Raw genomic sequence first — 576,716 nt, forward strand, 5'->3', positions numbered from 1 at the left:
AAAGGTAGAAATGTATTTATAATAATTTTCAACATTTCAGAAAACTTGCTGAAAATAGTACATTTACTGGTTGGTATAAATATCAATTTTTTTTGGTTTCAACTAATTTGATACCAACTCAGAGCACAAATAACACTATTATTTGTGTCCTCTGTGATTTTCAGAAGCTCGGTTGGCAGAAAAGTGATTTATGTAGATCTGAGTTTTCTGTTCAGGTTGTGGAGCTAAAATTAATCCTTAATGTTTGTGGAGTTTCTGATACAAGCTAGGCATTAGAGCATCACAAAGCATTTTCTCATACAAGCTAGGCATTAAAGCATAACAAACAGAGCACTGGACTGAAAATCAGGAGACCTGGATCTGATAATGACTCAGCCAATATCCATGACAATTTTAAAAAGTTGTTTTATTTGCTTAGGTTCATATTTTCTTCATACCAGACACTCTCCAAAGCTCTTTTAGGCTTGAGCTTCCATGGTGAAGCCACAAAGTACTTAATATTCACAAGACAAACATTCAGGGGATCATAACCCTTGAGTTATTTATGTTGGGACTTTGGGCATATAGAAGGTAGGAGGCCTGCTGATTAAAGACTCAACAGTTTGTTTTCTCACTTTGGGAAGATTAAGTATTTTTAAGGGAACAAATGAAGACATTTCTAATAAGGAGAATTTTAACATAAATTTGTCTTAGGCTTAGATAGAAATAAGAATAGGATAAACCACAGGCTGAGAAGCATTTGGGTAATTCCTTCTAGCTACTCCCTGCAGAGGGTGTTTGAACTCAGATTTTTTCTTGGAAAAAAAAAAAAAAAGTGAAGATAGAATCTGAAGATACTAGCAGTACCTAGGTCTGTGTTCCCTAATATTTCCTCCAAAATAACACAGAAAAATAAGAAAGGCAAAGACCACACTACACAACATGCTCCAGATAACTTAAAGATAGAATATGGCTGAATTTCAAAATAATTGTAAACAAAAAGAAAGAAAGAAAGCTCCCCTCAAATCTCAGCAAATTATTTCTTATGACCCTCCTATGTCATTAGACTTTTGCAAGAGCGATCTGAGAAAAAGTGCAGAAAATGCAAAAACAGCAGCAACAACAACAAAAAACCAAGAAGGAACTAGTGATGGTACTTAAAAAGCTGAGCTAAAACCACTATCAGAAAGAACAAGCCCACTGTAAATGTGAATAAGCTAAAAAGGCATTCTAAGAGAACAGAGAATAGATAACAAGGAAAGGGTTTCAAAGGTATGTGCATACCTGTGGTGAAGAAAAGGTGCCAGAAGGAAGGGAGAAGCATCCTTTGGAATGTGGCAGTGAAAGAGAAAAGCCAAAGTGGAAATTGTTGGGCTCTTCAAGATAAAAGAAAACAAAAACAAACTAACCAACTGGAGGATTTCAATCTCTCCCCCTCAGGGGGGAAAAAATCCTCACAAAATTCCCTAAAGAATCTGGACTTTGATACACCGACTAACAGAAGAATGTGCCATTGAACTTGTAATCCTGTAAACCATTCTAAATCCACAAAGACAGCAGAAGCAAGCTGAGTAAATCCTTATAAAATTACTGTAAAATATCAAAAAAATATGATTTGGCACACCTCAACTGATAAAGATTTTTCTCTTATAAAAACACAAAGAAGAAGAAGAAAATTGTAACATTACACTCCAAAAAGAAAGAAATGTAATTAGATATGCATTCAGGGATATGATAAACCACTTAGAATCAAATATGAACCCAAAGCATACAAACAAATGAACAGAAAAACTCAGGAAGCAATAAAAAGAGAGTTGATTGTACTCAGGAAAAAAAAAAAAAAAAAAGACGAAACATTTCTCAAATGAAGACTGTTGAAGAAAGGCAGGAAAGTATCTAAGAAACTGAAAAATAAGAGAACTAAAAAGGGCCAGAGGGAAAGCAATGGAAATGGGCAGCAGACAAAACAAGAATACTATTGATACAATCAGAATCCCTGAAGAAAAAATGCAAACAGTGAAGCTGAATTAATATTTTATACTATAAAACAAGAATACTTTCCAGAAATAAAAGAATACCTGAATCTACATATTAAAAGGACCCAGTAGGGACCTGGGAAAATTAACCCAGAATGATCAACTACAAGATATACTCGAGGAAAACTATCAGACTTAAAAAAAAAAAGATTAAGGCCTCCAGTCAAAAAGATCAAATAAATTACAAGGGCAGAAGAATTAGACTAGCATCAGACTTTTAAAATACAACATACAAAGAAAGGCAACAATGGAGTAGCTTTAAAAAAACAAACAAACAAAAAACTCAATAAATGTGTGAACACACATTTTTATATCCAGCTAAGCTGTTTGTCAAACATCAAGTCTATAGAAAAACTTTTAAACAACTTAGAGTGTTCTCTACCCATGAGCCCTTCGTAAGAAACACACTAGATGAGCTTCATTTAACAAAGACATGAATGGGAAAACTTCAGCAAAGGACCGATGATGAGCACTGTAATGCATACAAATGCTTTAAAATTAAAACAAAGATGGGAATGAGGATGGAAGACTAAAATGTAGATGTTATATTTTATGACAAAGCAGAAATAAAGCAACTTAAAATGAGAGAAGAGAGAGGGGAAGCAGACAGTAGAATAAGCTCATTGTTTGTTGTATAGGCAATAGGCAGAATTTAAAGAATGCCATCAAAAACAAACCAACCAGAGAGTATGTGGTTAAATAAGAAAGCAGGGACTAAAGACATTATAAAAGACATAAACAAAAAGGTAACTATTAGAATAAAAATGCAATCTTTCCTAATTACAACTTTTAAAATTAAAGAGCAGTGTACATTTTGTAAAGAAATAAACGTAGCAAATGTAGTATCGTATTTTACAAAAGAAATGCACAACTTCTGGGTTTGTTTGCCAACCACCCCCTCTCCCTTCTCCCTGCTCCAAATATTTTCATAAGTGCAACTATACCAATTTTTTTATTTTACATGTTGATGAGGGAAAAAAAAAATTAGAACTAGAGGTGCTTTCGAAAATACCTGGGGTGGGTGGGAGGGACTGGATGACAAACAAACGTAGAAGGTGAGTGTTATTTGTGTAAAAATATGGTAATACAGCAGCCACAATAATGAAGTAAAAACTACAGAAGATGAAAGGAGACATAGAAATATTATAATAGTAGAAGATTTTAATACACCACTCTTAGGCAAAGACATGGACCAAAAAAATTAAGGAGCTAGAAGAACTAAACAGTATAATCAATAGTAGATCTTATGGATATATATCAATTTTAGACCCTGATAATAGAAAATATGCTTTCTTCTTAAGTCCTCATGTAACGTTCAGAAAGTTTTTCAAACATTAGTCACAAGGCAAACATCGATAAGTACTTTAACCCTTCCGTTCCTCCATTTTTCTCCCTTTTTTTTTTTTTTGATGGCTTGTGTTTTCAGTATTGGAATGCATTCTTACTAATTGAGTGTGTTTAAACTTTTGGTTGGCAATATGGGTTTTGAGAAATATGATCTGGTATTACAAGCCACCAATCAGGTGAGTGGCACTGTGGTGCCACTGATATGTGGTATGACAATATACCAATAAAAGCTATGTAAATAATTTGTTGTGGACGCCTTTCCATTAGATTACATGCAGAAGCTCTGATTTTCCAAACATGACACAGAAAAAACAAAACAAGCCTACCAGGGCTCCCTAACTATCACATAGAAAAGCCATAATTAAGCCTGCAAACCTTATGTCACAGAAATACAGGAAAAAAAAAAAGGCATAGATTTACAAAAATAACACGTCCAGGAGCATCACCTAATAGAATGCTCAACCTACACAACAAAGAGGCTCCAACTCTGGTCTGCTGAACTTCATGCATCTCAAAAGGGACCCATCTTGATGCTAAATGTATTAGAACAGAGCTGGAATACTGCCTTACCTCTTATGTCCAGGGGCATAAAAAAGCGGCTGATATATCTTTAATCCAACAGTAATGAAAGATTTAAAGTAAAATACTACAAACAATATTCTCTGAATACAATGAAAAATAGGTGGAAATTATTAACAAAATCATAAGTTTAAAAGACACCTCCACTAGGAGATGTTTTAAACACCTTCTATGGAAAAACTCTTGGGTGAAATAGGGAAATACAAGTTGAAATTAAACTAAATAATAAAAGTACTACATATAAGAATCATAAACATAACTTAAAAAAATACTTCAAGCAATGATCAGAGGACAATTCACAGCACACTTTCACCAGTAAAAATGAAAGAATAAAAATAAATGAAATAACCAGCTCAAGAAACTAGAAAAGAAGAACTAAAAGAAAGCTCGAGAAAGGAAACAATAAAGACAAAAGCAGAAATCAATGAATCAGAGAATACAACAACAGTAGATTTGGATGTGTATATGTGTGTGTGTATCTGCAATTCATTGTTGTACAACTTGAAATTGAAATAGGGAGAATATGTGATTTCCTACATGAACTGTGATGGCTTATACTGAAATGGCAAAGCCTAAGCACAGTTGCTATGTCTATCTTGACAACAGTGAGAATATGATTAAGAAAGTGTATAATGAGTAAAATTTGGGTTAGCCACAGTTCTGGTGGCAATAGGAAAAGAAAGACGTTACTCTTGAGCAAATGAGAGATATAATCACTTTTGGATTAGTTCAATAGTGCTTGGATCTTAAAATTATATTCTTACAGCTTTTTAAATGTACACCATTAAAAAAAAAAAAAACTTTGATGTTAGTGTATCTGTAACACCTTAGCCGTGCACCCTCGTTTCTGTGAAACAACTGTTATTATAACTCTGTTATACTTTTACAAAATCTTCTATTATCAAAAACAACTGCATTTTAGCAGAACAAGCATTTTGATTACATGAGTTTGAGAAAAGATTACTTATTATCTTATGGAATATTTCTACAACATGAGGCTGAGTACAGTTGCTCTGAGAGCTGAGATTTTATCTTACACACCATAGCCCCACATAGTTCAGACTTTCAGAGTATCTATTGACTAAATATGCCAAAGACTGAGCAATTTTTCATTTTTAACAATTTCTGTGCAGATATAGCTTTCCCTTCTTTAGACACATTACAGGTTGTCAAATCCCTTTGGCACTTATATTTCCATAAAATTCAACCCCTGGGAACAAAGAAATATGCTAGTTCTATAGAACTAAACAATTTTTTTTTCCTAGCTGGAAAATAGTTTAATTATTTCATAAACTTTCCTCATTTAAAACAAATTTATCCCGTCTTTGATGCTGACCATAAATTGTGACCATGTTTCATTCTAATATATTCTATTACTATTTGACTCCTCAGAAGATTTAAAGGATGCCAATTTCCTGTACAATTTATCAGAAATTATTCAGCAATGCTGTTTACAGCAAACTTATAAAACTACAACTTACAAAAAATTTATCTCATTGCTTGTACATGTTTCCAGAAACAGTAACCTAGTTCCTCCTTGCCTCCTTTTGACAAGCGTAAGTTTAATATTAAATATTTAACTCTCTTTCCCATAAAAAGCACAGATATTATTTATTTAGATGCATTTGTTACAAAATTATTTAGAGGTTTTCATATTCTAGTACAATGCCATATGAGCTTTAGTCTTCTTTATTTGAGCTGATTGTCTCTCTCCAGAAATTTGATGTAGTAGTCCTGTCACTTACCCTTGCTAACAAAACATGGATGCTCCTTCCTGTGTGGGAGTAGATGAAATCTGCTTTCTCGTAGCACCTTCCTCTTCACTTTTCAAGAAAAAGGTGTCCAACTAATCAGATGGATCAAACCCCAGAACACTGGCTGGGCCATGCACACTTGGGTGCTAGGTTTCTGTGTGCATGGTCATCCCCTGCTAATGGACCTTTTCAATCCATTTTCTTCTTCCATTTGGCTGGCTGAGGAAGTTCACTATGTAGAACCAGTTCCTTCATTTATATTTTTGTCTTTTGCCCTCATCACAATCCTTTCTTCTCACTTGAATGCTCTCTCAATTAAGATCTTGATTTTCCCTCAGAGAGAGAGAAAGAGAGGGAAGCCCAGGCTGTGAGTTCTGGCACAGTGGCAGGAATTCTTGCATTGAGACTTACGCGTGTTGTTGTTACGTACCATCAAGCAGATGCCAACTTATAGCCACCCTGTGTGACAGAATAGAATGGCTCCATAGGGTTTTCTTGGCTGTAATCCTTACTGAAGAAGATTGCCAGGTCTTTCTCTCATGGAGCCACTGGATGAGTTTGAACTGCCAACATTTTGTAGCAGCCAAGTGCTTTACCGTTTGTGCCACGAGACTTATGGGTAAAACCCATTGCCATTGAGTCGATTCTGCCTCATAGCTACCCTATAGGACAGAGTCAAACTCCCCATAGGGTTTCCAAGGCTGTAAATCTTTATGAAGCAGACTGTCACATCTTTCTCTCGCAGAGCAGCTGGTGGATTGTAACTGCCATACTTTCTGTTAGCAGCTGAACGCTATTAACCACTTCACCCCCAGGGCTTGAATGGGTACATGGCTAAAATAAAGTAACCCTGTTCTGCGTGTGTGTGTCTCTGTGTGTGCGTCTGTGTGTGTGTAGCTCCCTCTGGGAATACCAGGGTAGAAGGGCAGAAGGGGCCATAGACTTTCTTAGATTAAGCCAAGTATCATCCAGTAGAACTGTAAATCTCAGCTAATCTACAAACATATTCTAATCCTTGAATCCCTTGGAATTGGGAAGCTCTGTGTTGCCTGAAGCTGTCTAAATTTGGTTCCATCACAAGATGAAACCTCTCTGGGGACAAGACATGGAAAAGAGCAGCACAAAATCTCATCCATTGAGCTCACACGCTGTGCTCATCACTGAGTTATTTGTTTTTCTTTACTATCTCACTTAAAGTCATCAAACTAGCACCACACCCCTGTGAGGTAAACATCATCATGAGAACACTTGAGATCACACAGCTGTTACGTGTCAGAGTTACAATTGTCACCATTCTCCATGCAGCAACATCTCCCTCACGGCTGCCCCGTTTGCTAGTGGTCAACGTCCCACAGGTCCACATGAGGACTGAAAACAGAGCTTAAATTTTAACCCTCTGTGAATTATTTTTTAGGTATTTGAATTATATGCTTCTAAAATATATGTATAGTCTTCTAAACACCTGATGGAAAAAGGTGTACACTAGCATTCATGTTCTCCTTCTTTGAAAATAATAGACCTGGGCTAGGACCACATATCATAGCCCTCTTTGCCACTGGGCATTATCAAGTAACTGAATTTGTGTTTGGCCCCCAAAACCTCATATGCCTTGCCTGCTCTTTTCTTTCTTTCTGCTGGCTGAGATAACCAGATCATACCCACACGTGAAGCCATGTGTTAAAGCTGGCAGAACCACTGTCCCATGGGTGTCTGAATCATGTCATGTAGGGAGCTGCCCACTGGCCTAGAAAATCTACCCTGGATCATTCCATGAGGGAGAAGCAGACCTCTTTATTTCCTAAGCCACTAAATCATGGTTGGGTTTCTTGTTACATAGCACAACAGCTTTGGTTAGCCTAACCAGGGCATACTCTGTTTGTATTTTTCAATTAATATGCAACATTTTACTATTTATAAATATGATGCCCTGTAAATCCAACTGTCTTATTGGTGAAAGTACCTTTGTGATTAAAATGATATATTTAGTGCATGACCAAAACTAACTGCCAATTCATGAGAGGAAAAAAAAAAAAAAGATTCCATCAAACTGATTGTTTCCTAATGTGAGAAAAAGTAGCTGGTAATTTTAGACCGATTTTTAGTTCTCACAGTTCTTTTTTTTTTTGCTTTAAGCAACAGAAATGTATTGTCTCAGTTCTGGAGGTTAGTAGTCTGAATTCAGGGTGTAGGCAGGGCCATCTTCTCTCTAAGGCTCTAGGGAAAGATCCACTGAGTTTTAAAACTCACCACCAGATCAGGTACCTCCTTATTGCGTATTCACAGGAGCATTTTTTTTTTTTCCTTTGTTGCTTCCATTGTAGATATGTCCCAAGTTAATTTTAAGCAAATTATACTTCTAAAACACACTAATAACAAAGAAAATTTAACACAAGTATCTCTGGCATTTTTGAATTCTTTGTTTTGAGTCATATTGTTGACTCAACTTCTCTGGTGTCTTTAAAAATGACAAAAAAAAAAAAAAAAAAAAAAAACACAGAAAGAAAGAAAAACCCCTTGCCACTGAGTTGATTTTGATTCATGGCAGCCCTATGTGTTACAGAGTAGCACAGCAATCCATAGGATTTTCTAGGCTGTAACCTTTATGAAAGCAGATTGCCAGGCCTTTCTTCCATGGCACCACTGGGTGGATTTGAACTGCCAACCTTTCTGTTGCACCAACCCTTTGGTTGCAAACCATTTGCACCACCATGGCCTTTAAAAAAAAAAAAAAAAAAAAGACAGACCTTCTTTATCACTGGTCGGTCCATTTGATGAAGTCTTGCTTAGCGATAGGATTGATGAACAGTCAGGCATTTCTATTCTGTCCTATAGTGCACCTCTGAGTCAGAATTGACTCAATGGCAATGGGTTTTTATGACTGTCATACACTTGTCTTTATGGACAAGTCATTATAGAAAGATGTCCTTATAAACCTGCTTTTTTTTTTTCCCCCCTTTCCTGACATAGCAGGTTTGTCTAGGGACCCAACAATGCATTTAAATTTGTTTTCATGGTCTTGGGGACGGGGGGCACATATTAGGAAATGTCCAACTCTGTCAGCCTGGTTGAATATAGATGCTCCATGTGGTGGTTTTCAGTGACCTGGTGGCGAAAGCAGGGGTGATCTGGCAAAACAGCAAAGGCAAGAGTGAGTAATTTCAATCTCCATCCCCTGCATTACCCAATGACACTACAAGGTCTTTCTCTTTATTTATACCTTCTACTTTTATCCCTCCACGCTCCACGACCTCTTAATTCTCAGCTGTGTGACATAACTTATGAAAACATCCACTGTATCTTGTCACTTTGTTATTCAAAACCCATCACACTTGAGGAAAAAAAAAATCTTGAACTTGGGCCCCATTGGGCATGATTTGACCCATGCGTTTACATCCTCAAGTTGTGGTACTGTCTGTTTTGATCATTCTGTAGCCATATTGTCCTTTTTTTGACAGTTTTTGAAAGATCTAAGCATTTTTCTACCACAGGAATTTCTCACGTGATCTTCCCTCTGGAGGAAAACTCTTTTTCCTCTCTCTTCCATGTGTTTCAGGTTAAATGACACTTCCTCAAAGAGGCCTCCTCCGATCTTGTAAGAAAGTGCCCTACTATTCAGGGTTTTCATTTCTGAAGGTGGCTCTGTCTGCTAAAAGTGGATTAAATTACAAAGGAACCAAATACAAAAACCCTCCTTCTTGAATTTCTTCAATTCTGACTAGAATGTTTGTGTGAAGGTTTTTTGCTTTTTTTTTTTTTCACTGTTGTTGTTTGTTTCCTTTGTTTTGATTTTAAATATGCAAAGTATACCGACTGTGGAGATTTGATTAGATATTTTGATTTAAAGACAACAATTGTAGTTTTTTCTATTATTATTTTTTTCTCCTATTCTACCAAAATGCAAACTCTTATTTGAAAATGCTAAGTAATTTTTTTCTTAACAAAGAATCTTTTGCTGATTTCTAGCATCTAAGATTGCCTAAATTCTGTCATCTTAACTGTGAATGGAAGGGAACCCAGCTATTTTGGCACTTTTTCCTGAGATGATCCTGCTAATAAGGGCCCCAGTGATCCCACTGAGTGGTGTGAAAATGTAGGCTCCCTCTCCCTCTGAAAATTCCTACCCTGAGACCAGACTCTTGCCACTTCACCATATGCTTAGAATATTTCAGGGAGGAAAGTCAACTGGAACTCTGTTTCCCACTGTTTCACCAAAACTGTTTGTACAAAAGAAGCAGGCAATCCATCAATGTAGGGGAAACTGAGAGAAAATTGCTCCCATGACCATAGACACCAAACCATAGTCTTAAAAAGTTGCTTAAAAAAAAGAGAACATTGTTTCAGCATGTTTGAAAAAAAGTATAATATTCCTATTAAAATATTTAAATAATTTACTTGGAAGTAGATTAAACACGACCTTATGGAAATAAAGATTGAGTGACTGGAAGGTAGAAACAGTATCAGAAGTAGTAGTAGTAACAACATGACTAATTCTTTCTAGTTGTCTGTCTCAGGCTGTGTTCTCTAGAGAAGCAAAACCAGTAAAGTATATGTATATGTGTATATATATGTATATATATATATACATAAACATAAACATATGTATATCAAGGAAATGGCTTTTAGAGGCTGTAAGTCTCAAGTCCATGAAGCAGGAAAGAATTCTCCTGATTCACGTAGCTGCAGGCTGGTGAACCCAAGATCAGCAGACCTGAAAGCAGTGATGCCACAGGCTGTGAAGACTGAGAGTTGGCAGGCAAGATGCCAGTAAGCTGCTAGCCCAAGTCCCAAGAACTGGAGGCTAGACGAATTGGAGCCAGCTGCAGGATCTGGAACAAGCAAAAGCCCTGGCAAGGTGAGCAGGAAGGAAGTAAGCCGAGGAGGGCGGGGAGATGAAGGCCGAGGGGGTAGTGACCACACAGGCCCCACACCCACCAGCACTTCTCTGCAGATTCCATCATGGGGGTGTTCATGGATCAGATTTCAACAGGGAAGTAAGCACAACATCATACGACTGTCAAAATACTGAGAATCATGGCCCATCCAAGTTGTCATACAACCTTAACCATCACAAGGACCGAACACTTCTTGAGCCATTCACATGTTTAATATGTTAAGCAGGTTATTGAAGGCAGAGTTTTTGAAATGGGGAAAATGAAATTTTGTTAAAGTGATAGTACTAGCATTGCCAGATCAAATACAGTGCACCCAACTAAATTTGAATTTCAGAATAACAACAGATAATATTTTAGTATAAGTGTATCCCAATGAAATATTTGTATTGCATGTTTATCTGAAATTCTAATTTAACTGAATGTCCTTTTTTTTAATTTTATTTTCTAGATCTGACAACCCTAGATAGAACTAAAGTCACAGAGCTTGTCATTGGGAAAGCAGACAATCCTTAAATCTCCAACAACCACAGGGCAGGGTGGTAGTTGATACAGACTTTGGAAAGGTGATAGTATACATTCAGATGGCAGGACATTGCATGAGAGGTAACTTCTTCATATTCCAAATTGCTATGTGTGATGTTCATTTGAAATAGCTCCTGAACATATATTAATCTGTTGAGTCTCTTTGAAATATTTGGGTTACATTGACCTTGGTGGGGATAATCACCAATTAGGGAGATTTCTTCAATGAATTCCAGCCACAACCACCAGTCCCTGAGGGCTTAAGACCTCCTTAGAGTGCAATGTATGCTCTGGGATATTTATGAAGAACTAGCCTGTCATCAAAAATCTGACCAATGGGTTCCAAGTAGGAGCTGGGACCCTAGTGGACAATGGATGCCCAAAGGGCTATTCTATGGACAAGAGAGAACCAGTGTGAAAAGTCAGGAATCAGTGTGGGAAGTCAATAAAGCTATGGTAGAAGACTTCGATGGACTTTCCTATTCAGTCTCCAGGAAAGATACTTATAAATCCTGCTAAGTCCTGTATATTTGTCACTAACAACAACTTTCTGAAGTCTTGAAGCTATGCAAGTATAAAAATAAATAGGTAAGAAGCCTATAGGTTTTATTAACAGAAGTTTTGTCAAAAATTGAGTTCTTGTTTCTGGAGTGAGAAGTCATAGAGATGATCTAGAAATATACATATGACATTTCTTTCCAGGTGTGAAATAACAAGAGTTCTGTAACTTGTTTTATCACTGGTATCAGGCTAGACAGACTTGGCCAGTGGTTGCTGGTTGTGTTACCTGACTGTGACTGTAAGGTGCATGTTATGTTTGGGCTTAGCAAGACATTCCTTCTTTTCATTGGCCACATCTACAGAACACCAAAACATCCACAGTGAGGAAGTCAGGGCTGTAGAGATTCCTAGATAGTGGGGTCTACTTTAAGTGGCAGAGCTAAAAGAGTAGGGCTGCCTTCAAGGAGGCAACCAGCTGGTTGATGTAAAGTAAACTAAACCCTGTGCCAACTAGCATCACACTATTATGTTGTAAATGCATCTAGCATTCCAGAGATTCAGTTGCATAATTTTGCATATCTTTGGAACAAATTGGCCTGCAAGTAATATTCCTGATGCTTGCCTACAGCGCCATGAAGGATAATGACATATATCTCTACTGTGGAGTGAATGATAACAGTAAGCACTCAGAAACCTCAATCTGTATGTGCTTAAACTTAACAGAGAACATTAAGAAACTGAAAATGTGACCACAACTGCAATACTAAAAAGCATTAACCCACAGTATGTTGCTCCAAAGCAGTGCTAGAAGGATAATTCTTTATAAAACGGACATGTCTGAAAAGGATGAAACCACTGACTCCTAAGGGAATTATATCCTATTTTTTTTTTTTTTTATGATGGTGGGGAGACCCTGGTGGCGTAGTAGCTAAGTACTACGGCTGCTAACCAAGAGGTCGGCAGTTCAAATCTGCCAGGTGCTACTTGGAAACTCTATGGGACAGTTCTATTCTGTCCTGTAGGATCGCTACGAGTTGGAATTGACTCAACAGCAGTGGGTTTGGTTTTTGGTTGGTATGATGGTGGATAAAACCAACTACCTATGATGAGACAAACTTCAGATAGAAAGTGACACAAGTATAAATAGAGACAGGAATCACAGTTATGGGAATTTCTTGGGAAAATCCCATTCTGAACTTGAACATCCTGGATTCTGCCATGTGAACAGTTCTCAAGAACAGTGGAGTCAACAATTTATGGCCATCATTGGTATCAAGTTGCTGTATATTCCCCAAAAGGTATCTGTGGTGGATTGTGGGAGAACGAATAACATATACCTATCTCCTGCTTAAGTTCCCCTGCTTTAGCAATGTGGCTAACTTATCATTTGAAATGGATGCCTTTAACCTATTGATGTGGAGATGTATCCCTTTGTTGACCAAATAAAGCAAAAAAGGAAAGTCTAATGGCATTTTGCCAGTGGTGGAGGTATAACACAAGGGGGCATATCATAATAATTTACCATGAGCTGTCTAGTCTTTATCCCAAAAGAGGTACAAAACAGGTGAGAATATCCCTACCTTGCTGGAGTGGGGCCACTGCTGCAGACTGTAACTATTGCACATGTTGTTTGCCATAATCACAGGAGAGCAATGGGAGGTCCACTCAGAGAAGTGAGCTTCTGGCCTTCAGACAGAAGATTGAATGCAGTGGAGAAAATTGACAAATACAGTCTGGCCATTGCATTCGATAGAGTAAAAGTTCTTGTAAACACTTTCACCAGTTTCTGTCCTTTGATTCCTCAAATGTTTAACTCCTTCCAATTATGAAAACAAAATTCACTCACTTCCTGAGGAGGAAAGGGTCTCTAACTTTGGCATGTTATAAAGCAGCATCTTCTGCCTAAATGATGACTTATGGGGATTGCTGCCTAGCTACTGTGGAGCCCAGTTGACACAGGGAAAGTCAGGGAAAAGATGAACTCTGCAGAAAGGATTTAGAGGCCCCTCTTTTTTTTTTTTTTTTTTTAACCTCGTTGTGAAGCAGAGAAGATGAGGAAGGGGAAAGGGACTGCCATTAAATTCTGGGCCAGGGAAATATATACAGGCCTCAACCCAGTGTACAATGACTTTTGAGCCTGCAACTCCTTTGCTGCTTATCCCCCAAAGTATGGCAGACTAAAGGAACCAGAGATGCTATCCTCTAGGATGGAAAGTTCTAGGGGAGTAGAAGATTTTTTAGAACAAAGAGGTGAGACATCTAATCTTTGGCCAAATCTACTTACACAGCTACTGCTCTAACAAACAGGGGAAGAAGCCATCCATATAGCTCAGGACCTTTCATGTTGGGTGTTGATATCTCTGGGAGCAGTTTAAAAGACTGATAAGGTTAGAGACTGCCAATGCCTTCACTTTTCAACAGTTTTTTTTTTTTTTTAATAACGCTTATGTAGAAATTGAAAGATTTATTGCCAAGGGTGAATGGCAGGTAAATTCATGGGTGACCAATTTATAGCACATATTCACCAGAAGTCTAGTTATTTGAAGGACTGAGAAATCTCATTGCAGAGACTTCATCTTAAGAGAACAATCAAGCAGAGAAGCTTGACTGAGTCAGTAACACAACCCTAGTCATTAGAGGGTTTTTGTGAGTCTTGAATTTGAACTCAGGCTCATGTTATTGTTGAGAAGCCATTGAGTAGAACTGCTCCATAGAATTTTCAAGGCTGTGATCTTTAAGAAGCAGATTGTCAGGCCTGTCTTCTGAGATACCTCTGAGTGGGTTTGAACCACCAATTTTTTGACTAGTAGCCAAGTGCTTAACTGTTTTTGCCACCCAGGGTCTCCTCTTGGCCTCATAGTCAAACCTAAAAGACTGGGAGGTAGGACTGTAAGAAAACATTTGAAAAATATGTTTTTAGTAAGACTTGAGTTGGTTAGTAGAGATTAAGGTGGCTCTGAATTGATAAACCTCTAACAGAACATGTCAGAAAAATAGAGAATGAAATTTTCTTGCTCTTGACCACAGAATATCAACCAAATTGCGCCCATTAGAGGCTCCAGTGCATCTGCTCTCTGAGCTTCATTTCCATCTCTAAAGCAGTAATGACAATACCAGTCTGACATGCTATAAAGGGTAATGTGCTATGCAATGTTAGTTGGTATTTAATATTAGGACTAGAAAGGGATTGCTTATTCAATAAATGAAGAGGAAAGAAGGAAGGAAACTAAGGACTAGAATGAGTAACATTTCTGAGGTCATGAATATTATTTGTAGCATATTCATATGTAGACTACTGTTCTATATGATCCCAGTCCAGTATTTTTTAATATGTTAGCTAGCTTGTGATATCTACAATTTACTTTAAAATGGTGTGGCATAAACCCTCCCCCCTCCAAAAAAAAGAAAACTCAAAACAACAACAAAAAAAACCTGTTGCCTTCGAGTGGATTCCAACTTACAGCAACCCTATAGGATATAGCAGAACTGCCCCATAGGGTTTCCAAGGAGTGGCTGCTGGATTTGAACTGTGGATCTTTTTGTTATCAGGCAAACACTTAACCACTGCATCACCAGGAGTCTGCACTGTGGCATAGACAGTGTGATGTTATATGTGTTCTCAATAGCTCAAGCTTCAGTTCTAGGAACAGTTGCCCTCACCGAGAATCCACACTGAAGAGATAGCTTGTAGTAAGTGAAAAAGTCCATATTCTAGAAACAGCTACTACAAGGTATCTTGATCAACCCTCATATTTTGCTAGTTAGCCTGTGATGGATATGAAAAACAGATTTTTATTGGTGAAATTAGTTTTCTGGTAATTAGATTGGTAAGTGATAAAAATGGATGTTTATTGGTGAAATTTGAAAATGTTCAAGTTAAGTGGTTTGACCAAAACTTTTAGAGTCACTCCTGCCTTTTTGACAACAGGGTATACAAATGCAATCAGACCCAGAGTCTTTATGTCAGGTGCGGCACTCAAGGCCATACGGTCCTGCCATTGGTTTAAGAGAATGTATAGTGCCCGAGGATGATGATGATAACTGTATTAAAATTCTTCCTCTGGAAAGATGTCATGTCTGCCTTGAGTGGACCTTCCAGGTAAGGTGGTGGTCAGAGCATTGAAAAGGAGAGCAAGGACAAAATCGCATAACAGGTTAAGGGACGGTTTGTGCCTGCTTACAAATAAAAGCATACAATTTTTCTTCTTTGTGATTTTGTTTATTGTAGTAAATATATATGTAACAAATTTTTTGCCTTCTCAACATTCTTCATATATGCAATTCAGTGACATTTATGTTTATCATGCTGTTCAACAATTACCATTCAGTATCCATTTCTAAATTTTCCTATCACCCTTAACAGAAACTCAGTGTTCTCTAAGCAGTGAGCCTCCCTTCCTTCCTCCCTCCCATCTGCCCCTGTGACCACTAATAAACTTTAGTCTCTACACACTTGCCTACCTTAGATATTTCAGGTAAGTGGAATCATTCAATGCTTGTCTCTTTGGGACTGACTTGTTTTCAAGATTCATCCATGTGATAGCATGTATCCAGACTTCATTTCTCTTTATGACTGAGTAATACTCCATTGTATGTATGCACCACATTTTATTAATCCATTCATCTGTTGATGGACATGTACTAAATATCATTTATCAGACAAAATTTGATACACAACTGGCTTTCAATGCAATGCTTATTATAAGGTTGGGGAGGGAACTAGCCACCCTGGGTCTCAAATTCTTCAATGGCTTTTATTGTCTCCAAATAGAATCCAAGAGTTAATACACAATAAAATTGGCTGGACTGAGGTCCCAGTGCTTAGGCTTTATAATTTTGAGTGAGCTAGTACGTTAGCTAACCAGGAGAAGAGAGAGATGAGAGAAGGGATTGCCTTTTGCCGGTACTGAATTCATAGTTTGAAGGCAGTGTCCTTTGACACGTACTCACCAGCGTACACACTGAGCTCACACTGAAAAAGTTGTCTTTCTTCAACAAATAAACAGGGCCACAATGGGAAATCTAAGGGAAGTGACTAAGGGAAAAAGGAGGTGCTGTTATTAAATGGGAAACCCTGGTGGCGTAGTGGTTAAGTGCTACGGCTGCAGACCAAAGGGTCTGCAGTTCAAATCCACCAGGCCCTCCTTGGAAACTCTATGGGATAGTTCTATTCTGTCCTGTAGGGTCGCTATGAGTCGGAATTGACTCGACGGCACTGGGTTTGGTTTTGGTTTGGTATTATTAAATGAGGTATGGATTTGCGGAGATAATAGTAACACGTTTTTGAAGCGCTTTTGAGAAGCTCCTTTTTGGAGGAGGAATACGGACACCTGGAAAAGCAGAGTTAAATAATGCTGCCCAAAGCACGCCAGGCTCCTCGATCTGCCACGGGCACAGCCTCGCAGAGCTGAATTAATAAGGACATCTTGTATTAAATCATTTGATAACCTGGATGCTATTTGTTATTGAAATGTAACTTAATATACATTTTATATGCTATAAAATGCTTACCTTAAGATTGAGTGTATTACAATGTGAATATATATGTGTATGTAAATGTGTGTATTTTTCTCAGCCTTGGTCTCTACGGGGATGCACGCTGTTAGAAGAGCACACCTTGACGTGTGTGGGGGGGGGTGCAGAGGGCACCTGGCCATCTGGTAAACAACTTGTACTAGTGAGGAAGTCTAGAAGGCTCGTTCTGTGGAATGTGTGTATACTTTAACTCAGTCCCTCCCCTCCACCTTGTCCTCATTTGCAGACTGTTACTAGATTCATCTTCCCTAATCTCCAAATTCCTCATCCATTGATAACCCTTCAACAGTTACCATTTGGATGAAATCCAAATGCCCTTTCTGGGCCGTTCAGACCTTGCAAAGTGTCACCCACAAAAAGCCTTCTCTCTTTATTTCTAAGTAAGCTGGGGATTTGAATGTTCACTACCCTCAACTTAAACCTGCCTGAGCCTGTGCCTTCTCAAGCCTTTCTTCTCTGCTTGCTTTGCAAAAACTCATTGTGAAAGGAATCAAAGAGATAGAGGTCTTGTGTTTGTGAAAAGATGGGTGTGGTTATCTGCTCCTAGTTTCTGAAAAGGGCTCTAGGGGAAAAGAAAGAAGGAATGAAAATTAAAAAAAACATTTTCAAAAGAAAAGACAGCTTGTCCACAAACTCTGTGCAGGCATGCATAAGCAATTTACATAATCAACATGGATTCCAAGTCTCTCTGCTCAATTACATTAGATAAAAACAGTTTGCTCAAAATAAATTCACTTGACTCTCCCAACTTCCTACTTACAGTTAGGAAAAGGATAGTTAAATGGAAGAGGGATGCTCTATGATTGGAAACTCTGTCAATATGCCAACGAAGCCACAGGAGTGACAACTGGAACTTGCCCCTACTGGAATTATCAATTATTCAGGCCTGTGTTTTGCTGCTGGAGTGGGAAACAACTAAATAAAGAATCAAGAAGTAGAAATGTCCAAAGGAATGGAGGAAAAGACATTTGTGCAGGCCCAAATGGAAAAGAGCCTGGCTCTGCTCTCCTGTGTGCTGTGCCAACCGTTCCATCTGTGGCCAGGCTGAACGAAGGTAGGACAGAAAAATCTGTGCTCACATAAATGCCTGCCAATGCTTTGGCTTCTCTTTCGTTATTTTTCTCAAGACAAATTATAGCCTCAGACTAAGGTGAAAGAATTGTTTTTCCTGCATCAGTGGCATGTATAATTGGGGAATAGTACATCCATGGGAATTTCTATAGAGGTCCTTGGTTAGCACAGTTTGCACTTGTCTGCTAACCTAACCATTAGTGGGTTTGAACATGCCCAATAGCGCCATAGATGAACAGCCTGGCATTCTGCTCCTGTAAAGATTACAGCCAAGAAAACCCTGTGGAGCAGTTCTACCCTGTAACACGTGGGGTCGCCATGAGGTGGCGGCAACAAGTTTGATTTGGTTTGCTATGGTGGGAGCAGCACGAAGGGCAGCTTAGCGCCCCCAAACGAGCCTGGGAAGCAGAGGTAGAGAGAAGTGAAAACAAGTGGCAATCCTCATCTTTTACCCTCTTAACAAAGGAATGCAGACGGTCAGAATTGCACACCTGGCCAAATTGTGTGCTAACGACACACTTTGAGTTATTTCTCTGTTATTTTAATACTTATAGTTTATTCTCTGAAATCTTAGATTGGTTTCATCACCCTCGCCCCTCCCATGAGGAGTCCTGCTTGCATAGTGGTTAAAGCTCTGGGCTGCTAAGCAAAAGTTGGCAGTTTGAACCCATCAGCCACTTCTGGGGGAGAAATGGCAGTCAGCTTCTGTGAAGATTTGCAGCCTTGCAAACCCTATGGGGCAGTCCGGTACAGTCTTATAGGATCACTATGAGCCAGAATCAGCTCCATGGCAATGGATTTTTTGGTTTTTATGATTACTCTTCCCTCCTTCTTTATACATCATTTGGAGAATTTGTCATCCTAACAACAGTGAATCTTCTGAGCTAGGAAGAAGGTATGTCTCCTGTAGTTTTGGCACAAGATTGTCAGCAGTGAGATACGATACGATTCTATGATGTGGCTATCATCTTGGAGATGTTCTGGGCTGCCTGGATCTTCCCCAGTTTGAGGTAGCCAGGGTTCTTGCTCAGCGCCTCTCCAAGCATCCTGGCAGCCTAAGCCTCACCCTCAGTTTGCACGATCTTCTGCCGCTTCCTGCTTTGCTTTTTCCACCAAGAATGAGGCTGGCTGGGCCTCCCGCTGAGCCACACGTTTGGCTTCTACAGCTCTGTGATAGCTACATCATCCAGGATGAGACTGAAGTCCTTTACCCTCTCTGTCAGGCTACACCTACAGAAGGAAAATTTCACTCAAGGAAGTGACAACCTAATCAAGGGTAAGAAATGAGCCTGGTGACCAAGAACTTTATCCCAGAGAGGAAGTGGATCTATGTCTCCCCTTGGTTTTTCAGGAGTCAGCTAGGGTCCTGCATACTCCCTAACCCTCCCCAGCATCATGTGGCTATCCCCTCTTCATTGGACACCCAATCCCTCTTGGATTAATGAACACTGACACTTTTTTTGAGAAATGACTTCTCTCTTCCCTGTTTTGTCCAGGGGTGTTGGGACAGTGTGTAATTTCTCAGTGATTTCCTACAGTATTTGTTCTGTCACTCAAGGTTGAGAGGAGATACTGCAACCACCAACCCAAGAATTCTCAGTAAATATTTATTACTTGAGCTGGAAAAAGAAAGAAAATGTGTATGTTTCTCTATTTATTTAGATTTTCTTTATCTCAGCAATGTTTCGTAGTTTATACTATGTAGAATTTTCACATCTTTTTTATGTTTTCTCAATATATTTCGTATTTCCAGGCTATTATAAATTGTATTGTTTATTGCTGTTGTTGTTGTTAGGTGCCATCGAGTTGGTTCCAACTCGTAGTGACCCTATGTACAACAGAACGAAACATTGCCCAGTCCTGTGCCATTTTCAAGATCGTTGTTATGCTGGAGCCCATTGTTGCAGCCACTGCCGTCAATCCGTCTTGTTGAGGGTCTTGCTTTTCTTTACTGACCCTTTACTTTTTACTTATTGCTAGTGTATAAAAATATGATTAATTTTTATCTATTTCTCTTGTATTCTGAAATCTTTCCAAAGTTGTTAAAAGTTCCGGTAGCTTTTTTGAGGATTCCATTATGTATTTACGTAGATAATTATGTGGTTTCAAGTATAATAAAGATTGAGGATGGCGTAAGACCTGGCAATGTTTTGTTCTGTTGTTGCTATGAGTTGAAACCGACTAGACAGCACTAAAAACAACAACAACAATTATATGGTCAGTGAATAATGACAGTTCTATTCCTTTCTATTCTGTATGCCTTTGTTTCTTTATTTTTATTTTTTTTTTGCTCTGTTACACTAGCTAGGAACTCTGGTGTATTATGAATAGAAGTGATGAGAGTAAATACCTTTTGTCTTGCTACCGATCTTAAGAGAAAAACATTTAGTCTTTTCTCATTAGGTCTAATTTTGGCTGTAGATTTTTCTACATGGCCTTTATCAGGCTGAGGGAGTTCCATTCTATTCTTCGTTTGTTATTAGTTTTTATCCTCAGGAATGGTTGTTGGACTTTGTCAAATGCTTCTTCTGTGTCTATTGAGATGATTATATAACTTTTTCTGCTTTTAATCTCTCAATACGGTGAATTATATTGATTGATTTTCAAATATTATGCTTGGCCATGATGTACTTTTTACATATCTTTATATTCAATTTTCTAAAATTTACTTTAGAATTTTTCCATTGATTTCATGAGAATATATGACCATAGTTTTCTTTTATAGTATTGTTTTTGTCTGGTTTTGGTATAAAGGTGATGTTGACCTCAGAAAATGAGTTGAGAAGTACTCTCTCCTCTTCAGTTTTTTGCAAGAGTTTTGTAACATTGCTGTTATGTATTTCTTAGATGTCTGAGAGAATTCTTCGGTGACGCTATCTTAGTTATTCAGTGCTGCTGTAACTGAAATACCACAAGAGGGTAGATTTAACAAACAGAAATTTATGTTTTCACAGTTTAGGAGCCTGTTAAGTCTGAACTCAGAGCACTGGATCTAGGAGAACACTTTCTGTCAGCTTCGGAGGAAAGTCCCTCTCTCTTTAGCTTCTGCTTCCTGATTCCTTGGAGACCTCCATGTGGCTTGATATCTATCTTACCCTATCTATGCTGCTCTAGCTTGCTTGTTTAAATTCTTTTATATCTCAGAAGAGATTGATTTAAGATACACCCTACACTAATCCTGGCTCATTAACATAACAAATACAATCCATTCCTAAATGGAATTGTAACCACAGGCATAGATGTTAGAGCTTACAACACGCACGATTAAATTCATGATAGAAGCTATCTACCCTGGGCTTTTCTATGTGTGAAAGTTGTTTTTGTTGTGCTTTGCTTTACTGTTGTTATCATTGTTAGGTACCGAGGAGTTGGTTCCGACTCATAGCCACCCTATGTACAGCAGAACGAAACACTGCTCAAAACTGTGCCATCCTCGTGATCATTGTTATGCTTGAGCCCATTATTACAGCCACTGTGTCAATCTATCTTGTTGAGGGTCTTCCTCTTTGTTGTGGACCCACTACTTTACCAAGCATGATGTCCTTCTCCAGGGACTGGTCCCTCCTCATAACATGTCCAAAGTATGTGAGATGAAGTCTCACCAACCTTCCTTCTAAGAAGCATTCTGGCTGTACTTCTTCCAAGACAGTTTTGTTCATCCTTCTGGGAGCCCAGAAAATATTATTCTATTTTTTTCACTAACGCCATAACTCAAAGACATCAATTCTTCTTCAGTCTTCCTTATTATTGCCCAGCTTTGCCCAGGTTTCACATGAATATGAGGCAACTGAAAAAACCATGGCTTGAGTTAGGCTAACCTTAGCCCTCCAAATGACATCTTTGCTTTTTAACATTATAAAGAGGTCTTTTGCTGCAGATTTGTGCAATGCAATGAGTCCCTTGATTTTGTGACTTCTGCTTCCATAGGTGTTGATTGTGGATCCAAGTAAAATGAAATCTTTGACAACTTCAATCTTTTCTCCATTTATCATGATGTTGCTTATTGATCCAGCTGTGTGAATTTTTGTTTTCTTTATGTTGAGGTGTAATCCATACTGAAGGCTGTAGTCTTTGATCCTCACAGGTAAATACTTCAAGTCCTCTTCCCTGTCAGCAAGGAAGATTGTGTCGTCTGCATAACACAAATTGTTAATGACTCGTCCTCCAATCCTGATGCCAAGTTCTTCTGTATATAGTCCAGCTTCTCAGATTATTTGCTCTGCATACAGGTTGAATAAGAATGGTGAAAACATACAATCCTGATGCATACCTTTCCTGACTTTAAACCACGCAGTATCCCCTTGTTCTCTTTGAATGACTTCCTCATAAGCACAATTAAGTGTTCTGGAATTCCCATTCTTTGCAATATTATCCATAATTTGTTATAATCCACACAGTCGAATGCCTTTGCATAGTGGATAAAACACGAACATCTTTCTGGTATTCTCTGCTGTCAGCCAAGATCTATCTGACATCGGCAGTGATATCCCTCATTCCACATCCTCTTCGGAATCTGGCTTGAATTTCTGGCAGTTCCCTGTCGATGGGCTGCTGCAGCTGCTTTTGAATGATCTTCAACAAAACTTTAGTTGTGTTTGATATTAATGATATTGTTTGATAATTTCTACATGCGATTGGGATCACCTTTCTTTGGAATAGACATAAATATGGATCTCTTCCAGTCAGTTGGCCAGGTAGCTGTCTTCCAAATCTCGTGGCATAGACAAATGAATACGTCCAGCTCAGCGTCTGTTTGTACATCTCAAGTGTTTTTTTGTCAATGTCTTCAGTGCAGCTTGGACTACTTCCTTCCGTACCATTGGTCTTTAATCATATGCTACCTCCTGAAATGACTGAACGTCAATCAATTCTTTTTGATGCAGTGACTCTCTGTATTCCTTTCATCTTCTTTTGATGCTTCCTGCTTCATTCAGTATTTTGCCCATAGAATCCTTAAATATTGCAACTTGAATCTTGAATTTGTTCTGCAGTTACTTCAGCTTGAGAAATGCTGGGTGTGTTCTTTAGTTTTCTAACTCCAGGTCTTTGCACATGTCATTAAAACACTTTGTCTTCTTGAGCTGCCATGTGAAATCTTCTGTTCATCTCTTTTACTTCATTTCTTGCATTCACTTTAGCTAACTGATGTTTAAGAGCAAGTTTCAGAGTCTCTTCTGACACCCTTTTGGTCTTTTCTTTCTTTCCTGTCTTTTTAATGACCTCTTGCTTTCTTCATCTATGATATCCTTTATGCCATTCTGTAACTCGTCTGGTCTTTGGTCATGAGTGTTCAATGCATCAAATCTATTCTTGAGGTGGTCTCTAAATTCAGGTGAGATATACTCAAGATCTTACTTTGGCTCTTGTTGACTGCTTCTAATTTTTTTCAGCTTCAACTTGAACTTGCATATAAGCAATTGATGGTCTGTTCTGCAGTTGGCCCCTGGCCTTGTTCTGACTAATGATATTGCACTTTTTCATCATCTCTTCCCACAGATGTAGTCGATTTGGTTCCTGTGTATCCCGTCTGGTGAGGTCCGCATGTATAGTTAACATTTATGTTGGTGAAAAAAAGGTATTTGCAATGAAGAAGTCAGTGGTCTTGCAAAATTCTGTCACATGATCTCTGGCATCTTTTCTATCACCAAGGCCATATTTTTCAACTACCTATCCTTCTTTGTTTCCAACTTTGGCATTCCAAACACTGGTAATTATTAATGCATCCTAATTGCGTATTTGATCAATTTCAAACTGACATCTTTAATTTCTTCATCTTTGGCCTTAGTGGTTGATGTGTAAATTTGAATAATAGTCGTGTTAACTGGTTTTCCTTGTAGGCGTATGGATATTATCCTATCACTGATAGCATTGTATTTCAGGGTAGTTCTTGAAATGTTCCTTTTGATGGTGAATGCAATGCCATTCGTCTTTACTTTGCCATTCCCGGCATAGTAGACCATATGATTGTCTGATTCAAAATGGCCAATACCAGTGCGTTTGAGCTCACTAATGCCTAGGGCATCAATCTTCAAGTGTTCCATTTCATTTTTGATGAATTCCAATTTTCCTGGATTCATACTTTGTACATTCCACAGTTCAATTGCTAATGGATGTATGCAGCTGTTTCTTCTCCTTTTGAGCCACGCCACATCAGCAAATGAATGTCCTGAGAGCTTGACTCCATCCATGTCATTAACGACTCTACTTTGAGGAGGCAGCTCTTCCCCAGACATATTTTGAGTATCTTCCAACCTGAAGCGCTCATCTTCTGGCACTGTGTCAGACAATTTCCACTGCTATTCATGAGATTTTGTTCTATTGCCAAGGCCATATTTTCCAACCACTGATCCTTCTTCTTTGTTTCCAACTTTCGCATTCCAATTGCTAGTAATTATCAATGGATCTTGGTTGTATGTTCAGTCAATTTCAGACTGTAGCAGCTGATAAAAATCTTCTATTTCTTCATCTTTGGCCCTAGTGGTTGGTGTGTAAATTTGAATAATAGTCGTGTTAACTGGCCTTCCTTGTAGGTGTATGGTTATTATACTATGACTGACAGCGTTGTACTTCAGGATAGATCTTAAAACATTCTTTTTGACTATGAATGCAACACCATTCCTCTTCGAGTTGTCATTCCCAGCATAGTAGACTATATGATTGTCTGATTCAAAATGTCCAATATCAGTCCATTTCAGCTCACTAATGCCTAGGACATTGATGTTTATGTGTTCCATTTCATTTTTGATGATTTCCAATTTTCCTAGATTCGTACTTCATACATTCCAGGTTCCAATTATTAATGGATGTTTGCAGCTCTTTCTTCTCATTTTGAGCCATGCCACATCAGCAAATGAAGGTCCTGAAAGCTTTACTCCATCCATGTCATTAAGATCGACATTAAGGTCGACTCTACTTAGAGGAGGCAGCTCTTCCCCAGTCATCTGTTGAGTGCCTACCAACCTGGGCGGGGTGGGGGGGCTCATCTTCCAGCACTATACAAGACAATGTTGACTTCTTCATTGCAAATACCTTTTTTCACCAACATAAACGCTGACTATACACATGGACCTCGCCTGATGGAACACACAGAAATGAAATTGACTACATCTGTGGAAAGAGATGATGGAAAAGCTCAATATCATCAGTCAGAACAAGGTCAAGGGCCGACTGTGGAACAGACCATCAATTGCTCATATGCAAATTCAAGCTGAAACTGAAGAAAATCCGAGCAAGTCCACGAGAGCCAAAATATGACCTTGAGTATACCCCACCTGAATTTAGAGACCATCTCAAGAATAGATTTGACTCATTGAACACTCGTGATCGAAGACCAGATAAGTTGTGGAATGACATCAAAGACATCATCCATGAAGAAAGCAGGAGGTCACTGAAAAGATAGGAAAGAAAGAAAAGACCAAGATGGATGTCAGAGGAGACTCTGAGACTTGCTCTTGAGTGTTGGGCAGCTAAAGCAAAAGGAAGAATTGATGAAGTAAAAGAACTGAACAGAAGATTTCAAAGGGTCTTTCGAGAAGACAAAGTATTATAATGGCATGTGCAAAGAGCTGGAGATGGAAAACCAAAAGGGAAGAACACACTTGGCATTTCTCAAGCTGAAAGAACTGAAGAAAAAATTCAAGCCTCCAGTTGCAATAGTGAAGGTTTCCATGGGGAAAATATTAAATGACGCAGGAAGCATCTAAAGAAGATGGAAGGAATACACAGAGTCATTATACCAAAAAGAACTGGTCAATGTTCAATCATTTCAAGAGGTGGCATATGATCAGGAACCAATGGTACTGAAGGGAGAAGTCCAAGTTGCTCTGAAGGCATTGGCAAAAAACAAGGCTTCAGGAATGGATGGAATATCAATTGAAATGTTTCAACAAACAGATGCAGCACTGGAGGTGCTCACTCATCTCTGCCAAGAAATATGGAAGACAGCTTCCTAGCCAACTGACTGGAAGAGATCCGTATTTATGCCTATTCCCAAGAAAGGTGATCCAACCGAATGTGGAAATTATAGAACAATACCATTAATATCACACACAAGCAAAATTTTGGTGAAGATCATTCAAAAATGGCTGTAGCAGTATATCGACAGGGAACTGCCTGAAATTCAGTCCGGTTTCAGAAGAGGACATGGAACCAGTGATATCATTGCTGATGTCAGATGGATCCTGGCTGAAAGCAGAGAATACCAGAAGGATGTTTACCTGTGTTTTATTGACTATGCAAAGGCATTTGACTGTGTGGATCATAACAAACTATGGATAACACTGCGAAGAATGGGAATTCCAGAACACTTAATTGTGCTCGTGAGGAACCTTTACATAGATCAAGAGGCAGTTGTTCAGACAGAGAATAAGGGGATACTGATTGCTTTAAAGTCAGGAAAGGTATTCCTCAGGATTGTATTCTTTCACCATACCTATTTAATGTGTATGCTGAACAAATAATACAAGAAGCTGGACTATATGAAGAAGAACGGGGCATCAGGATTGGAGGAAGACTAACAACCTGCGTTATGCAGATGACACAACCTTGGTTGCTGAAAGTGAAGAGGGCTTGAAGCACTTATTAATGAAGATTGAAGACCACAGCCTTCAGTGTGGATTACACCTCAACATAAAGAAAACAAAAATCTTCACAACTGGACCAATGAGCAACATCATGATAAACAGAGAAAAGATTGAAGTTGTCAAGGATTTCATTTTACTTGGATCCACAATCAACAGCCATGGAAGCAGCAGTCAAGAAATCAAAAGACGCATTGCATTGGGCAAATCTGCTGCAAAGGACCTCTTCAAAGTTTTGAAGAGTAAAGATGTCACCTTGAAGACTAAGGTGTGCCTGACCCAAGCCATGGTATTTTGAATCACATCATATGCATGTGAAAGCTGGACAGTGAATAAGGAAGACCGAAGAAGAGTTGACACCTTTGAATTGTGGTGTTGGCAAAGAATATTGAATATACCATGGACTGCCAAAAGAACGAACAAATCTGTCTTGGAAGATGTGTGGCCAGAATGCTGCTTAGAGGCAAGGATGGCCAGACTGCGTCTTACATACTTTGGACATGTTGTCAGGAGGGATCAGTCTCTGGAGAAGGACATCATGCTTGGCAGAGTACAGGGTCAGCTGAAAAGAGGAAGACCCTCAAAGACATACATTGACGCAGTGGCTACAACAATGAGCTCAAGCATAACAATGATTGTAAGGATGGCTCAGGACTGGGCAGTGTTTTGTTCTGTTGTGCATATGGTCGCTATGAGTCGGAACTGACTCGACGGCATCTAACAACAGTTCAGAAGATTTTCACTGATTAATTTCTTTCAGAAGTAGACCGCCAGGTTCTTCTTCCTAGTGTTTCTTACTTTAGAAGCTGAACTGAAACCTGTCTGCCATGGGTGACAGTCCTGGCATAGCTCCCAACATCACAGTAATATATAAGCCCTCATGGTAAGACAAGCTGCCAGATGCTTTATTACAATCTCAATTTCTATATTAGATATAGAGATATTAAGCTTGTTTATTTCTTTGTTAGTGAGCTTTTGTTGTTTGTGTCTTTCAAAGAAGTAATCCATTTTGCTAAATTTTCAAATTTTTTATTGGCATAAAGTTGTTCTGATGTCACCTGTCAGTATTGATTGTGGAAAATTGTGTCTTTTTTTTTTTTTTTTTTCCATCAGCTTGCATAGACATGTATGAATTTATTGATTTTTTTCTCCAGGAATGACAGCTTGGTTTTATTTGTTTTCTATATTGTTTTTCTGCTCTCCATTCCATTAATTTGTGCTGTTATATGTATTTTTCCTTTCTTCAGCTCATTTTGGGTTTAATTTGCTCTTTTTTCCACTTCTTAAAAGATGGAACTGAGGACATTGATTTAAGATGTTTGTTTTTTCTAATATACACAGTAAAAAAAAAATACTATAACCCCCCCCCAAAAAAAAACCATTGTCATTGAATCAATTCCTAGTCTAAACCCTGCTTTAGCGGTGCTATGGATTGAATTATGTCCCCCCAGAATATGCATTTAAATCCTAACCTTCATGACATAATCTTATTTGGGAATGGATTATCTTTGTTATATTAATGTGTCAGAATTAGTGTAGGGTGTGTCTTAAGACAGTCTCATTTGATGTATAAAAGATATGAAAAAGGCAAAAAAAAAAAAAAAAAGAAGCAGAGATTGGGGAAGAAATATACCAAGCCTCTTGGAGATCTCCAGGGAACCAAGAAATAATATGAACACACAAAGAATTTCTCCTAGAGCAGACACAGAGAGAAAGCCTTCCCCTAGAGTCAGTGCCCTGAATTCAGAATTCTAGCATCCTAAAACTAAGACAGACTAGGAAGAAGGGTCTGGTAATCTACTTCTGAAAAATTGGCCAGTGAAAGCCTAATGAATAGCAGCCAAACATTTTCTGATACAGTGCCAGAAGATGAGCCCCTCAGGTTGGAAGGTACTCAAAATTTGACTGAGGAAGAGTTACTTCCTCAAAGGAGTCAACCTTCATGACATGGCTGGAGTCAAGCTTTCAGGACCTTTATTTGCTGATGTGGCATGGCTCAAGATGAGAAGAAACAGCTGTGTACATCCATTAGAAATCAGACTGTGGAACGTAAGAAGTATGAATCTAGGAAAATTGGAAGTCATCAAAAATGAAATGGAGGGGGCGGGGCCAAGATGGCGGACTAGGTGGACGCTACCGCGGATCCATCTTGCAACAAAGACTCGGAAAAACAAGGGAATCGATCACATACATAACAATCTACGAACTTTGAACAACTAGCACAGACTTAGAGACGGAAAACGAACAAATACGGGCAGACAGCGACTGTTTTCAGATCCAGGAGCCAGCGCACCAGGCAGGTGACCTTCGGAGCCCGATCTGGGGCAGAGCCCAGGGGGGCAATGGCACAGAAGGGGGGCCCAGCCCTTCCCCCCTGAACCCATCCCGGGAGGAAGTCTAGCAGGTTGGCGCAGGCGGCGTAGCGGCACAGCCAGAGGGAGAAGCACCTGGGAGGCAGTGACTGATCTGGGAGTGGAGAGAACAGCGTCCCAGCAGGGGAGCCGTCCCGCCGGGAGTTTGGCGGGAAGCAGGCGCGGCCACCGGAGGGAGAAGTCCCCGGGAGGAAGTGACTGGTCTCGGAGAGGGGAAAGCAGCATCCCAGCCGGGGACCCGTCCCGCCTGGATTTTGGCAGACGGGGGCGGAGCGTGAATGCAGTGTTCAGCTCTATATTCTGCGGTGCTACACTCCTAGCTCTCTGATCCCTCCCCCACCCTCCCCAGGCGGCTCCATTAGCATCCAAATACCCAGAGCCAGAGGGAGAATTCAGATAGGGATCTGACTGCATTTTTTTTTAGCTGATTACCTGGAAAATCTAGTTTCCCAGTGATGGCTCGGAGACAGCAGTCCATATCAAACCACATAAAGAAGCAGACCATGACAGCTTCTCCAACTCCCCAAACAAAAGAATCAAAATCTTTCCCAAATGAAGATACAATCCTGGAATTATCAGATACAGAATATAAAAGACTAATTTACAGAATGCTTAAAGATATCACAAATGAAATTAGGATAAATGCAGAAAAAGCCAAGGAACACACTGATAAAACGGTTGAAGAACTCAAAAAGATTATTCAAGAACATAGTGGAAAAATTAATAAGTTGCAAGAATCCATAGAGAGACAGCATGTAGAAATCCAAAAGATTAACAATAAAATTACAGAATTCGACAACGCAATAGAAAGTCAGAGGAGCAGACTCGAGCAATTAGAATGTAGACTGGGACTTCTGGAGGACCAGGGAAACAACACCAACATAGCTGAAAAAAAATCAGATAAAAGAATTAAAAAAAATGAAGAAACCCTAAGAATCATGTGGGACTCTATCAAGAAGGATAACTTGCGAGTGATTGGAGTCCCAGAACGGGGAGGGGGGACAGAAAACACAGAGAAAATAGTTAAAGAACTCCTGACACAAAACTTCCCTGACATCATGAAAGACGAAAGGATATCTATCCAAGATGCTCATCGAACCCCATTTAAGACTGATCCAAAAAGAAAAACACCAAGACATATTATCATCAAACTTGCCAAAACCAACGACAAACAGAAAATTTTAAAAGCAGCCAGGGAGAAAAGAAAGGTTTCCTTCAAGGGAGAATCAATAAGAATAAGTTCAGGCTACTCAGCAGAAACCATGCAGGCAAGAAGGGAATGGGACGACGTATACAGAGCACTGAACGAGAAAAACTGCCAGCCAAGGATCATATATCCAGCAAAACTCTCTCTGAAATATGAAGGCGAAATTAAGATATTTACAGATAAACACAAGTTTAGAGAATTTGCAAAAACTAAATCAAGACTGTAAGAAATGCTAAAGGAGATTGTTTGGCCTGATGACCAATAATATCAGGTACCAACACAATACAAGGTCACAAAACAGAACGTCCTGATATCAACGCAACTCAAATAGGGAAAGCACAAAAACAAACAAATTAAGACTAATTCTAATAAATAAATAAATAAACAAAATAATACACATAACAGGGAATCATGGAAATCAATAGATAAACGATCACAATAATCAAAAAGAGGGACTAAATATAGGAGGCATTGAACTGCCAGACGGAGAGTGATACAAGGCGATATAGAACAATACAAGTTAGGTTTCTACTTAGAAAAATAGGGGTAAATAATAAGGTAACCACAAAAAGGAATATCAATTCCATAACTCAAGAAAAAAGCCAAGAAAAACGTAACAACTCAACAAACACAAAGTTAAACATTATGAAAATGAGGTTCTCACAAACTACTAAGCAAAACGTCTCAGCACAAAAAAACATGTGGAAAAATGAAATGGCCAACAACACACATGAAAAGGCATCAAAATGACAGCACTAAAAACTTATTTATCTATAATTACGCTGAATGTAAATGGACTAAATGCACCAATAAAGAGACAGAGAGTCACGGACTGGATAAAGAAACACGATCCATCTATATGCTGCCTACAAGAGACACACCTTAGACTTAGAGACACAAACAAACTAAAACTCAAAGGATGGAAAAAAATTTATCAAGCAAACAATAAGCAAAAAAGAAGAGGAGTAGCAATATTAATTTCTGACAAAATAGACTTTAGACTTAAATCCGCCACAAAGGATAAAGAAGGACACTATATAATGATAAAAGGGACAATTGATCAGGAAGACATAACCATATTAAATATTTACACACCTAATGACAGGGCTGCAAGATACATAAATTTTAACAGAATTGAAAAGTGAGATAGACACCTCCACATTTATAGTAGGAGACTTCAACACACCACTTTCAGAGAAGGACAGGACATCCAGTAAGAAGCTCAATAGAGACACGGAAGACCTAATTGCTACAATCAACAAACTTGACCTCATTGACTTATACAGAACACTCCACCCAACAGCTGCAAAGTATACTTTTTTTCCTAGCACACATGGAACATTCTCTAGAATAGATCACATATTAGGTCATAAAACAAGCCTTTGCAGAATCCAAAACATCGAAATATTACAAAGCATCTTCTCAGACCACAAGGCAATGAAGCTAGAAATCAATAACAGAAAAACCAGGGAAAAGAAATCAAATACTTGGAATATGAACAATACCCTCCTGAAAAAAGACTGGGTTATAGAAGACATTAAGGAGGGAATAAGGAAATTCATAGAAAGCAACGAGAATGAAAATACTTCCTATCAAAACCTCTGGGACACAGCAAAAGCAGTGCTCAGAGGCCAATTTATACCAGTAAATGCACACATACAAAAAGAAGAAAGAGCCAAAATCAGAGAACTGTCCCAACAACTTGAACAAATAGAAAGTGAGCAACAAAAGAACCCATCAGGCACCAGAAGAAAACAAATAATAAAAATCAGAGCTGAACTAAATGAATTGGAGAACAGAAAAACAACTGAAAGAATTAACAAAGCCAAAAGCTGGTTCTTTGAAAAAATTAACAAAATTGATAAACCATTGGCTAGACTGACTAAAGAAAAACAGGAAAGGAAACAAATAACCCGAATAAGAAACGAGAAGGACCACATCACAACAGAGCCAAATGAAATTAAAAGAATCATTTCAGATTACTATGAAAAATTGTACTCTAACAAATTTGAAAACCTAGAAGAAATGGATAAATTCTTGGAACAATACTACCTACCTAAACTAACACATTCAGAAGTAGAACAACTAAATAGACTCATAACAAAAAAAGAGATTGAAACGGTAATCAAAAAACTTCCAACAAAAAAAAGTCCTTGCCCAGACGGCTTCACTGCAGAGTTCTACCAAACCTTCAGAGAAGACTTAACACCACTACTATTGAAGGTATTTCAAAGCATAGAAAAAGACGGGATACTACCCAACTCATTCTATGAAGCTACCATCTCCCTGATACCAAAACCAGGTAAAGACATTACAAAAAAAGAAAATTTTAGACCTATATCCCTCATGAACATAGATGCAAAAATCCTCAACAGAATTCTAGCCAATAGAATCCAACAACACATCAAAAAAATAATTCACCCTGATCAAGTGGGATTTATACCAGGTATGCAAGGCTGGTTTAATATCAGAAAAACCATTAATGTAATCCATCACATAAATAAAACAAAAGATAAAAACCACATGATCTTATCAATAGATGCAGAAAAGGCATTTGACAAAGTTCAACACCCATTTATGATAAAAACTCTAACCAAAATAGGAATTGAAGGAAAATTCCTCAACATAATAAAGGGCATCTATGCAAAGCCAACAGCCAATATCACTCTAAATGGAGAGAACCTGAAAGCATTTCCCTTGAGAACGGGAACCAGACAAGGATGCCCTTTATCACTGCTCTTATTCAACATCGTACTTGAAGTCCTAGCCAGGGCAATTAGGCTAGACAAAGAAATAAAGGGTATCCAGATTGGTAAGGAGGAAGTAAAGCTATCACTATTTGCAGATGACATGATCGTATACATGGAAAACCCTAAGGAATCCTCCAGAAAACTATGGAAACTAATAGAAGAGTTTGGCAGAGTCTCAGGTTATAAAATAAACATACAAAAATCACTTGGATTCCCCTACATCAACAAAAAGAACACCGAAGAGGAAATAACCAAATCAATACCATTCACAGTAGCTCCCAAGAAGATAAAATACTTAGGAATAAATCTTACCAAGGATGTAAAAGACCTATACAAAGAAAACTATAAAACTCTGCTACAAGCAATTCAAAAGGACATACTTAAGTGGAAAAACATACCCTGCTCATGGATAGGAAGACTTAACATAGTAAAAATGTCTATTCTACCAAAAGCCATTTATACATATAACGCACTTCCAATCCAAATACCAATGTCATACTTTAAGGGGATAGAGAAACAAATCACTAATTTCATATGGAAGGGAAAGAACCCCCGGATAAGCAAAACATTACTGAAAAAGAAGAAGAAAGTGGGAGGCCTCACCCTACCTGATTTCAGAACCTATCATATAGCTACAGTAGTCAAAACAGCCTGGTACTGGTACAACAACAGGCACATAGACCAATGGAACAGAATCGAGAACCCAGATATAAATCCATCCACATATGAGCAGCTGATATTTGACAAAGGACCAGTGTCAGTCAATTGGGGAAATAATAGTCTTTTTAACAAATGGTGCTGGCATAACTGGATATCCATTTGCAAAAGAATGAAACAGGACCCATACCTCACACCATGCACAAAAACTAACTCCAAGTGGATCAAAGACCTAAACATAAAGACTAAAACGATAAAGATCATGGAAGAAAAAATAGGATCAACCCTAGGAGCCCTAATACAGGGCATAAACAGAATACAAAACATTACCAAAAATGATGAAGAGAAACCAGATAACTGGGAGCTCCTAAAAATCAAACACCTATGCTCATCTAAAGACTTCACCAAAAGAGTAAAAAGACCACCTACAGACTGGGAAAGAATATTCAGCTATGACATCTCAGACCAGCGCCTGATCTCTAAAATCTACATGATTCTGTCAAAACTCAACCACAAAAAGACAAACAACCCAATCAAGAAGCGGGCAAAGGATATGAACACACATTTCACTAAGGAAGATATTCAGGCAGCGAACAGATACATGAGAAAATGCTCCCTATCATTAGCCATTAGAGAAATGCAAATTAAAACTACGATGAGATTCCATCTCACACCAACTAGACTGGCATTAATCCAAAAAACACAAAATAATAAATGTTGGAGAGGCTGCGGAGAGATTGGAACTCTCATACACTGCTGGTGGGATTGTACAATGGTACAACCACTTTGGAAATCCATCTGGCGTTATCTTAAACAGTTAGAAATAGAACTACCATACAACCCAGAAATCCCACTCCTCGGAATATACCCTAGAGACACAAGAGCCTTCACACAAACAGATATATGCACACCCATGTTTATTGCAGCTCTGTTTACAATAGCAAAAAGCTGGAAGCAACCAAGATGTCCATCAACGGACGAATGGGTAAATAAATTGTGGTATATTCACACAATGGAATACTACGCATCGATAAAGAACAGTGACGAATCTCTGAAACATTTCATAACATGGAGGAATCTGGAAGGCATTATGCTGAGCGAAATGAGTCAGAGGCAAAAGGACAAATATTGTATAAGACCACTATTATAAGATCTTGAGAAATAGAAAAAACGGAGAAGAACACATACTTATGTGGTTACAAAGGGGGGAGGGAGGGAGGGAGAGGGCTTTTTATTGATCAATCTGTAGATAAGAACTGCTTTGGGTGAAGGGAAAGACAACACTCAATACAAGGAAGGTCAGCCTAATTGGACTGGATTAAAAGCAAAGAGGTTTCCGGGATAAAATGAAAGCTTCAAACGTCAGCGGAGCAGGGGCTGGGGTCTGGGGAACTTGGTTTGAGGGGACTTCTAAGTCAATGGGCAAAGTAATTCTATTATGAAAACACTCTGCATCCCACTTTGAATTGTGGAGCCTGGGGTCCTAAATGCCAACAAACGGCCATCTAAGATACATCAATTGGTCTCAACCCACCTGGAGCAAAGGCAAAGGAAGAACACCAAGGTCACACGACAACTAAGAACCCAAGAGACAGAAAGGGCCACTTGAACCAGAGACCTACATTATCCTGAGACCAGAAGAACTAGTTGGTGCCCGGCCACAATCGATGTCTGCCCTGTCAGGGAGCACGACAGACAACTCCTGAGGGAGCAGGAGACCAATGGGATACAGACCCCAAATTCTCATGAAAAGACCATACCTAATGGTATGATTGCGACTAGAGGAATCCCAGAGACAGTGCTCCCCAGAACTTCTGATGGCACAGGACAGGAACCATCCCCGAAGACAAATCATCAGGCATGAAAAGGACTGGTCAGTGCGGGGGGGAGAGAGATGCTGATGAAGAGTGAGCTGATTAAATCAGGTGGACACTGGAGAGTGTGTTGGCAACTCTTGACTGGAGGGGGGATGAGAAGATAGAGAGAGAGGGAAGATGGCAAAATTGGCACGAAACGAGAGACTGTAAGGGCTGACTCAATAGGGGGAGAGCAAGTGGGAGAAGGGAGTAAGATGTATGTAAACCTACATGTGACAGACTGATTGGAATGGTAAATGTTCACTTGAAGCTTAATAAAAATTCAAAAAAAAAAATGAAATGGAGCACATAAAGATTGATGTCCTATGGGTTGGTGAATTCAAATGGATTGGCATTGGCCATTTTGAAGCAGACAATCATATGGTCTACTATGCCGGAATGACAAATTGAAGAGGAATTGTTTCACTTCAATTCAATTAAGTCAATTAGTGCTCTTCAGGTCTTCTACATCCTTAGTAATTTCTGCTACTTGTTCTACCAATTATTGAGAATGGTATTGACATCTACAAATATAACTATGGGTTAATAGATTTCTTTCTGCAGTTCTATCAGTTTTTATTCATGTATTTTAAAGTTGTTAGGTATGTAAACATTTAGGATTATAATGTACTTTTGATGAATTGATATCTCCATCATCATGGAATTACTGTCTTTATTCCTGGTAATATCCTTTGCTCTGAAATCTACGTTTCTGAAACTAATACAGGTATTACAGATTTCCATTAATTAGTGTTCTAATGGTACATTTTCCCCATTCTTTTACTTTAGTGTACTTACATGTTTATATTTAAAGTGCTTTTCTTGGAGGCAAGAGACTGTTGTTGCTCTCTTTTTTCCCCTTTTCCTGACTTTTTAAAATTAATTGAATATTTTTTATGATTTCCTTTTATTTTGTTGACCTACTAGCTATAATTTTTTTGTTGTTGTTGTTATTTTATGGTTGCTTTAGGGTCTAGAATATACATTCTTGTTCTATCACTGTCTACTTTCAAGTAATAATATACCACTTCATGTACACTGTAAGAATTTTAAGATAGTACAATACCATCCCTTCATTTCTCCTCTCTTGAATTTTTAGCTACTCTTTTCATGTATTTTACTTATCCTGATGTTATGAGCCCCACAACAGATTGCTATTGTTTTTGCTTAAACAGTCAGTTATGTTTTAAAGTGATTTAAATGTTTAATACAAATCTTACGTATCTATCCATGTACTTACTATTATTGGTGCTCTTCCTCCTCAGGGTATATCCATATTTCCATCTGGCATCATTTTCTTTTTCCCTGAAGGACTTCCTTTCACATTCCTTGAATTGTATGCCTGTTGATGATGAATTCTTACAGCTTTTGTATGTCTAAAAAAGTATTTATTTTGCCTTTATTTTTAAAAGACTTTTTCACGGAGCATAGAATTCTAACTTGACGGTTTTTTTCTTTCAGCACTTCAAGGACTTAACTCTACTGACTTCTAGCTTGCATTATTCCCAAAGAGTAATCTACTGCATACTTATCTCTGTTCTTCAGTGTCTAACACTACCCTCTCCCATACCCTGCTTCCCTCCCCCCATAGCTCTTAAGATTTTCTCCTTATCAGTGCTCTTGAATAATTTGATTATGATGTTCCTTGGTGTGGTATTCTTCGTGTTTTTGTGCCAGGGGTTTAAGTTTCTTGGATCTATGTGTTTCTAGTTTCCATTGAATGTTGGAAAATTGTGGCCAATATTTTCAAATGTTTCCATTCCCTTTTCTCTGTCCTCTCATTCAGGAACTCCAATTACATGTATATACACCATATGAGGTTGTCCCACAGTTCACTGATGCTTTTTTAATTGTTTTATTTTTTTCTATGGGAGTTCATTGGACTCTGTCCATTTCCCTAGACTCTCTGCTTGGTAGTTTGTCCATTTCACTAGACTCAAGACTGTAATCGGGTGCATTTATAGGGTTGTTTGTTTCCTCCCACTCAGGGGCCATTATTCTTTATTGCCTGATGTCTACTATCTTGAAATTTTTTGTTTCAAATATTTTGTCTTTTGTTTATTGCTTCTGATGAGAGAATAAATCTTGTTCCAATTCATCTATCTTGGCCAAAAGCAAATGTTGATAATTATCTTTTATTGAAAACACACAGATGGTCTGGATTTAGTAAAATTCACATAGTTTATATAGTCAACTATATAAAGGTTAATTAGTAGATTCAGTTTTGGAAAGATATCATCTTGAGAGTCAATCATTTCTTTGTCATAGATAGCATTCAAAAGATTCTGCTGAATCCTAAGTGTCAAATGCCAGAATTCTCAGCGTTAAGTCTGATTGAGAAACATTCACAGAGCAGCTATGCAGTGGATTATGAGGCAGACAGAGACAGCAGAGTAGAGGACTCCAAAATATAAGGGGAAAAAAAAACAAACCCATTGCTGCTGAGTCAATTTCAACTCGTAGTGACCCTATAGGACAGAGTACAACTGCTCTATAGGGTTTCCAAAGCTGTAATCTTTGTGGAAGCAGACTGCCACGTCTTTTTCCTGTGGAGCAGCTTGTGGATTCAAACCACTGACCTTTTGGTTAGCAGCTGAGTGCTTAACTATTGCACCACCAGGGCTCCTAAAATATGTGAAAAACCATGTAAATTGGTTTGTTCATCAGAAGAGAATTTTCTGGAAGGACATTGTGATGGTTAATGTTATGTGTCAACTTGTCTAGACTGTGATTCTCTGTGGTTTGGCAGACACTATGTAATTATGTAATTACCTCCCATTTTGTGATCTGGTATGAGCAGCCAATTAGTTGGAAGAGGAGTTTCCTTGTGGTAAATCAGAATCAGAATCAACTGGATGGCAATGGGTTTTGTGGCCTGCATCCAGTATATAAGCGGATATTCTAGCAAAGCTTACTCTCTCTCTGGACCTGGCAATCTTCTCAGTGTCTGACCTCCAGTTCATGAGACATAAGTTGGTGAGCAGTCACCTGACCTGCAGATTTTGGATTTGCCAACCTCTGCAAAATTGTGAGCCAGCAAAGGGTCTACGGCCTATTGCCTTACCTGCAGATCTTGGGTTTGTCAGCCCCTGCAACCATGTGAGCCAGCAGAGGTCTTCGGCCTGTCATCTGACCCACAAATTTGGGACTTGCCAGTAACTGCATATTTATCTACATATACTTCACTGGTTTTGCTCCTCTAGAGAACCCAGACTAAGACAGACACTAAATCATAAAACAGAAAATAGGGACAAATTACAGTCAGAGAAATTAAGACTTCTGGATCTGATAACAACAAACTTGAAAGTTTTAGGTAGAACTGTCATCATCCTACACTAGGAAGAGAGGCGTACTATGGAGTGTTATCCCAAGGGACTGTGGCATGTCTACAACACTAATATGGGAAAACTAGTAAGCCTAGATAAAGAATTATAAAGAAAAAATTACCTACAGGATTATGTCCGTAATGTGTTTACAATTGTTTTCTTACGCAAATGATTCTTGATACTATGTAGGGCTTTGCTAAGCGGTTTACATGTGAGGTTTAAAGAACAATTAACTAGGGAAATTGTATAAAATGGGTCAAGTTTAAAATATTCTACAACAAAGTTTTCTGTAAGAGTATATTAAATATTTTGTGAAGGGAAATACAAATTTTAAAATTACTCATTTCTTCCCAGCTTATGTTAAGTATGGAATTAAGTGTTTCAAACCATCTGTTGGTCTCCTTGATACTGTATGCCATGTCTGGTTAACCCAAGATACTTATCTTCAGCTGTCTTTTGTTTTCACACGTTTCTGATATCTATTTAATGGAATATTAAGAACTTTATGACTGGCCGAAATAAATGTCAGAACCCTAGTGGCATAGCGGTCAAGACCTTGGCTGCTAACCAAAATGTTGGCAGTTCAAATCCACCAGCTGCTCCTTGGGAACCCTATGGGGTAGTTCTAGTGTGGCCTATAGAGTTGCTATGAGTTGGAATTGACTCTATGGGAACGGCTTTGGTTTGGTTTTGGAAATTAAAGTCGAACTTTACCTTGCCCCATATATCTAAGGCATTTAAATCACTATCCAAAAATTCTCATCACTAGAGGTTTGATTCCTGAAAAAGACTATCTTCCTAGGTTGAAAAAATGTTGAGCTCCTGGAAACATTAATTTTAGCTTCCTTATAGTTCTATTTTTTTTTTTCATAGTTCAGCTAATTGAGGCAAACGACCCAAGCGTAGAATTTGCCAGCAGCCTAGGTTTTATTTAATACAAAAACCTTTCTTATCTACAGAGACCAGCAAAGAGAGCCCTTGACACACACATTTGTCTGTGAAGCAGTGGTGTCTTCACTGCACTTGCCCTTTGGGGTGGGAAAATGCAGAGCAAAGAATAGGCATCTTGAATCCTGAATGGATACACCTTTAGCAGCAGTTGTAAGTTACCTACAGACATTGTGTCTCTAATTCTTTTTTCTTATAAATTCAAATTTTTCCTCCTGGGATTTAAAAAAAAAATATTAATGAACATTTTTAGAAAAAGAGACCAGTCGTATTACTTTATGATCTTTCCTTGGCCTCTCCCATAACCTCTCAGCATCTTTCTCATATTTTCTGGTTAATTTAATCTGGCAATTTTTACTAAGGCCAAAACCCACTAAACAGAAATGCAAATAAAAGGTTAGAGCTCTCTCTACTTTGTTAGAAAGCTATTTCCATGATTTATCATTACTCTTGGGCATTCTATTCTCTTGAACTTGGCTTTTCTAGATGTTTAAGATTTACAAATTTCCAAAGAGAATAAATGTCCTGCATTCGACTCAACAAACATTTATTAAGCGCTTACTATGCATCAGACATGTGCAAAATCCTGAAAATAACAAGATAAATAAAACACAATTCATTCCTTCAAGGAGTGTTCATCCTAACGGGGTGGTAGGTCTTACCATTACCATAATGCAGCATAGTAAAAGCTATCTATGTACTGTGAATCCCAGAGAAACATTGCTCTCTTTGTGGGCTTCATACTCCACTTCAACACTCGTTAATGACAACAACAAAAAAATGCAGTCTCCTAAAGGTAATGAATCCATGGATGGCACAGCCATTTAAGCACCTGACTACTAACCGAAAGGTTGGTGGTTCAAACCCACCCAGAGGCACCTTGGAAGAAAGGTCTGGCAATCTGCTTCCGAAGATCACAACCTTTAAAACCATATCAAGCACAGTTCTACTCTGCACACATTGGGTTGCCATGAGTTAGACTCAGCTCAACAGCAACTGCTTTCGTTTTGATTTTGATAAGGGTAATGAACTTGAAAGTAAAAGACGGCTTCAGAAACAGTGAGCTGACAGTTTACAATTTGCCCAGGGAAGGTGTCCTGAGTTTGATTTACTCATGTTTTGAAGACATAGTCAGTGCAGACTTGCAGTATTCCACAGAGCCAGCACAGTGGGAATCTGAAGTTAACCTCACTCTAGGCTGAAATACCTTGCACCACACGAGTCCGTGCACGTACATGACACTGTACACCTTTAGAAAACTTATTATCTGGATGTTATCAGTGTTGCTGTGGAAGAAGTTTGCTATGAGTTTTTGAGAAAAGGAGATATCACAATTGATGACAAATGACCTAAGAGAAGATTTTAATCTCCTTTATTTGTTTCTTGTATACCCTTTAGAGATGGTAACATGGGTAAAAATATGCTTATTATTTCAAGTTTATAGATTTTTTTTAGAAATAGACAAGAAAGAAGAACATGGTCAACTAGTGGATTCCTTGGTTCTTACAGAAATTTCTATATACTGTTCTTAATCTACTTAAATGCATATGATTTAGATTTAAAATAACACAGAATAATTTATCCTGTAATTGTATAACATTTATGGGAGAGTAGGGGTTTAGAAGGCCTGGGAAAGCATTAGAGAAATGATTCAGAGAGTAGATACCTTTTATATTCCTTGCCACTGATGTTGCTCAGAACCTTATAAATAATTATTGATATGGCTGTGATTGAGGCATGAGGGTTTTATTAAGAATTCCTTGTTAGCTTTATCAGGGATCTCCAAATTCTTGAGTTGAAAGATTGAAAAATACTTCTTTTAATTGTTTATTTTGAATTTATTTCAAATCCACAGAAAAGTTGAAAGAGTACAGAGAACTCCATTGTACACTTTATTCAGCTTTCTCAATTGTTAACATCTTCCCACATTTGCCTTAGCATTCTCTTTCTTTTTTCATTTTATTTTCTATAACATTTGAGAGGAAGCTGCACACAATGCCTTATTAATCCTAATGCTTCAATACATATATACAATATATATATCGAGATATATATTGAGATATATATTATATATAGCATATACATATATCTCTAAAAAAGACACCCCCTTATAACAAAAATAATAAAATCAATATCCATCCATTATTACCTAATTTTATGTCCAAATTTTACTGGTCACCTCAATAATGTCATTGATTATGCATTGCATTTAGTTGTCATGTCTCTTTAACCTCTTTCAATCTGGAACAATTCCTCAGCCTTTCCTTGTCTTTCACAACCTTGATGCTTATGAAGAGTAGAAGCCAGTTATTTTGTTTTTTTTTTATTTGTCTCGATTTCCTCATTATTTATGTTTTTTTGCATGTATGTGGAAATACATCAAAAGTGATGTTATGTCCTTTTCATTGCATCATAACAGGAAACACCTATTGTCAGTTTATTCCATTACTGGAAATATTAAGTTTTATCGCTCAGTTAGGATGGTGCTTGCCTGATTTTTCTACTGTAAAATTCATTAATAAGTACTTTGAATCATTAATTAATGAATGAATTAATAAGCATTTTGTGGGAAGACACTAAGATTTCTACTGCAGTGTAGATCTGTTACTTCTTCTGGATTTATTTTTTCATCCATTTATTTATAACAGAATAGAATCATGGCTCTTATTTTACTCAAAGGCTGAAGATCTGAATGCACACACACACACACACACACACACACACACACACACACACACACACACACACGCACATTACCCAGTCTTGGTAGATAAGAGTCTCTTCAAGCTGACTCCTCTGTCTGTTGTCTGATAGCATATCGGACATACTCACCTTGTTCTTTGAACACTTTCTTACTTTCTGGTACAAGTTCTTCTGGGCTTGTCTTGTATTTTCTGTGCTTTAGTCCTGGTGTCAGGCATTTCCCCAAAGAGAGTTTGTTCTTTTTTTTAGTAGATAATGGAGTTTAGAAATCAAAACACACACACATACACACATGTTGACCTGTTTCACTCTCTCTACCTTCTATCTGTAAAATCTATCCATCTGTCCCTCTATCTAATCTGTCTATCTTAAAAATATAAGTTAGCACCACTATCTCCAATTTTAATCCAACACCACAGGGTTTAGTTTAGTCATCATCCCTTCCATATTTGTAACTCTTCAGCATGAGAAATCTGGTTCCAATCATCCTCAAAGTATTTACTTAGCTGCTCAATTTTCCTGCATTTGGCCAATCTCCCTGCCACAACAACAGAAAGTTTAACACTGAGCATGCTTCCCAATCTCCATCCTGACACGCCTGTGAAAACCACAACCCTAATGAAAAAAAAGAAGAGAAAGGAGGCAAAAGGAAGAAGGGCAAAGTAGCATATTTTTTTTTTTTACATCAAAGCATTGCTTGTCTTCATATTTTTCTTAGTTATCTAGTGCTGCTATAACAGAAATACCACAAATGGATGGCTTTAACAAACAGAAATTTATTCTCTCACAGTTCAGTAGGCTAGAAGTCTGAATTGAGATCCCCAGCTTCAGGGGAAGGCTTTCTCTCTCTGTGGGGTCTGGAGGAAAGACCTTGTCACCCATCTTCCTCTGGTCTAGGAACTTCTTAGTACAGGGACCCCAGGTCCAAAGGATGTGCTTTGTCCCTGGCGCTACTTGTTTGGTGGTATGAGTTCCTTCTTCTACACCATTCTCTCTTTTATATCTCAAAAGAGATTAACTCAAGATACAACGTAATTCCATAGATTAAGCCCTGCCTCATCAACATGCTTATTTGCTTAATTGCATCCGTTATTGTATAAACTATCTTATCGGTTATTTGATTATTTGAAAATAACTCCCACTACTAGAACCAAGGCTCTTTGAAGACAGAGGCCTCTGTTTTCTTCCTAGAATACTGCTGGATGCGTAGGACTGGCTACCCAAGTTTTATTTGCATGAATAAATAAATAAAGTGAGGATGAAAAGTTACCTGGTACCTCACTTTCCTCATCAATTATTTGAGCTAGTAACCAATGCCCAGTTTACATCAAAAGATCTTTAAGAGAAATAAATAAGAGATGGAAATGAAAATACATATTCTGACAAATGCATATTCTGAAGTTATTTTCATTAATAACATCACTCTAATCATCATCTTAACTACTGCCATCATTACAAAATCAAATAAAATCCCAAAATGTGTTTTTCTACTAGTTCTCGTGAGCTTCAATGATGTGACGTGTTATATGGCAGCTGGATGCTAGAATTATTTCTAATGCTCTTTCTTCTGGGATTTAGATGCACCATTCATGACGTGACTGGAAACCAACATTATTACTACGTATTTTCCCACTACTGGGCTGTGTCAAGGATGTTTATGAGGGTTTTGTTGCCTTGTAAACAGATTAACAAGATCCAAAAGGAGAATTGTGGTGACTGTGCTGGGATGAGAGGCTGGTTTGCTTTTAAAGAGTCATCAATAGGAAATATGGGGCAGCATGAAAGGTGGTTGTAAATGGAGGACATCTGAGGCAGGAGCAATCTGTCCAGGCATGAGGCAAGCTCTAGTAAACTGGCAATAAGAAGAAATGAATGTGAGGCACAGGGGACACATCAAAGCATTAACTTTTAAGGAAGTTGGAACAGTATGATCTTTACAAGGAGTTCAGGATAGAATTGTTCTCAAGCTCTTCTGTTTGGTCAATATTGCACGAGTTTTTCAACTATCAATTATTTACTTATCAGTGTAAATAACATTGCTTATGGAATATGCAGTAGGTACCAAATCTTGTTTTACTTGTTGTGAAGGTCACAATGATAATACACCACGCCTTGGACTTCAATCATGGAAGATGACATAAACATTTTGCAGTTACTTGGAAGTACTTTATAATATACGAAGTGGTTTTGTGTACATTATCTCATTTGACTCTCAGAACGAATTCTGGAGGTGTATAGGACAATAAACCAAGGTGATCTAGACAAAATGATTTTTCCAGCATCATTCATTTAGTAGATGATGTAGCCTAGATGCAAATCAATGTCATCTGCATACCAATCCAGTGTTCTTTTATAGTCTATTACACAAGTGTTTCCTGTCTCAAGGGGAGGACACAAATTGCTGTAATAAAGGGCATGACATAATGTGTGTCATGTAAGAGGCACACATTAGTACCTGGAGAAAGAAGAGGTTACGTGGAGGAACGAATGAAGAGTTCTCATAAGGTGTGGCATTTTAGCAAAGACATGAGATGGAGCTTTTGCCAATGAGGAGCTCATAACCTTGTTGATACTTATGATCTAGTCAATACATCTGAACCATTGCAGAACAGGCAACATAAACAAGCTATGTGAATGCAAAGAAAGTAAGGCAATATTTGAGAAAAGGTCAAATGAGAGTGATTGTTAATAAAATAGGAACAAGAGGCAGGACTCATTAAAAAAAAAAAAAAATCCTGGCATTGGATCTTGAAGAAAGAGGTCAGCATGATAGTTTGAGATCCAAGGCAGGAGGTGCTTGGGATAAGCAGAGACCTTGTGAAATGAAAACTGGGCTTGAGAAATAATAGTAGTTATATATTTCTTATCATTTTGGTTTCTCCTGAAATAGCCAGGCTAAAAAGTAGTAATTAAATAAATTTGACCATACTTCATTGTGAAGCTAAATTTAATTAGTGTGCTATAATGGCAGTGTGCCTTGGCATGGAGCTCACCCTAGTTTTAAAACTATTGAGTGAGAATTTACAGCTGATGAGGCCTTCTGATATTGTCAAGGTTTCCCTGAAGACACCACCATCTCAGTGGTTATTGCCATAAGGACTTCCAGGATTAAAAATAAATTTTTTTCTAAATACAAAAGCAATAGTGACTGAGTTTTGTCCTCCCAAAATATCTGAATCCTAACTCCCAGTACCTGTGAATATGACCTGATTTAGAAATAGGGTCTTTGAAAGTGTAATTTAGCTGAGGATATCAAGATGAGATCACCCTGGATTTAGGATGGGTCCTAAATTCAATGAGTATTCTTATAAGAGAGAGAAAAGGCTACACAGAGACACAGGAAGGAAGGTCACATGAAGATGGAAGCAGAAAATGGAGTTATGCTGACACAGGTCAGGGAATACCAGGAGCCAGCAGAAGCTGGCAGAGGTAAAGAAGGATTCTCCCCTGCAAACTTTGGAGGTACACCTTGATTTCAGATTTCTGGCTTCTAGAACTGCGGGAGAATTTGTCTCAGCAGCCCTAGGAAACTATATACATGACAACTGTGGAAAATTTAGAAAAGGTTGACATTAAAGTCAGAATGTTAAATCCTGGCTATAACCCACTGCTAAAATTTTAGAGTATTTAATTTCAATCTTTTATTTGTATATGTGTATAATATACCAGTGTATAAAGTGTTCTTATATATCTGACAAGGAACCCCAGTGGCACAATGGTAAAGTGCTTGGCTGCTAATCGAAAGGTCAGTGGTTTGAACCCACTGGCTGCCCCATAGAAGGAAAGACCTGGCAATGTGCTCCTGCAAAGATTATAGCCTAGGAAACCTTATGCAATAGTTCTACTCTGCTCTATCATATAAGGTTGCTTGAGTTGGAATCAACTCAACAGCACACAACAACAATGTATACATGACATGTATACTTACAATTATCTGTATATTATACGAAATGTGTATTATGTATATTGAGCTCACACATTATTTAAATCGTGATCACACTGCATATATAGTTTTGTAGCCTACTTTTCCCCCACTTAACAATTGTGATTAAAAAAAAAAAGTATATGTATATACATATGTACATGTATCCTAGACCATTAAATATCCTTTGCAAATATGAGATTTGAAGTGTTATACGTAATTCCAATTATTAACCTTTCCTCTTTCAAGGGACACCTTGTTCTAGTAAACATTGTACAAAGGAGAGTTTGCACAACTGTTCTTGAGTCAATTCATTTTGCATCTGCCTCTTCATGCTTTTGTTTACTGCTCCCTTGGTGCCACCATTCCTTCCACAGAGGTTCACTGACTGCAGGTCCGTAGCAAATCTCTTCTGATCCAATGAGGCTACCACAGTGCTGACCTCACCAATGGGTGATGCAGAAAAGGACACACTTCTTGATTGCCCTGTAGAAGAATTTTTCTGAATATCACCGAAATAAGGCTGCACACGTACAGCATACTTCACTGAAGAATTGAGAATAAGCAGAGGTCAATAAGGTTAGCTCCCAGAGTCCAATGTAAAGGAGCAACAATTAAAACTTTCTTGGGTCTACTGTTTCCTTGATTTGCTGCACTGTCTTGAGGTCTGCTCCCTCCAACTTTGCCACTCCCTCAAAAAATCACAATACCCCAAAGCATCCCATTTCCCCAAATCTGCAGTATTGATTTTCAGAAATACACACGGGAAGTGAGTGGAGTGAGGGGTGGCCAGGTGAGGAGGGCCAGCATATGTTTCTCATCAGACCGTTCTAGCCTGGGGGCTGTGAGGCTCCAGGTCTGATCACCTGTGGACTCTTTGCAGTGGCAGGAAAAGATACGTCATTTCATTCCTCATCTTTCTCCAGTCTTCCATTGGGTAACTCTTAGATCATACTCACTCATATAGGTTTATGCATGACGACACACACACACACTCTCACAAGCACAAACAATGATTCTCAAAAAGAGGATGGTCTAAATCCATTTTGTTGTTGTTAGTTGCCCTCGAGTTGATTCCGACTCATGTGTAGAGTAGAACTACTCTATGGGAATTTCAAGGCTGTGACCTTTCAGAAGCAGATAGCCAGGCCTGTCTCCTGAGACACCTCTGAGTGGATTTGAATTGCCTACCTTTTGGTTAGTAGTTGAGCATTTAATACTGTTTGCGCCATCGAGGGATTCCAAATTCATTTCATGGGATATATTGTTTTTTTACTAAAGGATACAATACATTCAGCTTTCCCTGCTTACTGTGGAGAGAGTATTTTATATGTTTCTGTAGAAAATGGTCAGATCAGTACCTCTTAGCACAATTTCCACTTTAAGACATGCCCAGGGACTACATGAGTCCATAAGAAATAAGTCTACTAACTTCTTGAAGCCATAGGTTTTCTTCCCTGAAGTTTCAGTTTATCTTTACATTGGAATAGAAAAATTTCTTAAGCAGTATGTTTTCTCTCTGTGTACCAGTATTAACCACTCACTGATTGTTGATTATTTATATTGTTTCCATCTCTCTTGTTTATAAACATTTCAACCTCTAGGGCTTCTTTTGTTAGTTTCAAAAAGTAACATGTCAGAATTAATAATAAGATATTTAGCAATGGGTTCATGAAGCAAAACCAGTGAACTAGCTTTTGGAAGAAAGGCCTGGCAATCTACTTCTGAAAGATCACAGACTCAAAAACTGTATGGATCACAGTTCTGTTCTGAAACACATGGGGTCACCATGAGTCAGGATTGACTCAAGAGTAACTGCTTTGTTTTTTTCTTTATCATAGTTTTTTTGAAGAATAGTAATTATATGCCATCTAGGTGGGGCGCCAATTGTGGAAAAGTTTGTAATCGGTGAGTTTCTTGCTCCCTTGATCAGGCTTCCTTCACGCATGCCATCACTTATCATTCATATGGAGCTTTAGTTATGATCTGGGCACTGTATTCACCAATATGAATTCAACCCAGAGACTTTTTTCTAGGTAAAAGACTCATCACAGAATAGATTGAGGAAGGTGTGCTGGGGGAGATACTAGAGATCAGTCCTTGTATGAAGTTTGGAGGAGGATTAGGTCAAGAAGAGAGGGAGGAGATTCTTTCTATTAAAACAAAACAAGTGTAGCTAGCCCAAGTCTCTATAACTCTTGTATTTTTTGCCCCATTTTGGGCAAATTGGCCGGCCCGAGGGATCCCGCCTCTTTAGTAACCCCAGGCTACTAAGATTTTTGTCTATATCCAGAAATGCTGACAAATGAATATTAGCTCCTGAAACCATTTCTTTCTTAAAAGCCTTCTGGTTAGCTTTTAAATTTTATTCTGAGAGAGGTAAGGACAAAGTCCCTATTATCCGCTGATATTTTTTTTGGGATCCCACTTTTTTCTCCCCAAGCAACTGTTACTCAAGTGCTGGTACTGATGTTGAGATCATACCTGCAGATGTATGCTCCCAACCAAAAGTCAGGAGTGCTATAATTTCCACTGAGAATTGAATGGCTTCCAGACTACCATGGTACTCACTGAACATGTCACAGTAGAAATTATGGGAATAATTAGGTAAAATGAAAGGAATTTAGGTGAGAATTGAGAAAGATGAGAAGGGAAATCAATAGTTAAAAAGCACATGAAAGAGCAGCATGGTGAAATAGAAATAGAAACAGATCGAGGTTCTAATACCAAGTTGATCACCAGTACTGCAAATTGGGTAAATCATAGTACACCTTTGAACTTTCACATCTTCAGCTATGGGATGAAACAGTGAGACTATTAAATCTCTGGTGTCTAAATGTATATTGCTGGTATGGTTTAAGCAGTCTTATTGAGAACAGATGACCCCTGAACTTTTCCAGAGCCACAATTCCATAATTCTTACATTCTCTGGGATGCTTTTATCCTAGGGACAAGAAGGCTAAGATGTGACCTAATTAATTACTTTTTTTTTTTTTTAAGGGCAGGAAGTGCTTATAAAGTACATATAGATTTTTAATTATTTTTTTTACAAGGCCCTGTAAAAGGAATCAACTTGACAGCAGTGGGTTGGGTTTGGGTAAAAGGGAAATATGTCCTAAAATTTTAAAGCAGGAGGATGTTGACTCTCAGAGATAAGTAATTGGCTCTCAAAAGAGGTAGTTAAGAAGATGATAGATAACCAACAGTCCTAGATAGTTATTGTTCATCTAATTTAAAGGCAAAGAGGCTGTGCTGGTTTTAAAATTGTGTCCACAAATGATTTGATACTCTTTCCTTCAAGAATAGAATGTGACAGTGTTTATGGCATGTCACTTCTGAAAATAGGTTACAAAAAGACTGAGTCTTCCATTTTATTCTCTCTTTTTGTGATCACTTGTTGGGAGAGAAACCAGTGCTATTTTGAAAGCTTCACTATGGAGAAGTCCGTGTCATGAGGAACTGAGGGAGGCTTCTGGTCAACAGCCAGTGCAGAACGGAGGCCCTTATTGCATTATCCTGCAAGGAGCTGAAGTCTACCAACTGTCTCTGCAGTGAGCTTGGAATTGGATCGTTCCCCAGTTAAGCATTCAGATGAGACTACAACCCTTGCTGACAGCTTGACTACAACCTCATGAGAGAACCTAAATAAAAATCACCCGTCTAAGCTATTGTCTTAGTATCTAGACCTGCTGTTACAGAAACATACCACAAATGGGTGGCTTTAAAGAACAGAAATTTATTTCCTCACAGTTCTGGAGAAAAGAAGTTTTAATTTAGAGCGTCAGCTCTAGGGAAAGGTCTTTGTCTCTTACAGCTTCTCATAGCTTCCAGTGATTCTTGGTGTTCCCAGATTTATAGATTTGTCTGCCTTTCTCTTCCTCTTGAGTGTGTTCTGTATCTATCTATGCTCTTTTATTACTCAGAAGTGGTTATTGGGTTTAGGACCCACCTCACTCTGGTATGACCTCATTAACATAACAAAAGAAAAACCCGATATCCAAATAGAATCACATCCACAGGTACAGGGTCCAGGACTTCAACACATATTTTAGGGGAACACAATTCAGTCCATAACAGCCACTCTTGGATTCCTGGTGCACAAAATGTGAGAGACAAAGAATGCTATTTTGAGTTTTAATATTATATGAAAGTTTTGGAGTGATTTGTTATGCAGCAATAACAAATACAGAAGTAAGCTGTAGTCCCTCTCAAAATGCTTTCCTTTCTTTGGTATCTCTATTTTCTAAAAAAAGAAAATACAGACCTCCATATCTGATCTCCAAAGTTCATTTCAGCTTATCTATAAGCTTGTCACACTATATAAAATATATTCCTATATAAATCCTGAGTAGCAATCTAACTGAAATTATACTTTTTGCTGGAAATATGCTTGCAGGATGCTGAGGCTTTGTATGTAGTTTTCCCTGGGATTAAATAAAAGCCCTCCTCACCCAAACTATCTGGAGTTTTCAAAGCACTTCTCATTTGCAGAATATCCTAGAGTTTAAATACATTAACTTGAGTCAAATGGAATTGAATTTGAGTTCTAGTTCTGCTCATTGCAAGTGTGTGATCTTGGACAAGTAATTTACTCTTTATTTTATTTTTTTATAATTTTTATTGTGCTTTAAGTGAAAGTTTATAAATCAAGTCAGTCTCTCACACAAAAACTTATATACACCTTGCTACATGCTCTCAGTTACTCTCCCTCTAATGAGACAGCCTGCTCCCTCTCTCCACTGTCTCTTTTCATGTCCATTTCGCCAGCTTCTAACCCCCTCTACCCTCTCATCTCTCCTCAAGGCAGGAGATGCCAACATAGTCTCAAGGGTCCACCTGATCCAAGAAGCTCACTCCTTACCAGCATTCCTCTCCAACCCGTTGCCCAGTCCAATCCATGTCTGAAGAGTTGGCTTTGGGAATGGGTCCTGTCCTGGGCCAACAGAAGGTCTGGGGCCCATGACCACTGGGGTCCTTCTAGTTTCAGTCAGACCATTAAGCCTGGTCTTATGAGAATTTGGGGTCTGCATCCCACTGTTCTCCTGCTCCCTCAGGAGTTCTCTGTTGTGTTCCCTGTCAGGGCAGTCATCGGATGTAGCTGGGCACCATCTAGTTCTTCTGATCTCAGGATGATGTAGTCTCTGGTTCCTGTGGCCCTTTCTGTCTCTTGGGCTCGTGATTACCTTGTGTTCTTGGTGTTCTTCATTCTCCCTTGATCCAGATGGGTTGAGACTCATTGATGCATCTTAGATGGCTGCTTGCTAGAGTTTAAGATCCCAGACGCCACTCTTCAAAGTGGGATGCAAAATGTTTTCTTAATAGATTTTATTATGCCATTTGACTTAGATGTTCCCTGAAACCATGGTCCCCAAACCCCTGCCCCTGCTACGCTGGCCTTCGAAGCACTCAGTTTATTCAAGAAACTTCTTTACTTTTGGTTTAGTCCAGTTGTGCTGACCTCGCCTGTATTGTGTGTTGTCTTTCCCTTCACCTAAAGTAGTTTTAATCTACTATTTAATTAGTGAATACCCCTCTCCCACCCTTCCTGCCTCCTCCCTCTCATAACCACAAAAGCATGTTTTCTTCTCAGTTTAAACTATTTCTCAAGTTCTTATAACAGTGGTCTTATACAATATTTGTCCTTTTGCAACCGACTAATTTCACTCAGCATAATGCCTTCCAGCTTCCTCTATGTTATGAAATGTTTCATAGATTCCTCACTGTTCTTTTTCCATGTGTAGTATTCCATTGTGTGAATATGCCATATTTTATTAATCCATTCATCCATTGATGGGCACCTTGGTTGCTTTCATGTTTTTGCGATTGTAAACAGTGCTGCAATAAACATGGGTGTGCATATATCTGTTCGTGTAAAGGCTCTTATTTCTCTAGGATATATTCCGAGGAGTGGGATTTCTGGATTGTACGGTAGTTCTATTTCTATCTTTTTAAGGAAGTGCCAAATCGATTTCCAAAGTGGTTGTACCATTTTGCATTTCCACCAGCAGTGTGTAAGTGTTCCAATCTCTCCACAGCCTCTCCAATATTTATTATTTTGTGTTTTTTGGATTAATTCCAGCCTTGTTGGAGTAAGATGAAATCTCATTGTGTAATTTATTCTTATGAGTCATGATATGCATCACCTCATATGTATGCAAAAGCTGGACAATGAATAAAGAAGATCAAAGAAGAATTGAAGGTTTTGAGTTATGATGTTGGAGAAGAATATTGAATATGCCACAGACTGTCAGCAGAACAAACAAGCCCATCTTGGAAGAAATACAGCCAGAGTGCTCCCTGGAAAGGAGGATGGTGAGACTTCTCACATACTTTGGACATGTTATCAGGAGGGACCAGTCCCTGGAGAAGGACATCATGCATGGTAAAGTAGAGGGTCAGGGAAAAAGAGGAAGACCCTTGATGAGTTGTATTGACATGGTGGCTGCAACAATGGGCTCAGACATAACAATGATTATAAGTATGGTGCAGGAATGGGCATTTTTTGTTCTATTGTACATAGGTTTGCTATGAATCGGAACCTACTTGACAGCACCTAACAACAGCAATCTCAAAGAGTTTATCTACAGATTAAATTAGATGGTACATGTCAAGCACTTTACAGTGTTTGACATGTAACCATTTAATAAATGCTCTTGTCATTGTTATTCTCCTACTAGTTGTCTATGGAAGATTTTTGGAATCAGTTAATCCAGATACGACACACCTGACCCAAGCTGGGCAATGAATAAGAGGATCGAAGAAATTATGAATTATGGTATTGGCGAAGAATATTAAATATACCATGGACTGCAAAAAGAACGAACAAGTCTGTCTTGGAAGAAATACAGCCAGAATCCTCTTTGGAAACAAGGATACAAGGCTTTGTCTCACATACTTTAGACATCTCATCAGGAGGGATCAGTAGCTGGAGAAGGACATCATGCTTGGTAAAGTAGAGGGTCTGAAAGAGAGGAAGACCCTCAGGGAGATGGACTGACACTGTGGCTGCAGCAATGGGCTCAAGCATAACAATTGTGAGAATGGCACAAGACTGGCAGTGTTTTGTTCTGTTTTACATAGGGTTGCTATGAGTTGGAATCTACTCGAGGATACTTAACAACAACAACAACAATCCAGATACAATACCTTCCTTTTGCAACCTGATTGTACTTTTTTTTTCTTCTCTAAGGGAACTTGTTTTATTTTTTGTTATAATTGTTCATATTTCTACCTCCTGGATGACTTTATATAGGGATGGTATCTATCCTTGGAAGTGCCTTGCATACAGTAAATACTCCATACATGTTTGTTGAACCGAGTTGGACCATAAGTTAATTTTAATAATTAAAAAAAAAAAGACTTTGACTCCCAATTTTTTTTTTTTTTTTAATTCTCTGAAAACCAGAGCACTCTAAGTAAATGAGTTTTCACCGTGTTCTAAAGATTTCTCTAGAAAGGTTTCTCTATTGCTACCAAGGGCAATGAGCACCTGGGTTCTTGCTCAGACTCTAGTATTGTCTAGTTGAGTGACGGTGGCCAAATCAACTTCTTGAATTCATTTACTTCAACTGTTTATTTAAGTCAAGATGTTTAAATTTCCTTCCAATTCTATCATCTGAAAGTCTACACTTTCCTTATATAAAAGCCATCCTTTGCTTAGGCTTAACCTGCAGGTAAACAAAGAGATTAGCTTTTTAGTAGTCCAATCCTTTTTGTACCTTTCTGGTCTGTATTATAAGAAATCATTTCCTTGTGGGCCAAATAAAATTGACTTTTTTAAATGCTCAATTCGATCTCCTTCCTTTGATTTTACAGCATGAGCTATCTGACATGTGAATTTAATGACACAGATAAAATCCTGGTGTGTTCGCACAAAAACTACCTGTACTCTGGTTTCTGGACAACCTGGAAGCTTATGTGCTGGTCTAAGAAACAAAGGGGAAAATGGCCATTTAAAAGGTAGTAAAAGTTTATTTTATGCCCTAGTCTCATTTATGCAACTAGTTTTGATTACCTAAAAGTCTTTTTTTAATCTTGCAGATAATAAAAGGCACAGAAAAAATAGTTTCTGCACCCAGCAAATTGTGCTGTTTACTAGCTACATAGGTTTATTGATAAAAGAATGTATTAAAATCATAATTTTTTTGAGATCTAGAAGAGTTCTTGGGGATTAATTTATCTAGTGGCTCTGAATCTGGGATCCTTGAAAAGCTATTTTCAATTATTTTTAAAACATAATATAAATTATACATTGATCTACTATATAAATATTTAAAAAAATTTTTTGTAGAAAGCTCAAAGAGGAGTGAGACTAATAACAGAAGATGTTTCGGCTGGTTTTCGTCTGTCTGTTCTCTTACAGATAAGGAAATTAAGCTAAAATGCTTAATTATTTTCTCAAGTTGACTCAGGATGCTGGTATCAGGACTCACAAGCCATGTGCTGGCTCCCGTTCAGTGTTTTTTCCACTTTACCTTCTGGCTAATGATTATCCTGAAACTGATGTGATTCTTCTCTGTGGTCACAATGGCAAGAGTCTGATACCCCTATCTAGGGGCCAGAGCCTGCCCAGGTAAAAGCTTTCAGACTCTCATTTTAGTTACTGGCCCCACACCGCCATGTTTATGCCTCTCTCTGAAGGTCACTGCCATCTCTATTTTTGGCCTCTCTTCTTTGGGTCTTTGTATTATACCTTTGTTTTCTCTGCAATTAGAACATGTCATTCCCTGTTCCATTTATTTATATTCAAAGAAATTATTATTAATGTTGTTTTTGTAATAATAACATACTTATTGATAACCTGCAAGGTAACAAACATTTTGTTAAATACTTTGACACGTTGGTCATTCAAATCCAGTAACAGTCTTTATGTAACTTGACTGAGATTACTTAGCTTCTGAGTATCTGGCCCAGGGTTAGTATTAAGGCTTTCTGATTCTAAAGGTGATGTACTATCAATCCAAAACCCAAAGTGGGGTGTGCAAAAATCATTTTTTCTTTCTATAGTCAGGATCAAGTTTGAAAAAATTATCAAAAACATCCATGCCTTTGCTGTTTTTGCACTCCATCCTTTCCTGTTCTTTTGACCAATTTGGTGTCCAATCTAGCATACTTAAATATTATATATATACGTATGCTATATTTAAATTCTCATAGCGACTCACTGGTTTATGCTATATTTAGGTATGTATGAATTTTTAAAATATTTTTAACCAACTTTTTCACTTCATTTACCATCACATAGGATTTTTAGGATGAGACTTTTTTTTTTTTTTTTTGATAAATGGGTACAATTGTTAGTAACTTGTCCATTTATCTTAAAACTGACTAGGTTATAAGAGTTATGATTAAACTGTTGTTATGTTATGCCATGGAATCAAAAGTGTGTTCTGTCTCAAAAATTTCCCTTCTCTTTTATTTAGATAAGCTACACCAGGTCATAAAAACAACAAATCTACCTAATCCGTAGAGAGGTTATAAGTTCATTTACTTAGTGTCTGTAGATCAACTTCAGGGTAACCATGAAACTCATAAAGTTGTGTATGTACGTGTACAAGCCTATGTGTTTGTACGTATAGTTATAAGTATAGGTCTTTGTATTTGTATTTCTGCAGGTATAGATACAGGTATAGGTATATGGGTATACAGGTAAAAACTAAAAATCAAGCCCGTTGCCATTGAGTTGATTCCAACTCACAGTGACCCTATAGGACAAAGGAGTAGCTGATAGATTTGAACTGCTGACCTTTTGGTTAGTAGCCAAATGCTTAACCACTGCTCTACCAGTGTGTAGGTAAATATTTTTTCATGCATTTTTTTCTTTTATTGTGGTAAATATACATGTACAAAATATTTGCCATTTCAACATCCTTCTCACGTGCAGTTCAGTAACATCAACTTACGTTCATCATGCATTTCCACCATAATTCTTTTTTTGAGTTCCCTTAGCTTTCACCAGTCTCTCACAATAACCTAGGACACAAGAAGGATTAAAAACTGCCTTATAAGAAGTTTAGCATCCTTTATTCCAAATGGCTACATCTGAACCCGGGTAGATCCTGCCTTACTTATTCCTAAGGCTTTCGGATCATCCTCCCAGATCTTTTTGTACCCCGTAATATATACACTTCAGGCTATAGTGTATGCCCATTTTCATTAGACTTGGAGCTCTTTGTGACACAGATCTTTTTCTTGCAGCTCTGCTCTTTTCCCTCCCTGTCCTTTCTGTTCCACTTGATGTCTTTAAACAATTTGTTATTATTTCTTTTGCCACTGTCTCCCTTCACTAAACCTCATTATAAAACCAGAAACCAAACCTACTGCCGTCAAGTCAATTCCAACTCATAGTGAACCTTTAGGACAGAGTAAAACTACCCCATAGGGTTTCCAAAGCTGTAAATCTCTCTCTCTTTTTTTTTTTTTTTTAATTGTGCCATAGGTGAAAGTTTACAGAAGAAATTAGTTTTTCATTCAAGAATTTATATACAAATTATTTAGTGACATTGGCTACAATCCCCGCAATGTATCAGCACTCTCCCCCTTTCTACCCCAAGCTCCTGGAGTCCATTTGTCCAGTTTTCCTGTCTTTTCATATTTACTTTTATGCAGATGTTGCCTATTTGATCTCATATACTTGATTTAACTAAGAAACACGTTCCTCACGTGTTGTTTGTTTTGTAAGCCTGTCTAAACTTTGGCTAGAAGGTGAACTTCAGGAGTGGCTTCAGTTCTGAGTTAAAAGGGTTTCCGGAGACCATAGCCTTAGAGGTTCCTCCAGGCTCTGTCTGATCAGTAAATCTGGTCTTTTTTGTGAATTTGAATTTTGTTCTACTTTTTTCGCCTGCACTGTCCGGGACTCTCTGTTGTGATCCCTGTCAAAGTGGTCAGTTGTGGTAGTTGGGCACCATCTAGTTCCTCTGGGCTCAGGGTGGTGAAGACTGTGGCTCATGTGGTCCATTAGTCCTTTGGACTGATATTTTCCTTGTGTCTTTGGTTTTCTTCATTCTTCTTTGCTGCAGATGGCATGGTACCAATAGGTATATATTTGATGGCTGCTCCCAAGCTTTCAAGGCCCCAGGTGCTTCTCACCAAAGTAAGATATAGACCATTTTCTTTATGAACTATGTCATGCCAATTGACCTAGATGTTCCCTGAGACCATAGTCCCCAGCCTTCTTTCCCAGTAACTTGGTCTCTCACCATGTTTGGATGTGTCTAGGAAGCTTCCAGGCTTCCTTTGTGCTGTACTATATATATGAGTATATATGCTGTACATGCAAATATGTATATAAAAATATCCACAGTCTAAACTAGGTACATATGTGGGTATGCGTAGCCCTATAAGCCCTCCTTCCCCTTTTCAGCATATGTATCTGCCTATGTATCTACTTGAACTTGTTTGTTTTTACTGTTCTTGCAGGGCTGTATATGCTATAGTATTTACTGTGGTTGCCTCTTTTATTTATTTTTTCTTGTGGTTATCTAAATGTCTTCCTTTGCCTTGGTCATATTGTGCTGATTTTCCCTATATTCCGTATTGTCTTTTCCTTCACCAAAGTTAACACTTGTCTACTATCTAGTTAGTGATTTCCCCTCCCCAAGCTGTAAATCTTTACAGAATTAGATTGCCACATCTTTCTCCTGTGAAGTGGCTAGTGGGTTTGAACCACTGACCTTTTGGTTAGCAGCCAAGTGCTTTAACCACTGCACCGCCAGGGCTCCTTAAGCTCGTTAAAAGGGACTATTTTTCAAAAGAAACAGAATCTCCAATTCAACTTTATCAAAATATCTGCCCTTATTTCATCTTTCTTTTATAATAATAACCTCTTTGTTATATTTGTCATTTTCCATTTCTTTTCTACCTGAAGCCAGCATCCTTCTTCGACATCCACATGAGGTTTCTAACAATTTATATAAATTTAAGGAATACAATGGCAACTTTTCCCTAATGAAATTATTTTATTTTTACCCCATAATCATTACTTGGTTTGATCTTCACGATAAGGAGGTAAATAGGGTTCACTATTCCTGTTTTTAAAATAAGGACATCAAAACCCATAGGAAAGTCAAATATTTTCATAATCAAAAATCCAGTTACTGTTATTCCTAAAAATTTATCTCACATCTCCGAACTATTAATCTAGACTTAACCGTAGGCCTCTAATTAGCTTAATGACTGGGTGTAACCACATAGGTCTATAGTACTAGAAAGAGCAGTTTATTTGTATTTGTAATAAGAGAAACTGGATTCAAATGTTAGCATTGCTACTTCCTAGATTAGTGACTTTATTCAAGTTACTTCACTTGTCTGGATCTCAACTTCTTCATTTGTTAAAAAAAAAAGGAGGAGGAGTGTTGTGCTGGGTTTTCTCTAGTCCCTTTCTGTTGCTATAAGCTGGCTGTCATCAGGTCGATTCCAACCCATGGCAACCACATGTGTGTCAGAGTAGAGCTCTGCTCTGTAGGGTTTTCAATGGCTGATTTTGCAGAAGTAGATCTCTGGGCTTTTCTTCTGAGGCTCCGCTGAGTAGATTCAAGCTTTCCAGCCTTTCAGTTAAGTTTGCACCATCCAGAGACTCCCGCTGCTCTAACAGCCTGCTATTATTCATTAACTCTACTCTCCTTTTTTTTTTTTTTTTCTACTCTCCTTAGCAATCAGGATAACCATCAGGCAAGATGCCTGCATAACTGAGGGGACTCTGCAATCCTGCTCTTTGGTGGTGAGGGTAAGAACACTTGCACTGCCAGGAAGGCAAAAAAAAAAAAAAAAGAATCTACAGAAGGTGCTTCTAGGCCTCATTCTAGCTCAGGCTAACATGGCCCTTAATAAAACAGCATCCAGCTTCCAAAGGGGCAAAAGGAACCGAATGACTTGGAGCGAGATTTTGACATGCCTGTTTTTGCCAATCCCTGCTAAACTGCTGACACTGTTTCTCCTTGTGAAGCTCTCCTTGTGAATTGTGCCATCGCCAACTGCTCTTGTTGGCAGGGCCCTCTGAGGGTTTTACGGGCCGCTACTTGTGGCTTGGTGCCAAATGGATTCAGGGATGGATGATTGACAATCAAATAAGCATCCTGCCTTGTGGATAACATAGCTGTTATTATTACGTATGGAGCCTTTCAAAACACCCTGTTAAATGGCCCATGAGCAAGAAAATTAACACCAAATTACCATTAGGAGCTCCTTTAAAGCAGATGAATTGAGGGGCCAAAAATGCTCACTTTTAATGGATCACCAAGGTTTTCCCATTCTACCTCTTTCATCTCTCACTTCATTCAGTTACCTATCATCTATCTACTAACTTACTGGACTAGTTTTTTTAACTAGACTTCTTGCTTCTGGTTCTTTTCATTTTAATTCATTCTCCACATTGCTGCATATTTTTGGAAGGTTCCTGATATCCTTCAGAATAAAAACTACTCTGCTTGGCACTGCATAAAGTGCAGTTGCTAAAGTGGGTCCTTATAGACTATCCAACTTTGTCTATTTCCCCTTCCCACTGGTCACCCTACACAAAACCCTACAGCCTATCTAAGGGTTCAGGTAAGAAGCTGGGATTAGGGTTTATTGCAAAGCAGGGATCTAAATAAGGACAAACAATGAAGAGGCAAGAATGAATATGTCTGGCAGATGGAGCAGATGAGTAGCAGATACGCTGGCTAGAAGATGGCAAGTTGAAAGATGTGCCTTAGATATCTTCCCAGTTAGCTGGTTATATTTTATGACTTGCATTGCCATCATTAACTGCAACAAGCAGATTATTTTGAAGTCCCCAAAGTTTTTCTCTAAGTTGGATCTCAGACAAGGCAGTCTGAGGAACATGCAGGCAACACAGCCTGTTAGCATGGAGGTACAACTTCTGCCAGGATTGGAGTCTGCTGCAGCCCAGTTTACCAGGAGGCGAGATGGCCAACTGCGTGCTCATGGGAGAAAGGAGTTAGGCCAGGTTTAATCCGAGAATAGGGGAGACTTCAGTCAAGGAGCAAAGGTATGTATGTATAGAGCTATGTCTGTATTTGTGTGAATTTTGGGCTTTTGTGCTGCCCCATTGGCCTTAGACATTTTGTTGTTATTGTTGGCATGGAATCGATTCTGACTCATGACAACCCCACATGTGTCACAGGAGAACTGCTCCATAGGGCTTTTGAGGCTGTAACCTTTCAGAAGAAGATCACCAGGCCTGTCTTCCGAGGTGCCTCTGAGTGCATTTGAACTCTCAACATTTTGGCTAGTAGTTGAGTGTTTAACCATGTGCACCACCCAGGAGCTCCTTAGACATTTAGTGAGATTAATTTTTCAGTGAGAACTGACTTTTGAACAGGGAGGAAAAGAAATCAGAAGCACTCCAATCTGCAACTAGAATGATATAACAAAAGCAAATCTTTTAAGAAATTACTAGTGTTTTATATCTTTCCCAGTAGCAAGTTCTAGCTGTATTTATAGCTGAAATAAATTGTTATTCATCGCACCTTTCAGGGAGTGTAAATTGATATAACCTTGCTAGAATGTAATTTGGCACATTTAGTAATTTCTTCTAAATTCTTGAGGAAATAATTTGAAAGGCAGACAAAAATGGTGTATAAAGATGCCATCACCATGATACTCATAATATTGAAAATCCAGAAACAAATTCAATGTCCGAAATTAGAAGACTGATTAAGTAATGTATGGTATATACATACGATAGGCTATTTTGCGGTCATTAAGAATTATGTTTACAGTTTAGTGAAAGGGGCTAGGTGTTAAATTACACAGAAAAGTGTTAACTATATACAACTGATATGCATTTTTATACACAAAATCCTTTAAAGGATTCTTTCACTTTGTAAGTTTATATGAAAGAAGTTATACACATCACTTCTCAAGAACATATCTACTATAGGAAGTGAGATATACCTTTGATGCCATGTAAGTACCTATTGTTTTTATACAAAGTACAAAATTAGATTGAACATAAAGATACAGACTAATGGGAGCAATGGGGAAGAGACACAAATCAAAACAACAACTTTCCTTTTTTATTTTGAAAGAAGGCCATATACAAATGAAACTCACTTGTTTTCTCCATGATTTGGCAACATGCTGCTTATTTAATATGGTGGTAAATGATTATTTATGGGGGACTTCTTTGACTGCTGAGATATTTATTTATAGTTCTGAATCTAAGAAGAGAAAAACATGTAATATATAAAAGTATCCTAATTGATATCCCCGAGAGACATGCCTTGACACTCACACCCGACTAACCTGAGAAAGGTTTACAACAAGAAACACCAACAGTATAATTCCCCACATTTCAAATGATGATTACATCTTTGCCTTCTCATCAGGACCACAAGCCTAGCACAGAAGCAACTGGCACCCAGATGATGTTACAACCAGTGTTGGTGATCTGCTCAAAATCTTTACTCTGCTGAGGAGCTCTGATTTTGACATAAAATCACTCTTTCCATAGACTATGTATTCCAAGAAAACCTTGAACAGGAGGTGAACTTTCATTTGGCGAAATAAATCATGGTGATACCATTCTCCTCATCAATGACATGTGACCTAATTCTGTTCAATGAGAAGTGAGGTAAGTCTAGAAATGTTGCTTCTTGGTAGACTTTTTGGTTCTTTTAGTAAATCAGAAGAAATAATCCCCTTTCTTTTTTATGGTTAAAGGTATGGGATGGTGTGATGTCACAGTCATCTTGCAATCATCAAGAAACTAGACAAGCATTAGGATGACAGAGTAAAAGCTCAAAAGAATGTGGCTCCCTCAAGACATTTTTTTTGAGATATTGAAGTAACCAACCAGGAGCCACCCTGGAGCCATCCTACCTCAGACTTCTGTGAGGTGAGAAAGCCCTTTTATGATTTAGGCTATGTACTTCAAAAAAGGCTGGGCCAGGAGGGAAATTTTGATTTGTCTAAATTAGTCATGGTAATAGCATTCCCCTGGCCAATGACATGTGATCCAATTCTGTTCAATGAGACGTGAGATAAGTCTAGAAATGTTGCTTCTGAGTTGGGTTTTCTGTTACTCAAAGCTGAAGTCATTCCAACTGATACAGAAGGTAAAGAAAAAGTTTATTGAGTTGAATTCACTTAGAAGTATTATGTGAGGTGGAAACCCTGCTGGCGTAGTGGTTAAGTGCTACAGCTGCTAACCAAAGGGTCGGCATTTCGAATCCGCCAGGCGCTCCTTGGAAACTCTATGGGGGCAGTTCTACTCTGTCCTATAGGGTCGCTATGAGTCAGAATTGACTCGATGGCACTGGGTTTGGTTTTTGGTTTGGATGTTCAAAGGGAGAGGGGCTGGAAAACAAGTAGCAGAGATAGTTGTGGGACCATTCATGCAGAAATCTAGCATCTGCATTAAAGATTTAAAATGATGATAATCTGGAGTGGTTTGGAACAAGGAAGTGATAAGATTTCATTTTAACTATTTTAATAAATTTTGTTGTTTCCATTTTTCTTTATTTCAAGTTGAATCTTCATACACAGTGCAGTTGCTTTGCTTCCTACCTTTTCCCTTAGCCAGTTGTCTTTTTCTTGATCTCTTACAAGTCTTATAATCTTAGTACTAATGCTGTTAATACAGCTCTAGGCTCTTGACCTTATTTCTCTTCTGCTCTGTCTTGTATTTGCCTCTTGGCTCTGGGTGTGCTTTTCAGGGCTTTTAGTCTCTCCATATATAAAACTAGTCTAAATGCACAGGGTCAGGGTGAGGGCTGCAAGTACCGCTGTGAATATCAATGTAATTTAAGAATCAGTTTGCAAACCAAACAATTAGTCTGGAATTATTTTTTCGAGTAAATCAAATTTCCATACTTAGGAGTGACTTCTAGAAAGGTCCACCTATAACAGAATATATTATTTCTGTTTGCTGTCTGTTCCTCCTTTTCATAATGTTGAGGCCTTAGATTATTCTCTGAAGATTTAAATTTGCTACTCTTGTAGTTGAATGGAATTTGTAGCTTGGATGAAATAAAATGTATTTATAACTGGGATGTCCTTTCTTTTTTCTCTTCCCTTTACTTATGCTGTGTTCTGTTACAGATCCGCTGGAATATGCCTGTGTAAAAATGTAAGCAATATTCATCAAAGATCTTTTAAATTCCATTTCCTTGAATAATTAAAATAGAATTAAACAGGTCTCTGCATCATAAGGACATTGTTTTTATAATATTAGATGTTCTACCACAAGGGGGAAATTGCTTTGTTGAACATCAGTTTAATTATAGAGCATTTAATAAGTTTACTGATGTTGTAATACCGGTGGAAACCATTTTCTCTTTTTTTTTGTTGTTAATACATTAAGTTTTTTAAAGGTCAGTGACTTGATTAAGAAATAAAACATGGGCAGCAATGAAGTACCTATTAATGGCCTTGACTGTCATTATAAGACATCATTCTCCCCTTTCCGAACATTACATTTCGGTAGTTGTACCTTCTAGGCTGAAGTTATAGTGGGAGAACTTTCTTTTTGACTTTCCTTTCTTGAGAGAAAAAGCAATAAATTTTCCCATTCTCTTTGTATTTTAAGAGCTATAAATTATCTTCGTTTTGTTTTACCCAAGGCACCTTGACTGAGTGGCTTCTAGAAGGCAGAAAGCTAATGTTTATATTCTAAGTAGACTTCTTTATACTTTACCACAGCATATGCCTGCACAATTATGGTAAGACTTTCCTTCCTCTTTTATGAAAAAGTACAACTATTTTTACCACTTAGCACTTACTGTATAAGAGATTTTGTGGTACTTTTTAGTGTACTGTTATGGATTGAATTGCATCCCCCTAAACTATGTGTTTGAAATCCTAACTATGCCTGTGATTATAACCCATTTGGGAATGGGTTGTCTCTGTTATGTTAATGAAGCGTAGGGTGTATCTTGAGTTACTCTCTTTTGAGATGTGAAAGATATTAAGCAAGCAAGCAAAGCAGAGATGTGGCAAAATAGATGCCAAGATCTCCATGGAACCAGGAAGCAGAAGCTGAAAAGACAAAGAACTTCCACTAGATCTGACAGAAAGAGAAAGCCTTCCCCTAGAGCCGGAGCTCTGATTTTAGACGTCTAGTGACCTAAACCATGAGAAAATAAATTTCTGTTTGTTAAAGCCACCCCCCGTACTATTTGTGTAGCACTTATAGCAGCATTGGGTAACTAAAACATGTACATAATCTCATTTATTCTTTATACCAAATAAGTGAAATAGACTGTTCTATTATTCACATTTACAGATTAAGAAATTGATGTTCAGAGCTCAGAGATTACAGAATAAGAAATTGAAACAGAGTGCCCAGGGAGCTTTCACTTGTCTAACATCATACTCCTTATTGGGTTGTTTAAGATCATTCATTCTGAAACCAGTGAGGATCAACTGATAGTTTTGAAAGAACAAAATTAGGTCATATGCCTTAAGTAAAGAGGCTTATCCAAGAGGGTTAAAAGGATAGAGGCAACAAACAAAATGAATGAGGAAAAGAATTCCCTAAGGACATAGATTTTATTATCTTGCTATGCCCTGGTCCACAAAATGGGCTTTCTCAAGAGCTATCTTTATGTAGGAGCCCTGGGCTACTAACTGAAAGGTCAATGATTCGAACCCATCAGCCACTCTGCAGGAGAGAGATGTGGCAGTCTGCTTCCATAAAGATTATAGCCTTTGAAGCCCTAGTGGGCAGTTGTATTCTGTTCTATAGGGTAGCAGCGAGTCAGACTCAATAGCAAGGGGTCTTGGGTTTTAGATCCTCTATTTTTTTATGTAGTCTTCCCTTTTGCTCAAAGGAGAATGTATTACTTGGAAAGTTACTCATTGTACATTTGTCCCTCCCCACTTCCATGCTACACCCTAGACTAGACTTTCCCAACTTCATATCCAGGTTAGAGTGGATGCCTGCTAAGTAGTCTTCTAGCTTTTTCTCATCTCAATTCATCTTGCATTTAGTTGCAAAATAAATTTGTTTCCAATCAAACATCTGGGAGGCTGTTTACTCTTTTAACTTCTAAGTATTACCTTTCCCAGATTTTCTTTGCTGTGTTCTGTCCCCATGGTGACACATTCTGTTACTTTATTTAAGACTTGTGGGTTTCACTTTGCCTGGACAGTATTGGAAATTGTGGTACCACTTAGATACCAATCCTTGTTCATCTGATTATTTTGCCCTTTCAGGATCTGTTCCCAGGTCAGTTTCTCCAACATCTGCGTCCTCCTTCCCCATGAATTCCCATTCAGGCATTTCAGTATCAAAGAGTTGTCATTCACTCTTTGCTCAATCCTATTATCAAATCACCAGAAAATACCATAGTATAGCACACTTTATTTTTAAGATATATCTCAATGACATGTTCCAAAGAATTTGCATGATCTGGACCAGTTTACTTTTTATTCCAATTTAAGTTTTGGTTTTTCAAGCCTCACTTTTACTTGGGATTTATTTTAGTATGATGAGCACTAACTTTTGTGCTCTTTTCGCAACAGTCTCCTGTTATTGAGCATGCTCACCTTGTTTTCTACTAGTGAGATTTGATATGCTAATCTCCAATTTTCCTTTTCTCACCTCATAGCCTCTTGATTGGCTTCTCTATTATAATAAAACGCAACGCAACACAATACAACCAAATAATCCCACCTCAACCAGCTTTTGCAATTGTTCTCTAAGAATCTAAGAAGGTGACCTTATAGATTGGAGTGTGGTGTGGAAATCCAGATGTGACAAAAGGCAAAGGATTGATTTTTAGAATATCAGCATAGCAGGAAACGCTCTAAGGACAATGAGATGCTCAATGAAATTGTAACTCAGAATAGCCTGATCCTCCTAGATACAATTTAAAGAAATCTGAAGAATACCCTGAATAAACTTCTTGCTCTATTTGGAGAAGGGCTTTTTAAGATTCTCTGTAAAGAAGAGGAAAGAATGTGGTCACTGTGAAAATGACAGCATCACAACTGTCCAGAGAATGACCAATCTTTTTAGATTTTTGTTCAGCATTGAGTAAATTATAGATATTAAATTACATAACTGATGAAAAAATAAAATTGAATTGTGGTATTTTATTCCATTCTTCCAATTCATTCTTTAGAGCCAAAATTATCATTTTAAAAGGCAAGTTAATTGTCACTTCATCCCAATTTTTAAATCACTTTAATAGCCTCTAATTTTTCACAGGATAAAGTCTAGGCTCAGAATCCTCACCCATGTAGCCCTAAATGGTCTAGTTCCAGTTCTTTTTCTCCTATCTCATCGTGCTATTGATCCATCCCTTTTCTCTTTTCCAACCCAGTCACACTGGTCCCCCTTGCTCACCATGCACCTTCCTGCCATAAGACTGATGCCCATGTTGTTCTCTCTCCATGAAATGCCATCCTTCTCCTCTTGGCCTAGATGATTTATCCTCATCCTTTACATCCCAGCTCAATCCTCACTTCTTCAGGGAAGCCCCTGACCTCCTCAACTAGATCAAATCCTCCTATTACGAACAGTATTTGCTCCCTTTAGCTTCTCTTTGTAGTATTGGCTACAGTCCTAACTTTATAATTACAAACCTAAATATTTTAAAGTTATATTTCTCCTTAATGTGACTGTAAGCTCCAAGATAGAAAGGACCATAGCCATTTTCATACAACTGTATCCCTAGGGAAAAAACAAACAAACAAACAAACCAAACCGTTACCACTGACTCAATTCTGACTCATAACAACATTACAGGACAGGGTAGAACTGCCCTATAGAGTTTCCAAGGAGCATCTGGTGGATCTGAACTGTCAACCTTTTGGTTAGCAGCCTTAGCTCTTAACCACTATGCCATCAGGGTTTCCTAGAGTTTAGTGCAATACTTGACACACAGTAGGTGCTCAGAAAATATGTCCTTAATGTATGAATAAAATACTTGGCTTCTTGTCTTGATTACTGAGAAGATGGTAACACATTAAAAAAAAAAAAAAAACAAGCAGAGTGTGTTTCACACAATAGAATCTCAAAAAATATTAAGTGAACGAATACATGAATAAATGAATATTGAATTATCTGTGGGTGAATTAGGTGCTTGTGAATTTCTCATTTTAGTTTGACTTCTTTGGTTATATTTAATACTCTGGAGCCCTTCCTTCTTCGGATAGTTGAAAGAATGCAGATAAGTTCTATTATTAACCTATTAAAAACTAAAAAACTCAGAGGATATACTATAAAATAAATTATATAATTTATGCCAAAGGCCAAATAAATCATCCAAAGAATGTCCGTCTTTCTGTGTCCTTGATCCTAGTCTTCATTTTATGTGGAAACTGTGTAGTGATCAGTTAGGTGAAGGATTTGACCAACCCAAAGTCACAAAGTATGCTTGTGAATCAGGCACAATGTAAACATAAAGCTCTTCAGTCTATAATTCATGGTTGTATTAAGCTTTCTGGACACCTGCAGGGTGGTGGTGTACTGACAGTGCTTTTATTTCTCTCTTTACCACTTCTAAACGTAAATATACAGACTAATTGCTATAAGCCCAGCACTTCTTACCAGCAATAAATTAAAATCCTTTGACAAACTCCCCTTAATTGAGGCTCTTGCCCCCTTGTCTAACACACTACCCTGGAAGGAGTGACTTACAATAGCATTGCTTTCAGTTTCCCAGTTGCCTAACCTGGAAAGAGAGGTAAACAGTCTTCATATTTTATATGCTTTGTAGAGACATTATGGATCCATTTGGGAAGCCATATTTTTCATTTTATTTATTAGCTGGTTTTAATTACACCTCAGGAGAAAGCTGAATGATGTCCAAATTGCAACACAGGCTATCAACAGAGCAAATTGTAATTGTGATTTTAGTGGCATGTACTAGGTGTTTCAGAAAAAGAAAAAGAATTTTTTTTTGAGATATTTTTTAATAAGAGTGGATGATATAGTAACCTAAAGCTATTCTAGCAAAACTTGGTCTGTGGAGTTCCTGACATCTCACAAACGTGAAGTTGCCACATGTCATCTTCCCCCTCTTTTTTTTTCCTTGAGAGAAAATAAGATAAATGGGCAGCAAAACCACTGGCATTTTCATATTTGTGTTTCTTAGCTTATTAAGTTTCTATAAGACAATAAAGGGCTTTAATAGGAGGACTAGAATAATGGTGGGGAGGTTTAGGTTCCAATCCTGACCAACCTCAGGCACCTGGAGCCTTTTGCTTTCTCTGGTACTCAATTTCTTCATCTACAGGAGGGGAATGGGTCATCAGGATTCATATATTTTCTTGATGCTCTGTCATTTAAAAATATTTTATTTTCATTTCATTTAAGTTTTTTTTTTTTTTTAATATAGAAAGTTTACTACAGAATTAAAAAAAAAAGAATGGGACACAAATCACACTGAGATTATGATTGAAACTTTACACCAGTTTTCTACAGGTCTGAAAAGTTGATTTATTGATGTGTTTTCCTTCCATAAAATTGAATGATCTGGACTAGTATTTTTGAAGAGAAACAGCGACTCCAAGTCATCTATTTAATGGGGAATTAGAGACAGACCTGGACAAAAGTAAAAGGATAAAAAAAAAAAGATTTTTTTTTTATATGGAGTAAAATATAGTACACCCAGGTAAGTTTTCAGTTACATTCTTGCTTCTTACTCTGCTTTGAAAATCAGCATCTGTTTATCCCCCTTCATAATCCTTTTACCCTGTGTCCTCTGGTTCTGTGGTTCTATCCTGTATATTCAGAGTTCCCAGCTATGGTAGGCTATTTAGTCCTAATTTATCCCCTCCAAAATGGTGCAAGGCTTATGTCATCTTTTTTTACCCATCAGAATTTACTTATTCTTTGCCTCTTCCACTATAAGACCTTCCCGTCTGCTTTCAAAAAATGGCAACTCGATCATGTGACTAGTATATTTATGTTGTTCACATTTGAATTAGAGATGGCTAAATTTTCTGCTTTCTTACATTACATAGAATAGTGGATGGCCTGAAAGGACTGTGCTTTTACTATCTAACCACAAATACAAGTTTAATGGGGAACCGTCAGGCCAGGTAGAAGGGTTCAAGGGCAAGCTGGCAGTAGAGAGGATTTAGGCCAGGTTGATTTTAGGGCAACTCCTCATATAACCAAAAGAGCTACAACCTTTATTTATATAAAGGTAGTCAGAAAGCTGAGTCTAAATGCTGCACATTTAAAAAAAGGACTGTTAAGGATTGAATTGTGTTCCCCCAAAATATGGTATAAATCCTAACCTTTATGACTATGATTATAACTCATTTAGGAATGGGTTGTCTTTTTTTATGTTAATGAGACAAGCTTAGTGCAGGATGGCTCTTGAGTCCATCTCTTACAAAATAGAAAAAGAGCAGGTTAAGCATGCAGAGAGGGGCAAGAGAGATGCCAAGCCACATGGAGATTTCCAAGGAACCAGCAAACAAAAGCTGAAGAGACAAGGAACTTCCCCCAGAACCCACAGGGAGAAAAAGCCTTCCCCTAGAGCTAGCACACAGAATCTGGACTTCTAGCCTCTTAAGCTATGAGAAAATAAACTTCTCTTTGTTAAAGCCACCTACTTGCGGTATTTTCATTATAGTGGCACTTTTTTTTAGATAACTAAGACGGGGACCATTATGTTTTGAAATATTTTTAAATATATTTCCCCATCTTGAAACTTTTCTTGACCTTGGGGTTTCCATCTTTTTTTTAATATACTACTTTTTTTTAGAGCAGTTCATTTAACTAAAAATTGTGCAGGAAGTACAGAGAGCTCCCATATATTCCCCTCTCCCCTCTGCACACAGGTTTTCCTATTATTTTAAGTATGTATGTATGTAATACTTTTGAAGCGATGGGTTTTGGCATTTCAGAGAAAGAACCAAAACCTCTCTTAAACAAGGAAATCATGTCTCATTTTCGAAGACCAAATTTGTTTTTTTAATTTGTTTTAGGTCCCAGCATGATGTCATTTGATTACTTAGGGAAAGGGAACATGTGCGGCCTACTCCTCTTCCAGCAGAGTGTTCGTGGAAGATCAGAGATACTAGAAGAGAAAATGGATCACACACCTGGATCATCTCCCTACAGGATCCCAGGCCCTTTGGTGGAAGGTTGCTTATAAACGGTGACAGGGAAGTCTGAGAACACTGGGGTAGTGACAGATTTTCCCAGTGGTGTAAACACACTATTGTTTACAGGCAACCTTCATTCTGATAAAGGAGCCTTGGTGGCACAGTGGTTAAGAGCTTTCCTGCTGTTAAGATGTGGCAGTCTGCTTCCATAAAGATTACAGCCTTGGAAACCCTATGGGGCAGTTCTACTCTGTCGTAGAGAGTCACTATGAGTTGGAATCAACTTGATGGCAGGAAATTTCTATTATGATTGGGATGGCATCCATTCTAATTGGTCTGTGCTGATATATCACTTTTGCCAAGGAATATTAGGAGAAATATAGACTCCTTTTGGGAATCTACACATGAGCTACACAGAGGTGGAGGCAGAAGGCTGAAACAACTTATTGAGGCAGTGTTCACAAATCCCTGGGCTGTGTATGGCAGGCAAGGATCCCCAAAGGGACAAGAAGTGCTGGTAGAGATGAGACAGAAGAGACCAGGGAATCAGAATAAAAAGACTGTGGTGGGAGTGACCTTGAGACACAAAGGCAAAAGGGCAAGTTCATGGACTCAAATAGAGAATGCTCTTTTATCATCACCTAGCTCCCCTGTCTCGTACACTCCCCAGAATCCACCAGTCCAGTAAACAGAGCCAGGCTAGCTTTGGTTAAAGATATCACAGAGAATCCTTCAGAGCTTAGAAGAGGAGAAGAGGAAACGCCACTCTCAAGAGGTCACAGAAAGTATGCCTTCCCCGCATACCCAGATACCATTTTGGAAAGGAGAGTAAATAGGGCAGGACTTTAAATGATCAAACACTGACCTGATTGCACCAAACAGAGGTTCTGTTAAAGAGATTCATTAACTTATTGTTTCAAATTAGCACTGAGGTATGGGACCGAAGGAAAATTAATTTTTCTCCCTTCCTACCCATTAGTCAGGGGCTCATGAGAAAGAACAGATACATAATATAGAAATTAAGTAGCTATTTTTCCTTGCATCCCTGAGCAAGATGTGAGGAGTGTTTGGCCCCACTTTCCATGTTTTTTTTCTTCATTGATATTTTCTATAACAGTTCCCAGTCTCAACTAGGGCCTACTGAACACCAAATACAGAATTTTAGACTGTTATTTGTTTCTGAGGAAACCCTGGTGGCATAGTGGTTAAGTGCTATGGCTGCTAACCTAAAGGTTGGCAGTTCAAATCTGACAGGTGCTCCTTGGAAACTCTATGGGGCAGTTCTACTCTGTCCCGTAGGGTCGCTATGAGTTGGAATCGATGGCAAGAGGTTTTTTTATTTGTCTCTGATATAACAAATTATTAAATTATTGTATCATGGGAACTCGTAAGATAAGTTAATAAAAAATACCCTAAAATAGGTACAGGATACAGTTTTGGAGGGCAAGAACTGTATTTAGAGTTGCCTAGTGCCTGATCAACAAACACACACATGTATGCCTTGTGGTATCTAGAGAAGTGCTTGGTGCATAGTAGATGTTTAGTCACTATTTGATTAACCGTGTCGGGTGACCACATACTGTCTTTAATTAGTCTACAATGGACATCTACGCTTATTGTTCTACAGTTTCCTTGACCCTTGCTTGGCAATGCAACCTTATGCGCGTTGTGATTCTCTGAGCTTTAGAGATTGATCTAAGTGTCCTAGAGGTTTTCAAGGATAGTGACCAGAAACTAGATCTTAACCTTTTTGTCTGACACCAAAGAGAGTGACTCAATTGTCATTGTGCAGAAATGCCTAGATTTCATTCTTCTGGAACATTTCCTTCTGCTCCAGTCTTCTAGAAAAAAAGGCTGGTTTAAAAGAGTGTCTCAGAGTCTGCCTCTGTGTGTGCTGATGATCAAATTCTTTCAGCCCCCTGGGTGATAATTTACAGACGCCCTTCCTTCTGTAGAATGAAAGGGTTGGACATGGTAACTGTTCCCTTATCCAAACCTCCCTGAGAACTCCTAAACAACATAAATTATTTACCAGGACTTGAGGAATACAAAGAAGGAGTAAGAGAGAAGTGAGATAGAAAACTCTGCAGTCAAAGGCAGGGGAGCTGGCAGTAAAGAATGGATAAAACTGTTTAGCCTATGGCCCACCCCATAGAAGATGTGGGTTGAAAAAAAATCCCAAGGGACAGAGTGGCAGCAGCTAATTACAAAAGATTGTGAGTAAGAATAGTGAATTATCATTCCGTTAGTAGATAATAGAAGCAAGACCCACAGGTATAATTTCTGAAAGGCTGAGTTTTTCGGTCCTACGGTTGAAAAATGCTGATCTCCGAATACTCTTGCAGCTTTATCTATGTTACTATGTAAAATGTGTCTTCTTCTCATCTGAGTTCTCACTGAAGAACTTTTTTTTTTTATTGTGCCAAATAAGTTTTATAAAATGTAAATATGTAACCAAACATTTGCCATTTCGACATTCTTCACATGTCAAATTTAGTGGCAGCAGTTGTATCATCGGGTTGTGCAACGAACAGCGTGAAATGTTTCCAAATTTTCCATCACTCTTAACAGAAGCTCAGTGTCTCCTAAGCAGTGGATCCCATTATCTCCTTCCCACCCATCCAGTGTTCTTTCAGCTGAGTCTCCCAGTAGATGTTAACCTACCGGAAGTCAGGGCCCAGGTCCATCGGATTCACTCGTGCATTCTCAGAGCTTAGCAAGTGTTGGGGCGTTGTGAGTTAAAGAATAAATAATTGAATATTGAATGATAACTATGCCTCTTTTCCCTCCTTCCCTCTAATTTATAATAGAAATTGCCCCCACCACATGAAGATTGATTTGATCGATTCCATCTCATGCTTAGCTGTCTGTTCTTTATGGTTTTCCTCCAAAACCCTCATGGTTTTCCTCCTAATGCTTGTCCATTAGGCATTCAGAACTGTCCTCTCTGCTAGTGTGCTTTCTGAGCTTGAATTTGATTGAGACAGCTCACACAATGGGGGAAATGAGTGAATGAACATTTTCACTGTACATGACACCGTTGTAAAACAAGCAAATAAACAAAATAAACTCTTTAACTGGTGGCATTTCATGGTTTGAGTAAGGGGAGAATGGGAATTTCAGCAACGTTGGAAGAATGTATGAGTCTGGGGTCACCAAACTTTTTGCCTTGCAGACAGTGCTCATGCAGGCAAAGCAGTCCTAAAAGGAACCTTTCACTGAGAGAGAACAGTGTATCCTTTAAGGAATACGTAAACCACCAAATTTGTAGCAGACATTCCCGTCCTCCTCTGTGACAATGTCCTTTTGCCACAGCCCAATGATTTCACTGTGATAATTTTGCCAGTGCTTAACAGGGGCAGCGCATTGTAAATATGAGGAGATTTCATTTCTTTTTAGGTCTCCAATGGCCCAAAGCCAGTTCTTACCATTAATAATTCACCTATAGCTCAACTCTCAAGCATTCAAGAAGAAGCACCATGACTTCTCCACTTAAGGAAAGACCAGCTTGCAGACTTCATCTCTCAACTATTTCCTGAGCTGCTTCATTATTTACTGAGGTTCCTGAAATGCAAACATCCAGAGTCTTATCAGGCAAAGGCAGATCCCCAGAGCCTTTTATCATTCTGGCTGCAATTTTGAATATTTCCTCTATAACCAGACAGCATACCAAATGAAGCTAGATTCTGTAAAGGGAAATGAGGCAATTAGAATGTCAATTTTATTTAGTAGTATATTGTAAAAACTAAACAGCATATCCGACTGATTGACAAAATCCATCCAACTGTTAGAGGCAAAACAAAACTATCTCAAGAGTACAGTTATACAGATCTTGCTTTCACCTACAGGCAGATATTTAAAGAGAAGGAGACAAACACAGAACATTGAAGCAAAATGCTACATCTGGAACTGTCCATCGAATAAAATTCAGAGCGAGAAAGAGTGAGGGAGTCAGAAGTAGGGATATCATGTCATGTTTTCTTTCTTCTTCTTCAATGAGCCTTTTAACTTCTTCCACAGGCTGTCTTTTCTCTTCAGTTTCTTTTCCATCAGGGAGGGCATGGACTCTTTCTTGCGGATTTCCCTCACTAAGCCGTGAAAAGCATCATCTATACAGAATCTGAGGGCCGCAGACGTCTCAAAGAAAGCACAGTTATATTCGTGGGCCAGGCTCCAGCCTTCTTCTGTAGAGACCTAAGGGAGAAATAAATGATATTAAAAAGAGAGCAAGGGAGAGCCTCTTTAATCAAAATCATGTTCCCCACATAGGCTGTGGACCTCGGTTACACGGCAAACTGTAAAATGTGGGGGTTTGTTTTAAGGGACAATTTTGAGAATTTGTGAACCGAAAGAATAAATGAGAAATCAGAGTCCCCTAAAGGGCAACTGATTAGAACTGACAATAAATGGAACTAGAGCCCAGCTCTCCAGACTTTAAAAGAAAGAAGCAATGTAGCCTACTGCTGAAAAGCAAGGCTTTGGATTTAAACTGCTTGGTTTCAAATCCCAGCTGTGCTACTTTTTAGCTCTGCAAACTTGGGTAAGTTTTAACCTTTTTGCCTGAGTTTCTTCATCTGTAACATAGAATAATAACATTTACCTCAAAGGCTCTTTGTCAGGGTTAAAAGGCACATTGAACATGTCAGGCATACGTCTAAAGGTCTATTTGTCTAAAGGTCTATAGTTTAAAGGTCTGTTAGTTATAGTCCAATGTTTTTAATTAAGAATAAGTCAGGATGAAGTTATCATGAAACTTTAAAAGCAGTCTCCTTTTTCTCTCTCTCTCTTTTTAAAATATACTTTATTGTATTTTTGGTAAAGGTTCACACAGAAATTTATGTTCCCATTTGACAATTTGACACAAATTGTTCAGTGACATTTTTCACAATGTGTCAACATTCTCTTTAATTGTGTTTTGGTCGTTCCATTTAAAAGCTGTCTTCTGAAAAAACAGACCAAAAGAAACAAAAAGCAAAACACCAACATTTTGAAAGATAAACTTTTCTCTAGCAGAGCACTTCCGAGTGGGTTTAAGGCTTTATGAGCCTTTTGTGGCATATAACTATGCCATATCATATGTTACTGCAAAAGGCCTTAAGGATCACAAGCTGATTGAGATCAGGGATCCCATCTCCTTTATCGCCCCTTCAATGTCTACCATAGCTCCTTGTGCCTAAATCACATGTAGAGCTATTAGAGACGTTAAATGAATCATTAATAAAATTACTCATGGTTTAATGAATATTCATTAAAATGTAAACTTAAAATGATGTACATTTAAATAGTGGATTATATGTCACTGTAAAAACCAGTTGCCGTCAAGTTGATTCCAACTCATGGTGACCCCATGTGTGTCAGAGTAGAACTGTTCTCCATAGCGTTTTTGCTGGCTGATTTTTCAGAATTAGTTCACTAGGACTTCCTTCTGAGGTGCCTTGAACTCAAACCTCCAAACTTTCAGTTAACAGCTGAGTGCATCAACCAGTTTTACCACCTAAAGACTCCATATATGTCACTGTAGCTGGGTGTTAATAATCCTGTTCAAAATTTAGAGCTTCCATTAAGCCCCACCTGATTATTTACGCTGGTTCTGAGAAAAGAGTAATATGACTGTCTTTACTCAGTGTTGTCTGGCTGATTTTTTGCTCCATGTTTTTGTTGTTGATAGTTGCCGTCTAGTTGATTCTGACTCATGGCAACACCATGTCTATTTATTTTCTGAAAGCTACCCCTTGTTTATACATTTATATGTTCACTTTTCCTGCCATATGGAAGCATATGATGAGAGGGAGTCTCCGTCGGTCTAGGACCCTGAGTGACTATGACTAACTCTACAATGAGCAGAGCTCCTGGATCACCTATGTTGAATATATGGAATAATTAAGAAAGAAATGTTATTCTTTTAAGCTGCTGATATTTTGCAGTTGTTTGTAACCAGCGCATAACCCAACTTCTCTTAACCAATTCACAACTCCTCACTGCCAATAAGTGGCTGGGCTGTGATATAAAACAAGGTCTATATGATCTCAAAGCCGGGCCCTTCACTCCAGTCTGTGATAGGTTAACCTTACCAAAGCCTGTTAAAGAGAGATGAGTAACTGTCATATTTTAACTCTGTAAGACACAGAATGTCTGGATTCTCCTTCTTCTCTTTCATTCCTGCTGGCAAACAGACCTATTCTTTTTTTGAGCTCATTTCTATCTTACAGGAACTTAAGATATGCAGCTAAACACAACCAAATAAAACTATTAACATTCTGTTTTACAATAATTGGACAAAGTCATAAGTTTATTAAATTCCTTCTCTGGTTTCTAAGTTTTCACAGGTGATAATCTTAGCAAATGTTTTGACAAGGCATAGCATGGATCACCATCTATTTTTTAGTCTCCCACAACAATTTTCCCTTCCCCGAAGCCAACTCCACATGGATTAAGTTTTCTACAGCAATACTGAATTTCTGGTACCATTTTCTATATGAATTAACTTTCATTATGTTATACTTTATTTAAAAAACTGCTTCAAGTCTCTGTGACTTACAAAAAAAATATTTAAATCTTGTTCATATTGTCTGTTAGCAGTTGGCAGACAGGCTATGTAGCTCAGCTCCAGGCTGTTGGTTGGGTTCAAGTTTGTTCCTCCTGTCTTCTTATTCTGGGACTCTGGCTGAAAGAGCTCCTCTTATTTAGGGAATGATATTCCCTTGATAGAGGGCAGGTGAGCAAGAGGTAGAGAGACTTTTGCCCACATCCGAATGGTCAAAGTAAGTCACCTGGAGAAGCCCAGAGAACAATGAGGCAGGATACACACCCAGCTTACATTGAAGCATGGCAGAAGTAGGGAGGAAACGACAAATTTTAAAGAAACAATAGAATCTATCAAATAGAATACATCACAATCAGTTATATGTAAATGCAGCATACAACTAACAACAGCAACATATCCTTTGAGCTGACTCTAACTCATTAAGAAAGATTAAAATTTGAATCGAAATTTGAACCAAAAGAAAATGATGCTAATATCTTACAAAACCAAAGTCATTGCCATCCAGTTGACTCAATAATCCTACAAAGTAGGCATTAAATCCAAATTTTTACTAGGTAGTGGTGATGGTTGCCTCTATGATGAAAGAAATTAATGTCACTGAATCGTACATGTAAAAACTGTTGAAAAAGTCTTTTGATCCCAGAAATTTTATTGTTCAAAGATTTTTATTACATATTTAATTTTATTTCTAAAAATAATATTAATTTTTATTTAATTTTATTTCTAAAAGAAATATAGGATTATTCATATTTTTTATTCTGTGTAGGTTTTGGTCAATTATGTTTTTTTTTTTTTTTTAATTTGTCTTTCATTTAACTTGTCAGTTTTATTCCCACAAGTTTGCTTATAATATTTCCTTATTACCTATTTTATGTTTGTAGGCTCTGAAGTGATGTCTACTTTGTCATTTCTTAGATTATTTATTTCTGCTCTATCTCTTTTAATCTGTCTTGCCAGGATTTTATCAACTTTTCTTTATGATTTCCTTCTTTCTGCATTCTTTGGGTTTATTTTAGATTTTTAGCATTTCTATTATTCTAAAGCATGTATGTGGTGCTATAAATATCCTCCTAAACAAAGCTTTAGATAATCACACGTTTGATATACTGTAGTTTCATTATTATTCAGTTCCAAATAATTTCTAATTTTTATTTAGTTTTGTTTTTTTTTTTTTTACCCATTGGATATTTGGACCCCTGGTGGCATAGTGGTGAAGAGCTCGACTGCTAATCAAAAGATTGGCAGTTCAAATCTACCAGCTGCTCCTTGGAAACCCTATGGGGCATTTCAACTTTGTCCTATGGGTCACTATGAGTCGAAACTGACTTGATGGCACCTAACAACAACAACAACAGTGGACATTTAGAAGTATATTGCTTTTCTTTTCCAAACAATTCTACTCACAGTTGTATATCACAGAAAAAAATTTGTAGATATATGTACCAAAATACGTGTACAAAAGAGTTCATAGCAGCATTATTTGTTATAGCAAAAACATTAAAAGCTACATAAATGACATAATCAGTAGACTAGATAAATAATTTGTTGTATATTAATCCAATGGAATACTGTTCAATATAAATGAATAAAATATGGCTATATACAACTTGGATAAATTTCACAAATGTAATTATGTTGAGTGAAGGAAACCAAACCTAAGGAAAATTTTTAATAAATATTTTTTTTATTATTATGTAAAAGTTACTTTTTTAAAATTTTAATTGTGCTTTAGGTGAAACTCTACAAAGCAAATTAGTTTCTTATTCAACAATTTATACACAAAATGTTTTGTGATGCTGGTTGCAATCCCTGCAATGTGTCAACCCTCTCTCCTTCCATACCCCAATTCCCTGTTTCCATCTGTCCATTTTTCCTGTTTCTTCCTGACGTCTCGTCATTGCGTTTGGGCAAGTGTTACCCTTCTGGTCTCATACACATGATTGAACTAAGAAACACTTTCCTCATGTGTGTTGTTTTGTTTTATAGATCTATCTTATCTTTGGCTGAAGGGTGAACTTCAGGAGTAGCTTCAGTTTTGAGTTAATAAACCTTTAAATTTTTTGTTTTATAGATCTATCTTATCTTTGGCTGAAGGGTGAACTTCAGGAGTAGCTTCAGTTTTGAGTTAATAAACCTTTAAATTTTTTTTTTTTAATTTATGTAAATATTGCCAAGACAGTACAAATAGTTCCCATATACCTCACATGCAGTGTCCCCTGTATTTACATGGAGTATAGTACACAATTAAAGCTTGAGAAAAGTTAAGAACAGCAACACTAATCTTTAGTATCACGAGCCAATACAGTATTTCCTTTGGGAAAGGATGCAATGGAGTTTTCAGGCTGGTTTTGATAGTCTTCCTTTATCTGTATGTTGGTTTCAAGGTAGGTGCACTTTGTGAGAATGTATAGAAATGTATGCTTGTAATTTGTGAACTTTCTATATATGATACTTCAATAAAAATCTACTAAACAAACGTATATTATGTAGCACCCCCGTTAATTGGGGGTATTGCCTTGTCTTCAAGCACAGTAATATTTCCATAGCTAGATATTTGAACATTTACAGTAAGTAGAGTGTAAAGTCTCTAAACAGATTTAGATCACATCAGAGCTTTTGCATCATAGAACATTATGGACACTAAAGTTCATAAGGAAGAATAAAGGGAAAAATGGGAAAGAAATGTTTGAATTCTAGTAAGAATGAGTGTGTGGGGGGAGGGCGGAGAAGAACAATAACAATGATGTTGGGCTCACCCTATTAAGGCTCGCCATAAAGCTATAGCTGTTTAGGCAATGAGACTGATAAGGGCTGGACAGGAGACCAGTGCGATGAAATAATGGACCCAGAGAAAGATCAGCAAATATATGAGAGACTGACATATTATTGGTTTGATATTCCAAAACAGAGAGAAAAATGAAGATACATCGAACTATCATTTTGGATAATTATTGACCAGGATGTTTGGGGAATATTTCTAATAGCACAAAAGGTGATTTTTCTCTGGAGAAAGCAGAAATAGAAAGGGATTGGTATTGAGCCTTTAGCTACAAGAAGAGCTACAATTTTTTTCCCCACTCCTTTGAAAATAGAGTGATATAGGCTAATTATGGCAAAAAATTTTGCATATATTAAATATGGCGGTGAGTATGTGATTCTCTCTCACTATATATATATGCATATATATGTATATCTTTATACAAACACACACATGAAAAGTGTAATTATAAAATGTAAAAATCACAAATTAATTACAAGAGGCACCAAAATTCAATTAAAAGTCTAATGGAACAATCAAGCTCAACTTGAAATAAAATTAGAAAACAAATTACATGCAAAGATTCTGATTGGATTCATTTACAGCAAAGCAGTACTTTAATAGATGACATACTGTGTATTTTATGGTTTGTAGCAGGCTGAAATATATTTAGCTCTTTGGCTACTCATTATTTTGATAAGTAATGTAGGAACCATGAATCCTATGTATCAGTGCATGAAATATACTTGCATATGTCTTTAGATTCATTATCAGAATATTCACTTAATATTCTATAATTGAAGAATAACAGTCATTTCTACATTCGTTATAATTAAGCCTAAATGAAAATTAAACTCAGTAAAATATTTTACTGCTGATCTGTTTTCTGTTTCCTTAAAAAACTCTTATTAGATCAGTGACCTAAAATTGTTATTTTTAAGAAAACTTAAAAGTGTGAAGTATAAATTCCGATGTTTCAATAAAGTTTCATCTCACACTAATACTGACCATCATGTATGACAGTAACAACTTTTATCAGAATTCAAGAAAGAGTAATTAAAATAGTCTAATATATTTTGTCTCTCCAAATTTAAAGCAAAATGAAATATTTTTAAGTCACTAGTATTCATCCATGTGACACAGTAACTACTGTATTTTACTGAAATAACACATGCCTTCTATGTTTGTTAGCTAACTGCCCCCTCCCCTCATGAGGTGTTTTCATAAACCTGCTACGCTAATTTTTTTTACAGCAACATGTAAAAAAAAAAAAAAAGATCTGTCATAGCGGCACTTATAAAAATACCTCATGGGGGGAGGGAGGCTGGCAAGCAAATGTAGAAGGTGTGCATTACCTGCGTAAAATTACAGTACTAAGAAAGCAGCACAGTGTTAGAAAGGAATTAAATTCTCCTATTTCCCAAATGGGGAGTTTCAGGCCCAGGAAGGTTGAACAAATTATCAGGGTCACCTAGTTAGATAAACCAACTATCAAGTTCTACTTTCTACCATCAAGTATTGTTTCTAGCCCTTCTTGGCATATCTCGTGGGGTCTTTCCAATTTCCTTTGCTAATTTTCCATAAATATTTAATCGATTATTCTGATGTGAAGTTTTACAATTTAAGATGATTCTGAAACAGTAAACAAATACCATAGAATATTTCATTTTGCATTTACATAAAAAGAAAAATTTTAAATAAATGTAGAAACACCAGGGGAAAAATAATGACCCAGACTACACAATTTTGCAGAAAGATTTTTGGGATGGACAGTTGAGGCAGACACCATTACACCACCAAACCCACTGCTGTGGAATTGAGTCCAACTCATAATGACCCTATAGAACAGAGTCCCAGTGCAACCCAGTGCTGTCGATAGAACAGAGTAGACCTGCCCCATGGGCTTTCCAAAGCTGTAAATCTTTATGCAAGCAGACTGTCACATCTTTCTATCACGGAGTGGCTGGTGGGTTTGAACCGACGACCTCTCAGTTAGCAGCTGAGCACTTTAACCACTGTGCCACCAGTGCTGCCCTTTAATTGCAAAGAAGATGAGTTTGTGATTTAATGTGCCACCTGGAGGCATCAGAAAGCAATGGCAGAAAAAAAAAAAGAACAAAGAAAAATGTTTCATAAACCTAATAGAAAATTTCAATAACTCAGGGGAGCTGTCCTTTTAATATATGTGACCTTTTTCGTTGAGGAAGATCACCATGTAATATGCCGGGTACTCCCTAAAATGCCATTTCCCATCTGCCAGAGGAGGCATTAGAATACAGCCACAGCTGCATTGGGGTTGATGAGACAACTGGGGCCCAGTGGCAAGCTGAGCCTCTTCTAGCCCAGGCCCAGCTGCCAGTGGGAAGCAGAAAGCACACTGGCCAATTACAGCTGCATTCCCAAAAATCTGCTGACTTTAGGAGCTTCACAGCCCTTTACATCTATGTAGCTTTTGCCTGAACTTGGTAAAAATAAAATAAATTACATTAAATTATTGTAAAGATAGGGTAATAGTTGCTTAGTAAGCTATATAATTCTTAACAACAAAAAAGAAACTCTGATACTGCTCTGTTATAATTGCTAACCTTGAATGAGGAGAGGTTGACAGAAAAAGGGGTTTGATTCTTCAAGGAGAAGCTTCGCAAGCAAAACATCTTTGTGGTTAAGGCTACCGGGCACTGTTAAAATAGTGTACAGAGCAAACTATTTGGGAGTTGTTTTCTATTTTTTAATGTGTCCTTGTCTGTGTTTCAGTTTGTTCTTGCCCGTGGAGCTATTAATTTTCATTATACAGCTTCTATCATCAAGGTAGCAGGTACCATAGCAGAGTTTCCTGGGAAGTTTGGGGCCAACACATCTTATTTGTTAACTTAATGGAGTAGCTGCTGAACTTAGATCATGGGATTTTCATTTTGTTTTGTTGTGTAATTGGTTTTAATAAATTTAACAATATGAGGGGCCTTGTCAGTTTCCATAACAATTCCAATAAAAGTGGTTTATTTAATGAGATGTACTTACTTATTTAATCTGAGAATTATGATTTTTTTGTGATCATCTTCCATTTGAAAGTAAGAGTTTAGGTGTCATTTCAAACTCGTTATAGGAAAAAAAAAACAAAATTAAACAAAACCCTTTCAAGATGTTGTCACAGCCTCAGCTCTGATCACTGACATAGGCAAACTCAACCATTCTTGACAGACCAAAGAGTGAGCTTCCAGGATGTTCCATTTGAGCACGCTGTCTCTGCCCTGCTATTTTTCTTCAGTTCTCTCTTCTAGGTGGGGAACAAGAAGTCTGCAACCAATGCAGCAGTTCAGTTGGAAATCCTTGAGAATGAGTCTCTTTTTTGCAGGTCTCTTCCACACATGTAGGTAAGATTCAGTTTATTCCCATACATGCCAAGAACAAACTTCTTGTTTTGAAGTATTTGCATATGTTGGCTCATCTGCCTAGAAGAGTTCCCTTCAGATCTTCTCTCTCTCTTGCTCTTTTTTTTCCCCCTCTCTTTACCCATAACCCACCTGAAACATCACCTCCACTGAGACACCTTAACTAACCATCCTCTTGAAAGTGTTCTTGAATACTACCAGTAATGCTATCCTGTTACTCTGACTTATTTCTTTTTTTTTTGCATTTAGTTACCCTCTGAAATCATCTTCTTAATTTGCATATGTGTTTATTTTCTCTCTCACTCCACCACAGTGGGAATTTTGTTGGAGCAGAGATTTTGTTGGTCTTGCTCACCACCGTACCTGGTCCCCTAGCTCAGTGGCTGACACTTAGGAGGCACTCAATATATGCAAAATAAAACCAATGAATTCAGGCCATGTGGATAAGCTGGAATTACAATTAAGAAGCTAGTTGTGTATTGGGGCAATAGAAAAATACAAAGGAAATTTCAGCTCAGGATGATCAGTGTGAGGACAGTAGCCAGCGCAGGGCTCTACTGAGGCATTAACAAGTAGTGCCTAGCCCAGTACTGGTGGTTCTTAGCTTCCTGAAGGAGGGCTCCTTAATCTGAGACCTCCAGGTTGGTGTCTGGAGGTGTGGCCTTTGAGGAACAGGAAGGAGTTTCAGGTAGAGACGCTGAAAAGGCCTAAGGCAGAAGTAATAAAGGTGCTTTTGTGGGATTATCAGTAGTTACAGTGGTTTAAACCAGAGCATGAAGGAGGAAAGAGAGAATGAAGAGCACAATCAGAAGAAACCAATGAGCTTAAATGCCCGATTTACTTACATTTATATGAATTTTTTGTGGAGCCAATCAACTGAGTAATAAACAACAATAGCAACAACAAAAAACACCCAAAACACTATTTCTTGAGCGCTTACTCTGCACAAGGAAATGTGATAGATTTTCTTTCTCCTGCTATTCTGGAGAGATGTTGATTTAATGAAGAGAAGAGCAGGACGTAATAAATTAAATGGGTGCAGCCGGTCATTCTGAGGCACAGGATTGTAATGGCTCTAGGGTAAAAGGTTTAGACTGCTTTGTATAAAAGACATTTGAAGTCTCCGAGGCCTTGTGCTTTTCATCTGAGAATCTCTGGTGTGCTGGGGGGAAAGGTTGCCATGGTAGCCAGTAGTTGCTATGAAGGGGAAAAAAGAATGTTATTGCTAAATATTTTGCTAACAGCCGTATCTGGTTTCTTCTTTGAATTTTTCTCCTAAGGACTTTATTATTACCTTGTTAAAATTTTAAATCAATAAACATAGGCAGTATGTACAATATATGTGCATGGGCACATACGTTTAAGTGTAAATATATGTATGGCATGCCTAAGGATAGCTTCATATATTTGCACTAGTAAATAAATGTGTTATTTGATGTATATTAAATGAACAGTTACCCCAAATCATCAGGGAATTAGCTATTATGGATAGCTAAGTTTTCCAAGTAGCCAGAATTTTACCCTTTAAGCACCAAAAAACATTTCAGTGCTTAATTTACTGCATTAATAAATTTGTATTAGATAAAAATAGGAAGAAAAAACTTATGTATTATATTTTAATGCATATAACAATTATAATAAAGTAATAAATTACATAACTACACAAATGTCTGAACCACTTGCAGAATATAAAACCATGCAGGCAAAGAACTTTGAGTTCCTAGCAACACCTCTGTGCTGTGCACATGGGCCATTCTCGATAAATGTCTTTTCTATCTTTTTAGATAGCTAGATGGCTAAAAAGGTGACCAAGGAAGGACCAACCAATCACGACAGCAGAACCTCTCCATGAATTAACTAGAGAACTCAGAAGCTGTAATCTCACTTGAATTGCTGAAGATTTTGAGTCCTTTCCATTAAAATATCCATACCCTGTGTCACCTGTGCTGTCTGCGTGCAACGTGGGCATTGCAGAGCCTCTAGACAGAAAGAAGAAAGGGCAGTGGTATGTTGCTTGCTTGAATGGGGTCTGGGGATCACAGTGACAGATGACTGATGAGATTCAAAGCAGAGCCCAAGGTTTCCCAGAAGCATCAGCGTTCCACCAAGATCATGGTCAGCCTACTTATCCTTTTGTATCATATCTGGAAAAGATACGCCATGAAAAGAAGAATGAAGGAAGAACCTGAACAAATAAGCTTGACCGAAGTTCTAATACTGGGAGCTACAGAAGACAAAAGGGAACCAACTTTTCTTATTCTGTGATCTTACACAAAGGGAACTGGGCGTTTTTTTTGAAAAATTTATGTCTGTGCTTATTGACACCACTATAAATTTAGCTTTCCATCTTAGCACGGCCATCAAGGCCCTTGTCAATCATTTTACTTATTATTAGTCAGTGCCCTTTCCTATTCCTCATTTAAGTTCTTCAAAACTTCACTTCTGAGTCTCTGACCCTATCCTCATTTTCAGTAGATGATCTTGCCCTCTCACTTCACCTCAGTGAGGAAATAAAAGCATCAAAAAAAGAATGACTTTGATATCCTAGGTTTGCACCTAGACCTCACCTGTATCATTAGACATCCTTATCTTCCTCTCTCCAGCCTCAGATGAAGAGTGGTTCCTGATTCTGTCAAGTTTATACTTCCATCTGTACTGAGTTTCTTTTATATCTGTTTTAATACTACACCATCAGCTTTCTCTTCTCTGTCCTATATTTTCAGCCTTCTTTTTAACAGCCTTTTTCATTCTAGAAAAGATATGCAAGCCTCACATATTTTAAGAGTCCAATTCTAGTTACTTTCGTATAAAAAAAAAAAATAGCTCTCCTTTATTTGCCATCCAATGTATTCAGAAAAATAATTGTACGAGGTAAAAGGAGAAAGAATGCGTCTGGGACAGGAAAGTGAGTGGAAAAGGATGCACAATTTCAAAGCAAAATACATCATTGGTTTATGTGCTGGCTTCTCTTATTGACTTCTGATTTGCTCATCAGCCTTCACAATCTGGATTCTGCCCCCTCATCCTTCTGAAATGGTTTGCAAGCATATAAATATTGCTGCCAAACCCAATAGATGTTTCCAATAATCTTCCACCATCCCCAACATTAAAAAAAATTTTTTTTTATTGTACTTTAGATGCAGGTTTACAGAACAAACCAGCTTCTTATTAAACAATTGTCATATATTGTTTTGTGACATTGGTTGCCAACCCCACAGCATGTCAACATTCCCACCTTATCGAACCCTATTATGACCTTTTCTGCCCCTTCTTGCCTTCTAGTCCTTGTCCCTGGGCTGCTGTGCCCATTTAGTCTGGTTTTATTTTATGGGCCTCTCTAATCTTTGGCTGAAGGGCGAACCTCAAGAGTGACTTCAGTACTGAGTTAAAAGGGTGTCCAGGAGCCATAATCTCAGAGTTTCCTCAGTCTCTGTCAGGCCAGTAAGTCTGGTCTCTCTCTCTCTCTTTCTTTCTTTTTTTTTTTTTTGAGTTAGAATTTTGTTCTATACCTTTCCCTGGCTGTGTCCGAAACCCTCAATTGTGATCCCTACCAGAGCAGTCCGTGGTGATAGCCAGGCACCATTTAATTGTGCTGGACTCAGTCTGATGGAGGCATTTGGACTTTTCATCTTTCCATTGTGTCTTTGGTTTTCTTCATCCTTGCTCCTGAAGGAGTGAGGCCAGTGGAGTATCCTAGATGGCTGTCCACAGGCTTTTAAGACCCCAGATGCTACTCACCAAAGTAGAATGTAGAACATTTTCTTTATAAACTATTTTATGCCAATTGCTAGATGTTCCCCGAGACCATGGTCCCCACAGCCACTACAGGGATTTTTTTTTTTTTTTTATGATTGTACTTGACTGAGCTAAAAGCATGTCTGAGGGCTATACTCTCAGGGTGTCTCCAGTACCTGTGAGGCTAGTAAGTCTGGTCTTTTTTTGTGAGTTAGGATTTTGTTCCAGATTTTTCTCCAGCTGTTCTTCTTCTATTGTGATCTCTGTCACAGGAGTCAGTGGTGGTAGCTGGGCACCATCTAGTTGTGCTGGACTCAGTCTGGTAGAAGCGGTGGCAGCTGTGGCCAATTAGTCATTTGGACTAATCTTTCTTTTGTGCCTTTGGTTTTTTTCATTCTCCCTTGCTCTTGACTGGGTGAGACCAATGGAGTATCTTAGATGGCTGTTCACAAGCTTTTAAGACCCCAGATGCTACTCATCAAAGTAGAATGTAGAACATTTTCTTTATAAACTATGTTGTGCCAATTGAGCTAGATGTTCCCTGAGACCATGGTCCCCACAGCTGTCAGCCCAGTAATTCAGTCCCTCAGGGAGTTTGGATGTTCTACGGCGCTTCCATGACCTTACCTTGTACAAGTTGTGCTGGCTTCCACAGTATTGCGTACTGTCTTACCCTTCACCAAAGTTGCCACTAATCTATTGTCTATTTAGTGTTTTTTCACCTCTACCCTCCCTTGTAACCATCAGAGATTGCTTCTTTTTGTGTGTAAACCTTTTGAAGAGTTTTTATAGTAGTGGTCTCATACAATATTTGTCCACTTTGTGACTAGCTTATTTCACTCAACATAATGCCCTTCAGATTTATCCATGTTGTGAGATGCTTCGAAGATTTATCATTGTTCTTTATCGATGTGTAGTACTCCATCATGTGTATGTTTCACAGTTTATTTATCCATTCATCTGTTGATAGGCATCTCGGTTGTTTCCATCCTTTTGCTATTGTGAACAATGCTGCAGTGATCACAGGTGTGCATATGTCCATTTGTGTGACGGCTCTTATTTCTCTAGGATATATTCCTAGGAGTGGGATTACTGGATCATATGGTATTTCTATTTCTAGGTATTTAAAGAAGTGTCATTTCGTTTTCCAAAATGGTTGTACCATTTTTCATTCCCATCAGTAGTGCATAAGAATTCCAATCTCCCCAAAGCCTCTCCAACAATTGTTATTTTCTGTTTTTTTTTATTCGTGCCAGTAATGCTGGGGTGAGATGGTATCTCATTGTGGTTTTGATTTGAGTTTCCCTAATGGCTAGTGATCACCAGCATTTCCTCCTGTGCCTGTTGGCTGCTTGAATGTCTTCTTTGGTGAAGTGTCTGTCCATTTTCTTTGCCCATTTTTAAAATGCACTCTTCATCTTTTTGTTGTAGAGGTGTTGGATTTTCCTGTAGATTTTAGAGATTAGATCTTTGTCTGATTTGTAATAGCCAAAAAATTTTTCCCAGTCTGCAGGTTCTCTTTTTACTCTTTTGGTGAAGTCTGTTGATGAGTATAAGTGTTTAATTATTAGAAGATTCCAGTTATCTAGCTTATCTTCTGGAGCTTGTGTGTTGTTAGTTATGATATGTATCCTTTTAATGCCATGTATTAGGGCCTGTAGCATTGTTCTTATTTTTCTTCTATGATCTTTATATTTTTTCGTTTTATATTTAGGTCTTTGATCCATTTTGAATTAGTTTTTGTGTATGGTATGAGGTATGGGTCCTGTTTAATTTTTTTGCAGATGGACATCCAGTTTTGCCAACCCCCTTTGTTAAAAAGACTGTCTTTCCCCGTTTGATGGACTTTGGACCCTTGTTGAAGATCAGGTGACCATAGATGGATGGATTTACATCTGGCTTCTCAATTCTGTTCCTTTGGTCAATGGATCTGTCGTTGTAGTAGTATCAGGCTGTTTTGACTACAACAGCTGTATAGTAGGTTCTGAGGTCAGGTAGTACAAGACCTACTTTATTCTTCTCCTTCAACAGTGCTTTACTTATCTAGGGCATTTTTCCTCTCCATGTAGCATTAATGATCAGTTTTTCCATCTCTTTAAAGAATGTTGTTGGTACTTGGATTGGGATTGCATTGTATTTGTAGATTGCTTTGGGTATAATTGACATTTTCACAATGTCGAGTTTACCTATTCAAGAATATGGTATGTTTTTCCATTTATGTATGTCTCTTTTGGTTTCTTGCAGTAGTGTTTTGTAGTTTTTCTGTATGGGTCTTTTGCATTGCAGGTTAGATTTATTCCTAAGTATTTACTTTTTTACGGGCTATTATAAATGGTATGGAAACCCTGGTGGCGTAGTGGTTAAGTACTATGGCTGCTAACCAAAGGGTCAGCAGTTTGAATCCGCCAGGCCTGCCTTGGAAACTCTATGGGACAGTTCCACTCTGTCCTATAGGGTCGCTATTAGTCGGAATCGACTCGATGGCACTGGGTTTTGGTTTGGTGATAAATGGTACTGTTCTCCTGATTTCTTTTTAGTCATTCTCTTTATTGGTGTATAGGAATCCAACTGATTATTGTATGTTTATCTTGTATCTTGCTCTCTGCTGAATCTTTCTATTAGTTCCAGTAGTTTTCTTGTGGAGTCTTTTGAGTTTTCTATGTGTAGTATCATATCATCTGCAATTAAGGGGAGTTTTACTTCTTCATTACCCATTTGGATGCCCTTTATTTCTTTTTCTTCCCTTATTGCTTTAGCTAGGATTTCCAGCATAATGTTAAATATGAGTTCACTATTCCCAATATTTGACAAATTTGACTACTACTTTTTTTTTAAGCTCCTCTTGAATTGGTGACCTCCTTCTTTCCTGATATGTTTACCTTCTGGTTACTCTTTCTTAAAGTCCCGTCTCAGATTACTATTCTTTACCCTCCCTTCTCGTAATTATGTGCCCATAGATTCTGTTCCTGATTTCTTTGTTTTCCTTCTTACTTGACCTTTTCTTTTTATATAATCCAAAACCCACTGCTGTCAAGTTGATTCTGACTGATAGCGACTTTATAGGACAGAGTAGAACTGCCCCACAGGGTTTCCAAGGCTGTAAATCTTCACAGAAGCAGACTGCCACACCTTTCTCCTGCAAAGTGGCTGGTGGATTTGAACCACTGACCTTTCAGTTAGCAGCCCAGCACTTTAACCACCATGCCAGCAGGGGTCCTCTTCTTATATACTCTTATTCAAATCTCTAACTTTAAGTATCATCACAGTGCTCATGAATCCCAGATTCAGTGTCTTCAAACTTCATTTCTCTTCTTAAGACCAGAGCCATACGTACAGCTCTCTGCTGAGGAGCTCCTCTGGAATGTCCCACAGCACTTCAACATTAATGTGATCAAATTCAACTAATTATTTTCCCTCTCAAAATATTTCATCTTAGCTAATGGCACCAATACTCCCAGTAACCAAGTAAGGATCTCTGAAGTCATTCTAGATTCCTTTATTGCCCATATCCTTAAACAAATTTCTAATCAAGTCACTTAATTTCTATCCCTTTATTACGTATGCTGTCATCGTCCATCTCCATTTGTAGGGCCAGTACCTTACATCAAGCTGTCATTATCCCCTGAATGATTTTCCCGCCTTTAGATTTGCCCCACTCAAACCTAAACTTCACACTCTTGCCAGAGGGAGATCCCCATAACATAAAACCAAGTATTTAGCTCTTCAGTGTAAGTTCTTTTAGTATTTTCAGTTCTCCCCTCAACATCAGTAACACATTGAGTGGCACATAATAAGTTCTCAAAAATTGTGATATGATTCCTACAACTATTGCTACTAGATAAAGTCAGATTTATCTTTTACTTTGGAACAGTAATTTAGTTTTTCAGGCCTCAATTTCCTTCTTCTTCAAATAAGAAGTATCCTTCAGAAGGCTCTTATGTAAGTTACAAGAGATTAATTAGTAATATGGTCAGTACTTTTCCCAGCTCATAAAACTAATAAATAATATTCTCAATAACAATTACTAATTACTATTCATGTAGAATAAACGTAATAAATTAAGCTAACCGCATGGAAAGTTTTGAGATATTCTCAAAGCGCAAAGAATTCAAGGTTGCAATGGCTTTTAGGGTCATCTTTAAGCCAGCCCCCCACAAAAAACAAACCAAACCCATTGCCATCAAGTTGATTCCAACTCATAGCAACCCTTAAGGACAGAGTAGAACTGCCCCATATGGTTTCCAAGGAGCACCTGGTGGATTTCATCTGCTGACATTTGCTTAGCAGCCATAGCTCTTAATCACTATGCCACCAGGGTTTCCTTAAGCCACCCAGTCATTGTCTAAATCTCTTCCACAACATCTCTGTCAATGACTATCTACTTTCTGTGAGAACACACTTAATATATGAGCACATGCCATTGTTGTTTACAGTTAGTCAGAAGACAATTAAAATTTCAGAGCTGATATTGTCTTTAGACAACATACACTCCAATTCCTTCTTATATAAATGAACAAACTACAGTTTGAAGATACCTAAATTTCCAAGATAAAAAAAAAAAAAACGTTGCCATCGAATCGATTCTGAGATAGCAGTTGTTTAATATTGAAGTTAGAGCTAAAACCTAGGTCTCTCTTTTTACCACATTAACTGCCTCTTCTCTGAGAACACAGACTGAGGCCTGAAGATATTGTGCATGGGACAAGTGCTTTTTGATGTAGAGCAGGATGGAAGAACGAACTCAGAGAAGAGGGATTTTCTGGGGCAATCAGTCTCGCATGGGGAAGGGAGGTTAACGGGTGCATTTTGGCCAAGAGTGCAGCTGGGGTACCGAGGCATGTGGGGCTGGGGCTTTCATTTTTGTTGAATTAAGCCAATTCATTTCTTTAATAATAGATTATATATCTGAAAGTTCCCATCCCTTAATTTGGAAGATATTATATGTAGATTCAAATGGCTGCGCAGATGACAGCTTTTAACTTTTACAGGAAAACCCTCTGTGGCTTTAGAAACTCCTTCCATTTGCTGCTTCCCAGTCTCAGTTGCTCTGTTCCTCCCCAGGTGAACTAAATAACCTGCTTCAATGGCTGGGCTCATGGCATGGTGGCATAAGCAAGGTAATCTTGACAAGTCTGTTAAGGAGCAGTGGCCTGAGACTGCATCTCCAAGTCAGTGACACCTGTTTTCTCTTCCAGATTCTGGTCATGTCAGAGCACATGGCAAACAATACTATCAGTGCAAAAACTTGTCAGCTCACTGACATTATCTGTGCTCTGTTCTCTGCAGAAGCAGCTGGGAACATAGTCTCTGTTAGTCAAAACAGCAGGCCTCACCAAGTTAGAAGGGGAAGAAATATTCCATTTAAAAGGATGGTTTCTGAAATCAAAAGACCTGAGTTCTAATTTCCAGCTCTGCTGCTTGCTGGTTTAGTGAGCTTAATTGAGTTAATTAGTGCCTCTAACTTAGAACTCATCTTAAAATGGGGTTAATAAGAGATATGAGATAATTAACAGAAAACATTATGCTTATCACATATTAAATATGCTATTTGGGAGTTTTTTGTTTGTGTGTTTATTCATGCAGAAAACATGTAGCCCTGATCTGAGTGAGAGGTTTGATTCTTGTCTTTACTATCATTGCCAGAAGGTGCCGTGGGGGCTTTCTATTATCAGAGCTTTTCTGATATAGTTGACTCTATTACCATAGCTGTTCTCAGAATAGTTGAACCCTCCTTTGGGTATATCTTACAGAATGCATCAAAAAAGCATTTTGATAAGATCGCAAGTCTTTTATTGCCAAAGTAACTACAGTTATGTTCAATCACTGCAGCGTAGAGTCAATTTTTTCCTCAATCTGTTGAAAGCCATGGATAATGCTTCGGTTCTCCAGTTGTTATCTTTCCTTATCCTGCATATCCTTTTATAGTTCTTGTTTTCCTCCATTATCCCACTTCCTTTACTTTTTCTTCCCACCTCTCTTGTCCTTCATTATATCCTCACCAGTCAACATTCCACTAATCCCTAAGGCTCTTCAAAAATAATTCTCCACTCTATTATGCAGTTTGTTGATCTCCCAGAGTGGGGGTGACTCCTCCCTCCTTTAAAATCTCTTAAGTATTTGGTTTTTATCATTCAATCTTTTACTGTAATTGTTTAACAGTTTCTTATTCTTTACCAAGAGTGAGTTTTTTGGGTGCAAGAAGAGTGTTCCTTTTACCCCTGTGTCTCCTACACCTATAATAATTGTGAAATCGACTTGAAGACCTAGCTCCTGTTATTTCCTAAGACTAACTCACCGTTTATAAAGCCCCCTCCCCCTTCCATTAATGCGGCTTACATCATTCAACTTTTTCTTCAGGGATTTCAGTTCTTCTTGCTTTATACCCCCTCTCATATTATGTGACTATTAAAGCAGCTTAAATTTGCTCTTGAGGGCAAATCTTAGTCTTTCAGAGGGGCATCTCATTTGGCAAAATTCCAAGTTCATCTGACCATTTGTGATTTTCCCAAGCGCAAGCCATGCTAAGTAGAAAGGCAGACCGTGAAATCATGAAATCATAGACAACAGCGTTGTAAAGGATATCAGACACCATCATTTCTAAAACATTCCTGTGAAATGGGAAATCCAGCCCTTTTTATGGACACTTTCAGTGATAATTGTATTCACATATGAGGGAATTCCAGGACACTGACAGATAGCTCTTACTGGAGGACGTCAATAATGTTAAGAAAACCTTTCTCCCTCAATTTCCTATCTATTGGCTTTGTACCGGCCTTATGAAATAATTCAGAATGATCTTCCCTTTTCTTCCGTATGATAACTCTTCTAATGTATGAAAACAACAATCATATCTTCCAATCATGCTTTTACCACTTATTTGTACTCAGAAGATAGTGCTACCTTGTTTTCAAAAGATAGCCTTTATCCCGAAGAATCATAAATCAAAACAAAAAGAAGCAAACGACGAAAAACAAGTAGACGACCTCTCTTTGTTTCGTTCTTAGGGAGTGCGAGTGACGAAAAAAAAAAAAGTCTCCATCAAACAAGTGATTAGCAGCAACAACAATGAAACCTTTGGTCACAAGATTATTACTATTTTAACAACGGAGGATGTATAACTGCTGGACCCTACCAGATATTAAGGGTTTTATAACCATGCTTATTACTTCCTCTGCTGGGATAAAAGCAGATAGTTGGGCCACCGCGTTTTAATTTCCTTGCCAAATAAGCAAACAAAAATATAGGAGGCTGAAATATACCCATGGGAATGTCATTATTAGCAAACAGCTTCCTTTAGTGACTTACTCCAAATACATTTTCCCTGGTAAGTGGCTACTTATAGACATTGGCAATGATTTTCTTGATTCCAAATCGACCAGAACAGTGTATTTGTAAATAGTGGATCCTTAATAAATATTTATTAAGCTATAATATTCCAGGAAAGTATGAACAAAATGAGCCCCATAATATGTCTGCTTGTTGTGTCTAAAGTGGGCAACTCTACATTGGGAAAGGAAAAGGGAGATGATCTGGATCAAATAATGGTCCAGGGAAGAAGAAATGAATGGAAGCTGTTCTTGTTAGGTACTGTCAAGTTGATTTCGACTCCTAACAACCCCATATGACTCAGTAGAACTACCCCACAGGGTGTTCTTGGCTGTAATCTTTACGGAAACAGATTGCCAGATCTTTCTCCCTTGGAGCTGCTGGATGGCTTCTAACCAACAACCTTTGGGTTAGCAGCCAAGCGTTTAACTGTTTGTGCCATCAGAGCTCCTTTAAAGGAGCCTAGAGATGTCTTTCATACATAAGGTTCATTTAAAAAGAGGTGAGCTAAGTTGGTGTCCTGAAAAGAAACATAATAACCACGCTAATTTGGACACCATTTTCTTTTCTATAAAATCAAGGGAGAGGATGAGATTGTTTCTAAAGTTATTTGTACCTCCTGCTTCCCATGACTCCTTGTGCTCCTTGTTATTTCTTCTTTTCTTCCCATACCTTCCTACCCTCTCTTCCTGAATCAATCTTCTTTTTATGTCCTATTTCCAAGAGTAGAACCAATATTCACCCTGGTGCTAGCTATCCATGCCCCATACTCTTTACCTTAGCCATTAAATCTACTTGTACTTTCCAGAATGCACACTTCCATCTATCTATCTAGATACGTTAGGCAGGAATGCATTCTATCCCATAAAGGTTTAACCTCCACTGTTTTTGATGTTAACCATTATCTTCTCTTCCCTCCCCCAAATATCTTTTCAGGTACCTCATGGATTAAATGCCCTTTCCCCCAACAAATAGCACTTCTTGAGGTTAGAAACTATCTTTTCATTTTGTACCCTTGGAATATAATCAAAACAGGGCTTTAATAAACATTTGTTGAATGAATCGAATTCATAAATAAAGTCACAGCATGACTAATTCTATCCTTTCATCTTTAGACTTATGTAAGGGATTGTTCTGGGGATATTTTCTGTTAACCTTCTTATTTCACTAAGTATGTGCCATCTCTGGGAAAGCTATGAAGTATTAGCATAAATAATTAAAGCAAAAGCTCACTTACCAAACTAATTTGTGACGCAGCCTTATTTAGTTTATAGTGTTGACTTGCTAGCTGATCTGAGAAATTTCAGAGTCCGTTTATCTAGCTACCTTAAAAAGTCATTACTGCCTTAATATTTAGGGGCACTCAGTCCACCCTTCATCAGTAAGCTTCCCTGGGACTATATTTTCTTCTCAATGGGAGCTTGGAATATCCATTCATTGTGCCATTAGTTTCTGGATCTGATGCTTAGAATGCATAATGAATGCATTTGCAAATTAGTGGGGTGAATATTTTGCAATTATGAAAGCAATTAATATTTTGGTTGTGTCAGAAGAAAAAAAATCTTTCAAGAATCAAGCACTCAATAATAAGCAATGTATGTTTATGCCTAAGATGTAAATATTTCAAAAGAACAATGCAAATGACCCCGTTCAGGGACAATTTAGGTACAATAAGCCTTAACTTGGAAAATGTCTTTGTCTTTTCTGAGACCAGTTGATGTACAGCCTGTCCTCATGAACAAGGAAATATTTACTGTCTCCAAAGCTATTTTACAGCATTAAAATTCTGTTGTGGCTTTTGTAAACCTTCCCTGGAAAATTACAAGTGAGATTAAAAGGAACTCCGACAGCCTGGGGAGGCACTGATAGATGACCTGCCATATTTAAGACAGCCAGCTCTCTGCTAAGGTCAGCCCTCACATACCGAGAGGACAAAAGCAAAACACGAGGTCTAGGAAGAACAGGAAGGCTGAAAGAACAAAGTGGGTCGACATCAGTGATCTTCAGCATTAGCCTAAGGGAAAGATTATTCTTTTATGTATGTGTATATACACTAGAATGTGTACTTCCATATTTTACTTACATAGACACATAAAAAAATATATATATAGTTATAATATATATATGTGTATATATAGTGCATATATATATAGTATGTAGTATTTATGTATATATATGAAGCATTTCATTTTTTTACTTCCATAAGGTATATATATATATATATATATATATATATTTATATACCTGATAATGGTAAAAAAGAAAAAAGTTACCATGATCATTCCATGTCCTTGACTTGTTCTTACAGGAGATTTCTGCTTCTCACCTTCACTAATCTAGCTGCGTTTGTACATTTACTTTTCTGAATGAATTTGTCAGAATGATATCAGGATCAGCCCAATAGAGATTTTGGTAGGGAGTTACCATTAATAAAATCATCTAAATCAGGATGGCAGGCCCAAGTGCTAGTCTCAAGGCAGCCTAACAATAAATTGCCCTCTGGGTGCCTGAGCCTGCCAGCCACCAGTCATTAGAAGTTCAAGGTTTCCATGGATACCTCGTTTTGGGCACAGGTGAAATGATAACTCCTCAGAAGCTCTTTGCACAAACACGATGGCTTGGAGTTCAATGGAGGTTAGCCTAATTAGTTACCAGAGGAAACTAGGCTTCTACAAACGTCTTCCAAAGCCTGCCTTAATTAAAGGACAGAAAGGGATGAGGCAGTGAAATTGTAGAACACAATAGCATGGACATTTTAAAACCCAGAACTGATTTTATTACTTCTCTGGTTAATACTATTGACTGATTTCATGTTGCATGCAACAGAAATTCCCAGATTTCTGGTTTTCTTGGTCAAGATACTTTCTTTTTAATTGGGGAGGGGGTTCTTTAGGCATTTTAATAAAATACATCTGTTATTTTACTTTCCCAGAAGGCCTTCTTCCCCTTTTAGAAATAATACCCCAATTTCCCTTTGGGACAGTTACACTTGTCCATTTCTCAGCCCAATTTTGTTAATGGGGTTGATCCTATACCTGACTCGAAGGGTAGGCAGATAGTCTGGGCCTAACCAATCAGAGAACTTCATCTCTCTAGCTAAATTCTTGGTTGTGAGCTTAGCATGTAAGCTAAGCCAGGCTAATTAGATCCCTGGCAGGAATTTTGCAACCACTTTAGGGTCATTATGAGTCAGAATCAACTCAATGGCAATGGGTTTGGTTTTGTTTTTTATTGGGAAATAGCCTTGTTCCTTGGCAATGGGCTTGGTTTTGTATTTTATTGGGAAATAGCCTTGTTCCTTGGTACAAATAGCTAAGTTTGTGAAATGTGCCTACCTGAGAGTAAAGTCAACAGAAAGGTAAGAAAAGCAAAGAGACAGAAAGATTCTGATTATATTTTTAGGGGCTCCGAATATAATTATGCCTAAAGCCTACCAAATTTCAACTAATAAATTCATTTTTGATGTTTTTTTATTGTTGTTTAAACTAGTTTATGTGGTGTTCTGTTGCAACTGAGTTGGTTCTGACTGATACAGCTGCCAACTTTTTATTTCCATAAGTATTATGCAGTGATGTAAAGCATTGCCTGAGACTCCTTTCTGGTCCTCTGGGGTTACTGACTACTGCAGGAAATGGTTAGAAACAAAGAAGATAAATTTAAAATATCCAGGTCCAATGGGAGCCTGATTCTTGATGTTAGAACTTCATATTTTGCATTTTTTTAGAAGTCCTGTCTTCCCAGAGAGATATTTTGAAATGGACTAAAAGGAAAAAAAAATAATAAAATTATTTACTTGGCACTCAGAAATTGGTGAGAAGGACATTATCCACTCCTTCTCCCCTTCCCATATCATAAAACAGGAGGGCCACTCTATCAGTAATAGCTAATAAAATATGGGCCCATCTAAAAGAAGGGTCTGTCTGTAAGAAGGGCATAACATTTCCTAGCTGGAGACTGGATGCTTCCTGAACTGCAGAATATGCTTCCATGGCCAGAGTGTAGACTATGGGGAATGAACCTTAGAGGAAGGGTAGAATGCCATTTGGGAGAGCTCCAATACTGGTTTTTGCAGACCCAAGGCATTCATGACTGAGATTCCTAGGTTTCCTTTTGGCCTAGGCTAGGTTTGGGAAGAAGGTTCAATTTCTGCCTGGCCACCCAGAAACTGACCCTTAGAGCCAGGCTTGGTGCCTGGGGAATACATGGAGATCACTGGATGTGGAAAGGAAGAAAGTGCAACTGCCCTGTGAGGTCTCCAATGTCAGATCTTTTTAGAGAAGAGGACATCCTGGGCATAAGAAAAACAAGCTATTGTAGTACAGATAGCACAGACCATTGCCTCTGCCAAAGACCAGCCTGTATGATGGCCCCTAACATCCAGAACCAGTAGAGAAGTCACAGTGACCAAGAAGAGCTTACTATCAAAATGGAAGCACATACCAACCCCTCTCCCAGATTCCTGTCTGCCTTTGACATTCTTATATTCGTGCAATGTCTGCAGTGAAATCAGGTTGATGAAACAGAGAGGGAGTAAGAGGAAGGTGAATTAGTATCCCCCCCCACTTTGAGATGGGTCTTATTCTAGTTCTGTGAAAGCTTAGCCCAAGCTCTTAAAGACAGAACTCTGAACTGACCATGACAGATAATAACACCTAGACTTGGTTGAATATTTACCTGAAATGGGAGACCATTGAGCAAGAATTGATTAAAAGCCAAATGATAGGACTTAAATTTACTGGACAGGATGGAGATTTTATTAATTGACAATATTAAATTTCTGACTTTCCCATGCTGGTTCATGGTGTGAGTGGACTTACTAGAGCAAAATAGATTTTAGTCCTATCTCTGAGTCGAGTATGCTGAACACAATATCCTCGTCCAAATAAAAAACACTAAAAGAGAGAAGAAAGAATGGAGGGTAGGAAGGAAGGAAGGAGGTGAAAAGGAAGGATGTGACCTATTATTACCATCATTTCTTAAAAAAAGAAAGGTCATTTCCAAACCTCAACAGCAAATCAGTAAGAAAGAACTAATATCAAAACAAAAAATGGCATTTCATAAAGTGTAAAGGCGAAGAACCATCTACACTTTTTTTTTTTTTGGTATTTATTTCTTTATATCATTTTTATTTTTTATTGTGGTTGTATACATGTGTATATATTTGTGTATAACATATATATAACATAAAATCTGACATTTTAAACCATATTTAAGTGCACAATGCAGTGGCATTAATTGTATCCAAAATGTTGTGCAAACATCACCAATATTTGTTTCCAAAAATTTTGCCATCACCTCAAACAGAAACTCTGTGCCCATTAAGTATTAACACCACACACCCCCAACCCTCCAGCCCCTGGTAACTTTTATCTACTTTCTGTCTCTATGCATTGGCCTGTTCTAGATATTTCATGTAAATGGGATCATACAATATTTGTCCTTTTGTGCTTGGCTTATTTCACTTAGCATAATGTTCTCAAAGTTTATCCATGGTGCATTACGTATTAGAAGTTCATTCATTTTTTCTGGCTGAATAATATTCCATCGTATGTGTATACCACATTTTGTTTATAAATTATTCTGTTAATAGACGTTTGGGTTGTTTCCTTCTTTTGATTATTGTGAATAGTGCTACAGTGAATGTTGAGGTACCAGTATCTATTTAAGTCTCCGCTTTTAATTCTTTTGGGTAGATACCTGAGTGGAATTACTGGATTATACGGTAATTTTATGTTTAACTTTTTGAGGAGCTGCCAAAGTGTTTTCAACAGCAGTTGCATCATTTTACATTCCCACCAGCAATGTACAAAGTTCCAATTTTTTCTTTCTTACCAACACTTATTTTCCTTTTTTTTTTTTCTTCCAATAATAGCTACTCTAGTAGGGGTAAAATGGTATCTCATTGTGGTTTTTTATTGGCATTCCCCTAATGACTAATGATGTTAAGCATCTTTTCATGTCCTTCCTAGCCATTTAAAGAGCCCTGGTGGTGCAGTAGTTAAGAGCTTGCCTGCTGACCGAAAGGTCAACAGTGCGCATCTACCAGCTGCTCCTGGGAAACCCTATGGGGAGGTTCTACTATGTCCTGTAGGGTTGCTAGGAGTCAAAATTGACTCAACAGCAACAGGTTTTCTTTCTTTTTTTTTTTTTTGGTGGCACAGTGGTTAAAGCACTTGGCTGCTAATCAAAAGGTCAGCTGTTGGAACTCATCAGCCACTCTGTGGGAGAAAGGTGTGGCAAGTCTGCTTCTGTAAAGATTTAGAGCTTTGGAGACCCTGTGGGACAGTTCTACTGTGTCCTCTGAGGTTGCTATGAGTCAGAATTGACTCAGTGGCAGTGGGTTTTTCTTTTTTTGGTATTGGTCATTTGTATATTTTCTTTAGAGAAATGTCTATGCAAGCCATTTGCCAATTATTTGATTGAGTTGTTCGTCTTTTTGTTGCTGAATGTGTTTTCCTGTTTAATTGCATGGCAAAATGGTGCCAATTTTGTCATGGACTGGTATTGGACACAAGATACAGGCTGTTTCACATAACACCTCTATGACCTTAACCTACTTACCTTTCCAGGACCATATCCCACTTTGCCTCCTGGACTCTTAGGTCAAACCATACCAAACTACATAGATTTTTTTGAATGTGCTTTGCTCTTTTTTTCCTCATAGTTTCTATACCTGTTGTTCCCTTAGCTGAAATTACCTTTCCTCTCTTGTCTGCCTTACCCATTGATTATATATCAAGACAGAGATGAAACATTGGTTTCATCGTGATCCCATTTTTAGCCCCACAAAGATGAATTAAATAATTTTATATACCTTGTGTACGCTTCGATGATGGTATTTATCACATTTCTTTGTAATATTGATTTAACTAGAAATTAAACTACTTGAGGGAAGGGAAGAATCATATTATAATGGTTATAAGCAGAATGATTCATTTTAGACTCCTGTTTCTCCTTCCTCACCACCTACCAAACCAAATCCACTGCTGTCAAGTAGATTCTGACTCATAGCGACCCCATAGGCTTTCCAACACTGTAAGTCTTTATGGAAGCAGACTGCCACATCTTTCTCCATTGGAGCAACTGGTGGGTTTGAACTGCTGATCTTTCAGTTAGAAGCAGTGCATTTAAGCCACTGGGCCACCAGGACTCTCTCACTACCTACACAGCTAATAATTGACAAATAACATCCCATCTCTGACCAGCAATCCTAAATGCAAAGTTGAAGAACTGCTGAGATACCTTCCAGAGCAGAGTGATGATGGATTTTAGAAGCAGGCTGGATATTTATTCTACACAGGCTATTAAACTGGGGGCAAAACACCTAAAGTAAAACAATGTGTTTATAGCCACTAACCAACAATCCCAATCATTCAGGATGAAACTTGTTGAAAGTAAAAGTGAGCAACTATTTCATTTAGAGATGACTGTCAGGAATACAACACTAAATTTGCTTATATTGATCCATAAGAATTTGTTTCAACAAAGGATACTTGGATGTGGGATGGGACAGTGTAGTTGGAAGGATGCTTGTTATTACCTTTTGGGAAACTCTCTCTACATGTGGCTGTATAATTAGGTTAGTGTGATCCTGGAGAGCCTTGAAACTGCGAAAAGTATTAAGAAAGCGGAAATTATATACATACTGCCTTTGGTGTAGCACAACCCACACTCCAATGAGAGCTACAGCCTTAAACAGTATCTAAAAAGGCATATTTATTTATATACCATAAATATCTATTCATCCATTAAAAAGTAAAATTGTTTTTAATCCCCACTGCGTAAGGTAATGACTAAATATTGGTGTTTTCTTAATAAATATGTATGTGCATGTAAATAAAATAAAAATCTTTAAAAAACCCTAATATTTATAAATGGATCATAAAATTGGAGACGTATCAGGCATCTATGATTTACTGAGCAAAAAAGATTGAAAGGAAATCAATTTAAACCCAAAGTAATGGTGGAAGCCCTTTGTATATGCTTGGAATAAATGATACGAGCAGAGCAGTAATATTGTAAAACAATATAAGGTAAGAATATCAGGAATAGAAACTAATGAGTAGGAAAATAGTTCATTTCCTAGATCTTGGATGTGGCAAACCAAGGTATTAACAATAGTGGCACCTTAAATAGTTAGCCAGCATAGAGACCAACCACAAAGAACAAGACAATACAAAAGCTATTGCCATCAAGCCAATTCCGACTCATAGTGACCCTACAGGACAGAGTAGAACTGCCCCATAGGGCTTCCAAGGAGCAGCTGGTAGATTCGAACTGCCAACCTTTTGGTTAGCAGCAAAGCTCTTAACCACTGTACCACGAAGGCTCCCATAGAGGCCAACAGACTCTGAAATATGTCCTCCTTTCAGCAAAGCTGTTTTAAGCATTTATTATGTGCCAGCTCTGTACTATATGCTGGGTAGGCAAAATCAGATATAGTCCTTGTCCTCATGGAATCCACATTTAAGTAGTAAAACAGACAGCAATTCATTATTTAATTGTATATAAAATGGTAACTATGGTAAGTGCTGTGAAGGCTAATTATATAGAACTTCAGTGATTATAAAGATTTGAATGTATCCAATTAAGTAACTGGACTTAAGTCTTATCTCTCTCTATAACACAAAAGCTGATTACTCCTCTATTTTATTCTTTAAAAGAATAATTATTTTTAAAGATTTGAAGGAAGATGTCTCCCTTTTTCATTTTGTTTGGTTTTTCTATTATGTTGTACATGTTACAAAAAAGAAAAAGTTTGTAGGAAATGCTGGACCTGGCATGAATAAGAGAGTAACGACATTGACAATTTTACCAATGGTGTGAAAAGCAATTAATCAGTGTCATTAGGAGCCAATAGGTTAGCACTTCCTTTAAACAAAGTTGAAAAGAAATTTCCAAACCCATAAAAGTTCAGAGAAGGAAAGCAATCAAGACCATTTACAAAATGTTTCTCTTCTCTAAGTCTCAATTCAAGGTCACTTTTGTTTTAAGGCCTACACATTTAAGTGGCAGGCTCAATAGTGGTTCCGCCCACCCCCATTTTCTTTTCTGCCATTTTCTCTTCTTGTTCTCCTTATTCCCCTAACTGCATGGGTAATATAGATGGCTTATTCTCTCAAACAGTGTCTAGTAAGTTTGATTATATGGAAAAAAATCTCTAAAACCAGAAAGAGGTTTTTCTCCCTTCTTCCTTGAGAATCGTATACTCTCTTTCCACTGCACAGATTAACAATTATCAGTCTACTTTCTGTGAAAGCCTCGCCCTCAGCTAAAAAGTAAGGTAAAGCACAGAAGCACCATAATTATCTTTCCCCAGAATACGTCTATGTGACAGAGGCGTCCAGTTCATCAGTTAACCAGACGTTTTCTTTACACAGTATCAGGTGTGCACATTGACCAGACTTTTTTTTAACAAAACCAAATGAACAATTTGACACCATGGATAACCTTACCCCATTTGTTTGTTTATATTTTAAGATCAATATTAGCATGAAATATTAGAAAGAAAACTAGACTTCTAGCTAGTTGTTTTGTGTTCTTATCTGTCTTCCCACAAGCAAAACATTTTTTGAATGAGACGCTTAGACTAGACTGTGAAATCCTGTAATCTCCTATGTGTTGTGACAAAACATGAGCACCACCATGACCTATGTATGTTCTCTACTAATGACAGTTTATGTGCAAAATACAAAAGCAGAGATTGAGACTTCAAATTATATTGTGTGTTTCGAGCACTTGGCATGTACTCATTTACATTTTTCTCATTGCAAAAGAGACAGGAGAAGTAGAAAATGGCATTTCTGATGAGAAAGTTCAACTTATGTGTAAATCAAGATAGGTTAGGCTATTTTTCAATAATGAAGACTCAAATCTCAGTGGTACAACATAAGAAAAGTTTATTTCTTACACACACTGAGTGTTCATAACAGATTGGCTGAGGCCTCTGCTTACTGTAGTCACTTAGGGACACAGGCACTATCTAATAATGCCAGTTGTCATGTTGGAGAGAAAGAGAGGTCTGGAGAGGTCTCTCACTAGCAATTAAATTCTTTGGGCTGGAAGTGACAGGTATCGTTCCCACTTAAAATTTATTGACCAGTACCATGGAGAGTAAATTTAATGTGTGCTTTAATGGCAGAAAGCCAGATGTATTTAATGAACAACATTAATGACTGCCATACTTTCTTAAAGGAGCCCTAGTGGTGCAATGGTTAAGTGCTCGGCTGCTAACTAAAAGGTCGGCCATATGAACCCACCCAGCGGGTCTAAGGAGAAAAGACCTAACGATCTGCTCCCATAAAGATTACAGCCCAAGAAACTCTATGGGGCAATTCTACTTTGTCCTACAAGGTCACCATGAGTTGGAATTGACCCAATGGAACACAACAACAACATGTTCTCTTCAAAGTGGAAAGTAACTTCAGGACCAAAATAGATTGCTGATAGCCATGTATATACTTCTTCTTTGCTCAACATCCTAACCTGATTCCTAGAGCAAAGAACTCCGCTTCATATGCACACACACTCACACACACGTGTGTGAGTGTGTGTGTATATATATATATATATATATATATATAACCTAGAGCCATCGAGTATATATATATATATAAAATTGCCACTGAGTTGATTCTGACTCATAGCGACCCTATAGGAAAGAGTAGAATTGCCCCATATGGTTTCCAAGGAGTGGCTGGTGGATCAGAGCTACCAATCTTTTTGTTAGCAGCAGCTGATCTCTTATCCACTGTACCACCACCCGGGCTCTGTGTGTGTGTGTGTGTGTGTGTACTCATACTTTCTATTCTTTCCAGTACTATTTAGTAAAGAAATAAGTGTAGTACTTAAGGCAACAAATGGATGTTATAGGAACATGAGAGAAACTTTAAAATCTCAAAGGTGGGTTCAGCTTGCTCTTGTAATAAAAGTGGACCACTCCCAGTAGTAAAGCTTTTAGGTACAAAGAAAAGCAGAGTAGGAAAAGGGCATAAACAGAGAGAAAGGACTAAGTATTAAGAGCAATTGATTCTGAAGGAAAGTATTTCCAGACCTAAGGCAAATGTAAATATATGAACAGCTGGGAAAGAAAATATCAAAAGAAGAAAAAGCAACTGAAGATAAGAACAGACCAACTTTTCATAAGATTCATTCATTCAGCAATTACTTACTGACCCCCTGATATGGGATAACCCTACTGTTAGTTCTGGATACAGAATAAACAAGGTAAACCCTGTCCCTGTCATCAACCTCTCATCGCTAGTTCTTAACCTTCATTCTCCACTTACTACAAAGTCATTATCTTGTGCTCATTGAAAATTATATAAGAGATGTAAAAATGTCAGTTTAAGTGCTTCATATCACATACTTTATTTAATTTTCTTAATGAATAATCATATGAGATAGTGTTATTATCATGCCAATTTACAGACAAGGGTATTAAGTCTCAGAAATATTTAGTAATTTGCCTAAATTCCCACAGTAGAGTCTAGATTTAAATATGAGAATTCTGACCCCACATCCCACACTCCTCAATTGTTACACTAAAAAAATAACACATGTAGGTCTTATGCAGGAGCTTAAGCATAGTGAGAAAGAATGGAGAAGTGATTAATAAGAGAGGTGAAAGCCTCAGAGTTACATTTTCAAAAACATCAGTTTGTGTGTAGAATAGACTTTATGGAGTCTAGGGTGGAAAAAGAAAGATGATTTTACTGAAGTATTTAAAAATATATGACAGTGTCTTGGATCAGAATGAAAGTAGAAGTGGTAGTGAAAAATGGTCAGATTTGGCACATAGGTTGAAAGTATTGCCCACAGATTGCATGTAAGGAAAAAGGGGAAACAAGAACGGCTCCCATTGTTGGCAGTCTGGGAAATTGGGTGAATAGTGGTGCCATTTAATTAGATGGGGAAAAAAACCATGGAAGGAGAAATTTAGGGGTATAAAACATTAAAAAAAGTTGTGTTTTGAAAAAATTAAGTTTGAGATGCCTTACTAAACATTCCAGTGGGAAAACAGAGATGTCAGTCCATCAGTTGGAAATGCATATCTAGATTTCAAGAAAAAGAAAAACAAGATTGGAGACATAATTTTGGGATTCAATAGCATAAAAAAAAGCATATAGGTGGCGTTTAAGCCATGGGCTTGAGTGTTTGAGTGTAAACAAATCCCTTTCAACATTTCTAGGTCAGAAAAAGGAGAAACCACCAAAAGAGACTTAGAAGAAGTAGACAACAAAATAGGAAGACAACCTGGGGAGTGTGGAATCCTGAAGTCAAAGGAGAAATGCTGAAAGTTTCAAGGGAAAAAAAAAAAAAAGATCAAGTGTGTCAAATGTTATTGATAAAATAATGTAGACTGAGAGTTAAATATGGGTTTTAATATGAAAGAGTTAATTGATGATAACCATGTAGTCATTTAGCTAGAGGTTTACCATCTTCTCTGATTTATTGCAGTTTTTAGAAATACAGCCGTATTCCATGGTCTTATTTCATCTGTGGAACATACTACCAAGAAAAATGGAAATTTTAAGATGTACCCTATTGAAGAGACTGGCATTTTCTCCTCCAAATCATATCCTTAGTATAAGTAGCCAGCACCAGACAAAGCAGTGGTGTCAGGTTTTTTTGTATACATTGTAAGATTAAGTTCACTACATACATAAAAGACTAGAATAGGGAAAGAATATCAAATTCTAGTCATTAATATTTGGGCATTAAACTATAACCAGTTTAGCTAGTACAAACTATAAAATCTCTGGAAAATAAAATAATCATAAATATGCAAAAATATATTCATAAAATGATTGGCACTGAATAAAGAACAAGGCACCATTCTAACTCACACTTTAACTACTACTCCCTTTATTGGTCCTCATTTGCAAATTGGCTTTCAAGAAAACTTGTGTGTGTGTGTGTGTCTGTCCTACAGCTATCATTAGAAACTTTGCTATTCCAAGCCGTCATGATGTCGGTGGCTCAATGCTGTTCACTTAGAGCAAAGGCACAGAAAGGGAGTGATAGACACACATATCCTAAAACCACTTCATTAAGCCCCTTTGTTAATTAGGTCTGGACGGCTCCCTTCTGAAGTCAGAACAAGAATCATATGTTCATTTCATCTCTCGTAGTGTCATCAAAAGAAGAAGATTTTTACAGAAAATATGGCAGCTCCAGATGGTAACTTTCCATCAATTAAGTGAACAGATAATTTTAGTTAACCCTTGGAAATCTTACTGTCAGTCATTTCTCAACTTCCTTTAATCGACTGTCTTTGTGTGAGATCTTAACAGCTGACCGCTAAAGATTACTTACATATGACTATCTACTGGACTTTTTATAAGGTTTTTTTTTTTTTCAGTGTGTACTGATACTTTTTTCCTATATAAACTGACACAGAATATAAATCTAACACTTCAGAGAGACCTAATATTTTTTTGGTGAGCATTTTAAATATATTTTGAAAGAAAAATTGCAACCCGCTTCATACAGTTACCTCACATTTTCAGAAACTATGGGGCAGTTCTACTCTGTCCTGTAGGGTCACTATCAGTCGGAATCGACTCAACAGCACTGGGTTTGGTTTTTTTGTTGGTATGCTATCACAGGGCTTACCCATAAGCACCATGCCAGTTACTCTCCAGTCACCACGGCCAGTTCTATTCCTCCATTTTACACCTGTATCCTTTCTCTTAAGTCTTGGAGGCTAAAGATTCCACGTAGATTGAAATATCTCAACTGTCTAACCCTGAAAAGCCAATTTCTTGTTTTGTGTACTTTCCGTAGTTTTCTTAGCACCTTGACGCTGTTGGGTAATTCCACCAGAAAATTAGTAAAGACAGCTCACATAAGAAAAAAATGACCATACATTTTACTGCCTACCAGTCAGCAGCACTGAAAAAAAAAGGATGATAACCAAGAGATTATCATTCATTAAACTCATGGACTATGAAGTCTTTTTTTATTTCTTTATGTAACCTCCTCCCCTGGAAAAAATATTAGTTCAACCTAAAACATATCATAAAAACCAAAAGTTTGATATCTTTTTTGGTTCCAAAAAAAACCATATTTAGCAATGACACCATGTCTTAAATGTCATAACAAAGGATGTGAAAGACGCAGTAGAAATATGAATACAATTTGATCCTTACAGAGCTCAAATTCGTTCAATGAACAGAAATAAAAACATACAGAAAATTTAGTGATAAAACGAAGGTAACGGAGATTCCAGAAAAGAAAAAGTCAGTGTGATTTGGAGATGGTCTAGGAACAAAATCAACACCTGTATGAAACGAAAGGTAATTTTATGCACAGAATACCTCTGACTGCTACTGACAACTCTGTGACCTTGAACAGGTTGCTCTGTATCTGTGAACCTTGGATTCTTTATCCATAAAATGGGGGAATAACTCATTTAACTATAATGTGAGACTTAAAAATAGTCAATATTTTTAAGTCTCACATTATAGTTAAATGAGTTGTCAGGTGTACTGTTCTAAACGCTCTACCTGCATTAAGTTTTTCAATTCTCACAACAACTTTAGGTGGTACTAGTGTTATCCTTATTTTACACAGGAGGAAACTGAGGCAAAGAAAGAGTGAATATCTTGGTCAAGGTTATCACATTATAATTGACCTATAGTGAAAATTGAAGCACTATATTTTGCTACTTACTTCGTGTCTGTGAAAGTGTTTTCAAACTTACGAAAAAAAATCGAAATTGAGATAATTATTAAAGGAAATGAATGTTGTTCATTGTGAAAAAAAAGAAAAGCTTCTTGACTTCTGAAATGTCTCTGATTCTGTGAATTCATGTTTAAGTGAGGAGTAATAAACATATAAATTCAATAAATTGTATTTTTCAGGTAGTGTTTCCAGTTGCAGTACGACATTCTAAAAGATCACCAATCTGTATCCCTCTTTTTTACTTATTTGGAAACTCTGCTTAAATATCTACGTTCCTGGATCAGAAGCATAATCTCTTGGTGAATGTTTTTACTCAGAATCCTGAGAAAGACAGATGGAAATTTGTGCCTTCTCCCCACTGAAAGCAAGGGGGAGAAATCCTGTGAGCGGAGAACCATTGCTTTGTTTACTCTGCCTGGCCACCCGCCCAGAGCAGCCTCTCTTCTCTCCCTGGGAGCCTCAGCGGCAGCCTTGCTGAAGGTCAGGTCCTTGCTCCACACATCTGTTACCATATTCCTCATAATCTGCAGCCTCAGAACCCAGAGAGATAGTAGAATTAAGCTGGGCTAATTTTTTTTTTTTAATATGGGTACTGGGTAATGACAAATACTGATAGCTGTGTGTGTAAAAATGTACTAGTGAATATAAGTCAGCTCCGATTTTTCAGGATTTTGGTTCTCTTGCCTCTCCTTGCTCCTGCCCATTACTTTTCAGTCATTTTCATACTTGGTAACACACATTCTGGAGGACAAACAAGGACAGGGAGAGTTATGCAAACTGAAATGAAGCCATTCAGCTATAGTTATAAGCAAAGTTCTGACAAGGGTAAAACTAGAAATGACTGACTTCTTCCATTTGACTTGGGTGGTGGGGCTATGAGTAATTTTTCCTTTTTTTTTTCTTTTTTTTTGCATTGTTCTGGTGGCATAGTGGTTAAGAGCTCGCCTGTTAACCAAAATATTGGCAGTTTGAATCCACCAGCCACTCCTTGGAAACCCTATGGGACAGTTCTAGTCTGTCTATAGGGTCACTATGAGTCAGGATCAATCATGATGGTTTTTTTTTTAATTTTTTATTTTCTTAGCATTTGGGTTTTTTTTTCCCCTGATGAGCAAGTTTTACTTTTCTAACCACGAAAAAATAAATAATTACAATAACACTTTGAAAATGTATTAAATGACAGCTTCAAACTTTAGAAGAGCATTAATTCAACATCTTTCAAAACACAGGTGAAATGTACAACTTCTTTGTGTATTCAATATTGATTATATCTGGATGCAAAGGATGGGATCAGCCCTAGGAATCTGCATGCAGCTATTGTAACCGTTTATTCAACAGACAGTAAGGTGGGCAGCTCAGAAAATTGTTCCTCACTCCTATAGATTATTAATAACACTAATATTTAAGAATAGTTGCTCATGTAATTCTGAGTACAAATAATTACTGAGTATCTAATAACACTTTTAGCCCTAAGCGTTAAGTGATGTGTTACTGGAATCTTCCTAACTGAATTGTCTCGCCACATAAAGGGCAGCAGGATGGTCCATTTTTAAACATAGACATTTTCCCCTGTAGTTTCTAATTCATTCATATATATGTTTGGCTGGCCCAGTGGCTAGATAGGTAGGTAGAGAGATAGGTAGGTAAATACATAGATAGACACCTATATACGCATATGTAGTATAAGACGACAGTACCGTATAAGTTTAAGAGAATCCAGGCAAAGGGAAAAATACCATACATGATACCACACAGGCTAGAAAAATAAATATTCTAAGAATGTTTTAAGATCTCTGGAAGTCAATGTTCATAGGGGGAATCACAAGAACTAAAAAGTGGGTAAGCTTTAGCAATTATGGTTTTAAGCCTGAACATAGTGTGGTCTAGATTCCTCTGGTGGGAAATCTAAAGGTCCAATGACAACACAAAGTCCTAAACCTAGGGTACAGGGGAGGTGGAATTTTATATCTACAGGGAAGAAAGCAAAATTCTGAAGATAGACATGAAATAAGCAAGATCATTTCTAGGAAATCTGGAAAGTTGATGACCCAAAGTTGCCAGTAACAGAAGGTAAGAAATAAAAGAGCAATTGTTGATGGGAGCAGTCCCAGACAATCAAGCATAGCCCAGTGGACCAGCCAGGTTGTTCCAGGATTCAGTACATACCCGTAAAGCCTACAGTTGCTTGTGTTTGAAATACTTATAAGTCCTGCTAGTTTGGTTCTAAAGTATTAGTGCTTCATCAGACAAATGCTCGTGGAGATTCTGATGCCATAAGTGGAGCTAATTGTGTGACACATGTACATATTACTCTAAATACTAAAGAAAATGAGAGGACAGCAAAGATAGGGCTGGAGTGGCTGAGAGAGACTTCTTATAGGAAATGGAACCTAGGGTGGGCATTGATAGGTGAGCAGAAATGGATAGGCAGAAAGGGTCCAGGGAAAAATTAGAGCAAGCAGAATTGTGTGAGTTAAGGCGTAAAAGGATCAATAATGAGAGGTCAAGATAAATAGAATAAAATGAAGCTTTTTATATGGGTAGGCCCAAATTGTATTTGGCTTATGCAGTTAAGATACACTTCTGAATACTAACTTCAAAGATAATAAAATTGTGTCTATAAGATGCTATCAGAAATAATATACGTAAATAAAATTAACTGAAAAAAATTTTGCTATTTCAAGTAGTGGTTTTTTTTTTTTAATTTACAAAATTTTAGATTTGTAGAAGCTCATGAATGAGTTCAAGGGAACAAATAGCCTGAGACTTGCATGTGAAATGTCTTTGTTCATAGTGACATCGAGCACTACATAAATCCATCTGAAGTATCCCATGGGTAGCTTTGAAGAGTGAGTCAAGGAGAAGAGCATTTCAATAGCTCATGTTGCCTGGGTTTTCTCAAACATAATGCAAGTATCATAGAACATGTATCTGTCAGTGTGCACATTAAAAACAATTTATTTCTGAACATTTGGTGGCCAAAAACATGAGAGTTGAATTATAACTTTAACAATTTGTACCAACTCCATTATGACAAGGTTGTTTATTATTCTCTATTGGGTAATATATTATGTATATTTATTTCTTATACCCTTGATGAATCACCATAACTCAGCATCACATACTCTTAGTAAAATGTGGTCATGGGCTGCTCAAAAAAACTTTCAGTGGAAGAAAATTCCAAAATAATTAACAATAGCAGAGCCATGATTTCCTTGTTTGCTTGTCAACAGGGATGAGCGTGGCTGTGCACATTGTCCTCTCTCATACCTACTATGCACAGTTCTTCCATGGTTATACCCTTTTACTGGCATCATATTACCCCATTTACAAATTACCTATCTCAATTGTGCATATCCTTCAAGGCCAGGCTCAAATTATAGTCCTTGTATAAAGCGTTCCTTGACAATTGCAATTCTTCACTAATCTCTCTCTCAAGACTTTTTGGAACATAAAATGGAATGAAGGATGACGGTAACATAGTATCATGGTTTAAGAATTCAGGAGTTGAATTTGGGTATAGTTGGGTTTGGGACATTGTTCTGCTATTTTCATTGTGCTATCAGGCAAGTTACTAAATCTCTCTTATCCTTAATTTTTTTTCTGTTAGAGTGGGAAGAATCATAGCAATCCTAAAAGTTGTACTTTGGGCATGTTTTAAGGAGGGACCAGTCCCTGGAGAAGGACTTCATACTTGGTAAGGTAGAGGGCCAGCAGAAAAGAGGAAGACCCTCGACGAGATGGATTGACACTGTAGTTGCGACAATGGGCTCAACCATAGCAATGATAGTGAGGATGGCGAGGGACTGGGCAGTGTTTCACTCTGTTGTATATAGGGTTGCTATAAGTCAGAACTGATGACACTACCTAACAACAACAACAGAAGTTGTTATAAGAGTTGAATGTGACTATTTCCCAATATTATTTGCATGGTGCTTGACTATAAACTCAGTAAATGTAAGGAATTCTGGTAATAATAATGTAAGCATTTTTATTAGCCCACCAATATAGAGAAAATATCATGTCTATTCATAATAAACAGATATTTAGAAACAGAATGAGTCTGTTTTTCATATAAGACTTACAATGCTTTTTCTGCCAATAAAAATTTCAACTAACATTCAGTACTCAGTTCAAATCTAACAGCTACTGTTAAGTCTTACTCAAATACTTCAATAACCATTAATGTCCTTTGGATTACCATACTATTCTTAGAAAGTGGCACAAAATTTTAATGACATGATTTACAGAATAAAGAATGTACTTTCTTTTCAAGCAGACCTAAACTTGAATCCTTTTTCTGTCCTAACCTGGCTTTGTATAATTAGACAAGTATCTATAAATATTCAAATAGAAAGAAGCTTCCAAAGTTCCAAATGAGAAGATCCAAAAGAAGTTTTGAATTTTTTAAAAAGTTACATATTTACTTAAATTTTTAAAATTTAATTTATAGATTTAAAATAATCTATTATATATGACAATGTATTAATTTAAATTGAGCCCTCTCCTTATATTTCATGACATAAATTTACGTAAACGTCATAATCATTTTTGGCATTAGTATCTTATAAGTAGAGCCATTTTAAGATAATAAAACACTATTTTTTGGAGCTGGTGGAGATACTGCACTTTTTAAATTTCTCTATGATGTTGTTGGTACAAATTTTACTTCAAGTTTCATTTCACTTGTATAAATTTAGTGGACTTGATATTTTTTTCCATTTGCCCTGTAAGAATAGCTGTAATTATAATCACTTAGTGTGTTAGTTTTAAAAGTGATCTTTAAAAGTCTTGCTTATAATTACACCATTTTTTAGAATGGTAAGACCATATGCCCAAGGATCATTATTAAATCTGTGTTAAATTTCCTGGATTTTTTTTTTTTTTTAACTTAAACCAATTCCAATCTACTATTCCACTTCTCTAAACATCCAACACCAGCTAAGAGAAGTTGTTTTGAGATAGGGTATCTTCCCCATATGCTATTTTATTGTAAAAACAAGGTAAGTGAGAGTGTGTCAAGTTTTGAGAGTCATCAGTACTTTGTAATGAGCACTTTTTCTGACATTGTCATATCCTTAAATTGGCTGTGCTCCCCAGTTTAGCTGTTAATTAGTGAGCAAGAAAGGATACTACCATTCCATAAGCATGCATTTTATCTGCCCCCAAGAAAAGAGCTAATTCTTTTGGGTGTGGGCGAGTCCACACTCTCCGCCTTTTCTTCCTCCCATAGTACCTGTCAGGGTGCTACACCACATATTACTACTCAGACACATGCAATACGAACTTGACAGAGAACTATACCAGGCATAAGGAGTACTAGTCCTGGCTCTTAACACCAGCTTGGTAACATTAGCATGTCACTTACTTTTTAATCCTGGGAATCCTCATTTTTAATGCAAGAATATCTACCTAGGTTATAGGGCTATGAAGAAAATCAAATAGGTTATTTATATGAAATCACATTAAATTGTATAAACCATGATATGGGTCCCTGGTGGCCCAGTGATTAAGAGCTATGCTGCTAACCAAAAGGTCGGCACTGTGAATCCACCAGTTGCTCCTTGGAAACCCTATGGGGCAGTTCTACTCGAACCTGTAGGGTCACTATGAGTCGGAATCGACTTGATGGCAACAGGTTTTTTTTTTTTTTTTTTTTTTTAGTAATATAGTTTATCATATGAAATAATGGATTTAACTAATTAATGAGCCATTTTTCCATTAACTTCAATTCTTGCTTCTACTTTACTCCTTCCGAAAAATTTTTCTTCACAATTCTCTTGATAATAAGGAATAGAAACATAAGTTAACATGCGTTGCCTTTTTTGTTATTGTTGTTAAAAGAGGGAGTTAGATCGTAGAGGCACGGTTTATACCTCTGATTTCTACCTCTGATTAAAAAAAAAAAGGTTCACATAGAAGTCTGAGTGCAAACAGCTAAAATTGAAAAACCCAAATCTAATAAAGGCGATGGAACTGTTCTATCATGCATTTTTATTATAGGAAACAGTTCATATTGTGCAATAAAAGCTGATTCATATCATGTCATTTATCAAAAGAGGAATACAAAGATCTTCAAGGACTGCCTTGCTAACTGGGGAGGGGTGATTTCTTTCAACATTATGAGAAATAATGCATAATAAAAATGGTGACAATAACTCAAATAACTTGACACTGGTGAGAAGTATACATAGGTTTACCTATGGCATTTCTTTTTTACAGAAAAATCTTTAACGTGTCAAAAAAAAAACAAAAAACAAAACAACTTGACACTGGTGAGAGGTATACATAGGTTTAGCTATGGCATTTCTTTTTTTACAGAAAAATCTTTAACATGTCAAAGGCAGTAGCAAAATTGACATTAATATTTTAAATGTTTCTCCTTCCTTGAGACTAAAGAGAAAGAGACAAGAAAATCCACATTTGCTCTTTAATCCAGTGATCCAGTACTGTGCACCGGGGTTGGCATGGGTTTTTTCATTGGACTGCCTCTCAATAGTTATTTTTATGGGGTAGACTCTCTTATCCTTGTTTTCAATAGGAGCAGACTGAGTTCACACTGTAGAATGTGGCAGAGTTTAAACATAATTCTAAAAGATATTTGTGATGGTTAAGGTTATGTGTCAGCTTGGCTGGGCCATGATTCCCAGTGGTTGGGCAGTTATATAATGATGTGGTTTGGCAGTTACATAATGATAGAGTCATTCTCCATGATGTGATCTGATGTGATCAGCTAATCAGTTGTAAGGGGAGTTTTCTCAGGGATGTGGCCTGCATCCAGTAGGTGTATGGACATTCTGGCAAGGCTCGTTCACTTGCTCTGGATCCTGCATCTGGCTCATCATCATCTGATCTCTGGTTCTTGGGACTTGAGACACTGGTCTAGCCTCTATAACTGTGTGAGCCATTTCCTTGAGATAAATCTCTTTGTTTTAGTCTGGATTCTTTAAAGAAGCAAAACCAGTGAAATGCATATATACATACATATGTATATGTATATATATCTTGAAAGAGATATTTATTTCAAGGAAATGGCTCATGAAACTGGTAAGTTCCAAGTCTATGGGTAAGGCATCAGGTTGGATGCTTTTCCTGACTAATATAGCTGCAGGGGCTGACAAACCCAAGATTGGCATACATGTTTTGAGATTTTTTATGTTCTCTTCAGTCATTTAGCACTTATCATTCAATACTTCCTATGTGGAGAAAATTGTTCTGAAATCAGAAAACATTAAATAAATTGTCTCAAGAAGTTTCATTTAGGATTCACCACTACTTCTGGGGACATAAAATAGGATTTGTGAACTTAGTATTATAGAATATTTCACTCCACAGTCATATAAAGTTAAAACTGAAGTCACTCCTGGCAAATAATATTCTCTCTTTTATTTTTTAAGCAGTGGAATTATATATCGTTAATGAAAGCTAATTTACTTTAATTCAATTTCTAATAGTTTATTATAACATTGGCTGTCATTTCCTAATGTCTATTGAGCTTAAATAAAGTATTACAAAAATAAAAAGAGTATAGCACATAATAGATATGTTAAATTGGATGGGATTGCAGGAAAGCAAAATTATCAAACAACTTACAGGCAGTTCTGACATATTTTCTCCTCAACTCCTCTCTCCAGCCATTGGCACCCAGCCAATCAATGATCCAGGCTGCATGTTGAAAATTGGGAAGCCACTGATTTCCAGACAATTGCTTCAGAAATGTTTTTGTCTTAATTCACAAAGGCATGATTGAAAATCTCCTGTCCCTCTGTAATAGAGAGCCTGGTGATAACTCAGATGCAGATGGAGCCATAAAGAACCCTCCCCTCAGGATCTCAGCATGCTGGCGAATCATTTGGGAGGATTTTCACAGGTCTTTAATCATGATCAAACCAAGGAAATGCAGCCAGTCGCATTGCATAAACTGTTTATTTTAGTTTTAGTGTTTGTAATTACTTGTTATCCTCCACTACTGTCACACTGTCAACATACTAACTTCAGCAGTTATTTATTCTGAAAAATAAATAAGTAGGGCACCTCTGTCAGGCCTTCTGAGGTTGTAGAAACCTAAAGAATATCGTGAACCAGATGAAATTCTGTTCCACCACTTCCCCCAGTGGAGCTGAGACAATGGATTCAGAGGCAACTTTCCTCTCATGGAATCATAACATAAGTAGGTTATAATGACGTTATGAAATAATAGGATTACAGGCTTTCTTGGAAGAGACCTTAGAAATAACCTAGTTGAACGCTTTGTCCTAAGCAAAATTTATCACTATTGCGTTTTTCATAAATGACCATCTTTCATATCTATTCAGACACCAAGATAAATAAGTCTAAAAATATACCGAATTCACTCATTCATTTTTATTCCTGCTGCCCTAGCCAAGGTTACCATTATTTCCCAATTAAACTATTTTGCTATATCCTCCTAATTGTTACTTCCTTATTCTCTTTCAACCACACTACTTTTTTTTTCCTCAATAGTTGAATGATCTCCTTAAACAAAATCAATCCATGCCACTCCCTTTCTTCAGTGATCAATTTTTATCTTAAATAAAGGATAAAATATCTTAGAACCCTGCATGACCTGGCTCTTGCATAAGCTTCTAGTTCCGTCTAAGAATATGCTTCCCCATGTTCTCAGATCTCCATTCATATTCATTTTCTTCTAGTTCCTTATTTGCAATGAATGGCTTTTGTACTAAAGACCCCCTGCTCATGTTCTTTCTTTACCTCTTCGCTGGCAGTTTTTTCAGCTAGACCTTCACCTCCATGCAGAGCAGCCTTTCCAAACTCTCCCAAACTAGCGTAATTATCCCACTAAACGTGATGAGAGGTCTTTTTCTTGAATTTACTTGAATTTATCATAATTGAAATTTAAATAATTATTTGTATACAACTTTTATGTCCTTTTGTCCTGCTAGGCTACAAGCTTCACGAAATTTAAGAATGTGCCTGTTTCAGTCATCACTGTATTGCTGACACTTAGTGTAAGTGTCTTACATATGGCCTAGCTTAATAAACATTAATCATAAGAGTAAATGAAGAAGTGGCACTCATTTAAAAAAAAAATCATTACTGAGCTACTCTTTTGTAAAATATGTCATTCTATTAATATAAGAACAGATTTCATCCAACCTTCTTAGTCTGAGTCTTTAGAGCTATACATAACTGGTTCTATATGTGTGAAGATAGCAAGTTGCCCGCAGCGTTTATTATTCTCTAAGCTAAGAAATAAAAACCCAACTCTTTGCCATCAAGTCGATTCCAACTCATTGCAACCCTACAGGAACAGGGTAGAACTGCTCCATAGGAGCAGCTGGTGGATTCGAACTGCTGACCTTTTGGTTAGCAGCCAAGCTCTTAACAACTGTGCCACCAGAGCTCCTTCTTTAAGCTAACAATTATTAAAAACTGTATGCACTTTTCATAGGATCTGTTTTTCAACTTCGAGTGGCCCTCCTCTGATTCTGGATTCCTTTGTTGCTTTGTATTTAAACCATCATGCTGGTTGATTTTTCCTATTTTTTAGTGTGTTCCAAAATCCTGTGCGCTACTCCATTCTCTTAATTTTTCATGCTTTCCCTGGGTGATTTCATCCTCTCTCATGAATTTCATGAGCACCAAATACTGATGACTTCCACTCCTTGGAGCCCTGGTGGCACAGTGGTTAAATGCTACAGCTGCTAACCAAAAGGTCAGCAATTTGAATCCACCAAGTGCTCCTTGGAAACCCTACGGGGCAGTTCTACTCTGTCATATAGGGTCACTATGAGTCAGAATTGACTGGCGGCAACAGGTTTGGTTTGGATTTTTCCACCCCTTATCTCTTTCCCTGACCTATGTCCTGAGTTGCAGAGGGAAGAAGCTTGATTTAAACAGTTACGTACAAGTGTTTCTCATGACAGTCTGTTGTAAAATACATAAAAATGTTAACTGGATGGTAGTGCAATTAGATACAGTTTGCTGAAGAATGTATTTACAGCATGTGACATTGGGCCTCTGTTCAGTATCACTTTGGATATCAAATTCCAGGAGCTAAAAGACTTGTTTGTCTTCAGCCCTGTCCATAGTCCTATTTTTTACAATTTTTTATTTGACCCATAAAATGGCTCAAAAAACAGGCCTGTAAATAATGCAAAAAAACATAAAGGGGGGAGTCCAAATGCTGAATATATAAAACGTCAGAGTCAGAATCTGGTAGTCTTGAAAATAGGGTCACACCTGAAAGCATGAATTTTAAAAACATTTGTAGCTAGGATAAATGTTAAGTCCTGTATTTTGATTCAAAAAATTATGAAAACTACAAAGATGCTTGGGATTTGTGTTTAAAAACCAATTCATTCAGAAGAAGGGGGGAGTATATTTGATCATATGCTGTCTTAGTCATCTAATGCTGCCATAACAGAAATACCACAGGTGGATGGCTTTAACAAAGAGAAGTTTATTTTCTCACAGTCTAGTAGGTTACAAGTCCAAATTCAGGGCGTCGGCTCCAGGGGAAGGCTTTCTCTCTCTGTTGGCTACGGAGGAAGGCTTCCCCTGGTCTAGGAGCTTCTTAGGCCCGGAGACCCCGTGTCCAAAGGATGTTCTCTGCTCCCAGCACTGCTTTCTTTCCGGCATGAGGTCCCCCTGTCTCTCTGCTCACTTATCTCTTTTATATTCAAGAGCTTGCCTCAAGACACAATGCAATCTTGTAGATGGAGTCCTGCCTCACTAACACAACATCGTAGGGGCAGGATTTACAACATATAGGAAAATCTCACAATACCAGGAATCATGGCCCAGGCAAATTGATACACACATTTTTGAGGGGACAAAATTCAAATCCATGACATATGCTCAGTATGATCAGTGGTATAATATGATCACAAAAAGTAAATGCAATTTTAGGTTGAATAAATAGAAAAAAAACCTAAAATAAGAAAGTCAGCAATTCTATTGCTCTTGGCACTGGCCAGACAATATGTGTAGTGTTGTATACAGTTTTGGCTGTCATGTCTTAAGAAAAATATTTATGGAAGTACGCACTGATATGGAAGAACAGTGAGCAATATTGTCTACCATCATTTCCTGTTTGCAAACTGAACAAGATAAAAATGGGAAACACTGGTAAAAAGAAAAAGGGCTAAAAAAGATAGGAGCATTAGCTATTTTGTAAACTCTTTTGGGACTCTGGACAAGTTTTTTCATACAGTGGCCCTTCAAATACCATTTGGGGGTCTTCTCACTATGACAACTTTTCTTGTATTAGTGTTCAGGATTGATTCTCTTGATATTGCTGTTTGTATAGATATTTCTTTCCGCCCTCTTACATTTTTACGTGGGTGTCCTAAAATCCCAAACCATGTTGTTGTCAGGCAACTGGAAATCTTATGCCCTATCTACCTATACAATAAAACAAAAGTCACTAACATGTTTCATTTTAAGCATTTTTTAAAGAGTCTGTATTGCATAGTAATTAAAACTATGAGCTTTGGAGTTAGATAATGCCCTGGGAATCATGGCTCGGCCACTTGCCAGCACTGTGACCTTGGGCAAGGTATTTAACCTGACTAAATCTTAGTTAGGAGCCCTGGTGATGCAGTAGTTAAGCACTCAGCTGCTAACTGGAAGAGGCGGTTCAGACCCATCAGCCACTCCTCGGGAAAAAGATGTGGCAGTCTGCTTCTGTAAAGATTTACAGCCTTGGAAATCCAATGAGGCAGTTCTACTCTGTCCTATAAGGATCACTATGACTTGGAATCGACTTGATGGCAACTGGTTTTGTTTTGTTTTTGTTTGTCTTAGTTAAGGAGCCCTAGTGGCACAAAGGTTAAGTATTTGGCTGCTAACTGTAGGTTGGTGGCTTGAACTACCCCAGTAGCTCCATGGGAGAAAGACCTGGCAATCTGCTCCCATAAAGAATAAGTCTAGAAAACACTATGGGGGAGTTCTAATCTGTCACATGGGGTTGCTATAAGTCAAAATTAATCCAACAGAACATAACAACTATAAGTCTTGGTTGCCTCATCTGTAAAATGGATATAACAGTGCCACCCATCCTTCATTCATTGATATATTTTTAATTAAACACTCATGAATATTAAATCTAGGCACTGGATATATATTAGATATTCAGGAAATAGTAACTTTCTTCCTATCATCACTAGTAAATTCCAATGACTTCATCATCTCAAATTATTCTTTATTTAAATATATTTTGTTCTTTGAGTGAATTAAACTGGATATTCCAAATATTTGCAGTCTCACATTATCAAGAAAAAAAAAAAAAAAAGAACATATCCAATTATTTAATACTAAAATAAATTAGGAAGATAAATGAGAAGTATCTTTTAACCTTCTGGATTCACAAATATTTATATCTTTTTATTCACAGAGACCAATTTTCTACTTTTCCAAAGATCCTTTCCTAATAATACATTTTATTTACTTATGAATAATACAGCAGAAGAGAAGTTTGTAATTCTGGAGCTTAATAAGTTATCTTTTTCTTCCATTTACCTCTTCATTGAAACATTCTCTCAATTTATCCAGACATTTCCTTTATCTGTTTATTTTACTAAAACTTAGTCCCTAAAAGGCATATTTAAATAGATTGTGGTAGTAATTGTCATTACATATTTTGTTAGTGAGTAATTTTCAAGAAAGGTAGTTAAGATGGGTTTATAATGGCATCCTTATAACATTTTTAAGTCAGGGAAAAAATACTGCAACTCACCAAAATGAAATAAGTTTTAAGAGGAAAAAAAATGTATATGTATGTGGAGTTGGAATTGACTCAAGGGCAATTTTTTTTTTTTTTTTTTTTGCGGAGGGGGGAGTCTTACTAGCTCAGGGAAAAGAAATATAGATATAAGGTGATTTTTATGTGCCTTTCTTTCTTTTGAAATTAAGCCCAAATTACATCACCATAACAATAACAACAACAAAAAAAATCTGTTGCCGTTGAGTCAATTTCAACTCATAGTGAACTTACAGGAAGGAGTAGAACTGCCCCATAGGGTTTCCAAGGAGTGCTTGGTGGATTTGAACTGCTGACCTTTTGGTTAGCAGCCATAGCTCTTGACCACTGAGCTACCATGGTTTCCTATACCACCATACCTCCCCAGAAACAGGTTTTGTAGGCAAATGAATTTAATGTGTTATAAGGCTGTAAGGTTATTGTTATTTAAAGGTTAAAAACAAGCTAAGAAATGAAAAAATAAACACTTAGTTTAAAATAGAAACGTCTTTTAATTCTCCAAAGTTTTTTTGATATAGTTTTATTTTTTTTTTCTTTTCTCAGAAGAATAAATAACATTTACATTTTAAGCTAGTCTGAAGAGTGGCAAATAGCTCACTTGAAGTAGAAACTTGGTATTCTGATCACTTGTAGCTCTTACATTGATTTGGTAAGTGTTTTTATTATCTGCAAATCACTGGTAAGTATAACGATATCTGAAATAATTTCTTGATTATTCATCCATAAGAGGAGAAGGATAGGCTGAGCCTAAATAAGCTAATCTTTTTCAAGACATGTTAGTTGACAAGCAGTCAGTTTGTAGTGTGATAAAGTGAGCTTATAAAAATTCTTATATACTTTTGGGGTTAAAATGGGTATTGGCTAACTTAAATCCTTGTAAATTCAACATTGCTTGATTTTGTTCTCTGAATGTCAAATTAATGGGGCAAAAAATAGATCTTGACCTAATCAGTTGTATATTATATACTAATTTTCTTGAAAAGAAATGTAGTGGCTATCCTGATCAGCATCATTGTGTCTACTCTAAACGGTTTTCTTTGTTGTTGTTTGTTTTTATTAAAGTTCCTGTTTGTCTGTGAGGTAATGCTGGTTTTTCTCCATAAGGCATCAAATGGGGAAGAATATTTTACTCAAAATTGATAATATTTGAACATCACACTAAGAATTTTTTATGTGTATAATTAACATGCTAGAACACATTTCAACCAACAGATAAAGAATTATCCATTGATTATTTTTTAAATAATTGGTTATTAGAAGGTAACTCATATCCCAGAATGTTTCTCAGATATAAGGATGTCGAGACTTCGTCTCACATATTTTGGACATGTAATCAGGGGGGAACAGTCCCTGGAGAAGAATATCATGCTTGGTAAAGTAGAGGGTGAGCAAAACTTAGGAAACTTAGGGGGCAGTGAGTTTATGTTAATGGGGGAAGGACAACTCAGCAAAGGAGTGTGAGAATGGTTGCAGATCTTAAAGAATGTACTCAGTGTCAGGGAATTGTACGTGTAGAAATTGTTGAGTTGGTGTATGTTCTGCTGTAAAGTACTCTACAACAACAACAAAAATAAAATTAATTATAAAAAAGTAAAAAGAAGGTGATGAAGTCAATTTTAATATCTTATACTTAGCCAAATCTATCCAAAATATTATTTCAACATGTAATCAATATAGAAATATTAAATATTTTACATTCTTTTTTTTTTATACTAAGAATTCAAGGTCCAGTGTGTACTTTACACTTACATCACATCTTGGTTTGAATTAGCTACATTTCACGTGCTCAAGAGCCATATGTGACTGGTGGCTACCATGTTGCACAGTGCAGGGCTAGACCTAAATAGAGCTAGGATTTTAAAAGTCTTTGAACAATGAGGGCCCAATGAAACCTCTCAGCTGAATAAAGTAATTCAGGCAAAGATCAGATTAAGATGCAACTTTCTCAATTATTTCAGATAGCTGTACAGTGGCTGCCTCCTAACCTAGAAAAGGAAACAGTGGCAGAAAGCAAATAAAACAGACATAAGAGCTGTATCTTGCAAAGAATTCTGAAAGTCATCATCACTAGTTCATGGAACTAACTGGAATCAAGTGTTCAGAAAAGCCTAATAATGTTTTCAGAGAACTGTATTACCAAAGAAACCCTGAGTTTAATCTAGATATGCCTGGATGTTCAAGACTTAAAACAACCCTTTAGTCCTTGTCCTTTCATGAATAAGATACTGCTCTTAAGTCTATATGCTCTTCAAAGAAAACATGCTCCTCAATGCCCAAATCAGAGGTTAGGATCAGGGACCATGAAGAAGAAAAACAGGCCCTAATCATGGAACAGAGTCCCTGAGTGATGCAAATGGTTAATCCACTCACCTGCTAACTGAAAGGCTGAAGGGTCAAGTCCATCCAGAATTGCCTGAGAAGAAAGACCTGGAGATCTTCTTCTAAAAAATTTTACATTGAAAACCCTGTAGAGCACAGTCCTACTCTAACACACACGGGATTGCCATGAGTCAGAATTGACTCAACAGCAACTGTGTTTTTTTTTAATCACAAAGCCTCCTTAATCCCTAACAAAGGGTACTTCAAAATAGCTGTCAAGCAGGATTTTAGAATTACTGAGGAGTAGTAGACTTCCAAAAGAACGAAAAAATCTGTCTTGGAAGAAGTACAGCCAGAATGGCCCTTAGAAGTGAAGATGGCCTTGCCAAGTAGAGGGTCAGCCAAAAAGAGGAAGACTCTCAATGAGATGGTTTGACACAGTGGCTGCAAAGTTGGGCTCAAACATAACAACAGTTGTGAGAATGGTGTAGAATGGGGCAGTGCTTTGTTCTGTTGTACGTAGGGTCACTGTGAGTCAGAAATGACTCAACAGCACCTAAAAATAACAACAGTGACTGCTATTTCACAAGACAAAAGGAACCTAGAACCCTGAGTCACTACTTGGAAAAAAGCCACCCAGCAGAGTTTCCTAGTCTATATCAGATTATACAATGCACTAGAAAGAAAGCCTCAGGTTGATAGGCCGCTAAGATTTTTGTTGTTAGTTGTTATAGCAGGGAGCAAGCATTACCCTGAGTAATGCACTTGCTCTAATAAATGATAGGCTTCTAGATTTTAGAATCAAAAAGTAGGACCATTCAGCTTAGAACACAAGAATAATTACTTTTTCACACAATGGGAATGGATAACTGGGAAGTAAATATTTCATGTCCTCATGCTCACATGTTATATGACTTTAGTGCCCTTATGGAAAACCTTTGCCATAGTTTCAATAGTTCACAGAAAATAACCAGTATCTGGCCTAGTTTGTTCTCCATCTAATATTGTTTATTACTGACTACCTCATGGCAGTGTAAGTGTGATTGCAGTCGAGTGTAAACAATGAGAACTCTTTATTTCTGTGCAGCTTTCCTGTTAGCCTTTCTGTAAGTCGGGCACGGAATTTAGCATGCACTCTCTTAGCCATTGTGGTATTATAGGATGCAAAGGTTGCCTTAGAAACACCATCTAATTTAAGCAATAAGACACAACAGAACATCTTTTATGGGTCAATTAATACATGTTTTGGTACATTTCAACCTGATGTTAGTTGCTGCCCAAGGTGTTTATTAACAGTTCTATAAAGCATTATGCAAACAACATTGCTCTGATAAAAATGGAAACACTCATTAAAAAAAATTAATTTCAGTGAGAACTCAGCTTTAATTACTTACCCAGAAATGTTTCTACTTTAAAAACAAGCATCTATGGTTATTAGCCAGCGTAAGGCTGGATGTTGAGTAGGACAGGGTACAGGTAAGTTTTTAGATTGTGTTGCTTTTAAGAAAGAAGTCTGTTAACTTCACAATTTTTCTTACAGTCAAGGAAAACATGGCCCAAAGGAGCTTGATGCATTCTGACTAACAAGTGAATCAAGCCACTTGTAAGTAAATTGAAGAATAGAGTCACAGATGGTAGATTATATATCACAAGAGATGACAATAAGCTTTAGAGACAGGTTGTCCTAAGGGAACTTTTAATAGATACATCAGCATTTTCAGGATAACAAAATATAGATCAAGCATAAATTGGACAAGGAGGAACATCCACCCTGGCATGAATTAAGCTTTACATGCTTTGGAAAGTAAAGATAAATATCTTCCATGTATCTCCAAGCTTTTATTCATTTCTAACAGGATATAAATAACTCATGGCTTTGGTCCTCAGAGAAGCTGTCAACTCTCACAGCCCACTGTGACCCAGGTTAGTTGTCCTTATCCATTTAAAATTCTCCACCAGTAGCAGCTGACCATAGCGGATTACCTAAAACTCCTGTTCTAATTTCCAGCTAGGGATAAAGTTAAAAACCTGGGCTTTGTCACTTTCTATTTTCCTCGATGTGCTTAGTCAGGAAGGGGAGAGGTGATTTAAGGTAGAGAGGGTTCTGGGCAGTGTGAAGACATCAGAAAGGAAAGTGAGGGTTCTTGATGGTGAGGCTTGAAGATTCTTAAGTTAATTTTGACCAGCATATATTTTACAAAAGAACAAAAACAAGAACAAAAGAAAACATCCATTTTTCTCTGGATATAAAAATGTGACCCTGAAGACCAAGATTCTAGACCAATGGTTCTCAAAGGTTTGGTTTCAGGATCGCTTTACACTTTTATAAATTATTAAGGACTCCAAAGAAGCTTTTGTTTATATGGGTTGTATCTACTGATATTTCACATATTAAAAGTTAAAACTAAGACTTTTTTTTTATCATATTTATTAATTCATTTAAAAATAACAATGATAAATCCATTATACGCTAATGTAAATAATTTTTTTTATGAAAAATGTATTTTCTAAAACAAAATGTTAGTGAGAAAAATGGTACTTCTCGTATTAGTCAGAAGGATGGCACTGTTTTACCTTTCCTCAAATTTCACCAATGTTTGGCCAAAGAGAAGAAAGCTGGATTCTGATTTCTGCTTTTTGTTTAATACATTGCAATACACTATTTAGTTGAAGTATTTGAAGACAATCTGGGCTCACAAAGTTGGAAAATGGATGAGTATTTCAATAGTCTTTTCAGATAATTGTGTATACCCTTCTTTGCTGTTATACCAAAACTTGACTAAAAGTTGTGATGAAAAATCTGAAACCATAACTGTTCCTACTCTCTTACAGTTAGTCATTACTCTGTCTTGCACTTAGATTGGGTCTTTTGTGCATGCCTGGTTTTGTTCCATCATGCATTGTTCATTTGGAAAATATCGATTCCTTGAGCTAGGCTGATCTTCCAATTGTTAACACATTTGACTATACAATATATTAATATCAACACCAAGCTCACGAGAGAACCCTTTACATTGGAAAACTTCAAACTCAGAGGCAGATACATGCTTTCCAAATTTCTAACTGTCCTTACTCAAATTTTGTCATTGGTTACAAGTACTGGTTCTTTTCCTTGAAGTGACAGACTTACTTCATATGCTTTGTACAATATGTCTGCCAACTACCAAAGTCTGAATAATCATAGTTTGTCAGTCATGCTTTCAATAAAAATAGCGTTCCATGAAAAAAAGCTACTAGCTCCACCTGGGACCCAATCACACAAGTGCTGCTCCTGGAAACTGCTATTGTGCTTCTGAAAGCCACAGGAGGGCCTTAAGTGGGCTTTCCATTTTGTCAACAGAATACTAAAGAGATGTGTACTCAGAGGCGGAGATTTTTTAAAAAATTAATAGTTTTTACCACCTCGTGAGTGACAATCTTAATTGAAACTGTTTTTTGTTTGTTTTTAAACTGCCTGGCTGTGAAGAACAAACTAAATACGAGTACAATTCAGTGCCACTGCTTTGATTTGTGCAGAGGCTTTACTTACCTTTAGTTTTACATCATCAGAGCAAATGTCAACTCAGCAAAAGAGGCTAATGACAACTTAGTATTATTACTAGAATAGTTTTGACTTCCTAAAAGGATCTCAGGATTTCCCAGGGATCTGTGGGTCACACTTCGAGTGCAATCATTCTAGATTAAAGGAGCCCTGGTGATGCAATGGTTAACCACTCACCTGCTAACTAAAAGGTTGAACCCACCAGGGTCTCCCTGGGAAAAAAAAGGCCTGGTGATCTGCTCCCACAAAGATTACAGCCTAGGAAACTCTATGGGGGCAGTTCTACTCTCTCATACAGGGTTGCTATGAGTAGGAATCAACCCGGCTGCACACAACAACATTCTAGATTATCACTTTGCAGAAAAATTAGCTGAAATTTGTTTGACTTTACTGACAAATGACTATTGAAATTGTAAATACAATAGTCATAAAAATTTCAATACTTCTAATGGCAGAATAGAGGAGGCTATATTAAACAATACTGATGAAATGCAGAACAGTTAATTATAAATAGGATTTTACGGGAAATAAGTTTTTATCATGGTAACTTTGAAGGAAGATTTCTATGGTGTGATCATTGGGGAATGTGGCATTTAAAAAAGTCTTGTATTGATTGTAATTGTTCATATCTTCTTTTCTGCTTTGACTTCATTAACCCCATGGTATTATTGGTGCTTAAATCCTGTGCCTCTGAGTTTTTCACTTTATAAGTTTGTTATTTTAATGAAAAATATAACCTTGTTACTCTGGGTGCATCATTTCACCCTTATGATTTTCCTGACAAGACAAAGAACTTCGGCTCTTCTGTTTACTACGAGAATGGATCGTTCATTTTGTACATTTTATGCAACCATGAATAAAGTGTTTGTGTCCTGAAAATCCTGCTGATATTTTAAAACATGGTATCTGAAAACCATATCATAGATCCCAAATCAAATAAAAAGAAAAGCAACATTTCTAGTCCTTGTGTTTTTGTTATTTAGGAACTGCTATGCCTTAGAGCACGCAGGCTGACTCCAGATTGTTTTAATACAAAGTGAGTAAATATCTCATCTGAAAGGAGATAAATTACATGTGAGTTTGTTTGGGAGTTTCTGCAGGTATTGGTATAGGTAGCAATCAATGCTAACGATATTAAGGAAGGGTTTTTGATTAAACTGGCCTATAGAGAAATAAAAACAAAACAAAACAAAACAACTCAAGGCTGATTCTTTTGACATATGTGGCTCATGTGTGAAGACGAGCCCAGCAGACTCTAATGAGCTGTCGGTTGGCCAGCTAGTCAGAATTCCTAGTATGCCAGGATGAATGCGAACAAAGGATTAATGAATTCCTGAAAGGCTGAGCATGGCATCTCTCAAGGTTATTTTGTTCAATGGAGCAAAAGCAAAATCATTTAGCATCTATTCTATTGTCTCAGTGTTGTGCGAGCTTTCTGGAAAGACTGTGTTACCACTGGGAGGAACTAAAATATTAACACGAAATTCTGCATTTCACAGATACTGGCTATTTCGCATGCCTTGAGGTACGTTTTGCAAAAATCACATCAAGAGAATCTGGGAAATGATGTACTTCACAAGAAAGAGAGAGTATGCACTCATGCAAAGAACACACATAAAGGACGTGTGAAGTCAAAATTTTCTGTGGAGATATTTTTCCCAAACTGTCCCTAAAGAGAAGAGCTGTGGGAAGGGGTAATTCTACACCTTATTTCAGTATAGGTGCCATGAGAAAATCATTTATTTAAATGAACTTAAGTATACATCATATGGAGAGAATCCTGGTGGCTCACTTGGCTGCTAACCTTAAGGTTGATGGTTCGAATTCACCAGCCACTCTGCAGGAGAAAGATGTGGCAGTGTGTTTCCATAAAGATTACAACCTTGGAAGTCCTATGGGGCAGTTCTACTCTGTCATATAGGGTCCTTATAAGTCGGAATCGACTTGACAGCAGTGGGTATATACATCATTTGAATTTATTTTGACAAGTTGGCAAAAAGGGAAAAAATCCTAAGAGAATTCATTATCTTTTTTCCTGGTAAGAGGAAAAGGGGGCTCAGTAGTCAGATTAAATTGAAAACCAGCAGCCTAGTTCAGTAAGTTTTTTTCTCTTACAATTATCTGTGTCTACTTTTGTAAGTACCTGAAAGAATAGTAAAGTATATAATTTGTTCATGTAAATTATCACCGTGTAAAAAGTCACTGAATACTGGGTGAATTCTGGTCATTCTATTGTTCCATTTAGATTGTCTACCAGTGCCAGTTGCTAAATTTAAAGCAATATTAATATCCCGCAGAAATGCTGGCCTTTTAAGCTTTACAGGAAAGATCTGAATTTCCCAAGTTTGTTGCATACCAATACCATTCCAATGAGATTTTTTTTTTTTCCCATTTAGAATGTGTTTATAGTAGAGGAGGATTTCTGCTAGATTTCTTCTTGTTTCTAAGGGTTTTACAATGGTTTTAAATAAGATAGGGAAAACAAAAATTTAAAGTCATAAATACTTACTGCATTATATAATTAGTGAAAAACTATTAGATTCAAGCAAAAATCTCATTATTTTGCAATTTGGAAACCATCAAATTTGAGTCATGAAATTTCAGAGCTGGAAAATTAGAGAAAATAGCAGCCAAATTCTTTATGTAAATGGAAACAACAATAAAAAATAGGGACAAGATGAACAGCCTTGACTGAGATTCCATAGCTAGTTTGAGATAGACTTAAATTCAGGTCTCCTAAGTCCTAGTGAAGGAGCCCTGGTGGCACAATAGTTAACCACTGGAGCACCAACCAAAAAATCAGCAGTTCAAGCTCACTAGCAGCTCCATGGCAAAAAAGACTTGGAGATCTGCTCACGTTAAGATTACCAGAACAAAAACGAACAAACAAAAAAACCCAAACTCTTTACCGTCAAGTTGATTCCAACTCATAATGATCCTACAGGACAAAGTAGACCTGCCCCATAGGGTTTCCAAGGACTGGCTGGTGGATTTGAACCGTCGACCTTTTGGGAGGCATGCAAGCTTTTAATCACTGAGCCCCCAGGGCTGTGACCGGAGTTTCTCTATAAAGATTACTGACTAGAAAACCTTATGGGGAAGTTCTACTCTGTCCTATAGGGTCTCTATGAGTGGGAATTGACCTGACTGCACACAACCACAAATCCCAGTGTCATGTTTTCCCTATTACACTAAGCTGCTCGATCATATGTCATGTGGACATTTGTCAAGCAAGGCTCCATTCGAGCCATGAAACTAGAGAATGATCAAATAAATTCAAAAGCCACACAGAATTCTTTAGTCACTAAGAGCCAGTTCTGAACGAAATTCTGTGGATCCTATCAACTATGATAGATGTTCAACCTTTCCCATCTCATTTGTAGGAGGCTACTGTATAAAACTTTTATAAAACTATTCACAACCAGCCTTGAAAAAAGGTTTTCATGAATTCATGTGAAATATAAGAACACATATTTAAATAAAGAGGCAAAGAATTGTAGGCTAACATTAAATGAGGTATGTTTTGGGGTCATACTAATCTAATACAAGTGGAGTTTATTGTTGCGGGTTTTTTATAAATACATACAATTTTCACAAGATCATATATATATATATGATCTTGTGAAAATTACTTACCTACAGAGAAGAAATCATTGCTTGCCTTTACAGTACAACTCTTTTAATGCGCTTGCAAAATAATCTAAGAAAGACATGCTCATTAGTGCTCACTACTTAGCTGGATAATTGCTGTTCATATCAGCAACACAAATCACAGACAAAACTTATTAAAATAGCATATTAATTTTTTTTCCTTGACAGGCTTCATTATACTATATCTTCTCCTAATTAATGTAATCAGTACCATATAAATACAAGATGAAAGAGAACTATTAGGTCATCTGCATTCAACTACCTGGAAATAGAGAGGTTATTCTCTGCAATGACCAGTTCATTAATCTCAAGAAAGGAATCTCAACGACCTGACTCTAAATGACTATTCCCATTTTGAACAGCCCTTTCTATGATGTTAAATCTATTCCCGAGAAAGTTTTTGGATTTATTTGAGGGGAGAACGGGTGCTAAAGTTCAGAGCCACTCCTTTTCACAAAATTTTTAATGCCTTCTTACTGCCTCCAATGTGGAGCTCCCAAACCTTAAGTCATAAAATCTAAACTACTTCCTTTGTATAGCGTTTAACAGTCTAACAACATGCCTACAAACTCTCTCCCCAGCTTCAACTTCCTAGCATTTTCTGCTCTCTTAACTGAAATCCTGTGGTTCAGAGAAACTTTTCTAATCATTATCTCTCCAAGAAGCTTTACAATTTCCTCTGGCTTTGCCTTTGTTCATGCCATTCTTTCTGTCTGGATTGCCAGACTCATTTCTTTCAACTTCAGGAATGTGTAGGAAATTTCAAGTTCTGGCTGAGAAGTTAGAGTAGATGATCTCGAAATCCTCTTTCAGTTCTTGGATATTAATACTTTGTTTCTTATTAATCCCTGAGGTGTCATCTGGCATTAAGTTACCATTAAGACTGACTAGAAGATCAAGAAAATGATTAGCAAAGTTTTGAAACACTACCCTGATTTTTTAGCGGTTTCAGCATTATCTATGGTTTCCTACTGAATATTAAATGATAGGAGCACATCATCAATAATAGAAAACATTTTTGAAAAATTCACAAACTATTCACATTGAAGGCACATTTTTAAGAGACATGTCGGGGAAAGGACATGTAAAAGAAGAATTGTCAGGCGGAATCACGGCCAGAAAACATAGAGATGGACTAGCCTTGATGTTCCTACAAATACCTGAGACTAGGAATGACAATGTCTAATAATCCAAGAATGTCACTCGGACTGTATAGAGCTGACAGGAGCTCAGAAATTTATATAACATCAAATGGTTAAAACGTGTTTGCCTCCTCAATAAAATGTCACTCGGACTGTATAGAGCTGACAGGAGCTCAGAAATTTATATAACATCAAATGGTTAAAACGTGTTTGCCTCCTCAATAAGGGGGTCTGAAAACTTCACTTTTTTTGTGTGTTGAAAGAGCTTTGTTTTTAAAAAGGAAAAAGTGATAAATATATAATAGGTAAAGATGAATACTATCTAAAAATCTACAAATTTTCTTGTTTTGTTTGAAAAACCCAAATGGTCTTGAATGATTCATTTGCAGTTTAGAATTTGAGGTATATGATCACTGAAGAAAAGGCACAAACTACCAAAAGAATACATACACACATATATACACACAGAGTGATGGAAAAAGAAAATAAACAAATGTTACAAAAACTAAGTGAAGTATCCAAAGAATGCAAAGACCTAGATTTTTTTTTTCCAAATAAGCGTTAGATAACTAAAGAAACATGAGGTGCTTTTGTGCAAGTATTGATTATTCTACATAAATAAATGTAGAAGTTCTGGGTCTTTAAGTACATAAGTCAAAGAATTAAAAACAAACACACAAAGCAATTGATTTGTAGAGTTTGCCAATCTCCCAGCATGGCTAATTTCAAACTATCACCATGATGTCACTGAATGCAGAGCTGGGAAGAGTTACTCGTGCATGGTTGGCTCTAACAAGCTGGTATGGGCTGGTGCAGCCAATGAGAGCCAGCTGCAATACACGATTGCATCAGAGACTGTTGCATATTCTAATTTGTGTGGAATCATCTACCAAATAATTGATCTAGGGTGGTCAGGTATTATCACTATGTTCAAATAATACTCTCTTATTGAAGCTTACATAGCAAAACAAAATGGAACAGTGGGAAAGGACAAGATTCATGGTCAAGAGAAATATTATCTGGTCCTGGCTCTGCCAATAACTAGCTATAATACTTTGAGCAAGTCTGTTCAATTCTTCAGGCTTTGATTTTTTAAATATAGATAAAAAGCTTTAATAACTTTGTTCCCGAGAGCTCATTCAGTTTAAAAATACTATAACCCCATGTTGTTGTTGTTTTTAGGTGCCGTCGAGTTGGTTCCAACTCATGGTGACCCTATGTACAACAGAATGAAACACTTGCACCATTCTCACAATTGTTGTTATAGGTGAAGCCCACTGTTGCAGTCACTGTGTGAATCCATCTTGTGGAGACATTTCCTCTCTTTTGCTGGCCCTCTACATTACCAAGCATAGCTTCTTACTCCAGGGACTGGTTCCTCCTGACAACAAGTTCAAAGTAAGTAAGATGAGTCTTGCCATCCTTGCTTCTAAGTAGCAACCTGGTTGTACTTCTTCCAAGACAACATAATCAAAGGCGCCAATTCTTCTTCAGTCTTCCTCATTCATTGTCCAGCTTGCAAATATATATGAGGCAGTTGAAAATACCATGGCTTGGGTCAGGTACACCTTAGCCCTCAGAGTGACATCTTTGTTTTTGAACACTTTAAAGAGGTCTTTTGTACCAGATTTGTCCAATCCAATATGTCATTTATTTCTTGACTGCTGCTTCCATGGCCGTTGATTGTGGATCCAAGTAAAATGAAATCCTCGTCAACTTCAATATTTTCTCTGTTTATCATGATGTTGCTTATTGGTCCAGTTGTGAGGATTTTTGTTTTCTTTACGTTGAGGTTCAATCCATAATGAAGGCTGTAGTCTTTGATCTTCACTATAAGTACTTCAAGTCCGCTTTCCTTTCAGTAAACAAGGTTGTGTCATCTGTATACCATAGGTAGTCAATGAGTCTTCCTCCAATTCTGATGTCAAGTCTTCTTCATATACTCCAGCTTCTCAGGTTATTTGCTCAGTATATAGATTGAATAAGCATGGTGAAAGGATACAACCCTGACATACACCTTTCCTGAGTTAAAATCACATAGTATGCCCTTGTTCTGTTTGAATCACATAGTATGCCTCTTCGTCTATGTACAGATTCCACATGAGCACAATTAAGTGTTCTGGAGTTCTCATTCTTTGCAATGTTAGCCATAATTTGTTATGATCCACACAGTCAAATGCCTTCTCATGGTCAATAAAACACAGGTAAACATCTTTCTGGTATTCTCTGCTTTTAGCCAAGACACATTTGACATCAGCAACGATATCCTTTATTCCACATCCTCTTCTGAATCTGGCTTGAATTTCCAGCAGCTCCCTGTTGATGTGATGCTGCAACCATTTTTTAATTATCTTCAGCAAAATTCTACTTGCGTGGGGACATTAATGATATTGTTCTACAATTTCCACATTCTGTTGGATCACCTTTCTTTGGAATGGGCAAGAATATGCATCTCTTCCAGTCAGTTGGCCGGGTAGCTATCTTCTGAATTTCTTAACATAGACAAGTGAGTCCATTCAGCGCTGCATCCATTTGTTGAAACATCTCAATTGGTATTCCATGAATTCCTGAGCCTTGGTTTTTGTCAATGCCTTCAGTGCACTTTGTACTTCTTTCTTCAATATCATTGGTTCTTGATCATGTGCTACCTTCTGAAATGGTCGAACATCAACAGATTATTTTTGGTACAGTGACTCTGTATATTCCTTCCATCTTCTTTTGATGTTTCCTGTGTCATTCAAGTTTTTGTCCAAAGAATCATTCAGAGCTGTACCTTAAGGCTCGAATTTTTTCTTCAGTTCTTTCAGCTTGAGAAATGTCAAGTGTGTTCTTCCCTTTTGGTTTTTCTAAGTCCAGGTTTTTGTACATTTCATTATAATACTTTACTTTGTCTTCTTCAGCTGCCTTTTGAAATCCTTCGTTCTGCTCTTTTAAGTCACCATTTCATCCATTCACTTTAGCTACTCTAAGTGCAAGTGCAAATTTCAGAGTCTCTTCTGACATCCATTTTGGTCTTTTCTTTCTTTTTAATGAGCTTTTGCTTTCTTCATGTATACTTCCATCAAAAAGTTAACATTTATTAGATGTCATAATTAGTAATTGTGTGGTCTGTGACAAGCCTTGTAACTTCTCTGAACCTCAATTTTCTCTTAAAAAATACTCATAATAACACTTAGCTTTCAGGACTGTTGTCAGGATAAGAGACCATATTAATAAAATACCTAGCAGAGTACATGAGACAAATCTAGCATCCAATAAGTAGTAATTTATAACAAATAATCATCATGGTTAGTATGAAAAAATTATGTTATTTAATATGGAACAGTCTATACTATTATATAATATGAATAATTTATTTATATATGACTTTTCTACTTGTTTATAATTTCTATGAGAGTACATACTAGAATAATATATTAGTCATGCTATTTTGATATTTTGTGAGGTAAGTTTTTACTAAAAACAGTAATTACTATTATTAATGAAATAGCTGCTTAATATGCTCAATTGTTAAGATAAAATGAGATACTGTATATGAAACTTAAAAAAATATAAAGTATGATATAAAGGTGAATTATTAACTTTTCAGCCAGAATGAATTGATCACACATTAGCTGATCAAGATCATGATGCCCACGGTGGGCAAAACCAGTCAAGCTGTATCCCCTGAGGTAATGTTATAAGTCCACTTGCCTGTTGGTGCTACATATTACAATTGGCACCATGGGAAACATTTTAAAAGCATAAAATGTGATTGTTTTTCCTTGGTGAAATTGGAGAAAAGAACTCGCATGTGAAGCAATTTGACTCTTAACTAGTAAAATGTGTGGTGCTAATCTTTACATGTAAATATTAAAAAAAAGAATAAACTCTTCAGATAACAGAACCATCAGAAAAGTCTTTGTGGAAGTCATGGGATCTAATTTTTTGACCTTTAATGTTAGGTTGGATTTGGAAACAGTGCTACAAGCAGGAAGAGGCCATCCTCACTCAGCTGAGAATAAACATGTCAATAAGCACAGAGCACTGTAAACACTTCACTAATTGAAGTGAAAAGTAGAATCTGGGGAGACACGGTCAGTATAGCTGGGTACGTAGGATCTTGGGCAATGATATAGCAAATTTGGGATCAAGATGATAGAACAGTGACATAAAGATAGTGCATTAAGTCAAGAATTAGGGTGTTTCTACAAAGGAAGGATTAAAATGGACAGAAATTTAAGTCAGAAAGGATATTGCAGTCATCATGCTGTTAGTAGCTGTCAAGTAAGCTGACTCATGGTGACCCCATGGACAACAGAACAAAACGTTGCCTGGACCTGCGCCATCTTCACAATCATTCGTATGCTTGAGCTCATTGTTCAGGCCACTAGGGGACTCGTCTTCCAACATTATACTGGACGATAATCTGTTGTGATCTGTAGGGTTTTCACTGGCTAATTTTAGGAAGTAGATCGCCAGACCTTTCTTTCTCATCTGTTTTAGTCAGTTTCACTGAAAGCTGTCCACCATGGGTAACTCTGCTGGTATTTGAAATACCAGTGGCATATCTTCCAACATCATAGGAACACCCAAGCCACCACAGTACTACGACAAACTGACAGGCTGGTGGTGGAGCAGCCACCAACAGGCTCATAAATTTTGAGCCTTTAAAATATGTTCTGTTGCTATTTCTCATTTCTATTTCAAGTGTTACGTGTGATGAGAAAATTGTACAAAATTTAGAAGAGAATAGAAAACCCTCCCAATGTTATACAAATGTTGAGACAGAAAAGTCTTTTGTTCAGAAAAATGAAATACAAATGGAGAGATGGCAAGAAACCCAGCCTTTGAGCAAAGTGAGATACTCTTATTCATAACAAACGTTTCTCTTTTTCACCTTATGTGATGGAATGTTGAAGTTAGAGGAGCTGGTAGCATCCAAATCTTTAGAGTTACCAAATTTGTATTCTCCAAATAATAGGATTATGCAAAAAGAATGCAAATGCTACAATTCTAGCATTTGTATTCCAACACTTGATGCTGAAGCTTCTTAGCTCCATTTCATTAAAATCACCAGAGATTTGGAATATCATGTAAGCAATATGTCAAGCATAGATAATATTGCAATTCATAAACTGTTTATTTGCAAAGAATGTCTTGTTGAATCCTTATTGTTTTAGGTATGGTTTTGTTTTTATTTTTCTAAAGCAAACCTGGTTGTGTATTTATGATATCGTCTTCTCCAGCTTTTATTATATGGTTTTGTACTTAAATAACATACATCTTTATTCATAACTCCCTGTACTCTGCAAAAATCAATTAATTTGTGCTGTTCATGTTATTCCCAGGTCTTTGAAGACTGAGTTCTTGTTTTACATTACATAGGAAAACAATGGCTGTACTAACATGTACAACTGGAATGCCTGAATTCATTGGCCAGTTCCATCCATCTTTTCAATTCTTTCAAGTCAGTGGAGAATTCAGTAAAAACAACAAACAGTAATAATAATAATAAAAATGTAATCACATTCACACAAACTGACCTGAAATGACTATTGAGGTCCCTAGGTTTTAACCAAATTATCTGAACAATTTAGTGAAATTCATGTTCTTAATATGATTCTATCATAAATAGGGAAACCCTGGTGGCATAGTGGTTAAGTGCTACAGCTACTAAGCCAGCAATTCAAATTCACCAGGTGTTCCTTGGAAACTCGATGGGGGCAGTTCTACTCGCTCCTATAGGGTCGCTCTGAGTTCGAATAGACTCAATGGCAACAGGTTTGGTTTGGTTTTATCATAAATAGCATGTTCAATTACATTTTATCACTGGCATTCATGTTTAATTCAGCTTTGATCAATAAATATTCATTTGTTTATTCACTACCTTTCTGCTGTCAGACATTTGTGCTTGGAGATGGAGATTTACAGATGAGCATCAGGACCCTGACCTTGAACAAAAACCTATATGACTCTTTGGTCCCCTTGGTAAAGTACTTTGATTTCATTATTACACTTGTGTTTGAAGCTCTTTTCTCCTCAACTAGAGACTAAGAACTAAGAACTATCTTCTCTTCCTTTCAAAGCTTCCACACCTACAGGGGATGCTCTATAAATGGCACTAATTATAATTGGCTCAATGGCTAATCACGTACAAAACTCTAGATTCATACTTTTGCTCCTGATGTTGTTTGGCAATTTCATTCCTATTGAGGAAAACATGTGCCCATGTTGCTGAAGACAGATGAGGGTGGAAGTTTAAAAAGAAGTTGTTGCAATTCTCATGGAACACAGACTTTCTGGAGCCATTGAAGCTGGGTGATTCCCCTACCCATTCCCCCAAACACCTTGAGCATTGTGTTCCTTTAAAGAATTATTCACATGAGATCAATTTGACAACAGCAACTAAAAAAGTAAGATGAGAAGCTTGGGGGGCAGTGAGTTTGTGTTGATGGTGAAACAATTCAGAAAAGGATATGGAGAAAAGGGACACAACTTGAAGAATGTAACCAATGTCACTGAATTGTACATGCAGAAATTGTTGAATTCACATATGTTATGCCATGTACATCTTCACCAAAAAAAAAAAAAAATTGTTTCAAGTCAATTTACTTCAGTAACTACATACTCCAGTTCATTTGATCTACAATGCTTGGTTCCAATATTTTGGAGTACAACCTTAATAGACACCAGAGCACACTGCCCCAAGTCTGGAGGGATGGTGAAAGCACATGAGACTGAGTAGCAGCAGACTTGGAACCTACTTCTATCTCCAATCTAATTTCTCTATGACATTAAGAAATTTCTGGAAACCAGTGCCTAGTTTCTCTCCTATAGAGGTTTATTAATAATATCCTTATTCTCCTTTTTAAGGAAACAATGACATTATGTCTTTGGAATTATAATAAAACATAAAGTGCTTTGCAAATGTAAAGACATACACAGAAATTTGAAGACAAGAACTGGGAATACATTGCTTATAAAGCTTCCACATGAAATTCAGAATGCAAAATATTAGCCAACCTCCAATAAGAGTAACAAATACAATAAAAGTCAGCAGGGCAGGAGTTTACCCTTAGAAGCACAGTTCAGACACGAGAAAGAAGCAAACTGACACCCAGTGTGAAGACTGTGCCAGAGGGGGCTGTGGTGCCAAGACCATCTGTGGGGCTTCTCCAGAGGTGCTGACAAAGAAATCAACATTGGGCAAGTGACAATGCGACATCTAGACCCTGTGGAGGTCTTGATGGGCCAAATGTATCAATAGTCTCAACTCAGGCACCCCAAAGCCTGCCTTGCGACAGGTAAAGACAAAAAATAACTCACTTTCATCTTTATTCGGAAAAATCTCTGCCAGCTCCCTCAGTTGTGCTACTTTACAAAATAAAAGCTCCAAGCCAGCCAAATTCAACTGTAAGAACATTTATCAGAAAATATGTCACATTTGCCTAAAAATTATGGAGATAAATATGTCAGCTAATTAATCCACTGGGTTTTTTTTTTTAATATTTAGGCATTACCCTTACAGAGAGGAGCCCTGGTGGTGCAGTGGTTAAGCATCCTACTGCTAATCAAAAGGTTATCAGTTTGAACCCACCAGCTTCTCCACAGGAGAAAGATGTGGTCTTTCTGCTGTAAAGATTACAACCTTGGAAACCCTATGGGGAAGTTCTACTCTGTCCTATAAGGTCACTATGAGTTGAAATTGACTTGACAGCAATGGATTTGGTTGTTTTTTATTTTACCATTACACCAAAAAAAAAAAAAGTTGATTCTGACTCATAGTGACCCTATAGGACAGAGTACAACTACCCACTAGGGTTTCCAAGAAGCAACTGGTAGATTTGAACTGTCAGCTTTTTGTTGCAGCCAACCTCTTAACGATTGTACCGCCAGGGCTCTGACTTTTACATGGCTTGGCTAAAAAATCAACAAAAGCAAAATGCACTTATTTCCATGCACCTGGGTTTCATAAGCATTTATCAAATATCTACTTCATATAGGCACTTGGATTAAAAAAAAACAAAAAACAAACAAACAAAAAAAACAGTGGGAACAAGTATTAGGCAATTAAATAATTGTTAATATAAAAAAGCATATTTTGGGGCAAATAGCATTGTAGGAGAGTCAAGAGGCCAAGCTTCTACTTTTAGTTCTGTTTAATATGTTTACGCCTAAGGTTGCAACTTATCTTCTGTGTACCTAAGGTTCTAAAATGTAAAATAAGATTAGATTAGAATAAAAAAATAATAATAGTAAACACAATGAATGTGATTTATTGAGTAACCATTATGCATCAATACTATACCAGTAGTTTTTACATTCATCATCTTACTTAATGTTGCAACAAACTGATGAGGTAGATATTCATATTTAATGCATAGGGAAACTGAGTGTTGAAATCACAGACCCAAGTTCACAAAGTGAGCAAAAGGCAGAATTAGGATTGAAATCCATGCTGTCCCCTTCACCTTACCCTTATGCCATTCTAGAATGAAGAAGTTTGTTGAACAAGCATGTGTTTAATGTTATTATTATCTTGCAAGGCTCTGTAGATGTAAAGCATAATTCCATAGCAGTCATTGTCTTTTCAGACAAAATCTTTAGTTCATTGTTTTTCAGCCTCCACTCATTTCCGTGTTTATTTATATAAAATAGTTATCCAATAAATGCCAGTAAATAAATCACAAATCCAAAATCTAAATCCAGTGCCGTTGAGTCGATTCCTACTCATAGCGATCCTATAAGACAGAGTAGAACTTCCCCATAGAGTTTCCAAGGAGCACCTGGTGGATTCAAACTGCTGACCCTTTGGTTAGCAGCCGTAGCACTTAACCACTACACCACCAGGGTTTCTGATATATCACAAGACAATATTAATTTTACTATTACTAAAGGCCTGGTGATCTACTTCTGAAAAATCAGCCATTGAAAACCCTGTGGAGCGCCTTTCTAATCTGACACACATCGTGTTGCCATGAGTAGGAATCAACTTGACAGCAACCGGTTGTTTTTGCTTTGTTTTACTTTAATGGCATCTAGAGTCAGGAGTTTACAGCTTCATGAGAAAGATGAGAGCCTTTTCCTCTCTCCTTTAGCATGCAGCATATTGTTAACCTTGAATGTTTTACATTCAAGAGAGTGACAGTTGAGTTGATAAATTCTCTTGGTTTAATTTCGCACATTCACAATTTAAAAGCAAAAGAATGGGTGGAAGGTCATAATATGTAAGTCAATTAGACTGTTACAAAGAATAGTCATAAACAAGGAATGACTTATGAAGACGTCTGCCACTTCCATTACCATTGTCTCTTCTTGCTTGGAATTAAGTCAATATAAGGGTGTGCAATATTCACAGCTATTCTTGACCCTACGTTTTGAATCCTAACAGTAGACACAAGATTCATATCCATGGTACTTTTAACCTTTTTTCTCGAAGATGCATAAAATTATATGGTAATCTAAGTATTAAGCTCAGGAGGTAATAACTGACATTTCAGATCTAATAATGCAGAGTTATAAATCAGACAATTTTATATCTCTGCAGATATATTAACCTAAAAATCCATTTGAAGCAGTGGAATTTTAATAATGATATCCATATCAAATTATTCTCCTAGGTGAATCTCTAGCCAAAGCTAGTTTAAACCCTGTTTTTTGTTTTGTTTTCTTTTTCATTATAGGGAGAAAGAACTAACAAGAAAATTTCAAGAAAGAAGAAAAGTACAGAACACATAAAATCACAACATTATTTGTAAAGTTGCAACGAGTTGTGTCTGGGCCCGATAGAAGGTCATATCCAGACAGTCATATTCATGAAACCAAATTAACTTCCATTTCCAGGCTCAGAAGAAAAATATTGGATTGGGCTGTTCTCATCAATTCCACTAATTGTAGGAATTTGACATTTTGCACACACTACCAGTTCTATAATTTTGACTGAATTCATCAGTCAGTTTAGTTAAATAACTGGGTGATTCAGTCAAATTTGTGTTTCTCAATTTAATGAAAAATAATGGTCACTTCAGGGCTTTTTTTTTTTCTTAAATTGGATTGGTCAAAAAGATTTTGATAAATATACATAATTGATCAAGACAAAATAAACATTAAGTATATGAGGAAAACGGGACAAAGGAAAAACAACAGTAAGAAATATATTATGAAGCCGAATTCATACCATAATGTCTTAAAGACAAGCTAGAGGTGGATTATAAATTAAGCTTTAACCTTTTAACAGACAGTGCAAATAGGGAGATATGGCCAGGCATATAATTCATTGTCTTTAAGATAGGAACTCACTGATTGCTCAATGAAGACCCAAAATTTCTAGTACTAGGATCAAAAATATTTTTTTCTTCAAAAGTAATGCACTGAAAAATGTTTCCTAAAACATTCTCAAAGGAGGTACCATTCCTGTACTTCCATATAACATTAGCTAGAATATATTTAAAAAAAAAAAAAATACACACACGGCAGTTTACAGAAAACTAGAACAAAATTGGACTTATGTACATAGATGTGAAAATGCTAAATAAACTATGGGCAAATCAAATCTAGCAGTGTACAGTCAATCCCTGTATTATGAATGCATTTCATTCCTAAGTCTGTCTTTAAGTCGAATTTGTACATAAGTTGGAACAATTAAGTATGGCTCATATATAACATCAGTTAGTCAGATGTTTATCTTAGTATACAGCATATAATGTACCTTTCTATACTTAAAAAACATTAAAGAAACACTTCTAGATACACTAAAATATCTTTAACAATAATACAGTAATAATAATAATAAGGTTTCAATGCGTATTACAAAGCAGTGCCCATTTGTTATTAGAAACCATTGTATGTACTTGAAATTTTTAATATAATAGATTTACAGGGGTTGACTCATAACTACAGATAGTGTGTAAGTCAGACATTGGTAACCCGGAGACTGCCTTATAAAACAATATCAATAACAATGACAGTAGAAAACACACACAGTTTTTTTTTTTTTTTTGCCCTGTACTGTTCTACTTGCTTTATATATATTAATTCACAACAACCTCTAGAGAAAATTATGATGCACTTTGTTTGGAACAGAACAAAAGATTATTGGACAGGTCTAATTGAAAATTTAGGATTGTTTCGCACATCCTAAGGCCTTATCTGGGCTCTCTGCCTTTCATTGTCTTTGAGCTACTTTATGACTCTGTAAGTTGTGAAAAAGTGTTAATAATATAAATATTTCTTGAATATAGAAATGCAAATGATTTGTGTCTAGTGGAATAAAATTTATTATTACCCTGTGAATAGAACACTTTGGTATCTCTTTGTAAATTTATTTCAGCATTACTTATTGCCTATTTTTGTGGTACTTTAAATTCTTTTTTGAGCCAGTTGTAACATCTTGCTAGTTCCGCATTAATTAATCAGTTAAATTAAATTGTCGATACATGTTCATTTTATATTTGTGTGAGAATCAAACAAAGGCTTCATGGGGTTTGTTAAGGTATCTGTGAGTATATACATACGTGTATATGTTTATAGTGAGTTTATATTTAAATATTATATATACTTATGAGAGAGCACCTAGTGAGGTAAGCCCTCTGTTACGGAAGAGAAAGCTGAACATACATAAAGATATTAAGTAACTTTCCCAAGGACACTCATACAGTAAAAGGGAGAGCAAGAATTTGAACATCAGGATTGTTAGGCTTATTTCAACAATGTATCTATTATTATAATTGAGTACAAAAATAGATTAAGAGAGAATAAACGTTTAATCATCATAAGATATGTGGAAAGAATGTTTCATAAAATTTCACATTCATACCTTCCCACACCAAACAAACAAGCAAAACCTATTAAAGAAACTGGGAACAGCCATCATGTTTAATGTTGACACTTCAGTTATTTCCATAAAAGCAAGAAAGTGTCAAAAATACTCACTATCACCTCCAAAACTGGGCATTATACAGAAAGTTCTAACCAGTGCAGTAAGAGAAACAAAAAAAAAAAAAAAGGAATTTAAGAATTGGAATAAAAAATGCTATTTATTTAGAGGCAATAGAATCGATGTAGAATATACTAAGAATTTTCAGAAAAACATATAAGGACTATTAAGACAGTTCAGCAAATTTGCTGGATATAAGATAAATTTTTAAAAAGTCAATAACATTTCTATACACTAAAATAAAAAATAGGAAAGTGAATTATGAAAAATTAAATTTCATGTTAGCAAAATAAGATATGATATACTTTGGAATAAATTTAACAAAAATGAGTAAGTCTTTATTAGAGAAAATTATAAAATATTATTGAGAGCATCCCATTAAAAAAAAGAAGACAAAGAAATCACAGTTATGGCAGTAATCGGCATACTTAAAATATCAGTTCTTCTCCAAATTCATATAGAAAGGTTCACGAATGTAGTTCTTAAACAAAAGACTGGAAGGGAAGCCTTGCCCTAGTGATTTCAAGGTTTGAAGCAATTTTATTTATCTATAGCAACTAGAACTGGATGGTATTTACACAAGGATAAGCAGAATAAAGGGTGTAGATGACAATGAGCGTATGGATCATGTAATATTTTAGAGGAGGTATTGGAAACCCTGGCGGCATAGTGGCTAAGTGCTACAGCTGCCAACCAAAGGATCGGCAGTTCAAATCCACCAGGCGCTCCTTGGAAACTCTGTGGGGCAGTTCTACTCTGTCCTATACGGTTGCTATGAGTCAGAATCGACTTGACGGCACTGGGTTTGGTTTTTTGGTTTTTATTAGGAACTGTTAGAGAAAGTAAGGGTGTTTTAACAAACAATGATAAAATGTCATCTTTCTATACAAAAAAAGCAAAATAGCATTCAATTCCTTTACTGAATCACATATGATATAAACATCAAATGGATTAAAGACTCAAGAAGCAAAACTTGGACCCAAGTGGTAGGAGATATAGGAGATTGATTCTGTGAGCTTAGGGTTGGAAAAGATCTCCTAAATTAGACCCGAAAGGCAAAAATCACACACAAATTGGTGGATGTATTTGTATAAACATTATTTCTTTGCAACAAAGGACTCCAAAAACAAAGTTAAATTAAAAGAGAAGTAAAAAACCAAGTAAAGAAATTTGAGGCATAGAAAACAGAGAAAAATGAATCTGTTTTTTGAAAAAATATATATATATATCAAGAGCCCCCACACAAAATAATAATAAATGACAGAATAGAAATTAGACATAGGCTTTGATTACATAATTCACAGAAGAATAAACCCGAATGGTCAATAAACACATGAAGATATTCAAACTCACCAGTAATCAGAAAAATGTACAATAAGGTCACAATGAGATACCATTTCATCCCCATCAGATCAGGAAAAAAAAAAAAATTGACAATACCAAGTATTGGTAAGAATATGTATTGATAAGGAATTCTCAGGCCCTACTGGAGATGCCATAACTTTTACAACAATTTGGAGAGTGAGTTTTCAATATTTAATGCATTGTACATATGTATTCATCAATCCCAAAAATAGCTTAGGAAATAGTCAGTGCAGTTATTATCAAACACAGCACTCCTTAAAATTAAAATAAACCTCGCAGTCAGGTGTTCATAGACTATTTCATCTTGAGCATTACTTGGATCGTCCTTAAAGACAATCTGCTTGCAAACTATCTGCTTAGGTAAATACATTGTCTAATTTGCCAGTAAATTTCTCGACACCATCCTGTTACATGATGGGAGGCTTCTATTTAATGTGAGTTTTCAACTTGAGTTTTATACTAGTCGACATGTAGTCCTTCATTTTGGCAGAAATTAATTAACAAGCTCAGTTGCCTATTAAAGCAATTAAGTTTGCAGAGTTAATATTGAAGAATCAGTCAGGTTAGGCAATAATGGGCTAAGATCCTTCATGGAATGAAAACTGACCCTTGATGATATACTGAAAGGAAAGGCAACATCAATTCCAAGGAAAGAGGTAGAAATTCAAGGAATTGTCATTATGAGCTGAGCCTGATGATTCATAGTATTCTGTTCTCCCTTTGGAAGCAGACAGAGGACTGAAAACGCCCAGTCCTGGCTATTGCTCTGTTTCCTAAGAACTAAACTTGTGTCCTAGAAGAGGAATTAGCGTCCTTTCTCCTCAGACTCTGATATTCAACACAGGCATAAAAAAAAGAAAAAATTTTTTTTTTTTTTTTTACCTAAAATAAAATAAAAAAAAAATAAGTCCTGAAAAAATAAGAGGTTCTTACAGCAGGAGTACAGTGCTTACCTCCTCTGAGTAGGTAGCCCTCGGCCCTGGTCTGCTAGCAGTGTGCATTGAGAGGAACTTCTTGGGATCCTGCTTAGATGGTTGGAGGAAGCCTTTGGGCATTTGGAAGTGAGTATATTAGAGGTAGATTAGTACCAGTAGCCTGAATGTTCTCTGTATATTTTCCTTCTCTCTGGAGGTCCAATTCTATGATACTTCAGCAGTCATTCAGGGGGTGGAAGATAACAAAGAAGGCACCTCTTTGAGGAAGACCCTTTTTTTTTTTTTTTTAAATCTCTGTGGTTCATCCAAAATTTAATGTCTATTATCTATTAGGAGATCATGGCTTTTAAAACAAGGTATTTAAAACTAAGGCTGCAAAAAGTAAAAGTGATATATTAATGCTGTAAAACATGAGTCTTCTCATGTAAAGTCAGGATGGTGTGAGATGCCAGGAAGTCATATCTTTACAAAAAGTCAAATTATGCCACGTTACGTAAAGGCATCAGCTTACTATGGAAAGTTATCTGTGTGCTTAGTTGTGTCTGTATGTTGGACCTTAATCTAATTACCCAGCTAATTAACAAATTACCCACTAAGCAAGGCACGGAGGGGTTTACTTGTATTTATTTACTAATCTGTGGTGCACAATTTCACATGGGTTTCACTACAAAAGGCGTGGTAAAACTCATGTGAAGTTGTGCACTACAGATTAGTAAGTCAAAGCAATTGGGCCTATGCATACCTTGCTCACTGTAAGCCCTTGGGTACCTTACTTACTGGGTAATCTGCCCCAGCCTTAAACGACTAGATCTTCTGAGGGTTCTGAGGAGCATGTAGTAGCAGTTCAAGGGCAAGAAGGAGGCCCCTGACAATCTGTTGTTGGATTGGACTCTCTCAAATCAACATCACTTTTCTGTCTATGCTTCTTAAAAATCAGCAGAAGGAAAAATCAGACTCCAGGAAACTTAAGGAAAATCTTTAAGACAAGAAACGATATATGTGAGGTGTGGATGTGGCTTAAAAACCAATGAAAACTACAATAAATAGTATAAGTGGCAAAAGCAAAAGGAAAAAATGCATAAAAGATGTGATAATTTAGAGATTTAAATTATCAGAAAAATAAATCAATGGTAAAATATAAATAAAAAAGTTAAACATAAAATTAGATGTACTTTAGGACCAATGACAGGAACTAATATTAATATAAAAGTAAAAGGGGTTGAAGAAAGGCATAAACGACAACCAATCAAACAGTGAGATGATGAGAGACACAGGTGGGGAAAAGGAGAGGGGGATAAAAAGAAAATTAGTAGAAGTAGAGAGCGAATGAGAATTTGTAATAGCGTTCCCAGGGCTATCCGATTTTTCTTCTTGAGCGGTACCTCCTCTCTATCACATGATCCTCATGGGCAGAGTTTAGTGATGATACTTGCCAGCTGTACCCACTAAGGCGTCACTTCCTTAAATGGCAAGACAGTAAGTCACTGTCTCAAAAGATGAGGACATGAGTTCATACCATAGAGCTCTGTGGTACACCAGTTTTGGGGTTATCAAAGCAACATACATCCCAGATTGGTGTTGCGGAGTCTATTGTTTTCTACTCACAATGGTTATTTGAAGTGGCATGAACTGCTCTCTGCTGTAAAATACTCAATGTAGAAATGGGTTAGTATTATTTGCATATGGGGTGGATCATTCAGTAGGCAAGGTAACTATGATGTTTATCATGTGGTGAAACCCATGTGATATTGTTCACTACAGATTAGTAAATAAGCACAAATAAGCCTGTGCTTACCTTGCTTAATGGGTCATCTACCCTGATCAGGGGCTGTAAATTTGAAAATAGGCTTTGATTCTGTAGGAAGGTGCTGTGGGGTTGAGAGAGAGATGCCCATCATATCTAGAAGCAGAATCTTTAATATGGTGAAAAATGTGAAGTTGCCCATTACGGATGATCTGGTAAGCAAGATAAGCACTGTATTACCTTGCCTATTAGATAATCTGACCCTGTTCGAATACGTGGATGCTCATGAGAATTCTTTCAGTAAAGGTCCCACGCAGATGCTGAGGAAGGTTCCAGGGAGGAAGAGCCTCCATGAATGGCCCAGGAAAGACTACATTCACTGAGCTTGCTGGACTGGTGGAGGAAGATTAAACCTTGACCCATAAAGTGTATAGACCCAAGTTCTACTAGAACTCAATAAAGGAAGATATTTGCTTATTGCCTGGGGCTGGAAACATAGCTGCCAAAGAAGATTAGAAGTCAGGGGTCCTCCCACATTACTCTGCCCGTCTTATCAAAGTACCTTGTCCGTGTAAAAATGATATGTGCTATAGGAAGTTGAAGGAAGATTTTGAGCAAACCCTGCTTTCATCATAGATGGGCTTATAACAAGTGCTTTTTGATGATAATCTGCTGGGTTGGTTTCCATTCCCCTTTTCTAGGATCATTCAACGAATTGAGGATAATCAGGCTCTCTACTTAAAAAGAGACTCGTGGGGTCACCAAATTTACTTTCTTCCTGAAAGTGGTTGGTGGAAATTGCTTTTTCTCCCCACAGTATTTTCTAAGTTACTATTCTAAGTAAGGGCACAGAACACTTAGGAACTGCAAGTGCCTTTCCTTACTGTATAATGACATTCAAGTGTGCTGACCTCCTGACCATGATGTATAAGTCTAATGATTTTAAAATTAGTTTTGCCTGCTGAGTTGTTTATTCTAGCCTGAGACTAACTAATTACCATTTTAAAGTGAACAGATTATGTAAATGAATGTTTGATTGTTTATTCTTTTCTTTGGGTATACTATGGGAGGCAGGGATGGTTTCTCCACTCAAATGAATTAAACATTTGCACCTAAGATTATCTCAGTGTTAAAACACTTATTTTCTTATAAAGCTAGTTTTATATCTACAAGCAAATATGCTTCAGAGCAAGAGCAATTTAAAGGACAGTAGGAAGCACTCATTCCCTATAAAATGAGCCCTTTTTTTTTTTTTTAACTTTTTCTCTAATTCATAGTTTTGGGATCATTAGGAATTATTGTTTGTTTTTTATTTTGTTAAATTTAAATTTGCCAGTAGTTGGGCCACATTTGCCTTGGTAGGGATGGTTTGAAGTTCATAAGTATTGCAAATAGTTAACACATTCCTCTGATAAATAAAATGGAGGCTGAAGTTTACCTAGAGGCACCTTGGAAGAAAGGCCTGGCAATCTACTTCTGAAAAGTCACCCATTAAAAACAGTATGGAGGACAGTTCTACTCCGATATACATTGCCTCAATGGTGTCTGTTTTTTTTTTTGTTTAGGGATGGTTCATCAGATCCTTTCCTCTCAGTGCCAGAAAGACAAGGGCATGTCCTGTGTAAAGTTAAGGGTGAGGGTAGGAGTGGAGACTGTGAAGGCTCAGAGAGAGAGCACTAAAAAGCAGAAAAAGTGACAGAGGGCCAAAGGAGAGGAAAGAGCTTTGAGACAGGAAGAAAAGCTCTAATCAGGCTTACTTCTGTAAATAACAAGTCTTACATTTGATCTAATTCCTATGGGTATGGCACACAAAATACACTTGGGAAGAGGATGTCCCAGGAGGGTTGACCTTGTCCTCCCTCCACTCCTCAGCCTCAAGTACACATCAAGGTCAGGGAAAACACCTGAGTGATTAACCACTGTTCCTAACTCTTTCTTCTCTGGCTTACAACTTCCCAGCAAAGGCTGGGACCCTGCACTGATTTCCCAGTTTTTAGACTGCTGACTTGCCTTGATACCTACCTGATTTTCTTCTGACACACGTTCCAGACAAGCCCAAGACAAAGAGTGGCTCCTATCATGTCTCCTATTTTTGTACTTGACTTTCTCTTCCTAGGTTAGATGCAGACTCAGAGGAGAGTTTCAGAGCAGGCTTCTACCAGAGAAGCAGTGTTACAGGAAATGCTGAAAATTAGTGGCGAATGAGGGAACAAGTGGGAGGAGGCAGCTTTTGATCTGGTGTGTGCTGTTTAGTATTTACCCAAGTAATAAGGAGTCCAGAGCTCTGGTGGGATAGTGGTTAAAGGATCAGCTGCTAACCAAAAGGTCAGCAGTTCGAATCCACCAGCCACTCCTTGGAAACCCTGTGGGGCAGTCTGATTCTGTCCTATAGGGTTACTATGAATCAGAATCGACTAGATGGCCATGGGTTTGATTTTTTGGGTTTAATAAAGAGCCCAATGACCAGGCCTAATCCTGAGTTGGAAGCAACAGCAAAAAGCCCAGTTGGGACTGGAATCAACATGTGATGATGCTGTTTACAAATAATATAAATGCCAAATGGAAAGTATTGATGAAATAAACTTAAATGCTAGTCACTTCTTCATCCTACCTACAAGTCATAAAAATAGGTATTTTCTTTCTTTCTTTGTTTAACTCAGAAGCTGATTTCCAAGCAATTCCTACTATCAGAACACAGTAAATGCACACCTGTAAATGTATCTCAGGCCTAGCCAAGCATCGCATATACATGATCTTATCTAATATTTCTTAATGTAGTTGGCAAAACAGTAGCTTATTAGCTTGTAACTCAAACCTCGTTCCTTTCTAATACCTTCGCTGTTGACTTAAATAGTTTCTTCTCATAGTACTGTATAAAGGTCTGTGAATGCAAATCTTGTCCTTTCAATGAGAGGATAAACTCTCTCAACAATACAGCTACTTTGTACAGCATTTTACAGTTGACATGCACTCACGTACACAATCTCATGTGGCTGGTTGTTGTTAGTTGCCATCGAGTTGATCCTGACTGGTGGCAACCCACGTATGCAGAGTAGAACTGCTCCACAGCGTTTTCAAGGCTGTGTCCTTTTGGGAGCAGATATTCAGGCTTGTCTCAGGAAGCAACTCTGGGTGAATTTGAAGCACACAGCCTTTCCGTTAGTAGTTGAATGATTAACCGTTTTGACACCCAGGGACTCCTCTCATGTAACTAAAATTAGTAAAATAACTTGTAGTTCATGCAGCTTCAAAGTCACACCCAGGCTCACATGGATTCTCCTGAGTCACAATTCTAAGTTGTCTCAACCACAAATTAAGACTAGAGGAGTCAATCTCTTATTCAACGTATTCTTATTGATTAATTCAACCCAAACCCATTAATACCATTCAACAAATGTTAATTAAGCATTGTAGTCTGTATTGCTAAAAGGAAAAATTAAAGGAAATATAAAACATAATATTGCTCTTAAGGTACACTGCAGCTATAGTAAAAAGGCATATATTTGAGCAAACAAGAAAGGGGAAGAAAGTTTGTCATTCTGACTGTGTGTCAGGTATGGTACTAAGTAATTTAAGTTGTGCTATCTATATTAAACCTTGCAACAAGTATTCAGAGTGCACATTACTTCTCTTCCATACAGGGGAAATGCAGACTACTTAAAGTAACTTGCCCATTATCCCTCAGCTGGTGTGAAGTCAACTCCATCAGCCTCAAAGTTTCCCCCCTCCCCCACTGTACTTTGCTCCTTTTCCAGGAAGGGAAAATCTCATTTACTCAGAAAGTTCACAGGGAATGAACTGTTTTGGATTGACCGTTTTGTTCAAAGTCACAGAACATTTTGTTCATGGTATGATGGCAAGTTTTCTAGTTTGAGAGGCCAAAAGTCTGCAGTCAAGACTTTTCTCTTCCTTGAATTCATTTTGTGGGCTCAGGCAATGCATATAAACTCCGTCAACTTTAATTTTCCTAGCTATAAATGGAAGAGTTGGATTTGACAAACTCAAAGTTCCCTCTTATTTATAAAATAGTACTTTAGCTGAGCTTGGACTGTCTAAATTCATCATATCACTGGATATTTGCAACTTCATTATTTATGTATAATGGGGGAGGAGTTATAGAATTTTGTTCTCTCTCTTTTTCACAATGGTTTTGGGTAGCTTTCACAATTTCTTCCCAGTGAAAACAAGATTGGCTATATTTGAATGAATTTCTAGTAAGTAATAAAGAAATTTGACTTACAGAAATAGAAAGATTTTCTAAAAAAGCAATTAAAAGATGTTAAGTACTAATAGTAGAGTACCATATTATTTTTTCCAGGAAAAAAAAAAAATCACACTCCAATAGATATATTCAATATTTTCCCACTTAAATATGTACCTGCAAATTAAGCTAGAAGCAGTTGATGCCATAGTGAATTTATTGCATCTTTCGGAATGCTTTTGACATGCTTGACATAAATTAGTCCCATAACAGACATGATTGCTAAACTATCTAAGCACAAAATAAAATTCATTTAATCTTGCTGAATGAGCTGGCCAAATGGGAGTCCTCAAACTGTCCTCACTCTACCGCTCAACGTAAGGAGACAAATGATTCTACTTCAAGTTCAAATGCAATCATAACCCGTGAAGCTTCCAGCTAAAATCATCCACTTTTTACTATGTCTAATAAGACCAAGATGTTCTGGAAATCCATGCTCTGCTCTGACCACACTTAACGCACTTGTAAGACATTTCCCCCAAGTTTACACTAGTCCGATCTATTGGCTCAACATTCTCTTTTAAAAACTCCCACTTTTACTTGCCTATTCAAAGGCTTTTACCCAAAATTCAATAGGCACAACAGGATGTATGCAAACATGCAGAGAAAGACACATAAATTTATGATTGTGCTCTAGAATGACGACCTTTAAAAATAAGGTTGTCAGTGTGAAGAAAGTAAGACCAGGGGAATTAGGTACTTTCAGATTGACTGGAAATTATTAAACAGCTGTAGCTTAATGTAATGAAGACATCTCACCAGTCTTCATAGGATAGTTTCCCATTTCTCAAATACTGGCCAGAATATTTGTGGTTTGGCCAGAATATTTGTGTTTTTTTTTAAAAGACATAATCATTTAAATAAAATTAATACATCCATAATTATCCAAAAATACAACCTTTTCTCTCAGTATTAATGGTGCATTTGTTTGCAGTAAAAGTATCCAAGTCATTTCAATTCTCAGGGCTTTAATTTTCTATTTTGTAAGACAACTGGGGAGAGCTAGTCAGTTTTTAAGCTCCCTTTTTTTTAGGTATAATCTTATTCCTTAAGTGCTGCCCATCCTTACTTCGGAGTTGTAGCCACAAAAGAAATTGTGACAGTAATAATCCACAAGGGCTATGTTACATAAATTTTAACCAAACAAAAACATGAAAACCTTTATCTCGTTCTAGATCTTCTTTTAATTCTCCTAAGAAAGTGACTTCACTTCCTCGTCTTTCAGGCCATAGCTGGTCTAAGGCCTTCCTGAAAGCACTGATGTGCTGTTTGTTGTTAGGTACACGACAAGTCAGTACCAACTCATAGCAACCTTACGTACAACAAAACGGAATGTTGCCTGGTCCTGCGCCATCCTCACAATTGTAGTGTTTGAGCCCATTGTTGCAGCCACTGTGTCAATTCATCTTGTTGAGGGTTTTCTTCTTTTTTGCTGATCCTTTACTTTATCAAGCATGGTGTCCTTCTTGAGGGATTGGTCCCTCCTGATAACATGTCCAAAGTAAGTAAGATGAAGTCTTGCCATCCTTGCTTCTAAGGAGCATTCTGGCTGTACTTCCTCCAAGACAGATTTGTTCACTCTTCTGTCGGTCCATGCTATACTCAATATTCTCTGCCAACACCATAATTCAAATGCATTAATTCTTTGGTGTTCCTTTTTCATTGTCCAGCTCTCATATACATACAAGGCAATTAAAAATGTCATGGCTTGGGTCAGCACCTTCGTCATCGAAGTGACATCTTTGCTTAGCAAGTAGACTTATGAGTGTCTGAGCTAGGCGAAAGGAAGCTGCATAGAGTGGGATGGGTGGGAACGGAGTATAACTAAAGTCCTCTGCTCTGACTTGGAAGCCCTGGACTGTGGAAAAGCCAGAGGCAGCATGAGAACCCTGGACTTTGGAGGCCAGAAAGGAAGAAGACAGCAGAAAAAGGAGGTGAGGAGGCAAAGTAGGGAAATTTCACTGTCTTCAATCATTTGCCTCAAAATGGTACTGAGATGAGACTTCTGGGGATTACAACTCAACTGTTCCCACCCCTGGATTAATGAACACAAAGAAATGGAAAATCAAACCCATAGAAATGGCTTGAAGAATAATAGAGAGGAAAAAAATCACCAGCCTTTTTTAGTTTCTGTTGAAGGAAAGCAATGCACTGGAAAGTTTTTTTTTTTCTGGAGATTACCAAAATATTCCGAGACAATGTATCATCCTCTATCCAACCTCGCATGGCAGTGGTGGTTCAGTGGTAAAATTCGCACATTTCATGAGGGACTAGAGTTAGATTCCCAGCCAATGTACCTTATGCCCAACCACCAGCTCTGTCCGGGGAGGCTTGCATGTTGCTATGACGCTGAACAGGTTTCAGCAGATCTTCTAGGCTAAGATGAACTAGTAAGAAAGGTCTGGTGATCTACTTCTGAAAATCAGCCGGTGGAAGCCCTATGATCACAATGGTCTGATCTGCAACCATTCATGGGGAGGGCTCAGGACTGAGCAGCACTTTTTCTGTTGTGTATGGGGTCTGCATGAGTCAGGGGCTGACTCGACCGCAGCTAAAAACAACAGCAACGACATCCAGCCTCCAAAAGGAAGAGAGTTATGATTTGACTACCATACCGTTTTTAAGATGCTGTGTAATTTGCATAAGGCTTTACCCAAACCCTTCTTCAATATCAAGAATCTCAAAAATGCTGCTTCTGTGTAAGGACCCTGTGGCTGTGTGCATTATAGACATGGATTAGGAAAGGAAATTCATATTGGCCAACTAAAGTTTGTTAATGCAGTGTTTTCAAACTTTCTGTGGGGAAGAACCTTTTTTTTTTCCAACTTGTCACAAATGGATACATATTCCTACTGTGCATGTCTAGTATGTAGCTCAAGCCATGTGTACTCACCACATGAATTCAACCACATCCAAACTGATCTAAACCCTCTTCAATGAGAAGATTCAACTGATTATGAGTTGAGTATCATGGCAATGTTAAACTGCTATAAAATTTCTAAACATTTATTCTCAACTTTTTTTTATTTCCCCTATACTTATACTAATACAGCTCATGAAATGGTGTTGATTAAAGAGACTACTTTGAGCAGAACTACTATTCAAAGCTCTTAGGTTAATTGCATAAGGATTTCACCAAACACCTCTTTAATAACAAGGTCCCCCTGATAAGGGGAACAAGAGTACATGAAAGGAAGATAAACAAAGAAAACACTGAGATTTGCGGCAAATCGTGGACTTTCTTTGGTCCTGGTTTGATCAATTAAGCCATTTTGCCAAGATTTCATTGTTGTTTTTAATTTTTTTTAACCTGTACTTTTTTTTAAAACCTAGGTTTAACTGAAATTAATACAAACATTATAGAGGCATCATACTTTGGGTTTGTGTCTACATTGTCCCAGGAAATTAGGTCACTGTAGATAAGCAACAGTGAAACATTAAGTAGAAAAATAAATAAGCACATTACTAAGTATTTTCTAGGAAGGAAAACACTTGAACAACTTTTGGGGGGAAATATAGAGAGAAGAGAGTACAGATGTCTTGGCAACACAAAAACTCTACCAGCTCAAGTCTGAAGTGCTGCAATTCTTACGTGGCATCACACAATCTGATCCTTGATTATATCTCCCACAGTGCTAATTCCTAGTTGCTTTATATATTTTAGTTACTTTTTCTTTTCTCCAGGGAGATCAAAAGCTTACCAAAGACTGGGCTTGGGCAAATGTCCTTTTTCTGTGATTTCCAAGAATTTTTGTTGAGTTCTGTTCTACAAGGAAGAGTGAGGTTCTAGGAATAGTTCTTCCCACTTTTTTAGCACTGTTGTAAATTATCCCTCAAAAGATTTTTTTGCAATAGCATTTTTGGCTAGAAAGCATGATGGGGTGGAGCTCTTTTTCAAAATGACTTTTAGAAGTCCTTCTTCATGTTCTAAATAGTAATAGTATTTGTTGTTGTTGTTGTTAATATTATCATTTCCATAGATGTGTGCTGATGCCAAAACTCCAGGCTAGGTATATATCTCATCTGACATGAAGTAAGGGGAACTACTCCCAAGTTTATAGTTAAGTAAACTGAAATTTAAGAGGTCAAATAACTTGTCCATGCTCACATTGCTAATAAATGGTACTGTTGTAGCAAAACTATTAAAAGAGGTGGGACTGGCTCCAAAACCCCCTTTTTTCATATATTTTTTTATGCCTATAGGCCACGTTACCTTTTTAAACTTACACTCTGTTCATGTTTGAAGGCATATCACAAAATGTGAAAACCAAAACCTGTGGGTTCATAAAGATATCTTTAAGCCCATGACTTCTAATTAAGTTTGTTTCAGCTGTTATTTACAACCGAAAAGAACAGGCACCAAAAACAGCTACATATGTTATTGAAACTGGCAGGTACAACTTCCTCTTACTTGAGTAGAAGGAGCTTGCCGGAGTTGATGCACACCTCACCCAGCAACGCAACTTCTGGCAAAAACGTGCTCAAGCAAGGTGAGTCCTGGCAACACTCATCAACACACCCAACCCAGAATGACAAGAAAGATACTTCGATGACACAATCCAGCCCAGCTAGTAGACGTATTAAAAATCTTCCCTCATTCCAAAACAAATCCTTGCACACTGAACAATAAGAGCAAAATCCCAATAAACCAAATTAACAAAAATCAAGTAAGGGCCAAGCTCCATGTCTAACTTCAGCTGACCCCCATTACAGGGCTATTCCTTCAGGATCAATACCCCTAATGCGTAACTATAGACACCCACGAATCAATGGAAAGTGATAAAGGAAGCAGAATCAATAAACATTAAAGAAGCTAGAGAGAATGAAGTAAGAAAAAAATACAGTGAGAATACTGGATTTTGCTGCAATGAGAGGTATGGGAATTGCTTGGGAGCCAAGTGTTTTTTCACTAATCTAAACTATTTCCTCCAGCTGAAAGAATTCATGTTTGGCCTGAGTTGACTTTATGAGTGGATGGTTAATAGCACAGTGTAATCTGAGGGCTTGATTGAGCTAAAAAGTTCCTTCAAGTAAATCCCTTAGTCTGAAAGTACATCACAGTAGACCAATTTTGTCATATTACTGTATCATGCCTTCAGTGGTTTCTTGAAAAACACAAGTGTCCCTAGAAGGGTAACACAAGTCATTATTCCTGTAACATTAGCTACATAGTAGATACCTTTTAGCAAATATGTAACATTAGGGTTGTCAGATAAAATACAGAACGCTACACAATTTTGGGACATACTTATACATACTAAAAAAGTATTTGTTTTTAATCTGAAATTTAAATTTAACTGGGCATCCTGCATTGTGTTTTTTATTTTTTTTTGCTAATGCTGGCATACCTTACTATAAGTCAAAAACTGCTGTAGCTGTAAGAGATTAGCACACATATTGCTTTTAACTCTCACAACACTCTAAAGTAGGTATTAATTACCATTCCCAAATGGGGAAACAGGCTTATTGACATTTGTCAATATGTTTGAGTACCAGAACAAGGAATTCAAAACCCCATTGGTCAAATGACAAAGTTCTGGACTTCCAGCCAATATGTCGCCTTAGACAGAAGCACCACCACATCCCTTCAAAGCAAAGACCCGAAAAACTAAGTAAAACAGAGACCAACGTCATTCCTGGAACCTGAAGTGACAAATGAAGAGATAAAGAACTCAACCAAGCCCGGAATGGAATAAGAAACTGACAGAGGACAGAGAGTGAGGAGAGATATGAGCAGAGGGCCCCATCAACTAACACAGCACAGATCTGCCATCTTGGACTCCTGCCAGGGAATTGCAGACAGGGAGCATGGGAAAGCAGCTTCGTGGAACTCCCAGCAGGAGACAGAGGACCTGGTAACCAGTGATACAGGCTTTCCCACCCCCCATTCTCTCCCCGCTGCTCTACTGCCGAGCTTCCTGGCTGGCTGTGGTAGCTTGGCCAGCAAGGAAGTACAGCATTCATGCCACTTGGATTTGCCCCACCCACATCAGAGATTCACAGACAGGGAGTATGGGAAAGCAGCTTCATGAAGTTCCCAGCAGGAGACAGAGCACCCGTACAGGCACTGCCTACTGGAACCTGCCCAGCATCAATTCCTGGCCCACCCTGTTGGCCCCTAATACGTGCCACAAACAACTAATCCCAGCCTCTCCCCTTCAGCTGGACCTGCCCTGCTGCACCATCACTGAATGACTGTCTCTGCCCATTGGACAAGGAGGTGAAAAGTATCATGACTACAAACAAGCAAACAACAAAGAATGCACAGCACACCTGCTCAGGCATAACCAAATAAAACAAAAAAGCAGGACGAAACAAACAAATCTACAATCAAGAAATGAAAATAACTACAGAATATCCTGAAGACAGCAGACAATATCAAAACATAAAAAAAAAAAAAAAAAAAAAGGACAGGTTGGTTCCAGTAGGCATCCAAAATAAACCACCAGATGACTTTCCAGTAAAAGAAAAGGCACTAGAACTACCTGACAGGAAATTCAAATCTCTAATATTCAGGGCAATCCAAGAGCTGAAGCAAAAAGCATACAAAAATGAGGAAAAAATAGACAAATTTATGGAAAAGGCAGACAAATTCATGGAAAACACAGACAAAAAAATGGAACAATTCAGGAAAGTAATACAGGAACAAAATACCAAAATAAATTCCCAACTAGAAATCATACAAAAACAACAATTAGAAATCCAAAAGATAAACAACAAGATTTCAGAAATGGACAATGTCATAGAAGGGCTAAGGAGCAGGTTTGAAGAGATGGAAGACAGAATCAGCGAAATTGAAAACAAACACCTGGATACAACTCTGTTTAAGGAAAAATCAGAAAACAAAAATGAAGAAACCCTGAAAATTATGTGGGATACAATCAAAAGCAAAAATTTGTGAGCGAATGGAGTTCCAGAACAGGGAGAGAAAACAGAAAACACAGAGAGGATCATCGAAGAATTGCTGACAGAAAAATTCCCTAATGTCATGAATGATGAAAAGAAGAGCATCCAAGAAGCTCAATGAGCCCTATATAGAATAGACCCCTAAAGAAAAACACCAAAGCATATCATAATCATACTCACTAAAACCAAAGAAAAAGAAAAAAATCCTGTGAGCAGCTGGAGAAAAACAAAAAGTCACATGCAGAGAAGAAACAATAAGACTAAGCTCTGATTATTCAGCAGAAACCATGAGGCAAGAAGGCAATGGGATGACATACATAAAACCTTGAAAGAAAAAAATCACCAACCAAGAGTAATCTATCCTGTAAAACTTTTGTTCAAACATAATGGTGAAATTAGGACATTTCCGGATAAACAGAAATTAAAGGAATATGTAAAAACAAAACCAAACTTACAAGAATTATTAAACAGAGTCCTTTGGTCTGAGAACAAACATCAGACCACAGCCTGAATCCAGGGTGCAAGATTGCACCAGCCAGATACCAACCTAGGAAATGAGCTCTCAAGGACTATCCAAAACCAAAACAATTGCAACAGGGAACCAAAGAGGTTAATCTGTAAATGACAACAATGTCAGAAAAATAAAAAAGAGAATAAATGGCATAGGTATAGAACTTTCTAATGGAAAGGAAGTCAAGGTGATACCCAGTAATAATAGAGTGGTTCAAACCTAGGAGAATAAGGATAAATTTCAAGGTAACCGTAAAGTTAACAAACTTACTCATTAAAGAAGAAAAACATAAATTCTGTATAAAAACAAAATCTACAAAATCAAAAGAAATGAAAAAGAAAGCCTGCACTCATGAGCAGTCACATCCTACTCCCTTCTTCCCCCAGTCCCAGGCATCCATGAATCTACCTTCTGAGGCTATGGATTTGCCTACTCTGGACATTTCATATAAATGGAATCCTACAATATGTGGTCTTTTGTGACTATCTTTCTTCACTTAGCATAATGTTTCATCAATGTTGTAGCATGTGTCAATTTTTAATTTTTTTAATATTCCTTTGTATGGGTATATCACATTTTATCTATGCATCATTCAGTGGAGATTTGGATCTTCTGCACTTTCTGATTTATACTGATAAGAACATTTGTGTACAATTATTTGTGGAGATATATATTTTCAGTTCTCTTGGGTATATATCTAGGAGTAAAATTTCTGGATCATATGATAACTCTTTTTAACATTTTGAGGAACTGCTAAGCTGTTTCCCAAAGTGGTTGCACCATTTTATAATCCCAGTAGAATTATATGAGGGTTCCCATTTCTTCACGCCCTTGCCAATGCTTATTGTCTGTCTTTGTGATTTTAGTCATCCTAGTGGGTATAAACTGGCATCTCATTGTGGTTTTGATTTGCATTTCACTAATGACTAATGATGTTGAACTATGTTTATTGGCAAAAAAAAAAAAAAGATGAGCAAAAGACATGAATAGGGATTTAATTACGCTAAAGTTAGATGAACTGTTCATTTCCCACCTTGTATTTCCTCTCCTTTCCTCCTTTAAAAACTCATTGTAACTGGCCTAGGAGGAGCCATTTGGTTTTTTTGTAACATAATGGTCTACCTGTATTCATACAGATGAACTGCTCCAATAAATCGTATATACTTTAATTTCTTTGTGTTTTGATTATTTTTGACAGTGTCAATCCAAAATTCTAAACCCAGTGAAAATACCCTTTAAAAAATAAAGGCAAAATAAAGATATTGTCATTCCAAAAAACCCACACTAAAAGAAATACTTAAAAGGAACCTTCAGCCAGAAGAAATGATACTAGAAGGAAGCACAATTCAGGAAGGAATGATTTTTAGAAAAAGTAAAAAAAAAAAAATATGTGGTTAAATCTAGATTAATACTGACTGTTTTAAACAGTAATAATAATATGTCATAAGACTTAAAAATATGTAGAATTAAAATTCATAATAATAACCCCAAATACGGTAAGGAGGTAAATGGAATTAAAGCATTGTAAGGCTCTTACATTGTCTAAGAAGTCATAAAATTATCAGTTAACATATGTTCTAATAAGGCAAGAATTCACATTGTAATTCCTATCACTGGATGAGCAATAAAAGAATATATTCCTAACAAAAACAAACAAAACTAAACTAAAAAGACAAAGTCTGTGTCCTTTACCATTAGGCTACCTTCTAAATTTAAGACTGACATGTTTACAATAAAATTTAAACATAATCTCTGTTTTATAAGACTTGAATACTAATAAGAGTAGAGAGCAAGCAGAAATTGGCAGATCTGTATTCTAAATGTACAGAACACAGCTAATGTCTGGATTAGGAAGAGGAAGGCAAAACAGTAAGAAAATGCTGTCAATGGTCAGTTCCAATAAATGCTCTAATGAAAATCTCATTAAAAAAAAAAAATCAAGTTTACAAGCACAGGAAGCTCACATACATTTTGCTTTCTCTGGTACCCCTTGCTCACCTTAAACTTGAAGAAAAACAGCTTTCAGTTGGCATTATAGCAGCTCCTGATCCATAAATCCTAGACTAAAAAAAAACCTAGAGGCTTCTTTAAGAAAACGTGGAGTTCTTAAATTATGAATAATAAAAAAAAAGATCTTGCTGCTCTCTATCCTTCTATAAATAGCTATATGTTGAATTTGGTTGAACATTCATTTCTAGAAAAACGTGTCTTGTTCCTGATAGTTTGCTTCTTTTATCTAACAATAAAAATATGTAACCTGTAATTTTTCCTCTTTATATCTTAGCAACCCAAAATTAGCATCAAATTTAAGATGTCCGAACTCTGCACACCTTGAGCTTCCTTCAGGATCTGACCTTCTCTCTCTGCTTCTATATCCTGTTAATAACTATATTAGGCCACTAAAGTAAGTAAGTGTATTGATTTGTGTCATATTTGTTTTCCCTTCTTCTTTGTGGACTTTAATTTTCTCTTTTACTATTCTAGACTACACATGTGGTTCCATGATGGCTAACGTCTTTAAATTCTAACAGAAAATTAGTAGATGATGCATGTTAAATTATAAATACATGACCACTTCAAATTAGATGGAACAAAGACCGTACAGGGGAGCAAACATTTTTATTAATCCAGCCCAATATTGCCCCAGTTAGCCATGGTGGCACAGTGGTTAAGAGTTCAGGCTGCCCACTGAAAGGTTGGCAATTATACACATCCTGCGTCCATCTAATTGATTCTTTTAAACATAAAGTTAGGATTTCACGTTCATTCTTGGTAAATTTAATTGCTGTGCTTTTTTTTTTTTTCCTCCCCCGCTATTGTTCCAGGAACTTTCAGCCAATTGAAGCAGGTAAAAAGCACTTATTTGCTGAGAGTTGACCTGAAACGGATTTGCCTATTAATGCTGTTTTCCCCCAGGGGGTCACTGCCAGGTTCACCTTCTGCTGTGATGCAGGTCTGATTGCCCTTTGTTATTTTTATTTGCATTCATTGATCCATTAAAATATATCATCCACAACTTAACTTAGTTTCCATCTGGTGGAAAGTGTACAGGGATGTTATCAAACTGTCTAGGAATAAAATTGCCTTCGGTCCCTTATTATCAATGTCTGTCATCCTCTAACAAAAGCGTATAAATTATCTAGCCAGAGATAGAAGATGCAAATATAAATTACTGATATAAAATATTTTAATTTCCCCAAAATATCATTTTATCAAATATATCTATATATAGGAGAATTAATTTATGTATATGTATATTGAAGGAGGTGGGGTGACTTGAAGTCTTATAAATATGTTCCTCAAGATGTTTATTAAGCACAACAGCCAGGACAGGGACTCTTAGAGGAAACATATCTACTTCATAGTCCTACCATAAGCTGAGAAAAATGTTCATTCATTCATTTCAAGAAGAAATGTTTTACCACTTGAAGAATATCCTATTATGATGCCTTCTACCATGGCTAAACTAGCTTGCTACCAAATCACTTAGCAGCTCAGTCAGTAAATAACCCAACGCACATGTAGCCAGTGTATGTCGAATGTTCGGTATTGACTTTAAGGCTAGAGGGGTGCAAGGAAGGATAAACATTTGAAATTATTTTTCTCTATAAACCCAGAACAGATGCACGCCAAATAAGCAACGTTTGAAACATATGAATTATAATACTGGGTTAGATCCAGGTCCCTACTAGCCTAACATAAATGTTCCCGGGGGCATATAATAGAAGGGCATGGTTTCTCTGTTATATGTTAATGTCATTGTTAATGAAGTGTCATTTAGTATATTTCAGGTAGGGAGTATTAATATTTACAACATTCATTAATTGTAGCGGACATTTGTAAAGTTGTTTTTTGAACACTCTCCTTCCTTTCTCCCTTCTTTGAGCAATTACATCTAATTTTCCATGTGGTAATTATTATCAATTTATATGATCTGAGTGAAGCTGACTCCACCTCCCAATCCAAGGGTATGCACTTGACCCAGGCCTAAACAATCAGTGAATTATATCCCCCCTCACAATAGTGATGGGGCATTGGGACCCATTTAAGCCAATGAAAATCAAGTATAAGATTTTCTTCCAAACTATTAGGAAAGAGAATATCTCTTTCCTGCTGGCATAGATCTTGAGAGGTACTGCTGGACCATCGTGCAACCATGAGAAATGGCTATTTGAGAATGAAGTCATTCCAAAAAAAGAGGAGTCAATAAATGAAGACAATCGGGTCCTAATGGTATCCGTTGAGCTCCTGAAAGCACTGAGACCATTTGTCCTTTCCATTGATCATTTCATTTGCCTCTGAGAACTATAAACTTTTAGAGATGAAAAATTTTTTAGAGGTAATGTATTGAAATATCATTCTAAGAATTAGAAAATTGAGGCCCAGATAAGTTCATTAAGTTTATCAAGTTGCCATTGATTTCTAAGCCGGTAATATTTCTATTACCATGCCTTTGTTGGAATCAATTAAATTCAACATATTTACCTAGCGTCTGCTGTGCACTAAGCATTGGGGATATAATGGGAAATAATGTTAAATGCCTGCCATCAAATAGCAATAGACTAGTGGTCAAAGTGGTCAAAGAGTAGTCCCTGGGTGATGCAAATGGCTCACCTCTAGGCTACTAACCAAAAAGTTGGAGGGTCAAACATATTCGTAGTCTCCTGGAAGACAGGTCTAATGATTTGCTTCTGAAAGATCACAACCTTGAAAACCCTGTGGAGTGCAGTTCTACATGGGGTTGCCATCAGTTGGAATTGACTAAAAAAAATTAAAAAAAGACTAGACCACAACAAATAACAAGAACAACAGTGGTCAAAACATTCAGGTAAATAGGCAACTCACAGTGTGATGAGTGCTACAACAGGGATAAGCACAGGGTGATGGGAACTACAAGAAAAGACACCATACTTACCTTGTGTAAAGGAATAAGAGAGAGTCACCACGCCAAACTAAAAACTCATCCATGAAAGCTCCTTACATCAACGAGCATGTGCCTAAAACTCATGAACTTTAAAATATGCCGTCTCCTCCTTTCAGAAGTCTTCAGCTGCTTACATGTCCCTCCCATGAACTTTTCCTATTTCCCTTCTAATAAGATATCAAGACAGCAATAAAATACTAATTGCAGGGTAATAATTTGAAGGTTATCAAATACATTTATATTAATCTCTTTGATGCTGACGTCAAGATCCATTGTAGGGTGTGACTGTCTTTCTGGAAGCTTAGTTCTGAGAACTCAGACACATAGAGCCACAAAGGAAAAAAGCTGGATATATATATCCAGAGCTCCAGATTCAAAGCACAACTCTCTTCATTTATCATTTTATTGGCTCCAGTGACATTGGAATAAAGCAAGTACACGGTTTTTTCAATTTAGAAAATTAGTGTGACCAATTTCCATAGAATTTTGTTAAAGTTATGTGTCAACTTGGCTAGGCCATGATTATCAGTGAGTTGGCAGTTACATAATGATGTTGTTTGGCATTATGTAACGATGTAGTCATCCTCCATTTTGTGATGATCTGATATAATCACTTCCATGATGTGTTCTGATGTGATCAGCCAATCAGTTGTAAGGGGAGTTTCCTCAGGGGTGTGGTCTACATCCATTACATACAGCAAAGCTTGCTGGCTTTTGCTGTCTGTATCCTGCATCTAACGCATCATCCTGTGACTTCCGGTTTTTGGGACGTGAGTCAGCAGCCTGCTGTATTGCCTGCTAATCTTGAGATTCACCAGTTCCTGCAACGCTCTGAGCCAGCAGCCTTCCACCTGACCTGCTGATTTTGGATTTGTCAGTCCCTGTAACCATGTGAGTGAAGAAAAGCCTTCAGCCTGCTGCCTGACCCACAGATTTGAGCCTTGGCAGCCTCTACAACTGGATGAGACATTTCCTTGAGATAAATCTCTATGCATATACGCTTTACTGGTTTTGTTTCTTTAGAGAACCCAGACTAAGAGAGCAGGTATGCAACTGAGAATTGGATATCAGAAAATTGTTGAGTTTTGTAGTAATGGCTATAGTGATAGTGATCAAACAGGGTTTCTTCGTTTAGAGAAAGTCTCAGAAAACAGGTTAAGCTTCCCAGAGGAATTCATGTCTAAGGAGGCATCTGAAAGAAAATTAGGGTTTACTTTGGTAAAGAAAATACAATAAACAAATTCTGGAAATAGTAATATGTTACCTGTGGCAGGGATGGAAGGAGTAAAGGTAGAATCAATCAGCAGTTATAAGAGGCATTCAATCAATACATGAAAATCATTTATTAATTTTATGGGAAATGGTAAGGTAGTCAAAGATAATTTAAGGTTTTAGGGCATCTTAGTAGACATTATGCCATTTATTGCCAGAGAAACACAGGAAGATTTGAGGAAAAATTATGAATTCAATTTTGAATGCCTTGATTTTAAGGAACATATAGAATATCCAAATTAAGAAATTGGATGTATGGGATTAGAACTCAGTAAAAAATCTTGAAATAAATTTAATAATCATCACCATAATGCAGACAATCACAACAATGAGAATGAAAGAGATTCCTCAGGATTATATGCAGAAAGTAACAAAGACAGTTAAAGATGAAACTCCATAGGGAAGTAACAAAGACCAGGTGAAGAGAGAAGAGATTGCAGAGACAGGCGGGTGAGTTAACCATTTCAAATGATGCAAAGTGGTTACATACTGAACTATATGTAGACAATCTATTAAATTTTACAACAAACAAATTATTGGTAAGCTTGATTAGGATAATTTAAATATGGTGTTTGGAAGAGAGACCAGGTTCTGGTGGGAATAAATAAGAATTAAGGAAGTGATGGGATGCCTGGTGGCTCAATGGTTAAGAGTTCAGCTGCTAACCAAAAGGTCGGTGGTTTGAATCCACCAGCCTCTCCTTGGAAACCTCATGGGGCAGTTCTACTCTGCCCTAGTGGGTTGCTATGAGTCAGCATTGACATGACGGCAATGGGTTAAGGAGGTGATGATCACGGCCTCTTTGTTTAGCAGTATCCTAGGCAAACATTTTTTCAGAATCTTCTGCAAAGATTCCCTGATCCCTTGTCTTTGTAATTCCTATTAGATATAGCCTGTCTTAGTTTTCTATTGCTGTATAACAAATTACTGCAAATTTAGGAAAATAGAAACAAAACAAAACATTTATTAGCTCACCTCTCTGTAGGTCAAAAGGAAAGACCCAGCAGGGTTCACTGCGTAGGTTCTGTTGTAAGAGTTGTGTAGAACTGCTCCATAGGATTTTCAAGCCTGGAAGCAGATCGCCAGACCTGTTTTCCAAGATGCCTCTGGGTGGGTTTGTACCACCAACCTTTTAGTTATTAGTTCAGCACTTAACCTTTTGCACCACACAGGGACTCCTGTTGCTGTCGTGTGCCATCGAATCAATTCTGACTCATAGAGACTCTGTAGAACAGGGTACAATTGCCCCTCAGGATTTCCTAGGATGTAATCTTTATTAAAGCATATTGTGAGGTCTTTTCTCCCATGGAGTGGCTTGTGGGTTTAAACTGACAACCTTTCAGTTAGCAGCTGAAAGCTTTAACCATTGCAAAACCAATGTTCCTTCTCCTTTAAAAAACAACAAAAAAAAACCTTTTGTGCCACAAAGAGACTCTTATTTTTGCTGTATGCCCATGAGTGAATTCTGACTCATAGTGACCCTGCTTTCTGATAGTGAAGAGGACTTAAAGCACTTACTGATGAAGATCAAAGACTGTAGCCTTCAGTATGGCTTACACATCACCATAAAGAAAATAAAAATCCTGACAACTGGACTGATAAGCAACATCATGATAAATGGAGAAAATACTGAAGTGGTCAAGGATTCCATTTTACTTGGATGCACAAGCAACACCCATGGAAGCAGTTGCCAAGAAATCAAATGATGTATTGCATCGGTTGAATCTGCTGCAAAAGACTCATTAAAGTATTAAAAAGCAAAGATGTCACTTTGAGGGCTAAAGTGCACCTAACCCAAGACGTTCTATTTTGAATCACCTAGTATGCATGCAAAAGCTGGACAATGAATAAAAAAGACTGAAGAAGAATTGATGCCTTTGAATTACGGTGTTGGTGAAGACTATTGAATACACCATGGACTGCCAAAAGACTGAACAAGTCTGTCTTGGAAGAAGTACAGCCAGAAAAGCTCCTTAAAGGCAAGGACAGTGAGGCTTCATCTTATGTACTTTGGAGATGTTATCAGGAGGAACCAGTACCTGGAGAAGGACATCATACTTGGTAAAGTAGAGGATCAGCGAAAGACAGGAACATCCTCAAGGAAATGGACTGACATAGTGGCTGCAACAATGGGCTCAAACATAGCAATGATTGTGACGATGGCACAGGACCAAGCAGCATTTTATTCTGTTGTATGTAGGGTCACTCTGCGTAGGAACCGACTCAACAGCACCTAACAACAACAATATTAATTGAACAAGCTTGGTGATTAAAACAACTTTATGGGCCCTTGACATTGTCTATTTTTAAGGAGAAGGGAATAATGGATTGTTACCATCTGTCTACGATAGATCTGTAAACATGTAGATTACTATTTCTAGGCCTCCTCTCGCAAGACACCAGAAGGATTAACTCCTGAGTTTGCCAGTGACAGAAAGTGTTTGCCAGTGCATCTAAACATATTTTAGAGTCAGACTAACCAGAATTCATATCCCAACACAACACACAATAACTTACTTACTTTATTTAAGAGCTTGAACAAATTATAATTCAACATGCTGAGGTTTGGTCTTCCATGTAGGTAAAAGGGAACACAAAATAGTTAACTTTTTTTTTTTTAATGACTGTGAGAATTAACAGTAACACAGAAATGACATATGCTAAAATAAAAAAATAAAAAATATTTTTTTATTTTTTTAAGTGCTCAGCACAAGTGACATGCAATAAGAATTCAATAAAGTTACTGATTATCATCAATAGTTATATTTGTACTATTGAAGCACCAAATTATCTTTAAGTTTGAGAGTGGGGCCTCAACAATTAGGAAAACATGAAAAACTCTCTTCCATGCAGAGCTCTCTAAATCAGACAACAGATCATGGGACGTTTACCCAGTAAAGACCAGTTACCTACCACCCATATACACCAAAGCCAGATAAGGTATTTGAGTTATCTCTAACCCAACCCAGCAGGATGAGTTGGGAAATACTAGGGAGGCAGGATGTATGCTGGATTCTCAGTTCAGCCAATAAAGAACAGTCTGACCCGAGGTAAACCATTTAACCTTCTTGGACCTCAATTTTTTCATCTTTATAATTAGGGTTGCATTTAATAAATTCTAAGTTCCCTTTAAACTGTGACAGCTCATAATTCATACACTAGCTACTCTAAAATTAAGGCCAAAAGTACATGTTTCTCCTATTCATCAAAAATTCCAGAAAGTATATTTTTTCTTTAAACAAATCATTCGTGTTTATGTGCATGTGTGCAAATAAACATAACGAGATAAATGGAAAGATAATGAATCCACTTTGGGGTCACATAGGGACTTTTAAGAAAGAAAGATATCTGGCAATTGAAATTCTCTGGGATACTCCCCCTTTTACCTCTATGTTTAATTTGCTATCAAAAACAGTCAGTTAACATCTGGCCAGGATATTCAAAATGTCACCAGTTTTGAATCATTTTACCCTGGGGCATGGCTATCACTCAGTTTCACCATTACCCACATTATCTAAATTGCTTGAACATGTTTATGCACCGTTAATGGATTGTATTGTAAAGAGTAAGGTTTGTCTGGACATAAATCTGGTGGCAGACCGCACTCCATGATGAATGTGTTAATAGCCTTTACGCATGAACTCCTTTTACACGCCAAGCAGAGTCACTGGCAAAGATACTTCTAGAAGATAGAGTGATTTCAAAAACTTGGGGTAGATTATTGAGAATGGATGAAAAACAGTTACACTTTCATTTTTCAGTCAGAAAAGCCAATATTTAGAGACATGTAAAATGTTAAAAATGAAAAGGGAGTATTTTCACAGAAGCAATGCATAGAAGACTCATCATTTACCTTTTGATTTTCCTTAGGCTTTACTTTTAACTAAATTTGTTTCTTTGACAAGTGTTGTAGATAGAATTGTGTCCCCCCAAGAAATATGTGAAGTCCTAACCCTTGCACCAGTAAATGTGACCTGTTTTGGGAAATAGGACTTTTCTTTGCACATGTTACCAGTTAACGAAGACATACAGGAGTAACTGACACAGAAATACTGTCCCACGCACAGGGGGAAGATGGCACGTGAGGATTCATCTACAATCCAAGGAATGCCAAGATATGCCCAAGGTTACGGAAGCTGAAAGAGACAAGGAAGGTTTTTCCTCTAGAGTCTAGAGACAGAGAGTACATGTTGCTACCAATACCCGGATTTGGACTTCTAGCCTCCAGAACTGTAGAAAATAAATTTCTGTTCTTTAAAGCCACCCGCTTTTGGTGTTTTGTGGTGGCAGCCCCTAGTAGAATAAGACAGAGAGGCCCTGGGCCCCTATGTATCCGTTAGTGCTGATTGTAAGTCCCACTTGGCTCAGGATGTTTCCTTACACTGCCCCAGACTTATTGCCACAGAGCTCATCCCTTTCTGAAGTTATTGTCTTAAGGACACATTAGGCATTCTACTTTTTTTTTTTTTTCTGTCCCCATTATGTGCATTGTTACCTCAAACCCCTCACAAAAACCCCAAACCTATTGCTGCTGAGTCAGTTCCAACTCATAGTAACCCTGCAGGACAGGATAGGACTACCCCGCAGGGTTTCCAAGGCTGTGAATCTTTAAAAAAGCAGAATGCCACATCTTTCTCTTATGAAGCAGCTAGTAGACTCGAACTGCTGACCTTCTGGTTAGCAGCCAAGCACTTAACCACTGTACCAGGGCTCCTCCGTTGTTACCTCAACTACCCTATAATTCTCAGAAGCCAGGAGCCAGATAGCATGTTCTATTTTAGCCTCCACGTTGCCTCTGTAGTGGATGCGTACGAGGTGCTCTTGAGTGACAAAACGAGGAAAATAAATAGGTTAATGAACTAAGTGGTAGTGCTAATGACCAAACAAAATCTTACCTAATCTTGTTAAACTGATTACATTATTTTATTCAGATGATGCTAAAAATCCAGCCAAGTGAGACTGCTATTACTCAGATGACCCTGAACATTTTGAGGTGGCTGTTCTTTTTCCTATCTCTGTAGAACCACTTGGTCCTTTACATTTGTGATATGCTTCCAGTTTAACACTTACTTTCTGATAGAGAATCTTGCTTAAACTTTATTTTTTTCTAATAATATTTTATTGCGTTTTTCGTGAAGGTTTACACAGCACTTTAGGTTCCCCTTCCACAATTTCTACTCAAATTTTTCAGTGACATCGGTTACATTCTTCACAATCCATGAACATTCTCAACATTTCTGTTCTGGTTGTCCTGTTTCTATTTTCTAGTTTCCCTGCCCCCTTACATTGTCACCTTTGTATTAAAGTAGTTGTTAACCATTTGGTCCCATATTGATGACTTTCTAAGGGAACACATTATTCACCGGTGATATTCTTTATTTTGGAAGCCAATCTGTTATTTAGCTTTTAGCTTTTAGCCTTTAGGTGACCTCAGAGGCTATCTTGCTTAGTCTTGACAGTAAACCAGTAGTGTATTTTAAAATCCTAATTTTGCCTGTAGGTTGTTTTATAATTTTAGTATTATGGAATTGGACATGGAGAAGTTAAGTGTTCAAAATATAAATAAAGCAAACAACAAAAGGCAACCAAAAGTATTCTCCAGAGTTGTATTTAAAACCCTGGTGGTGTAGTGGTTAAGTGCTATGGCTGCTAACCAAGATGTTGGTGGTTCGAATCCGCCAGGCGCTCCTTGGGAACTCTATCAGGCAGTTCTACTTTGTCCTATGGGGTCACTATGACTCGGAATTGACTCGACGGCAGTGGGTTGTTTTTTGTTTTTTTTTTTATGTCTTACCTCTAGAAACATTGATAGACATAGGTGGGATAATTAAAACACAGTTCTTTTCAATGTGTTTTCCCTATCTCCACATTCTTGAAGGATGATAAAGTTCATAGCTGAGAATTCTAACTTTGATGGGTAATTTTTGCTCTGTGAAGCTGGCTGTAGAGATGAGAGGCACTGTATGACACATAGAATCTGATGTGTCCTTGCCCAGTCACCCCCTAATCTAGGCCTGATCCCAGACTCTAGGGCTGTACCCCTGATGTGCAGTTAGTGTACACCACAAGGACATGACACACCAGTTACATTCTATCTCACATTCAATGGTCCACCATGAAATTTTATTTTCCAAATTAAGTCATTAAGTCCTGAAGACATCTATTAAAATAGAGTGTACTTAAAGACGGTAAAATGGTAGCAGATTATTATACAGCTCTCTCTCATTTATAGTTTACTATGTTAAAAAAATATATTTTTTTTATGTTTAGATGAATTAGTGAATCAGGCTCCTTGCTGTTGCTTTTAAATCCGTGAGCATGGCCCTAAAACTTAGGAAAAATCAATTTTGATATAATTTGAAGAAAACTGAATACAGAGGACCACACTTAAAAGTACCAGGGAACTAAAAGACATGATAGAGTACTAATAAGGCTCTGAACAGTTGAACTGATATGGCTGAATGTGGGGTTGAGATTGGCTGAAGTCTTATAACTTCATGGTGTCTCCACTTGGGTTTTTTTTTTTCCTCACTTCTACCATTTATTTGTTGCTCGGAAATGTTGAGAGAGAGGGAGTAGAGGCAAAACTAGATGGCAATGGGTTTCCATTTCCAAATGCTGTCCTTTTCAGAGATGTTGCCTCTTTTATGGCTACAGGCCCTCTACAACCACATCACATCTGCCTTTACAACAACCGTGTACAGCAGCCTCATAATTTACATGTCTCTCTAAAATTAAAATAAATTCAACTTAATTCTCCTTTGAGACCTTTTTTTTTTTTTGAGAATTCTGTATGGGCTCTTGAGGAAACTTTGTGATACCTTTCTTCTCTGTATGCTTAAAGTTAACTCCTTACACCTTTACTATGAATATAACGCTGAACAAAAAATAAATCTCTCTGCTAAACTATCGAGAGATTTAATGAATTGACACCGAGTTGTCACAGTTGTGTCTGCTGTGTTGCCTGTAATAAGTCACCCTATTTTCACAAATCCTGAGTACACACAAGTCGGAACTCTAACCTAGTCACTAGCACAAGCTCAGGCTAAGTCTAAGCATAATGACTGAACCTATCATTGGGAATAAGTTAATGAAGTCAGCCCTTTCTGAATTCCTGTTAGTTTTTCATGAGCATGTATTTTCTAAACTTTGCATGCTAACAGCATAAAAGCTGAAGTAAGGAAGCATAAAAACTTATACAGCTCACATGTATTCTGAGGTCCATTTCCACATCTATTACTTTATATTATGGACTCCTCTACTCAGGTTTTAAGTATCTATTACAGTCTTTAAATTATTCTTCTGTAGCAGGATTGCTGAGAATCTAGGGTGCTCTCTTATAAATCTGTGTCTCCTATTGTGGCTATTGAAGTTCTGTGTACCTGCTCTATAATTTAACTGATTGCATGGATTCTCTAGGGATTTTTGGCTCTGCAAAAATGCAACTTGTATATTTCTTCCTAAATTTCTTACCTGTCTGTTTAAAAATGTTATTGCTGTTATATGCTGTTGAGTCAGCTCTGACTCATAGTGACCCTATGTACAACAGAATGAAACACTGCCCAGTCCTCCACCATCTTCACTATTGTTGTTGTGCTTGAGCCCATCGTTGCAGCCACTGTGTCCATCCAACTCATTGAAGGTCTTCCTTTTTTTCACTGACCCTCCACTTTATCACGCATGATGTCTTGCTCCAGAGATTGGTCCCTCCTGATAACATACCCAAATTTGTTTAAAAATAGGTTGTGGTAAATGTTTAGAGAGGAACTCTGGGTTTCTACACTGATCGAAGAATTAAATTTACTCATGGAAGTTCTATGAAAATTAGACCAAATAAACAGTACATTCTTTCTCTACCTCCTTTCACTATTTCACATGACTGGGAGCTATTACATTGTTTTGTCTTTTATCTGTACCATAAAATTTAGCAATTTATTATACAGCACCTTAAAAAAAAATGTTATTCTCTACATATCTGTCCTATCTCTACAATTAAGTTGTGAACTCCTTGAGGGCTAGGGCTATGTCTTAAACTACTTTGGTTCCTCACATTCTATAGCCCAGAATTTAGTACAAAGTGGTTACTCTATATATATCTTTATTTAGCTAATAAGGAGCCATGGTGCCGCAGTGGGTTAAGTGCTTGGCTGCTAACTGAATGGTCAGTAGTTTGAACTCACATCTAATACAAACCTGACTCTCCAACCAATAGTTCATATAGTAAGATAGCTTTTGCTTCCTTAACAGGGGTTTATTTATTATTCATGTTGTATCCTTCTAATTTCTTGCCTAAGATCTTTAACATAGTTCATGTATAATAAGTGACTAGGAAGTGAAAAATCTTCTATGATTATGAAGGAAGGCAAATGAGAGACAAAATTCCACCCCACCTTCCCAAAAAACACAGGAGGGAAGCATTCTTATTTGGGGCTGTTTTGAACCTCCTGCCTGGTCTAGAGTGTTCTGCTCTACATTTTCTTTAGGTTCTTAGTAGTAACTCTAATTCAGAATAACCTTTGGAACTGAAACCAACACGATTCTCTTTCCTTGCATTACCACGATCAGTCATACTTGCCTGACCATGTATTAAACCACAATGGGGCCAGGCATACTTAAACAATACTGAGAGCAAGCAAATAACTAATTTCCTAGGTCCAGAAAATACTTGCTTCTGGAAGATAAGATTGTGACTCAACTAATATAGTTATATATAAAGACTAACGCCTTGGTTATCAAGACTCATTTTAAGATCTTCACCTTACAGTATCCATAAATCTGAAGCTAGTAAATCATGGACTCTGAATAATTCCAACCATCTATTCCCCTTGCAAGACTTACCTTAAAATTATGAAACTCAAACCAAAAATCCTATAAATATCATGCTCTCAATTCCCTCTTCTGAGACACCTAAGAGTGTCTACTATCAAGAGTGTTTTCCACTACTACTGGAAAAAAAAAAAAAGTTGCCATTGAGTCAATTTCAACTCATAAAATAGGGACCCTATAAGACAGAGCAGAACAGAACTGCCCCATAGGGTTTCCAAGGAGCAGCTGGTGGATTCTGTCAACGTTTTGGTTAGCAGCCGAACTCTTAACCACTGTGCCACCAGGGTTCCCCCTTACTGTAGTAAGTGTAAAAAAATTTACTTTTTAAATAAATTTTTATTGCAGTGTTTTGGGAGAGTCAATATTCAACAGTCTTTTAGGCCAGGTAGGAGATCAATCAGAGAATTATGTAAGTTTTCTCTTCTCTGAAAACCAGCATAAAATTTTGCAAATCTAAGACATATTTATAACAGTGTTTTCTGATGTGGTTTCTAAATGCTTATTTTGTGTGTGTTCTTTAGATAACAAGACTTGTGGGAGCTTGCATTTGCTTGAGATTAGATTATTGGATAGAATAGTTTCTTCATCAGGGAAATACTCTTAACCCTTCTAACGCTTTCAATTCAGCATTACTGCCTTGAAATTTATATGGAGATTAAGAGGTAAATTTTTATTCTAGAAGCACTTGAAAAGGGCAGAATAGTCACTCAAGATATACAATTATAAGAGAGGTTAACCATTTTCTGTTCACTGCTATAATTCACCAAATGTATCACACAATAAAATTCTGTGATAACTCACTTTTCCTGACATAACCTGTAATGAGAACAGAAAAAGGAATAAATTCATCTATTCACTTGACCCAACATGCAAGTAGAAAAGGGGAGTCTCTCCAGAATTATACCTTCTAAAAGTCACCATGCAATTGTAATCTCATGGCTTTCTGTAGATTACTTAGCAATATATCTTTTGTAAATCTTACCTCTCTCTTATTTTAAATAGTTCACAAAAGTCTAGTCAGCACTGTAGATAGTAGTTATAGAGTTTAACCTAAAAGGACATATTGAATCCTGATCTTTCTACTGTTTACAGCATATAGTTTTCCAGCTTGTTTCAGTTATTAAATTGAAGACCACAAAAAAGAGGATGATATGCAAACATTTGATAAATAGTGGACTTCTTTATAGATTATTACATTATTCTAGTTGAATCTTAAAATTAGTAGAATTTGAGTATTTTTTAAAGACTAAGTACGTCTTTTCTGTCTTTGTTAAGGGCAATATTAGGAAGAACACTGGAAAAGAAGTCATGCGAGAATGATGTAACTTTGTTCTGTATTGAATTATTTGTCATTAGGAGCAATTCAAGGAGCCCTGGTGGTGCAGCGCTTAAGAGCTCAGGTGCTAAACGAAAGGTGAGTGGTTCAAACTCACCAGCCACTCTGTGGGAAGAAAAGACCTGGCGATCTACTCCCATAAAGATTTCAGTCTAGAAAACCCAATAAGGCAATTCTATTCTACCCTGTAGGGTCACTGTGAGTTGGAATCAACTCAAGGGCACACAACAACAACAATAGGAGCAATTAACTTAAAATCACTAAGCTTCAATATCCCTTATGAAAATGAAGTGGTTCTCAATTTATAGGGAAGGGAAATCTCCCCCACTCCCATCAAAGGACATTTTTTATGGGCTATTAGCATTTAGTAAGGAGAGGCCAGGGATGATGCTAAACATCCTGTAATGCACTGGACCACCACATACAACAAAGATTAACCAGCCTAAAATGTCAATAGTGCCACAGTTCAGTAATTCTGAATTAAAGCATCTCAAAGACACCTTCAATTTTTAAAGTCCTTGAGCTAACGTCTTGACCCATGTTGTCCCCCCTCAGCTCATTTTTATATCAAACCACAACAAAACTGAGCTATTTTTTATAAGATAAGATTTCTCATTACCCTGTTCCCCCCCCAGACTAATTTAGCAAATCCTTAACACATGAGGTTATAATTGAATTGACTCAAAAATAATAAATAGAAACAATTTACTAGAAAAAAATACCTGTTTATAGAACAAAACATTTTGAATAAACGAGCTCAGAGTTGCTGGTGTAGTTATCAACTGCCCGTACATATTTTAGCCAGCCCATAGACAGGTCCTCCACACCATAAAAAAAATACAACGTTGGAATTGTGTAATGCAGTGGCCATGCCCCAGGGTGCTTTTGCATCCACTGATCTGTGTGGGATCCTTTCTTTTGTACCAGGGTATATGGGACACACTAATTAGAAGTACGCTGCCAAAAATAGATTTATGGAGGAATTTGCACAGCATCTGGTGATGCTCTAGATCCTTATACTGGGAAGGAGCCTACAGCTAGAAAGATGAGCACAAAAGCCGATGTAATAACTTTGATGAAAGACTTTTTACAATTTTGGGCTCAAGTAGAGTTGGTTTTTGGCCTCCAGGTGATAATATGTAACACATATGGGGAAATGGCAATCTCCCTACCTCTGTATGAACACCCATGTTGCTCTGCAACCTAAGGATTTTCAGGAGTAGAGGCACTTTGAGTTACAGGCACTAACCTGAAATGCAGAATAATTTCTGCCTGTCTTTGTGTAGCCCTCAGTGGGCTGAAGAGGGCTTTGTAATAAACACTGCCTTGTATGCATTCTTCATGCCAGTGGGCAAACCCTCAGGCAGAGCCTACAAGGTAGGTGATGAACAAAAAAGAAAAATGACCCCACTTTGTAGAGTCATGTAGGTATAGTCCCAGGATGGCAAGGGTCTGGGCAGGTTATACTTCATGTAAGGAAATGATTTGCTGTCCTGAATATGTATCTATGTCTGAGAATTAATCTTTATCTTTATGAAAGATGTGTGCCTGTGTGTGTGTATCTGGGTTATAAATTTACCCATATTATACTCAAACGTAGAGCCCTGGTGGCGCAGTGGCTAAAGAGCTTGGCTGCTGAGAGGTCAGTAGTTGGAACTCACCAGCTGCTCTGTGGGAGAAAGATGTGTCGGTCCGCTTCTGTGTCAGTCTGTCCTACACTATAGGATGGCTGTGAGTCAGAATCCACCTGATGGCAATGGGTATACTCAAATGTACAGAGAAAACAGTTTTTTATTTGTTTGTTTTGTCTATAACTAATGTGATCTTTTTTCATAAGACATACTCACAGGTAGTAAAGAAGTAAAATAAAACGACTGTATTTGGAATAGGACCAATCTACTTTAAAGCTCATTAAAAACCCACCCATTGCCTTGAAGTTGATTCTAACTCATAGGAACCCTATAGGACAGAGTAGAACTGACCCATAAGTTTTCCTAGATTGTAATCTTTATAAGAGCAGATCTTCAGTTATTTTCTTCTGCAGAGCAGCTGGGTAGGTTTGAACTACCAACTGTTCGGTTAGCAGCCATCAGCTTAATCACTGTACCACAAGGGCTCCTTTAAAGCTCATTAAACCCACTGCCATAGAGTCCATTCCAACTCATAGCAACCCTATAGGGTTTTCAAAGCTGTAAATCTTTATGGAAGCTGACTGCCACCTCTTTCTCCCATGGAGCCTCTGGTAGGTCTAAAACACCAACTTTTTGGTTAGCAGCTTATTGCTTTAGCCACTGTGCCACTGAAGCTCCTTAAAGCTCATTAACCTATTGCCATCGAGTGGATTCTGACTCATACCGACTCTATAGGACAGAGTAGAACTTCCTCATAGGGTTTCCAAGGAGCAACTGGTAGATTCAAACTGTTGACTTTGGTTAGCAGCCAAATGCTTAACCACTGTACCACCAGAGCCCTACTTAAAAAAGCACGTTAAAAACAAAACAAAACAAGACATTGCCTTTGAGTCGATTCCAACTCATTAGAACCCAATGATTACAAACTTCACCTTTAACATTGGGGTCTTTACTAGGTATCCCACATTCCTCTCCCCCACCTCCTACCTTTCTCAAATGGTGTATGAGTTTGGGAAAGAGATTTGAGTAACACAATGAGACTTGGGGAAAGGAAGTAGACCATCCCTCCCCTGGACTGAGGTGAGTGCAGGATAACATCCTCTGAAGTGTGCCTGATTTCAATTCCATCTCTGGACAATCTGGCTTCTACTGCTCAGAGGCTGATTTGTGCTGCAGGAGATAGCTACCTTTTTTGCCCTATGTCAGTGCCTCCCAGTTGACTCAAACATTCCTCACTTCTCATGGCTCTAATCTCTGACACATTTTCTTTCAGTTTTTGCTTCAGACTCTCAAATCATGTCTTTGTGGGGATATCACTGGCTATCTCAACACATTATCCCCCATGGCAGGAGTGCTAGCTCTCAGTTAAGTATTCTCATGACCAGAGAGCAAAGGAAAGCTCAGAAATACAAAGGAGACCCTCTCTCTGCTTGATCGTGTTGTTCCACCCTCTTTACTTGACACTCTCCCTATGTTGTTCGGGGTCACTCATTTTGTTGGAGGGTTCTACAGAGTAACCTCATTCTAGATTGTCTAAAAGTGTTTCAAAAATCCCTCTACCCTCAGCATATCTCCCAAAGAGACATGCTAAACAGAAATTAAATAAAATTAGCAAACCCTGTTTCTCTCAAGAATGCCTGACTTTCGACCCTATTAATCCTATTATCTCAGGTTTCTCTCTGTATTCCTGCTGCCACAACCCGAATATCAACCTCTACCCTGACAGTTGGATACATTAGCCTGATGAGAGAGAAAACCAAGTATGGATGCAAACAAAGTAGAAAAGGGTATTACTCTTTCTTTCCTCTCAAAATATTACCATTACATACATCAGTAATATGATCCAGACAGACAGGCAGATGCTGTGATTTATGAAGGCCAAACACATTTTAACCCCCTTCATGATGACAAAAAGCATTTAATAACAATTGCATCAATCAAAAAGCAAGAATCAACCATTTGAGATCATTCTTTTCAAATGATAACTTGTGAAATTGTAATGTCAATTGTATACTTCATCCACCTATCAAAACCTGGCCCAGTTCTCACAGGTTCTATGTTTATACATTTTGTATTAATATCCTTTACTGTGTACTATGTGCCATGTGCTGTGCTCTGCAATCCAACATCCAAATGGCTGGAACTCACATTCCGCATCACTGGCTCACCTCCTGGGTAGCTATCACTTTTCACTGTAATTTAACGCTCTATTATAGATAATTTTACCTCTCTAGTTTTTTTTAGTAAAATTATGAAACTTCTGAGAACAGGGGGAAAATCTCCAAATTCTTTGTATTTTCAATCACACGTGTAATTAGGTTGAGTGTGTGCTGGAAGGCACAATAGATACTGAATAATTTATTAATACTTAGGATCTTTTATGTCTCCCAAAAAGTACCAATTTTGGACTCATACATTTCCTGTTTTCTGCTATTTCTTATTTTTCTGAAGAAAAGTCTCCAATTAAATATGCCAATAGAGAAAAATTCTCTGAATGGCAGTAACAAACAATTTTACTGGACCTCTTACAAAGCATAACACAAATATCTTCCATGTTAAATTTGGAAGCTGTTATGGATTGAACTGTGTCCCCCCCAAATGTGTGTTGAAATCCTAATCCCTATACCTGTGGATCTAATCCTGTTTGGAAATAGGTTTTTATTTATGTTAATGAGGTATGACCTAAACTTAATCACTTCTGAGTTATCAAAAGAGCATATCAGACACAGAGACAAGCAAAAAAAGGAGGAAGACAGGTGCCATGTGAAGACCCCTTCAGCCAAGGAACCAAGGAATTTCTGTGGCTACTGACAAGAAAGAGATCCACACAGTTAAGGCCCTGATTTAGACTTTTAGCCTCCAGAACTGTGAGAAGATAAATTTCTGTTCTTTAAAGCCGCCCACTTGTGATATTTCTGTTACAGCAGTACTAGGAAACTAAGACAGAAGCCAAACATGCTCCCTTGAAATTCCAAAAAACATGCTCTTCAACTCTTCCCCTACATTAACTCCTATGATATTCCTTGAACACTTCTCTACTTCCCCAGTGCTGGGAGAGTTACTTTCCCGATGTATAAACTTTCAATACAGCAGAAGGCCTCCATCCTAACTGAAGATCAGGTTACAGAAAATGTTATCTAACCCCTTCATATACCTACCAAAAGACCTGTATTTCAAGAATAAATCTAAATGAATTAGAGAAGCAGAAATAAAGAATTGATGTCTCTGAATTGGAAGACAGAAGAAAACAAATTAAATCAGATATCGATCTCATAGAAAACAAACAGATAATGATGAAATATCATAAGGAATTGATCTGCAGAACTAGCAGCTCTACTCACAAATCAAATAACAAAACTATTTAAGGAAATGGAGAAAAACTATATGAGGGTGACACTGTGAGACATAATCAATCAGCCCTTTCAATACCTCTCTGACCCAGAGCACACTCAATAATACTTTTTTTTTTTAATCAATCAGTCATACCTGCCTATTGGCTGTCATGCTTGTCTCCTTTTACTTGAAAAGCCTAAATTATCACAGATGAAATAAAACTTGTATCAACACTTGAGGTACCCACACTATTAATGAGATTTTAAGTTGCTTTCCAATTTCATTTTTTTCCACATTATGCCCCTGAATGGAAAAAAAAAAGTTTGTAAATCACAAATCCCCATGAAACCCCTGTATACAATAGTCATTTAATTATGCCATCCTTTCTACTGTTGTTATCGTTAATAGAGAAATTGCCGTTTCTACTGCATGCTTTCTACTCTGGTATGCGATGAACTAAAGCCAGGGCTACTGTAGTTTTATAGGAAATACCTGCAAAGCAAAAGGTTGGCAGTTCTAATCCACCAGCCATTCATTGTCCTGTTGAGATTCAATGAGTTGGAATTGACTTAATAGCAACGGGTTTTTAGCCAGACGCCAGGACCCAGGCTGAGAATGAAGGAAGCACAGGAAAGGAATTAAAAGTCCTTTCTTCAGTCAGTTTGACACTCTTCAAAGAGACTAATTCATACTGAAATCCTTGGTCTTTTTAGAAGAAATTCTATAGTAATTACATGATTTTTTTTTTTTTACTCAGTCTGCTACTTCATGTGCATGTTACAAAGAACCATGGTTCTTCTTCACTGAGGATGAGTCTATACTGCTTTCGTATCCCTGCCTTTCTAGAAATTCTAGTGACTTAAATTATCAATCTACAAGCCCTCCTAGTCCTCTACTAAGACTTACGATGGCAAGCTATTTGTTAGGAGCCTCCACACCCACTGGCAGGTGAATATTGCCCTAGACCCAGATCACCATTGTGCTCACAGTCTTTGATTATCCACGGAAAATTTTGCCTACTCCAAAGTCCAAAACGCCTACCTCATTTCCCAGGTGGACCATCAGTTGCTCTTCTAAGATCTGAATACTGCAGACTTCAGTGTGATTGACTGGAGTGTGGACTTCTTGACTCACTCTTGTCAGTTCTCACTCCCAAGAGGTTGGACTCTGTTCCTCATATCCTGAACTGGTTATAGCTCAGTTATCAACTGCATAGACTACCTGAGCCATAAGCATTGTTACTTACATTTAGAGATTATTCTTGTTAACCCTTCACATTAGATCCTGGCATATCAATGCTGATGCTAATCCAATACAAGCTCTGGAGACTGATGGTGGCTAGCTGGCCACCTTCCTCAGGGACTGTCCACGTGTTCCCCTAAGCACGGTCTGCCAGGGCTCAATCCATTCCTTTTCACACCATGGACTTCTGCTGAAGTCCCTGTGTGCCTCAGAACCAAGCTTATCCTTTACCGAGTTCATCAACACACACAAATCAAATATAATTCTTTAACAGAACATTTCCCTTGTGGTCTTAGTATAGTGTATCATGACATGTCAGATAAATAGGCAAATGTAAACCGTTACCATGAATTTTGACATAGGAAACTGTTACCACACTTGTGATACATTCTAGATATCACTCCTTCATCCATTCTAAGTCCTTTTACAAGTTAACAAACAAATAGCAAAATTATCAATTATTAAATCTTGTAGAATGTTATTTAAAAAAATTAATAAGAAATTAGAATGCTAAGAAGAGAAAGGAAACATCCAGTTTTATAAATTTTTAGTGTTAGCTACCTGAAGGTTTATTTATGAAGGTTGCTTGTGACTAGCACTAATATGTTACATGTAGAATTTAGAGATCGAGTCTAACCTCCAAATACTCCCTTCCCATTTCTCCATGCAAGCATAATATGTTCTAAATACTTTTAGGCCCATCCAACATAAGTTCTAGCAAAACCAGATAATACATGCCTCCTCAAACAGGCAGTTTTACTAACTTCTTCAGGCTGTATCCTCTGCCCAGATATCATTCTACATAGTTTCTGCCTAGGCAAATTCTACCCTGCCATTTCTTTTTCTGTAGCTATATGATCTCAGGGAGGCTTATTGGTGAAACCAGACCTTCGGCTTGGCAGCTTGCACTACCCCCACCTAGCTTCTTCCCACTCTTGCCAAGGTACCCCACAATATTTTAGGTACACAGCAATTGTGAGAAGATGCCCTGAAATTGGGTGACTGTTGATAATGGCTTTTGGCACAGTTGACATGAGGAATTGGTAGGTTATTTCTTTTGACTCCCAATTGAATTAAAAAATTCAATTTGCAAATGTATACCTTAAAGTAATACATATGCTATGTTACTAGCCCTTGTTCAAGAAATATTTAATGATTAAAAAGGAACAAGACACATAATATTGCTTAATATTTGGTAAAAAGTATATTGACATTGAAGACAAAATTAAAACACAAACTCCTTCATAGCCAAGTGTGTAGGCAGAGTCAAGGTTAGGAAAACTGAGAAGCAAGAAGAGTTTGTATTCCCCTCTGTTCCAGCATCTTACCAGTTAACCAGCTGCTGTGGAGTGAGCCCTGGCTCATGGCAACCCCATGTGTGACAGAGTAGATATGTACTCCACAGGATTGTCAGTGGTTGATTTTTTGGAAGTGGATCACTAGGCCCTTCTTTGAGGTGCCTCTGTGTGAACTAGAACCACCAAATATTTCGTTAGCAGCTGGGTGTATTAACTGTTTGCAGCAGGGACTCCTCTAGCACACTAACTCTCCATTAAATGACCATGCTCTGACACCTCTTTAGTCTGTTCCACCCTCCAAATTAAGCAGCTACACTTCCATTATCCCCCATTGAGAGTATTAGCCTTTTTCTTCTCCATGTTCTAGGTCTCATACACTAAGGCATCAGTGTTCAGTGCTATTCAAGATGACAATTACATCAATGTTTATTTTATGCTAATATGAGAAGGAAAAAGAAGACATCATCTTTTCCTGTGGTCATTCTTTCTTTTTAGACAAAACAGGAATGCAATTTGGTAGCCTTCATTAGAAGATAAATTCCAACTGTTTTTAGACTCTATATTCATCCACAGTATTATTCACTTAAGTTGAATACACCTTCTCCTCACTTATTGACTCTTTGATATTTCAAATTTACAATAGTAAAAACTCTGTTATACAACTAATTTGTGCATTAATGACATATGTCTGGCACTAATGAACACAAAGTTGCAACACAAGATTAACACTGGCTGTGATGATTAAGCTTGTATGTCATCTTGGCTGGGCCATTGTTATGAATTGAATTATGTCCCTCAAAATGTGCACAACTTGGCTACACCATGATTTCCAGTATTATGTAGTTACATATTGATTAAATTTGACAGGCACGTAATGATGTAGTCATCTTCCATTTTGTGATCTGATGTGATCATCTCCCATTTCTGCATAATGCTGATTTCACATAATGACCTCATCTTTGGAATCTAACCATGTTGATGAGTGAGGAGAGGATGTAATAAACTGTGCCTACTATTTAAAGGGTTCTATCTCTTTTGGATTTAAACATCTTGAGACAATTTTAAAATCCCATATTTCTGGTAATCATTTTATATTTCTTTTGTCTTATTTTGCTCATTTGCACCTAGTTCTGTGTTCCCTAAAGGGCTCTTATTCAGTGCCTCCACTCCTTTAAAAGTTTAGTATGTTCAAATTTTGTGTAAATACAAAAATACCTATTTTATTTTGTCAAAATTGAGGCATTTCTTATTCTACTGGAAAGCATTCTTTAATGTTCCTTATAAGACATTTTTTTTTTTTTTAACCTTAATTGGGAGGGATGATGCTTCTTTATGGTCTCCCACAGATTTGCCTTTGCTTTTTTTTCTTTTAGCACTGTCAATTTCGCTAACATGTGAACATTAATTAAATGTGATTCCTGACAACAGGCTTTGTGGGGATTCTGTGAAATTCATATGTCCTATTTTTATGGCAGTGATTTGCAAATGAGAGTGCATTAGAATCACCTGAGGACTTGTTAAAACAGTATGCTGGGCCCTAACTCCAGATTTCTGATTCTGTAAGTCTGGGTTGTTCTAAAAAGTTGTAGCTCTAACAAGTTCCCAGCTATTGCTACTGATATGGAAACCGTAGTTTGAGAACCACTGTCCTATGGAATTCAGTCTCATTAGACTCTACCTTTAAGCACCCAGTGCAACAGACAATACCCTGAGTAGTGCAGATGATTAAGAAAATAATTCTACCCATCTTGGTTGGTTCTCAGCAGTTGCTTCATATTAGAATCATCTAGGTGCTGTAACCATGGAAGCAGCAGTCAAGAAATCAAAAGACGCATTGCATTGGGCAAATCTGTTGCAAAGGACCTCTTCAAAGTGTCGAAGAGCAAAGATGTCACCCTGAAGACTAAGCCATGGTATTTTCAATTGCATCATATGCATGTGAAAGCTGGACAACGAATAAGGAAGACCGAAGAGGAGTTGACGCCTTTGAATTGTGGTGTTGGCGAAGAATATTGGATGTACCATGGACTGCCAAAAGAACGAACAAATCTATCTTAGAAGAAGTACAACCAGAATCCTCCTTAGAAGCAAGGATGGCGAGACTGCGTCTTACATACTTTGGACATGTTGTCAGGAGGGATCAGTCCCTGGAGAAGGACATTATGCTTGGCAGAGCACAGGGTCAGCAGAAAAGAGGAAGACCCTCAACGAAGTGGATTGACACAGTGGCTGCAACAATAAGCTCAAGCATAACAATGATTGTAAGGATGGCACAGGACCGGGCAGTGTTTCATTCTGTTGTGCATAGGGTCGCTATGAGTCGGAACCGACTCGATGGCACCTAACAACAACAACAACAGGTGCTGTAAACCTCTGGATCCCCAGAAGAATTAAATCAGACTTTCTGTGGGCGGGGCTCAGGCAACAGTAGTTTCTAAAACTCCATGAGTGACTCCCATGTGGAGCATTTTTGAGAGCCATTGCTTTACTTTGTGTATATTTTTCATAAGAAGAATCAAAATCAATAAGTTTGGAAATTGAGGGGGAAGATAGAGTTTGTCTTATCAATTTGTATTACATGTTTTACCAGCCTACAGAATGAACTCAAAGAGATTTTTCCTTACAGGCTTTATAACCACTGGCTAAGTACTATAAGTTGATCACTTCCCCTACCCAATCACACTCAGAGAAAAGCAATTGAAATAAATGGTCCATTCAATTGTGTATTCCTTTCTTTTCTTCCTTGATATACCCTATCTTCATTGTCCCTTTAGTCCCATGCCCATACTCAATAACTTGTTAATAAAACCAGCTAACTGTATGTTGGTCATGTGGGAGAACATAGGCTCTATTTTTAAAACTCTATTTTAAAGAAACTGAGACTGAGTTAAAGTTGTTGCTATTACTAGGTGCTGTCGAGTGGGTTCTTAACTCATAGCGACCCTGTGTACAACAGAATGAAATGTTGCCCCATCCTGCACCATCCTCACAACCTTTGCTATGTTTGAGCCCATTGTTGCAGCCTCTGTGTCAGTCCATCTCATTGACTGTCTTTCTCTTTTTTGCTGACCTTCTACTTTTCCAAGCATGTTCTCCTTCTCATGACATTTTAAAGATAAAGATGGTAGGTAGTTTTCTCAAGGTCTTATTGCCAGTAAATGGCAGATATAAGAGATATTTGTTTTATTTTGCACATTATTTCATTAAAAATATTTAATGAGTGCTTGTTGTTTTTTGTTATTTGCTAGGCACCAGAATAAACACTATGGAAGCTCTTAAATTCTACTCTATACTAAATTAATAAGTGTTTTTTGAATAATGTTATACTATTTTTTTATGGAGGAGAAATATATATAGGATTCGTTAACATCCAAACAAGGAATTTGTACAGTGAAGGCTCACAAATGACTCAGAGATTATTATATGGAAGGACAGCATATTTTTATTTATTATTGACAGTATTCAATTGAAAACTGGAATATCAGAGAATCAGGGATTTTGATGGCCACCTTGCCCAGCAGGTCTCCCAATTCAGTAATCCCATTATAAAATGTCTGTAACAGCCCTGACTTGAACAATTTGAAAGAAGGGGATCTCACTTTACTGGGCAGCCCATTACATTACCAGGAGCTCTAATTGGTGATTTTTTTTCTCCAGATGGTACCCCAAATGTGTTTACATGTAAATTTTTTCTTTGCTTAAGTCCTAACATTTATGTGGAACAAATTTACTCTTTCTCTCTTCCATATAACAGTCACTCAATTCTGATTTCTTGGAGACTACTGGAGTCAATACTTAACTGTTAGAAAATACTGTTTCTATTTAGACTGCTTTGCCTCTGTCATCAGGGTCAAATTTATATAGAAAACAGCTGTAGATAATCAAAATTATCCTTAATAATCGGATCAGCTGAGGTCTACATACCAACACCATCAGTTGGTGTTGAGTCAATTTCGTCTCATGTGACCTAATGTGTGTCAGAATAGTTTTCTATGCTGCTTAGAGTTTTCAATGGTTGATTTTTCAGAAGTAAATCACCAGGCCTTTCTCCTAAGGTACCTCTCGGTGGACTTGAACCTTCAACCCTTTGGTTAGCAGCTGAGCACGTTAACCAGTTTCACCATCCGGGAAAGAGGACTCCACAGCTAATCTTATAGGAAGATGTTATAACATTTATAATTTCTGTTTTCCTAGGATTGGCTTTTGTTAATTAATAATTATGAAACAACATTCTAAATAGTTTCAAGCACTTTAGAAACAAGGATCCACCTTTAAAATGTCACTAATGAAGATCTTATATGTGAGGAAATACTGGACAGAAAACTAATTTAATAGGTAGACCCAGGAAAAATCACCTCACTCTATTCCATGTAAATGGTTAGCATGAAGTTGTACCCTTTGGTAACCTCGCTCAGATCATCAGGAAAAAAAAAAAAAAAACTGAGAAGAGCAATCAAGGTAGAAGTTTTGCCTTAAATCCAGTGAAGATCACTTCCAGCTCTTTTGCCAATACACTACTTAATAATTTTACAGTACACAAATAATTCCTTAAGCCCTGAAAGGCTTAGTCTTCCTCTAAAAGACTAAGTATTCCACCCTTGAGGATTAATTTTCTCATCAATGGAAACAAGCCTGTTAGCATTGTTATTACGTGGACCACAGAGCTATCAGCTATTGAATAGACATGTTCTAACTGTGATGGCCCACACCACACAATAGGCCACTCTTACAATAACTACCTCATAATGGGAGATTATGATTCAATTAATGTTTGTAAAGCACTTCTAAGATTAAGCCTTTTATGACGTCTCCTGCTCTTACTCATCTCCTAACCCCTTTTAACTTGGTTGCATTAATGAACAGTAACATACATTTTAGCTTCCTCCAATTATTCCTTGTCTGATATTTCATCTGGAAAACCATAAATTATATTTTAAACTCTTTGTAGAAGTGATAGATACCTATATATGATGGAAAGATATATATTAACAAATGCTTGTTGGCTAATTAAATCTATTTTATATTGCCAAGATAAAAGTGGATTCATGAATCATCTGATTTATTCCAAATAAAAGTAGTGTCTGAGGACACAATAAATCTGTAGAGTTTTTTTAGGTTTTGAGCCAGGTGTTATTTCTGCCTCTAGATAGCAGTATGTCATGAATGCACACCACTGGGGGAAAACTTACAAGCAGAGGAATAGCAGAGCAAATACAGTCCCCCAGACTCATCCCTACACCATCAGATGCAGATGTTCTGTATGTCTTACAGCCAAAGGCATAGCAGTGGGGCCCGTCTTGGGCAGGAGGCTGGACTTGCCACTGAGAGTGCTCTCAGAGAGGCAGCAGGCCTCACCCCTTTACCATGTAACATATTTATAGGTCAGTCTGACAGTGGCTACAGTATACTCAGTTTTTCTAAATGACAATGGGTTTTATAGGTACATATCAAGGGATCTGTGGGACCAGGAACCATGCTAACGAGTTCATACCACAGGCCCTAGGAACAACCTTGTTTTCCAGGAATGTGGACGTCAGCCAAAGACCTTGTCTCAGAGACTCATTCAGTATAGGGGAACAGGCTCCCTGCTAAGCTATCGATGAAGGAGGAAATAAATACCAGGGCCATTCACATTTGTCTCAGTGAGAGTGCTTTAAACAATGATCCCTCCATATTTAAATTTTCATATGAACTGAACAAAATACCCAGGGTTTGGTAGATTTTGTTTTCCTTTAATGTGTCACTTTACACTACTTAGTCAGTGACAGAAAACCTGCTCACACTGGCTAAGGCAACAAAGGGAACTTATCAGTTCTTCTAGCTTAAAAGTCCAGAGACAGAACTAGGTTCACACGTGCCTTGTTATAGTTGCTCAAATGCTGCCAAGGCCCCAGTTCTTCTCCTTCTTCCCGTGGTCCATTGTATTGACTTCTTCTTCAGTGTTCACATAGTGGAGTTCACATAGTGGACCTATGCAGCATCACCACAGAATTATTGCCAGGAGGAAGAGAGATTCTCCTGACAACAATTGAAGAAACTTCCTGGGCCTAGAACTCGTTAGCTGGATTTGTATCATGTACGCATCTCTGAATTAATCACTGTTGTCCAGGGGATCCCAAACTTTCTTTGTTCACAACATGATGGTGTCTCATGGTTTTTTTTTTTAATGGTACCTCAGGCCAAAAGAAATACAGAACTGTTCTGTTTATGAAGTTATGCAGTTAGGTCCAGTAAATTTAAATATGTATGTCCCGACCATGTAGGGGAGTCCCTGGGTGGTACAAATGGTTATCATGCTCGGCTGCTAACAGAAAGGCTAGAGGTTCTAGTCCACCCAGAGGCACCTCTGAAGAAAGGCCTGGAGATTTGCTTCCGAAAACTCTATTGAGCACAGGTCTGTTCTGACACATACAGGGTTACCAAGGGTTAGAACTGACTCGACGGCAACAATTGGTAACTATGCAGTAGCCATTAGAAAAAAATAATATATGTAAATTTAAAGAAAAATATCTTAATTTTTTATTCTTAAATAACTACAATTACTTACTAATGGGATGCATGTGCCTGTTGGTCACTGTACTACTTCTCACATCTTGGAATCACATTGGACACACGTACCCGTATTTCCTGTTCCACATGGATTATCACTCAGAGCTTGTTTTATATCATGACAATCACCGAAAAAATCAGCTTCACAAACATATAACATGATGAAAAGGAATGTAGCAAAATGGTGAGTGTTGCTATGTTTCCTTTGAAAATATACGATATTTCAGGGCACACAGTTTGGGAACTACAGGTGTCATCAGAATGACGGAATATGCCGTTTGGGCTTAGTCCAGTCCCTGAGCTGAGGGTGGGGCTGACTCCATGTGGCTGAGGTTGGGGACAGGTGCTTCTCCAAGGGAAATGCAGGGGCTGTTTTATAGAAATAAATCAAAATGTTTCTGGGATATTAAGATGCCCATTATATCCAGTTTGTTTTTTCTTCGTATTGAAATGTAACTATTATTTATTTGCTCCTGTGTTTTATCTGCTGAATGAAACAAAGATCTACAATAGAAGCAGCCTTCCTACAGTTGAAATGGTTACATTTAAAGTCCATAGCACAATTCATATAATTAGATTTCCCTCTGTGCATGGAGCAATGCCGGTCATATAATAGATGGCACTCAATAAATGATTATTGACTCATTGATTGTGAGTGTGAGAAAAATTCTCAGGAGTGAAAACACAGAGGGCAAACCAGGGATCATTTTCATTCTTAATAATGTCCCCCCTTTTTGATCTTACAAAATTCTAATAAAAGAAATGATTTCTTTTGTTCTTCACCTAGCTGCTCCCTGGTGATCTTTTGATAAGAAAAAAAGAAAGAAAGAAAACTATGTGAGCACATTAGGGAGAAAGATAAAGCATTTGTCTTAGGCTGGGTTCTCTAGAGAAGCAAAATCAGTGAAATGTGTGTGTATATATTGCCATCTATTCAATTCTGACTAATAACCACCCTCTAGTTTTTTTTTTTTTTTAGGACAGTAGAACTGCCCCATAGGGTTTCCAAGGAACAGCTGGTGGGTTCGAACTGCTGACCTTTTGGGTTAGCAGGAGAGCTCTTAACCACTGTATCACCAGGGCTCTGATTGGTAAACAGACAGATAGAGAGAGAGAAAGAGAGATTTATCTATTTCAAGGGAATGGTTCACGTGATTGTAGTAGAGGCTGGCAAGTTCCAGCCAGGCCTTGGGCTGGGGGCTTCTCCTGACTCACATAGCTTCAGAAGCTGACAAACCCAAGATCGGCAGGTCAGAAGGCACGTTCCTGGCTCACAAGTTGTGGAGGTCAATGAATCCCAAGATTGGCGGGCAATATAGCAGGCCGCTGACTCAAGCCCCAAGAACTGGAGGTCAGATGATGATGAACTGGATCCAGAATGAGAAAAAAACAGCAAGCTCTGCCAAAATGTTCACATGTGTTAGATGCAGGCCTCACCCCCAAAGAAACTCTCCTTACAACGAATTGGCTGATCATATCAGATCACATAATGGAGGTGATTGCATCATTACATAACTGCCAAACTACATCATTCCCTCACTGCCAAACCACTGAGAATCATGACCCAGCCAAGTTGACGCATGTCCTTAGCCATCACAACAGTTTTCTTCTGCTAAGCAGAAAGAATACCCAAGACGATGAAAACAGATATTGCAAACTTTTTAAAATATCTTCCTTAAAAAAAAAAATTAAGGGGAAGAAACCCTGTATTCTTAAAAGTAATTTGTTTTCAGGAAGGAAGGAGGTTAAACTTTGTAAGATGATAAAAGACAAATAACTTCTCTGTCCTTGGCAACAGTTTCAGGACAAAAAGAGGCTTCATGGCCTAATGCAAAGAGTACTAAACGAGGCATCAGAAAGCATGAAAGGGAGGGATCTGCGGCCCTGGCAGAACACAGTGTCACTTCCCTGCTGGTGATTGCTGAGTTTAACGTGGAGAGCACAGCCTTAGATACAGGATGGGAAATGAGGCCTGATTCTGCATCACGGTATCATTCCGCTGAGAGGCAGACGGGAGCAAATTAGGAATCGGCATAACCCTGCTCTTGCCTCTGAATTATTGAGTAGGAAACTAAAACCTTGGAGCGGCTTAAACAATCTATCAGCTGCTAAGCTTTCGTTAGAAAATTAGCTCGTGATATGTAATGGTCTTTCTTATACATTTTAATTCCTTTTAACAGTTTAAATAGAATTTGAGTAATAGCTTCTTAATGTTCACCACAGAAGGTAACTAAATCTTTAATGGACTTCTGCTGCAGCCTACTTAATATTGTAATTTAATTGAGGTCTATGTAAAAGAAGTTTTCTTCTTTTTTTTTTTTTGCATATTTGTACTTGCAGATTTGTTGAGGATCCATGTTTTAGTTCAAACTGTTTTGCATAAACACAACTAATATTTGTATGTGACTGAAATGGGAATCTTTACACTAGAAGAATCTTGTTCTCATTTGCCTTGTTGAAATCCTTAGATTTGAAGATTTTAGATTTAAAGATCTTTTAACACTGAAAAAAGTAATATCTGGCTAAATGCATTCTTTATTTATTTTTTCTCATACGTTCAGGACCAACAGCCTGCCTTGTGTACCCCCAGCTTTGCCACTGTGAGGTCACTTGGAAGTTCCCAGCATGCACTGCACTTCTCCCTTTAACCAGGTCCTGGTCATGAGAACAACTGAGAAAATGTTCTTTCACTAGAGGTTTTAAATTTTCTTAGGCACAAAAACATTAAAATGAAGTCCTGGTAGTATGATTTTGTAAATCAGTCCACAATTGGGGGAAAGAAGTGAAATCCATGTGAGGAGCAGAGAGGACTCACCTAGGGCTGCTGGGTGCCCTGAGAATCACAGTGTATAGCCAGGAACCTATTCCTCTGAAGTGGTTTAATTTCAAAATCACGTAATTCAGATGTAAGCAGGCAGAAAAACTTAGAGCCAGAACCATCAGCATGTAACTGTGACTGGCGCCTAAACATACCACCACTTCTATGTATTGCTTTCCTGTTTTTCAGCTAGTCCTACATCTCTGTCTACTGCATCTTTTCCTTAAAACCTTCCACTCTTTTATTTAGTCTTTCTCCTTTTTCCCATATTGTTCTTTAGTCTCTCTGCAGCTTGTCCATGATATTCTTGTCCTTTAGGGAAGTGACAATGGATACAGTCTTATTTCCTTTTGTTTCAAATTTTGTCTCTCCATTTTGGGTGTATTAATTTATTCTTCCTAAGCTCCAACTGCCTTTTTTGCTTAAAGGAAGTAAGGATAATATGGCTAGCTTATAGGGTTGTTGTGGGGCTTGAATGAGAGAGTAAAGAGCACAGCGTATTGTAAACTACTAAGAAGAGGTGCTGCATTATGATTTTATGATTTCTCCATGAATAATAAGCATCCAAATATGTGGAAACACAGAGATGCATGGTGGTATGCAGGCAAAACTTTGATTGATGCCATTTGTGCACTCCTTATTGAATATATTGACCTCAGGTAGCTGCAAAGTTGTTTAAAATCACACTTTAGGAGTTTCAAGGAAAAAACACATTTGCAAATCAGTATAATTTTTATTACCATTACTGATAGCTTCAGGAAAAATGAATATAGACCCTATTACTGATATAACCCATTTTGGTCTCCCTTATCCATTTCCACACCAAATATATATATTTTTTTATCTCACTTGTTTTATTCTTTCTTTCCTGCCTTCCTTCATTTATTTCCTGTGCTAGCCTCATGGTGAAGAGTGATCTAATCAACTTAACCATAACAGAGTTCTAGGAACACAGCGCACTGCTTGATTGCTATCTGAATTTCACAAGTGGACCAAAGAGAGAGGAAAAATGTTTTTATACTAGGGGTTTAATCTCAGATGATGCTATTATCAGCACTGAACTTGGGAAGGTGATAGTCTTGCAACGAGTTCTCTTATGATACCTCCTGAAGCGTCCACACAGGGACAGATTACCCAGTAACCAAGGTAAGCATGGGTTGACCTGTGCTTCCCCACAAAGTGAAACCTGTGTGAAGTTGTTCACTACAGATTAGTAAATAAGCACAAGTATGCTCTTGCTTACCTTGCTTACTGGGCCATCAGTCCTTGTCAGGGATTGTAAATTTGAAAAGAAGCTTTGATTCTGTAGGAAGGTGCTGTAGGGTTGGGACAGGGACAGATGCCAGCCACACCTAGAAGCCGAATCTTTGATGTGATGAAAAGATGTGAAATCTTTGATTTGATGAAAAATTGTTCACTACAGATATCTGGTAAGCAAGGTAAGCACTGTGCTTACCTGGCCTATTGGATAATCCACCCTGCATCCACAAATCACTGAAACTCAAATACCAGATGCACAATTGTCAATTCAGTTAGTCACTGAACTACATCAGAGTAAAAAAAAAAAAAAAATTAGAGCTGGAGAAGTCCTCACAGACCATTTACTAGTTCAATACTCTTAGTGCAGAAATGAGGTCTCACAGAAGTGAGGTAGCTAGTTCCTATCTTAGTAGAATATCCAAATACTCAAAACTGCATTTTGAAACAAAATAGTAATTGAACTGTGTATGAAACATTTCTTTGAAGGAAGTACACTGATTGGTTGAAAACAATCATTCTTATGAATTACTATCTTTTAGGGGTCTAGAGGGAAAGGGAGTGTCTAGGATGAAACAAAAAAAGGAGTCAGGTTGAAATTAGCTTTGTTTTCAATTTCATGCCTCTTTGCTCTTCTTGGTCTCCACAATTTGTGCCAAAAGAAATCAGAAGGGGAGGAAAAAAAATCCTCGAATAACATTATTACTGAATATTGTGACGTGAACAAATAACACTGTAAAACACGTTCCCAAGTAATTTTGAGAAACCCATCCTTCACGTTTATTTATTTAGAGATCCATATTTATTTCACTACATGTTTTTTTCTAATAAGAAACAGCCAATAGCCTGGGAAGTACAGCGCTAAGTGACATTATGCTTGTGTGGTTTTCACAGGAGTGATTCTCTGTTCCTATACAATTTAACATCTTGTAAAAATTAACTGCTATCACATTTGTTAAAATATTTCTTGTGAAATACAGAGATCTAGATTGTTAAAACTCCTGCCAGCACTGAAAAGAGCAATGAAAAATCCAAGCCCTTTGAGATATGTTCCTCGCAGCTTTAAACTCCGTTTTCACTAGGTGGACAACTCCTTATACTAAAGGATGGCATGAAACATTTGCTGTGGAGGAAATTTGTTCTCGTTTTCAATGCTCTTTTCTGTCATAAGTTGTCATAGGGGTTCCATTATTCCAGGGTACCCAAAGAGTAAAGAGCAATTGTCCCTCTCTTTTACCTCCTACTGCCCATGGAAAGAATCATTTTTAGAGTTTCACTTTCTATAAAGAGATAGACTTTTCTGAAGCAAAAGGAGAAAAACTGCCAAATTATTAAAAGGATCAGGACACCTCAGAGAGAACTAGAAGACATATAATTAGGCTACATATGTCCACACCCTAAATTAATGTGATTTTCATAATATTCAGCTATGTTGCAGTTTAATGTTTAATCCCTACTCTGTTTTTGACTTAAAAAAGGCTTTTTTAAAAAAAGACTTTGAAATTTCAAATATTTTTACTTGTTATTTTTATGGTTATCTCTATGACTGTAACTTTATTTTTCTTGTTGCTGTTGTTAGCTGTCCATCAATGAATAAATATTTTTAAGTGCTGACTATGTTCCAGGCTCTCTGTTCTAAATGGTGCCATACACAGGTGAATAATTAGACAAATTCATGTCCTCTGAGACCTTACGTTCTAGATTTAAATGTATATATGCCTACAAGGAAGACCAGTTAATGTAACTATTATTCAAATTTACCCACCAAACACTAATGCCAAAGACGAAGATTTTTACCAACTTCTGCAGTCTGAAATTGACAAACATGGAATCAGGATGCATTGATAATTACCAGTGATTGGAACCCCAAAGTCCCGAATGAGGAAGAAGGATCGATAGTTGGAAAATACGGCCTCAGTGATAGAAATGATATGGGAGATCTCGTGATAGAATTTTGCAGGACCGAGGATTTCTTCAGTGCAATTATCTTTTCTCAGCTACATAAACAGTGACTACACACATGGACTTCACCAGATGATATAAACAGGAATCAAATCTGCGTCTGTGGAAAGAGACAATGGAAAAGCTCAATTTCATCAGTCAGAACAAGGCCAGGTGCTGACTGTGGAACAGACCATCAATTACTCATCTATAAGTTCAGATTGAAGTGGGAGAACATTAGAACAAGTCCAGGAGAGCCAAAGTATGACCTTGAGTATATCCCACCTAAATTTAGAGATCATTTCAAGAATAGACTTAATGTGTTGAACACTAATGACTGAAGACCAGATGGGTTGTGAAATGACATCAATGGCATCACACACGGAGAAAGAGGTCATTAAAATGGCAGGAAGGACAGAAAAGATCAAAACGAAGTTGAGAGAAGGCTCTGAAAGTTGCTCTTGAACATCTAGTAGCTAAAGCAAATGGAAGAAATGATGAAGTTAAAGAGCTAAACAGAAGGTTTCAAAGGGCGGCTTAAGAAGACAAAGTATTATAATGAAATGTGAAAAGATCTGGAGTTAGAACACCAAAAGGGAAGAACATGCTCAACAGTTCTCAAGCTGAAAGAACTGAAGAAAAAATTCAAGGCTTTACTTGCAATATTGAAGGATTCTAGGGGAAAAATATTTTTAAAAGACGCAGGAAGCATCAAAAGAAGATGGGATCCCCGAAGACAACTCATCAGACATGAAAGTGACTGAACAGTGGGTGGGAGAGAGATGCTGATGAAGAGTGAGCTAATTATATCAGGCGGACACTTGAGACTGTGTTGGCATCTCCTGTCTGGAGGAGAGATGGGAGGATAGAGAGAGTTGGAAGCTGGCAAAATTGTCACGAAAGGAGAGACTGAAAGGGCTGACTCATTAGGGGGAGAACAAGTGGGAGTATGGAGTAAGATGTATATAAACTTATATGTGACAGTCTGACTTGATTTGTAAACGTTCACTTGAAGCTCAATAAAAGTTAATAAGAAAACAAACAAACAAACAAAAAAAGAAGACGGGAAGGAATACATAGTCATTATACCAAAAAGAACTGGTCAATGTTCAACTATTTCAGGAGGTAGCATAATCTTAGTCATCTAGTGCTAGTATAACAGAAATACAACAAGTGGATGGTTTTAACAAAGGGAAATCTATTCTTGCACAGTCCAGTAGGCTAGAAGTCCAAATTCAGGGCACTAGCTCCAGGGGAAGGCTTTCTCTCTCTCTGTCAGCTCTGGAGAAAGGTCTTTGTGATGCATCAGTCTTCCCTTGATTTGGGAGAATCTCAGCTCGGGAGCCTCAGGCCCAAAGGACACAGTCTGCTCCTGGCACCGCTTTCTTGATGGTATGAGGTCCCCATGTCTGTCTCCTCACTTCTCTGTTTTATATCTCAAAAGAGATTGGCTTAAGACACTATCTAATCTCGTAGATAACTGCCACTAATCCATTTCACTACATCATAGTGATAGGATTTTTAACACACAGGGAAATCACATCAGATGACAAAATGGTAGTCAATCATACAATACTGGGAATCATGACCTAGCTTAGCTGACAGATATTTTGGGGGGACACAATTCAATCCATGACGGTCAGGAACTGATGGTACTGAAAGAAGAGGTCCAAGCTACACTGATGGCATTGGCAAAAAATATGGCTCCAGGAATTGATGGAATGCCAACTGACATGTTTCAACAAACAGATGCAGCACTGGAGGTGCTCACTCATCTGTGCCAAGAAATTTGGAAGACAGCTACTTGGCCAACTGAGTATTTATGCCTATTCCCAAGAAAGATGATCCAACTGACTGCAGAAAGTATTGAACAATATCATTAATACCACACACAAGTAAAATTTTGCTGAAGATCATTCAAAAGTGCCTGCAGCAGTACATCAACAGGGAACTGCCAGAAATTCAAGCCAGATTCAGAATAGGATGTGGCACCAGGGATATCATTGCTGATATTAGATGGATCTTGGCTGAAAGCAGGGAATACCAGAAAGATGTTTACCCATGTGTTATTGACTATGTAAATGCATTCAATTGTGTGGATCATAAGAAATTATGAATCACATTGAGAAGAATGGGAATCCCAGAACACTTAACTGTGCTTATGAGGAACCTGTACCTAAACCAAGAGGTGGTCTTTCAAACAGAACAAGAGGATACTGTGTGGTTTAAAGTCTGGAAAGGTATGTGTCAGGGTTGTATCCTTTTGCCAAACTTATTCAATTTGTCTGCTGAGCAAATAATCCTGGACCATATGAAGCTGGATTATATGAAGAAGAATGTGGTATCAGGACTGGTGGGATATTCACTAACAACCTACGATATGCAGATGACACAACCTTGCTTGCTGAAAGTGAAAAGTTCTTGAAGTATTTTACTGATGAAGTCAAAGACTACAGCCTTCAGTATCGATTACACCTCTCCATAAACAAAACAAAAGTCCTCACAACTGATCCACCAGGCAACATCATGATAAACAGAGAAAAGATTGGAGTTGTCAAGGATTTCATGTTTACTTAGATCAACAATCGCCATCCATGGAAGCAGCAGTCAAGAAATCAAAGGAGTAATTGCATCGAGCAAATCTCTTGCAAAAGACCTATCTAAAATGTTAAAAAAACAAAGACATCATCTTGAAGGCTAAGCTGCACCTGACCCAAGCCACGGTATTTTCAATCACATCATATGCATGCGAAAGCTGGACAATGAATCAGGAAGACCGAAGAAGAATTGACGCCTTTGAATTACGGTGTTGGGTGAGGAATACTGAATATACCATGGACTGCCAAAAGAATGAACAAATCTTGTCTTGGAAGAAGTACAGCCAGAGTGCTCCTTAGAAGTGAGGATGGCAAGACTATGTCTCACATACTTTGGAAGCATTATCTGGAGGGATCAAGCATAACAACAATTGTGACGATGACGCAGGACCAGGCAGTGTTTTGTTCTGTTGTACACAGGGTTGCTATGAATAGGAGCCAACTTGACGGTGTCTAACAACAACTATGTATATATATTTACTTATTTATATACATATGCAGATTTCCCAGCAATCCTCCTGTTTAAGCCCTACCTTCACTCCACCTGCAAGATAGTTGAAGCTTTAGAGAGTTCTGCAGTGCAAACCAGTTTATTTCTCAGCTTTTTCTACTGCTAGCTTAGCATCTGCTTTATAGCTTCCAAGTTTTTATTGCTCATATCTTCTCTTCTGTTTTCTTTAACTTTGTAGGCCTATCCCTTTAAAAAGCCCCCTTACTATTGGTTCAGTGGGATTTAGAGAGGATAGAAAAATGTATGCATGTATTCAATCTGCAATCTGTAGCTGGAACCACTCTGTTATTCTCAATTTTTTAAACTTTTTTTTTTTTTTTTTGCCATCTCTTATGGATTGAATTGTGTTCCCCAAAGGGATATGCTGAAAAGCTAATCCCTTGTTTGGATACATATCTTTCTTTTGAGATATTAGCAGTTAAGTCATATTGTAGTAGGGTAGGTAGTATTTTATAAAAGGGAGAGCAGACAGAGACAGAGAAACAGAGTCACACATCCGGGGAAAGAGCGTTGTCTACAAGCCAAGGAACACCAGAAATGTCTGGGGCTGCCAGAAGGTGACAGTAGCAAAGAAGGATCTTTCCCTAGAACCAATAGAGATAAAGAGAGAGCGTAGCACCGTGTACATAGTGAATTTAGATTTCTAGCTTCAAGAACTGTGAGACAAAAAAATTTCGGTTCTTTAAAGAGACCACTTTGTGATATTTTGTTATGGCAGCTCTAGGAGACTAAGACAGCATCTGTGTTCTTGTTCTTGTTCTTCATCTTGTTTAATGACTATTTTTCTCATTTTCTTTTCTAAGTATTTTCCCACCTTCTTCCCCTAAAATAATCGTGTTCCCCAGAGATTCCTGTCTGCATGTCTTATCTTCCTTCTCTGTGAGTTCATCCTACTTCGGATACTACGTATACATTGATGTCTTTGAAACCAGAATCTCCAACCCAAACCACACTCCTTTGTTCCAGAACAGTACGTATACCTGCAAATGTATGTGTTTTACACAGAATTCTTTGTCTCTCCACCTCTTTCTCACCTCCTACCAGCTTACTGTTCCTCTGGTTCTTTGAACCTTGTTGTGAATGGCACCTCAACCAACTTGCTAGTTAAAAAACACACACACACACAAACAACAAAAAAATGGAAGTTTGTTTAACACCTAAGTTTCACTTGTTTTTCACAGCCAGTTAGTCAATAAATCTTATTGACTCTGCTGTCTCAATGTCTTTTGAATCTTGGTCTCTCTCCCTCTCTCTCTCTCCTTTCCCATCGCCACTATCTGTTCAGCTATCATCAATACTTGCATTTCTTCTTGTAGTATCTTCAGTCCACTATTGTTTCTGGTTTTACCTCTTCAGTTAACTCTGTATCTAGTCTCCAGAATGATACTGCTTTTCTAACACGTAAATAAATCACTTCTGGTAATGACTCTTTGTCGTCAATGTAAAATCTAAATTCTTGGGTAAACATCTAAGCCAGGCTCCCCGTGATCCTGATCCTATTCCTTAGCCACTCTCCAGTTTTCTTCTTATCCTTATTTCTGGTCTCCTTCACATGCACATGCTGTCTCAGATGTAACAAGTGACCTGAAATTCTTTGAATTGGACGTGCTTTTTCTCTTTAACTCTTTTGTCATCTAACTAATGGGAGTTCTTCTTTAAAATCTCAACTCAGATATCATCTCCTCTAGGAAGGATTTCAGGCTTGTTAGATGCCACTTTTCTCCTCTTCCTGTTTATAACTTGCTCTGGGCACTTTCAACATTATGCTAGCTGTGGCTCATTAGATCAAGTGCTCACTAAGGGTGAGAACTATATCTCATTCATGTCCAGTAACAAGTACTTAGGACATGGGTGAGAAATGTTTATTGGATTAATGAATACCATTGGAGAGCAAAGAGCTATTAGGTTGAATGAGCAAAACTGGCTCTGATTATGAGCACCACCTATTTATATATGTCCATGCAATAAGTTGGGAGAGTTGAATATCCAAAGGGAAGCACTGAGAGAAAAGGTGAGAAGGGATAAAAGACTAAAATTGTGCTCACATCTGCTCCTGCCTGTATCCATCAGGCTGTGTGGAATAAAAGGAAGAACTTACTTTTAACTCAGGTAATTATGGGATGACCGCTGTTAAATGGGCAAAGAGCAGTTGATTTACTATATTTAGTCATGCTTTATAATCAGCAGTGCCCAATCGGCTGGACCTACCATGCAGCAAAGCACATTTAAACAACTAGCAGCCAAGACTCTCCATATAGCATCATTCAACTCAAAACCATGTTGCCATCTTGCTTTCCCTCCTTACCAGAAGCTCTGAATTACATAATCTGTATGTTTTATAATGGAAGCATAGCTCTCAATATTTAATTGTTTTCCAGGCACAGGGATGGATCATTTTAGAGCTCATGGTCTGTTTAAATTTAAATATTTCTTTCACATGACTATAAAGATCTTATTTCTTCCTTGCTACAGAAAATAAGCATTTCATGCTTTTTCCAAATTAACCCCTGGTTGCCATTTATGCCTCCCTATTTCAGATAAATGAGATCACATTGGGTCCTTGCCTTCCATTTGATTAGTTTTTAACTATTTATTTTCTGCCATTCAAGTTTATGGTGGGCAGTAAAAGGCAGGCTTAATGGACCAGTAGTCAAGGATGGGAAATCATCCAGCTACTGAGGAACTTTAAAGAATTGGAGGCAGTGCTGATCCATTCTCTCTGCACTTGACATCTGTCTACAAATCCTTATGGGTCAGAAAGTGAGGTGTCTAGATCTTAGACTGTAGCATGTTACTTCTCATGAGATTTGACAATTTACTGTTCCTCCAAGTATCCTATTTAAAAAATAAGTTGTCTTTGTAGCAACATTTGTTAAATTCAGTGATGGCCAGTTATTTATATCTGGAACTGTGGCCATATACTTCAGCTGCTTTGACCCGGAAGGAAACACAGTCCTGTTCAACAACCAGTTAATTCACAGTGATGCTTTATTCTAAGTGTACTGGTTGGCTGGTGGAACTGACTAGGCAATTTCGGTCAAAGGTGATGGATTTTTCATGTCAGCAAGAGACCTCAAGTTGGTATCAAGGTCACTGGTTGTGGTCATTGGCGCTTGTTAACTGGCTTGATTGGTCAATTAGTGAAACTCTAAGCTTGGAGTTCTGCTCTGGCAAATAGAGTGTTTGGAAGAGACTGGTGTGTACCAGAGGAGGACCACAATCTAATGCTGAGCATTAGGTAATTTACTCTGGTCATAGAATTCCTACCACAGCCTATGGGAACGGTGGTTTGTAATTCTAGTACACTATTTTATTTTTATTTTATGTAGAATTAGGAGCCTAGTGGCACAGTGGTTGAGAGCTCAGGCTGCTAACTAAAAAATCAGCAGTTCAAATCCACCAGCTGCTCCTTGGAAACCCTGTAGGGCAGATCTACTTTGTCTTATAGGGTCGCTATGAATCAGTATCAACTCAACGGCAATGGGTACAGGTATGCAGAATTGAAGGCTTTCTTAGATTTCTCATATGCCTTTGGCTTCATTTAAGTAATTTTTTTGACAAAAAATTGGAGGCTTGATCATCAAGAAGGTCATTGCAGGCCCAGTTTTTTTGCAAATAGGGCTTTATTGTCAGTACCTGCTTCTATCCTTCATCTTCCGAACAGGCATCCTATCCCAATATTATCATATATGTATTGAACATCTCGTGTGTAACAGGAACTGTTCTATGTGCTAAAGACACAGTGATGAACAGCACAAAGTCCTTCATGAGTTTTCACTTCAATTGCACATGTGGATGGGTATGTATATGAGTACTACTTTTTCCACACAAAATAAAAATAATGAATAAACAATCATAACTTCAAGAGGTTATATTTGGGTTATTTTGTGTAGAATTTTTTTTTTTTTTGGGAAAAGAAAGTTTTGTTCTGGAATTAGACTTAGAGGCAAGTTGTAAGTTTGTGTTCTCTAGAACATTTTCAAACTGAATAAAGATATTATCCAAGAGGATTTGAATAAAGTCCTATTTGGAATCAGCATGATGGCAGGGAATTTGGTAGAGTGATATCTTCTTCCTTGATAAGATCCCCTCCGTGATTTTTTTTACCCACTTGATATTTATATATTTGAATATTCAATAATCATATATGAAATTATATACAATAATATACATATTATAAATTCATATTAATAAAACCATTGCCTAAGAAATAAAACTTTCTCACTGTATATCACCCAAATATCTCACTCTGTAAATACCAATAGCTACGTGTCTATAAGTTATAAAATAAGAGCACTTTAAAAATTAAATCTAATTGGAGTTTGAAGTGTGTGTGTGTTTCTAAATGTGTTTCAGAACCCCAAACAGACCTGGTGTGATACTCTATGTAAAGATCTGAATACTGTACAAAATGCCACTGAGTCTAAGTTGGTTTTGTTCCTGACAATTAAACCGGGCAAAGAGGAAGCTGGTCATCTAATATTGCTTAATGGACTACTGCACAGTGCACAATGTCATTGTAATTGCTCCATAGTTAATTTCAGGTACTCTGTATTTGTTCCGTCTATGACTGTGTTAATGTCCTTGCCAAACATTATCATACTTCATATGAAAATCCTCTGTCGAAGAAATTGGACATTAGAGCCTCAGCAGGAGACAGATTCCAAATAGCACTTTTGCAAATTGCATCTCATATGTGAATGCTTGAGGTTTCTGGAATTTCCTTTTGCTTTGTCCAATATATGAGAAGAAGAACAAATCTCTTCTCTCGGCAGGAAGCCCCAATTCTATTTTCAGATATGGTTGAATTGTGAATATGTAAATAATCCTGTGAAGTAGCATTTTATGATTCAAGGCATAGAAAGAGGAAAATGTTTTATTCAAATTTTAGGTGATCCCAAACACCCAGATACAGTCGGCCGTCTGTATTTGTGGCTTCAAAATCCCCAGATTCAACTAACGGCTGATTAAAAACATTTGGAAACAAAAACTTTTTTTTTGTTGTCATTATTCCCTAAACAATATAGTACAACAACTATTTGCATAGCATTTACGTTGTATTAGGTATTATAAGTAATCTAGAGATGATTTAAAGTATACAGGAGGATGTGTGTAGGTTATATGTAAATACTGTACCATTTGGAAACCTTGGCGGTGTAGTAGTTAAGAGCTATGGCTACTAACCAAAAGGTCGGAAGTTCGAATCCACCAGGAACTCCTTGGAAACCCTATGGGGCAGTTCTACTCTGCAGTATAGGGTCGTTATGAGTCTGAATAGTCTTGGTAGTCTTGATGGCAGCAGTTTTGTTTTTTTTTTTCCTTTTACACCATTTTCTATAAGAGAGTTGAGCATCCAAAGATTTTGTTATCCATGGGGGTCCTGGAACCAGTCCCCCAAGGATGCCCAGAGATGACTGTATCTGAGTCTAGAGAGACCCTCTGTTCAGAAAACAGACTTTTTTCTTTAATCCAGGTATTAGTTATAAAACAGAAGCCTTAAAGATCATGAGACCTACTGCTACCATTTTATCCTCAGGAGAACAGAAGGGTTAAAGAGTGCCCTAAAACTATGTGGCCTAGTAGTAGCAGAACAGTGCCTTTCCCACCACCTTACACATTATCTCTTAGAAGCCTGGGTGTCACGAAGCTCTAAAAAAGCTAAAAAATGTCTGCAGGAAAATAAAGTTCTATGTAATAATCCAAATAATCTCAATTTATAGATCTCACAACATTAAAAGTTGAGATATTTTAAGACTTAACAGCTTAGAAACCTGTTCCTAAAACTCTCGTTAGTTTAAAGACAGAACAAGGCAGTGGATCTCAAAGGAATCTCTAAGAAGACACTAGTAACCCAAGATCTGTGTAGTACCTCCTGAGAACTGACAGCTTTTGAACTTTATATATCCTCTGAGGCTGCCTGTCCCCAAGGATTGTCAGTTGAATTTTCTCAGCAAATAGGTTACAGACCCTCAGAGGAAATCACTCTTTCTCTCTTCTGTAATATCTACAGTTAAGGTCATAAGTATAAGAAACCCAACGTAATACTAGTCATCTGAGAAAAGTTCCCTTTGGAAATCTCCACATATAACCACGAAACAAAAGGACCTAAGGTCCAACTCCCAAAATGGGTGATAGTTTTCTGTCACGTTTTTCTCCTCCTCCTGGCCATTGGTGTTAAGTACGCCTCTCAGGCTGTGTTGTTCTGGAGGTACTGGATGCCTCCTTTGTTGTCAGATAGTTACTCGCCATCCTTGCCCCCATGATAAGAGGCACCATCACGTCCCTGGAGAGTCCTGCCAAGGTATCATTATGTTACTGAGAATAGCGATCCTGTAAGCTGCTATTATTCATAGAACACAGGTTAATTTGTCAGATGAACAAAGTGCCACCTGACAGGCCTGAGGAAACAGAATAAAGGATAGATAAGACTTTGGTTAAAGAAAGAAAATATTATAATGCAATCAGTGGACACCACACAAGGACGCCTTCGGACCCCACCTGGCCGCGGCTTTCTTCTGCTTCGCTGCCCAGACCTGTAAACCAGTTAGCTGCTTTGGAGTTGACTCCGGCTCATGGCGATCCCACATGTGGCAGAGTCGAACTCTGTTCCACAGGATTTTCAATGGCTGATTTTTCGGAAGTAGATCTCCAGGACTTTCTCCTGAGGCGTCTCTGGGTGGACTTGAATTTCCAACATTTCAGTTAGCAGCCAAGTGAACTATTGGTTATCTCCATTTAAAATCTCCACTTCCTCAGCTCTCATTCACTCTTTGCCAATTGCCAGCAACTTCTTTTACAGCTTCACACTGAATCTGTTCATACCAAGGTCTCCAAAGTGAGTAGGTTGGACTGACTTTAAAGTCAGTTGTGATATTGAATACAGTCTGTGGCTACTTCATTTTAAGTCAAGATTAAGATGACACTTGGTTATCAAAATTGTGGCTGGCAGCAAAATAATATAAGAACATTAAAACGGTAGTGGAAAACAAACAAACAGACAAAAAACTAAAAAAAAAAAAGTGGCTTGGTTTTGTAAGTGACATTCATTTCAGAAAAGCACCAACCATTATTGGAAACAATACAGGGAGAGCACTCTGTAGCCAGTTAGAGGACAATACATGGCAGGCCACAGTGAGGAGACGTTTTGGAAATATTACAAATACATTTCCATAAATCTTTAGGTGGAATAACAATAGTATTTCCTTAACTTTCATATTGTAAGAATTTCCATATAGATACCGAAGACCAACAACTGAAGGCACTTAAACTAAATGTGAGAATTTTTGGAAATATTAATACCATTTGCGTATACAATTGCAGGGATTAATCATTGGTTCCATAAATTTATTGGATCAACTCTCTTATTTGTTTATTTACTTTTTAAATAAATTCTACAGATTTGCAAGGAACCAGTCCTGGAAGTCAGCTGAGTACATTAGTTCTCTGACACGACGATTGAAGGATCTGAGTCCCAACACCACACTGTCTCCTTCTTAGAAAGTGTTTTATTAGTAATTAGGATGTGTGAAAATACTAATTCAATGTGTTTTTTTTCTTCCAAATGAACTCCTCTCAATTTTTACTTTAAATTGAATTGGGAAATAAAGGCAAAGTGGTAATCTTTGATGGGCAGTTCTACTCTGTCCTGTAGGGTCTCTATGAGTCATAATTGACTTGATGGCAGCAGGTATGATTTTTTTTATGATAGGCTGCTGGTTATGTATACATTTTAAAAGTATAAGTCCTAAAACACATTTTAATTTCTGTCAATTGTTTCTCATCAAATGCATCATAAAGCCACCATCAGACAACAAAGGGATGAATACTTAAAACAGATATTAGTTATTTTATTTTGAACAGAAAAACAATATGATGAGGTTAATAATAATTAAACCGAAACCCATTGCGGACGAGTTGATTCTAACTCATTCCAATTCTATAGGACAGAATAGAGCTGCCCCATAGGGTTTTCTGAGACCGTAATTTTCATGGAAGCAGACTGCCATGTCTTTCTACTGCTCAGTGGCTGGGGGGTTCCAACCACCAACCTATCGGTCAGCAGCTGAGCACTTAACCCCTGTGCCACCAGGGATCCTTTAAATAATAATTAAAAGAAACAAACAAAAAAGCCCATTGCCATTGAGTCTATTCTGACTCATAGCAATTCTATAGGACTGAGCAGAACTGCCCCATAGGGTTTCCAGTGAGTGGCTAGTAGATTCCAACTGCCAACCTTTTGGTTTGCAGCCTTAGCTCTTAACATAACAAAACTGATAATATACTAGATAGAAAAATAAGAAAAGATAGACCATTAATAAACTGAGATGTCTGGATTTTACAAATTTATATCTTCACTGTTTTGCTCTGTTGCTAACCAAAAGGTCAGCAGTTTGAATCAACCAGCCACTCCTTGGAAATTCTATGGTGCAGTGCTCCTCTGCCCTAAAAAAAAAAAAAAAAAAAAAAAAGTATCTATGAGTCGAAATAGACTAGATGGCATTTTTTTTTTTAATAGAACAGGAGGAACCCTGGTGGCCCAGTGGTTAAGTGTTCAGTGGCAAACCAAAAGATTGGCAGTTCGAATCCTCCAGCTTCTCCTTGGAAACTCTATGGAGCAGTTACACTCTGTTCTGTAGGGTCGCTAGGAGTTGGAATCAAGAGGTAATGGGTTTGGTTGTTTTTTTATGGAATAGAGGGAGGCCTGGTGGTGCAGTGGTTAAGAGCTCGGCTACTAACCAAAAGGTTGGCAGTTTGAGTCCTCCAGCTGCTCCCTGGAAACCCTGTGGGGCAGTTCTACTCAGTCCTATAGGGTCGCTATGAATCGGAATTGACTCGATGGCAACTTTTTTTTTTTTTTTTTTGGTATGGAACAGAGAGTTTCAAATGTCAGCATTCTTATCACCATCTTTCATGTTCAGATAGAACCCTCAGAACATTTGGGAGATTATGTTAATTGTTGTGGGTCTTTGAAGAGAGAAGGTAACTGGGCACTCATGTTTTATTGCCTTCTCTTGATGTAATGAAAATCTATTTCCTAGGTGAGTCGATTGGCAGGTTATTTTGTAGCCACAGAATGAATGTTAACATAATTGTTGGCACAGAGCATTAATGCAACAAATTAAATAAACCAGCATAGCAAATGGTAGGAGGGCTATGTGAAAGTTAAACTACAAACAATGGTCATAGTAAGATTGGCTGTTTTCTAATTATGAGATAACATTGAGATGCCTGGCAGCCTCCTAAATGTATCTGGATTAGAAGCTACTTATCTAGAAAAGCACACACACACACATAAAGTCCGATATTTTTCTTTTTGCAAGACTTCAGTGCCACATGAATTCTTGGAGGATTACAGAATTCAAGTCCTAAGTAATTCAAGATTGTTTCTAGAAACAAAAGTTAGGAATTGTCAAGGTCGATATATTATAAAGTCATAATGTAGACAATGATTTTTACTAGCAAAATTTTCTTATAAATTTGTTTAAGAATACAGTTTTGTTTCAATTAATTCATCTTATATTGTGATTTTGGGGGGAAAGATGTAACGCTGTTAAGACCTACCATACTTAAGGATTCTAAACTTTAAAGTTCTGTTAGTGGAGTTACTAAGGAGATAAACTATACACAGATATTAGTAGTTCATTAACAAATATCCTACAGCAAAATGGATGTTAAGAGAGAAAATAGTGGCTCCTTTTCGAAACCACTTTCTGGAAGCCACCTTTTGGAAAGACCAATCTTAATGAGGTTTTTATAGCCAGTGATGTTCATGCATGATTTCATAGTAATCTCTCCTACAATCTGACTACCATGAAATAGAAAGTTCCAGAGTTCAGGCTAAATTGATGATGTGAGAACCTGGTCAAGCATGGCCTCCAGATGGCCAAATTCAGGAAGGCTCAGAGGTGGGTAGCACATAATATCATGAAATATTAGAGTAACCTGCAACAGACTACAGGGGCTCAGTTATGGGGAATGTGATTCAGTATACACAAATTTAATACTCTAGCCTAATTGCAGTATGCCAAGTTATCTATTCAAAAAGGTACAGTGACAAGAACCCTGTATCCTGAATTCCAAACTACCTACCATCATACCCAAAGCCGACCCCTCTCTGTATGCTCTGGGTTGGACCCATTTCTTTGGACCCATTTCTGCTTTTCTGTGATTCAGTTCTAACTCATAGCAATTCATTAGGACACAATTGAACTGCCCCATAGAAACTGACCCATTTCTACTTTCTTTTGGATTCATTTCTTCTTTTCTACCTTAAGGGCCCCTTCTTACCTGAGTATCTGACTAACTGTCCAGTTTTGTGATGTCATGTGTCTTGATTAGAAGACACTTTCAAAAATTACCCCCACGTGTAGTCTCAGATAGGCACATCCTACCCAAATCTGTCTTCACTATTCTTCCTGCTTCCACCCTCAGAGTGCCATTTGTGGACACTCATAGGCAAGAGACTTCTGGTTTCTGAAGTAAAAAATTCAGAGGTGGTGGGGGTGGGGATAGGGAGGTGGAAGGGCAGAGCTGGTCCAAGCCTAGAGAAGAAACTATAATTCTAGAAATCAAATTTGTTCATAGAAGAACTTCCTGGAGGCCAAGGGTAAAAGAAATTGCAAAGTAGAAAAGAATGGGCTTTTGTGTCAGTCTGACTTTTATTAGAATCAAGCACCTCAATATTATCTGTAAGACCTGGGAAAGATATTGAATTATCTGTGAGCCTCAGATTCCTCATCTGAAAAAATTAGCTTAATAATACAAGATTAAATATTCGATGATTAGTATTAACTGTATCTATGTATTTATATTAATATTTATATTTATCCAGGGCAATGCTTGGCATTCTATGGGTGCTCAATGGTAATACTTCTTTTTTTTTTTTTAATCTTTATTGTGCTTTAAGTGAAAGTTTGCAAATCAAGTCAGTCTCTCATACAAAAACTTATATACACCCTGCTATATACTCCTAGTTACTCTCCCTCTAATGAGACAGCACTCTCTTTCCCTCCGCTCTCTATTTTTGTGTCCATCTGGCCAGCTTCTGACCCCCTCGGCCCTCTCATCTCGCCCCCAGACAGGAGCTGCCCACATAGTCTCACGTGTCTACTTGATCCAAGAAGCTCACTCCTCACCAGTATCATTTTCTATCCCATAGTCCTGTTCAATCCCTGTCTGAAGAGTTGGCTTTGGGAGTGGTTCCTGTCTTGGGCTAACAGAAGGTCTGGGAACCATGACGTCTGGGGTCCTTCTAGTCTCAGTCAGACCATTAAGTCTGGGTAACACTTCTTTTAATGTTGCTGTTAAAGAGGTTGTTCTAACTAATTAATAAGCTGTGGTTCCAGAAGTTTTTACATCTTCCCTTGCAGTTAAGATGAAATCGGTAGTCCCTGGGTAGCACAAATGGTTTAGCACTCAACTAAGATGAAAGGTGTGAGATTCAAACCTCCCGGGGGGGCCTCGAAAACAGGCCTGGTGATCTGCTTTCTAAAGGTCACAGCCTTGAAAACCATATGGAGCAGTTCTACTACACACACATGGGGTTGCCATGAGTTGGAATCAACAGCAACTAACAACAACAAAAATGATGTCAGGCTCTGCAGTTGGGACGAGCTGATGAATGCATGCTAAGTAGAATTGGCCATAACAACTGAGAGATGTAGATCTGGGGAGTATTTGAAGCTTTACCTTTAATATGAAAAACTGTTCAGAAGCAACAGCAGAAATTAAAATATGTTCAAAGGTCAAAACCCTCGGCTTACTAAGTACCTTTGGTGAGAGCTGATTCATGGTAGGTGTCACAAAACAATTCTCCAAGAAACTGCTATCATCAGCATACCTCTCAAACAGCAATGTATTGTCTAGAAGACTTTTTGGTATTCCCTAGAATGTTTAGTTTTTCAATGCCTATTGACTTTATCGACTTCTCTGAGTTCTAGACCTTCTACGCCTTGATGTTAAAGAATTGGCAGTTGCAGAGTCTTATTTCCTAAGATGCTGCCATATGGAGCAACAGAAATAGGAGCCCCCCTTTTAATTTACTTTGTTGTTGTTGTTGAGAATATATACAACAAGACATACACCAACTTAACTGTTTCTACATGTACAATGCAGTTTCAGGGACACTGATGACATTCTTTGAGTTGTGCAACCATTCTCACCCTCCATTTCTGAGTTGTTCCTCCTATATTGACATAAACTTACTGGTCCCTAAGGTTCTTATCTAGTTTTCTGAGTTTCTGTTGTTAATTTGATCCCTCAGAGATAGTTCTTAAAAGAGCATAATGCTCAGGGCAGACTTTTTTTTTTTTTTTTTAACCAGCATAGCTAAACTATTGTTTGATTTCAAGAGGAGTTTAGGGGATAGTTTTGGTTTAAGGTTTATAGATTATCTCAGGGTAATAGTTTCAGGGGCTTATCCAGCCCCCATGGGTCTAGAAAGTCAGGGGTCCATGAAAATTTGAAACTGTGTCCTGCATTTTCCCCCTTTTGATTAGGATTCTTCTATAAAATCTTTGATCAAAACATTCAGTAACCATAGCTGGTCACCATCCAGTACCTCTGGTCTCATTGCAAAGAAGACAGTTTTTCATGGAGATAATTAGCCACACAAATTCAATATCCTGTTAAAAATAGGAGCCTTCTTGATGTCTAAGATACAACCTTTAACAAAAGAAAATGCTTTCTTTTTAGTCAGAACTTTATCATTCAGAATGTGGGAAAACAAATTATCCATCTGCCCTGAGGTTGCTAACCAAGGACTGGTAAAGAAACACATCAGAGCAACAAAATCACTTCTTAAGATATCATCAGGAGTCTGCCAGGTTCCTGAAAAATTTGAGTTTTCCTTTTGCAAGTTAACTAGAGGGAATGGATGGTTAAAAAGAAAAAAAAAAAAAACTAGAAAGCAATAAAGTAGTAAGCTGCTTAATATGCTTTTCTCTTGTAACTGCTTGATCTTAAAAAAATCTTTGCTGTCAAGTTGATTCTGAGTCCTAGTAACCCTAAAAGGGCAGAGTAGAACTGTCCCATAGGGTTTCCAAGGAGTGGCTGGTGAATTTGAACTGCTGACTTTTTGGTTAGTAGCAGTAGTTCTTAACCACTGACCCACCAGGGCCTGGGAAGTATTGGTAAATTATCTTCTTGGTGGTGTAAACGGCTGCTAACCAAAAGGTTGATGGATCAAACTCACTCAGCAGCTCCCCAGGACAAAGTCCTGGCGATCTGCTTTTGTAAAGATTACAGCCAAGAAAACCCTATGAGGCAGTTCTACTCTGTAACACCTGGGGCTGCTGAGTCAGAATCAACTCGATGGCACCTAACAACGACAGTGCGCCTAAGGAGTCCCTGGGTGGTGCAAATGGTTAACATGCTCAGCTGCTAACTGAAAGGTTAGAGGTTCAGGTTCTTGGAAGAAAGGCCTGGTGATCTACTTCTGAAAAACCAGCCATTTAGAACCCTGTGGAGCACAGTTCTACTCTGACACACAACGGGTCACTGTGAGTTGGAATCCGCCCAACAGCAGCTGCCTAGTGTGCCACAAACCTGGAGTCCCCAGCTAACGGGGCCCATCTAATCTTGGTTTTCCCAGTAATTTGCCAGCTAATGAAGGGAAAAAATTGGGGGGCTGATCATTATTCCCAAATATCTCCACCGTATTATATAAATGATGATCCACTTTGGCTCAAAGCGCACATTTTGGAAAGGAAAATAAGTCACATTTTCACATCTTTGACTTAAAGCAGGAAGGAGAGGTATAAACTCACAGGTTAGTCCTTTCTTAGCCAAGTGCTGAGGATTACTGATCTCATCCGTCTTATATTGTAATATTTGATTTTAATAATGAACTAAGTAATGGACCCTGAATTTCTTTCATAATGAAGAACAGCTGGTTCAGTAATTCTATGATTTAGTCTGTCCTTAATTTTCAGATCTATGTATATTACCACTATCAAATGAGTTGCTCTATTTTATTAAAAAAAAAAATCAGGAAAATGATATTTTTCTTTTTAATGCTGCCTGAGATGCACCCACCTTGTCCAGAGTTTATCAAATTAGACAGGAAATTTGCCTCTACCAGTACCTTACCCAGTACCTTAGCTGACAATAAACTATCACTTGTAGCTTCCTTTTTGGATCAGTGTAACATAGGAATGTTTATTACCGCAACTGTAATTGGCCTTACGTGTACGGGAATTTTGCTATTATGTGTTCTGGAGACATCTCATGCTTGTCTACCCTATCTTTCTTTTCTTTAAGGTCTTTAAGAGGAGATAGTATATACTTCATTTGTTAGAATTCACAAATTTGTATCTCTAGTCATGAGCTCTCTCTGAGCTCTGGTCCTCCCATTAACACCACTTCTTGGATGCCTAGTAGGTATATTATCAAACCGAATGTATCCCAAATAGAACCCTTGATTTCCTGCCTATCCACCCCAAACTCACTCTCCTTGTCTTCGGCACCTCAATTAAAGGCACCAGTATTCTATCTAGAAGTTATCCCTGATTTCCCCTGTCTTCGTCGTTTACATGCAATCATTGCAAGGTTCTTTTGCCTAAATGCTTTCTGAATCTGACCATATCTCACGGTATTCCTTGCTACCACGCTCATCCCAGCCATCATCTTCTATCCCTTGAAATAGCCTCCTAACTGGTTTTCCTGCTTCCATTCTTATCTCCCACACAACAACCAGGGTGGTCTTCTCAAAACACAAATCAGATTATATCATATCCCTGTTAAAAATCTTTCCATGAATTACCATTACTCTTAGAAATAATGTTACCGTGGTTTTGAAATTCAGCTTGATCTGACCCTGGCTGCCTCTCCAACCTTATCAATCACACTCCTCTCTTCCGACCCAATGCTCTTGCCACTGGCTTCTTGTTGGTTTTTGATGTGCGAAGATGGTTTATTCCTCTTTACTTGTGTTTTCTGGGGCACTTCTCCTCCAGGGTTTTGTGTGGCTGGGTCCTTCTCCCTTTTCAGGTGACAATTCAAATAATATTCCTATAGAAAGCATTTCCGTCACCATCCTAAAAAGAGTAACTCCCACATCCCAAAACTTTCTTCTATTCTGTTACCCTGTTTTATTTTCTTTTCACAGCTGAACATGCTCTGAAATTATCTTACTGACTGATTTACTTCTTTATTTGCTTTCTGGCTTCCCTTTCATGACCCAACATTAATATGTAAGCTCTATAAAGCTGGTGACCCTATCTTCATTCATTGCCTGTCTGTAGTAGGTGCTCTATAAATATTTGTTGAATAAATATCTTACTAAAAGAAGGAAGGAAGGAATATTTCCACAACTTTCAGAACCTTGATGCATGATGCAATAATACTGACCAAGTTAACAAGGATATAAGTGTTAATTACGGCATTTCATATTTGTTGAGTACTTAGTTTTAAACAGTTTTTCAATTTTCGTTATGTATATCCACACTAACTGATTAAAATGAATATGATATACATTATGATTTTAATTTTATAAACAAAGAAATTGAAGATTGGAGAAAATAAATGATTTCACTAAGGAAATACAGTGAATGATAAATAAATAAACAGAGCCATGATGTGAAATTATGAATTTGGACACCACTATTATGGATTGAATTGTGTTCCCCCAAAATATGTGTCATAAATCAAAAATGTTAAGAACAGACACTTCTTTTTTTTATAATTAACTTTTATTGAGCTTCAAGTGACAAGTGAACCTTTACAAATCAAGTCACACTGTCACATATAAGTTTATATACACCTTACTCCGTACTCCCACTTGCTCTCCCCCTAATGAGTCAGCCCTTCCAGTCTCTCCTTTCATGACAATTTTGCCAGCTTCCAACTCACTCTATCCTCCCATCCCCTCCCCCCAGACAGGAGATGCCAACACAGTCTCAAGTGTCCACCAGATATCATTAGCTCACTCTTCATCAGCATCTCTCTCCTACCCACTGTCCAGTCCCTCTCATGTCTAATGAGTTGTCTTCAGGAATGGTTCCTCTCCTGTGCCAACAGAAGGTTTGGGGACCATGACCGCCGGGATTCCTCTAGTCTCAGTCAGACCATTAAGTAGGGTCTTTTTATGAGAATTTGGGGTCTGCATCCCACTGATCTCCTGCTCCCTCAGGGGTTCTCTGTTGTGCTCCCTGTCAGGGCAGTCATCGATTGTAGCCGGGCACCAACTAGTTTTTCTGGTCTCAGGATGATGTAGGTCTCCAGTTCATGTGGCCCTTTCTGTCCCTTGGGCTCATAGTTATCGTGTGACCTTGGTGTTCTTCATTCTCCTTTGCTCCAGGTGGGTGGAGACCAATTGATGCATCTTAGACGGCCGCTTGTTAGCATTTAAGACCCCAGACACCACATTTCACAGTGGGATGCAGAATGTTTTCATAATAGAATTATTTTGCCAATTGACTTAGAAGCCCCATAAACCATGGTCCCCAAACCCCCGCCATTGCTCTGCTGACCTTTGAAGCCTTCAGTTTATCCCGGAAACTTCTTTGCTTTTGGTCCAGTCCAGTTGAGCTGACCTTCCATGTATTGAGTATTGTTCATCCCTTTACCTAAAGCAGTTCTTATCTACTAATTAATCAGTAAAAAACCCTCTCCCACCCTCCCTCCCTCCCCCCCTCGTAACCACAGAAGTATGTGTTCTTCTCAGTTTATACTATTTCTCAAGATCTTATAATAGTGGTCTTAAACAATATTTGTCCTTTTGCCTCTGACTAATTTCGCTCAGCATGATGCCTTCCAGGTTCCTCCATGTTATGAAATGTTTCACAGATTAGTCACTGTTCTTTATCGATGCGTAGTATTCCATTGTGTGAATATACCACAATTTATTTAACCATTCATCCTTTGATGGACACCTTGGTTGCTTCCAGCTTTTTGCTGTTGTAAACAGAGCTGCAATAAACATGGGTGTGCATATATCTGTTTGTGTGAAGGCTCTTGTATCTCTAGGGTATATTGCAAGGAGTGGGATTTCTGGGTTGTATGGTAGTTCTATTTCTAACTGTTTAAGATAATGCCAGATAGATTTCCCAAGTGGTTGTACCATTTTACATTCCCACCAGCAGTGTATAAGAGTTCCAATCTCTCCGCAGCCTCTCCAACACTTATTATTTTGTGTTTTTTGGATTAATGCCAGCCTTGTTGGAGTGAGATGGAATCTCATGGTAGTTTGAATTTGCATTTCTCTAATGGCTAATGATCGAGAGAATTTTCTCATGTATCTGTTAGCTGCCTGAATATCTTCTTTAGTGAAGTGCGTGTTCATATCTTTTGCCCACTTCTTGATTGGGTTGTTTGTCTTTTTGTGGTTGAGTTTTGACAGAATCATATAGATTTTAGAGATCAGGTGCTGGTCGGAGATGTCATAGCTGAAAATTCTTTCCCAGTCTGTAGGTGGTCTTTTTACTCTTTTGGTGAAGTCTTTAGATGAGCATAGGTGTTTGATTTTTAGGAGCTCCCAGTTATCTGGTTTCTCTTCGTCATTTTTGGTAATGTTTTATATTCTGTTTATGCCTTGTATTAGGGCTCCTAGGGTTGTCCCAATTTTTTCTTCCATGATCTTTATCGCTTTAGTCTTTATGTTTAGGTCTTTGATCCACTTGGAGTTAGTTTTTGTGCATTGTGTGAGGTATGGGTCCTGTTTCATTTTTTTGCAAATGGATATCCAGTTATGCCAGCACCATTTGTTAAAAAGACTATCTTTTCCCCAATTAACTGACACAGGGTCTTTGTCAAATATCAGCTGCTCATATGTGGATGGATTTATCTCTGGGTTCTCAATTCTGTTCCACTGGTCTATGTGTCTGTTGTTGTATCAGTACCAGGCTGTTTTGACTACTGTGGCTGTATAATAGGTTCTGAAATCAGGTAGAGTGAGGCCTCCCACTTTCTTCTTTTTTTCGGTAATGCTTTGCTTATCCGAGGCTTCTTTCCCTTCCATATGAAGTTGGTGATTTGTTTCTCTAACACATTAAAACATGACATTGGAATTTGGATCGGAAGTGCATTGTATGTATAGATGGCTTTTGGTAGAATAGACATTTTTACTATGTTAAGTCTTTCTATCCATGAGCAAGGTATGTTTTTCCACTTAAGTATGTCCTTTTGAATTTCTTGTAGTAGAGCTTTGTAGTTTTCTTTGTATAGGTCTTTTACATCCTTGGTAAGATTTATTCCTAAGTATCTTATCTTCTTGGGGGCTACTGTGAATGGTATTGATTTGGTTATTTCCTCTTCGGTGTTCTTTTTGTTGATGTAGAGGAATCCAAGTGATTTTTGTATGTTTATCTTATAACCTGAGACTCTGCCAAACTCTTCTATAGCTTCAGTAGTTTTCTGGAGGATTCGTTGGGGTTTTCTGCGTATAAGATCATGTCATCTGCAAATAGAGATAATTTTACTTCCTCTTTGCCAATCCGGATGCCCTTTATTTCTTTGTCTAGCCTAATTACTCTGGCTAGGACCTCTAACACAATGTTGAATAAGAGTGGTGATAAAGGGCATCCTTGTCTGGTTCCCATTCTCAACGGAAATGCTTTCAGGCTCTCTCCATTTAGAATGATGCTGGCTGTTGGCTTTGTATAGATGCCCTTTATTATGTTGAGGAATTTTCCTTCAATTCCTATTTTGCTGAGAGTTTTTATCATAAATGGGTGTTGGACTTTGTCAAATGCCTTTTCTGCATCAATTGATAAGATCATGTGGTTTTTGTCTTTTGTTTTATTTATGTGGTGGATTACATTAATGGTTTTTCTAATATTAAACCAGCCTTGCATACCTGGTATAAATCCCACTTGGTCGTGGTGAATTATTTTTTTGATATGTTGTTGAATTCTATTGGCTAGAATTTTGTTGCGGATTTTTGCATCTATGTTCATGAAGGCTATTTCTTATTTTGTGATGTCTTTACCTGGTTTTGTTATCGGGGAGATGGTGGCTTCATAGAATGAGTTGGGTAGTATTCCGTCATTTTCTATGCTTTGAAATACTTTCAGTAGTGGTGTTATCTCTTCTCTGGAAGTTTGATAGAACTCTGCAGTATAGCCATCCGGGCCAGGGCTTTTTTTTGTTGGGAGTTTTTTAATTACTATTTCAATCTCTTTTTTTGTTATGGGTCTATTTAGTTGTTCTACTTCTGAATGTGTTAGTTTAGGTAGGTAGTGTTTTTCCAGGAATTCATCCATTTCTTCTAGGTTTGCAAATTTGTTAGAGTACAATTTTTCATAATAATCTGATATGATTCTTTTAATTTCAGTTGGGTCTTTTGTGATGAGGCAAATCTCGTTTCTTATTCGGGTGATTTGTTTCCTTTCCTGTATTTTTTTAGTCAGTCTGGTCAATGGTTTATCAATTTTGTTAATTTTTTCAAAGAACCAGCTTTTGGCTTTGTTAATTCTTTCAATTGTTTTTCTGTTCTCTAATTCATTTAGTTCAGCTCTAATTTTTACTATTTGTTTTCTTCGGGTGCCTGATGGATTCTTTTGTTGCTCACTTTCTATTTGTTCAAGATCTAGGGACAGTTCTCTGATTTTGGCTCTTTCTTCTTTTTGTATGTGTGCATTTATCAATATAAATTGGCCTCTGAGCACTGCTTTTGCTGTGTCCCAGAGGTTTTGATAGGAAGTATTTTCATTCTCGTTGCATTCTATGAATTTCCTTATTCCCTCCTTAATGTCTTCTATAACCCAGTCTTTTTTCAGGAGGGTATTGTTCAGTTTCCCAGTATTTGATTTCTTTTCCCTAGTTTTTCTGTTATTGATTTCTAGTTTTATGGCCTTGTGGTCTGAGAAGATGCTTTGTAATATTTCGATGTTTTGGACTCTGCAAAGGTTTGTTTTATGACCTAATATGTGGTCTATTCTAGAGAATGTTCTATGTGTGCTAGGAAAAAAAGTATACTTTGCAGCTGTTGGGTGGAGTGTTCTGTATAAGTCAATGAGGTCAAGTTGGTTGATTGTTGTAATTAGGTCTTCTGTGTCTCTATTAAGCTTCTTACTGGATGTCCTGTCCTTCTCCGAAAGTGGTGTGTTGAAGTCTCCTACTATAATTGTGGAGGTGTCTATCTCACTTTTCAGTTCTGTTAAAATTTGATTTATGTATCTTGCAGCCCTGTCATTGGGTGCATAAATATTTAATATGGTTATATCTTCCTGGTCTATTGTCCCTTTTATCATTATATAGTGTCCTTCTTTATCCTTTGTGGTGGATTTAAGTTTAAAGTCTATTTTGTCAGAAATTAATATTGCTACTCCTCTTTTTTTTTGCTTATTGTTTGCTTGATATATTTTTTTCCATCCTTTGAGTTTTAGTTTGTTTGTGTCTCTAAGTCGAAGGTGTGTCTCTTGTAGGCAGCATATAGATGGATCGTGTTTCTTTATCCAGTCTGAGACTCTCTGTCTCTTTATTGGTGTATTTAGTCCATTTCCATTCAGTGTAATTATAGATAAGTGTTTAGTGTTGTCATTTTGATGCCTTTTTATGTGTGTTGTTGACAATTTCATTTTTCCACATACTTTTTTGTGCTGAGGCGTTTTTCTTAGTAAATTGTGAGATCCTCATTTTCATAGTGTTTGACTTTATGTTAGTTGAGTCGTTACGTTTTTCTTGGCTTTTATTTTGAGTTATGGAGTTGTTATACTTCTTTGTGGTTACCTTAATATTTACCCCTATTTTTCTAAGTAAAAACCTAACTTGTATTGTCCTATATCGCCTTGTATCCCTCTCCATATGGCAGTTCTATGCCACCTGTATTTAGTCCCTTTTTGATTATTGTGATCTTTTACATATTGACTTCAATGATTCCCTGTTTGGAGCATATTTTTTTTTAATTATTCTTAATTTGTTTTTGTGATTTCCCTATTTGAGTTGATATCAGGGTGTTCTGTTCTGTGACCTTGTGTTGTGCTGGTATCTGATATTATTGGTTTTCTGACCAAACAATTTCCTTTAGTATTTCTTGTAGCTTTGGTTTGGTTTTTGCAAATTCTCTAAGCTTGTGTTTATCTGTAAATATCTTAATTTCCCCTTCATATTTCAGAGAGAGTTTTGCTGGATATATGATCCTTGGCTGGCAGTTTTTCTCATTCAGTGCTCTGTATATGTCATCCCATTGCCTTCTTGCCTGCATAGTTTCTGCTGAATAGTCTGAACTTATTCTTATTGATTCTCCCTTGAAGGAGACCTTTCTTTTCTCCCTGGCTGCTTTTAAAATTTTCTCTTTATCTTTGGTTTTGGCAAGTTTGATGATAATATGTCTTGGTGTTTTTCTTTTTGGATCAATCTTAAATGGGGTTTGATGAGCATCTTGGATAGATATCCTTTCGTCTTTCATGATGTCAGGGAAGTTTTCTGTCAACAGATCTTCAACTATTTTCTCTGTGTCCCTCCCTGTTCTGGGACTCCAATCACACACAAGTTATCCTTCTTGATAGAGTCCCACATGATTCTTAGGGTTTCTTCATTTTTTTAAATTCTTTTATCTGATTTTTTTTCAGCTATGTTGGTGTTAATTCCCTGGTCCTCCAGATGTCCCAGTCTGCATTCTAATTGCTCGAGTCTGCTCCTCTGACTTCCTATTGCATTTTCTGATTCTGTAATTTTATTGTTAATCTTTTGGATTTCTGCATGCTGTCTCTCTATGGATTCTTGCAACTTGTTAATTTTTCCACTATGTTCTTGAATAATCTTTTTGAGTTCCTCAACTGTTTTATCAGTGTGTTCCTTGGCTTTTTCTGCAGTTTGCCTTATTTCATTTCTGAGGTCATCCCTGATGTCTTGAAGCATTCTGTAAATTAGTTTTTTATATTCTGTATCTGGCAATTATAGGATTGTATCTTCTTTTGGGGAAGATTTTGATTCTTTTGTTTGGGGGGTTGTAGAAGCTGTCATGGTCTGCCTCTTTATGTGGTTTGATATCGACTGCTGTCTCCGAGCCATCACTAAGATATAGTAGTGATTTATGCTATATTTGCTCACTGAGTCTTATCTTGTTTTGTTTTCTTTCAATATACATGGATGGGCTACTAGATTGTGCTGTCTTGTTTGTTGTAGCCCTTGACTTACTTATGACCTATTACCAGCTGGTTTGGGCTGTTGCCAGATATATATGCCCGAGTCTATTCACTATTCTTGAGTAGAATCTGATTTTGAGTCATCAAGTGTGTGCTGCACCCTAACACCTATCCACCTCGAGAAGTAGTGGTGATAGTTGTGTGCACCAGATTCTATTAGCAGCTGGGGTTCACACTCCGGGGTGGCAGGATGCTGACAGTCTTCCCCCAAGTGTCAGTGAGGTAGGTGTGTCTCTATTCCTATAGCACCTTGGTGGGAGGGCTCTGCAGCTGTACCTTATGCCCCCAATGCAAGTACCTCTACTGATTGGTAGGTGTCACCCTCCTTAGAACCCTAAGGCAAGAGGCTAGGTGGTCTCTGGGGAGCTTCAGCCCTCAGTTCCCTGTTGTGGGTCAGTGAGGGCTCTGTTGAATAAGCAGAGATATCAGACCTGGGAAACTTGTTTTTCCAGTAAATCTGCTAAAAAAAATGCAGTCAGATCCCTATCAGAACTGTCTTTGCATTATTACAGCCACCTTGTTCCCTGTAAGGATGAAAGCCCGAGATTTGGATCATATACACTTGGCTGGAGCTGGTTCTGTGTTTTTAGTCCAATCTTTTTTTTTTCTTAAGGTATAGTGTCTGTGCTTGGGCAAGAACATAGATTGCCCAAACAGAGGGGTTATATGTTTGGATCTTGAGGAATTATGGTCCTTGGGTTACTTAGGAATAGACTCCAGGAATAAATACTTCAAGTCTGTGTGCTGTGGAAGGATCCAAAGATTTGGCACACAAGCCTTGTGACACACAAAGTCATCTACCACACTTCACTTTACTCTTTCAAATCCAAAAGCCTTTCCTTAGAATTGGAAGGTGTCTTAGGCTGGGCTCTCTAAAGAAGCAAAACCAATAAAGCATATAAACATACATATAGGGAGATTTACATCAAGGAAATGGCTCACAAGATATTAGACGCTGGCAAGACCCAAGTCTGTAGATATGGATAGAGGTTTCTCCTGATTCACATAGCTGCAGGGGCTGTTGAACCCAAGATTGGCAGGTCAGAGAGCAGGGCTCTTGTTCACAGGCTGTGACGATCAAGGAATCCCAAGATCAGTGGATAAGCTCCTAGCTCAAGTCTCGAGAACCGGAGATCAGATGAACAGGACGCAGCTGCAGGATCCAGAGCAGGCAAAAGCCAGAACGTCCACATATATTCGGATGTAGGCCACACGCACAAGGAAACTCCCTTTCAACCGATTGGCTACTCACAGCAGATCCCATCATGGGCATGATCACATATAAACACTGAGAATCATGACCCAGCCAAGTGGACACACAATCTTAACTATCACAGAAGGCAACCCTGCCTACCCACCTAAATGGACTTTCCTTTCCCTGAACATAAATGACTCTTTGGGAATATACTTTAACTCTTAACCACATTTTGCCTTCAGCTAAAGTTTATTACATTTTGGTATCATTTCCTTTATTTGATTATAAACAATAGAGAGCAGGGAGCATCCTTATTTCCCTTGTAGCGTGGCTTTGACCAGAGGCTTGGTAGTGCAGTGGTTAAGAGCTTGGCTGCTAACCAAAAGGTCGGCCGTTCTAATCCACAAGCTACTTCTTGGAAGCCCTATATGGAAGTTCTATTCTGCTCTATAGGATCTCTATGAGTCATAATTGACTGCACAACAGTTTGTTTGTTTTTTTAATGGCTTTGACCATTCAAAATTACTTGTTGAGTCATGCCTGGAAAAAACTTTTTTGAGAAACTCTGAAAGTAAGAGAAATAACATACTCTAAATAAAAATTAAAATGCATTTTAATATAATGGACAGTATTTCAGTCAATTGTATCTGTTATATAAAGAAGAAGTTAGTCTATGCTGTTTCAAAAATAAATGAATACCGAAGGGATCCAGTTTCCTCAGGTATTGATATATGAAGAGATTCTACTAATTCAACATTAGCGGTATCCATCAAAGCATCATTATAGTATGTAAGTAAATTTGAATAACCTCTACACAAATAGGATTCCTTACCTTTTCACATGCTAAAATTTCCAGTATCACTCCACCTCGTCGTTGTTAGCTGCTGTTGAGTCTTCCCTGACTAATGGCGACTCCATGTACAGTGGGATGGAACCATTGGGCTTCACCTTAGATGTATTATTTTATTTATATCATTTTACCAATAGTTTGATGTAGCTACTTGCATTGCTTTCTTGTGATAAAATAAATAAAGCAGGCTTGCCATTGAATATGTCATGTAGATTTAATTTCTTGGCATCCCTGGTATGATCAAGGACCTATGTTCTTAATTATATTAATTCCAATGGAGGTGTTAAGTGAACAAAGGTGGTAGATTTTCAATGCCCCAACTCAAAAATCAGTGATCTGTTTCTTTTATAATGGGCTGGTGAATGGCAAACGTGCCTCAAAGCTAAAGAGAAAAATGATTTTGTGATGGACACATTATTGACAAGCTTCCTTTTAAAAATGTATACTGCTATCAAACATTTATACATACAATTACAGAAGATAAACATGCACTCCGTGTCTCATGTAACATAAGCAGGCACCTGTGTTGACAACAAAGGGGCAGAGAAATACAGAAAGAACATGAGGCTGTGCTGCCATTAATACTCCATTACTCTGAATACTGTCAAGTAGGGATCAGAATTTCCACACAGTTAACAGTGTTTGCCCTTGTGCTATACGTATGTTTTGTTTTCTTTTCTACAAAGGACACATATCTGAAGAGATGAAACCCCCTTCCATCTCCTTCAAATGATCAGTTTCTTTTGAACGATTTCTTTAAATTATCATTAAATGTATTGATACATTTAGCCATTATGGTATCTGCATTTATTATCAAGCAAGAAGCTAGGTCATTTGGACACCATTTCCAGCCACCAGTGAGATGACCTCAGGAAAATCATTTGACTTTAGTGGGTTCAATTTAAAAATGAGAGCTTCAGGATAGTTTACCACTATAATACTTTCCAACTTTAAGTGTCTCTGTGCTTTAGGGAGAATGGTTACTCTTTATTTGGACTATTCATTATCACTATCCTATTACAGTGAAACCTGTGATGAAATTGCCTTATTTTTGCAGGTCTCACAAGTTTTCTGCCTTTGATAGGGTGAAGCTTTACCACTTTTCTATCGCTCGTTTTAGTGGAAAATATTTGAGTTTTCTTTCTCTGACAGGTTTCTGCCTTACACGGGTTCCGAGTTTCGCAGGTTTTACTGTATTAACAACTTCCATACAGAAATTTTCATTTAAGTTACTAGTAGCATAAAAAGCAAACAAACACATACCCCATACTCGACAATGAGAATTTTAATTTTGTTTTTATCTCATTATAGATAGGTTTTTTTTTTTTTTTAATACCATTTCCTAGATACCTTAAACCCTATTTGGCAAGAAATTTAGTTTTTATAATTCTTTAAATCCAAGAAAGGGGGGAAGGAAGGGAGGGAGGGACAAGAGAGTGGAGAAAAGAAAGGGAAAGAGAGGTATGCAGCTAGAGAGAGAGAAAAGGAGGGAGAGAGGGAGAAAGGAAGAAAAAACAAAGAAGGAAGGAAGAGAGAGGAGGGAGGGAGGGAGGGAGAATTTCTTGGAAACCCTGGTGGCGTAGTGGTTAAGTGTTACGGCTGCTAGAGTCATCAAAAAGCTCCAGAATATACATCCTCTTAGGCCTTTCCTATGTAATAGCCAAGGACATTAACATAGCCTGATACTTTAGACCCACTCAATTAGCTATGCTGTCAAATCTGAAAAAAAAAAAAAAAAAATCAAATTAAAAAATAATAAAGATAAATTGTCTTAGCTGTGTCCTCTTAAACTTTCCATAAACACAGAGCTAGATTAAGGCACAACAGGGCAGCTGCCTGGAGTAAAATTCTGTGGGAGATGCTCAGATATCCCTGGAAATAGGAAAAAATGAAGAAATCTATATTTACTAGAAGTTATGTCAGGGACTATTCAGTTTATATTTGGAAGGAATGGCTTAATAAGCCTCCCGGGTAAAGGAGGAGGTTGAAAACCCCAGAGGCATACTCAATTCAAATTAGATCATCATTCAATGGCTTAAAACAAGAAAGGTCTGCATAAGTGCAGAGTTTAGAGATAATTCTAAGTCCAGGGCATGGGGTCCAAGCTGAAGAACAGAGCGGAAACCCATCAATGGCACCAGTAGTTCCCCTTCCTTGCCTTTTCCTAATGCCACACTCAGCCTCAACCCTAAATAAACACTACACTCATATTTCTAAACCAGCCACTTCAAGATGTATTAAACTCACTGTCCAGACATCCACACACTTTCACTGAATTGTCATAAAGTCCTCTATCTCCATATTAAAAGACTGTAAACAATGATTATTATGAACTCTAAGTAAATTACTCACTTAATTAAAAATATTTTATCTGTATCTTATTTATATTGACCATGAATTACCTACCCAAAGTCAAAGGCCCAGATCAGTGTTGCATCTGTTACTGTTACTTCCTGCCAAAGCCCATGCTTGCCTTCTTTAATCTGTTGTTGTTATTGTTGTTAGGCTCTGTTGTGTCATTTTTCGACTCATAGAGACCCCATGTGGCAGAGTAGAACTGCCCCATAGAGTTTTCTAAGCTGTAATCTTTACAGGAAGGAGCCCTGGTTGTACAGTATTTAAAGCATTTGGTGCTAACTTAAAGGTCTGCAGTTCAAACCTACCAGCCTATCTGCGGGAGAAAGATGTAGCAGACTGCTTCTGTGAACATTTACAGCTTTGGAAATCCTGTGGGGCAGTTCTACTCTGTCCTATAAGGTAGGTATAAGTACGTCAATTCAATGGCAATGGGAATCTTTACAGGAGCAGATCGCCAGGTCTTTCTCTTGCAGGGCCCCTCGGTGGGTTCAAATTGCCTACCCCTTCTTTAGGTTTTGGGTCCTTTAACAGATGAGTGCATAACTGTTGCACCACCAGGTTTCCTTTTCTTTAATCTACACTATGATTTTTTTTACCTCTGAACACCTGTGAAACTTCTCACGTGGAGCACTAATTCAGCACTTAGTGTATTCTACCTTGCATTGTTAAAAACCCTTTCATATGCCTAAGCACTTTTTGCCTTAGTCACCTAGTGCTGCTATACCAGAAATACCACAAGTGGATGGCTATAACAAAGAGACATTTATTTTCTCACAGTCTGCTAGGTTACAAGTCCAAATTCAGGGCATCGGCTCCAGGGGAAGGCTTTCTCTCTTTGTGGTCTCTGGAGGAAGGTCCTTGTCCTCAATCTTCCCCTGGTCAAGATGCTTCTCAGGTACAGGGACCCTATGTTCAAAGGACGCGCTCTGCTCTTGGTGCTGCTTTCTTGCTGGTGTGAGGTCCCCAACTCTCTGCTTGCTTGCCTTCCTTTTATCTCTTGAGAGATAAAAGGTGGTGCAGGCCACACCCCAGGGAGGCTCCCTTTACGTTGGCTCTGAGTAAGGGCGTTACAATCCCACCCTAATCCTCTCAACATAAAATTACAATCACAAAATGGAGGGCAACCACAGAATACTGAGAATTATAGCATAACCAAGTTAATACACACATTTTGGGGGAGAAGGACATAATTCAATCCATGGCAACCATTTTCCCAGCAGCAGTGAAAGATTTTTTCTGAAATATCTATCCCAGGACTGGATTTACTATAATTTAGAAATTCTTGTGAACTAACATTTTAATTTGAGCTTAATTGGGGCCATCGAATTATACATATTCTTAAGATTCGGGATATCCTCTCCCTCCACCTCCCCAAAGAAAAACTCTGTACTTAGAATATCTTGCTGCTTCAGGGAAAATAATCCTGCTTAAGAGGTTGAGATCAGCATTGCTAAAGGGTTTGGCCCACATTAAATTTTATCTGCCATTGTGCTGCCTGAGCCTTTAATGCGCAGAATCCAGAGTTGCTTCAAATCTAAACAAATCACACTTGAAAATGCCATTGGAGAAAACAGCAAGTCTGCTGGGAAGTAAAAGGACTTTAGAATCATGTATATAAAATATGCATTAGTGACCAAATGCTTATAAGAAATAAAACTGAGACTATCTCCTTTTCCTGGAGATAAAAATGGCTAAATAAAATTACCTGAAATCGAGTTGTCATATGAAAAGATTGTCTAACTCATTCAGTTTTGCCTGAGAGAAGGCTGCATATTGAATTGGCAATGTAACATTAATAATCTGTTTTCAAAGTGGTCTAAACTGCATTAGTTACAAAGTATGAACCAATACTGAATATATCTGCATACTACTTTGACCTCCATCAGGTCTTGAGGCAAAGAAAAAAAAAAATCTATATAGATATACATATATATGTATATGTATATATATAACTACAGTAGGTAGATTTTATTGAAATTTTACTGCATATAAATAACCACTTAGCCCTAAAATCCAAAGCCCATGACATTTGGAGACATAAAGTTTATGCTTTTGTTGTTGTGTGTTGTTGAGTTGATTCTGACTCATAGTGACCTAATATGACAAAGTAGTACTGCCCCATAGGTTTTCCCAGGCTGTAATCTTGGTGGGAGCAGATCAACAGGTCTTGTCTCCCTTGGAGCTGCTAGTGAGTTCAAACAGCTGACCTTTTGGTTAGCAGCTGAGTGCTTAATCATTACACTACAAGGTGTCCTAAGGTTTACATTAGGCTCTTTAAAAAAATGTCTGCTTGTAGGTTCTTAAGGACATGGGTTTGGACATATTAGGAAATGAAACATGTTAGAAATGAAAATTTCACCTTTGAAATAGATTTTTTTTTTTTTATCTATTCCTGCTTATAGAGGATACGCAAGTATCTATAACAAAGATATAAGGGACAAGAGGAAAAGGGAGTCAACAATAGAAAGATCCATTGACTCCATTCTATCCTGGGCTAGTGTACATCTCATCCTTTTATTCCTCTTTGATTTCTTGTGCTCTCACTCAGTCAAAAGTCATATCCATAAAAGCGTTGCTTAGCTCAGCCAATTAAAACAGTTGATACTAAAATGTGAATAAGCAATAAGATGAATCCCTTCAAGAAATCTTTGCATCTAAAAGACCAATTTTAGAAACAGGAATTTGTCAATCGTGAGATTGTAAGCTGTGTTTGGGACAAGCTGAGTCCTTGCAGCTGTATGGCCCTCCTGTCACCTCCCTATGTATCCTGTTGTGGTAATGACACATGACAATGGAGAGAAGAAGGGATGCTGGCAGAGTGAAAACAGTGAGTATCTTCAAGGCAGCTGGCAAAACAAAAAGATTGTCCATCAAAAGGCAAACATGTCATAGACTATGAATTTCTTGGAGGCCAAATACTGGTAGAAATCAAAGGAAAACCAGTGGGAACACTGTCATCACCAAGACACAAAAGTTGCTTGAAGAAACATGGGAAGATTTCAAGCTCCAATGAAGACAAATTTATCTAATGGTCATTTGCTGGTCATGAAAGAATCTCATTGACTGCTGAAGGAACAAGTTAAAATCCAACAATATAGTTATTAGCAGAACCACATTTAAAGTAAATATAGTTAGATAATAGAAAATAGTCAATCCATCAGTATATGGGCTGGATTATGACATTAATGAAATAGATGTTGAATATTTCTGATACTGATATATACTAGACTGTGAAGTCAACTCTCAAAAGAAGATGGAATAGCAGAACTAGTACAGTCAAAAATAAGACTCAAAATATAATTAGAATTTAAATGACACGAATTTATAAATAAAATTGACTGTTATATGGAAGAAATTAACCTTTGGTGTAATAAAGCAATCATATGTCTTAGAAGGTGATAGAGCTTTCTGTACCTATACTATTGGATAGTTGGTAGAAGCTAGTGTGTCTAAAAAAGTTGAGGTACTAAGCATAATTGTCCTTTGAATACAGAAGTTTAAGTCTATGGGTTGAATTCCTTTTCATTTTGCCATTCTGGTATCTAGCATAACAACAAATGTGGTCTGTTCTTTGGTTATGAGTATCTCAATGTGAGAGGGGAAGCCACACGTATAAGTACAGAGAAGAAGAGAGAGATGTTTCCTTCTTATCCTCAATAAGGAAATCTTCAGCTAGACTTTTAAGATGAGGAAGTAAATTTTGCCATATCAATCTCATGCAGTTAGAGACAGGATATGAATAAGGAACTTCTAACAAAACTTCCTAACCCCACTCTCACTTTTTATTTTTTTAGTGATTTTTTTTCCCCTGCCAAAACGACATTGCCTTATATCATAATACTTAGACCCTCAAAGATATCCCATGTATTGTTTGTAATGCTTACCACTGTTACCAATTAAAGTCATCAAATAGTTTTTTAAAAACTCTTTCTGTTTTTTGACATTGAGAACTTTAAACATGTATTCTAGATCCTTGTTATCAAACTAGAATTTTCTGAAAATGAAACATTTCCCATTTCCTCCATGTTACAATCTTAGCAGTTTTGATTGAATTCTTTTAAAAGATATATTTTGATTGATATTTCATATTCTGTCAGTCTACAAGTTTAAATCAGTTGTAGGCAGAAGGACATTTGGACACAGAATTCAACATTAGAATAATGGTGCTTTGGGGAAACATCAACATAAAAAAAGCTGCTATGTAAAAATATAATTGGACTATTCTATTTTGTACAACTATTAATTAAAAATATATTCAGCAGAGAAACATTATGTTTTTACCCAGTAGTTTTAAGGTCTATTGATAATTCTTGTCTAAGTTTATTATATATTTTAAAATATTTGTTTACTGATGGATAAATTTATTCCATTATGCTGGCATACATATGAAGTGGTTCTATTCAAAAACTATTAAAAAAAATTATTCTAATAGTACTTTGTTTAAGAAATGAAAAATTCAGGAAAATGCTAAACTGGACCAGATGCCAGGAGAGCAGGCATGAAGTGAGATTCTCCTGAATAAAACAGAGTATACAGTATCTTAGATAGAACAGACACTGATAACAAGGAAGGGACCAGAAAAGGCTAAAAGTGACCTCAAAGGAATCTACAGCAGATGTTGGGAAGCCAAAAACACCAAGACTATTGAGTGGAAGAAAGTATTGTAGAATGTCACCCAAAAGCAGTTAATTCTGCATACTCAAGAACACAACTATTTTTAAAATGAAATATAGGTGCCGTTTTCTTATTTTTTAAGATGACGGACAAGAGGGCAGATTTAGGTAACCATGAAGTGACTGAGCCGTTATCAACATACAAAGATAGTGATAAAGAATAAACAGGTTAGTGAGCAAAGGATGAATAAATAAGGTCCAAGTGACTTAACCAGAGGTATAATTTGATAGGCTGGTCAAAAGGAGTAGAGAAGGAACCCATAGCAGGATTTGAGTACAGGTAAGAGCTGTCACAGTGTCACAGCAGTAAGTCTGACTTGATAGTTTTTGGAACCAGAAAGACATGTAATTTTGGTTCGAGGAGGAGATTGACATGGTAAATTGGAGAATGTTTCTCAAATAGTGGCCCACAGCATCTTGAGTGCTCATTTTCAGGTAGATTCTGCAGTCCCATCCAAGACATAATGAATCTGAATCTCTGCAGGTAAAGAACAAGAATCTTTAAAATTTATACCCTCCCTGGGCAATTCTCATGCACACTGAAATATGAGAAACTTTGAGATGTAATGGAAAATTAAGTTGCTTGAACTACGGGCCTTAGTAGTGAGACAGGTAGAGGCTGGAGGGAAAGATCCCATAAGAGAGTTGAGAGGCCCTCCAAGGAGAGTGAGGTCTTGTGGCATGTAGTAGCCTCATATGGTCTTTCTATGTCCAGATGTCTTTGCTGTTTTTCAGCATTTGCTCATTCACATTACCTGAAATAGCATTCTTCTAGTACCTATTATCGAAAGCTTCTGCAGCCTTAATGCTGCAGCTCATGTTGGTTCTGACCCATGAGACCTGATGTGATCACCCTTATTCTCACTCATGGTCAAAGGAGTGAGGTAATGCAAATCTGATGTGCAAAAGGAGCCCAGCTTTGGGACATTCATTTCCTTCAGTAAATACTGAGCACTGGAGTCACCCAAAGATATAAATGTGTGAGAACATGACCTGGAATTCGGATACTACAATATTCAAAGCAAAGACTATCTTGTAGCATCTTTTTCCATTTCTAAAGGAAGAATTTCAAGGCAATTTTTTCTGCACACATCATTCAGATGAGTTAGCTATAAAATAACTAAGAAAACATGACCTGAAATATTCATATAGTTAAACATATCAAGAAAGAGTATTTTCCCTTATGATTTCTATGTTTAATTCAAGTGGGAACTAAAAAAAATTTAAGAAATTTCCATAACAATTTTGATTACTTATGGCATTAAAATATGTAACATCATTTAACAACAGTTTATAATTTTAAATAAACATTCATAAAAGTACATACCACCTGTAAAAATAAAAAAAAATTTTTTTTTTGTACGTAATATAAAAACCTAGTGCTGTTGAGTCGATTCCTACTCATAACAACCCTGTAGGAGAGAGTATAACTGTCCCATAGAGTTTCCAAGGAGTGCCAGGCGGGTTCGAACTGCTGACCCTTTGGTTAGCAGCGGTAGCAGTTAACCACTACGCCACCAGGGTTTCCGGTAAAGTGGAAGTGCTGGGCATCGAACCCAGGACCTCACGCATGTTAAGCGTGTGCTCTACCGCTGGACAATACCCCCGGTAATATATACATATAGATTCCATATATTATTAAATTGAGCAAGTTAAATTAATATATATGAAATTATATGACTTCAAAACAATTAATAAAAATGAACAACCAGAAACCAATTTTGTAAATTATTAATGAAATTCCGATAACAATATTTAATAATCAATTAGTATTTACAGAGCATGCATTGTGTGTCTTAATCTGAATTAAATGTGTGATTAAGAAACTTAAGATAATTTTATTTTTAATAAGATGCTTTCATTCTACAAAATTAATGCTGTGTAATTTTTGGGGAAAGTTCTGCTTCTTTTAGGTTGAAGATATCATTAAAATACCTCAAATGTGACGGGTATTGTATAGTCATTTAATGAGTTTTAATATTAAAATGATGTCTCTGGGGCTTTTCACAAAACCCACCTTGGAGTCAAGAATCCAAATGGAAAATCAGGTTAGTAGTCCAAGCCACAGAGTCAGACACAGGCAGCAGTTGAAATTAAGCTAATCTCCAGATTTAAATAAAGTTTAGGGAAGTTTTAAATTACACTGCATAGCTTCCTCATACCACAGTTCTCAGTAGGAAAGAAGCTAAGAAGTTTACCTGCAAATATCTCTTAGTGAATGGATTTCTTTCAATGGTATAAAAATCAAAAAAACAAACCCATTGCAGTCAACTCGGTTCCAACTCATAGTTGGACCCTATGGGACAGAGAAGAACTGCCTCACAGAGTTTCAAGTAGTGCCTCGTGGATTTGAACTGCTGATCTTTTGGTTAGCAGACTTAATGCTTAACCACTACACCACCAGGGTTCCCTTCGATGGTATAAAGGCTACATCTAAATACCACACTATCACCTCCCTGGTTCAAGGCTCTACGATTGATGCTTTTGTTGTTAGCTGCCATCCTGTTGGCTCTGACTTACGGTGACCTCATGTCCAACAGAAGAAAACATTGCCTAGTACCGTGCTATCTTAAAGATCCTTGGAACGTTCAAGCCCGTTGTGGTCACTGAGCATTTTGAGTGCCTTCCAAATTAGAGGGCTCATCTTCCAGCAATGTATCCATGCGGTTTTCATTGGCTAATGTTTGGAAGTAGATCTCCAGGCCTTCCCCCCTAGTCTGTCTTAGCCTGGCAGCTCTGCTGAAACTTGTCTACCATGGGTTACCCTGCTGGTATTTGAAATACTGATGGCATAGTTTCCAGCACCAGAGCAACATAAAAGCCACCACAGTATGACAAACTGACTGATGGACGGTATAAATTCTACAAGAGACTTCCCTAAAAGGATATGTGTTCTACTAAAGAATTCTCTATTTTTTTTCAGATCAATGTTGACAGTATTTTCAGTAACAAGATAAGTATGTGGGGGAATAGCAGAGATTGAATTTTTCATTAATAAACAAAAATTAAAACTTTCTGTTTTGATTTTGACAATGGTAAATATCAACAGATATGAAATAGATTAAGAAATGCTCTTTGGGAACCTCAATCATTTTAAGAGTATAAAGGGTCCTTGAGAATTACTGATCTTAAATAAGAAAATCACACCTTATTTATCTTAACTAAGAAAATCACTTCTTGTTTATTTATTTGCTTACCTATAAAAGGTGTATAAATGTGTCAGGATGAAAATGTTCTCACAGTGGTTATGATGATGGTTGCACAGCCTTGTGGATATATTAAAAAACTTTGAATTGTGTACTTTAAAAAGGTGAATTGTATTGTATGTGAATTATATCTCAAAATTGTTATAAAAGTGTATATAAAATATCAACTTGAAAGTGTTACTGTGAAGTTTAAATAAAAGTAGTTTCTTAAGTACTTAGTGTATTTATTCCCAGAAAATAGTCAATATTATTGCTAATGGAACGAGTATTTCTACTTCTACTATGATAGCAATGCTACTAAAGTTTATCATAATGGAGATGTGTAAATACACAGAGAAGTTTTAAGATGGTGATAAAGATATGACAGATGTAATCAAGAAAGAGGTGATGTCAACACTGAAAATAAAGGAAATGAGTGTTACTGAGAATTGGAGAGAAAAGTTGCTGGATATACGAGGGTAAGTCAGAAAGTATTGCTATTAGGGCCCCAGTTCATACACGCATGGGTTTATTCCAAACAAAACGTGTTTAAACATGTCTCTATGATCAGTGGATGACTGCAGACAAGTTCTCTCAGCAATACATTTGTCTTAGTCTTGTTAGGGCGCCTTCAAAAAAAAAAAAAGAATACTTTTTGTGCCATGGGAGGAGGAAATGATTTTAAGGTCAGGTTTAATATCAAAATTTTAACAAAACTCAAGTGGACATCTTCCCAAATCATTGAAGCTTTGAAACAAGTTTATGGGAATGTTGCCCCACATAAAACAACAGTTTTTAGATAGATCCTCAAATGGAAAAAATATATATATCAAAATGTTCATCTTTACCTTATTAGTGCAAAATAGACAGCTTCTCAATGTTGAGTACCTTTATTTTTTCATTATCCTCCATGCTTTTCTACCTCTTTCACCTCATTGTCTCCATGTTTTTAATACATAATACTAGAGTTATTATAAAATAAAGAGGAAAAAATAAAAATTATCTCTAGCTCCCAGGAACTAGAGCCAATTATGTGCAATAATTCCCAGTATGATAGGAGAGGTAGAAAGTCAAGTTGGGTAAGGTTCCTATCTGAGTGAATTATTCATGTGCTGGTGGCCAGGATAAGAATGCTATCCAAACATTCAGCAAATGCTGAACTTGGGGAACCATAATAATCAAAACAAAGAGGCTGGTCTAGATGAGCATTTTGACATAAGACGCACATATGAATGACCACAAAGACAGGTCATTTATCCTTCTACTCATTCATCAGTCAGCGCTTACAGCGCATATAATGTGTGTCAGACACTGTGATGAGATTGGAGCTACAAAGATGACTGGTACATGAGTCCCAATTTTATGTTGTTCTAGATTTTTGAGAGACAAGTCTACATCCCACTTACTATAAGACAGTGCAATTGTAGAATATCAAAATGAGGCACATTCAATCATGATTTATAAACGTACATTTTTATGCATCTTGAAGCAACTTCCACATGTATTACTGTGGTCCTTATAAGAATTTCACACACAGAAAGAAGAGCCCATTTTAACCTCAACTTAGGGCTGAGAAAACTAAAGTACAGATGCTGAGATGACTTGCTCAGAGCTAGAATTCCATCCAATATGTTTCCATCACATCCTGAGTCTCTGGGTTGCAAATTAAGTATCTACCTAGAGAGAGAAATTGGATAAATAAATACATGGGCCAGAAACACCTCTAAAGCCTTAAGCCATGCACCAAGACTTTGATAGGCTCTGGTCCTGATCTACTTAGAGCCCAAAGATCCATACAATTTCAGTATAATCCAAATTTGGATCATTTATTTGGGGTTTATTGCAATTAAGTTTATTCTTTCTCTGAAATTTGTCTGTGCCTTTCCCTGGTAGCTTGTAGACTGTTCTTGGATTTTTTAATTATCCTACAGTGGATAAATTCTCTCTGCCCAACCAAGGCTCCATTTGTCCTGGTATCATTTGCTCTACTTTTTGTATCTCTATCGCCTTTACATGGAAATCCTGGTGGTGTAGTGGTTAAGAGCTACAGCTGCTAACCAAAAGGTTGGCAGTTCGAATCTACCAGGTGCTCCTTCGAAACTCCGTAGGGCAGTTCTACTCTGTCTTACAGGATCACTGTGAGTGTGAATCGACTCAACAGCAATGGGTTTGGTTTGGTTTAGCACCTTTACATAATAGGAAAACTGTATATATTTGATGATGTTGATGATGTGAGAAAGATCCTTGCCACCAGGACAAATCCTGGGCCAAGAAATAAAAATGCTAACATTTGTCTTCAGAACAGACCATTCAGCTTTCAAACTCCGTATCAATTTTCTTTTCAAAATGACCCCTTTCTAGTATAGGGATAAAGTATAGCATAGTCCTTCAAAATGGCATCTGAGCTCATGCTTAATTCCAAATAGGTAGAATTGGTAAACTAAATACACATTTGGGCATGTGTGCACATGCATGCACGCACGCACATACACACAACATAATATATCTAGGCTCAAACCCCTAATAAGTATCTTCAAGTACTAGAAATGATCAGAAATTACTGCATTAAATGAGAACTGTTCTGTGATTCCTGAAGCAGCCATTGATGGTGAAAGCTCATTTTATGTTGAATAACAAGACCTGAAGCGCATCACACACACACGCACACACACACACACACAACACACACATGGGTGGACATATGCTGAGCAAAGGCTTGCAGAAAGGCATTAGCAGAGCACTCCTACCCATGAAAGGAGGCATAAACCTCGGCCTTAGCTTCTGTAGATATATTGTCAGGCATTCTAGATTATAAGAGGAGCAGAGATAGTCGCATTGGCTAAGCTATCCCTTTCTCAGGAACCAATGATGGCATATACCCGTAAGACAGGTGCCCTAAGTCACCTTCCAAAGACCTGGTTGTAAAATGAGGACACAGATAAACAGGACAAAAAAACGAACCCAGTGCCGTTGAGTGGATTCCGACTCATAGCAACCCTATAGGACAGAGTAGAACTGCCCCATAGAGTTTCCAAGGAGTGCCTGGTGGATTCGAACTGCCGACCCTTTGGTTAGCAGCCATAGCACTTAACCACCACGCCACCAGGATTTCCATAAAACCCTAAAGAGCCAGAGAGTAAAAAGTAAATGCATGGAAAAACAGAGAGGAAAAGAGCAGAAAACACGGAGGAGAGAGGGGAGAAAAAGAGAGAGAGGATGAGAAAGAGAGAGACTCTAATTCAAGAGGTGCTTACAAATTAAAATTCTAAAGCTTTTAGGAAAAAATGAGTGTCTTCATTGCCAGCAAAATCAACAAATGGGAGTATCCCTTTCTATGAAAGTACAATAATAGATGTATCCCCTGGGGGAAAAAAAATGAAATAAGTATATTAGAAAAGGTTAACATAAAGGAAAACCAAGAAAATATGGAACAAAAACAGAAATGAAAAAATTGAGATTAAACAGAGGTTTTTAGAGTCCCAAATTAAAATACTGCAAATTAAAATTATAGCAAATACTTTTCTTTAAAAATGAGTTATAATCTAATAACAGCATTTTTTTTTCCACTAGCAACAAGAGATTCCAGAGGACATAGGGAAAATACATGCAAAATGCTTAGAAAATAGAATTGTCAACCTCTGTTTGTAGCAAATCTTATTCTCATTAAAGAAGAAGTTTAGACACTCTCATACATAGGAAAACTAAAAACAAAAAAAAAGTTTTATCACCAAACATCTCCAAAAAAAAAAGAAAAAAAAATTATAAGTCAGCACTAAATGGTAGACTACATCAAGAAGGTAAGTACCCAGAAGGACTGGGAAGAAAAGGAAAGGGGAGCAGAATTGGGGGTAAATTATATCAAACTGTATTATATCAAACTAAAGAAAAGGGAACTAGGAAGAACTAAGTTTCTGTGCTAAATAAAAGGTGATTTTTAAAAATGTATATATTCTGTATGTATATTTGTAAATATACGCATACATATGTATATACGCAAGTATCTGCTTAGGTATACGTGTGTGCATGTATACAGTGATGAGTGGGTATGTAGCAAATACTATCTTCTAATTTGCGGTTTATGTTTCATTTTCTTTATGGCATTTTTTAATAAGAAGTTTTATTTTAATGTAATTGAACTTGATTAAGAAGTAAAAAATAGGTGAAGATGTGATTAAATATTTCACAGAAGAACACAAATAGCAAACAAATGCAGTAAAAACTGCTCACCCACTTTAGTAATCAGAGATATGTGGATTAAAATTACAATAAAGTGCCATTCTACACCCATTCAGATTGCCAAAAATCAGGCTGCATATAAATTATATATATATATACACCTGTATCCATAAATATGTATGTATATCTATAGATATACACATACCCCATATGATAATTTATTTAAATTTTACAAATAGGTAAAGCAATACACACTATTTATAGGTATATACATTTTGTATGTCAGCAAAAAAGAGAAGACCCTTAAAGAGGGTCTGCAACAATGGGCTCAAACATAGCAACGATTGTGAGGTGGTGCAGGACCGGGCAGTGTTTCCTTGTGTTGTACATAGGGTGGCTCTGAGTCGGAACTGACTTGATGGAACCTAAAAACATGTTTTTATGATATTGATTATCTCTGCTCTAAAACAGCCAGAGTCTAGGGCTAGTGATAAAAAGTAAAGAGAGAAAATAGAGAATAAATGGGAGGCTTGCTTTAGTATAACAGAACGTGGGATAAAGTCTGAAGAGGTAAAAAGAGGGGCTTACATTTACAGACAATAGTTTACCTTTTATTAAACAAAAGTAACTGAGGTATTTTAGATATATATAGCTGCTTAGACATATCTTCTTCCAGGATCGTTTTTATTTTAAGCCTTGTCTCTCCCCTGGAATGAAAGTACGAGTCCTCCAATACTGAATACCACATTTCAGTTAGAAGACGGAGGATGTGTTCTGTGACTGGGAGCATCTGGGATGGCCTGAACTCCCAGTATGTACGCAGTTATATGCTCTACCCATTATTCTGGCTCTATCTGTCACCAGGCAGGACATAAATAATATAAGTTTTCTTTTATTCTCAAAATAAAAACCAAACCTGTCTCTCATAATTTCTCATGTCTACACATGCACATATAATACTGATACGCAACAAAATAGATTTGTAAAACTGCTAAAATCACATTACATTAAAGTTATTTACAACTATGTGAGTTTTTTTTTTTAAATAAGAAAACCCCCCCTTTGATTACAAGAACAGGGTCTTTATTCTTTGATCCTTTCTAATTAAAACAAGTTTTAGAAGAAGATAAAAGGATAAATTTTAATTTAAACAAACAGTAGCATGGTATACTTTAGAAACTCAAACTATGCCTCTGAGCTTGCAGTTTTCTTTGAGAAGAGCCACCCCCTTTCCATCCTCTGTCCTGCTGCTCCTTAGGATAATTTTAATTGGAGATTATTCTTGTTCTTGTGGCAACACTGATAGATTGCTTTGTGTAGAACACTGTATTATTTCAAAACCTGAGTTGCCTGCCCCTGAATGTGTCTGACAATTATGAAAATGGCTTTGTTTCCTCCATTAAGAAACCCACTAGTGAAAGGAACGCAGCTTTTCCAGTTATTTCCAATCTCCTTATACTACACTCAAGGTCTGCACTTGACCAAGCTTCCTGCCAGTTATCTGTCTCCTTCTCTCACCATTTTCATCATCATCTCCAAGGTTCAGTGCTTTCAGAGGAGGTACTTATTTATTTCTGAATTGCCTTTTCTTAGCAAGGGGACGTGCGATGGGGCTGTTAGCTCAAATGTTCTGTTTCTTTCCTACCTTTAACGATTTGTGTTTCATTCAAAAAAAGGGGGAAAAAATGTTTCCTTAATTAAAAAAAAAAAGTCTTCCTTCAAAAAACATTTTTTTTTTTCTGATTTTATGTAATCTAGTTTCTTCCTTTATCAAATGCACACACAGGTTGTATAGGCAGATGAATAAGCCAATGAATACTGGACAGTGCGAAAAGAGCAGAAGCAGAAGCACTAAAAAGTATAGGGATACAACAAGAACACATCATTTTGTGCTGTTCAGTGATCAGTAAATGGTTTAGTATGGTAATAGTTTAAGACTCAAGAGATGGGGAACAATGAAAGAACTTGGCTTGAGGGGTGGGAAGGACCACTTTTAAATGGGTCAGGGCATTGGGGTTTCTGTAGACTACGGGAAGGGTTGAGTGCAAGGGAAAAAGACATCACATTCGCAAATGGAGAAAAACAAAGCACAGGCTCAAAGAAGAAATCTTCAAAGGGTATATGACACAGGCTAGAAGAATCTAGCATAACAACTGCCTCACCTGTCGGTGACTGATTCGGCCTTACCCACTTCTACCGTCTACTAAGGTGGCTACTGCCTCTCCTAACCCGTATATGGGGTCAATGGGTGTATTCCTGGCTTGTATCAAGATAGTAGGTCTTCAGGGGTCAGCCCCTGGAAAAAGTAACTCACAAATCTTTTAAAAAAATATTTAAAATTCAAACATATTCATTTGCATTCAACTTAATATATGGTCAACTTGGAATATCTACAGTATGTACAGAACCTACAGCCTTGAAACACTTTAGAAGAGAGTCTTCTGGCGAAAGAATAGAAGAGTCACTAAAATGTGAGTGTGAGTTTCATTTATGGCAATAGTAGGTAAGGTAATTTGGGCCAACTCTGCCGCTGAAACACGCTAATAGAGCTGGTCGAAATGCAAAAAAACAATTGCCTGAAGGCACTGGAGAGTTATGAAGGCAATGAAGAAGAATGTAGAAGAATGAAAGCTAAGTAAGGAGCCAGAAGTCCAGAGCTGCTTTGCCCACGGAGGCTTGTGCTCTTTCACTGAGAAACTCAACAGCACTCAGACAAAATCACAGGACTGGGGGCAAAAATGAGAGTTTAGGGCCTGCCAAGGAGGGGGTGGCTAGAAAACACCTCCTACCCCCAGGATTTGGGTTGGGGCCCAAACATCCAAATAAGGGTGAATTAAATACAGACATGACCTCATAGGGTCTGTAACCCAGCTTCCAATCACCTCAGCTCCTGAATGGATTAATTTGATGTGAGATTTCAAGTCTTTTTTAACCTCCTTCCAGAAGTAAATGTGATAAGTCATGGTGACTGAAAAACAAAGAGTTTAAAAAAAAAAAAAGGCAAAGAAACACATGAAAGATGTTCAATTTCGTTAGTCATTAGAGAAACATAAATTAAAACCACAATGAGATATCACTCTATCAAATTGTTAAAATGAAAATCTAATACTGGCCAGAATTTGGAAAAAATGGATTACTAATAAATTGCTAGTGAGAATTTAAAACAGTACAAACACTCCGGAAAATACACCTTTCAAAACCTAAAATGGAATTACCATATGACCCAGCAATTGCACCCTTGGGCATTTATCTTAGAAAATTGCACACTTATTTTTGCACAGATATTGTATGTGAATATAGCAGCTTTATTCATAAAAGCCAAAAACCTGGAACCTACTCAAATGTCCTTCAAAGGGTGAATGGATAAACAAACTGTGGTACACACAAATCTGAATGTAATCAGTAGGAAAAAGGAAAAACTACTGATAAACATAATAACTTGGATAAACCTGAAGGAAATTATGCTGAGTGTAATAAAAAAGTCAATAGCAAAGGATACATATTACATGATTCCATTTATGAAACAATTGAGAAATAATATAGAGATGGAGAATGGGCTATTGAATTTGTGGCTGCCAGGAGTTAGAGACTGGGCTGGAGAGAAGATGGATGCAACTATAAGGGTTAACATGAGGAAGTCTTACGGTGATGGTTTACTCGAGTATCTTGATTGTGACCGTGGCTAATCAAAATTACATATGCAATAAAATTGCATAGAATTATACACACAGACACATACACACACACACACACAAATGAGTGCATGTATAATTGGTTAAATTTGAATAAATTCTATGGATTGCATCAATGTTGATTTTTTGTTGATAATGTTTTATAGTCGTGTAAGATGTTAACATTGGAGGGAGAGTGCACAGAACTTCTCGATCATTTCTTTGTGACCTCCTGTGATTCTATATTTATTTCAAAAGTGAAAGTTCAAAAACAAGGTGGATTATGTAATTTCCTAAACATGTAATTAAGTGATGTCAAAAAAATTGCAATGTTCAAACAATAAATGTTTCCGTTTCAGAGTGTGTGAAATTCAACCGATGAAGATCATTTCTTTGAATTTACAGATTTGTCCTGAGTCTTCAATATACCTACACACACACACATTTATTGGGTACAGTCAAAAGACTGAGAGTTGAAAAAAATTATCAGAAATTTAAAACCTCACCCACTTGATAGATCTTTCTTTTGAGGCAACTCTTTTAAGTGATTGGTTTCAAAAATCATCAGAGATAATTTGAAGTAATTTTGTAGTCTTGGACTTTATTTCATGCAACCAATATGATTCTCATACATTTCTTTTCTCTTTCCTTTAAAAAGAAACAATCTGATTTCCACATCCCTTCACCGACCTGTCAATTTTACAAATGCAGTCAATGATCCATGAAAACCAAACAACTCAGTGTAACACGATTTGAATAAGTAAGGAAAGTGGCAGTTACAACATCAGTTCAAGTTGAGCAGACACAACCTCTTTTGCAATGCAACGTGAAACTACCAAATGGAAAGCCTTTTAGGCGTCTAATATTTATATAATAAAATTTAGTTTTATATTACAGATTTGCCTGTAAAGTTGATTTAATCTGCAATATTTTCATCAGTGAAGACAGGATATTTGAACATAAATGTTTCATGCCACTAAGATCATTTTAGGAGCTTTGTAGATACTAGGCAATCTTATTTTTGAAAGCCCGCTCACTCTATCTCAAACATATTTAGATTTACCTAATTCCATACTGTGGAAACCCTGGTGGTGTAGTGGTTAAGTGCTATGGCTGCTAACCAAAGGGTCAGCAGTTCAAATCCACCAGGTGCTCCTTGGAAACTCTATGGGGGCAGTTCTACTCTGTTCTACAGGGTTGCTGTGAGTCGAAATCAACTTGACTTGATGACCACAGGTAATTCCATACTGTACACACACACTCACATACTGATAAATATATATACAAAGTATATAAATAATTGAGTCATGTAACTGTTGTCTTATTAACATGAGACAGAATATTATTTTTATTTAAGCATCAATTAATTTTTAATTTTTTAAAATTTTAAAAACATATGCACATAGTTTTTTTCTTCTTTTAGGTCTCAAATATGTCAGTTAAGACCTTGAAATACTTGTAGGTTCTAAACTCTGTCCTGCAGTGGCCAAAGGATAAAATGGCTCTTCATGTCCTTTCATGTATACTCTAGCCCAGTGGTTCTCTAACTTTAAGATGTACCAGAATTACCTACAGGGCTTTTTAAAATAGATTATTGTGCCCTACCCCCAGAATTTCTGGCTTAGTAGGATGACAATGGAGCCTAAGAATTTGTGTTTCTAACAAAGTTCCTAGGTGACATTGATTATTCTGGTTTAGGGAGACAACTCCATTCATAAAAATTAGCTTAGCTTTTGAGGAATGGCTAATAATCTTTTTTTTATCTGTTTATTGTCTGTCTCCAGTCTTCTCAGTTTTATTAGTTCATGAACGAATGGAAGAAAGTAGCAATTTCTCCAAAGTGCCCTTATTCAGTATTCAGATACCTTGAAATTGCTATTCTATATTTCATAGCTGAAAATTATTTCAAAATTGATTTTGGAAAATCTATGCACTTTGGTCATCAGAAAGCTCCCTAGGCCTTCACCCAGATTTAATGACTCTTATTTTTCACACAATTCTGATACATTCTATTAACTAGTTTCTAAATTATAAAACAGCAGATTAGAAGGATAATAATAACCTGAAGACTATTGCAACAATTCAGGTGAGGGATGAGAATGACAGTACCTAACTTTTAATGAGTCCCTACTGTTTGTGAGGATGGTGCAGGACCGGGCAGTGTTTCGTTCTGTTGTGCATAGGGTCGCTATGAGTTGGAACCAACTCGAAGACACCTAACAACAACAACTGTTTGTCAAGCACTGTAATACACAATCTATTGACATCATCTCATCTAACCCATGCATTAGCGATATGGGAGAAGTATTATTATTCTCATTTCACAGAAGCAGGATAGTTTAGGGTGCAAGATGTTTATTAGGAATCAACATTTGTGAAACAAAAGAAAAGGAAGCCAGATTGGGCAGCGGGAGGAGGTGAACAGCCATGTAAGCCCAACAAAGGCTTGTCTAAACAATAGGGGGTTCTGGAGCAAAATCTGCCTGTCAGGGTTGACCCATATTGTATTGAAATAGCTGGATCTTTATGCCCACACCTCATTCAACCACCGGAAATGGAAATGGGTTTCCCCAGTAAGGGTGTGACCTAAAAGGAGAATACTTTGTGTAGCTGAGGCTGACACTACAGGACTTGACAGCTGTAAGATGTCTGTTCACTATACCCTCCAATCCCCACAGCTCCGCAGCAAGAAATTCTTTGAAGAGGGGCAGTGTGGAAGGGGGTTTGTGTGCATATCGTGTGTCCGTTACGGATTTTTCCAAGGACATGATAATTGTCTGTGTAAAGGCTCAAAACCACGACTGTCTGATTCTTTTGACCATATACATTGTTACTTTCTAAAATACATGTGCTAAGTTTATGCTAACCATGTCTTGAGCAGCCCATTATGGACAACCACCATATGTGTGATAATGCAATGACGACATCAGGTGCCACTTAAGAATGTACTAGAGTTTGTCCCTACATGAAAGGTCTTCAAACCTCACTGTAACCTTTTTGTCTGTCATCATGTCAGTGTGCTCCATGAATATGGAATCAGTCAACAGACAGCGCTAGTGCTTTCAACCAAGCTACCATGGTTTCTCATCCTGAATACTGAAACTCTCCTAACCGGCCTTCTTGCTTCCATTCTTGCCCCACCACAACAGCTAGACTGATTTAATGAAAATCCATTCATGCCACCACTCTGCTTAAATATGTTAAACAATTCCTCTTCACCCTTAAAATAAAACTCAAACTCCACACCAAAAATTAAACTCAAACCTACCTCTGTCGAGTAGATTCTGACTCATTGCAACCCCATAGGGTTTTCAAGGCTGTAAATCTCTACAGAAGCAGATTGCCACATCTTTCTCCCGAGGAGCCATTGGTGGTTCTGAACCACTGACCTTATAGTTAGCACTCAATTGCTTTAACCACTGCACCACCAGGACTCCTAAAGAACTGAAACTCATTGCTGTTGAGTTTATTCAGACTCATAAAAACCCTATAGGACAAAGTAGAACTACCCCTTAGGGTTTCCAAGGAGTGGCTGGTGAATTTGAACTGTTAGCCTTTGGGTTAGCAGTTGAGTTCTTAACCACTAAGGCAAAGGCCGTATTTAGTCTGACCCTCCTTCCTCAGTATCCACATTGGCTCTCAAATGCTGAACCAGATCCCACCACTCGCTCATCTGCTCCACACTTTATCACCTTACCCCACTTTACTTTTCTTAGTAGCTCTTGTCCCTACTTGAATTCGTGTGTATGAGAGTGTAATTTTATTCATAGCACTATTTGGCTGTGCATGCTTGATAAATGAACATATATAAACACATACACATGTATACACATAAACACACTTTCAAATTGTTCAGTACCTGTTTCTTCCACTGTAGTTTTAGTTTATACACAAACACACACCACACGTATTTATTTATTATTCATTTTTTATTGTGGTAGGTATATATATAACAAAAAGTTGCAATTTCAAATATTTTGCATGCTCAGTGCCCCTATGCAATGGCTTCCTCCTTCCCCCTCCCTCTGTTCTTGGAACTAACTGACTTCACTCAGCATAATATTTACAACGTTCATTCATGTTGTAGCCTCTTTCACTCCTGTACACCCAGTTTCTAAATAAGTAATTGCTACCCATTGAGCAAAGATGTCACCCTGAAGGCTAAGGTATGCCTGACCCAAGCCTCAGTGTTTTCAAATACCACATATGCATGTGAAAACTGGACAGTGATTAAGGAAGAGTGAAGAAGAACTGACAGCTTTGAATTGTGGTGTTGGCAAAGAATATCGACTATACTATCGACTGCCAAAAAGTAAACAAATCTGTCTTGGAAGGAGTACAACCAGAATGCTCCTTGGAAGCAAGGATGGTGAAACTGCGTCTCACATACTTTGGGCATGTTGTCAGGAGGGATCAGTCCCTGCAGAAGGACATCATGCTTGGTAAAGTAGAGGGTCAGAAAAAAGAGGAAGACCCTCAACGAGATGGACTGACACAGTGGCTGCAACAGCGGGCTCAGGCATAACAACAAGTGGGGATGACGCAGGACAGACAGTGTTTCCTTCTGTTGTGCATAGGGTCACTACGAGTAGGAGCTGACTCGATGGCAACTAACAACAACAATAACCCATTGAGTGACTATTAAATATGTGGTAAAGAAATAAAAAAAATATGGAAGCAAAAAAAAAAAGGAAGAGTCAGAGCATTGATTTGTATTCAAATTCTAGTTCCACAACCCACCAAAAAAAAAAAAAAAAAAAAACACACTGCCGTTAACTCGATTTCTACTCAGAGCAACCCTATCAGACACAGTAGAACTGCCCCATAGCATTTCCAAGGAGCACCTGGTGGATTCAAATGGCCGACCTTTTGGATAGCAGCCATAGCTCTTAACCACTATGCCACCAGGGTTTCCTACAACACACCAGTTTATATAAATTACTTAAAACTCTAAGCTCTGTTTTGTTTTCTCTCTCAAATGGTGTTAACGTCTTCACGTTTTCTAAAAAAAACTAAAGTCAAGAGTAACATATAAAGAAAACGCTGTGGAAGGAATATTTGTTGTTACTGTGTGCTGTCAAGTCGATTTTGACTCGTAGTAATCCCACGTGACACAGTAGAATTGCCCCATAGGGTTTTCTTGGTTGCAATCTTTACAGAAGAAGAACACAAGTTCTTTCTCCCACGGAGCCACTGGGTGGGTTCAATTCACCAACCCTTTGGTTAGTAGCAACCATTGTGCTACCAGGGCTCCTATGTAGGAAGGATAAATAGCACTAAATAATCGTGAGTTGAATTTGAGTGTCTATCCTCATAAAATTAGGTAAATTACCAAACCTTTTTTTCCATTTAAAAAAAATAAATCCTCATCATTTGGAAAATATGTTTACATGGATTTTGTAAGATACTGATGACTAAAGATGGATGAAGTACTACTCATTTTTTTTAAAATTTGAGTGGCATTTGCAATTAATTACTGCAGTACAGCATATCCAGTATATTCTGTTACGTATTTTTCTTTTAATTAAATATGTCTTTGAGGCAGGTGCTGTCTTTGAAATGATTCTGAGGATGCCTGAGATGTGTGTAGTAATAGACAGGATGGTTTCCCCCTACCACACTGAGCAATTTCCATCTCTGGTGCACGTTCACAGCTCGGCAGCTTCATTCTATCCACTTTAAATTTACTCTCGCGTGGTCACCTGATTCTTTCTACCTTTTCAGGATCCGTCTCCATTTGGCTTCTTCCTTCCTCAAATACGCTGCTTATATTATCTTTCCTTGTTTCCAACAACGATTGCACTTGTGGACAGTGTCATGTTGTTTAACATTTAATTTTATTGTTTAATATGGCCTTCTACCTACTTCATCAGCACAGGACTTGCCTTTTTGAGGAGGATGGGAAGAAAGCCCTTGAGGACAAGGACTGGGTTACTCAATCCTTCCATATGCTCCAAAGCTGTTGGCACTCTGCAGAGGTAAGTAGGTACTCGATATAACTGTACATAGGTATTATTTTTTCTTAATTCTGTAATTCCTATGCCCCACAGCTTCCATGCGCCTTTCCTGGTAAAAGAGTGAAACAACTTTTTTTTCATTAGACATCTCACTAAAGAGTAAATAAGGGGTCATTAAGATCCCAAGTCAGCACTCAGAGAGTTACTCAGGCTGTGGAGAGCAGAGTCTCCAAGCCTCAAACTGAGTATCAAGCTGCAATTAGACCATCAGCCTTGAGGTGTTTGCCGCGTCTATCTTCAGGATAAAACAGCCCGTGGTCTGTTTAACTGATGTTAAACTTTTCTAATCTAGCTCCCAAACCCTTGGAAAGCATTTCATTCATAGAAACATTTTTCTTTTGAACGGTTGTTCAAGGTTTTACAAAGCAGAAAACAGGAATTATCTCCTCCTGCACCCCAGTGTGACAACAGAAGACAAAATAAATTGGGACAAAGAGCATGGAAGTACAGGGACCTAACACTGCCTGAGAATTAAGGAGGGCTTTTTTTAAAAAATAGGCTGGATGAACTCTGGACAAAATTGTCTAGCTGATTAGAAAACGGGGCCTTTCAGTTGCTCTGAAACTTCCTTTCCTACTCTTACTTTTCCTCACTCATCTCCCTGAAATTTCCCGCTATTATTGCCTTGTCTAGGACCTTTAGTGGAGTCCTGGTAGCACAGTGGTTAAGAGCTAAGGCTGCTAACCAAAAGATTGGTGGTTCGAATCCACTAGGCACTCCTTGTAAACCCTATGGAGTAGTTCTGCTCTGTTCTATAGGGTCACTATGAGTTGGATTGACTTGACAGCAACAGGTGTTTTTTTTAGAACCTGGAGCTAGCTACCCACTCCACATGCAAGAAGTCCTTGTTCTGATCTTCCCTGATCTTATTTGCCAATAAAATGAAACTGCTTATGTTTCATTTCCTAGAGAACATGCTAAGATCCTGAAGCTGATATAAAAAACTAACTGATGATAAAATAACAATGGCTGGCAGGCCAACAGTATAACATATTAAGATTTAATATCAGAACAGACTGGGCTTTTTCTTTCAACTCTTACTAGCTGCGTGACCTTGAGCAGGTTGCTGAAGATACGGAAGCTTCAGTTGGCTCATAGGTAAAAAGGTATCACAAAGGAGCCTGTTTCATGTCAGGCTCATTACATTAAATTAGGTAGGTAAGTTTCTGGCAATTACTAAGTGCGTCATCACCATCAACAGTGTAACGTGAATATTGTTCCCAGATAAAATGCTTACATTTAAACAAAGCCCTTCAATATTTTTAGCTCGAAGGAGTGAATAATAATGAAAACATTAGGCACTATTTTTTTTTTTTTCCAGAAAGGGCCTTGGGAGTCACCAAAATGTATTAAGAATGCAGACACTTCTCTACCAAATATGATATAAAACAGCTTTAGTTATCAATCTTTCTTTACTTTCAAACTCTTTCAATGTAGATCAAGTAGGAAGAACTATTTAGAGAGAATGCTACTTCTCTGTCTCTCAGTGCTAAATAAAATAGCTAGCATGATTTTCTTCATGGTCTTTGGTAGTTTAACTTTTTACTTTAGAAATTCTCACAAAACTCCTTTGAACTGTAGAGGATCTAAGTGCTAACATCTTTTTTTTTTTTTTTTTTTAGATGAAGAAATAGACATACTGATGTGATAAAAATATGAGATCTGGGTTTTAGTCCTAATTTTGCCACTTAATAATTTACTAAAGTCAATTTCTATCAATATATTCACTTCACAGATACCCACATTCTGCAAATGCTTGTCTTACAACTACATAGGGCACTTATAACATTAATATAAAGTGTGAACTGAAAGCATTTAGTAAAGGAAAACAACACTCTACGGTTACAGGAATAATGATTTCCATCACAAACACCACAGCCAGAAGCCAAATTTACACATCATGGCTTTATTATTGGAGATGTTGGTACATGAGCACTTTTACAAAGATTGCAATTTGACTTCTTCCTGGTTTTTGCACTTTCTGTGACTATCTTGTTTACTTGCTTCTATCTAAAAGAAAAAGTCTGTCAAACCTTCAAAATCACTCTGTTTAATCTTTTTTTTATTATTATTTGTTTCAGTAACTTTGATAGTGATTGCTATTCATCTCACTCATAATTTGAAAACCAAAAAAAGCCCATTGCTATTGAGTCGATTCCAATTCACAGCGACCCTATAGGACCGAGTAGAACTGCCCCATAGAGTTTCCAAGGTGCACCTGGTAGATTCAAATGGCCGACCTTTTGGTTAGCAGCCGTAGCTCTCAACCACTAAGCCACCAGAGTTTCCAAGTATACATATAGAGAGATTTATATCAAGAAAATGGCTCACGCGATTGTAGAGGCAGGAATGCCCCAAGTCCATGGGTTAGGATAGAGGTGTCTCCTGATTCGCATAGCCCCGGGGGCTGATGAACCCCAGATTGGCATGTCAGAGAGCAGATTCTTGCTCACAGGCTGAGATCGACAAATCCCAAGATCGGCAGGCAAGATCTCAGGTAGGTGGCTAGCTCAAGTTCCAAGACGGGAGGTCTGACTAATAGGAGCCAGGTGCAGGAGCCAGAATGAGCAAAAGCCCACAATCCTCACCAGAATGTCCACTTATATTCAATGCAGGTCACACACTCAAGGAAACTTCCCTTCAACCGATTGGCTACTCATAGCAGATCCCATCATGGACGGGATCACATTATACCAAATCTCATCATGGAAGTGATCACAACATCATATGACTGCCAAACCACTGAGAATCATGGCCCAGCCAAGTTGACACACAAACTTAACCATCACAGGTAAGGACACAGCAAAACAACATGTGGAATAGGAGATATTGTGGTAGCCAACTTTGCAAATACAATCTACCCCAGGTCCACAAAGATTTCTTCAAAAATTATGTGTATTATTTCTTTCTCATAATTCTCAATATGAACCTTGGAAAACAGCCACCCTTGGTACTACACATCCTCAGAAGAAAAGCTAGAAGCTAACAGACAAAATCAGCACTCACCTGGCGGAAGTGTTCCAGGTCAATTTTGTTGCCCACCAGCACCAGAGGAATTTCGTAGGTGTGGCGGACCTGAAAAATGAGCTCTTTAAACTTGGCAGCCTCCTGGAAAGATTGGCGGTCAGTGATGGAGTAGCAGATGATGAAGCCCTCGCCACCTCGCATGTACTGCTCCCGCATGGCTGTGAATTCTGCCTGCAGGAAAACAGCAATGTTGGTGTATAATTTAGCTCTGCAAAACCAACACATAACACCAATAAAATAAAAGTTCAAAAGTAGACAAACGGTGAGACTAAGTAGTTTAAGTACGAATTTTCAAAATTTTGTTTGTGGGCTTTGGATATACAGAAACAACACTAGGTATAAATACGACATTTGAATGTTTTAAACTATCAGAGTGTTTCTCCTTAATTACAGAAGGTTCAACTTAAGAAAGAATATGTTAAATAATAGATTTTACTCATGGACTTTAAGAGATTATATATCGATTACATACTTTGGATTTTTTTAATGACCTCGCTTTAGGAAAACGAATCTGAATTTATATACTACAAGCATTAAAATAATTTGAGACTAGGCTAATGATACTTTAAACTACTTATTTCAAGCATTTCCGCACTGCCTACCTTGAAAATTAGCTTTTTATAGAACCCTTTGAAGAAAAACTGAATAGTTTAAAGAAGTTGGCTTCGCCTTGCAAATACCAGTTTGTGAAGTGAAGCTGCCATAGGACCTCCAAAGGATCAAAAAAAGCTAATTAATTTCCTATTAAAAAATATGAAAATACCCTACAGTTAAACTTTGATTATCCTTGTGAATGGAATGAGTTATTAGCATAGATAATCCCAGATTCAGCTATAAATTTAAATTTTCTTGGATTTGTTTCACTGAGGTACCAAAGCAGAAGGAGTTGTGGGTCAGTTTTCACCCTCTGCTGACTCCTCCTTCCTTTTTTCTCCATACGGTGGAGGGCAGTATCACCTTCCAAAAAAAAAATCAATTCCCCAACGTGGGAGAAATTGCTGTATCAGCCTCTCGTGTTGCATTTCACTTGAACCACAACTTCTTTGCAAATGAGCTTTCAATGTTTTGCTTTGAATTGCAATCTGGAAAGTTCATGCGGTCTAAAACATCTGTTTTTATTTACTCATATTCTGAATCCATTGTTAAAATTACAAGGGCTAATTAGATAAATGTAACCGGAAATACAAAGCTTAAACTCCAGCCGGGGAACAAGCCATGTAAAATAATAAAAGAACAACAAGAACATATTGTGACTTGGACAATTTGAGCTGTAAGTCATCAAAGAAAGGAAGGTTTAGGTGAGCTTGGGCTACATTTGAAGTCTTTGAGGAGAAGTTGAGGTTCCTTTAAACAGCAAAGGGTTTACAAAAACTAACATGTTCAGCTCAGAGTAATTGTTGAAACAAATGCTAATGTGATTAAACATAAATTCATTTTCAAAGAATGGTGGCATTAACATAGATTCAAGAACTTCAGAAAACTGGGGTGCTTATAAGTCCAAAAAAAAAAAAAAAAAGTCCAAAGGGAGGAGTAAAGTGAGTAAGGCCCTGAGTTAGCGAGTGGATGCCTTAAATTATTTCCAGTCAATATGGAATTAATGCAAATAATATCATCAGGTTCAATCTACCTTTTCAAAATTGTAACAGCTGGGGCTCAAAGAGGAAAGGAGATTTGTCCATGGTTGAGCATCCACCTAATGCAGAAATGGCTGAAATAATTCATATTCCATGACTCTAATTTTATCAACTTGCTTAGCATTAATTTTTCTATAACTCAAGGCTAGATTTCACCATGTGAGTGGAATGTACTAACATAAAAAAACAAAAACCCTACTGGGTCTCAGTTCCTTCATTTCCAAAGTAAGGTTGAGTTATCAAGTGTCTGAGGTCTCTCACAGTTCTGACTTTCTCTGATTTTGGAAAACCTTTGCCTCAGTCAGAACCCCATAGTTGATGGGGATCCATCAGAGAAGTATGGGCCAAATATGCCAAGTGATGTTTTCCAAGCTTATATGAAAATATAAATCTTTAAAAAAATATAAATGCATTTGTTATATCAATTCTATATGAGTGAAATAATGGAAAGTACAAACTAAACTGGCAAAGATTATTTGTCAATTTATAATTAACTCTATTTGCCAATGGTTATTTTAAATATTGAAATTCTTTAGTTTCTTTTTAATTTTTCTATTTTTTATTGGAAAATAATAACAATGCACATGAAAAAATATTCATATGGCATGGAACTCTAGATAGTGAATTCCATTGCCTTCCCACCTCAAATTCCCAGTTCTCCTTCTTGAAAGCAATCAGAGCTAATTGTTTCTTTATTTCCTCAGAAAGAGTCCATGTATTTAAAAGCATACGCCCTACCTTTCTACATCTTTCTATATTCAAATGAAAATATAATATGTACAATTTTTACTTTTATCCTCAGCTAAAATTTAATAGCCTTAATATACCTTGAAGATCATTCCATGTAAATAAAGATATTGCTCTTTCCTTTCCAGGGATGCATCATAGTTTATTTCATGCACATACCATAATTTATTTAACTAGTTGCCTATGCAAAGGTATTTAAATGGCTTCCTTTTATTCCTGGTACAAACAATGCTTATTCTTAAACATCTATCTTGTGCAGATTTATGTATACCTTAGAAGTAATATTGCTAGATTAAAGAGATCTAACTGTGAGAGATAGTGCCAACCTCACCTCCAAAGGCATCATACTGATGACATTCTCTCTCCAACGTTATATAAAAGTCTGTTTCCCTCATTCTCACTAATGCTGCTTGTCATCATATTTTTCTACCTTTACAAAATTTAAGTTAAAAAATATATCTCATTTTCTACAAACTGCATTTACTTAGGAGTAATACTGGGTATCTTCTAGACTTATTCGGCATGTACATATCATTTTCTTCTACATATGGATTTTATTACAAGGAATGAAGCAGAGAATTCAGCTGCTTTTAAAAAAATTATTTATTTGTAAGGGAGAAGATGTTTTCTATGTCAAATATAAGAAACAGATCAATGACTTTGAAAAACCACCTACCAGGAATACCGAAAAAGAACATTAAAGGAAAATTCACAGAGAACAATACCAGCTGAATAAAGAAGTGAATGCCAGTAGTGCTTGTGGCCCAGATTCAAAGCCACGTATAAGTCACGTTGAAAACAGGTGTACCAGGCCTTGCATCTAATCTGAATTGGAATCTCCAGGTATCAGGCCTAACATTTTTATTTTTCAAAAAACTCCTTAATTGATTCTTCTTTACAGCTGCAAGTCGGATATATAATTCTCTGCATATGTTCAAAAGTGGCCTTCATGATCTTAAAACATGGAATCTGGGAGGCATGGCACCTGAATTCTCAGCCTGTTACTGACTGAGAGCATGTCTTCTAACAAATCACATAGCCCTGTGGCATCTCAATTTCCTCCTTTGTCAAGCAGGGAATAGGACTCACACTTAACCCGCTTTACAGGGCTGTAGAAAGGATCACATAAGAGAATAGATGTGAAAATGCTTTGATAAGTTTTTAAAATACAATACAAATTAAGCCTATTATTATCCCTGGTACAAATCCGGCAGAAGAGAGCCTTCAGTGTAAGAACATGTATGAAATCCTCTTTGATCTGCCTTAAATATAAATGTGGCAGTGCTTCTCAATATGCTTATTAAGAAAATATTTAAGCTTATTTTTTAAATAGGGGAATCTTTCTACCAATAAGATAATTCAGTTATCACAATGAGGCTATTGAGATATAAGGAGTAATTCTTCCCCTTAACTGACCTTACCCGTACCAGCTCTTCATATAACATATACACGTGCTTTCTAAAGACACGCTGGAGGCTGATGGGGCCCAGAGAATCAAGCAGAAGCTCTGCAGCTGTGTACCACCTTAATAATATATGATACTGTAATTGCTTCATAAGGGAAAATGCTATGTCCAACATGCTGCTTCCGTCTTTGTTCACCCATGAATTAAAGAGCCCTGTGCTTTATATCCTGAATGCTAATATCTTCCTCATTTGCTTCCTGCTATAATTGAAACTTGTTGGTTGATTATTCAGGGACATTACTGGATTTCATTTGCTATCCATAAGTAGCGAAGTATCTATGAAACAGACCCAATGTGTAAAATGCTACAAAGATGATCAGCATTTCAAAGCTGAATTCTGAGTACAACACTGTAATCTGATTCGTTCCCTTTGATAGATTTTCTTGTATTGAAATATAGCGAGGATATTCTCAATTCCGAAAACAGAGAAAGAATTTTTGACTAATCTCACATCCAAACTTCTTGATTATTAAAGTGTTTTGAGGAAGTGTTTTGAGCAGGTGTTAGGAAACTTAAAATGCCTCACTATTTACAAAATGCTCTAGCAGCCTTTAAACTGCCCCTAGTACCACAGAGGAGGCCGTGGGTGGTACTGACAGATAAGTGCTGACTACTAGCTGAAAGGCTGGTTGTTCAAATTCTTCCAAAGGTGCCTCAGGAGAAAGGCCTAGCAATCAGCTTCAGAAAGGTCACAGCCTTAAAAACCCTACGGAGTGCAGGGTTGCCAGGAGTCAGAATTGACTTGATGGCAACTGCTTTTTGGTTTAGCACAATGCACATATAACATTGTCCACAGTGGTCTGAAAACCTTGTTGCCATCTCTGCTATGAATATACTTTCATAGTGGTGCAGTGGTTAAGCTCTCAGTTGCTAACTGAAAGATCAGAAGTTCAAACCCACCAGCTGCTCTACAGGAGGAGAGACCTGGCCATCTGCTCCCATAAAAACTGCAGTCTAGGAAACCTTATGGAACATTTCTACTCTATCACATAGAGTCGCTATGAGTCAGAAACCACTCCACGGCAACAACAAACACCAGATTTATCTCCCTAATACAAAAAAGTTGCTTACATGCAACTCCACTCGCAACGGTCATGTACTGCCACCCTTAAACCACCTTTCATCATTCAAATCCAGCCTTCACACAGCAGTCAAATGTCTAGGGTCTACTTAACAGTCAACAGGTCAGCTTTCAGGGGCTGTGGAGAAGCAGTGTTTATTGTGGCTGCTTTTGTTGGTGCATTTTCAAAGAATGAGAGCTTTAACCACTGTGCCACCAGGGCTCCCGATAAAACTGTAGGTATCACCAGCACAACACAAGGTCACAGAACAGAGCAGCCTGATATCAACTCAAATAGGTAAATCACAAAAACAAATTAAGATTAATTTTAAAAAGAAAAAAACCGCTCAAAACAGGGAATCATTGAAGTCTATATGTAAAAGATCACAATAATCAAAAAGAGGGACTAAATACAGGTGGCATAGAACTGCCATATGGAGAGGGATACAAGGCAATATAGGACAATACAAGTTAGGTTTTTACTTAGAAAAATAGGGGTAAATATTAAGATAACCACAAAAAGATATAACAAATCCATAACTCAAAATAAAAACCAAGAAAAACATAACGACTTAGCAAACATAAAGTCAAATACTATGAAAATGAGGAACACACAATTTACAAAGAAAAACGTCTCAGCACAAAAAAGGTAAGTGGAAAAATGAAATTGTTAACAACACACATAAAAAGGAATCAAAATGACAGCACTAAACACATACTTATCTATAATTACACTGAATGTAAATGGACTAAACGCACCAATAAAGAGACAGAGAGTCTCAGAATGGATAAAGAAACACGATCCGTCTATATGCTGTGCTGCCTACAAGAGACACACCTTAGACTTAGAGACACAAACAAACTAAAACTCAAAGGATGGGAAAAAAATATATCAAGCAAAAAAGAGCAGAAGTAGCAATATTAATTTCTGACAAAATAGACTTTAAAGTTAAATCCACCACAAAGAATAAAGAAGGACACTACATAATGATAAAAGGGACAATAGACCAGGAAGACATAACCATATTAAATATTTATGCACCCAATGACAGGGCTGCAAGATACGTAAAACAAACTTTAACAGAACTGAAAAGTGAGATAGACACCTCCACAATTATAGTAGGAGACTTTAACACACCACTTTCAGAGAAGGACAGGACATCCAGTAAGAAGCTCAATAGAGACACGGAAGACCTAATTGCTACAATCAACCAACTTGACCTCATTGACTTATACAGAACACTCCACCCAACTGCTGCAAAGTACACTTTGTTTCCTAGCACACATGGAACATTCTCTAGAATAGATCACATATTAGGTCATAAAACAAACCTTTGCAGAATCCAAAACATCGAAATATTACAAAGCATCTTCTCAGACCACAAGGCCATAAAAGTGGAAATCAATAACAGAAAAATCAGGGAAAAGAAATCAAATACTTAGAAACTGAACAATACCCTCCTGAAAAAAGACTGGGTTATAGAAGACATTAAGGAGGGAATAAGGAAATTCATAGAATGCAACGAGAATGAAAATACTTCCTATCAAAACCTCTGGGACACAGCAAAAGCAGTGCTCAGAGGCCAATTTATATTGATAAATGCACACATACAAAAAGAAGAAAGAGCCAAAATCAGAGAACTGTCCCTAGATCTTGAACAAATAGAAAGTGAGCAACAAAAGAATCCATCAGGCACCCGAAGAAAACAAATAATAAAAATTAGAGCTGAGATCCGGGGCCAAGATGGCGGACTAGGTGGACGCTACCGCGGATCCCTCTTGCAACAAAGACTCGGAAAAACAAGGGAATCGATCACATACATAACAATCTATGAACTCTGAACAACAAGCACAGACTTAGAGACGGAAAACGAACAAATACGGGCAGACAGCGACTGTTTTCAGAACCAGGAGCCAGCGCACCAGGCAGGTGACCTTCGGAGCCCGATCCGGGGCAGAGCCCAGGGGGGCAGACGGCACAGAAAGGGGGCCCACCCCTTCCCCCCGAACCCATCCCGGGAGGAAGTTTAGCAGGTTGGCGCAGGCGGCGTAGAGGCGCAGCCAGAGGGAGAAGCACCCGGGAGGCAGTGACTGATCTGGGAGGGGGGAGAACAGCGTCCCAGCTGGGGTGCCGTCCCGCCTGGAGTTAGGCGAGAAGCCAACCGGGCGCGAGCGGGGGGGGTCAACTATATTTCCCTAAAGTGACCCCAGGGCGGGGCCCACACGTTTGTGCGGGAGGACACACACCCAGTCCGCGCGTGTGACGCGGCACACCAGAGGGAGAAATCCCCGGAAGTGTCTGGTCTCAAAGCAGGGAAAGCAGCATCCCAGACGGGGAGCCATTCCGCTGGGATCTGGGCGCACGCGCACGGGTGGGGCATGAGCGCGGGGTCCATTTTTATTACCCTGAATTGACCCAGGGGGCGGGACCACCTGGTCGTGCGAGTGACGCCCTCCCAGTTTGTGCGAGAGGTGTGGCACACCAGAAGGAGAAGACCCCGGGAGGAAGTGATTGGTCCCGAAGCGCGGAAAGTAGTGTCCCAGACGGGGTGCCGTCCTGCGGGACTTGGGCGCGCGCACGAGCGGGGCGTGAGCACGGGGTCCATTTTTATTGCCCTGAATTGACCCAGGGGGCGGGCCCACCTGGCCGTGCAGGTGACGCCAACCCAGTTCGCACGAGAGGTGTGGCGCTCCGGAAGGAGAAGTCCCGGGGAGGAAGTGACTGGTTCCGGAACAGGGAAAGCAGCGTCTCAACCCGGAAGTCATCCCGCTGGGATTTGGGCGCGCGCACGGGCGGGGCGTGACTGCGGGACCCAATTATAATCGCCTGAATAGACCCTGGGGGCGGGCCCACCCGTTCGTGCGGGAAACGCCCACCCAGTGCCCACGAGCGGTGCCGTGCACCGGAGGAAGTCCCCAGGAGGAATTGACTGGTTTCCGAGCAAGGAAAGCAGTGTCCTCGCCAGGGACCCGTCCAGCCCGGATTTTGGCGAACGGGTGCGGAGCGTGAACGTGGTGTTCAGCTCTATATTCTGTGGTGCTACACTCCTAGCTCTCAGATCCCTCCCCCACCCTCCCCAGGCGACCCCATTAACATCCGAATACCCGGAGCCAGAGAGAGAATTCAGATAGGGATCTGACTGCATTTTTTTTTAGCCGACTACTTGGAAAATCTAGTTTCCCAGTGATGGCTCGGAGACAGCAGTCCATATCAAACCACATAAAGAAACAGACCATGACAGCTTCTCCAACCCCCAAAACAAAAGAATCAAAATCTTTCCCAAATGAAGATACAATCCTGGAATTATCAGATACAGATTATAAAAAACTAATTTACAGAATGCTTAAAGATATCACAAATGAAATTAGGATAAATGCAGAAAAAGCCAAGGAACACACTGATAAAACTGTTGAAGAACTCAAAAAGATTATTCAAGAACATAGTGGAAAAATGAACAAGTTGCAAGAATCCATAGAGAGACAGCATGTAGAAATCCAAAAGATTAACAATAAAATTACAGAATTTGACAATGCAATAGAAAGTCAGAGGAGCAGACTCGAGCAATTAGAATGTAGACTGGGACTTCTGGAGGACCAGGGAAACAACACCAACATAGCTGAAAAAAAATCAGATAAAAGAATTAAAAAAAATGAAGAAACCCTAAGAATCATGTGGGACTCTATCAAGAAGGATAACTTGCGAATGATTGGAGTCCCAGAACAGGGAGGGGGGACAGAAAACACAGAGAAAATAGTCGAAGAACTCCTGACACAAAACTTCCCTGACATCATGAAAGACGAAAGGATATCTATCCAAGATGCTCATCGAACCCCATTTAAGATTGATCCAAAAAGAAAAACACCAAGACATATCATCATCAAACTTGCCAAAACCAAAGACAAACAGAAAATTTTAAAAGCAGCCAGGGAGAAAAGAAAGGTTTCCTTCAAGGGAGAATCAATAAGAATAAGTTCAGACTACTCAGCAGAAACCATGCAGGCAAGAAGGGAATGGGACGACATATACAGAGCACTGAACGAGAAAAACTGCCAACCAAGGATCATATATCCAGCAAAACTCTCTCTGAAATATGAAGGAGAAATTAAGATATTTACAGATAAACACAAGTTTAGAGAATTTGCAAAAACTAAACCAAGACTGCAAGAAATGCTAAAGGAGATTGTTTGGCCAGATGACCAATAATATCAGGTACCAGCACAATACAAGGTCACAAAACAGAACGTCCTGATATCAACGCAACTCAAACAGGGAAAGCACAAAAACAAACAAATTAAGACTAATTCTAAAAAATAAATAAATAAACAAAATAATACACACAACAGGAAATCATGGAAATCAATAGATAAACGATCAAAATAATCAAAAAGAGGGACTAAATATAGGAGGCATTGAACTGCCAGATGGAGAGTGATACAAGGCGAAATAGAAGGATACAAGTTAGGGTTTTACTTAGAAAAATAGGGGTAAATAAAAAGGTAACCACAAAAAGGAATATCAATCCCATAACTCAAGAAAAAAGCCAAGAAAAACGTAACGACTCAATAAACACAAAGTTAAACATTATGAAAATGAGGATCTCACAAGCTACTAAGAAAAACGTCTCAGCACAAAAAAGCATGTGGAAAAATGAAATGGCCAACAACACACATGAAAAGGCATCAAAATCACAGCACTAAAAACTTACTTATCTATAATTACGCTGAATGTAAATGGACTAAATGCACCAATAAAGAGACAGAGAGTCATGGACTGGATAAAAAAACACGATCCATCTATATGCTGCCTACAAGAGACACACCTTAGACTTAGAGACACAAACAAACTAAAACTCAAAGGATGGAAAAAAATATATCAAGCAAACAATAAGCAAAAAAGAAGAGGAGCAGCAATATTAATTTCTGACAAAATAGACTTTAGACTTAAATCCGCCACAAAGGATAAAGAAGGACACTATATAATGATAAAAGGGACAATTGATCAGGAAGACATAACCATATTAAATATTTACACACCTAATGACAGGGCTGCAAGATACATAAATCAAATTTTAACAGAATTGAAAAGTGAGATAGACACCTCCACATATATAGTAGGAGACTTCAACACACCACTTTCGGAGAAGGACAGGACATCCAGTAAGAAGCTCAATAGAGACACGGAAGACCTACTTACAACAATCAACCAACTTGACCATATTGACTTATACAGAACTCTCCACCCAACTGCTGCAAAATATACTTTTTTTTCTAGTGCACATGGAACATTCTCTAGAATAGACCACATATTAGGGCATAAAACAAATCTTTCCAGAATCCAAAACATCGAAATATTACAAAGCATCTTCTCAGACCACAAGGCAATGAAGCTAGAAATCAATAACAGTAAAACTAGGGAAAAGAAATCAAATACTTGGAAAATGAACAATACCCTCCTGAAAAAGACTGGGTTATAGAAGACATCAAGGAGGGAATAAGGAAATTCTTAGAAAGCAACGAGAATGAAAATACTTCCTATCAAAACCTCTGGGACACAGCAAAGGCAGTGCTCAGAGGCCAATTTATATCAATAAATGCACACATACAAAAAGAAGAAAGAGCCAAAATCAGAGAACTGTCCCTACAACTTGAACAAATAGAAAGTGAGCAACAAAAGAATCCATCAGGCACCCAAAGAAAACAAATAATAAAAATTAGAGCTGAACTAAATGAATTAGAGAACAGAAAAACAATTGAAAGAATTAACAAAGCCAAAAGCTGGTTCTTTGAAAAAATTAACAAAATTGATAAACCATTGGCTAGACTGACTAAAGAAAAACAGGAAAGGAAACAAATAACCCGAATAAGAAACGAGAAGGACCACATCACAACAGAACCAAATGAAATCAAAAGAATCATATCAGATTACTACATAAAATTGTACTCTAACAAATTTGAAAACCTAGAAGAAATGGATAAATTCTTGGAACAATACTACTTACCTAAACTAACACATTCAGAAGTAGAACAACTAAATAGACCCATAACAAAAAAAGAGATTGAAACGGTAATCAAAAAACTCCCAACAAAAAAAAGTCCTGGCCCAGATGGCTTCACTGCAGAGTTCTACCAAACCTTCAGAGAAGACTTAACACCATTACTATTGAAGGTACTTCAAAGTATAGAAAAAGACGGAATACTACCCAACTCATTCTATGAAGCTACCATCTCCCTGATACCAAAACCAGGTAAAGACATTACAAAAAAAGAAAATTTTAGACCTATATCCCTCATGAACATAGATGCAAAAATCCTCAACAAAATTCTAGCCAATAGAATCCAACAACACATCAAAAAAATAATACACCCTGATCAAGTGGGATTTAATTTTTTTTTTTTTATGCAAGCCTGGTTTAATATCAGAAAAACCATTAATGTAATCCATCACATAAATAAAACAAAAGATAAAAACCACATGATCTTATCAATAGATGCAGAAAAGGCATTTGACAAAGTTCAACACCCATTTATGATAAAAACTCTAACCAAAATAGGAATTGAAGGAAAATTCCTCAACATAATAAAGGGCATCTATGCAAAGCCAACAGCCAATATCACTCTAAATGGAGAGAACCTGAAAGCATTTCCCCTGAGAACGGGAACCAGACAAGGATGCCCTTTATCACCGCTCTTATTCAACATCGTACTTGAAGTCCTAGCCAGGGCAATTAGGCTAGACAAAGAAATTAAAGGGTATCCAGAATGGTAAGGAGGAAGTAAAGCTATCACTATTTGCAGATGACATGATCGTATACATGGAAAACCCTAAGAAATCCTCCAGAAAACTACTGAAACTAATAGAAGAGTTTGGAAGAGTTTCAGGATATAAAATAAACATACAAAAATCACTTGGATTCCTCTACATCAACAAAAAGAACACCGAAGAGGAAATAACCAAATCAATACCATTCACAGTAGCCCCCAAGAAGATAAAATACTTAGGAATAAATCTTACCAAGGATGTAAAAGACCTATACAAAGAAAACTATAAAACTCTGCTACAAGAAATTCAAAAGGACACACTTAAGTGGAAAAACATACCCTGCTCATGGATAGGAAGACTTAACATAGTAAAAATGTCTATTCTACCAAAAGCCATTTATACATATAACGCACTTCCAATCCAAATACCAATGTCATACTTTAAGGGAATAGAGAAACAAATCACTAATTTCATATGGAAAGGAAAGAACCCCCGGATAAGCAAAACACTACTGAAAAAGAAGAAGAAATTGGGAGGCCTCACCCTACCTGATTTCAGAACCTATTATATAGCTACAGTAGTCAAAACAGCCTGGTACTGGTACAACAACAGGCACATAGACCAATGGAACAGAATTGAGAATCCAGATATAAATCCATCCATGTATGAGCAGCTGATATTTGACAAAGGACCAGTGTCAGTCAATTGGGGAAATAATAGTCTTTTTAACAAATGGTGCTGGCATACCTGGATATCCATTTACAAAAGAATGAAACAGGACCCATACCTCACACCATGCACAAAAACTAACTCCAAGTGGATCAAAGACCTAAACATAAAGACTAAAACGATAAAGATCATGGAAGAAAAAATAGGATCAACCCTAGGAGCCCTAATACAGGGCATAAACAGAATACAAAACATTACCAAAAATGATGAAGAGAAACCAGATAACTGGGAGCTCCTAAGAATCAAACACCTATGCTCATCTAAAGACTTCACCAAAAGAGTAAAAAGACCACCTACAGACTGGGAAAGAATATTCAGCTATGACATCTCAGACCAGCGTCTGATCTCTAAAACCTACATGACTCTGTCAAAACTCAACCACAAAAAGACAAACAACCCAATCAAGAAGTGGGCAAAGGATATGAACACACATTTCACTAAGGAAGATATTCAGGCAGCCAACAGATACATGAGAAAATGCTCTCGATCATTAGCCATTAGAGAAATGCAAATTAAAACTACGATGAGATTCCATCTGACACCAACTAGACTGGCATTAATTCAAAAAACACAAAATAATAAATGTTGGAGAGGCTGCAGAGAGATTGGAACTCTCATACACTGCTGGTGGGATTGTAAAATGGTACAACCACTTTGGAAATCCATCTGGCGTTATCTTAAACAGTTAGAAATGGAACTACCATACAACCCAGAAATCCCACTCCTCGGAATATACCCTAAAGATACAAGAGCCTTCACACAAACAGATATATGCACACCCATGTTTATTGCAGCTCTGTTTACAATAGCAAAAAGCTGGAAGCAACCAAGATGTCCATCAACGGACGAATGGGTAAATAAATTGTGGTATATTCACACAATGGAATACTATGCATCGATAAAGAACGGTGACGAATCTCTGAAACATTTCATAACATGGAGGAATCTGGAAGGCATTATGCTGAGCGAAATGAGTCAGTTGCAAAAGGACAAATATTGTATAAGACCACTATTATAAGATCTTGAGAAATAGAAAAAACGGAGAAGAACACATACTTATGTGGTTACAAAGGGGGGAAGGAGGGAGGGAGGGAGAGGGCTTTTTATTGATCAATCTGTAGATGGGAACTGCTTTGGGTGAAGGGAAAGACAACACTCAAAACAAGGAAGGTCAGCCTAGTTGGACTAGATTAAAAGTAAAGAGGTTTCCGAGATAAAATGAAAGCTTCAAAGGTCAGCGAAGCAGGGGCTGGGGTCTGGGGAACTTGGTTTGAGGGGACTTCTAAGTCAATGGGCAAAACAATTCTATTATGAAAACACTCTGCATCCCACTTTGAATTGTGGCGCCTGGGGTCCTAAATGCCAACAAGCGGCCATCTAAAATACATTAATTGGTCTCAACCCACCGGGAGCAAAGGCAAAGGAAGAACACCAAGGTCACACGACAACTAAGAACCCAAGAGATAGAAAGGGCCACTTGAACCAGAGACCTACATTATCCTGAGACCAGAAGAACTAGTTGGTGCCCGGCCACAATCGATGTCTGCCCTGTCAGGGAACACAACAGACAACTCCTGAGGGAGCAGGAGACCAATGGGATACAGACCCCAAATTCTCATTAAAAGACCACACCTAATGGTATGATTGCAACTAGAGGAATCCCAGAGACAATGCTCCCCAGAACTTCTGATGGCACAGGACAGGAACCATCCCCGAAGACAAATCATCAGGCATGAAAAGGACTGGTCAGTGGGGGGGAGAGAGATACTGATGAAGAGTGAGCTAATTAAATCAGGTGGACACGGGAGAGTGTGTTGGGAACTCTTGACTGGAGAGGGGATGGGAAGATAGAGAGAGAGGGAAGATGGTAAAATTGGCACGAAACGAGAGACTGTAAGGGCTGACTCAATAGGGGGAGAGCAAGTGGGAGAAGGGAGTAAGATGTATGTAAACCTACATGTGACAGACTGACTGGAATGGTAAATGTTCACTTGAAGCTTAATAAAAATTAAAAAAAAAAAAATTAGAGCTGAACTAAATGAATTAGAGAACAGAAAAACAATTGAAAGAATTAACAAAGCCAAAAGCTGGTTCTTTGAAAAAATTAACAAAATTGATAAACCATTGGCCAGACTGACTAAAGAAACACAGGAAAGGAAACAAATCACCCGAATAAGAAACGAGAGTTGCCTCATCACAAAAGACCCAACTGAAATTAAAAGAATCATATCAGATTAGTATGAAAAATTGTACTCTAACAAAATTGCAAACCTAGAAGAAATGGATGAATTCCTAGAAAAACACTACCTACCTAAACTAACACATTCAGAAGTAGAACAACTAAATAGACCCATAACAAAAAAAGAGATTGAATGGTAATCAAAAAACTCCCCCCAAAAAAAGCCCTGGCCCGGATGGCTTCACTGCAGAGTTCTACCAAACTTTCAGAGAAGAGTTAACACCGCTAATACTAAAGGTATTTCAAAGCATAGAAAATGCTGGAATACTGCCTTACTCATTCTACGAACCCACCATATCTCTGATACCAAAACCAGGTAAAGACATCACAAAAAATGAAAATCACAGACCTATATCCCTCATGAACATAGGTGCAAAAACCCTCAACAAGATTCTTGCCAATAGAATTCAACAACATATCAAAAAAATAACCCACCATGACCAAGTGGGATTTATACCAGGTATGCAAGGTTGGTTTAATATTAGAAAAACTATTAATGTAATCCACCATATAAATAAAACAAAAGAGAAAAACCACATGATCTTATCAACAGATGCAGAAAAGGCATTTGGCAAAGTCCAACACCCATTCATGATAAAAGCTCTCAGCAAAATAGGAATTGAAGGAAAATGCCTCAACATAATAAAGGGCATCTATACAAAGCCAACAGCCAACATCACTCTAAATGGAGAGAGCCTGAAAGCATTTCCCTTGAGAATAGGAACCAGACAAGGATGCCCTTTGTCACTGCTCTTATGCAACATTGTGCTAGAGGCCCTAGCCAGTGCAATTAGGCTAGACAAAGAAATAAAGGGCATCTGGATTGGCAAGGAGGAAGTAAAATTATCTCTACTTGCAGATGACATGATCTTATACAGAGAAAACCCTAAGGAATCCTCCAGAAATCTACTGAAACTAATAGAAGAGTTTGGCAGAGTCTCAGATTATAAGATAAACATACAAAAATCACTTGAATTCCTCTACATCAACAAAAAGAACATCGAAGAGGAAATCACCAAATCAATACCATTCACAGTAGCCCCCAGGAAGATAAAATACTTAGGAATAAATCTTACCAAAGATGTAAAAGACCTATACAAAGAAAACTACAAAGTACTACTGCAAGAAACTAAAAAGGACCTACATAAGTGGAAAAACATACCTTGCTCATGGATAGGAAGATTTAACATAGTAAAAATGTCTATTCTACGAAAAGCCATCTACACATACAATGCACTTCCGATCCAAATTCCAATGACATTTTTTAATGTGACGGAGAAACAAATCACCAGCTTCATATGGAAGGGAAAGAAGCCTCAGATAAGTAAAGCATTCCTGAAAAAGAAGAACAAAGTGGGAGATCTCACTCTACCTGATTTCAGAACATATTATACAGCCATAGTAATCAAAACAGCCTGGTACTGGTACAACAACAGGCACATAGACCAATGGAACAGAATTGAGAATCCAGATATAAATCCATCCACATATGAGCAGCTGATATTTGACAAAGGACCAGTGTCAGTTAATTGGGGAAAAGATAGTCTTTTTAACAAATGGTGCTCGCATAACTGGATATCCATTTGCAAAAAAATGAAGCAGGACCCATACCTCACACCATGCACAAAAACTAACTCCAAGTGGATCAAAGTCCTAAACATAAAGACTAAAACGATAAAGATCATGGAAGAAAAAATAGGGACAACCTTAGGAGCCCTAATACAAGGCACAAACAGAATACAAAACATTACTAAAAATGACGAAGAGAAACCAGATAACTGAGAGCTCCTAAAAATCAAACACCTGTGCTCATCTAAAGACTTCACCAAAAGAGTAAAAAGACCACCTACAGATTGGGAAAGAACTTTCAGCTATGACATCTCCGACCAGCGCCTGATCTCTAAAATCTATATGATTCTGTTAAAACTGAACCACAAAAAGACAAACAACCCAATCAAGAAGTGGGCAAAGGATATGAACATACACTTCACTAAAGAAGATATTCAGGCAGCTAACAGATACATGAAAAAATGCTCTCGATCATTAGCCATTAGAGAAATGCAAATTCAAACTACCATGAGATTCCATCTCACTCCAACAAGGCTGGCATTAATCCAAAAAAACACAAAATAATAAATGTTGGAGAGGCTGCGGAGAGATTGGAACTCTTATACACTGCTGGTGGGAATGTCAAATGGTACAACCACTTTGGAAATCTATCTGGCGTTACCTTAAAAAGTTAGAAATAGAACTACCATACAACCCAGAAATCCCACTCCTTGGAATATACCCTAGAGAAATAAGAGCCTTTACACAAACAGATATAAGCACACCCATGTTTATTGCAGCTCTGTTTACAATAGCAGAAAGCTGGAAGCAACCAAGGTGTCCATCAAAGGATGAATGGTTAAATAAATTATGGTATATTCACACAATGGAATACTACACATCAATAAAGAACAGTGACGAATCTGCGAAACATTTCATAACATGGAGGAAACTGGAAGGCATTATGCTGACTGAAATTAGTCAGAGGCAAAAGGACAAATATTATATAAGACCACTATTATAAGATCTTGAGAAATAGTATAAACTGAGAAGGACGCATACTTTTGTAGTTATGAGAGGGGGAGGGAAGGAGGGTGGGAGAGGGTTTTTTACTGATTAGTTAGTAGATAAGAACTACTTTAGGTGAAGAGAAGGACAATACTCAATACACGGAAGGTCAGCTCAACTGGACTGGACAAAAAACAAAGATGTTTCCAGGATAAACTGAATGCTTCAAAGGTCAGCGGAGCAAGGGCGGGGGTTTGGAGACTATGGCTTAAGGGGACTTCTAAGTCAATTGGCAAAATAATTCTATTATGAAAACATTCTGCATCCCACTTTGAAATGTGGTGTCTGGGGTCTTAAATGCCAACAAGCGGCCATCTAAGATGCATCAATTGGTCTCAACCCACCTCGATCAAAGGAGAATGAAGAACACCACGGTCACAGGATAACTATGAGCCCAAGAGACAGAAAGGGGCACGTGAACCAGACACTTACATCATCCTGAGACTTATGTCAACATCCGATGACTGCCCTGAGAGGGAGCACAACAGAGAACCCCTGAGGGAGCAGGAGAACAGTGGGATAAACCCCAAATTCTCATAAAAAGACCAGACTTAATGGTCTGACTAAGACTTGAGGAATCTTGGTGGTCATGGTCCCCAAACCTTCTGTTGGCCCAGGACAGGAACCATTCCCAAAGACAACTCATCAGACATGGAAGGGACTGGACAATGGGTTGGAGAGAGATACTGATGAAGAGTGAGCTACTTGTATCAGGTGGACACTTAAGACTGTATTTGTGTCTCCTGTCTGGAGGGGAGATAGGAGGGCAGAGAGGCTTAGAAACTGGCAAAATCGTCATGAAAGGAGAGACTGGAAGGAGGGAGCGGGCTGACTCATTGGGGGAGAGTAAGTGGGAGTATGAAGTAAGGTGTATGTAAGCTTATATGTGACAGACTGACTTGATTTGTAAACTTTCACTTAAAGCACAATAAAAATTATTAGAATAAAAGATTACAGCTTAAAATACTCAATGGGACAGTTGTACTTTGTCACATGGGATCACTATGAGGCAAAATTGACTTGAGAGCATCTAACAACAATAGTCAGAGCTGACACTAGACATCTAAATGGAACTATCCATAGGTAACTAGAAATATGGTTTCTGTGAAAGATTAAAATCTAAATGGCACAGAGGTAAAAATCCACACTTGGAGGGCAAATCTTTTGGACTGAAAAAAAGGGATAGGAATTAGGGACAAAATTTAACTAGCCTGGACCAGTTTGGGGACCTGTGTGTGTGTATACACACACACACACACAACTGACAACCTTCATTGCCATTTATGTATATATAATTTTTTGAGATCTGGAGCTTTGTCCCATTGAGAGTATCTTCATCAATTTTGAAGGAGATTTTATAAAAATGGTTTTTGACAGCTGTCTTCAAGTTCCGTTCCCTCTTGCCAAGCAAGCATACTCAGTACTTAACTGTTCTTAGCTTTCAGCATTTACAACTTTTTTTCTTAAATGAATTATTCATACTTGGCTTTCATTTCCATCACTATACTGTGAACTACTGGAGATATGGACTGTTCAGTGTGGTATTCTCCAGAGCATTAGTTATGCTGCTTGGATCAAAGCCCAAGAGATAATTATAAAATTATCATTTGGTTAACTACCTGCCTTCACTTAAGTGTTTTTCAGGTATGTGACAGTTCTTAGGATGATTTATACTTTAAGGAGAGTGAGATTTAGACACTGGGAGGAGGGGAAGTGAGGAGATAAAAGGAAAAGAGAATAAAATCTTTAAAAAACTAAATGGATAACACTTTAGTAGCTTATTCACCCCTTTAACATGTAAGGTCAGGTGTAGTTTAACTTTTATGTAAACATACACCCCATAAAATCCACCTCATTTAAAAAGTAGCTTAATGTTCCTTATTTCATCCTCTAACTTCAGTCATTTGTCAAAAGTGACGAAGGGAGGAAAGATGAACCTTACTGTATTTGGATGAAACAAAATTTCTTTCACATAATTAATGTTACTGAATTGTACATGTCAAGAATGTTGAAATGCAAATGTCTTGAGATATATATATATATGTATATATAAAATTCTTTCCCGTAGAAGCCTGTTTGCCTCTCCTGTTTCTGTTTGACTTACTCTTCTTCAAAGACTTAAAGTTTCATGATTGCCTCTGATGGTACAAATCCATTAAAAGATATTTCTAATCACAGCTGGTTTCCCGTTTATCCTAGAGGTCACTCATATTGGGAGCTGTTTTCCCACTGACAAAACCTACAGGAATGCATCTTGGAAGGAGCCAGCATAACTGTGTTAAGAAATGATTTTATCCACTGCATTTTAGTTCTTCCCAATGTGATACTGAAAGGATGATCCCAACCCCAAAACACAGGGAATAAGAAAATCCACATGACAAAGTGTACTTGCTAATTTAGAGTGCATAACAGGTTTCCACCATAAACAAATAAAATAAAATAAAGTAAAAGAAATGCTCTAAGAAGCCTATCACGCAAAGTAATTCACATTTCCTTTGATTTTTTTTTATTGTGATTTAAGTGAAAGCTTACAAATCAAGTCAGTCTCTCATACAAAAACTTATATCCTAGTTGCTTGCCCCCTAATGAGATAGCACATCCCTCCTCTCTACCCTGTATTCTCTGTGTCCATTCAGCCAGGATCATTTCTATAGGCTGAATGGAAAAATAAATTACTTTTAGTTCCTCTCAGGTCAAACCCACATCATCATGTTTTGTAATATTTAGAAACAGTTATCTCCAGATAACTGTAGAATCTTAGAGTTGTCCTGAGAAGCCTGAACTCCCTCATCATACAGATGTGGAAACCAATGTCCAGAGAAGATAAGGGCTTGTTCAAAATCGTCCACAATATCAGAGGTACAGTCAAAAAGAGATTACCGTTTCCTCGTCATCGTAAAGTGCAGGACGTACTTCCCCCTCCAGCTTACTGACACGTTCATGGATGGCAGCTCTAACCCCAGACTCTCTCCTTTCCATTCAATCCTTCATGCATCCACGTCAGGCTAATATTCCTTAAGCCCTGCATTAATTATGCAGCTGTCCTGCCTCCAAAGGTCCACTGGTTACCCAGATGCATTCACATCAAATCTATACTCATCTGCCTGGTTTTATGCAATCTACTACGTTGTATATCCAACTCTATCTCCAAATAATCCTGACTATGCACTCTCTACTCTAATGGGGTCACTTCTCTCATGCCTTGGTCATATAAGCTGTCTCCTCTCACCATTGTGCCTTCATGCCCTTTATTCCTTGTAATTGAACTTTTCCTAGTTTACAGAGAATTGAGTCATTATTGGATGCAACGGTTTTACTTTATAGATGAAGAAATTAGGGCCCAGAAAAGCAATGATGACATCATTTTCTCATAGATAACTAAAACACAGTTAAGTCAGAAAACCCACTCTTAAAATTCCTTTCACTTTGTAAGGGTAACTCCCCTTTCTATTTATTCAACAATATGACTCGCACATATTCTTCATTGTCAATTAAATTCTATCCTCTTCATAAACCTCTAACAAACCCTGCCCTTAATGATAATTTTCTTTCTTAATCTGTGTATTTTTCTCCTTGCAGCAACATTTAAAACAAAATTGGCAGCTTCCGTTTCAATATGGTGAACAACTTCTCCTTCCAACGACCCTCAAAATGCGATCAAAATTTCAGACTTATTATTTTTTATATTTATAGTGCCATTGGAAAATAAAATGGATGGAAGATTAAATGTAAAAGCAGAAAACCAGATTATCAGAGATGATAATGAACTCATCCTAATGAAAGCTGGGGAATCTTCAAACTCTGTGTCACTAAGAAATGGGAAGAGTAAGAGTAGGCCATGGGGCTGTGATCAGGGTAATTAAATAAAGTAAGAGCTGAGACAAATAATACTCCTTTTCCTCACCTTAGCAGTTAGCAGAGAGAAGAGAGCAGATCCTGATGGGATTTCAAACTGCTCCATAAGAGAGTGGAGCTGAGCAGGGGCTAAATGAGAGGGAATTCTGCTCAGGTAGGAAGTAAGCAAAGGAATCCCCCATAATACACTAGAGCAGACCCCTCCATTTTTGTAACCATCTCCTGTCTGCAAGCTTGCTTTCTTCTCATGCACCTTAATGAGTACTGTGGAGTAAAACTGAGAGTTAAAACATTGAGTTCAAATAAATTTTGTTCTTTCAGAAGCCAAACTCAGCTTTCTGCTTTAGCCTGACACACCCCATTGTCGATTATTTGCTTATTTTTATCGTTCTTTTATGGGAAAATTTGAGAAGACCATTTTGCCACTTGACCTTCCCATATGCTGTTCCTCTGTTCATGTCTCTTTGTCCCTTCGTACTGCCCCCACCCCCTGTTAGTTCCTGCCTTGTACATAGCAGGCCCTCAACAAATAGTTATTGGCACTCATTTTTCAGGTTTCAGCATATACTGAAGCCTCAGGTTTGGTTAAATGCCATCATGCTCTGGACTAAACCTATCATTGTGCATATTACAGGGTGTGATTGCATTTGTCTGTGGTACCCTGTCTAGGCTCCAAGATCCTTGCAGACAGGAAACTTGGTAATGTGTTCACCCATAAATAACCTTCACACAATAGAGTCTGATATATGATATTAGCCATATCATAAGTATATGTTGAATAACTAAATCCAAGAATGATTTTTTTTTTTAATCACAGTATCAGGTGAATTATCACTTAACTGGTAAAACTGCTCTGACATATATAGGCTTCCATTTCCCAACTAGCTTTGTGCCATAACTGAACTACAATCAGAATTTCCAGTTACATGGGGGTAATATTAGTGTTTCCATTACATTATTTGGAACAACAGAAAAAAGTCTAAGAGGGTTTTACTTATTCAAGAAACTCATAAATATATACAATTCTCAGAAATTTCAGGCTATCGGTGTGAAGAATCAGACATATACAATTTTCTAAGCACCAGTAAGACTTCTCCTGACTCCTTCATCATCTCCATCTTTTATGAACAATGACACTTAGCAAATCAACTTAGCATTCAAGTATATATTCCTTTACTACACATAGTTGTCATTTCAACTATACATTAAGGTTAGAGTGCATATGATATAACAGAGAATATGGGCTTCAGAGTCATGCAAACATGGCTTTGAATTCCCTGGGCAAGTTCCCTCACATCTCTATTTACTCATCTAAACCCTGTTGCTGGTGAGTCAATGCTGAATCATAGCCACCCTATAGACGGAGTAGAATTGCCCCATAGCATTTCCAAGGAGATGCTGGGGGATTCAAACTGCTGACCTTTTGGTTAGCAGCCTTATTTCTTAACCACTGTGCCACCAGGGCTCCATTTCCTCACCTGGAATATGGAAAGTCAGTACCGTTAATGTTGGGATTTTGGAGTCTCTGGGTGACACAAATGGTTAAGCACTCAACTACTAGCCAAAAGACTGGCAGTTCAAACTCACCCAGAGGTGCCTCAGAAGACAGACCAGACAATCTGCTTGTGGAACAGTCACAGCCTTGAAAACTCTATGGAGCAGTTCTACTCTGCACACATGGTGCTGCCATGAGTCAGAATCAACTTGATAGCAACTAACAACAACAACAATGAGGGGATTAAATGATATAGTGCCTGAAAAGTAGCTTGTACTATGTTTGGTTCTAAACAATGTCACTGAAAAATACTAGCTATATTCTTCATATAATTTTTCTTATATATTCTTCATATTCATATAATTTTTTTATATGAGGAACTCTGTGGAATTCATGAAAGTATTAAACAAACCCTAATTTCAATTTTTATTTCTAAATAATTTAGTCACTCACATTGTTTGTAAAAGTCTATGACAATGTGTTTTGATACAGAGTAACCACGTGAAGACGGCACAGGACTGGGCAGTGTTTTGTTCTGTTGTACATGTTGTTGTTGTTAGATGCCATCTAGTCAGTTCTGACTCGTAGCGACCCTATGCACAACAGAACGAAACACTGCCTGGTCCTGAGCCATCATTGTTATGCTTGAGCTCATTGTTGCAGCCACCGTGTCAATCTACCTCTTTGAGGGTCTTCCTCTTTTCTGCTGACCCTGTACTCTGCCAAGCATGATGTCCTTCTCCAGGGACTGATCCCTCCTGGCAACATGTCCAAAGCATGGAAGACTCAGTCTTGCCATCCTTGCTTCTAAGGAGCATTCTGGCTGTACTTCTTCTAAGACAGATTTGTTCATTTGTTTTTGTTTGTTTATTCATACAAAGTATGAATCCAGGAAAATTAGAAATCGTCAAAAATGAAATGGAATGCATAAACATCAATATCCTAGGCATTAGTGAGCTGAAATGGACTGGCACTGGCCATTTTGAATGGGACATTCATATAGTCTACCATGCTGGGAATGACAACTCAAAGAGGAATTGTGTTGCATTCATTGTCAAAAAGAACCTTTCAAGATCTATCCTGAAGTACAACGCTGTCAGTGATAGGATAATATCCATACCCCTGCAAGCAAGGCCAGTTAACACAATTATTATTCAAATTTATGTACCAACTACTAGGGCCAAAGATGAAGAAATAGAAGATTTTTATCACCTGCTACAGTCTGAAATTGATCCAACATGCAATCAAGATGCATTGATAATTACTGGCGATCGGAATGCAAAAGTTGGAAACAAAGAAGAAGGATCAGTAGTTGGAAAATATGGCCTTGGTGATAGAAACAATGCCGGAGATCGAATGATAGGATTTTGCAAGACCAACGACTTCATTGCAAATACCTTCCTTCACCAACATAAACGGCGGCTATACACATCGACCTCCCCAGATGGAACACACAGAAATCAAATTGACTACATCTGTGGAAAGAGACAATGGAAAAGCTCAATCCCATTAGAACAAGGCCAGGGGCTGACTGGGGAACAGACCATCAATTGCTCATATGCAAGTTCAAGCTGAAACTGAAGAAAATCAGAGCAAGTCCACAAGAACCAAAATATGACCTTGAGTACATCCCACCTGAATTTAGAGACCATCTGAAGAATAGATTTAATGCATTGAACACTAGTGACCGAAGACCAGACGAGTTGTGGAATGATATCAAGGACATTATCCATGAAGAAAGCAAGAGGTCACTGAAAAGACAGGAAAGAAAGAAAAGACCAAGATGGATGTCAGAGGAGACTCTGGAACTTGCTCTAGAAAGTCGAGCAGCTAAAGCTAAAGGAAGAATTGATGAAGTAAAAGAACTGAAGATTTCAAAGGGCCTCTCGAGAAGACAAAGTAAAATATAATGACATGTGTAAAGAGCTGGAGGTGGAAAACCAAAAGGGAAGAACACGCTTGGCGTTCTCAAGCTGAAAGCACTGAAGAAAAAATTCAAGCCTCGAGTTGCAATAGTGAAGGATTCTATGGGGAAAATATTAAATGACAGAGGAAGCATCAAAAGAAGATGGGAGGAATAAACAGAGTCATAATACCAAAAAGAATTAGCCGATGTTCAACCATTTCAAGAGGAGGTATATGATCAGGAACCAATGGTACTGAAGGAAGAAGTCCAAGCTGCTCTGAAGGCACTGGTGAAAAACAAGGCTTCAGGAATTGATGGAATATCAACTGAGATGTTCAACAAACAGATGCATCGCTGGAGGTGCTCACTTGCCTATGCCAAGAAATATGGAAGACAGCTTCCTGGCAACTGACTGAAAGAGATCCATATTTATGCCTATCCCCAAGAAAGGTGATCCAACCAAACATGGAAATTATAGAACAATACCATTAATTTCACAAGCAAGCAAAATTTTGCTGAAGATCATTCAAAAATGGCTGCAGCAGTGTATCGACAGAGAACTGCCAGAAATTCAGACTGGTTTCAGAAGAGGACATGGAACCAGGGATATCATTGCTGATGTCAGATGGATCCTGGCTGAAAGCAGAGAATACCAGAAGGATGTTTACCTGTGATTTATTGATTATGCAAAGGCATTCGACCGTGTGGATCATAACAAATTACAGATAACATTGCAAGGAATGGGAATTCCAGCACACTTAATTGTGCTCATGAGGAACCTTTACAGAAGTAAAGAGGCAGTTGTTTGGACAGAACAAGGGGATACTGAGTGGTTTAAAGTCAGGAAAGGTGTGTGTCAGGGTTGTATTCCTTCACCATACCTATTCAATCTGTATGCTGAGCAAATAATCCAAGAAGCTGGACTATATGAAGAAGAACGGGGCATCGGGATTGGAGGAAGACTCATTAACAACCTGTGTTATGCAGACGACACAACCTCGCTTGCTGAAAGTGAAGAGGACTTGAAGCACTCACTAATGAAGATCAAAGACCACAGCCTTCAGTTTGAATTGCACCTCAACATAAAGAAAACAAAAATCCTCACAACTGGACCAATGAACAACATCATGATAAACGGAGAAAAGATTGAATTGTCAAGGATTTCATTTTACTTGGATCCACAATCAACAGCCATGGAAGCAGCAGTCAAGAAATCAAAAGACGCATTGCATTGGGTAAATCTGCTGCAAAGGACCTCTTTAAAGTGTTGAAGAGCAAAGGTGTTACCTTGAAGGCTAAGGTGCGCCTGACCCAAGCCATGGTATTTTCAATTGCATCATACGCATGTGAAAACTGGACAATGAATAAGGAAGACTGAAGAAGAATTGACGCCTTTGAATTGTGGTGTTGGAGAAGATTATTGAATATACTGTGGACTGTTGTACATAGGGTCACTATACGTCAGAATACGCTCGAGGGCATCGAACAACAACAACACCCATGTGGAGAGTATTTTATTATCAAAGTGATTCTTAAATGATGTTTTACACTAGGTGAAACTTAGAGGTTATCAGAGAAGTTGATGAAGAGGCTCGTAAGTTTCACTCTGTTGGCAATAGTGTGGCAAGTAGACTGGCGAGCATGAATTAAAAAGCAGGAAAAAAAATAACTAAGAGATATGCTCTGGAGAACATCAAACCTTTCTGCAAAGCTGGTTTAGGTATTAACTAACCACAAAGCTTCCTGTTCTACATAACTCAGGGTTAGATCAAATCTGCTCAAATCTAGATTGACTGAAAAAGACAGTAAATAAGACATGGACAGAAGATTTCAAGGAGTTAACACAAATTTGTAAGCAACAGAGATAAAAATGCATATGGGAAAAATAAAAGCTAATCCAATCTTAACTGATCGAAGGACCTGAGAAATCATAATTGTGACTATTTAGAGAGGTAATGCAATAAATAAAACTCTTCCAGAGACAAGGGATTGGCTGTGGTTATTTGAAAGGGAAATGTAGAATGCGGCCATGAGGTCAAAAGTTTCTACCTTTGCCTGAAGGCTGTAACAGCTGTGGAAGGTTGTGCTGAGTTAAGGAAACCCCAGCATCGGGCAGAGGGCAGAGAGTAGATAAACGGAAGGGTGTTCAAATATGGGCATCCAGGGTATTCCAAGGGTTCAGATATCTAATATGGAGGGAATATGACTGATGAAAAAGACAAAAAAAAAAAAAAAAAAGCAACTATGTTCCACTTAATTCAATCTTGTAGAGACCCTACAGGACACAGTAGAACTGGCCTGTAGAGATTCCAAGGAGCTCCTCATGGATTCGAACTGCTGACATTTAGGTTAGCAGCTGTAGCACTTAACCAGTATGCCACCAGGGTTTCCACTCAATTTAACGGATGTTTGAAATTCAGTATTTTAAAGTTATAAATGAGAAAGGAGATATAGTATTGAGCATGTCTAAGGGGGCAGAATAATGGGACAAGGATAACGGTAAAAAAATGAAAACAAGGGGCTTTTAAACAGCCAAGCAGAAAGCCTGAGGGCACAAATGTCAGTCCCAGAGATACTTACAAAGAGACTAAGAGTTCCAAGTAATCTATTTTGTGGTATTTCTGCCATGGATAGGGAAGAGCATAATGACATTATAAAATAAGTTCTTCTTGTCTAGTTTTCAGGAATCAGTAGAGATTAAAATGCTTGAGCGGCATTTTCAAAGTTTTCTAGTCATTTCCCCCGCTCACCTAAAAATACTTCAAAGTTGCTGAAGATAACAAGTTTCAACTTTAAAAACACAGGGTAAGAGGTGGTTTTGTTTCTACAAATAGCAAACTGACTACCACAGTGTTAGAATTTAACATTAATTGAGTAATGATACAAACATGTAAAAGTTTCTCTTCATATTTTGGCAAAAAAATGAACAGAAAATAACATACTCTGATTAAAAAAAAAAAAGGCTGTTAGTAACACAGGCTAGTCTACTCCTGATTTCCTCGGAAGAAATTAAATAAAACAATTAACTAGGAAATATTTGTAATGTAGACATACAGGCCATAGGAAAGCAGATGATGTGAAGGTCTGAAAATGGTCACAGAATTGTAACCAGCAAGAGGCCAGAGAAGGCGGTTTGAGCATCTGGCTCTGGAGTCAGACAGTCTGGGTTTGAAGCCTGATTCTGCCTCTACGGAGCACCCTGGGACTCTGCTTCTTCGTCTGTAAAATAAGGTTAATAAAAAGACCTACCTCATAAATTTTGTGCGAGAACCAAGTGAATTTGTATATCTTAAATGCTGTGAAGATATTGCCATGTAGAAAAAGCGCTGCCCAGAGTACCTGAGACATAATAAGACCCAATACACTTTTGCTATGAATGAGGTTGCTTGTCCTACTAGGTCTGTTACTTCTGCTTAGCGCAAGATAGAACTAATAGCTCTATTTGTCATAAACGGTCAGGAATGAGAGGTGGAAATGGCAATTTGGACTTGCTCGTTTTAATCACCTATTGTTAGACTGACAGAGTTATAAATGAGCCGAAAGCTACAGATAATTCCTTTCCTGAAGAAATTTTATTTATCCCACAAAAGGGTTTACTAATGCTTAATCCAGTATTACTACTAACAGAAAATGCCTGTTTTAAGTTAAAAAATTTTGTTTCATCTCATATTGATTCCAGCTTTTTTTTTTTTAATACAAGTAAAAATACCTTATAAAATTGTTTTGTAAAATCTCCTGAAGTAGCATTATTCATTTCCAGAAACTGAACTGTGTGTCTGGTTAGCAACAAAATTTTCCCTTCCAATGTTATGCTGAAAAGAATATAATCTTTGATAACTCTTGCTCTATCATATAGTATAGAAAACAAAATAAAAGTTCTTGTTTTTTGTTTAATTTTCTGAAGTACAATAGTTTGGAAATAATGACTAGGGACAGAAGGATTTGCTTGAGAGGATTTCCCACAAATCCACAGCAATTTGTGGTAATCTGACTTGTCCCCCTGTTGTTCGTCTACCTGACTGAGGGTCTTATAAATCATACAGGTTAACACCCTAAGAAGATGGCAACACTGGTGTTTTAATGCATTTGTGCAAGTTAATATAGCCAAAGCTGAATAACAATGGCCCAAAGAGATACATTTTAATGCCCATGTATTTGCTTATAAGATTCCCTGTGCCTTAAATACCCTTTACATTCCTCTAGGTTCAGTTTAAATGTTGCAGGTCACATCTTCTCAAGATTCTATTCAGAGTGGAAATGCTCTTTCAGGTTTCTGAAGACTCAAAACATGATATATATACAGATACCCCTGCTGCACACTCACTCCCAGGCATGTATGACGTTATCCTAGTTATCTATTCCACTGCATGGCGAGCTGCAAGGTCAGGCACTGTATCTTATTAACGTGAATAGCAACAGTGCCAGCTATGTACTGCATACGTTGTAGGTCCTCCACAATTCCACTTCTTTCACAAGGCGAATCAAGAATCACACTCTAGACAAAGTTCTCTACTTCCCTGAGCTTGGTTTCTTTAATATAGCACTATTTCAAGGTGAATACCAAGAACTCTATAGATGAGGAAAATGAAATTCAGGCACATCCAGTATTTTGACCTAAGTCACACAGTTAGTGAGTAGCAGAAGAAGGATTTGAATCTAACTCCCCCTGGTGCAAATGATTGGCATTCCATACTGACCCAAAGGTTGGCGGTTTGAACCCACTAGAGGAACCACCAAAGAAAAGTCTGGCAATATGCTTCCTTAAAGATTATAGCCATTGAATTATAAGAACTCAAGAAATAGTTTAAACACAGAAGAAAATACTCTTTGATGGTTACGAAGGTGGCGAGGGAGGGAGGGAAAGGGGTATTCACTAATTAGATAGTAGACAAGAACTATTTTAGGTGAAGAGAAAGACAACATACAATACAGAAGAGGTCAGCATAACTGGACTAAACCAAAAGCAAAGAAGTTTCCTGAATATTGAAGTCCAGAGTAGCAGGGGTAGGGGTCTGGGGAACCATGGTTTCAGGGAACATCTAGGTCAATTGGCATAATAAAATCTACTAAGAAAACATTCTGCATTCCACTTTGGTGAGTGGTGTCTGGGGTCTTAAACTCTAGCAAGTGGCCATTTAAGATGCATCAATTGGTCTCAACCCACCTGGAACAAAGAATGAAGAACATTAAGGACACAAGGTAATTATAAGCCTGAGAGACAAAAAGGGCCACATAAATCAGAGACTACATCAGCCTGAGACCAGAAAACTAGATGGTGCTCAGCTACAACCTAAGACTGCCCTGACAGGGAACACAACAGAGAATCCCTGATGGAGCAGGAGAGCAGTGGGATGCAGACGTCAAATTATCATAAAAAATAAAACCAGAAGTAATGGTCTTACTGAGACTAGAGGGACCCTGAAGGGCATGGTCCCCAGACCTTCTGTTGGCTCAAGACTGGAACTATTCCCAAAGCCAACTAACTCTTCAGACGGGAATCAGACTGGACTATGGGATAGAAAATAATATTGGTGAGGAATGAACTTCTTGGCTCAAGTAGACACATGAGACTATGTGGGCAGCTCCTGTCTGGAAGTAAGATGGTAAGGCAGAGGGGGACAGAAGCTGGGTGAATGGACACAGGGGATTACAGGGTGGAGAGAAGGAGTGTGCGGTCTCATTAGGGAAAGAGCAACTAGGAGTACATAGCAAGACGTATATAAATTTTTGTATGAGAGACTGACTTGATTTGTAAACTTTCACTTAAAGCACAATTAAAAAAAACCAAGATTATAGCCATTGAATACCATATGGAGCAGTCCCACACTATAACACGTGGGGTTGCCATGAATCAGAATCGATTGTATGGAGACAGCTTTGTCTTTTGCTTTACTCTAATTTTGGTGCACTTCCCACAATGCCATGCTGGTAAATTTTCTGCCTCTCAAAGCAACGATGCCATTTCTTTTATTGAACAGGGTACCAACGACCTAAATCTTTAAATGCAACCACTCTGATAGTATAAACCAGATTCCATTTATTTCTAGTTTATACCAGGCCATTGCATTCATTCTGTCTGGCTTGACACTCAGGCTTCTAACCCATATATATTTGGCTTACTGACACTATTCAGAAGGGTGATTTTAAACCACATGTAAGGGAGAGATGGAATAGTTTTATCTTGAGTGTGGGGAAAGGATATCTGAGTTGAAACTTTACAGAAGCAAGAGGGAAATGAGCCAGTTGTGTATATCATTTTGAGCACATTTGCATGACTGGAGCCAAGAGCGTCTGTCAGGAAAGAAAATAGACTGGCTGTAAATATAATCAGGAGAGGAAACTGTCAAGATGGTATGATTTGAGAAACACAAAAAGCCATTCCCTGGCCTAAAAATACTTCCCCTACTGATCCCCTCTCCCAGTATTAACTATTTTTCTGAGGTAAAACATCAAAAGTTTCTGTTTATAGGCTAGTCTGTTTTCTTGGAGGACGAAACTTTCAAAGTTTGCTGTCCATTGACATAATGTGAATGATAGATTAAATTAACAAGAAGTTTACGTGATGTGTTTCTCAACACAGTGCAAGTAAATTCAGCAGATAAACGCTTCTTGAAACACCTTCCGTGAATTCATTTGTCCTTATTACTCACTTGCCTTTTCTCCATAAAAATTATTAACACATATTCAGAACCTGGGAAATGGTCTCAGGGTGCCATGGTTCCACATGTAGGTGGAAGAACATCCTAGTGATCTACTTCTGAAAAATCAGTCATTGAAAATCCAATGGAGCACAGCCTATTTTGACACACATGGGATCACCATGAGTCAGAATCACTTCATGACAGCTCCTTGGTTAGTGTTGGAAATAGGGTTTCCTTGAAAAAATGAAAACTCTGCCATGAACTCACTAGGTGATCTCAAGTAAGTACTAGTCCACAGAGGCTCGGTGTAACATGGTGACCTCAGAAGTCTAACTTCAGGGCGAGAGATGAGAATTAAGACCAACCCAAAGCCTCCCACTCAACCTCTGTGGAATCGGCTCTTTTTAAGCCTGCCAGGATAGCAAAACTGAGCAATCCCTTTGGTAGGCCACAGCAACTGAGTTCGCATAGTAATTGACCAATCCTTGCAGGGTTTTAAAAACTTATTTGCATAGTAGACTAACCAGTCTTTTCACAAGATTGTGACCTAGCAAGTCATTTTAGCAAACTACAAAACCAGGGCCAGAAAGGTCGTATATAGAGAAACCCATAGCTTTATCACCCAGTCTCTTTAGTTTTAGAAAAGGTCATGATAATCCTCGCCCTTCTTAACAAACAGAATTGATGTGGGATAGGATGAGTCATGCTAATTTTCTAGGAGAAAACGTGCAAGGCCAATGCAATATGTTATTATTTGCTTTATAATACTAATATCTAATTAGATTCATTTAAAAATAAAATTGTAGAATTAAGAACATTTACTTTACACTTACTATTAATCAGGTGTTATTCTGTGCACTATATAAATACATTATGTATACAAATATATATGTTTTGTGTATATTATACAAATTTATATATAAATATATATATTTATAAAGTACACAGAATGACACCTGATTAATAGTAAGTATAAAATAAATGTTCTTAATTCTACAGTTATGATTTTTAATCAAAATTTTAAATTTAATATTATATATGTATATGTGGAAACCCTGGTGGCATACTGGTTAAGAGCTACAGCTGCTAGCCAAAAAGTTGGCAGTTTGAATCTACAGGCACTCCTTGGAAACCCTATGGGGCAGTTCTACTCTGTCCCATCGGGTTGCTATGAGTTGGAATCGACTCAACAGCAATAGGTTTTTTGGGTATATGTATATATATACATATACATAATTTTGGTTAATTTTAAAAATAACCTTATGAGGAAGGGAATAAGAAACTGAAAAGGAGAAAAGCAAAAGAATAGAGAGGTTAAGCAATTTGCTCAAATTTACCACCTAATCGGTGGTTTTTGTTGCTAGGTGCTGCCGAATTGGCTCCCACTCATAGCAACCCTAAGTACAACAGAATAAAACACTGCTCGGTCCTGTGCCATCCACACAATCATTCTTATGCTAGAGCCCATTGTTGCAGCCACAGCATCAATCCATCTCGTTGACGGTCTTCCTCTTTTTCACTGACCCGCTACTTTACCAAGCATAATGTCCTCCAGGGACTGGTCCCTATGATAACATGTGCAAGGTAAGTGAGATGATATCTTGCTATCCTTGCTTCTAAGAAGCATTTGGCCTGTACATTTTCCAGGACAGATTTGTTCATTTTTCTGGCAGTCCATGGTATATTCTATATTTTTCGCCAACACCATAATTCAAAAGCATCAATTCTTCTTTGGTCTTCTTTATTCATTGTCCAGTTTTCAAATGCATATGAGGTGGTTGAAAATACCATGGCTTGGGTCAGGCACACCTTAGTCTTTAAAGTGACATCTTTGCTTTTTAACACTTTAAACAGATCTTTTGAAGCGGATTTGCCCAATACAATGTGTCTTTTGATTTCTTGACTGCTACTTCCATGGCTGTTGATTGTGGATCCAAGTAAAATGAAATCCGTGACAGCTTCAATCTTTCCTTCGTTTAACATGTTGTTACTTTTTGGTTCGGTTGTGAGGATTTTTGTTTTCTTTATGTTAAGGTGTAATCCATACTGAAGGCTGTAGTTTTTTATCTTCATCAATAAGTGCTTCAAGTCCTGTTTACTTTCAGCAAGCAAGGTTTTGTCACCTGCATATCACAGGCTGTTAATGAGTCTCCCTCCAATCTTGATGCTGCATTCTTCTTCATACAGCCCAGCTTCTCAAATTATTTGCTTAGCATACAGATTGAATAAGTATGGTGAAAAGATAGAACACTGACACACCTTTCCTGACTTTAAACCACTCAATATCCCCTGGTTCTGTTCGAAAGACTACCTCTTGGTCTATATACAGGTTCTGCATAAGCATAATTAAGTGTTCTGAAATTCTCATTCTTTGCAATGTTTTCCATAACTGTTATGATCTGCACAGTAGATGCCTTTGCATAGTCAATGAAACACAGGAAAATATCTGTCTGGTATTGTCTGCTTTCAGCCAGGATCTATCTGACATCAGCAACGATATCCCTGGTTCTGTGTCCTTTTCTGCAACTGGCTTGAATTTCTGGCAGTTCCCTGTCAGTGTACTGCTGCAACCACTCTTGAATGATCTCCAGCAAAATTTTACTTGCATTTGATGTTAAGGATATTGTTCCATGATTTCCACATTCTGTTGGATCATCTTTTTTTGGGACGGGCACAAATGTGGAGCTCTTCTTTTCAGTTGGCTGGATAGCTGTCTTCCAAATTTCTTGGTGTAGCTGAGTAAGCATCTCCAGTGCTGCATCTGTTTGTTGAAACATCTTAAGTGGTATTCCATCGATTGCTGGTGCCTTGTTTTTCGCCAATGCCTTCAGAGCAGCTTGGGCTTCTTCCTTTGGTATTATCAATTCTTGATCATATACTATGTCCTGAAATTGTTGAACATCAACCAATTCTTTTTGATACACTGACTCTGTGTATTCCATCCATCTTCTTTTGATGCTTCCTGCATTATTTAATATTTTCCCTGTAGAACCCTTCAACATTGCAACTCGAGGTTTGAATTTTCTGTTCAGTTCTTTCAGCTTGAGAAATGCCGAGCATGTTCTTCCCTTTTGGTTTTCCAACTCTAGCCTAGCTCTTTGGGAACTGGGATTATTGTAACATATTTTTGTTTTATTTCTCTCATTTCATTGTACCAGTTTATAAAAGAATAAGCTATTTTCTTACTGGTACTCAAAACTCCAAGGTGTCTTTTAAGTATAACTCTTCAGACAAGTTGTTTTTAGTTGTTACCTGAATTGTTTAAAAGAAGAAAATAGCATGTCAAATACTTATATGAATTACCATTTGCCTTTTCCAAGTAGAAATAGTCCCTTAGAATGTAGAAACAGCAATTGATCACACAAAAACTTATGGATGTGTGTTTGGCATATGGCCTGTTTTCCTCTAGCACACAGACTAGTTGCTGCTGTCAGGCCCTATTCCCAATTCCTATAATTCTTTACTCAGTAGAAGGCATGCATGTCCCTTCTGGAGAGGGAGTGGACTCAGCATCTGAACCCTCTCTCTTCTCAGGAGTCCAGTGACTTGTCTCCTAGTGTTTTTACTGTTAAATTGAGTTTAATTTCAGTCTTCCACTTCTTAGTTAGGAGCCCTGGTAGCATAGTGGTTAAGAGTTCAGCTGCTAACTGAAAGGTCAGCAGTTCAAATCCACCAGTCGCTCCTTGGAAACCCTATGGGGCAGTTCTACTTTGTCCTATAGGGTCACTATGAGGTGGAATCGTCCTGACGGCAATGGGCTTGGTTTACTTTTTTTTCTTCTTAGTTAATAGCCACTCCATCTTCCAGTCACTAAAGCCCCAATCATGAGGCTATGCTTGGTTTTTCACTTGTTTTCACACTTAACGTTAAATTCATCAACAAATTTTGTCGGTTCTATCTTCAAGATATATCTAGAATTCTACTACTTTCTTTCACCACTGCCACCATTGTGGCATCAGCCACTATCACCTCTTACTTAGATTACTGCGATAGCTTCCCAGCTGCTCTTCTTCCTTCTAAACTTGCTCCTCTGAGGTCTGTTATCACCCCAACATTCAAAGTCAGCCTCTTAAATGCAGCCAGGTCCTGAACCTTCCCTGTTCAGAACTGGCTAATTGTTCCCCAATCATTCAGAGGAAAAGCCAAAGTCCTGAAAATGGGCCACACAGCCTTATGCAGGCTGCCCATACTGCCTTACCTCTCTGTCTGTGTCTCCTACTACACCCACCTTGTTCACCCCACTCCACTTACACTGGCCTTTTCTCCATTCCTCAGACATACCAGACAACCTCCTGCCTCAAAAACAAACAAACCAAACCCACTGCTGTCAAGTTGATTCTGACTAGTGACCCTATAGGACACAGTAGAATTGCTGCATAGGGTTTCCAAAGGGGCACCTCATGGGTTCCAACTGTGCCAAACTCTTGACCACTACGCCTCCTCAAGGCCATAGAATTATCTGATCCTTCTGCCTGCTGATGTCAAATAGCACACTCCCTCATTTCTTTCAGGGCTTTACTAGAATGTCACCTTCCCAGTGAGATCTTCACACTCACTCTTCACACTTCCTGCTTATTTTTTCTCTGCATCTCTCATTCTATTTAATTATTTTAGTTGTTTATGTATGTTGTTTGTTGTCTGTCTTTCACATTATACTATAAACTTCACAAAATTAGGGAGTTGTGTCTTTTTTATTTCCAGCTAAATTTCCCAGCTCCTAGGCCATGCCTGGCACAGGGCAGGTGATCATTGAGTCTGAAGAAGAGATATTTGGCCAGGGTAGGCCCCTGTGATTTGGAGAGCACCTGCTCATCTCAACTAGGCAACTGCCGCTTAGCTCCAGTGAATAGTTTCCAAATAGCAGAGCAGGCCAGAGAGTCCCACAACTCAAGAGAAACCAGAAATCTGGATTTTGAGTTATCTTCTGATTTTAATATTGAAAAATAATTTGTTAATTTTTTTGTTTTGTTTTGTTTTAACTCTTTAAACAAAGCATATAATGTCTACATGATATGCCCACATTTCCTACATTCCTACAAAGCTCTTTGAATATGAAATTAAATAAATTAAACATTATATGTACACATTGAAAAAATATGTTAGTTTAGACTAAAGGGGTGGAAACCTTCAAGCTGTTATGGCGTTGTGACCAAAATATTCAGCCAGCCTTTTTTTTTTTTTTTTAGCAGACTCTTAATTGAATGCACACAAAAAAAGCCCTTCACAGAGTGTGCTGTCTCATTAAAAACCTCTCATTAAAAAAAAAAAAAAAAAAACTTTTTTTTTTTTTTTTTTTTAGGGGAAGAGAAATTAGGAGTGTATAGCAAGGTGTGTATAAATTTTTGTATGAGAGACTGACTTGACTTGTAAACTTACATTTAAAGCACAATAAAAATTAATTAAAAAAAAAAAAAAAAGCCCTTCACTATCAAGTCAGTTCTGACTCGTGATGACCTCATGTATTACAAAGTAGAACGCTTCCATAAGGTTTCCTTGTATGTAATCTTATAGAAGCAGGTCACCAGCTTTTTTTTTTTTCAGTTGTGCTTTAGACAAAGGTTCACAGAGCAAATTAGTTTCTCATTAAACAATTAACACACATATTTGGAACTTTGCTCTGAGCCTCTGAGATGCTGAGAATCTTTTAGATCTAACACTCAAAAAATCTACCTAGGACCTGTTTACTGGGTCACAGTTATTTCCAAGAAAATGCGCAACTTATAGGAGGTACCTTTTTCAATCATCCTAGGGAAGAGATTATATCACTTCTGGAAAGTCTGTCTTTATTAAGCCATCTAGGAGAAGAGAAGAGGGGTGGCAGTTACAGTGATTAAAGGAGTCCTGAGAGTGGTTGTTTAACTACTGCATACCAAAAGAAACTCAAGTATTTGTTCTTGTTTTGTTTATAGAACCCAAGGGAACAGTATTCAAAAAAAAAAAAAAGTTGATAATCTATTACATTATTGAAGGTAGTAGATCTCTATATTTTGTCTCAAACACAGTTTTTTTTTTTTTTTTTCTTACAATACCCTTAGCATTTGTAGTTTATAAGATATTAGACAGGTGCATTTGTGTCACTATCCATTTAACATTTACTTAATTAAACTACTCATTGATACCAATTCTGTAAGTAAGAGTCTTTTCTTCAAAGGGCTATCATATTCTACAGGCATACAAAGGCAGTGAATGAATCTAGCTTTTTTTAATTTTTAAACTTTTTTGTTGTCCCTAAAAACCCTATATGAGTTGTTGTCTCTAGGGAAAGAAAATACTGGGATATCAATTTACAGGTTATTTAGGCATAGGGCTGTTCTTTGAATATGCAAAACAGACTGACAAAGATTCATTCTGTTAATACATCATAGGCTAAAAACACCTCTAAGAATTTGGGCAACAGCACTACAAGGATTGTGTAGATTTGTTGACACTGGAAACCTACATGAGCAAACATGATGAGTTTGGTTGTTGAGTTTTTCTCTATAGCAGAATAAAGGTAAGTTTACTTCAATTAGACAGTAATAAGATTACGGTTTTGATTTAGTCACTAATATAATTACTTTTTATTAGGTCTGACCTTTCTTTAACTTCTGCTCTATTTTTTAATCTTTTTTTTTTTTTTAACATGCATACATTTTATTTATTTCTCAGGCTTTTGCATTGACTCATTTTATCATAGGTGTTAACTATAGTGTTCACAAGAGGTGCCAGCTCCTAGCCAATTAAACAAAAACAAAACAAAAAAAAACATAGCAAACCCAACAGTCACATCAAATCAGTTTATCAATAAATAAGGGGTAAAAAAAAAAGAAAGTAAAAACATTAATTTGGCATATATAGCTAGTTAGACTACTTGAAATACTTGCAGGAAAAAAATACCTTAAAGGAGGAATTATCAGATAAATGGGTTTGGATTGGTTGGAGATCAACAACCACCGATTTGCTAAATTTTTAGTATTTAATTTTTAGTCTTTTATAAAAAGTTACACCAACAAATTTCAAATGCTATGAAAACATTGTAAGCACAACTTATGTAGTTTCACACTTTAAAAATAAAAACAAAGTTCTTCAAGTATGAAATTAAACAAATTGAACATTATATGTAGACACTGAAAATATATGTTAGTTTAGACTAAAGGAGTAGAAACTTTCAAACTGTTATGGCGTTGTGACCAACATATCTAGTCAGCCCTTAGCACACTCCTAATGGATGCACACACAAAAAGCCCTTCACTATCAAGTTGATTCTGGCTCATGATGACCTCATGTATTACAAAGTAGAACTGCTCCATCAGGTTTTCTTGGACGTAATCTTATGGAAGTAGGTTGCCAGGCCTTTTTTTTTTTTAATTTTTTAAACTGTGCTTTAGATGAAGGTTTACAGAGAAAATTAGTTTCTTGTTGAACAACACACATATTGTTTTGTAACATTGGTTGCCAATCCCAGGATGTGTCAACACTCTCCCCTTCTTGACCTTGGGTTCCTCATTACCAGCTTTCCTATCCCTTCCTGCATTCTTGTCCTTGCCCCTAGGTTGATATACCTATTTAGTCTCATTTTGTTTTTTATGGGCCCTTCTTTTTTCCTAATATTTGGCTGATGGGTGAACTTCAGTAGTGACTTCAGTACGGAGCTAAAAGAGTGTCCTGGGGTTTCTCCAGTCTCTGTCAGACCAGCAAGCCTTTTTTTTTTGTGAATTTGAATTTTGTTCTACATTTTTCTACAACTCTGTCTGGGGCCCTCTATTGTGATCCCTGTCAGAGCACTTGGTGGTGATAGCTGGGCACCATCTAGTTGTGCTGGACTCAGTCTGGTGGAGGCTTTGGTACTTGTGGTCCATTTGTCCTTTGGTCTAATCTTTCCCTTGTGTCTTTGGTTTTCTTCATTATCCTTTCCTCCAGATGGGTTGGGACCAGTGGCAGTGAAGTATCTTAGATGGTCATTCACAAGCTTTTAAGACCCCAGACATTAGTCACCAAAGTAGAATGTAGAACATTTTCTTTATAAACTATGTTATGTCAGTTGAGCTAGATATCCCCTGAGACCGTGGTCTCCAGCCCTCAGCCCAGTAATTTAGTCCTTTTTTTAGGGAGGCTAGATGTGCTTATGAAGCTTCCATGACCTTGCCTTGGTCAAGTTGTGCTGACTTCCCCAGTATTGTGTACTGTCTTACCCTTCACCAAAGTTAGAACTTATCTATTTTCTATTTAGTGTTTTTCCCTCTCCACCTCCCCCGCCCCTTATAATCATCCAAGAGGATTTCTTTCTGAGTGTAAACCTTTCCATGAGTTTTTATAATAGTGATCTCATACAGTATTTGTCCTTTTATGATTGACTTATTTCACTCAGCATAATGCCCTCCAGATTCATCCATGTTGTGAGATGTTTCACAGATTCATCATTGCTCTTTATCATTGCGTAGTTTCCACTGTGTGTGTGTGCCACAGTTTGTTTCTTCATTCATCTGTTGATGGGCACTTAAGTTGTTCCCATATTTTTGCCATTGTAAATAATGCTTCAATGAACATGGGCGTGCATATGTCTATTCATGTGCTGGCTCTTATTTCTGTAGGATATATTCCTAGTGGGATAGCTGTATTGTATGGTATTTCTAGTCCTAGCTTTTTAAGGAAATGCCATATCATTTTCCAAAATGGCTGTGCCATTTTGTATTCCCACCAGCAGGGCATAAGAGTTCCCATCTCCCCACGGTCTCTCCAAATTTGTTACTATTTTTTTGATTTGTGCCAGTAATGTCAGTGTGAGATGGTATCTCATTATAGTTTTGATTTGCATTTCTCTAATGGCTTTTTTTTTTTTTAATGGCTAGTGACCATGAACATTTCTTCATGTCTGTTAGCTACATTTGCCAGGCCTTTCTTCTACAGTGCTGCTGGGTGAGCTCAAACAGCCAACCTTTAGGTTAGTAGTTGGTGCAAACCATTTATATCACCAAGGGACCTTAACAGAGACCAGTAAATCTGAAAGTTTAGCCTGTATCAGAATCATCTGAATGGCTTCATCAACCACAATTTACAGAGCTCCAGAATTTGCATTTCTGACAAGTTCCCAGGTGACATTAGTGATGCTGGTTTGGAAACACACTTTGAAACCCTTTGATGTAAATGATGGTTTTTACAGTCTTCCTTTTTTGTAGGTCTGTTAAAACTCTAGCAAACACAACATAAAGCAAATTCCTTTTCATCCACAGAGAAATCTAAAGCAGTTCCATCAAGTCGATTCCAACTCATAGTGACAGGACAGAGCTGCCCCAGAGGGTTTTCAAGACTGTAAATCTTTAAGGAAGCAGATTGCCATATCTTTCTTCCATGGAGCTGCTGGTATGTTTGAACTGCCGACCTTTAGGTTTGCAGCTGGGCACTTAACCCACTATACTAGCAGGGCTCCTCATTAATAATAGCTATAATTAAAGGAGTCTATTCTTTTTTAAAACTCAATGAATAATGTTTCCTCTCAGTTAATAAACTAGATAACAAAGTATTTTTTTTAATGTCTTTGTCTCATTATATACACTGTACTTTCAATTCAGAGAGATTTCAAGTGGTTAAACATGAGTTATTTTTCTTATTTGCTAATGAGAGTATTATTTTAGGCATAGAACTGAGTATTCTTTCAAAACTGTATAAGAATCTCTACAATCTGAATCTTGTTGGCTTTGTTCTTGTTAAGGAAGTTGTGAAAAAACAAAAGACTAGGAGTTATCAAAGATAAAAATATATTGGTCTAAAATCTCAAAAAAATCATTCCAGCTACAGAAGGTTTTAGATTAGTATTCTACATGCTTAGAAGAGGTATAAATTAAAGTGAAATCAGTTAGTCAGTTAGGATGAAAAGATAGTAAAGAAATAAAAAATGCAGAGTCAAAATTAGCTTTGAAAATCTGTTGCTGGCTTCAAATTACCCGACCTGGACTTTTAGAAGCTCAAAAAGAAGATAGACTTTTTATTATTATTGATTTATTTTTCCATCACAATTGCAGCCTTTATTTGCCTGGAAAGAGAGACTTTGAACCAGAAGGTAGATGGGTCAAAGAGGAGAAGGAATCTTTCTCTTATTTCCCTCACATATCTCAACATGAAACATGGAATTATGAATACACTACAAAATTTCCATCTAAGTACATCGGGAATGAGTTAGGGAAGAGCTAGACTTATGTTAGTCCTTGACTCAAAGTTAAAATTTAGACATGTGGAGGGGGAAGCATTAAAAAAAATTAGAAAAGGCAAGGAGGTTAGAAATTGAGATGCATAAATGGTGAGTGGTTAGTGTTTCCATGGGGAGAAGGATGAAATGAGAGCAAACTGAATTCCTTTGTCTGGAGAGCAAAGTTGACAGATGGATTGATTAATTCATTTATGGAGTCCGGGGTCAAATTGTTCGTGAATACTCCGATCGGTTGATTCTTTACAATTCAATGAGTGGGTCTTGCATTGCCCATGACTGAGTACATTAAGAAAATGGTGTTGAGTTTCTCCAGTGGTTTGTTTTGCATTTCTTATGTATATCCTGTAATACCTTTGTTACTTTCAGAGTCATTTCGTGGCTCTGACTTTGCAGGACATATTAAGAGTAGCAACCTCTTCAGAAATCACTTGACTGTACTTAATAGGAGCTTTGAAGTTACAATTATGAAAAAAGAAGGATTGTCTGTACAGAGAGTACAGCCATGAATTAGCAACAGTGCTACAATTCCAGCATAGTGATCATGAGGCAAGAAAGGATTTAGACACAAAAAAGAGGGTCAGCAGCACATGGATGAAGTGTAGCCCAGAAGGGATCAGGACAGAGAAATGTGGGAATTAAGAATTAATACAGAACACCACTGCTCAATGTTCATAGTAGCTGTATATAAAATATGCTCATGTCAACAGCAGAATAAAATATATGCAGTTCTTACACTGGAAGATAGATGCTGTTACTCTTTATCATATGCATTTTACTCTACCTAAAGATCTGAATTAAATAACTTCTCCAGGTATCTATCTATCTGTCTACACAAATATATGTATCAATATATATGCCTAAATATATGTATATACCCACATATATGCATACTAAAATATATATATCCAAATATATAAATATATCCAAATATGTAGTATATCTAAATATGTAAATATATCCAAATATATATAATACATAAATATACACAAATATACATATGTATATGCCCAAATATATAAATACATCCCCAAATAAAATATATAACCAAAACAAAACCAAACCCATTGCTGTCAAGTTGATTCTGACTCATAGTGGTCCTATAGGACAGGGTAGAACTGTCTCATGGGGTTTCCAAGGAGATCCTGGTGGATTTGAACTGCTGACCTCCTGGTTAGTAGCTGCATCTTTTAACCACTATGCCACCAGGGTTTCCAAAAAATATATATATATATATACACACACAAATACATTGTTGTTGTTGGGTGCTGTTGAGTTGGTTCTGACTCACAGTGACCCCATGTACAACAGAATGGAACACTGCCTGGTACTGTACCATCCTCACAACTGTTGTTATACTTGGGTCCGTTGTTGCGGCCACTGTGTCAATCCTTCTTGTTGAGGGTCCTCCTCTTTTTCACTGCCCATCTTCTCATTTTGAGTAGTGCCACATCAAGGTCGACTCTACTTTGAGGAGGCAGCTCTTCCCCAGTTATATTTTGAGTGCCTTTCAACCTGACAGGTTCGTCTTCGGGCACTCTATCTGACAATGTCCCGCTGCTATTCATAAGGTTTTCACTGGCTAATTTTTTCAGAAGCAGACCACCAGGTCTTTCTTCCTAGTCTGTCTTAGCCTGGAAGCTCAGCCGAAACGTCTCCACCATACTGGTGGCATAGCTTCCAGCATCACAGCAATACGCAAGCCACCACAGTAGGACAGACAGACACATGGGAACCCAAATATATAAATATGTGTGTGTGTGTGTGTATATATATATATATTCGGAATCAACTCGAAGGCAATGGGTTACGGGTATATATATATGAAACGTATCTATATGAATTAAATGGATTATACCTAAGTATAAAAAGTTACCAGAGGTCCTTAAGAAACACGGTTTTCAACAGACTTATTTCTGTCTCTGTGTAATACATCATACCTCCTACCATTCTAAATGCAGCACATATAATATGCTTTTAATTAGTATGAATTGTATTTATTCTTGTGCAAACAATTTTGAGACATTTTTGATGTCTTTTTTTTTTTTAAATATAAAGAAAGGTGGGTAAGAAGGGTTGGGGAAAAAATTCTTAAATAATACAATGATCTGACAGGTTTTTCAAATGTTCAAAGGTGATGGCAAAACTTAGAGGGGAGAGGCAAGGTTTGGCTGTTATACATTTACTCCCAGAGTCTGATCTTTGATATCTGATCTTTCTTGGTGACAGCCTGAAGTCTGCCAGAGTATGGAAAGGCTTGGATTAAGGGTTAAGCACCAGTGTAGCAGGGTCTAGAGCAATGTCAAACAGGAGATTTGCCATTGAGTTACCAGTCTGATAACGAGTCATTTCAGATGGAAGGATGAGAATGAAAGTCAAGAAACAAAACAATATCAGGAAGTGAACATGTATCCCAGCTAATGGACCTGGGCAGAATGCAAACAAGGAAGTGTTCCAGTAATGCCCAGGGAGTCCTGTACAACGTCTGACTCTTATGTACCAATAAATCCTTTAAAATATGAAAAATGTCTGAGTATGGATGATAAACTACATGTCATTCTAATCAGAAGAGAATCAAGAGAAAAGGCTTCAGTTTGAGGCATTGATCTTTCAGCCGCAGAAAACCCAAACCCAGCAAGTCATTCTGATTGCAGGACTCTCTTCCCATGTCACCTTCCAGCCACCCATTTTCATCCCATTATACCTCAAGACACAGTCTAAACCCCGAAGTATAGGAAAGGAAATGGAAAATGTCAGAGAATCCTGCTCAACCTGGGAGCTTAGAACTCTTTGAGCAACTCTGCTCTTGTTGAAGCTTCATTGGTTTTTCAACTCACTTTTTCAATTCTTCTGATTTCCCACAGCTATACTTCCTTCTGTGCTTCAGCCAATTGCACAGCTGGGGAGAAATTAAAATAGAGATTGCTGCAGCAATACTCACAACTAGGGGCTCTAATTAGATGCCCTGTGACATAGACCAGGGCCACCAAGCCAAGTGAACTGTAAGACTCATCCTTCTGTTCCTAAAAGTGTGTGTGGGGAAGGAGAGGGACATACCTGATGAAATTTCAATCCATCGCGTTCGACTCCAGGGAGGTAGGAACCTCTCTGAATGAAAGATCTGCAAAGGAAACAGAACTGCATGGGGCTTTGGACTTTATGGCCTGAGAACTGTCTTCCAAGTGGAGAGGATATTTAAAGAACAAATTGGTTGAGTAAGAGAGGAAAAACTTCACTGATTTTTTTTTTTTTTTTCTGTCTACAGGGGATCAAATCGACAACAGCAACTTGAAAGCTCAGATAGGAGGCAGAGCAGGCAGTGCCTGAAGAACGTAATCAATGTCACTGAATTGTACATGTAGAAATTGTTGAACTGGTATAGATTTACTCTGTATATTTCCAACAACAACAACAAAATGAGATCGAGAAAGAGAATCATTTATGTACAAACCACGACCTCTGCCTTAATCAGGACTCAGCTATAGGCAAAATGGAAGCTGAATTGAGAGTGTGAAAGTCAAGACTGGACTGAAGGTGATAGAAAGAATCGGTAGAGGAAAATTGGGAGCCATGGTGCTAAGATATGCTGGGGAATGTTTTTTAATATTTTTACTATATTAACTTCCATATAAAACTTTAGTGTATCGAAATAGATTCTACTTATATGGTGTAAAAACATAAAGTACTAAAAATAAAAGTCAAACAGTAGGGAAAAAAAACTCCACCCCAATTGATCTGCCTCCTAATTTGTTCCCGAAAGGTACTTTCTTAGAGTTTGGACTATATGTACAGAAGAAAAACACAATAAATATTTGCCACTTTCTTACATCCACATGGTGGAGGAATCATCTCCTAGCAATTATAATTTTGTTTGTTTTAATTGAAACAATTCATGTACAAGATATAAAAAATAAAATCATATTATAAGGCTTATTCAAAAAACAGCAGTCATCTATCGTATTCCTTCCGACACTTTATCCTCTTGCGTAGATTTTCAACCCATTACTCTATAAGTAACCTCAAGTCTTATCCTCTTTTAATTTTTAAGAAATGTATTCTCACAAATCGATTAAACATGATTAGACACAGATGTGGATGGAGACGTAGCTATAGATATAGGTAGATCTAGATCATCTAGTTGTAGAAAAGACGCAACCAGAATGCTTCTTAGAAGTGAGGATGGTGAGACTTTGACTCACTTACTTTGGACGTGTTCTCAGAAAAGACCATTTGCTGGAAAAAGACATCATGCTTAGTAAGGGAGAGGGTCAGTGTAAATGAAGGAAACCATATCAGTGAAATGGGTTGACAAAATAGCTGCAACAAGGGACTCAAACACACCATTGAACATGAAGACAACGCAGGGCCAGGGAACATTTCATCCTGTTATATATAAGGTCGCCATGTGCAAGAGCTGACTGCACAACTAGCAACACCAACTTAGCGTACAGGGAATAAGGCCATCACCCAGCTTAAGAAATAAAATATGATTACAAATATTGAGGTCCCCTATATACCTCTCCTGAGAACACACCTCTTCTTTCCAAGGCGAACGTGTTTCTGCATTTTGTGTTTATTGCCCCTTGCTTTTCATTATAGTTTCGTTCTCCTGCTTTATTCAGTAACTTAACCTCCATACTCTCAGCTTCTCCAGGAATGTACAGAATCAGTCTCATTGTTTTTCATAGTTAACTTCCTCTGCAGACACTTAGAGTTTCTTCCAACCTACAAAATCAGTCCCATTCATCTGTTCATTGTGTTTTTTCGAAAAAAGTTTTGTAAGCACTCATCTATTGTCACCTCTTTGTCTTTGTGAATATGCCATTTGTAGTCTTTCAAAATCATTTTAATGTTTTGAAAGAAAGAGAAAATAGTCATATGTTGATAATCTGCCATGTTTATCTGAAAGTCATTGTATATCATTTAAATATAAACTTAAATCACTGGGTTCCCTCTCCCAAAAGCATTGTCCTTTATTATGGCATTGGCTTATGATAAGGGGATTCCTAGAATCAATGATTAGAAGGGAAAGTGAGGAAGAGTGAATCAACTCACTGTCACCTAAAAGTGGGACACACACACATAAGGTCAGACTCAGCAGGTTTCTTTGGAAATACAGGAGGGCAAAAATGCTATCATCAAAGTCTGCATGCCATATGTAGAGATGCCGGTGGACTTGATTCCAGTGGTGCTCTGATTCTGGCCTATCTGGGGCAAGAATGCTTTAAAGGGCACCAGGAGCCCATACTTGTTTAAGACCATTTGCTTTTTACAGGGGCACCAAGGCATGTGCCATGGGAGGGCCTTGTTATCCTCATAAATAACAACTGTAAAGACTTGGTTGTGAGAGTCCCCTCACAGTCTCTTTTTCTGTAACACAGTTCTTCTAAATTTAGTTGTAATTCCCTATGTAAACCTTAAACAAAAAGTTACAATTACCAGCTTCATAAACAGAGGTTTAAAGGAAGTATCAGAAAGAATGAGATTTAAAAAATAAAGTGCTAAAGAATAACACTAGAGATCAGATGGTATCTACAGTTGCAGGTTAAGAACAAGCACCACCCGTTCCTTATCTTCTAAAAAAGATCCTACTCCTACTCTAAGACTTGAAAAGAAAGGTTACAACTTTGCTGAAGAGATTCTCTGGGGAGCCCTGGAGTTTATGTTCTCGAAGTTCCTTGCGTCACAAGAAAAAAGGCTCATAGAGAAGAATGAATGAGGAGAGAAATCAATTAAAATGTCATTATGTACTTTAAAAACATAATAAATAAAATTTCTAGTAGACATCCAAAAGAAACCAGATAACTGATAATGTGGTTTAGTACATGATTTTTCTTCTGAATCATGTTCTTTCTTATTAAAAATTCAGATCTGCCTCCCTCACGCAGGCACCATGCTATGTAAGCTTGACACTTTAGTTTTTGAACCATGTTTTATAGCTTGAAACAAAGTATTTTGGAGTTTATTCTCCTTTGATTTATTTTTTAAAGTCTTAATGAGATATGTATATAACCACATAGCATTTTAACTGCTCTTACTAGTGCATTTTTAGGGCTCTGATCTCCAACCTATACAGTGAGTCAGTGTTTTTTCCACGTTCTACTACAAAGGCTTTCTAGAATAGACCTGGTCTATGGGAGAATGGGGGACCTCGTGGCTCAGTGTTTAAGAGCTCAGGCTGCTAACCAAAAGATCTGCAGTTCGAATTCACTAGCCACTAGCTCTCCTTGGAAACCCTATGGGCCAGTTCTACTCTGTTCTATAAGGTCTCTATGAGCAGGAATCTACTCCACAGCGTTTAATTTTAGTTCTGTTATGGGAAGGTGGAGCAATAATTATTGTCATATTCTTTCATTTAAAGGGACTGATGTACATTCATCTCTTTATCTATCTTTCATCTATCTATGTATCTGTCCATCTATCTATCTGTCATCCATCCATCCATCCATCCATCCATCCATCCATCCATCCATCCATCCATCCATCCATCCATCCATCCATCCATCCATCCATCCATCCATCCATCCATCCATCCATCCATCCATCCATCCATCCATCCATCCACCCACCCACCCATCCACCCACCCACCCACCCATCCATCCATCCACCCATCCATCTATTTAGAGGGGAGCCCTGATGGTGCAGTGGTTAAGGGCTCAGCTACTAACCAAAAGGTCGGCAGTTCTACTCTGCCAGCCTCTCCCCTGAGGGAAGATGTGGCAGTCTGCTTCCATAAAGATTTACAGCCTTGGAAGCCCTATGGGGCAGTTCTACTCTGTCCTATAGGGTTGTTATGAGCCGATTCTGACTTGACAGTAATGGGTTTTTTAATCTTTTTTTTTTCAATACTGGCATAGATTTTTTAAATTCTATTTGTCTAATTAATAAATAAAAAAATCATATCATCTCAAATCCATTGTTGGCAAAACCACTTGTGAGGAATTGTCCTAATTACTTTCAACACTGGCAACTGAAATGTTACTATAGATATTCCAAACAATGGTTAATATACAAGAAATTTCCCCACACTCCTTTTGCCCTTCTCTTAAAATTATGAATAAATGGTTGGAAACTTATGTTGAATAGACAGGAATGACCAAAATCCAAAAGGATATTTTTAAAAAAAACAACCAAACAAACAAACCTGGTACTGTTGAGTCAATTCTTACTCATAGTAACTGTATAGGACAGAGTAGAACTGCCCCATAGGGATTTCAAGGCTGTAAATCTTTACAGAAGCAGGCTGACACACCTTTCTCCCACAAAGCAGCTGGTGGGTTTGAACTGCAGACCTTTCGGGCTTATTAGTGGAACACTTTAACCACTGTGCCACCAACGCTCCTAAAAGCGTATTAACCCCTTGCCGTCAAGTCAGTTCTGACTCATGGCCACCCTATAGGACAGAGTAGAACTGCCCCATATGGTTTCCAAGGAGCGGCTGGTGGATTCAAACTGCTAGCCTTTTGGTTAGCAGCCTGAGCTCTTAACCACTGAACCACCAGGGCTCCAAAAATACGTTAGCAAATATAAAAGAATAGCTTTTATAGAGATAGTACTATGAATAAATATGTTCATGAACTGAATACATACAACTCTTTTAGAAATATATTTTTTGTTAGTTTACTCCGCGTAGTGTGAAACTGTATTCTACAACCTTTTGGGGAGAACTTTGCCTCTGTCAGGTATCAAAATGAGCCCATCCTTTCCTGTTTCTATAATCATCATTAAAGACTTCTATCATCTTCTCAGCTTTATCTTTTCAAAACTATAAATCCATCATATTTGTCAGCCCTCTCATCATCTTCAATATATCATTTATTCTTCTCTGTATTGCAGATTTAGGTCACAACAAGTGAGGAAGTAATAGCCTTTATTCTGTTTAATGATACTTGTGCCAATGAGCATTTTAAACCATTCCACATCAAGTAACCTATGGAGCTCCAGGAGAGTGAACTGTCATCTCTGTTAGATTTCAAGAGGCTAAGATAGGGCATAAGAGTTCAGATTTTGACCACATTTCTGAGGAAGTCAGATAAGTAGTGATCAAATTATCAGAAGAGGGTGGAGTATTATAATTCATGTTGTTTCAGAATAGGGACCACAATCAATGCCCCACGGATCGAAATTGTTCAATAGTTTGTTATTTCAATCAAGAGTTATTGCTGTGGGAACTCAAACTACATGTAGAAGGGTCGAGGCTGGAGAGTTCAAGGATTCAGTTAAATCTTTTGACAGGTAGATTAGTAAGAGAACAAACCAAATACACAAATAATACAGCCTTGAGAAGGCAGGAGACCAGTTGATCATGATGGCTTACGTAAAGTAGTAGCTTGATTATGAATTGACTTTTTGCTTTGGTATTGAGGGAGCCCCAGCATTTTCTCAAGCTAAGAGGGTACTGCCAGATCAGGGCTTGAATATAGGGGTTGCAAAATTCTTCCATTTCTTACCTGTTACATTTCTTGGCTTTTCCATGTAACATAGTAAGTCAGTGTCAGAACAAAGGCTAGGATCTGTGTTCCCTGGTTATATGCCTGAGTCTTTTCTCATATATTCTGACGTAATTGGTCTAGGTACAGCCTGAGCTTCAGGATATATTTAAGTTTTATTTTTCTTCTTTATTGAGATTTAATTCACATACCATAACATTCACCATTTTAAAGTGCACAATTCAGTAGTTTTTTAATACATTCACAAAGTTCTGAAATTATCACCATTACCTAAATCCAAAATATTTTTATAACTCCAAAAAGAATCCCAAAACCCATTCATTAGTAGACATCACCATTCCCCTCCTCCCTACCCTCTCATATCCACTAATCCTCTTGCTGCCTCTATGGATTTGTTTATTCTGGACATTTCATTAAATGGAATCATACAATCTGTGGTCTTTTGTGTCTGGCTTCTTTCACTTAGCATAATGTTTTCAAGGTTCTTCACCTCAGGGTTTTTCAAAACTCCCAGGTGATTCCAACGTGCAGCTGAGGTCAGGATCACTGCACAAAGATACCTCTCTTCCCAGAAACTTCAAACAAAGACTGAATCACTAGGGTATCAGAGGGTTTAGGTTGACTTTAGGTTTCCAGGCAATTCTTGACATCCAGGGAGAGAACTGCCTCCCCTAGCATCGAAATAGTAGTGTTTGTTTCTACCCACCCCACATCCCTGTTGGAGGCCACTAATAATTCAAAAAAACAGGTCAAACCCAGGTAATTCAGCAACCTTGGCTGTGTGTCCCAGGAATAGGAGCAGATCACTAAAAAGTCCTACACCCTTCCCCATCCCTTTGCTGTCATTCTGCTGAATCCTTGTTCACTTAGGCATGGAGACAGCACATCTGTAACTTCCACAGGCCATGTGGGCTTTGTAGCCTAAGATGAAGGTTAGAGATAAATGAAACGTGTACTTGAAATTTGATTTCCTCTCTGCTTCATTGAATCGGTTTGAGATACAGTGAATCTAATCACAGATTGATCTTATTAAGGCTAATGACCTGATGATTAACAAGAGAAATGCATCTGTGGCCAAATTGCCTGTTTTAATTATTCCAAGGAGCAGTGCTATCAATGGCAGCAGGCAGCAGTCTCTTGGATGAGGGTTTGCTCGCACCTGGTGCTACCTTGGTTATGACTCTCTTGGTACCTAGTACAGAAAAATATCCAAAAGCCTGTCATACCCAATTTCTCACTACGTACATTAGGTACTATGAGACAGGGGTCAAAGGTTTGATCCTGATCTGTGTAACAAATTGCAATGGAACACTGGGGTCATAGGAAACTAAGAGAGGAGAGGGTGGCAATCTGGGTAGAAATCTGTATGGTCAGAGGTAAAGTGGAAACTTGTAAATTAGCAAGTCAGGGTCTAGCCCAGGAAAGTCAGTTAAGGTCTAGGTGAGAGAATGTTTACTGATGATTTGGGCAAAGAATCTTTGATGTCTGGGCTGTTCCATGGCCAGGGTCTCTTAGGGACAATAAACATCCAATCTGGCCTCACAGAATGCTGGTTAATTGACATCAGTTAAAAAGTGGAATTTTTTTAAATGGTACACATATTAGATATTTTGTATTCATTTAAAACATACCAATGTGTATTCATTTCCCAATCTTTGATGGTGAGCCAAGACCCCCTTTTTAGAGTAAGTCGGCCAAATGGAGTTGTATTTTTGCACAAAACAGTCATAATGCATCTTTCATACTTCAGCATTTTGACATCTTTAAAGTAGAGGAAGAATGTAAGACACGTGAAGCTATCAGAGTTCAGAATTCTAGATTTTTAAATCCCAGGTTTTTAAGCTGTACTTGCTTATCTCTATTGCAACAACCATTTTGGGGTCAAGGAGGTAAGATTCGCCTTTAACATTCAGTTCAGTTTAATTGTTTGTTGTCTTCTTATAATATTTTATCAGTTAATATAGCTTACTTAAATTATATAACTACAAAATTATGTACCACTGGTATAAACTGGTTGGGGAGCAAGCTCGTCTTGGTGAGCATATTGGGGAAGGTAGAAGCGTAGGTATAATAGAGAGGAACCTCTTGGCTGCCAGGCTTTGGAGAGCTGGGGGCATTGGTCATCATGTTTTTCAGAAGGAGCAGGGGCTAGTGGTTAGCCTGGTGGGTGAGTTAAATGAAGACTGGTTAAGAGATATCCTGTTTTAAATGGTAGTAAGGTCAGAGTGAGGTGTGCTGTCACAGGCCCTGAGAGCCAGAGGCTGCCCATCTTTCACCCAGAGCAGGAACTGTGAGATTTAATTGCTTGAAAAGGCCTCATTCTGAAAGAGAAACAAACATGTACCCCTGAGCAAAGGAAAGCCTGACAAAGCCACAAGAAATATATTTTCTCCCTTCTGCCCATTACGGATATAATGCATATGATATATATGCATATACATATGTATATGCATATATATCATATGCATGTGAAAGCTGGACAATGAAAAGGAAAAACAGAAGAAGAATTGACACATTCGAGTTATGTTATTGGCAAAGTATATTGAATATACTGTGACTGCCAGAAGAACAAACGAATCAGTCTTAGGGGAAATACAGCTGGAATGCTTCTTAGAAGTGAAGATGGTGAGACTTTGGCTTGTGTACTTTGGATATGCTATCTGGAAAGACCAACGGCTAGAAAAGGACGTAATGTTTGGTAGATACAAAAAAGGAGGGAAACCCTTCATGATTAACACAATAGCTGAAACAATGGACTCAAAAACATATCAATGATCATGAATGTGGCACAGGACTGGAAAATTTTTCCTTCTGTTATATGTAAGGTCGCCACAAGTCTGAACCGACTTGACAGCAACTAACAACTATGACGTATGTATATATATATATATATATATACACTATATTTTTCCCACAAATAATGTGCACACATAAACAATATGCCCATGCATATAACATGCATACCATGTCTAGTAAAACAATGTGCAAGGGGGTTGCACGACTGACAAAAAAATATAACATGCATATTATTTGCATAAAAATATGATATATATAATCTATGATTCATGTATTATATATATATATTTATATATATTATATTATATAATCTATAAAAAGAAGATTAGAGAAAGTTGAATGGCAGATGTTTATTAAGGGCAAGACAGAGGGTTTCAATAGTTCAAGAGTCTTAGTTCCTGAAGCATTCATTAGCCTCAACATACCTGGTGCCCACTCACAACCCTCCTCTCCACAGAAAAGGCTGATCAGATTTTTAGGCAAACAAGGTCTGTACAGATAAGTCTTGACATAACTTATCTGAAATTTCTGAAGGTTGATTATCTAGAACCTATAGGGTCGCTATGAGTCGGGATTGACTCAACGGCACTGGGTTTTTGGGACCCTGTTACCACTTGCTTTCCTAAGTAATAGTTAAGCAACCCAGAAGAACAAATGCACATGGGACAGGGAATATAAACACCTGAATTCTAGCCTCAATACTGTCAAAAAACAACTGTGATCCTTTGCCTCCCTGTACCTAAGTACCTCCATCTGTAAAATAAGCACAATAACATGGTCCCTATTTCTAGTATTGGTAAGGGTTTCCATGATATCAGGAATGTAAGTTGCTTTGCAAGGCAAAACATGGCCTATAAAAGCGAGCTTCTTATAAAGACTTCATTCCAAGAGCAGTAAATGGGAAATTTTACAAGTTTATAAACTTGGTAATTCCAGATTTCTGTTTTTAAGTGTCATTTTGCAACAGTAATTCTTATCTATTGTTCTGTATATGGCTGAGGATTGGATCTGTTGTGCTACTAAATATATAGAAAATCATTTAGCCTTCTTGTACTTACATCTGCAATCAGAAGGAAGAAATGACCTTTTAGCTGGGTCCAGGTGCTAGGATAAGAATTATACCAATTTTGATTAACGTAGAAATGTCAGCAAGCCAGGAGAAAGCTAAAAGAATCATGTAGACCATGGGAGTGGTACCCAAGTGGACTAAGAATGTTTTCCATGAAAATTAGGAGTAAAGTGTATTTATAACAAAATTACTTACTAAATAACGATATATATTTTGGTCATGAAAATTACTAAACTATCAGACTGTGGCTAGCCCATAACAATATGCCCAAATTTGTAACTCCGGAACATTTCCCAAATCTTATTTCTATGTCTGAAATGACCGCGGGCTGCTGCTTCTCCCCATGGACACGGCCTGGCTACCATCATTTGCCTGGGATTCTACAAGCGCCTCTTAATGGTCTTCCCACATTTACTCTGTCTCCTTACAGTTCTTCCTCTACACTGCTCCAGAGTGAGCATTTAAAAACACAACTCTGCGTTTGTTACTCTCCATCAGCAGCTTCCCGTTGCTCCTAAAATAAAATCTGGAATGATTAATCTGGCTTGGTATGATCTAATTTGCCCCTTTAGCCCCATTTACTAGTCACGTGGACACCTCAAGTCCCTACCCAAGCAGCACTGGGCATCTCTCAGTTTGCAAACCTGCCATCCTCACTCCTGCCTCAGACACCCCACATGCAGTTTTCTATACCCCTCATAGTTTGATTTCACATTTGCCTCGTAAACTCAAGTTCATATCTCAACTTAACCTTTGCAATTGTTCTTTTAGGTTTTAGCAGTATTATTATTATTTGTTTTGCATCTACCTTCTGGATGAGACCAAGTTCCACTAGGTGAGAGCCCATCTCTGCTTTGCTCACTACATCTCCCTGTGCCCAGCTTCATATGTACACATCACAGCCTGTTAATCAAAATTTGCTGACTAAATTAGTTCTTTTTATTGTTTACAAAAATAACTTGGGGCTGTTGTTTGACTTTTTAAGAATTACTAAAGTTAAAAACTGCAAGAACTTAATCAATACTAGAGGATGGTCATTTTAAGAGAACAAAGAAAATTACTTTTATAAGATGTTTTAAAAAGCAACACAACACAAAATCTCTTTTCTGCTGTGAAGGATTAAAAAACATACATAATGATAAGTGTGACAAGTATGGCATCATTACTTCTATACTACAGGTAAACAGTTACAGCTTTCACCCTAGATCCCAAAGAGATACTAAATTTAAAATGACAACTTTGTGGTTTATTGAAAATTTTCATATATCAATCTACTTGCTGGGATTTATACTTGAAAAGGCTCTCATTCTATCTTGAAGCAAAGAGAATTGAAGGTTGAAGCTAGAATGTCACTATTTTCCTAATAGGATGTGGGGACCAGTCAGTCGTCAGATTTAGGTCACTGCACTTCATTTAAGACTAATTCATGTGATAAAACTGTTGCGTTAATAAAAGTTCATAATTCACTCATACTATGAACCATTTCTTAAAGGATTAATTGTTCCAAAGGGAATCAAAAGACTGGTGAGAACACTATACCCATTGCTGTCGAAATTCTGACTCATAGCTTATGGCAAATACCAGTCATTTATACCATGCTTAAAATCGAGAAATTTCTGAGATGATGACTAAAGAGATCTCCATGAACATGGAGTCCTGATGGAGTCATCAGTTTGTACCTCTTCACTACAGTAAATTTAGCATGAGTCCAAAAAAAAGACTAATGAGACTATATATACTCCTGAACAGGAAACAACTTCGAATATTTTAAAAATAAACAATATTAGTGACAAATAGAAAGCTCGCTTCATAGATTAATTAGGATACCCTAAGCTCTGTTTGGAGTTCCTGAGCTGTGCAAATGGTTAATGCGCTTGGCTGCTAACCAGAAAGTTGGAGGTTTGAGTCCACCCAGAAGCTCTGCAGAAGAAAGCCCTGGCAATCTTCTTAAGAAAAATCAGCTTTTGAAAACCTTTTGGAGCACAGGTCTACTCTGACACACGACGTGGGGTCGCCAGGAGTCAGGGTTAACTCTATGGCAACTGATGTGTGGTGAGTTCTGTTTAAGTTTTGCTCTTCCCTGGTAGATTCTCCAAAATGCAGAATTTTCCCAGAGGATCACCTGTCTGTGGACCACCTTAGAGTAAAATGTAAGGATTGTCAGAGAGTCTATATCACCTAACATCATAAGCACACTTAGATGGGGGAACGAAAAAAAAAAAAAAAAACTAGATGGTAGGTAAAATTTAGAAGATGTTGGGCAAATTCTTTGAGTTATGGCTGATGTTTCCAATTGTTGTTCTTAGGTGCCATCGAGTCAGTTTAGACTCATAGTGACCCAATGTGCAATAGGATAAAACATGGCCTGCTCTTGCATGGTCCTCACGATCATTGGTATGTTCAAGCCCATGGTTGCAGCCACTGTGTCAATCCATCTCATTGAGGGTCTTCCTCTTTTTCACTGACCCTCTACTTTAACAAGCATGATGTCCTACTGTAGGGACGGGTCCCTCCTGATAAAGTGTCCAAAGTACATGAGATGTAGTCTTGCCATCCTCACTTCTAAGGAGCATTCTGGCTGCACTTCATCCAAGATAGATTTGTTCATTCTTCTGGCAGTCTATGATACATTCAATATTCTTCACCACCAGCATAATTCAAATGCATGAATTTTTTTTTGGACTTCCTTATTCATTGTCCAGCTTTCACATGCATGTGAGGTGATTGAAAACACCATGACTTGGGTCAGGTGCACTTTAGTCCTCAAAGTGACATATTTGCTTTTTAACACTTTAAAGAGGTCTTTTGCAGCAGATTTGCCCAATGAAATATGTCATTTTATTTCCTGACTGTTGCTTCTTGCATGAGCATTGATTTTGGATCCAAGTAAAACAAAATCCTTGACAACTTCAATATTTTTTTTTATTTGTTTATCATGATGTTGCTTATTGGTTCAGTTGTGAGGAGTTTTGTTTTCTTTATGTTGTGGCGTAATCTATACTGAAGGCTACAGTCTTTGATCCTCATCAATAAGTGATATTTGCAGTTGTTTGTAGTAGCACTCATAAATGATTATGAGCCCAAGCTGGAGGTTGACACCAGCTCTGTAATTTTAATAAGATGTAAAGATTTTTCCTAATCATATTTTCTTAACAAGCCCTATACCAATGGTGTAGGCTAGTATATCTTTGTCAAGGTTATATACATTTTGTTATTACCAGCAAATATGTTGACTTTTATGGCTTTTTTCATAGTGAAGGTATTACTTATCACTCCCTTAGGATACAAAAAAAAAAAAAAAAAAGCAAAAATTGTCTTTCTGTTGCTATATTTGTTTCTCAAGATACCATACATTTGCCTATTTTGGAGCAGGTACCTTTGTTTTAAAAGTTTCTTCTTTCTTAATTTTTAAAATGATTTGTTTATTTATTTTTTTTTCATGTGCCTAAATTTTCTCAGTGCATCATCATAGAGAATCTGATTTCTAGAATTTCAGATGTGATGCTATATTTCAAGACTGTATGTTCTATGGGGTGAACAGAGGCTATAGCTCTGAGGATTATTTTAGAAGTCACTCTGGTTTATAAGGTTTACATATAAAAGAGTAAAAAATTGAAAGCCATAAATGTTATAGTCACTCTCTACATCCAACTAGATTTTATCCCAATCATCTGCTTTAAAAACAAATCAAGAATTTCAGCTCTTCCTGCATTGACTCATTCTACATTCTCTTTCTCCTTTCAAAGCTTAATCAATGTCTGATTAGAAATATTATTGGAGTTGTCACCAGTGTACCCTGCTATCCTTAAGGAGATGGTATGGCCATTGCAGACAAATGAGGAAGCACAGAAGCGGAGTTTTGTAAGTAATTGGACAGTAATCTTGGCCAATTTATTGCTGGACATACTACCTCGTGTTTAACTCATATATATGAGTTAACTCATAATAAGATTACATTCTTACTGAGAGTTTCTACCAAGATTTAGCAAAAGACATCCAAGACTCAGCCAGGATTCTTCTGCATACTATCCTCTGCTGATTCTTAATTGTAACCATATGGTTCTCTTATCTACAACTGGGGTGTTAAAGCAAGGTGGGAGCAGACATGCAGTCTATGACCATTTCCAGAGAACAATTGTGACATCATCACATTGATCAGTTGTGAAGGCCTGTGACCCCATGAGTGACTTGACAGCATAATTAAACTTTCATAAACTTCTCCCTTGAACCACTGGGTGGGTTTCTATTTGGTTCATTTCCTGTGGTCTCCAAGCCACAAAGTGAAAGAAGCAAAAATTCTTTAACTACCACATCTATGAAAATGGAGTCATCTGGAGTTTTGACACCAGTTAGTAGAAGAGTCTTCCCAAATGGCATTCATAGGAAAAAGTGGCATGTGTATGTTACATAGCACTGGCAGTACAGTTTCTGTACATTGATTGGTCCTATGACTTTCTGTAATTTAATGAGATTATGTTTGTCTGTATTTAGCTCATTGTAGTTGACCAGACCAAAATGACTATTTCGCTTGCGTCTTGCCTAGTTTTTATTGCTCCATAACTCACCATTTTTTCTCTGAATTGTTAGATATGAGAATAAAGGAGAGAAATGTTCAGGATGAGAGCACTGGTAGCTATAAAGGCAGACCTCCATCATACTTCCACGTGAAACCTGTGCTAAATGAAATAGTCATTCTACCAGGAAGCACTTTGGGTTTCCCAGAACAGCATCTTGATTTTGAAATCAGGGATGGATATCTGCAAAGAAAAGTAATAGCACTTTGCGTTTTCTTGTTAAGTGGGCCTTTCCTGTATTATAGTCAGAAAAAAAAAAAAAAAGTGGGTAGGGAAAACCCATTTAAAATGGCTTTAAAACTGTTTTTTATCCTTTGAAAACCTCAGTTTATGAGCCCATTAAAAATATTACTGATAAAAAGGCATTTTGAATTTCCATTAGACATTTTAGCTTTCATTTGAAACTGGAATTGATTCAGGATGAGAGAACGGTATATTTGGATAATAAGCTGGAAGATCCTAGATACCTGTCAGAGCAACTCACAGAAGTATTATGTTTAGGGTATGAAAGTGTGTCTATCTGAAGAGGCTTTGGGAGTCAAACAGCTTTGCTTCAAAGCAGAAAGCGGGGTGCAGAATTTTTGGCTTAGGAGCCTGGCAGGAAAAGCATGTCTTTTGATTTCTTAGTGACACCAAAGATGCTTGTTAGCCTAGTGGGTGTGCTCATCATTTAGGTTCAAACTGTTGGTCTGACAGAGGCCCCCTATTGTTTCCAGCAGACTCTGAATGAGGTGTTCATTATCATTTTCATTTGCATTAAAAAGAATGCTAGTGTACAAATAAGCTGAACAAACATCCTCCAGTATAATCCTATATAAAGTGGTTCCTCATCAAATTCTATTGATGAGAAGAAGTTTTGTTATTACTTACTTTGAAGGCACTTAATGGCTCTGGGGCAATATATTTTCCGACTATTTTGGTCACAGTTTGTCTCCAGTTGCTCACTGAAGTCAAAATCAGCATGCTATTTACTGGTAGTTGGTCCAACGAATAACCCAGGTCCCTTGGAATGAGAGCATTTTAGCAGCTCTGTTGCCTAATTGCAGAATTGATTTCTAATGGAGAAGTTTGGTTCTCTTAACTCCATCTGTTCGTGAATTTCAAATGAAGTGCAACACAGTTATTTTCCAGAGCCTTTGGAGATCCTTAGGAATAAGAACAGGTTTAACAGAGCATAAATTCACTAGGAGCACAAACTGGATATATTCTTTTCTTTCCCATTTGATCAAAAAAGCTACATAATTAAGAAGCATCTACAAGCATCTAATAAGACAACTATATGAAGAGTGATGGCAAAGGAGATGACATAGGCCTTATCTTTTAAATGAAACTAACCTCACTTTTTAGTATATTAGCTATTAAATTATGTAGTATAAGAGCTATTAATAATTGATTTTCTCCTACAAACTGTCTTCCATACTCAGGGGCTACAGGTTACTCCAACCAAATTAATGTCCATATTTGTGAATAAGGCTTTTCTTCCCCATTGCCATATATGCTCCTAGCCCACCAACCTGGACTAAAAAGTGTAGAATGATCTAGAAAGAAACGTGACAATTCTTCCTTAAGGCTAGAATTAGTTTCAAGAACAGTTTTTCATTTATTTTCCTTTGAACCCTATCTTGACTTTTTACAGCTTTCCCAATATACAAGATGATCCAAACACACCCAGAACCACTCACAGTCCCCAAACTTCCTCCCCCAAAAGAACACAAGAGGAAATTTTAAAATAATAGCACTGCTATGTTAGTGAAAGAAGAAAAAAAATAAATAAAGGAAAAGGTTTTATAATACTCTTTTTTTTTTTTTTTTTAAATCAAAATGACCTGTTCCTAGATTGTCTGTGATGGTAGGCATTTTTGTTGTTGTTGTTAGGTGCTGTCCAGTTGTTTCTGACTCATAGCAACCCTATGTACAACAGAAGGAAACACTGCCTAGTCCTGCTCCATCCTCACGATTGCTGCTATGTTTGAGCCCATTGTTTCAGCCACTGTGTCTATCTATCTCATTGATGGCCTTCGTCTTTTTCTCTAACCCTCTACTTTACCAAGCATGATGTCTTTCTCCAGGGACCAGTCCCTCCTGATAACATGTCCAAAGTACGTGAGATGAAGTCTTGCCATCTTCCCTTCTAAGGGGCATTCTGGCTGTACTTTCTCCAAGACAGATTTGTTTCTTCTTCTGGCAGTCTGTGGTATATTCAATATTCTTCCCCAACACCATAAATCAAAGGCATCAGTTCTTCTTCAGTCTTCCTTATTCGTTGTCCAGCTTTTGCATGCATATGAGCCAATTGAAAACACCATGACTTTTGGAGCCCTGATGGCGCAGTGGTTAAAGTGACTGACTGATAACCAAAAGGTAGGCAGTTTGAAATCACCAGCAGGAATACGTGGCAGTCTGCTTCCTTAGAGATTTACAGCCTCAGACATCCCACGGGGTCTACTATGAGTAGGAATCGACTCAACGTCAGGGGGTTTGGTTTGGTTTTTGCATCAGGTGCACCTTAGTCCTCAAAGTGACATCTTTGCTTTTTAGCACTTTAAAGAGTCTTCTGTAACGTATCTGCCCGATGCAATGCATCCTTTGATTTCTTGACTGCTGCTTCAGTGGGCATTGATTGTGGATCCAAGAAAAATGAAATCTTTGACAACTTCAATCTTTTCTCTGTTCATCATGATGTTGCTTATTGGTCCAGTTGTGAGGATTTTTGTTTTCTCTATGTTAAGGTGTAATCCATACTGAAGGCTGTAGTCTTTGATCTTCATCAGTAAGTGCTTCAAGCCCTCTTCACTTTTGCAAGCAAGGTTGTGTCATCTACCTGTTGCCTGTTGTTTATTAGTCTTCTTCCAATCCTGATGCTGCATTCTTCTTCGTATAGTCCAGCGTCTCGGATTATTTGTTCAGTATACAGATTGAATAAATATGATGAGAGAATATAAGCCTGACAAACATGTTTTCTGATTTCACAACAAGTACCCCCTTGTTCTGTTTGAAAGACTGCCTCTTGGCTTTGTATTGGTTCTGCTCAAGTACAATTAAGTGTTCTGGAATTCCCATTCATTGCAATTTTATCCATAAAATGTTATGACCCACATAGTCAAAGCCTTTGTGTCGTTAATAAAGCACAGGTAAACATCTTTCTGGCATTCTCTGACATTAGCAACGATATTGCTTGTTCCACATTCTCTTCTGAATCTGGCTTGAATTTCTGGAGTTCACTGTCAATATGCTACTGCAACGGTTTTTTAATTATCTGCAGAAAAATTTTACTTGTGTTGCAATATTGAAGGATTCTATGGGCAAAAAATCAAATGACACAGGAAGCATTCAAAGAAGATGGAAGGAATACACAGAGTTACTGACCGAAACGAATTGTTCTACTTTTCTCTATTTCAGGAGGCAGCATATGATCAATGAACAGTACTCAAGGAAGATGTCCAAGCTTCACTGAAGGCACTGGAGTAAAACAAGTCTCCAGGAATTGGTGGAATACCAACTAAGATGTTTCAATAGATGAAATTTGGAAGACAGCTACCTGTCTAATTGACTGGAAAAGATCCATATATGTACCTATCCCAAAGAAAAGTGAGCCAACAAGATGTAGAAATTATCAAACAATATCATTAATATCAATGCAAATAAAATTTTGCTGAAGGCATTATCACTCATTTTGTTTTTCTTTGCCACCAGGGTTTCCTTTTAACAGATAAAAAAAAATTTTTTTTTTCAACAAAAAAAAACTAAACAGGTAGGGTTTATTAAATGTTTTATGTGTAAATGTACCTTCTCAGTGAAATTAATAGCTCCATGGAAGCTGGCTTCCTGTCTTATCCTTCTCCAGTTATTATTTTATCTAAGAAAAGATAGTTGATTTTCATTCTTAATCCTTAGGGGAGCTACCTTTGAAATGGAAAAAACGCCTGGTGATGTATTTCCAAAAAATCAGCCATTACAATTCTACTCTGACGCACATGGGGCCACCATGAGTTGGAATCGACTCAAAGGCAACTGGTTACCTTCGAGATATATTAATAACAGTTTCTCTTAACGAACCAGGTACAGCTTCTCTCTACTGCTCAACTGCAAGTTCTTTGAAGTCAAGAAATACTTTTCAAACTTGTTTGAATCTACTGTAGCCACTAGCACTGTTTTGGAGAGCATAATCAGTGTAATGATTATACATAATAGTTCGCAGTTGAAAGAATGAACCAGTTTTGAGAATGATAGAAAGCAAGAAGTATAAATAGGAAGGAAGAAAAATATAAATTAATTTAAGCTCTTTACTTAAGGGGAGAAAGTGAATCTCAGAGAAAATATTTTGTGTAATGCCACATATCTCAATTACACTAGACATGGAAAAACATATTCCATTTATTTAGATAGATAGATGGATGAGTGGTTGGATGGAGGGTTGGATGGATGAATAGATGATCAATAAGGAGCCCTTGTGGTGCAACAGTTAAGCACTCAGCTGCTAACCAGAACGTTGGTGGTTTGAACCCATTAGCCATTCTGCTCGAGAAAGATCTGGAGACCTTCTCCCATAAAGATTTCAGCCTAGGAAACCCTATGGGGCAGCTCTACTCTGTCCTATAGGGTTACTATGAGCTGGAATCAACTGGATGGCACACAATAGCAATGCATATATAGATATATGTCAAATATAGATCATATGGCCTATATATTTATTTCACATTTATTGTGTATTCCTACCTGGGTCTCTTCATTACGTAGTTCTACAGGTGTTACAGCAATTTTGATGATTCACATGTATGCCAAAGAGTATGTGATATTTGCATGGGAAACCCTGGTGGCTTAGTGGGTAAGTGCTACAACTGTTAACAAAAAGGTTGGCAGTTCAAATCCACCAAGTGCTCCTTGGAAACTCTATGGAGCAGTTCTACTCTGACCTGTAGGGTTTCTATGTGTCAGAATTGACTTGATGGCAATCTTTTCTTTTTTTTTTAAATATCAAAATAATTTCCTAATGGATCAATATATGGACAGTGTAACTCTTAAGGGAAAACCTAAGCTTTTGATCCATTGCTCTCGCCAATTTTCTGTACTGGTTTTCAACTAAGATCTTTTTAATCAAAAGATCATTGACAAAGGCCATATACACAAATAGAAAACATTACCACTCATAGATAATCCAGTACAATTCCCTATATTCACAGAGAAGACTTTTAGAAGAGGATTTCATGAATGAGTCACAGGTACTATGCTGGGATTATTCCAGCTTAGGCTTTTAGAAGCCACATGACCTTGGATAAGCCACTTACATTTCCAAGTTTCAGTGTCATTATTTGTAAACTGAGAGAACTGAAACATGTGGCTGCTAAAGAAAGCCCCTTCTAATTTTTAATATTCATGCATATGATCATTTACCTGGGTATTAAGTGGAAACATTTGTGAACTTGATTGCGGAGTTTCTGCTGAGGACTACTCTAAGTAAAGTTCTGTTTGCACAGTGGCCACCAGCAATTATAGAGGCTAAAACCTGGCATTGTCCACCACAAAAATGGAATATTGAAGGAAATGCTTTGGATTAAAGGCAGCCAGTAAGCTGAAAACAAATATGAGATCATTGAATGACATTCTGATTTTCAGCTATTCCTATTAAAAGTATATCTTGGGGAATCTTCATAATCATTTTACTCAATGCATTTGTACCAAGAAGAAATGAAAAAAGTGTTTGTTTTAATCTGGCAGGTTTGGTCTTGGAATTTCCACTTTTCTGCTAAAAACATAAATCATAAATATAAATCTTACTGTTCTACAAATCACACTGGTGAGTAGTTAGATACTTAAACCAGGGGTTTAATAAGGAACACTCATTGTGAAGGGGAGCTAGAGAGGTAATATGATTAAAGATGATATGATGGAGGTGAAATTTGACATCTCCATCCTCAGCTTTGAGTCTAGTTTATTTATTTATTTTTAACATGTGCGTAAATAAAACTGTAAGCTCTTCAAGGTAGGGGGCTGCAGCGATTCTATTTATTTTGTATCCCTATTTTTATGGGTTAATCTAGTGTTAAAACCTACAGATCCAATTAACCATGTTGAGTATGTGACATGCAGACAGACACACAAATAAATAACATATAGCTGCATCCCACACAGAATTACTAAGGATATTGTGATTGAATTCTGTAATTTTTATAGATTTTGTTCAGTTCATAGTTCAGCTAGATTTTTTTTCCCTGAGTCAATGGAAAGTCATCCTGAAAATATCCTATAAAATGATCATCTTGGGGAAGTATATTTTTAATTGCACATTTTTTGCCTTCTTTAGCAGAAAACCTCCCCAATGCTCCATTCACGACATCCATAACTGAAGGCAACTCTAGTCAAATTAAGGAGCTTCTGGTGGTGCAATGGTTAAGCACTTGACTGCTAAATGAAATGTCATTGGTCAAACCAGTCACTTCGAGAGAGAAAGTTATGGCAGTCTGCTTCCATAAAGTTTACAGCCTTGGAAAACCTATGGGGTAGGTGTACTCTGTCCCACAGGGTCTTCATAAGTCAGAATTGAATTTACGACAATGGGTTTTTTTTTTTTTTTTTTTTTTTTTTTTTTTTTGGTTCTCATCAAATTGAAGATTGGAGAAAGTATTATTAAAGTCCACCTACTCATGCCTTCCAATTATGATGTGACCTTGCTTACAGTGACCCTCTGTAGATTAGTTAGCACCTATCAAACAATCAAAACCCTCAAAATGCAATAAGAGCTGACTGAGGAGTGGGGAATGTGTACTGACACTGGGCTATAAAAAGTGAGGAGCTGTCTAAACACCCCTCAGATAGGATCTCTTGATTCTCTCAGAACTTTATGTCCTGTTGGGGAACAGCTTTAGTCCAAATTCTGTTGTCTTTTACCCTAAAGTATTTACAAACATTTGTGGTATCAGATGATTTGCAAAGCAGAAGTCATGACCTAAAAAAACTTCCTCTAAGAGTAAGTCACAAACATTGGGAGAGAGAAAAAAAGTTTGTGGTTTTTGAACAATTAAAGCTTTCAGAGGAGAATTATATAAAGATCAGGCTAGGAATAATTCAGAGTTTTACTAAGGTTTTTGATCTGGAAGAGACCTTAGAGATCAAGTTCAACTTCCTCATTTCATAGATGAGTAAATTAGGTCCAGAGAGGCTGATGGACTTACCTGTGCCTGCACAGTAGGTTAAGGGCTAAACTAAATACTGGATGACAATGATGTCTCCCACTGCTCCCCAGTGCCTTAGTCTAGGCAGCAGCCCGGCGGTACAGCAATGCCTAGGTCTCGGAAGCTTCAGTGACTAGATGTATTATGATGATAAAAAATGGAATCTGGATTGCTTAGAGGTTTTTTTTTTTTTTAATTTCTAATAAAATAAGGATGAAGAGGATTCAATACATTTATAACTAAATCTAACTTTTTAGATTTTTGCTGTTAGTTGCTGTCTAGTTTGTTCTGACATAAAGAGATCCTACGTACAACAGAACGAAACACTGCCTCATCGTGCACCACGCTCACAATCATTCTTATGTTTGAGCTGAATGCTCCAGCCACTGTGTCGATCTATCTCATTGAGGATCTTCCTCTTTTTCGTTGACCCTCTACTCTACCAAGCATGATGTCCTTCTCTAGGGACATCCTGATAACATGTTCAAAGTACGTGAGACAAAGTTTCCCCATCTTCCCTTGGTACTTCTACCAAGATGGATTTGTTTCTTTCTTCTGGCAGTACATGGTATATTCAATATTCTTCACTAACATCATAATTCTAAGGCATGAATTCTTCTTCAGTCTTCCTTATTCATTGTCCAGCTTTCACATGCATATGAGGTGATTGAAAACAACATGGCTTGGGTCAGGTGCATGTTAGTCCTCAAGGTGACATCTTTGATTTTTAACACTTTGAAGAGGTCGTCTGCAGCAGATTTGCCCAAAGCAATGTGTCATTTGACTTCCTGACTGCTGCTTTCATGGGAATTAATTGTGGATCCAAGTAAAATGAAATCCTTGAGAACTTCAATATTTTCTCTGTTTTATCATGATGTTGTTTATCGGTCTGGTTGTGAAGAGTTTTATTTTCTTTATATAAAAACAAACCAAACCCAGTGCTGTCGAGTCGATTCCGACTCATAGCAACCCTATAGGACAGAGTAGAACTGCCCCATAGAGTTTCCAAGGAGCGCCTGGTGGCTTCGAACTGCCAACCAGGTAAATATCTTTCTGGTATTCTCTGCTTTCAGCCAAGATCCCCCTGTCGTCAGCAATCTAACTTACTATATATATTTTGTTAGTTTTACTTAAATACATTTAAAATTAAGAAAAATTATTTTCTAATTTTTTTTTTTTTTTAGGTTTTTGGTTGCTATATTATGCCAGGATAAGTAATACTTTTGGAATCTGCGGCAGCGCATTACCAAAATGTATATACTTCTGTCATAGCTTTTAATGTAATTTGCTTCAATTTTTAATTTGGTGTCCCTCCACTGCCCCAAACTTCAATCCCTTTGAGGGCAGAGACTCAATTTTATTTTATTCTTAACCTAGGGTAGTCCTTCTTATACACTATGAATTCCATAAGAGAAGTGAAATAAGAAAGAGTGAGAGTGGATGGATAAGTGGATTCTAGTCACAGCTAAGTAAATGATTTTCTGTGTTGCCTTTGATAAATCACTTAATCTCTGAGAGCCTTAAATTTTCCATCTATCAAATGAGTAATGTAATATTTTCAAGAGACAGATTTGGTGCTAATATGTGCAAAATATAGAGAGAAAAATTTCAGCTTTTTGCAAGAGAAAAAAAAAATTCTTGTCATTAATGCTTTCAAAGGGCTGTACTTGTCTGCTTCCAGTAGCAGAGTTTCTGAGCAATGGAAGTAGTCAAACGGAAGCTTACTGAGCACACAATGGGAGTCCTTTCCAACCTGAGATTGAGTGATGGTCAACCTTCTTTCCATGGAGCTATTATAGCACTGCAAGGCTTTCCGTACACACAAACACTGAAAAACGTTACGACCAGATCTGCGTGTCAATAATGCCTCCAATAAAGCAGTCACTTTGCTACTTTGTATAACATTTTACTCAAATTTTAGATGATGATAATAATACCTTTTCTATCTATTTCCTCGGTTTGTTGTCAGGATAATAACTTTCAGCACAAGTTGAAAAGCAATAGTGCCTAAAGAAAACAAGGTGGCATTATTAAAGGTACTTCATTGGTGTTCTCCTCTGTCCCCTACACATATAACATCTGTGAAATCAGCTGTATAGACCACCTCCTGCATCTGAGAGTTTAATAATAGCCTGGAAGCCAATGAGACATCATCTCTTTTGCCTGATATACTCTTGACTATGTTTGGCTGCAGCTGAGACAAAAAAAAAAAAAAAAAAACTAGCTTAGAAAAATATTTAATAGCATTCAAATTTAGTTACTTTATCTTTTTTATTGTGTATTTGCAAATTTCTCATTGTTTCTGTAGTGAATGTATGCAAATTTATCTATCATCACTTATCACTTTTCCCATAAATAGGTAATATTCTCCATCTCCAGCCATACTGAACTGTTAAATGTCCATTGAAATACTGTATCAATTACCTATTGCTAAAATAATGCTGCATTATAAACCACCTCCAGGTTGGGGGCTTAAAGCAACCAATATTCAAGATTTTTCTAGTTCACAAGTCTGTAGGGTGGATGGCACAGAGCTGCTTTGGCTATAGGTGGGCTGGGCTTGGCTACAGCCTTTGGGTTGGGTTTCTATCTCCTTTACATATTTCCTCATTCTGATGGAAACAAGCGGCTACCTGGGGCATATTCTTCTCGTGAGAAATAGAAGTACCATTAATAATTCTTAAATCCTTTTTTTTTGACTCAGAACTAACAGGTTGTTTCCTCTGCCTACATCTTACTGGCCATCACAGTAATATGGCCAAGCCCCCATCAATATGTTGTTAGCTGCCATCGAGTCAGTTGCAACTCATAGGGACCCTATGTACAACAGAATGAAACATTGCCCAGTCCTGAGCCATCCTCACAATCATTGCTATGTTTAAGCCATTGCTAACAGCCACTGTGTCAACCCATCTTGTTGAGGGTCTTCCTCTTTTTTGTTGACTCTCTACGAAGCATGATGTCCTTCTCCTGGGACTAGTCCCTCCTGATAACATGTCCAAAGAACATGAGATGAAGCATCGCCATCCTCGCTTCTAAGGAGCATTCTGCTGTACTTCGTCCAAGATACACTTGTTTGTTCTTCGGGAAGTCCATGCCATATTCAATATTCTTTGCCAATATTAAAATTTAAATGTATCAATTCTTCTTTGGTCTTCCTTATTTATTGTTCAGCTTTTGAATGCATGCATATGAGGTGATTGAAAATACCAAGACATGGGTCAGGAGCATTTTAATCCTCAAAGAGACAATTTTTGCTTTTTAATGCTTTAAAGAAGCCTCTTGTGGTAGATTTACCCAAAACAACAGGTCCTTTGATTTCTTACCTTCTGCTTCCGTGGACATTGATTGCAGATCCAAATAAAATGAAATCCTTGACAACTTAAATATTTTCCTCCATTTATCATGATGTTGCTCATTGGTCCAGTTGTGAGGATTTTTGTTTTCTTTATGTTGAGGTGCAATCCATACTGAAGGCTGCGGTCTTTGATTTTCATTAGTAAGTGCTTCAAGTCCTCTTCACTTTCAGTGAGCAAGGTTGTATCATCTGCTTAACGCAGGCTGTTAATGAGTCTTCCTCCAATCGTGACACCCCATTCTTCTTCATATAGTCCAGCTTCTTGGATTGTTCACTCAGCATACAGACTGAATAGGTATGGTGAAAGAATACAACGCTGACACACACCTTTCCTGACATTAAACCAATCAGTATCCCCTTGTTCAGTCTGAACAACTGTGTCTCGATCTATGTAAAATTTCCTCATGAGCACAATTAAGTGTTCTGGAATTCCCATTCTTCACAATGTTATCCGTAATTTGTTATGCTTCACACAGTCGAACGCCTTTGCATAGTCAATAAATCACAGGTAAACGTCCTTCTGGTATTCTCTGCTTTCAGCCAGGATCCATCTGACATCAGTAATGATACCCCTGGTTCCATATCCTCTTCTAAAGCGGCCTGAATTTCTGGCAGCTCCCTGTGGATATACTGCTGCAGCCATTTTTGAATGATCTTCAGCAAAATTTTGCTTGTGTGTGATATTAATGATATTGTTCTATAATTTCCACATTTGGTTGGATCACCTTTCTTGGGAATAGGCATAAATATGGATCTCTTTCAGTCAGTTGCCAGGAAGCTGTCTTCCATATTTCTTGGCATAGACGAGTGAGCACCTCCAGCGATGCATGTTTGTTGAAACATCTCAGTTGATATTCCATCCATTCCTGGAGCCTTGTTTTCACCAATGCCTTCAGAGCAGCTTGGACTTCTTCCTTCAGTACCAACGGTTCCTGATCATATGCCACCTCTTGAAATGGTTGAACATCAACTAATTCTTTTTTGGTATAATGACTTTGTGTATTCCTCCCATCTTCTTTTGATGCTTTCTACGTCGTTTAATATTTTCCCCATAGAATCCTTCACTATTGCAACTCGAGGCTTGAATTTTTTCTTCAGTTCTTTCAGCTTGAGAAATGCTAAGCGTGTTCTTCCCTTTTGGTTTTCCATCTCCGGCTCTTTGCATATGTCATTATAATACTTTACTTTGTCTTCTCGAGGGGCCCTTTGAATCTTCTGTTCAGTTCTTTCACTGAGCAAATAATACAAGAAGCTGGACTATGCAAAGAACGGGTCATCAGGATTGGAGGAAGACTCATTAACAACCTGCGTTATCCAGATGACACAACCTTGCTTGCTGAAAGTGAAGAGGACCTGAAGCACTTACTAATGAAGATCAAAGACCACAGCCTTCAGTCTGGATTACACCTCAACATAAAGAAAACAAAAATCCTCACAACTGGACCAATGAACAACATCATGATAAACGGAGAAAAGACTGAAGTTGTCATGGATTTCATTTTACTTGGATCCATAATCATCAGCCATGGAAGCAGCAGTCAAGAAATCAAAAGACACATTGCATTGGGTAAATCTGCTGCAAAGGACCTCTTTAAAGTGTTGAAGAGCAAAGATGTCACCTTGAAAACCAAGGTGCGCCTGACCCAAGCCATGGTATTTTCATTTGCATCATATGCATGTGAAAACTGAACAATGAATAAGGAAGACTGAAGAAGAATTGATGCCTTGAATTGTGGTGTTGGTGAAGAATATTGAATATACCATGGACTGCCAAAAGAACGAACAAACCTGTGTTAGAAGAAGTACAACCAGAATGCTCCTTAGAAGCAAGGATGGTGAAACTGCTTCTTATATACTTTGGACATGTTGTCAGGAGGGATCAGTCCCTGGAGAAGGACATCATGCTTGGCAAAGTACAGGGTCAGCGGAAAAGAGGAAGGCCCTCAATGAGGTGGATTGACACAGTGGCTGCAACAATGAGCTCAAGCATAAGAATGATTGTAAGGATGGCTCAGGACCAGGCAGTCTTTCATTCTGTTGTGCATAGGGTCCATAAGAGCCGGAACTGACTCAACGGCACCTAACAACAACAACAACATACGGTTTGAATAAGTGTGATGAGAGAATACTACCCTGACACACATTTTCACTCATTTTATACTATGCAGTATCCCCTTGTTCTGTTTGAACTGCCTCTCAGTATATATACAAGTTCTGTCTGAGCACAATTAAGTGTTCTGGAGCTAGCATTCTTCGCAATTTATCCATAATTTGTTATGATCCATAGAGTTCAAATGCCTTGCCATAGTCAATAAAACACAGGTAAACATCTTACTGATATTCTCTGTTTTAGCCGAGATCCATCTCACATAAACAATGATATTTCTCATTCCACATCATTTTCTGAATCTGATTTGAATTTCTGGCAGTTTCCTGTTGATGTACTTTTGTAACCATTTTTGAATTATCTTCAGCAAAATTTTACTTCCTGATACGGTGATATTAATGATATGGTTCAATGATTTCCAGTTTCCTCTGTACCACCTTTCTTTGGGATTGGCGCAAATATGGACCTCATCCAGTTGATTGGTTAGGTAGCTGTCTTCCAAATTTCTTGGCATAGGCAAGTGAATGCTGCCAGCATTTCATCTGTTTGTAGAAACATTTCAATTAGTATTCCGTCAATTCCTGGAGCCTTGTTTTTTGCCCATGTCTTCAATGCATCTTGAATTTTTTCCGTCATTACTACTGGTTCTTGATTTTATGCTACCTCCTAAAATGGCTGAATGTAGACCCATTATTTTTGGTATAGTGACTCTATATATTCCTTCCACTTTTTTTTGATGCTTCCTGCATCGTTCAACATTTGCCCATATTATCCTTCAATATTGCAAAATGAGGCTTGGATTTTTCTTCAGTTTCTCAGCTTGATAAATGCTGAGTGTTCTTCCCTTTAGTTTTCTAACTCCAGGTCTTTGCTCATTTCATTATAATAATTCACTTTGTTTTCTCAAGCTTCCCTTTGAAATCTTCTGTCCAGCTCTTTTACTTCATCATATCTTCCATTTGCTTTAGAGTCTTTTCTGACATCCATTTTGGTCTTTTCATTCTTTCCTGTCCTTTTAATGACCTCTTGTTTTCTTCACATATCATGTCCTTGATGTCATCCCACAATTTGTCTGGTCTTCAGTCATTGGTGTTCAATGCATCAACTTTATTCTTCAGATGTTCTCCAAAATCAGGTGGGATATACTCAAGATTGTACTTTGGCTCTCTTGACCTTGTTCTAATTTTCTTCAGTTTCAACTTAAACTTGCATATGAGCAATTGATGGTCTGTTCCACAGTCAGCCCCTGGCCTTGTTATGACTAATGATATTGATCCTCTCCTTCATGTCTTTCCACATATGAAGTTGATTTGATTCCTGCATATTCCATCTGGTGAGGTCCATACATATAGCCACCATTTATGTTGTTGAAAAAAGGTTTTTCCAGTGAACAAGTCATTGGTCTTGCAAAATTCTCTCATGTGACCTCTGGTGTCATTTCTCTCACCAAGGCCATATTTTCAAATTACTGATCCTTCTTTATTTCCAACTTTTGTTTCCAATCACCAGGGACTGTCAACACATCTTAATTGCTTGTTTGATGGATTTCAGATTGCAGAAGTTGGCAAAAATCTTCAATTTCTTTGTCTTTGGCTTAGAGATTGGTGTGTAAATTTGAATAATGGTCATATTAACTGGTCTTCCCTGCAGGCCTATGGATATTACCCTGACATTGACAGTACTGTACTTTGGGATAGATATTGAAATGTTCTTTTTGACAATGAATGCTATGCAGTTGTTTTTTAATTTGTCATTCTGGGTGTAGTAGATCATATAATTGTCTATTCAAAATGGTCAATACCACTCCATTTTGGCTCACTAATGCCTAGGATATTTATCTTCAAGCATTCCATTTTGTTTTTGACAACTCGGAATTTTCTTTGATTCATGTTTCCTACATTCCACATTTCTATTACTAATGGATATTTTCAGCTGTTTCTTTTCATTTTGAGTTATGCCACATGAAGGTCCTGAAAGCTCTACTCCATCCACGTCAGTAAGGTCAACTCTACTTTGAGGAGACAGGTCTTTCTTTGGCAGTCATATTGTATATGCCTTCCAACTGAGGGGCTCATTGTCTGGCACTATATCAGACAATGTTTTCCTTCTCTCCATAAGATTTTCACTGTCCAATTTTTTTTTTCTTTAAACAAGATAAAAGTTTATTTTCCTCTCACATAAAAGCTCAGAGGTAGGAGTCCAGGGCTGGTCTGACATACCGGTCTCCTTCTGGCCTCCTGTGGGTTCCTAGTGGGTAGGTGGCTCTTGTCTTCATGGTTCAATGTGGCACTTGACAAGCAAAGACTCAGATGTTCAGAAGCCTTTGAGAAAGCTGAGGGCCATTCCACTGAAGAGGGTTCGCTGTGCACCAGACTGGTGCCAGCTCCTCACACATGTCAGGGGCTCTCAGAGTCTTCCGCACACTCCTGCTCATATTGCCCTGGCCTCAAGGGCAGAGAACCAGGATGAGTTCCGAATGGGGAGAGCCACCTGGTTCTGGCCAATGGCTCTGTGAGCCATAGTGAGTCTCAGTCATCAGGGTTAATTTCAGCCTCACCACCTGAGTCTCAGGGTGTCCAGGGGTACTGAGACCGAGGTGGTCGAGGCCCAAGAAAAGTCGAATATGGCACCATTGCAGCCTGTATGTTCTCAGGCACTCATTCCACAGGGGTGGGTGTCCGCCTTGCCCACTGTGTCTCTCTGACTGAGTATCTGTTGAACATCAGTGGTTCATTTAGCCCAGGGTGCTCACTGAGTGAGCCCAGAATGTAGAAATGGCTCCTTGTTCTCCTCCAAAGGAGCTCTCAGTGTCGCACGGCCACCTGAGGGCTGAATTCATACCACAGGGTCTGAGGGATGGGTGTTCAGATGGGTCACATGTAGCCAGATGGTATCAAAGACCCAGTGTTAGCCATTGTCTGACCAGGGAGAACACTGTGAGGATGAGCCATGGGGTCTCATGGGCCTTGGCCTGATGGAGAAGGAAAGACACAGATGAGTCAGTGGTCTTTCTGCTTCCTGGTTGGTTCTGCAGTGGGTGAGGCTGATTCCTTTGCTGGTCCCATCTGCTGTGTGATCCTGGGCAAGTCGCTAATTCTCTCTGAGACTCATCTTTCCTCCCACACCACAGGGTGATGTCTCCTGCTTTTTAGAGAATGAACTGAAATAAACCACTCTGGTTCCCACATCCTCTCTCCAGACCACAAGGCAGAGTTGTTCATTGGGCCATACTCCATTTAGTGACATTCCTTGTCTTGAGGACACACAGGGCTCACCCAGCATGTGGTGGGTCTCGTAAGTGAGAGCCATTTCTGTTGTCACTATAGTGATGCTGGTTCTTTTAAGCTTGGGATTCAGAGAAACATGGGGCTTCCTGGTGTGTGGATGACAAGACTTTATAAACGAATTGCTGTAAGAATCCATGTGAGGAAAGGTCAGCTTCACAAATGGGGGTGATATCAAAGGTTTCTGTGGGTATTTGTCTCAGCTTCTGTCCCTGCCCCTCCAGCCTGTGCCCTCGGACTGCCTTGGCCAGTGTCTGTGATCCTGGCTAGGAGTAAGCTGGTGGAGTCGTCTTTGCTTTGCCTCACTCTTGCTTTTTCTGACTGTCCACTCCATGCACAGTGTGGGAGCTGAGGAAAAGGGGGAGGAAGGAGGACTCCTTTGTAGAGTGATGGCTTTCCCTCCTCAGGGAGGTTTCTTGCCAGGTGCTAAGTAACTAAGGCCTTAGCTGCCTCAGGAGTCTGGAGCTATAGGGGGTGAATGGGGAGTAGGCTGTGGCATTGTCTGCTTGGGCAGAGAGGACTGGGGCCTTTCTGAAAAAGCCTTTCTTCTCTGGTAACTCCTCCCAGCTTCTCTCCCAACCTCTCTTTCTGTACCTAAACTCCTGAGAGAAGCAAACAAACAGTTACCAACAAGTTGACACCAACTCATGGCAACCCCATGTGTGTCAGAGTAGATCTGTGCTCCTCAGGCCTTCAATGGCTGGTCTCTGGAAGCAGACTGCCAGGCCCCACTGTCCAATTTTTTTCTGACCTAGAGCCTTCTTCCTAGTCTGTATTAGTCTGGAGTCTTTACTGGAACCTGTCCACCATGGGTGACCCTGCTGTCATTTAAAATACCAGCATCACAGCAACAATCTTCCAGCATCACAGCAACAAGCAAGCCATCACAGCACAACAAAAGACTGACAGTCCACATCATTGGGGGAAAATGTACTGGCTAGTTACCATTACACTAGCATAATGGTTGGAACCAGGTAAGTGTTTATAACTACTTGTGGATTGAATGACTATTCAAAAAGTGAATGATTTCACTTTCTACCAAAGCATATTGTAATTCCAGTAATACAAAGATGATATTTTCCAATGGATTTCAATTGCTACAAATGTCTTATTATACTTAGCTGAAATTTAACTTCAATTTTCTTCCAATTAGGCCTCTAATTTTCCCCCTGAAAAACAAGTCTACTGTCCATTGGATGACAGTCTTTCAAATATTGGAAATAATCTTTTTTTTCTCCTTTTTTTATTCTAAATATCCCCAATGACTCCCCTAAGTCCATTGTCAAAATGTCCTCGCCGTGTACAAAAATGACTTTATTAATATATAGATTTCAAATAGTCTTGATATATCTTATGAATACAGAAAGAGACCACCTTTTCCTAGTGTTTTTTTTTTACAGTATACTATATTCCAATTATGTAGTCTTTTAAAAACAATCACATCAAATAGATTAAACAATAAAGACTGTGTTTAAAATTATGAAATAGTTTAAGTACAAAGGAAAATAATATAATGACCTGTGTACCTATGACCTAAACTAATGTCAAACATTAACATTTTCTTATTAAATCAGACTTTTATAAAGATAAACCATTACATATATACTTTAAGTAGGCTCTTTATCTCTGTCCTTTCCCAATTGCTCTCTCTTCCCCACAAGAGGTAACCACTAACTGACATATTTTATTAAAATGGATCACATTCTAAGTCACAAGAAAAACTCTGCATACATTAAATAATCAATCTCCTTCAGAGCACATCCTTTACAATGAGATTAGGAATCAATAAAAAATATAAACAACATGTGTCTGTGAAAAGAGTGTCTCTACTCTTATTGACTGCAGCATTCTATTTAAGTTAAATGTGTTTCTCAAATCTTCAACAATTGTACTATTTATTGAGAGAGGTGTATTAAAATTTATTGAGAGTTGTATTAAGATTTCCCACTACATACGATTTTGATTTTACAATTTTTATGAATTTCCCTTTTTAATTCTCGCCATTTGTTGCGAATATTGGAAATCAAATTTTTAAATTACATTTTGCTGCCTTACTGAGCCCATATGTCATAGATCCATCTCTTTTGAACCAAACACAGGTTAGGTTTATTATTTGGATCAATCTGACACTGAAAATAATTGCCTACTTTGGAAGAGATAGAACCTTTTCCATCTATTGTGAGTCTTGATATATTTATGTTTCTTCTTTACTTAAAAAAAAAAAAAAATTTGGTTCTTTTTTTCTGCTTTCTTTAGGGAGACTTGTTGGCACAGTGGCTAAGAGCTATACCTGCTAACCATAAGGTTGGCAGTTCGAATTCACTAGCTGTTCCTTGGAAACGCTATGGGGCAGTTCTACCCTGTCTTATAGGGTTGCTATGAGTTGGAATTGACTAAAAGGCAATGTGTTCATTGAATTAATAGTTTTTAATTTATTCTTCCATTTCCCTTCTACTGGTATTTACATTATATGGTTTATGCCCAGCATTTAATAAATTAATCCACATATTTAACATGGTTTTTTTAAAGTGTAAAGCTAAATAAAACCTCCATACACCTCCCAAATAAAGACTTTGCACTGTTTTAACACTGATCAACCTGCTCCTATCTTGCTTATAATTGATGTCTATTATTTTAGTCCCCATCTTTATTTTAATAATGTATATATTATTAACAACATATTAACATCAATAATTTATCATTAATATCATTATTATACACCATTAATTTTTTCTTCTTCTTCTCCACCTCCTCCTCCTCTTCCTGTTATCTTCATCACCATCATTATCATTATTTTATACAATCAATTTTTATTCAGATTCATGTGTATTTTCACAACTTTCTATTTCACTATTGCTTCTTCCATTCACTCGCTATAGCTGGATTCACTTTCCTCTTTCTTAAATCACATCTTTTAATAAAGCTTTAAATGTGCATATGTTAGTAGTTACCTCTTTTGGTTTCTGCCTAAAAATATATATATTTTGTCAGTCTTTATTGATCATTTAGCTGGGTATAATATTCTGAAATGTTAACAATTTTCTCTTAGCACTTTGATGATATTTTTATTTTATTACTATTATTTTATTACTTATTTGTTATTTTTATTCTATCATTTATTTGTTATCTACATATAAACTGTGGATTTACTTACAGAACTTAAAAATGGTCTTCATTTCCCAGCATTCCAGACCATTAAAAAAAAAAATCTTAATTATGACACCTATTCTATTAAACTATCTCTCTAGCTTTGATTTCAGGTGCAACATTTTTTATATTTGATTAAAATTATCTAATAAAAATTATGATTACATTACGGTCTAGACAGAGTATTATGTACATGTGAGGAAGAATAATAAACTATCTTATTCATTTCCTAATCTCGATGGCAATATTACCTGTATACTTATATTTGTTTATTTAGAAAATTGAGGGTATGTTGAAATTCTCTGGTTGGCAATGAGTCACAATATTCAGCCAATGATGCCACACTTCTTTCCTTATATAATCCCTGAATGCTACTGAAAATGTGTTCTCCTTCTGATTGGAGAGTGAAACTCATCTACATTGCGGTAAATGTATTTGAGGTTAAAACATAAACTGGCCTCAGCAATGGAGAGGTGTAAGCAAATCCCCTACCTGACCAGCAGTGTCCAAGATGTCCAAATAAGCTGGCTCATTGTCAATCCTAACCTGGGTCTTATAAGCATCTTCTGAAAAACACAAGACAAAGTTTGCATTTAAACATCTTCAATAGAAAATGAATGATCAATTTTTAGATTTTGTAACAACAACAAAAATTTCTAATTAAGTAATTAAATAACATAATCAGACACTCTAGGTAGAGTACATAGAGTGAGAAGAATGTAACCATGAGAAATACTAATATTACGAAGATGATAGAGAAAAGGGAGTTCCTGCTGAAGTGGAGCTTAATGTGAAGTCAGGTAGTTTTCACAACCAGAGAAAGACACTTCATCAGAAAAAAAGTTCATAATCTGAGGTGCCCAGTCATATTGCCTAGTTCTTCTCATGGAAGAAGTGTATCTAATCTTTCTAAATCATGCACTTCCAAATTGTATCCTTTCTACTTCAGTAATAAAAACATACATATTAAATAAAGCCAATTATATTGTTTTATGTCAAAATGGAACTAGAAAATATTAGAAATACAGAAAAATACCTACTATTGAGAGTTTTTCATTGTCATGACTCTATTTAATAGAGAAGAACTTTGAAGGATTACACTAGTCCAAATTTGGAGAATTCTCTACCAGTAAATGTGTTAATTGTTGAAGTTCCATGAAAAAATAGTCCTAAAGAGAGAAAGAAGTAAAAGTAAGATCAACTAATGAAATATTGATAAGGCCTGGAACAGAGCAGTTAATAGAAAGGGAAGGAGGAAGGGAAGAAAGACATGTGAAAGGAAAAAGAACATTGAGAGGTAAGTTGTGAAGATGAGTAATAGTTGGAGTCTCTGGTACTCAACTACTAACCAAAAGATTAATGGTTCAAATCCACCCAGCGGTGCCTTGGAAGTAAGGTCTGGTAATCCCTCTGTAGTGTAGTTCTATTCTACACAAACAGGGTTGCCATGAGTCTGAATTGACTGGACAACAACTAACAACATCCCTAATTAACATTATTTGCAGTATTTGAAAATATTTTAATTTGGAAACTATATCTTCCTCAAGCCTATGATCAAGGAGGAATAAAACTGGATGAGAAGAGTCAGGATGTCTTGGGATAAGCAGGACCTTATGAGTTTACATTTTCAACTAGTGAAACTTTGAAATGCTAGGTGGTTTCATAGAAATGTTGGATCCAATGCAGCCTGACAGAAAAGTTGTGACCAATAACACAGACAGAATTTGCCAGCCCAAGACTCATCGAATGAATATCTTTTACATTTGTATTTCTATTTAGCTTTCATTTGACTTTATGTTTTTTTTTACTTTTTTTGACTTTATGTATTTCATTATGTGAAGCTCATCAACTCAGTGGTCACATTGAAAATAAAATGACTTACATGTTTTGCATTTCCACCCAGCAAGATCAAATTTCTTCAGGTTCTTGAAGAATAAGACATTAAAGAAGCATGTTTATTTATAGCTAGGAAGCTGCTATTATTTCTATCAGGGAGAGAACAAGAAGTCATAAAAGTCTGTCATGCTACAATTGATTAACTGCTTCTATTTTCTTCTCTTTCTTTTTTTTTTAATTCAGGAGCTATGGTACACTAAAGGGATAAGCAAATCTCAATTGACTCTGTATGCATATATTGGGCAGTGATAATGTAGTGCAGGGATAACCATTGTTCATCCAATCATCCATTCAAACAACAATATTGAAGACCTAGCAAGTGCTAAGGTCTGGGATTCAAAACTCAATAAGATCTAGATCCTGCATCAAGAAATGTATATTCTAATGAGACACAGCTTACATGTATAGAGCAGAATATTATGATACGTTCAATTAAAAAATGTATCCAAATTGTAAAGGGATCAGGAGGAAAAATGGACAAATTTTGCCTAGTGAGGAATACAGGTCAAAATTTAAAGAGGTTAATGTTTGAACAGCTTTTCAGGGTGAATGGGAGTCTTTGAGATGGGAGAAAGAATGAGGGCACCCTAAGTAGAGAGAGTCCCTCCTCCCAGGTAGTACAGTCTAGGTAGGATTAAAATAAATAACTCAAAGAGACATAAAAAAATCTGAGTGTGGCAAAACTATAAAGACAGTGATCAGTCATTGCCAGGAGGTCAGGGATGGGGTGGGGGGATGAAGAAGTGGAGTAAGGGACATTTTTAGGGCAGTGACACTACTCTGCATGATGTTGTAATGGTGGATACCTGACATTATACATTTGTCAAAACCCATAGGACTGTACAGCACAGAGTTAACCCTAATGTAAACTGTGGACCTTAGTTAATAATAATGGATCAGTGCAGGTTCATTAGTTGTCATAAATGTATCATATGAATACAAAAAGTTATAGAGAGAAAGTGCTCACTGTAGCTACAGTGTGAAGAATGGATTGTAAAGTGAAAGACTAGAGGTACAGAAAGTTTAGATATTTTGTAATCTAGGTAAGAGATGATAATGGCCTATACTAAGATAGTGGCACTAGGGTCAAATGAAGCATTCAGATTTGCAAGATGTTTAGAAGGTGAACCAAAGGCACTTTGTGACTGATTCTGTGTAGAGGACAAAGGAGAACGAAGACGCAAGAGGATCTCTCCTGGTTTTGGCATTTGCCTCTGGGTACATATTTATGGCACTTCCTGGGAGAGGGAATGCAGGAGGATGACCACAAATTCAATTTGGGAAATGTTGACTTTGACATGCCTGCGGATCTTCCAAGGGAGGACTATGAGGAGGCAGTTACTTGAGTCTGAATTTCAGGGGAGAGATTGGAGAGTCTTCTGACATTTCATCCATTAATGTCTTCATGCGTGCCAACTCCATACTACATACTGCAGCCTGTTCAAAAATACCTACACTAAGTCCATATCACCTACCAAATGTAGCTGGGTCTTTTGAGTTTGGAACTTACATACCCTACAGTCTGGCTGCAGTCTATATTTGGCTTTATCCACCATTTATATTATAAGAGAAAACCAAATCCCTTTTAAAAGTCTTTAGAATATCATTGGATTTTATACTTCAATACTTATTCATACTGTTGATTTTGAGCCACAGATAAGCAAAATAGATTATTTTCAGAACTTTATTTATTTAGACAGTGAGGAGACGTGGTGGCTCAATGTTTAAAGTACTTGGCTGCTAATCAAAAGGTTGATGGTTTAAACCCAACAGCTGCTCCCTGGGAGAGAAGACCTGGTGATCTGCTCTTACAAAGATCACAGCCTAGGAAACCTATGGGGCAGTTCTACTCTGTTCTTTAGGGCTGCTATGAGTCAGAATTGACTTAACAGTGAACCACAATAGCATAACAATGAATCGCCCCGGGAGGGCAATGTTTCAGTGTATTCTTGAGCCTACAAATGAATAACTCCCATGATTCATATTTTTACTAGAATGCTGGAGAAATAAACACACACACACATATAGACACACATACGGTCATGGTCTCTATCCTCAAGAAACTTCTACCTTTATGGTTGGGAGACAAACATAAACACAGATATGCAATGGGATGTGAAAGTACAAAAATTTATGGGTCATAGAACCTATCTACAAGGACTTCAGAAGCTGAAGTTGTGGGAAGTATCATTTGCACAGTTGTCAATCTTATGTGGATTAAGTGACTTCCAGCCATTCTAAATCCATTCAACACATGAGCGACCATACAATCTATTTTTCTGTTCCCCTGCCTTTGTATTTTTACTGATCTTCCTCCCACAAAAGGGGAATCTTGCAGAATCATTTGCAATTTCTTTGAAGATACTTGTGTTAATTTTTGTTTGTTTTCCAATTTCGTAGGGAAATAAAACCAGTTATTCTGAGAAAGCTCTGTGACTGAAGGATCATATATGAGTCTTTTAGATTTCATGTTTGTTTATTTAAACTCAAAGGCCCAAATAAGAGCCTGCTGAGGCCAGGAGCAGCCTGATTAATCTAGATGAGAATGGCTCTGGGTGACTCTCTGAGCCTTAGATAAGCCTGGCACATGAAGCATGTATCGAATAAAGGCTTCCCTTGGGATCAGAAAACCACTTCAAAGAGAGCTGATGTGAATTGGCTGAAAATTAAACCCAGGTCCTCTATCCAAAATTTCTTTTTCACTTTTAAAAAGTATCCATCAGAATACACATTCCAATGTTGGGAATCTAGGTCACCTTCCTGGCCTCCATAGAAACTAATCCCTTTTATTTCGTTGCAACAAACAAGCATCTCTTCTTTTTCCATCCATCTACCCCCTTTGCGACCCACCATGCAGAAATGCACTGACAGAAATACTTTCTTGAATACATATTAACACCTCCCTGAATTTCAATCATATGCCTATAGACCTAGCCCTGAAGCGAGCTCATTTTTCTTCCTAAAAAAGCAAGAGGCCAAATATACACAAATTCTTATCTGGCAGAAATGGTGACAGTTGTTGGTTATACCTAGTTTGCACAAAGAAGCACAGTGGGGCCACATTCTCAGAGGCATCTACCAACTTAAAATTCATTTCAAAATGTTAAAGTTTAATATAAGACTATTGCTTCTTTTAGGATGTGTCCTCCTCACTCCCCCCTCTCCAGTAGGATTTTACAAGAAGAAACCACAGCAGGCCTCGTATTCAAACCTCAAGTCTGACACTAATCGTCTGTCTTACTATCGGCCAGCCACTTAACCTTATTTGTAAGATGCAGATAATAGTACCTGCTGGCAAAGTCACAGTTTTATAAGGATCAACAGATGTGACGTACATAAGAGTGTTTTTAAAAAAGAAAGCACAATTCAAATTCAAGGCTTATATTGTAAATTTCTTAGTATCACTTCCCATTAATTATGAAACTATATTAAAAACTAAATTACTTCTTCTATTTATACATATTGATTTGGGAATGCTTTCTGAACAAAAAGTAAATCATAGAGGTTTTGGCAGGATATATTTATAAGATCCATCAAAAATATAATTGTCAATTAATTGCTAATTTAAAACCTTAAAGTGTTTTGGATAATTTTCCCAGCATAATTTATTACATTCTTTTAGCAAAACAAAAATATGTACCAAAATTGTTTGAAGATATTTTATTTGTAAATATAAAGTTGGACAATTTAAAACTACGAAAATATAATACTGAGAAAATATAAGAACTTTCACTAGATGACTTTAAAAAGGTTTTAACATAGTTAAGTATTTTCTTTAGGGTTTACCCCCATATAATAGTGAAGCTATTTTTATATAACTCTATGCTAGTTAGTTTACACCTTCTAAGTGTTAACAGTTGACCCACATTTTCAAAAGAACAGGTAATAAATAATATAAAGATTAAAATAACCTATTTATAAGACTTTTCTCAGACTTACTTAAATAAATCATCTCAGTTGTATTGTGCATGTACATGTTGGTGTGCTTGTGTGCACAGATCAAAAGTTTATTGCAACATAGGGTACAGGACACTTTCTCTTGAATTAGAAGTTGAATCATGGTTGAACCAGCATTGAAGCAAATCTATGTGGCAATATATTTATCAATAATGAATTTAATGCCTATGCTAATGATTAGTATGCTAGGCATAGAGTCTATAACATTGAACAAGACATATGTGAAGTCTCCTCACATAAACTTTGTAATATTTGAAGAATACATAAAAATAAAAAGACAAAATGCTCTGTATTTTGCTGAGTACGATGTTATAAGCAGAAGACACCCAAAGGAGAGAATGTCTTGCTAAAAATCAGTTCCAGAGGAAAGGGGAGGAAAACAGAGTTTGGAAGAAGGAAGACAGCGAGAAGCCAGGAAAGAGAAGGAGGGTTTCCTGCCCTTATTCTACTCTGACAAAACTCATCACTGTGAGTCAGGATCTTCAACGGTAACTGATTTTTTTGAACTTAAACGTTTAATGAACTCCGATAAGAGTAAATGTATTTTGGGTGTGGAAATTTTTAATAACTGGGCAAATTTAGCTTTTGGGCTAACTCAGGGTTTAAGGAAAACACTCTCTGCCGCCATGAAAATAGGAGTTGAAGGAAGGGGTGCCATGAGTACATAATCCCTGGAAATTCACAGGAATTATAGGACGGCATTTGGATTTTTTTTTTCCATATTGTGAAATTGGGGGCTTGAGTCAAATTGATATAGATCTCTGAGGGGTAGTGGTTTCTTGATGATATTATCTCAAAATAAAAAGTTTAATGTAAAAAATTAGCATCCATTTATGCAAAAAACAAATTAAAACTATATGACTCAAGTGCTCACCCTGCAAAATGGCAAATTCAAAAGACTTACAATATCAAACCATGGTGAGCTTATGGCACTATGAGAACTTTTACATACTATATATATAGGTGGACTGAAAAATGGTGTAACCAGATTAGAAATGGTTTGGGTTTATCTACAAAAACCGACCATGCCTGTGTGGTAGACCAAACTATTGACCCCAGTTCTTCTCTACTAATATTATATATCTATACCCTTGTTGGAAACCCTGGTGGCATAGTGGTTAAGTGCTATGGCTACTAACCAAGAGGTTGGCAGTTCAAATCTGCCAGGTGTTCCTTGGAAACTCTATGGGGTAGTTCTACTCTGTCCTATAGGGTCGCTATGAGTTGGAATCAACTCAACGACAGTGGGTTTATACACTTGCCATGGCCTAAAGGTGAGTGGGGTGTATTTCTTGACCTTTTTCATTTTAGGCTTGAGAATGTGATCCATTGCTTTGGCCAATGGATGCTAATGAATGTGATTTGAGGAGAAGCTTGACATATGTGTGTCCAGTGAGACTTGTTCTCTTTTGATTTGGCCATCACCATGAGAATATATGCTGGAAAACTCACTAATTTCAGAAGCGAGATAGATACCCGTCTGAAGTAGATAGCCCAGTTGGTCTACAGGTATGTGAGGGATAAACAAATGTTATTGTTCACCACTCTGACATTTTGGCAGCAAAATCCTACTGTCGTTATTGTTGTTATGTGTCATTGAGTTGATTCCAACACATGGCGACCCTATAGGACAGAATAGAACTGCCCCATAGGGTTTCTGAGGAGTAGTTGGTGGATTGGAACTGTTGACCTTTTGGTTAGCAGCCACAGCTCTTAAGCATTGAGCCACCAGGGCTCGAAAAATCCTGCTAGGACACCTTATAACAAGCAGCTTTACCCATCATAAATACATGCACATGCACATATACACATGTGCACAAAAAAGCCTGAGAAAGGATATTTACAGCAGCATTACTAATGACATCCCTAAGCTAGAAACCACCCGAACTCATCCACACTAAACCGCAGTATAGTCATACAGTGGATTATTTTAGTTATGAAATTTTAAACACCACAGCACTCAGTGAGATTAATTCTTAGAAATACAATATTCTATGAGATAATCCCAGACAGAAAGGAACACACATTTTATGTTTTAATTTATGTAATTAAAAAAAAAAAATTCAAACTAGGGTATGTATATTGGGAAAGAATTTCTTAATCAGGATGGAGATTACTTGGTTATTTACTATGTGATAATTCATGGTTTTGTACACGTTTTCAGCATTTGTTTTATACTTTAATTTTAAATAACATTTCAAAAGGGGAGTATTAGAATTGATTCAACAGTAAGAGAAAGAGAAAATATCCAGTCCCAGTTTTTTAATTGTTCAAATTCTTTATGGCAAGACAATGCGGGCATGAAATTAACCCACAACTCTGATTTCCCCTTTTTCCCTCTAGTCTGCACGCATTTTATCTCACATAATGGCAGCATGTAGATGTTTATCCTTCATATTGAATAAATGTTACTGACAATGCTGATAAATTTGGGCTCTGGGGAAGATAGCGGAATGATGTCAAAAATATCTTCCTGTCCAAAACATCTTTCTCCTTGGCCTGGCACGATGCCCACAACTCCACCCCTTCTGCTTCATTCCCTTTGGTTAAGATAAGCCATTTTATTTCCAGGAATCTCCCATTAAAATGCAATAAAACTACAGGAGAGGTAAAATATTAAGCTATTATCAACCACAAACACCTTACCCTGAGATTACTTTTGTGCAAAATTAGCTGTCACAAGAGAAAGCAGAAAGCAGGGCCCCAGGGGATGATCAGCGGGAATGATACAGGGGAAAGAAAGGGGAGGGAAAACACTCACAGCTTCGGGTGCAGAGACAGGGGAAGTGTCATGAAAACAAAGAGTTGCAGTGGGCACCTGAGAACCAGAAAGGATCCCATGCTGGGTCATCAGGCTGCTGAAGAGCAATATATGAGTGGAAAAGTTGCAGCCTGCTTCCGTAAGACTGATGACAAAATGAAGCTCTTTGTGCCCCAAACTTGCTGAGTTTGGAGTTTTAAAAACTGAACTCTTTGTACATACAAAAGAAAAACTCAACAGAGAGGAGCATGATATCTAGAATTCTAGGCTTACCTTTTGTGGAGTCAGACAATCCTTACTTTGTCAGTCTCTCTCAGTAAACTAAACCAAACCAAACCAAACCCATTGGCATCGAGTTGATTCTGAATCATAGCTACCTTATAGAACAGGGTAGAACTGCCCCATAGTTTCCAAGGAGTAGACAGTGAATTCAAACTGCTGACCTTTTGGTTAGCAGCCAAACTCTAGGTAAAAGGGCTGCAGAAATAAAGCTTTCTCTGTTGATGGAGGAAGAAGGGGGTATTTGTCAGATGATGGGCTAGAAAAGTGCTTTACAAACATTCCTATACATGTAAATCACCTGAGAATCTTGTTAAAATGCAGATTATGATTCAGTAAGTATGGGGCGGGGCCTGAGATTCTGCCTTTTTCATAAGCTATCAGGTGATGTACATACTCCTAGTCAAGGACTTAGAGCAGCAAGCCACAAATGTGAGCCACATGTGTAAATTTTACATTTTCTAGATTTTCCAGTTGCTGCCAGGTTGACTTCGACTCATGGCGACCTCTTGTGCATCAGAGTAGAACTGGGCTTTATAAGGTTTTCAATGGCTGATTTTTTTCAGAAATAGATTGCCAGACCTTTCTTCAGAGTTTCCTCTGAGTAGACTTGAACCTCCAACATTTCAGTTAGAAGCTGAGGAAGTCAACCATTTGCACCACCTATGGACTACAAATTTTCTAGTTATCACTTAAATAGAAAGGGGCAAAATTAATTTCCATATATTTTATTTAACCCAATTTATCCAAAATGTCGTCTGAATATGTAGACAATATAGCAAAGTATTAACGGGATATTTTACGTTCTTTTTCTTGTATGAAGTTTTCAAAAGTCACTATGTATTTTATACTTACAGAACATCTCAATTTGGGCTAGTCGTGTCAAATCCACTCTAGCCCCATGTGGCTCATGGCTACTGTATTGGGCAGGGAAGGTTTAGATAGCAAGGCTTGTTGTTAGGTGTGATCGAGATGGTTCCGACTCATAGCAACCTGATGTACAACGGAAGGAAACAATGCCCGATCCTGAACCATCCTCACAATCATTGTTATGTCTGAGCCCATTGTTACAGCCGCTGTGTCAATACATCTCCTTGAGGATCTTCCTGTTTTTCACTTGCCCCCTACTTCGCGTAACATGATGTCCTTCTCCAGGTACTGGTCCTTCCTGGTAACATGTCCAAAGTACCGTGAGACAAAACCTAGCTATCCTTCTTCTAAGGAGCATTCTGGCTGTACTTCTTCCAAGATAGATTTGTTGATTCTTCTGGCAGTCCATGGTATATTCAATATTCTTCGCCAACACCACAGTTCAAAGCTGTAAATTCTTTGCTCTTCCTTATTCATTGTCCAACTTTCACACACATGTGAGGTGATTGAAAACACCATGGCTTGAGTCAGGTGTATCTTAGTCTTCAAGATAACATCTCTGCTTTTTAACACTTTAAAGAGGTCTTTTGCAGCAGATTTGCCCAATGCGATGCATCATTTGATTTCTTAAGTACTGCTTCCATGGATGTTGATTGTAGATCCAAGTAAAATGAAGTCCTTGACAACTTCACTAGAGGATAGATTGTTGCAAAATAGTATACATCCCTAGACTGAAAATGTAAATACAGAGTATTTTCCTCAAGTCCTTTTTGGTTTTTTTGATCAGAGGAGGCCGAATATGCATTTAAAATACTAGTGAATGACACTCCGAATTGTCTGGTAACTCCTGCTTATTCTTCAGCTAACATTTTGATAGTTTATTTCCCTATGAAGCCATCTTTCATTCTCCAGTCATAGACTGATACACCCCCTCCTGTACTCACATAACACCTGCACATAGCTGTAGAAAAGCACCTTCATCATTCTTTTCCAATTATTTGGTTTAGTCTCAGCTCTTTGAAAGGAAGCGCCATGCCTTTTTCATCTTTGTATATGTGTTTTCTACCACTCTGATAGTCACATAATAAATGCTCAATAAATTCAGTCTACTTTCCTCTCAAACTGTGCTTAATACTCTGCTGGGTTCTTTCAGATGTGATAGCTTATTCATTCTCTCAACATATTGTGAGACATATATTTATATGTACGTTTTAAATATTTAAAAAATGACAGCAGTATTAAACTTCGCAAAACTCACAAAACCAGTAGGGGGTGGTTGGGAGACTGAACGAAGTCCGTTAGCTACCAGAGGCTGTTCTTGTTTTCTACACTGATTACCTTTCAAAGACGAATCAAGCGAGGAAAGAGATTTACTTTCCAGATTAGGTGCTGTTTCTTAAATGAACTGAGCAAATGAATAACTCCCAAATCTAGTCCAAACTAGTTTGTAGCCCCCAGAATTTTTTGACCTATTCATTTCATGGTTAAGATAGAACCAGTAACTTGCTTTTCCAGAATCCTTTGCAGCTAGGTTACATGCATGTGACCCAGACTCCAGCAATCAGATGTAGCCACTCAAATTTTTGATTCAAAGGTTGTCTGGGCAGTGCATCTTTGAATTTCTGGAAGGATGACAGAGCATGGGAAGCACCACTCCCTTGCACGGTGGCAGCAGTGATGGCTTCATTGGCCCATTGATATAACCAGGGTATAACTTAGACTTTGTTCAGAATGTAAACCCTATGAGTCCACTTCTCTGTAGATTCTGGAGGTTATGTAAGTGTCCTATGCCTAAACCAGTGGCTGTCAATTCAATTCTGACTCATGGTGACCCCATATGCATCAGAGTGGAACTATGCTCCTTAGAGTTTTCAACAGCGTAGTTTTTGGAAGTAGATCACCAGACCTTTCCTCCAAGGTACCTTTGGGTGGATGGATGTGAACCTTCAACATTTTGGGTAGCAGCTGAGTGTGTTAACCATTGCATCACCCAGGGACTCCAATCTATGCCTAAATTCCTTCTAATTTGGGGACCTTCAAATTATTCTAGAGATGAGACTGACCACTCCTTGAGTTTGGCACCCACCAGCCTGGCTCTCCTTGTGTGAAGGGTTTTTTCCAGGCCTAGCTTGATACCCTCCCCCACTCCTTCTTATAGGCTTCACCATCATTCAATATTGACTTTTCTTTTTCCCACAGCCTATTATAGCTTATGTGTCATCCTCAAACATCTGGTCTCCATTTACCTTTCCACCACTCATCCTGGTGTTTCAGAGCTATGCATGATTCAGAAGACAAGGACACACAGCTACTGACAGAGCCTGACTGATCTCTATAGCACAGTACTTACTCCTCAGTTTGTCTCTTCCTCCTGAGGTACTAAATGTAGAGGATGTCTGCCAGGCCTGCCATGTCCCCTTACTTGGTTGCATGTTATCAGCAGGGATGCACAGATGTTTACTTCTTTCTCCGTCTCCTCTCCCACCTCTGCCTTAATTTCTGTGTTATGGTTGCGTCTGGGAAAAAAGCAACTTTGGAGAAGCCAAAGAGGAAACTGTTCTAGAGTTACTACCTGACTAAAAATTCACTTTTTTCCCCTACGCTTTTATGCCAAACAGTTGCAGCTAGCAATGTTAATCTTGTATCCCATATACCTCATCATAGATTTTATCTACTCAAAAAATATTTTGAGCACCTTCTGCACAGTTTGTTCTGTTGTGTGACGTGAACAAACCAGACATCGTTACTGTCTTCATGTATTTGTACCCTAAAGGAGAGCACCTAGAATAATAAAAGGTGATAAATACTGAAATGCAGTTCTATCAATTCAAATTGTTCCCTCCAACTCTTGGAAAATAGTCGGTAATGCCAGGAGGCACTTAAGTAATGAGGATGAGGAGATGGTGTCAATAGCCAGGATTTAAACATGCCTTGGGTTTGTTAAAGAGTGCTTGGGTGGCATAAACAGTTAAGCATTTGCCTACTAACTGAAAGATTGGCATTGGAAACCTACCCAATGGTTCCTCAGAAGAAAGGCCTGGTGATTTGCTTCTGAAAGGACACAATCTTGAGAAAGCTGTGGAGTGCAGTTCTGCTTTGCACATATGGGTTGCCATGAGTTGGAATCAACTGGATGGCGATGGGTTTGATGATTTTGGTTTTAAGGCTCATTAATGTATAATTCTTTTTCCAACTGTCCCTCTATTATGTTAAAATAATGAGAGAGAGAGAGAGAAAGAATTTCTGTAAACAAAACAATTAAAACTTTTAATTACTCCCCAGATCCTCCAAAGTAATGCAGAAATGTAGCTTACAACCAAGCCTCCTGACAGTTTTACTCCAATGAATTTCTCAAACTTATTTCCAACCACTCACTGCTATGTGTCCTACATTCTAAGGACACTGAACTATTTTGTGTTCCCTTAATAAGCTATTGAATAGCACACTTTAAACCCTGGTGGTGTAGTGGTTAAGAGTTTGGCTGCTAACCAAAAGGTTGGTTGGGAACCCTATGGGGCAGTTCTACTCTGTCCTGTAGGGTTGCTATGAGTCAGAATCAACTTGATGGCAATGGGTTTCGTTTTTGGGTTTTTTTTATGCTGTTGTTACTGTAGGAATGCCCTTCCTCTATTTTTCTGTCATGCAAAATATTGTTCATGCTTTAAGGTCCAGCCCAAATATCACATCCTTTGTGAAGGTTTATTCACCTGGTTGTGAGGAAAAGGGGAGGAGAAAGTACGCATTACGTGCAAGTGTTCATGTCCTATACACTTGCAGCTACAGGGAGCCCAGGGCAGGAGAGAATGTTTCTAACACAGAGATGGAGTCAAGCAGTCCGATTTGACAAATTAAGGAGGATTTCCAAAGACAGAAATGGTCCAGATAATTATAAAGTGATTTATTTGAGAATAGCAATTGAATGAGAAAAAGTACTTGGCCCGTAAGAGTATTTGGGATTTTATCAGGAGACTTGAACGTTTTAATTTCACTTCTTTCAAACTTTAGAGAAATTGAGAGTTGCAAAAGATACAAAAGACAATCCACCCTGAAAGAAGGTGATAAAAGGAGGAATGTGTAATGCTGATTAATGGCAAAAACACCAGGATTCCTTGACTTCTTATTTCCTCTTTTATGAAGATAACAGCATTGAGAACCAAAAGATAAAACTAACATTTGTAAAGATACAATAAAATCCCAAGATACATGATTAGATTTTAAGGAAGCAAGTAGTACCCCATGGAGTACAAATCTCCTGGTTCAGATAATTGACGTTTCAGGGTTCTAAGGTTACACATGAATGGCATTCAAACCATCGCCATATAGGGAAATGGTCTTCAGATAGGTATTTGACTTACAATGTCAGTGGATAAAATAGAGAAGTATAAACTGGGAATAAGGATGATTGGAGGGATTAGTGAACGCTGAATGACCCTATTCACAATGATAAAGGGTGGATGGTTGTCAGTATGTAGAGGTTTTCTAGTAGTCTGCTATGTACTCTGGCATTGGCTACAATGTAGTTTCTATTTTTATTAGTGATTTTAATGAATCATTTACAGAATACATATTTGCATGGAAAGGTGATTAAAATTGGAAAAAAATAGCTAATAGTTTGAACGATATAATTTGTATCTAAATGTCCTTGATAGGGTTGAGCAACAGGACTATATGTAATAAGACAACACTCAACGGAGATTGATGTGATAGTCTGAGGATTACAAATCCTTTCCCCCCCATGCCTATGGACTGTATGAAAAAGATTTGAATTCAACACAGCAGTTATGATAAACGATCTGGTGATTTTCTATTGGTAAAGAAAAAAATGTGGGTGAACAAAGTAAAGCATTTACAAAAAAAATGAAAAGAACTGGGCACACTCTCTTGGGCTGTGGATGGTTAAGGTTGGGAGAGGAGGGAACGTCTATACTGATTTAGAACAAGAGAGATAAGAACCCAGCACGTTCTCCGTTGGTCAGACTATAAGTGGAATGTTTTATTCTATGCAGCGGGATACCACTTTGAGTGAGATACTGACAGACTGTGATGTACACAGAGAAAGAGGGACAAGATGGGTATCCGGATTTGAAGCCTTGCTAGAGAAAAGATGATGTAGGAATGGAGGATATTCATCCTAGAGAGAAGGGTTATGCAATGTATGTTTAATATCTGTAAATATTTGAATAGCTTCCATATGGGGCAGGAAGTAGACATTTTCCATATGGCCCTAAGCGGGGAGGCAGGCAAACAATGGGAATATTTGGTGAGATGTCAATGAAAAATATTTTAGCTCAACACATTGTTGATCTTCTTAGTTCTGACCCATGGCGACCTCATGTGGGCAGAATAGAACTGTGTTCCACAGGGTTTTTCAGGTTGTGACCTTTTGGGAGCAGATTGCCAAGTCTGTCTTCCAAGGAGCCTCTGGGTGGGTTTGAACCAACAACACTTCAGCTAGTAGTCCAGTGCTTAACCGTTTGTGCTTGGAAAAACATGCATAGGCACAGGAACTGCCAAAAGATGGGATAGGTTGTCTTGAAAGAAAGTGAGTGCAGGTAAACATGGGTTAGAAAATCATTACATGTGACATGGTAAAGAGGATTCAAACATAAGATGGGTGGTTAGAGTGGATATTTTTAAAGATTTCTCTCATCTTTTTTTTTTTTGGTACTTTTTTTATTGTAATTTATATAAAGGTGTACAGAACAAACTAGCTTCTCTTTAAACAATATACATATTGTTTTGTGACACTGCTAACCAACCCCATGACATGTCAACACTCTCCCATCTCAACTTTGGGTTCCCTATTGCCAGCTTTCCTGTTCCCTCCTGCCTTTTCATCTTTTGCCCTGGGCTGGTGTGCTTCTTTAGTCTGTTTTTGTTTTATGGGCTTGCCTAATCTTTAGCTGAAGGGTGAATAAATAAAAGGGTGTCTGGTAGCCATAAGCTCAGGTTTTCTCCAGTCTGTCAGGCCAGTCTGGCCTCTTTTTTTGTGAGTTAGAATTTTGTTATACATTTTTCCCCAGCTCTGTCTGGGATCCGTCTTCTTAAGAAGGGATTACAAAAACAGAAATGGCTCGTAAAATTATAAAGAGATTTCAGGAGAGAAATTAAATTATAAATAATACTTGGTTGAAAAAGGCATTCAGGCATTATCAGGCAGCTTAAAAAGTTTAATTTCACTTTTTTTAAACTTTAGTGAAATTTCTTTGTTTCTGCTTATGTTACACACTCTAATTTTACTTGTTTTGTATCTTCATATAACAGAGTCATTCATCAGTTAACACAGAATTAAACATTTTTAAGAAGTGCTGTTTTAGGTCTGGCAAAAGTGAGAAAATTAAGAATGCCTTCATTCTTTAGTGTGTGTTGGTCTGTGTGTGTGTGTATTTGCATGCAATAAGAACTTCAAGGGACAGGAACCACTATGTATATATATCATATATACTTTTAAGGAACATCCAGATATTACGGATTCAGTTATTACCCCTGCTTGAAGGTAGACCTCTTCAGAGAGCAGAAGATAGAGGGGATTGGCTGCAGCATCTAGCTGAGAGCTTCCACAGACTATGGCATGACCGAGCCAGTAGAGGAGGGAGTATCCTGAGACATCTTAGTTCTTTACTTGGAGAAGATATTGTGATCCACGATAATATCCGTGGTAGGCAGAATAATGCCCCTCCAGCACTCCACAAATATGTCACATCCTAATCCCCAGACCCTATGAATATGTTACATTTCATGGGAAGTGGGAAGTAAGGTTATGGATGGATTTAAGGTTAGTAATCAGCTGACCTTAGACTGTAGAGATTATCCTGGATTATCTCCATTTCAATGACATACACACACACACAGAGTTATGTTATCCCATGGACCTAACCAGATTTTGGCCATTATGGTCTAGAATAGTGTATCTCAATAGTTGTTATCCCACCCCCTACCCTTTGAAAAGTAAAATATCTCAATCCTCCCTCTCAATAATATTTGATGTGACCTCCCCGCATGGTAAAAGATTCTTTCTTTCTTTCTGCTTCTTCCGTGCCCTATTTAGTGGGTCAGGGGGAAGGTTCTGGGTATGACCTGCATTGCTTTTTCCCAGGGTAGCTCTTTCAACTGCCAAAACCAGTTTAATTATCAGTCAAGATGACTATTTTGGTTAGTCTGGAGATTTTTCTTCTGAAAATACTACAGCTCTATGAAAAGGGCTTTTACTTTCGTGTCGCTGTTTATAAATTTGCCTTTGAGGGTGGGGAATATAAAATAATTGGGTCTTTAACAGAATAAAACATCCAGTTATGATAGGGTTTCTTGTTCCTGTTTCCTAGGCCTGAATCAACATGCCTGTCACAGAAAGGTACATTCTCCGTGGGTCAGCTTTTCCTGCCCTACTCTGATTAAGTTTGCCCATTCAGAACTGCAGCTAGAGATGTCTCATGGAAACGTGACTCACAATCTTTGGCATGCAATACTTTAGGGTATTTTCAGTTATTTCAAGGGATACTGTAAACATTTTAATTTTCAAAAAACTTTGACTTTAATATATTTAATGTTTTTTTTTTATTTTCTTTTTCTTAGTTAGCATGAACCACATAGCAGGACTTCCCAGCAAGCAGATTTAAATCTACTGAGAGACCTTGCATGCCCCCAGTGTGCCCTAGACTTTCTGGGAAGTACAATTAGTCCGTTTTGCTGACTCTGGGATTTGCTTCTATACTGATCTTCTTTCTGTAATGCCCTAGAACCACTTCACACTCATTCTCCGGGACTCAGGCTGGGTACTTCTCTTCCACAGGACCATTCTCTAGATCAAAGTAATAATTCCCTTTGCTACTTTCACTCACTGATTGTCCTTTACTGTAACATGTTTCACATCCAATTTTTTATTGTAATTATTGAGGTTGTCTAGTATCTTCCCTGTTATTATAAGATCTGCAGGCACAGTGACTATGTCTGTTCATGTTTGTACACCTTCACAGCACTGGACACCCTGCCTGGCTGACAGAATGTGAACCAAACTACCAAAGCGAGGGGTCGGTAGGGCAAAGGAAAGACCACACTGCCAGAATCTAGAACTACTTAAGTACTTCCACGTCTAAGTGCAGAGACTTCTTGGCTGTGGGCCTTGAGACAAATCACTGCGGTCCTCAGATACTGTTTCCTTGCATAGTAATTTCTACTATAATGCTTGGTCTATAAATCTGAATTTGTTCCAATGCATTAGGGAATAATTTGAACATATGGCATATTTCATGTTTTGCTTTTTTTTGGCTATTTTGTCATTGATAAACACATGGTAAAGGCAGAAAACTATACCCAGATGAACACAGCTGAGTAGAAATACAAAACACACACACACTCACACATACATAAACAAACAAATCTCAAACATCTACCAGTTCACCCTGTATTATGAGCCTCACCCACCCTCATCTGATGTCTCAACTTTCTGCCCAATTTCAGATCAGTTTCTGTCATGGATTGAATTTTGTCCCCCCCAAAATATGTGTTGTAAATCCTAATTTTTATACCTGTGCTTATAATCACATTTGTTATGTTAATAGGCACAATTAGCGTAGAGCATGTTTTAAGTCAATCTCTTTTGAGATATAAAAAGCAGATTGAGCAAACAACAAGCAAGCAAGCAGAGCTGGGGGAAGATAGATGTTACACTACATGAAGATTACCAAGGAACCACAGGACAAGGGTCTTCCCTCAGAGCCTACAGAGAGAGAAAGTCTTCCCCTAGAGCCAGCACGCTGATTTCAGACTTCAAGCCTCCTAAACTGTGAGAAAATAAATTTCTGTTTTTTAAAGCCACTCGTGGTGGTATTTCTGTTATAGCAGCACTAGCTTACTAAGACACTTTCTTTCTATAATTTTACTTCTAAGTTACAATCCTCCCAGTGTCCACTTCCACAAGCACATTTGGGTTATTTTCAAGGTAAAGTGCTGTATTTCTTACAGTCTTTATGCATTTCTTAACCATTTAACATGTGTAAAACTGTGCTTCTGTTCCTACTAGATTTATGTGTTTTTCTAATGTGTCACTGATGCAGTTTTTATATTTTTTGTTTTTTAGTGGGGGGGTATAATTTTATACAGGGCAGTGAATTTTGGAAAGACATTAGTCCTGTTTAACAAAACTATATGTAAGATGGTAATAGAAATATATAACCTTCCTGCTTTATAGTTAATTATTGTAATAAACTTAACAAGAAAGTGCTTTGAAATTTTAGCTTTGCCAGTATTTGCTTATATCCCATCTCTCTCTATCCAAGATTTGCCAATGTATGTAATTTCCATTGTTTGTACTAGATATTGAGAATTGCTTGTCTAATATCTACTCTACCCTTTATATTACAGTATTAGTTTTCTATTGCTACAAAACAAATTACTTCAAAGTTAGCAGCTTAAAATTACCCATTTCTTAACTGTAGGGCAGAAGTCTGGGCATGGCACAGTTGAGATCTCTGCTTTGGGTCTCACAAGACTAAAATCAAGATATCAGCAGAGCTGTGTTCTCATTTACAGTTCAGGGTCCTTTTCAAAGCTCATTCAAGTTAATAGCATAATTTAGTCCTTGTAATTGTAGGACTGAGATTCCTGTTCTCTTTCTAGCTTTGACTGGGATTCATGCCCAAAATACTTCCCAAGCTAACCAGGCAAAGCTCTCTTCCATGACAAAGTTCTACACTGCAGAGAAATTTTGGACGAAAAGAACTGAGCAAGACAGGCTTAATAGAAATAACGGGAAAAGAAGATTGTGATAAAAGTTGGGAAAGAGATCAAAGACAGAAGCTGTCCGAAAATAAGCCTCCACATTTTTAACAATTTACAAAACAACGAAAAGTGTGCTTTATGGTTTTGATATTAGAAAAACTATATTAAGAGGTGCCTCTTTGTAAAAGTCCAGAAAAACTAATTTTATGTAAAAATGTGTAACAGCATTGAAGCCTATTTCCACACAAATTTATTTTAAAGGAAAAACAAACCCACCCAGTACCCAGTGCCCTCAAGTCAGGCAAACCAAAAAAACTACATGAAGCAGAATAACATCCACACAGACAATAAAAGCATACCAGAAAGACAAGCAACCAAATTCTTGGAAAACGTTACCACTGAGTTAAAATACTTTATGAAAATGATACAAGATATTAAACAGCATAAGCAGAATTAGGAGGTCAGGAATAACGTGATAGAACTTAGGAAAGAACATTTTTTTTTTTCCCGGAAATAAAGGCTAAAGTAGAAACAACCAAAAAATCAGTAAATACAATGGGTACTACCTTAAGAGCAGTGGATGAAAAAAGGGAGAAGAGTTTTTGAAAGGGAAAAAAAGAAATTAATATGATTCAAGAGACATGCAAAGACCTGAGACAAAGACATTCCAACATATTAGTAATAGTAGCCCCCAGAGGAGAGCAAAACAAGAGAAGAGAATAAATATTGAAATTATAATACAAGGAAATGTTCCTGAAATTAAAAAAAAAAAAATTTTTTTTTTGAAATTACATATTAAAAAGGTACATTGTGTACCTGGGAAAATCAACCAAGAGCCATCATCACTGACAAAGTGTGATATAATCATTAGAATAGGACGACAATCTAATTTCCTTTCTATTACTTATGCTTCTTATTAGATTGTCACCAGAAGAAAACAGAGTAATGTACTTAAGGTACTAAAGAAAACTAAAACAAAACAAAATATATCCAGCAAATTAACTTTCAAGCATAAAGACAATAGACAAACTATTGTCACTATACAAAAACTTAGGAACGTTGTTTTGATTGGCTCTTTCATAATTCTCTATATACTGAGGATGAAACTTTGGAAATCCAAAACGACTGGCAAGGCATTGACCAAGACTAATCGTAAGTATTAAATTGATATTTATGTGTAGAATTAAGACTACACCAAGGAGAGTATGTAACAGCTATATACTCTGACAAGAGAGATACACTAAGACTATAAAAAACGTGAAAGGAAGAAGAAGAGTTTATGCAATAATTTATTTTTAACTTTCAGAAATAATATTTTCCAGCTCTGTCCACCAAAAAGCCCTCGGGGCAATGATTAACACGATAGTAATGACTAGTCCTGGAAACCTGGTGGTGTAGTGATTAAGTGCTAAGACTGCTAACCAAAGGGTCAGCAGTTCGAATCTCCCAGGATCTCCTTGCAAACTTTATGGGGTAGTTCTGCTCTGTCCTATAGGGTCACTATGAATCGGAGTCGACTGACAGCACTGCATTTGTTTTGTTTTTTTTTCTGAAATGACTATTCCTAGCACTCATGTTGGAGCCTAGAATCACTACTCTGCATTTAAAATAACAACAACAAACAAAGAGAACTTCTTGGAGAAATGACTGAGTCTAGCTTTGTGGTTGAAACATGCAAGATGAGCCTAGAACATCTTGTCATATGAGATGGGAAGAAAGCCATCAATGACTATTAGAGTTGTACTCAAAGGGTTCAGGAATCAGCTTGAAAAGGCTGCCATGGGCAAAAGACTGGGCATTGTAAGCATCACTAAGAATAATATAATGTAATATAATACAGTACAATATAATATATATAGCCATTAAGAATTCAGGATCAGGGGCAGAGCCAAGACGGCAGAATAGACAGACATTTCCGTCAAGCCCTCTTTACAACAAAGACCAGAAAAAACAAGTGAACTGAGTATATTTGTGATAAGCTGGGAGCCCTGAGCATCGAAGGCAAGCTTAGACAATGAACTGAGGGGCAGGGGGAGGAAGAGGCCGTTCAGAAGTGGAGAGAAGTTACTGGACCTGAATCGCGGGGAGCCCTCAGGCACCATTCCCGGAGTGGCAGCGGCTGGCTGGCACTAGTGTTCGGCCGCAGGTTCCTCAGGGAGAAGCAGCCAGCCACATAGCGTACTCACACCTCTGGAACCTGAGGAGAATGGCGCTCTCGGCAAAAGCTAAGTACTTGCGAATATTTTACTGTGCCCTCCCACCCCCAAGCCGGCTTCAGAGGCTGAATCCCTAGGCCTGAGATAGACCCTGGTGAGCACTTAGAGGCATTCTCCCGGCCTTGGGGAAGGAAAAAATTTGCAACTGGGGGGAAAAGATAACTTGCTAGCTCCGTTAACTGGGGGAGCTCAGGACAGAAGTGGCTCCTGTCCAGGCATAAACCGTCCATGGACCTTGAGCACCTTTCCCTTCTGCATAGACCTGTGTGTTGGCAAACTTGTTGGCAAACTCCAACCATTTCAGCTGTGCAGTGGAGAGGTAGGTGTTTGATGTTCAATATTGCTTTGCCTATTAAACAAGGTCCTCATCCACCTACATCAGGGACCTAAGGACTGGTAGCTCCACTCAGGTCACCCAGACACCACCAACAGGGGTCCAAAGATAACTGGTACCTCCCAGTCCTTACAACCAAAAGCTTTGGGTGCCCATGTTCCCTCTGCAGAACCCACCCACCAGCATGCTTTAGGGAACAGAGATGCATTTTCCTCAGAGACACTTGGGGGTCGGTTCTCAGCCCCCTGCCTCATTCAGAGCGTGACTCCCTGTTGCAATCAGATACCGGTATATACACCAATCACCCCTGCCCCTCTAAGACTGTAGGACAGAGCCTGTACCATACACTTGATATCAGCTACCTGGAAACCTGAGCTGAATTCATATAAGAAAGCTGAATGGACTCCTAGACTGATATACCTCGTAACAGCTCTAGCCAGCTGGAGACAGGATGCCAGAGCTTCAAAGGCAAAAATAATCAAGCTAGCTCACTCAAGCAACCCGTAGGGGTATACCAAAACAAAACAAAGCAAGCAGCTATGACACAGTAAGCAAGCATAAACTAATACCATAACTTACAGATGGCTTGGAGACAACAGTCAATATCAAGTCACATAAAGAAACAGACCATGATCACCTCAACAGGCTCTCAAAACAAAGAATCCAGGGATTTTCTAGATGAAAGTGCATTCCTGGAATTACCAGATGCAGAATATGAAAGTTTAATATACAGAACCCTTCAAGACATCAGGAAAGAAATGAAGCAGTACGCAGAACAAGCCAAGGAACACGAAGATAAAACAACTGAAAGAATTAGAAAGATTATTCAGGAACATAATGAAAAGTTTAATAAGCTGGAAAAATCCATAGACAGACAGCAATCATAAATTCAGAAGAATAACAATAAAATTACAGAATTAGAGAACTCAATAGAAAGTCAGAGGAGCAGAACTGAGTAAGGAGAAGCTAGAATTTCTGAACTCGAATATAAATCACTTGGCACTAATATGTTTGAAGAAATATCAGATAAAAGAATTAAAAAAAAGTGAAGAAACCTTAAGAATCATGTGGGACTCTATCAAGAGAAATAACCTACGAGTGAATGGAGTACCAAAACAGGGAGGGATAACAGAAAATATGAGAAAATTGTTGAAGATTTGTTGGCAGAAAACTTCCCTGATATTGTGAAAGATGAGAAGATATCTATCCAAGATGTTTATTGAACTCCACATAAGGCAGATCTTAAAAGAAAGTCACCAAGACACATTGTAATCAAGCTTGCCAAAACCAAAGATAAAGAGACAATTACAAGAAAAGCAAGGGATAAACAAAAAGTCACCTACAAAGGAGAGCCAATAAGAATAAGCTCGAACTGCTCGGCAGAAACCATGCAGGCAAGAAAGCAATGGGAAGACATATTTAAAAAATTGAAGGAGAAAAATTGCCTGCCAAGAATCATATATCCATCAAAACTGTCTCTTAAATATGAATGTGAAATCAAGACATTTCCAGATAAACACAAGTTGAGGGAATTTGTAAAAACAAAACCAAAACTACAAGAAATACTAAAGGGAGTTCTTTGGTTAGAAAATCAATAATATCAGGTATCAACCCAAGACTAGAACACTGGGCAGAGCAACCAGAAGTCAACCCAGAGAGGGAAATCCAAAAAAAAAAAGCAAGATTAAAAAAAAAAAAAAAAGCCCAACACAGGTAATGGCAATGTTATTATATAAAAGAAGACAACACTAAAATAATAAGTGTAATCATACACCTTCCATATGGAGAGGAAGATACGGTCATACAAAGAAATAAAAGTTATTTTTAAATTTAGAAAAATGGGGGTAAATAATAGAGACAAACTATCCTTCTCATCTAAATAAAATACAAGGGAAAAATACAGACTCAGCAGAAACAAAATTAACAACAACAAATATGAGGAAAGGACACCATATAAAAAGAAAACCTACTCAGCACATAAAATCAACTGGGAAATAGAAACTGTCAACAACACACACACAAAAAGACATCAAAATGGTAGCACTGAATTCATACCTATCCATAATTGCCCTGAAGGTAAATGGACTAAATGCACCAATAAAGAGACAGAGAGTGGCAGAATGGATAAAAAACAAGACCCATCTATATGCTGCCTACAAGAGACACACCTTAGACTTAGAGACCCAAACAAACTAAAAATCAAAGGATGGAAAAAAACATATCAAGCAAACAACAATCAAAAAAGAGCAGGAGTGGTAACATTAATTTCTGACAAAATAGACTTTAATGTTAAATACATCAGAAAGGATAAGGAAGGGCACTATATAATGATTAAAGGGACAATACACCAAGAAGATATAACCATATTAAATATTTATGCACCCAATGACAGGGCTGCAAGATACATAAAACAAACTCTATCAGCATTGAAAAGCGAGATAGACAGCTCCACTTTAATAGTACAAGGCTTCAACACACCAGTTTTGGTGAAGGACAGGACATCCAGAAAGAAGATCAATAAAGACAAGGAAGATCTAAATGCCACAATCAACCAACTTGACCTCATAGAGATATACAGAACACTCCATCCAACAGTAACCAACTATACTTTCTTTTCTAGTGCACATGGAACATTCTCTAGAATAGACCACATATTAGGTCATAAAGCAAGCCTTAGCAGAATCCAAAACATTGAAATATTACAAAGCATCTTCTCTGACCGGAAGACCATAAAAGTGGAAATCAATAACAGGAAAAGCAGGCAAAAGAAATCAAACACTTGGAAACTGAACAATACTCTGCTCAAAAAAGACTGGATTATAGAAGACATTAAGGATGGAATAAGGAAATTCAGAGAATCCAATGAGAATGAAAACACTTCCTATCAGAACCTTTGGGACACAGCAAAAGAAGTGACCAGAGGCCAATTTACATCAATAAATGCACACATCCAAAAAGAAGAAAGGGCCAAAATCAAAGAATTATCCCTACAACTTGAAGAAATAGAAAAAGAGGAAGAAAAGAAACCCACAGGCACCAGAAGAAAACAAATAATAAAAATTAAAACTGAACTAAATGAAATAGAAAACAGAAAAACAATTTAAAGAATTAACAAGACCAAAAGCTGTTTTTTTGAAAAAATCAACAAAATTGATAAACCACTGGCCAAACTGACAAAAGAAAAACAGGAGAGGAAGCAAAATACCCGAATAAGAAATGAGAGGGGCGCTATTACAACAGACCCAACTGAAATTAAAAGAATCGTATCAGATTACTATGAAAAACTATACTCAAATTTGAAAACCTAGAAGACATGGACGAACTCCTAGAAACACACTACCTACCTAAACTAATACAAACAGAGGTAAAAAAAAAAAAAAAAACTAATACAAACAGAGGTAGAACAACTAAATAGACCCATAACAAAAGGAGAGATTGAAAAGGTAATCAAAAAACTCCCAACAAAATAAAAGCCCTGGTCTGGATGGCATCACTGCAGAATTCTACCAAACTTTCAGAGAAGAGTTAACACCACTACTACTAAAGGTATTTCAGAGCATAGGAAAGGATGGAATACTACCAAACTCATTCTATGAAGCCACCATATCCCTGATACCAAAACCAGGTGAAGACACCACAAGAAAAGAAAATTATAGACCTGTATCCCTCATGAATGTAGATGCAAGAACCCTCAACAAAATTCTAGCCAATAGAATTCAACAACATATCAAAAAAATAATTCAGCATGACCAAGTGGGATTCATACCAGGTATGCAGGGATGGTTCAACATTAGAAAAACAATTAATATAATCCATCATATAAATAAAACAAAAGACAAGAATCACATGATTTTATCAATTGTTGCAGAAAAGGCATTTGACAAAGTTCAACACTCATTCATGAAAAAAACTCTCAACAAAAGAGGAATAGAAGGAAAATTTCTCAACATAATAAAGGGCATTTATACAAAGCCAACAGCCAACATCACCCTAAATGGAGAGAGCCTGAAAGCATTCCCATTGAGATCGGGTACCCGACAAGGATGCCCTTTATCACCACTCTTATTCAACATTGTGCTGTAAGTCCTAGCAAGAGCAATTAGGCTAGATAAAGAAATAAAGGGCAACCATACTGTCAAGGAAGAAGTAAAAGTATCTCTATTTGTAGATGACATGATCTTATACACAGAAAACCCTAAGGAATCCTCAAGAAAACTACTGAACCTAATAGAAGAGTTCAGCAGAGTATTGGGATACAAGATAAACATACAAAAATCAGTTGGATTCCTTTACACCAACAAAAAGAACATCTAAGAGGAAATCGCCAAATCAATGCCATTTACAGTAGCCCCCAAGAAGATAAAATACTTAGGAATAAATCTTACCAGAGATGTAAAAGACTTATACAAAGAAAACTACAGTACACTTCTGCAAGAAAACAAAAGAGACTTACATAAGTGGAAGAACATATCTTGCTCATGGATAGGAAGACTTAATATTATAAAAATGTCTATTCTATCAAAAGTGATCTATACATTTAATGCAATTCCGATCCAAATCCCAAGGACATTTTTTAATGAGATAGAGAAACAAATCACCAATTTCATATGGAAGGGCAATAGGCCCCAGATAAATACAGCATTACTGAAAAAGAAGAACAAAGTGGGAGGCCTTACTTTACCTGATTTAAAAAATTTACTTGATTTTAGAACCTATTATACCGCCACAGTAGACAAAACAGCCTGGTACTGGTACAACAACAGATACATGGACCAATGGAACAGAATCAAGAATCCAGACATAAATCCATCCACATATGAGCAGTTGATATTTGACAAAGGCCCCAAAACAGTTAACTGGGGAAAAGACAGTGTTTTTAACAAATGGTGCTGGCATAACTGGATATCCACCTGCAAAAAAATGTAACAAGACCTCACTCCATGCACAAAAATGAACTCAAAATGGATCAAAGACCTAAATACAAAATCTAAAATGATAAAGATCATGGAAGAAAAAATAGGGACAACTTTAGGAGCCCTAATACATGGCATAAACAGTATACAAAACATTATAAAGAATGTAGAAGAAAAACTCGATAACTGGGAGCTCCTAAAAATCAAACACTTATGCTCATCCAAAGACTTCACCAAAAGAGCAAAAAGACTACCTACAGACTGGGAAAAAGTTTTTAGCTATGACATTTCTGATCAGTGCCTGATCTCTAAAATCTACATGATACTGTAAAAACTCAACTGCAAAAAGACAAATAACCCAATTAAAAAATGGGCAAAAGATATGAATAGACACTTCACTAAAGAAGACATTCAGGTAGCTAACAGATACATGAGGAAACGTTCATGATCATTAGCCATTAGAGAAATGCAGATCAAAACTACAATGAGATTTCATCTCATTCCAACAAGGCTGGCATTAATCCAAAAAGCACAAAATAATAAATGTTGGAGAGGCTGTGGAGAGGTTAGAACACTTCTACAGTGCTGGTGGGAATGTAAAATGGTACAACCACTTTGGAAATCGATTTGACACTTCCTTAAAAATCTAGAAATAGAACTACCATATGATCCAGCAATCTCACTCCTTGGAATATATCCTAGAGAAATAAGAGCCTTTACACGACAGATATATGCACCTCCATGTTTATTGCAGCACTCTTTACAATAGCAAAAAGATGGAGGCAACCAAGGTGCCCATCAATGGATGAATGGATAAATAAATTATGGTATATTCAAAGAATGGAATACTATGCATCGATAAAGAACAGTAAGGAATCTGTGAAACATTTCATAACGTGGAGGAACCTGGAAGGCATCATGCTGAGTGAAATTAGTCAGTTGCAAAAGGACAAATATTGTATAAGACCACTATTATAAGAACTTGAGAAATAGTTTAAACTGAGAAGAAAACATTGTTTTGTGGTTACGAGGGGCGGGGAGGGAGGGAGGGTGGCAGAGGGGTATTCACTAATTAGATAGTAGATAACAACTACTTTAGGTGAAGGGAAAGACAGCACACAATACAGGGGAGGTCAGCACAATTGGACTAAACCAAAAGCAAAGAAGTTTCCTGAATAAACTGCTTCGATTCCCAGCATAGCAGGGGCAGGGGTCTGGGGACCATGGTTTCAGGGGACATCTAAGTCAATTGGCATAATAAAATCTATTAAGAAAACATTCTGCATCCCACTTTGAAGAGTGGCGTCTGGGGTCTTAAACACTAGCAAGCAGCCATCTAAGATGCATCAATTGGTCTCAACCCACCTGGATCAAAGGCGAATGAAGAACACCAAGGACACAAGGTGATTACGACCCCAAGAGACAGAAGGGGCCACATGAACCAGAGACTACATCATCCTGAGACCAGAAGAACTAGATGGTGCCTGGCTACTACCAATGACTGCCCTGACAGAGAACACAACAGAGAACCCCTGAGGGAGCAGGAGAGCAGTGGGATGCAGACCCCAAATTCCCATAAGACCAGACTTAATGGTCTGACTGAGACCAGGAGGACCCCGGTGGTCATGACCCCCAAACCTTCTGTTGGCCCAGGACAGGAACCATTCTTGAAGCCAACTCTTCAGACATGTATTGGACTGGACAATGGGATGGAGAAGGATGCTGGTGAGGAGTCAGCCTCTTGGATCAGGTGGACACTTGAGACTATGTTGGCATCTCCTGCCTGGACGGGAGATGAGAGGGTGGAGGGGGGCAGAAACTGGAGAAAAGGACACGAAAGAGAGAGTGGAGGGAGAGAGCGGGCTGTCTCATTAGGGGGAGAGTAACTGGGAGTGTGTAGCAAGGTGTATATGGGTTTTTGTGTGAGAGACTGACTTGATTTGTAAACTTTCCCTTAAAGCACAATAAAAATCATTAAAAAAAAAAAAAAAGGAGAAATAGAAAAGAAGTCGGCTGCTAACCAAAAGGTCAGCAGTTTGAATCCACCAGGGGCTCCTCGGAAGTTCCTATGGGGAAGTTCCATTCTGTCCTACAGAGTTGTTATGAGTCGGAACTGACTCAATAGCAACAGGTTTGTTTTTTTTTTTTAAATACATAAAAAAAAAAAAATGAATTGCAAAGGAACAAAGTGATAGAGGGGAGAAGTATAGATTAAAAGAAACCTAAATGTATATAGAAAGTAAGGAAGGCAAAGCTAAAGTATAATGAATTGGGTGATAAAATTATAAAGAGAACTTTGAATTTCATAACAGGAGAGGAGTCACTCATAAGGAATAGGGCACAAGGAGAGCTTTTGGGAATGGCTAGTAAAGTTCTACCTTCTTTCATTGATGGTGGTACAAAGTTGTTTTCCTTATAACCATTTATTTGGCTGAACATGGTTTCATGTTATTTTCTATAAACCACAGTAAATAAATTAAAAAAACTAAACCTGGTTATTCCATTTATTCATAGCACTTATTTTTATTATGAAATAAACCTTAGTAGACAATTCAGTGTTAAACCCCTGGGTGTATCTTATATTTCCACAGAGTCTGAGGAACAAAATTTAGATAGATTTGTATAAATCTCTTTCTATACCAGAAAACTATAAGAAAGGTAGTAATAGCACCTTGATAAATAAAACAAATTTATTCTATCTGAACAAACAGCATCAACGTAATTTTTATTACAACAGGTAAACAAAACAAGGGATTGAGAAAACCTTATTTTCTCAGTCTCTGTGGAGCTCAGTTTCCTAACTGGTTAAAAAATACAGAAATAATGCCTGTACTATTAGAGATGTGCTAAGGATCAAATAATATATTAAACTAAAGTGTGAAAAAGCAACACAAAGCCTTACACTATCAATAGGAAATGTAGCAAACACCCACTATTCTAAATGACCTTAAATAATAAAAATTTTTAAATAATTACTATTTATTCCAAAACATGAAGTAAATATCAACCAATCAATAAGACTGTCAGTAAAATCTCAAGTTTATCTAAATATAATCTAAAATACCCCAATTTCCCATATGCACCCGGGGAAAGATTTTGGTCAATACACGGCCCAGTCATAAACATTTTAAAAACTAAAAACAAAAAAACAACAAACAAAAACTGGTAATTTTATTTTTTATTTTTAAAGAAAGAAAATAAATATAATAGCATGTCAGTTACATTTTTCAATAAATTAATCTGACTGAGTGAATGGATGGGTTATTTAAGGCAAAATGACCCAAGTGGAATTTGTACTTAGACCTGAGTTTTTCCTGTGCACTCTCATGTCATCTTTGCAAAGCTAGAAAGTAGATTTCATTACAGAGTTAAAATGTTTCCATTTTCAATGCAAATAGTGTATAAAGAGAGGAGGATCAGGCAAAAGAAAGTTAGTCACTGGTGGAATACAGAGAAATAAGGCAGTTGGAGGATTTTCAAAACATCTCTGTCCCTCCTCCACCCCATTTCCACTTCTCTGAACAGCCTGAATATTGCTGTGGTCTTGGGGAAGACAATTTCAGAAATGCTTTTCTGCATCACTGGATGCTGTTTTAACCACATTAAATCTTATGGAAATTTATGTTTAATTCTAAAACATGTTCCACCCACCACCGCATTCCAATTACAGCGTGACATTGACACATCCCATGCCCCCTCCTGAAGCAGTGTTGAGAATACACACAGTCTTGCATGCTGGTATCTCTCCAAACCAGGAAGCCACTTTCACCTCTAATTTGCATGGTACATTCATTTTCAGATTAGTCACATGACTAATGAGCAACTTGGACAGTGTCCAGTTTTATACACTGACATGTTTGCCTTATTTCCACCACCAGACACAATTATCTCTCCAGCTGTTGCCAAGTGGTTGCACAAAGTATAAATTATGCTTGTTCATTTGTTCCAAAAAAAAAAGAAAAAAAACACATCCACGGCAATTTAGAAACTGTTTTCCATTGGTGAGAATAATTGACTGTTTAAACGTGTATCAGCAAGTTATTTCCCTTTACTCAGAGGCCAAACCTTTCAACTATTCAATATTCAATATTTATCACACTGCAAAATTGTACTCCACAACCTTCATTGTGCCTGAAGAAAATGCTGCAGGTTTGTACGGGAGTTCTCATAATGAGCTGTTGCTGTCAAACTTGAATTAGGCTGCAGCCCTCTAATAGAAGGGCATTTATGGAAAAATGGCTCCATAATAAGGAAACTGAAGAGGTTCGCTGTTGTTTTCTCCTCATCATATTTTGTTCTTTTTTCTCCTTTTCACAGCTCAATTGAACTTTGCAAATTGTTATTCCTTGAATCTCCAGTCGTAATATGAAAATTAAGCTCTGTTATTCTGCCTTTCATGTCATCTCAAGTCAATTGACAATTTTCCCAACTCATACATAATATCAAAAGAAAAATACTGTATTTTCTCTGCAATAGTTTGTTAAGGTTTCAGTCATTAACAATAATTACAAACTCTTGGAGCTCAAATAATATTTTCCTTTTAAAATGGTTACTTTCTGAATGGAGGTCCCAGGATGCATTTCTGTTCACACACACACACACACACACACACACACACACAGACACACACAAAGTGAGTAGCCATTGGGCAACTCAGTTCTTTACTATTTGTGGGTAAGAACCCAGTTTAATTGAACAACTTTAGACCTTTTATTTGAAAATGCACCCACAGCCACACAAGCTAGAGCTCTAAAAAAAGGCAGTCATTAATTTTTGTGGGAATAAAATAGAGGAAAAAAATTGCAAAGGTAATTGTGCTGTAGTTGGAAAGTTTCCATATGCTCAATAGTACGTAATTTGGTGAGAAACAAGGGAGGACTACGTGCTCTTCTAACAACAGCTCACAGAAAGAAGACAATGGCCCTGTTATTGTGACAGACATCAAAGCAATGAAAACATGTTCAAGAAAATGTCCATAATAAGTGCTATGTAGAATATTTTAAAAAGGTGATATGATAGAGTCTAAAGAGAAGACATTTAAGATGATATCTGAATGGCAAAAAAAAAAAAAAAAAAGAATATCAAAAGGCTATGTGAGGTAGGTAGAAGGGTCTTCCAGGCAGACAGAACAACTTGTGGGTAAAGACACCAGAATCAGGATCAAGCATGTTCAAAGAGTAGCATTAACATGAAACTGGCTAGGGAATAATGGGTAAGGGGGCGGATGGGACAAGATGACATCAGAGAGGCAGGCAGGAGCCCCAGCATGCAGCTAGAAGTGCCAGCCAGGGATGTTACTCCAAGTACAATACAAAGCAAGGGACAGGTAAGTTCTTCCGGCTGTTCTATGGAAGCCAGACATGAGGAGGACAAGAGAAGGAGTGAGGGATAGGGAAACAATTGCACAAATTGAATAACCAGCCCCCCAATACCTCTTATTTTACCCATTGCTATCGAGTAGATTCTGACTCAGAGCAACCCTAAAGAACAGGGTAGAACTGCCCATAGGGTTTCCAAGGCTGTAATATTTTTACTGACGCAAAATGCGACAACTTTCTGCCTCAGGATGGGCTGTGGGCTTAAACCACCGACCTTTTGGTTAACAGCCAAGTGTGTCGAAGTATACCAGAGAAATTAAAACAAAGCAAAGATGAGCTATTATCCTCAAAATGAAATATACCTCGGCCTAATTGAAGAAATCTATATTAAACCCCACTGATAGGAAGTTGAACCTTTTCTTTCTGCTCATTGCCCCTCCATTCCCTTAAACACTTGCTTCCCTCTACTAATCCTACAATTATTTCAGTGTCAGCTCCAGTTTTATGTCTTCCACGTGCTTTTTTGAGCCTTCTCTAAGTCAGAGGGATTTGTCTTCTGAAATTCCAGGATATTCCATGTCTTTATATTCCATTTCCCTGCAATAGTCGATAAAACGATAACAGTTCCACGCACCTCTTAAACATTCTTTTGTATTTTAATAGCGAGCATCAAAACTTTGGTATTAAATTAAAGTATGGTATAAATTATAGACAAGAAGAGTCAGATGAGCTTTTTGATGTCCCTGAAATTACCCCAGTCTATTCTTTCAATGTCTGTGCACAACTATGTCCATATTCCTAATGTTAAGAGGAGTGCAGCTATGAGCAACACCATTTGTGAACTGGGTTGATATTAAAGTTTAAGGTTCTTCACTGCTCATCTCATTTCTCTTGTTTTATGCGGTATGATCTAGAAGTATAAATTACTGTGGACTGAGCATTATTGTGCAAAGGTCAAGACTATTTGTTTAAAGTTTACTAGATTGCAAAGCAACGGAAAAATACCTTATTGCCTTCACATACTACTTTTTTTTTTTTTCTCCCGGCTTATATAAAACAAAACTGCAGTGTTTTTTTCATAGGAAAAGTCATTTCTACATGTGAAGTCTTCGACTACATTCTAAACTTGAATTCATATAGAATAGGACCAGCATCTTGTTTAAAATACAGTAGAATTTTTTTTTTTAATGGAAGATTTGTATATTGCATTTCTGAGGGTATAAGGGAAAATAATATTTTTTCTTATTTCAGTTAAATATTTGGAAAAACAATTGATAGCACATTGTTGCTTTCCATTTTTGACTTTTTAAGTTTATATATACTTATTTTCTTGATTTTACTTTTATACTCTATCCCCTAAAGGTTATTTAGGGTAAATATACCTATCGTGTGTTTGTTTATACATAAATAAAAGTTAGCATATATCTACAAGGCATGATTATGGAAACTAAAGTAATTTTTTAATAATAGCTCTTTGTAGTTTATAAAGTCTATCATATATATTATCTGAATCATTCCTTATCTCAATCCCCCATATACATAAGACAGATTCTAGTTATCTTTTGAAATTGAAGAAACTGGCCCGAGAGACTTAAGTAACCTGTCAAAAGCAGAGAATTCTGAAAAAAAAAAAAAAAAATCTATCACATTACAGAGGCTACACATTTATTACAATATTATTGATTTTATCAATATTTCAGGAATTCCTCTATCAGATAAACACCCATTTCAATAGATAGTGAGCCATATAAAGTGTTTGTGGGGGGCTTTTAACCCATATTATTTTGTGTCCAAAGTGCTTTTTTCCGAACCTAATTCATCTCTTTTTTCCAGAAGTTGAATCCTTCCTCCAAGAATGAGCATTTTCTCTGTGTATACGTGTGTGTGTGCATTGCACAGTAAAATCATGTTTTGAAAGATTGCAACATCACTGAAATAAGTGGGTAACTACTCAAAGTGACTACTTTGAAGAAGATCTCTTACTTGGATATATAATTCTGGTACTTTGTTTACAAACTCTTACAATATTTATGATAAAGAATGATGGCTTTTTAATATGAATAAATATAGTATAAGATATACCTAGATAGAGATAGAGTGTACATGTGTATGTGATGAATATAAATTTTATCAATCATTTTCACTCTTCCTAGTGACATTTAGTCATATTATAGTGTTCGGGGACCAGGACTGAGAATCACTGCTCTCACAGTTTCTGAGTCCCAGCAGGGAGAACGTTGAACTTTCATTACCTACTGACAAAATTTATTGCTCCTGGTGTTTGTAGATGAGCTTAGAAAAGGAAAGTACAAGTCTTATAGAAAAGTGTGTCATCCCTTGGGGGAAAGACAGGAGCGGTGTTTTTGTGACAGGGCCAAAATTCTTGCCACATTCCTGTATTATGACTGTTGAGCTCTCCAATATGTGGACCCAAACCATTGGGTTTTTATGTTTTGTTGCCCCTTCATTTGGAAGCTGTTACTTTTGGTACTATCATAGTGACCATTTGCATGATCTATTATTCCACTGAAATTTTTGGTATCTAATACTACAAAAACCTTATTAGAGTCTTTTTTTTTTTTTGTAAAATAAATAAAAAAATGCCTAAACTAAATTTAACAACGAGCCTATGATCATCTTCTGTGAATACCTCTCATAAACTTGTACCGTTTTGGTTTCTTCAAGATTCTCCAGCTCCAGCCTGGAGAATGTTGTCACAATTGAGTCATTAAGCTTCCCTTGAGGTCTAAAAATAGAACATCTAAATTTATTAATCAAATATAAATGGACTTTTTTCAAGACTCCATTACTGGCCAAGGGACTGGAAGTAAAAAGGAAAAGAGAAGCATGAAACCAATAATCACATTCAGGAGGACATGGCAACACATGGTCCAGAGAAAGGGCAGTATGAGGGAACTTACATTTGAAGAGGTGATACTTAATGCTGAGTCTGAGGCATATACATATATAGAAGTTAATTAAACAAAGCAGAAAGAATTGGGGTGGAAGTAGGGGTACAGCAACGTATAAGAAAACACTTTGGGCCCAAAGATGACATCATGAACGAGTTCTGTGAAGGGTTTCGGAAGCATTCAGTTTTAGAGAAAAACTAAAAGAAAGATGGCAGTGCTTAAGAGTGGAGAGAAAAGGACAGAGAATGGTGCCTGATGAGGCTTAAAAGGTTGGAAGAAAGCATCCCAAACACAGCCTCATGAGACATATTACTTTTTTTTTTTCTCTTTCTCTTTCCTAAATGCCAAAGAAAGATATTGAAGAACTTTAAGTAGGAAGAGTGGTGTGTGTGTATTTGTGTTGTATAAATGTATGTGATGACATGAGCATATTTTCAGTCTCAAGGCATCACTCTGAAGACTTTCAAGATGGCAGGCATTCCTCCTGCCCCAAGTACTAAGAGATAATTAAAAATAATAATAATAATAATGACTTTTTAAATGAAATAAATAGGCCTCTAATCTTGCCAGGGAACCCTGGTGGTGCAGTAGTTAAGAGTTGGCTGCTAACCAAAATGTTGATGGTTCAAACCCACCAGGCACTCTTTGGAAACCCTATGGAGCAGTTCTACTCTGTCCTACAGGGAAGCTATGAGCTGGAATTCACTTGATGACAATGTTTGTTTGTTATATTTGAATCTTGCCACGAAAGAAACTCAGTGGATTAGAAACTTTGAGTAATATTTACAAGAAAAGAGCAAGGAAAAGTGAGAATAAAAGCATGATGAATAGAAAACACAAAATGAGACTGCAGGAATGAGTCAAAATGTATCAGTTATAAAAATAGAGGTAAATGGGTTAGACTCATCTATGAAAAACAAACAGAAAGAAAAAAAATAATACTAAAATTTGATTAAATGAAAAAAAGTAAGAAAAACTACATGTACAGTTATCAATAAATTTTCAATAATCAGTACAATGCTATATTATAGAAAAGCAAAAATTAATAATTTTACAGAAACATGTAATAACATGGATGATTGCAAGGAGCCAGATATAGACTGTACAATTTCACTTTTTTTTTGAAATTTTTTTTATTAATTTTTATTGAGCTTTAAGTGAACGTTTACAAATCAAGTCAATCTGTCACATATAAGCGTATATACACCTTACTCCATACTCCCACTTACTCTCCCCCTAATGAGTCAGCCCTTCCAGTCTCTCCTTTTGTGACAATTTTGCCAGTTTCTAACCCTCTCTACCCTCCTATCTCCCCTCCAGACAGGAGATGCCAACACAGTCTCTAGTGTCCACCTGATACAAGTAGCTCACTCTTCATCAGCATCTCTCTTGAACCCATTGTCCAGTCCCTTCCATGACTGATGAGTTGTCTTCGGGAATGGTTCCTGTCCTGGGCCAACAGGAGGTTTGGGGACCATGACCGCCGGGATTCCTCTAGTCTCAGTCAGACCATTAAGTCTGGTCTTTTTATGAGAATTTGCGGTCTGCATCCCACTGTTCTCCTGCTGCCTCAGGGGTTCTCTGTTGTGCTCCCTGTCATTGGTTGTGGCCGGGCACCATCCAGTTCTTCTGGTCTCAGGATGGTCTCTGGTTCATGTGGCCCTTTCTGTCTCTTGGGCTCATAGTTATCGTGTGACCTTGGTGTTCTTCATTCTCCTTTGATCTAGGTGGATTGAGACCAACTGATGCATATTAGATGGCAGCTTTTTAGCATTTAAGACCCCAGATGCCACATTTCAAAGTGGGATGCAGAATGTTTTCATAGTAGAATTATTTTGCCAATTGACTTAGAAGTCCCCTTAAGCCATGGTCCCCAAACCCCCGCCCTTGCTCCACTGACCTTTGAAGCGTTCAGTTTATCCTGGAAACTTCTTTGCTTTTGGTCCAGTCCAGTTGAGCTGACCTTCCCTGTATTGAGTATTGTCCTTCCCTTCACCTAAAGTAGTTCTTATCTACTAACTAATCAGTAAATAACCCTCTCCCACCCTCCCTCCCTCCCCCCTCATAACCACAAAAGTATGTGTTCTTCTCAGTTTATACTATTTCTCAAGATCTTATAATAGTGGTCTTATACAATATTTGTCCTTTTGCCTCTGACTAATTTCACTCAGCATAATGCCTTCCAGGTTCCTCCATGTTATGAAATGTTTCACAGATTCGTCACTGTTCTTTATCGATGCTTAGCATTCCATTGTGTGAATATACCACAATTTATTTAACCATTCATCCATTGATGGACACCTTGGTTGCTTCCAGCTTTTTGCTATTGTAAACAGAGCTGCCATAAACATGGGTGTGCATATATCTGTTCGTGTGAAGGCTCTTACTTCTCTAAGGTATATTCCGAGGAGTGGGATTTCTGGGTTGTATGGTAGTTCTATTTCTAACTTTTTAAGAAAACGCCAGATAGATTTCCAAAGTGGTTGTACCATTTTACATTCCCACCAGCAGTGTATAAGTGTTCCCCTCTCTCCGCAGCCTCTCCAACATTTATTATTATTATTATTTGGATTAATTCCAGCCTTGTTGGAGTGAGATGGAATCTCATCGTAGTTTTGATTTGCATTTCTCTAATGGCTAATGATCGAGAGCATTTTCTCATGTATCTGTTAGATGCCTGAATATCTTCTTTAGTGAAGTACGTGTTCATATCCTTTGCCCACTTCTTGATTGGGTTGTTTGTCTTTTTGTGGTTGAGTTTTAACAGAATCGTATAGATTTTAGAGATCAGGTGCTGGTCGGAGATGTCATAGCTGAAAATTCTTTCCCAGTCTGTAGGTGGTCTTTTTACTCTTTTGGTGAAGTCTTTAGATGAGCATAGGTGTTTGATTTTTAGGAGCTCCCAGTTATCTGGTTTCTCTTTGTCATTTTTGGTAATGTTTTGTATTCTGTTTATGCCTTGTATTAGGGCTCCTAAGGTTGTCCCTATTTTTTCTTCCATGATATTTATCGTTTTAGTCTTTATGTTTAGGTCTTTGATCCACTTGGTGTTAGTTTTTGTGCATGGTGTGAGGTATGGGTCCTGTTTCATTTTTTTGCAAATGGATATCCAGTTATGTCAGCACCATTTGTTAAAAAGACTATCTTTTCCCCAATTAACTGACACTGGTCCTTTGTCAAATATCAGCTGCTCATATGTGGATGGATTTATATCTGGGTTCTCAATTCTGTTCCATTGGTCTATGTGCCTGTTGTTGTACCAGTACCAGGCTGTTTTGACTACTGTGGCTGTATAATAGGTTCTGAAATCAGATAGAGTGAGGCCTCCCACTTTCTTCTTCTTTTTCAATAATGCTTTACTTATCCGAGGCTTCTTTCCCTTCCATATGAAGTTGGTGATTTGTTTCTCCATCACATTAAAAAATGTCATTGGAATTTGGATCGGAAGTGCATTGTATGTACAGATGGCTTTTGGTAGAATAGACATTTTTACTGTGTTAAGTCTTCCTATCCATGAGCAAGGTATGTTTTTCCAGTTAAGTAGGTCCTTTTTAGTTTCTTGCACTAGTATTTTGTAGTTTTCCTTGTAGAGGTCTTTTACATCCTTGGTAAGATTTATTCCTAAGTATTTTATCTTCTTGGGGGCTACTGTGAATGGTATTGATTTGGTTTTTTCCTCTTCGATGTTCTTTTTGTTGATGTAGAGGAATCCAAGTGATTTTTGTATGTTTATCTTATAACCTGAGACTCTTCCAAACTCTTCTATTAGTTTCAGTAGTTTTCTGGAGGATTCCTTAGGGTTTTCTGTGTATAAGATCATGTCATCTGCAAATAGAGTTAATTTGACTTCCTCCTTGACAAAATTTCACTTTTATAATTATCAAAAAATGTAGTAAAACTAAACCAAACATTTAGGGATGCTTGCATAGTTTTGTGGAAACCCTGGTGGCATAGTGGTTAAGTGCTACGGCTGCTAATCAAGAGGTCAGCAGTTCGAATCCACCAGGCACTCCTTGGAAACTCTATGGGCCTGTTCTACTCTGTCCTATAGGGTCGTTATGAGTCGGAAATGACTCGACAGCAATGGGTTTTTTTTGGTTTTGCATAGTTTTAAAATAAAGTAAAACTTTTTTTTTTTTATACTTAGGGTTAAATAGAGTGCAGTAATTGGTAAATGGTAAATGGTTTGAGAGGTGCTTCAGATATGCTGGTACTGCTCTACCATATTTGAGCAATGTAGTAGTTATATGAATGGTTACTATATGCTAAATTACTGAGCAGTTCATTTTATTTTATACACATTTCTGTAGGTTATAGGTTATATTTTATATTCAGAATTTTTACTTATTTACGTCATTAAGAAATAACCAAAAAATTATGAAATAGACATAATATACCACAAAATGTTATACATTAGTTTAAAAGATAGAGGCAGATCCTATGTACTGACCTGACAAGTTCTCTGTGTTTTGACATTCTTGTGTACCAGCATGGCAAGTTCACCAAGATATGTGTTTTATTTAAAAATGCAAGTTGCAGATTGATGCATACCATCCAATGACATTTATATATTTAAAAAGACATTCAAAGCGATATTACATATTTTTCCTAACATGCAATTACAAAAAGGCAAAGAGCATATATACTTGACAAATAATACCACATATTATGAAAAAAACGAGCAGTCTACATTCATTTGCCAACCCCTTCCTCCCCTGCTATGCACTGCTATGCCATTTTTTTTTTTTTTTAGCATATGTTCCAATATACGGAAGTTTAAGGTAATATAGCACTAACTATATACTGATAACTTTTTTTTTTCCTAGCCTATGACTTTATCATCTGGTCTTCTATATTCCCACACATCCAACTGCTGAGGAACGTTGGGTTAGAAACATTGAGTTAGTTCTGATTAAGGGAGATTTCACTATTCTTAAATGCATGAGTATATAAAGACCTTAGAAAAAGTAATACTCATTTTTAAAAGGCTACTATCCAGCATTTGTTATGTTATACAAATTATGGATAATATTTTGAAGAATGGGAATTCCAGAACACTTAATTGTGCTCCTGAGGAAACTGTACATACACCAAGAGGCAGTCACTCCAACAAAACAAGGAGACATTGCATGGTTGAAAGTCAGGAAAGGTGTGCATCAAGGTTATATCCTCTCACTACACCTATTTAATCTGTATGCTGAGCAAATAACCTGAGAAGCTGGAAAATATAAAGAAGAATAGGGCATCAGGATTGGAGGAAGACTCATTAACAACCTGGATTATGCAGATGACACAACCTTGCTTGCCGAAAGTGAAGGGGATTTGAAGCACTTACTGATGAAGATCAACGACTGTTACCGGAATACGGTTCTTGCCTCTCACTGGTCAAGAATGAGCAGGTAAGGCACATAGTTTTCCACACGAGCAAAGCTTTATTGAAGAGGCTTCCAAAGGAAGACGAGGAGGGCCTAGAGCAATGCTTATCCTCATCTCACAGAACAAAAGACCAGCCCTAGTTTTTAAAAGTTCTTGGGCTGGAAAAGATTCATGTTTATTCACAGACGCAGGTGGGGATATGTTAACTAAGGTGCTCGTGCAGCAGCTTTCTAAGACGGTTCCTGTCCCAGATGCCTCTGGAATTCGTAGCAGGACTTATTATGGGGTGTCACGCCTGTGCAGTCTCTTGCTCCCCCGGTTCAATTCCCCACCTGGGTCTGTAGCCCCTCACTGCCCCTGGTGGAAGGTGACACAGCAGTCACAGGTGGATGGTCTGCGCATGTCTCTCGGCCTAGTTTTCTGCAGCTGCTTCTGAAAGGCAACTTTAAAGAAGTTTGCAGGTTATTTTTAGATACCCTGCCCCATTGTTCTGGGGAATGGCTTTGTTTCTGTGCCCTGGCCCATTTCTTTTTACTTTGTTTGCAGATTTGGGAGCCCCTCTGTTCTCTGTTTTAGTAAGTCTCTTGGTTCTATAGTCAACCCCCTATTACCTCCCTGATAGTATAACCTGTTTCTCTTTTACTTGTTTCTCCTCTAACCACACCAGTCTCTTCGCTATTTCTCAAAAAGGCACCCTCTGATCTCAGGATCTTTGCTCCCTGTCTTAAGACCACAGTATTCAGTATGGATTACACCTCAATGTAAAGAAAACAAAAATCCTCACAAGTGGGCCAACAAATAACATTATGATAAATGGAGAAAAGTTTGAAGTTGTAGGAATTTCTTTTTAGTTGGATCCACAATCAATGCTCATGGAAGCAGCAGTCAAGAAATCAAAAGATGGATTGCATTGGGCAAATTTGCTGCAAAAGACCTCTTTAAAGTGTTGAAAAGCAAAGATATAGCCTTGAAGACTAAGGTGAACCTGACCCAAATCCTGGTGTTTTCAATCACCTCATATACATGCAAAAGTTGGACAATGAATAAAGAAGACCGAAGAAGAATTGATGCCTTTGTATTATGGTGTTGGAGAAGAATATTGACTACACCATGGAATGCCAAAAAGAATGAACAAATCTGTCTTGGAAGAAATACAGCTAGAAATGCTCCTTAAAAGCAAGGATGGCAAGACTATGTCTCACATACTTTGGGCATGTTATCAGGAGGGAGCAGTCCCTGGGGAAGAACATCATGCCTGTTAAAGTAGAGGGTCATCAAAAAAGAGGAGGACCCTCAAGGAGATGGACTGACAAAGTGGCTGCAACAATGGGCTCGAGTATAACAACGATAGTGAGGGTGGCACAGGACAAGGAAGTATTTCTTTCTGTTGTACGTAGGGGTCACTGTGAGTTGGAACCAACTCTATGGCACTTAACAACAACAACAATCCAGAATTTTTAAAAATTAAAAAAAAAAAAGCGATTTAAAAAAAAATGTATAGAGGATTCAGACAGCCATGTAAACATGTTTTTCTTATATAGGGCATGATTCAAACCTCAAATAACTGGCAGATATCCATGGCCTTCATGGATAAGATGTCATATCTGGAAGATATATTCGTATCATTTCACAATACAAATATAAACAAGAGCAGGAAAATTTTTTAAAACAATTTTTTTTTTTTTTTTTACTGGTTTTCATTAAACAAAAACAATTGCTCACAATAATTATTGTGGTGGTTGATAGTTTTCAAACTGATTTTCCACAAAGCTAATTTTAATTTCAAAACGGTTTTGTTCCCATTTTTAAGAAAAACATGGCTATAGTTATTTTACAGAGAATAAAACAAAGCTCAGATTGGATCAATGACTTGTCTAGGGTGACCTGACTAATTTGGACTCTGGTCTTCTGACACCTAATTCGGTCCCCTGACTATGATTCACATTCAATTTGTATAGGATATTCTATAATGCAAAACTCATACCACCAAGAAAAGAGCTCCAGGAGCAGAGCATGTCCTTTGAACCTGAGGTTCCTGAGATGAGATGCTCCCAGACCAAGGGAGGACTGATAGCAAGGACCTTCCTCCAGAGCCGACAGAGAGAGAAAGCTTTCCTCTGGAGCTGGTGTCCTGAATTTGGACTTCTAGCATACTGGACTTAAGGGAATAAACTCTTTGTTAAAGACATCCACTTGTGGTATTTCTGTTATAGCACCCCTAGATGACCAGGATAAGCAAGCCCCCACAGTATGACAAACTGACAGACACATGGGGAAGCTGTGCCACCGGTATTCAGAAACCAGCAGGGTCACCCATGGAGGGCAGGTTTTAGCTGAGCTTCCAGACTAAGACAGACTAGGAAGAAGGACTCGGCAGTCTACTTCTGAAAAGCATTAGCCAGTGAAAACCTAATGAATAGCAGTGGAACGTTGTCTGATATAGTGCTGGAAGATGAGCTCCCCAGGTTGGAAGGCACTCAAAACATGACTGAGGAAGAGCTGCCTCCTCAAAGTGGAGTCGACCTTAATGACGTAGATGGACTAAATCTTCCAGGACCTTCATTTGCTGATGTGGCACGAATCAAAATGAGAACAAACAGCTCCAAACATCCAGAACACTTCAAAGAATGGGAACTCCAGAACACTTAATTGTGCTCATGAGGAACCTTTACAGAAGTAAAGAGGCAGTTGTTTGGACAGAACAAGGGGATACTGATTGGTTTAAAGTCAGGAAAGGTGTGCGTCAGGGTTGTATTCTTTCACCATACCTATTTAATCTGTATGCTGAACAAGTAATCCGAGAAGATGGACTATATGAAGAAGAACAGGGCATCATGATTGGAGGAAGACTCATTAACAACCTGTGTTATGCAGATGACACAACCTTGCTTGCTGAAAGTGAAGAGGACTTGAAGCACTTACTAATGGATATCAAAGACCACAGCCTTCAGTATGGATTGCACTTCAACACAAAGAAAACAAAAATCCTCACAAATGGACTAATGAACAACATCATGATAAATGGAAAAAAGATTGAAGTTGTCAAGGATTTCATTTTACTTGGATCCACAATCAACAGCCATGGAAGCAGCAGTCAAGAAATCAAAAGATGCATTGCATTGGGTAAATCTGCTGCAAAGGACCTCTTCAAAGTGTTGAAGAGCAAAGATGTCACCTTGAAGACTAAGGTGCCCCTGACCCAAGCCATGCTGTTTTGAATCACCTCATTTGCATGTGATCACTGGACAATGAATAAAGAAGACCAAAGAAGAATTGACGCCTTCGAACTGTGGTGTTGGCGCCAGGAGGGATCAGTCCCTGGAGAAGGACATCATGCTTGGCAGAGTACAGGGTCAGCGGAAAAGAGGAATAGCCTCAACAAGGTGGACTGACACGGTGGCTACAACAATGAGCTCAAGCATAACGACGATTGTAAGGATGGCGCAGGACCGGGCAGTGTTTCGTTCTGTTGCGCATAGGGTCGCTGTGAGTCGGAACTGACTCAATGGCACCTAACAACAACTACAACATTCTACAACACAAAATTACATAATAAGATTTTTCTCCTCCCTTGCATTCCCAAGGACAAATCACATTCACAGCAGCTCTAGGTAGCTAAGTCATGGAAACATTCCATATTAAGTTATAGTATATATCTTTGAGGAGCCCTGGCAGCACAGTGGTAAGGGCTTGGCTGATAGCCAAAAGGTCAGCAGTTTGAATCCAGCAGCCTCCCTTTGGAAACCCTATGAGGTAGTTCTACTCTGTTCTACAGGGTCACTATGAGTTGGAATCAACTCAACGGCAATGGGTTTTATATATCTTTTTACTTCTGAGAATGCCCACTATGTTTTCATTGTCTTTAATCAAAGAAAGTCAAATTGTAGAACATGGATAATTTAGGTATTCAGCTTGATTATTGACATGAATCAGATTAACCAAATATTTTTAAATGATTCCACCCATATCCTCATTTCATGCTGTGTAAATACATGTTGATATGCAGAACTTAGATGTGAAATGTCAAAATATTGTGCTTTTTATTCACCCAGGGATCATCTCAGCATAGTAGTTAAAACTACATTAGTTAAATTGAAAGCCTTAGGCAGAATCAGCCATAATTGTTAACACAGATGCCTTTTCAAAAAAAAAAAACCTTTTCAAGAGGCCATAAATTAGGAGCTAATAATTTAAAGCTCTGACTTTGGGGTCACACAAATATGGATTTATCTCCTAATTCTACCAATTTTTAAATGTATTATTGTTTCTGTTGTTGTAAGCCATAGAGTTGATTATGACTCATACTGACTCTATAGGACAGAGTAGGAAGAGCCCTAATGGCATAGGGGGTAAAGTGCTCAGCTGCTAACTGAAAGGTTGGAGGCTGGAATCCAACAGCTACTCCACAGGAGAAAGATCTGGCAGTTGGCTTCTGTAAAGATTTACAGCCTTGGAAACTCAATGGGGCAGTTCAACTCTGTCCTATTGTGCTGCTATGAGTCGGAATCAACTTTAGGGCAATAGTTTTTGGTTTGGATAATCTCTACATGAGCAGATCGCAAGGCCTTTTCTCCCTCAGAGCTGCTGCTGGATTCAAACATTTTGGTTAGCAGCCCAGCACTTAACCATTGTGCAACCAGGACTGCTTCCTAAACATATTACCCAGGGTTAATGGAGCTAACTTAAACCAAAAGACGAAAAATACCAAGTGGTAGTTTTAAATGTCTCCCTGAGTAGAACACTTTACGCTTTCATTTTCTTTAACTTTGCATGAACTGGGGAAGGTAAATGTATAACGTTCCTGCTCCTTCTCTTCATTCATGTAGGTCTCTGCCTGTACGTGACCCCTCAGGGAAGATTAATCACCATCACTCTCTATCCCCTACACTGACTTATTTTCTTTCAATGCGCTCAGTACACCTTGACATTACATATTTATTAGTAAGTGTGTATCGTGTGTCTTCTCCATTGAAATGTAATCTCCATGATGCCAGGAACTTGGTTTTTTTCACTGCTGTAGCCCAGATCCAAGAACAGTGCCCAGCATACCTACTCTAGAAAAGAGAAAAGCTGAGTGCAAAGAAGCTAATATGGGAAATTATCTGGCCTATTCCAGAAACATCAAGGAGACCATTTTGGTTAAAATCAAATGAATGAGGGGAGAGCTTTAGGAAATTAAGTCAGAGGGACAAGGGTTGTTGGAGGAAGAGGGAAATCAAAAAAATCAGAAAGTTTTAACAATTGAACACCTAGAAAGACAGAAGTACCATAAAGATAAGAAAGCTTGTAGATAGAAAAGATTTTCTGGTGCACCTGAAAGTCAGTTTTGGACATGGTAGGTTAGTGGTGCCTATTGGATAACCAAGTGGAGATGTTCAAGAGGAAGTTAGGTATGCACACCTTAAATTTAGTAAAGAAATAAGAAAGGGAGATTATCTATCGACCATCTATCTGATTTCACGAAGGGAGAGTGTGTCCATACAACTAAGCAATCAGTCAGGGGATTTTAATAATCGAAGTCTAGCAGAAGAGGAAGAGCTGGTCCAGGAGTCCATGAAGGTATTAACAGAAGTTAGAGAAAAACCAAGAGAGTATGGTGTCCTGGATGCCAAGTGAAAAAAGCAGACGAAGCTGAGAGAATTTTGTTGTGGATCATCAAGTTGATCCTGACTCATAATGACCCTATGTGACACAGCAGAATTGCCCCATAGGGATTTCTAGGCTGCAATCTTTATGGGAGCAGATCATCAGGTCTTTTCCTGTACAGAGCCAGTGGTGGGTTTGAAGCACTGACCTTTTAGTTAGCAGCCAAGCACTGAACCATTCCACCACCAGGGATCCTTGAAAAGAGTGATAGACCATGTCAAATGCTGTTGGTAGATCAAGATGGAGAGAATAAAACGTGTCCATCGGATATGCAACAAACAGGTCAAGGTAATCATGCATGATAAAGCAATTTCATTAGAGTGGTATGGGGAGAAAACCCAACTGGAGTTGACTTAAGAAAGTAGAAGGAGAGAGATTAGAGACTGGTGGTACAAACAACACTTTGAGGACTTTTATAGCAAAGACAACAGAGAAAACGGGGGTTGATCTGGTAGAGCGAGTGAGGTCAAATGGTTTTTAATTTTTTTCCTTTTAAATTTTAGAATGTTAGAAAAAAAAAAAAAGCATGTTTTTATGATTATGGAGAAAGAGCCAAAACAGAGAGAGATTTGTTGGATCAAGATCCTTGAGAGGAGATGGGATCTACTGAAATACAAGTGGTGATACTGGTTTATTACCATGCATATTTCATCTAAATAATAATTAGGATGAGCAAATATGGGTGCAGAGTGGTAGGTATCCTTGGAAATTTATCTTCTGATTGTTTCATTTTTCGTAGTAAAGTGAAAAGCAAGGCCATCAGAGAGAGAGTATGAAGAAGCAAAAAGTTGCTGGATTTAGGGGAGTGAGAAGTAGACTAGGGACCTAAATGTGTTTGCAAGGAATTATTAAGAGCCCACTTGAGATCCTTGTCAATCCATATAAAACGAGACCAGGAAGAATGGTTACGCTCAGCTGTTCCAATGCAGGAGTAGAACAATGAGAGGTTTTGGTTTAATCTGTGGGTGGCTTAGCATACCACATCAAAGGAGAGAGGGGCTCAGGGTCTAAAATCATGTGATCATGAAATATATTAGGTAAGAGGGAAAGAGAAGATATCAAGGTCATTCATGTGTTCTTCTAGTCAACAAATGTTTTTGAACACTCCTTATAGACCGTGCAGTGTACTTGGTCCTGTGTAAAATACAGTAAAGTAAGACAGATACGGTTCCTGCCTTTATGGAGCCTGAATCCCAGATGGGGAGACTGGCAAAAAATAATAAAATTTTATTGCAGAAGTTGATAAACATAACTAAGGAAACAAGTTGTGCACTGATGTATGAAATAAATGTATATGTGGCATGCATTTATATGTGTTCATGTTCATGCCTTGAGCAGTTAATTTAGATAAGTTGGTCAAAGAAGACCTCTTTGAGGAGGTACTATGCAAGCTGAGACCTAAAGGTTAAAAAGGAACGAACTCGGTAAGAACAAAACACACACACACACACACAAAACCCTAAACCAGCTTGATTGAGTCGATCCTGACTCATGGCAGCCCAATGTCTATGTGTTACAGAGTAAAACTGCTCCATAGGGTTTTCTTGGCTGTAATCTTTACAGAAGCAGATATTCAGGCCTTTAATCCATGGTACCACTGGGTGGAAACTGCCAATTTTAGTTTAGTAGCCAAGTGCAAAATGTTTGCAACTCCCAGGGACCTATGTAAAGAGCAGAATTCATTTTCCAATCTATTGGATCTGGCACTAGTTTCCTTTTTATTCTACTGTGTTCAGGTATTCCAGAATCACTAATAAATATAATTCTACAAATTGGGTTTATAGGTCTTGATTTCTTTTAAGAATTAAACTGTTGCACTTATTCCACCTGCTAGTAAGGCCCTCCCTTCTCTAGACCTCTTTAGTGCTGCTCTGTAAACCATAACTGTGGTTTGCTTCCTAAAATAATTGGATACATTAATCTATGCTAATATATGACTCCTAATGGCTCAGAGCATTACCTCTCCCCTGAGCATTTACATTTTAACAGGAATTTTCTACAGGCACAAAGGAGTAACTCTATTAATGTACATTGTAGACACTGAGCAAGCCATTTTAACATGATTCAAACACACTATTTCTCTAAAATCCTTAGATTAGGAACTTTGTATTCCATCAGAGAGACTTGGAAATGTATACTTAATGTTGTACATTTGTCCCACGATGGTCTAAGCACACTGATCTTTTTCTTACACTAACAGTCATTGGGCATGATGCTATCCACAGATGACCTGTCCATCTTGTTGATGTACTTTGCCACTTACATAAGGTCCTTGTTTTTTCAAGCCTCCCAAATCATTCAGGAAGACTTAACTCTATATATGCCATTTTATTCTTTTCCTGTAGAGCTCATTACGGCTCTTACCAATTGCTCAAGAAGAATATAATTCTTCTAGATGTGTGTATTATACAGTAGTCATGGTTTGTAAGTGAAATTGGAAGCCTAACACACTAAAAGAGGAAAAGTTGAGCCAATTACAAGAGCATGCACAACTGTGTCCCTTGAAAATAGGTTATGTAAGTGGAGCTGGAAACTTGCTGGTTCCATTAATTTCTGGGCACTATAATTTTATAAGAACTGAATACATGTATGGGAGGTTGGGGAAAAAAATGATAACTGGTTCCTGGGTCATTAATGCTGTTTTCTTTATTCAGGGAAAACAATCCAAAGAAACAATAGGTCTTTAAGTTTATTTTAACAGCAACAACACCACCACCAACAACAACAAAAAACTCATAGCTATTGCCTTCTAGTTGATTCCGACTCATAGTGACCCTATAGGACAGAGTAGATCTGCCCCAGAGGGTTTCCAAAGAGTTGCTGGTGGATTCAAACTGCTGACCTTTTGGTTAGCAGCTGAGCTCTTAACTACTGTGCCATCAGGGCTCCAAGTTCAGTTTACTCTAACCAAATTGTGTGTTGTACTTACAAAATGACTGCAAGTCATCTTAATGTAATGAGAATAAAAGGACACCTGAACTCTAGAGAAAGAGATATGATCAGCTCTTAGAGATGATGAAATAAAATTAGATAGGGAAGTTCAGTGAGGAAAGCATTCCTGTGTATTTATGTCTATTTATTGACTCTGTGCCTTGAACAATGCTAGCCACATAGTGGATGCTTAATAAATATTTGTTAAATTAATAGAGAATGAAGAAGCAGAGACAAGAAAGAAGAAGAGAAAATAGAAAATAATAATTGATATATGTACAGTACTTTTAATTTTTCCAAGGAAATTTTCTTCTGGTAACCATTCAGGACAAGGCATAGCAATTACGTATGCATAGGAAATTTTTACTAAAGGTCACTAGCACACCTTTGATTAGCTATTAGTTTTATTCTCCCCCAGGGCTCTAAAGTTAACTATAGCAAAGTATAAAAACTATTAATGCTTTCCTAGAAACGTATTTATTTATATATTTTTTTCAACAAATATTTTTGAACATCTACTATATGCTAGACCCTCTGCTAGGATCTGGCAATTCACGAGTGATTAACTGGGAGTTCCCAGCCTAATGACACTTTAATTAAATTGTTACCTAAACAATTATTTGATTATGTAGAGATAAATTATATTAAGGAGAAATACGAGGTTCTGAAAAATGAATAAAAGAAGAAGTATCTTTTTGGGGGTAAGGGGTTATCTTGAGGAAGCAATGCTTAAGTTGAAAATTGCTGAAGGAGTAAGTGTTAACAAGACAAAGATGGAGAGTGGTGAGTAAAGAATTTCTGGGCAGAAATATGTGTGTGTCAATGCCCTAAGGCAGGGAGGGACTTGGCTGGTTTACAAATCCAAGAGAAGGTGGGTGTGACTGAAGCCCAAGAAGTGGAGAGACGGGAGTTGGCAAATGCAGAAGCTGGAAAGGTAGACAGGGGCAAAACTATGAGTCTTCACTCCATGCTTGGAATTTTGTTCTTCGTGCTAAAAAAAAAAAAAAAAAAAAAAAAAAAAAAAAAAATTCACCAGCCTGAGGAGTTTTAAGCAGAAAAGACAGTAGTCCAAATTTGCATTTTTAATGCTATTTCTCCGTTCTTGTAAAAACTGGTTCAAAAAACTAGTTCAAGTTGGATTTCAGAGTGGCTTGGACCAAGATGGCAGCAGAGGTGATAGAGAGATGCTCCAGGCTCAAGACATGTTTTCGAGGTGCAACAACAGAGCTTGATGAATAATTTCATTTTGGAGAAATTGAAGCAAGCATCAAGAATTACTCTTGGACCCAAGATGCCCATCGAACTCCACATAAAGTAGATATTAAAAGAAAGTCACCAAGACATATTAAAATCAAACTTGCCTAAACCAAAGATAAAGAGAGAATTTTAGGAGCAGCTAAAGATAAACGAAAAGTCACCTACAAAGGAGAGCCAATAAGAACAAACTCAGACTACTCAGCAGTAACCATGCAGGCAAGAAGGCAATGGAATGACTTATATAAAGAATTGAAGGAAGAAAATTGCCAGCCAAAAGTCATAAATCCAGCAAAACTGTCTTTCAAATATGAAGGCAAAATTAGGACATTTCCAGATAAACTAAAACAAAACTGAAACTACAAGAAACGCTAAAGGGAGTTCTTTGGTTAGAAACTCAATAATTTCAGGTATCAACTGAAGACTAGAACACAGGACAGAGCAATCAGATGATAACCCAGACAGGGAAACCACAAATGTAAATAAAGATTAAAAAACACTCAAAAGAGGAAAACAGCTGTGTCATTATGTAAAAGAAGACAACATTAAAATAATAAAGAGGGACTAAGAAATGTAGTCAAAGATCTTTCATATGGAGAGGAAGACAAGGTGATATAAAGAAATAAAAGTTAGGTTTAAATATAGAAATATAGGGGAAAATATTAAGGTAGCCGCAAAGGAGATTAACTATCCTACTCATCAAAATCATCAAAATAAAATACAAGAAAAAAATAGAGACTCAGTAGAAACAAAATCAACAACAATGAATAAGGGGAAAAGACAATATAAAAAGATAAACTACTCAGCACAAAAAATTAAGTAGGAAAAAAAAAACTGTCAACGACACACAAAAAAAAGACAGCAAAATGACAGCACTAAACTCATACCTGTCCATAATTACCCTGAATGTAAATGGACTAAATGCAACAATAAAGAGACAGAGAGTGGCAGAATGGATAAAAAAACAGGATCCGTCTATATGCTGCCGACAAGAGACAAAACTTAGACTTAGAGACACAAACAATGTAAAACTCAAAGGATGGAAAAAATATATCAAGCAAACAACAATCAAAAAAGAGCAGGAGTGGCAATATTAATTTCTGACAAAATGGACTTTAAAGTTAAATCCACCATAAAGGGTAAGGAAGGACAGTATATAATGGTTAAAGGGACAATATACCAGGAGGACATGACCATATTAAATATTTATGTGCCCAATGACAGGGCTGCAAGATACATAAAACAAACTCTAACAGCACTGAAAAGTGAGATAGACAGCTCAACAATTATAGTAGGAGATTTCAACACACCACTTTTGGTGAAGGACAGGACATCCAGAAAGAAGCTCAATGAAGAGACAGAAGATCTAAATGCCACAATCAACCAACCTGACCTCATAGACATATACAGAACACTCCACCAACAGCAACCAAGTACACTTTCTTTTCTAGTATACATGGAACATTCTCTAGAATAGACCACCTATTAGGTCATAAAGCAAGCCTTAGCAGAATCCAAAACATTGAAATATTACAAAGCATCTTCTCTGACCAAAGGCCATAAAAGTAGAAATTAATAACAGGAAAAGCAGGTAAAAGAAATCAAACACTTGGAAACTAAACAATACCCTTCTCAAAAAAGACTGACTTATAGAAGACATTAAGGATGGCATAAAGAAATTCATAGAATCCAATGAGAATGAAAATGCTTCCTATCAGAACTTTGGAACACAGTGAAAGCAGTGCTCAGAGGTCAGTTTATGTCAGTAAATGCACACATCCAAAAAGAAGAAAGGGCCAAAATGAAAGAATTATCCCTACAACTTGAACAAATAGAAAGAGAGCAACAAAAGAAACCCTCAGGCACCAGAAGAAAGCAAATGATAAAAAACTAGAGCAGAACTAAATGAAATAGAAAACAGGAAAACAATTGAAAGAATTAACAAGACCAAAAGCTGGTTCTTTGAAAAAATTAACAAAATTGATGAATCATTGACCAAACTGGCAAAAGAAAAAACAGGAGAGAAAGCAAATAATCTGAATAAGAAATGAGACAGGCTATATGACAACAGACCCAAATGAAATTAAATGAATCATATCAGATTACTACGAAAAATTGTACTGTAACAAATTTAAAAACCTAGAAAAAATGGATGAATTCCTAGAAACATACTACCTACCTAAACTAACACAAACGGAGGTAAAACAACTAAATAGACTCATAACAAAAGAAGAGATTGAAAAGGCAATCAAAAAATTCCCAACAACAACAAAAAAAAGCCCTGGCCCAGACAACTTCAATGCAGAGTTCTACCAAACTTTCAGAGAAGAGTTAACACCACTACTACTAAAGGTATTTCAGAGCACAGAAAAGGACAGAATACTCCCAAACTCATTCTATGAAGCCACCATATCCCTGATACCAAAACCAGGTAAAGACACCACAAAAAAGGGAAATTACAGGCCTATATCCCTCAATGAAGGAAACCCTGGTGGGATAGTGGTTAAGTGCTACAGCTACTAACCTAAAGGTCGGAAGTTCAAATCCATCAGGCGCTCCTTGGAAACTCCATGGGGCAGTTCTACTCTTTCCTATAGGGTCGCTATGAGTCAGAATCGACTCGACAGCAATGGGCATCCCTCATGAACTTAGATGCAAAAATCCTCAACAAAATTCTAGCCAATAGAATTCAACAACATATCAAAAAATAATTCACCATGACCAAGTGGGATTCATACCAGCTATGCAGGGATGGTTCAACATTAGAAAAACAATTAATATAATCCATCATATAAATAAAACAAAAGACAAGAACCACATGATTTTATCAATTGATGTAGAAAAGGCATTTGACAAAGTTCAACACTCATTCATGATAAAAACTCTCTGCAAAACAGGAATAGAAGGAAAATTCCTCAACATAATAAAGGGCATTTATACAAAGCCAACAGCCAACATCACCCTAAATGGAGAGAGCCTGAAAGCATTCCCCTTGAGATCGGGAACCAGACAAGGATGCCCTTTATCATTACTTTTATTCAACATTGTGCTGGAGGTCCTAGCTAGAGCAATTAGGCTAGATAAAGAAATAAAGGGCATCTAGATGGACAAGGAAGAGGTAAAAGTATCTCTATTTGCAGATGATATGATCTTATACACAGAAAACCCTAAGGAATCCTCAAGAAAACTACTGAACCTAATAGAAGAGTTCAGCAGAGTATTGGGATACAAGACAAACATACAAAAATCACTTGGATTCCTCTACACCAACAAAAAGAACATCAAAGGGGAAATCACCAAATCAATACCATTTACAGTAGCCCCCAAGAAGATAAAATACTTAGGAATAAATCTTACCAGAGATGTAAAAGACCTATTTATAGAAAACTACAAGATGCTACTACAAGAAACCAAAAGAGATGTAAATAAGTGGAAAAACATACCTTGTTCATGGATAGGAAGACTTAACATAGTAAAAATGTCTATTCTACCAAAAATGTTCTATAGTTTTAATGAAATTCTGATCCAAATCCCACCGATATTTTTAATGAGATGGAGAAGCAAATCACCAACTTCATACAGAAGAGAAAGAGGGCCTGGATAAGTAAACCATTTCTGAAAAAGAAGAACAAACTGGGAGGCCTCACTCTGATTTTAGAACCTATTATACTGCCACACCGGTACAACAGGTAAATAAGCCAATGGAACAGAATTGAGAATCCAGACATAAATCCACCCACATATGAGCAGCTGATATTTGACAAATGCCCAAAGTCAGTTAAATGGGGAAGAGACTGTCTTTTTAACAAATGGTGCTGTCATAACTGGATATCCATCTCCAGAAAAATGAAACAAGACCCATACCTCATACCATGCACAAAAACTAGCTCAAAATGGATCAAATGCCTAAATATAATATCTAAAACTGCTAACCAAAAGGTGAGCAGTTCGAATCCACCTGGCGCTCCTTGGAAACTCTATGGGGCAGTTCTACTGTCCTATAGGGTCGCTATGAGTTGGAATCGACTCGACGGCAGTGAGCGGGTGGGTTAAAACAATAAAGATCATGGAAGAAAAGATAGGGACAACACTAGGAGCCCTAATACAAGGCATAAACAGTATACAAAATTTTATTAACAGCGCAGAAGAGAAACCAGATATCTGGGAGCTCCTAAAAATCAAACACCTATGCTCATCCAAAGATTTCACCAAAAGATTAGAAAGACTACCTACAGACTGGGAAAAAGTTTTTAGCTATGACATTTCTGATCAGCATCTGGTTTCTGAAATCTACATGATACTGCAAAAACTCAACTACAGAGAGACAAATAATCCAATTAAAAATGGGCAAAGGATATGAAGAGACATTTAACTAAAGAAGACATTCAGGTAGCTAACAGGTAGCTCATGCTCATTAGCATTAGAGAAACGCAAATCAAAACTTCAGTGAGATTCTATATCACTCCAACAAGGCTGGCATTAATAAATGTTGGAGAGGTTGTAAAGAGACTGGAACACTTATACACTGCTGTTGGGAATGTAAAATGGTACAATCACTTTAGAAATTGATTTGGCGCTTCCTTAAAAAGCTAGAAATAGAACTACTATAAACCCCAAAAAACTACCATACCATCCAGCAATCCCACTCCTTTGAATATATCCTAGAGAAATAAGAACCTTTATACAAACAGATATATGCACAACTGTGTTCACTGCAGCACTGTTTACTATAGCAAAAAGATGGAAGCAACGAAGGTGCCCATCAGCAGATGAATGGATAAAAAAATTATGGTATATTCACACAATGGAATGCTACCCACTCAAAAACAAACGGAATGCTACGTATCAATAAAAAACAGTGATGATTCTGTGAAACATTTCATAACATGGAGGAATCTGGAAGGCATTATACTGAGTGAAATTAGTTACAAAAGGACAAATACTGTATAAGACCACTATTATAAGAACTCAAGAAATAGTTTAAACAGAGAAGAAAATACTTTTTGATGATTATGGGGGGGGAGGGAGGGAGGAGAGGGTTTCCATTAGATAGTAAATAAGAATTATTTTAGGTGAAGGGTAAGACAACACACAATACAGGAGAGATCAGCACAACTGGACTAAACCAAAAGCAAAGAATTTTCCTGAATAAACTGAACACTTTGAAGGCCAGAGTAGCAGGGGCAGAGGTTTGGGGACCATGGTTTCTGGGGACATCTAAGTCAATTGGCATAATAAAATCTATTAAGAAAACATTCTGCATCCCACTTTGGAGAGTGGCGTCTGGGGTCTTAAACGCTAGCAAGCAGCCATCTAAGATGCATCAATTGGTCTCAATCCACCTGGAGCAAAGGAGAATGAAGAACACCAAGGACACAAGGTAATTACAAGCCCAAGAGACAGAGAGGGCCAATAAACCAGCAACTACATCATCCTGAGACCAGAACTAGATGGTGCCCAGCTACCACCGATGACTGCCGTGACAGGGAACACAACAGAGAACCCCTGAGGGAGCAGGAGAGCAGTGGGATGCAGACCCCAAATTCTCATAAAAAGACCAGACTTAATGGTCTGACTGAGACTAGAAGGACCCCGATGGTCATGGTCCCCAGACTTTCTGTTAGCCCAAGACAGGAACCATTCCCAAAGCTAACTCTTCAGACAGGGATTAGACTGGACTATGGGATAGAAAATGATACTGGGGAAGAAGGCTTCCTGGGTTAAGGAGACACATGAGATTCTTTTGGCATATCCCGTCTGAAGGGGAGATGAGAGAGTAGAGGGGATCAGAAGCTGGCCCAATGGACCAGAAAAAAGAGAGCAGAGGGAAGGAGCATGCTGTCTCATTAGGAGAGAGCAATTAGGAGTATATAGCAAGGTGTTTATAAATTTTTGTATGAGAGTCCACCTTGATTTGTAAACTTTCACTTAAAGCACAATGAAAATTAAAAAAAAAAAAAAAAAAAGAATTGCTCTTGGGTTTGTGGCATGAGATCTTAGTGAATGAAGGCACCATGGTGAGGCAAAGATCTACTAGGGGAGACCAGTTTATTAGTTAAAGTTTGGACAGTTTTAGTTTTGACTTTCTTAGAATTATCTTAATGGAAAAGTCAAGTTGGCCATCTGTAATATCAATATTTATTTAAAAGGAGAAGACAAGGCTATAGGTATCTAAACTCTTAGCCAGGCCTACAAAATCTTTCAAGATCTGGTTCCTGATAATATCTTTTGCTACTCTGCACATTATGCTATTTAATTCAGCCTTAGGACTTCTGGTTCCAAAAATGTCATAGGCTCTGTCACATGCTATGCCATCTTTCTCAGGCATGTGTGCTTTTTGTTTTTCTGGAAATACACAATCTTTCTTCCTCTCACTTGTATGCATTTTTCAAAACTCAGTGCCAAGAGTATTTGCTCCAAAACTATCTTATGCCCCTTCAGGTCAAGTGAAATATATCTACCTTGCCCTTCTTTAGCAACCTGTGCTTCTCCATTTCATAGAACCATCGTGCAGTTTTGTTTGCTGATTTATCTTTCCCACCATATCTCTTCTTCTTTGAAAGTAGAGACTATGTTTGTAATCTCTATATATCCCAGATCTAGTATGGTCCCTGGCATAGAACCAGTGCTATAAAAAAATACAATAGCAATAACAATGGACTCAAACATACCAACAATCATGACGATGGCACCAGACTGGGCAACATTCATTCTAGTACACTTAAGGTTGCCTTGAGTTGAAGCTGACTCAACGGCAAATAACAACAACATATAATAATAATACGGTCAAATTTTACAGGCTTCCAGGGATAGTGGGCCAAAACAACTGTCTTAGAGAACTGTAAGAAATAACCATCAATTCACGTATGAGTGGGGCATCAGGATTGGAGGAAGGCTCATTAACAACCTGCGTTACGCAGGTGATACAACCTTGCTTGCTGAAAGTGAAGAGGACTTGAAGCACATACTAATGAAGACCAAAGACCACAGCCTTCAGTATGGATTACACCTCAACATAAACAAAACAAAAAACCTCACAACTTGACCAATAAACAACATCATGCTAAACTGAGGAAAGACTAAAGTTTTAAGGATTTCATTTTACTTGGATTCACAATCAACCCCACGGAAGCAGTAGTCAAGAAATCAAAAAAAGCATTTCATTGAGTAAATCTGCTGCAAATGACCCCTTTAAAGTGTTGGAAAGCAAAGATGTCACCTTGAAGACTAAGATGCGCCTGACCCAAGCCATGATATTTTCAATCGCATCATATGCGTGTGAAAGGAGGACAATGAAGAAGGAAGACCAAATAAGAATTGACGCCTTTGAATTGTGGTGTTGGCGAAGAATATTGAATATACCGTGGACTGCCAAAAGAACAAACAAATCTGTCCTGGAAGAAGTACAACCAGAATGCTCCTTAGAAGCAAGGATGGCGAGACTGCATCTTCCATACTTTGGACAGGTTATCAGAGGGATCAGTCTCTGGAGAAGGACATCGTGCTGGGTAAAGTACAAGGTCAGCAGAAAAGAGGAAGACCTTCAACAAGATGGACAGACACAGTGGCTGCAGCAATGGGCTCAAGCATAATAACGATTGTGAGGATGGCACAGGTCCAGGCAGTGTTTCATTCTGTTGTGCCTATGGTCGCTATGAGTCGGAATTGACTTGACGGCACCTAACAAAAACAACATATATGACTTAAAGTGAAGATGCTCTGTAATTCAGAGGGAACACAAATCCTTCAGTGTTCAAAAATTTCCAGCCAGTCCCATGTGTCTTCTTCACATCAAGGTAATTGTGACTCAATATCTTGTTTTCATCCACCTGTATTCATTTGCCTTGCCAAGTAATGTGACCTGGTTTTCTATTCTCACATGTCTACCTTCACTGGATTACCAATAAACCTCAACAGGAGAAATTTTCACTGTGTTAAGAAATCAATAATCAATATTGATACTCTTGCATTATACTCTTGGACTAAAACATATAGCCCACAAATGAGAACCTAATATTTATAGTTTTGGTTCAAAGGAAGGGGATATTTTCTTCTATTGCAGAAAAAAAAAGTTTCAACAACCTGATTTCTAATATATTTCAATTGTGTTAAATTATAATTACATAAAATAAGATTTTTTAAATTCAAGCAATTTGCAATAGGACTAAAGTAGCGTAGAAAAAACAAATCCTCCAAGGTAAACTTCTTAAAAGTTTTTAAGAATTCCAAAGTTCTCTGGAAAGCCTCTTCAAAGGAATACTTCTGAATGCTATAATGGCTGGAAGGAGATTCGTGGCTTTGTAAAACAATACAGAAAGCTGTGACCCCAAATCACAGTTAATAAAGCTTAGAACAGGGCAACTGAAAGGACTCTCCATCCTTTCAAAACCCTTTGGATATTTATCTTGATTCTTCTTCCTGGATCGAGCATTCCTTGAGAAGAAAAACTGCTATTCTAATTTTTTTGTTTTAATTTCTTTAGGACTGCAGATTGCTTTGCAGAGAGCAGGCATTTATTTATTTATTTATTGCTGATTTAATTGCATACAATGGCCATCCCTAATGATCTGTTGTTAATTATGGTATGAGCTTTCATTGATATAAGGTTTGGACATCAGTCTTTTAGTCAAGATGTTATTTCTTCTTATTATTTCCATAACTATTTTACTATGAAAAAAAAATCAAACAGCACTTAGCACAATGCCTAATGCTTAGAGGAACTTCACCTGAAAATTAAATGAAAACTTGAACTTATCCATATTTGGCATCTTTATAAGGAACCTAATTTAATCTTCGTGTGAAGTCTTCTTGCATGGAGGAATACAATCAATGCATCTCAATATCCCTTCACAGGTATCTTCCACGGATTTGCAGAAGTGGAACCTATGAGTACTGACTTTGAAACTGTCACCAAGTAAATAAGAACAATTACTCATTTGAGAAGAACACTGGTAGTAGAAATAACTGTCATTCTTCTCAGTCATAAAGGAAACCTAGGTTTTCAGAATTGATATGGACTTGAAAGAAGAATAATTCTAAGCTGAATATAAGGGGAAATATAAAACCATACAAATCCATCAATGACTTCAGAGAAAAACTTTTCAATACCTCAGTAGAATGACAGACTTAATGTGGATTGAAAAAAAAATTCATTTCTTTTCTAAATTGTGAAATAAGTAATCTTGATAGGTGGTATTCTTCTCTAATTTGTATGATTTTCAAATGTACTAGTATGAATTTCCTCTTGAGAGGCCATTAAGTCAGCCTGACTGAGTTCCAGTTATATAGCCTGAGCAGGTGAAAAGTAAATTATTTGGGATTTTCACTGTCTTCAAGCAATTGGATACCAATGGAAAAAATTTAACCAATATTCCCACTAGAGAAGCCAAGAAATGAGATGATGGGAAAATCAAATTGAAAGTAATAAAACGCTCTGTGTCTCCATTTTCAAACTTCTTCCTTAAAGCTATTTTATTTATAGCCAGAAAAAGGTATGATTTCAGCTATCTGTTATCATTGAATGTCCAGTTAGATTAATCTGAAATGATGGATGTGCCTTGTGGGTATCTAAAGGAGTCATCATTGCATACTTCTCATATCTTCCTCCTGTAGAAGCCATTTATGATTTATTCATATCTACTGCCCTGTTCAAGCCATGAGACATGAGAGACTGGTAAGCAAGAGGCAGGTTTTTGAAACATCAATGTATACAAAGCTTAAACAATAACAGAAGATAATGAACAACAGAGTGAACTTGTGACTTCATAAATGATATAGTGTTGAACTTTTCAACAAGATAAAAGATTCAGAGCTTTTGCCCAGAGATCTCCCTCTTGTTTTACTTATAGCACATGATGTAAAGCAATTGATATTCCATAATCAAGATATTTAGAGAGTGGACTTAGAGCAAAACTAAACTAGAATTTCAACTACTTACTTCCAAAATTTTAAAAAGTGATTATTTTCTCTTCAGAAACAAAACCCAACTTGAGAAGGTCCTTCCTGATTACTAACATTCCAATCACCTACACTTAAATCTTACTAACTCAGTTCAACTGATGAGGAGGACTTTCTGCATTATCAAACTTTTTAAAAGAACTACCTTCATTTCAGCTATAGCTTTCAAGTAAATGTCCTGGCAGATTTGCAGGAACAAATACAGAAGAATTATGTATAGGATAAAATTGTTATGTAATGTAACACTTGAATTAAAATTGTTTGATGAGAAGAATAGAAATTAGAGGATGTTACCAGTGGGGGTGGAAATAAACAGGCAAGTCAAACAGGGTGTTGTTTCGAACTCATAGACCAGGTAAGCAATGAGCCATTCAGAAGCTATATGGTTCTCTCTCTCACAAAATAATGTTCCATGTGTTATCAATGCCAGTGGGTTTCCAGACAAAGAATTCTGCTTGGGAAATTCTGATCGGGAATTTTCAACCACTTCTTTAAAGTAACTCTCTTAGATTTAGTGAAGCAATTTTAAAGGTATCTTTTCTTCTTTGATTGAAGAAAAACAAAACAAAACAAACAAGAAACATGCCCCCCTCACGCAATGTTTCTGCAATGTAATATGATATAAAACTGGATAGGGAGAAGGAAACATGGCTTGATTTTGGCTCTGACAATTTGACTCTTTGAGTCTCAGTTTTCCTGGTGATATACAATATTTTATCTATAATTATGTCTTTTACAAATGCAAGATTACATCAAGACGGTTAACTGTTTCTACAATAGAAGATTTGGAGGCCGATAAAAGCAAGCAAATGACCAAATAAGTATGAAAAAAAATCCATTATATTATTTAGACCACAATTTTTCAAATGCATGTAGATGCCCATTAGTGGACCCTGAGATCAATTTAATGGATACTAACCATCATTTCCTCCATGTGTCTGTCAGCTTGCCCTACTGTGGAAGCTTGAATTTTGGCTGTGATGCTGGAAGCTATGCCATTGGTATTCAAACACCAGCAGGGTCAACCATGGTGGACAGATTTCAACTGAGCTTCCAGGCTAAGATAGACTAAGAAAAATAACTTGGCAGTCTACTTTTGAAAAGAATTAGTCGGTGAAAACCTTATGAATAGCAGCACAACACCGTCTGATATAATGCTGGAAGATGAGCCCCCCAGGTTGGAAGGCACTCAAGAGACAACTGGGGAGAAGGGGCCTCTTCAAAGTAGAGCCAATCTTAATGATCTGGACGAAGTCAAGCTTTTGGGACCTTCATTTGCTGATGTGGCATGACTCAAAATGAGAAGAAACAGCTATAAACATCCATTATTTGCAACGTGAAATGTTTGATGTACGAATTTAGGAAAATTGGTAATCATCTAAAATGAAATAGAACACATAAACATCAATATTCTAGGTATTAGTAAGCTGAAATGGACTGGTATTGGCCATTTAATTAGAAAGTCATATAGTCTACCATGCTAGGAATGACAACTTGAAGAAAAATGGTGTTGCATTCTTCATCAAAAAGAACATTTCAAGATCAATCCTGAAGTAAAATGCTGTCAGCGATAGGATAATATTCATACAGCTATAAGGAAGACAAGTTAATACGGCTATTATTCAAATTTACTCACCAACCCCTAAGGCCAAAGATGAAGAACTTGAAGTTTTTTCCAACTTCTGCAGTCTGAAATCGATCGAACATGCAATCAGGATGCACTGACAATTACTGGCGATTGAAATTCAAAAGTTGGAAACAAAGAAGGATCGGTAATTAGAAAATATGGCCTTGGCAATAGAAGCAGTGCTGGAGATCCCATGATAGAATTTTGCAAGACCAACAACTTCTTCATTGCAAATACCTTTTTTCACAAACAAATGGCCGCTATACACATGGACCTTGTCAGATGGAATACACAGGAATTAAATGGACTACATCTGTGGAAAGAGATGATGGAAAAGATCAATATCATCAGTCAGAACAAGGCCAGGGGCTGACTGCAGAACAGACCACCAATTGCTCATATGTGATTCAAGTTGAAACTGAAGATAATTAGAACAAGTCCAAGAGAGCCAAAGTGCAACCTTGAGTAAATCCCACCAAAACTTAGAGACCATCTCAGGAGTAAATTTGACACGTTGAACACTAATGAACAAAGATTAGAGGAGTTGTGAAATGACATCACGGACATCATACATGAAGAAAGAAAGAGGTCATTAAAAAAACGGGAAAGAAAGAAAAGACCAAAATGGATGTCAGAAGAGACTCTGAAACTTGCTCTTGAATGTCGAGAAGCTAAAGCAAAAAGAAGAAATGATGAAGTAAAAGAGCTGAATGGAAGATTATAAATGGCGGCTTGAGAAGACAAAGTATTATAATGACATGCACAAAGTCCTGGAGATAGAAAAGCAAAAGGGAAGAACATGCTCAGCATTTCTCAAGCTGAAAGAACTGGAGAAAAAATTCAAGCCTCGAGTTGCAATACTGAAGGATTTTACAGGGAAAATATTAGATGATGCAGAAAGCATCAAAAGAAGATGGAAAGTATACACAGACCCACTATACCAAAAAGACTTGGTGAATGTTCAACCATTTCACGAGGTAGCATATGATCAAGAACCAATGGTACTGAAGAAAGAAGTCCAAGCTGCGCTGAAGTCATTGGCGAGAAACGAGGCTCCAGGAATTGACGGAAGACCAGTTGAGATGTTTCAACAAACTGATTCAACTCTGGAAGTGCTCACTCGTCTATGCCAAGAAACTTGGAAGATAACTACCTGGCCAACCAACTGGAAGAGATCCATATTTATGCCTATTCCCAAGAAAGGTGATTCAACCAAATGTGGAAATTATCGAACAATATCATTAATATCACATGCAAATAGAATTTTGCCAAACATCATTCAAAAGGGGCTGCAGCAGTACATCCACAGGGAACTGCCAGAAATTCAAGCCAGATTTACAAGAGGACGTGGAATGAGGAATATCATTGCTGCTGTCAGATGGATCTTGGCTGAAAGTAGAGAATACCAGAAAGATTTTTACCTGTTTTTTTATTGACTATGCAAAGGTATTCGGCTGTGTGGATCATAACAAATTATGGATAAAATTTCAAAGAATGGAAGCTCTAGAACAGTTAATTGTGCTCATGAAGAAACTGTACATAGATCAAGAGGAAGTCATTTGAATAGAATGACTATTTGCATAGTTTAAAGTCAAGAAATGTGTGCATCAGGGTTGTATCCTTTCACCATATCTAGTCAATCTGTATGCTGAGCAAATAATCTGAGAAGCTGGACTTTATGAAGAAGAAAGGGGCAACAAGACTGGCAAAAGACTCATTAACAACCCACATTATGCAGATGACACAACCTTGCTTGCTGAAAGTGAAGAGAACTTGAAGCACTTACTGATGAAGAGCAAAGATCACAGCCTTCAGTCTGGATTACACCTCAAAATAAAGAAAACAAAAATCCTCAAAATTGGACCAATAGCAACATCATGATAAAAGGAGAAAAGATTGAAGTTGTCAAAGATTTCTTTTTGCTTGGATCCACAATCAACACCCATGGAAAAAGCAGTCAAGAAATCAAAAGACACATTGCATTGGGTAAATCTGCTGCAAAAGACCTCTTTAAAGTACTGAAAAGCAAAGATGTCACCTTGAAGACTAAGGTGCGCCTGACGCAAGCCATGCTGTTTTCAATTGCATCATATGAATGTGAAAGGTGGATGATGAAAACGGAAGACTGAAGAACTGACACCTTTGAATTGCGGTGCTGGAGAAGTATATTGAAGGTATCATGGACTGCCAAAAGAATGAACAAATCTGACTTGGAAAAAGTACAACCAGAATGCTCTTTGGAAGCAAGGATGGCAAGACTACATCTCACATACTTTGGAGATGTTATCAGGAGGAATCAGTCCCTGGAGAAGGGCATCAAGCCTGGTAAAGTAGAGGGTCAGCAAAAAAGAGGGAGACCCTCATTGAGATGGATTGACACCATGGCTGCAACAATGGGCTCAAGTATAACAAAGGCTGTAAGGATGGCAAAGGACGGGACAGTTTTTCCTTCTGTTGTATATAGGGTTGCTATGAGTCAGAATCAATGCAGTGGCACCTAACAGTAACAACAACAACCATCATTTACCAGAAAGAAACAGAATGAAGCAGAAAATATCAGAGTGCACATCAAGAAATGAGGACAAATAGTCATTTTATTACAGTAGCTTATGTATTACGTATGTATTATATATGTATATGTGTGTATGGGGTCATGGTGTAAAATATATGTCTTATTCTCCATAGACATCAATGACACCTATAAGCCATTTATTTAGAGTGTATTTATTTGTACTAAAGGAGAAAAGAGACTTTTACTCACCTATAGTAGGGTCATGATAATCAGGGAATTGATGACTAATAAACTGCATTGTCATTGCTGAAACAAATGAAAATGAATTCAATTTAATAAAAATTCACCAATTAGTTATTCACCAACATAGCTCATCAATCTTTTAATAAGTCTAATGAATAACTTATTTGTGTGAATGACTGATTTAGCTATACAGCAAGAACCACAAAGTAATAATAAATAAGACAAAATTCTAGAGAGGAAAAATATGTCAAATACTAGCAGATTCTTCTCTGGGATAAATATGTCCCAATTATAAGTGTATTTGAAGAAAAAGTACATTGGAGTAAAAATAAGAATGCTCTTTATGTCATAATGAGAATCTAAATAGGTGTAGGATCCCTCTTGGCTCGCTCTGGTTAAACAGTTGGTACTGGCTGGGAAGGTCTATTCACTTAAAGAAGAAAAAAATTAACGACCACCACAGTTGCTGTCGGTAGAGTCAGTTCTGACTCATGGCAACCCCATGTGTGTCAGAGTAGAACTGTGGTGCATAGGGTTCTCGATGGCTGAATTTTTGGAAGTAGGTCCCAAGTCTTTCTTCTTAGATGCCTATGAGTAGACTCTAACCTTCAACCTTTAAGCTAGCAGTTGAACATATTAACTATCCGTACTACCCAGAAACTAAAACAAAACAAAAATATTTCCTTAGAGTTGAATCTGACTTACGGCAACCCCTATGTGTTACAGAGCAGAACTGCTCTATAGGGTTTTCTAGGTAATCTTGATGGAAGCAGATCACCGGACTTTTCTTCAATGGCATATTTGGGTGGATTCAAACCACCAATCTTTAGATTAGTAGCTAAAAACCCAGGGACCTGTATATTCTTTAAGACTAATTTCCTGTCTTTAAAATGAGGAGATAATCTCTGAGGGCCCTATTAGCTATAAAGTTATGTGATTCTATGAGTTTGTTTTTTTTTTTCCTTATTCAGCTTTTCCCAATTAAAGATATTTCAGTCACTTTTATTTTGCCCAATCCATATTATTTACAATCTTTTAAAAATTTTTCATTACTTCTTTATATCTCCACTAAATTTTCGACATTCTTTCCAGAGCTATAATTTCCATTTTTAGGAGACAAAGGGAGCTCTGAAGTAAAGGAATAAACTTGGAAAGAAAAAAATTAGTACATGATAGTTCTCTTCCTTTTTTCCAAAGGTGTTTGTATACGTACACGTTTCAGCAAACAATCAGAGCAAGGAAGAATCAGTTAAATACAACATGTACGAGGCTTAGCCTAACAATGCAAACACATGCAGGGCACAATCTAACCCTGCTGAGAAATGAAAACAAATGGAATCTGAAACAGTGAAAGAGAATTTTTGTTTACACTGTAACAGTGGCTTACCTCCTACCTTTGCATTGACAAAGGGAATTTTCATATGAAAGGGTCATTCAGTTTGATAGTTTGGGGCAAGTTTTTGAAATGCAAAGCATTTTTTGCAGATATCCTTAGGAGTTGGAATATTTTAGGTTAAAAAAAAGCAACTTATTCATTAAGTGACTATCAAGGATAATGGAAAAAATAGGAAAATGCTTTTCTGAGCTTTAGAATAGCAGTTGCCTCACATCTGTCATCTGTTAATCGAAGAGTGGGGTGACTTGCTCCCAAGTAGAGCTCAGAGGTCAGAGGCTTGACCTCATTATTAAACTATTGGCTTAGCTGGCCATCTGTTTTAGTTATGTAGGGCTGCTATTAACAGAAATGCCACAAGAGGATGGTTTTAACAAACAGAAATTTATTGTCTCACAATTTAGGAGGCCAGAAGTCCAAACTCAGTGTACCGGCCCCAGGGGAAGGCTTTCTCTCTCTGTCAGCTCTGGGGGAAGGTCCTAGTCAGCTATCTTCTCCTGGCCTAGAAGCTTCTCAGCACAGGGACCCTAGGTCCAAAGGATACGCTCTGCTCCTGGTTCTTCTTTCTTGGTGTTATAAGGTCTCTCTCCTCTCTGCTCCCTTCAATCTTTTATATCTCAAAGGGAATTGATTCAAGATATAGCCTAATCCTGTAGATTGTGTCCTGACTCCTTAACTTAACTGCCTCTAATCCTGCCTCATTAACATCATAGAGATTAGGATTTACAGCACATAGGAAAATTATATAAGATCACAAAATGGAGGACAATGACACAGCTCTGGGAATCATGGTATTTTAGCCTAGGTGACACACATTTTTAGGGGACAGAATTAAATCCATAACATCACCCACCTCAATTTCAATGATATCTTAGATTCAGTAAATTTAGAATTAAAATCAGTATCCCAGTCCACCTCACTCAAAACATTCAACTCTACTCAAAACAAACATACATACACCTATTCCCTAATGTGATCAAAAGCCTTGCCTTATAGTGAATTATTTATGCCAAAATCTTGAAGATATCTTTGAAGCTTTCATCTCATACATCCTCTATGGATTCAATCTCCATGAATTTTCAATTCTACCTTCAAAATATCTTTTGAATCTGCCTCCATTCTTTTGGTTGTTACTCTAGCACAGAATTTTATATTTCTCTTGAATATTTCTATCGCGATGAACTCAAAATTCCCTTCTCTGTAACTGTTGCTTCCCCTTCCACTAGGCCTTTCACAATAGTACCAGAATCACCATAAAACAAACAAGCAAAAATCGTATCTCTCTTAATGTCAGCAACTATTAGGGTAAAGAGCACACACAATCTTTAAGGATATATGCTAGCACATATGGTCTTTTTGAAACACGCCCCATGTTACCTTTTTCATATCAATTTTCACCACTGCCCAAACAGCTACTCTATGCTTTTGGACTTAGAAAAGTGATTTCATCCATGAACATGACTTAATCCTTACGGCTTAAAATGGCCCTCACCTTCTCCCCAATTTTGATAGCATATTTTTTTTTATTGTCTTAGTTTCCTAGTAATACCATAAACAGAAATACCACAAATAGGTGGCATTAAAAGATAGGAATTTCTTTTCTCACAGTTCAGTAGGCCAGATGTCTGAATTCAAAGCATCAGCCCTAGGGGAAGGCTTTCTCACTCCATCAGCTCTGAGGAAGCTCCTTGTCTCTTTCATTGTCGGAAACCCCAAGTACTGTGGATTTAGAAAATAATTTTGAAGGCTGAAGAAGTTTGGAGCAAATTTTAGGAAAAGGTATGTAAGTGTTTTAAGAATTGATAGATAAATTTGGACATTAACCCTGAGAATCACACTACCAGTGTGAGAAATAAATGAATTAGTCCATGATTTACCTGTTACAGTTATTTATAAGAATCCCTAGCATGTATTTAGATGATAGAGTTTATTCTTTAATGGAAACCCGCTGCTTATTGTATAATTGAAAAAGCCCTTCAATTCTCAAATCCTCTGGCCTACCGCTGAGATAAAACCAAAGAAAAGGGAGCCAGCTGCGCTTTGCTCCAGGACTTCAAAATATAATTATAGAAAGATTGATCTGTAAAAGTTTCTTTTGTGTTTTACAAAGTGGGTGTCCAACGAAGCATCTCAGAGACATTTCCCTTTGCAGACGTAATGTGTAACACAAACAAAATTTTGTAAAAAATCCTTCCTACATACCTAACGAGATCAATTTTGAAGATACACAATCTGTCAAATACATGTCAATCAGACTGGTGTCTAAGGGTTATTTATTGTATGTGCAAGTTTAAATCCTCAAAAATTTGGGATTCTATTCTTTTTCTGAACAGTTATTCCCTGAGGAACTCAAATTTCTACAGCTCTTTTTATTCAGAGATTTCAATAGCATTGGCTTCATATCTTAATACAGTGGTTCTAAGAATCTAGTAAAAATTAAGATGTTTTTCTCCCCAAATACACATTTATGTACACACATACACAATGTCGAGAAATATGTTGAGATCAATTGGCCCCAAGAAAGAGTATCTGCACTGGTGAATACCAATCTAAGTCATAACTCAGATTTTTTAAAAAATTGTGCTTTAAGTGAAAGTTTACAATTCAAGTCAGCTTCTCATACAGAAACTTATACACACGTAGTTATGTGACTCTAGTTGCCCTCCCTACAATGTGACAGCACACTCCCTCTCTCCCCCCTGTATTTCCCATGTCCATTAAAACAGCTCCTGTCCCCTCTGCCTTCTCATCTCACCTCCAGACAGGAGACGCCCACATAGTCTCATGTGTCTACCTGAGCTAAGAAGCACGCTCCTCACCAGCATCATTTTATGTTTTTTTTTTAGTCCAGTCTAGTCTTTGTCTGAAGAGTTGGCTTTGGGAATGGTTTTAGTTTTGGGCTAACAGACAGTCTGGGAGCCATGGCCTCTGGGGTCCCTCCAGTCTCAGTCAGATGCCTGAGTCTGGTCTTTTTATTAGATTTGAGGTCTGCAATCCAGTTTTCTCCTGCTCCATCAGGGATTCTCTGTTGTCCTCCTGTAGGACAGTCATTGGTGGTAGCTGAGCACCATCTAGTTCTTCCAGTTTCAGGCTGATGGAATCTCTGGCTTATGTGGTCCTGTCTCTTGGGCTCATATTTTCCTTCTGTCTTTGGTGTTCTTCATTCTCCTTTGCTCCAGATGGGTTGAAATCAATTGACGTATCTTAGATGACCCCTTGCTAGCATTTAAGGCCCCAGATGCCACCCAGCAAAGTGGGATGCAGAACATTTTCTTAATACACTTTGTTATGCCAATTGACCTAAATGTCCCCTGAAACCATGGCCCCAGACCCCTGCCCCTGCTACTCTGTCCCCCGAAGTGTTTGGTTGTATTCAGGAAACTTCTTAGCTTTTGGTTTAGTCCAGTTGTGATGACTTCCCCTGTATTGTGTGTTGTCTTTCCCTTCACCTAAAATAATTCTTTTTTTTTTTTTTTATCTAATTAGTGGATACTCCTCTCCCTTCCTCCCCACACTCGCAACCATCAGAGAATATTTTCTTCTCTGTTTAAACCTTTTCCTGACAACTCAGAATTTTGGTGAGAAAGTAAAGGTATTCATGAACAATGCAATTTGAGAGAATCTGGGAACTTCAATCTGAAATTTGTCTCTCAGGGACTCCTAGCATTCAACTTAGATACTTATTCTTATCCATTTAGTATGTTTTTAAAATGAAAATATTCCTAAGACTTGGAACAATGGATCAAGTAGCAAGATTCACCCAACAAGCATGATCAATATGGGCTCAGTCTGAACGTACATTCAAGAAAGATAGCAAAGCATGGCAAGATCATATAGAACATAAATTTCAGGAATATTTATCCTAGAACCTACCCTAACTGTGGCTTTGTGATTTTGTAAAAGATCCCAGAGAGCTGTTTTGAGTATTACAGGAGAAATAATCTCACATTGGTACCAGGAAATCTTTCCCATCCACTTTAGACAATTTGCTACATCAACAGATTCAGAACATGTTGCTGGATTTACCAAAAGTTGTTGCCTTTTAACAAGTATTTGAAGTAGTAAAGACATTTTTTACACACTATTGAAACTCTGGATGATATAAGGATGAATTTACTGTACAGGCAATCCTTGGGTTATGAACAAGATTTGTTCTTAACTGTGCCTTTAAGTCAAATTTGTAAGTCACTAACTGGTGGCATAGTGGGTAATAGCTCAGCTGTCAACCAAAAGGTTGGCAGTTCAATCCACCAACAACTCCTTGGAAACCCTATGGGGCAGTTCTGCTCTGTACTAGAGGGTCAACCATGAGTTGGAATTGACTCGAAGAAAACGGTTTTAATTTTTTGGTTTAACAGGTGCATACAGTACTTACTTAACCTTACTTTAGTGCAAGAAAGGAGCCCTGGTGGCACAATGGTTAAGAGCTATGGCGAGCTATGACCAGTTATGGCTGTTAACCAATAGGTGGGCAGTTCGTATCCACCAGCTGCTCCTTGGAAACTGTATGGGGCAGTTCTACTCTGCCCTATAGGGTTGCTATGAGTTGGAATCAACTCAACAGCAACAGGTTTGTTTTTGTTTTTAGTGCAATAAAAAGCTCGAAGCCTTTTCAATGATTTAAGAGCTGCATGAGCAGCACAAAAAGGTGATTGTGATGAATTTTTGGGGAATAAGAGTTCAATCTTTTCAAAGTGAGGGCAGATTTACATAACGTTAAAAGGCAAGTATGTGCTGTCCATAAATTGGATGTTGGTAACCCAGGGACTACCTATATTTAAAGATTCACTCATAAACAAAATCATTGCCAATACACATTTAGTAGTTCAGTTCTCAGAGACTGTATCACTGACTGCAGCAGGAGGCTATGAATATTAGCCATGAATAAGAATACTGCAGAAGAATAAGGATAATGGGAGGCCATCACAAGAATTGGTTCTATCTTTTGAAATATCTTAGAGCACTTGTGTAAAAGAGAGTTGTGAGTATAAATCAAGTGAGTGTTGGTATTGGGCTGCTGAATCTCTGTACCAGAGTGAACCAATAAGGTGGTTATGGTTTATATAAAGGCTATTGATTTTTTTTGCATGTTAACTTTATAGCTTTTAAACTTGTTAAATTATTTTATTGTTTGGGTTGTTTTTATCATTGACTTTTTTTGAGTTCCCAAGCATACCTAATTCTTATAAGCATAATTAATTATTTTGTTATTTTCATGGGTTAATTCCCTCAGAACAATATTAAATAGTCACGGAAATAGTGACCATCTTTGACTTTTTCTTGACTTTCCTTGGTGGAAATGCTCTTTTTCTTTCTAAACAAGATACTGGCTTTAGTGTTACAGTGTATATATACATATTTCATTATGTTATGGAAGTAGTGGCTCTTTTCTATTTTCTTTAAATCTTTAGTAAGGAATAGAGGTTCAATTTTTTTCAAAGGCTTTTTAAGTGTCATGGAGATAATCATAGAAATATTAATTTCTCCTTAGAAATATTAATATGATGACTTCTAATGGACTTCCTAATATTAAACTATTCTTTCATTTCATTTCAGTTGGTTATGCTGTCTTATTTTCTTAATAAGGTGTTAGAATCTATTAGCTAATATGTTATTTAGGATTTTCAAATTATTATTCATGAGTGATAGACCAGCTTGGCTGGATATAAAATCCTTGGTCTGCACTTTTTTTCTAATTTCTTGAAAAGGCTCTTTCCTGTTGCCTTGCTTTTTATGCAAGGCACTGCGTCTGGGTTTTTATTTTGCTTTTTTTGCTGGTCTTGAGATGTCTGATGTGATATTCTTAACCATTTTAACCATTTGACCTGTTTTCCTGGAGGTCATGAGTGTTTCTTTTTTCCCTATACAGTCAATGCTTTTACTAAGGTATATCTTGAACTCAGTAGTTCCAGACCAATTTTTCCAGATATAAGTGGAAGCTTTTTAAGTTGTTACATGTTTTCTCCAATTTTAAAAAGTTTTCATGGACTGTTGCCTTCCGTAGAATTTTTTCTTCTTCAGGAACTTTAACTCTTACATTGTTAAAATTTTCTGCATTCCATTTCCACTACTTTCTCCCTGGCTTATTTATTATTTATTTGTTATTATTATTAATGTTATCTTTATTCTCCTTTGGTTTCTTGTCTCATATTTGACTTTTACTCCAATTATTTTCTTATGGGCACTTTGTAATGCATTCTTTAATTCTGAGGTGATTTTCTTTGCTCCTTCAATTTCATTTCTGTTTGCACAATTATGAAAATATCTCTACCTTTCTTAGTGCTTTTCTGGTTCTTAATTCTTGAATTTTGATTCTGCTTTTTGTTTTGTCTCTACATGGCTATTTGAGAACATTGAATTAGAGTTCACTCATGCAACATCTGTTGAGCACCTATTATGTTCTAGATACTGCGCATATCAAATGATAGGCATAACCTTTCAAATGTATTGCATCCAAGATCCATTTTAGATTTTCTGAATTGGAAAATAAGGGCCCATGTGTGTGTGAGAGGTTGGTGGAAGTGGATCCTAGGCATAAGTAGAACGCGTAAGAAAACTATTTTTCAGTTTTGTCTACCAGGTGATTTTTTTAAGACAGGGAACAAAATATTAAAAAAAAAAAAAAAATCTCCACATCTTTACCACAAGAATTTGTTTTTCACTCATTAAGAGGGAAGCAAGGAGCTAGAGGCTCTGATCCATGGAGTCATTCTGGTGTCTAGGATTCTTTCTTGAAGTGGCTCTGCCATTCCTTAGGCATTCAAGATCTCCATTGGATTTTTTACAACAAACTGGCAGAAAAGTGAAGGGAGAGAATTCATGGAGGATTGCCTGAGAGGATTTTTACAGGAAAGTCCTAAAAATGTTTTGCATTGCTGGTACCCACAGTCCATTATAAAAACTTAGTTACTTGGCTCCGCCTAACTGTTATGGGACAGGCTTATGTGTCAGTAGGAAAAGGAAATGGATTTTCACAAACATATAGTAAGCTCTAGCATATTGGGGAAAAGACCAGTACAAACTAAAAAAGAAAAATCACTCCCTGAAAAACTAAAACCAAGAAGACTAAATCCAGTGCCTTGTCAAAGCAGATTATGACTCATGGAGAACCCATGTGTTACAGAGCACAGCAGCTCCATAGGGCTTTCTTGGCTATAAACTTAATGTAAGCAGATTGCCAGACCTATCTTCCATAGTTCTGCTGGGTGGGTTTGAACTGCCAATCTTTAGGTTAGTAGTGGAGTACCAACTGTTTGCACTAAATTAGGTCTTAATATTATTCTGTATCTTATTAGCTTACACAAGGGATGTTTCTAATTTTTTCTAAATAAAGCATCTTTTAAATTTTGCTGAAGATACCAAGGGATTATTACAAGATTCCACATCTGTTTAAATTTCTGTAGGTTGCAGCAGTCTACATGCTGGAAACCTATGCATAATTATTTAAAAATAAAAAATCAAACCAGCTGCAGTCAAGTAGATCCCAACTCACAGCAACCTGATAGGACAGAGTGGAACTGCCCCATAGGGTTTCCAAGGATTGGCTGGTGGATTTGAACTGCTGATTTCTGGTTAGAAGCCAAGCTCTTAATCATTGCTCTACTAGGCTTCCACATAATTATATATAATCCGTGTAATTATATCGCTTTTAAAAATCAGTTTTTTAGCTAAGAGTATGCCTGAACAGGTGGTTAAAGTGCTTTTCCAGATTATTTGTGGCCATCACAAAAAATCTGGGAAAAGAAGCAGTGATAAGAGGTTTGTCTCACTCCATGTACATAAACGTTACTCCTTGTCACAGTTTATCTTTCACTGGTTTTATGGATGTAAAGAATGTACACAGTGTTTATACATACAGAAGCTATTTAAAGACCAGAGAGTTGAGTCATTCATTGTAAACTTAAAAGTAATCAGGGACAAAATAAAGAATATTTGTAGATTCAGATAGCCCTTGCCTTTTGATTTCTAAATTTATTACAATTAGTGGATGGCTTTTATGTAGTAGGAAAGAACCGCCCTCCCCATCTTTTCTGTAAATATGGGCATATAGACATTTACTTAATTTTAATCTGCTGGCACCCTCAGGAAGTACCAGATGAATCGTATCAGAGATCCTTTTCCTTTGTTAGTGGCTGTACCATTAACATACATTATGTGAATATAGTGCTTGTTGGGTTTTTATTAAATGCATAGAATAATTAAGGGCTGAATGCATCTTAAGTGTTCACACAAAAGGAGTGATGAGAGATTAAAAACACTCATTTTTTAAATGCAAACCCATTTTGATTGGACTTCTGTTTTTCGTGCACATATGTTTTTTATTTAAATTTCCATTTCTTTATTCAGACCTAATAATTTACAATTTCACTTTACAGTTACATGAAAATCAGCTGCTTCTTGTTTTGCATAAATCACTACTAAACCATCAAATTCACCTGTCTGAAAAATCTGACAATATTATATATGACTGTCCTTGGAATCTCAGTGGTATTTGGCCAGAGACAGAGAATGTCAGTTACAAAATAGCAAAATTGTAGAAAGAAAGAAGCCGTTTTCTATTTTAAAAAAGATTACAATGGTGTATAAAATCATACCACTTCGTTACTACTTCACCCTTCCCAAAGGAATTTGATATATTTGGAAAGTAGGAAACTGAAGCACCTTGGAGACCGATATAATCTAATAACCCAGAGATAGAAGTTGGCAAATCATTGCATTCCTTTTGGGTCTTGATGGCCAGTCAGTGGAGTGAGAAGGGTAAGATGAGAGTCTGGTCACTAAGTTTTATTCTCATGCCTCTCTCGATTTGTTGTGGTATCTTGGGAAATCTTTTAAACTCCCCATGACTGTTCCCTTGTCTGCAAAATGAGAGGAGGGAGAAAAGGGCTAACTTAAAGCTGCATCCGGATTTAGCATTCTGAGATAGCTCTTTGTCCTTCATTTCATTGTCTCCACCATCACTGTCATTCATTCATTCTTCTCTTTAAGATCTGGTTGCTATTATTGTCCTCTATTTTACTCTTTCTGCTCTAGCCACACTGGCCTTCTGGGAGTTTTTCAAATTCTCTAGATATACCACTTCCCAAGGGCCTTCGCTAGCATTATTGCCTCTTCTTACAGTGTTCTTACTCCAGGTATATCTGGCTTGTTCTCTTACCTCTCTCAGATTTTTGCCCACATGTTACTTTCTTTGAGAGGCCTTCCCTCACCATCATTTGTACAATTGGAACCCGTTCCTCCTCACTGGCACTTCTTACTCCCCTGCCTGGAATCCATCCATTCATCTATTCAGAAAATATTTATTACATCTTTGACACTACTTTAAGTGCTTGGGACCCATCAGCAAACAAAGAAGGTAAAGACCCCTGCCCTATACAGTCTTACATTCTAGATGAGGGTGAGAAGTTGGAGAGGGAGACAAACTAAAAATACACACACACACACACACACAATACACAGTATTTTAGATGGTGACTAATGCTTTGAAAAGAAATAAAATTATTATAGGATCATTATTAAAATACAAAAAATAAGATGAAAGCATGTGTGGGAAATATATGGATATATAATTTCCAGGAAGAATGAGAATAACATAATTTTTCTACTGTTAAATAACTTGTCCATATAGTTTTTAAATGGATAATAGTATTTATGTCTCAATGGACATATTTAAAATATTATTTAAAATAAGCTGGGAATCATAACCTCTAAAACAATTTAAATTTAGGATGATGTTTTTAGGTATTAACCTGAATGTGTAAAAGTGGGGTATCAGATATTTCAAGAAGCCTTTAAGTAGTATTTTAGCAAAAATGTTTCAAGATCCTTACATTAACTTGATCAGCATTACAGAAATATCAAAGAATAATCTTGGGATTCAAAATGGTAGAGACATAGAGCTGCAAAGCCAGACTTTCCATTGTGCTAATGGCTTATCATTAATTCTCTTATAACTGAAATGTACTACGTATCATGGATGGGCCATGAGAGCATGGATGTGTGAGTTTTTTTTTTTTTTTTTAATGAATAAGTAAATAAATGAATAAATCTAAATCAAAATGATCTTGACTTACAGTCAAACGCAGGTGAAAATAGGTAATAGTCATCCTTTATTTTCTCATCAGCATTCACATTTAAAATAGCTTCTAAACTTTGTTGGGTTGAAAGGTAGGAATAGGACCAAGAGAAGCCATATAGCATGGAATACTTCTCAAAGGGGCATGTTTGAAGGTAAAATAGCAGTGGCCATCCTGGAAGCTACCCTGCTGGACACCTTGAATGAGACCTAGATGGCTACCAGTCTAGTATGCCCTCAAGCAGGAATGATAAGCTCCTCTTAAAATGGAGATAATTGAAGCACACTAAGAAAAGCTAGAAAATAGAGTTCTTATGGAGTTTGACAAAGACATCCAAAGACTTCTCCCTAGTTCTCTTAGCAACTTTTAATATTGAAGAGGTTGAACTTCAGGATACAGAAAAAAAGGAGAACCAAATAGAAAACTGGATGAGGGAAATCTTAATCTCTGCTGGAATATCACTTACCTTTTTTCTAGTTAATCAACTTCTAACAAGACCCTATAAGGCAGTTCTACTCTGCCCTGCAGGACTGTGATAAATCACAATTGACTCAGTGGTTCACAACAACAGCATAAAGATGGTTCTCCTCTATCTTCTACAGGTTTCCTACAAGCCCTCAAATTCTATGAAACTAACGTTTAGAAAAGGGTACTCAGCACTGGTTGTTTGATGCCTGCTAAATCAAAACAGCAATTAAACACATTTATATCAGAATAGATCAAACTCAGTAACCCAAGCAAGAAAGAGCTGAGACACATACCAAACATATGCCTCTAAGTGCTAACATTTTTTTTCCAATTGTTATTTTCTCAGAACAAAATAAGCATAATTCAAAGGGAGGCAGGTATTCTGAAAATGTAATTTAATTTGCTCATGTAATCATAAAATATTTATCAAAGGCCAACTATGTCTATCTGTAGTCGTGTGTGTGTGTGTGTGTGTGTGAGGAATGTGGATTGTTGAGGAGGAAGAGGTTGAGATTTGGGTGTTGAGGGCTACATTAAATATGGCACCCATTTAGCTGGGGAGTGGCTCTAAATTATGGAGCTGAAGAGCTGAATTGGTGAGGCACTTTTGACCACCCTCCATGTCCCTGAAGGCTTCCTTTTTTGTGGCATATTCTCCTTTACTTCCCTTTTTCTTCCTCTTCCCCTAAGCCCACTTCTAGCAGAAGGAAATTGTGCTTTCCAGGACTTTTAAGAATCTACTCATCTTCATTGACTGATTTTCAAAGAAGATTGATGGGACATAAAAAGAAGCAATGGATATTAAAACTCAATATTGCCAATTTTACAATAAGTGAAATTCATTATTTATTTGCTCTATGCTGACAGTTTATTTTGTACTCAGTAAAACAAAGAAAGAAAATAGACATTTTCACAAATCCTTTCTCAAGTATTTTATCATTTAGGATAAACCTCATCTGCTTACGTAAATGAAAATTCTATCGATGTCCTGTATACCTGTACCAATACAGGTAAATACACCTCTCTCTTTAGCTCCATTCTGAAAGTGTAATAATTAATGGAAGCAATTATTGAATTCTTATACATATGAATGGGTGATGGTAACCACAGACAACACTAGTATGCTCAGATTTTAGAGTGTGTATAATTCATCATAGGAGTTATCATGGGCATTAATTGCTAGTTTATATGACCGTTTATAATCTTATTTGCCATAATAAGAATTTATTCTGCCTTGACACCCTGATACTTCAGTAACTAATTATTACCAGTTGCCATTATGTGGATTTCAACTCATGGCAACCCCATGTGTGTCAGAGTAAAACTGTACTTCAGAGGGTCTTCACTGGCTGACTTTTTAAGAAGTAGATCACCAGGCTTCCTAGGAACCCTTGGGTGGACTAGAACTTATAATCTTTCTGTTAGCGGCCAGCACATTACCGTTTGCATCATCTTGAGGCTGAGGAATTTCCTTTTCTAGATTTAAAAGAACATTCTCAAGGCATAAAGTACCTGTAATTTAAATGTCTTATCATATTTGCATATCTGCTAAGCATTTTACTTTATTTAGTGAATTGTCACTCTATTTCTAAGAATTTGGTGGCTAGCAGGCAATTAATTCAGGTGCTCTCTTAGTTAACATGTACAGAGGAGAATTGTACCTATTCTGCTGAGGAATTAGTTCTCCAAGTGTGGGCCCTCAACTGCTGGGAATCTGTGAGAAACTTTCACCGGGATCAGGAGGCCCTCCTTTTTCCAGCTTCATATCCGTATGAAGCCTGATTTTATTCATGTATATTTCACTAAAACAACATACTGTATACAGAAACATATGTGAGTCCAACTGTATTTTAAGCTAGACATTTTTTAATGATTTACAAAAAGGTAAAAGGACTTTGCTTACTTAACATTTTTTGTTTTAGAAAAATACAGTTTTTTTAATTAAAAAGGTTATGCTGACATAACATTTTTTATTATTTTAAGTAAATTAATTTAATGCAATTTTATTATCTTACTATTTAATATTTATTATTTTCACAGTTTTAGTTTAGAACATGCTAAGTAGAAGTAGATATAACCCACAAACACAAAAGCACTTTGAAGATCCTCAATAGCTTTCAAGTGTATGAAGCGGTCATGAGACCAAGAAGGTGAGAACCATTGATGTCAGGCAAAACCTTTTAAATAAAAGTAGGTGGAAAGAACTATGATTATTAATTTATCATCTAATAAACATTCAAAAGCCTGAAAGCAAAGATGACAAGGTATAGAAACCTGTCTTGTTTCCTTTCATTTTCTCTCTACCTTTTCTTCCTCAAGTTTTCATGTAGTATATTCGTGGGTAGTGTGCTTACATATATTCACCTTTCCCTTTTCTTCTCTGTACACAACTGTTTCTCCCTGTCCCTCTCTTTCTTCCTTCCCAGGACCTCATGTCATCTTCTTTTCCCTTCAACACTGTCTTAACCACACATCATACCAAATTATGGAATTAAACACAGTCACTTTATTTAATCAATAAAGCTGTATGTATCCCCCCTTTTTTTTTGCTAGTAAATGTGTGAAATCTCTCACTCCCCTCTCCCCCTTGTTTAGGTAGGTAATATTAAAATTTTGGTGACCATGCCTAAAAACTACAAAAACAGCAAAAAATAACTTTGCTCATTATACTTTCATGTTTGAGTTTTTCTCTAGAAACATGCATTAATACTCTTATAAAAGCATAAAGGGAAAATAAGTAAAAGTAAAGAGAAATTATTATTTATGCATTGGGAGGCAAAGAGCCTTGAAATGAGAAGAGTAAGAAAAGTTTGAAGAAAAAGGAAAAAGTTTTCATGATAATGTTTGAGGCCAAGGGCCTAGAGAAGAGGGACACATGAGGGAGCATCTCTGTGTAATGGTACATGGCTAGAAAGTTTACAGCAATTCAATGACGGATGTCAAATATGAAATTTGGTCTTGCATTGTGTTCAAACTATGCTGTTTTCCCTAAACCAAAAACAAACAAACCCACTGCCATCAAGTCAATTCGATTCCAACTTATAGCAACCCTATAGGACAGAATAGAACTGCCCCGTAGGGTTATCAAGGCTGTAAATCCTTACCAAAAAAGACTACCACATCATTCTCCTGCAGACAGGTTGGTGGATTCAAACCACTGACCTTACAGTTAGCAGTCAGGTGCTTAACCACTATACCACCAGGGCTTCTTATTCCTGCTCTTTAATAAAAATAATGCTATACACAAATCTTTGTTGTTGTCTTTTGTGTTGGGTGCTGTTGAGTTGGTTCTGACACATAGCAACCCTATGTACAACAAAAGGAAATATTGCCCTGTCCTATGCCATCCTCACAATTGTTGTTATGCTTAAGTCCATTGTTGTAGCCACTGTGTCAATCCATCTCGTTGACGGTCTTCTTCTTTTTCGCTTATCCTCTATTTTGTAAAGTATGATGGCCTGCTCCAGGGACTGGTCCCTCCTGATAACTTGTCCAAAGTATGTGAGACGTATTCTCTCCATCTTCCCTTCTAAGGAGCATTCTGGTTGTACTTCTTCCAAGACAGATTTGTTCTTTTTTTTTTTATAGTATATTAAATATTCTTTGCCAATGCCACAATTCAAAGGCATCAATTCTTCTTTGGTCTTCCTTATTCATTGTCCAGCTTTCACACGCAAATGAGATGATTGAAAACACCATGGCTTGGGTCAGGCGCACCTTAGTCTTCAAGGTGACATCATTGCTTTTCAACACTTTGAAAAGGTCTTTCACAGCACGTTTGCCCAATGCAGTGTGTCTTTAGATTTCTTGACTGTTGCTTTCTTGGGTGTTGATTGTGAATTCAAGTAAAATGAAATCCTAGACAACTTCAGCCATTTCCCAGTTTATCATGATGTTGCTTATTGGACCAGTTGTGAGGATTTTTGTTTTCTTTATGTTGAGGTGTAATCTATACTGAAGGCTGTGGTGTTTGATCTTCATCAATAAGTGCTCCAAGTCCTCTTCACTTTCAGCAAGCAATGTTATGTCATCTGCAAAAAGCACATTGTTAATGAGTCTCCCTCCAATCCTGATGCCCCATTCTTCTTCATACGTACCAGTTTGTTAGATTATCTTCTCAGCATACAGATTGAATGGGTATGGTGAAAAGTTACAACCTTGACACATACCTTTCCTGACTTTAAAGCATGCAGTGTCCCCATGTTCTGTTTAAACAAGTGTCTCTTGATCTATGTACATGTTCCTCATGAGCATAGTTAAGTATTCTGGAATTCCCATTCTTCGAAATGTTATCCATAATTTGTTGTGATTCACACAGTCCAGTGCCTTTGCACAGCCAATGAAACACAGGTAAAATCTTTCTGATATTCTCTGCTTTCAGCCAGGATTCATCTGACATTAGCAATGATATCCCTGGTTCTATGTCTTCTTCTGAATCCAGCTTGAATTTCTGGCAATTCCCTGCTGATGTACTGCTGCAGTTGGTTTCAAATGATCTTCAGCAGGATTTTACTTACATGTGATACTAATGATATTGTTTGATAAATTCTGCATTTGGTTGGATCACCTTTCTTGGGAATAGGCATAAATATGGATCTTTTCCAATTGGCTGGCCAGGTAGCTGTCTTTCTAATTTCTTTGCACAGACAAGTGAGTACCTCCAGCACTGCATCCATTTGTTGAAACATCTCAATTCGTATTGTGTCAATTCCCAGAGCCTTGCTTTTCTCCAATGCAGCTTGGACTTCTTCCTTCAGTACCATTGGTTCCTGATCATATGTTACCTCCTGAAAGAGTTGAATGTAAACCACTTCTTTTTGGTACAGTGACTGTGTGTATTCCTTCCCTCTTCTTTTGATGCTTCCTGCGTCATTCAAGATTTTCCCTGTAGAGTCCTTCAATATTGCCACTCGAGGCTTGAATTTTTTCTTCAGTTCTTTCAGCTCAAGAAATGTCAAGCATGTTCTTACCTTTTGGCTTTCTATCTCCAGGTCTTTACACATGTCATTATAATACTTTACTTTGTCTTCTCTAGCCATCCTTTGAAATCTTCTGTTCAGCTCTTTTACTTCATCATTTCTTCCATTTGCTTTAGCTACTTGACATTCAAGAGTAAGTTTCAGAGTCTCTTCTGACATCCATTTTTTTCTCTTTCCTGTCTTTTTAATGATCTCTTGCTTCATTCATGTATGAAGTCCTTGGTGTCATTCCACAACTTGTCTGGTCTTCAGTCATCAGTGTTCAAGGCATGAAATCTATTCTTGAGATCATCTCTAAATTTTGGTGGGATATACTCAATGTTGCACTTTGGCTCTCTTGAGCTCGCTCTAATTTTCTTCAGTTTCAACTTGAACTTGCATATGAGCAATTGATACTCTGGTCTGCAGTTGGCCCCTGGCCTTGTTCTGACTGAGGATATTGAACTTTTCCATCATCTCTTTCCACAGATGTAGTCAATTTGATTCCTGTGTATTCCATCTGGCGAGGTTCATGGGTATAGTTCTGGTTTAAGTTTGTGAAAAAAAAGTATTTGCAATGATGAAGTCGTTGGCCTTGCAATATCCTCTCATGTGATCCTCAGCATTACTTCTATCACCAAGGCCTTATTTTCCAACCATCAATCCTTCTTTTTTGTTTCCAGCTTTCTCATTCCAATCAACAGTAATTATCAATGCATCCTGATTGAATATTCAATCAATTTCAGACTGCATAAGTTGATAAAAATCTTCAATTTCTTCATCTTTGGCCCTGGTGGTTGAGCATAAATTTGAATAATAGTCATATAAACTGGTCTTTTGTAGTTGTACGAATATTATTCTATCACTGACAGCATTGTACTTCAGGACAGTTCTTGAAGTGTTCTTTTTGATGGTGAATGCAAAGCCATTCCTCTTCAAGTTGTCTTTCACAGCATAGTAGACCATATGATTGTCCAATTTGGAATGGCCAATACCAGCCCATTTCAGCTCACTAATGCCTAGGATATCGATGTTTATGCATCCCATTTCATTTTTGAGGATTTCCAGCTTTCCTAGAGTCATACTTTTGATTTATGAAATAATATTGGAGTCATTATTCCTTGTCCTTGAGCATAGACAGCTATGACCCAGTTGGAGCTGGGCTTGCAAGGACTCACAAGGACACATCAACTGGGCCCTGAGGTATAAAGGCAATAGCTAAGACAATCTTGGAAAATATCTTTTTGGAAACTTTCACTTGAACATTCAAATAGAACACAAAAGATTTTCACTCTTATCCATTTCTATTAGCGTTTAGTGAATAGAAATTCATTGGACCAATGAAGACCTTCCTGACTGTCATTACTGAACCTGTACCAGTGATTGTTAAGGAAGACAATTCAAAATGTTGGATTGCTGTTTCTAATCAATCTGTTAAGAGGTGAAACTTTCAATGGTTTTGCCTGTTTTGTAATGTTAATATATACTGGTGGCTCTGTATGTTTCCTTGGACTCAGGCAGACATGGCTGTGGCATGTCCGTTTTCCCATTTCTGTCTACTCTGTAATTTCCTTAGGCTTGGGCAGACATGGCTCTAGAAACATGCTTGTTCGTTTTCTACTTTTGCCTTCTTGAATATATGCTGAATAAAGCTTTCTTTTTGCATTACTAAACTCTGTGATTTTTTTTTTCCCCACAACACTTCGTACATTTCATGTTGTGATTATTAATGGATGTTTACGGTTGTTTCTTCTCGTTTTGAGTTGTGCCACATCAGCAAATGAAGATTCTGAAAGCTTGACTCCATCCACGTCATTAAGATTGATTCTATTTTGAGGAGGCAGCTCTTCCCCAGTCGTATTTTGAGTGCCTTCCAACCGGGGGGACTCATCTTCCAGCACTGTGTCAGACAATGTTCCACTGCTATTCATGAAGTTTTCACTGGCTAATTTTTTCAGAAGTAGATCGCTGAGTCCTTCTCCCTTGTCTGTCTTAGTCTGGTAGCTCAGCTGAAACTTGTCTGTCATGGGTGACACTGCTGGTATTTGAATACCTGTGGCATAGCTTCCAGCATCACAACAACACACAAGCTCCCACAGTACGACAGACTGACAGAAACATCAGTTTAGGCCCATTGCTTGCTTGATAGTCCTTGCATTATCATGGGAATGCCAGCTGTTCATTTCTTGTTGAGTTAATTAGTTAGTAAAAAAGAAAATACAATCAATGCACTAGTTTCTAAAACTGGTCCAAACACATTACACTTTATTTAAAAAAAAAAGAGTTTGAATCTAAAATATACACTCTGTGTACTTAGATTAGGCTCATTATGGAGTGGAAGCAGGCCGGGGAAAGAACGCAGAAGCATCATGAGTTGAGAACAAAACTTCAAGCCTGTGAGAGCAACGGAGTGGCTGTAGGTGTGGGCTGATTCAGGAGAAAACAAGTTACTTCTGGGGTCAAAGGTATAAGTAGGGTATGTTGACCTTCACACTGTATTGTGCTGAGGCTTGAGCCATTCAACTGAGATGTTTTGTAACTCCTAATCCTGTTGTTTTGACTGTAATTGTGTTTTGACTGTAATTGCATGATGCAAGTCTAGATTCAAAGCTAACTGAGATCAAGGACTGTGGCTCCTGTTTCTCTTGTGTATCCATTATTCCTAACATGATACTAAATATAGAAGGCTTTCAGTAAAGAATGGTGATAGACTGTCCATTGGTATAAATAAAGGCATCAAATTTCTGAAATCAATAACCAAAAGAGATAGATGTTTAGATTGTGAGATTAGACCAAATTTACTGGCTGGTGAAATGGTTAAGGAAACAAGCTCTAGAAGATTAAGACATTTTCTGGATTTGAATCTTGCCTTTGATACTTAAATGTTGTATGACTATGAGAGAGCTAGTAAATAATTTGTTCTGTTTCTCAATTGCCTCATCTGCAAAGTGGAGTTAATATTAATATTACTATTGGGTTGTTACAAAAAGTGAGACAATACATGCTGAGAGGTTAAATTAATGACTAAGCAATAGTAAGATCTCAATGAACATTATTTATTGAGTTTTATTTTTAAACTCTTCTATTTGGAATCATTTAAGTCATTTTTTCTTATCTAAGATTGCATCTGTTCTCAAGGTCAAATTTTTTTTTTTTAAACCACAACTCACATATGTTTGTATGATGCTATCACATCTGTTTGCAATATAAATATTTCAAGCAACTGGTGTTTTGCTTTCATGAGGATGCTTTGTTTGGTAGTACTTGTATTATCATGGGAATGCCAGTTGTTCATTTTTTGTTGAATTAATTAGTCAAGGAGAGAATATAATCAATGTACTGGTTTCTAGAACTGGTACAAACACATTACACTGAATTTTAAAAAATGTTCAGATCTAGAATATACACCCTGCTTGCTTGGTTATGGTTATTTTTGTTTGCTTTTGCTAATATATAAATTGTAGCACAAGCAGTACAGCACTCCAGCCCTCTGGAGCAAACACTGAGTGAACTGTGATATGCATGATGAGAGTGAATCCTGGCTTGTGAAATCCCAAAGACAGCCTGTACTTCTCCTTCATAAACAATGACACGACAGGAACTACCTGGAAGTTGTCCAAGTTTTGATAGAAAAATCACTGAGCAATGGTGTCAAGAGAGCTAAGTTCTCATAATGGCTAATGGTACCTTATTAAATTAAGTCAGAGAAATCACAATAACAGCTCAAGTTTCAATTTCCTGAACCCTAAACTATAAGAGCTCTATTAGATTTCTTCTTCTTTTAAAAAATATTTTATTGTGTTTAAAGTGAGATTTTTTACAGAAAATTGGCTTCCAATTTAACAATTCCTACAAAAATTATTCAGTGATACTGGTTACATCTTCACAATATGTCATTATTCTCATTCACTGTGTTCTGCTTGTACCATTTCCAGTGCTCTAGTTTCCCTGCCCCCTTACCTTCTCACCTGTGCTTTAGAGTCATTTCTGACCACTTGGTCTCTTACAGTTTTTGTTTTTTTTAAACTCATTATTTATAAGTGACATTCTTTATTTTATGATCCAATCTGTTGTTTAGCTAACAGGTGACATTATTCTATACTTGCATTCAAGAAACAATTGCACTACATATATGTATTTTTTTTATGTTTTAGAGACATATAGTTGGAAGAGATAAGCCTTGCCTTCAAGGAACTCACAGTAGAGTGAGGGATAAGAATTTAACAGATAATAACATCACTGTACACTAAATGTTGTGATAATTAACCGTAGGTTCTTACTTATGCAAAGAGGAAGGGAATAAAATCTAACCTCAAGGTCAAGAAATGTTTCTCTGAGATGGCAGTGGCTGCCCTGAGTTTTGAAAAGTGAACACATTAATGTGAATGGGGCAAGAGGAGACTTTCAAGCAAAGGAACAGCATGTTCTAAAGTCCCCAAACTCTAGACAACATGCAACATTCAGAAATTTCTAGTAGCTTAATATAGATGGAGCCCACTGTGGATATATGGTATGGAGGGACCAGATGGAGGCTGCAGAGGAATGCAAACATCATATCACCAATGGTCCATTATGCCATGTTAAGTAATTTAAATTTTCTCCTGAAAACAATGAGTAGTAACCAAGGGGTTTTTTAGAGGTAAATTACATAATCAGTTTTACATTAAAACAAAACAAACAAACACCATGGGCAGAAATGAGAGGAACAGGTATGAAGAGACATTAGTGGGGCAGACATATCTGTTGAGAAGCTGCTGTGAGAAAGCTAGGTGAGAAATGATGAAGGCTTTGTTGACATAGATGTTAGCAGTAGAGATTAAAAAAAAGTGGAATGGAATTGATCAATATGATAAGAATACAATTTGCAGGAATTGGAGACTGATTGAATGTAGGAAATGAGGAAGAGAGTTATTTTGCTGGATAGACGGTGGCGATGCCCTTTGCTGAGGTAACACAGGAATGGGAAATTGTTGGAAAAGATGGTGGCTTTTCACATAGGATAGTTTGAGTCTAAGACACCATGATTTATAATGGAAGGCATTCATCAAGAAATTGGACACATGAGTGTAGAGATCAGGAGATAATCTCTCAGGTAATGTTTTAAATAATAATATATCCTAATTTACCAAAAAAAAAAAAAAATTACTTAGAAAAGCTTTTTAGTGTAAACTATGCGTTAGGCACTGATATAAATCTGAATAATTAAATGAATGAATATTATTTGGGTATTTGCTATATTCATAGCTCTTGCTTTGATGGATTTCAGAAGGGATGTCGTTGTCTGATAATTACCTTACAAGACAGGAAGTAAGAAATGCCAAAAGAAATGTGTAAGTTTTCACCTTTTAAACAAGTTTCAGGATATCCCTCAATCACTTCTTTTCAGATGAAGTTACTACTTTTTCAAGCTAGAGCCACTTTTGGACTCTGTACTTCACTCTGTATCTTTTTCTGTGTTTGATTTTTTTTGAATGGTCACAACCCTGTTCCTATCCCTCATGACACAAAGACAGATCGGCTCTTCCGAGCTCTACTGAAGATTTATAGGCAAAGTATTCCCAGGCCAGGGTCTCCAGAACAACAGACACTCTTCTCTCATGAATTGACCTTAAACTTTTTCTCCCTTTGCTGTCATTGTCTTTCTATTCAACAAGGGCTAATAAATCACAAAGAAGTCCCTTCTCTTTCTCACACTGTCAGCCTTTAATTATTATATTAATTTTTATAGTACCATTGATATATGTAAAAAAGATCTGGACCTAAATCATTACAAAAGTATGGATGGTGTGAGAATTTTAATTAAGATTACGTGAAAAATAAATAGTTGCTTACAGGAACAATTTATTTAGTAGGATTATTTGTTTCCATTATAATATCCCACTCCCATATAGAATCAGTTCCAAACTTTCTTGTTTGAAACTCAAAAATTCTTCCTAATCTGATGTCAGCCTAATTTTGAATATGAAAGTATGAGGTCCAGAAAGGCTGGTCTCTTTCCTAGCCTGCTTCTTCCTAGACCTTTGGCTTTCCTCCTGCTATGTCTCTTATTAACTTGCTTCTGTCTTCTCTTTCTAAACTCTACAACTTAGCTCAGTTCTTTTCTTTCTGAAAACTTTTCTGATCCTTCTAGTCTTCAGTGACTTGTAATTACCTCCAGTGATTATTCTCTGTACCCCCTCTCACATTTTTTTATATAACTAGACTTTGAAAGAGAAAACTGGAAACCAGTTGTCATTGAGTCTATTCCAACTAATGGCAACTCCATGTGTTGCAGAGTACTACCATGCTCTATAGGAGTTTCAAGGTTTTGTCCTTTTGGAAGCAGACCACCAGGCCTTCTTTCCAAGGTATCTTGGGTGGGTTCAAAACACCAATCTTTTTGTTTGAGTTGAACTCTTCACCATTTGTGCCACTCAGGATGCAAGAAGTAGATAGCAGTGAGCAGGAAATAAAGCTATATCTTGCCTATTAGTGACAGGTAACACGTTCAATATTTCTCAAGCTGAGCAAATGACCTCTTTAAAGTGTTAAAAAGCAAAGATGTCAGTTCTTTGAGGACTAAGGTGTGCCTGAACCAAGCCATGATATTTTCAATCACCATCAGAAAGCTGGACAATGATAAAGGAAGACTGAAAAAGAATTGATGCCTTTGAATTGTGGTATTGGCAAAGAATTTTGAATATACCACATATTACTAGAAGAACTAATCTTGTCTCGGAAGAAGCACAGCCAGAATGTTCCTTAGAAGTGAGAATTGTGAGATGGAGTCTCACATCTTTTGGACATGTTACCAGTAGGGACCAATCCCTGAAGAAGAACATCATGCTTGGTAAATTAGAGAATCTGTGAAAAAGAGGAAGACCCTTAACAAGATGAATTGACACAGTAGCTGCAACAATGGGCTCAATCATACCTACTATTGTGAGAATGGTGCAGAACTGGGCAGTGTTTCATTCTGTTATACATGGGGTTACTGTGAGTCAGAATAGATTCAACAGCACATAGCAACAACAACAGCATTAATACCAGGCACATTGCATGTTTTTTTCCCTCAATAGTATTTTTAGGTAGATATTATATATTATATGTGGATGATAAAACGAGACTCAGAGAGGCTCAAATAACTTTCCAAAGCCCACTCAGCTTTTAATGAGGAGCTGGATTTGAATCCATTGTTGCACCTCCTTTTTGTACCCACGGCCACTGAGTGTAGTAGGCATGGACATTGAACCTAAGGCTAGGGTTTAAAATCAATCCCACTCCTCACTAGCTCTGTGGACTTATTGTTGAAAATTTTCCTTGTCTCCTGCTAAGGGTTTTACATACCTTATGACAGGCAGGTTTGTGAGCAAGAACTCTAGGTTATGGTACTGATATTATCTTCACTTTATATATAAGGAAACTGAAGCACAGAGAGTAACTTTCCCAAGGTCATACTATAAGAAGCACAGTTGGACTTCCATCCCAGGCAGTCTCAATTCATACTCCTAATCATTATGTTATACAGCCCCTACGGGAGACTGCCTTAACCCCTTTAAGCAGCCATAGTTTCCTCAGGTATAAAATTGGGATCTGGTTGTTTTCAGGATTAAATGGAATGATAGGGAAACAGGAAGCATAATGACTTGCACATAGTAGGAAATAATTACTAATGTTTGTCGTTGCCATCATTATTTTGCTGTGTGGCCTGGAGGGTTGGAGGCAGGGTTTAGGAATTTTGATATCATCAGAGCATGCTTAGTGTGCTGTGCATATCACTATCGCTTCATAAATACTTGTCAATTTCATTATTTAATACATTAGTTGTTTTGAAAGACAGTGAGAAGAAAAAATGCAGAGCACTATAAAATATTGATCAATACATCAGAATTGTATAAAATTATTTTAGATTTTAAGCATAGCTAACAAATGGAGCCTTGTTTTATGCTACCATATGAGAAGGAATATGGAGAAATTTCTTTATTGGGTCTTACATTCATTTAATCAGCAGAAACCAACAAAGTAATCTACTGCAGAACCAGAGTATTTGCTTTAGTTATATTTTCCTGTGATGCAGAAATCGAAATACGTGTTGACTCTGCTACGTCAGTCTGGCATGACTTCCTCTGCCATACTCTGATAACTACAAGTACCTGTGGCAGAGCTTCAGGCACACATCAGGCGTGTCGGAACTCTGGCTGTTTGCTCTTTTTACCAGGGTTGTGGAGTCACAACATTTTTCGAAAGTTAGCTTTACTTTGCCTTCATCCTCGGATTCCAGCCAAACCCCTGTCTGTGATTACAAGAGTGACAGGCTAGAGCATACAGGTGGGCTAGCATGCAAATATCTCTTCCACTGGAAAAAAAATGGAGGATCTGAAGGTAGATGGGATGATGGAGGCACCAAGTTGGGGACCCAGAGAATTTCAGGATGAGATCCAAAGATCACCCTTTGAAGCAACTTATAAATGCATTACTAATAAGATTAGGAGTTTGCTAAATTGCAGAAAGAGGACTAATTCATATCTCCTAGGAGCTAAATTGGACAAGGTCAAGTAACATGTCAAAAAGAAAAAGAGCTTAGTAAAGAAAGGTCGTTTGTAAGGACTCAAGAAAATTAATCGAAGAGCAAATACTTGCCAAATTTCATTCGGCAGTGACTAAGGGACAAAGAAATGGTCTCTTGCAGATGAGCATTTCAATAATCAGAAAGACAGACTGTTAGGATAATCTGGGTGAAAATTTCCACAGCCCTTTCCAATTCCTTATGCTCTGTTTCTTTCAAGTTCTAAAACCCATCTGCTTTCCTGTTCTGCTTGCTTGGCATCTTGATAATAAAAGGGTTTCCTGGAGATGAATTTTCTGATCATTGGAAAAAGAATAACTCTGGTTTATGAATTTTTACATATTTTTATTAGGATGAATTCATCTCTTAGATAGTATTACCTCCACAGTACATTCATAAAAGTCTATTTCTGAACTTGCAAAACCAAGAAGACCCTGAATCTGTCAAGACACCCCTACGGTGATGCTTGCGGCTTTTGATCTGCTGATCTTTTTCATCTACACTAACCAAAAAGGAAGCAAACAAAATAGCAAAAAAACTTGTTGCTATGAGTTGATTTCAACTCATGGTGACCCCATGTGTTACAGAGAAGGATGGCTCCACAGGGTTTTCCTGATGGTAATCTTTACAGAAACAGATCTCGAGGACTTTCTTTCTGTGCCTGCTCTAGGTGGGTTTGAACTGCCAACCTTTAAATTAGCAGTTGAGCACAAACCATAAACCATTTTTGCCACCCAGAAAGCTTCGTCTACACTATCCCACTGCCCTTGAGTTTATTCTCACTCATTGCGATCCTATAGGGCAGGGTAGAACTGCCCCGTAGGGTCTTCAAGGCTGTAATCTTAAAGAAAGCAGACTGATCCATCTTTTTTCTGCGGAGTGGCTGGAGGGTTCAAACCACTGACCTTTTGGTTAGCAGCCAAGCAGTTGCCAAATATAGCTGCACATTGGGTTCACTGGGTTGCTGTTAACTGCATCAGTTAACGAGTTCCTCTTCAGACCCTGGAATCAGCTAGGAGCTGATACATCTTTAATAAGAAAAATTCATAGCTGATTCTGATGCTGTGTTTGCTATGCTTTCTGAAATGCAGTACAGTAATGCCATATTCATAGGAGAAGGGCACTGTGATAAATCTGGGACTGCTTTGAAACTATACATGTAAATCACAACCTGAAAAAATAGAAGAGAAACACCCATATTCTTCTTACGCAGGCACATGGTACAAGAGGAATAATTCCCTTTGTCTTCCCCATAGGGTCTCATCCAGGGCCAGTTTGTCTGGGATGCTTGACGGATGTCTAGTGATGAAATCAATGATGAAATGGCACTAGGACACCAAGATGGAAATTATGGGTGTAGTTGCCTGACAACTCTTTATCAGAGGCTGAATTAAAAGCAGATTGATTAGGACAGTCTCTCAACTTCAAGTGTATCTACCTCTAAATCAAAAGAGGGTGCCCATAATGTTTCCCAGCTTCTCTACAGAAGAGCCTAAAATGATTAAATAAAATGAATTCATCTCCATCCACGATGGGAAACAAGCAAGTTACATTTTTTTGTACCTCTTTTAGTAATTTCGTAAAGACAAAGACAAAATGGGAGCTCCGCTGTTTTTAGAAAAAAATGAGGTAATTTAAAATACAGCACAAAGAGAAAATTCCATACCTAGTCCCAGGGGTTAGTACTATAGAACTGGTTACAAGGTTATTTTGAACACATTGTTGTCTAGGGGGGAAAGATTTGGGTTCAAAGGAACGTGAAAGTTCACAGGCAAACCATGGATGTACTTTGCAAGTATATGAGTGCAGAGAAAGCAACTAAATGATCCATGGGCAGGCAGATATTTTATATGTTAGAAAACAGGTCTTTAAGGTTTTTCATTAGCAATAAACCAAACCAGACCAAACCAAACCCAGTGCTGAATAGTAGCTTGAAAATTAGGATCCACTTAATGTAAATTCTGTGCCTAGCTCTCAGTTGCTCTCTTGAGTTTCATTGGCTTCCAATGTGGGTGACCAAAGCTTGGAGTGAGTATTTACGTAGTAGAGATGGGGCCCAGTCATGCCTGGCAAAAGTGAAAATTAAATGAGTATATGTGAATAACATGCCAATGTGCAGCCCTGGTGGTGCAACAGTTAAGCACTCGGGTGCTGTCTTAGTTATCTAGTGCTGCTATAACAGAAATACCACAAGTAGATGGCTTTAACAAACAGAAATTTGTTCTCTCACAGTCTAGGAGACTAGAAGCTCAAATTCAGGGCACGTTCTCCAGGGGGAAGCCTTTTTTTCTCTGTCAGCTCTGGGGGGAGGTCCTTGTCATCAATCTCCCCTTGCTCTAGGAGCTTCTCCACACAGGGGCTCTGGGTCCAAAGGATGCACCCTCCGGACTCTACTTTCTTGGCAGTATGAGGTCCTCCTGTCTCTCTGCTTGATTCTCTCTTTTATATCTCAAAAGAGATTGACTTAAGACACAACCTACTCTTGTAGATTGAGTCCTGCCTCATTAACACCATAGAGGCAGGATTTACAACACATAACGAAAATCACATCAGATGACAAAATGGTGGACAATCACACAATACAGGAAATTATGGCCTAGCCAAGCTGACACACAGTTTTGGGGAACACAATTCAATCCTTAATAGCTGCTAAGTGAAAAGTTAGTGGTTCAAACCCAGCCAGTGGCTCCTGTGAGAAAAGACCTGGCGGTCTGCTCCCGTAAAGATTACAACCTAGAAAACCCTATGCGGCAGTTCTACTTTGTCACATAGGGTGACTTTGAGTCAAAAATCAACTCGCTAGCACCTAACGACAAAAACAGCATGTCTGCTTATAGAGGACACTCAATAACCGGCTATTATTATTATTATTACACATGCAAATGCCTAAGCTTACCAGGAGATTTTGGCACACATATATATTTGGTGGTAAAAATAAGTGTTCACGCTTTAAAAAGTTACTGGTAAGAACAATTTTCAGGATACCAAAGGATGACCTGAGCTCTCCGCAGAGCTAAACCATCACTATAAAACCCATCAATACCATAGCTCACTGAGTGTGAAAACCAACAAAAGTAATATTCCTCCCAAGACTGTGCAGACACTGTCATCAAAACTAATAAACATTTATTGCAAAAGATTATTGGGAAGCTTCCCAGAGTTGTTTTCTCCGAGGGAAATATGTACTTACAGGCACGGTGGTTTAAAGGAAACTCTATCACTCATCATATTTTAGGCTGAGAAATGACCAATAGGGGAGACAGTGTAAGCGGTGGCACTTATGAAACATGAAGTAGACACTTGACAGCCATTTTATTACCCCTTGAACATATTGAAGAAATAAATCAAGAAGGTGGGAAAGAATTTGGGTTTTTGAAACCCTAGGCTTGGGAACAAAAGTCAAACCCCACAGAGACACTGAAGATAAATTCTCAGCACTGAACACTTCTGAATTGCTCTGGGCACAGGAAGGAACTCTGCAATCATGGGTCCCCCAGGCCTGGCTAGGAGGAATGACCAGGACAAAAGCTTTTGACTGAACAGAGCTGTTATAATCTTTGAATTACCCTCAGCAAACAAAGCTAACTCCCTGTTTCATTACTCCTGCCCTCTGATACTTCAAATGTCTGAAATAAACTTTTATTTAATTGTCTTCCGGGGGCTTTGCTTTTCCATGGCCTGAGTTCTGATAAACAAAATACTTTCTTCTTATTCTTATGATAGAGCTTAGATAAGCAAGCCTAACTGTCCAAGGGGGTTATATAAATACCGGGTGCCAATGGAGACTATTTCTGGATATAATACATCATGTTACCCTATTTATTAAGCCAGGGAGGAGGCATCTATGAGAATGAAATGCTTATTCATGCTTTTTGCATCCAATTTGTTTTCTCTTGCCTTCTCTTGTCCTCTAATATATTGTTCTAATCAGCCAACCTATTTTCTTCCGTCTTTGATACAACAATCTTACTTATTGTTTGAGTTAAATCACAGAGGGCTCTGGCCCTTGGCTTCCGCAATGTGAAGCACTATATATAAAATGAGTTACTGCAAATAAGACAACGGCCAGTACCATAAACCTGTCACCCTCACCTCCAGGATTTTCTTTCCAAATAGCCTTGCACACTTTCTGGATATTAGCTTGTATTGGAAAAAGGCAAGCTTTGATAAAAGCTAAGCATTTATGAATCTCATGTTTCAACACGTTCTCAATAATGCAGAGGGATAGGTGGGGGTTTAGGGAGTTTTAGCCATGGATCATTTTGAACTGCTGTTGGTGAGTGCTGTTGTGTATGTGTGTGTGTGTTTGTGTGTCTGTGCGTGTGTGTGTGGGCATTAAAATGGCATTCAATGTTGAGTTAGTGTGAAAAGCAGAAGTCAGTTCATTTGGCTTTACAATTTGGTGGTTGTGCCCTGCACTTTTCCACACCCCACCCAGGAACGTCAAGCAATCACAGAAGAGCAGATGCTGATATTTTCTCCAGCAGTGAAGCTAACCTCCAAAGGGTTGACACTTTTTTTTCTTTTTTTTTGTATATTGTCTAAAGCAGTGCCAGATGCAGTAAATGGCTTTGGCTGAGAAATTAGCTTAGAAGCCAAACCTCCTTAGGAGGATTTTGGTGGGTCCTGTCTGGGCAACACAGAATATAGCACCGGACTTTCTGGATCCGTATGAGAACAGGGAACACCCAATGAATGAACAAAGCTAACCAGAGAAGTATCAGGAAGATTTTATTTTGGGTCTAGCATCTGGTCAGTTTGCTATACCCAAATTAAAGTGATGATTAAGATGAGAAGAAAAATGATATGGGTAGTGGTTGAAGAACCAAATTTTTCACTGCCATGCTAGGTGGTGTGGAATCACAATCCTGGCTGTTGTAACTTTGTTGGTAGTAATGTTGAGGCATTATTTTTAAATTTATTTTAGATAAAATCAATACTTGAATATATGGTGACATAAAAACTACCTTTGGATCTACAGAGGGACAAATCAGATAAGTGAACCAAGCTAGAGGCCTGGCTCTGAATTATCAGCTCAGAAATGAAGGTTTGGTATTACTTTGCCACTCAAAAAGTGGTCCATGTATCAGATGCTGGTGTCGTCTGGGAGCTTGTTAGAAATGCAGACCCTCAGGCCCCACCCCAGACCTACTGCATTAGAATTGTACTTTAATAAGAATCCTGGGTGACTCATCTGCACATTCCCGTTTGAGATGCCTTGCTCTATTAATGCTTGGGAGTTTTGATGTCTCTCTGTTTATGTATGTGAATGTGCAAGACACACACACACACAAGAATCATTCACCAAAAAATCATACTGTCATCAAAAATCATATTTTATAAAATATGGCTATTTCATTGTTCAAATACTTGAACCTTGGACCTCTAAGTAGTACTGTTCTGACTCGCACTCCTCAGAAACCACTAGCTTCCAGTATCTCTATACATGGCAGCCTGCCCCTTTTGACCTTACACCAAGAGCAAGCTTGCACAGGGACTAGAGGTCTGAGGAATATGCAGGAATAAACTGTCCTTTATATTTCTTCAATGAGTGATGTCATGACAATCTTCTTAAGATAATAAGAGTAATTGCTAGTATTTACTGAGCATGAGTAATGTGCCAGGTTCCCTTGCAAAGGTTTTATATACATCATCTCGTTTATCTTCATAACAACCCTAAGATATGGGTGTGATTATTCCCCTGTTTTATAGATATCAACAGTGAGTTTCAGAAACTTTATGTAAATTGCCTAAAGGTACACAGCTTGCAAGTGGCAGAACAAGGATTTATAAAACATAACTGCTACATTATTCTCTTTTTTGGGGAAAACAGCCAAATTACAGGGATTAGGCACTAATTTAAGCTTGAGCAATATCAGTAGTTGGTAGGAATTATCATAGACAAATATGTACCAGAATTTGGACTAGGATAGTGTCGTTGGGTTACAAATAAGGCAGCAAATAAAACTAAGGAGCCTTCTCAGCCTACCTGAATCAGCTCAGTTGAATTCATCATCTTGCATGCTGAAACAGAAAGCCTTAGTTGAAGTCTTCTTAAATCAATGCACAGCTATTCAAACCCCTTTTGAATTTCTTTGAACACTTATTGGACTCATATAACTGTGACTAATTACGATTTTGAATTGTTCTATTGCCACGAGAAATGTGTAATTTCTGCAGCGATATTTTGAGCTTCTTGTTGGCAGAGGAAGGGGGGTATTCTTATACTTTTTGCTTTTCTCCCACAGAGCGCATGACACTGTGTTCTGCCTTAAACCTTTGTTTAACATCTTAGTAGATCCATCGACTAACAAGCTCTAGGCAACCCTTAGTTATAAGGATTACTCTAGAAGAGGGTGAGAGAGTTAAGCATGCAGATCAAGTGGGAACCAAGCTACAGTGGCTCTGCCACAGAGGCTAGAGAGGTTGTCTCAGAAAATTTCTGGGAAGTTTGTACCAGGGACAATTAGACTTAAGGTACAGTCCTTATTCCCTCTGTTACCTGAAGTTTATCCAGGACTACATGGAGCACTGACTAAATAATTAATTTAAAAGCACCAGGAGATCTGAGAAGTATTTCCCAGAGAACAATAAAATTTTAAACCTAGAGAGAACTTTAGAGAAAATATTATTCCAACTTCCTGAAAATGAAATCAAGGTTCATAGAGAGTAAGTGAGTTTCCCAAGGTAGCAAAGCAAAACTCAGGGCTAGAACCAAGGTCTCCTGACACGCTGTCCAGTATTGTTCCCCCTATATGATGCTGTCTTCACAGTCAAAGACATTTAATTGTATGACTTACTGATAGGACTTCCAAGCCAAAGATGAGGCTGAATGCCACTAATCCCTTTTGATGAGGCTTTGGTTCCAAATCCTGCAATATAGTTATGAAGATGCCAGAATAATCCAGCAGATAAAACTGATTGTAGTTGAGTTCCCAAGCAGATGGCTAGTGGGATCAGATGTTCAGAGAGAAGTGGCAATGTCTCAATATTATTCCAAAGGATACTGGGCAGAGCGTTCACTGACAAAACTAGATCCAATGGTTGATGCAATGACATTATCTCCATGGAACAAAGGATTGGTTAAAGTGAAGTTTTCAACATATGGCTATAGATAAATAGGAGGCAGTGCATTAAGGCCGTCCCAAGGTAATTCAAGAAGAAATAAGTAAATCAACAACAATAACAAACAAAAAAAATGTGGTCACAGATTGGCTCTATTGTATATGGTAGGAAAAGAGTATCAAGGGCAATCTAATTCAGTCTTTATCTGGCTTCATTCTAGACATAAAATCAGGTCCCCCAAACCATTCCCACATGAGGAAATCATCATTTTTCCTCATTTAGGCTTTAAATAAGGATGGCAGACAGCAGTTACCCAGGATTTTTTGAATAATTATCGTAGCAAATGTATAGTTGAGTATTCCACACTCCATAGCAAGTGCTTTCCACATACTTTTTTAATTCATTATAACAATCCCTGTAACCAAGATATTACAATTCTCACTTTACATATGAAGGACCTGGAGCTCAGAGATATTGTAAGTTAACTAACACAGACTCACAAAACTGATAAATAATTAAGACAGAATTTAAACTCAATTTTGCCAGTTAAAAAACCAGTAATCTCAACCATTTTATGATGGTGTATTTCCTGGATCCCTAAGACACTTTAGAGCTCTTTATTATTTTTCACAATAATGACTTTGCACCTATTTTAATTATAATCCACATGATAGGCTACTTTTTCTCCATTTTTTTAAACCCCGCTTTTTTTTATCCACACATACAAACTTATTCAGAGAAATTCCAGAGGGACTTTGCCCAAGACAGAAAAACAATAGGCATATGAGACCAAGTTTTTTATCAGGATCTTCTATGCTGCAGGATGAATCGCATTTTACAAGTATTTTGTATATAGATGGATTAAAACAAAAATTAAGACATTTTGCTGGGAAAACGCCCTCAGTATCTCCCTAAAAAATTTTAGTGTGAATATCTACAGTGTGCTTCAAAACTTTCAGATTCATAAAAGGCAATTCTTCAAGATGGCCAGAAAAGCCCAAGTGACAAGTAAAAATGTCACATTCCCTCCTCTTCCATATATTCTGTATATGTCTATACAACATGTATTTTACAATCATCAGTGGCTGAAAAGATTTTGCTGAACTTTATTTTCTGCAGTTTTATTATGAGAACCTGTCGATCCTAATATTCTATTCAAAATAAATATTCGGTTATAATATTGAATATGCATTTTCAAATTACATATCTACCCCCAGAGACTTTCATAAGCCACCCTTTGTCCCCATGAGAACTGCTGATATTGTGAACTCCACAAGTACAGGAACTTTAAATGTCTTCTCTATCAGTCTAGACGGAGCTCTGGTGGTACAGTGGTGAAACCCTTGGCTGCTAAATGAAAGGTCAACGATTAGAATCCACCAGCCACTCTGTGGGACAAAGATGTGGTAGTCTGCTCCCGTAAAGATTTACAGCCTTGGAAACCCAATGGAGCAGTTCTACTCCGCCCTGTAGGGTGGCTATGAGTTGGAATCGACTTGACAGCAATGGGTTTGGTAGCGGACTAGATTATCTAGAATAGCACTGATAAAAGCTACAGCACTTTTGATAAATAATTATCTTATTTGAACAAATGGAATGACTACACACTTAAATATGTGATGGAGTATCAGCTGGGTATACAAAAAGTAAAAGGTGATTCTGACATGCAAATAAGAGTTCAGGGTGGCAGATAAATCATTGCTTAGACAAAGGGATCCTAACTCAAGTATGATTTAGATAACTTAGAAAATGTGCGGCCACCAAGATTAATGAACATTATTAAGAAAAAAATTAGAAACTTGTAGTTAGGGACATAGCAAATGTAGGGACATACTAAGAGATGGATCAGGTAGCTGTTATATATTTTCTTTGAGGGTTATGGCCAAAGAAACAGCTTGAACCACAAGACAGCCAGTTTAAGACAAACAATCCAGAATAGAGTATCACTGGAATCATGCCTTTCTTAAAGAAGTTTTTCAGTAAATACTAGTGGATTTAGAAAAAAATAATACACAGAGAGAAATTTCAGTATGTAATCATTATATTGTACAATCTACCTAGGGAAGAGGGTGTTTTAAAATAAGAGTCATCATATTTGTGTCTGGAACTTCTGTTCTAAGCCATCCATCAAAAACAAAGTTTTCTACATCTTCAGACTGATAATGGTGTTGTGCAACCTCCACTGACTTGCTTGGCTCCATCAGTGATCTTTGAGGCTATAGAGGTGGCCAGACTTTGGTTTATATGCAGGAAACCAAACCATAAGACCCTCCCAAGACCTTTGGATTTGTAAGGAATGATTTGGGAATACTGGTAAACTAAGCCATTGGCACGTTCAGTAGAAGTCATTTATTTTACATTTTTTTTTTTAATTTTAAAGTTGTTGGAAAAGATGTATGTGTACTACTTTAGTAAAATACCCCAATACAATGCATTTAAACTTTAATTTGGATATACATGTTATTTTCCTTTGTTTAGGACATAGATTTTTCTGGAATTAATGTGAAAAGAATACAGTTCTTGAGTTACAGCCCAGAAGATTAACAAACAGAAGAGTAAAACCGTTCTCTCAAAATCAAGGATTAGGACTTCTTTCGTTTTGTTAATAAGCAGACAACCATGCATGCTATGTTAGAAAATTAAAAAAAAAATGGGCTATAGGGATGATGATGGAAAAGTATGTTAGGGGCACTCAAGAGCTAGGTAGGGGTTGAAATTGGTAGAAATCACACGGGAGGAGAAGACCTCACCCAGGAAACAATCCTTGTTATAAAATTCCAAAGTCTTAAAAATCATCTTAAAAACTCAACCACTTACAGTACAGTATAAAAAAAATCTTGTGTTCAGACAGGCTAAAGGATTGGTTAGGGGCGTAAAAGCTAATCAGTGGCAATACTGAAAGCAGACACAAGATTTCATGACTTTCTTGGCTTTCAATCAATGTTATTGTTGTTAGGTGCCATCAAGTGCATTCCAATTCATAACTACCCTATGAACAACAGAAAGAAACACTGCTCAGTCCTGTGCCATCCTCACAATAGTTGCTCTGTTTGAGTGCATTGTTGCAACCATTGTGTCTTTGAGGATCTTCCTCTTTTCCACTGACCCTCTACTTTACCAAACATGATGTCTTTGTCCAGGGACTGGTCTCTCCTGATAACATGTCCAAAGTACCTGAGACAGTCTCTCCATCTTTGCTTCTAAGGAGCATTCTGGCTGTATTTCTTCCAACACAGATTTGTTCATCCTTCTGTCAGTCCATGGTATATTCGATATTCTTTACCAATATCATAATTCAAATGCATCAATTCTTCTTCAATCTTCCTTATTCATTGCCCAGCTTTCACATGCACATGGAGTGATTGAAAATACCTTAGACCTCAAAGTGACTTCTTCACTTTTTAACACTTTAAAGAGGCCTTTTGCAGCAGATTTGCCTAATGCAATACTTTTTTGACTGCTGCTTCCATGGGCGTTGACTGCAGATCCAAGTAAAATGAAATCCTTGACAACTTCAATACTTTCTTGATTTATCATGATGTTGTTTATAGGTCCAGTTGTGAGCATTTTTGTTTTCTTCATGTTGCGATGTCATCATGCCATCAGGATTGGAGGGAGACTAATTAACAACCTTGGATATGCAGAAGACACAACCTTGCTTGTTGTTAGTGAAGAGGGCTTGAAGCACTTACTTTCAATCAATAAAGTTTGTTAAATTAACTGACAGATGCCTTCACAAGGTGGTCACAAATTTCAGCACAGACATGAGTAGAATCCAAAATGAACTTTTGTTAAAGGAAAACAGATTAAGGGAGAAGGTTAAAGAAATGTTGGCCTCTTCCCAACTCCAGAAATTTTGACTCACCATAATGTCATATACCAGAATATATAATAAACTAATGAAAACATTTATTAAGCTTTGGTTTCAAGTCAGAATAATGCATGGCTTTTTCAAAAGAGAGTTAAGTGCATTTATTATTGGTGAATAGCTTATTCCCCTGACTGCAGTAGCTCTAAGTCATGTACATTTTGGAGATGACAAATTTCTTTTTACATCTTACTACTAAGCAACGCGCATTTTGCTCAAGAGAAATAAAGACATGCAATTTCAGTCAGAACGCAGTACTTAGGATCACTACATGCCAAGCAGATCCCCATAAAACATTTAAAGAATACTGGAGCAGTATGATTTTTGGAGCAATTTGTCTTCTGGGTTCGTGCTATGTGTTTTCACATAGAAAAGCTTTTTACAGTGAAATTCTCAGAGAACAATAGTCCCAATATGCACACTTCAGAGCATTTATTTTTAATATCACAATCAGAGCATCAGATTCTCATGCTCAATGAGGTCATTGGTTAATTGATCAGATGTCAATCTACCCACCATTTAAACAAAAATTTGATATTCTACCACACTTACAATAAAAACTCATATAAATATATTTGCTTCAAAGGTATTAGATTTTACCGGGTTTCTACAATGTGACTCACTTTTTCTAAGCATATAAAGTAGATCATAGCATAGCAATGTAACATTTTAAATGGGCCTTTTTTTCTGTTTCTGCTTTTACTTGTCTATGCTTTCCTTAAGTTAATGCTAATCAGTACAAATTCTGAGGACGTAAGGAAAGCATCTTCAACCATTTATACGTGAAAGCATTTATATATGAAAGCTTTCTGAAAAATAATCAAAGTGGTTTATCTTCTTTACTGTCTTGTATGGATGATACTCCTACTTTTCCCAACCGTCTGTTTTATAAAAAGGATGATATTAGACAGGTGGACTTGCATTCTATAAGGAATTGTGTAGTAAATAACAAAAGCATGACAAAGAGAGTAGAACTAGGTAACCCCCACCTACTACGATCATGGAGGCTTTATAAGAAGAAAGCATTTGAGTGAGAACAAGAACAATAAAGAGAATTTAAGAAGGCAGAAATGGCAACTGGAAAATCTTTGAGATAGAGATAATGGTTTAATCCAAAGCACGGAGATAGGATAGAGGGGAAAAAAAATGCTGAGGGCCTGTTTACAAGAGTGGAATTTATGTTTAGACTGTAAAAGTATTGTCAGGTCAAAAAAAAAAAAAGTTGTACTTTAGTTGATCTCACCTCATAGAGTCCCCACAGGACAGAGTGGAATTGCCCCATAGGGTTTCTAAGGCTGAAATCTTTACGGAAGCAGATTGCCACATCTTTCTCCCACAGAGTTGCTGGTGATTTAGAACCCTGACTTTTTGGTTAGAAGCCGAGCACTTTAACTGCTGTGCCACCAGGGCTCCTTGAGATATCCAATACAGCTTTAATTACAAGATAGTGGATTTTAACTTATTACAATATCTTTCAAATTTGATATTTTGTGGATCTTCTAAAAATATTTCAATGGTCTCACTGGATTCGTAGATTCTTGCTGACTTAAAAGCTGAATGCTAAGTGAACTCTTGAGGCATCATAACTGTAATAAAAATGTAAGCACATACAATGCAACCAAGTGGCTAAGCTACGACATCACAAGGTGGCCATCAAGAATGATTATATCGTATTATGAATGGTTATATTAGTTTATAGATTAATTTATCCTCCCCCCGTCTGTGGATATCTTTTTTTTTTATTGAACTTTAGATGAAGGTTTACAGAACAAACTAATTTCACACCAGACAGTACACACATTGTACTATGACTTTGGTTAACAACCCCATGACATGTCAACACTCTTCCTTCTCAGCCCTGGGGTCTCTATTACCAGCTTTCCTGTTCCCTCCTGCCTTCCAGTCCCTGCCCCAGGGCTGGTGTACCACTTTAGCTTTTTGTTCCATGGGCCTGTTCAATCTTTTGCTAAAGGGTGAACCTCAGGAATGACCTCATTGCTGAGCTGAAAGAGTGTCTGGAGGCCGTACTCTCAGGGTTTCTTCAGTCTCTGTCAGGCCAGCAAGTCTGGTCTTTCTTTTTGAGTTAGAATTTTGTTCTACATTTTTCTTCAACTCTGCCCGGGACCCTCTGTTGTGATCCCTGTCAGAGCAGTCAGTGTTGGTAGCTGGGCACCATCTAGTTGCCCTGGACTCAGTCTGGTGGAGGCCATGGTAGATGCGGTCCATCAGTCCTTTGGACTAATCTTTCCCTTGTGTCTTTAGTTTTCTTCATTCTTCCTTGCTCCCAAAGTGGTGAGACCAGTGGAGTATCCTAGTTGGCCGGTCACAGGTTTCTAAGACCCCAGACGTTACTCACCGAAGTAGAATGCAGAACATTTTCTTTATAAACTTTGTTATGCCAATTGAGCTAGATGTTCCCTGAGACCATGGTCCCCACAGCCTACAAGGCAACTTTTGAAATAACTCATTGATTAAATTGTTCTATCAATCAACATTTAGTCAAGCCTGTAGGCTACACCTAGGTGTTAGGTGTTGGGGAAACAAAGGTGAATGTGTGACTCTTGCCATAAAGAAGCTGGTGGTCTAGTTGGTGGAAAGATCTCTTGAAACAAGAGAATAATAAAATATGAGGATGCAATGGTAGAGAAATTGAGAGAGACATGGCTTTAAATCGAGCTTGGACTAGAGTAGGCTGAATGGCTAGACCAAGTGTTAAGCAATGGATATAAGCTGCGTTTAAGGGTATATTTGGGTATGTGTGTGTGTAGGAGTGGGGATAGGGTCGGTACTCAAAGTAGAAATGATGGCGTGAATAAATGTTCCCTTGACATTGCTAGGAGCATTGGTGGAGCAGTGGTTAAGAACTTGGCTGCTAATCAAACAGCTGACAGTTTGAATCTCGGAATCGACTTGATGGCAACCTGTTTGGTTTACAGGTTACATTGCCAAAGTGGAATGTTCCAAGAAGGAAATATTAAACAATGAGAGACTGAAGAGGTGGACTGCCAGTAGTTTTCTGCAGAAGTGATAGGTTGTTGTTAAGGAGCTAGCTTTCTCTTTAAGCCACGGAGAGCTGTTGTACCATGGGAAGCTAAGAATAACATAGTAAGTTTGGTTTTTGGAAAGAAAACATTGAGGAGAAGAAGAGCAGGCCAGTTAGGGGAGTTTTTTTTTTTTTTTAATATTATTCAAAGTGATTATGAGGGCTTGGCTAGAATACTGGTGATAGAAATAAGTGAGAGAAGGATGAAAACTATATTCAAGAGGTAAGATCAATAGACATAGTAACTACACGTGAGGGTGACTAAAAGGGGGGAATCAAGGACCAACCAGTTTCTCAGTGTAGGGGTATCTATAAATTGAGAACTAGAAAATAATAAAAAGAGAAAATGATCAGTTTAGTTCTTGACCTGTTGAGATTGTAGAGTCTTTGGGGCATTCACTCTGTTGGCAGGTAAATATACACATATATTATTGGGCAAATGCTATGAACTAGAAACGCAGTTTTAAGATTCAACAGCTTAATAGTTGAATAATTTGATGATGACATTTAAGATCATGACGGCTACAATTATTGAGCAATTACAGGGTGACAGATACTTTCCAGTGTCCAGTGAATTATCTCATTTAAGACTCACAACAAATCTATCGAGTGTATAGTCAAATCCCCATTTTACAGATGAGTAAATTGAGGATTGGTGCCAAGAAATGAATTGCCCAAGATCACACAATTTGTAAGAGGTGGAGCTCAGACTCACTCAGGAAAGCTGACACCAGAGAACTTGCCCATAGCCCTTGGGCTATATGGCTTCTCTGAGAGAGTACTCAATGAGAAGATCTGTGGGCAAAGGCAGAAACCTAAGAATACCAGGATTTAGTGTTTTTTATTTATTAGTTTGGAAACTGTGGTGGCGTAGTGGTTACGTGCCATGGCTGCTAACCAAAAGATCAGTAGCTCAAATCCACCAGGCACTCCTTGGAAACCCTATGGGACAGTTCTACTCTGTCCCATACGGTCCTTAGGAGTCGGAATCGACTCAACGGCAATGGGTTTTTTAGGGGATTTATATATCATTTTATTAGATGAGTCTATGAGTATGACAGAGATTAGAAAGATTCAAGAGGCTGCAGAAGAAAGAGCAGTCAACTGTATAATTATATTTGATAGACCAGTGAAAAGTAATCACTGATTTAGCAATTAAGAGATGACATTTGTGGAAGCAGCTTCAGTAGAATTTAATAAGTTGTTTTTCTAGCAAAATTTTAAAATGTGGCTTCTGACATAGTTTCTATCAACAAGGCTATATTTTCTAACTACTGACCCTTCTTCTTTGTTTCCAACTTTCTATTCCAATCACCAGTAATGCTCAATGCATCTTAATTGCATGTTTGATCAATTTCAGACTGTAAAAGTTGCTAAAAAACCTTCTATTTCTTCATATTTGGCCTCAGTCGTTGCCGTTTGTAAATTTGAATAATAGTCATATTACCTGGTCTTCCTTGTAGATGTATGGATATTATCCTATCACTGACAGCACTGTACTTCAGGATGGATCTCGGAATGTTCTTTTAGATGATGAATGTTCCCAGCATTCTTCTTCAATTTGTCATTTCCGGCATAGTAGATCATATGATTTTTCATTTCAAAATGTCCAATACCAGCCCATTTCAGCTTACTAATGCCAGGATATTGATCTTTATGATTTCCATTTCATTTTTGAAGACCTCCAATTTTCCTAGATTCATACTTCATGCATTCCCTGTTCCAATTATTAATGGATTTTTCCAGCTGTTTCTTTTTGAGTCGTGCCACATCAGCACATGAAGGGCCCAAAAGCTTCACTCCATCCATGTCATTAAGGTCAATTCTACTTTGATGAGGCAGCTCTTCCTCAGTCATGTTTTGACTGCCTTTCAACCTGAGGAGCTCGTATTTTGGCACTGTATCAGGCAATGTTCCACTGCTATTCATAAGGCTTTCACTGGCCAATTTTTTCAAAAGTAGACTGACAGGTCCTTCTTCCTAGTCTGTCTTAGTCTGGAAGCTCTGCTGAGACCTGTCCACTATTAGTGACCCTGCTGTCATTTGAAATACCAATGGCATAGCTTTCAGCATCACAGCCACCACAATACAACAAATTGACAGATGAGTGGTGGATATATATACATACACACACACCTATACATAAATACACACACACACGCAGAAAAAACATTGCCGTTGAATTTCTTCTACTCATAGCAACCCTCTAGGACAAAGTAGAACTGCTCCATAGGTTTATAAGGCTGTAAATCTTTATGGAATCTGACTGCCGCACCTTTCTCACTTGGAGCAGCTAGTGAGTTCGAACCACTGACCTTTGGGTTACCAGGAAAGTACGTAACCACTGTACCACCAGGGCTCCTTAACACACAAGCACACAGACATATAGTACAAATACAAACATTATAACAAATACACTTATATGTGTGTACTTATTATGTATATATACATAAAGAATGTATATAAAGGAGTGCTGGTGGTGCAGTGATTAAGGGCTATGGCTGCTAACAAAAGGCCAGGAATTCAAATCCTCCAGTTGCCCATTGGATACCCTATGGGGTAGTTTTACTCTTTCCTATGTAGTTGCTGAGTCAGAATTAACTCAACGGCAATGGGTTTATTTGTTTTTTTCTGAAATGTTTATATGTATTATGTGGATTTTTTTTTATATGTATATGTGGAAACTCTGGTGGCATGTGGCATAGTGGTTAAGCTTTATGGCTGCTAACCAAAAGGTCAGCAGTTCGAGTCCACCAGGCACTCCTTGGAAATTCAATGGGTATATGTATGTGTGTATAGATATGTGTTTGTTTATTTGCTTCTACTAAAATGTAAATTCCTTGGGTCACTGTAGATAGAACAGAACTTGAACAGAGGAACACTCAATAAATTTCTGACAGCTGAATGCACAAAAGAAAGAATGTTTTTAACAATGTTGAGCATTATTAGAATAAAGGGGCACTTGGTTCCATTAGCACTTCTCTTCAGCTGGGAAATAATTTTCCACGGCCCTGTTTAAGACAGTGTATCATCACACTGGCAAATAGACAATGTGAGGTGACAGGATTGATATTGATATTCAATAGAACACCTTCACTTTACCAGAATCTGAAAATTTAAGAATGCATAGGAAAGCTAAAGACACCATTTCTCTTTCTTCAAATGGAAATATTTTAAGAGATAATGCCTGCTATGGTCCTCTTTTTTTTTTTTTTTTTTTTACTTTATATCAATGCAGAATATAACTCTAAGGATAAGGTTTTTAATTCAGTAAAAATACAGTGAGCCCCTATATAGTAGGGACTATGCTAGATACCAACAGCAGAGTGGCGTTTAAAAGAAACTTAAGAAGATAGACTGACCAAAAAAATCACATCGTCAGGTCAAACTGGAAGTATTTTTAACTGGAGTGAACACAACAGGGGATAAGGGAAGCAGCTTTTATTGGACTTGCTATTTATATGAAAACTTGATTTGGCTGTTTACAGCAGTGTTCATTAAGTGCATCAGCTATTATATAGTGAATTTCTCCAACACAATGAATATATTCAGTTGAAAATTACCAGAGCAACCCTTTTACAGAATGATAATGCCTGTGAGAAATACAGCAGTAATCCAGTCAGTTAACTGTCTGCTGGTAGACTTGGGTATTACTATAATGGTCCACACGCTTCTTCAATTCCAAGGAAGGTCTATATTTATCAGCTTATTTTCCATAAATAACCAGTTTTATCACCTCTTAGACCCTATAAAAGAGCTGGTAATTAACCTTTTCTTGTTATACTTGTATGTAACAAGCCTCTGAAACAACTTAGTATAGAAGTAAACAAGGAGACTAGCTGTTCTTCAGGTTTTTAATTACTTCACAGTGAATTCTGAATTTTTTTTTTCAAATACTTTTCTGTATTCTTGTACCTGAATAATAGAGATCATGTGGACTTCATTCCATTGCATCTATAAAGAATGAGAATTTCCAATCTGGAGTCTTGCTACAGTGACTCAGTTCCCCTAAAATGTAGAATTCTTTGAAAGTCCTAAATATCCTCCCCATCGAAACTGCCTTAAGTTAGCCATAAGTTTCTTGGATCATTTTAAGTTATTAGAGCCTAAGGATTTTATTTCCACCCTAACCCACATTAGTACCCTTGAGGTAGCAGAAAATAAGCAACTGGATCAGTTTTCCAGTTTTGGGTGTCTGTGAATTTGAACAGATCAAAAAGAGAACATCTTTATTTTTAATTAATCTCTAATGGACAGTTGGCATTTCCTTCTGTTACGAATACAGTCAATCAACTGCAGTACTATTAGCAGTACAGCTCCTAACCAAAAGCCCAGAATTTTGGATCCACCAGCCACTCCTTGGAAACTCTGTGGGGCAGTGCTACTCTGTCCTGTAGGGTCACTCTGAGTTGGAATTGACTCGACAGCAATGGGGTTGGGTTTTTTTTGTGTGTGTGTGAAATTGTCACCAATAGAAATGTAGGTTATTTTCACGTCACTAGCAGGTTGTATAGATAACTTAATATTTTGCTGATGATTATTACTACTCTGAAATTAGAGTAATCATCTCTTCTGCTAGATCTTTTTATTTAATGTGTTTTTAAAGAAGCATTTATATTACTGTATCACATTTATTAATATTTTGATGCATATATTTCAATATAATTGTTGTCCTTAGTAATTCTATGTATTTTATTTTATGTATGTAAGAGCATTATTCTGAGGAGGGGTTCCAGAGAGTTCAGCTGACTGTTATTAAAGTTTTCCATGACTCAGCGCCCGACAGGTGGGGTTGGGGTAGCCTGTATCTTTGCTGTTCACATTCCTGGTCTCCCTTTGAATTAGACTATCACCAAAAGAACTGTTGGTTTTCTGACTGTTCTTCCATTCCTCCTGGTATTGCACATTTTTGTTATTCCTGAGGAGTTCACCAAGAAAATTCCCAAATTGGGATCTATCTCCTAAATTGTCTAAATCATTCTGCTCATAACACTGTTGGCAGAGTTAGCAATCCAGCCAGTCATTTAGGGCTAAGAGTTCTTCGAAGCTTTTTATGACTATGGAGAATTGCGTAAAGGAAACATTATATTACTCTTTGAGATAATAAACAAATCCCCTCCAAACCTTTGGAAAATTACAGCCTTAATGTTGCAGTAAAAACAAAACGATTAGTAAGTTAGTCATAACTACAGCTAAGTAGTTAGGATGGATTTGCACATCTAGTTCTTGGCCAGAAGACATAGGGATTTCCCCCCTCTGCAGGTTTCTTCCATAAACTGTGCCCCTTTTTTTCCATCTCTGCTGTTTTGTATCCTGCCTAGTCCAAATCTCATTTCCTCAGGCTCTTTGCAACTTTTCGTATCTTTTAATGGAAATAACACTTATAAAAAATAAAAAAGTAGAGGGGAAGACTCTTCATGTGTTTATTCATTCATCAATTATTGAGCACTTATTAGATGCTAGACACCATGGAGAGAAAGAAGAATAAAGCATTTTCCCACCCTCAGGGCCCTCTTATGCACTCTATCCCTATTTCTCTAAGCACCTTGCTCCCACCGCACACAACTGGCTTGTTCTTACCAAATACCATAAGTATCTGGATTTTAAAAGAGACCTGAGAATAAATTGCTGTTTCTAACAAGAAGTGTGACTTTAATATAGGACTCCCTGGTGAGGTGACAGGAAGAGCCAAATCACAGCTGTCTAAAGAGAAAAGGAATTGGGAAAACTTAATGCCTCCCAGGCTTCCCAATTGGATGACAGCTCATCACTCCATTGTTTAGTGTCAGTCCTGGCAGACTCACTGAAGGGTACTCCACCTTGTATTACCTTCTGTTTCCCTGACCGCTTTTAGAACTCGCTACTCAACTTTTATCATATTCTAGAGCTGTGACTTTCTCTGCTTGCATATGATCTTCTTATCACAACACAATAGCAGAAACATGTTCAAGAAGCTCAAAGCTTCCAATATATTTGTTCTTCGGGTGTTTATGGTATAGTTTTTAAGGGTACAATATCGTCACTTTCCCTGAGTTTCTGACATAAATTTACCACATAAATTATTACTCATCTCAACTATCCATCTTCCACGTACAGCTCAGGGTCCTCATCCAAAGATGACCCAGTCAGATCATCTAAGCCTGAATTGAAACTTTGCTTCTCTGAACCCCAATTGATTTTTACATATCTTTTTTTTTATGTGCACTGAACCAGGTGTGGAGGAGGATGCAAAGATGAAAAAGAATATAGGCCCTGCCACCAAGGAATGTGTAGGCTGGTAGGGAGAATGTAATTGGATTCAACTAACCATAAAACATAATAGAGCCAGAGTGCTCTCATGGCCTTCAAAGAACTCTTGCTGAACACAGGAAAAATTTAGAAATAATCTGTGGGTTCGAGGGATGCTTCATGGAAGAGGTGACATCTGAATAGGGTCTGGGGACAAGGAAGGGATCTTGGCAGAGGTGAGAGAGAGGAGAGGTCATCACCAATGGTAGGGCAGAAGGAAAAGGAGAGTGAGTAACCTGGTGTGCCTGAATCATTAAGGGGAAAGGATGGGTAGTTTTACCAAAATTAGATGACTTCAACAACCAGGTCTTATTTTTTTTTAATACACAATTACAAATAGTAGTCTTTATTAAACAATCTGGTATTATTAGAAGCAGTACACAGTTGTAATTAGGCAGTCAAACCACGCCATTCCCATTGCTGCTGAGTCGATTCTGACTCAGAGCGACCCTATAAGAAGGAAAAGAACTACCCTATAAGGCTTCCAAGGAGCGACAGATGAATTCAAACTACTAGCAGGTGAGCTCTTAACCACTGCTCCACCAGGGCTCCCAGTTAGAGAGTAGAGATAAGCCAAAATCAGTTTATTCAATGTTTAAATGAAAACATTGCAAAAACCCCAGAGATTACCACACTTCTTTCTTAACTCCTTAGTGTATATCCCTTCAGATCTTTTTCTTTGCATATGTTTGTGTGTATATATTCATGTGTGTATATACACACGTATTTTACAGCAAAAAATCATATCGCACTGTATATACTATTTTATAACTTACTCTTTTCAGCTAATATCTTCCATATTTTCACTTTAGTAAAAGTCCATCTTATCTAAATCTTACACTATGTTCAAATCTCCCCAGTGATCACCAGAAAGGCCTTCAAAACTCATTCATCCAAACTGGGATCCAAACAGAACTGTGGATTGCCCTTTATCGCTTTGTGCTTTAAGACCTGTACTAATTTAACAGAGTCCCAAAAGGTGTTTTAAGTTATTTATCATACTTAGTTTTGTTGTTGTCATTTAAATCCAAATATATCATGTTTTGAAATCATGATTAGATACTCTCTGAGTACATTCCATTTTCAAATTAGTAACTGTTTCTTATTTCAGATATGGCCACCATTACTAATGAGAAACCTATTATTTCACACCAACCTATGCATGGTACACACAATAAATAGCTTATATTCTCATGAAGGATATGAACAAAGGTTATGGTGGAGAAAGTTTCCTGACATTTTCTTTTTGTGTGTGTGTGTCTATGAATGAAGATATAACCCTTGCCAAGAAATGGAGTCTTCTGTGTTAAAAAAAAAAAAAAAACAAAACTGTGTTAGTGTATAATTAATTCAGAAACTGTAAGAGACATAGGTATAGCCAATCTTAAGCGTACGCAATGCATGCATGCCTTAAACCTTCTAATGACTGACTTTTTATAGGATATTAAAATGAAGTCTGCCCTAAGCTACACAATTTAAAACATTCCATTCCCACAGACCTGGCTTAAATATGTTACTTGTTTTCTTAACTTAACTACACATGTGCGTTATTTTCAGCATATTTTAATTATAGTTGGACTTTTGGTTGTAAGCACCATTCATTACTGCTGCCATTTTACTTGCTGTCCCAAAGTTTCATTCTGTCCCTCCCCCTTTGCCTAAGAGTTCTGTCAGCCTCATCAAATAAGCAGAGATGCCAAGCTTTTTTCAAGCTGTATTAGACAAAAAGGAAAGGGTTGAGAAAAATGGGCTTTTTGAAGATGATTGAATTTTGTATGAATCCAAAGCTCATTTCCTTTCTGGCTTTAGTGAATAAAAGGATATTTGCGAAATCCTGCAATACCGAATATCATTTTTTGTCATTTTAACATAGTGAGGCAATTCAATAGAAACAAGCTGAGTTGGAGGACAATGAAACATAGGCCTGGCTTTCAAGAGTTGTTGGCATTCCTAGGTTTCCTTTTTGTGATAATATCTAAGTTCTATTCAATTTCCTGTGCTTTGTAATGTGGTACTTACCGCTTCACATTATTTGGGTTGTGAGAATATATTGTTTCTCCCTTCTAAAGAGTTTAAAACAGGAGAAGTGAGACCTGGGTATATAGAACCACAGCAGTCCACAAAATGTGATGACTCTGATTTCTACAGTTAATTAAGTGCTTATGAGTTCTCCCCTCTATTACAGCTGCCTTCTTTCCTTGATATTTGTCATATTTTTAGTCAACAAATATTTATTGAACATCTGCTGCACATCAAACTGGGAATACAGTAGTGAACAAAACAGGAAAAACAAGAAATTCCTGCCTCAGCTTATATTCTAATTAGGAGCATGTGTAGAGAAGGTGTGGTGCTGGAGCTAAGTAGTCTCACGTTCTTTTTACTAGTAAGATTGGAAATAACAATTAAACTGACAAATCAGAAAGTTTTTTGGGTGTGTATTTTTTTTTTTTAATCCACTATGTTAGTGGCCAAATGACCATACACTAAGAAAACATATATCATCCCAATCTTTTCATCGGTATTAAGAAAAACTTATGAGTGAAGTGTTTCCATTTTCTCCTCTAGATTGGCAGGATCCCCAAGCTCCTTCTTTGAGTTGAACTCTGATGACAACTAAAGCCATCAAGTGGGTGCCTTAGAGTAACTGGGAGTTATTTCTGAATTTAAACTGTAACGTGAGCAATAGAACAAGTCTTTTTTATTTCACAGCCCTTCACTTATCTGACAGGCAGCTATTGTGCTTACCACCCTGTCACCGAATCTGTTTCTATCGACTGAACAACTCTAGTCTATGTGTATTTACCACATATATTCCTTTTTGGATTGTACTGGAGTTTAAGACAATATTGTCAAGAGCAAGTAGTATGCAATATTGTTTCTAGGACATTGGAATGAAAATAAAATGGTGGCATGCGCCTGTTTTACTGTATAAAGTGGGGAAAAAGTTACCCAACTGTTTACTTCTACACATTATCACCATCAAACCCTCAAATTCAGTAAAACATTTCTATATTTCAAACAGATAGTCTTTACTTCCCTTGAAGATACTCTCCTTATTAGGGATGCAAAACAAAAATAGCCCTCCCATCTCCGGGCCCAGTCTCATACTCAACCTCAGTATATCACATGTGATGGAGAGTAAAGCTTTCTGCTTTAAGTTATGACTGAGAGTAATTGTTATGCATTGTTAATTTGTTAATTAGCTTATTTTTAAACTCCTTAGATGAGGTTTTCAAATCTCCCCATAGTCTACCTTAGCCCATTTCTCTAGCCATATCTCTATACTCACCAAGACTGAACCCCCCAAATGCTGAGCCTGTCCCCTCCCTGACCTCTCTGCATGCTACGTGTATTCTTGACTCTCTACCTTTGTTCAACCTGGGTGGGAGGCTCTGCTCATTTCCTTCCAGCTATCCATCCCTCCAGATGCAGGTAAGTTTCCCCTGATCACTCCAGCCTCCATAAGCCTATAGCCTCAGAATACCAGAAACTCTAGAGTCTGTTTTTAAGGCCACACCAAACATTTCCAAGTCATCTGTTAAGTTACTTTAAGTCAAGTTGGTTCTTGTGTTGCACACCTGCTAAATATCAGGGGCTCCACGTCCTATCCAGCAGATCCTAACTTCTTCCCAGAGAAGGCAGGAAAAAGAGCAGGGACACAGAGTTGAGGCAAAATGGAGAGAAGTGTAAGCAGCATCCTACACTCCTGCTCCTCCTCACATTACAGCTTCATGGAGCTTTGGACCCAAGAGAGCTAGGGGCAGAGACTCAGATTTTATTTCTTCATGTTATTCTGATTTGTTTCTCTGTGACTCTGTCCCTCTCATTTCAGCTGCATCAATCTTCTGTTTGGGGACATGTACAGAGCCAAAAGGGGCTAGCGTGTGGCCCAAAGGAGCAGAACAAGGAGCAGGGGCCACGCTAAAAGATGTGCCCTGGCTGGACTCTGTGATCCACACAGTAATTAAATATAATTCTGGTGACAGAGGAGAGCCGTATCAGAAAAATTACAGTCTGTTTGGACACTTAGCACTTTCTCTCTTGGGCAAACATCAAAGACAATTTGTTTCATTTAAAAAGAAAACAAGTCTCTTGTGGTCACTTTATTGTTCTAACGGGTATACATGTTATTTATAGTAATACAGAGCCTTACAAATCATCTAATTCAATCTTTTAATTTTTCAAATGAAGAACAAAAACACCAAAAAGAAAAAATCACAGAGGGTTGTAAAATTCCCTCATGGCTACCTGTTAGTGAATGCTGAAGCTGAGTAGCCTCATGTTCTCTTTACCAATAAGTTTAGAAAGAAAGATTAAACTGACAAATCAGAAACGTTTATTGGGTGCTGTATAATTAATTTTTTAACCCACCATGCTGGTGGCCAAGTGAACACACCAAGAAAACATACATCATCCCAGTCTTTTCATCGATATTAGGAAAAACTAACTTATGAGTGAAGTGTTTCCATTTTCTTCTATAGTGGAAGAATCCCCAAGAGCCATCTTTGACTTGAGCTCTGATAATAATTAAAGCCATCAAGTGGGTGCCTTGTAGTACCTTCAAGTGAGGGTTATCTGATTTATGACAGGTGAGCCCAAAAGATAGTTTTCCTTCTTCACCTGTGGAGTCTGTGCTGTTTCTCCTGTCTGTATTCTCAGCTCCAGTAACTTATCCAAACAAGCTAGAGACATACTACATTGAAAGAGAAGTTTGGAGTCTATAATTCTGGTTTTGTCAGGCTCACTCTAAGCCAGTGAGTTCATCATTATTGGACTTCTCACCTACGAAGAAATTGAGTTATTTCCCTTCTTTGAATTTCAGAGCTCTTGTCAAATTAGAGTGCTGAGAAGACCCCTGAGCATCAGTTTGTGCTACTTTCACTGGTAAAATGGCTTTCTGTCATACGCTTGGGTCCTGTCACAAAGACTGTAAATCTCACTCACTGTCATAACATGTGGTGAAAATTGCTTGGTAGACACTAGTTGAATTAAGAAGTTTGTTATTTTCCACCTTCAAAAAATATCCAGTGGGAGGAACTGAAGCATTGAGGCCTTAAATTCCTCTCCAGACTCACCATGGAGCCCTGTGGTGAAGTGATAAGACCTCAGGCTGCTAACCAAAAGGTCAGCAGTTTGAATCCACCAGCTTCTCCTTGGAAACTCTATGGGGCTCTGCCTATAGGGCCGCTATAGTTGGAATCGACTCGACGGCAATGGGTCTTTTTTCTTTTTTTTCTTTATTCACATCCAGTTCTTATCTTTCTAATGATGAACGACTTAGACCTCTGCATCTCATTGACTTTTTGGCCACCCATCTCCAGTTCCTATTCTGCGTCAGAACCCTGTCCTTTGTTAGAGAATGTAAGCCAGCCTGATTCCTCATGACAGCTCTGCAAAGGCAGATGCCCTTATTCCCCTTCTACTGCTAAGAATGAGATTTTAAGTGTTTTGTTCAAAGCCACATGCCTGGTAAGTAATAGATTCAAGATTTGAATTGAAGACTTTCCTATTCTCCTCACTAGCCTGTCTCCCATTTATTGCTTCTGAATTTTGCACTGAAGCCCTTTGGGAAGACTTTTGTACATTTGGAGGTTTGATCTCCTTGACCCAGGTGTACAGCCTGGGCTGTTCCAAGCTAAATGATAAAATGGCCTGCCTCTGCATCACCTCTACCCTGCTTTTCCCTTCTTCCCCTTTTCTGCTGCTTTGGTTTTTCCTGTTCTCAAATTTGAAAAATCAGCATTGACATTAAAGTACTTATTTTACTTTTCAAAACCCATCATATGCTTATCTCATTTGATACTTTCAAAAAATATAGCAAGGCCCAAAAGAGACTGGAGGAACCCCAAGAGTAGTGTCCCTAGACACCTTTTTAGCTCAGTAATGAAGTCACTTATAAGGTTCACCCTTCAGCCAAAGATTAGACAGGCCCATAAAACTAAAGGGGCACACAAGCTCTGGGGCAAGGACTAGAAGGCAGGAGGGGACAGGAAAGCTGGTAATGGGGAACCCAAGGTTGAGAAGGGAGAGTGTCAACTTTTAGGTTAGTAGTTGAGTGCAAACCATGTGCACCAATAGCTTATATAATTTAAAATTGAAAAGAGTATGTGATAACATCTACAGTGACCACAATAATGATGGCTAATGTTTATTGAGTAACTACTATGTTCAAAGTTCCTTAAATTCATTTTCCAATCAATTCTTACAGTAACCTGAGGGGTAAGTGCTATTATTCTCATCCAAAGATAGAAACTGAGAGACAGAGGGGTTTTATTAACCAGTGTTACAAAACAATATGTCTACTGTTTAATGAGAAACTAGTTTGTTCTGTAAACCTTCATCTAAAGCACAAAAAAAAAAAGGGCAAGATAAGCCCCGAGTCTACCAATTTAATGCAGAAGAAATTGAAACCTAAGGCAAGAGCTCAGTGACTGGCTTCACATCACTCACTGCCACCCATTTGCTCCCAGGATGGGACTGTTACTCATATTGTGCCGTACGTACTTTCCATGGAGTTACTTTCTCTTAAGAGAATGATCACGTAATTTACAATATCCAAATCAGGACAATTTCAAGAATGAAAAAAGCTGCTGTTAAAAATCAAACCAGGACAACAGGAATAAACCAGGACTCCTAAGGAAATCTGAGCAGATGGTCACCCTAGTCTTAATGAAGCTGTACTTCTCTTTTTAAGAAATGCTTATTAGCAAATTACCAGAAGTTCAAATGACATATTTCAGTCCCTGCTATTTAAGAAAAGTAACCCAGTTCTTCTTGGTAATTGACATAATAATTATTATATTCAGATCTATTAATGGATGTGCATAAACACTAGTCAGAAAGCCTTAAAGTATTTTAATCTTTGGCCCTTGGAGCATATTTTTTTATATAAATGCATTAGAATAATAATTACAGCATTGCTTGTGTCACAGCATTTAAAATTTATATACTGCATTCATAAAACTATAAAAAACAAACTCGTTACTGTGGAATTGATTCCAACTAATGGCGACCTCACGTATTACAGAGTAGAACTGCCCCAAAGGGTTTTCTTGGCTGTAATTTTTATGAAAGTAGATCTCTAGGCCTTTCTTTCACAGTGTCACTGCACTGCACTGAGTACAAGCCACTTGTGCCACCCAAGGACCAAATCTATTGCCCTCAAGTCAATTACAACTCATGGTGTCCCCATGTGGTATAGCGTAGAACTGCTCCATAGGATTCTCTTGGCTGTAATCTTAACAGAGACAGGTTTCCAGGCCTTTCTTCTGTAGTACTGCTTTTATTTATTTATTTATTTATTTTACTGCTGAGTGAGTTTGAACCACCAACTTTTAGGTTAGGAGTTGAGTACAATCCATTTGCACCAATAGCTTACATAATTTAAAATTGAAAACAGTATGTGATAATATCCACAATGACCACAGTAATGATGGCTAATGTTTATTGAGTAACTACTATGTTCAAAGTTCCTTAAATTCATTCTTCAAGCAATTCTCACAGTAACCTGAGGGGTAAGTACTATTATTTTCATCCAAAGATAGAAACTGAGGGACAGAGGGGTTTGATGCCCTCATCCTCATAGTCCCAGCAAGTCAGATTCCCAGACGTGCTCTTCTTTTTTTTTTGGTTTTGTTTTGTTGAAATATACTTTTTATTTTAGAGTAGTTTTAGATTAACAGAAAAGTTGCAAAGATAGTACAGAGAATATCTTGTGTACCCCTCACCTAGTTCCGCCTCTTGCTGACATCTTACATCACCATGGTAGATTTGCCACAACTAAGAAGTCAACATTGGAATATGACTTGTAACTACAATTATCACTTAAGATTTCACCAGTTTTCCCCAAATCTTTTTTTTTCTGTTCCAGAATCCCATCTAGGAGACCACCTTGCCTTAATCATCATGTCTCCCTAGCCTCCTGTGGTCTGAGACACTGCCTCATACTTTCATGTCCTTGATAATTTTGAGGAGCACTGGCCAGATTTTTTGCAGAATGTCCCTCAGTTTGGTTTGTCTGATGTTTTTCTCATGGTTAGCCTGGAGTCCTAGGTTTTTGGGACAAAGACTACAGAGGGGAAGTGCCATTCTCATCTTATCATATCAAGGGTATAGGCTATCAAACATGACTTATCACTGAAGATGTCAGCCTTGACCACCTGGCTAAGATAGTGTTTGCCACGTTTCTCCAGTGTTCCTGGCTGCATTTTAAAATTCAAATTGAATGAAAAACTAAACGAAGCTTAACCACTATGTGTTATTGTTTTCTCCACTCTGAGACAGGGCATTTGTCATCCTTCCTGTTCCTTATACAGGTGAACAAACTGAGGCACAGAAAGGCCAAGTTATTTTTAAAAGCCTCCTGATTACTAAATGGAAGAGCTATATTTAAAAACTCTGCTTTGTTCTTTTCTTGTCTATTTTCCCCTTTTTAACCGCACAATGCTTCATGGATATTAGATTTATTTTTAATCAACATAATAGCTCATTGAATCATAATCAGAGCCTTTAACATGCGTTTCAAGGCTGATATCAATTGTATTCACTCCCGCACTCCTTAGGTTTCCTCTTTTCTTCTTCCCTCTATGTTTCTAATTCTCCTTCCTTTCTTCCTTCATGACTTCCATCATCAAGTATCTTTTGAGTATCTGCTTTATCCTTAGCACTAGGCTAGGTGCAGTACACTCTGTTTAAGATTCTCATGATTTATGGGGAATGCAAAGCCATAAATCAAGACTTACCACGGTCTGAACCAGAATGTGGTGTTGAGGAGCAGTGGGAGCTTGTAACTGCCAAGTGAATGGAGCAAGGAGAGAAGGGGAAAGGTGGAAAGGAGAAGAAAGGGAAGGGATGGAAGGGAGAAGGCTTCTTTGAGGAAGGGCCACAGAAGATACACCCTGAAAGGCACACAGGAGGTGGTGAGCCAAAGAATGAGAAAAGAGAGTCTCTGTAGAGGGAGCTGTTGCAGGACTTACAAGTCATTAACCAGTTGTCATCTAATTGATTTCAACTCATGGAGACTCCACATGTGCTAGAGTAGAACTGTGCTCCATATGAGTAGATAGCCAAGCTTTTCTTCCTAGGCACATCTGGGTGAACTCAAATCTCCAATCTTCAGTTAACAGGTGAGTACATTAATCATTTGCACCACCCAGGGTTTCTGTACAAATGGTCAATGGGCTAAAACTTTGCATACAACTAGAATAGATGGTACAGACAGATCCTAAAGGCCTTATACGTCCTTCTGTAGGACTTGGACTTTAACGTATATTACTGCACAAAAGGCACTCAAGTGCTGCCTAGAACGTTGGCCCAGGAGCAACAGGACCAATCAGGTAAAGCTGCACAGGGAGTTACCGTGAGAGCTGGGAGGAAGCAGTATGGTGTTGAAGACTCTAAATTTCCTGATGAGAAGATGCATGCTTTGCCATGGGGAAGAAACAGGGGGAAAACCACACTCTATTGCTTCTCAAAGAGAGTTTTGAGAAACAGCAAGATTAATCAGAGTTCAGTGATAGCCTAGGTCTTCCTTCAGGTCAGGGACTAAGTACTGTTCACAGAGTATGGCACAGAGTAGATATTCATGAAGCAGTAAATGGATGAAATATGTTATCTTAAAAATAAGTATGATAACACGTGGACGTATTTCAATAATTGTGACAATGGCTAACTCTTACACTGCTCTGATTATGTGCCAGGCACTATTCTGTGCATTTCACTCTTATGGCTTCACCTAATCTTCAAGAAAATCTACGAGATGCCTAAGCAGCTACTTCTCCCTTTGAGCCAAAAAGCAGGTTTTTAGTTTTTGATTGGGCTTAAGTAATTGCAAGTTCACCTTACTCAGCTCTACCCAAAAGCAGTGGCATAGTTCTTTCTTCTCTCTGATCCTAGGCTATCTGTATTGAATAATACTATGATTGAAAACCACGTCACCTTATTTTAAAAGTGCTCTTCATCAGGTATCTTTCCTGCATCATCTCTATTCTATTAGTCTTACCTAAGAGCCTTGAGGGAATTTGTCTAAGTACCTCAATGCTACACAGAGCAGTCATAAGATTACTGAACTGTATTTTGTTCATTTTTGTCATTGTGAATACAGTTGTTGCAGTTATTTGATGGTTCTTGGCGTGGCTTGTCGTCAAATTTCACCGTACAAGTCCTTGGACAGGAAGAAGTTGCAGCAGAGAAGTAAACAGATGTGGCGTGGAGCAATGAAACACACCTCAGTCCTTATACAACTATGTATATTCTTTCAGTGATATTAACATATAACAACTCTTTTTGGCAACACACCAGGTAAAAATGATATGGGAGATACATCTCAGAAGCCAACATTTTCCTCAAGTTACACACAAGTTTAATCCTTCCCATGCTATCTTTATTAGTCTGCTGTGCATTATTGGTTTTATTACTCAAATGCCAGCCTAGATTAGGAGCAAAAATACAAAGCTCGTCATCAGGAGATGTGGGCCGTAGTTCAAATCCTGCCAAATATTTGTTGTGTAGCCTGGAGCAAAACTGTTAACACTGTCTTGGATCCCTCATCGTTGAAATAAGCCTTTTACTCCCTATACCATGTTTTGCTGATTCGTAGAGGAAATATGCAACAAGGAATGTAAAATTCTTTGAAAACTTTAAAAACTTTATTAAAGGGTTATTAGTGATTATCTGGGCCAAGCTTACTGGAGACCTTTTTCTTTTGCAAATAAAAAAATCAGGATGCAAAAAGCAACGATGACCATTTGCAAATTTTTCAGTGTTCAGAACTTTTAGATAAATAGAATATTTTAGAAAAATAGAATAGTGTAAAAGCTTGCCTAGTTCCAATATTGTACCAAGAGAGGAGGTAGACTTTTATGGTACTTCTATTGCAAAAATTTTTCCTCACAGTAAAACGACTGGTGTAATTCAGGGAAAGAATAGAAATAGAATAAGGAGGAAAAGATACAAAGTTGTAGCAAATTATTCCATCACGAATCATTTCATGGTTTTCATTAACAGCTAATAGCAAAATTCCAAGAATATTATTCATAAAATTTTCCCAACACATATTTTCTTCAACTTTAACATATTGAATTGGGTAAGAAATATTTATCGTCATTTACCCAGCCCCCATTTCACTTTGTTTGGATCATTATTGAGCCACCACATTAAGTTAAGTGAACCCAAAGTAGCCTAACTGAGGGAAATCTGACTGGAACGTATCCATCCCTGTTCAATGTCTTCCTTCAGGCAATATTTATTTCTGATAGAGGAAATCTAAGGAAGTGTATGAGAAAGTGTTAATTGTAGAAAAAAATATGACAAATATTTTGTCATCCATTATTTGGGGGAAATATAGAATGAACAATCAGTGAAAATACAGCTGACTAAAAGTTAATTCATTCTTCCCAGGAATTTATTTTCAATCAAGTTCCCTAATTCTTTTTCCTAAACTTAAAAGTAAACACGGAGGATAATTTTCATTCATCTTTTCTTTAAACAAATATAAATTACTTACTGTGCCCAAGGCACTGGACACTATGCTGTTATACAAGACAAAAGAAAATATAATTGTTGCCCTCAAAGAGATTATAGACTTATTCATGGGGGAGACTAGACCACACATACAAATCTTGAGACACTGGCATGCTATGTTTATATTGTTTTTTTTTAACCAAGATTAGGTAATGAGTTTCACTTCCCAGAAGTTTGATTTTCTGTCCTAGTACTTACATTGTGAATTTGCTTTTGAATGATAAACAAAAATGAGGGTATTAAAACTGTGGAGGAAATAAAAAGCTAAACATGCAAGCTTTTCTGTGGCCCCTTTTCTAAGCCTTTTGCTCCTGGTAAATGTGTCCATAAGCAGAAGGTTATGATTTTATTCGTTTGAACCTTCTCTGTGGCTGGGTCCCTGACCTTGACTTCCTGGGAGCCACATGTGTCACGGAGCCCTTCACCTTAAATGGATTGTTCTCCGGAAATTAAAACAAAACTGGCTGTTCAGTTACACAGAAGGAAAGTGATGTGTTGCAAAAGAAATTGCATTATATGCTCCAAGACAACGATGACCTTTGAATTATCTGTTATTTAAGATTCTGAATGCTTCTGGTCCTATCTCTGCCTGTGATAATTGAGAAGAGATATCGTCTGTTTTATTTAACCTTTCCTTCCTTAGTAATATATGTTTTTTAAAAATTCTCATGAGTCTGCATGGATCCTTGGATACCAGCTACATCTAGATTTTTTTTAGCACTAAGTGACACGTATATAAATGGAATAACTCTAAGTATTGGTATCTTGATGCATTCATTACTTCATAGGCACAGTTTCATCGATAATTTTATTGGTAGTTATAGTCAGATCAGGTCACAAAACTATCCGATGGCATCATATACACGCAATGTTAAACATATTCCAATTTCCAAGGTAGAGGATTCCTACCACCTGTGTAAATTGTTGCTAGAGGCACAGACAGAGACTCTATGACTTGAAGATCTTTGTGCAATTACCCTATCCCAGGAACATTTTTTTTTTAGCAAGAGCTCCATAGAGATCTAACGTCTTAATCCCCAAATTTGGTATTGTTTGAGTTAGAATATTCAGGCAAGAGCCAGGGTCTAAAATTTGTTTCTTCAGGAATCATAGGTACCTGACCAGTTCACAAAACGATGAGTTTTGAATGAGATATTTTGAGATACTTTATGTAATAGTGCTCTTATTCTCTGAAATCTATTTAACTAGAATCGTTTGTTATTTTAGCACTTGAAAAAGGTAGAATAGATTCTCACTGAATATGGAGTATACTTTCGAATTTATGTAACTTAAATATAGTCTCAAGATTAACTGTGGAGATTCTGGGAGCACTTTAAAGTCACATTAAGTCCTCCTCCAGATCAAAGGCCCCTGTGCTGGGGGGAGGCCTGTGGCTTCAAATGTAAATATCGAACAGAAGCTGAGCATGTAGGAGGAACGCTTTATGCTCAAGCCGCTTCTCGTTATCAAGTAAATGCCTGAGAAATGACAGTGAGGCAAGATATTGTTTTATAATTATAAGAAACATAGTATTATTCAAGCAAGAAACCATGGCTGGAATTTAGGCCCTATGATAGGTCTTTTATTTTCATTCCAGATCAGTCTGGAATAATTTGGGATCATTCTATTAATTCCGTATTTACAAAAGTGACAGGAATAATTTAGACGATGCAGTTTTCATCACCCAACATTAGCTAATGTAAGCTTTGACAATGCGTGGCATGTTTTAATCTATAAGCAGTGTCATAATTTCTATACAATAGCTATTATAATTAAAAAAGAATTAAATTGTAGTGCAATCTTGTAATAAGCGATTAATTTTATAGCTTGAGTCAAGAGAAGAAACTCCTTCAGTAAGCATGTGAGTAGGTGGTAGAATTTTTTTAAAGCTGGAAAACTTCTCGAGTTAAGCTAATTCGTTGCTATCACTTTTTAAATGAGAAAAGTGAGCCCCTAAGGAGTGAAGGTTACTGTAGTATTTCTATTTAAATTGTGTCACTGTCAATCATGGAAAAATGCTCATCTCCCTGAGTCCCTCAGGGTCCGCTATAATTCACTCCCTACTAACAATGGCAAAGTCTAACAACTGGTTTTCATTTAAAGAGGAAAACATGCTTTCCTGATTTTCTGAAGCAGTAAATCATACTTTGGCTACATCTCAGGGAAATGTGTTTTTTTAAAAATGTTCATTACCATCAGCAATTGATTTTTATAGACCCCTCTTTTCTACTTATTGCCCCTTCTTGTTTTTAATGACTAGAGGACGGTGAGAGCAACAGCCCGGAAGCATTTAAATTATACATTTAAATATATGCCAAGGTGTGTCAAGGGAATAGAGAATGAATACCCTGGAGGTGATGGGCTCTGTCAGCATGAGGAAGGCAAGGCTTTCTTCAGAACTGAAATTTTCAAAGGAGTCAGTTCTGTATTACTCAGTGAAAAAAGAAAAGAAAAGAAAACTTGGTTTCTGCATAAGAAATAACGGTAGCACTTTGTTTTGGGGGGAGGAAGAGAAGAGAGTCCTGAGGGGACTGATGAAGGTAAAGCAAGTTGCTAGTTGTGAGATCCGGCTGCCATGCATGACAGTACCAACACTGTCTCTTGGAAACACTAAATTGTACTTCCACCACACAACCTTCTTTGTCACATTCGAGAGTCTTTATGCAAGATAAGCCACTGAGGTTTGGATTACATAGAGAATAATACATGTGCAGGGAAAATTTGAAAATGGTGCCACGGCTGGGACTGGAGTGAGGTGGGCACAAAATTTAAGGGGCTGCCAAAAAACTCAATAGTCGAGATAAATAATATTTTAATACAATATTTTAAAAAGTCAATGCAAAGAATCCATGAAGACGACATAACAAAATCACATTTTTCCTTTTGCCTCAGGATCTGATATAGCTTGGCATGGCACTTCCATATCATGGGAGATATGGAAGATCAAGGGAAACCAGAAGGAATTTAAAGAGTTACATATTTTTCTGGAATTGAATATTTTAGAAGTGGTATGACAGAGGATGAGGAATTATGAAATTCTGGCTGGAGCTGGATGTGGCTTGCCTGTGTCATCAGTCAGGTTCAAATCCACCTCCCTCTTGCTTTCAATCATCTCATACTGTGGGTCAGTGGTCATATACTATGTGATATATTTCTGTCTATATGGTTTTCAATAACACCATGGATTTTTAATAACTTCCAGTTGAGTAAATTGGCATTAGAAGGACTAAAGCGTTTAGTCTTTAGAGTTTGGCAATACTGAAAGTGGCATTGTGTTTCACATAAAATTACATTTGAGGAAACTGTTGAGGACATGCTTGCTTTGTTTTCTGTATAGACTTCATGATTAATTAATTAATATAGATATTGTGGAATGACATATTGGGGAGATATGACTTCAAAGAATGAGAGAGAAAAATAAGTCAGAATATCAAACATAAATTAACAAGCCATTGTTCCCATCATATAGAAAAACTGAGGTGGTAAATCCATTTTAAAAACATTAAAAAATGCAAAATAGGTTAAAGGCTTACTACTCAGTAGCAAATTTATTTAAATCACTATCTCATATATAAAAAAAGTAAACCTCATTTTGAATTCAATGCAATCATGTTATGTAAAGCCAAATGTCATAAGATTATATATCTAATATCTATTCATGTATTTATCTGCAGTATAAGTTCATATGCTGACTGATTTTGTAAATTGAGCGATACTTCAGAGATGAAGATTTCAAGTATTTAACTCAATTGCCATGATAATTTCATTGAACAAGATTTTAACATCATTATTCCTATAAAAATTGCATTCTGAATTTGGATATTTTCTAAATCACCTCTTTCCCTTACTCTAATATTAAAGGTGACAACTCTAAAATCCAGAGAGGTTTGGCCCCTCAGCTCTCTGTTGAAAGATACTGGCTATTGAGACACACAAAAGTTTATACATAATAACATCTACACCTACAAAGGGAGTCCCTGGGTAGGGCTAACGGTTAAGCGCTCAGCTACTGATCAAAAGATTGTTAGTTCTAATCTACCCAGAGGCACCCTGGAAAAAGCCTATGGAGCACAGTTCTATTCCGACACAGTTCAACTCAAATCTGACAGTTCTACTGGTTTGTTTCTTGTTTTTTACATTTAAAATAATTAAAACTTTGCCAAGGTGACAGTAATCAGGCCAAGTTTCCTAAGGAGTACATGTTCAAGAAGCTTAACAATCAGGTCAGGGAGAGCATTTCATATTCGAGTGAAAGGTAGAAAAAAGAAACAGATGAATAAACAGAATCAAGTGTTTATTGAAGGTCTATTAGGAAGTCTGGTAAATAACATTTGTTAATGAAGGCCATCTAGATCGCAGCACAACTGGTGCAGGTGAATTGAATGGAACTAAAATTTGGCCACTTTGACCTCCTGTAGTCCAAAAGTTAATAATTCATAGAGTTGATTTTGGGACAGTGCTCCCCTTGCCCAGTTATTAACACTATCCCTTGGTGCCCTAGTGGCACAGTGGTTAAGAGCTCAATTGCTAACTAAAAAAAAAAAAAAAAAGTCAGGAGTTTGAACCATCAGCTGCTTCTTGGAAACTCAACAGGGCAGATCTACTGTGTCCTGTAAGGTCACTATGAATCCTAATCAAGTCAACAGCAATGGTTTCTCTTTTTTTTCTTTTTTGAGACTTAGAAGGGCAACAGCTCTCAAATCCAAAAATGAATCCACAATTTTCAAGGAGAGCAAAGCATGTTCATCATATCACAGAGGGATTGTGAAAACTGTTTCATAACATGGCAGATTCCCATACGAGTGACAATATGTATTTATGTTTTTCACACCATTGAAAGATACATGCTAGCATAGGAGCAAATTATGTACATGTTCTCTTTTGATGACTGCTGGAAAGATACCCTTGCTTCCATTATCTTTTATCAGCCTATAATAAAATCCAAAATTCTTTCATTTGAAAATCATGTTTTGTTTTGTGATTAAAGATGTTTAGGAAAACAACTAAAATCACATACTAAGTTAAGTGGTAGCCTCACAGGTATTAGTTTTATTATTCTTTCTGACTTCTAGATTACAAACACCCCTTTATGAGTGCTATTTTATACTAAAAATACATAATAAAAATGTAATCCTGGGGAAATTAATGCAATTGCTATAATTGTTTATTACCCAGTTGTTTGAATAATGATGAATTTGAAGTTCTCTGGGAAAGTATAATGCTAAAGACAAAATCTAATGGACTGGGAGAGGAAAGTGATGAAGGAATGAAGAGACATGGAGTTCTAAAGCCAGACACATGCTCAGGAAGAGATATCTTTTTTCCCACCAAAACAGTATTAGCTTTTGTTTGAATGAGGAGAAACTCACTTTAGCCAACAAATACATAAGTGTCCTGTATGTGCATAGCCCTGGCTGTGCTGGCAGAGAAACAAAGCAGTCTGATACAGAGTAGTGGTCCCAAACATTCCTGCACAATATAACCCACCTAGGGAGCTTTGAAAATGTCTCAATGTCCAGGCTGCCCCAGACCAAATAAATCCGAATCTCTGGGGATGGAGCCCAGGCATAAATATTTTTAAAACTCTCCCAGATCACTTTAAAGTTCAGCTATGTTTGAGAACCAGTGGTATAGAGAAGTGGCTCTCAGACTCAAGTTTACATCTGTATCACCAAAAGGACTTGTTAAAATACAGACTTCTGGGCCTCACTTTCAGAGCTTCTGATTCTGTAGGTCTAGAGTAGAGGCTGAGAATCTGTATTTCTAATAAGCTCCCATATGCTGCTGCTGCTAAGGGCCAAAGAGCCACACTTGGAGAACTGCTGGCATAGAGTATATAGAACTAGACATTAACTTGGAGGAGTTGTATTATAGTAAACTGACAGGATATACACACAGTCAGTGAGATATTCAAATCATAGCATGTTAAGTATTAAATGAATGGTACGGATGATGAATGCTAGAAATGTTGAGAGGAATAATAAAATACTGTGTGATGAGATATTCACCTATTGGCTCTTGAACAAATGGGATCTAAATAGGCAGAGAAAATTCAAGAAAGTCATTGGAAACAAGTAGAAAAAATTACGGGAAGGTTAGGTAGAGGTACATATGGTTTGCTTGGGAGGCAATAAGAATGTTCCTCTGGCTGAAGTAAAGGGTTTGTGCCAGGATTTCATAGTTCCTATTGAAGGAGTCTATTCTTCTCTATTGCCTAATGGATAAACGGTGTTACAAAGAACTATGAACAAGAAAACACAGTTTATCCATTAGGCAATAGAGAAGCTCTTAAAGACCTGAAAAGTGTCCTTTACTGGGATCTTTATTAAAATGATCTTCAAGGGCAGGTTTCCAGAAAGACTCCAGTGAACTTACTATTACATAAATCAAAACCTAAGTCCTGTCCTTTGGAAGACCATCCATCATTACCAGGAACGAGGCATTTTAAATACCAGCAAATTAAACACAAATGGATATTAAAAATGCCTACAGATGATTAATCAATAAAGGTGGAAGCAGAAGACCTTATTAGTTAGATAGGGATTAGCTGGTGAAGCTCAAGTGCTGGCTATAAAAACTGCAAATTAAAAATGATTACACATGCCAAGAGTGATGGGGAACAACCCAGAGATATATAAAAGGTGTGACCTTCCGTGATAGACTCAAATGGAACAAACTCAAATGAAGCTTCCATAATTCCTGTTTGTGTTAGCTTGATTCTAAAATCTCATTATACATCAGGTTTCCCACCTAAGGACTAGACAAAACTAGACCAAAGCTAAAAATTTTGGAAGAACTGTTAGGAAGTCCCTCTCTAAGTGTCCAGAGTAACTTCAGGTAGTAACTCTACAGTCAAATAGAAAGAGTTTTCAAAAATAAAGAAACATGTTTCTTCCTTTCTGGGAAGGACTGAAGGCTTGGAAATCAGAATTCACCGTCTTCACCAGAAACTAGTTAGTAGAAGGGACCTTTGGTCGCCATCACTCTAGCCCATTTGCTAAGGATTGTAAGGAAGTTTTTACCTTAGACACAAAGGTAACACTCATTGCAGATACTGAAGTAAATAAGGAATGCTGTTCTGGGGTAAGAGAAGAGGAAAGTCATCTCAGTCTTGGACAAAATGTAGAAAACGTAGTCATCAGCCTGAGTGATGGTGGTGTTAGCTGCCCCCAACTCATGGCAACCACATTCATGATGAAACAAAATGGTGCCTGATCCTGAGCCATCTTCATGATCAGTTGCTGATTTGGCCATTGTGATTCATAGGATTTTCATGGGTTGATTTCGGGAAACAGATCACCAGGCTTCTCTTCCTAGTCCATCTTAGTCTGGAAGTTCTGCTAAAGCCTCTTCAGCATCAAATCAACACACAAGCCTCTGCTGATAGTTAAGTGGTGGCTGCACATGAAGTGTATTGTCCAGGAATAAAATTCAGGTGGTATGGATTGAACTGTGTCCCTCCAAAATGTATGTCAACTTGGATAGGCCATGATTCTCAGTATTGTGTGACTATCCACCATTTTGTCATCTGATGTGATTTTCCTGTAAATTGTAAATCCTATCTCTGTGAGGTTAATGAGGAGGGATTAGAGGCAATTATGTTAATGGGGCAGGATTCGATCTACAAGATTAGGTTGTATCTTGAGCCAGTCTCTTTTGAGACATAAAAAAGAGAAGCTAGCAGAGACAGGAGGACCTCCTACCACCAAGGATGAAGAACCAGGAGGGGACGTGTCTTTTGGAGCCAGGGACCCTGAGCTGAGATGCTCCTAGACCAGGGGAAGACTGATGACAAGGAGCTTCTCCCAGAGCCAACAGAGAGAGAAAGCCTTCCCCTGGAGCTGGCACCCTGAATTTGGACTTCTAGCCTTCTAGATTGTGAGAGAATAAATTTCTGTTTGTTAAAGCCATCCACTCCTGCTCTTTCTGTTATAGCAGCACTAGATAACTAAGACATCTGGTTTCCTGCATGTCAGGTAAGAATTCTGTCACTGATGCACCAATGCCCCTATTCAGCCTGGGTAGGGCTGAATAAATTTGTTTCAAAGACATAATAATAATAACAAATCTACTACTAATAATAATTATAATAATGATAATATCTGGCACTTACATAGAAGTATCACGCACTGTTCTAAGCACATCATTCATATTAATTCATTCTGTTCCTATGAGTTAGACTGTATTATGCTCATTTGGCAGAGAAAGAAACTGAGGTTCAGAGAAGCTGCGTAACATGCCCAAGATCACATCACTACTAAGTGAACGAACTAGGAATTGAATGCTGGCAGTCAGGCTCCCAAATCAGTGCTCTTAAGCTCACACTGTATAAAGCAACACAGCCTGTAGTATGTGAACAGTCATGTCAGTATCTGAGATGAAGCAGAGAAGCAGGAAGGTGACATCTGGGCTGTGCACATGGGGAAACACCTTGGTTATTGGCACATAACTGTAACAGGAGAGTATCAAATAGGGAAAGAAGGCACAAAATAATTCCCTACTTTGATTTTAGGTAAATTACATAAGACAAATTGATGAGGGAAAGATAATAAGGAAAGGGAATGAACACCAAGATCAGCTCTGGTTTCAGTCATTGTGATTTTCTGCTTACATGACACTCTTTGTCATTATATCACAGCCTTTTGAAGGTGGTGGTTGGGGTTGGTTCAATGATGTGTCTTTAGAACCCAGGACAATGAGTATAAAGCAAGAGCTCAATACATCTCAGCTACAAAGTAAATGAATGAATGAGTGGTTGCTTCCAAACCTCCTTAATAGACAGAGATTTCCAAGGTTCCAAACACCAAACCCAGTGCCGTCAAGTCGATTCCAACTCATAGCGACCCTACAGGACAGAGTAGAACTGCCCCATAGAGTTTCCAAGGAGCGCCTGGTGGATTCGAACCGCCAACCCTTTGGTTAGCAGCCATAGCACTTACCCACTACGCCACCAGGGTTTCCATTTCCAAGATTACTCACCTGTAAATAATCTATTGTTTACTCTCTCATTCCATTCAAAATATATAAATATAAATTTACATTTTAACATAGCAATGATCGTGAGGATGACACAGGACTGGGCAGTGTTTGGTTCTGTTGTGCACAGAATCGCTACGAGTTGTAACCGACTGAACAGCACCTAACAACAACATGCCTATTAATGTTTCCTTTTCTTGCTCACCTGAAGAAGCAGCCTGTTTATTAATAAAGAAAGATGATTTCAAACATTTATCAAGCAGCTACTATAAGGATGGCGCCGTGCTCTTTTTTGCATTATCACGTTTAATCTTCACATCAGCCCTGCCTTAAAGGTCCTGTATGGAAATGCCTTGGACCTAACTAGATTACAAGCATCTCATCTGGAGATCACAAAACGGGTCTATGTTTTCCCTAGGAGTTCCTGGGTGGTGCAAGAGGTTAACATGCTTCACTGCTAACCTAGAGGTTGGAAGTTTGAGTCCACCAGAGATGCCTCTGGAGAAAAGCCTGATGATCTACTTCCAAGAAATCAGCCATTGAAAACCCTACAAGCACAGTTTTACCCTTGACACACATGATGTTGCCATGAGTCAGAATTGACATGATGGAAACTGGTTTGGTGATGTTTTATCTCTACAGTGTTAAGGGCCATGCTCTGTCCTTTTGCACATAAGGTTAAATGAGCCAGCATTTTTTTTTTTTTTTTTTTTAATGTTTAGAACTTTACTTACAATGATCCCATTTCAGTCCATGGCAAAACATCCTTCAGATTGTTTGGGCCAACAATTCTCTCCTATCAATCATTAAACGTGTTTGGTATTTATCAACCATTAAATGTGTTTGGTGTTTTTTCAAAATGTGTCAAGAATCTTCCACTTCTCATCTTTCCTGCTACTACTCTAGATCCACCAACTCACTGGCGAGCGTTCTATTATTATGCTAACTTTCAAAAAGTGTGAAACCTACTGCTGTTGAGTCAACTGACCCATGGAGACCCCACATGTTACAGGGGGATGAAGGAAGTCTGTAGTTCGGAAAATGTTCTCTCTTTAGTCTGGGCAGTGGTAGCACGAGTGTTCACTTTGTGATAAGCCACTGAGTTGTGAAATTTTTTTTGGCGTATTGTCTTAATATATGTTAAATGTCACAAAAGAAAAGACTTAATAAGTTTTAAAATGTTATCTCTCCAGTCTAGATTTTCCTATCAAACCCTAGATTCGCGTATTCAATTGTCTACCTGACATGTCCACTTAAGTATCTAACAATTTCAAACTAAAAATGTCTGAAACTGAGCTATCTATCTTCCTTCCTAAACCTGTTTCATATATATATTCCAATTCATAGCAACCACATAGGACAGAGTAGAACTGCCCCATAGGGTTTCCAAGCAGTGGCTGGTGGATTCAAACTGCCAACGTTTTAGTTAACAGCACAGAGCTCACCTAGCTCTTAACCACTGCACCACCAGGGCTCCTATAAAAAAAAAAAACAAACCCATTGCCTTCAGTTGAGTCCAACTCATAGCGACCCTATTTTATACATATATTAACATTTATACACACACATACGCACATGCCTTCGAGTGACCCGATAGGTTTTCCAAAGCTATAAATCTCTTCAAAAGCAGACTGCCACATCTTTCTCTTACAGAGCTGCTGGTGGTTTGGAAACACCGACTTTTCAGTTAGCAGTTATTGCTTTAAATATATACATATAGTAACTTATTTTCATTGTTTTTAGCCCTTTAACACAGTAGTTGATTTTACCTATTTTTTGACCTTTACATAAATGAAAACTTATGACTTCTTTCTGGTTGGCTATTTTTGGTCACCATTTTGCTGATGAGATCCATCCATGTTGCTGAGTGTAACTTTTAATGCGTTCTTTTCCATTGCTGTTAGTAATGGCTTGCATGACTACAACACAATTCATATATTCACTCTTATATTGGTGGGCATTTAAACTTTTAATTTGTGGTGATTATGAATAGTGTTTCCATGTACACTACGAGCATGCTTCTAGGTTCATAAATATGTGAATATCTGTTCAAGATATACACACACACGTATACCTTAGAGGTGGAAATGCTAGATCATATGGTCGAGCTACATTTCTTTTACTTAATACATAGTGCTGTCACATCCCAGTCAACATTTGGTATTGTTAGTCCTTTTGTTTAGCTGTGTCTCATTACGGTTTTAAACTAGAGATATAATTTTAGGATATAAATATTTACTTAAGGTACGTTTGCAAGTCCTGGGACTGGATAAAATAATCTAGGAAATTATTGTAGTTAAAGAAGAGAAGAGGCCAAAGGAATTAACCCTGGATTTTCCAACGTTAATAGACAAAGAAGAAAAGGAAGAGCCAGTAAAGTCAATAAGCTAGTAAGTGGCAAAACTGAATTTCAATGCGTGCCTATTCATCTTCAAAGTCCATGCTGTTTCAGACATGCTAGGCTGCCTCAGAATTTTGCTATATTCAAGGAAAATGCAAATAAGACTCAAGAGGCAGACAACTTGTGTATTTATCACATTGGAATATTTTTATGAAAAAAAAAGGTTTCCATTTGCTTTTCTGTGATGAAGTAGGACAAATATTTTCTTAAAGGGGAGAAAATATTAAAGGCTTTTGTGGGATGAGACTAAAGAACAAGTGATAGCTGACATTAGATTGCTTCAGCCCTTTCTTTATAACCAAGAAAACAGAAAGCAATGAGTAGGTAGATGTGTGGTGAATAAGAGGGGAAAAATAGGAAGGAAAAGCTCTTAGCCCCAGGGAGGAAAGTTTGTTTGTTTGTTTGCTTCCCATTAATAGCAGCAACAACTTCACCTATGAAATGGATCTTTCTTCTTGATTTCAGAGATTCCTGAAATCAAGGAGAAGGTTTTAGAGTGCTTTGATTATCATCCAGCCCTGTAATTATCTGCAATTCTCAGGAGTTACTCTTTTCTTTCATTTTAGAATAGATATTGTCAAAAGTAAATCATGCCCTAGATGGTTTTCATCCTCATAGAAATATCCTCACAGAAGCTTACAGCTGATTCCGAACTCAGTATCTCAATCACAGTCTAATACTTTAAGTGTACACCAAAAAAAAATTTTTTTTTCAATGAGATTACGATAAGCATTTTGGTCTCAGAACTCCTGGGCTAAACTAAGTTCCACAGGCTTATTATTTACTCCCAGAGTATTTCAAAAAATAGTGTTCCCACCCCCAGAAACACTATGTTGAGGAGCAGTCCACAGAACTGTGTCCAACGCGAAATTGGTCGGGAAGCAAACATCAGCTATTTTCAGTGTCTCATGTGTTCTGCTGTCAGCTCTCCCTGCCCTTTGACTTTCTATGGACGTGTACTGCTTCTGGTTCTAGGTCACCTGCTTGGCACGTGAATCAACACTTCTTGTAACGTGGTGTTTACCTCTTACTTGTTCTTGAATCTCTGTTCTACAAACTTAGCCTGGCCTATTTGTGTTACTGAGCATTCTAAACATAGGATTGGCTTATCCACCCACAAATTCATTGTTCAAAAACTATATTCATGCTGACCTGTCTTAAGCCACAACCTTACGCTCACATGTTTTCCATTTTTCTGTTGGTGTCAGTTTCTTCCTGTTATGGATTGAAAAAATATGTGTCAACTTGGCTAGGCCGTGACTTCTGGTATTATGTGGTTGTCTTCCATTTTGTGATCTGATGTAATTATCATATATGTTGTAAATTCTAACTTCTATGATGTTAAACAGACAGGATTAGAGGCATTTATGTTAATGAGACAGAACACAATCTACAGGATTAGGTTGTATCTTAAGTCAATTTCTTTTGAGATACAAAAGAGATTCAATGAGCAAGCAGAGAGAAGGACCTGCTACCATCAAGAAAGAAGAGCCAGGAGCAGAGCACATCCTTTGGACCTGGAATCCCTGAGCTGACAAATTCCTAGAACTAAGGAAGGATTGATGACAAGGAACTCCCCCCAGAGCTATCAGAGAGAGAATGGCTTTCCCTGGAACTGGCTCCCTAAATTTGGACTTCTAGCCTCCTAGACTGTGAGAGAATAAATTTGTTTGTTAAAGCCATTCACTTGTGATATTTGTTATAGTAGCACTAGGTAACTAAGACAGTTGCCCTATATCCTTGACTTTTATATTGTGAAATTTTAGAATATCACTTAGTTTTAATTCACTAGGAACCTCATGTTTCACCCTCTGCATTTTCTTAAAGGTGAAAGAGGGAAAATAAATTTATAAACTTTTTTTAGAATTTGCTTCCATAGATATCATGGGAGAAAAAAAAAACAATGTTAGATATATTTTCTACACTCTAGGAATTTGTAATCATAATAAAAACCAAAAACCCGTAGCTGTTGAGTTGATTCCAACTCATAGGAACCCCACAGAACAGAGTAGAACTGCCCCATAGAGCGTCCAAGGAGTGCCTGGTGGATTTGAACTGCTGCACTTTTAGTTAGCAGCCATAGCTCTTAACCACTATGCCATCAGGGTTTCCATAATCATAATAGGGAGATTAAAAAAATACAAAGAGATAACAAGTTAAATACAAAATGCAAGACTTAAATAAGATTTTAATACAATAAAACCAGATGCTAGAAGTGCTGATGTGATTATATTTAGGTATGAAAGGAATAAGAGTCAGCAAGAATTTTAAGTGTCATAAAGGGGAGAAGATATGCTAGACTTGAGTAGACAGGGAAGATTTTAAGGAGGAGGAAATACTTGCACATGATCTACAAGGACAGATAAAACTGCATAAATTGAGAGAAAGGAGGAGCAAGCTCATGTTAGAATAGCTATGTGAGTAATACAGGGAGAAAGTCTCAAGACTTTTTGAGACAAAGGGTTAAATAATTTGTCTGGAGGATAGATGCAGACCTGGAATGATAGTTCAGGGTCTTTTTAGATCAGTGCTTAGCCCACACTGAGGGAGGGAAAGACAGAGGACGGAGAGAGAGAGAAAGAGAGAACGAGAGAGAAGTTTAGAGTCTGACAAGTCGTACATCAGGGCCCACTTAAAGTAACATTTTGGCAGCATCTCCGCTTTGCAACCTCAGTTCTGAATTTTCCCACTTGTACGTCACCTGACCACCTCTCCACTGACAAGATGTTCTAGACTCTCCACTTCATCCCCTCATCAGCCCTTCTTGGCTCTTGACTTCTCCCTGGTTCCAAAATTTTCACCCTCTCAAGCTTGACTCCTCTGTGCCACCCTACACAACAGCTGTCCCTTCTGATCACCTTGGGATGCCCTCCTTTATGACCAGTTGTCATACAGCCCCACATGTTTCAGAAATCAGTTTTGTGGATTTTAAATGCCAGTCTGTTGGCAATGGGGAGCTACTGAAGACATCTGAGCAGGAGAATAAAGAAGCAAAATGTTATCTCGGGATACACAGCCTTTAAGTGGTGTGGAGAACAAATGGGGGTGGGATGTGGTGGGTCAAAAGATGACAGGTGGGGACCAATTAGCTAAAGTCTTTAGAGTTTCAAATAACAATTTTTTTCCTGGGCTTGTAAATAATCTGATTTTTTCAATGTTAAAAAATCTACATGTGCTTAGTTTATTATTATTGTGGTCCTGCAGTCATTAAATATGACTCTTTTCATTTTAACATAGCAACATTGCTACTGGGAAGAACAAAGGGAACATATTATTATCAAAAATATTAAAACAACATATGTATTGGGGAAATTAATTTCCATTCAAATTCAAGCATAGGCATGCTCCATTATAAACCACAGCTCCTCTAAGAAGGTGTCTTGTAGCTAATGTAGCAAGCAATTGTCCCCAAATCTTTTCTCTAGCAGGCAGTGGTATGTGTGTGTATGTGTGTATGTGTGTGTGTATGTTATGGACGAATTAGGATGAAGAAGGAGATTGTTTACCAGGGTAAGTGGCAAACCACCATTATTATTGTCACTGAAATTACCACTTAAAAGGCCAAAGCTGAAACTAATCAATATACGGCTATAGAGAGCAAAAGCAGGCATAGAGCAGGTGGATATACAATGTCGGGTTTACAGTACTCAACTCAAATTGTGTTTTTCTGGAACCCATTTGAAAGATCTTCTGCTACTGCCTCTCCCACCCTACAGAGGAAAGTGGCCTTAGGTAGAAGTGTGGAAGGAAGAAAGAAAGGGAGGGAGGAAGAGAGATGGGTGGCAAATGTAATGAGGGTCTAATATTTTGGGCACTATGATCTGTATTTTTACTTTTATTTAATATTTCCTAATATAATCTACCCAGCAACTCTCTTAGGTAATTTTAATTAGTGTTATTTTATGATGAGAAAAATAAAGACTCAAAGAGCTCAAGTGAACTGTACAAGGTCAAATGCTATTATGGGCAAATAATTTAAAACAGAGTTATCCATTTATGTTACAAACATGATTCAGCATTTACTATGTGCCAGATTTTATTATAAATACTCTGTGAGTATGAGTCATTGCAGTGGCTATTGTTCTTATTCCCAATTTATAAATAAGGAAAAACAAAGCTGGATTTCCTACTGTGCTCAAAGCTCCAGTTCATATTATTCTATCATAATATCATTCTGCAGATCAAGGGCAGATGAAAAACATGGCATGGTGAGTGGCAGAGTGGACAATGGTTTAGGGTCTCATCTCTGGCAATGGCTATGTCCTGACCAGTCACTACAGGCTCTAGGTTCCTGAGTAAATCACTCATCCTCTTCAAGCCTTGCTTTTCTCATCTATAAATTAGAGACAATCACCATGCCTACCCTGCAGGGTTTTGTGAATATTTAGTGAAATAGTGTATATAAGCACGTAGAGCAGAGTCAAGCAAGTGTAAGGCTCAAAAATGTTAGCCCTTAGTTTAACTATGCATTGGCGGGGGGCGGGGGGGGGGGGAGAAAGACATTAAAAGACAAATTGAAAGACAAATCGTTTGGACAAAAGAATCATCCCTACAGGATAATCTCTGTGAGTGACCATAGATTATCACATGTGAACACTCACATATTCTCATTTTAAAGTATATTAAGGGGACCGCTGCCCTGGTAAACTGTTTTAGGTTTTTTTTTCTTTCACTGAGTGGCTATCCAAACATTGCCTCCCTTATACAAACAACCTTCTTAAAAAAGACCTAAAGTCCTTCCCTCAACTGGCCACCACCACAATTGATCTAACTCATTAAAAATCCTTGTCGGGACATTCCATTGTGAAAACCCAAATTTTCTATACAATCTGTTTCCAATTGAGACCTGGTCTTAACTCTGACTTTCTTTTCAATACAACACCTCAGAAGAGCCCATCAGGGCAGCTTTCCATCCCTCATACAAACTCCAGTAAGAATCAGGCATGTGCTCCTAACCCTCCAAGTCACTTGGCAGGGACAGGATGCTCAAGGGGATGAGAGTATGTGGAAACTAGGACAGGTCAATATTGCCATGCTGGTGCTATGGTATTAGCTGGAGTCGGGTTATGGCAGGCAGAAAGGCCAGAAAGGGTTATCTGGCACAGTTGCCACTTAGCTAGTGCTTGCCGCCAAACCAGAAGAGCAGATGGCACTGCTTGGTGACAGTCATCAGAGAGCTGATGTTTATGAGCAAAGCTCAAGTGGCTGAGTTGATATCATTGATGCATTTTGCAAATAACAGCCAAACTCAGTGGTAAGAGCATTCTCTGTAATGAGTGTAAGCAATGCAGAGAACTGCCATTCATCATTGTTCACAGTCACAATTCCACCACACTGCAAGGCACACGCACAGAAACAATCAGTCACCACTCACGGCCTGATTTCTAATTAGGATAGGCAGATTTTATTCTGGTTTAAAAGAGGCAGCATAGCCTAGTGAAAAATTCAGGGCTCAGGAAGTGAGGAGGCCTGGCTTATAGTTTCCTTGCTGTAGCTGACCCACTGAGCGACCTACGGTAGGTCTCTCTAACATCCTGGGCCACAGTGTTCATTGCTTTCAAAATACCGTGTATACATCTCTATCCTTTTACCTACCACACTGCATTACAGTTCTGTATTTAGGTATCTTTTTTATCCCACTAAACAAGATAAGAGTTATATCTAGTTTTTGGTAATTTCTCAGGGCCTGGTACAGGGAGGTCCAGGCATACACCCGTGCATGTCCATGTATACACACACACACACACTCCTTTTTTTTTTAATTTCTTTGTGCTTTAAGTGAAAGTTTATAGCTCAAATTAGCTTCTCATTAAAAAATTTATATACATATCATTTTGTGACTGGTTGCAATCCCCACAATGTGACAGCACTCTCCTCCTTTCCACCCTGGGTTCCCTGTGTCCATTTGTCCAGTTTTCCTGTCCCTTCCTGCCTTTTCATCTTGCTTTTTTGCAGGAGTTGCCATTTGGTCTCGTATATTTGATTGAAATAAGAAGCAAGGTCCTCAAGTGTTATCACTGTTTTAGAGGCCTGGCAGTTCTACTCTGTCCTATAGAGTTGCTATGAGTCAGAATCAACTTGATGGTAATGGTTTTTTTTTTTTTTTTTTTTGGTTAATCTTTTTCTGAAGAGTGGGCTTCAGGTCTGGTTTCAGTTCTGAGTTAGCAGAGTGTCCAGGGGCCATAGTCCTGGGGGTACACACGTCTTTCTTGTATTTTTCATTTCTAATATACGGTTTCTAAGTTTACCAATTACTCTCTAATGTATGTATTTAGAGAAACTATTCTCCCTCAAATCGGCACGTGATAGCTTTCAAAATTTTTCCTGTGTGTATGTGTGTATGTGTGTGTGTATGTTATGGACCAATTAGGATGAAGAAGGAGATTGTTTACTTTCATTATTATAATCACGGTTTTTAATATTTCCTTATAATTACTGAGTTACTTGATTTTTCAAGTTGATGACAAGGCCCATAAGGGATGTTGAGTAGATGTGAACACGTGTGTCTTCAGTGCCTCCATATTGAAATATTTGGGTAAGAACTCTCCATGTCTCTCTTGCCCGTCTAATAATATGCCCTCATATTTGTATAGAAATTGAAAATTTTCAAGTATTTTGGCATACATGATTTTTTTGGTATTTACACACAGTTAAAGTTAGAACTTGGGTTAATTGTACCATCCTTTCAACAATAAAATAAAAATTCTCAGTGGGATAATGAAAATCATATAAGCATTGGACTTAGATATCTATGTATTGGCATCTTGGTTTCACCATTTAATATCCCTGGGTTTCCAGGATATTACTTTTTCTCTGTGGGCCTCAGTGTTCTCATCTATAAGATGGAGACAGTAATGCCTACTTCACACAACTGACGTGAGATGTGAATGAGGGATCAGTTGAATGTGATGGACCATTGGTCACTGGGACATTAGAGGAGTAAATGCGAGGAACTCAGCAACGTGCGGGTCATTGTCAGGGATCAGTACATGCTCATTCATCTCCAGTCTCTTTCTCTGATAAAGACGTAGAACTGTACTAACTCTCATCAATTCAAAATCTACAGAGTGCCCATGATTTTGGAAATATTGCCAATCAACAAAAACAAAAACCCAAACCAAACCCATTGCTGTGGAGTCAATTCTGACTCATAGCAACCCTATAGGACAGAACAGAACTGCCCCAAAGAGTTTCTAAGGAGCATCTGGTGGATTCAAACTGCTGACTGTTTGGCTAGCTGGTGAGATCTTAACCAGTACGCCACCAGGGCTACATCAATTAACAAATCTGCCCGAATTTTGCTCTCAATTGTTAATTGAGTGAGTAAATACTAAACAAGTTTACTTTTGTACTGATGCCTTTGCAGACCTCTTACCTAATTCTTGCTAACAGAATTGCAGTGAGTGAACATCTTCAGTATAATTAGGGTGCTAACCATTAAGGATGAATGCAGAAGGCCTTGCATCTTGAAATCTATTTTCAGTTTTCCCTTGTTTATTTATTTTTTCTTTTTCTTTTGCAATTTTGAGGGTTGAGATAACACATGTCACCAAGTGACAATTGTTCAGCTTTGTCAGGCCCAGAGTTCTGCTAATGAGGTAAACCACAGAACTTCAGGGAAGTAAACGATTCACTTCATTGTTTGCCTTGATTTAATTCCAGTAAAGGCTCTATTTTCTGCCTGTTTATACCATTTCACTGAGGTTGAAGGAATTGGTTTTTATGCTGCTCCCTGTTTACCTCAGGAAATATTGCTATTGCCTTCATTTTATGAAATACTGCTGCACAAAATTCTGAATTTATAAAAGAGACACGTTGCAAAAGAGTGTGGGGAGAGTATGATTGCTTATTTTACAAATGATTTTTCCCCTTACGAAGAATTCACAATGGATGCATTCTAATATATTTTGAGCTCTTCGATACATTTATAACATGTTTTCAGCTTATTTATTTTGTTTTGTTTAATTTTGCACAGCGTTCCTAAGATAAAAAAAAAAAAAGTGTTCAGCAAATCTCAGGAGAGATTTTTTCCAATTGACCCCTGCAAAGGTACTAAGATATGAAGATGCCTTCTTGAAAAATTATAATCCCCTAACTTCATTCTTGCCTTTCTATGTGCTCTACCTTTTGAATTCTTTCTCTCCAACCCTAGCGCTCCCTATTCTTTTCCTTCTCAACCTCATGAAATCCCACTCATCATTTAATTGTTGTTGGTTCTGACTCATGGTGACACCGTGTACAGTGTTGCCCAGTCTTGGCCATCTTAGTGTCTTCCAAGGTAGGGAGCTCATCTTCCAGCATTATATCATGCAATATTCTTTTGTGACCCATAAGTTTTTAATTAGCTAATTTTCAGAAGTAGATGGTCAAGCCTTTCTCCACAGTCTGTCCTAGTCTGGAAGCTCTGCTGAAACCTGTCCACATGAATGACCCGGCTGGCATTTGAAATACTAGTGGCATAGCTTCAAGCATCATAACAACAAGTAAGCCACCACAGTACAATAAACTGACAGGTGGACGGTGGCATCATTTAGTACACAGTACAAACACCCTGTCTGCTGTGATCCCTTCTCAATTTCAGCGTGCAGTTTTAATCACCGCTTCCACAACTCTCCACTCATAAACCTAATATAAATTTTTATTTTGTACTATGCATTATACTTCCCTTATGAGATGGTGAACTCCTAGAGGGCAATAATCATGTGTTGTATGTTTAGATTTCACCAAAGTAATTCTAATATGTGTCCTTGGGACCTGAGAAGAACATGTACTTCTTCTCTGATATTTGGATACTTTCTCTGCTTTTCCCATGCAATTTGACAGAAAAACAATTTAGGTTAGAAAACTGGGTTCAATTCCTATCTCTTACTTCCTTACTGTGCATACTTGGGCAAATATCTTAACATTTCTGAACCTCAGATACCTCACCTGAAACAGAAGAAGTAGGTAACCTAGTCATCTCCTTAAATTATTTTAGCATCAAATTAAGATCATGAAACAGAATAGGTAAAATGTAGCTTGGAAAATAAAAATTTCTTATTTTTGGATAAGATCTGCTGGATAATTTGAGTCTGTACTGAAATTATCAGATGTGAATCAGATGTGAACACAGGGAAAGCAAGCAGACACCAGCCATGCTCTATCACTGAGGAGCTGTCTTTACATACCAAACCACAGAGACAGAGAAAGGCCAATATTCAAAACAGTTTTAAGGATTTTCTAGACTTCATAAAACTCCTAAACCATAGCTATGGTTTTTTTTTTTGAAGCAAGGGAAAGGATGGTGGGAATGAAGTAAGAGTGGAAGGAGAACTAATAATGTGTCTAAGTTACATCAAATTCATTGGACAATTGATTTTCTTTTGATTCAATTTTCTTGTGTAAAAATTGGGGTATAATGGAAAAACAGCATAAAGAGGGTCAAGTGTCAATGAACATCAACTCTTGGGGCCTCAGTTACCCCAGCTTTCAAACAGGTATCAGCTCCTTGAAGGCAGGGACTATTTCTTGTTTTTCCCTGTTTTCTCAGCATAACATTCTTGGACAATGGTAGGTATAATGTTTAATTATATTTATTGAATATAAGTGTATGTATAGTGTTTAATTATATTAATTTAAGGATTTAAAAGACATGAGTGTATAAATGAGAGTGTTAATCAAGAAGATAAACAGCCCCTCCAAATATAACATTTAAGAGGTTGGCATCACCAAGAGCTTTGGTTTCTTCTTAATAGTAAGTGGTGGAACTCTTTGCTTTACATCCCCAGGGTGTTAAAATTAATCTAGTAGAGTTACATATAACGTCACAGAACTCTATAACTTATCAATCCTATGACCAGGCACAAGTTATTTACTTGGTACTCATTTTTTCCATCTATAAAATAGACATACCTAATCAGATTGTGATGAAGATTGACTACAAGCATGAAAAACACATAGCCCATCATCTACCCACAGTTGATGCCTCATAAATGTTCATTTGCTTCCATCTTTTTTTTTTTTTTCCCTTCCAAAGTACCTAGCACAGGGTCCATGAATGGAATGTGTTCAATAACTTGTTGGTTGATAACTCGTAGTTTCAAATTTCTCAACATAGTCCATGTATGTACCCACATATTTTAAATCTCATGGGAATCCCTGTTCCAGTGAAGTTGCAAATTGTTTCCAAGTTACCTACTCGCGTAAGTATATCTTAGTAAAATATGAACAGAAAAAAGCTAATTTTTCAATAGGCATAGGAACTCAAGATTTTATTCATTTAAAAATTAGGATCACCATAAACTAAGTTTTTCATTCATGTTCTGACTTTCAGAACTGGAAACAGATGGTGGCCTGATTCATCTTCTTCAGTTTTTTTCAGAGCAGCAGACCTCCCCTTGAAATTCCATCACACAACCCACTGTAATTGGCTTGTACAATCAAAGGCACTGAAATTGTGGGAAGAATAGCTAAAATGCACCTCTATTGATTCGGATCTTAAGCAGTACAAAAAGTGGCTTTTCAATTTAAAAAAAAAAGTTTTTAATTTATTTCAAAGCACACATTTTAACTTTCAGGAGAAGGTTAATATTGAGAATCACTACTCATCAATTTATATACTGATAACACCAGATAATCATCAGGGGAAAGTATTAAAGCTGAAGGGCAAGACGTGATTCCATCACTGCAATTCTGAACACTTGTCCATAAGGACATTTTCCAGGCATGGGACTGTAGTATGAGTAATATCTTCACTGGAGTAATAGCCACACAACTGGGTTTATTTACCCTCTTTTATTCTCAACCCTCTTTGAGGTGAGCTGGCATTTCCATTAGTCATAATCACACCGGGAACATTTTTGCTCTTTTTTTATTGAGTTACGAACTGAATTCTTTTGGACAGACTAAAGGTTTGTGAGCAACCTACGCCATTCTGCCTGCCATTGCATTTACGTTGAAAATCCTTAGTTACTGGACTGGTGAAAATGATGAGTCAGTACATATAATACTGGGGAGAGGTCAAAATAGCAGAGCTTTTGTCACCTCCAGAATAAGCGTATTGTTGAAGGGTGCTCCTGTTCAATAGCTCTCTTCTCCAAGTTCCACTTCTCTAGAGTAAAATAGACTAAGAACTAGCTGTGTTATTCCCACATCTCCCAAGCTCCTGGTAAACCAAGAAAACGCCAAGCCAGAAAACAAAGGTAATTCATGGGCACATTACAGGAATATTGCAGCATCTCTCTATCGACTCACATGTCAATGGGTGGAATGTCTGTGGACTGGCCTCCTGCTTTTTTCTTAAATCTGTTTCTCTCTCGTATCACTATTTCATTCTGACTTATTGTTTCTTTCTTCTTCTGTCTGCTTAGCTATACTCTTTAAAAACATATCTTTCTTTTATATAGATTTTTCCCTCTTTATGCCTCCTCCTCTAAGCACTCACCAATTTTGATTCCTCCTCTGTTAAACTATATTAAAAAAAAAAAAAAAGAAAAGAAATCTTTTTGACAATTCCTCACTTGTACACAGTCAAAAAGCTTTTCACTTCACTTTTCCTTCTTAGGAAAGATGACTAGTTTTTCTCACTCTGACAGCCAGATCTTTTTATTTCTCCTTTTTGGTAATTCTTTTCATGGGCAGTGACAATGTTCATTTTATATCTCTTGCAATTTTTCTGACCTTTCATCTTTGCTGTCCACTAAACCACACTCCTCTTTCTCCTTCCTTTATTGCTCAACTCTTTTTTTATTTGTGGACCCAGCATCAAAGTCACAGGCTTCTTGGTTTCTTATGTCAAGAATTTTGGTCCCAACTTTGAATTTTTTTGTCAAGCACTAAGGCTATTTCAGTGTTTTGATAATTTTTGGGCATGCTAACTTTAATATTTCTTCTGTCTTTGGCATCCCCAAAGATGTATCACCAGTGAGGGGGAGAGTCTTCTTATATTTATATAAAAAGTTATAATTATGTTTATTTTCTACTGATATTCATAGCCCCAGGCTATCCAACATTTAATCAACCTGAACCACTACTATATCTCCATTTCTTTAATTTGCTATATTTCATTTTTTAAGTACCTCAAGAAAAACGACCACTGATGACTTCTTTTCTTTGTGTACCAAAACAAAGTTATCACTCTCACCTTCACTACCACGGCGACTTACTCTTTTCTTGTAACTTTCCCCTTCAATTCAGTCAGCAGTGCAAAGCTCGGTTCGATTACCCTGCACAGGTCCTACAATAATACCATTCCTTAAACTGTTGTCACTTTCAAAAATCAACTTTACTCTTGACATTCAAAGGCCACACAGGCTCAGCCAGATCACAGACAAGGAAAGGTGATGGGAAGCTTTTCAATCAAAGAAATAAATACAATAATCAGCTCTGATAACCCAGCGCCTGTACCTGTATTTGTGTATGTGTGTTTCTTTGAGTATTTATAGTACTTTCCTTATGTGAATATTTTAAGGATAGGAATAAGTTTTCCCCGTGTCGTGGCTATTTAACAAATATAACGTTATTATTTTTTAAACAGGCACATAAACTAAGAGAAGATATTACCAAGCCTAAAATCAAAAGGCAAAATGATCCTCTTAAAGTTCTACGTGTCATCGCCAGCTGTCTCTCCAATCTCCTGACTCACCAGCATCCCTTTAGCAGACCCTACACTTTGAAAAATCCTGCCAGATGCTCGGTGTTTAACTGCTACAACTAACCCCTGACAGTATTAACATTACCTTTTTTTTCTCCCTCTATCTCGCTGCATAAAGTTGCCTCGTCCCCGTCCCTCGTTCCCCAGCGTTTGGCATTAAAACTTACCGCTTTTACCAACTCCCCCTGCTCCCAGCATCACCACCTTGTACTCTCTGGAACCGCCTGATGCGCTGCCCGCGGAGCAGCTGGCTTCATTTTCTACCTCCATCTTACCCGAGGGACTGTGAGAAGAAAAAAGTCACCGGTGTCAGGTGCTTGCTCAGATATTAAACAACTCTAAAACTGTGTCAAAAGAAAGGTTTAGAACGCGGTGAGAACCATCAGCGTCGGGCTGGCTGCTGGTCCTCTGCTCCAGCGGGTCTCATAGCAACCACTTCAGTTGCTTCCAATAAAAATCTGGCTTTGACACCACCCTCCCTCCTTCCAATCCTTCACTCTTTCACGTCTCCCACGATCTCCTTCTCTCTTTCTCTTTTTCTTCCCTGCTCTGTTTCTTCCCCATTTTTGCTTCCTCTCTTTCAGTCTCCCTCCTTCCTCTTTCCTGCCACCGCCCCTCGCCCCCCCTCCCACCGCGGTCGTTAGAGGCACACAGACTTGGCTACCTTCCAGGCTGGGCTGCTAGAATGGAGTCAATCTGAGATTTAGTGGAAGATACTATAGTTACAGGTTCAATTCTATAGTTACAGCTTCAAATTCACTATTTTTTTGTTCTAACCAGTCCATTAATTCAGAAACATTTTTTTTTTGTTGCTGATCTCCTAGCTCTCTATCACTGTCATCTTAAACAGTTTTCATTCTGGGTAAAGGGATGCTACCAATTTAGGAGTGAAAAATAAAGACTGAAACTCAAGGCTGTTACGAATGGGTTTTTAGTGTTGTCGAGATAATACCCGGCTAACAGGAATTGCTTTAGCTCACTCAACAGTTGCAAGTCTACCATGAGGAGATATTTTATTTGGTCATTGTCATGTTATGACATGGATCATCCTTGTTTACACTAGGCTGTTAGAAGCTACCTAAAACACAAGGACCCTGTCAAGCATCAAACAGATACTCAACAAATATTTTGCTAGTAATTATGGCAGCATAAAAGATTATAGGGGATTATTTTTCAAAATATTCAAACTCTTCCTCCCTATTTGAATTCTCTTAAGGTTTTAGTGTCTTTACTTTAATCTGAAGAGTTTCTAAACTATTGAAGTCTTAGGAGGCTTTCAGTATCCCCAATCATCATTGTCAGATCCTGACCTTCAAATAAGAAGATAATGTTCTGTGCATTTATTGTCTACATTTTAATTCCACAATTTCAATTATGATTAGATGCTGTCAAGTATTCGGTGCACATAAGCTTGTCTCTCTAGATTTTAAGCTACTCTAAGAAAGAAAAAAAAAATTTTTTTTTTTTTTTCTAAGAAAGAAGGAAACCCTGGTGGTGTAGTGGTTAAGAGTTCGGCTGCTAACTAAAAGATCGGCCATTCAAATTCACCAGGCTCTCCTTGGAAACCCTATGGGGCAGTTCTACTCTGTCCCATAGGGTGGCTATGAGTTGGAATCGACTCGACGGCAGTGGGTTTTTTGGTCTAGGAAAGGAACTATGTTGTCAATTCCTTATGACTCTACACTGTATTACCAAGTGCTGGGCATAGCGTGAATTCTCAATACATAGTTATTGGTCATTTGAGAGACAGTAAAGCGTCATAGCCAAGACCATAGATTGCTTGTGTTTAAATCTGGGCTCAGCCCTTACTAGCTGTGTGACTTTGGGCAAATTACTTCACCTCTCTGTGCCTCACTTTCTTCATCTATAGAATGGTTTACTAAACCCCTATTTTATTAACCTATTAAGTTAATATTTGTACAGTGTATAAAACAGTATCTGGCAATTGGTAAACACTACATAAGAATATGCTATTCTGATTATTATATTATTTTGAGTCAGTGATGCTCCCAGACCATTGTCTGTAGCACTCGCCAATAGAGAAGATGATCTTTCCGTGTGTAATAAACAATAAGGTATCTGTGTGTCTTCGCTGAAACACCTGTTCAAACCTTTTGCCATTTTTTTAATCAAATTGTTTTCTTATTATTGAGTTTAAAATTCCTTATACATTCTGGATGCAAGCCTTTTATCAGAGATGTGCTCTGTAAATATTTTCCCCTGGTCTGTGACTTACCTTCTTTTTTCTTAACAGTGCCTTTCAAAGAGCAGGAGTTTCTAATTTAGTTGGAATAAAATATATCATTTTTTTTCTTTTATGGATCATTCATCAAGTTTTTAAGTGAAACCTTTTCCAGTAATTCTGTTCCCAACTCTCTTCCCATCTGTCTTTAACTATCCCTTGAAAATTCACTTATTGTCATAACCTATTTATCACATTTCTATGGGTGACTGCCAAGTCCGTGACTCTAGATCCAATATTCCCTCCGAGCTGCAGAAGCCCCAGTAGATGTTTCTGCAAACTGCCCCCTAGATGTTTTCACTGGAGACTCTTCTTGTATCTCAACTTCATTATTTCCAGAAAGATCTTTCTCATCCTCAATAAACAAAGACAATGACTGTTCTCTGTTTTCATAGGGGGCATCATCACCCTTAAAGTCCTGGATTTAGTTAGTTTAGCCTCTTCTTATATTTTACTTCCTTGACTGAAACAGTTTCATAACTTATTCTCCCTAAGTTCAAGCTCCCTACTCTTTCTCCTCCTTTCACACTCTGCTCAATTCATTCCGCACACAACATCAGGGACATTCACCTATAATGTCAACCAAACTGACCCCCTTGCACACATACTCATAAGTCGAATGCCTAGAGAATACAATTCAATAGCTTGGAATAGCACAGTGGTACACAAAGCATTTACTCCATTTTAGTATTCTTTATATATGCCTCACACTTCTTACAGTAGAGGCAGGTGAAATGGGCTACTTTCCTCTCCTCCAACAAAACTATCATTTCTGTAATTGGATCTAATAAAGAACAGTGGACACCATACAATTATCTTGTAGTTGATTAATTCAGACTCCATTTCTCAATGAGATGACATATGTAAACAATAGCATTTAGCTTCAACATCTTTCTGGGTTTTGCTTCTAGGTCTGATGCTGAAATTCTTATGACTTTGAGCAAATGACTTGCATCTCTAGCTTTCAGTCCCACCATCTGTTACTCATTTTCAGTGTCAGCAATTCTGCATCAGTGGTACACTGCAGGAATTGTCATGTCAGCTGTCCTTGGTCCTGTCCTTTACCTAACACATTTTATTTTAGTGTTGGTTAAGAAAAAGGGGCACATGGAAATGTCTCTGCAATAAACAAATGAATGACTTGCCAAATATCAGTGGGCACTATAATAGGTAAATTTAGCTAATGCACTGGCTTTCTTCTCAATAGTTAATGTATTTGTCCATATTCCTCTTATAAAAGTTAATTGTGTTTCTCTCTATTTATGTTGAAGATGAAAAGCATGAAGGGTATGGAGGTTTCTCTAGGTACAAATTTCTCTTTATCTACCTCTTCATGGCAATTCTAAAGCACTGCATCCTAGTTGCTTCCGCTGAGATATAAAGCCTCCTAACCGATAATCTGATAATGATTTAATTGTGGAGTATTCTAATACTACTGGTTTTCCACTTTGTTAGTTAACTTCTGCGTGTTTGCATACCTTGTGCCTTGACCAGAACACCTAAGGGTGTTGTGTGTTTGCATGTGTGTGTATGATATATAGATATAGAAAGAGAGAGAAATTTAAGAAATCCCAAGAGTATAAATGCTTGAAATTGAACCTTTAAATAACCAACATCAATACATAACAGATTGCTTTGCTCTCAAGGAATATTATTAAATGATCAGAGTTTGCATTTGCTTCCTCTAACCTACCCTGGCAGTGGCAATCCTTTTGGGATGCACATTATTACCTTTGAGTGTTTATCTCCATCAGTTGAAGACCCAGGTGTTCATCACCCGTTCAGAGTCACTTGGCTCCCTGAGCAGAATCCAAGTACACTCCACCTCATGAAAGTCATCACTGAATATCTACGTCTGCTGCTCCTGCTCTTCTCTCCATTGTTTCCTAGAGGACAAAAGAGGAAACTAATTTTATCAAGTCATTCCCTAAAAAGGAATTTAATGCATTAACTCTATTTAAGTGGATATTTTTCTAAACTCCATTAGTAATGGCTAAAGCATCTAGTCACTACGATTGGCCTGTAAGGAAGACGTCTGGAGCTTTTAGAGTTTTTTCTTATCTGGTTGAATCACTGACAGCCAGGGTTTCTCACCCCCTTGCCTGCAAAGCCAATGTTCCATTTGCTAAAAAATTTGTTATATTTACGACAATTACTCATTTACATTCCAGTCTACCTTATTAACCTAGGTATTGCTTAAAGGCTAAAATCCCATCTTTACAGCTCCTGAGCTTAGCACAATACTGGCATATACTAAGTATCCTTAGACATTTTTGTTAAAGGAGGGAATTAATTGTAGCAAATGGGTGACTATTTATGAAATCAACTTTTCAAAGTGTGTTGTTTACTATTTATACCCTAATGAAAAGATAAATCATGGGAGAAAGGGATGGATAGCAGTTTAGCTGGTAGCCTCTAGGCAAATGAATGCTTGATGTACACTTTCTCACCATGAAATGTAAACTACTAGAAACCATTACCATATGACAGAAGATAGAACAACTGCTCAGGCCAAAATAAACTGTTAGCATCAAAGCCAAAGGATGTAAAGGAAAAGCTAATTTGGGGAGCAGGGAGTAGGCTTCCGAACACATGGTGTTAGTTTGAGTTTGGTCTGCAGAGCACAGACTTCTACATGGCACTGGTCTTTTCACAAGCACTAACAGTAAAGCCACAGTATCAATATCTATGGTTGTGGGTCTGTTCAACTTTAATCCTAAAGACTAAATCAGGTTGAAATGCCTGCAAGAAAGAAGAGTAGTTTGGGCTAGGATTTAAAACAGAATTTTAACTTACAAGATTACAAGAAATAGAGGCATTTAAAGTTTAAGGAATAGGGTATATTTGCTGTGCAAGCTGATAACATATGGTTGCTGCATAAGAACGTAGAAATACTGTCCAAAAGTTGGATTATCGATGAATCATGAAGAATTTCAAGTGACATCTTTCACAGTGCAAATTTCTTTTTTGTTGGGGGTGGTGTTTTTGTTTTCTAGTTTCTTCTTTAAGCAAACGTGATATCCACTTTAAGGAGAACAAAACCCCAAAACCCATTGCTGTCGAGTTGATCCTGATTCATAGTGACCCTACAGGACAGGGTAGAACTGTCCCATATCGTTTCCAAGGAGTGGCTCGTAGATTTGAACTGCCGACACTTGGTTAATAGCCGAGTTCTTAACCACAGCACCACCAGGGCTTCTTAAGTAGAACAGTGAATACCAATTCACAAGGTTTCTGAAACAGGAGAAGATCAATGTCCTGCTCAAGTTATTTTTCTTCCATTAAGCATTTTTGGCCCTGCTAAATCCCAGTGATTTGTAATTCCATTAAATTTCTGTAATACTTATTACTACATAAACCATTAATCTGACACATAGCATTCCATTATTTACTAAATTGTAAGCTACTTGAGAGAGGAGTCCATGTTCTGCTTTACTGTATATTCCCCATGATTCTGGGCCCAAGTCCTGACGTGTTGCATTTGCAAATGATCAGTAAAAAAGTGTTACACCTTGTTTGATTAATATATTTCATAGTGAAATCTGATATGGCCACTACTAATTGTAATTTTTACCATACTTAGTCAGTCAAAATTGACTTTGACCATGAAAAGGGAAAAAAAATTAAGTTTGAGGTATTTTGGGAATATCTAGTTAGATATGTAAGGAAGGCAGTTTCAAAGTGTAAGTTTGGAGCTCTGAGGAAAGGTTAGAGCTTCGATACTTGGGTCATGGATTAGGAAATCTTCATCTTATTAGTAGTAGCTGAAAAAACAGCAAGAAATGAGATTATCTATGGAATAATTATTAGAAAGGGAACAAAAAATACCATTAAGGATGGACTCTAATAGACCAATATATATTTACTGAGCTCTCTGTAGCAAGGTGCCTTGCTAAGCATTTGGTGCATTTTCTTATTGAATCCATAAAATAATATAAACCTATAAGGTTGATACTTGCATTATTAAGAGAATAAAGAAACATACAGAGATTTAGCAGAGACAGTAGGGAGAATAGACTCCAAGCAAGTTGAGCCTTCAAAAAGCAAGAGTTGGTCAATACTACCAAAGGTTTCAGATTGATCAAGTAAGAATATAAATGACAGTGTGTCTTTCCATTTGGGAAGTGAGAGCTCATTAGTGAGCATAGAATAATCTTGATAGAAGAGTGAGGATGGAAATCAGACCATAAAAGATGAGGAATGAGTAGGAGTTGAGGAGTTAAGCACAGATATACATACTCTTTTCATTTCAAAAATGTGGTAATGACAGAAAAGAATGTGATAAGATCACATACTGTTCTTGTGGAGGACATGAGTTGAAATCATTACTGAATCTATGGGAAATCATTTTTAGGATATGGTGGACACAATACTCATATGACGCCATTAATGTTCTAATTATACTTATTTAAAAATAGCTTGTCAAAGATTGTACAGCTAGAGAACAGGAAACACTAAGACTTGACCTTAATTTTTATAGTGATTGATAATCAATAGCCTTTATTTTCAAGAGATACAGATATTCTTGTCCATTCCTGTAAATTTTTAAAACTATATTTTATGGTCTCATGTATGCAATGGAGCTTGACTTTTATGTCTAAGTTATATCACTTGCTTTTGCTTTCAGCTAAAAACTTTCTTATTTTATAACCCATTGTAAACTTTCCCTCACTTTGGCTTCAGACAATCATTCCTGTCCTATTATCTTTTGTGACTGTAAATAATTTGTTTTGTTTATTTTGTTACCTTGAGGATATTTATAGATCATGTCATAGAGAGCCTCCCTTGGAGACTTCTCTTTTGTAGACTGTATAAATTTAGTCCTTTATGTCTAAATTCATATGTCTTATCCTCTGCTACTAGGATATATTTTGTTGACCTTCTGAAGTTTTTCTCAGCTTACCTCTTTACAGCTCGCCAGTATTGCAAATAGAAATCAGGATGGGAAGCTAATGGTTTGAAATGATATCTGGCAAAGATCCAAGAAAGATTTCTCCAGAATGCTAACTAAAACCCTTGTGAAGATGTAGAAAATACAAAAGCAATTTCACTGAAGACAAAGACAAAAAACAATAAGGCTAACTAGAGAAAAAAAAAATATTCTGACATGTCTGTATTTGGCTTGATGAAATCTAGAAGCCTATTTTCCATCACTGTTTTCTTTACCTATTCATAATTGTGACTCTCCAAAAGTGACAGTGTGTCAGGACATGAGAGAGGTGTGGATAGTCATATATCTTATCCTGGAAAGTTAGTCTCAACAAAATCCAGGAAATGAATAGCCCTGGGAAAAAGATAGTTAAATATTTTGGATTATTTAGCAGAAAAAGGACTGCTAAATATTCCTTTTCAGGCAATTAAGGGTGGAGTCAAATAGGCTTGTAAAACATGAGTGTAACACAGATCCATTGATTTAAGCATGAGTAACCAGAAAAAAAAAAAAAAACTTTTTTTTTTTTTTTTTTTAACCAGAATGGAAGCTTTCGAAAAATACTGTGATGTAAGGTATAATGCCAAAGAGGAAAAGCAGACCCCTGAAAGTCTTACAGTGCTGTATTTTTTGCTCTAAAAGCATATTTACTGATTCTTTATAGTATGTAAGAATATGGCTTCTATATAAAAATAAAAGGCTATAAAAAGAGAAAGGTCTGAGATGAAAAAACACTAGTAGGAGATACAATGGAACAATTACAAGTTTAACACATGTTATTTCATACCAGATACCAGACCTGGCACATAGTGGGTTGTCAGCAACTGTTAACTCCTGTATTCAATCAAAACAGACTGATTAAGAGATAATAGGGTTCACTATTGGAAAATATAAAGAAATTTTTGTTGTAATAATGGAATTTTAAAATCCAAATTGGAGACGGTAAAATCAGATTTGACATTATTGAAAAATAAATCAGTGAAGTAAAGGAAAAACTTAGGAACTTTTCCCAGAATGTAGCAAAAAAAAAAAAAAAAAAACAAGTTGATAATAATGAGAGAAATGATAGAGCTATAAGATATTGGACTTTCACCCAAATGGTTTCAGTAATCATTTTTCTTTTCTCCATTTCTTTTACAGTAGTGGCAGTTTGTATGTTGGATGCAGTGCTGTATTTGATGCAAAGCTTCAGCTAAAACCACCAGGTCAGAATTTGATTGCTGCAGGAGCAGATGTGGAGCAGACAGAAGGTAGAATTTTTTCTCCACCTAACTGCTGTGTGTGTGTTTAGGAAATAAATATAAGGGACAGCATCTAGGAAAAAATATAAACCAAAGCTAAAAGGGCTTAGTCTCAGGAGAGAATGTCAACAACATGGAAACAAAGGAATTTCAGCAAAAACAAGGGAACCCAAATCAGACATTGCAGTACCAAGTCAGGAGACAATTCCTGAATTGGTGAATTCCCTGTTTAATGAGATGACTTTCACTTCAAGTGTTGTACGGGAGGTGGTCAATCTAAGGGGTAATCTTAACTGGAGAGAATCTGATTTCCAGATACTATAAGTTATTCGTTTAAGTCCAAATAACTAACCTGTATTTCAGTTAGGCTTTGAACCCACATTTGAAGTCCTATTATGTTATTGATCATAGTTCATTAAGTGTCTAAGAAAAAGTATGTTGATATAAATAAAGACACATGGTCAGCAAGAAACCCAGAAAATGCAATATGAGTCAAAGGAGAAAGAGTTGTCAGGAGAGAAAGAGTTGCCAAAGCCTCAGAAAATGCTCCTATGTGTCAGATCAGGAGACCTTGTTTATGATGGAGGAGAGTTCTAGGCGCTGTGAGGACCCATCACTGCTTTACACACTTAATGCCGTGTTATTTCTGTGCCCAGGAAACAGCGTTCTGATTCTAGCTTGTCCTTCCAGGAAGATATCTGAATCTTCAACTCTTAGACACAGAAAGACTTTGGTGGTCACCTGGACCTATACTGCCACACCCCAGATTTGCATTTATCCAGCTTCTGCCTGATACTTCCAGAGACCGAGAGCTCTAGGTGAGCTAATTCATTGTGTTACCATTGTTATTATTACGAAGACTTGTCTTAAATTCTGACTTACTATTTCTTCTATTATCTTCTACCTGTCCTAGTTCTGGAAACCCTGGTGGCGTAGTGGTGAATCACTATGGCTGCTAACCAAAAGGTCAGCAGTTCGAATCCATCAGGCACTTCTTGGAAACTCTATGGGGCAGTTCTACTCAGTCCTGTAAGGTCGCTATGAGTCGGAATCAACTTGACAGCAACAGGTTTGGTTTGATTTATCCTAGTTCTGGAACCCTGGTGGCACATAGTTTAAGAACTTGGCTGCTAATCAAAAGATCAGCAGTTCGAATGTACCAGCAACTCCTTGGAAACCCTATGGGGCAGTTCTACTCTGTCTTATTGGGTTGCTATGAGTCAGAATCAACTTGACAGCAGTGGGTTTAGTTTGAGTTTGGTGATCCTAGTTCTATCTTCTAAAGTGAGGTTAAAAACATTGTAGCTCCACTTTGGTGAAAAAGCCCTTTGCACCTTTTAAAAGAGTTACTATATTTCCTTCTAGTGTCCTTTCCAGGCACAATACCTGTTTCTCTAATAGTGTTTGACATTAGTTAAAAAGTGTCAGCATCCTAGTCACCCTCATAAAAAAGTCTTCTTTAAACTCTTCCTGTTACTATTTTGTAGAAAACATATAACATCTGTCTGTCCAGCCAGATAACTAATCTAAACAAGATCCTCCTAGCAGGATAATTTGAGGAACTGAGAAAAGTCACCTACAATTGTATCCAAGAAACAGCCTGCACTATTCTAAACCAAAAAAACCAAACCCAGTGCTGTCGAGTCGATTTCAACTCATAGTGACCCTATACCTATACTAAAATACTATGTGGCCTTAAATCCCAAATGAACAATCTTGTGTCTAATTGCTACTTTATATATATATAAAAAAAAAAAATTTTTTTTCTTTTTTTTTTATATATATGGGCAATGGGGTTTTTTTTTTTTTTTTTTCCAAATATGGATTTGTACTTGGATGGAGAAATGCCTTGAACAACTTCCTGGACAGCAGAGGCATGAAATATTCAGTAGATGTGCCTTTCTGCTTCCTTGTCGATGCACTTAGTGCATCTCATAAAAGCCCCAGAATAGACCGGGGATGTAAAGTGCAGTGGATTTTGGTGGTAAATCTCCATCTCCAGTGGGAGAAAACATTGGTAACTCTAAGAAAATAATGGGGGCTAAATGTTAGACAGATTAAAAAGTAAGAAGTCCTTATTGAGGTTGTTAGATATTGATTCATTAAGAGTCTAAGTACACATGTTAAGCCTCTGGAAACATCAAAAATCCTACTGAGGTATTACTAGGTTTGCAAAAGAAAGATCAGGAGAAGTGAAGGAAGAAATTACTATTTCCCCAAGAATTACGACCTTCGGTTCTCTGCAGGCTCTGAAAACAATGAAGTTGGTTAAGGACTGAAGCAAAAATATTATAAGGTATCTATTTGATGTTTAAAATAGAGACTAAGAGAGTTTAGCAAACTGAAGCCCGGTGGGCCTTTCACAGATAGCAGCCATAGAAAATGTAGATTTTAAATAGAAAAGGATCAGGTGAGAGTAATTTATCTAATGCATTCTTAGTCATGAATCGGTTTAACAGAAATCATCCCATGAGTCATTTTTGGATTCTACAACTATTAAAAAAATTCTAGTCTTACAGCTACAGGAAAGTTGAGAGTTTGCCTCAGAAAAATTTGCCACCTAATTAGGAACCCTTGTAAATGGTCCTCCTATGTCTGTCTCAACCCCTTCAGTGACAGACAACAAGTTCAGACTTTGACATCAATTCACAGTGCCAATGTTCACTCAATTCATGAGTTGCTACTGGAAGACATTGTTTCAATTATTTTCTCTGTCACTTACTGGATGAAGCCTTATATTTTAGAACTTCCAGTAAGTATATGTATATGTGCATGTTGTTGTTAGTTGCCGTAGAATTGGTTCTGACTCATGGTGATCTTAAGTATAACAGAACAAAATGTTGCCTAGTCCTGCACAGTCTTCATAATCTTGAATATCTTTGAGTGCATTGTTATGGCTATTGCATCAATCCATCTCTTTGAGGGTTTGCCTTGTATTTGCCGACCCTCTAGTTTAGCAAACATGATGTCCTTTTCTAGGGATTGGTCTTTCCTAATGTTTATGTTTTTTGTTTGCAGTTGTTTCATCCTATTTTGAGTTGTGCCACATCAGCAAATGAAGGTCCTGAAAGCTTTACTCCATCCACATCATTAAGGTAGACTCTTCTTTGAGGAGGCAGCTCTTCCCCAGTCATCTTTTGAGTGGCTTCCAACCTGTGGCACTCATCTTCTGGCACTATATCAGATGATGTTCCTGTTATTCATAAGGTTTTCACTGGCTAATTCTTTTCAGAAGTAGGCTGCTGGGTCCTTCTTCCTAGTCTGTCTTATTCTGGGAGCTCAGCTGAAACCTATCCTCCATGGGTGACTCTGCTGGTATTCGGTGAATACCAGTGGCATAGCTTCCAGCATCACAGCAACACACAAGCCCCCACAGTATGAAAAACTGACAGGTATATGGAGAAAATTGGAAATCATCAAAAAAGAATGCATAAACATCGATATCCTAGGCATTAATGAGCTGAAATGGACTGGTACTAGCCATTTTGAATCGGACAATCGTACAGTCTACTATGTTGGGAATGACAACTTGAAGAGGAATGGTGTTGCATTTACTGTCAAAAAGAACATTTCAAGATCTAACCTGAAGTACATTGCTGTCAGTGATAGGATTATATCCATATGCCTACAAGGAAAACCAGTTAATATGACTATTATATTTATGCACCAACCACTGAGGCCAAAGGTGAAGAAATTAAAGATTTTTATCAGCTTCTGCAGTCTGAAATTAATCAAACATGCAAGCAGGATGCATCGGTAATTACTGGTGATTGGAATACTAAAGTTGGAAACAAGGAAGAAGAATGAGTAGTTGGAACATATGGCCTTGGTGATAAAAACAATACTGGAAATTGAATGATAGAACTTTGCAAAACCAACAAATTCTTCATTGCAAATGCCTTCTTTCACCAACATAAATGGTGACTATACACATGGACCTCGCCAGATGGAACACACAAGAATCAAATCGACTACATCTGGGGAAAGAGACAATGGAAAAGCTCAATATCATCAGTCAGAACAAGGCTAGGGGCCAGCTGGAACAGACCATCAATTGCTCATATGCAAGTTCAAGCTGAAACTGAAGAAAATCAGAGCAAGTCCATGAGTATATATCTGAATTTAAAGATCATCTCAAGGATAGATTTAATGCATTGAATACAAATGACAGAAGGCCAGATAAGTAGCGAAATGACATCGAGGACATCATATATGAAGAAAGAACAAGAGATAATTAAAAAGATAGGAAAGAATGAACAGACCAAGATAGATGCCAGAGGAGACTCTGAAACTTGCTCTTGAGCATCGAACAGCTAAAGCAAAAGGAAGAATTGATGAAGTAAAAGAACTGAACAGAAGATTTCAAAGACTGGCTCGAGAAGACAAAGTAAAGTATTATAATGACATGTGCCAAGAGCTGGAGATAGAAAACCATAAGGGAAGAACATGCTCTGCCTTTCTCAAGATGAAAGAACTGAAGGAAAAAGTCAAGCCTTGAGTTGCAATAGTGAAGGATTCCATGAGGAAAATATTAAATGATGTAGGAAGCATCAAAAGAAGATGGAAGAAATAGAGAGCCATTATACCAAAAAGAATTAGTCAGTGTTCAACCATTTCGAGAGGTCACATATGATCAGGAGCTGACGGTACTGAAGGAAGAAGTCCAGGCTGCACTGAAGGCATTGGTGAAAAACAAGTCTCCAGGAATTGACAGAATATCAATTGAGATGTTTCAACAAACAGATGCAGCACTGGAAGTGCTCACTCGTCTATACCAAGAAATATGGAAGACAGCTACCTGACCAACTGACTGGAAGAGATCCATATTTATGCCTATTCCCAAGAAAGGTGATCCAACCAAATGTGTAAATTATCAAACAGTATCATTATCACACAAAATTTTGCTGAAGATCATTCAAAAATGGCTGCATCAGTATATCGACAGGGCACAGCCAGAAATTCAGGCTGGATTCAGAAGAGGACATGGAACCAGGGATATCAGAGAATACCAGAAAGATATTTACCTGTGTCTTATTGACTATGCAAGGGTATTCGACTGTGTAGATCATAACAAATTACAGATAACATTGTGAAGAATGGGAATTCCAGAACACTTATTTGCATCCATGAGGAACCTGTACATAGATCAAGAGGCAGTACTTTGGAGAGAAAAAGGGAATATTGAGTGGTTTAAAGCAAGGAAAGGCATGAGTCAAGTTGTATCCTTTCACCATACCTATAGGGTCGCTATGAATCGGAATCGACTCAGAAACAGGTTTTGGTTTTATTCAATCTGTATGCTGAGCAAATAATCCAAGAAGCTGGAGTATACAAAGAAGAATAGGGCCTCAGGATTGCAGGGAGACTCATTAACAACCTGCATTATATAGACTACACAACCTTGCTTGCTGAAAATGAAGAGGACTTGAATCACTTACTGATGAAGATTAAAGGCCACATCCTTCAGTATGGATTACAACTCAATGTAAAGAAAACAAAAATCCTCACTACTGGACCAATAAACAACATCATGATAAATGGAGAAAAGATTGAAATTGTCAAGGATTTCATTTTACCTGGATCCACAATCAACACCATGAACCAGCAGTCAAGAAATCAAAAGACACATTGTATTGGGCAAATCTGCTGCAAAGGACCTCTTTAAAGTGTTGAAAAGCAAAGACGTCACCTTGAAGACTGAGGTGTGCCTGACCCAAGCCATGGTACTTTCAACTGCATCATATGCATATGAAAGCTGGTCAGTGAATAAGGAAGACTGAAGAAGAATTGACACCTTTGAATTGTGGTGTTGGCGAAGAATATTGAATATACCGTGGACTGCCAAAAGAACAAACAAATCTGTCTTGGAAGAAGTACAACTAGAATGCTCCTTAAAGCAAGGATGGAGTGACTGTGTCTTACATAATTTGGACATATTGTCAGGAGGGATCAGTCCCTGCAGAATGACACCATGCTTGGCAAAGTACAGGGTCAGTGGAAAAGAGGAAGACCCTCAACGAGGTGGATTGACATAGTGTCTGCAACAATGGGCTGAAGCATGACAATGATTGTAAGGATGGTGCAGGACCGGGCAGTGTTTCGTTCTGTTGTGCATAGGGTCGCTATGAGTCAGAACTGACTTGATGGCACTTAACAACAACAACACAATGCTTATGTGTCCAAAATAAGATGAAGTTTTGCCATGTTCACTTCTAATGAGCATTCCAGTTTTATTTCTGCTAAGATTGATTTATTTGTTCTTCTGGCAGTCCATGGTATATTCAATACTCTTTATCGTTACCACAATTCAAATGCATAAATTCTTCTTTTGTTTTCTTTATTCATTGTCCACTATATGTGTATACATATATAAGGATACTTGGTAGTACAGTGGTTAATCATGGCACTGTTAACTGAAAGGTTAAGAATCCACCTAGCCGCTCTGTGGGAGGAAGCCCTGGCTATCTGCTCCCATAAAGATTACAGCCAAGAAAACACTATGAGACAATTCTATTCTGTTACATACGGCTGCTATGAGTTGGAATTTACTTGACGGCACACGATGAAAACACATATAAAATTACCCTTTACCACCTAGTCAATTCTGACTCAGAAGGACCCTGTAGGACAGTGTAGAACTGCCTCATAGGTAAGGAACAGCTGGTGGATTTGAACTGCCAAACTTTTGGTTAGCAACGGAACTCTTTACCACTGCACCACTATGGCTCTCATATACAGAATACACATACACTTATTATCTATAAATATATGATGTGTGTATGTATAAAAATCTGTAATACATTAAAGTCAAATTGGTTTCTTTGTAATTTCTTAGTAATTTTTCAGTTTTGTTAACTGTAGCAACCCAGAGCCTCAAAAGTAAATGTTCAAATGTTTGGGGACCACTATTTTGCCCTAGTTCAGTTTTTTCTTTTGGAAGCTAAGTGCCCTCAGTCACTGCCAGCGTTCTTCTGTGAGAGAGTCGACACTCCTTGTTATGCTGCTTCCTGTTCAGTGTAAATCATCTCAGGTCTGTTAGTGTTGCTCTTAACACTGGGGGTCTGAAACTGGCATAACATTTTTCTATCGCTGAGCATTCCCAGATACTGACTCTTCTCAGAACGTGGATGCTGTACACTTAACAAATGCATTTTAACTTAGTTAAGCATTTAACTTAGTTAACTATGCGTTCATGAAAATAATATTTTTGTTTATTTTGTGTCTTTTGATATCAATTCAATCCTCCTTTTACTCTTTATTTTGTGACTTTGTCTTATTTTGCTAAATTTGTTAAAGGCATAGATTACTCCTCTGAACTTCTAATGGCACCTGGCATAGTGCTGGGCTCAGAGTAGGTGCTCAAAGAGATTATTTGTTAAATTGAGACAAATTAATTGTGCTTGAAATTTCAAAAAAACACAGCAGATTAGCTAAAGTATCAGCAGCCTTCTAGAGTCATTTATTTGAATATTCTTCTCCCTCAAGAAGCCCTGGTGGCACAGTGGTTAAATACTTGGCTGATAACCCAAAAGTCAGTGGTTTGAATCCACCAGCCTCTCTGTAGGAGAAAGATGTGGCAATGTGCTTCAGTAAAGATTTACAGCCTTGGAAACCTTATGGGGTAGTTCTATTCTGTCCTGTGGGGTCACTCTGTGGATGAATCGACTAGTCAGCAACAAGGTATTCTCACTCAAGATAAGAAAATTAAAATCATAGGAAAGAAAAAAGAGTGTGGGGAGGGGGCTGGCAACGGTCACTTGCTTCCAATGCAATTAATCTATCATCAATAATAGCCTGTATCTCCAAATTCTCATAAAAAGACCATACTTAATGGTCTGACTGAGACTAGAGGAATCCCGGTGGCCATGGTCCCCAGACCTTCTGTTGGCACAGGACAGGAACCATCCCCGAAGACAACTCATCAGACATGAAAGGGAGTGGACAGTGGGAGGGAGAGAGATGCTGATGAAGAGTGAGCTAATTATATCAGGTGGACACTTGAGACTGTGTTGGCATCTCCTGTCTGGAGGGGGGATGGGAGGATAGAGAGAGTTGGAAGCTGGCAAAATTGTCACGGAAGGAGAGACTGGAAGGGCTGACTCATTAGGGGGAGAGCAAGTGGGAGTACGGAGTAAGATGTATGTAAACTTATATGTGACAGACTGACTTGATTTGTAAACGTTCACTTGAAGCTCAATAAAAGTTAATAAAAAAAAATAATAAATAATAGCCTGTATTGAGAATATTCATAGGATGTTTGTAAGCTGCACAATGGTGTTCCCACTGCACCACGTAAAGACTTAGAACACTCTTTTTTGTTGTTAGCTGCTGTTGAGTGGACTCCTACTCATGGCAGACTCCATGTGTAACAGAACTAAATGTTACCTGGTCCTGTGCCATCTTCATGATTGTTGGTATGTTTGAATCCATTGTTGCAGCTATTGTGTCAATCCATCTCCTTGAGTGTTTCCCTAGTTTTCACTGAGCCTCTACCAAACATGATGTCCTTTTAGGACAGGCTAGCCTCTCTTTGGAGTCCTGGTAGCACAGTGGTTAAGAGCTACAGCTACAAACCAAAAGGTTGGCAGTTCAAATCTACCAACTGCTCCTTGGAAACCCTACGGGGCAGCTCTACTCAGTCCTATAGAGTTGCTATGAATCAGAATCAACTAGAAGGCAATGGGTTTGTTTTGGTATTGGGTTTAGCCTCTCTTTAAGTAAAAGGAATACACCTTGGTTGGAATTTGCTACTGTATTAGCAAATGGCTATTCCACTCTGCAAAGGACACGTTAATGGCATCATCCCTTTCTCCAAGTACTTTTAAGTACTTTTAGTTGTTTCCAGGTCATTAGCTATTTGATTGAGGGACAATAGAGAATAGGGAGAAGGGGGAAGTGAAGCTTAAAGCTAAAGGGATTGAACCAAAAACCAAACCAAACCCAGTGCCGTCAAGTCGATTCCGACTCACAGTGACCCTATAGGACAGAGTAGAACTGCCCCGTAGAGTTTCCAAGGAGCGCCTGGCACATTTGAACTGCTGACCCTTGGGTTAGCAGCTGTAGCACTTAACCACTACACCACCAGGATTTTCAAAGGAATTGAAGCCAGGACTAACGGAAAATCAATCAGAAATGAAGATTGAGAATCCAGCTATAAAGATCTAAGTGGAGAGGGAGGGTAGGCAAGGGTTTGATTTGCAACAGTTGTGTCTGCTTGAAGCACTGCAGGAAGCGCTATTGCTTGGAGTGGACGCGCTCATCCCCTCCCCACCTCCACCATTGTGCAGGGCAGCTTTTGTGAAAGTTAGGACTGAAGGTCCCTTGGGCACTCAGCCTGCTCTTGTGTATCCTGGCCCATCCTCCCCACAATTTAAAATGACAATTCTTTTGCCTTATCTCTTTATAGGTGTTACATGATTTACAGCCTTCCTTCTCATATTCCCTCTTTCCTTCTTTCTTTTATTATTATTTTTCCTCAGCATTGTTAAGTCAATGTATTCCAAATCTCAAACACTTCCTTTTTTTTAACTTCTTTCTATTTTAGAGGAAAAACCTCAACCTCTGGTAACAGAATTTCTGACATTTATCATCAGCTTGGAGAATCGTTTTCTAACAGCAGAAGATTTTCTTGTCACATCCTTACAGTTTGAGAGGGAGTCTGTAGAGTGAGGTGTGAGTAGATCAGCTGTAAAACTCGTTACTGAGGAGTCTATTCTGACTCATAGTGACCCTATGGACAGAGTAGGACTGCCTCATAGAGTTCCCAAGTTGCAGCTGGTGGATTTGAACCACCGACCTTTTGGTTAGCAGCCAAGCTCTTAGCCACTAAACCCCAGGGCTCTGATAAGCTTTAAGACATCTCAGAAATAACCCCTCTGGCCCCTTGCAACAGTGGTGGCAAGGAAAGCACTTAGGATTTCCCCCTCAATGAAGTGGCAGGTTGACGTTGCAGTTGAGGGAACACATGGCTGTCTGAGGCAAAAGGTCAAGATGGAGTCTCTGGACTGTAAGTTTGAGATTAATGAGTCCCCCAGGGAGCTCAACTGCAAAGGATTCTGGAGATAAGAGAGTTTTCTTCAAATGGGAAACCAAGCCTCTCACACCAAGGCAGTCTGTACTCCAAACTGTCGGTATAAACCAGCCTGTCATTTTCAGCTAACAACTCACTGCTTTGGGGAAGGATCCAGCATTTAAAAAATGATTACATTTTCAACTGCAAACAGATAATGCTAATAAAATGACCAAAATCTGCAAACAGCACTAATTGGGGATTTCCTTCCCTGTTATTTTGCTCTTAAAATAAAAATATCATTTCTTTAAGAAATGATCAAAATTATACTTGTACATATTTTGCAGATTCTAATAAACACAGAAAGGCTAGGAAAAAATCAGAACTTACACCAAAACAAAGGCTTAAATTGTGAAGAGGCACTTGGGAATCAATGACACTAGTCATGACCTCATTTTTCCACAGAACTGTCTACAAAGCAAACTAACAAGCAGGCAGGAATCAGTCCTCTTTACATTTCACGGAAACACATTCCACAGGTGAAGGGTCTGATTTCGATTTAATTGAAATGTCTCATTACCATTTCTAAATAATGAGTTGGTAAAATATGCATTTTCATTTGAATGGAAAATAGGAAATTTTGAATGGAAAGCAAGAAAATTTTAGTGTGAAGTGCAAAGTATGCCACATTTTGATTGCCAATTTGCAGAATGGAAATAATTCAAGGCCTTCTCTTGGTGTTTTTAAAAGAAATCATCTCTCTTGTGGCATTTCTCAAGCACTTCAAATGTTTACAGCATGACTTTTCAGTAACATTATTGTCTTAGATATCAACCTGTGTCTGTTGTTTACCTGCTTACGTAGCTAGTGTATGAGTTTGCATACTTTCTTCATGGCCACCTATTAGCTGACGTTGTGTGGGAATTCATGCTTGTACAAACTGGCCTTATACATATGCGGAGTATATTGACACCTTAATGAGGGATCTTACAATATCTGTTTCACCAGAGATCACTGTGCTATGAAATCCTGTCACTTATGTACCCATGACCTACTTGAGCTGAAAGGGAGGAGTGAGATGATTTATTTGGATCTCTTCGTTTTAAACATCAAAAAAGAAAGAAATTTAGAGGCTAGGTGACTTGGCCAGGTTTATCTATTCTGTTCGTAGCTGAGTTTTTAGATCTTGAACTCAGGTGTCTTAATTCCCAGTAATAGCAAACCTTACTGCTTTGCCACCCCTCCTTAAGTTCTACTTTCCAAATAGAAGTTTTCCAAAAACAGTTTAGGTTCTGACATCTGTTCACTTTTTTTTTTTTTATAATAACTTTTATTAAGCTTCAAGTGAACGTTTACAAATCCAATCAGTCTGTCACATATAAGTTTACATACATCTCACTCCCTACTCCCACTTACTCTCCCCGTCTTGAGTCAGCCCTTTCAGTCTCTCCTTTCTTGACAATTTTGCCGGCTTCCCTCTCTCTCTATCCTCCCATCCCCCCTCCAGACAAGAGTTGCCAACACAATCTCAAGTGTACACCTGATATAATTAGCTCACTCTTCATCAGCGTCTCTCTCCCACCCGCTGACCAGTCCCTTTCATGTCTGATGAGTTGTCTTCAGGGATGGTTCCTGTCCTGTGTCAACAGAAGGTCTGGAGAGCATGACCGCCGGGATTCCTCCAGTCTCAGTCAGACCATTAAGTTTGGTCTTCTTATGAGAATTTGGGGTCTGCATCCCACTGCTCTCCTGCTCCCTCAGGGGTCCTCTGCTGAGCTCCCTGTCAGGGCAGTCATCGATTGTGGCCGGGCACCAACTAGTTCTTCTGGTCTCAGGATGATGTAGGTCTCTGGTTCATGTGGCCCTTTCTGTCTCTTGGGCTCTTAGTTGTCATGTGGGCTTGGTGTTCTTCATTTTCCTTTGCTCCAGGTGGGTTGAGACCAATTGCTGCATCTTAGATGGCTGCTTGTTAGCATTTAAGACCCCAGACGCCACATTTCAAAGTGCGATGCAGAATGATTTCATAATAGAATTATTTTGCCAATTGACTTAGAAGTCCCCGCAAACCATGTTCCCCAGACCCCCGCGCTTGCTCCGCTGAGCTTTGAAGCATTCATTTTATCCCGGAAACTTCTTTGCTTTTGGTCCAGTCCAATTGAGCTGACCTTGCATGTATTGAGTGTTGTCTTTCCCTTCACCTAAAGCAGTTCTTATCTACTGATTAATCAATAAAAAAACCCTCTCCCACCCTCCCTCCCTCCCCCCCTCGTAACCACAAAAGTATGTGTTCTTCTCAGGTTTACTATTTCTCAAGATCTTATAATAGTGGTCTTATACAGTATTTGTCCTTTTGCCTCTGACTCATTTCGCTCAGCATAATGCCTTCCAGGTTCCTCCATGTTATGAAATGTTTCAGAGATTCGTCACTGTTCTTTATCGATGCGTAGTATTCCATTGTGTGAATATACCACAATTTATTTACCCATTCATCCGTTGATGGACACCTTGGTTGCTTCCAACTTTTTGCTATTGTAAACAGAGCTGCAATAAACATGGGTGTGCATATATCTGTTTGTATGAAGGCTCTTGTATCTCTAGGGTATATTCCGAGGAGTGGGATTTCTGGGTTGTATGGTAGTTCTATTTCTAACTGTTTAAGATAACGCCAGATAGATTTCCAAAGTGGTTGTACCATTTTACATTCCCACCAGCAGTGTATGAGAGTTCCAATCTCTCCGCAGCCTCTCCAACATTTATTATTTTGTGTTTTTTGGATTAATGCCAGCCTTGCTGGTGTGAGATGGAATCTCATCGTAGTTTTAATTTGCATTTCTCTAATGGCTAATGATCGAGAGCATTTTCTCATGTATCTGTTGGCTGCCTGAATATCTTCTTTAGAGAAATGTGTGTTCATATCCTTTGCCCACTTCTTGATTGGGTTGTTTGTCTTTTTGTGGTTGAGTTTTGACAGAATCATGTAGATTTTAGAGATCAGGCGCTGGTCGGAGATGTCATAGCTGAAAATTCTTTCCCAATCTGTAGGTGGTCTTTTTACTCTTTTGGTGAAGTCTTTAGATGAGCATAGGTGTTTGATTTTTAGGAGCTCCCAGTTATCAGGTTTCTCTTCATCATTTTTGGTAATGTTTTGTATTCTGTTTATACCTTGTATTAGGGCTCCTAGGGTTGTCCCAATTTTTTCTTCCATGATCTTTATCGTTTTAGTCTTTATGTTTAGGTCTTTGATCCACTTGGAGTTAGTTTTTGTGCATGGTGTGAGGTATGGGTCCTGTTTCATTTTTTTGCAAATGGATATCCAGTTATGCCAGCACCATTTGTTAAAAAGGCTGTCTTTTCCCCAGTTAATTGACACTGGTCCTTTGTCAAATATCAGCTGCTCATACGTGGATGGATCTATGTCTGGGTTCTCAATTCTGTTCCATTGGTCTATGTGTCTGTTGTTGTACCAATACCAGGCTGTTTTGACTACTGTGGCTGTATAATAGGTTCTGAAGTCAGGTAAGGTGAGGCCTCCCACTTTCTTCTTCTTTTTCAGTAGTGCTTTGCTTATCCGGGGCTTTTTTCCCTTCCATATGAAATTGGTGATTTGTTTCTCTATCCCCTTAAAATATGACATTGGAATTTGGATCGGAAGTGCGTTAAATGTATAGATGGCTTTTGGTAGAATAGACATTTTTACTATGTTAAGTCTTCCTATCCATGAGCAAGGTATGTTTTTCCACTTAAGTATGTCCTTTTGAATTTCTTGTAGTAGAGCTTTGTAGTTTTCTTTGTATAGGTCTTTTACATCCTTGGTAAGATTTATTCCTAAGTATCTTATCTTCTTGGGGGCTACCGTGAATGGTATTGATTTGGTTATTTCCTCTTCGGTGTTCTTTTTGTTGATGTAGAGGAATCCAAGTGATTTTTGTATGTTTATTTTATAACCTGAGACTCTGCCAAACTCTTCTATTAGTTTCAGTAGTTTTCTGGAGGATTCCTTAGGGTTTTCTGTGTATATAATCATGTCATCTGCAAATAGTGATAACTTTACTTCTTCCTTGCCAATCCGGATACCTTTTATTTCTTTGTCTAGCCTGATTGCCCTGGCTAAGACTTCCAACACGATGTTGAATAAGAGCGGTGATAAAGGGCATCCTTGTCTGGTTCCCGTTCTCAAGGGAAATGCTTTCAGGTTCTCTCCATTTAGAGTGATATTGGCTGTTGGCTTTGCATAGATGCCCTTTATTATGTTGAGGAATTTTCCTTCAATTCCTATTTTGGTAAGAGTTTTTATCATAAATGGGTGTTGGACTTTGTCAAATGCCTTTTCTGCATCAATTGATAAGATCATGTGGTTTTTGTCTTTTGTTTTATTTATGTGATGGATTACATTAATGGTTTTTCTGATATTAAACCAGCCTTGCATACCTGGTATAAATCCCACTTGATCAGGGTGAATTATTTTTTTGATGTGTTGTTGGATTCTATTGGCTAGAATTTTGTTGAGGATTTTTGCATCAATGTTCATGAGGGATATAGGTCTATAATTTTCTTTTTTTGTAATGTCTTTACCTGGTTTTGGTATCAGGGAGATGGTGGCTTCATAGAATGAGTTGGGTAGTATTCCGTCATTTTCTATGCTTTGGAATACCTTTAGTAGTAGTGGTGTTAACTCTTCTCTGAAAATTTGGTAGAACTCTGCAGTGAAGCCGTCCGGGCCAGGACTTTTTTTTGTTGGGAGTTTTTTGATTACCGTTTCAATCTCTTTTTTTGTTATGGGTCTATTTAGTTGTTCTGCTTCTGAATGTGTTAGTTTAGGTAGGTAGTGTTTTTCAAGGAATTCATCCATTTCTTCTAGGTTTTCAAATTTGTTAGAGTACAATTTTTCATAATAATCTGAAATGATTCTTTTAATTTCATTTGGTTCTGTTGTGATGTGGTCCTTCTCATTTCTTATTCGGGTTATTTGTTTCCTTTCCTGTATTTCTTTAGTCAGTCTAGCCAATGGTTTATCAATTTTGTTAATTTTTTCAAAGAACCAGCTTTTGGCTTTGTTAATTCTTTCAATTGTTTTTCTGTTCTCTAATTCATTTAGTTCAGCTCTAATTTTTATTATTTGTTTTCTTCTGGTGCCTGATGGATTCTTTTGTTGCTCACTTTCTATTTGTTCAAGTTGTAGGGACAGTTCTCTGATTTTGGCTCTTTCTTCTTTTTGTATGTGTGCATTTATTGATATAAATTGACCTCTGAGCACTGCTTTTGCTGTGTCCCAGAGGTTTTGATAGGAAGTATTTTCATTCTCGTTGCTGTCTATGAATTTCCTTATTCCCTCCTTGATGTCTTCTATAACCCAGTCTTTTTTCAGGAGGGTATTGTTCATTTTCCAAGTATTTGATTTCTTTTCCCTCGTTCTTCTGTTATTGATCTCTAGTTTTATTGCCTTGTGGTCTGAGAAGATGCTTTGTAATATTTCGATGTTTTGGACTCTGCAAAGGTTTGTTTTATGACCTAATATGTGGTCTATTCTAGATAATGTTCCATGTGCGCTAGAAAAAAAAGTATATTTTGCAGCAGTTGGGTGGAGAGTTCTGTATAAGTCAATGAGGTCAAGTTGGTTGATTGTTGTAATTAGATCTTCCGTGTCTCTGTTGAGCTTCTTACTGGATGTCCTGTCCTTCTCCGAAAGGGGTGTGTTGAAGTCTCCTACTATAATTGTGGAGGTATCTATCTCGCTTTTCAGTTCTGTTAAAATTTGATTTATATATCTTGCAGCCCTGTCATTGGGTGCGTAAATATTTAATATGGTTATGTCTTCCTGATCAATTGTCCCTTTTATCATTATATAGTGTCCTTCTTTATCCTTTGTGGTGGATTTAAGTCTAAAGTCTATTTTGTCAGAAATTAATATTGCTACTCCTCTTCTTTTTTGCTTATTGTTTGCTTGATATACTTTTTTCCATCCTTTGAGTTTTAGTTTGTTTGTGTCTCTAAGTCTAAGGTGTGTCTCTTGTAGGCAGCATATAGATGGATCGTGTTTCTTTATCCAGTCTGTGACTCTCTGTCTCTTTATTGGTGCATTTAGTCCATTTACATTCAGGGTAATTATAGATAAATAAGTTTTTAGTGCTGTCATTTTGATGCCTTTTTATGTGTGTTGTTGACAATTTCATTTTTCCACATACTTTTTTGTGCTGAGGCGTTTTTCTTAGTAAATTGTGAGATCCTCACTTTCATAGTGTTTGACTTTATGTTAGTTGAGTCGTTACGTTTTTCTTGGTTTTTGTCTTGAGTTATAGAGTTGTTATACCTTTTTGTGGTTACCTCATTATATACCCCTATTTTTCTAAGTAAAAACCTAACTTGTATTGTTCTATATCGCCTTGTATCACTCTCCATATGGCAGTTCAATGCCTCCTGTATTTAGTCCCTCTTTTTGATTATTGTGATCTTTTACCTATTGACTTCCATGATTCCCTGTTATGTGTATTTTTTTTTAATTAATCTTAATTTGTTTGTTTTTGTGATTTCCCTATTTGAGTTGATATCAGGACGTTCTGTTTTGTGACCTTGTGTTGTGCTGATATCTGATATTATTGGTTCTCTGACCAAACAATATCCTTTAGTATTTCTTGTAGCTTTGGTTTGGTTTTTGCAAATTCTCTAAACTTGTGTTTGTCTGTAAATATCTTAATTTCGCCTTCATATTTCAGAGAGAGTTTTGCTGGATATATGATCCTTGGTTGGCAGTTCTTCTCCTTCAGTGTTCTGTATATGTCGTCCCATTCCCTTCTTGCCTGCATGGTTTCTGCTGAGTAGTCAGAACATATTCTTATTGATTCTCCCTTGAAGGAAACCTTTCTTTTCTCCCTGGCTGCTTTTAAAATTTTCTGTTTATCTTTGGTTTTGGCGAGTTTGATGATAATATGTCTTGGTGTTTTTCTTTTTGGATCAATCTTAAATGGGGTTCGATGAGCATCTTGGATAGATATCCTTTCGTCTTTCATGATGTCAGGGAAGTTTTCTGTCAGAAGTTCTTCAACTATTTTCTCTGTGTTTTCTGTCCCCCCTCCCTGTTCTGGGACTCCAATCACCCGCAGGTTATCCTTCTTGATAGAGTCCCACATAATTCTTAGGGTTTCTTCATTTTTTTTAATTCTTTTATCTGATTTTTTTTCAGCTATGTTGGTGTTGATTCCCTGGTCCTCCAGATGTCCCAGTCTGCATTCTAATTGCTCGAGTCTGCTCCTCTGACTTCCTAGTGTGTTGTCTAATTCTGTTATTTTATTGTTAATCTTTTGGATTTCTACATGTTGTCTCTCTATGGATTCTTGCAACTTATTAATTTTTCCAGTATGTTCTTGAATAATCTTTTTGAGTTCTTCAACAGTTTTATCAGTGTGTTCCTTGGCTTTTTCTGCAGATATCCTAATTTCATTTGTGATATCATTAAGCATTCTGTAAATTAGTTTTTTATATTCTGTATCTGATAATTCCAGGATTGTATCTTCATTTGGGAAAGATTTTGATTCTTTTGTTTGGGGAGTTGGAGAAGCTGTCACGGTCTGCTTCTTTAAGTGGTTTGATATGGATTGTTGTCTCCGAGCCATCACTGGGAAACTAGTTTTTCCAGAAAATCCGCTAAAAAAAAACTGCAGTCAGATCCCTATCAGAGTTCTCCCTCTGGCTCAGGCTATTCAGATGTTAATGAAGCCGCCTGGGGAGGGTGGGGGAGGGAACAGAGAGATAGGAGAGTAGCACCTCAGAATATAGCCAGAGTTGCTTGTCTTGCTTGGAAAGACTATTATATCTGAGATTCCCGCGGGCGCGTCGCCTATGTGTGCTGTCTGTGTGGAGATTGCCCCCGGGGGGTCTGGCCCGCTGGAGTCACGGTCAGATCCTCCGCTTCCAGCCCCACGCCCAGCGTCAAGGCTCCCCTACTGGGACGGTGCACTCTCGACTCCAAAATCAGTCGCTGCCTCCCGGGGACTTCTCGTCCCTCCAGCCGTGTGGCTGTGCTGCCTCCGTGAACCAGGTGGGCCCCCTCCCGGGGTTAGTTTAGATGGGTGGAGTAGCTCCCCGTGCTTGGGCCGCGACCGAGTGTCCCGGCTGGAACGCTGTTCTCCCCGCTCCAATACCAGTCGCTGCCTCCCGGGGACTTCTCCTACCGGCTGCGTCCCACGCCGCCCGCGCGACCCGGATGGTCACCTTCCCGGGGTTAGTTCAGGGGGTGGAGCAACTCTCCGTGTTTATGGCGTACCTGCGTGCAGTCCAAATCCCTGTGGGACGGTTCCCCGGCTTGGGTGCTGCTCTTTCTGCTCCAAGATCAGTCACTGCCTCCCGGGGACTTCTCCTAACGGCTGCGTCCCACGCCGCCCGTGGAACCGGCTAGTACCCCTCCCGGGGTTAGTTCAGGGGGGTGGAGCAGGTCTCTGTGCTCGTGCCGTACCTGACTGGTATGCTGGCTCCAGGCTCTGGAAACAATCGCTGCTTCCCCGTATTAGTTCGTTCTCCGTCTCTAAATCTGTGTTTGTTGTTCAGGGTTCGTAGATTGTTATGTATGTGATCGATTCACTTGTTTTTCCGTGTCTTTGTTGTAAGAGGGATCCGAGGTAGCGTCTGCCTAGTCCGCCATCTTGGCTCCGCCTCTCTCACTTTTTTTTTTTTTTAATCTGTTGTTACTGTCCTGCTTGAGGACATGCTATCTCTGTTGGGGTCTTCCGGGGATCAGGGATGAAATGGAAATTGGAAGATGGCCCAGTTGGAAAGGGGAAGTGGAAAGAGACCGAAACAAACTTAATTGTACCATCTAAACATGTTGTAAAGCAACAGCAGCTAATGAGAAAATATCAAACTAAATATTGAAACTACTGTAGCTCTCTCAGGACTCTGGATTCTCCTCCAATGATGCCTTTTCGTTTGTTTAATCCCCTCCCATTCTGGATTCCTCAGCCCCTAGGTAAAAAAAAAAAAATACTATAGTGAACAACTAAGGCCAAGGTGCAGAAGCCTGTTCCATTCAAGGCCAATTCTAGTGGAAATGACTTTCCTGTAAGTTGACGGTTAGTCCAGAGGGATATATTATCGCAAGCCCTGGAGGCTCCTTATCAGACTTGGAAGTGCTTAACCATTCTTTCAGTTTTTGATACTGAAGAGATTCTCCCACCCCAGCAATTTTGTTGAGTGCATTATAATTGTTCCTCTTTTAGTCTTTAATATAAAAAATCATATTCCTGGTAAAAGTAAAAGGGATCAGGGACTAACTAATGTTTAATGGATCAGCAACTGATTGATTAGTGGTAGAATAATAACAGGGCTGATGAGTGTCACTGGATGAGTTCAGGGGCAAAAATGTTTTGAAGAGGGCAAGAAGGATTGGGGAACTGAGCTGGAAAATAGAAAAACAAAAAGAAAGAATGAAATCAGAGGGAATTTAAATAAATTGTGTAGGAGCTAGAGTTTGCCTCCATTAACAGCATGCGTCTCTCCAACCTTCTCATTTCACTGAGGAGGCTCCTTGGCTAGATAGAGAAGTGATTGGGGGCTGGATGTGGGTGTGATAAGAGACAGGAGAAAATACTCTGCATGCCTGTGTAACACAAGTGAATCCTGTTGCCACAGAGTTAATACCCTAGAGAAGGAGGTGATGGGTGCGTATAAATAATTCAAAGGAAGGTAGACCTTGGCAATGCTGTGAGGGACAAGTATGTAAACTGCAATCAACTGTCTCCCAAGAGACTTTGAGGAAACAGGGATGTCTTCATGAAGGAGTATATATGTAATTGGGTACATAAACACTGAGAGAAACTAATGAAAATTTAGTTTGCACAAAGAATTTTGTGAAAAAATGGTGTACCTGGCTCTTGGCCAGATACTGCAACCACTTCCTCATCTAATCCTCACTTAAATATGCTTGAGGCAAAAATAATATCTCCATTTGCCAATGCCAATTAAAAAACTTGGTCCGCAGTCTTGCAATTACAGCTCAGGGCTCCTCACTCCCTTCAATACAGGCATAATATAAATAATAATAATAATTAAAAAACAAAGAAAAACTGCACATTTTTGGATGTTTATAGCTAGTAAGAGTAGGCACCATGTAGTAGAAATGTATTCTTCCAAGGGTCTTGCTCAGAACTTGACAGAGAAACTAAACTAAAACTAAAACAACTGCTTTCCCGGATCTCCACTCTCACTATGACATAATCCTTCTCTACGGGTCAAGCATGGATTAATTTAGGTGAGAGAGATTCCCACTTCCTCAACAGAAAATTCATTTTTAAACTCCTTTATACGCTAACAGGAACATGTCTGTGAGAAACATCCTGAAAAATGGCAACCCTTAATCAACCAGACATATCTTTGCCACACCCAAAGCCTTAAATCCTGCTGGAGAGAATCATCCAGCCTGGAAATTGGGTGCTGCTCCTGATGCATGATTTCTAATTCAGATGACCCCTCAGTTGTGCCCAGGAACTCCTGTTATGACCTAGGATTTTTGACCTTCCTTTTCTCTCAGAGGTTTCTCCAAACACATGTCTCTCTCTCTAAAGCTTTCACACTCCTCCTATGATCTCCCAACCTCATCATTGCTATGATCTCTACAAGAGATCCCAGTGGTGGTTCTTGGCTTCATTTGGCCCTTGCCCCTCCCATGTTTCTGCAACAGTGAGAACTCTGAAACATAAATTTAATCATATTTCATTCTCGACTTCTACTCCCCCAGCTGTGGGTCTTGATTCAGATGCCTTCCAGTCAAATTGCGTAGCATCTTTTGCATAAATCACTACTACTACCTATCACACACTGTTGAAAACTTTGATTTTCTTATTTTTATTTTCAATTAGATTCTAATAGAATAGACCGTAAATTATCTGCAAGCAGGCATCTGATATTCTTTCCTTCTGAATCCTTAGTGACAACACAGTTCCTAAATTATAGAAACCAAACAGTAGATGCTTAATGAATGAATAGGGATACTTTGAACTGTGAACCTTCTTGTGATATTAATTAAAGGGTTACATGGCATGGTAGAATCGGCACCAGTTCTGGCATTTGGTTCCTTGATTACATATTTCTTAATATGTGGAATGAAAGAGATGGACTAGGTAATTTTTATTTCACTTTTTTTTTTTTTTTGTACTTTAGGGGAAATTTTACTAAGCAAATTAGTTTCTCATTAAACAATTAATACACAAATTGTTTTATGACATTGGTTGCAAACCTCAAGATATGTTAATGCTCTCCTTTTCTCCACCCTGGATTCCCTGTTTCCATTCATGCAGTTTTCCTGTCCCTTCCTGCCTTCTTCTCTTTGCTTTTAGGCTGGTGCGCCCATTTAGTCTTGAATACATGATCGAACTAAGAAGAATGTTCCTCACATCTGTTTCTGATAGATCTGTCTAATCTCTGACTGAAGGGCAAACTTTGGGTATGAGTAAAATTCAGTACTGAGTTAAAGAGGTGTCTGGGGGCTATATTCTTACCATGGTCTCAGGGGATATTTAGCTCAATTTGCATAACATAGTTTATAAGGAAAAGGTTCTACATTCAACTATGGTGAGTAGTGTCTGGGCCTTAAAAGTCTTTGAGAGGCCATCTAAGATACATCTACTGGTTCCATGCCAGTTGGCGCAAAGGGGAATGAAAAGAAAAGACATAAGGGAAAGAATAGTCCAAAGGTCTAATGGATCACAAGTACCACAACCTCTACCAGACTGAGCCCAGAACAACTAGATGGTCCCTGGCTACCACCACTGATATCTGCTTTAACAGGGACCATAATAGAAGGTCCAGGACAGAGCTGGGGAAAAATGGAGAACAAAATTCAAATTCACAAAAAAGGACCAGACTTACTGGTCTGATAGACACTGGGTAATTTTTCAGGTCCCTTTTCACTATACTATTTTCTTCTACCTGGGTGTAAATTTAAATCTTGAATTGTTGTTCTGTATTTCACAAATTTAAGTGCTGTTTCCATGATATAGAAGATAAACTCCTACATGACAAGAATCATTTTACTGACCAATTTTTATTCTTTCTGTAGACTTGTTCTGTGTGTTTCAAACTATAGCAGTTAAGGACCACTGCTACCATTTCAGCCTCCATGTATATTTAATCCGATTTCAGATGCCCGCTGTCCTAGGTCAGTCTCTCAGAGTGCCATATTAAAAGGGAGTTAAGAAGAGTCTGATTGCCTAAGTGACAGCTTTTGTTGCCTCTTCTAGGTTTGAGGGGGAGGGTGGAAGAGGGAAGATTCATGTGGGGCATGGAGTTGAAACCTCCTCCAGCAGCTGTACTAAGGCAGTTATCTATAAATGGTACACGGGTAGGGAAATAATTATTGCCATGCAGACAATAATATATAACATCCCTGGCACCATGCCTGGCATATTGTAAGGTCTTAATAAATATTAGTTTCAGTACTAACCTACCTTACAGCTACCTCTTTGCCAGTTGCTAAGCCAACTAAACCCCTAGGTGTCTGTAAGTTTGTCGTACTGTGGGGGCTTATATGTTGCTGTGATGCTGGAAACTATGCCACCAGTATTCAGATAGCAGCAGGGTCACCCATGAAGGACAGGTTTTAGCTGAGCTTCCAGACTAAGACAGACTAGAAAGAAGGACCCGGCAGTCTACTTCTGAAAAGCATTAGCCAGTGAAAACCTTATGAATAGCAGCGAAACATTGTCTGATATAGTGCTGGAAGATGAGCCTGCCAGGTTGGAAGGCACTCAAAAGATGACTGGGGAAGAGCTGCCTCCTCAAAGTAGAGTCAACCTTAATGACTTGGATGGAGTAAAGCTTTCAGGGCCTACATTTGCTGATGTTGCACCACTCAAAATGAGAAGAAACAGCTCCAAAAATCCATTAATAATCGGAACCTGGAATGTACAAAGTGTCAATCTAGGAAAATTGTAAATCGTCAAAAATGAAATGGAACACATAAACATCGATATCCTAGACATTAGTGAGCTGAAATGGACTGGTATTGGCCATTTCGGACTGGACAATCATATAGTCTACTATGCTGGGAATGACAACTTGAAGAGGAATGGTGCTGCTTTCGTCATCAAAAACAATGTTTCAAGGTCTATCTTGAAGTACAATGCTGTCAGTGATAGGATAATATCCACACACCTACAAGGAAGAGCAGTTAATAAGGCTATTATTCAAATTTACACACCAACCACTAGGCCCAAAGATGAAGAAATAGAAGATTTTTATCCGCTACTGCAGTCTGAAATTGATCAAACATGCAATCAAGATGCATTGATAATTACTGGCGATTGGAATGCGAAAGCTGGAAACAAACAAGAAGAATCAGTAGTTGGAAAATATGGCCTTGGTGATAGAGAAAATGCTGGAGATCAAATGATAGAATTTTGCAACACCAGTGACTTCTTCATTGCAAATACCTTCTTTCACCAACATAAACGGTGACTATACACATGGACCTCACCAGATGGAACACACACAAGTCAAATTGACTACATCTGTGGAAAGAGACAATGGAAAAGCTCAATACCATCCGTCAGGACAAGGCCAGGGGTCGACTGTGGAACAGACCATCAATTGCTCATATGCAAGTTAAAGCTGAAACTGAAGAAAATCAGAGCAAGTCCAGGAGAGTCAAAATATGACCTTGAGTTTATCTCACCTGAATTTAGAGACAATCTGAAGAATAGATTTGACGCATTGAACACTAGTGACCAAGACCAGAGGAGTTGTGGAATGACATCAAGGACACCATTCATGAAGAAAGAAAGAGGTCATTGAAAAGACAGGAAAGAAAGAAAAGATCAAGATGGATATCAGAGGGGACTCTAAAACTTGCTCTCAAATGTCGAGCAGCTAAAGCAAAAGGAAGAATTGATGAAGTAAAAAACTGAACAGAAGATTTTAAAGGGCAGCTTGAGAAGACAAACTAACGTATCATAGTGCCATGTGCAAAGAGCTGGAGATAGAAAACCAAAAGGGAAGAACATGCTCAGCGTTTCTCAAGCTGAAAGAACTGAAGAAAAGAATTCAAGCCTCCAGTTGCAATAGTGAAGGATTCTATGGGGAAAATATTAAACGATGCAGGAAGTGTCAAAAGAAGATGGAAGAAATACACAGAGTCATTACCCCAAAAAGAATTAGTCGATGTTCAAACATTTCAAGAGGTGGTATATGATCAGGAACCAATGGTACTGAAGGAAGAAGTCCAAGCTGCTCTGAAGGCACTGGCGAAAAACAAGGCTCCAGGGATCGATGGAATATCAATTGAGATGTTTCAACAAACAGATGCAGCGCTGGAGGTGCTCACTCGTCTATACCAACTGGTCAACTGACTGGAAGAGATCCATATTTATGCCTATTTCCAAGAAAGGTGATCCAACCGAATGTGGAAATTATAGAACAATATCATTAATATCACACACAAGCAAAATTTTGCTGAAGATCATTCAAAAATGGCTGCAGCAGTATATTGACAGGAAACTGCCAGAAATTCAGGCTGGTTTCAGAAGAGGACATGGAACCAGGGGTATCATTGCTGATGTCAGATGGACCCTGGCTGAAAGCAGAGAATACCAGAAGGATGGTTACGTGTGTTTTATTGACTATGTAAAAACATTCGACTGTGTGGATCATAACAAACTATGGATAACATTGCAAAGGATGGGAATTCCAGAACACTTAATTGTGCTCATGAGGGACCTTTACATAGATCAAGAGGTGGTTGTTCAGAGAGAACAAGGGGATACTGATTGGTTAAAAGTCGGGAAAGGTGCGCATCAGGGTTATATTCTTTTACCTTACATATTCAATGTGCATGCTGAGCAAATAATACAAGAAGCTGGAGTATATGAAGAAGAATGGGGCATCAGGATTGGAGGAAGACTCATTAACAACCTGTATTATACAGATGACACAACCTTGCTTGCTGAAAGTGAAGAGGACTTGAAGCACTTACTAATGAAGATCAAAATCCACAGCCTTCAGTATGGATTGCACCTCAACATAAAGAAAACAAAAATCCTCACAACTGGACCAATGAGCAACGTCATGATAAACGGAGAAAAGATTGAAGTTGTCAAGGATTTCATTTTACTTGGATCCACATTCAACCACCATGGAAGCTGCAGTCAAGAAATCAAAAGACACATTGCATTGGGTAAATCTGCTGCAAAGAGCTCTTTAAAGTGTTGAAGAGCAAAAATGTCACTTTGAAGACTAAGGTATGCCTGACCCAAGCCATGGTATTTTCAATGGCATCATATGCATGTGAAAGCTGGAAAATGAATAAGGAAGACTGAAGAAGAATTGACGCCTTCGGATTGTGGTGTTGGCGAAGAATATTGAATATACCATGGACTGCCAAAAGGACAAACAAATCTGTCTCGGAAGAAGTACAACCAGAATTCTCCTTAGAAGCAAGGATGGAGTGACTGTGTCTTACATACTTTGGACATGTTGTCAGGAGGGATCAGTCCCTGGAGAAGGACCTCACACTTGGCAGAGTAGAGGGTCAGTGGAAAAGAGGAAGACCCTCAGTGAGGTGGATTGACACAGTAGCTGCAAGAGTGAGCTCAAGCATAACAATGATTAAGGATGGCTCAGGACCAGGCAGTGTTTCATTCTGTTGTGCATAGGGTCACTATGAGTTAGAACAGACTCAACGGCACCTAACAACAAAAACAACAACAAGCCAAATAACCCAACGCCCTAAAAGAATATGCAGCTCTCGTGATCTTGCTATCATCATCAGTAAAAACCCCTTGCCATCGAGTCAGTTTCAACTCATAGTGACCCTGTAGAACAGAGTAGAACTGCCCCATAGTGTTTACAAGGCTGTAATCTTTATGGAAACAGACTGCCACAGCTGTCTCCCCAGGAGCAACTGGTGGGTTCCAACCACCAACCTTTTGGTTAGTAGACGAGTGCTTCACCACTGCACAACCAGGGCTCCATTGACATGAGTACCATCCTAAATTCAGATACTCATTTCAATTCTAATAGCTACGTAGTTCCCCTTCTGACTCTTTGTCTTCATGGAATTCTTACACAAAGCTGTCAGATTAACCTTCCAGAAGCATTGCTGCAAACCAATCCCTTTGTTCACAGACCGATTGGATTCTGAGCTGACGCTGAGTTAAGTATCCATATCTTATGCTAGCACTCATTACCCCCCCATACTATGATCCTAGTCCACTTTCTCATGCTGTCTCTCAGTTTGCTCCTAATTAAAATGCATATAAATTCAAGTATGGTCACTGTACTAAGGAAACGAGGTACTGAATATATTCTAAAATTCACTAGATATTTAAAGCTCAGAAATCCCAGAATAATTGCTTTCAATTTTGATTTGGTCAAAGACATCAGTTTTGAGACTGAAGAGCAATGCAAAGGAATAATATCCATGCAGTCACCAAGCATATGATGCTTCAGGGTGTTCTAATCCCGTTCTTTTATTCTTCATTATCCTGTTGATAGAGAAAGAAGTGATGATGGCTGAATTCAAACAGTGCTTAGGACCAGGGTAAAGGGTGTCTATTCTATGTGATTTCACATGGTTTTTCCTTCTCCTGCTCTGTCCCCATCACAAGCAACATGTTTTAGTGTAATACCTTATAGGAATTTTCCAAAGCCCTTTTCTAATTTATAGAATTTTGGCATTTGAATGTCGCAACCAAATTTGATATCATTCTGACTTGTAGAAATTGCCATTGCCTTAGTTACAAGAAGAAGCCCATAAATACAGCCTTGGCTTTTTAAAATAGGGGAAAATGACTTATGAAATGAAAAGTAAAAATAAATTATTTCTGCAAAAAAATTTAATCATCTGCCTCTGAATATTATAAGCTCAAAATTGCAATATAAGATATAATAATACATTTATGGGGCTGATATTTTTATAAGTAGGTTAAAACTCATACACTCAGGTGAACATTACTCTTTAAAGTAGTCCCCATAGAACATTATTATAGTTATTCAGAACATGCTCAAAATTTCAGCAAGTTCTCTTTTCAGAGTCGGTTCATAAAACACAAAAAACATTAAGTCTCAAGAATTTAGTGTTTCTTATTGTTTATTATTCCAATCAATGACCATATTAAAAAATGTACCTCAAATTTAAGGAAATTCCCAAAGAGAATATTTAACATTGTTTTAAGTAAGATGACATCTCTGGACTACAATGACATCTTTGGAGTAGAATGGGCCCAACAGTGCCTTTCGGAACTTATGAGACTCATAAAAGTACCCCAGAGTGGTAAGAAAGGATATCTGAAGAAATTCACACTTGAGCTCCTGACAAAGCAGAACATTACAGAATTTAATCTTTTCTCCAGACCGTGGTTAAAAGTTTTCTAGAAAAACTCCCTGGACTCCTCTGAATTTCTATAACTGGCACTTCCCAGATTTGGCCTCAATGATTCCCAGGTTGCCTGTCTCCTTCAGCATACTGGTACCATTCGGGTCCATTGCTCTTCTGATTTTCCTCTCAGCACTCCAGGAGTGATGCATAGCTTCCTAGGTCTACTTTTATTTGGGTACATAATCCCAATGTTTGTTTGGAACTGTTAGTAGTGGAATTAAAATTCATTTTCCAAAAAAAAAATATGACCCTGATCATATGAACAGAGTGGAAAAATAGGCCAGACTATGAAACGAGCAGGTGTCAATGAAGACGATTGACACTCTGATTGCTATGCTATCCCCCTTCCTCATATTAAAAGCCCAGTTCAACAGTAACTCTAAAGCACAGATGTGAACTTTAAGGGACAAAGTGTCCAAGTGAACGGTGGTGAAGCAATATGGGCAGCAAGAGCAAGAATGGTGATACAATGTGAACTGTATAACCATTGTCAATGAACTGTACTTGTAAATATTATCCACAGAGTGTATGTTTTGTTGTTTATATTTTCACCCCCTCCAAAAAAAAAAAAGCTACCATATGCTATTGGAATATTTTATTTATTTCCAACTTTAATTAATTAAACAGTAGTGATAGAAAAAATAGCATTAGTGGGTTACCTTATAAAGCCATATAATAGACAGTGTGACATAATTGTCAAGTGTGAAGACTCCAGAGCCAGATGGTCTAGATTTTAATTATGGTTTCTTCTGTTGTGTGACCTGGGTAAATTACTTTACCTCTCTGTGCATTCCTCATTTGTAAAAAGAGGGTCATAATAGTATTTACCTCATAGGATTGTTGTAAAGATTAAATTAATTAATACATATAAAACATTTAGAACTGTATTTGACACATAAGAAGCACTAAATAATTGTATATGTAATTTTTATTCTAACAATAGAGTATAATCTTTCTAAGATTCATCTAAGAAATAAAATAGATGAACTACCTAAAAAAGAAAAAAAAAAGCCCACTTCAAGGTGCCCCTCCTGTCAGAGCTTGCTTGGACTATGCTGGCACACGACAGCCCCGTTCCTTCTCTAGGCCACTCATTTCACAGTTAGCCATACACATATCTGTGACATGTCTTATGTTTTCAGCTAAAATATCTCTTTTAAACATTTAATAATAAATAAATAAATAAATATTTAATAATAATATCCCTCTATTTCCTTACATGCTAATCTTGTCTTTGGGAATCCGTAAAACAGACTGTTTCCTCCTTTAGAGAGCAAAGCATGTCTACTCCCTTAAACATCCAACAGCACTAATTGGTTTAATTAAAAAAATTAAAAAATAGACTCATTGCCACTGTGTCGATTCCAACTCATAGCGACCCTATAGGACAGACTAGAATTGTCCCATAGGGTTTCCAAGGAGCAGCTGGTGGATTTGAACTGCCGACTTTGGTTAGCAGCCTGAGGCTTAACTACTGCACCATCTAATAATTATTTGTTAATTGATTATTTTACTGGAGATTCCATGCATGAAATTGCTTATGTTGTACTTAAAAAAAAAAAAAAATTCCACTTCTGAAGTACTCCATTTATATTATTTTCCCTTCCTTTATTTTACTTTCTCTTCAAACACTTAAAATTTTTGGTATAATCTCTGGATTTGACAGAAATCTGCTTGTAACTTGAATTGAAATGAAGCTGGCAAGACCTTTAAGGAAAGTTAAAGACTAGTAGACAGAGTCCATGAGAGGAGAGTGCTCTGCTATTACTATTGACAGGGAAGTCCCATAGGACCTCATTTTATTTGAAAATTCTGTCCCTGACAGCCTGTGATATGTATAATCAGTGTTTTAGATAAAGTAAGTTCTAGAAGGCAGGGCCATAAATGTAGAACACCTATGAGTAACAAATGTAGGTCCCAAGGACAAACTGAAATTTAACAGAGATGATGTTGACTACAAATTACACAGTACGACTGCGATGAAAATCAACAATAGCTTACGATAATAAAAATACTGTCTAAGTCACAGCTTTCTGTATAATTCTTCTGTAGCCTACACTCATCAACTCACACCTGGAGTAGAGTGTTCAGTTCTGGACAAAATATTTAAATATCAAAATATTTAAGAGAGTTATTGATAAATTAAGGCAAATCCACAGTCGAATGGGCAGAATGGCAAGAAGCCTACATACGATTAAGAGTTACAACAAGTGGGGGGGGGGGGCAGAGATAAAAAATATATATAAAGAGAAGTTCTTCAAATATTTGAAGCACTAATTATGTGTCCGAATCGACTCAATGGCAGTGGGTTTGGTTTTGGTTTTGGTAACATGTGGAGAGACCACTGTTTCTGCTGTAAAAATTATTGCTGCTCCGTGAACATTCAGAAAAGATTCAGCCTAAGAGAGGTTGCCTGAGAGTTTGAACTACACACAGCGGGGTCAGACGTCTCCAGAAGTAAAAACTCCCCCTTAGTAGAGGTGTTCAAGCAGGTACTGAAGAGACACCTGCTAACGATGCTTAGAAGGGGTTCTTATATTGCAGGCAAGATGGCCATGGAGGTTCTTGCTCCCCATCTTGAGATGTAGATGTAACAATAGATAAATCAGAAAGTGGACTTCACTTTCAAAATAAAAACCCAAAGTTATCATTAATAGTCAACGCTTTTGAGACATTTTTATTTTTTTAGCAAGAAAAAAAAATGTTTGTTGTACCCCTTCTGCAACATAGAGCAAACTTACAATATCAGAGCAGAGATGGTATTCCCTTGCCGTGGTGTGTTTGACCTCACTCTGAAGTAACTATATCACAACCTCCAGCTTCTAAGGGCCACCGGGACCACTGAGATAATTGTCAAGGAGGTTTTGAAAATGGATTGCTGGGGGATGAATGCCTGTGTTTCTTTCCTTGTTCGCATGCTGTGCTAAGCACGTCATTGAGGTTAGGGCAATAAAACCAACGGTATTCTTTGGGAGCTCAAGCAACGTAAATTCTCATAACCACTGAGAATAAGGGGAGAAAGCTACCATTTCCCACATTTGTTTTTATTTTAGAAAATGTTCATCTGATTTAACTGCCATCTGACTTTTATTTTCCTTCATGAAAGAGTGCCAGATGTGATAAGGATCTGATAAGTCAAAAGCAACTTTCAGCCTCATTGTCCCTTTGTGTTAACAAAGCTTCATAAAAAACAGATGACTAGCCACAGCCAACTTCTTTCTGTGATCAGCCAAAGATAAACGCCCTGTGCTTTATCAGCTGAAAAGGAAATTCTTCATTTTTATCAGAGAATTAGACTGTAGTTGCTCAGTCTGAAATAAAAATCGATGGCTCCACTTGGCATTGTCTTAGAAAATCTTTTTTAATAAACCAGGGAGAAACGACTAGATCTCCCAATTATTTTCTTCTCAGATAAATTTTCAGTTATACAGGGAATACTAGCTTTTGGCTAACAAACTGAATGAAGACAGAAGTGTGGTTTCTATATAAGCTATCAGGAATTTTAACAAGATCATAAAACTAATTTCTCTCTTTGTAATTATTCTAAATGAGTCATAAAAAGCTTGTATCCCCTGTTTATACCCAAATTCTGACCCAATATAATGCACTTTACTAGCTCATGTTGTGGGTTTTTGGGTGGTGCAAACAGTTAATGTGCTCAGCTGCTAACTGAAAGGTTGGAAGATTGAGTCCACTCAGAGGCTCTTTCTCTTGCTTATTTTCAGCTTTTTAAAGGACGAAAATCCATGTTCTCCTGAAAACAAAAAAATTGTATTTCAGATGCTATATTTATTGAGATGATTTTGTTCAAATAAGACCTTTTTCAAATATCACATGTTGCAGAAAAATATTAACAGATGTTGACTCTGCTTATTTAAAGCCAGTCTCTCCAGGCAATGTGCATGGACGGTGATAAGGCTGTAGTCCAAACAAATTGGGCTCCTCTGGCCTCAGGGCACCCATAAAATGCAGATCATATAATGTGTGTCATCTATGCCATGTTCATCATTCTTTCTCCCAAAACCAGCAGGTACATTCTGGCTTTTTAGCCCCTGCATTTTGGATTTATCTAATGTAATACAGTGAAAGAGAAACTCTTTGAAGTAAAGAGAAAAGCAATCCGTTCTCTATTTGTCCGTTAAATTTTATTAATGCAATAGCTATAATTTCTGATTAATAAACCTAAGTCAATGACTTGGAAATATATGAGGATTATAAAAATGTTCATAATAATTTCCCTTTATATTCATTTTCTGTGAATTTACAAGTAAAATTTGTGCTCTAGGTCTCTATTCACTAATGAAGTAGAAATGTGAAGGAATATAAAGGGAGCATGGGAAAACATCCAGTCTTTAAGAAAATGACAAATTTGGAGAAATCTCATGGCAGTAGATCACATATAACAAACGAAAAAGAAAGGTAGCATATCATTTCATACCCCACTGTGTATAAGTCAAAGTATATAAATCAGAGTAACTCAAACAGAGGTAAGATAATTACGGATGACAGTAATAGTAAGAATTAATGAAAAAGAAAAAGAAAATCCTTGGAAGATACTGAACAGAACCAAACCCATTGCTGTCAAGTCCATTCAGACTCATGGCAACCTTATAGGATAGAGTAGAACTACCCCACAGGGTTTCCAAGGAGTAGCTGTTGGATTTGAACTGTCTACTTTTTGGTTAGCAGCTGAGCTCTTAATTTGGAAGATAAGGGCTTTACAATTACTTTCTGTAGTTATTTTCTTAAATATTAACTGTTGTTGTTAGGTACTGTCAAGTTGGTTCCAACTCACAGAGACCCTGTACGACAGAGTAGAACTGCCCCTAGGGTTTCCAAGGAGTGGCTGATGGATTTGAACTGACAGTCTTTTGGTTAACAGTCAGGCTTTTAACCACTACACCACCAGGGCTCCTTAATATTAGTAATAATGGCAATAATGACAATTACAATATTAATAGCTTACATGTTTGGACCTTACTATACAGCTGGTGCTGATCTATGAGCTTTACACATACTAAAAGATTTAATTCTTCACAACTCTATGTACTAAGTACTATATTAGGCCCATTTTACAAATGAGCAGATTGAGGTAGAGAGAGGTTAGGCAATTGCCTATAGTCACACAGATATTCAAGCTCGTGGCTCTCACCCATATGGAATACTGCATCTTTTATCTATCCAATATTTTCCCCTTTCACACATATTTATTGAGTATGTACCCAATCATTTATTTTTATTCATACCCTGATAACCAAAAAAGAATTGGAGCAAGGTAAAAGATCAGCTTAGAGTGTAAGAACTTGAGTATAGTCAGGTACTAAACAATTGTAATACAAATGATCTGGCTTCATTAACAACTGATTCTAAAATAGTGTCAATGATTCTTTCAGGAGTCATCGTTTGTATGCATGAGTTCTTGACTTCTTGATTGCCAGAAATTAACTCACCTCAAATGTTTCCCAAGTGTTTCTGAGAGAACCCACTTAGGCTACCTCATGTGGTAGACTCAGGACCAGGTTTTTAGTGTTTATTTGTATTTTTTGCTGCCTATTTTGATTTTTTATTTTGATGATGCCCTCTTGAAATTACCCTTTCCTGGACACAGCTATCCTTAAGTTGCCACCACTGGGCTACCAACACTTAACCTACCCCAGTAGGCCTAGAATGACTGGCCATCTCATTAATCTAACACTTTTGGTAAAATCTTGCTAATCAAAGTAGGTATAACATAGAGAGAACCATTGCTAAAGGAAATGACAACGCTTGGACTTTCTAGGGCTGCATTTATTTCTAATACTGAGACAGGAACAGAAGACTGGACAGTTCCAAGACCGGAATAACAGGTCCATTGACTCTATCCCATGGGTGATGTTACAAGACAACCCATACAGGCAGCCCATGACGCGCAGTCTTACATATCTCTCTCAAGTTGTTTTTCAAGGCCCCATTACAGGGGTGGCATCATACATCTCTCTCTCAAGTTGTTTTTCAGGACCCCACCATAGGAGTGGCATCCTGCATATCTCTCTTGTAAGTTGTTTTTCAGGGCTCTACCATAGTGGGTGGTGTTACAAGATAACCCACATCCTGGACTCTGACACCTGAAGTTCTACATATCTTTCCTACAAGCTGTTTTCCAAAGATGAACGGAATCAGCCAATCCCCGGGGCATGCGCAGTGAGAACGGGTGTGACCTTACAGTCTTGTCAAGTGGCCACCGAATCCACACCGTGGTGATGTGACATTGTCCAAACTGACTCCACCTTGGATTCCAGATGCACACACACTCAATTTCTTAACCCTTCTATGTTTCAGAAAGCCCCTCCTTTTTCCCCCCAAAGCAATGAATAAAACATGAGATCCTTCCTGCCTAAAACCCATTATAAACTCCAGGAAAACCTCAGTTCAGAGAGAGACTAGAGGCTAGTGTAGGCAAAAGCCCTTCTTTGTCCCTCCCTCACGACCCTCTGCTTTCTTTCTGTCACTAATAAACCTTTGTTCATGTGGAACCTCTGAGACTCTCCTGGTCATTCTTGTTCAGTAGAAGTTAAGAACTTGGGCAGGCCTTGGTCCCAAGCTGGGAAGCCTTGCCCTGCAACAACATTCCATGCAAACTCGGCTTACACCTCCATCAAAAATGCCCAGGATCGGAGGCAGGGCCAAGATGGCTGACTAGGTAGAAGCTACCTCAGATCCCTCTTGCAACAAAGACTCAGAAAAACATGTGAATCGATCACATACATGACAATCTACAAACCCTGACCATCAAACACAGATCTAAAGAGTTGATCTGAGTGACAGAGACTGAGAACGAACAACCATGGGGAAGCAACAACTGCTTTTGGAGCCTAGAGCCAGCATCCCAGTCAGAAAACCTTGATGTTGGGTTTGGACTGGGTACAGGCAAGCTGAGCATGGCATCCTGAGACGGGGCAAACATGGGACGCAGCCCTCGCTGCCAGAAGTGACCTCAGGGGAAGCCCAGCCAGTGCACACAGGCAATGCAGCGACGTGGCTGACGGGAGGAGAAGTCACCAGGAGGCCGTGACAGATTTTGGAGCCTGGAGTGCAGCGTCCCAGCTGGGGAACCTTGGTGCTAGGCTTTGGACTGGGAGCAGAGGAACTGACCATGGCTTCTGAAACAGCACAAGTACGGGATGCGGGCCTGACCCTTGGGGGTAATCTCGACCCAGACAACGCACACAGGCTACACACCCCTCAGGAATCTCAGATAAAACAGTCATCAACAAATAAGATATGTAACTTTGTCTATATTCCTGGGTGCTACTCTCTCCTATTTATCTTATCCCTCCCCTCCCCTTCCCAGTCGGCTTCATTAACATTGGAATTTCCTGAGCCAGAGAGTGAAGTGCTCTGCAGTTTTTCTTTCTTTTTTGGTCTTTTCCTAATCCATTCTTCTGGCCTGAAAGAAGTAGCTACAAAAAACCCAGGGACCAAAAATCCTTCCCTAATTGGGCTAAAAATACAGAACCAGCTCCAGCCAAGCATATGAGATCCACACACTTGGGCTTTCATCCCTGCAGGGAACAAGATGGCTATTATAATGCAAAGGCAATTCTGATAGGGATTTGACTGTAATTGTTTTAGCAGATTACTGGAAAGAAAAGTTTCCCAGGTCTGATATCTCTGCATATTAAACAGACCCCTCACTGACCCACAACAGGGAACTGAGGACTGAAGCTCCCCCCAGATCACCTAGTCTCCTGCCTTAGGGGTCTAAGGATGATGACACCTACCAATCTGTAGAGGTACTTGCATTGGGGGCCTAAGGTACAGCTGAAGAGCCCACCCACCAAAGTGCTTTAGGAATAGAGACACACCTACGTCACTGGCACTTGGGGGAAGCCTGTCAGCTTCCTGCCCCCCGTGGAGTGTGACCCCCTTCTGCTACTAGAATCTGATGCACACAACTATCACCACTACTCCTCTAGGTGGATAGGTGACAGTCTGCACCACACACTTGATGACCCAAAATCAGATTCTACTCAAGAATAGTGAAAAGACTCTTAGGCTTATATATCTGGTAACAGCCCAAACCAGCTGGTAATAGGACATAAGTGATTCAAGGGCTACAACAATCAAGACAGCGCAGTCTAGTAGTCCATCTACATATATTGAAAGAAAACAAAACAAGATAAGACTCAGTGAGCAAATATAAAATAAATCACTACAATATCTTATAGATGGCTCGAAGACACTAGTCAATATCAAACCACATAAAGAAGCAGACCATGATTGCTTCTACAATTCCCCAAACTAAAGAATCAAAATCTTTCCCAAATGAAGATACACCCCTGGAATTGCCAGATGCAGAATATAAAAAATTAATTTACAGAATGCTTCAAGACATCAGGGATGACCTCAGAAATGAAATAAGGCAATCTACACAAAAAACCAAGGAACACACTGATAAAGCAGTTGAAGAAATAAAAAAGGTTATTCAAAAAAATAGTGGAAAAATTAATAAGCTGCAAGAATCCATAGAGAGACAGCATTCAGAAATCCAAAAGATTAACAGTAAAATTACAGAATTAGACAACTCAATAGGAAGTCAGCGGAACAGACTCGAGCAATTGGAATGCAGAGTGGGGGACCTGGAGGACAAGGGAGGTGATGCTAATATAGCTGAAAAAAAATCGGATAAAAGAATTAAAAAAAAAAGGAAGAAACCCTAAGAATCATGTGGGACTCTATCAAGAAGAATAACTTGCATGTGATTGGAGTCCCAGAACAGGGAGGGATAACAGAAAATACACAGAGAATAGCTGAAGATCTGCTGACAGAAAACTTCCCTGACATCATGAAAGATGAAAGGATATCTATCCAAGATGCTCATCGAACCCCACATAAGATTGATCCAAAAAGAAAATCACCAAGACATATTATCATCAAACTTACCAAAACCAAAGATAAAGAAAAAATTTTAAAAGCAGCCAGGGATAAAAGAAAGGTCTCCTACAAAGGAGAATCAATAAGAATAAGTTCAGACTACTCAGCAGAAACCAGGCAGTCAAGAAGGAAATGGGATGACATATATAGAGCACTGAAGGAGGAAAACTGCCAGCCAAGGATCATATATCTAGCAAAACTCTCTCTCAAATATGAAGGTGAAATTAAAATATTTATGGATTAACACAAGCTTAGAGAATTTGCAAAAATCAAACCAAAGCTACAAGAAATACTAAAGGAAATTGTTTGGTCAGAAAATCGGTAATATCAGATACCAGCACAATACAAGGTCACGGAACAGAACATCCTGATGTCAACTCATACAGGGAAATCACAAAAACAAGTTAAGATTAATTTTAAAAAGAAAAAAATGCTCAAAACAGGGAACCATTGAAGTCAATATGTAAAAGATCACAATAATCAAAAAGAGGGACTAAATACAGGAGGCATAGAACTGCCATGTAGAAAGGGAAACAAGGTGATATAGGACAATACACGTTAGGTTTTTACTTAGAAAAATAAGAGTGAATATTAAGGTAACCACAAAAAGATATAACAACTCCATAACTCAAAATAAAAACTAAGAAAAACATAACAACTGAGCAAACATAAATTCAACTACTACGAAAATGAGGAACACACAATTTACAATGGAAAGCATCTCAGCACAAAAAAGTAAGTGGAAAAATGAAACTGTCAACAACACACACAAAAAGGCATCAAAATGACAGCACTAAACACATACTTATCTATAATTAGGCTGAATGTAAATGGACTAATTGCACCAAGAAAGAGACAGAGAGTCTCAGACTGGATAAAGAAACACGAACCGTCTATATGGTGCCTACAAGAGACACACCTTAGGCTTAGAGACACAAACAAACTAAAACTCAAAGGATGGAAAAAAAATATATCAAGCAAACAATAAGCAAAAAAGAGTAGGAGTAGCAATATTAATTTCTGACAAAATAGACTTTAAAGTTAAATCCACCACAAAAGATAAAGAAGGACACTACATAATGATTAAAGGGACAATAGACCAGGAAGATATAACCATATTAAATATTTATGCACCCAATGACAGGGCTGCGAGGTACATAAAACAAACTTTAACAGAACTGAAAAGTGAGATAGACACCTCCACAATTATAGTAGGAGACTTCAACACACCACTTTCGGAGAAGGATAGGAGTTCCAGTAAGAAGCTCAATAGAGACATGGAAGACCTAATCACTACAATCAACCAACTTGACCTCATGGACTTATACAGAACACTCCACCCAACAGCTGCAAAGTATACTTTTTTTTCTAGCGCACATGGAACATTCTCTAGAATAGATCACATATTAGGTCATAAAACAAACCTTTGTAGAATCAAAAACATCGAAATATTACAAAGCACCTTCTCAGACCACAAGGCCATAAACGTGGAAATCAATAACAGAAAAATTAGGGAAAAGAAATCAAATACTTGGAAACTGAACAATACCCTGCTGAAAAAAGACTGAGTTACAGAAGACACTAAGGAGGGAATAAAGAAATTCATAGAAAGCAACGAGAATGAAAACACTTCCTATCAAAACCTCTGGGACACAGCAAAAGCAGTGCTCAGAGGTCAATTTGTATCTATAAATGCACACATACATAAAGAAGAAAGAGCCAAAATCAGAGAATTGTCCCTACGACTCGAACAAATAGAAAGCGAGCAACAAAAGAATCCATCAGGCACCAGAAGAAAACAAATAATAAAAATTAGAATTAAACTAAATGAATTAGAGAACAGAAAAACAAATGAAAGAATTAACAAAGCCAAAAGCTGGTTCTTTGAAAAAATTAACAAAATTGATAAACCATTGGCCAGATTGACTAAAAAAATACAGGAAAGGAAACAAATAACCTGAATAAGAAACTAGATGGGCCACATCGCAACAGACCCAACTGAAATTAAAAGAATCATATCAGATTATTACAAAAAATTGTACTCTAAAGAATTTGCAAACCTAGAAGAAATGGATGAATTTCTAGAAAAATACTACCTACCTAAACTAACACAATCAGAAGTAGAACAACTAAATAGACGCATAACAAAAAAAGAGATTGAAACAGTAATCAAAAAACTCCCAACAAAAAAAAGCCCTGGCCCGGACAGCTTCGCTGCAGAGTTCTACCAAATTTTCAGAGAAGAGTTAACACCACTACTACTAAAGGTATTTCAAAGCATAGAAAATGATGGAATACTACCTTAACTCATTCTGTGAAGCCACCATATCCCTGATACCAAAACCAGGTTAAGACACCACAAAAAAAGAAATCGCAGACCTATATCCCTCATGAACATAGATGCAAAAATCCTCAACAGAATTCTAGCCAATAGAATTCAACAACATATCAAAAAAATAATCCACCACGACCAAGTGAGATTTATACCAGGTATGCTTTTTTTATGCAAAGCTGGTTTGATATTAGAAAAACCATTAATGTAATCCACCATATAAATAAAAGAAAAGACAAAAACCACATGATCTTATCAATAGATGTAGAAAAGGCATTTGACAAAGTCCAACACCCATTCATGATAAAAGCTCTCAGTAAAATAGGAATTGAAGGAAAATGCCTCAACATAATAAAGGGCATCTAAATTTTTTTTTTTTTTTATACAAAGCCAACAGCCAACATCACTCTAAATGGAGAGAGCCTGAAAGCATTTCCCTTGAGAACGGGCACGAGACAAGAATGCCTTTTATCACCACTCTTATTCAACATTGTGCTAGAGGTCCTAGCCAGAGCAATTAGGCTAGACAAAGAAATACAGGGCATCCAGATTGGCAAGGAGGAAGTAAAATTATCTCTATTTGCAGATGACATGATCTTATACACAGAAAACCTTAAGGAATCCTCCAGAAAACTACTGAAACTAATAGAAGAGTTTGGCAGAGTCTGCGGTTATAAGATAAACATACAAAAATCGCTTGGATTCCTCTACATCAACAAAAAGAACATCAAAGAGGAAATCACCAAATCAATACCATTCACAGTAGCCCCCAAGAAGATAAAATACTTAGGAATAAATCTTACCAAAGATGTAAAAGACCTATGCAAAGAAAACTACAAAGTACTACTACAAGAAATTCAAAAGGACATACTTAAGTGGAAAAACATACCTTGCTCATGGATAGGAAGACTTAACATAGTAAAAATGTTTATTCTACCAAAAGCCATCTATACATACAATGCACTTCCGATCCAAATTCCAATGACATTTTTTCATGTGATGGAGAAACAAATGACCAACTTCATATGGAAGGGAAAGAAGCCCGGATAAGTAAAGCATTACTGAAAAAGAAGAAGAAAGTGGGAGGCCTCACTTTACCTGATTTTAGAACCTATTATACAGCCACAGTAGTCAAAACAGCCTGGTACTGGTACAACCACAGGCACATAGACCAATGGAACAGAATTGAGAACCCAGATATAAATCTATCCACATATGAGCAGCTGATATTTGACAAAGGCCAGTGTCAGTTAATTGGGGAAAAGATAGTCTTTTTAACAAATGGTGCTGGCATAACTGGATATCCATTTGCAAAAAAAATGAAACAGGACCCATACCTCACACCATGCACAAAAACTAACTCCAAGTGGATCAAAGACCTAAACATAAAGACTAAAATGTTAAAGATCATGGAAGAAAAAATAGGGACAACGTTAGGAGCCCTAATACGAGGCATAAAGAGAATACAAAAGATTACCAAAAATGACAAAGAGAAACCAGATAACTGGGAGCTCCTAAAAATCAAACACCTATGCTCATCTAAAGACTTCACTAAAAGAGTAAAAAGACCACCTACAGATTGGGAAAAAATTTTCAGCTATGACATCTCCAACCAGAGACTATCTGTAAAATCTATACGATTCTGTTAAAACTCAACCATAAAAAGACAAACAACCCAATCAAAAAGTGGGCAAAGGATATGAATACGCACTTCACTAAAGAAGATATTCAGGCAGCTAACAGATACATAAGAAAATGCTCTCGATCATTAGCCATTAGAGAAATGGAAATTAAAACTATGATGAGATTCCATTTCACTCCAACAAGGCTGGCATTAATCCAAAAAACACAAAATAATAAATGTTGGAGAGGCTGCGGAGAGATTGGAACTCTTATACACTGCTGGTGGGAATGTCAAATGGTACAACCACTTTGGAAATCTATCTGGCGTTATCTTAAACAGTTAGAAATATAACTACCATACAACCCAGAAATCCCACTCCTCGAAATATATCCTAGAGAAATAAGAGCCTTTACACCCATGTTTACTGCAGCTCTTTTTACAGTAGCAAAAAGCTGGAAGCAACCAAGGTGTCCTTCAACGGATGAATGGATAAATAAATTATGGTATATTCACACAATGGAATACTATGCATCAATAAAGAACAGTGACGAATCTGTGAAACATTTCATAACATGGAGGAACCTGGCAGGCATTATGCTGAGCGAAATTAGTCAGAGGCAAAAGGACAAATATTGTATAAGACCACTATTACAAGATCTTGAGAAATAGTATAAACTGAGAAGAACACATACTTTTGTGGTTACAAGAGGGGGAGGGAGGAAGGGTGGGAGAGGGTTATTTACTGATTAGTTAGTAGATAAGAACTACTTTAGGTGAAGGGAAGGACAATACTCAATACATGGAAGGTCAGCTCAACTGGACTGGACCAAAAGCAAAGAAGTTTCCAGGATAAACTGAATGCTTCAAAGGTCAGCGGAGCAAGGGCAGGGGTTTGGGGACTATGGCTTAAGGGGACTTCTAAGTTAATTGGAAAAATAATTCTATTATGAAAACATTCTGCATCCCACTTTGAAATGTGGTGTCTGGGTTCTTAAATGCTAACAAGTGGCCATCTAAGATGCATCAATTAGTCTCAACCCACCTGGATCAAAGGAGGATGAAGAACACCAAGATCACATGATAACTAAGAGCCCAAGAGACAGAAAGGGCCACATGCACCAGAGACTTCCATCATCCTGAGACCAGAAGAACTAGATGGTGCCTGGCCACAACCGATGACTACCCTGACAGGGAGCACAACAGAGAACCCCTGAGGGAGCAGGAGAACAATGAGATGCAGACCCCAAATTCTCATAAAAAGACCAGACTTAATGGTCTGACTGAGACTAGAGGAATCCCGGCGGTCATGGTCTTCAAACCTTCTGTTGGCCCAGGACAGGAACCATTCCCAAAGACAACTCATCAGACATGGAAGGGACTGGACAATGGGTTGGAGGGAGATGCTGATGAAGAGTGAGCTACTTGTATCAGGTGGACACTTGAGACTGTGTTGGCATCTCCTGTCTGGAGGGGAGATGGGAGGGTTAGAAACTGGCAAAACCGGCATGAAAGGAGAGACCAGAAGGAGGGAGCAGACTGACTCATTAGGGTTAGAGTAAGTTGGAGTATGGAGTAAGGTGTATATAAGCTTATATGTGACGGACTGACTTGTTTCGTAAACTTTCACTTAAAGCACAATAAAAATTATTTAAAAAAAATGCCCAGGATCCGCCATGGCCTATAATCTGGGCACAGTCGACATTATGTCTCAAAAAGAAGACAATACTTCCCCTTCACTCTTGTCTATGGCCCATCTCCCAAGTTATCATTTCCTTTCCTAGAATTAATTCTTTCTGCTGATGATGAATAGTGGAAACTTCCACTCCTAGAGAAGTTTTATATTGACCTACAGTCTTCATCCCAAAAAAAAACTCATTGCTGTGGAGTCTATTGTGACTCATAGTGACCCTATAAGGCTGAGTAGAACTGCCCCATAGGGTTTCCAAGGATCGGCTGGTGAATTCCAACTACTGACCTTTTGGTTAGCAGCCAAGGTCAACCACTGTGCCTCCAGGGCACCACAGTCTTCGTTAGGACGCTTAAATTATATCAGAATATAATAGACCCATTTATTACATTTAGTACGTAATAAATTAGTTTTAAAGTATATCACATCCTGGGTCTAATCCAGGTACTTTTTCTAATGCTTCTCCCATGTAAGGTGAAGCTGATGACTTTCTGAAACTTGACTGATTGAGGGTGGAGGGATACAGATATTAACTCTATTTTCACTGTTCAAGAAGACAAGAACATGCATGTATTCGTCAGGCTCAGTCGAAAGAGATGGAAAACTCAGAAAAGGTAATTAAAGAGTCTTTAATACAGTGCCTATTTTCAAAATTGAACAGGATTAAGAGAGGTCAACAAAGAATGATAAGGCTAATGACAACAAGGGACTCATTATAGCCTCAGGTGTATGGACCCAGCAATACCTAAACTTGTAGGAGATGCTCACCCCATAAGAGCTGAGGACTTAGGGATAGAAATTCAGCCACCACTACACCAAAAAAAAAAAAAAAAAAAAACACTCATAGCAACCCTGTAAGCCACACCAGGATCCATTAAGAAGGAAGATAACTGGGGAGAATGAGTTCCCCAAATTCTCTCTTCTCTCATTTTTTGTTCTCCTGTTGGTACCTCCACTTGACTGAACCTCACAATAAACAATGAGCAACAGATCCCAGTTATGAAGTTTATAAATGTCAGTGCTGAGAGACGGCTAAAGAGTAGATCTAGAGCAGCCTACGGAGAATGTCCAGTAAAACAGATAATTCTGTGTAAAAATGGCATGGTGGAGGTGTCTGACCTCCACTAACTTCACAAGAAGAAGGAGGATCATTAGCAACAGCCCGAGACTGATTCCTATGAGGCAGAGGTCAGACATGTCTCCTCTCTCAGCCATCTTCACCAATTTTGACACCAACCATCTCTCCCACGGTACTCTCTACTTCACTGCTGGGTTTGATAATTCATTGCAATGGCCACACAGAACTCACAGGCCATACTCACGATTATGTGGCTTATTAGGGAAGCAACAGGTTCAGGAACACTCAGGATACAGTTTTTCCATTAGGACCATGCCCATAGGCATGCCTCTCTCTGGCCCTTAGCCTCTGCCTTGTTCAAGCAAGTGCTACAAAGCTCTTTCCACTCTGCTGGTAAATGCCTCAAGGCACTTCACTCCATCAGTAAGCCTTTTCAGGAGGTGCTCAGTTCTAGCTCTGTGGGTCAGCAAACCTGATACTCTGAAGCACCCTACTCTGGCAGCAACCTTCTGCCTGAAGGCACTCAGCTTTCTTGCTCCGTGGGCTAGGAAGCCTAGCATACCAACTCCTGCCCATCTTCTAGTTCTGCTGCTACCATTTTCTGCTGCCGCTTCTAGAGATCTTCAGTATTATAATTCACTCTCTCAGTCTTCTGGTTTCAAGAGCTTCTCAGCACAAGACTCCCAGGTCCAAAGGACAAACTCCACTCCCGGCTCTTCTTCCTTGGTGGTGATGAGATCCTCTCCTCCTGCCTCTGAGATTGCTCACTTTAAGCCTAGAAGGATGGCAAAACTGACCAATCCTTTTGTTAGGGTTCCATATACCTTATATTCATAGGCTCACTCAATCATTGTGTGTGAGTCACAAAGACATGGCTAGAAGGGCCATATCAGGTAGTTTATTGCACCACACTCCACATGGTCAGTAGATACTTTATAATTTAAGGAAATGCTGGTCTATGCAAATATAGCTTTCCTACTGCCAAATAGAATTAAAGTCCACAAAAGAATGGCTTTGTTAAGACTTTTTCTATCACTAAACAAAGTGATTACTAAACTGAAGACAATTTCATAAAATTTATTTCATCACTTAATAAAAACTGATTTTGCTCAAGAAATATAGTGACTACTGGTGTATTATGATTTTCTGAGAATAAAAAAATGATGACTTTAAAAGTAAAATATATTTCACCTTTAAATTTAATTTGCTTTGAAGATAAGGCTGCTTGTAAATTTTAATTATTATTTTTTTTAATCTTCCAGGCTTTGAAAAGGGATCTTATATATTGAACTGTAGCACAGTCTTACAAAAGGACAAAAAATGAGAGCCAAAACTGAAGTGGGTGGGGTAATTGTAATACAAAATCTCAGCTAAAGACACTTGCTAAAATTGAGCACAGATTTTAGTTTAGGGCTTCCCAGAAAACTAAAAATCTGATGAGATATTGGTTTCATAAGAGGAGAATCAGTTTGCCATGATCAATAGCCTTTTGTCTTATAATTTTTTAATCGGGAGGAAGATTAGAGCAATGGTTTGAAATAGCAATCTGGTGGCAATATTTCAGTTGAAGCAAAGGGGATAAGGAAGCAAGAAGGAAGGCCATTTGGGGTCGGAGTACATCTGTGATCCAGACTTAGAATGGTGTCAGTGGAAAAGGATAAGAGGATGGCTTCAAGAAATGTGATGAATGGAGAAAGGATTAGGTGACTTATTGGAAAGAGATGTTGAGAGAATAAAGAAACCTTGGAAATAGTTATATTTAGCAGATGGTATAGGAAAGAGAATACGAAAGAAGAGTAAATGGAATCCTCTGAAAAAACAAAAGAGGATTCATCTGGACAAGTCATCACCTTAAAACTATATTCAGCCATTTCTACTTAGTGATTTTGATGGGAAGATCTGGTAAAGAATTCCATCGTAGATGGGGGTTTTCCTAGAATGGTCTCATTTGTGGTGCCTGAGATTAAAAATAGATGAATTTATTCTTTTCTCCCTACCCCCATTCAAACTCAGTTAAAAAGTGCTCTGGTGTGGGTCAAGGACTAAACAAGTGCACACACAATCTGAAGCCATCAATAGAACAATACCTGACTTTTATCTTTCTCAGGATTAAGGAACAGAGTTTTTAGTGATGAAGTGAAAAAACCTGTACATCATAAGTGCCCAATAAATATGTGAATGAGTGAATAAAAAAATGGCTTCTGAACTGAGGTGACCTAAAAAGAGTATCAATCTTGTAGTCATGTTTTATATTTTGTTAGAGGTGTCAAGATACCAGTAGCAAGGCGGAGCCAAGATGGAGGACTAGGCAGACGCTACCTCGGATCCCTCTTACAACAAAGACATGCAAAAACAAGTGAATCGATCACATACATAACAATCTACGAACCCTGAACAACAAACACAGATTTAGAGACAGAGAACGAACTAATATGGGGAAGCAGCGATTGTTTCCAGAGCCTGGAGCCAGTGTACCAGTCAGGTACGGCACAAGCACAGAGAGCTGCTCCACCCCCCTGAACTAACCCCGGGAGGGAGACCAGCCGGTACCGCGGGCGGCATGGGACACAGCCGGTAGGAGAAGTCCTGGGGAGGCAGTGACTGGTCTTGGAGCAGGAAGAGCAGCGTCCCAGCCGGGGAACCTTCTCGCCGGGATTTGGACTGAACGCAGGTACGGCATAAACACGGAGAGCTGCTCCACCCCCCTGAACTAACCCCGGGAAGGGGCCCAGCCGGGTCGCGCCGGCGGCATGGGACGCATCCAATAGGAGAAGTCCCCGGGAGGCAGCAACTGGTATTGGAGCGGGGAGAACAGCGTTCCAGCCGGGACACTCGGTCACGGCACAAGCACGGGGAGCTGCTCTACCCATCTGAACTAACCCTGGGAGGGGGCCCACCTGGTTCACGGAGGCAGCACAGCCACACGGCCGGAGGGACGAGAAGTCCCCGGGAGGCAGCGACTGATTTTGGAGTCGAGAGTGCACCGTCCCAGTAGGGGAGCCTTGACGCTGGGTGTGGGGCTGGAAGCGGAGGATCTGACCTTGACTCCAGCGGGCCAGACCCCCCGGGGGCAATCTCCACACAGCCAGCACACATAGGCGACGCGCCCGGCGGGAATCTCAGATATAATAGTCATTCCAAGCAAGACAAGCAACTCTGGCTATATTCTGAGGTGCTACTCTCCTATCTCTCTGTTCCCTCCCCCACCCTCCCCAGGCGGCTTCATTAACATCCGAATAGCCTGAGCCAGAGGGAGAACTCTGATGGGGTCTGACTGCATTTTTTTTTTAGCGGATTTTCTGGAAAAACTAGTTTCCCAGTGATGGCTTGGAGACAAAAATCCATATCAAACCACTTAAAGAAGCAGACCATGACAGCTTCTCCAACCCCCCAAACAAAAGAATCAAAATCTTTCCCAAATGAAGATACAATCCTGGAATTATCAGGTACAGAATATAAAAAACTAATTTACAGAATACTTCAAGATATCACAAATGAAATTAGGATAAATGCAGAAAAAGCCAAAGAACACACCGATAAAACTGTTGAAGAACTCAAAAAGATTATTCAAGAACATAGTGGAAAAATTAATAAGTTACAAGAATCCATAGAGAGACAACATGTAGAAATCCAAAAGATTAACAATAAAATAACAGAATTAGACAACGCAATAGGAGGTCAGAGGAGCAGACTCGAGCAATTAGAATGCAGACTGGGACATCTGGAGGACCAGGGAATCAACACCAACATAGCTGAAAAAAAATCAGATAAAAGAATTAAAAAAAATGAAGAAACCCTAAGAATTATGTGGGACTCTATCAAGAACGATAACTTGCGTGTGATTGGAGTCCCAGAACAGGGAGGGAGAACAGAAAACACAGAGAAAATAGTTGAAGAACTCCTGACACAAAACTTCCCTGACATCATGAAAGACGAAAGGATATCTATCCAAGACGCTCATCGAACCCCATTTAAGACTGATCCAAAAAGAAAACCACCAAGACATATTATCATCAAACTCACCAAAACCAAAGATAAACAGAAAATTTTAAAAGCAGCCAGGGAGAAAAGAAAGGTTTCCTTCAAGGGAGAATCAATAAGAATAAGTTCAGACTACTCAGCAGAAACCATGCAGGCAAGAAGGGAATGGGACGACATATACAGAACACTGAAGGAGAAAAACTGCCAGCCAAGGATCATATATCCAGCAAAACTCTCTCTGAAATATGAAGGTGAAATTAAGATATTTACAGACAAACACAAGTTTAGAGAATTTGCAAAAACCAAACCAAAGCTACGAGAAATACTAAAGGATATTGTTTGGTCAGAGAACTAATAATATCAGATATCAGCACAACACAAGGTCACAAAACAGAAAGTCCTGATAGCAACTCAAATAGGGAAATCACAAAAACAAACAAATTAAGATTAATTAAAAAAAAAATACACATAACAGGGAATCATGGAAGTCAATAGGTAAAAGATCACAATAATCAAAAAGAGGGACTAAATACAGGAGGCACTGAACTGCCATATGGAGAGTGATACAAGGCGATATAGAACAATACAAGTTAGGTTTTTACTTAGAAAAATAGGGGTAAATAATAAGGTAACCACAAAAAGGTATAACAACTCTATAACTCAAGATAAAAGCCAAGAAAAACGTAACGACTCAACTAACATAAAGTCAAACACTATGAAAATGAGGATCTCACAATTTACTAAGAAAAACGCCTCAGCACAAAAAAGTATGCGTAAAAATGAAATTGTCAACAACACACATAAAAAGGCATCAAAATGACAGCACTAAAAACTTATTTATCTATAATTACCCTGAATGTAAATGGACTAAATGCACCAATAAAGAGACAGAGAGTCACAGACTGGATAAAGAAACACGATCCATCTATATGCTGCCTACAAGAGACACACCTTAGACTTAGAGACACAAACAAACTAAAACTCAAAGGATGGAAAAAAGTATATCAAGCAAACAATAAGCAAAAAAGAAGAGGAGTAGCAATATTAATTTCTGACAAAATAGACTTTAGACTTAAATCCACCACAAAGGATAAAGAAGGACACTATATAATGATAAAAGGGACAATTGATCAGGAAGACATAACCATATTAAATATTTATGCACCCAATGACAGGGCTGCAAGATACATAAATCAAATTTTAACAGAATTGAAAAGTGAGATAGATACCTCCACAATTATAGTAGGAGACTTCAACACACCACTTTCGGAGAAGGACAGGACATCCAATAAGAAGCTCAATAGAGACACGGAAGATCTAATTACAACAATCAACCAACTTGACCTCATTGACTTATACAGAACTCTCCACCCAACTGCTGCAAAATATACTTTTTTTTCTAGCGCACATGGAACATTCTCTAGAATAGGCCACATATTAGGTCACAAAACAAACCTTTGCAGAGTCCAAAACATCGAAATATTACAAAGCATCTTCTCAGACCACAAGGCAATAAAACTAGAGATCAATAACAGAAAAACTAGGGAAAAGAAATCAAATACTTGGAAAATGAACAATACCCTCCTGAAAAAAGACTGGGTTATAGAAGACATCAAGGAGGGAATAAGGAAATTCTTAGAAAGCAATGAGAATGAAAATACTTCCTATCAAAACCTCTGGGACACAGCAAAAGCAGTGCTCAGAGGCCAATTTATATTGATAAATGCACACATACAAAAAGAAGAAAGAGCCAAAATCAGAGAACTGTCCCTACAACTTGAACAAATAGAAAGTGAGCAACAAAAGAATCCATCAGGCACCAGAAGAAAACAAATAATAAAAATTAGAGCTGAACTAAATGAATTAGAGAACAGAAAAACAATTGAAAGAATTAACAAAGCCAAAAGCTGGTTCTTTGAAAAAATTAACAAAATTGATAAACCATTGGCTAGACTGACTAAAGAAATACAGGAAAGGAAACAAATAACCCGAATAAGAAACGAGAAGGACCACATCACAACAGAACCAAATGAAATTAAAAGAATTATTTCAGATTATTATGAAAAATTGTACTCTAACAAATTTGAAAACCTAGAAGAAATGGATGAATTCCTGGAAAAACACTACCTACCTAAACTAACACATTCAGAAGTAGAACAACTAAATAGACCCATAACAAAAAAAGAGATTGAAAAGGTAATCAAAAAACTCCCAACAAAAAAAAGCCCTGGCCCGGATGGCTTCACTGCAGAGTTCTACCAAACTTTCAGAGAAGAGTTAACACCACTACTTCTGAAGGTATTCCAAAGCATAGAAAAAGACGGAATACTACCCAACTCATTCTATGAAGCCACCATCTCCCTGATACCAAAACCAGGTAAAGACATTACAAAAAAAGAAAATTTTAGACCTATATCCCTCATGAACATTGATGCAAAAATCCTCAACAAAATTCTAGCCAATAGAATCCAACAACACATCAAAAAAGTAATTCACCCTGATCAAATGGGATTTATACCAGGTATGCAAGGCTGGTTTAATATCAGAAAAACCATTAATGTAATCCATCACATAGATAAAACAAAAGACAAAAACCACATGATCTTATCAATTGATGCAGAAAAGGCATTTGACAAAGTCCAACACCCATTTATGATAAAAACTCTTACCAAAATAGGAATTGAAGGAAAATGCCTCAACATAATAAAGGGCATCTATGCAAAGCCAACAGCCAGTATCACTCTAAATGGAGAGAACCGGAAAGCATTTCCCTTGAGAACGGGAACCAGACAAGGATGCCCTTTATCACCGCTCATATTCAACATCGTGCTAGAAGTCCTAGCCAGGGCAATTAGGCTAGACAAAGAAATAAAAGGTATCTGGATTGGCAAGGAAGAAGTAAAGTTATCACTATTTGCAGATGACATGATTATATACATAGAAAACCATAAGGAATCCTCCAGAAACCTACTGAAACTAATAGAAGAGTTTGGCGGAGTCTCAGGTTATAAAATAAACATACAAAAATCACTTGCATTCCTCTACATCAACAAAAAGAACATCAAAGAGGAAATAACCAAATCAATACCATTCACAGTAGCCCCCAAGAAGATAAGATACTTAGGAATAAATCTTACCAAGGATGTAAAAGACCTATACAAAGAAAACTACAAAGCTCTACTACAAGAAATTCAAAAGGACATACTTAAGTGGAAAAACATACCTTGCTCATGGATAGGAAGACTTACATAGTAAAAATGTCTATTCTACCAAAAGCCATCTATACATTTAACGCACTTCCGATCCAAATTCCAATGTCATATTTTAAGGGGATAGAGAAACAAATCACCAATTTCATATGGAAGGGAAAGAAGCCCCGGATAAGCAAAGCACTACTGAAAAAGAAGAAGAAAGTGGGAGGCCTCACTTTACCTGACTTCAGAACCTATTATACAGCCACAGTAGTCAAAACAGCCTGGTACTGGTACAACAACAGGCACATAGACCAATGGAACAGAATTGAGAACCCAGACATAGATCCATCCACGTATAAGCAGCTGATATTTGACAAAGGACCAGTGTCAGTTAATTGGGGAAAAGATAGCCTTTTTAACAAATGGTGCTGGCATACCTGGATATCCATTTGCAAAAAAATGAAACAGGACCCATACCTCACACCATGCACAAAAACTAACTCCAACTGGATCAGAGACCTAAACATAAAGACTAAAACGATAAAGATCATGGAAGAAAAAATAGGGACAACCCTAGGAGCCCTAATACAAGGTATAAACAGAATACAAAACATTACCAAAAATGATGAAGAGAAACCTGATAACTGGGAGCTCCTAAAAATCAAACACCTATGCTCATCTAAAGACTTCACCAAAAGAGTAAAAAGACCACCTACAGATTGGGAAAGAATTTTCAGCTATGACATCTCCGACCAGCGCCTGATCTCTAAAATCTACATTATTCTGTCAAAACTCAACCACAAAAAGACAAACAACCCAATCAAGAAGTGGGCAAAGGATATGAACACACATTTCACTAAAGAAGATATTCAGGCAGCCAACAGATACATGAGACAATGCTCTCGATCATTAGCCATTAGAGAAATGCAAATTAAAACTACGATGAGATTCCATCTCACACCAGCAAGGCTGGCATTAATCCAAAAAACACAAAATAATAAATGTTGGAGAGGCTGCGGAGAGATTGGAACTCTTATACACTGCTGGTGGGAATGTCAAATGGTACAACCACTTTGGAAATCTATCTGGCGTTATCTTAAACAGTTAGAAATAGAACTACCAGTTTTTTTTTTTTTTTTAACCATACAACCCAGAAATCCCACTCCTGGGAATATACCCTAGAGATACAAGAGCCTTCATACAAACAGATATATGCACACCCATGTTTATTGCAGCTCTGTTTACAATAGCAAAAAGTTGGAAGCAACCAAGGTGTCCATCAACGGATGAATGGGTAAATAAATTGTGGTATATTCACACAATGGAATACTACGCATCGATAAAGAACAGTGACGAATCTCTGAAACATTTCATAACATGGAGGAACCTGGAAGGCATTATGCTGAGCGAAATTAGTCAGAGGCAAAAGGACAAATATTGTATAAGACCACTATTATAAGATCTTGAGAAATAGTAAACCTGAGAAGAACACATACTTTTGTGGTTACGAGGGGGGGAGGGAGGGAGGGTGGGAGAGGGTTTTTTTATTGATTAATCAGTAGGTAAGAACTGCTTTAGGTGAAGGGAAAGACAACACTCAATACATGGAAGGTCAGCTCAATTGGACTGGACCAAAAGCAAAGAAGTTTCCGGGATAAAATGAATGCTTCAAAGGTCAGCGGAGCAAGGGCAGGGGTCTGGGGAACATGGTTTGAGGGGACTTCTAAGTCAACTGGCAAAATAATTCTATTATGAAATCATTCTGCATCCCACTTTGAAATGTGGCATCTGGGGTCTTAAATGCTAACAAGCAGCCATCTAAGATGCAGCAATTGGTCTCAACCCACCTGGAGCAAAGGAAAATGACGAACACCAAGGCCACACGACAACTAAGAGCCCAAGAGACAGAAAGGGCCACATGAACCAGAGACCTACATCATCCTGAGACCAGAAGAACTAGTTGGTGCCCGGCCACAATCGATGACTGCCCTGACAGGGAGCACAGCAGAGGACCCCTGAGGGAGCAGGAGATCAGTGGGATACAAACCCCAAATTCTCATAAAAAGACCAAACTTAATGGTCTGACTGAGACTAGAGGAATCCCGGCGGCCATGCTCCCCAGACCTTCTGTGGGCACAGGACAGGAACCACCCCCGAAGACAACTCATCAGACATGAATGGGACTGGTCAGCGGGTGGGAGAGTGACGCTGATGAAGAGTGAGCTAATTATAATAGGTGGACACTTGAGATTGTGTTGGCAACTCTTGTCTGGAGGGGGGATGGGAGGATAGAGAGAGAGAGAAGCCGGCAAAATTGTCAAGAAAGGAGAGACTGAAAGGGCTGACTCAAGAGGGGAGAGCAAGTGGGAGTAGGGAGTGAGATGTATGTAAACTTATATGTGACAGACGGATTGGATTTGTAAACGTTCACTTGAAGCTTAATAAAAGTTATTAAAAAAAAAAAAAAAGATACCAGTAGCAAGCCAACTATGTAAACAAATACTGATTGAGTGTCTATTACGTGCCAGAAACAATGATATGAGATAGGTATGCAGCTAGATTGAAACCACCAGCAGCTACACAGGAGAAAGGTGTGGTAGTCTGCTTCCATAAATATTTACAGCTTTGGAAATTACTACGAGTTGGAATTGACTCAATGGCAGTGTTTTTTGTCTTTTGTTTTTTAATAGTGCTAGATATGTTACATGAACAAGGAAGATCTAATTGCTGCCCTCATGAATCTGAGACTGAATAGAGACAACTTACCTCATCAAGTTTCTCGGCTCTAAAGAGCTGAAAGGTACTAATTCATGGACATGGTGGAAAGGATGAAGTAGCCTGCTAAGTTCTAGCTCTGATGAAGGCTTGATAGGAGAAGGATAAAAGAATACCATAAGACTTCTTTAAGGCCTGGTCTAGCGTACCGCAAGAGAAACACAAATAAGAATCTGGACAGAAGCCTTAGTTAGGGACATATATAATGTACTAGACTATGAGCTTGATGAGAACACAGACTATATTTGTCTTGTTTACTGTGCCCATCAACTCATAGACTTTCAAAAACTTTTTTAGAATAAAATAAAGAACACACATTGGCTGAAAGAATAAACATAACACATATTGAAAAAATAACAATTAACAAATTATGTAATTTTCATCCCCTTTTTCAGTATTTTATATTCACATAACTATTAAAATAATATTGTACTGGTGGCACTGTGGTTGAAAGCTATGACTGCCAACCAAGAAGCCAGCAGTTCACCAGCCCCTCCTTGAAAACCCTGTGGGGCAGCTCCACTCTGTCCTATACGGTCACTATGAGTTGGAATTGACTAGATGGCAATGACTCTGGTTTGGTTTTTGTATTAAGAATTGATAGAAAGATGAATGGAACAAAACAGGTTATTCTGAAACAAAGTATATATAAATTTTATATATTTATAAATTATATATTTATATATATATAAATTATATCTATGTTATATATGGGGCAGTTCTACTCTGTCCTATAGGGTCGCTATGAGTCGGAATTGACTCGAGAGCACTGGGTTTTATATAGTGTTAGGTAATGCGATGCTTCTCTTAACATGCATGTATTTCATATACACATAGCAAAAGCATCTAAAAATTTCTACTATACGTATATATTTATATGATGAAATTTTTTTAAATTACCTAATACAGTATTTAGAGAAAAAATCAAGTTACTGTTTCTCATACCATGTGCCATATGCTAAAGAATTTGAAGATAAAAAGTTAAAGGAGAAAACAAAAAAAAAAAAACATAAAATACAGAGGAAAAAAATGTGAGTGAATATTTAACGTGCTTGTTCTTAATGGTTCACACTGACCTGGGGTGCCTCTGAATCAGGCCTGACTTTCACAAATTACTTTTTACTATCTCAATTTTGCCTCTGGCTTGTAGCATTAGAAATAAGCAATCTGTAGGAGTTATGGCCACTAGAGGGGAAAGGCATAAAATATTCTAAGATGTCCAAAACATTAGATTTCTTTTGTCTAAGCCAGCCAAGAAACTAAATCATTTGTAGTTGAGTTTTGAGACACCTATGTACCATCTGATTCCCCTGACACAGAGTGAACAAATTCAGAGCTTTACAGAGTCACATTCATTTGGCTATAGGGCTTAATGCTGTTGTTTTACTGAGAAATATTTTTTATTGCTTTTTCCAGAAAAACCTCCTTGGACCTCTTAAAAATTAGCTTTGAAATGAATACATCATTCATTGAGTTAGAAAATAAAATTATTCACTTACTGTTGTGTGTCAATTTATATATTAGTTACTACAGTTACAGAAACGAACAGTAGCAAAAACATCTAAAAATTCCTACCACAACAGACATTAAAATCCAGCAGACTTTTTCATCTCTGAGACCCTGCCCAGGCAGTTACTGCCATCTCCTTGGGTAACCAGAGTAATAGAGTAAAAACAATCTCTTTCCCAATATTCAGTTCAGCTTTACAAAAAGCCTCATGGCACCTCATATAACACAACTCAGATGTCCTAAAAAGCTTACGGTTATACACTTATAAGTCCCTTCTGCCATGGAAAAAAGTCCCTAAATCTGCCTTTTTATGAAGTTATCTGTCCTTACCAAAATCATCACTTAGTATTTACAGTGTCTTGCATCTTTGATGTGAGAACACCTCGACATGGTGCCTACTCTGCTTTTTTGTCCAACAGTATGGGTAATTTTCATTAAAAAAAATTTGTTTATTCTACAAATTTTAGGACATAATCGTGGTCTAACTTCTCTATTTTCCTGGTTTTAATTCTAGTCAGATCCAACAGTAATAATATGCCTTTGGGTTCCAAAAGTGGGTTTTCTACTGTATATGTACTGTCTCGCACTATTGTCCAAATTTCTGTTTACTTAATACATTGTGGTCTTTCATTTTCCATTCTTTTATACAGTTCCCATTCATAAACAGCCAAATAAGCATTATACTTTACTAACTAGTCTACAATGTCACATTTCTAAAAGCAAAAAATCTAAATCCTACCAAGAGAGAAAATCAATCAAGATTACAATAACTGCATATCAATGGAAACAGGAAAACTAGAGAAGCTGGAGATTGGAGGTTCATTTTTTTAGTAATGCCCATCCTTGACACTTTCCTTTCTCTCTCTCTCTCTTTTTTTCTTTCCTTTGGAACCTTCCTTTTAAAATGCAGTGCATCAAAATTTTACCCAAATCTTTAATATTAAATGTAACTGTAGAAGTAAGCAGCCATACAAGTGATGGGAAAAAAATATCAGTTTAGAAGGACTGTATGAGGAAAATGCATATTTCCTGAAGCTTATACAGTCTTCTACCTGTCCTTATTTTTAACAGTAACTCCTCCCTGCTCTTTCCTGCCTCTGCTCTTTCACACATGCTCTTTCCCTGTTTTTCCCTACCTTATCATTCTTTGTTTCTCTTAACAACCTACACAAATATATTCCTCTCTAGTGTCCTTGACTCCCACTTGTCTGTTCAGTTTGTCGTACTGTGGGGGCTTACGTGTTGCTGTGATGCTGGAAGCTATGCCACTGGTGTTCAGATACCAGCAGGGTCACCCATGGAGGACAGGTTTCAGCTGAGCTTCCAGACTAAGACAAACTATGAAGAAGGACCCAGCAGTCTACTTCTGAAAAGCATTAACCAGTGAAAATTTTATGAATAGCAGCGGGACATTGTCTGATATAGTGCTGGAAGATGAGCCTGCCAGGTTGGAAGGCATTCAAAAGATGACTGGGGAAGAGCTGCCTCCTCAAAGTACAGTTGATCTTAATGACGTGGATGGAGTAAAGCTTTCGGGACCTTCATCTGCTGTTGTGGAATGACTCAAAATGAGAAGAAACAGCTCCAAACACCCATTAATAATTGGAACCTGGAATGTACGAAGTATTAACCTTGGAAAATTGAAAATCATCAGAAATGAAATGGAAAGCATAAACATCAATATCCTAGGCATTAGTGGGCAAAAATGGACTGGTATTGGGCATTCTGAATTGGACAATCATATAGTCTACTATGCTGGGGATGACAGCTTGAAGAGGAATGGTGTTGCATTCATTGTCAAAAAGAATGTTTCAAGATCTATCCTGAAGTACAATGCTGTCAGTGATAGGATAATGTTCATACACCTACAAGGAAGACCAGTTAATATGGCTATTATTCAAATTTACACACCAACCACTAGGGCCAAAGATGAGGAAATAGAAGATTTTTATCAGCTGCTACAGTCTGAAATTGATCAAACATGCAATCAAGATACATTGATAATTACTGGTGATTGGACTGCAGAAGTCGGGAACAAAGAAGAAGGATCAGTAGTTGGAAAATATGGCCTTGGCGATAGAAACAATGCTGGAGATCAAATGATAGAATTTTGCAAGACCAATGACTTCATTGCAAATACCTTCTTTCACCAGCATAAACAGTTACACATGGACCTCACCAGATGGAACACACAGAAATCAAATTGACTACATCTGTGGAAAGAAATGATGGAAAAGCTCAATATCATCAGCCAGAACAAGGCCAGGGGCCAAATGTGGAACAGACCATCAATTGCTCATATGCACGTTCAAGCTGAAACTGAAGAAAATCAGAGCAAGTCCACGAGAGCCAAAATATGACCTTGAGTATATCCCACCTAAATTTAGAGACCATCTCAAGAATAGATCTGATGCATTCAACACTGGTGACCGAGGACCAGACGAGTTGTGGAATGACATCAAAGGCATCATCCATGAAGCAAGCAAGAGGTCATTGAAAAAAAAAAGGAAAGAAAGAAAAGACCAAGGTGGATGTCAGAGGAGACTCTGAAACTTGCCCTTGAGCATCGAGCAGCTAAAGCAAAAGGAGGAATTGATGCAGTAAGAGAACTGAACAGAAGATTTCAAAAGGCAGCTCGAGAAGACAAAGTATTATAATAACATGTACAAAGAGCTGGAGATGGAAAACAAAAGGGAAGAACATGCTCAGCGTTTCTCAAGCTGAAAGAACTGAAGAAAAAAATTCAAGCCTCAAGATGCAATAGTGAAAATAAATGACGCAGGAAGCATCAAAAGAAGATGGAAGAAATACACAGAGTCATCATACCAAAAAGAATTAGTCAGTGTTCAACCATTTCAAGAGGTGGCATATGATCAGGAACTGATGGTACTGAGGAAGAAGACCAAGCTGTTCTGAAGGCATTGGCGAAAAACAAGGCTCCAGGAATTGAAGGAATATCAATTGAGATGTTTCAACAAACAGATGCAGCACTGGAAGTATGACTCATCTATGACAAGAAATATGGAAGACAGTTTCCTGGCCAACTGACTGCAAGAGATCCATATTTATGCCTATTCCCAAGGAAGGTGATCCAACTGAATGTGGAAATTATAGAACAATCTCATTAATATCACATGCAAGCAAAATTTTGCTGATGATCGTCCAAAAACAGCTGCAGCAGTATATTGACAGGGAACTGGCAGAAATTCAGACCAGTTTCAGAAGAGGATGTGGAACCAGAGATATCATAGCTGATGTCAGATGGATTCTGGCTGAAAGCCGAGAATACCAGAAGGATGTTTACCTGTGTTTTACTGACTATGCAAAGGCATTCAACTGTGTGGATCATAACAAACTATGGATAACATTGTGAAGAACGGGAATTCCAGAACACTTAATTGTGCTCATGAGGAACCTTTACATAGATCAAGAGGAAGTTGTTTGGACAGAACAAGGGGATACTGATTGGATTAAAGTCAGGAAAGGTGTGCATCGGGGTTGTATTCTTTCACCATACCTATTCAATCTGTATGCTGAGCAAATAACACAAGAAGCTGGACTATATGAAGAAGAACGGGGCATCAGGATTAGAGGAAGACTCATTAACAACCTGTGTTATACAGATGACAACCTTCCTTGCTGAAAGTGAAGAGAACTGGAAGCACTTACTAATGAAGATCAAAGACCACAGCCTTCAGTATGGATTGCACCTCTACATAAAGAAAACAAAAATCCTCACAACTGGACCAATGAGCAACATCTTGATAAATGGAAAAAAGATTGAAGTTGTTAAAGATTTCGTTTTACTTGGATCCACAATCAACAGCCATGGAAGCAGCAGTCAAGAAATCAAACGACGCATTGCATTGGGTAAATCTGCTGCAAAGGACCTCTTTAAAGTGTTGAAGAGCAAAGATTTCACCTTGAAAACTAAGGTGCACCTGACCTAAACCATAGTATTTTCAATCACATCAAAAGCATGTGAAAGCTAGACAATGATCAAGGAAGACTGAAGAAGAATTGATGCCCTTGGATTGTGGTGTTAGCTAAGAATATTGAATATACATACCATAGACTGCCAAAAGAAAGAACAAATCTGTCTTAGAAGAAGTACAGCCAGGTTGCTCCTTAGAAGCAAGGATGGCAAGACTGCGTCTTACATACTTTGAACATGTTGTCAGGAGGGATCAGTCCCTGGAGAAGGACATCATGCTTGGCAGAGTCTACTCTGCCAAGTGGAAAGAGGAAGACCCTCAACGAGGTAGATTGACAAAGTGGCTGCAACGATGAGCTGAAGCATAACAACGATTGTAAGGATGGCTCAGGACCGGGCAGTTTTTCGGTCTGTTGTGCATAGGGACGCTATGAGTCGGAAACAACTCGACAGCATCTAACAACAACAACAACAGTGTCCTTGAACTTCTCTGGCTCAAGTTGCCCTCTCACCTGCATGAATTTGTAGAGTATCAGTTGATATACACCCACACTGTGATGTTGCTGGACCCTCAGCAAAATTTTAAAAATAATCGTTGACCTCAGAACCATCTCTAATTTGTAGATTGGCCAGCACTGCTTCTCAGACTTAAATTAGAACATCTTTGCATTTTTAGCTATGGGAATATCTGTGTTTGAGATATGGGTATCTTTATTACACTTCTCTAAGAGATAGCTCACCCTTGCCTAATAGAGCTACTCATGAAATATTCACTCTAATAAGATGTTTAATGAAATAAATGAAATAATATATGTGACACAGTGCCCAGTATAAAGGAAGCTTTCAATAAATGTTATATTTTTAGCTCTCTCTCCCCCCTCCCACAGCAAGTATATTTTATGTAACATAATGCAAACTCACTGAATTTTGATATAAAGTTCCAATACAAATTCTGAAAGGTACTGGATCTATTCTCACCAACTGCAAAGAAGAAGAACAACAACAAAAAAGACATAGGAAATTCTGTATAAGAATTAGATGACAACGGTTGTAAATAGAAGCTCATTTATATTTTAACTATGAAGAATGATTTGGGGAAAGCTTTGGCTGCTTTTAAGTCATCACAGATACTTTCTGTCACTTACTTGACAGTGACAGGTAATTCATCACAGATCACAATAAATATGAACTTATAGTTGGAAATCAGGGTGAATGTTATTCCAAGCAACTGTGGTTGAATTGGCAAATTATACTCCATCATAAATAGAATAAACTTGGAAAACTGTTGAGCCATAAAGTGCACATCATGAAGACATCTGATACCTACAAAAGGACCCTGTGTTAACCAGCAAAAGGGGGCCATCAGTCTTCCTGATAGATGGGTACAGATTAGTCCTGTTTGCTGGTTCATAGCAAATCATGTAATGCCTACATTCTCCTACCCCAAAAACATTACTCCCCACATGTCAGCCTTTTTCTCTAAAACCTTGATTAATGTGCTGCCACCTTCCATGGGTATCCACACTCTCATTCTTATTTCAGCTACAATAACTACATTCTATTTTGAATATGCCATGTTTTAAGGCCACATTCAAGGGACTGTTATTTATTAGACTGTCATATTGGATGGGTTTATGTCTTTTTTGTGTGCATGTTTTTAGAAAATTTTCCCTGATGGATTTGTACAGATTCTATTGAAAACACTAAAAAGTTCAACCCAATATCAGGTTAACAATTAATTATTAACCACCATTTATCGCTAGGTTGATAACATCAAAAAACTATGTGGTTTTATTTTTCATTCCCTAAGGTTTTGAAAGTTAATGTTATTATTACCCAAAGTCATATTTCATAGGCAAATATTACATCACCCTCCTGGAAGATATAAATATTATAAATACTAATTAAAATTGCATCCATCCATACATACAAGGGGATCATATATTTCAGACCTAGTTCTCATAAATAAACACATGGATTAGCTGGAGAAAATATTCACAAGTGATTCCATTTAAATTTTCTCAAAACAGAGAAATCATTAGTCTTACTTTTTTTTCTGGTATACTAGCTTCTGAAATGTAAAACAAATAAAGCTATCTAATGTGTTTTAAGAGGAGCCCTGTTGGCTCAATGGTTCTGCCCAGGCTGCTAACCTGTAGGCCTGTGGTTCAATCCACCAGGGTCTCCGAGAGAGGGAGTGGAGGCAAGATCAGGCAATTTGCTCCTATAAAGATTGCAGCCTAGATGATTACTAGCCCAAGAGACAGAAAGGGCCACATGAACCAGAGACTACATCATCCCGAATCCAGAAGAACTAGATGGTGCCCGGCTACAACCGATGACTGCCCTGACAGGGAACACAACAGAGAACCCCTGAGGGAACAGGAGAGCAGTGGGATGCTGACTCCAAATCCTCATAAGACCAGACTTAATCGTCTGACTGAGACTGGAAAGACCCCGGTGGTCATGGCTCCCAGACCTTCTGTTGCCCCAGGACAGGAACCATTCCTGAAACCAACTCTTCAGACATGGGTTGGACTGGACAGTGGGTTGGAGAGGGATGCTGGTGAGGATTGAGCTTCTTGGATCAGGTGGACACTTGAGACTATGTTGGCATCTCCTGCCTGGAGGGGAGATGAGAGTTTGGTGGGGGTTAGAAACTGGCAAAATGGACATGAAAAGAGAGAGTGGAGGGAGAGAGTGGGCTGTCTCACTAGGGGGAGAATAATTGGGAGTGTGTAGCAAGGTGTATATGGGTTTTTGTGTGAGAGACTGACTTGATTTGTAAACTTTCACTTAAAGCACAATAAAAATTATCAAAAAAAAAAAAAAAAAGATTACAGCCTAGAAAACTTTATGGGGCAGTTCTTTTCTGTCCTATAGGGCTGCTATGAGTTGGAATAAACTTGATGGGCACACAATAAGAGCAACAAATGTGTTTCAAGGAAAAGACAATTAAAAATTTACTGAGCTTTTTGTATTTTTTCATATGCCTTTTGGAAGTGTTCTCAATCCTGTATGAATTGTCATTACATGACTGTAGCATTCATTGAAATTAATCACATATACTATGTGGCATCTGTTATGACATCTCTAATCAAGTAAAATGTTAAGTTTTAACTTTTCTCATATCTCTACAAAGGGAATACAATTTGCTGTGCAACTTTGTAGTCATCAGTGATGATCACAGTTTGTTAGCAGTGGAAAAAAAAATCCCTGAAGTTTATCCAATGCCTTCATTTTGTAGATATCGCTGAGATTCTAAGAGCTTAAGTGATTTGTATAACTTCATGTACATTTTTAGGGTAGTTCTAGGGAGAAAATGAGACCGCTGGTGGTATAGTGGTTAAAGAGCTTGGCTGTTAACCATTAGCAGCTGAAAGGTCAGTAGTTGGAACTCACCAGCTGCTCCACAGGAAAAAGGTGTGGCAGCCTGCCTCCTTAAAGATTTACAGCCTTGAAAACCACGTGGGGCAGTTTTACCCTGTCATATAGAGTTGCTATGAGTTAGAATCGACTCGAAGGCAATGCTTTTTTTTTTTTAAGGAAGAAAATGAATCCCCGCCTTCTTGCCTGATGCTTTTCCATGTCATTTCTTTGATTACACATTTTTTAGTTTGATGGTTTGTTTTACTTATGAAATTCCCAACCTGTGTTCTGAGGAAGGCACTTAACCATAGACTGCTTCTGCAGAAACTTTGCCTCTTGCTAATCTGCACTTTTAGCACCACTTCAATATATAAAACACACACACAAGTCCCATGATACCTTATTGCCATAACTTACCGTATTTATAAATTTACCCAACAGTCCAAGAAAATTGGACTCATTGGCACCGTATACCTACGACTGCCGATAGTCACTTCCGTGAGCTGACAAATCCTAACTTTGTTTTATTTCTATTGCCTTGTCATCACTCATTCACTACAGCATTCTGAGTGCTAGGAAACAAATACGATATATGTACAGTAGAACACAAAGTTCCCAGTGGTCAGTTCCAAAAGAGAGGGAGTCATGACCTATAAGATTCTTTCAGAGTGTAAATGTGCTGTGGCAACATTTGTCATTCCCTGGTAGTGGTTTTCCAGGGCATAGTGTCCTGCCTTTGGTAGGCACTCAAAAGATATCTGTTGACTTCATTTCAATTTGTTTTAAAAATAGGGTTTCTAGCAAATTATTATTGCACTTAGGTCATAAAATATTAACCCGTTGCTGTCGAGTCAGTTCTGACTCATAGCGACCCTGAAGGGCAGAGTAGAGCTGCTTTATACGGTTTCCAAGGAGCAGCTGGTGAATTCGAACTTCCACCTTTTGGTTAGCAGCCAATCTTTTAACCATTGTACCACCAGGGCTCCACTTACGTCATGGAAGAGGAAATCACTTTATTATGTCTCATGTCATTCTCTGACAAAAAGCAGAAATCTAGTGTTGTTGTTAGGTGCTGTTGAGTTGATTTTTTACTCATAATGATCCTGTGTTTCGAACCAGTTTGAACTGGTTTAAACCAGTTTGGTCATGGACAATGAAGTGAAACTGAAACAGGATTCAAATTTTTTAAATTTGGGTAATCTGGAATGCTAACTGGGACAGGAAAAATTACAAGTCAAAGCCCTGGAATGGGAGACTCAGAAGAGGGGTAAGTGAGCCCTTTCAGAAGCCGGATGCATGACATTTATTGCCAGAACCGTGGAGAGCTACACACACTCAAAGCCACGCAGTAGGGGCATTTTTGAGTTGGGGCCTGCTGTTTACGACTCAGCCAGTCAAGAGATTTGGTTGCTACGCAACATGCACACTGCCCTTGGTTTCTAAGAAGGAGATGAAGTTTCTACCAGGGCTTTGATCTGTAATTTTTCCTGTTCTGGTTAGCATTCTGGTTCACTCACATTTTAAAAATTCGGGTCTTTTCCAGTGTCACTTTATCAGCTATGACTGAACCAGGCTGAACCAGATCAAAGCCCTGTATGTGACAGCAGAATTGCTCCATAGGGTTTTCTAGGCTGTAATCTTTGCAAGAGCAGATCACCAATTCTTTCTCCCACAGAGCTGCTGGGTAGGTTTGTATCACCAAGCTTTCATTTAGCAGCCAAGTCCTTACCTGCTGCACCACCAGGGTTCCTTAAAAATCTAGTAGCATTACATTTTGGTGTCAGAATACTCTGTGAATCATACAAACATGTTTTTTATTCTTAATAACCTATTCAGCATATTCAAGCAATAGTATTAGCGCCAATGGTTTGTAATAAAGAACACTAAGGTATTCTGAGCAGCTGCCAGCAATGTCATATGCTTAGCCGTAAAGGCAATGACTACAAGGAAGACTAATCAGAATTCATATTTTATATACAAATTTGATTTCTGAACAGCAATAAGATAGTCTATCTCAGGAAATTCAGCCTAACCGAAATCGGTATAACTTCAGTCTGGTGTCTTAATACCATCTGAAATGCACTAAAGATAGCTGCTTCAGAACGATAAGGCTTAAAATATGGTCACTGGTTTGAACTTAATGTACAAAGAATAATAAAACCATTTCACAAAGAAAATAATGTAACATAAAATGAGATAAGAAAAAAATATCTATGTATCTGGCATTAAGAACTCCAAGTGTCAGAACACTATTATCAGAACAATTTACTATTACATCTTATTTAAATACCACATTATCTCCAAAGCAGTTGCTATCAGATATCATATTCACTTTCCTACTGCCTCTATTCCAAGACTTCAAGAAACTTTAGAAGTATTTTATAAATAGAGTTATCTTCTTCTTGAAGATTTAGATAACAAGGCATGGAAAGGCTTAGTTGTTCAACAGGCAGCATTAGAGATGGGAAAAGTGCTTGGGAGCCCTTTTTTCATTGGAACAAGAACATCAGTTTACTGGATATCATCCAAATGAGTACTTGTTCTAATGGACTCTGAATTCCACAGTAGATGTTTTGTAAAAAATTGTAAGAAGTGGTATATTCTGAGAAGGGGTAGGGAACTTAATAATTTGCCTGTATTTTTATTATACCGTGCTGTCGTAACAAATTACCACAAGCTTGGTTGTTTTAAACAAAAGGTCTTTATTGTCTCACAGTTTTGGAGGCTATGTATTCCCAGGCTTTTCTTGGCTTGTTGTAGTGTAACTACAGTATCTGCCTCAGTCTTTACATGGCTGTCTTCCCTTTGTGTCTCTCTGTCTTGTGTCTCTTCTCTTCTTGTAAAAACTTCAGTCGTGAAGAAGAGAAGATACAAGAATTAGAGCTGGAAGATGAGCAGCAGACTTTCAACAATCAAATTGTACTTAGAGCACTATGGCCCAGCGCGTCCTTTGGGAGGCACCGAGATGCTTGTAGGTCATAGTATCTCCCCTTTCCCTTTCCATTCCTGCCGAAAGGAGACAAAAGGAACTAGGACTGATCATCCCCTGCTGCACAGGCCTCAAGTTCCCTCACATAACTTTTAACCTCTTCATATTTCCTCGTAACTTAATTTCCTTAGGATAGAAATACTTGAGCTTTGGAAATACAGTCATGTGTTGCTTAATGTCCATGATACATTTGGTGAAATAGAAGGTTGTGTGATTTGAACTTTGTATGAACACCATATTACTTCCAGATACACTATAACATCTTTTACATGATAATACAGTAATGATAATAACAATGTTTGGATATGCATCAAAAATTGGTACCTGTTTGTTGTTATGAACCATTGTATGTACCTCAAATTTTTAATATAATAGGCTTTACAGGGTTGAGACTATGGATGTATATGTAGTTGATGTTGCCTGAATGGACATTATGCAGCACATGCGTGTATGAGGAAATAGTCCCAGGTTGGCACAAATGGTTTGCTCTCAACTATCATCAGTCAGTCAGCAGTTCAAACTTACCCAGCAGCACCATTAAAGAAAGGCCTGAAAATCTTTTTCTGTAAAGATCACAGCCAAGAAAACACTACAGAGCAGTTCTACTCTATAAGATATGTGGCCACTATGAGTTGGAATCGACTCAACGTCAACGTCCCCCCAGCCCCCACTCCCGCCTTTTGGTTTATACCTGACATCCCCATTTTGGATACTGATCTTGAGGTAGCCCAAAAGTGGTATGGATTTAAAAGGTTTTCCTCATTAGTGACTGATACTGGTGTCATCTCAAAGGACTCTTTCCTCTCATATCTGGCCTTTCTCATTCACGTGCGATCAGGTACCTCAACTGGGATTTTTGGCTGGGAACACTTACTTGTGGCTGGTTTCCAGAAGTGAGCCTCCAAGAGAACCAGAGGAAGTTGTATTTCCTTTTATTACCTAGCCTTGAAAATTACAGAGCATCATTTTTGCCATAGTTATATGACTTCCTAGATTCAAGGGAGCTTAATCTCCTTTCAGTAGGAGCAGAATCAAAGCACACTAAAAGACAAGCATATGGGATGAGAATCTTTGCTGCAGTCCTCTTGGAAAATAAAATCTACCTCAGTTTCCATCTGATAGTAAATAATATAACTATATTGCTATGGAAATTAAATATAAAATTCTTAGTATAAGTATCCAATAAATATCAATTCCCTTTTCTTTTTAATAAGCTATGATGTAATTATTCATTTATTATATACTTATCTTTGATTATGTTTGATCCAAATCTTAGGAAATACCAAAAACTTCAGGTCTTGTGTCACAGTGATTACATACATTTTTTTAAAAATCGATTTTCTTTTTTTTATCCTGTTGTTCTCCTGTCGATTCTGACTCATAGCTACCCTATAGGTTAGATTAGAATTGCTTCATAGGGTTTCCAAGGATGTAATCTTTATGGAAGAAGACTTCCACATCTTTTTCCCTTAGAGGGGTAGGTGGGTTTGAACAACCAACCTTTTGGTTAACAGCCAAGTGCTTAGCCACTGCACCACCAGAGCTCCTTTTTATTGTTATATCAGTTATGTATTGCCGCAATAATTCTGTGTATAAAAAAATCACAGAACCTCAATGATAAACAATGAATTTATTGCTCACCTATATGGAATCAAGTGAGAATTGGTTAAACAGGTTGGCTGATCTTGGCTGGGTTTGCTTACATGTCTGAGGGTTGGCTGGCTGATGTCAGAGAAAAATGCAGTGATTTGGCTCTAGTCCCTATATAGTGGTATGCTGGTAAACTATCTCTCCAGTAAAAATAATAATAATAATACTAAGGAGAAGAAAATCACTGATTTGTAGCATTTGCTGATTTCTGTGGTATAAACACTCCCACCATGACTAATTTCAAGTTACCAATGGTTTAACAGTTGGCTCAGAAAATTCCTGAATATTTACTCATCACATCTTGTAATCCTGTATGAATCAGCTCCTGAACACTACCGTAACATGTCTCTCTCTTACAGAATAGCCTGGGCATGTCATGGTGATGGAAAAACCAAAGCCAATCCCATTGCCATTGAGTCGATTCCAACTTGTAGTGATCCTATAACACAAGTAGACCTGCCCTATAGGATTTCCAAAGCCTTGAATCTTTAGGGGAGCAGACTGCCACATCTCTCTCACAAGGAGCAGCAGGTAGGTTTGAACCACAAATGTAATCACTTTGCTCATGGGGGTGGAGGGAAAGGCTCTGCTCAGGCTCATAGCAAATACAGATTTGGAGCCATTATTGCAATCTACCCAACTGAGGATTTTCATGCTTTATTTAAAGAGTCTCCTTTTTATATTTGTATATTAATTTCAAAAGGGAAGAAATATCAAAAATTATTTTACAAGTTATATTACATTCTGAGCAATCAAGATCATTTGCCTAACTCTTTAGTTTGGTGAAATTAGTTTGTCTACATAGTTCTCCTTATCAGCACACATATTTTCTTGCCTGTGTATATGTCTGTGCACATGTTGGGGAAAGTCCAAAGGTAACTGTAGAAAATGTGTATTTTAAAAATTTTTTTGCCCTCAGTTAGTAGATTTTTGTTCCATGTTTGAGAAACTCTTTCTTGGCAGCCCATCTAGTCTTCTGGATTGATTAGATTTCAAGAGAAGTAGTGAGAATGTTGGCTAACCCTGAGTGGCACAAATAGTTACTCTAGACTACTAGGCAAAAGCTTGGCAGTTCAAACCCATCCAGAGTTGCCTTAGAAGACAGGCCTGTTGATCTGCTTTTGAAAGGTCACAGACTTGCAAACCCTATGGAGTAGTTCTACTCTGCACACGTGGTTCACCATGGGTCAGAATTAGCTCAATGGCAACTAACAACAACAACAGTGAGAATGTTGGCACATCTAATGAAAAGATGGAGAGTCTGGGACTACTTTCAGAGAAGCTAAAGTTGAGATGGTCTGTGGAAGTTTTGCTTGTCTTTATTTAGCTTTGAATTACCTTCTGGCATTTGTAAATTTAACAAACTCAGGCTCACTCCAAAACTAATTCAGTCTGAATTGTTTTTGCAAATTTGCTGATATTGCCAACTGGACTTAGCCAGGCAAAGAACCATGAATTAATGCTAAGAGTAGGAAGATCTGAACTGATATCTGAGGCATATAATTTTGCTATTAATTCTGATAGTACATTATCAATTGCCAAAATATTGCATCTATTGTTTTAACTGTAACAGGTCCAAAAGTATTTCAGCTGGGCTTTTTCTTCATCTTTCTCTTCTCTTTGCTTCTACTTCTCAATCTTGCAGAAATACAGAGGAATTTCTCCTGAAATTCTTGAGAATAAACTGGCTTTGCTTAGAATTATGGGTTAAACTGGGAATGGGGGAGGAGACCTGTCAAACTCAATGGCATACAGAGTGATTCAAATTCTCTGACAAGAACATTGGGAGTCTGGGCACAGAAAGAAAAGAATAGTGCTCTGTGGTTTGCCATGATTTCAGCCAAAGAACACTTCGGTTGCTCCTATAGAAAAGAAAACTATGTGTTATAAATCACTAATCCCTCCTGTTTATATTACAATATAGATCACCTCCAGATGAGAACACAGTGAATTCAATAAGCTCTCCTTTCATAATAAATAATAATAGGTTGATACTTCAAAGAAGTTTCCATCAAAGCATCTTAAGGAGTTTTGTTTGTATTAATTGACTCAGCATTTGTTACTGGTTGAATGACTGGTATTATCGCTCTTCTTATTTTCTGTTACTGAATTTTATTTCCTCCACAATTGATACAATATTTTTTTTAAGTTCCATAAGTAATTCTGGTAATAGAATTCACAGGATGTAATTGATATAAAGTGCTGGATTTGATTGCAACAGTAGAATAATTGCAGGATTTGTAATATGAGATTTTTTTCCCAATTAGGTAGGCTCTTAAACTCTGCTTCTTTGATATTCTATTTCATCATGTTGTTTACCAAGGAGCTATTACTGAATAATTGGTTCCACATGGCTCTTTGCCTATTCATAATCCTTTTTGTTTTTTTCAAGAAAAAAATCGTGTCTTACATCCTCCAAGAAAACTTCCCTGAGTAATCCAACTTTCATTTTTGTCTTTTTAAATTTTATCAATATTTCTGTGCTAGACCTCAAAATTAGAGAGAGAGTTGTTAGCTGCCTTTGAGTAGATTTCAACTCATGGCAACCCCATGTCATAAAGAGTAGAACAGCACCATAGGGTTTTCTTGGCTGTAATCTTTCTAGAAGCATATTGTCAGTCCTATCTTTTTTATCTTCTGTAGTACTGCAGGGGGGAGAGAGAGTATGTTTGAACTGCAAACCTTTAGGTTAGCAGTTGAGTATAACCTGTGCCATCTAAGGATCTATGTATATATATATATATTTTTTTTTTTTTTTCTTTAAAAAGTTGAATCTGTTAATTGTTTTTCAACATTGTGATTCTATGAATTCATTGAAAGGAATTCTGATTCCTGATTATGGTAGAAGCTCATATATGACTGATTTTCACACAGAGAAAGACTAAAAATGCTGAATAAAATATTTTGAAAAATTCTATTAAAAAGCATTAGAAAGTTATCATGCAAGGTATTCTTCACTCTAAAATTTATGTCAATTCTCTCAAATTGTCTAAACTCTCTGGAACTTTTCCCATTTATTTTTTGTCTAGAAGACTTGTAATATTCCCTTGACTGAATTTCAGGTGCAGCATAAAACTGGAGGGGAATCAGTGGGAAATTAATACGCAGACAGGTGTTAAAGATGTTAAAGTTAATGAGATCATTAAAGATGGCTGGATAATTTGTATCCAGGATATGTAACTGTGTCCATGTCTTCCTAACTGGTTAATCAAGTTAGGTTTCTTCTTTTCATTATAGAAGATTATGTCACCAACACTGAATCCTTCAAAAACATGTGTTGAGTACCTTCTATGGCAAGGGACTGTGTGGGCACTGTTGATACATAAATAAACAAGACAGGTTATTTGACCCTATGACATTTACAATGTTGTGTGAGCAGTCTTTATATGAGTAAACGATGGGTTCAAATCACTCAATAATTCCTCACACTCTCCCACAGTGATTTAGCACCTGTTGTCATATATTTTTCAGCCTTTTTTCAGTACTGCTTTTTGTTGTTCTTGTTAGTTGCCATTGAGTCAATTCCATCTTATGGTGATCCCATGTGTGCAGAGTAGAATTGCTCCACTGGGTTTTCAAGGCTGTGACCTTTTGGAAGCAAGCAGATTACCAGGCCTGTCTTCCAAGGCCTCTGATAGGTCTGAAATCCCAACCTTTCAGCTAGTAGTCAAGTGCTTACCCATTTGTGCCACCCAAGGACTCTGTACTGCCTCTTAGACATATTATATTTCATGATTTTATTCACAAAATGCAGAGGAGAAGTTTCTCAATTTATATTTTCCTTTTTGTTCTCAAGGTATACTCAAAATAATTTGAAAGTTATATTCAGCAGCTCAGGAACACCTATAACTTTTAGAATAAATAAGTTATCCAAGTTATGGCCATAATTGTTTTATATAATAGAACTTTCATTCTGATTCCCAGCAGATAAGAATAGCCACTTTGCAGGAATTAGAAATTCTACAAATGCTTATTGGAATGAAATAGAAATCTATTTATAATTCAAAGCCTTGATTTGCCTCTGAAAAGGTGGATAAGGAAAATGTACAGGAAAGAAGGTGAAATGGAATAAAGCTCATTTGAAAAATTTTAGTTGGCAAATCACTTTGCAGACATTTCACAGGGTATTTTCTTGATTATAAATCAATTTTTCTTGCACTGCATGATGTGTCTGACACCACACAATATGACATGTCAAAACCAATATCACAAATGGAAAACAAGCACACAGCAGATTGGGGACCTCTGAATGACAATTTTTTTTTTTCCACATTGCCTAACATCTTTGATGTTCCCCAAATATTTTTCAGTAAGAATTCATTGACTACCTCTGACATTGTCCTGTGGATCCAGCCTCCCAAAGTCTCCCCTGTTTGGGAAAAAAGAAAAGTAAGGGAGTTGAAAAAATAGTGACTATAGAATTCATGTTATCTTAGAGTGCGATGAAACAGTAACATTCAAATCTTTTTTCTATTGTAACTTAATCTCCAAATCATACATTAAAACATTTTAAAAGAAGGCAATTTTGGTATGTGGAAGAAATGTGCTGTAAGTCAGTTTCCACAAGCTAAATTTTTTCATCATTTTATAACTAGAATTTCCAACTAGAATGTTTCTCAACCTGGTATCCAAGGGGGTTACTCAAACATATTCTGGGTGGTTAATGAGGTCTCTTATAAGAAGTTTGCATTCGGTGCCTTCTTTGTAATATTATGAGCATAGTACTCTGCATTGCACAAGTTTAGTGCTCCCATTGACATCCACGCATAAGATAAAATTTCCACCACGTGAAAGCCCAATTACCTCCCAGTGCATTAAGCATCAGTGTCCCTGGGTGATGCAAATATTAACATGCTTGGCTGCTAACCAAAAAAGGTTAGAGTCCAAAAGGTTCAAAGGTTTGAGTCCACCCAGAGGCACCTCAGAAGAAAGGCCTGTTGAACTACCCTATAAGGTCCATGATAAATTTTCTCAAACAGTAACTCAGCAATGTTCATAATGCCAAACTTTTTAATCAAGGAAAGTGAATACATCCATTAAAAAAAGGTATTTCAACAAGTGTGAAAGCAGGGAGGGAGTTCAGGGTAATCACCCACAGAGAGGAAATTCAGGTGGCTAGAACACTTTTCCTTCCTCATTAGCTTTCCAGATGATGGAGGTTTTATTATAATGTGCTTTACATTTGTTAATGTCTTTCTACTAAAAGTCACATATTCTAAGATGGTATTTCAGTCTTCTCTCTTCACCATGCATGCCATCATTAAGCACCATTGATACAGAGCCACCTGTGTACACAGCACTCAACCAAGCATGGCATTTCTGAAGTAATTTGGAAAGACCTAACAGCAGGTGAAATTGGAACATTCCCAGAGGATTCTCATTCTGCATTCAGAGGCATTCCAGATATTTTTGAAGAGTTTCTTTCTCCAATTTGCATTTTCTAAATACATCTCACATATTTTTTCCAAATTTTCTGGCTGTATTGCACTACCTTAATATTTAAGCATATGCCAGGTTTTATGAATTAACTGAGAGGCATGAATTAATTGCACATTTATGTGATATTACATGGAAGACATGTGGTTGTGCCTCCTTAGCTTTGGAAAGGACAAAGGAAGAAACTCAAAGAGCTTTTTCCTTGTTGATACTGCCATGTCCTAGAGTACTTTTTGCACTTCCCCCAGGAAGACCATGACAACAAGTAACTACTAATGAACTTCAGCAATTAGGAAAGCTCAACCAGTTAATAATTTAAATCATAATTACATAGCAAAGAACTATTTATTCTTAGGGTTGGAAAGGATACAAAGTGCATATGCTTGCCATTACCTACCATTTTACAGAGGAAGTCATTGATGGATAGACAGCTGACGTGACTTGACCATATTCTCCTGGCTGGTAAGTGGCAGAGCTATGATGAGTAAAAACTCAGGGAGTTTGGTTCCAGGGCAAATAGCCCAAACCACCTTAATCTGCTATCAGATTAACATAGCCACGACAGGAATTACACCACACATTCCCAGATGCTGCCTTTATGCATTAATCCTGAATTAACGAGAGTGAGAAACTCACAGGATCCAGTGTTGGGAACAAGTTGCTTCCTAATTTTTTTTTTTCCACTAGACTTCAGCTTATAACTTATTTTATTCCACTTCAGGCCAGCAGGCATTTACTTACTTAAGGTAAAAATTTTAATAATGTCTAAACCAAAAAAAAGTGGTTGACATTGAACCATTTCAGGAGGTAGCATATGATCAAGAACCAATGATACTGAAAGAAGAGGTCCAGCCTGCACTAAAAGCACTGGTAAAAAACAAGCCTTCAGGAACTGATGAAATACCATTTAAGATGTTTCAACAAAAGGGTGCTGTGCTAGAAGTACTCACTCATCTACGCCATGAAATTTGGAAGATATGTACCTGGTCAACTGACTGGAAGAGATCCATATTTTTACCCATTCCTGAGAATGATGTTTTCAATCACCTCAAATATATGTGGAAGATGAACAATGAATAAGGAAGATCAAAGAAGAATTGATGCCTTTGAATTATGGTGTTGGCAAAGGATGTCGAGTATACCATGGACCACCAGAAAGGCAGACTAATCTGTCTTGGAAGAAGTACAGCCAGAATGCCCATTAGAAGCAAGGATGGTGAGACTTCATTTCACACACTTTGAACATATTATCAGGATAGACCAGTCCCTGGAGAAAGACATCATGTTTGGTAAAGTAGAGGGCCAACAGAAAAGAGGAAGGTCCTCAACAAGATGGACTGAAACAATGGCAGCAAAGATGGACTCCAGTATGACAACAATTGTGAGGATGGTGGAAGGGAAAGGACCTGTTTCTTTCTGGTATACCTAGGGTCGCTATAAGTGGACTGGAGGGCATCTAACAACAACAAAAATCAAAACCAAACCTGCTGCCATTGAGTTGATTATGATTCATAGCGACTCTATAGGACAAAGTAGAATAACAACTAGAGGAATGCAAATACAGTAAGCCTTTGTCACATGGAAACACTTTTTATATATTTGCGAATTTTGAGACATTAAAAATCTTAATGCCAGATTAATTTCTCAATATGCTACTTGATACTCTACTTTCCCTGCCCCCATTACCCTACTCAGAAACCATCTTCCAGTTGGGTGTATGTGGAGGAAGTAGCACTTGACCTAAAAAATAAAAAAAAATAGGTAGGATACCGCCAGGCGCTCCTTGGAAACTCTATGCGGCAGTTCTACTCTGTCCTATAGGGTCGCTATGAGTCGGAACCCACTCAACAGCAATGGGTTTTTTAAGGAAGAGGAAAGGAGATTCTAGTCAGATTGGGAAGAACAGGCATGGTTGTATGAGATCAATAGGGAGGAAATTAAATGGTTAGTTGTATTACTGGACGATGTCATCTCTGCAATCTTAAGCAAAACTCCTATTTTAGGTTCTTGTGAAATCTCTATTTGTGTAGTGAAGCTTACGAATAATTACATAACTAGAGTTGTTGTTGTTAGGTGCCATTGAGTAGGTCCTGACTCATAGAGACCCTAAGTGCAACAGAAGGAAATACTGCCCTATCCTGCACCATCCTCACATTAGTTGTTATGTTTCAGCCTATTGTTGCAGCCACTGTGTCTATCCATTTCTTTGGGGATCTGCCTCTTTTTCATTGACTCTCTACATCATGTCCTTCTCTAGGGACTGGCGCCTCCTGATAACTTGTCCAAAGTACATGAGACAAAGTTTCACCATTCTTGCTTCTAAGGAACATTCTGGCTGAGCTACTTCCAAGACAGATTTGTCTGTTTTTCTAGCAATTCATGGTATATTCACTTTTCTTCACCAACACCAGAATTCAAAGGCATCGATCCTTCTTCAATCTTCTTTATTCATTATTCAGCTTTGGCATGTATATAAGGTGGTAGAAAATACCATGGCTTGGGTCAGGCGCAACTTAGTCCTCAAGATCATATCTTTGCTTTTTAACACTTTAAAGAGGTCTTTAGCAGGAGATTTGCCCAATGCAATATGTTGTTTGATTTCTTGACTGATGTTTCTATGGGCATTGATTATGGATCCAAGTTACATGAAACTTTGACAACTTCAATATTTTCTTATCATGAGGTTGCTTATTGGTCCAGCTATGAGGGCTTTTGTTTTCTTTATGTTGAGGTATAATTCATACTGAAGCCTGTGGCCTTTGGTCTTCATCAGTAATGCTTCAAATTCTCTTCACTTTCAGAAAGCAAGGTTGTGTCATCTGCATATGTCAGGTTGTTAATGAGACTTTCTCCAATCCTGATGTCACATTCTTTTTCATATAGCCTAGCTTCTCAGATTTTTTGCTCAGCATACAGATTGAAAAAGTATGGTGAAAGAATACAACCCTTACACACCTTTCCTGACTTTAAACCACACAGTATCCCCTTGTTCTGTTCAAAGGACAGCCTCTTGGTTTACGTACAGGTTCTACATGAACACAATCAAGTGTTCTGGAATTCTCATTCTTCACAATGTTATTCATAATTTGTTATGATACACACAGGCAAATGCCTTTCAGTATTCAATATAACACAGTTAAACATCTTCCTGGTATTCTCTGCTTTCAGCCAAGATCTATCTGACATCAGCAATGATATTATTTGTTCCACACCCTGTGCTGAATCTGGCTTGAATTTCTGGAATTTCCATGTCAATTTACTGCTGCAACTCTTTTTGAAAAATCTTCAGTAAAATTTTACTTGTGTGTAATATTAATGATACTGTTCAATAATTTTCACATTCGGTTTATCACCTTTCTTTGGAAAGAGTGCAAATATGGATCTCTTCCACTTGGTTGACCAGATAGCTGTCTTCCAAATTTCTTGATGTAGACAGTGAGCACCTCCAGCTCTGCATCTGTTTGTTGAAACATCTCCGTTGGTATTCTATCCATTCCTAGAGCCTTGTTTTGTTTCAGTGCACCTTAGACTTCATACTTCAGTACCATCAGTTCTTGATCATATGCTACCTCATGAAATCATTGAAAGTTGACCAATTCTTTTTGCTACAGTGACTCTGTGTATTCCTTCCATCTTCTTTTGATGTTTCTTGTGTCTTTCAATATTTTCCCCATTCAATCTTTCAATATTGCAACTCGAAACTTGATTTTTTTTTTTCAGTTCTTTCAGCTTGAGAAATGACAAGTGTGTTCTTCTCTTTCTGGTTTTTCTAGCTTCCAATATGCAAAAGCATGTTTCATTATAATATTTTACTTTGTCTTCTGAACCCACCCTTTGAAATCTTCTATTCAGCTCTTCTACTTCATTATTTCGTCTGTTCACTATAGCTACTCGACTTTCAAGGCCAAGTTTCAAAGTCTCTTCAGACATCCATTTTGGTCTTTTCTTTCTTGCCTGTATTTTTAATGATTTCTTGCTTTCTTCATGTACGTTCTTGATGTCATTCCACAACTCATCTGGTCTTTGGTCATTAGTGTTTAATGCATCAAATTTATTCTTGAGATGGCCTCTAAATTCAGGTGGGGGTATACTCTAGGTTGTATTTTTGCTCTCGTGGACTTGCTCTAATCTTCTTCAGCTTCTACTTGAACTTGTATATGAGCAATTGATGGTCTACCCCTGGCATTGTTCTGACTGCTGGTATTGAGCTTCTCTATTGTCTCTTTCCACAAATGTAGTTGATTTGATTCTACTGATCCTTCTTCTTTGTTTACAACTTTTGCATTCCAGTCACCAGTAACTATCAATGCACCTTGATTGCACGTTTGATCAATTTCAGACTGCAGAAGCTGGTAAAAAAAATCTTCAACTTCCTAATCTTGTTATTGGTGGTAGGGGAGTAAATTTGAAAAAATAGTAGTATTAACTGGTCTTCCTTGTAGGCGTATAGATATTACCCTGACAGCATTGTACTTCAGGATAGATCTTGAAATATTCTTTTTGATGATGAATGCAATGCCATTCCTCTTCAACTTATCATTCCCAACATAGTAGACCATAGGATTTCTCCAATTCAGAATGGCCACTACCAGTCCATTTGAGCTCACTAATTACTAACCAAGAGGTTGGCAGTTCAAATCCGCCAGGTGCTCCTTGGAAACTCTATGGTGCAGTTCTGCTCTGTCCTATAGGGTCACTATGAGTCAGAATGGACAGCATTGGGTTTTGGGGGGGGGGTTAACGCCTAGGATATCGATCTTTATGTGTTCCATTTCATTTTTGAGGACTTCCAATTTTCCGAGATTTATACTCTGTACATTCCCTGTTCCAGTTATTAATGGATGTTTGCAGCTATTTCTTGGAATCTTGAGTCATGTCACATCAGGAAATAAAGGTCCTGAATGCTTTACTCCATCCAGATCATTAAAGTCGACTCTACTTTGAGGAGGCAGCTCTTCCCCAGTTGTATTTTGAGTACCTTCCAACCTGAGAGGGTCATCTTCAGGCACTATACAGACAATGTCTGCTGCTGTTCATATTTTACCGGCCAGTTTTTCAGAAGTCTTCATTCCTAGGTCCTCAATCCTAGTCTGTATTAGCCTGGAAGCTCTACTGCAACCTGTTCACCATGGGTGACCCTGGTGGTATTTGGAATACTGGTAGTATAATTCTCAGCTTGACAGCAATGTGCAAGCCACCACAATATGACAGTCAAGTACATAACTAATATCTTATAAAGCCGGTAGATAGACTTGAAAGTAGACCTAGTCTCTCACCTTTGCTCTTTAATATTCTAGCACTGTGACCTTATACAAATGGTTAAATCATGAAAAGCATTCCTTTTCTTCTCTGGAAAATAAATATAATAAAATTTACTTGAGAGACTTAAGTATGTAACATACAGTGCTTGCAAATTATAAAACATATTGAAACATTCATTATTATTGCATGACTTTTGCCTTTTTTTACAGGGAGTTTTGCTTTAAGCACTTTGTTACTTCTGACCATCGTAATGATCAGATGTGATAGGAGAGGGGTGATGTTTTGATATAACATAATTGGTAAAACTAGTAAATAAATAAAGCAAGTTACAATCAGGGTACAAAGTAAACATACCCTTAAAATGTAAGGCACGTCCACTCTGCCTGTTTATATCTTCCTAAGTGAAGACAACATGAAAGAAAATAAACAAAAAGAAAAAAAAAAATTGCTAGATAAACGGAGGAAAAAAGAAAGAAAAAAAGTCTTTGTCTAGGGACTAAAAGAACAAAAGTTAGTTTGTTGAATAGTTAATGGACTTCCATCTTTTAAACACTTGAAAATATAAAAAGATTTTAGTGAACGTTTTTCTACCCATTCTTTTCTCCTATCCATCCACTTCCTATTTCCCCAAAATACAGACCATTGTTACTAGTTCACACTTATCCTTCCAGAAGATCTACGTGTATAAAAGCCTGCGTGTGTGTATGCGTGTGTCACACATGTGCACATATATATATTCTTTTTTTTTGGAAAATGGCAACATTTTTTTCTGTATGATTCCATTCGTTTTTCTTACAAACAGTGCTGGGATCACCTGTCTCTTCCTTTGCACATTTAGAGCACAGCTGAAGCAGCAATCTAAGGAATGGAAGTGGTCTGTTGATGGATACTGCCAGGCTGCCTTCCACAGAGGTTGTAGCATTTGACCCTCCCACCAGCAGTGTAGAGTGCTGATTACTGACATTTAAATCAGATTTCTAAATTCTAGTCAAATTTCTGCACTCTGATATTAGGGGAAAAAAAGCACAGAAATCATTTTGAGTATACATTTTGACTATAGATGATCTATACCTTATGTGTGACAGACCATCACTGCCATATTTATGAGACATTGTAGGAAAGAAGTCCTCTCAAAAATGGAATGTTTAGATAATGGAAACCTACACTTTTAGGTGCCAATATATCAAAAAGTAAAATGAAAAAAACGATGAAACAGTTTAGAAACTTTCTGAATTCTATTATTCCTTTCACTGCTTCTGAAACAGTAGACTAAAAACAGGCTTTAATTTTCTGCTTACAATCTGTTGTCTGAAATGAAACTCATCACCAGCAGGCTCCAATACAAACACAGACACATACACACACCTCTACCCACTGATTCTCTCATTTTTGTTTAGGGGTCTAGAACACTGAATGAACACTTGACTGAGCATTTGACAGCCTGAGGCTCTCCCTACAGTACCCTGATTGTTTTTCTTTAGACAAATTAGAAACCATCAGGAAGGCTGCTAGTTATCTGGGTCCAGGAAGGCTGCTAGGTATCTGGGTCTCAATCTCGTGACCCGTGAACTCTAACGTTTCTCCTAGTTCTGTGCTGCCGTGATTCCATAGTGCCTGAAGTTGCTTGGTTCAAAATTATCTTAGTTTCTTTCCTCTTCCTCACATACCTGATCATTTCTCAAAATTTCATTTATTCCAAATTTTCTATATCTTCACATTTTTGCTTTCTTTTAACCCTGCTGCTGATGCACTAATTCCAGCCCACCTTGTTTCTTGTTTTTATTGTTACAATAAATTTCTAGAAACTGTTTTATCTCTTTTTCCTCTTTGATTATATATGTTTTTCAGTAATTTTTGCTACTCTGCTTTCTCAGAACAATAAGTAATTGGAAGTTTGTCTATGCAATGGTCTTATGAAAGTATGTGTCATATTCTACAGAGCAAACACCTATGATATTTAAAAATTAATGACAGTTTTATTTAGAATTTCTGTATATATTAGACTGCTATAACATTTTAGATTACTAATAGTATCTAAATTGGTTAACGTAATGAAAAGGGAGCTTATGGCCAGAAGATAGTATTTGAAATCCGTGCTCTTTGGAGAATAAAGAATGTACCATTTGGGGTACTTAAGGAGGAAAAACGTCAACATAATAACAGAAAAAGAAAAAAAAAAAAAAAACACCTCATAGAAGAAAGTCAGTGGGAAAGAAATGAAAGTCAGATCAGTTTATATATAAAAACAGCTAGAAGGCCTGTAGTTTGTGGAATTCAGTAATTTCTAGTTTATTCTGATAGAAACGTGTATTTTAGTTTGCTTTTAAGCTGTCTCATTGCAAATATCTTTACAATCTGAGTGGTTCTGATCACATCTGAATAGGAAATTGTATTTTTCAGAATTTTACAAAGTGCATATTGCACTGAGGATGTGTAGTTATCATCTGGGTTTTCCCTGGCTATTTTTTTAAAAACTAAAAACGTACTGCAAATATATTAAAACATAGTCGTCTTTTCTATTCTAAATAATAAACCATTGATATTAATGCAGAATGGAGAAGGTGGCATTGGAGTTGTAGGGCTGAGCTGGAATGTCAATAAAAGCTTAGTTTATGATGAACGTGATCTGAGGTGAATCAATCCTTCTCCACTTACTCGCTATGTAGTATGGAGAAAATTATTTTATTTTTCTAATCATTAATTCCCTCATCTGAAAAAAAAAATGCTTCACTCTGTCATTTTAGGATTATTCAAAATAATATAAAACATTCAACACGGTATTTCAGACCAATGTTTCATTGATATCATCATCATCTCATGTATGTTTGGATTATGTTGGTTCATGTCATGCATGTTTTGTGACTTGTATTAGGCATCCACTCCAAGATTAGAAAGATCATATAAATAGAACTCATAACCCTATGCCTAGCCTTTAGAAATTTTTCAACAAAATTGACTCTTCATCACCTTCTTGTGTAGTTGTTTACATCCATACTTTATTTCTTAAGTCCCTGAGAGCAAAGATCATGTATTTTTCATATTTACATCTCACAGAGAAGGTCAAAAACAAAAGAACAAACCAATATTTATAGAGCATCTACAGTGTGTTACACATATTGTGATAAACATTTTCCACATACTTTAACATATGTGTTGCTAAGTTTTTCTAAGATTTTCAGGGTTTGACTAAATTCCTAATGCCAAAGAGCTGGTAGGTAGGGAGGTGGGCCACAGATGCAGGCCCTCAACAACCATTTATGGATTTTCTGCTATGTCCCCTACTTCCTCCTCAGGACCTAGTATGGTATGAGGTATACAATAGACATTTGGAACAAATTTGTAGAATAAACAAGTAACCTATTAGATAATAAAGCCTGGATATCAGATTCTCGATGAACTGAAGTAGGCAAACATCTTTGTTTCCATTTTCTGAATCTTTTCAGGGGAAATGTTTCTCTGATCTGAATTATAACATAGGCTCATTTCTCTACATTCCTTTTAAGGAAATTATGTATTATTATGTATATGCATCACTAGCAAACTCAATTGAAATATTAATTTGGCTGATAATATCACAATACGTACCTATTTTGTAGTGGCATGGTAGTATGAAGAATTTAGCTCTGCTTGTATTTTTAATTATAATTGCTACCATACCTTTTTTTTTTTTTACTTTCATTTTGCATATTTTACTTTCAGAGCCCATAAAAGACAAGCCCAGTCATAAATTAATCCATGTCTACCCTAGGTGAACTCTGAATTAAATCTATCACCCTTATGCCAAAGATGAACCCCTGAGGAAACACCTATACACAAATCAGCAAACTAACTTTAATATGAACCTTTCATGCTGGCCTTCTCATTTATTCAATTCATTAGTCAAACTGGTTTCCAAATAAGTAGATTAGATTATTGTAGGACAATGGGCCACATATAAACAAATATTGCTGGTCTGAGAATTTCATTTTCAAGTTATAGTTTAGACTTTCTTCACTTGAACCAACTCTCCTGTCTATCATGTGGACTGAAGTTATATCTAAAACATTTGAGATCATTGGGAGAGAAGTTCAATGTAAAGTATAGGCAATCTGAATTCTCAAGTAACTTGACTGAAGTGGAGCTACTTTTTAAAGTATACACTAACTGAGACATAGATAAATAATATATGTATATAGATTTGTTGTTGTCCATTTCCATGGATTTGATTTCTGACTTATAGCAACCCAATGTGACAGAATAGAAAAGCCCCATAGGGTTTTCTTGGTTAAATCAGATCGCCAGATCTTTCGCCCATACAGCTGCTGAGTGGGTTCGAACTGCCAACCTTCTGGTTAGCAGCTGAGTGCTTAACCATTGCACCACCAGGGTTTACTCATTCACTGTCTACCTACCCATCCATCCATCCATCTATCCTGTCTGTCTGTCTATCTATAAATTACTGGAATTGAATAGTTTGGTAATTGATTCAGGTAATAATGTTCCAAAGTTACTCTGGTCTCCTGAAGTGGCTAGGGTCCATCAGCCACTTCATTTCAATCCAACATAGGCTAGCTTTTGCCTATGTTAATTTATTCAGCATTTTGCCTTAATAAAACTGAATGGAGAGCCAGACTCACTTGCATGGATGAGATTAAAACTTAGATCATGACAGACTTCTGGAGTCAGAATCACTATTGCCAGACTTGAAGCACGTGCTTTCACTCGAACTGGGTTTCATCAAATTGGAATTTTGTGTCATGACCAGAGAATTGAAGCAGATCTCTAGAATAGCTTATTAGACATTTTGAAACAGTAAAATATCTGCATGAATTCATGTCTTCTCTCCTAAAAATAAGTATAGCTCTCTCATTAATAATCTACAAATGTCAAAGACAAGCTACCGCCTAAGGAAAAGAAATAAAGCAAAATTCTGAATCCATTATTCACTAAGATGATTTAGTGTATGAAATTCTCTAAAATGACTAGTTTATATGCCTAACTCATGGAAAAGTCAACTTCTGAATCATGGAACCAGTGCTTTTAAAGTTGAATGTGAACAAAATAACCATCTGGTAATGAAGAGAGGGTCATGAAATGAGATGGTTCCTGTGAAAGTATTTGGACATTAAGACAACCACTATCATTACCATTTTCGCCATCATTGCCATCAATACCTGACTTTTGGCACACAGGAAGATGATTATCCTCATTTAAGAGAACAAAACCCAAAACTTTAAACTTCACAGGGAACTGCCAGAGATTCAAGTCAGACTCTGAAGACGTCATGGAACAAGGAATATCATTGTTAATGTCAAATCTTGGCTGAAAGCAGAGAATACCAGAAAGATGTTTACCTGTGTTTTATTTACTATGCAAAGGTATTCAATTGTAATTGATACCACTGTGAGGAATGGGAATTCCAGAACATTTAATTGTGCTTATGAGGAACCTGTACATAGGCCAAGAGGCAGTCATTATAACAGAACAAGGGGATACCACACGCTTTAAAATTAGAAAGTTGTGTGCCAGGTTGTATCCTTTCAACATTCTTATTCAACCTGAATGGTGAGCAAAAAATCTGAGAAGCTGTAGTGTGCTTAGAGGAGAAGCAAGTAAAAGAGAAACAGACGATACTATCAGGGAGGTAACGGGGTTAAGTGTGTAACCTAGAGACTTAGTAAGACAGAGAATAGAGGGGTTCCCAAATCTGCAAAGTAAAAAAGAAATGGGTCAGGACTCTGAAACAAAGCCATTCTCCAAACAATGGGGCAGGGCAAAATAGTTCGCAAACTTCTTTAAAGTTGCCTTTCAGAAGCAGCTGGAGAAAACCAGGCCCAGGGACATGCACAGAACATCCACGTGTGACCACTGTATAACTTTCCACCAGGGGCAGTGAGGGGTACAACCCCAGCCGGAGAATCGATCCTGGGGACCGAGAGACTGCACAGGTGTGACACCCCATAATAAGTCCTTCTACGAATCCCAGAGGCCTCTAGGACAGAAGCCATCTTGGAAAGCTGCTGCCCTTGCACCTTAGTTAACATATCCCCGCCTGTGTCTATGATAAACATGAATCTTTTCCCACCCAAGAACTTTTAAAAACTCAGGCCCATCTTTTGTTTTGTGAGATTGGGTTATGTGTTGCTCTAGGCCCTCCTTGTCTCCACTTGCAAGCCTCTTAAACAAAGCTTTGCTCGTGTGGAAAACTACTTGCCTTACCTGCTCATTCTTGACCAATGAGAGTCAAGAACTTTACTCCAGTAACAAATCTGCTGTAAAAGATCTCTTTAAAATCTTAAAAAGCAAAGATGTCACTTTGATGACTAAGTTACACCTGACCCAAGTCACAGTATTTTCAATCACCTCATGTCCGTGTAAAACCGGACAACGAATAAGGAAGACTGAAGAGTGGATTCATTTGAATTATGGTGTTGGCGAAGAATATTCAATCTACCGTGGACTGCCAGAAGGACCAACAAATCTGTCTTGGAAGACATACAGCCAGAATCCCCTTTAGAAGCAAGAATGATGAAAATGTCTCACTTTCTTTGGATATGCTGTACGGAGGGATCAATCCCTGGAGAAAGGCATCATGCTTGGCAAAGTAGAGGATCAGCTGAAAAAAGGAAGACCTTCAGGGAGATGGGTTAACACAGTGGCTATGACAGTGGGTTCAAGCATACCTACGGTTGTCTGAGGATGGAACAAGACCAAATAACATTTCATTCTGTTATTCATAGGGTTGCTGTAAGTCAGAGTTGACTTGATGACATGAAACAACATTAATAACAACAACCCAAGACCTCAATCCGATGTTTTAATAAGCCCTTAGGGTGACTCTGATGTAAGCCAGACTTTGAGAACCACAGTCCTAGATAAATATTGCTGGAAGTGAAATATGTTCTTTTTATAGAATCCTTTTTTAAATAACACAAAATATTATCAAATTTAAGAAAAATTACAGCTTTTGTTTGCAAATAGCCTTTAATGTCTAGGACATAGTCATACAAATGATAGTTGGCTCCTTTCTCACTCCAATCATCATAACCATTGCTTCTACCTTCATATTGGTCCACAATGTTCATTCCAATGGTCATCCCAGTCAATACTCGGTGTCAGTTATCAATTTTGTGTGGGAAACTTCCCTCATCTATTTCAGTATTTTTGATCATTTTCTTCTAAATTTTCCCATTTCTAACATTCTCCTCACATGCATCCCAACACAGGTATTTTAACAGTACCTAAAAAAAAAAAAAAAAAGTTTTTTTTTTTTTTTTAAAGTAAGCATGTTTAAACAGACTTTCTAATCCTGAAGTTACTTGGGAACAACTGCTTCAAAGAAGCAAGTCAGGCTAATGAAGGAGTCTCATTGCATGCTCAAAAGGATGACCCTGAAACCAGTGGAAATCTGCTCATTGCCTGCTGCTCTCTGCTTTGGTAATGTTCTCAACATCCACTCAGTCACCCTGGTTCAAACTTTAGGGCATCTTTGACTCTTTCCTCACCCTTTCACAGTTTTTACCAAAATTAAAATTTTGGAAACAGCTGATAATCATTTGGAAACACGTTGTTTTCTTAAATATCTGTTGTGTTCACCCCTCACTTTCATTATGGGTGCCATGCATCCAGTGTGCACCACCTTCCTCCTCTCTGGCCTATTCTGTTCTCTCTCAATTTCCCCAAAAGTCTCAATTTGCCCAGTACAGTGATGCCAAAGTCATCTAAAAGTACTGTTTCCAATATTCCCCTTTTGTGCTAAAAAAAACCTTTCAATGGGCTTTAATTACATTCTACATACTCTGAAATCCTTCCATAACATGGTGCACCATGATCTCATCCCTGCCTGATTTTCAGTTCTCATTGTCTGAACCTATACTTTATATTTCAGTCAAGATGAATGACTCACCATGACAGACACATGTCCTAAACATTTCAACCACAATGCTTTCACCGGTACTGTTCATTCTACCTGCTATGCACTCCACTGATCTCTCCATGTACAAATTCTTCACAACATTATTAAGCTGGTTCAAATTAGACCTCTTGGTTAAAAGCCACTTCCGTTGTGCCTGTCAGAAATAAGTTGTAGCTTATTTTGTCTGTATATCTCTTATGATACATAATTTTTTGAATAAAATATTTTACTAATTACCTGTTTAATTATGTTTACTGTAGGAAAAAAGTAAAGAAGTAAGGGAGAATGAGGAGGATGAAAATGAGGAAGATGAGGAGGAAAAGGAGGGAGAGGAAGGAGGAATGCAAGGAGGAAAAAGAAGGAAGAGGAGAAGAAAGAGGACCAGGAGGAGAACAACAACAACAAACCCAAAAAAAACAAACCCACTGCTGTCGCGCTGATTCCAACTCATAGCGACCATATAGGACAGAGTAGAACTGCCTGATAGGGTTTCCAAGGAGCGCCTGGAAGATTCGAACTGCTGACCTCTTTGTTAGCACCACCACCACCAGGGTTTCCACAACAAAAATCACCTGTAATTCCACCACACAGGAACTAATAATACTGTGAGAATTTTGATGTATCCTTTCAATCTTTTTAGCAGTATGTATAAATGGTAACACACTGTACAGGTATAATTTAAATGTTTTTTATTAAGTTAGTGTTTTAAATTATAAAAATGACACCTGCTTACCACAACCAGTGAAATAGAACTCCCAAAGTTAAATGTACACAAAATACATATTTAAAGATATGCAGAATTAAATATACACAAAAACATATGCACAAATATAGGACCTATTGTTCGTTGTTTAGAGCATAATGCAGATTATAATATCCTCATTACACTGTAAGTTGTTCTTCTAATTTATAAGTATGTTTTTGGTTTTTATGGGTATCTGTTTATGTTAACTAATGTAGATCTAACTTGTTCTACATAATAGATGTGCTCCATTGTATGAACTATTACCTCTCTGTCGTGCACTCTGGTTGCTTTTAGTAATCAAGCAACTCTGCAATAAATACCCATATGCATTGAGTCAACCAGGTCTCAGAGATCACTGGAAAGGCGATGTTGTAGGAAAACCACAAAGGATATATCAATAACCTAGAGCTAGCAGTGAGGAGCTGTTACTATCTCTAAGCGGGGTGGAACATGGAAATGTAGATATTGCCAGAAAGTGAAAGCCACATAGAGAAGGTTGCTTTAAGATGAACAATGACCTGTGGTTGAAAACACAGCTAGCCTTGGGTTCTATCTCAATGGAGCCAAGGGAGTAAATATTCTGATGAAACTCTCCTACCCCCCTCCTTACCCCACCTCTTCTTGGGACTATCCAACCAGAAGCCGGATGGAACAGGAGACCGTTAAAATAATCTCTGTCTGCCTATGGGGGGTCAGGGAAGGGAGCGGGGGGGGAGGGGCAGTGTGGATCTGGAGGAGAAAACAGAAGACATTCGGCACACACTTATCCTTACTTCCTGGCACTTGTATTTCTATGGGCTAGATTCCTAAAATATAGATGACTGGCATAAAATTATGAATATGCCACATGTAGGTAAAACTGGCAAATGATTCAGACTTACATGAGGAGACAGGTGTAGTCAAACTTTGTCATCTTCATTTCCCAAGATATTTTACATTTTTGTAGACTTGACTGCCTGAAACATAAGTTAGAAACCAAACGATATCATTAAAATTCAGTCAACATCTCAGGCTAGAATGTTACCCTGTATTTAACTCAAATCCCTGGTAAAACTTTTGGATTCCATTTTTGCATAATTCCCAAATGTTCCTTGTTGCTCTCAGAGTTTAATCTTTCTGTCTTCTGTTTCCAAATCACTAACAACAAAACAGACAAGGAAAATGCAGCAAGTAGGCATAGTCAAATTGTAGCTCACCATACAAGGTAGTACTCTTCAACAGATTTCCCATAACTTCCCATTACTTTCTGTAATTGGGACAATCAATATAAGTAGATGGAGGAGGTTGTTGCAGTAAATATGAGCCCCATAATATGCACAAAAGGCAATTAAATAAGAGATAAGGTATTTTCCTACTTTTCCTGAAATTCCATCATAGTAATTCATTCAGTTGAGAGACACCTAGCTGATTATAAAAAGGCCAGATTAATTGAAGGCTCCCCAGCCACCAGTCCTTGCCCACAAGTCACTCATGCCTTCCACAGATGGTCCTACTCTTAGATCACTGAGAACCGTAAGAGCAGTTTATCCTCCTTCAGGGAATCATCACTCGGATTAAGGAACTAATATGCTCTGGGACCCCTGGTGATGCATCTGTTAATCGTTTGGCTGCTAACCAAGAGGTCGGCCGTTCAAATCCATCAGCTGCTTCTTGGAAACCCTATGGGGCCATTTTACTCTGTCCTACAGTGTTGCTACGAGTCAGACTTGACTCCACAGCAATTTTTTTTTTTTGGTTTAACGTGCTCTGTGATAGGAAGTCATGTCTCTCCTACGCAGCATCCAAACAACCCAACAATCTCTCTGTTTGAGCATAGTCATTATAATGCTTAAAATTAATACTGAAAGACAGAAGCCCAGCAAACACTAATATTGAAGCTTTTGAGGGTTGCAGTCTTGCATACAATAGTCGGAGTGTATGTGTGTGTGTAACTGAAAAAGACAAACAGATAGACAGTAACAGAGACCAGAATAATTGATAGGGAGTTCTTCAATGGTTGAGACTAAATCTAATCATGCTTTCATGCGAAGCACAGCGATTAGCACATGGAAAGTTTTTTAAATAAAATAGGCTCGAAATGACATACCACAGATTATTTATGGGGGAACAGAAACATTAGTGGGCCAGTAATTTACCACAGAAAATTACGTCTTCCTATCACATCGTTTCGTTATCCATAAAAAGCACTTTACAAGTTAAAAGACGAGTACTTTGAGTCTGTAAATTGTTATTTTTTTATGATGCTTAAGTTTTTTTGAAATTCGGCTCCAATAAAAGCTGTGTAAAATGAACATAACACTTCAAGAATACTTGCGAAGAGTTATTTTAACTTTAAGCTGTCTGCATTTCAGAGTTGATTCTCTTGTTGAACAATTGGTAGTATTTTCAGTGAAGCTATTATCACTAGGAACCTCACAATGAATACAAACAGGGTATTGCCCCGGAAGACAGCTTTTAAAAAATCTGTCAGATGTTCTTTCTTTTCTTTCTCTTCGCTGAGTGAGTTAGTCTATCACTGAGCAGTTTGTGCATCATGTATATTTGTCTTTTATGCTCAAAAAAGGTAATAATTTTCTGATTTCAGCTCTGTTGAAGACCTACACTTAATCTGTCAGGTGTTAGATAGATTGATGAGCATTACCAAACCTGGCCTATGATTATTAGGGAATATTCATAGAATCATTGAATCTTACAGTTGGGAAATGATCCAGAGTGATTATTTTCATTAGGGAAACAACCTATGCAAACAAAATCTTAGGCAGAGCCCAAATATGTAATAAGATAGGTATTTGATTGGCATAAATGTATTTTGCAAGTTTAAATTAATAATGACTTATTTATCGTAAAAACTAATCAATAAGAAGAAAGAGTGTATTTTATGACCTCAGAAATTTCCCACCTAAAAGGTTATGCATGACGTACCTGGCTTAGTATTTAGTTCTGTAATTAAAACAAAGACAGAAACAGTTGCCTTCATCTCGTCTATTCTGACTCAGGGTCACCCCATGTGCATCAGAGTAGAACTGTACTCTACCGGGTTTTCAATGGCCGATTTTTTGGAAGTAGATTACCAGACCTTTCTTCTGAGGTGCCTCTGGGTGAAAACAAACCTCCAACTTCTCAGTTAGCAGCCAAAAACCTTTACTGTTCGCACCGCTTCTTGCTTATTTTAAAATCTTGATTTACTCTAACAGTTATGTTGTTGCGAGTTACAACGATTTTAACCTCCTTGAAACCTACAATTACTTTTAAATGAATAGGTCTAAACTTTAGAAGTAGAAAGACTTGTTTTTCATTTTTGATGATTTAATTTTCAAATTTGAATATTTAGACATTTAATTTGAATATTTTTGTACTTTTGTTAATTACTAAATTGAGATCAGTGAGTACTTTAGTCAGACATTTATATGCATTTAGTGTTTACCAAAAGCAATTTTCCAATATATCTTATAAGATTTTAAGATCTGGAAAATATCTGGTACACAGTAGACCATTAAGATATATTGTGTTACACTTTTTTTTTGGAAGGGTTATTATGAAAATAACATATTAGCACATTATACAATTAAAACAATACAGAAGGTTTTACCATGAAAAGACTCACACCACTATCACACCAAATCTTGTGACTCTCCAGAAATCATTGCTGTCAAAAATTTATTGTGTCTCCTTCGTTATGCATTGTATAGATGTATTGTAACTTATTTACTCTGTTTCCTATTTATATTTAGTAATCTTTTGAAATGTCAGATATTTCAGTGTCCATATCTACCATATATTCATTCAAACTTTCGAAAGAATAAATTTTGTTTAGTTTTTCAGTTTGCATCTAATTTTAAATAGGATAACTTTGTAACCCTGCACATATGAATAGTGACTTTTTATCTTACTAAATTTTAGTCAGTGAGCCCCCAAAGTTAATTAGTTGAAACACACCATTATGAAGATACAACCAGTTTGATATTCACCAGTAATTGTACTACAACCACACCAAGACAAGAGTATGAGCCTGGAAGCTGGGTCTCAGCCCTGTTCCATTATTAGCAGAAGTGAGCAGCCTTAGCGGAATTATTTCCTCAGGAAATTGGTCTGAATAGACAAAGATAAAAAACAAGAACGACAAAACACAAAACAAGCAAACCAGCACAGGGCCAAAGACCACGTTTTAGATTGAATTGTGTCCCCCACAAAAATATGCTGAAATCCTAACTCTAGTACCTGTAAATGTGACCTTGTTTGGAAATATGCTCTTTGAAGATGTCATCAGTTAACATGAGGTCATAGAGGAGTAGGGTGGGTCTGAATCCTATAGGAGTAGTGTCCTTATGAGAGAGAAGAGACACAGAGGGACAGAGAGGAAAGATAACCTTGTACTGAATTTTATTTTCTAATATCCAGTTGGGGATGTGTGTGTCTGTTTGTGAGGAATATGGGTCTGTAGTTTTCTTTCCTTGTATTGTCTTTTTCACTTTTGATATCAGTGTTGCACAGGGCACATAAAATGACTTGTAAAATTCTCTTTCCACTATTTTCTGAAAGTTCTTCTGTAAAATTAGCATCAACTTTTCTTTCAATGTTTAAATTCTTGGCAGTATGTATCAGTGAAACCACCTGGGCAGGGAGTTTTGTTTGTGTTAAGTATTTTTGTTTGCTTGTTTGTTTTGTTTTGTTAGTTTTAATAAATGTAGGGATATTCACATGTTTTATCTCTTCTTGAGACAGTTTTCTAATTTATTTGCCACATATATGAAAGTGTTCCATGTATATTAGTGTATAGAATTCTAATTTAATTTCATTTTGATCAGATCCTATTTTTGGTAAGATTTCAAACTTTTAAAATTTATTGAGACATTTTATAATCCAGAATGTGGTCTAACTTTATAGAAATAGTATTTTACTTGAACAGTATGTGTGTTTTTCCATGGTTGGTATTACATAATAATGTCAATAGTTCAATTTGGTTGATGATATTCTCTATACCTTATGGAGCTCTGGCGGCCAGTGGTTAAGAGCTATACAGGGCTGTTAACCAAAAGATTGGCAGTTTGAATCAACCAGCTGCTCCTTGGAAAGCTAATGGAAGCAGTTCTACTATGTCCGATAGGGTCGCTATGAGTCAGAATCGATCAGACAACAACAGGTTTGTTTGTTTTTTGGTCTATACCTTATATAGGTTTACAGATGTTTTTCCTACTCCTTCTATCAACTACTGAGAAAGGAATATAAAATCTGCAACTATGATTGTGGGTTTGTCGATTTTCCCCTTTAATTCTGTTAGCTGTTGTTGTTGGGTACTGTCTGGTCAATTCTGACTCACAGCTACCCATGTGAAAGAGTAGAATTGCCCCCATAAAGTTTTCTTGGCTGTAATCTTTATGGAAATATATCACCAGCTGTTTCTCCCACAGAACCGCTGGGTGGATTATAACTGCCAACCTTCTGATTAGCAGCCAAGTACGTAACGGTTTACTGTTATTCAAAACAAAAAAAACCGAACCCAGTGCCGTCAAGTACTGTTATTAGGTACATACATATTTAGTATTGTTGCCTTCCTGATGAATTGCCCTATTATCATTATGAAATGTCTCTTTTTATCTTTAATACTTTTGTATTGAGGTATAACTGATCTTAATATACCCGAAGCGCGTTCATATACTTTTGGTTTCCATTCTATTACTTCCCATTCTTTTACTTTCAACCAATTGATGTCTTTATGCATAAAATGCAACCCCTGTAAACAGTATATGGATATATCTTGCTTTACGCAATGACAAATTTTGCTCTCTAGCATTACTTTTTATTTTGAAATAACTTTAGATTCACAGGAGATTGCAAACAAATGTACAGGAAAATCCAATGCATTCTTTCCTCAGTATCCCTTAATGTTAACATCTTACAGAATTATAGTGCAATATCAAAATCAAGAAATTGACATTGATTTTATATATATATATATACATAGATGTTGTCAAGGACTTCATTTTACTTGGATCCACAATCAACGCTCTTGGAAGCAACTGTCAAGAAATCAAACGAATGCATTGTATTGGGCAAATCTGCTGCGAAAGACCTCTTTAAAGTGTTCAAAAACAAAGATGCCACTTTGAGGACTAAGGTGCACCTGATTCAAGCCATGATATTTTCAATCACCTCACATGCATGTGAAAGTTGGACAATGATTAAGGAAGACCAAAGAAGAATTGACGCCTTTGAATTATGGTGTTGGTGAAGAATATTGAATATATCATGGACTGCCAGAAGAACACACAAATGTTTTGGAGGAAGTACACCCAGTATGCTCCTTAGAACCAAGGGTAGTGACACTTCATCTCATATACTTTGGACGTGTTATTAGAACAGATCAGTCCCTGGAGAAGGACATCATGCTTGGTAAAGTAGAGGATCAACGAAAAAGAGGGAGTCCCTCAATGAAATGGATTGACACAGTGGCTATAACAATGGGCTTAAAGACAGCAACAGTTGTGAGGATGGCTCAGGACCAGGCAGTGTTTTGTCTGGTTGTACATAGGGTTGCTATGAGTCAAAACCAACTTGAAGGTACCTAACTAAAGGGCTTGTGTAGAAACATTAAAATGTTTTTATAATGACAAAATTTTCACAAACATATAAAACCAACTTACATAAAATATAAACAAAATAATACATGGCAACTTTTTGAAAACTTATCTAAAACTAATAACTGAAGTGCAAATTCTTATAATTTCTGCTAGTAATTCTGCTAATGATATTCTTCAGTGTATTAGGCAATTATTCAATAGACATTAGGTCTAAAATGTTGAGGAAACTGCTTTTTCAGTTACTTGACAGTCCTTAGGATGGAATAGAATAGCCCTCTCATAGTTATAGAAATTATTATCCAAGAGTATAATCATCAATGATTTTTTTTTTTGCACCTGGTTTGATACCTGATATTGGAACAGCAATGAAAAAAATACTATCTAAATTATTTAAATGTAACGAACTAAGTAACTAGGTCAAAAAGACATAGTTATAGAGAGATGTATTTGATTTTGCTATTTCTTTCTGGGCAATGAATGTGAAATTCTTTAAATTCTTTCTTAATCAGAATTTGAATGAAAAAAATCTAATGAATTTAAATCTTTTTTTTTTAAATTCTGTATATGTAATTGTTCTCCTATGTTATAAAGTGAATACTTCTACAAAATTTCAATTATCAAATTCTGCAAACTACTCAAAGACTGTTGAATGTGAGAAAATTTATTAGCAATCTCTGAGCATATTCAATGATTAAATTATAAATGAGATTTGAAAGGAAAGGTTAAAATGGTTGCATTTCAGTTTGGATGATAAAAAGTATGCTAAAGCTCAAGAATACTGACAAATTTTCATTTTGGTCAATTCCCCCCCACCCCACACGCTCTTTCAGCTTAACTGTAAAGTACAGGTAGTCCCCAGGGTTATGAACTTCCTCCTTAAGAACAGCTTCCACTTGCCCTTAATGTTATGTAAATTTGGCTTCATTTTGAAACAATTGACCAAATTCAAACCATTGCCATCAAGTGGATTTTGACTCATAGTGACCCTATAGGATAGAGTAGAACTGCCCCCATAGGGTTCCCAAGGAAAAAAAATGTAACAAAAGCTACTAAAAACATCAAATGAATTCTTAGGTTCCATTAGTTAAAGGTATTTGTCCAGAATATAAGCAGATAATTGTTATAACACAGTCTATGCTAGTCAAACCGCATCAGAATTATGTGGTTTTGATCCTGCTTCTGCTTGTTAACATGAATATGTCAAGTGGGTAGTATCAAAGGGAGAGAGAGACATAAATTATTATAATGTCCTCAGTTAGAGTTGACATTTTACGCTTTGTGACACCAATAGGATTGCATTTTCCATTGAGGAGGTATTCAAAATTAGGGACAGAAGGAACATACACATGTTGGTTCATCCTGGGATAAAACTCTGAATTCTGAAATACCCATTGAAAATGTATATAATTAAAAAATTAGCAGTGCATTATTCTAAACCAAAAAAAAAAAACCCCAAACCTGTGGCCATGGAGTCGATACTGACTTATAGTGATCCTATAGGACAGAGTAGAACAACCCCATAGAGTTTCCAAGGAGCTCCTGATGAATTTGAATTGCCAGCCTTTATGGTTAGCCGCCATAGCACTTACCCAGTATGCCACAAAGGTTTCCACATTACTCTAGGTATTATTCCAAATCAGAAGAATCTAGCCTAACAAAGGTTTATATCATTAGCATGTAATACCCAACAACGATGGCACAGGGTCAGATTCTCCAAGGTCACTCTCCTTCATGTGGTATTTCAGGGATTCTGACTCCCTTTTTCATGGTACTCTGACATTCACAGTCCTTTGCTTCCAGCTTCATGAAAGGAGAAAGGAATTGGGAGATTAAAAGTTTTATGGCCAGATTGAGAAGTGGCTTGCATCAGTTTCTCCATAATCCACTGGCCAAAGTAAGCCTGAATATCAAGACGATTCAAGTAGTAGATGACATGGTTTGGTCAAAACATAGCATGT

At 37.8% G+C, this 576,716-nt stretch overlaps 1 protein-coding gene across 1 annotated transcript; it reads right to left on the minus strand.

The window, feature by feature from the left end:
• Window positions 1-74,468: 74,468 nt before the first annotated feature.
• Window positions 74,469-474,300, minus strand: RIT2 (Ras like without CAAX 2). Its single transcript, XM_049900689.1, has 5 exons — window positions 474,198-474,300; window positions 392,805-392,861; window positions 328,572-328,645; window positions 250,777-250,968; window positions 74,469-74,742 (listed from the first exon to the last, which is right to left on the minus strand). The coding sequence occupies exons 1-5, from the start codon at window positions 474,298-474,300 to the stop codon at window positions 74,515-74,517; spliced, it is 654 nt and encodes a 217-aa protein (XP_049756646.1). The 3' UTR covers window positions 74,469-74,514.
• Between the last annotated feature and the right edge of the window lie 102,416 nt (window positions 474,301-576,716).

The sequence above is a fragment of the Elephas maximus genome, chromosome 11 (genome assembly GCF_024166365.1).
Source record: "Elephas maximus indicus isolate mEleMax1 chromosome 11, mEleMax1 primary haplotype, whole genome shotgun sequence".
NCBI classification, from domain to species: Eukaryota; Metazoa; Chordata; class Mammalia; order Proboscidea; family Elephantidae; genus Elephas; species Elephas maximus.

Excerpts from the sequence above, each read along its gene's own strand:
- RIT2 (XM_049900689.1), bottom strand. The coding sequence starts at position 474,300 with ATGGAGGTAGAAAATGAAGCCAGCTGCTCCGCGGGCAGCGCATCAGGC. Across the intron at positions 392,862-474,197 it reads AGGGGGAGTTGGTAAAAGCG|CAATGACAATGCAGTTTATT; the intron begins GTAAGTTTTAAT and ends CATTTGTTTCAG. Across the intron at positions 250,969-328,571 it reads TCTTGGACACTGCTGGTCAG|GCAGAATTCACAGCCATGCG; the intron begins GTAGGGGATTTG and ends GTTTTCCTGCAG.